General features: G+C 45.1%; 3 protein-coding genes across 5 annotated transcripts; 2 read left to right on the forward strand and 1 right to left on the reverse strand.

Annotated features, from left to right (window-relative positions):
* Nucleotides 1–1,879: 1,879 nt before the first annotated feature.
* EIF4B (eukaryotic translation initiation factor 4B) lies at nucleotides 1,880–74,673 on the forward strand. Of its 2 annotated transcripts, none has more exons than XM_073546166.1 (15): nucleotides 1,880–2,031; nucleotides 25,867–26,061; nucleotides 26,864–27,072; nucleotides 30,365–30,481; nucleotides 47,127–47,181; nucleotides 48,619–48,762; nucleotides 48,842–48,973; nucleotides 51,147–51,338; nucleotides 51,470–51,710; nucleotides 51,794–51,885; nucleotides 52,897–53,098; nucleotides 62,154–62,206; nucleotides 62,294–62,378; nucleotides 64,615–64,651; nucleotides 73,384–74,673. In XM_073546166.1, exons 1-15 carry the CDS (start codon nucleotides 2,019–2,021, stop codon nucleotides 73,456–73,458), a joined length of 1,842 nt encoding a protein of 613 aa, XP_073402267.1. In that variant the 5' UTR covers nucleotides 1,880–2,018; the 3' UTR covers nucleotides 73,459–74,673. The 2 variants fall into 2 exon arrangements, with proteins under 2 accessions (XP_073402267.1, XP_073402268.1); XM_073546167.1 differs by having other exon boundaries at nucleotides 62,297–62,378.
* Nucleotides 74,674–145,778: 71,105 nt separating this feature from the next.
* Nucleotides 145,779–402,525, forward strand: TNS2 (tensin 2). The gene is made up of 29 exons (XM_073546168.1): nucleotides 145,779–145,912; nucleotides 249,247–249,352; nucleotides 274,105–274,142; nucleotides 286,703–286,741; nucleotides 288,892–288,930; nucleotides 306,745–306,791; nucleotides 307,176–307,347; nucleotides 309,401–309,451; nucleotides 310,358–310,480; nucleotides 310,893–310,957; nucleotides 319,246–319,329; nucleotides 323,634–323,746; nucleotides 325,360–325,420; nucleotides 329,332–329,416; nucleotides 333,602–333,731; nucleotides 337,884–337,949; nucleotides 338,969–339,085; nucleotides 346,504–347,910; nucleotides 371,340–372,675; nucleotides 376,543–377,108; nucleotides 377,196–377,282; nucleotides 377,909–378,040; nucleotides 378,125–378,214; nucleotides 387,621–387,698; nucleotides 389,205–389,282; nucleotides 390,551–390,716; nucleotides 390,799–390,867; nucleotides 391,814–391,843; nucleotides 395,381–402,525. The coding sequence occupies exons 1-29, from the start codon at nucleotides 145,838–145,840 to the stop codon at nucleotides 395,520–395,522; spliced, it is 5,592 nt and encodes a 1,863-aa protein (XP_073402269.1). The 5' UTR covers nucleotides 145,779–145,837; the 3' UTR covers nucleotides 395,523–402,525.
* An 89-nt stretch (nucleotides 402,526–402,614) lies between these two features.
* SPRYD3 (SPRY domain containing 3) lies at nucleotides 402,615–441,144 on the reverse strand. Of its 2 annotated transcripts, none has more exons than XM_073546169.1 (11): nucleotides 441,059–441,144; nucleotides 438,995–439,130; nucleotides 424,645–424,720; nucleotides 421,732–421,856; nucleotides 420,379–420,514; nucleotides 420,089–420,277; nucleotides 413,100–413,249; nucleotides 412,582–412,639; nucleotides 409,182–409,301; nucleotides 408,869–409,035; nucleotides 402,615–408,025 (listed from the first exon to the last, which is right to left on the reverse strand). In XM_073546169.1, exons 2-11 carry the CDS (start codon nucleotides 439,120–439,122, stop codon nucleotides 407,891–407,893), a joined length of 1,284 nt encoding a protein of 427 aa, XP_073402270.1. In that variant the 5' UTR covers nucleotides 439,123–439,130; nucleotides 441,059–441,144; the 3' UTR covers nucleotides 402,615–407,890. The 2 variants fall into 2 exon arrangements, with proteins under 2 accessions (XP_073402270.1, XP_073402271.1); XM_073546170.1 differs by having other exon boundaries at nucleotides 440,978–441,060.
* Between the last annotated feature and the right edge of the window lie 97,878 nt (nucleotides 441,145–539,022).

Below are 539,022 nucleotides of genomic sequence, written 5' to 3' on the forward strand. Positions count from 1 at the left end.
TGGAGTCAAGTATGACCCCAAGACAGCGGGCATGTTGTTGGGGAGTAACAGTAGAACCACACACGGAAATGGCAATGTCGGGTATAGGTACATTAGTAGCGGGAGGAAACACAAGGAGTTCAGTCTTTGACAGGTTCAGTTTCAGATATAGTGAGGACATGATGTTAGACACAAATTTATGCACATATAATGACCACGGACAAGATAAAGATCCCCAACTCACATCAGGACTACAAGAGCCCAGGTACTTTCAGCTGCATCACATCTAATGTGGTGTACTTAATTATTTGTACTAAATGTCCAACGGGAAGTCTGTATGTGGGGGAGATCGGGGAAAAAGAATGAATTCTCATAGCCCCACAATAAGAGAAAAAAGAATGGATCTACCTGTGGCAAAACATTTTGTATGCCTGATCACAGCACCATGGACATGAAATTACTGGTATTGAAAGGTAACTTCACATCTCAGAGAGACAGAAAAGTTTGGGAGCACAAGCTCATGACGATCCTTGACACTCTCAATGCAGGAATGAATGTGTCGCATGGATTTATGTCTTTTTACATCAATTAAGGAGTTTGCTCCTAAAGGTACTGTCACACTTAGCGATGTACCAGCGATCCCGACCAGCGATATGACGCGGTCAGGATTGCTGGTACATCGCTAAGTGGTCGCTAGTGAGCTGTCACACAGGCAGATCTCACCAGCGATATCGCAGGGGTCGGGGGTCGCTACTTACGTGTCAGACGAGGCGATCCTGACGTCCTCCCGCCCGCGTCCACACGTCGCTCGTCTCCACAGCAGGAAGCTGACGACGAGAAACAGTCCAGGACGTTCTCGCGCGATCAGCGATAACCAGCGGGGGAGCCGGTCGGAGGTAATTATCAGACATAGCGATATCGCTAGCAATATCGCTATAACGTCACAAAACCAGTGACATTATAGCGATATTGCTAACGATATCGCTTAGTGTGACAGGCCCTTAAGATCTTGTGGGGGCATCACAACACAGAACAAGACCCCAATCAGAGGACAATAAAACATCCGGACTCCTTATCTATGAACAGGTCCAATATTTATGTTTCTCCCTCTCCCATAATGATAGTTCTGCTTCATGTCACTTGTCTTATCTATTGCATTTCTTCTGTGCTGTGTTGTGCATATATATGTAATTCTTCAGATGTTGTATTAGTCTTTACCTGATGAAGAGACCTGAGTAGTCTGGAAAGCTTGCAATGTGTTACCATCTTTTCAGTTAGCCATTAAAGGTATCAACTACTGAGGACTCTCAATTCTGAATATTTTCCTTTAAGTACCAAAACCCAGGGTAATAAATGGAGCAATATTCATAAATCTGGAGAAGGGATTAGGGACAATGAAATGTTGCCCAGTTTACTTCAAAATTTCTGTGCAAATGCAATAGTGACCTCCCGGAGTTTCTGTAACCTGGCGGTGATTTCTGCCCTTTTCTTTGCCCCGCGTCCATCACTCCCATGGAAGCCTATAACAGTGCGCCATGCCAGCTGGTACAGACCATGCTCGGCGGGGGTCTTCGCAGCGTTTTAGCACATTTTGGAGGTCAGCTGCATTCTCTGAAGCACAGCTGGGTTTTCTGGCTTTTCTATGAACTTGAGAACCACTATCATAAATGAATGTGACCAATGAAACATATAATATGTAAACTTCATGACATATAGCCCCCAAATCCTGAAGTGCCCCCAGAATGGTAACTGTAGGTACTGATTATCTGATCTATACGGGGGCAGAACAGCACTAGCGTACTTTGGGGCCATCTTACAGAGCAGTCACCTCTTGGCGCTTTGGGTCTGGAACATGCCCGCTCTCAGTGTAATAAGCTGACGTTTCAAAAACCTACAGTCCCTCAACAAAGATGGCGGCTGGACCCTCCCTGCGTCATTACGTCACGTAACGTCTCGCTTTCCTTTGCTGGAAAGACCTGGCGCTGTGCACACGTGACCGCCTCATCCGGGTCTTCGCGTTCTTTCACATTCGGCCCAACATGGCAGCTTCAGGTGAGTGTGCGAGAGGGATAGAGGGTCGCGCCCGGTACCGGGTGTGGGGCGCTCGCGCTGCACGTGACAGGCTCCGTGCGTGCTGCTTAGGCTGCGCCCGTGCTGGCGGCGTGCTTTCCGCCCTTGTCGGCGCGCTGAAGGCGGAGTGCGCCGCTGCAGACACGCTGCTGTATAATCCCCGGGATGGCCCAGGCCGCACCCTGTCCGTGAGTGCAGGGGCTGTGGTGGAAGCAGTGCGTGTCCTGCAGGCGGCGGCGGCGGCTAGTTGTGCTGCGGGCACACATGCTGCGTTCTGGCTGCCGCCGCCCAGCCGTGTCCTACGCAGCCGCATATACAGCCCCGCTGTACGGGAGCGGAGCCGGGAGGTGCTCTGGGTGCTGGGCCCTGTAGCGTCGGTTACATAAAGTCTAGGACTCGCTCCCACCCCCCTCCCATAATGGTACGGTCTGGCCGCAGGCCGAGCGCTGTATATGGTACCTATAGCTGGGAACAACCACGTGGCCCAGGGAGGGGGGTGGCTGGGGGTGTAATCCTCGCTCATCTTGTTGTGGCGAGCAGGCCGTGGGATATAATGGCGGTAAAGGTCAGTGCTGCTAGGCCTAATCCCCCGCTTCCCCGAGCACACGAGTGGCCGGCCGTGAGGATTACACGTCAACACTGGCTGCCCGTGTGTGCTCGGCCCCGTCACATGGGGCATGATGACTCAGTATGCTCTATGGCTGGGGGGAACTACAACTCCCAACGTGTTGCTAGCAGGCAGCACTGCATGCTGGGCCTTGTAGTGTCACGTAAAGAAATTGCCAGACTAATGTGCCTCACTGGGATCACTGCCAGGAGGTGCAGCGGGAGGGTCTGTACAGGGCGATCACTGCCGGGAGGTGCAGCGGGAGGGTCTGTACAGGGCGATCACTGCCGGGAGGGTCTGTACAGGGCGATCACTGCCGGGAGGGTCTGTGCAGGGCGATCACTGCCGGGAGGGTCTGTGCAGGGCGATCACTGCCGGGAGGGTCTGTGCAGGGCGATCACTGCCGGGAGGGTCTGTGCAGGGCGATCACTGCCGGGAGGGTCTGTGCAGGGCGATCACTGCCGGGAGGGTCTGTGCAGGGCGATCACTGCCGGGAGGGTCTGTGCAGGGCGATCACTGCCGGGAGGGTCTGTGCAGGGCGATCACTGCCGGGAGGGTCTGTGCAGGGCGATCACTGCCGGGAGGGTCTGTGCAGGGCGATCACTGCCGGGAGGGTCTGTGCAGGGCGATCACTGCCGGGAGGGTCTGTGCAGGGCGATCACTGCCGGGAGGGTCTGTGCAGGGCGATCACTGCCGGGAGGGTCTGTGCAGGGCGATCACTGCCGGGAGGGTCTGTGCAGGGCGATCACTGCCGGGAGGGTCTGTGCAGGGCGATCACTGCCGGGAGGGTCTGGGCAGGGCGATCACTGCCGGGAGGGTCTGGGCAGGGCGATCACTGCCGGGAGGGTCTGGGCAGGGCGATCACTGCCGGGAGGGTCTGGGCAGGGCGATCACTGCCGGGAGGGTCTGGGCAGGGCGATCACTGCCGGGAGGGTCTGGGCAGGGCGATCACTGCCGGGAGGGTCTGGGCAGGGCGATCACTGCCGGGAGGGTCTGGGCAGGGCGATCACTGCCGGGAGGGTCTGGGCAGGGCGATCACTGCCGGGAGGGTCTGGGCAGGGCGATCACTGCCGGGAGGGTCTGGGCAGGGCGATCACTGCCGGGAGGGTCTGCGCAGGGCGATCACTGCCGGGAGGGTCTGCGCAGGGCGATCACTGCCGGGAGGGTCTGCGCAGGGCGATCACTGCCGGGAGGGTCTGCGCAGGGCGATCACTGCCGGGAGGGTCTGCGCAGGGCGATCACTGCCGGGAGGGTCTGCGCAGGGCGATCACTGCCGGGAGGGTCTGCGCAGGGCGATCACTGCCGGGAGGGTCTGCGCAGGGCGATCACTGCCGGGAGGGTCTGCGCAGGGCGATCACTGCCGGGAGGTGCAGCGGGAGGGTCTGCGCAGGGCGATCACTGCCGGGACGTGTAGCGGGAGGGTCTGCGCAGGGCGATCACTGCCGGGACGTGTAGCGGGAGGGTCTGCAAAGGGCGATCACAGCTTTAGGTGACACTTGTATATAGAGGCTCCACTTTTGAGCATGCCTCAGAACGTAATCCACAGTGAAGGTTGTTTACCTGCAAAAATAAATCTAATCATCAGTGAAGCGTTGTGTTCGTAGTTGGAGTAATGAGGGATTTATAGAATAGCCCAACTCCTTGAATGCCCCCCTCCCTCTACCTCACTGTTATTCCATCCTGGCAGCTGTTTACTTGTCCATCACTGTCCTAGGTGTGTCATATGCTATACATGCTGCGGTCAGGTGTCTGGTGGGCCTCACCACCGCAATACCGGCAGGGACCACCAGAGCAGCAGGAGTTTCTAGGGGAAGTATTGGCTACTTTTTAGTTGCTTGCTTGCTGCAGCCCATTACTGGCCTCAGCGTTGATGTTTACACGTACAGCATGGGACCTGAAGTCAGATTTTCTATGTTTTTTACATCTTATTTCCAACTAAAAAAAAAAAAGTCAGCCGCTATAGGGAATTCTGAATTAGAAGGGGGTGTTCTCTATTCAGGATCGCCTTATTTGACCAGGCTGGAAAGCATTTCTCTTTGGGCCGTGTCCTGCTTTCCATGGACCGTGCACTGTAATACTTGGTATCCCCTGTGGTGGTGCTGCACGTGTCCCCACGGGTAACAGCTGATTGCTGGAGGTCTCGGCACAGTGATATCTCATGATCAGCTTGTTGGCACTAGACCTTTCTTGCGGGTGTGTTCGTCAGTTTTTCTCTGTGGCAGAACATGAGGTTGTATCACAAATTCAGTGTTTTGTGCTGCAGTTTTTGCCGCCCTGATATTTGCAGATTACACACACTTCATCCATTTCATCAGTAAACTGAGAACTGCTCCATAAGGCACGTTCCCACATTATGCAGAGACATTTCCTCTATCTGCTGTGGATGAGATTTATTTGAAGCACCACTCCAGCATTTTATTTTTATTTCATCACTAGAGTGGTGCTTTTAATGTAAGTCCCCTGTCTAATACTCACCTTCGGGCATTTTCATCTTTTCACCGTTGCTTCCGTTTGTCTCCGGCAGCTCCAGAGTTTCATGGAACAGCACGGAGGTCACTTAAGTCAGAGAGCCTCGTTCTAGGTCTCATACACTTGTACTGAGAGCTTGTGACGTACATTCTGCCTTCTGTCCAGTCAGGACCTACACTCGCAAGATGGGATCGGAGTGGTGCAGAAAAACAGTGCAGATGCTGAGCGTTGAATATATGATCGAAGCAAGAGGTCATATTTAAAGCGCCATTCCGGCTCTGTAAATAAAACCTGCTGGAGTGGTGTGTTATCACAAAGGACATCGATCTGCTTTGTATACTGAAACTTGAAATACTGACATCCGCTGTAGAATTTTGCTCTTTGCATTGTGCAGGATGAAGGCTGCATAAAATCTGAACAGGTGTTTACTGCACATACCCCAACAAGTAGGGCGTCAGTCACTGTGTATGGCCAGACCGGTGTTACTCCCAGGGGGGAAATCACTGTGACATCAGCTTCTACTGAGAACTCGCTCGAGACAAATGTATCCAGGCACAGTATAGGAGACAACATGGATGTAATCACCAGAACCTGCCGCGTCCCATCATGTGTCTTTATAGTGATCGGCACCAATAGTACAAGTCCAGGGTCTTAAGCCCCATAAAAGTTTTACTCCTTAGGCGCCAATGTTTCTGAATGTTAGTTTTTCTGTTGCTGGTGGAAACGCTTGCCATGGACTTATGCAGATTGCTTGCAATAGGCGACTTATCTGCAACTTGTGAAATAGTCATGACGGCAAGTCCCTCAGATGTTTTTGTTGTTCGACACGTCGTTGTGTAGAAGCGGCATAAATGTGTCAGCAGAATGCACAGAAGACTGACATGGAGCAGTATTATCCTGTATCTGAGCATTTATTTTTTTACAAGACCTGTCTATGGGATAAGATGGCATCATGAAACCCTTGCGAATAATATGACCATTCACTTGATAGCCACTCCTGCTGATCGGACCGATCCGCTGCCGTACACCCAGGGATGATTTGAGTAATAACACTAGATGTAATGTGCCTGTGCAGTAAGGTAACGTCCCCACAATCAGGAACTGCTGCGGGTCAGCCAGATGTTACAGCATGGTGGATGGGACGTCTAGAAATCTCATGTGCACCTGTGGCTCACCTGCGGACACTGACATGATGCTAGTCTCCGCAACAGAAATGTAATCAATAGAATGTATTGAACGCACTGCGCAGTGAATACATGCGGATTTATCTGCGTTCAACAGAACTCAACGTTTTGGACCCAGAAAAAATGCGCTGCTGCTTCTGCATCGTGGGCGCCCGGCATAAGGCTTTGTCCTCACATTATAGGACAAGTGCCTTATATGCAATTAACGGGTGAATGCACTTACTGAAGACCACAAAGTGGCCAGCCCCTGTTGGGCTGCTGTACATTAGTGCACTTTTTTCTTGTTTAGAGTATCATGTTAGGCTACTCTATTATTCCATACACTGGTATGCAGAATACAACATGTCATTTGCTATACTTTATTTTATGCACTTGGAGCCTATTGGCAAAGTTTTCTCCTGTATGGAGGGACAAAACGCAGCTTTCCACCTGACGTAAGCAGACGAGCAGTGAGCCTTTACTACTTGCTGTGATGCTGTGACGCCATGTGTACAGCTGATAAACGAGAAGATTCGGGGTTCAGCAGAGAGAGGCACAGAATCACTACCGTAATTGTATATTTATTTTGCATTACTTAATGTGCAAAAGGTGAACTTATTAATCACTCAAAAACCTATAATAGTTATTTCATTTCCACGGTCAAATCCTTAAAAACAGATGTCGCCAGATTTCACAATACTATCTGAATTTGTTACTAGATAGATCTTGGGCCCGATGACACTGGTGCACTTATAGAAGTACTCCCCGAAAAATCTTAATTCCTAAACCCGTCTAAGGCCGGGGTCACGTTAGCATATAGCACCAATGCAATGGCTAATGACACTCGGCTCAAACTCTGCTGCTTGCGTGTGCTGAGTGTCATTTTCTTGTGATCTGATCCTCTCGCGTACGAGAATTGGATCATGGGTGAGAAGTTTCTCCATTGCCTGGCGTATATTGGACTGCGTCGAATCTGCATGAGATAAAGTTTGCAGATCTGCTCTGCCCCGTTAAATAACACTGGTCAGAGTGCAGTGCCAGATTTTCTCTCATTGCACTCCTCCGTATTATGGCAGTGTGAGCGAGCTGTTAATGTGACGTTAACATATAAACCCCAGTGTGATCCTGTGAGTTGGAAATTCAGTAAATTCAGCAAAGGACCGGAGATGCGATGGAAACCGGCGAAGACAGCGAGCGTCGAGTATTTGAATGAACTTACAAATTTATTATACGTAACTGTGGCCTGTGAAATAAAAATTTTGATGGGACGTCAACTTTTAAGTAGAAAACTCATGCCCGAATGAGTGTACAATCTATGAAAGTATAAATTATTCTCCTTCCACCTAGTCTGATCGCTATGTCCTCCGTGTCCTGCCTCCCTGCTGCTGCTAAAATCTCACACTGCTCAGTACAAGCCGCAGTTGTCAGTCAAGCTCTAGATGAGTTGAGACTAAATACACATGGACTTGTCATTTCATTTTATAGCTTGACTCTTAAAATGGCTTTAATATCAGGCATGTACAGTCGTTCTGTTATGGCTTGTCAGTTCATACACTGGTCTCATCACATCTAACATATGTATTTAATAACTTGTGCAGTTTGCATCATGGTATGTAGTGACAGAGATAGATAGATAGATAGATATATATATATATATATATATACATATAGTGCCTACAAGTAGTATTCAACCCCCTGCAGATTTAGCAGGTTTACACATTCGGAATTAACTTGGCATTGTGTCATTTGGACTGTAGATCAGCCTGGAAGTGTGAAATGCACTGCAGCAAAAAAGAATGTTATTTCTTTGTTTAATTTTTTTTTAAATTGTGAAAAGTTTATTCAGATGGTCATTTATTATTCAACCCCTCAAACCACCAGAATTCTGTTTGGTTCCCCTAAAGTATTAAGAAGTATTTCAGGCACAAAGAACAATGAGCTTCACATGTTTGGATTAATTATCTCTTTTTCCAGCCTTTTCTGACTATTTAAGACCCTCCCCAAACTTGTGAACAGCACTCATACATGGTCAACATGGGAAAGACAAAGGAGCATTCCAAGGCCATCAGAGACAAGATCGTGGAGGGTCACAAGGCTGGCAAGGGGTACAAAACCCTTTCCAAGGAGTTGGGCCTACCTGTCTCCACTGTTGGGAGCATCATCCGGAAGTGGAAGGCTTATGGAACTACTGTTAGCCTTCCACGGCCTGGACAGCCTTTGAAAGTTTCCTCCCGTGCCGAGGCCAGGCTTGTCCGAAGAGTCAAGGCTAACACAAGGACAACAAGGAAGGAGCTCCGGGAAGATCTCATGGCAGTGGCGACATTGGTTTCAGTCAATACCATAAGTAACGTACTCCACCGCAATGGTCTCCGTTCCAGACGAGCCCGTAAGGTACCTTTACTTTCAAAGCGTCATGTCAAGGCTCGTCTACAGTTTGCTCATGATCACTTGGAGGACTCTGAGACAGACTGGTTCAAGGTTCTCTGGTCTGATGAGACCAAGATCGAGATCTTTGGTGCCAACCACACACGTGACGTTTGGAGACTGGATGGCACTGCATACGACCCCAAGAATACCATCCCTACAGTCATGCATGGTGGTGGCAGCATCATGCTGTGGGGCTGTTTCTCAGCCAAGGGGCCTGGTCATCTGGTCCGCATCCATGGGAAGATGGATAGCACGGCCTACCTGGAGATTTTGGCCAAGAACCTCCGCTCCTCCATCAAGGATCTTAAGATGGGTCGTCATTTCATCTTCCAACAAGACAACAACCCAAAGCACACAGCCAAGAAAACCAAGGCCTGGTTCAAGAGGGAAAAAATCAAGGTGTTGGAGTGGCCTAGTCAGTCTCCTGACCTTAACCCAATTGAAAACTTGTGGAAGGAGCTCAAGATTAAAGTCCACATGAGACACCCAAAGAACCTAGATAACTTGGAGAAGATCTGCATGGAGGAGTGGGCCAAGATAACTCCAGAGACCTGTGCCGGCCTGATCAGGTCTTATAAAAGACTATTATTAGCTGTAATTGCAAACAAGGGTTATTCCACAAAATATTAAACCTAGGGGTTGAATAATAATTGACCCACACTTTTATGTTTAAAATTTATTAAAATTTAACTGCGCAACATAACTTTTTGGTTTGTAAGATTTATGCATCTGTTAATAAATCCTGCTCTTGTGTGAAGTTTGAAGGCTCTAACTTATTTGCATCTTATCAAACCTGCTAAATCTGCCGGGGGTTGAATACTACTTGTAGGCACTGTGTGTGTGTGTGTGTGTGTGTGTGTGTGTGTGTATGTATATATATATATATATAGTTAGTATATGTTTGGCCACACCCACTCCACATAGCCCCACACAATCACTAAGCATCTTTCATTTCACCAGAGCTGTTTAAAATATGAAAGCTGAGCTGTGATTGGTTGCTATGAGCAACAGTTTTCCCACTCCATGACATCACCTCAGCAGACACTGACCGAGTGGGAGAAATCTAGCATCCCCGGCAACATAAGCTCCCAGCCATTGTCTGCCCCCCAGAAAGGAGCAGAGAGCACATGACAGAAATGAATCACCCCCTCCCGTGCCCATATACCCATCACACATCCTCCATCCCACGGCACATCTTTAGGCTGGGTTCATACATAGCGGAACTCTCGCGGAAATTACCGCGAGAATTCCGGAATTCCATTCCGCGGGAAAATCACATTTTAAATTCCCGCGATTTTCCCGCGGAAAAACTAGCATTTTGCAAGCGTTATTAGCTTGCAGAATTGCTAGCGTTTTCCAAGCGATCTGTAGCATCACTTGGAGAACTGATTGCGGAATCCCATAGGGATGCATGGGATGCTTATTTTTCGCGGCAAAATCGCGCGGTTAAAACCACTGCGGAAACGTGAAAAAACCGCTACGTGTGAACTCGGCCTTAAAGTGATCCCTGGTAGTGAGGGCAAATCCACTCTGAGCTCTGGTTCTGACCCCAGGGCCTCTATTAAAGGGATCTCCGGTATGGAAGCTATGACCGTTCCAATCAGCGCTCTCGTTCTGACCCCAGGCCTCTCTTAAAGGGAACTCCGGTATGGAAGTTTGGGCAAATCCCTCAGCGCACTGATTCTGACCCCAGACCTCTTAAATGGATCCCTGGTATGGAAGTTAGGACCGTTGCACTCAGCGGTCTGGTTCTGACACCAGGCTGATGGGATGATGTGGCATATTAATGGTACTAGTCCGGTAGCTTTGGCTGATGGGATAATGTGCATATTAGTGGTAGTAGCCCGGTGGCTTTGACTGACTGGATGATATGGCATATGAAGGGTAGTAGTCCGGTAGCTCTGGCTGATGGGATGATGTGGAATATTAGGGATAGTAGTCCAGTGGCTTTGACTGGATGATGTGGGATATTAGTGGTAGTAGTCCGGTGGCTCTGATGGGATAATGTGGGATATTAGGGGTAGTAGTCCGATGGCTCTGATGAGATAATGTGGGATATTAAGGGTAGTAGTCCGGTGCCTCTGGCTGACGGGATGATGTGGGATATTAGGGGTAGTAGTCCGGTGGCTCTGGCTGACGGGATGATGTGGGATATAAGTGGTAGTCCGGTGGCTCTGGCTGACGGGATGATGTGGGATATAAGTGGTAGTAGTCCGGTGGCTCTGGCTGATGGGATGATGTGGGATATAAGTGGTAGTAGTCCGGTGGCTTTGGCTGATGGGATGATGTGGGATATAAGTGGTAGTAGTCCGGTGGCTCTGGCTGACGGGATGATGTGGGATATTAGTGGTAGTAATTCGGTAGCTCTGGCTGACGGGATGATGTCCGGCGGCTCTGGCTGATGGGATGATGTTTGATATTATAGTGAATGTGGCTATGCGGAATGGGTGGGGCTATACACTCAGAGATATATATATATATATATATATATATATATATATATATATATATATATATATACTATATCTAATATATTACACACAAACACACAGTACAGGCCAAAAGTTTGGACACACCTTATTCAAAGAGTTCAGGGACATGAAACATCCCCTTTAAGTACATTCCATTTTGATACAGGAAAGATGTATAGTACAGACCAAAAGTTTGGACACACCTTTTCATTCAGAGAGTTATCTTTATTTTCATGACTATGAAAATTGTAGATTCACTCTGAAGGCATCAAAACTATGAATTAACACGTGGAATTATAAGATAAACAAAAAAAAGTGTGAAACAACTGAAAATATGTCTTACATTCTAGGTTCTTCAAAGTAGCCACCTTTTGCTTTGATTACTGCTTTGCACACTCTTGGCATTCTCTTTGAGCTTCAAGAGGTACTCACCGGAAATGGTCTTCCAACAGTCTTGAAGGAGTTCCCAGAGATGCTTAGCACTTGACCCTTTTGCCTTCACTCTGCGGTCCAGCTCACCCCAAACTATCTCGATAGGGTTCAGGTCTGGTGACTGTGGAGGCCAGGTCATCTGGCGTAGCACCCCATCACTCTCCTCCTTGGTCAAATAGCCCTTACACAGCCTGGAGGTGTGGTTGAGGTCATTGTCCTGTTGAAATATAAATGATGGTCCAACTAAACGCAAACCGGATGGAATAGCATGCCGCTGCACGATGCTGTGGTAGCCATGCTGGTTCAGTATGCCGTCAGTTTTGAATAACTCTCCAACAGTGTCACCAGCAAAGCACCATCACACCTCCTCCTCCATGCTTCACGGTGGGAACCAGGCATGTAGAGTCCATCCGTTCACCTTTTCTGCGTCGCACAAAGACACGATGGTTGGAACCAAAGATCTCAAATTTGGACTCATCAGACCAAAGCACAGATTTCCACTGGTCTAATGTCCATTCCTTGTGTTCTTTAGCCCAAACAAGTCTCTTCTGCTTGTTGCCTGTCCTTAGCAGTGGTTTCCTAGCAGCTATTTTACCATGAAGGCCTGCTGCACAAAGTCTCCTCTTAACAGTTGTTGTAGAGATGTGTCTGCTGCTAGAACTGTCTCTAATCTGAGCCGCTGTTAACCTGCGCTTTCTGAGGTTGGTGACTCGGATGAACTTATCCTCCCTGTCGTGCCCCAGCGTTACTCCTGTCCTAACAAGGACAGGCCCCAAGTGGATCCTGTAGTGGACACCCCCACTGATGAGGGGAAAAATAGAAAACCTCCTACGCGTTTCTTCCCCAATGGTGGGGATTCATCAGGGGAGTTAAATAGATATAAAGCAGTAGGAAAGGATATATAGAATTAGTGTTATCCGTTAAGTCCACAGGCCCCGCAGTGGCGAGGTGTCCAACAAACTAGTGTGACTGACACTGTCACAACCAAGTGGAGTCCACTTGGGGCAGGAAAGGGAGTGTAGGGGAATACTTTAATCAGGGGTGTGTAATCTTTTTTTCTGCCAAGGGCCATGTGGATATTTATACGATCCTTCGGGGGCAGTACAAACTCCGCCCACAAAGTACATACTGACTCAGGCACTGGTGTCAGGATGTAATCTTTCATTGTATGATCTTCAGTGTCCAGTATTGAACACTGTGTGAACAGAGCAAGGAGAAATTAATGAGCTGGTTGCAATCAAAATACAACTTCCTGCCCAAGAATGCGGTCCCTGAGAATCTGCCCGGGGGCCGGATAAAAGGTCGAGGGCCATAAATGGGCCTGAGGTTCCCCATCCCTGCTTTACATTAACACTGGTTTTCCCATGTCTCGGCTCCCCATGAGTGGATCGTCTCTCCAGCAGGATACGCCCTGATGCTGGAATGCTAAATCTAACACCAATGGTTCACATGAGCACTTTTTTGTAATGTTTTTGTGTTATGTCCTTTTAATGGTTCATTAAAGGTTATGTTTTAATTTACTTTATGTGGGATGCTCTCTAGGCTGTGTGCAACATTTAACCCCTGAGGGTTTTTTGGAATTGTGGTAAAAAGCTCACACTATAGCTGAGTGCCCAATCCATCTTCCCTCTGAAATCTGTTGGAGTGACGAATTGCCAATAGACCTTAGTCATGTGAAAAAAAAAAATAGTTGTACGTACAATGTGTGTGATATGTGGATTCTCTTATATAGCAACATGGGTCCATTCACTTGGTGCTCTCCCCATACTCTGGTGGGAGGCTAGAGAAGCTGCATTGCAGGAGAAACCCTCTGGTCAGAATTAAGATGCTTGAGGGTAGGAAGCCTACGTGCCTAAACTCCCCACAGCCCCATATCTCTATCGTACATGAGGAAGCTCCTCTTCAGGCGGGTTACTGTAAGCCAGCTTTATCCAGAGTTGCAAGCATGGGACTTGTTACCCCACCCATCTAAGGCTTCATTCATGCCTGTGTATCGTCCTGACTCCTCAGTATTTGTAAGCTGGTAGCGGGGCCAAAGATAGGTGTACAGCTGCCCGTTCTGGTTTTAGTTCTCACTGTAGGTACCACTTAATACTGATGGAAAATACTGTCCGGGATTCAGCCCTATACAGGTGGCTTTAGGCCTCCGACCTAGGGGGTATTTGGGATCTGTATCACTCAGGCACAATTACTTGACAAAACAGGCATGTTGGGCATATATAGATACTGTTAGGATATGTTCACACTGGGCGTTTTTGCTGCTTTTTTTTGCTGCGTTTCTTAATGTTAATTTTCAGCTGTGTTTTACAGTACCAGCAAAGCCTGAGATTTCAGAAATCTCATGCACACACGTTTTTTTTGTCATCAGGATTTTGTGCTTTGCTGATTTTTTTAGGACATAGAGTATGTCACTACTTTCAGCGTTATTGCAGCGCTTTTCTCCCGTTGGCTTGAATGGGTGTTGAAAAAACGCAAGTATCATTATTTTCAGCGTTTTTCTGCAGAAAAGTCATGGACATTGGCACCTAAATCTGCGTTTTTGCTGCAGCTTCCGTCCTGCCAAGAAATCAGGTTTTGCTGCAGAAAAAAAAGCAAAAACGCCCAGTGTTAACTTACCTTTAGGGTACCGTTACACTTAGCGATGCACCAGCGATCCCGACAACGATATGGATCGCTGGTGCATCGCTAAGTGGTCGCTAGTGAGCTGCCACACAGGCAGATCTCACCAGCGACATAGCGGGGGTCGCTATTTACCTGTCAGACGCGGCGATCCTGGCGTCCTCCCGCCCGCCTCCACGCCTCGCTTGTCGACTACAGGAAGCGGCCGACGAGGAATGGTCCAGGACGTTCTCGCGCGACCAACTATGAGCAGTGGGGGAGCCGGTCGGAGGTAAGTCATGCAGCGATATCGCTAGCAATATCGCTACTACGTCACAAAATCGGTGACTTTACAGCGATATTGCTAGCGATATCGCAGTGCGTAACGGGGGCTTTAGGCTACCACCGCTGAAAGGATCGCTGAGTGATGGCTACTGGAACCCCCAGCAGTCAGTGATATCAGTCTGAAATGTTGCCCTGATTTTGAGAATTAAATATGACCCTTTGCAAAAAATTAATTTTTGATATTGGTCCATCTCTGCATGTCTGTGATCACAGCAGGAAAAAAAGGGCAAGCACGTGTGATGGTGCGCAGCGGTGTCACGTCCCCCATGGAGTGTTAGTGGTCTCATTAGTCAGAAGATTAATGCCTACTCTGGAGTGCTGACCATTTTCCAATTTGGATCATGCACTTGGTGCTTAGGAAGGTTGGCCATGTGCTCCCAGAGACACATTCGCCATCCCCAAGAGAGGGGAGGCTACTGGACCCCCTTTTGCGACCCGTTTGATGTCTCCTGATCGATTCTGCAGAAACAATAACACTGCTAATTGCAGGCTGAAACCGTTACCGAGAATTCCTGATTTCTAAACGGAAGAATAAGACAAAAACGGAAACAACGCTCTTAAGTACATGATCTATTCTTGTCAGTGGGGAAATAAGTATCAGAAAATGTCTTCTGTCTCACCACAAAAGTTTTCTTATTTTTCTGAAGTATACGGTACACAAAGTAAATAGATGCCTCTTGTTAAAAGGGGATGCAGAACGGAAACCAAATTGAGTGGCAATTTTTTTTTTTCTTTTTATCGTTTTTGACGGTTTGAGTGTTTTTTTTATTGCTGGATGACAACTGGACATGTGAGCAGCAGAGCCTAATCTGTAATAAATGAGCAGACCTGGTGGGGTGGGCTGAGTGATGCTGCAGAGAAAGTGCTAGTGATTGTCCATGGGCAGGGCGTTATCTCTGAGCTAGGACTCTGCTGTGCTCCGACACAGATAAAATGTTGAGCTTAGTAGTTATTACAATGTGGTTTCTACTCAGTATTTTGTCTGCACCAATTGTCACAACGCTGTCTCCTCCGGCCGGTGACCATAGCGTCTGTATAAAATGGATTTCCCCTGAGAAGAGGGTCTACAGTAAATTTGCTAAATCTGCTGCCCCTTTAGGACATCACTGTCAGAATGAAGCTGCCCAGCAATTTCATGTGTCGGCGCACTATACATGACTTTCAGGCTTAAATGTACAAGGTGCCTTTTAAATGGAATCTGTCACTAGGATCTGCCCTCCCCCCCAAGCCTTCCATATGGGCACATAGGTTATACAAAGTTCCCAACCAAACGCATTTGTTTTTTTCACACATGTAAAGCCCCCGTCACACATAGCGAGATCGCTGCTGAGTCACAAGTTTTGTGACGCAACAGCGAGATCGCTGTGTGTGACACTGACCAGCGACCGGCCCCCCTGCCGGGTATCACTGATCGTCCTGGAATGGCCTGGACATTTTTACATTTCTTTGATCGCTGGTCTCCCGCTGGCCAGCACGCATCGCTGCGTGTGACAGGCGGTAGACCAGCGATCAGCATGCTGGTAACTAAGGTAAACGTTGCGTTTCTAAGCGGCGCACAGCACTTAGAAAACCGATGTGTACCTTAGTTCCCAGCGCGCTGGTGCAGGGAGCTGGTAACCAAGGTACACATTGGGTTTCTAAGTGCCGCGTGCTGCTTAGAAACCCGATGTGTACCTTGGTTACCAGCTCCCTGCACCAGCACGCTGGGAACTAAGGTACACAGTGGGTAACTAAACGACATGCGTTGCTTGTTACCCTCCTGGTGCTGATCGCTGGTGAAGCTGCCTGTTTGGCAGCTCACCAGCGATCCTGACAAGGTCATATCGTTGTCGGGATCGCTGGTGCGTCGCTATGTGTGACGGGGCCCTAACAAGATCTCATTCACATATTCCATTGTTTTTATTTATTTTTTTTTCGACACATGAAGGTTTTCTGTGATATCGGGAGAGTGGAAATCTATGGAGATAATAGGAAATAAAATGTATACACTCAATTCGACCAGATCCTATTTACAATCTGGACTTCCACATAGAGAGTTGACTGATTTTGAGAAGTTACTGTCTCAGAGAAATAAACCAAAGGGCGTGTTGGGTAAGCTCTACCAGGTGCTCTTAACCCACTCCACTTCGGTTAAATGAGCGTTTTATATTGAAATGGGAAAGAGACCTCGAGGTTAAATTGCAAGATTGGGAAGTTGATGCAATTCCGCCGCGGAAAAAAGCGCAGCATTAGCACAGCATGTGCGGAATGCCATAGGAATGCATGGTGTGCTTCTGTACACGATTTTTAAACGTTTTTGCGCCGAAAATCGTGGCAAAAACGCTTAAAAATCGCATCGTGGGCACACAGCCTTAATCATTTCTGTGATCTAATAATCAAGATATTTAGATAGAACATAATATCTATTTATTGGAATACAACTTTAGAACACAAACTGTAATAAATTGTAAATATGTAATACACTATGTAATATCGATTACATATATACAGTACAGACCAAAAGTTTGAACACACCTTCTCATTCAAAGAGTTTTCTTTATTTTCAGAACTATGAAAACTGTAGATTCACTCTGACGGCATCAAAAGTATGAATTAACACGTGGAATTATATAATTAACAAAAAAGTGTGACACAACTGAAAATATGTCTTACATTCTAGGTTCTTCAAAGTAGCCACCTTTTGCTTTGATTACTGCTTGCACACTCTTGGCATTCTCTTGATGAGCTTCAAGAGGTAGACACCAGATATGGTCTTCCAACAGTCTTGAAGGAGTTCCCAGAGATGCTTAGCACTTGTTGGCCCTTTTGCCTTCACTCTGCGGTCCAGCTCACCCCCAAACCAACTCGATTGGGTTCAGGTCTGGTGACTGTGGAGGCCAGGTCATCTGGTGTAGCACCCTATCACTCTCCTTCTTGGTCAAAAAGTCCCTTACACAGCCAGGAGGTGTATTTGGGGTCATTGTCCTGTTAAAAAATAAAGGTCCAACTAAACGCAAACCGGATGGAATAGCATGCCGCTGCAAGATGCTGTGGTAGCCATGCTGGTTCAGTATGCCTTCAATTATGAACAACAGTGTCACCAGCAAAGCACCCCCACACCATCACACCTCTTCCTCCATGCTTCACGGTGGGAACCAGGCATGTAGAGTCCATCCTTTCACCTTTTCTGCGTGGCACAAAGACACGGTGGTTGGAACCAAAGATCTCAAATTTGGACTCCTCAGACCAAAGCACAGATTTTCACTGGTCCAATGTCCATTCCTTGTGTTTTTTAGCCCAAACAAGTCTCTTCTGCTTGTGACCTGTCCTTAGCAGTGGTTTCCTAGCAGCTGTTTTACCATGAAGGCCTGCTGCACAAAGTCTCCTCTTAACAGTTGTTGTAGAGATGTGTCTGCTGCTAGAACTCTGTGAGGCATTGACCTGGTCTCTAATCTGAGCTGCTGTTAACCTGCGATTTCTGAGGCTGGTGACTCGGATGAACTTATCTTCTGCAGCAGAGGTGACTCTTGGTCTTCCATTCCTGGGGCGGTCCTCATGTGAGCCAGTTTCTTTGTAGCGCTTGATGGTTTTTGCCACTGCACTTGGGGACACTTTCAAAGTTTTCCCAATTTTTCGGACTGACTAACCTTCATTTCTTAAAGTAATGATGGCCACTCGTTTCTCTTTACTTAGCTGCTTTTTTCTTGCCATAATACAAATTCTAACAGTTTTTCAGTAGGACTATCACCTGTGTATCCACCAGACTTCTGCACAACACAACTGATGGTCCCAACCTCATTATAAGGCAAGAAATCCCACTTATTAAACCTGACAGGGCACACCTGTGAAGTGAAAACCATTTCCGGTGACTACCTCTTGAAGCTCATCAAGAGAATGCCAAGAGCGTGCAAAGTAGTAATCAAAGCAAAAGGTGGCTACTTTGAAGAACCTAGAATATGACATACAGTATGTTCAGTTGTTTCACACTTTTTTGTTAATTATATAATTCCACATGTATTAATTCATAGTTTCGATGCCTTCAGAGTGAATCTACAATATTCATAGTCATGAAAATAAAGAGAACTCTTTGAATGAGAAGGTGTGTCCAAACTTTTGGTCTGTACTGTGTGTGTGTGTATATGGAGATATATATATATATATATATATATATATATATATATATATATATATATATATATATATATATATATATATATATTATACACACAAACTATGACTTATCTCAGCTAAGACAAAGCCTAGATCCTCAGGCTACATTCACACTATGGGCGTAGCCAGGATCAAGCCTGGGGGGGGGGGGGCAGAGCCTCATACTGTTCCACAGAATTTCATACTGCACACCCCTACACTTGAAAATAAAGCCTGCACCTTTCTATTTATTCCTACTATCAATTGATAATATTGATGTGTTACTGAAGACGAGCAATGCCTGTCCTAGGCGTCCTTTTGGGCAGCTATGAGGTGTACCTGACTGGTGCTAAAAAAAAAAAAAAGGAGTGTTAGTCCGTGTGCTACCCGGCTTTCATTCTTTTTGGTACAGATATATGGATAGACAGATATGGATAAATGGATGGATAGAGCAGATTTCAGGTGATGCGGTTTTTTTTAAAAAGCTGATCTGCTTTTGCAACTGAAACGTATCCTCAAAAAACACAGGAAAAACACTGTGTGTGAATGTAGCCTTAGATCAGGAATAGAACAGCCATTTATAGGACATTTCATAACTTTCCCAAATTCCTATGAAAAAATATTCAGCATATTCTGCATTGAACTACTGTACCCAATTTATTATATATTTTAGGAGTCGGTCCATTTACTCTGTCGCCTTATTGGTGGGGACAGAACCGTGGGTGTTATGCTGCTCTCCACTAGGAGGCGACACTATGCATAATCTGAAAAAGATTAACTTTGGCTCCTCCTCTGCAGTATAAACCCCTGGACGGCGTCAGCCTTCTCCAGTTTTTGCTTAGTGTCGCAGGAGGCACACCTAAGTTTTTTTTTTTTTTACTCCGTCTTTTTTCCTGGATTTTTTTTTTTCCAAAGGACTACAGATGAAGAAAAGAGGGTCTCCAGCGAGACTCCCGGCATGGCTCCCTCCTCGGTCCCCTATTAGGGGTACCCGGTTGAGGTCGAGGTGGCTCTTCCCCATGTCGCTCCCTCACCAGTCCCTCGGGTACTGGTTCGAGGTCGAGACCCCCCCTCCTTCCTCAGTTCCGTCCGGCTCTGGGTCGAGGTCAAGGCGACGATGAAGCCCCCTGACGGTGACAGCAGCACCCTCCCTAATCCCCCTCTGGGGGTATTAGGTTGAGACACCGCAGGTAGGGCCTGTACCAGGGACCCCAGTCCACCTGTGGGCTCCTTTTGGGACCGGGGGAGGTGCAGCGAGGCACGGCACTTATCAGAGACCGGGCTCCCTGCGCCCCGGTCTCTGCAGCAATGGCTCCCCAAGGGACCCTCCACAGGGCCCCAGTCACATATATGGCCCCATTGCCAGCCCTCCTTTCATTCTGGGGGGGTCTGGTTTAAATCCGACCCCCCCCCCCCACGGACGACCGCGCCGTCCTGGAGCCCTGCTGGGCAGGATACCTCAAATTTAGGCCGCGGCTTCGGCCTAGCCGAAGTCGCCGCCCCCCGGATGTCGAAAATGACACTGCAGTGTCATAGAAGGGGCGGATCGAGGCAGGAGGGGCGCGCTTTTACATGGCCCAGCGTGCCCTTTTTCCAGCTCTCCGCCCCCCTCCTCCTCCACCTCAGAATCCAGTGGCCATCTTTGCTGCACCTGGAAGAACGCAGCACAGCAGTCTCCGGGGGGCACAGGACGTGGGATTTATCAGCGCTGGACCTAAGGGGAGCACCGGTGGGGTAAGATCACAGCTGGGTCCTTGGTACTCAGCTGTGAATTCCTATACCATATAGCGCTCTCCTACTCCTTTCCTCTGCGTAGATACCCCTGTAGGGCCTCCACTAATCAGCCTAGGTACTATGATGGGCTCAAGGAAAAGAACCAGGCAAGACTGCTTTTATGCAGTCTGCACAGCCTGCAAGGCCACTCTCCCCAGCAGCAGCACGTACCCGCACTGCCGGGATTGTACCCAAAAAACAGGATCAGAACCCCAAGAAGTCCCTACCAACGCTTCTGCGACCGCTACTGCGCCGGAATGGGAGACTCAGATGTCGCAGTCTATGACACACATTACTGCAGGTCATGTCTCTGCTATGAACGTTACCCAGCAAAGGGACGTCCGGTCTCATGATCAGGGCGCTTTCGACAGTTCGAGGCGTAAGCGGACCCACAGGTCACGTTCATCTGCGTCCTCACATAGCAATAGGTCTTCCCCCTCCAGGGAAAGACACAGTAGCCTCAGGTCACCGAGGCCGTCCTCTGATAGAGAAGGACAATGCGGATCTCCACAACGATCCCAGACCACGGGAAACCTCCGCTCTAGTTTGCCCGCTAGGGAGCTCCTTAGCGATGCGCAGGACTCAGAGGGCATATGTGACTCCAATTCAGATAACGAAACAGAGAACGCTTTGCTCCCTTGTCTCCCTAGCAATACTGCGATAGTTGAGGATGTCGTCTCTTCCATCCTTCGGGTGCTGGACATTTCAGATCCAACCCCGGAAGCACCAGAACACAAGATTTCCTTTGAAAGTGTTCAGAAACCATCGAAGGTCTTCCCTAATCACCCGGAATTTCAAAAAATCCTTTCTAAGCATTTTTCGCAGCCTGAGAAAAAATTCGCCAATCGCAAGTATTTGGAAGCAAAATACCCCTTTCCACAGAAAGACACCAAGGATTGGACAGATCCGCCTGAAGTGGACCCTCCAGTCTCTAGGCTGGCAGCACAAACGCTTCTCTCGCTGCCGGACAGTTCAACCCTCAAGGACACAGCAGACAGACAAGTCGAACGCATGGCTCGTTCAATCTTTGAAGCGGCAGGTGCCTCTTTGGCTCCCGCATTTGCTTCAGTTTGGGCAGCCAAGGCCATCATGGCTTGGGCTGATCTATTGCAAAAGGGCCTTCAAGCTTCGTATCCTCTGCTGGCGGACCAGGCGGTGCAAATTGCAGTGGTGGCAGATTACATGGTCCATGCAGCGTTGGACTCTGCAAGAGGAATAGCGGGAATAGCATCAAACGCCATCACAATCCGGCGTATTCTCTGGCTAAGAGAATGGAAAGCGGATGCGGCCTCAAAGTCCCTAACAAATCTCCCGTACTTCAGTGGCCGTCTTTTTGGTGAAAAGCTGGATACAATGATAACCAATGCTACCGGGGGTAAAAGTACTTCCCTCCCTCAACTAAGACCAAAACGCATGTTTAAAAGGTAATCAATTTTGTTTCCGATCCTTTCGGAATTCTTCAGGCTGGTCCGTCTCACGCCCAGCACAAAACCGTAATCGTCCCCCCCGCAGGGACAACACACGTGCGGCACAGAGGCCGGACAGGAACTGGCAATCAAAGGCAAGCCAGGCAAAACCTAAAGGAGGAAAACCTCAGACTTTTCCCTCATCCTGACTCATGCCCTCTGGAAGACACCCCACTTGTAGGCGGACGACTGCTACTCTTTCAGCAGGTCTGGCTGCCTATTACAGAAGACAAGTGGGTCAAGGAAATAGTGTCTTCAGGATACAAAATCGAGTTTACTACCAGCCCACCGCACAGGTTTTTTCCCTCTGTCCCTCCAAAATCCCCACTCAAAGCTCAGGCCTTCCGTCAAGCGGTTTCTTCCCTCCTACGAGCAGGAGTCATAGTGCCAGTCCCAGCAGAAGAGCGCTTCCGAGGGTTCTACTCCAACCTGTTCGTGGTGCCCAAGAAGGGAGGCAGCGTCCGACCCATGCTAGACCTCAAGCAACTCAACAAGTATGTTCGAGTTCGTCACTTCCGCATGGAATCCCTCCGGTCAATCGTTGCGTCTATGGAAAAAGGAGAATATCTTGCCTCCATAGACATACAGGATGCATACCTGCATATACCGATTGCTCCCGCCCATCAGAGGTTTCTCAGATTTGCAATCAACCAAGACCATTACCAGTTTGTGGCCCTCCCGTTCGGTCTCGCCACGGCTCCCAGAACATTTACAAAGGTCATGGCAGCTACCATGGACGTTCTGCACTCCAGAGGCATAGTAGTCGTTCCATACCTGGACGATCTTCTCATCAAGGCCCCCACCCTCAAGGACTGCGAGGTCAACGTCTCGATCACGATCGACACTCTGACGCGCCTGGGATGGTTAGTCAATTTACAGAAGTCCTCGACTACCCCGAGTCAGTCTCTGACCTTCCTGGGGATGCTATTCGACACCTCCAAGGGTCTGGTGATCCTCCCCAGGGACAAGGCACTGGCTCTCCGTCTGGGAGTTCACACACTCCTCCGCAAGTCCCCCAGATCTCTCCAGTATGCCGTGAGAGTACTTGGCAGGATGGCAGCAGCAATGGAGGCGGTACCATTTGCCCAGTTTCACCTCAGACCCCTTCAACTGGCCATCCTCAAGTCCTGGGACAGGAATCCATTCTCCCTCGGCAGGAAGTTCCGGTTATCAGCAAACACCAGGAGGTCCCTGCACTGGTGGCTCAAGCCAACCTCGCTTGCAAGGGGAAAATCCTTTCTCTCCGGTCAATGGAAGGTTTTGACCACCGACGCAAGCCTTATGGGTTGGGGCGCGGTGCACCTACATCACAGAGCGCAAGGCAGGTGGTCATCAAGGGAATCGACCATGCCCATCAACATCCTGGAAATTCGGGCCATCTTCCTGGCGTTGAAAGCCTTCCATCACTTGCTGGCAGACTCTCATATCAGAGTACAGTCGGACAATGCCACGGCAGTGGCATACGTGAACCATCAAGGCGGCACCCGCAGCATCCAGGCGATGACCGAAGTAACGCGTATCCTACAATGGGCGGAGGCTGCAAGGTCGGTACTCTCCGCGGCCCACATTCCGGGTGTGGACAACTGGGAAGCCGACTATCTCAGCCGACAAGGAATGGACTCGGGGGAATGGTCTCTCCATCCCGAAGTCTTCTGTCAGATCTGTCATCGTTGGGGGACCCCGGACGTGGATCTCATGGCATCCCATCTCAATGCCAAGGTTCCCAATTTCATGGCCAGGATGTGCGATCCGCGGTCGCTCGGAGCAGATGCCCTGGTTCAGGACTGGACCCAGTTCCAGCTTCTGTACATTTTTCCACCCCTCCCCCTGATCTCCAGAGTCCTGAGGAAGCTCAAACAAGAGGGTGTTCCCACCATTCTGATCGCTCCAGACTGGCCCAGGCGTACATGGTACGCCGACGTCGTGCAACTCGCAGCAGACGCTCCCTGGCGTCTCCCCACACGTCCCGACCTCCTGTCACAAGGCCCGTTCTTCCACCAGAACTCAGGGGCTCTCAATTTGACGGCGTGGCCATTGAGACCTGGGTTTTGACCCAAGCGGGTTTTTCACCGGACGTTGTTAAAACCATGATCAGGGCTCGAAAGCCAACTTCAGCCAGGATTTACTATCGTACCTGGAAGATTTTCTTCACATGGTGCGACTCTCGTGGGCAGATTCCACTTCCCTATTCTCTTCCAAAGGTCCTCGGTTTCCTTCAGACAGGCCTGGACGCCGGGCTATCCCTGGGCTCGCTGAAGAGCCAGGTGTCAGCGCGCTCAGTGCTCTTTCAGAGACGTATTGCTAACAAGCCGCAAGTGAAGACTTTTCTCCAAGGGGTTTCCCGATTGGTTCCCCCCCTACAAACGTCCGTTGGAGACGTGGGACCTCAACCTGGTCTTGACAGCACTACAGTCACCTCCTTTTGAAACCCTTAGGGTGGTCTCACTCCGCTTTCGATCACAGAAAGTGGTTTTCCTGGTGGCAATCACCTCGCTACGCACGGTGTCTGAACTTTCAGCTCTTTCCTGCAGACAACCCTTCCTGGTTTTTCATCAGGACAAGGTGGTTCTCCGTACAGTACCATCCTTCCTTCCGAAGGTCGTGTCCAGCTTCCACCTCAATGAGGAAATATCACTACCGTCTCTTTGCCCGGCTCCCGTTCATAGGGTAGAGAAGGCTCTGCATACGCTTGACCTTGTCAGGGCATTGCGTATTTACGTGTCTAGGACTGCTCCCTTCCGGAAGTCTGATTCACTTTTCCTTCTTCCAGAAGGCGTTCGCAAGGGCCTACCGGCTTCCAAAGCCACCCTTGCTAGGTGGATCAAGTCCACCATTCAAGAGGCTTACCGCCTCAACAATTCTCCCCTTCCGGCCGGTATCACGGCACACTCTACGCGGGCAGTAGGGGCCTCTAGGGCCATTCGGCATCAAGCCTCAGCACATCAAGTGTGTAAGGCAGCCACTTGGACTAGCCTGCACACATTTACAAAACACTACAGAGTACATACCCAGTCCTCAGCGGATGCGAGCCTGGGTAGACGGGTCCTGCAGGCGGCAGTACCCCAAGTCTAGAGGACTGTCAGCACAATATTCGTCCACTGCTTCCCACCCAGGGACTGCTTTGGGACGTCCCACAGTTCTGTGTCCCCCAATAAGGCGACAGAGTAAAGGAGATTTTTGTGTACTCACCGTAAAATCTCTTTCTCTTAGCCTTTAATTGGGGGACACAGCTCCCACCCTGTTGCCCTTGCGGGCCGTTGTTACGGTTGGGTTCTCATATTGTTGTTTGAGCCTGTTTATAGTAGCCTTTTTTTTACAGGCATGGTTATGTTTCTGGTATATTCCTCCTAATGCTTTTGCACAAAACTGGAGAAGGCTGACGCCGTCCAGGGGTGTATACTGCAGAGGAGGAGCCAAAGTTAATCTTTTTCAGATTATGCATAGTGTCGCCTCCTAGTGGACAGCAGCATAACACCCACGGTTCTGTGTCCCCCAATTAAAGGCTAAGAGAGAGATTTTACGGTGAGTACACAAAAATCTCCTTTTATACCGACTCCACCAAAATGAGCACCGACTCCACGACTCCGACTCCACAGCCCTGACGGACGTCACCTTTTATTAGACTTACAAGCTTTACTTTCTTATCCAGAACTCAATGAAACCAGATGAACCTCCTTGACTTGGGACCCAAGAACAGGAATATGATGAGAACCTTATTCCGCCCTGATTTAAGTCACTTTTCTCCAGTAACATTACTCTGTTTCTATTCTGTCGCTGGGGAGAACATGGCCCTTCATGTATGGTGCAGCAGTATTATGGAGAGGGGCTTTTGTTACTTGCTTGCAGTGACTTGTGTATGCAACATGATTATTTTCTTTCTCCCTTTATGTTCTGGAGTATAAATGACTTGTATCTTATGTGTGTCTCCTTTCTTACAGCTAAGAAGAAGAATAAGAAGGGGAAGACTTTAACCCTCACTGACTTCTTAGCAGATGATGGGAACAGCGGAAGTGGTGGTGGTGGTGGTGGTGGTGGTGGCGGCGGCGGCGGTGGCAGTGGTGGTGGAATCGGTAGTACCTATGCCCCAAAACCAGTCAGTTGGGCTGATGAGACCGATGATCTGGAAGGAGATGGTAAGTGTATCTGCATAAAGTATCTGTGAGGAGAAAAAAAAAGTAAAAAATTGGGGTTAATTCATTGTGTATGACACCAAGTTGGTTATAAAGGTCAGCCTATAGTTGAAGATCCATTACTTTGCTCCTTAAGTGATTGTCCAGGTTAGTAGTGGATCGGCCCTCTTATTATTAAAGGAAATCTTTACCAGATATTTGCTTTGTAATCTGAGAGCAGCATAGTGTGTAGAGGCTGAGACCTTGATTGCAGCGATGTGTCACTTACGGAGCTGTGTTTTATCGGCAGATTATCGCTACAGGATATAGGTGTCTTCTTGTACCTCCTAGTCAACCTAATCTGTATAACTCAACCCCACCACGGATTGTCCATTTTCTGCCTATCCACGGCATATATAGGAAGCTGCCAGTCAGTGGTGTGGGCGGGGTTATACAGAGCTCCGCCTTCAGAGAACTCATAAACTTTCAGCAGAGAAAACAGGAATTGTATCAAAATGAGAGCAAGGAGACCATTCAAGTGACACTTCGCTGGAATCAGGTTCTCTGTCCCTCTAATGAGAAATGGCAAAAACCTGCTGACCAATTCCATATAAGCAAAGAAACATGGCCGGTGACGTGCTGGGTGTGTGGCTCAGCTGTTATCGCTGGTGAAGGCCATGTGTGTATCTCTCATACTGCGCTACTGTAACATTACATGATGACCATTTTGGCCAAGTATAGTTGTACAGAAATAACTGTAGCCTGTAAAAAAAATTTAAAATTTTTACAGTGGTTTTTCTTGGTTTTAACAAATCTTTCTTTTCAGTTTCAACCACGTGGCATAGCAACGAAGATGATGCGTACAGAGGCCACCCGATTGATCGCTCCATCCTTCCTACTGCCCCTCGAGCTGCGCGTGAACCCAACGTGGACCGAAGCAGACTCCCAAAAAGTCCTCCCTTTACTGCTTTCCTTGGAAACCTTCCGTACGATGTTACAGAGGAATCCATCCAAAAGTTTTTCAGGGGGCTTAATGTAAGTTCTGTGTCTTGCTAATATAGTTTTTCAGCTTGTCGCATGCGAGATCTGTCTGCGGGATTTACAGGTATGTTCTACCAGTTATGAGGCTGTTCTCACACTCGTGGTCCATGCCAAAACACACCTGTCCGATTTTCTATCCGAGTCACGGCTCATGGGGAATGATGTAAGTCTTTGGGTCTGTGAAAATTATTGGACAGCACTCTATGGGGAAAAAAAAGAGATGATTAAAAACTGCCACACAGATTAAATAATGATGAAAATCTGATCCAGAGCATTAAAGGGAACCTGTTACCACTTTTTTGGCCTACTAGGTAAAAATATCATTTAACTGTCAGCTATGCGTTCCATAACTAGTTCTGAATCCCCCTGACTCCCCATATATAGCCCATAAAAACCTTTATTTGTCCCGCGCTGTATGTTAATCTGTCCGGTCCGATGGGTGTTGCCTCTGATCATCACTCCACCCCTCCTGGGCTTGCTGCACGCATTCTTTGCTGTAAAGATTGCGTAGATATTTCGCACGTGCGCATTGAAATGTGACCTCGCACTTGCACAGTATGCTTTGCCCAACTGAGGGCAAAGCCAAAAATCAGTAGTGCGCATGCGCCGGCAAATGCAGTTGTTTCTTATGTCCCGGAAGTATTTTGCGGCCATGCGCACTACTGATTTTTGGCTTTGCACTCAGTTGGGCAAAGCATACTGTGCAAGTGCGAGGTCACATTTCAATGCGCACGTGCGAAATATGTACGCAATCTTCACAGCAAAGAATGTGTACAGCAAGCAGAGGAGGGGTGGAGTGACAGATCAGAGGCAACGCCCATCGGACCGGACCGAACAGATTAACATACAGCACGGGACAAATAAAAAAAAAAAAAAAAAAAAAAGTTTTTATGGGTGATACATGGGGAGTCAGGGGGTTTCAGAACTAGTTATGGAACACATAGGTGACAAATGATATTTTTACCTAGTAAGCCAAAAAAGTGGTGACAGGTTCCCTTTAAAAAAAAATTTTTTGTTTTTTTGCGGAGAAGTCACTGTGTAAATGAGCCCATAAAGTACAATAAATTGTCTGCAATATGCCAAGTGCGTGTGAAAATAATCTGTTTTAAGAAACACACCTTTGGGTAAATTTCACATACAGTGGGGAAAAAAAGTATTTAGTCAGTCAGCAATAGTGCAAGTTCCACCACTTAAAAAGATGAGAGGCGTCTGTAATTTACATCATAGGTAGACCTCAACTATGGGAGACAAACTGAGAACAACAAATCCAGAAAATCACATTGTCTGTTTTTTTTTTAATTTTATTTGCTTATTATGGTGGAAAATAAGTATTTGGTCAGAAACAAGCAATCAAGATTTCTGGCTCTCACAGACCTGTAACTTCTTCTTTAAGAGTCTCCTCTTTCCTCCACTCATTACCTGTAGTAATGGCACCTGTTTAAACTTGTTATCAGTATAAAAAGACACCTGTGCACACCCTCAAACAGTCTGACTCCAAACTCCACTATGGTGAAGACCAAAGAGCTGTCAAAGGACACCAGAAACAAAATTGTAGCCCTGCACCAGGCTGGGAAGACTGAATCTGCAATAGCCAACCAGCTTGGAGTGAAGAAATCAACTGTGGGAGCAATAATTAGAAAATGGAAGACATACAAGACCACTGATAATCTCCCTCGATCTGGTGCTCCACGCAAAATCCCACCCCGTGGGGTCAGAATGATCACAAGAACGGTGAGCAAAAATCCCAGAACCACGCGGGGGGACCTAGTGAATGAACTGCAGAGAGCTGGGACCAATGTAACAAGGCCTACCATAAGTAACACACTACGCCACCATGGACTCAGATCCTGCAGTGCCAGACGTGTCCCACTGCTTAAGCCTGTACATGTCCGGGCCCGTCTGAAGTTTGCTAGAGAGCATTTGGATGATCCAGAGGAGTTTTGGGAGAATGTCCTATGGTCTGATGAAACCAAACTGGAACTGTTTGGTAGAAACACAACTTGTCGTGTTTGGAGGAAAAAGAATACTGAGTTGCATCCATCAAACACCATACCTACTGTAAAGCATGGTGGTGGAAACATCATGCTTTGGGGCTGTTTCTCTGCAAAGGGGCCAGGACGACTGATCCGGGTACATGAAAGAATGAATGGGGCCATGTATCGTGAGATTTTGAGTGCAAACCTCCTTCCATCAGCAAGGGCATTGAAGATGAAACGTGGCTGGGTCTTTCAACATGACAATGATCCAAAGCACACCGCCAGGGCAACGAAGGAGTGGCTTCGTAAGAAGCATTTCAAGGTCCTGGAGTGGCCTAGCCAGTCTCCAGATCTCAACCCTATAGAAAACCTTTGGAGGGAGTTGAAAGTCCGTGTTGCCAAGCGAAAAGCCAAAAACATCACTGCTCTAGAGGAGATCTGCATGGAGGAATGGGCCAACATACCAACAACAGTGTGTGGCAACCTTGTGAAGACTTACAGAAAACGTTTGACCTCTGTCATTGCCAACAAAGGATATATCACAAAGTATTGAGATGAAATTTTGTTTCTGACCAAATACTTATTTTCCACCATAATATGCAAATAAAATGAAAAAAAAACAGACAATGTGATTTTCTGGATTTTTTTTTCTCAGTTTGTCTCCCATAGTTGAGGTCTACCTATGATGTAAATTACAGACGCCTCTCGTCTTTTTAAGTGGTGGAACTTGCACTATTGCTGACTGACTAAATACTTTTTTTCCCCACTGTAAGTGTAGTATAAAGACAAGCGCCCCTGATTTACAGTTACGAGAAAGAAGGAAAGCTGTCCTTTATATTTACTTTCTTAGAGTTATAGCTGTAATTTTTCTTGTAAATATGATCCCTATTGCATGATAGTTTTCAGCTTTTCCTGCACTTTTGTACAAATGAAAATTATAACATTGCATAGTCTGCACGGTGGCTCAGTGGTTAGCACTGCAGCCTTGCAGCGCTGGGGTCCTGGGTTCAAATCCCACCAAGGACAGCATCTGCAAGGAGTTTATGTTCTCCCCTTGTTTGCGTGGGTTTCCTCCGGGTACTCCGGTTTCCTCCCACAATCCAAAGACATACTGATAGGGAATATAGATTGTGAGCCCCATCAGAGACAGGGCCGATAATGTCTGTAAAGCGCTGTGGAATTAATAGTGCTATATAAATGAGTAAAATAAATAGTCCTTTATCTTTATAGATTGTACTGCTTAAAGGGTTTAACCCTTGTTTGTAATTTGGTACCTGATCGACTTGTCTGTTTTTGTTCTTCACATGCAGATTAGTGCTGTCCGTTTACCCCGGGAGCCCAGCAATCCAGAAAGATTAAAAGGTTTTGGCTACGCAGAATTTGATGACCTGGATTCTCTTCTCCGGGCTTTGAGTCTTAATGAAGAAGTAAGAAAGCAAATTTTTTTTTTTTTCTGAATTCTTTATTTGCCACCAAGAAGAAACAGGTGTCAGTTAGTGATGAGCGAAAGTACTCGCATAAGGCGTTATCCATGGATGCTCAGGTGCTAACCGAGTATCTTCGGTGTGCTTGAAAAATATGTTCGAGTCCCCGCGGCTGTATGTCTCACAGCTGTTAGACAGCCACAACACATACAAGGATTTCCTGTTTGTTAGACAATCCCTTCATATATTGCAGCTAACAGCCGCGATGCATGCAGCCACGGCGGCTCGAACATTTTGATCGAGCACACTGAAGACGCTTTGTTAGTACATGAGCATACCCAGATAACACTGTATGAGAGTATATTCACTCATCACTAGCGTCAATGTGCAGCTCCTGTGACCTGAGCTCTAAGGCTAAGTGCACACGTACTTTTTTGCCCTGTGGATTTTTTCCTCGCAGAATTGAAGAAATCCGCAGGTCAAATGACCTGCATTTTTCCTGCGGATTTCTTCCTTTTTTCTTGAGGTTTTCTTGCGGTTTTTGTGCGGTTTTCCCCTGCGGATTTGGAGAATGGAGCAGGTGGAAAACCGCACAAAAGAAGTGACATGCTGCATATTTTGAACCACAAGAAAACCGCGTTTGAACAAATCCGCAGCATCTGCACAGTTTTTTTCCTATTAACATGCTACTGTACATCACAATGCGGATATGCAGCGTTTCTGCACGGTAAAATCTGCTGCGGATCCGCTGGAAATCTGCATCGTGTGCACATGGCCTCAATTTAGTGACATCTCCATCAGCAAACTTCTTATCCCATAGGTCTGCTTTACAAAAACCATCGCATATTAAGATTTCATTTCCCACTTTCATTTTAGCTGTGGTTATACTTTGGCTTTATTGTGTGATTTGTCCTTGAAGCGTAAAGGTTTACCAATAACTACTGTTATTAATGTGTAACTACACTGTCTCTTATAGCCTAATACATTTAAATAGACTTATGGATGGGGTGGATCTTGTAAATATGTCAAAAACTGGTGTGGATACCATTAGTGTCAGACAGGAACATATTGTACACCACTTCTGCAGATAGTGAGCTGATCACTCAGCTTAGGAGGCAAACCTTTCCAAGCTGGTATTAGTTGTGATCTGAGGTTACTATTGTAGTATCCTGCCCCGTAGTTTAGTACAAGTCATTGTATAGTATGGCGTTGGACGATAATGCGCTTTTCCATACGCGAGATCTGAACAGTTAATATAGCGCTTGTCACCCTTGAACCCCCTTTCAAATTGGATCTTTTACTCCCTGACAGCCTTTTGTAGTATTACGAGGCATCTATTCATGCATAGGCTATGAGGCTGGTTTTACATGTTCGACCTTCTCACTTTGAAAATGGATTGCAATGTCTGGACCGGTCGTGGATCTTCTGATCTGAACTCAACAGCCACAAAGACTCCTATAAGGTTGAGTTCAAGACAGGTGATCTGCAGCCACGGACTGTGAATTTCAAGTGTGTGAAACCAGCCTGTAGAGACTTTGTTTCTCTAATTGATTTTTAACTTTGTAGTAGCAACTGTACTAAGGATCAGTGTATTCCCTAGGCTTTATTCACACGTCAGTATTATTTTGAATCAGTATTTCCTCAGTATTTGAATGTCAAAACCAGGAGTGTCTCCAAAACACAAAACGGATGTCAGTATTTCAGTTACGATTTTTCTCTGGAAGTTCCACTTCTGGTTTTGGCAAACATACTGATGGAAAATACTGATGTGGAAATAAAAACGCACACTAAAAGCATTCAGCCTTTATCATGGGGGTCTGCTGTATGCTGCAGTGCATTAATATTGTGCTTTGGTGTTGGGAAATATGGCAGGTTTTTTTTTTTGTAATTTTACGTCTCACTTGTGATCCTGTGACAGGAGCAATAACCCAATAATAATCAGGTCTCCAAAAAGTTTCCAAGACGTAGCCTAGTGGTTGCCAGTCCCTTTGTCCTGCCCAAAAACATTAGGCTCTGTATTTGCGCGGGGCGGCCCCCGTCGGCCAGGAAATCGCTGATGATCCGAGCTCTTGGACTTCACTTCTACCTTGTTTCAATGTCTGAACAATTTTCCCTTTAAAAAGTTACCATCAGCTCCCCTTCCCCTGACTGTCCTTTTAGTGCTGTCTAATGATAGAACTGCGGAGTGGACGCATTATCCCACGTGTTTCTCGTTTTCTTTTGTGACTGCTTGCAGAGGAATAGTGCTGACTGTGGACCCTGCAGGTCAAAGCATCTGCTGACTTGTGTCCTGCATAACAACAGTGCTCTGGTGAATTCAGGTCTGGGCGTGAAATTGCCTGCTGGGGAAAGCAGCTGTCCTGTCGCTTCAGATTCACTTGCTTGGGTCATATACTTGGATGCTTTTATACGTAGTGAGGTCATATCTCTGACGTTGTTACAATCAAGGCCTAATATTAGTTCTGTCTCCCTGCCAGGTTTGGTAATAGAGGCTGGTGGGCGTTATGGTGCTGGAGTAAAGATCATTTCATTCCGTTCCTCTGGTCATGCTCGTGTGATAACTACCCGTTGTGTAACGTGTGTGTGTGCACAATGAACCACTATTGACTCCTCTGTTTTAATAAAAGACTTCACTTGCCCTTAAAGGTGTTCTATTAACCCCTTCATGAAAGGCGATTTTCTGTGTTTTTGTTTGTTTTTTCCTCCCTTTCTTCCAAGAGACGTAACGTTATTTTTACTTCCATGTAGCTATATGAGGACTTGTTTTTTGCGGGACGAGTTGTACTTTTGAATGACACCATTCATTCTACCTCATAATGTACTGGAAAACAGGGAGAAAAATTCCAAGTGCTTTGAAATTGCAAAAAAAGTGCAATTCCATAGCTGTGTATTTACCATTTTCACTATATGGTAAAACAGACTTGGCAATATGATTCACCAGGTCCAAATGAGTACGCAGATACCAAATGTGTATAGAGTTTTTGTTTGTTTTTTTAAGTGGTAAAATTCTGAAACATAATTTTTTTTATTTCTTTTTTTATTTTTTTGTCCTGTAACGGTTTCATTTTTCGGGATATGTGGCTCTCTGAGGGCTCCTGTTTTTACATTTTGGGCTAGATGTAATGCTTTGCCTCTTATTGCAATGCTGCAGTGGCCAAAAAGACATAATTTTGGCTTTTTTGTTCTTTTTCTCGTTGCGCAGTTTACTAGTCAAATTAATGTAATATTTTGAAAGAGAAGACTTCTATGAACGCCGCAATACCAAATTTTTATTTTTGTTTTTTTTATTTTTAAAGCATAAAGCAGTGTTTGTATTTTTTTTTTTTTTTTTTTTTTTTTTTGCGCTGGAGTGGTGCTTTAAATGTAAGCTCCCTTCCCCTTTTTTATACTCTCCATCTAACAGCCTCACCCTTTACCAACGCCATTCCCGTGGTGTAATCTTGTGCCCGTAAGTTCTGACTGTTCGGAAGTCAGAAGTTACGTCACCAGAGCTCAGTGCAGCTCTGACGCTGGAGCTTCTGGCAGGTCACTATTCGCCGGGGAGCAACTCTGGAAAAGGATGAAAGCGACGACAGGCGAGTTTGAGACGGGCAGGGGAATTACATTTAAAGCACCACTCCAGCAGTGCAATAAAAAAAAAAAAATCAGTGGCGTTTTACTGGTGAAGAGGGCAGACAATTTAAACTTTTTTTCTTATTTTTAAAAACTTTTCAATAAAACCTAAAAATGATCAATGTAAATCAAAATTAATATTCCATGGAGGTCTGGATTTGCAATGATACTCAAAATCAAAGTGGAAAATCAAATTACAGGCTGATCCAACTTTAGTGTAAATGCCTCAAGACAAAGAATTAATGCTCAATAGTGTGTGTGGCCTCCACGTGACTGTATGATCTCCCTACCACACCTGGGCATGATCCTGATGAGGCAGTGGATGTTCTCTTAAGGGATCTCTTCCCAGACCTGGATTAAATAATCATTCAACTCCTGGACTATCTGTGATGCAACATGGCATTGGTGGATGGAACGAGACCGAGACATGATGTCCCAGATGTGTTTGATTGGATTCAGGTCAGGCCAGTCCATAGCATCAATGCCTTTATCATGCAGTAACTTCTGACACACTTCAGCCACATGAGGCCTAGGATTGTCATGCATCAGAAGAAACCCAGGGCCCACTGCACTTGCATATGGTCTCAGAATGAGTCTGAGGATCTCATCATGGTACCTAATGCCAAACGGGGTACCTCTGGCTAGCATATGGAGGGCTGTGTGGCCATCCAAAGAAATGCCACACCACACCATTAGTGACCCACTGTCAAATCGGTCATGCTGGGGGATGTTGCAGGTATTAAAATGTTCTCCAGACGGGCACATGTGCTTAGTGTGAACCTGCTCTCATCTACACAGAACGCCAAAGTCCTATCTACCAATCTTGGTTTTCTCTTGAAAATGCCAATCACCCTGCACGGTGTTGCACTGCAAGCACAATACCCACTTGTGGATGTTGGGCCCTCATACCACCCTCCATGGAGTCTGTTTCTTGACAGTTTGAGCAAACACATGGATGTTAGTGGCATGCTGGAGGTCATTTTGCAGGGCTCTGGCACTGCTCCTCTTGTTCCTCCTTGCACAAAGCAGGAGGTAGCGGTTCTGCTGCTGGCTTGTTGCCCTCCTTTGGCCCTCTCCACGTCTCCTGATGTACTGGCCAGTCTCCTGGTATGTGCTCCATGCTGTGGACACTGTGCTGACACACAGCTACCCTTCTTGCCACAGCTCGCATTAATGTGCCATCCTGGATGAGCTGCAATATTTGAGCAACTTGTATGGGCTGTAGACACCGCCTCATGATACTTTACAGTACTTTTATAGTTGAGAGCAATGGCAAAATGCAAAAGTGACCAAAAGAGCCAAAAAGGATGAGTGCTGAGAAATGGTCTGTGGTCACCCTCTGCAGAACTATTCCTTTTCTACGGATTGTCTTGTAATTGCCTATTTCTACCTGTTGTCTGTTCCATTTACACAACAGCAGGAGAAATTGATCACAATCTGTGTTGCTTCATAACCAGGGCTGTGGAGTCTGAGCCCATTTTGGTGTAGTCTGTGTCATGGAAATTGAGGAGTCTGAGGTTTGGCTTACCGACACCACAGCCCTGTTCATATCTGGACAGGTTGATTTCACAGAAGTGTGATTGACTTGGAGCTACATTGTGTTAGTGTTCCCTTTATTATTGAGCAGTGTGCTTGAACCTGCTATCATCCGATTGCTTGTGCTGTAGAGAAGATCATGATTGCCTGTGAACGCCAGCCACAGGCTGGCTTTCACAGTAAGATGGTATTGACAGGTACTGCATTCATGAGCATACTATCACGTCACGGTCGTGCTGATGGGACCATGGAATGACTCTCCCTGCTGGTGCCGGATTTGACAGGTTAACAGCCACTGACCAAGCTCCACACTATCCGTGGCTGTTAAAGGCACATGATGGCTGATTAAATCATCGATCATGTGGGCTGTTGGGAAGATGTGGGTTCAACATGCAAGCCAGCATCAAAGGCAGGGACACATAACATATGAAGTAAGTTTCCTTAATGTTGTGAAGGGGTTAAAGAGAATCTCTCATTCAAACATAGAGTAATTTCCAACTACTTTTTTGTCAAATGACAACTGATTTTTTTTTTTTTTATTATTGTTGGATGTTAAGAGGGGGCGCACCTGTTCACTTTTGCCAAGAAAAGTAATAGCAATGCCATGCAGATGGGCCAACACTGCACCCACTAGTGACGTTACAATTTTTGGGTGTTGGGGAAAAACAGGGGGATGATAATGTTTTGAATCACACAGTAATGCTAGTTTATTGGTGACTGCACTGTGATTCAAGTGTGTAATGTCAATTGTGCACTGCTTACGAAGAGCAGCGCTGTAAACCTTTTCATAAGGCTGCAGACGTGCACTGACACAGCAGTGTGCTTTTACTATATGTGGGCAGCAGTGGTAAGCACGTCCAGCAAATATCCTCACCTCCTCAGCCACAGACTGTATTGTCAGAGCGCTGCTTGTGCTTTACACCATTTCTCACAGTCATGTCCAAAAGTGCTGGCACCTTTGAAATTATTCCAGAAAATGAAGTATTTCTCCTAGAAGATTATTGCAATTACACATGTTTTCTTATGCACTTGTTTATTTCCTGTGTGTGTGTTGGAACAGCACCAAAAAAACAGAGGGGAGATTGGACATAATGTCACACACAACCCCATTGGGCCATACAAAATTTTTGGCACCCTCAACCAGGGTGGATTGATTTAAATCACGCCGATTTAAATCATGATTTAAATCACGATTTAAATCAAAAGATTTTTTTCTATTTAAATCGGATCGATTTAAATCATGATTTTAATCATGATTTAAATCACTGATTTAAATCAAAAGGTTTTTTTTTAATATAAATCACGATTAAAATGAAGTGAGAGCAGTGTGCATGTGCGCCCATAGTTACACGGACGAAACTAGGGGCAACGATCTAACGCCAGGGTGAGGGGGGGACCCCAAAGTAAGTAAAAATCTTTTTTGTTTTACTATATGGCAATAGGTAGGTGTTTAAAAGCAGCATGTCTTAATTGTATAAACTATTAATAGCCTCCACATTTTGTTCATACTGCCCCTTTAATTCCACACTTCTAGCTTGGTTTCAGTTTTGGTTTAGTTTCTTTTTCCCTGCATTCAGTTGACATGCCCAAACTTGTTGGATAGTCAGCAGTACTTGGCTCAGGCTGTAGTAACATCAGCAGTGCTTGGCTCAGGCTGTAGTAACAATCAAACTTCATAAGTGATCTGTGTGAGCCATGGCAGCAGGTCGTAAGAGAGACCCTATTTGGGTTCATTTTGTTGAGATGCCAGCAGCAGATCTTGGAAAGAAAGGTGCAAGAGCAAAGTGCAAATACTGTCAAAAGGATATCCAAGGACTTGTTTGCCGTTTGAAATCACATTATGAAAACTGCAACCAGAAGGGAAATGAAGATGTTGATAGTGATACAACTAATGTCAATGAACCCCCACAGCTTCTTATGCACCAGGAGCCTAGTACTAGTGGTAAGTCTGGCAATTAATTTACAACCTATTTTTTTAACAGACATTTTACTGGGATGGTTAAAGTCTATGAAAAGAAAAATGATTTAAATCTGATTTAAATCAAAAAAATCTGATTTTTTTGATTTTTTTTAAAAAAATCAAGATTTTTATCCACCCTGCCCTCAACTTAATATTTGGTTGCACACTCTTTGGAATAAATAACTGCAATCCATCGCTTCTATAATCAACATGCTTCTTACACCTCTCAACTGAAATTTAGGACCACTCTTTTGCAAACTGCTCCAGGCCTCTCATGTTTGAAGGTGGCTTCTCCCAAAAGCAATTTTAAGATCTCTTCAAAGGGGTTCAATGAAATTTAGATCGAGACTCATTACTGGCCACCAGAACTCTTCTTTCCTTTGTTTCCACCAATTTCTGGGGCTTCCTGAGGTATGTTTGGGGTCATTGTCCTACCGGAAGCCCCATGACCTAGGACTGAAACCCAGATTTCTGACATTGGGCACTACATTGTGAAACAAAATCCTTTGGTAATCTTCAGATTTCATTATGCATAGCACACAGTCAAGACACCCAATGCCAGAGGAAGCAAAGCAACCCCAAGATATCTTTCAACCTCCATTATTTTTGACTGTAGGCACTGTTCTCTTTTCTTTTTAGGCCTCATTCCATTTTCAGAAAACAGTAGAATGATGTGCTTTACCAGAAGGATTTTGGTTTACTGATGTACATTTTGACAAACTGCAGTCTCGCTTTTGTCTCCGTTTCAGCAGTGTGGTCCTCCTGGATCTCCTGCCTTTCATTCAAATGTCAACGGATAGTTCGCGCTGACACTGATGCACTCTGAGCCTGCAGGACAGCTTGAATTTCTTTGGAACTTGATTGGGACTGCTTATCTCCCATCAGGACTGTCCTGCGTTGCAACCTTTTCAGGACTTTCTCTGCCGACCACGGCGATTAGCTACAGTGCCATGGGTTGTAAACTTCTTAATGTTGCGCACCGTGGACATTGGAACATAAAAACCTCGGGAGATGGACTCTTAACCTTGAGATTGTTGATATTGTGCAACAATTTTGGTTCTCAAATCCTCAGGCACTTCTCCTCTTTGTTCTCCATGGTTATTGTGGCACACACACAGACACACAATGCACAGATTGAGTCAACTTCTCCCCTTTTTATCTGGTTTCAGGTGTGATTTCCATATTGAATTTTGGAATTATGTAATTGCAATCATTTTCTGGGAGAAATACTTCATTTTATAGAACAAATTCAAGGGTGCCAACACCATTTTAAAATCACACTTCTCTGTCAGTGCAGTGGTGAGGTCCCTCTGACTTCTGATTTTAGATCCTTGGTGCTAGGGGTGACTAGAGCTCAGCGCTGGACTTCAGAAACATTGTGCCCAGCTCCCTCAACTGTGATTTGCGCATGCCAGGAAGCTTACACAGTGTACACCTTGAACAGCTGCAGCATAGGAGAGGGGGTTGGAAACTCCTTTGCCCATTGTATGCCATATTTGTTGTCTGCAAGTGTTTTGCGCTGGCACATTACAGACAAGGAAATGGCAGGTCACAGTAGCAGGATAAAAAAAAATTATACAAGTTTTTTTTCTTATTGAAACTAAAAAGTTTTTTTTTTTAAATTAAAAAATATTGTGACAGTAGCTTGAAAAGTTTGTGGAATTGCTTCCATTCATAAGGGCATAGCCGAGTCCTAGTGGTGGTGATACAGTAGGTTGGGGCTGCCTCTGCTTCCTTGATTTTCCGTATATGAGCTCCATTTTTTTGCTTCAAGCATTTTGGTTCTAACCCAGGATAGCACTTTCTCCAAACTGGAGTCGCCCCATTATCCATCATGGGTTTACAGAAGAGACCCTGCACATTATCTCCCTCCCCCCCCCCCCAATTTGTAAAGCCAGCTCGGCCTCCCAGATGGAAAAGTATCCTCGGTAGTGTTCCTTACAACACTGCAGCTGACAACTGACCTTGTGAATGGTGATCTCAACCTCGTGCAAAACTGCTCGGGTATGGAAACCCAATCCGTGAAACTCCTGACGGGTCCCTTCGTATTTTTCCCTGCAAGCGAAATTTATAGCTTAGAAGGGAGTTATGCAGACGAGCAAAGACTCAGGTGCAACTTAACCCCACAGCCCCCATAAAAAAAAAAAAAAAAATCCTTATCTATAGAAAAGAAAATCCATGCATATCTGGGCTCCAGAGTACGGAATTCGGCTTTATCATGCAGTTCCATAGACAATGAATGGAGCTGAAGTCGAGCACAGGCTCTCAGGGTTCCAGACTCTTATCTTGGAATTTGTAGGGGATCCCTGTGGTCAGACTCCATAGGTGATGACTATATATTTTTTTTTGGGAGGGGAGAGTAATCTTTTAATATTCTCCAATAGGAAAACTGTAAAACTTGCATTGGCCCCAAAAAATAGGACTGTCCCATTCATACTACTGCTGTCTATGGAGAGGTCATGGCTGTGTTTTTTCATCATCTCGTGGTGGAATGGTAACTGTCTATATACTGCTGGATATGTGTTGGTGGATTACAGACCTAGCAGTATGACAAGCACCAGAAGCCTGGCGGACCAGACAATCTATGCCCACTATATAATTACGGAGAGAATTTGTCAGATTGACATCTTTTTTAGTTGCTAACATGCGCTTGGTAAAAAAAAAAAAAAAAAGTTGACATGTACATGTCACATGCATTTTTCATAATAAGCTGTCATATGGTAAGTAACAGTATTTGAGACTATGTAAATTGTATCCTGCATTTTTTTTTCTTGCCTCCTACCCACTTTCATCAATCTTTAGTCAATTTTGGCTGAGCTCTGCTCCGAAGTGGGCAGAGGCTAACTGCTCTATCTCCTATAATAGACAGGTGGGCTCCTCTGTGTCACTCTCACACACTCCCTCCAAAGCAGAGACTGCACAGAGGATATTACAGCAGTACTGGACGGTGTAGCTGTGACTGCAGCTCCAGTTTCAGATAGTAAAAATTTGTAGCGTCTGGGTTTGTCTCTGCAGCTGCTTCCCCTCCTGTCTACATGGATTTCTGTGATTCTGTCATGTATTCCGCCAGTGAGCTGATCAGCTGTCTTCCCTGATTACGTAAATTAACAGTAGATGAGGTACAAATGATCAGTGAAGAAGGCCGAGGAGACACAATGTTCCTAATAAGTGAGGAAAGAGGCCTCGCTTATAACCATAACGGAAGATGCAACCGCTGAGTCGATTGCACTAAGACATTTTCATATTTATATGTAATTAGGAATGTTAGTTGTAATGCACAGGTATCAGCTATTCTGAATATACAAAATTTCTCTATCGCTTCATTGGGGGACACAGAAACCATGTGTATGCTGCTGCCACTAGGAGGCTGACACTATGTACAGAAAAAGGTTAGCTCTTCCTCCGCAGTATACACCCCACCGACCGGCACTAATTTCCTCAGTTTAGCTTAGTGTCAGTAGGAGGTGGACACGGGTCTTTCATTTGACCCATATCTACCTCAGTGTGCGTCGTTTTCTTTTCAGGTTTTCGGAGGGATACAGAGTGATTGGTCACATCTGTAGTCCCACAAAGAGACTATGAGTACGGCGTGTACTGCCACCCCGTATCCTCATAGCTCTCCATGGCAGGACCAAGAGCCCCGAGCATGGATGCGTGTCAGGTGATCCAGCTGGTCCTCGCCCCCCGTCTCCCACCTACTCGCCCACCAGAGTCTGTCGGTCTGGAAGAGACGCGGACATCCATCTTCCTCCACAGGTTTTTGTCAGAAGACAGGATCAGGTAGAGGGTAAGTATGGGACCCCTGCGTGACATTTCCCCCAGGTATCACGGCTACTCTCTGCAGCCCCTTCCTCTCTGCCCCCTCCCATGATCCCCTGCTGCACTTATCTCATTTCATCTTAGCAGCCAAGCTGCAGGCATGGATCCATTGGGGAGTGGTCGCCGCGGCAGTGCAGCGTTGTCTCCGCGCCGCCCCGCGCTTCCCGGCGGCCGCCGCATTTACTCCAGGCCCCGGCTTCAATTTGGGCCTTGCTCGGCGTCGCGGCCATGCCCCCCGCCTTCTTCCTTAGGCGGGCTTCTCTCCCGACCGTTCTAGGCCCGCCCACCGCGCTCTCCCTTGGTGTCTGCGCTCCGGAGGCGGCGCTCAGTCCCCTAGCCTGCCTATTGGCAGCAGGAGGTGCCATCTTCGGTCTCCTTACTGCGGTTAGCCCCGCCCTCCTTCTCCCTGTCTCCTCAAGGAAGCGCGCTTTTCTATCCGGCTCTTCTCAGGCTGCCGCCATTTTCTCAGCCTGTCAGCCGAACTCCTCTCCTCTATCTGTGGCCCTGCAGGACCAGACGAGCTGTGCAGCAACACTTGCTGGAAGCATACAGGACACTGGACCATGAGTAGCTCTGCTCTGCAGACTGACACCCTCCTCTGCCTCCTGTCCCCCAACCTTCCGGCACTCCCTCAGTGACTGATCCCTCATTATGTCTAACTCTAAGCCTGATCGTGCTCGTCCCCCTTCTTCCTCCACTTGCACTTTTAGTCAAGTTCTTTGCATGTTCTTCTTGCAAACGCAAGCTTCCCTCAGGTCTGTCCACTCCCCTCTGCCTTGACTGCAGCAATCCCATTCAGCCTGCCGCCCAGGAGCCCCCGCTATTGCTCCACGTGAGTGAATCCCCCATTCTTGACTGGGCATCTTCTCTATCTAAATCAGTTGCGGATCTCACCAGGGTGTCTCAGTCCCTAGTGGCTGTTCTTGATAAGTTGCCCCTGGACACTTCTGCAGGACCCAGCAGGTCACAAGAGGCTCCATCTGAGCCAGCCAGCATGAGCAACAAAAGACCCAGGCAGGATCTCCGGCCGGGATCCTCCCCTCGCCCCATCTCACCACATAGTCCTTCCCAGCAGTCTCCTTCCCGTGCCTCCTCACCCGAGTTAGGCGAGCATTCTCTGATGCGCCATCCGAAGAGATTTTAGACCTGGATTCGGACCATGCCGCGTACATGAAGGTTATGGTACAGAACCTCATTGCAGTGATTAACCACACTTTCGAGATCACAGACTCCCCTGCGAAACCCTCAGATCAGGAGGTTTCGTTCAGACAGGCAGAAGCACCTTCCTGAGTCATCGCTTCTCACTCTGAGTTTGTCAAGCTCCTCATCAGGGAAAGAGAAAATCCGACCAGGTGCTTTCAAAGAGGGAAGCGTCTCGGCGTGCTGTATCCATTTTCTCAAGAGCTCACTGACAACTGGTCGGCTTCCCCCTCTGTAGACGCTCCTGTGTCCAGACTATCTAACAACACGGTCCTTCCGATTTCAGGTGTGGCGTCTCTGAAGGATCATAGAATCCTTAGCAAAGTCAGCATTTGAAGTGGCTGCGACGGTGCTAAGCCCGGCTTTTGCTTCCACTTGGGTAGCAAAGGCCATAGCTACTTGGGCGGAGGATCTCGACCAAGGCATTCTTGATGGAGCCCAACCAGAGCGACTGGCCGAGCTAACCAACCAGATCTCCAATGCAGTTCAAGCGTCCAGCAACTTAGTTGCAATCCGGCGTACAATTTGGCTCAAGGCTTGGCAGGTGGATTTGTCATCAAAAAAGTCCCTTACCAATCTGCCTTTTCAGGGAGTGCGTCTCTTCGGATCCCAGCTGGACCAGATTATTAAAGACGCCACTGGAGGCACAAGCTCTCTTCTCCCTTAGTCCAAGCCTCGTAGACCCCCTCCAAGGCGTCAGTTTCGGCCCTTTCGGTGTTTCCGCCGCGTTGCGACGGCAGAACCTTTTTCCAACCAACAAAGGCCCGCAAGCACGCCAGGATAGGAAGGTCTCCTTTAGGGCCATTCCCTCCTGGCGATCTCACTCCTCCCAGGGCAGATCCTCCAGGTCCAGAACTGGACGGTCCACATCGGCATGACTATCAACAAAGTCCCGAGGCGCCTTCCCAACTGGGCGGACAACTCCTTTTCTTCAGAGACGTCTGGCTTGCCTCGGTGGAAGACGCTTGGGTCAGGGAAGTTGTATCCTCAGGATACAAGATAGTTCGTTTCTCGGCCCCGGGATCGCTTCTTCGAGTCCCGACCTCCAAAAGACCCCGCCTTAGTTCTGGGTTTCTTTACATCCATCGCCTCAGTTCTGGGGTGATTGTGCCCGTTCCCAAAACACAACGATTCACAGGGTTTTACTCAAACCTGTTTGTAGTGCCGAAAAAAGGCGGCTCGGTTCGGCCCATTCTGGACCTCAAACTACTGAACAAAAGGGTCCGCCTGCGACATTTCAGGATGGAGTCCCTTCGTTCAGTAATCGCTTCCATGGAGGCGCAGGAATTCATGTGCTCAATACTCATTCAAGATGGCTATCTGCATGTCCCCATCTTTCCTGGGCACCAGAAATTCCTGCGTTTCGCTATTCATCAGGACCACTACCGGTTTGTCACCCTGCCGTTCGGTCTCGCCACAGCGCCCAGCGTGTTTACAACATTCTAATCAAAGCTCCGTCTTTTCACCAGACTCTCCAAAGTCTTACCATCGTGCTCAACACCCTGTCCAGGTTCGGGTGGCTCGTAAACAAAAGGAAGTCCTGCCTTGTTCCGACTCAACGTCTTGTGTTTCTAGGCTTATAGTTGGACACCCTCGATCGAGGGTCTTTCTCCCAGAAGATAAGATGATCCCTCTGCGGCGAGATGTACGATCGTTGCAGTGGCCACAGTATCCATCTTTCCGGTCTGCCATGAAAGTCTTGGGAAAGATGGTGGCGACGGCCGAAGTGATTCCCTTTGCTCAATTCGCTTCAACAGGCCATCCTGTCTTGGTGGAACAGGTCTGTTCTTTCCCTGGATCGTCCAATTCGCCTCGCGTCCCGGGTCAAACAGTCCCTCAATTGGTGGCTGACGTCACCTCTCATTTCCCTAGGCCGGTCATTCTTTCCGATTCACTGGCAGATTGTGACAACGGACGCCAGCCTTCTCGGCTGAGGGGCAGTGTTTCGCAATCAGACTGTTCAGGGTCGGTGGTCGACTCGAGACAACTCTGCCGATCAACGTCCTCGAGATACGGGCGATTTTTCTGTGTCTCATTCACTGGGAAAGGCTTCTCAGGGTTCTGCCGATCCGGATTCGGACAGACAATGCCACAGCGGTGGCATATGTCAATCACCAAGGGGGTACACGGAGTTCCTCGGCTCTAGCGGAAGTGTCCAAGATTCTCCACTGGGCAGAGGTATCAGTCCCAGTGATATCCGTGGTGCACATTCCCGGCGTGGACAACTGGGCCGCCGATTTTCTCAGACGCGAAGGTCTCGCGGCGGGAGAGTGGTTCTTACATCCGGACGTCTTTCATCAACTTTGCCATCGTTGGGGGACTCCAGACGTAGACTGCTGGCATCTCGCCTGAACAGGAAGGTCCCACAGTTCGTATCCAGGGCCTGAGGTCCTCTCGCAGTGGGCACCGATGCTCTGACTATTCCCTGGTCTCAGTTCAAGCTCCCCTATCTGTTCCCTCCCCTTCCTCTTCTTCCCAAGCTGTTGAAGAAAATTAAGGCGGAAGGGGTACCAGTCATCCTCATCGCTCCGGATTGGCCCAGAAGGTCTTGGTTCGCGGACATTGTCAACCTTCTCGCGGACGCCCCCTGGAAGCTTCCAGACAGAGCAGATCTGCTATCTCAGGGTCCATTCTACCATCCCAATTCTCTGCCGCTCAATTTAACAGCGTGGCTGTTGAGACCGCGGTTCTGAAATGGTCAGGTGTTTCGGATCGGGTTATTCACACCATGATCCGGGCTAGAAAGCCATCGTCTTCCAGAATTTATCGTACGTGGAAGGCCTATTTCACTTGGTGTGAGGCCAATGACATTCCGCCCATGTCCTTTTCACTCCCTTCTATCCTGGCATTCCTCCAGGCAGGCCTAGATGCGGGACTTGCCCTCAGCACTTTAAAGGGTCAAGTCTCGGCGCTTTCCAATCTTTTCCAGAAGACGTCCTCCCGTCCGCAGGTCAAGACCTTTCTTCAGGGAGTGGCTCATGCGGCACCTCCGTACCGCGTGACGGAATTGGCAGCCCTTTCTTGATGCCCCCCCCTTTCTTGGTGCTCCACCAGGATAAGGTGGTCCTGCGGCCCCCGCCTTCCTTCCTTCCTAAGGTGGTGTCCACTCTCCATCTAAATGAGGACATTGTTCTCCCGTCCTTTTGTCCGGGTCCAATCCACCCGCTTGAGCGCTCCTTGAACAAGCTGGACCTTGTCAGGGCGATGAAGGTCTACCTGGCTCGGACAACTCCCTTGCGGAAGACAGACTCACTTTTCATCATTCCAGATGGTGCGTGGAAAGATCAGCCGGCCTCCAAGGCTACTATTGCTCACTGGATCAGATTGGCGATTTTGGAAGCCTACCGGGTCAAGCATCGAGTGCCCCCTCCTGGAATTAGAGCTCACTCTACCAGGGCAGTGGGTGCCTCCTGGGCGGTGAGCCACAGAGCTTACGCGCTGCAGCTTTGCAAAGCTGCAACCTGGTCTTCGATCCACACGTTTGCCAAATTTTACAAGGTCCACACCTACGCTTCGGCGGACTCCAGCCTAGGCAGAAGGATCTTGCAGGCAGCGGTGGTGAGTTCTCAGACCTAATGGAAGTTTGCTTCTCCCTCCCCAGGGACTGCTTTGGGACGTCCCATGGTTTCTGTGTCCCCCAATGAAGTGATGGAGAAAACAGGATTTTTGGGTTGCTTACCATAAAATCTGTTTCTCGGAGCCTTCATTGGGGGACACAGCACCCTCCCATGTTTTGCAACTCCTGTTCTTTTGTTTGTTGGTTACAGTTGAGTTGTCTGTTCTGTTTTTACTCTATTTGTTACTTCTACAGCTTTCTCACTAACTGAGGAATTTTAGTGCCGGTCAGTGGGGTGTATACTGCAGAGGAGGAGCTAACCTTTTTCTGTACATAGTGTCAGCCTCCTAGTGACAGCAGCATACACCCATGGTTTCTGTGTCCCCCAATGAAGGCTCCGAGAAACAGATTTTACGGTAAGCAACCAAAAATCCTGTTATCCAAAACACACCAACCTGGAGGGCCATTTTGTGTGTTGCTCTACTGCCTACTCCCAGCTCAGTCACTGCCTACTCCTCACTCAGTCACCGGCGCTTGTGTATGAGCTGAATGCAGCTAGAGCCTCTGGGCATAGGAACCATTGATCCGAGCGGCGAGCATCCTCCACTCCCCCCCACCGCACTGTACAGCACTACAAGTGTTACAGGAGCTGCTCTCCGCTACACTGATGAGTGGGTGGCGCTACATCGTTCTCACTCAACCACCTCTTCCATGGCTGGGAATTGCAGGTCTTGGCGTCCTCCACACGATACACAAGGCACCAAGTCACCCTCTATTGGCCCACACACACAAATGCCTCATGCGTCACGTCATCCAACCACATGGTGGCGGTATTTAGATTTCAAACTGCCACAGGGAACACTAAGGCAAAGATAAATTAACAATTTTGTTTTCTCACTTTAGAGAAATACAACGGCACCCCTATAAAGGAGACCTAATGCTGAGCATTGTTTTTCTTTTTTCAGTCACTTGGGAACAGAAGGATCAGAGTGGACATAGCTGATCAGGCGCAGGATAAAGGTAAGTGCCTGTCAGGTTTTAACCCCTCTCCATCTTGAGACATACATGTACTTTGCACGGCAACATATCCGGCACAATAATCCTTATTTAGACCCTATAGGATTAAAAAAGGGGGAACAACTTAAAAAATACAATACCATAATATCCTATGGATATTAAAAACCGCAGTGCAGACGGTGCGGATTTTTCCGCTCGGTTTTCCTGCGGTTTCTAAACCGCAGAAAGAATTGACATGTCAATTCTTTCTGCGGATTCCGCTGCGGTTTGCCATCTCCTCCATTGTGGAGATGAAAAACCGCAGGGTAAAACCGCAGGTCTTTTGACCTGCAGATTTACCTGCGGATTTTACAAAATCCACGGCGCCAAATCCGCACCCCAATCCGCAGCGTGTGCACATACCCTTAGAGTGTTTAGGGCATAAATCCTCAAAATTTTGTAATTAAAGTGAATTGAACATATATTTATTTAATAGAAAATGAATTAAAGTTTGAAAGTACGGCTCAGTTTTCATGTCCGCCATTAGTGTTAACTCTGCAATAGCTTTGTATACGGCAGCATTGTCACCCTGCAGCTATTTAGTAATATGTAGAAGACCACATTCGCACCTCTGATCAGACAGGCCATTTATCTGAACAATGTTAAAAAAAAAAAAAAAGCCTCATGCTTAAAGGGGTTTACAGTGTAAGGACAGGTGCGGACGGCTGTAAATACTGTCATCCGAGAGATTCGCACTGATTGTGCAAATATACTCTGATCAGTGTCAGCATAGTGATAAGATTCTCAGCGGTGATAAGATGGAGAGGAAAAAGAGGTCTTCATCTCCTCAATTGTCAAGGCGTGGAATTATGTCTGCGTGATGTCATCAGAGTGCGGATTGTTTGCCACAAACTCATTGACTTGCATGGCCGAGTATGATCCAAATATCAGATCTTTTTCTGGCATGGCAGTCTCTGTTCAAGGAAAAATTCAGACTTGTGTCAGCATATACTAACATTAGTCCGAGTGCGATCCGATGTTTTGCCGAATCGCACTTGGACCAAAACTATGACCAATGGCATCTGCCCTAAGGTCTCTTTCAGGTGTCTGTATTCACACGTACCAATTCTAACTTATGGTGCTGTGCATTACACATGTCAGTGGTGAAAAGGAACACGAAAATGACCCACTGATGGCCGAGCGGGACACACTGATGACGCCAGTACCGATTTTTCACAAACGTATGACGGCGGCTTAAGGAATAGTCTGCAGTCACTGTGACTTCAGGTTTCCGAGTTGCTACAGTACATGATGCTCAGTTCTCTTCTCCTGAAAAAATGTTCCCGCCTTTCATTGGAAAAGGCTCCTCGGTAAACTGTGAATCTGGATGGCTTCTGGACCTGAAGTGGATAACCGTTCAAACTGACCCCCATACTAATCCTTCCTCATTTATTTATGCAGATCGGGATGATCGTTCCTTTGGCAGGGATCGAGATCGCAACAGAGATTCTGACAAGACAGACTCTTCTGATTGGAGGGCACGTCCCAGCACAGACAATTTTGACGATTATCCTCCTCGCCGTGGAGATGACAGCTATGGAGATAGTAAGCTGGGGAACATTGTTTTACCAGTATTAATAATCGCTTGCTTTGCCTGAGCACTGACAAATTCCCTTTACTACAGGGTATCGTAGCGATCGTAATGATCGCTATGAGTCTGATCGGTACCGCGACGGCCCACGAAGGGATGACCGCTACGATCGTGACCGAGGAAGAGATCGTTATGATGACCGCGATCGCAGAGATTATGACAGAGGTGAGTGTTAATAATTATTCATGATTTTATTAGGAAAGTATACACTGGTACATATGACTCTATAATTCCTAAATATCTTTACAATTAGGCTTAACCCCCTTCACCCCTGGGTGATATTCCGTGTTTTTTTTGGGGTTTTTTTGCTCCCATTCTACCCAGAGCCATAACTTATTTATTTTTCCATCAGTATGGCCATGTGAGGACTTGTTTTTTGTGGGGTGAGTTTTAATTTTGAATGATACCATTCATTTTACCATCTAATGTACTGGAAAATGTGGGGGGGGGGATTCCAAGTACAGTGAAATTGCAAAAAAAAGTGCAATTCCTCAATTGCTTTGGAGTTTGTTTTTTTTTTTGTTTTTTTTTTTGTTTTTTTTACCATGTTCATTAAATGCTAAAACTGACCTGCTGCTAGGATTCTCCGGGTCATGACATGTTTGCAGATACCAAACATCTGTATAGGTGTTTTTTTTTTTTTAAGTGGTGATCTCCTATGAATGCCAGCCACAGTGATTTCAGTATGTATTGGGCCGGGTGCCCACGATCCGGAACTTGGAGCACTTTGGACGCAGCGCATGTTTACTGCGTCCAGAACGCTGCCCTCTATTCACCACAGGTAAATCCGCGTGTGTTCACTGAACCATATGAATTCACCGCGTTCAATTCTTTCTATTGATAGGCGTTCTGCATGTCAGTCTCCGGGCGTCTGCGGGCACATTCTTGAAATCCCATCCAGTAGATTGTAACATCTGGCCGCTGCGGTTTTGACACTGCATAAGTACGCAGGATCAAATCCGCAGCAACTTCGGATCGTCTAGATCAGACAGTACCAATACTCTGGGTGTCCCGACCAGAACGTGACAGGCTCATGGATATACTGCCAGTCTGTGCATTGCGGTCCGATCTCAGACCGATTTTATATATGCGTCAATGTGCTCTAAGAAAGTAAACACTTGTGCGTTGTTCTATATCCTCTAATGTTCACATTGGTATACTAACCTGTTTACATATCCTGAAGCTCCTGCAGGCTCTGTCTTAACCACAGGTGCTCGGCTATGATTGACAGCTGCACTCCAGTGGTGACAGCAACTCTCACCAGCCTAATTTTAATTTTTCCATTGCTGGTCCTGAACATAGTGTGCTAATGGGTCTCACGGACTTATTCAGGGGAGTGCATATGTAGGTATACAGTGACTACGCGTTTATTTTATTAGAAGTGAATGGGTCGAAGTGGCCTGGTTGAATGGTCACAACGGTCAGCAGATACCAGCCCTTACCCAGATACTTTTTTTCTTTTGAGGAGCTATCCAAGATTGGGTATATTCAAGAGATTTGTGCACGGTTGATAACATGATTATGATGCAACCATTATTTAGACTATATAGTGTGATCCCACTATGATTTAGGAAACGCTTTTTATCTGGAATCTTAGGTTATGATAAAACATGAAAAAAATTCATAACCTGAACACGCAAAAACATGTACAAACAGTTTAAGTTAAAATTATGTATTGTGAAACTGTTAAATTGTATTAGAACCAAGAAAAAAGTGTAAGGACCCAAGTACATGCAGAAAGGGTGGGTGAGCCACTGATGAAGCATTGTTGAAACGTGCATCGGGTGTTTGAGCCTCTACATTTCTCTATCATGATATGATATCACTGCTTGCACATTATTGTGTGACTTGATCAATGTTCGGAGCACTAGTCATACATTTTTTTTTTTCACTCTCTTCATTTTTGTATTAACCACGTCTTTTTTTTTTTTTTTTTTTTTTTTTTATTGCACGTTATTGTATTTTGTCACTTTGAGCACAATCCACTACTCGCTATCTATTTATTCTGTAACAATCACCAAGGTGTAAGCATTTTTTTTTTTTTTTTTTGCTCAGGTCGTTTTGCGTAGTTTTGTTCTTTGGGGGTAGTTTATCCTCATTGGCTCACCCACCCCTTTCTCTTCGTTTGCATGTTGGACGTTTAGTCTCTCTTAATTGCTAAATAAAGATTTATTGATTATTTTTCTGTTTTTTATCCATTTACGTCAGTCCTTGCACTTTTTTCTTGGTTCTGCATTTGATTGGTGCATCATGGACATTTGTTGATCCGGGTTACAACCCTTATTTCTTATTTGTTAAATTGTAGTAATTCAACATTATTTTTTTTTTTATCTCCTAGGTTATGATTCCCGAGGAGGTGGCAGGAGAGCATTCGGCAGCGGGTACCGTAGAGATGATGATTATAGAGGTGGTGGTGGTGGTGGTGGAGGAGATCGGTATGGTGGAGGAGATAGATATGAAGACAGACGAGAAGACAAGTCAGACAGGTGGAATGGTTACTCCAGAAATGAAGAAAGGAGGGAAGAGCGAGGTATACTATATTTGGCAGGGCTCTTTAGTCTTTGAAAAACTTGTATTCTGACAGTAAATTCTTGATACATACGCCAAAAAGGCTAGTGAGTAAATTGTAGTATAAATTAACTGTATTTTGTCTTTAATTAGGTCCACCCCAGAGGCCAAAGCTGAATCTTAAACCACGTTCTGCTCCCAAAGAGGAAGACACCAGTGGAGCTCCTGCACCAACCAGTCGAGCTGCTTCAATTTTTGGTGCTGCCAAACCCGTAGATACTGCTGCTAGAGAACGTGAGGTGGAGGAACGTCTGCAGAAAGAGCAAGAGAAAATGCAGCAACGTCATTTGGATGATGATCGGCCTCGACAGATAGAAAGAAAGCCAAGAGAAAGGTTAATGAGCTGTTTATTATCAAGAGAGCATTTAATTGTTATATGGCTATACTGATTCTGTAATTACTAACTCCTTTCATTAGACATCCAAGTTGGCGCAGTGAAGACAACCAAGAAAGATCTAGGACTGGAAGCGAGTCTTCTCAGACGGGCAACAGTGGATCTTCTTCACGAAGTGAGTAAAACGCATTAAGATTTCTGGCGTCCAGTTTAACCTTTTCCTAAATATTGTTGGGGCTGAAATGTTCTGTCTGACGCATTAGGCTGTGTGCACACGCTGCGTATTCTGCTGCGGATTCATCCGCGCAGATTTTGCAAAATCCGCAGGTCAAAAGACCTGCGAATTGACCTGCGGTTTATCATCTCCACAATGTAAACTGCTGCGGAATCCGCAGAAAGAATTGACATGCAGTTCTTTCTGCGGATTTGAAACTGCAGCAAAAACCGCGCGGAAAGTTCAGCAGCATCTGCACAGCGATTTTTTTTTTTTTTTTTTTTTTTTTTTTTTTTTTTTTTTTTTTTTTAATTTCCATAGGTTAGAATGCTACTGTACACCGCAGCAAAAACTGCTGCGGATCCGCAGCGTGTGCACACAGCCTTAAAGTCCTGTACTTGTACATATAGACACATGTCAATGATGTCTAATTATACAGCTCCAGTCCTGCACCCATTTCATCTGTCCCCACTAATTGGCAAAATGTATGTTGGCAAGAAGTGGAGAACAAATTGGGGTATGACTGTGAGATGATGCTACACTAGGTGGACATATTTATCAAGACTTGCATTTCATACACCTAAGAAAGAAGCCTACTGGGGTCCGGTGTGCCGAACTTAAAAGGTGCTCGTCTCTTTGCAAGTTTTGGATCTTGGGATATACCATTTTATGTAAATTTTTACTTTAATTTTAGCATAAATTGTAAATCAGTTGAGCTGCCGCTTGTGAAGCTCAGCCTTCTTTTCTGAGAAGTTGCAACAGCTGCATATAGTTTTTTTTAAAAAAAACTCATTTTTTTTTTTTGTGTCTGCTGCAATTTGGCGCCAAAGGTCTTATTATAGTTGTGTGCAAATATTTTGGCAAAACTTAAGCCCCCTGTAACTTTTCTGCATTTTCTGTTTCTAACTGCAATAGTAGTCAGCATCTTGTTTAGAAACTCTCCTTTACCTGGCTCAATCCTCTGCTCCACAGTCTCACGAAGAAGGGAAAGCGAAAAATCTGTAGAAAATGAAGTCTTTGGAAAAGAGGAGGAACCTCATTCAAAATCCAATAAATCTGACTCACATCTCCCATTAAAAGTAATGCCTGCTCCTCCCCCCAAGGAAAATGCATGGGTGAAACGCAATACAGCACCTTCTTCCAATCGATCCCTTAGTTCAGAGTCCTCTCAAAGGTAAGGATAAGTACAGGTGCTTCTCACTAAATTAGAATATCATCAAAAAGTTAATTTATTTTAGTTCTTCAATAAAAAAAACCCTCATATTATATAAATAGAGACCAAACTGCGCTCAGAACCAATTAGTTATAGGTGCAAGGGTCCCCGTATAGCTGTTACAGGCCAACATGTGACAGTAGTGTTGATCGTGCAACAGTTCTACTGTAGGAGGGGGAGGGTAATCTTACCGGAGACGTGGTGTCAGATGGGATATGAAGAGGTGTAACGGTGTCGAGCTGTGCCACAGGTACGAATATACAGAGGTTATATCTGTACTGCTGCCAAATGGTGAGACAATGTATTTAATAAATGAAATATCCCATTATTATAGTTGCAGATCTTGCATAAATAAGCATTTGGTCTCAAATAGAATCCAGAGTGTAATAAGAGTCTCCTATTATGCCACAAATGGAGATATGTTAAAAGTCACCTGTTTGGTTGCTAGTTAGCGGGATATGCTCTGGTCAACCGGCAGTGATTGCCTCTGTGCTTGCCACCGGCCGGGGCAGCGCTTCTAATTTAGAACCACTTCCTAAAACGGCTTCTCTTTGATACTTGGCTCCCTGCTTTATCGCCACATATCCAGAAGAAGGGAAGGGGGATGGTGAATAAAAGGTTATACTTCATTATAAATCCTAAATATAAAATATTGAATTAAATGAAATACTCATACATCATAAAATGTATATTGGATCATGGTGTGTGTGAGTTGTTGTTGTTGTTATAAGCACCACCATGATCTACTAGTTCCCAAGTGGATCATGATGGTGCTTATAATAACTCGCACACCATGATCCAATATACATTTTATGATGTTTTTTTCATTTAATGCAATATTTTATATTTGATTTATAATGTATAACTTTTCCATTTTCCCTCTTCTGTATTACTAAATTGGTGGTGTACACCTTGTGAAATTGTCCTACGAGTTTGGATCATTCGTCTCCTCTCCACATATGCCGTGGGCTTCATCATGCAGGATCAACTCACCACGGCACCCCTGGAGTCACCATGACGCGCTACACACAGAACGCAACTGTCTTCTACCTACAGCACGGAGCTTAAGCAGGATTCACAGTTTCTTGCCTGTCTCTCCGTGTCTGCTGCTCCACAACGGCTTGTGCAAGCACGCTCGTACCCTGGACATACTACCCTATACCACGTACATCGACTACTTCAGCTGTCCCAATCAAGGAATCCTACTAAACGGCACATCTCTCTGTGCTGATCACTACAATTGAATTACAATTGCATCCTGCTCTGCTGCTATCCAGCAACCGAACAGGTGACTTTTGACATATCTCCATTTGTGGCATAATACAAGACTCTTATTACACTCTGGATTCTACTTGAAACCAAATGCTTATTTCTCTATCGCTTCATTGGGGGACATAGGAACCATGGGTGAATGCTGCTGCCATTAGGAGGCTGACACTATGCAAATAAGAAAGCTAGCTCCTCCTCCGCAGTATACACCCCACCGACTGGCGCTCAATTACTCAGTTTAGCTTAGTGTCAGTAGGAGGTGGACACAGGTCTTTCATTAGACCCTTATCTACCCCAGTGTGCGTCGTTTCTTTACAGGTTCCAGAGGGATACAGAGTGAATAGTCACATCTGTACTCCCACAGATACTGAGGACGGCGTGTACTGCCACCCCGTTTCCTCATATGTCTACCGGCCAGGAACACTTATGCGTATTCGCCTGCTGTCTCTCACCCTCTTGCCTACCAGAGCCTGTCGGTGGATGGAGACACGGTCTGCCACTGTAAGTCAGGACAGTCAGGACTGCAGGAGGTAAGTATCAGCAGGCTGAACCCCTCTCTCCTTCCCATGATGGTAATCCCCCTGGGCGGTGGGGAGCGGGCAAGCTTCCTTAAGCGGCATTACCTGTATTTAGCGTTTTCAGCGCCAGCACCGCAAAACTGCAGTTCTCTTTAGACCTCCGTGCCGCCCCGCACTCTCCGGCGGCCGCCGATTCTAATCCAGGCCCCGGCTTCAGTTCGGGCCTGGTTCTGAGGCGACACCATGCCCCCAATTTCAGGGGGGCTTTTTCTTCTGAGGAACAGTCCCGCCCGTCTGGCACCAGCCACCGCCTCTCTGAAGGTTAGAGGCGTCGCAGGGGCCCGCCCACTCCTCCCAGTATAGGAGGGTGTGGAGTTTTCTTATGATCCTAACAGAGTGGTTAGCTCCCCCCCCCCTCTGGTGAGCTGATTCCCGCCCACAGCATTCAGGAGCGCGTTTTTACCTCACACTTTTTCCTCAACCTGTGAGCTGCTCGTCTCCGCTTCAGTGTGCTGTGTACACAGGTTCCGTGAGTAGCTCCGCGCTGCAGACTGACACCCTCCTCAGCTCTCTGTCCCCTAACCGTCTGGCACTGTTAGTGGGTTAGCTCATAATGTCTAATTCTAAACCAATTCGCTCTGCTTCTTCCTCTGTGGTAGTCAGTCATTTTGCATGTTCTTCTTGCAAACGCAAGTTTCCATCAGGTCAGTCCTCCCTTCTGTCAGGACTGCAGCAAGCCCACTGAACCCACCGCCCAGGAGCCCCCGGTTGTCCCGAGTGAGGTTGAGGCCCCTATCCCAGGGTGGGCTTCTTCTCTGTCTCAGTCTGTGGCAGATCTCACCAAGGTGTCCTAGACCTTGGTGTCCGTACTGGATAAGTTGCCACTACAGACTTCTGCAGGACCCAGCAGGTCACAGGATGCTCCGGTCGAGCCTGTTAATATTAGCTGCAAAAGAGCCAGACAGGAGCACCGGTCCGGTTCCTCTTCCCGTTCCGCATCGCCCCATTGTCCGTCCAAACAGCCTCCCTTAGCAAGATTTTCCTCCCCTGAGCCAGGCGAGACTTTCTCGGATGGACCCTCCGAGGATGTTTTGGAGCTGGACTCGGACCAGATCGCTGATATGAGGGATATAGTTCAGAGCCTCATTGCAGCGATTAACCAGTCCTTCAATATCAAAGATTCTCCTGCGGAACCCGCGGACCAGGAGGTTTCTTTCAGACTGTCGAAACCACCTTCCAAGGTCTTCGCTCATCATTCGGAGTTCCAGAAAATTCTTTCCAGAGACAGAGAAAATCTGACCAGGCGTTTTCAAAGAGGAAAACGCCTTGGGGTGTTATATCTTTTCTTGCCGGAACTCATTGCAGACTGGTCAGCTTCACCGACTGTGGACCCTCTGGTTTCAAGACTATCTAACAGCACGGTCCTTCCTATTTCTGGGGGAGCATCTCTAGCAGACACTAATGACAGAGTCATAGAATCTTTTGCTAAGTCAGCCTTTGAAGCGGCCTCTTCTGTTCTAAGCCCGTCCTTCGCTTCTACTTGGGCTTCTAAGGCCATAGCGAAATGGGCTAAGGACCTCCGCCAAGGCATTTTGGCTGGAGACCAGCCAGAGCAGCTGGTGGATCTCGCCGACCAAATTTCGCATGCAGGCGAATATTTGGTCTCTGCCTCCCTGGATGCCGCATCCTGCGCAGCTCAGGCATCAAGCAACTTGTTGGCTATTAGGCGCACAGTTTGGCTTAAGTCCACTTGCCAAGCCTTATCGTCAAAAAAGTCCCTCACCAGTTTAGCGTTTCAGGGATCGCGTCTTTTCGGCGATAGGCTGGACCAGATCATTAAGGATGCCACTGGGGGCACAAGCTCCCTTCTTCCCCAGTCAAAATCTCGTTGACCTCCGAAACGTCAGTTTCGACCCTTTCGGCCTTTTCGTCGCTTCACGACAGCAGATACGTCTTTCCACCAGCAGAGGCCTCAACCGCACCAAGATAGGAAAAGTCTCCTTTAGGCCCACTCCTTCCTGGCGATCTCATTCTTCCAAGGGTAGATCTACCAGACCTAGACCTGGAAGATCTTCCTCCGCATGACTGGAATCAGAACACCGGAGCATACTCCCAGGTGGGCGGCCGTCTTCTTGCCTTCAGGGACGTATGGCTTGCCTCGGTGGAAGACGCTTGGGTCAGGGAAGTTGTATCTTCAGGATACAAAATAGAATTTGTTTCTCGTCCTCGGGATCGATTCTTCGAATCCCGACCCCCGAAAGACTCCGCCTTGGTTCCGGGTTTCTTTACAGCCATCGACTCTTATCAAGTCGGGAGTGATTGTTCCAGTACCAGAAAAAGAGCGATTCACAGGTTTCTATTCGAACCTGTTTGTAGTGCCGAAAAAAGGAGGCACGGTTAGGCCCATTCTGGACTTAAAACTACTGAACAAAAGGGTCCGTGTGCGACATTTCAGGATGGAGTCCCTTCGTTCAGTAATCGCTTCCATGGAGGCACAGTAGTTCCTGTGCTCCATAGACATTCAAGACGCCCATCTATGTCCCAATCTTCCTGGGTCATCAAAAATTCCTGCGTTTCGCGATACATCAGGATCACTTTCAGTTTGTCGCCCTGCCGTTCGGCCTCGCCACCACCCCCAGGGTTTTCACAAAAATCATGGCACCGTTGATGGCCATTTTGAGGATCAGAGGTCTCGTGCTCTTCCCGTACCTCAACGACATCCTCATCAAAGATCCATCCTTGCCCCCAGGCTCTCGAAAGTCTGACCATTGTCTGTGACACTCTTGCTCGATTCGGGTGGATCATCAACACAAAAAAGTCGTGCCTAGTTCCAACACAACGCCTTGTGTTTCTAGGCATACTTTTCGACACTCGTCAGGCAAAGGTCTTCCTTCCCGATGACGAGAGTAACTCTTCGGGATGTTCGTTTGCTTCAAGGCCCCCAACTCATTTCCCTCCGATCAGCCATGAGAGTTCTAGGGAGGATGGTTGCAACGTCGGAGGCGATTCCCTTCACCCAATTCCACTCAAGACCGCTTCAGCGGGCCATTCTGTCGCAGTGGAACAAGTCTGTCTCCTCACTGGATCTTCCAGTTCGACTCTCATTTCAGGTCAAGCTGTCCCTCAATTGGTGGCTAACATCTCCTCTTATCGCCCAGGGCCGATCGTTCCTTCCGGTACATTGGCAAGTGGTGACGACAGACGCCAGTCTTCTGGGCTGGGGCGCAGTGTTTCGCCATCTCACAGTACAGGGCCGTTGGTCGAGGCAGGAAGCGACTCTTCCGATCAACGTCCTAGAGATATGGGCTATTTACCTGTCCCTGATTCATTGGGACAAGCTGCTCAAAGGTCTGCCAATCCAGATTCAGACGGACAATGCCACAGGGGTGGCATATATCAACCACCAGGGAGGGACTCGGAGTTTCTCGGCGTTGGCCGAGGTATCCAAGATACGTCATTGAGCAGAAATGTGAGTCCCAGCGATATCCGCCGTACACATTCCGGGTGTGGAAACAGAGGCCGCCGATTTTCTCAGCCGCAAAGGCCTCGCAGCAGGGGAATGGTCCCTGCAGCAGGGGAATGGTCCCTGCATCAGGAAGTCTTCCAACAGATTTGCCTTCGTTGGTGTACTCTGGACGTGGATTTGAGGGCGGTCCCGTCTGAACAAGAAAGTTCCACGGTTCGTATCCAGGGCCCGCGATCCCCTCGCGGTGGGCGCCGATGCTCTGACCATTCCTTGGTCACAGTTCGCGCTCCCCTCTCTGTTCCCTCCTCTTCCTCTTCTTCTCAAGCTGTTGAAGAAGATCAAGGCAGAAGGGGTACCAGTCGTCGTCATCGCGCCGGATTGGCCCAGAAGGTCTTGGTTCGCGGACATCGTCAACCTTCTCGCGGATGCTCCTTGGACACTTCCAGACAGACCAGATCTGCTGTCTCAGGGTCCGATTTACCATCCCAATTCTCGGTCGCTCAATTTGACGGCGTGGCCATTGAGACCGTGGCACTGAAAAGGTCAGGGTTTTCAGATCTGGTAATTCACACAATAATCCGGGCTAAGAAGCCTTTATCTTCCAAAATATACTATAGAACGTGGAAGGTATATTTTCGTTGGTGTGAGTCCAATCGTGTTCCGTCAATATCTTTCTCGCTCCCTTCTATTCTAGCATTCCTCCAGGTAGGCCTGGACGGGGGGTCTGGCCCTTAGTTCTCTAAAGGGGCAAGTTTCGGCGCTTTCAATTTTTTTCCAGAAGACTCTCGGCCGCAGGTAAAAACCTTTTTACAAGGGGCGGCCCATGCAGTTCCTCCGTATCGGGCTCCCGTAGATCCCTGGGATCTCAATTTAGTCCTAGACGCTCTACAAGGTTCCCCCTTTGAGCCTCTCAAGGACGTTTCTCTATCTCTTCTCTCTTGGAAAGTGGCCCTTCTAGTGGCCATTACTTCCATCCGACGTGTCTCGGAGTTGGCAGCTCTTTCTTGTCAACCTCCTTTTTTAGTGATTCACCAAGATAAAGTTCTACGGCCTACACCGTCCTTTCTTCCCAAGGTGGTATCTGCTTTCCACTTGAATGAAGACATCGTTCTACCTTCTTTCTGTCCGGCTCCAGTTCATCCCTGGGAACGCTCCTTGAACAGACTGGACCTGGTCAGGGCGACGAAGGTCTACTTGGCTAGAACCAATGCGTTCCGGAAGACAGACTCTCTTTTCGTCATCCCAGATGGGGCTCAAAAAGGCCTGTCGGCCTCCAAGGCGACTGTTCCGCCCTGGATCAGATCGGCTATCTTAGTGGCTTACCGGATAAAGAACAGAGTGCCCCCTTCTGGGATTAAGGCTCACTCCACTCGGGCAGTGGCGCATCCTGGGCGGTGCACCACAGGGCTTCTGCGATGCAGCATTGTAAAGCTGCAACCTGGTCCTCTGTTCACACCTTTGTAAAATTTTACAACGTCCACACCTACGCTTGGGAGGATGCTAGCCTAGGAAGAAGGATCTTGCATGTGGCGGTGGTGAGTCCGCTGACCTGATGGAAGTTTGTTTCCCACCCCAGGGACTGCTTTGGGACGTCCCATGGTTCCTGTGTCCCCCAATGAAGCGATAGAGAAAACAGGATTTTTAGTTGCTTACTGTAAAATCTGTTTCTTGGAGCCTTCATTGGGGGACACAGCACCCTCCCATGTTTTCAACTTCTGTACTTTGTTCTGTGTAATATAGTTCTAGTTAAATTGTTGGTTTACTTTATATTCTATTGCTTCTCCTACTGCTTTCTCACTGAGTAATTGAGCGCCAGTCGGTGGGGTGTATACTGCGGAGGAGGAGCTAACTTTCTTATTTGCATAGTGTCAGCCTCCTAGTGGCAGCAGCATACACCCATGGTTCCTGTGTCCCCCACTGAAGGCTCAGAGAAACAGATTTTAAGGTAAGCAACTAAAAATCCTGTTTTATGGTAGATCTGCAACTATAATAAGGGGATGTTTCATTTATTAAATACATCCTATTATCTCACCATTTGGCAGCAGTACAGATATTGCCACTGTATATTCCTACCTGGGCACAGCTCGACACTGTTAAATCTCTTCGTACCATATCTGACACAACGTCGTCGGTAACATTAGCTTCCCCCTCCGAGAGTAGAACAGTTGCACGATCAATGCTACTGTTACACGTTGACCTTTAACAGCTATACAGGGACCATTGCACCTATAACGAATTTGTTCTGAGCGCAGTTTTGGTCTCTTTATTTTTATAGTTTTTATTTAATTATCTAACAGGTGCTGGTTGACAACCAAACAAGGCGGCTAAGATTTAGTGTTGAGCGCCAGTGTGCTTTTGTTTGTTCCTATATTGTCATTACACACAGTGATCTATTTCAAGTGTTTATTTTTGTTAATGTTGATTATGGGTTACAACCAATGAAAACCCAAAAGTCATTATCTCAGTAAATTAGAATAATTAATGAAAAACACCTGCAAAGGCTTCCTAAGCATTTAAAAAGGTCCCTTAGTCTGTTTCAGTAGGATCCACAATCATGGGGTAGACTGCTGACTTGACAGATGTCCAGAAGGCAGTCACTGACACACTCCACAAGGAGGGCAAGCCACAAAAGGTCATTGCTAAAGAAGCCGGCTGACAGTGCTGTATCCAAGCATATTAATGGAAAGTTGAGTGGAAGTAAAAAGTGTGGTAGTAATAGGTGCACAAGCAACCGGGTTAACTGCAGCCTTGAAAGGATTAAGAAAATGCCATTCAAAAATTTGTGAGAGAATCACAAGGAGTGGACTGCTGCTGGAGTCGTTGGCTGCCCACTCGCTGTCTCCATCTGTGCTGACTACTTTGGTGGAGGAGGAGCCTCTGGCCATTTCCTCCACCAATCAGCGTGTGAAACAGCTGACACAATGTCATTTCATCTCGTCAGCTGTGTACTGCAGAGAGTCAGCGCACCGGAGGCAGGGAGAGATGCAGAGCGCTGGGGAATGGGACCGAGGTGAGTGTGTTCTTTCCTTTTGTTTTTTTCATGTGTATGGGATGTTTGGGTGGGCATGAGGAGGCCATGGGGGTGACTTGCAGCACGTGGGGAGGCTATGGAGCTGACTTGCAGCATGTGGGGAGACTATGGGGGTGACTTGCAGCACATGTGGAAGGCTATGGGGGTTACTTGCAGCACGTGGGTAGGCTATGAGGGCCTCATTTTGTGTATAGGGAGTCTGTGTGGAGCTCTTGCCGCATATGGGGGAGGCTGGGTGGGGCTCATGCCGCATATGAGGGAGGCTGGGTGGGGCTCATGCCGCATATGGGGCAGGCTGTGTTTTATGGCTCTTACAGTATATAAGGGGCTGTGGGGGGCTTATACGATATATAGGGGGTATGTCGGCATACTTAATTCTGCTCAATATTAATATTAAAATTAACAATAATTATATATCATTATTAATATTGATCCAAATTAATTTCAGCCCATTGGTTTGGCCCTCCACAACAGCCATGGCCCCTCTGGAAAATTAATTGCCCACCCACTACTGTAAGCCATAATCATCAACATTACCTGAAATAAACACGTGAAATAGATCACTCTGTGTGTAATGACTATAATGAGTTTCGCTTTTTGTATGAAGAACTGGAATAATTTAACTTTTTGATATTTTAATTTTGTGAAAGCACTTGTAACTATTGTGTATAGCGTACATGGTATGCATGAGCTGGTTTTTGTATTTTGACTTATTTTTTATTTTAATTTTAGTGGCGAAAGACCTGTGTCAGATAGGCAGCAGCCTAGGACTGGGGAAAGAGGAGGTATTCAGGCCTTTCTATGCCATATTCATTACTTGTGTTCAGTGTAAATGTAGGAGAAAGAGAAAACTCACACTTATTATATTACAGCAGACGAGAACAAAGAGGATGGTTTGGCGCAAGCATTGAAGACCAGCGAACGTACCATAGGAGAACGTAGTAAAACATCAGACATGTGAGTGTGGGGCGTCTTGTTCTGTCAGGGGGTGGGTTATTTGTAAGAATAATCTAGAAAGAATGAAAGATTAAAAATTGGGGACAAACGTGGAGAGTGGATAACCACTCAGTGTTAACATTAAACACAGAAGACTGCCAGATGAGTGATAGCCCTGCTGACGTATGACCGCGTCGGAGTGGTTGCTGCCATTCAGCCACAATTTCTTGAATGAGTTGCAGCACTGTACACAGCTGTACAACTGGTGAATATTGCTTTCACCTCATTACAAGGGTATAGTCATTTGAGCAGCACTTCCCCTCGTTTTGCTAACATTGGGGGTCCCTATCTAAGCACAGGCTTACATTTTTTTCATTCAGAGGGGAAAACATGAAGTATATTGCAATAGCAGCAAAGTGAGTGAGACTTTACTAAATGGATGAGTCTTTGTCATCTCCCTCACTGTAGCGTCACTCCCAATAGTAATTTTTACAGATCTTGGGGATCTGTTGGCTCTCCCAATATTTTATTTAATGTCATTTCCCCCTATAGTAATTCTGTGCGTTTCCCTTAAAGGGAATTTGTCACCTCAATTTGGCGCAGTATGCAAATGAGTTGTGTCCGGTCCGATGGGCGGTGTTTTGGTTCCTTCCTTCCCTCCACCCCTCCTTGGCCGCTGTACGCAATCTTTCTAGGAATTTCCGTAGTTGTCGTCCAGATTACGCACGCTTTGCCCAACTGCGGGCAAAGACTAAAATCATTAGTGGGCAGGCGCCGGTGAACTATGTCCCGGAAGTATTTCGCTGCCATTTCTGTGTTCTGGGACATAGTTCACCGGCGCCTGCGCACTAATGATTTTTGTCTTTTCCCGCAGTTGGGCAAAGCAAACTGTGCACACGCAATTGGATATTGCAATGCGCACACGCGTTATCTGGACGACAACTATGGAAATTCCCAGAAAGATTGCATACAGTGGCCAAGGAGGGATGGAGGGAAGGAAGGAACCAAAACACCGCCCATTGGACCGGACACAAATCATTTACATACCGCACCAAATTGAGGTGACAGATTCCCGTTAAAGGGAACCTGTCACCCCCCCAGGCGTTAAGTAAAAGAGCCACCTTGTGCAGCACTAATGCTGCATTCTGTCAAGGTGGCTCTGTTACTTAGCTTCCGTTCCACCGCAGAAATAATCGTTTTTAAAATTGTTCAAAAATACCTGAATTTTGACAGGGGGGCAGGTCTTTCCCCCTCTGACAGACGCCTCGCATCCATCAGTCATTTCGTATTTGGCGCCGCCTCCTCAGTATTCTTTTGAAATGCTGGCTCCTGCACTGTACTATAGTTTCGTGGGCATGCGCGGTTAGCGCTGCCCGACGTGCCCGTGCTTTCAGATCACATCCCGACCTTCATATCGCGCGGCCAGAGATCCCGCCCCGCAGTCGCTTATGATTTATTCACACTGCGGGGCTGGGAATCTCGGGCATGCGCAGTACTTATCTGCGGCTCTCATGCCCAAGATTACCAGCCCCTCAGTGTGAATAATTCATAAGCGACTGCGGGGCGGGATCTCTGGCCGCGCGATATGAAGGCCGGGATGTGATCTGAGAGCACGGACACGTTAGACAGCGCTAACTGCGCATGCCCGCGAAACTATGGTACAGTGCAGGCGCCAGCATTTCAAAAGAAAACTGAGGAGGCGGTGCCAAAAACGAAATGACTGATGAATGCGAGGCGTCTGTCAGAGGGGGAAAGACCTGACCCCCTGTCAAATTTCAGGTATTTTTGAACAATTTTAAAAACGATTATTTCTGCGGTGGAACAGAAGCTAAGTAACAGAGCCACATTGACAGAATGCAGCATTAGTGATGCACAAGGTAGCTCTTTTACTTAAAAACGCCTGGGGTGGGGTGACAGGTTCCCTTTAACGCCACATTTTGCCGTTCCTCCTGTTATTCCTCTTGGAAGTTTATGAATAAGTTGACTTGTGGGTATTATCATTCTCCTATTGTCCGCACTGATTTGGACAATGCCAGCATAGAGACACACTCAACTGCCTATGTATATAGAGCGTTCCAGGAGGAATAACTGAGGAACAGCCCAACACAGATGTAGGAAAAGAGGCGCCACAATCACTTCATTGGTATAACATACAAACGCAGACCTTTTGCGGGAGCTGCCCGGTCCTCCAAATGTTCTTTAGTGCTTTTATCTGTACATGGATGACTTATCTTTTTTTTTTTTTTGTATATTCCAGGTATGAAAATGATCCGGATTCAAAGCAAAAAGAACAGGTAGCTCGAAGATGATCATATTATTATTCATGGTGCTTGTCAGCTGCACTGCTTCATGTGGATATATGAACGCACAAATTAGAAATATTGCCATATCTGTAATTAATAGGACCCCAATAATACTTGGCTATGCCTTCTCATACTAATTAGTGGTACTTCAGTTGCTGACCCCCTCATTGATAATGGCTATAAAGGGGCAATAGCGCTGCTTTGGGCCTTACACTGTAAAGGTCCAATTTGACTTTTAAAGGTATTTCATAACCCTCCCAAGAGATAGTGGGAAGACACATTGGGCTGTGAATCTGTTCATTAACCAGTGTCTGCAGCCAGTCATCTGCGCTGCTGCTAGTAAATGTTACGTCCTGTAACCTGCATTGTTTGCACAGAAGAGGACCCTAAGGCATCAGACGGGCTGCAAACAGATGAAGTTTTCCACTCTTTAAGCAACTAAAGTTGGATGCTTTATAGCTTACTTCCCTCCATGTGTCATTTGTGAATGACATAATTTAGATGTCTGCAGCAATATAGTAAAGTAAAGAAGTATGAGCTGCATATCTCTACAGTAAGTGGCAGCGCATACAGTCAGTGCTTCATGGCCAGTAGGAAGCACTTGATATCAAACTGGGTGAGGTCTCGCTCTCATCACCCCCACCTATCAGCCTTACTGGAAGGCCGCAAAGTTCTGTTCAGCACTTCACCCCTTGTATGGTTCATCAGTAACAGGACCGTTATGTTCTGTATCAGCATTGCTTTAAAGGGAACCTGTCACGTGAAAAAATCGCTATCAACCGGTAGATATGGGGTGTTAATTTGCAAGTTAATAGCATGCTGAGCCTTCCCACACTTTAAGCCCCGCTGCTGGGAGGTAATGAACATTGTTCTTCCCAGCTTTGTTTCAGTCAGAGGGTTGGTGCCAGCACAAAGTCTTCGCACAGTGTATAGAGAGCAGCACTGTAACTGTGCTTCCATCCCTGACTGACAGTCTGGTCTAATGCTGAGCTGCTGTCAGTCAGGGCTGGAGGCTCGGTTGCCACCGCTGCTTACTATACACAGGGGTTACTGTACCGGCACCGCCTTTGTGACAAACAGGAACGCTGCCGGTGAGAGTAAAGTTGATTTCTCTATCGCTTCATTGGGGGACACAGAGACCATGGGTGTATGCTGCTGACGCTATGTACAAAAAAAGGTTAGCAGCTCCTCCGCAGTATACACCCCACCAACCGGCACTAATTTCCCCAGTTTAGCTTAGTGTCAGTAGGAGGTGGACACGGGTCTTTCTTTGACGCATATCTACCTCCGGGTGCGTCGTTTTTCTTTCAAGTTTTCCGGAGGGATACAGAGTGAATAGTCACATCTGTAGTCCCACAAAGAGACTGAGTACGGCGTGTACTGCCACCCCGTATCCTCATAGCTCTCTACAGCAGGACCAGGAGCTCCAAACACGGACACGTGTCAGCGACCCAGATGGTCCTCTTCCCCCGTCTCCCACCCCCTCGCCTACCAGAGCCTGTCGGTTGGACGAGGCGCGGACACTCTTCTACAAGAATCACAGCACACGCTGGATGATGAAGGTACCTTTATTCTCACAGGTTTACCAGAAGACTGATCAGGCAGGGTAAGTATGAGGCCCCGAGTCCATTCTCCTCAGCAGCTTCAGGCACGGATTCTTCGGGAGCATTCGCAGCGGCAGTGCTGCGAAGCCTCCCGGCGGCCGCCGCATTTAATTCAGGCCCTTACTTCGTTTTGGGCCTGTTCTGCAGCGGCTTCGCCCCAACTTGCATTCTTATGCGGGCTTCTCACCCACCCGGCCACAGCGATCCTCGGAAGCGGTCGCCGCGGCAGTGCTGCATGGCCTCCGCGCCGTCCCCCGCTGACAGGCGGCCGCCACGTTTAATCCAGGCCCCGGCTTCATTTGGGCCTTGTCCTGTGTCGCGGCCACACCCTCCCTGGCTTCTCTCCCGCCCGCTTTAAGTCCGCCCATCACCTCTCATTTTAGGCGTCCCTGAGGCGGCGCTGTCTCCACCCACCCCCAGTCTGGCTATTTTCAGAGGGCGGCACCATCTTTAGCATCGGCGGTTAGCCCCTCCAATCCTCTTCCTCGATCTCTGCAGGAAAGTGCGCGCTTCCTGCTCTGTTCTTCTCAGGCTGCTGCCATTTTCGCAGCCTGTCAGCCGGACGCTGTCCTCTCTGCCGTGCCCCCTGCAAGCCCAGACGAGCCGTGCTTCTTTAATTGCTGGAAGCCGCGACAGGACACCGGACCGTGAGTAGCTCTGCAACTGCAGACTGACACCATCCTCTGCCTCCTGACCCCAACCTTTCGACACTGCTTCAGTGACTTTCCGTAATTATGTCTAAGTCTGACCGCTCTCGTCCTCCTCCTTCCTCTTGCACCTTAGTCAAGTACTTTGCGTGCTCTTCTTGCAATCGCAAACTTCCCTCAGGTCAGTCCACTCCCCTCTGCCTAGACTGCAGCAATCCAATTGAGCCCGCCATTCAGGAGCCCCCTAATGTTCCACGTGAGAGTGAACCCCCCCCATTCCCGGCTGGGCTTCCTCTCTGTCGCAATCAGTGGCAGCTCTCACCAGGGTCTCTCAGTCTCTAGTGGCCGTGCTTGATAAGTTGCCCCTGGATACTTCTGCAGGGTCCAGCAGGTCACGAGAGGTTCCATCTGAATCGGTAGGCATGAGCTGCAAAAGACCCAGGCAGGATCCCCGGACGGATTTCTCCCCGCGCTCCATCTCAACACATAGTCCCCAGCAGTCTCCTTCCCGTCCTTCCTCACCTGAGTCAGGCGAAGCGTTCTCGGATGCGCCATCCGAAGAGATTCTAGAGCTGGATTTGGACCATGCCGCTGACATGAAGGTTACGGTACAGGACCTCTTTGCAGCAATTAACCATACTTTCAAGATCACAGACTCCCATGCGAAACCCTCAGATCAGGAGGTTTCGTTCAGAAAGGCAGAAGCACCTTCCAGAGTCTTCGCTCCTCACTCTGAGTTTAAGCTCCTTACCAGGGAAAGAGAAAATCCGACCAGACGCTTTCAAAGAGGGAAGCGTCTCGGCATGCTGTATCCATTTTCTCAAGAGCTCACCGACAACTGGTCAGCTTCCCCCTCTGTAGAGGCTCCTGTGTCCAGACTATCTAACAACACGGTCCTTCCGATTTCACGACAGGATCATGGAATCCTTGGCAAAGTCAGCATTCGAAGCGGCGGCAACGGTGCCAAGCCCAACCTTTGCTTCCACTTGGGTAGCCAAGGCCATTGCTACTTGGGCGGAAGATCTACGCCAGGGCATTCTTGATGGAGCCCAGGCAGAGAGACTGGCCGAGCTGGCCAATCAGATCTCCCATGCAGGGGAATATTTGGTCTCTGCCTCCTTAGACGCCGCGTCTTGCACAGCTCAAGCGTCCAGCAACGTAGTTGCAATCCGGCATACTATTTGGCTCAAGGCTTGGCAGGCGGATTTGTCATCAAAAAAGTCCCTTACCAATCTGCCATTTCAGGGAGCGTGTCTTTTCGGTTCCCAGCTGGACCAGATTATTAAAGACGCCACTGGGGGCATAAGCTCTCTTCCTCAGTCCAAGGCGTCAGTTTCGGCCATTCCGCCGCGTCACTACGGCGGAAACTTTGTTCAACCAACAAAGGCCGCAAGCGCGCCAGGATAGGAAGAAAGTTTCCTTTAGGCCTACTCCCTCCTGGCGATCTTACTCCTCCCAGGGCAGATCCTCCAGGTCCAGAACCGGACGATCCACATCGGTATAACTATCAGCAAAGTTCCGGGGCGCATCCCCAACTGGGTGGGCGACTTCATTTTTTCTGAGACGACTGGCTTGCCTCGGTGGAAGACACTTGGGTCAGGGAAGTTGTATCCTCGGGATACAAGATAGAGTTTGTCTCTCGGCCACGAGATCACTTCGAGTATCGACCCCAAAAAGACCCCGCCTTGGTTCCAGGCTTCTTTGCATCCATCGCCTCTTCTCAGTTCCGGGTTGATTGTGCCCGTTCCCGAAACACAACGATTCACAGGGTTTTTTCTCAAACCTGTTTGTAGTGCCGAAAAAAGGCGGCGCGGTTCGGCTCATTCTGGACCTCAAACTGCTGAACAAGAGAGTCCGCCTGCGACACTTCCGGATGGAGTCCCATCGTTCAGTAATCGCTTCCATGGAAGCGCAGGAATTCATGTTCTCAATAGATATTCAAGATGCCTATCTGCATGTCCCCATCTTTCACGGGTATCAGAATTTCCTGCGTTTAGCGATTCATCAGGACCACTACCAGTTTGTCGCCCTGCCATTCGGTCTCGCCACCGCACCCAGAGTGTTAACAAAGATCATGGCGGCGGTGATGGCCGTGTTGAGGATCAGAGGTCTCGTACTCTTCCCGTACCTCGACGACATTCTAATCAAAGCTCCATCTTTTCACCAGACTCTCCAAAGCCTTACCATCGTACTCGACACCCTGTCCAGTTTCGGGTGGCTCGTAAACAAAAGAAAGTCATGCCTCGTTCCGACCCAACGTCTTGTGTTTCTGGGCTTACTGTTCGACACCCGTCGATCAAGGGTCTTTCTTCCGGAAGAGAAAATGGTCTTCCTGCGGCGAGATGTACGATCGCTGCAGAGTCCAAAGCCTCCATCCTTCCGGTCAGCCATGAAGGTCTTGGAAAAGATGGTGGCGACGACCGAAGCAATTCCCTTTGCTCAATTCCACACGAGACCGCTTCAACAGGCCATCCTGTCTCAGTGGAACAGGTCCGTTCTCTCCCTGGATTGTCCAATTCGCCTCTTGTCCCGGGTCAAACAGTCCCACAATTGGTGGCTGACGTCACCTCTCATTTCCCTGGGCCAGTCATTCCTTCCGATTCACTGGCAGATTGTGACAACGGGCGCCAGCCTTCTCGGCTGGGGTGCAGTGTTTCGCAATCACTGTTCAGGGTCTGTGGTCGACTCAAGAGACAACTGTGCCGATCAACGTCCTCGATTCGGTCCATTTATCTGTCATTCACTGGGAAAGGCTTCTCAGGTCTGCCGGTCCGGATTCAGACAGACAATGCCACAGCGGTGGCATATGTCAACCACCAAGGGTGGACACGGAGCTCCTCGGCTCTAGCGGAAGTGTCCAAGATTCTTCACTGGGCAGAGGTATCGGTCCCAGCGATATCCGCAGTGGACATTCACGGCGTGGACAACTGGGCTGCCGATTTTCTCAGCCGCGAGGTCCTCGCGGCGGGAGAGTGGTCCTTACATCCGAACGTCTTCCATCAGCTTTGCCGTCGTTGGGGGACTCAGGATGTGGATCTGCTGGTGTCTCGCCTGAATAGGAAGGTCCCACAGTTCGTATCCAGGGCCGAAATCCTCTCGCAGTGGGCGCCGATGCTCTGACATTCCCTGGTCTCAGTTCAAGCTCCCCTATCTTTTCCCCCACCTTCCTCTTCTTCCCAAGCTGTTGAAGAAAATCAAGGCAGAAGGGGTACCAGTCATCCTCATCACTCCGGATTGGCCCAGAAGGGCTTGGTTCGCGGACATCGTCAACCTTCTCGCAGACGCCCCCTGGAACCTTCCAGACAGAGCAGATCTCCTGTCTCAGGGTCCAATCTGCCACCCCAATTCTCTGCCGCTCAATTTAACGGCGTGGCTGTTGAAACCGCGGTTCTGAAACGGTCAGGTTTTTCGGATCGGGTTATTCACACCATGATCCGGGCTAGAAAGCCATCGTCTTCCAGAATTTACTATCGTACGTGGAAAGCCTTTTTCACTTGGTGCGAGGCCAATGACGTTCCGCCTATGTCCTTATCCTCTCCCTTCTATCCTGGCGTTCCTCCAGGCGGGCTTAGATGCGGGCCTTGCCCTCAGCTCTTTGAATGGTCAGGTCTCGGCGCTTTCCATCCTTTTTCAGAAGACGTTGGCCTCCCGTCCGCAGGTCAAGACCTTTCTTCAGGGAGTGGCTCATACGGCACCCCCGTATCGCCATTCCGTGGATCCATGGGATATCATTCTGGTTCTGGAGGCTCTTCAACGGTCATCCTTTGAACCGCTCAGGGAAGTCTCCCTATCTCTTCTCTCCTGGAAAGTAGCTTTTCATAACTGGCTTAGTGATCGGACCCAAAGAGTGGTCGTAAATGGCTGCACATCCAGTTGGAAGAATGTCTCAAGTGGGGTACCACAGGGCTCTGTCCTGGGCCCTGTATTGTTCAACATCTTTATCAACGATTTAGATGAAGGAATTGAGGGTAAACTGATTAAATTTGCTGATGACACAAAGCTAGGAGGGATAGCTAATACTAGAGAAGAGAGAGAGAGGATTCAAAAAGATTTAAATAAACTGGAGAAGTGGGCAGCAACTAACAGAATGGTTTTTAACAGGGAGAAATGCAAAGTACTACATCTGGGCAATAAAAATGGAAAAAGCATATATAGAATGGGAGGAATAGGGCTAAGTGACAGCACATGTGAAAAAGACTTGGGTATACTAATAGATCACAGACTGAATATGAGTCAACAGTGTGATGCAGCAGCAAAAAAGGCAAATGCAATTCTAGGATGTATTAACAGAAGCATACAGTCTAGATCACGTGAAGTCATTATTTCCCTCTACTCCTCTTTGGTCAGACCTCATCTGGAATATTGTGTCCAGTTTTGGGCACCACATTTTAAAAAAGACATCAACAAACTGGAGCAAGTTCAGAAAAGAGCGACCAGAATGGTGACCGGTCTGCAAACCCTGTCTTATGAGGAAAGGTTGCAGGATTTGGGAATGTTTAGTTTGCAAAAGAGAAGACTGAGAGGAGACTTAATAGCTGTCTACAAATATCTAAAGGGCTGTCACATTGTAGAAGGATCAACTTTATTCTCATTTGCACAAGGAAAGACTAGAAGCAATGGGATGAAACTGAATGGGAGGAGACACAGATTAGATATTAGAAAAAACTTTTTGACAGTTAGAGTGATCAATGAGTGGAACAGGCTGCCACGAGAAGTGGTGAGTTCTCCTTCAATGGAAGTCTTCAAACAGAGGCTGGACAGACATCTGACTGGGATGATTTAGCGAATCCTGCTTTGAGCAGGGGGTTGGACCAGATGGCCCAGGAGGTCCCTTCCAACTCTACGATTCTATGATTCTATGATTTTTTCTGGTGGCCATCACCTCCATCCAGCGCGTGTCGGAATTGGCGGCCTTTTCTTGTCACCCCCCTTTCTTGGTGCTCCATCAGGACAAGGTGGTCCTGCGGCCCCCTGCCTTCCTAAATGAGGACATTGTTCTTCCGTTCTTTTGTCCAGGTCCAATCCATCCTCTGGAGCACTCCTTGAACAAGCTAGACCTGGTCAGGGCAATGAAGGTTTACCTTGCTAGGATGTCTCCCTTGCGGAAGACAGACTCTCTTTTCATCATTCCAGATGGTGCGTGGAAAGGTCAGCCGGCCTCCAAGGCTACCATTGCTCGCTGGATCAGCTCAGCAATTTTGGAGGCCTACCGGGTCAAGCGTCGAGTGCCCGCTCCTGGAATTAGAGCTCTCTACCAGGGCAGTGGGTGCTTCCTGGGCGGTGCGCCACAGAGCTTCCGCGCTGCAGCTCCGCAAAGCGGCAACCTGGTCTTCGATCCACACGTTTGTCAAATTTTACAAGGTCCACACCTACGCTTCGGCGGACGCCAGCCTAGGCAGAAGGATCCTGCAGACGGCGGTGGTGAGTCCTCAGACCTAATGGAAGTTTGCTTCTCCCTCCCCAGGGACTGCTTTTGGACGTCCCATGGTCTCTGTGTCCCCCAATGAAGCGATAGAGAAAACAGGATTTTTGGGTTGCTTTCCGTAAAATCTGTTTCTCGGAGCCTTCATTGAGGGACACAGCACCCTCCCTTGTTCTGTAACTCCTGTTCTTCTGTTTGTTAGTTACAGTTGAGTTGTTCTGTTTTCATTCTGTTTTGTTTCATCTCCTACTGCTTTCTCACTAACTGAGGAAATTAGTGCCGGTTGGTGGGGTGTATACTGCGGAGGAGGAGCTAACCTTTTTTTGTACATAGTGTCAGCCTCCTAGTGGCAGCAGCATACACCCATGGTCTGTGTCCCCCAATGAAGGCTCTGAGAAACAGATTTTACGGTAAGCAACCCAAAAATCCTGTTTTCTTCCCAGCAGCGGGGCTTAAAGTGCTTGCTTCTGGCAGATTCAGAGCACGATTAACCTGCAGATTAACCTCATATCTACAGGTTAAATGTGTTTTCACATGGCCGGATGACTTTACAGTGCATGGGGATGTATCTGGAAAAGGGAGTGCAACACTTGCCTAAACTTTGGAACCTTTCATTCAGCTATTATTGGGGAGACTACTTGTAGTCCTGCCCCCACTTGTCTGAAATTAGTAGGCTATTATATTATTGTCTCCTAAAATTGCAGCAATGCAAAAAAATAAAAATGTCTAGTGTATTTTTCACGTGTGCATAAGTTGCAGTACATTTCATATAAGCTAAGGTGTGAGAAAAGCTTGCTTGAAGAAAGATTTGTGGAAATTCTGCCCCATTCTACAGTTCGTATACCGTGGATTTCTGGTGGCCATCTTTCCCTCAGGTCACATCCCATGTGCAGCATATGCCCATAAACCCACGTGGCTTTTCGTTGTGTTGGCCGATGTCTTGTCTTTTTGTGTTGAGGCTATTAATTCCCTGGAAGTTGGCTACTAGTGAGTCACTGGCAGTATGGAGATTGACTAATAGAGCAATAACGCCAGTCTTTCTTTTTGCAGAAATTCAGCCATGCAAGCAAGTACGCAGCTTTGCAAATGGATGGGGAAGAGGAACCAGAAGAATACGCTGACTAACATGGGGGAGAGTTCTGTGTCCATGGATTCCTTACTCCCTTCTCCTTTAATCTCCCATATGTCCTTTTCCATGACAGTCATTGGCATAAGCCAGCGCAAGACAAGCAACACCCCTTTCGGCTCTGTCCCCCTCAGAAATCGAAATCCAACCTTGACTCCTCAGACAATGATCTTCAGTTAGAAACACAATGAGCTGTTTGTTCTCTTGCATGCTGCTACAGCTTTATACCGTGTGTGCGTGAGGTAGGAGGGGGGCATAATCGCAGTGTGTGGTGTAGGGGAGCGCGACCGCAAATAATGCTTTAATCAGGGAGGGGCCGTAATCAAGAATATCGTAGTGATAAGGCGTGCTGATAATGCAGAGTGCTTCCCGAGCCACCTCTGCCAAGTCGTACCGAGGCTATCATTTTATGCCAGTGAAGCCATTTATTTCCGGGGAGCATTGCTATTTCCGTGTCATATTTAGGTGGCTACTAGAGCTCCTATTTTAAAGTCATTTACCAGCATCCAAAAAGACAACCGCACAGATTTGCTGGAAGAGAAAGAAGACGTGATGCCTTTTTTTTAGCACAGTATGGTCATATGAATTTGATTATATGAAACCCCGCTAGTGGCAGGGATGTCTTCAGATGCATGGTTTGCACTCATAAGAGCAGTTGCCCGAAGCCACTCAGCCTCGGGAGCACCAGAGATATAGGAATAGGGGTCATATATACAAGCGCAAACCTCTACTCCCCCTATACATAGGAGTCTCTCCCCCCCCCGCCCAGGCTTTGTGTGATGCTGTGGATTTCGAGGAAGCTGCTGTAGCAGTGAACGTTCCGTCAGATGGAATTTTTTTTATATATTGTACCTGGAGCCGGCAGTGTTGCATCCGCATATTGCCTTTCACACATTTGGCAAGCCCTGAATTTTGACAGTCCTCTATACCTCCCATTCCCCATTCATCCGGCCTTCCCTAATTTATAACTAATGTGCATCAAGAAGCTGCGTTCCCGACTCACGAGCCAGCTCGAGATAACTTCGTTTAACATTTTACACTTCACAGAGGAGTGTTATCCGAAGGAAATATATAATAAAAACTTGTAATGATTTGTAATCTGCTTTCTGGGAGATGTTTTATTATCATGTAAAGTACCTTACCAGCCCTCTTATTTTTGTTTTCTGTTTATCAGCTCTGTCCCCCTCTCCTCAAATAAACTAATCTTTAAAGTACATCGCCTGCTTTTAACATTTTGTCTGCTGTTTAGTCTTCCCTTTATATGGTTTTAAATCGTTTCAATGTTTAATACTATGTGGAAAGTGTTAATAATGTATGTGCTCTTGGGCCCCATTTACAGATCGGATTAGTATTTTTTTGCATGCGTATTTGATCAGTCTGGTTAGAACACAGATCTATTATAGTCTGTGGAGCTTTTCACATGCACAGTCAGCAAAATGACATGTCTGCGTTTGATCCAGTGGCTTCATGATCTAACAGACAGCACACTGATGCCATCTGTGTGCTGTGCATTAGAAAAGCTTATGAATTTGACGTTCTCTTGTAGCCATTTATCATCAATCCACAAGATATATGCGGCTCCTCAGTAGTTAGCACTGCAGCCTTGCAGTGCTGGGGGTCCTGTGTTCAAATCCCACCAAGGACAACATCTGCAAGGAGTTTATGTTCTCCCCGTGTTTGCGTGGGTTTCCTCCGGGTTCTCCGGTTTCTTCCCACATTCCAAAGACATACAGATAGGGATTCTAGATTGTGAGCCCCATCAGGAACAGTGATGATAATGTCTGTAAAGTGCTGTGGAATTAATGGCGCTATATAAATGAGTATCATTTGCCAAAACAAGGGCTTGTGCCCCCATTCAGTATGATTGCTGCTGGGATCACATATTTTTTTACTCGCTTATATATTGCCATTAATTTCCACAGAGGTTTACAAATATAATCACTGACCTGATCACTGGGATCAAGGATAAGAATGTGCTGATGGATGCCCAAAAACAATTTTGTCTATTTCTACATATGGTTATTGGATCACAATGAGATGTTTCTCGCCTTCCAATTTTATAATCTTGGTTTAATAATTTTTTGGGTACTGCTGGCTGATCCCTTATTACTGTAGACGCCATCTCTGCCCCCACTTTAGTCCATAGAAAGGATAAGTAAGTTGTGTGGACTGTATGGACTGGCATTCCAAAGTTAACTTTCCATTTCATATTTATTGGGATCTGACTAGTGCTTTCTCACTATTAGTATTGGGGACTACAGGACCGTAGGTATACGCCCTGCTGCATGGGAGTCTTCACATTTGTTGACCAAAATATACACTTTCAGATGCTATACAACTCCTTTTTATCTTCGTATCCAAAACTTTGTCACACAGCTTGAGGACCAACCCTTGCTCTCCACAGGCATTCTCACAAATGACTTGTGACCTCTTTGAACAGACCCTCTTCTCCTGTGATTTCTCTTTGGGACCGAGCCACAGTAGATTATAGTTTTTCTAAAGAGGAGTCTGAGTGTTCCTTAGAGACCTGCAAGATTATAAAGCTACTCCCCTCCCAAAAGCTGATTTTTCGGCAGCAGCCTCTGCCTTAAATCCTGCCTTTTGTGGCATCCTAGGTCAGCAAAGCATATAAGACCTGGATGAAGCACCATGGTTTCCACCTCCTCTGAGGCTCAGGAGGATCTTCTTGACTTTATTTAAATTCTTACATGCCTCAAAATTTCTTTTGAGGCCGCTCTTGTCATGGCTTGCAGTCCGCGCTGTTGCCATTTTCATGGCTACTCCATGATCCACTTGGCTTAGACACTGGCCGGTGAACCAGTGTGCAGAAATGTCCTTGCGCTGCTCCTCTTCATAGATGGTCTCGTTGGAGGATGCCTAGAGGGGATAACAACAGATGCTACTGGAGGCAAAAGTGCTCTGCTTCCACAGCAGTTTACACTCCTTGTGCAACTCCTTTTCCGGCAGATGTTCTACTAAAGGCAGCATTCGTTCAAGCCTAAACCTTCCTGGCACACCTGTCTCAGGGACACACAGCCCTCCACTACCAGATCCTCCACCTTATGAATGTCAAACAATCCTCACTTGTATCACTTTTCTCCGGTGGGGGAACATTGTCTTCAAGTAGATCTTGTGTGGACAATGTTGGGTCAGGTAGGTGATATCTCTGAGCTGCCAGATGGAAATCGCCTCCAGATAAGTTCTTTCCTTCTTCCTCTCTAAATTCATGCCCTTGCTGGCTCGCTGCCTTCTCAGCCAAAACCTTCAACTTCAAGTAGTAATTGTCCCTGTTCCAGACATTTTTATGGACCGTTGTCCAACCTGCTCAAAGTTCCCAAGAAGGACAGCTTGGTCAGACCCATCCTGGACTTGACACCACAGCTTTATGTGAGTACGAAGGTTTTGCATGGAATCCCTGCAATCCGCGGTTGCGTCACTGGCACTATGATAATTCCTCTTCAGTTGACATGACACGTATACGCCTCAGAGTACCATCAGTATTTTAATTGCTTTGCTGTACGATCTGTTTATTTCCAGTTTCTCACTCTTCTTTGTACTGGTGACAACCCCCAAGCTCTTCTGAAAAGTGCTTGATCCCCTGATGGTGCTTCTCCATGCCAGAGTGATCGCACTCAACCTTTATCCAGATGATCTTTTGGTCAAGCGTGGAGAATCTGTCTAATCTCCCAATTTCCTTGGAGCTCTTCTGGTGGATCAACAAAAGTTCATGTGGGGCCTGGATACTCTTCTTTAAAAATATAACTTTCAACGTCATGGATATTAAATACAGTAATGGGATATTGATCCATGGAGCTAGTCTACCGTAATTGCCACATGTGGAACTGGATAGGAATTTAAATCCAATATGGAACAATTGGCATCTGTCTCATGGAGATTTCTCGTTCGCCTTATTGGGGGACACAGAGACCTCGGGTGTATGCTGCTGCCACTAGGAGGCTGACACTATGCACAAAAAAAGTTAGCTCCTCCTCCGCAGTGTACACCCCACCGACCGGCAGAGAATTCCTCAGTTTAGCTTAGTGTCAGTAGGAGGTGGACACGGGTCTTTTATTAGACCCATATCTACCTCGTCGTGCGTCGTTCCTTTTCAGGTTCTACGGAGGGATACAGAGTGAAAAGTCACATCTGTACTCCCACATGGAGTCTGCAAGTACGGCGTGTACTGCCACCCCGTATCCTTGCAGTTCTCCGCGGCAGGACCAGCCAGATGGACGCCGACACCAAGACGTGCCAGCGACTCCAGGGGTCCTTGTCGCCAGTCTCCCTCCCACTCGCCTACCAGAGCCTGTCGGTTGGATGAGACGCAAAGACTTCTTCAGACAGGTAATGGATCGTGGATGGGTGAGTATTAGGCCCCGGCTTCATATTTATTTTCCTGGCTGCCCATTCCCGACGGTCACCTCTTCAATGGCACAGGGGACCCCGGTTGTAGGCGCTGCGGTCGCTCGCAGTCGCCACAAGGCTATAGGCAGCTCAATGTTGCCGGGCATCCCCCCCCCCCTTTCTGGGGACAGGGAGCACAGGGTTTTTTTCCCTATTGGGAGCGACTGGCGTCTGCGGCGTCCCTCTTTTTCGGACCTCCGCGCCGACCCCCTGCTGACAGGCGGCCGCCGCAACTAATTTAGGCCCCGGCTTCAGTTCGGGCCTACCGCTGCGTCGCAGCCACGCCCCCCGCCCCTTTCTTCTAAGCGGGCTTCTCTCCCGCTCTTCCCAGGCCCTCCCACCGCCTGTCCTTCACCTGCCCAGCCTGTCATTGGCTAGAGGGCGGTGAATCATTAACCCTGCGTGGTGCTCCGCCCTTCCTCCTCTCCTAAGGCGCGCTTTTTCTCAGGACGGCGCCATTTTCCCAGCCTGTTAGCCGGGCACCAACTCCTCACTGGACATCATCTTCTCCAGCTGGTTTTTTGTCAGGAGGGCTGTCGGCCGGATTTCGCTCTGACCTGCATCCACTGACAGGTCGCAGAGCATCGCTTCTGGGGACACCGGACCGTGAGTAGCTCTGCACTGCAGACTGACCCTTCTCCGCCCTCTGTCCCCCAACCTTCCGGCATTACCTCAGCTTTTCACTATGTCTAAGTCTGATCGTACCCGCTCTACCGCCCCCCCCTGCACTTTAGTCAAGTACTTTGCATGTTCTTCGTGCAATCGCAAACTTCCCTCAGGCCAGTCCACTCCCCTCTGCCTGGATTGTAGCAATCCAATTCAGCCTGACGCCGTCCAGGAGCCATCTTCGGCCCCAGGTGAGAGTGAGCCCCCCATGCCTGGCTGGGCCTCCTCGCTATCTCAATCAGTGGCAGACCTCACCAGGGTGTCTCAGTCCCTGGTGGCCGTTCTTGATAAGTTGCCCCTGGACTCTTCAGCAGGGCCAAGCAGGTCCCAAATTGTTCCATCTGAATCAGCCAGCGGTAGTCGCAAAAGACCCAGGCAAGATTCCCAGCCGGAATCCTCTCCTAGTCCCATCTCACCGCATAGCCCTTCTCACCAGCCTCCCTCTCGGGCCTCCTCTCCCGAGTCAGGGGAAGCGCTTTCGGACAGGTCATCTGAGGGGATTTTAGAGCTGGATTCAGACCAGGATGCAAGCATGAAGGTCACAGTGCAGGACCTCATTGCTGCGATCCATCATACCTTCGATATTGCTGACTCCCCTGCGAAATCCTCAGATCAGGAGGTTTCGTTCAGACGGGCAGAAACTCCCTCCAGGGTTTTTCCTTTCCATTCCCAGTTTGGGAAAATTTTTACCAAGGAAAGAGAGGATCCGACCAGACGCTTTCAAAGAGGAAAACGTCTCGGCATACTGTACCCATTTGCTAAAGAGCTCACGGACAACTGGTCGGCCTCTCCCTCGGTCGATCCGCCCGTGTCCAGGCTATCCAATAACACGGTTCTCCCGCTTTCAGGCGTGGCGTCCCTAAAGGATTCTAATGACAGGATTGTAGAATCCCTGGCGAAGTCTGCCTTTGAAGCGGCTTCAGCGGCGGTGTGTCCAATCTTTGCTTCATCCTGGACAGCAAAGACCATAACCACGTGGGCAGACGACCTTCGGCAGGGCATCTTGGATAAGGCGCAACCGGAGTATTTGGCCAATCTCGCCAATCAGATCTCCCATGCTGGGGACTATCTTCTCTCCGCTTCCTTGGATGCTGCATCCTGTGCAGTTCAGGCGTCAAGCAACGTTATTGCAATTCGACGTACAATTTGGCTAAAGGCATGGCAAGCGGACTTGTCTTCAAAAAAGTCCCTCACTAACCTGCCCTTTCAGGGGGTGCGCCTCTTTGGGTCCCAATTGGACCAGATTATTAAGGACGCCACCGGAGGCACGAGTTCACTCCTCCCTCAGTCCAAGCCTCGCAGACCCCCACTAAGGCGTCAGTTTCGACCCTTTCGGACTTTCTGCCGTTTCAATACGGCGGACAACTCCTCCAGCCAACAGAGACCGCAGGCTCGCCAGGAGAGAAAGAAAGTTTCCTTCAGACCCACTCCTTCCTGGCGACCCCACTCCTCCCAGGGCAGACCGTTCAGATCTAGATCTGGATGGTCTACTTCAGCATGACTATCATCGGGCACGCGAGGGGCCTTTCCAATTGGGAGGTCGACTTCTTTCCTTCAGGGACGTTTGGCTGGCCGCCGTGGAGGACGCCTGGGTCAGGGAGGTCGTATCCTCAGGATACAAGATAGAGTTCGTCTCTCTCCCACGGGATCGTTTCTTCGAATCCCGGCCTCCAAAGGATCCAGCCTTGATCCCGGGGTTCTCTACAGCTATCGCTGCTCTCCTCAGTTCCGGGGTGATTGTGCCCGTTCCCGAATCGGAGCGCTTCACGGGGTTCTACTCGAACCTGTTTGTAGTGCCGAAAAAAGACGGCGCAGTTCGACCCATCTTGGATCTCAAGCTGCTCAACAAGAGGGTCCGCCTTCGCCACTTCCGCATGGAGTCGCTTCGCTCGGTCATCGCCTCCATGGAGGAGCAGGAGTTCATGTGCTCAATAGACATCCAAGATGCCTATTTACATGTTCCAATTTTCTCCGGACATCAAAAGTTCCTGCGCTTTGTGATTCGACAGCACCACTACCAGTTTGTCGCACTGCCCTTCGGTCTTGCCACCGCTCCCAGAGTCTTCACGAAGATCATGGCTGCGTTGATGGCTTTGTTGAGAGTCAGAGGCCTCGTTCTTTTCCCGTACCTAGACGATATTCTGATCAAGGCTCCCTCATTCCAACAGGCTCACCAAAGTTTGTCAATCGTCCTGGACACTCTTTCCAATTTCGGGTGGATCGTCAACAGGAAAAAGTCCTGTCTGGTTCCTACCCAACGCCTGGTCTTTCTAGGTCTTCTGTTCGACACTCGTCGGTCAAGGGTCTTTCTCCCACAAGAAAAGATTCTCTCTCTGCAGCAGGAAGTACGATCGCTGCAGACCTCGCGATTCCCATCCCTCCGTACAGCCATGAGGGTCCTGGGAAAGATGGTCGCGGCGATAGAGGCAGTTCCCTTTGCCCAATTTCACGCCAGGCCTCTCCAGCATTCTGTCGAAGTGGAACAGGTCGCCTCGGTCCCTGGATCGCCCTGTCCATCTTTCTTACCGGATCAAGCGGTCTCTCAACTGGTGGTTGTCGTCACCTCTCATTCTATCGGGTCGATCCTTCCTTCCCATTCACTGGCAGATAGTAACCACAGATGCCAGTCTCCTCGGTTGGGGTGCTGTGTTCCGCAACCACACTGTTCAGGGTCGATGGTCGGATCGGGAATCAGCGCTACCAATCAACGTTCTGGAGATTCGAGCGATCCATCTTGCTCTGGTCCACTGGGAAAGGCTCCTCAAGGGACTGCCGGTACGGATTCAGACAGACAACGCCACAGCGGTGGCATATGTCAACCGCCAAGGGGGAACACGGAGTGTTTCAGCCCTGGCGGAGGTGTCCAAGATTCTTCGTTGGGCGGAGACTTCCGTTCCGACAATTTCCGCGGTTCACATTCCCGGCGTAGACAACTGGGCCGCCGATTTTCTCAGCCGCGAGAGTCTCGCGGCGGGAGAATGGTCCCTACATCCGGAAGTGTTTCATCTGCTCTGCCTTCGGTGGGGAACCCCGGATGTAGACCTCATGGCGTCTCGCCTCAACAGGAAAGTCCCACAATTCGTGTCCAGGTCTCGGGACCCTCTGGCAGTGGGCGCCGACGCCCTGGCCGTTCCTTGGTCCCAGTTCGAACTTCCCTACCTGTTCCCTCCTCTGCCTCTTCTTCCCAAGCTGTTGAAGAAGATCAAGGCAGAAGGACTTCCGGTCATTCTCATCGCCCCGAATTGGCCCAGAAGGTCTTGGTTCGCGGACATTGTCAACCTTCTCGCGGACGCCCCCTGGAAGCTTCCAGACAGAACAGATCTGCTGTCTCAGGGTCCGATTTGCCACCCCAATTCTCGGCCGCTCAATTTAACGGCGTGGCTGTTGAGACCGAGGTTCTGAAACGAGCAGGATTTTCCGACCACGTAATTCAGACCATGATCCGAGCCAGAAAGCCATCATCTTCCAAGATTTACTACCGTACTTGGAAGGCCTATTTCACTTGGTGTGAGACCAATGACGTCGCGCCCATGTCCTTTTCGCTCCCTTCAGTCCTAGCATTTCTTCAGGCAGGATTGGATGCGGGGCTTGCCCTCAGTTCCCTGAAGGGTCAAGTTTCGGCGCTGTCCATTCTGTTTCAGAAAACGTTGGCTTCCCGTCCTCAGGTTAAGACCTTTCTTCAGGGCGTGGCTCACACGGTCCCGCCGTACCGGGCGCCCGTGGATCCATGGGATCTTAATCTGGTTCTTGAGGTTCTGCAAGGTCCGCCCTTTGAACCCCTCAGGGATATTTCCCTTTCTCTCCTTTCTTGGAAGGTAGCCTTTCTGGTGGCCATCACCTCCGTCCGGCGCGTGTCGGAATTGGCAGCTCTGTCGTGCCGCTCTCCCTTTCTGGTTCTCCACCAGGATAAGGTAGTTCTGCGGCCTCCGCCCTCGTTTCTTCCGAAGGTGGTGTCCTCGTTTCACCTCAACGAGGATATCGTGCTACCGTCCCTTTGTCCGAATCCAACTCATCCCCGAGAGCGGTCCTTGAACAAGCTGGACCTGGTTAGGGCGGTAAGAGTCTCTGTCTAGGACGACTTCCCTGCGAAAGACAGAGTCTCTTCATTATCCCTGATGGAGCGCGGAAAGGTCACCCGGCGTCAAAAGCCACCATTGCTCGCTGGATCAGATCGGCTATCCTGGAAGCCTACCGTGTTAAGCGTCGCGGAGCCCCTCCGAGTATCAGGGCCCACTCTACTCGAGCAGTGGGTGCCTCCTGGGCGGTGCGCCACAGAGCTTCCGCACTGCAGCTTTGCAAAGCTGCAACATGGTCATCGGTTCACACGTTTGTGAAATTCTACAGAGTCCACACCTACGCTTCGGCGGACGCCAGCCTAGGTAGACGGATTCTGCAGGCAGCGGTGGTGAGTCCGCTGGCCTGATGGAAGTTTGTTTCCCACCCCAGGGACTGCTTTGGGACGTCCCAAGGTCTCTGTGTCCCCCAATAAGGCGAACGAGAAAACAGGATTTTTGGGTTGCTTACCGTAAAATCTGTTTCTCGGAGCCTTCATTGGGGGACACAGCACCCTCCCATGTTTTACAGCTCCTGTTCTTACTTTGGTTGAATGGTTACAGTTGAGTTGTTTATGTTGTCAACCTATTCTGTTACTTCTCCTACTGCTTTCTCACTAACTGAGGAATTCTCTGCCGGTCGGTGGGGTGTACACTGCGGAGGAGGAGCTAACTCTTTTTGTGCATAGTGTCAGCCTCCTAGTGGCAGCAGCATACACCCGAGGTCTCTGTGTCCCCCAATGAAGGCTCCGAGAAACAGATTTTACGGTAAGCAACCCAAAAATCCTGTTTTTTGCCTCTCTGGATCAATGTGTTGGGTTACAGGTTAAACTAGATGGACTTAAGGTTAGACATAAAAACTACATTACTTACAAAACTGGTAAACATAATACCCAAACCCCATTTTCCTTAAACAAGGAATGGGTAACACTCTACAAGATGAATAAACATACTGATCCTGTCGTAATTATATACAGATCAAGAAGTGTTTCAAACTCAAGTGTATAAGACAAATTACTTTATTCCAAATATATCTAAAATGCATATTAATCAGAGAAGATGGTAAAAAAGGTTGCCTCAAACCAAAAAACACCGAGAAGGGCAGCTGAAGCAGCATGCATTAATGCACAGGAAAATATATATGCATGGCAAAAAAATATATACACACGGTCAAAATTGTTGGTACTCCTCGTCTGATGACAGAAAAACCCACAATGGTCACAGAAATAACCTGAATCTGTCAAAAGTAACAAAAAATCTATGAAACTGAAAAAATTTAAGTCAGACATTGCCTTTCAACCATGCTTCCACAGAATAAAAAAAAAAAAATTTCATGAAATAGGCCTGGGCAGAAAGGATGGTACCCTTAACTTAATATTTTGTTGCACAACCTTTTGAGGCAATCGCTGCAATCAAACTATTCCAATAACTGTCAATGAGACTTCTGCACTTCTCGACAGGTATTTTGGCCCACTCCTCAAGAGCAAACTGCTCCAGTTGTCTCGTGTTTGAAGGTTGCCTTTTCCAGATGGCATATTTCAGCTCTTTCCAAAGATGCTCAATAGGATTTAGGTCTGAGCTCAGAAGGCCACTTCAGAATAATCCAATGCTTTCCTCTTAGCCATTTTTGGGTGTTTTTAGCTGTGTTTTGGGTCATTATCCTGTTGCAAGACCCATGGCCTGCGACTGAGACCAAGCTTTCGGACACTGGGCAACACATTTCTCTCTAGAATCACTTGATAGTCTTGAGATTTCATTGTACCCTGCACAGATTCTAGACTCCCTGTGCCAGATGCAGCAAAGCAGCCCCAGAACATAACAGAGCCTCCTCCATGTTTCACTGTAGGGACAGTGTTCCTTTCTTGATATGCTTCATTTTTCTGTCTGTGAACATAGAGCTGATGTGCCTTGCCAAAAAGTTTCATTTTTGTCTCATCTGTTCTCATCTGTCCATAGGACATTCTCCCAGCTGCTTTGTGGCTTGTCAACATGTAGTTTGGCAAATTCCAGTCTGACTTTTTATGATTTTTTTTTTTCCAACAATGGTGTCCTCCTGGGTAGTCTCCTATGAGTCCACTTTAGCTCCTACAAAGACTGATGGTTTGATCTGACATTGATGTTCCTTGAGCTTGAAGTTCACCTTCAATCGGTTTAGAAGTTTTTCTGGGCTCTTTTGTTACCATTTGTATTATCCGTCTCTGATTTGTCATCAGGTTTCTTCCTGCTGCCACATCCAGGGAGGTTGTCTACAGTCCCATGGAGCTTACATTTTTGAATATGTGCAACTGTAGTGACGGGAACATCAAGCTGCTTGGAGATGGTCTTATAACTTTTACCTTTAACATGTTTGTCTCTAATTTTCTTTCTAATCTGAGACAACGCTTTCCTTCGCTTCCTCTGGTCCATGTTGAGTGTGACACCATGTCACCAAACAGCACAGTGAGTATCTGTAGCCCTCTATACAGGTCCACTCACTGATTCCGAGATTGTAGTCACCTGTGATGCTAATTAGTGGACACACCGTGATTTAACATGTCCCTTTTGTCACATTATTTTCAGGAGTTCCATCATTTCTGTCCAGGCCTATTTCAAGAATTTTATTTTTTTTGTTAAATTCTGTGGAAGCATGGTTGAAAAGCAATGTCTGACTTTCATTTGTTCAGTTTCATAGATTTTTAAGTTATTTTTGTCAGATTCAAGTTATTTCTGTCACCATTAAGTTTTTCTGTCATTAAACGAGGGGTACCAACAATTTTGACCTCGTGTGTACATAGCACAATGTCAATCAGTTATCACTGGTATAAATTATTAAACTATTAAACTGTGATAAACTCTCACAGTGATCAAAATAGAATGAAAAATAAATAAACCCCCCGTTTATCACCCCCATAGGCAGGATCAACTAATAAAACAAAGAAATTTATTTTTATTTTTCATTAGGGTTAGGGTTGGAAAGAGGGTTAGGGATGGGATTAGGGTTAGGGGTGTGTTGGGGTTAGGGTTATGGTTAGGGATGTGTTGGGGTTAGGGCTGTGGTTAGGGGTGTGTTGGGGTTAGGGTTGAAGTTAGAATTGTGGGGTTTCCACTGTTTAGGCACATCAGGGGGTCTCCAAACGCGACATGGTGCAACCATTGATTCCAGCCAGTTTTGCGTTCAAAAAGTTAAACGGTGCTCCCTCCCTTCCAAGCCCCAATATGTGCCCAAACAGTGGTTTACCCCAACATATGGAGTATCAGCGTACTCAGGAAAAATTGCACAACAACTTTGGGGGTCTAAGTTCTCCTGGTACCCTTGGGAAAATAAAAAATTGGGGGCTAAAAAAAATATTTTTGTGGAAATTTTTTTTTTTATTTTCACGTCTCTGCGTTATAAACTTCTGTGAAGCACTTGGTTCAAAGTGCTCACCACACATCTAGATAATTTCCTTGGGGGTCTAGTTTCCAAAATGGGGTCACTTGGGGGGGTTCCACAGTTTAGGTACATCAGGGGCTCTGCAAATGTAACATGATGCCCGCAGACCATTCCACCAAAGTCAGCATTTCATAATGTCACTAATTCCCTTCCGAGCCCCGACGTGTACCCAAACAGTGGTCCCCACCCACATATGGGGTACCAGCGTACTCAGGACAAACTGGACAACAACTTTTGGGGTCTAATTTATCCTGGTACCCTTGTGAAAATAAAAAATTGCGCACTAAAAAAATTTTTGAGGAAAAAAATATTTTTTATTTTCACGGCTCTGCGTTATAAACTTTTGTGAAGCACTTGGGGGTTCAAAGTGCTCGCTATGCATCTAGATAAGTTCCATAAGGGGTCTAGTTTCCAAAATGGGGTCATTTGTGGGGGAGCTCCAATGTTTAGGTGCACATGGGGCTCTCCAAACGCGACATGGTGTCCGATAACGATTAGAGGTAATTTGCATTTCAAAAAGTCAAATGGCGCTCCTTCCCTTCTGAGCCCTGCCGTGTGCCCAAAGAGTGGTTCCCCCCCACATATGGGGTACCAGCGTACTCAGGACAAACTGGACAACAACTTTTGTGGTCCAATTTCTCATGTTGGCCTTGTGAAAATTAAAACGTGTGCTAAAAATCATTTTTGAGGAAAAAATTTTTTTTTATTTTCACTGCTCTGTTATAAACTTTTGTGAGGCACATGGAGGTTCAAAGTGCTCCCTACACATCTAGATAAGTTCCTTAGGGGGTCTAGTTTCCAAAATGGGGTCACGTGGGGGAGCTCCAATGTTTAGGTGCACAGGGGGCACTCCAAACGCAACATGGTGTTCGATAACGATTGGAGCTAATTTTCCATTCAAAAAGTCAAATGGTGCTCCTTCCCTTCCGGACCCTGCCGTGCACTCAAACAGTGGTTTATGACCACATATGAGTTATCGGTGCACTCAGGAGAAATTGACCAACAAATTTTAGGATCCATTTTATCCTGTTCCACATGTAAAAATGAAAAAACAGGCTAAGAGACAATTTTTGTGAAAAAAAAAGTACTTTTTTTCTTTTTACAAATCAATTTTTGAAGTACCTGGGGGTTCAAAGTGATCACTATGCATCTAGATAAGTTCCTTGGGGGGGTCTAGTTTCCAAAATGGGGTCACTTGTGGGGGAGCTCCAATGTTTAGGCACACAGGGGCTCTCCAAACGTGACATGGCAACCGCTAAATATTCCAGCATATTTTCCATTCAAAAAGTCAAATGGCGCTCCTTCCCTTCTGAGCCCTGCCGTGCGCCCAAACAGTGGTTTAAGACCACATACATATGAGGTATCTGTGTACTCAGGAGAAATTGCCCAACAAATTTTAGGATCCATTTTATCCTGTTGCCCATGTGAAAATGAAAAAAATGATGCTAAAAGAAAAGTTTTGTTGGAAAATTTAAAATGTCTATTTTTTCTTTCCACGTTGCTTTAGTTCCTGTGAAACACCTGAAGGGTTAATAATCTTCTTGAATGTAGTTTTGAGTAGCTTGAGGGGTGCAGTTTTTAGAATGGTGTCACTTTGGGTATTTTCTGCCATATAGACCCCTCAAAGTGACTTCAAATGTGAGGTGGTCCCTAGAAAAAAAAATGGTTTTGTAAATTTTATTGCAAAAATGAGAAATCGCTGGTCAACTTTTAACCCTTATAACTTCCTAACAAAAAACATTTTGTTTCTAAAATTGTGCTGATGTAAAGTAGACATGTGGGAAATGTTATTTAGTAACTATTTTGTGTCACATAACTCTCTGGTTTAACAGAATAAAAATTCGAAAATTGCAAAATTTTCTAAATTTTTGCCAAATTTCTGATTTTTTTCACAAATAAACGCAAAAATTATCGACCTAAATTTACCACTAACATGAAGCCCAATATGTCACGAAAAAACTGTCTCCGAGTCGCTAGGATCCGTTGAAGCGTTCCTGAGTTATTAACTCATAAAGGGACACTGGTCAGAATTGCAAAAAATGGCCAGGTCATTAAGGTCAAAATAGGCTTGGTCATGAAGGGGTTAAATAACATACATTCATGGTACGGTATCTGCTCTAATCATCACAGAACATGGTTGACACGATATGGCTGCACCAAGAAAAAAAAAAATCAACATATAATCATTTGCACTAATCCACACTAACACATAAATAAGCAGGAAAGCTAAATGCTAAACACCAAAATTGTGCCACACTCCAAATGGACTGAGTGATAATCCACAATGTTAAAGTGCATGTGCAGAGGGATTTCAGTGGTATCCATAAAATTCCTTAAAGGCAATTGATGTTAATAATGCATGCCAACTAGGTAAATAGTGACGTTCCAATAGTCTGCACCGTGCACATATTACCTGGGTCTGCGCTGCTTCACAAGTGCGATGCCAAGTAGCACGCTGCTGCTCCTGACCCCGATGCGTGTTTCGCACCATGCTTTCCGGGTTTTGGCTTTTGGTTAAACTTCAAAATGATTCTCAAATGTACTGTAACCTTTTCAGGTGAACTTAGTGACAGGCTCCTAAACTTTTGAATATACAGGTCCAACTGTTCACTTTTTCTGTACTTTTTGCACAACTTGCTTTTCTTTAACAATTTGTTTAATGGTACAATTCACAATAGGTGTTTGAGCCAAAAAATTTGGGGGTTCCATTTAAATACCAATTCTAACAGTCCTCATCATGCTATTCACATGTTGATTTCATGAAACCAAGAAGACACCTAACAGTTGATCATAAGTACCTCACCAGTGTGAGGCTTCAAACAAGATTTTCAGATGGAAGTGGCCACTGAGCCTAGAGTGTCATCAGCAGGTTGCTAGAGAAAGATTGGAAGAGTCGCAGAAAGACAAAGAAGTGGATGTCCTTTTACCACATCCCACACAAACCGCTTCATTGTGAACAATGCCCTTGTGCACCGGATGATGAATGCCACACAACTTCAGGCACATTTAAGGGAGGTGAGATGCACCCAAATGTCACATCAGACCATTCGAAAAGGTTTACATCAGCGTGGCCTGCGTGCTAGATTACCTGCAAGGGTACCTGAGCACACCACCAGGCACAGGTGTCATCGTTTTGCATGGGCCAGGGAGCATCTACACTGGACGAGGGACCATTGGGCCTCGGCTGTTCACTAGTGAAAGTCATTTCACACTTAGGTGAAATTATGGCCAGCAATTATGGTTGAGACGTCAAGGAGAGTGCTATGTATCATCCACTGTTGTCACCAGATGAGCCTGTGGTGTTTGTGTGGGCTGGTGTGTCTAGTCAATATAGAACTGCCCTACACTTTGTGAAAGGTACAGTGACAAACCCCTACTTTAATAACACCATTAACCCCTTCATGACCCAGCCTATTTTGACCTTAATGACCTGGCCATTTTTTGCAATTCTGACCAGTGTCCCTTTATGAGGTAATAACTCAGGAACGCTTCAACGGATCCTAGCGATTCTGAGTGTTTTTTCGTGACATATTGGGCTTCATGTTAGTGGTAAATTTAGATCGATAATTTTTGCGTTTATTTGTGAAAAAATCAGAAATTTGGCGAAAATTTTGAAAATTTCGCAATTTTCAAATTTTGAATTTTTATTCTGTTAAACTAGAGAGTTATGTGACACAAAATAATTACTAAATAACATTTCCCACATGTCTACTTTACATCAGCACAATTTTGGAAGCAAAATATTTTTTTGTTAGGAAGTTATAAGGGTTAAAAGTTGACCAGTGATTTCTCATTTTTACAACAAAATTTACAAAACCATTTTTTTTTAGGGACCACCTCACATTTGAAGTCACTTTGAGGGGTCTATATGGCAGAAAATACCCAAAAGTGACACCATTCTAAAAACTGCACCCCTCAAGCTACTCAAAACTACATTCAAGAAGATTATTAACCCTTTAGGTGTTTCACAGGAACTAAAGCAACATGGAAGGAAAAAAAGGACATTTTAATTTTTCCAACAAAAATTTTCTTTCAGCATCAATTTTTTCATTTTCACATGGGCAACAGGATAAAATGGATCCTAAAATTTGTTGGGCAATTTCCCCTGAGTACACCGATACCTCATATGTGGTCATAAACCACTGTTTGGGCGCACGGCAGGGCTCAGAAGGGAAGGAGCGCCATTTGACTTTTTGAATGGAAAATATGCTGGAATATTTAGCGCTTGCCATGTTGCGTTTGGAGAGTCGCTATGTGCCCGCTCCCCCACAAGTGACCCCATTTTGGAAACTAGACCCCCCAAGGAACTTATCTAGATGCATAGTGATCACTTTGAACCCCCAGGTGCTTCTCAAATTGATCCGTAAAAAAAAAAAAAAGTACATTTTTTTCACAAATTATCTTTTAGCCTCAGTTTTTTCATTTTCACATGGGCAACAGGATAAAATGAATCCTAAAATTTGTTGGGCAATTTCTCCTGAGTACACCGATACCTCATACGTGGTCATAAACCACTGTTTGGGCGCACGGCAGGGCCCGGAAGGGAAGGAGCGCCATTTGACTTTTTGAATGGAAAATTAGCTCCAATCGTTATCGGACACCATGTTGCGTTTGGAGAGCCCCTGTGTGCCTAAACATTGGAGCTCCCCCACAAGTGACACCATTTTGGAAACTAGACCCCTTAAGGAACTTATCTAGATGTGTAGTGAGCACTTTGAACCCCCAAGTGCTTCACAAAAGTTTATAACATAGAGCAGTGAAAATAAAAAATCATCATTTTTTTTCCTCAAAAATGATTTTTTAGCACGCTATTTTTTATTTTCACAAGGGTAACAGGAGAAATTGGACCAATAAAGTTGTTGTCCAGATTGTCCTGAGAATGCTGGTACCCCATATGTGGGGGGGGGGGGGGGGGGCACTGTTTGGGTGCACGGCAGGGCGCAGAAGGGAATGAGCGCCATTTGACTTTTTGAAATGAAAATTAGCTCCAATCGTTAGCGGACACCATGTCGTGTTTGGAGAGCCACTGTGTGCCTAAACTTTGGAGCTCCCCCACAAATGACCCCATTTTGGAAACTAGACCCCCTAAGGAACTTATCTAGATGCATAGTGAGCACTTTGAACCCCCAGGTGATTCACAGAAGTTTATAATGCAGAGCAGTGAAAATAAAAATTCTTTTTTTTTCCTAAAAAAAATTTTTTTAGTTGGCAATTTTTTATTTTCACAAGGGTACTAGGATAAATTGGACCCAAAAAGTTGTTGTCCAGGTTGTCCTGAGTACGCTGGTACCCCATATGTGGGGGGGAACCACTGTTTGGGCACACGTTGGGGCTCAGCAGGGAAGTAGTGACATTTTGAAATGCTGACTTTGATGGAATTGTCTGCGGGCGTCATGTTACATTTGCTGAGCTCCTGTGTGCCTAAACAGTAGAAACCCCCCACAAGTGACCCCATTTTGGAAACTAGACCCCCCCAAGGAACTTATCTAGATGTGTGGTGAACACCTTGAACCCCCAAGTGCTTCACAGAAGTTTATAATGCAGAGCCGTGAAATAAAAAATCATTTTTTTTCCCTAAAAAAAAATGAATTTTAGCACGCAATTTTTTTTTTCACAAGGGTAACAGGAGAATGTGGACCCCAAAAGTTGTTGTCCAGTTTGTCCTGAGTACGCTGATACCCCATATGAGGGGGATGACCACTGTATGGGCACACGTCAGGGCTCGGAAGGGAAGTAGTGACGTTTTGGTATGCAGACTTTGATGGAATGGTCTGCGGGCATCATGCTACATTTGTAGAGCCCTTGATGTACCTATACTGTGGAAACCCCCCACAAGTGACCCCATTTTGGAAACTAGACCCCCCAAGGAACTTATCTAGATGTGTGGGGAGCACCTTGAACCCTGAAGTGCTTCACAGAAGTTTATAACGCAGAACCGTGAAAATAAAAAATCTTTTTTTTCCTCAAAAAATGAATTTTTAGCTCGCAATTTTTTATTTTCACAAGGGTAACAGGAGAAATTGGACCCCAAAAGTTGTTGTCCAGTTTGTCCTGAGTACGCTGATACCCCATATGTGGGGAGGGACCATTGTTTGGGCACACGTCGGGGCTCGGAAGGGAAGTAGAGACATTATGAAATGCTGACTTTGATGGAATGGTCTGCGGTCGTCATTACGTTTGCAGAGCCCCTGATGTGCCTAAACAGTGGAAACCCCCCACAAGTGACCCCATTTTCGAAACTAGACCTTCCAAGGAACGTATGTAAGATGTGTTGTGAGCACTTTGAACCCCCAAGTGCTTCACAGAAGTTTATAATGCAGAGACGTGAAAATGAAACAATCATTTTTTTCCACAAAAATAATTTTTTAGCCCCCAATTTTTTATTTTCCCAAGGGTAACACGAGAAATTAGTCCCCAAAAGTTGTTGTGCAATTTTTCCTGAGTACGCTGATACCTCATATGTTGGGGTAAACCACTGTTTGGGCACACGTCAGGTCTTGGAAGGGAGGGAGCACCGTTTGACTTTTTGAACACAAAATTGGCTGGAATCAATGGTTGCACCATGTCGCGTTTGGCGACCCCCTGATATGCCTAAACAGTGGAAACCCCTCAATTCTATCTCCAACCCTAACCCCAACACACCCCTAACCACAGCCCTAACCCTAACACATCCCTAACCACAAGCCTAACCCTAATTCCAACGCTAACCCTAATTCCAACCCTAATCCTAATTCTAACCCTAATTCCAACCCTAACCCTAATTCCAACCCTAACCCTAATTCCAACCCTAACCCTAATTCAACCCTAACCCTCTTTCCAACCCTAACCCTCTTTCCAATCCTAACCCTAACCCTCTTTCCAACCCTAACCCTCTTTCCAACGCTAACCCTCTTTCCAACGCTAACCCTCTTTCCAACCCTAACCCTCTTTTCAACCCTAACCCTCTTTTCAACCCTAACCCTAACCCTAATGGAAAAATAAAAATATTTTCTTTATTTTATTAGTTGTGCCTACCTATGGGGGTGATAATCGGGGGGTTTATTTACTTTTTCTTTCATTTTGATCACTGTGAGAGTGATCAAAATGAAAGAATGGAATCTGCAGCCGGCAGATGCGGGCGCACTGCGCATGCGCCCGCCATTTTCTAAGATGGCGGCGCCCATGAACCGGACCCGCCGGACACCGGGAGCGACAGTGGGACTTAGAAGGTGCCGGGGGAGGTGAGAGGTGGTGAGGGGGTTATCGGAATCTAGCAGGGAGCAGAGGGAATGGGAGGGGGGCAGATGATGACAGCGGCGGCAGATCGCCGCTGTCATTCAGTGGCGGGGGGGCGATCGCCGGTGTGGGGGGGTGGAATCGGTGTCTCCAGCCATGTCCGATGCTACAGCAGCATCGACCATGGCTGGATTGTAATATTTCATCATTTTTCATTGATGAAATATTACTATCGCTCTGATTGGCTGTTTCACTTTTAACAGCCAATCAGAGCGATCGTAGCCACGTGGGGGCGAAGCCACGCCCCCTGTGGCGAAGAACAAAGCCCCCTGTATCTGCGGGTCGGGTGATCTTTCAGTGACCTAGGTCACCCGACCCGCAGGGAGGCTTTAAAGTCATGACGCCACATAGGCGTCATGGGTCGTTCTGGCACGACTTTTCATGACGCCTACGTGGCGTCAAAGGTCGTGAAGGGGTTATTCCAGTCATTGTGCTTTTGCATAAATAATACAGGCCTAGTTTCATCTTCATGGACCACAATTCTCTGGCTCATCAAGATCGCATCATTAGGGAATGGCTGCTAGAGACTGGGATACCTCAAAAGGAGTGGCCTGTACTTTCTCCAGAACTGAATCCCATAGAAAACTTATGGGATGAGCGGAGTTGCTGTGTAAAGGCTCAAACTCTGTACCATAGAACCTCAATAACCTGAGGGCCGTCCTTCAAGAAGAGGGGGATGTAATGCCTCAGCAGACAATAACTTGACTTGTGAACAGCACGGATGTCATTTTTGAGCTGTAATTGATGCTCATAGCCACAAGTTATTGAGACATTGAAGTTTTTGGGAGGTATACCCACCACTCTTGCCTTATGTTTCAATAAATTGTTTATTACAAAACCACCGTTGCATGCTTTGAGTTAAATTCCCTACTTTCATAATAAAGTATCAAGGCGTGAACGTCTTTGTTTTCCAGAAATTTCACCTGAAAGCCAAATATTCCTAACTTTTTGTGAGTAGTGTATGACACACAAGTAATGTCTGATGCCATCACAGCTGCTGGAATTTTTAGACATGACTTTTGACACCCAGGTATATCACAGTTTTGTTTGATCAAAAAAAGCTCTCCCTTCTTTGACCCGGAGGACAGTATGTGGAGGAGGACAGTAGCATGCAGCTGCAGGACAATGAGGGAGCTGACTGAGTGAAAGAAGGCAGGGAAGAGGGAAAAGTATCTGGGTGGCTAGTCCTGTTCTGTCACACCCCAACAAGTAGCTAACTTGGCAGATAAGAGGGTATACAGAGGTATCGCTGCTGCAGTAAAACACGTTCTTTCAAAGCTAGGGGGAGTGTCTTCTCCAGTAAGGGGAAAATAGGAGCGAAGGGCTGGTCAGACAGCTGCGGGAAGTTGGGAATTCAATTATTACAGTAACAAAAAGAAAAATCTCACAAAAAACAGGATTGTCAAACGGTGTGTTGTATTCCTGCAGTTTGAGTTCAATACATTGCAGATTAGTTGACAGGTCCTCACCTCGCCACCCCCTCCTAGTAATCTAACAGTCATGGTAAACATCGGCACCAGTTAGAGGTAGGTGGAAGGTCGTTAAAAATTATTTCAAGATTAGGTTACAAGCTTAAAGGCAAGGACCTAAAAGGTAGTATTCTCTGAAATAGAATTTGTACCATGTCACAGGGGCAGCAGGAGATTAGAGAGATGAATAAGTGGCTCAGGGATTGGTGTAGTAAGGAGGGTTTTGGGATTCCTAGAGAACTGGGCCAACCACTGTTTTGGTAGAGTAGGAGCAAAGATACAAGCGTGAAGAAGCTAAGGGCGAAACGCACGTCGGGGCAAGGGGGCATCACGGGATCACCCATACTCACAATTGGCTGTTTGAATTCAGGTAAAAATACCATTGCTGGGTAGATTTTTGGCTAGATACTTAATGCAGGCTCACCATTGTTATTAGGTAAAAGGGTCTTTGATTTCTTTGGATAACTTATAGACCTATTTCAAATTGGCATATGTTCTTATTGCGTTGGGACCCTCTCTATTTATGAATTGTCTATTTGTTTCCATCATAACTACTATATGGGTATTTAATTTATTATTATTAGTCATTACATTATATGTATAGTGAGCCATGTTAGTACATTTTATCATATGATTATATGACTACTAAAAAAAAAAAAAAAAAAAGAAACCAGAACACACAAAATAATCCTTAAAAATTAGATTTTAATTCAATCACTAAAAACATAAAATGGACAAAATGACTAAATACCCAGGGGGTCAGAGATCAGAGACAAATAAGCAAAGTCAATATTACTTGTGCATATAATTATAGACCTTGGGGGAAAAAAAATCTACCATGCCCTAATAAACCCTATTGAAGCCCTTCCTGACCACGGAGGTTGGCACCCTAATTGTTGACGACATGGCGCCCCCGCTCAACGTCGGCGTCCCTAATAACGCCCTAGACCATCCTACGTATAAAAAAAAAAAAGGGGGACACAAAAAATAAACACACACACCTATAATACCGAACACACAAAAGTGAAGAGACAATTGATGTCTTGTGCAAAAAAGTGCTAAAGTGCTGTAATCTCGTAATATGCAGCCTGTTAACTTTTCTCTCAGTATAGAAACCAGTCAAAAACCTAATTCTTATCTCAAAGTACAGGTTTTTGCAGCTTAAATAAGACTTAACGGGCCTGTCACACTAAGAGATATCGCTAGCAATATCGCTATAATTTGTGACGTTATAGCGATATTGCTAGCGATATCGCTGTGTGTGATACTTACCTACGACCGGCTCCCCCGCTGGTTATCGCTGATCGCGCGAGAACGTCCAGGACTGTTTCTCGTCGTCAGCTTCCTGCGGCGGCGACGACGAGCGTGGAGCCGGGCGGGAGGACGCAGGATCGCCTAGTGTGACAGGTAAGTAGCGACCCCCGACCCCTGCGATGTCGCTGGTGAGATCTGCCTGTGTGGCAGCTCACTAGCGACCACTTAGCGATGCACCAGCGATCCTGACCGCGTCATATCGCTGGTTATGTCAAGTTATGTCTGTCACAGCCGTTGCAAATATACCAGGGATTTTAATCATCCAATAAATGCTGAGGCTGAATTCACCTCAAAAATCTGCACATGTAAATAATACACACCATATGCAGTATTTAAGCAACAGCATATATATAGAACAATATCTCATGAGGCTTAAAATAACATCACCTCAATCAAACTTGTCGCTCATGTGGTGCCAAAAGATCAATTAATGAAGCAAAATAGAACACAGTACATATGCATTAACCCTCCTGTATATCTTAGTTCCAGTCATATAACAACTACTCCCAGTTGTTGCATCATAGTGCGCCCTGTCACAAAGAGAGATGCGGCTCACAACCAGATGACATTAGGACGCTCACAAATCAGAAGGCACCGCTTGTCTTCAATATTAAATGTAATAGAAATCAATTTTAATTTCAGTGCGTTCCGTCACAAAATAGAAGCGGACAACTACTACCTAATGTGAATAACCGCCTACGGACAATATATCAATATTTTATCTTCCATGTTTATCTATCCATTATTAAGAAAATGTTAGAATATATCATAGCACAGTAGGAAGTATGTATCATAATGCGATGGAAAGTTAGATATAGATTAATTATCACACTCCAACATAAATAATGTCAGCACACAGTAACATTGCCCAAGATGTACACTACCCCCTTCAAAAATGTAGCAAAAAAGTTTTTTGTGTCCTATAAATAGCAAAAAAATAAGAAATAATAATTTAGTAATATTCAATAACGACACAATCATCTTAAAAGGCTCTAAAAAAAGCCATAAGGTATACTGGAGAAATGCAGGACCACATTGATTATAAGTAGCTAGTAAAATGTAACTGTTCACGAAGGCCATTCGGGCTCTGTGATTCAAGCCAGAAGATCCAGCGTGTTTCACGCTGTAGGATCTTCCTGTCCCAATCCCCCTGTCTGACTGCGGGCTGAACTCTCTCAATAACGCAAAAACTGATTTGTTTGTCATTCCCCCCCCCCCCCCCCACGTATTAAGTTAACATGACGAGCAAGGGGGGTATCCCTCTTATGCCTAATGTCACCCAGATGTTCGCCTATACGGACATGTAATTCACGCTTAGTTTTTCCCACATAGTCAAGGGGGCACGAGCACATACAGAGATATATTACTCCAGTAGTTTTGCAGTTTGCAAAGTACTTTATTTTATAGATCCTCTTCATGTACGCACTGCAGAAAGTTTGTGATGGACATACAAATTAGCAAAAACTACAATGTGCACATCTATATGTGCCAATTCCTCTATTCTGCAGCCATGTACCCTCTCTCTTCTGAGGTTCCAAGGGGCTCCTCACCACCCGGTCCTTGATTGACTTACCCTTTCTATATGTAACTGACGGTCCTGGAATTATACAATTACGTATGTCTCTATCAGTCTTAAGAATCAACCAATATTTCTTGAGAATGTCCAACATTCTTCCAGATTGATCATCAAAAGTTCTTATCAACCTGGTTATCGTATTTGAGTCTTCCTTTTCCCTCGGAACAAAAAGGGACGTCCTCCTGGTTTGTTTTGCATGTCTATAGGCCAGTTCAAGTACTAATTATTTCTTTGTTTAGGGTGGGATTCTGGTGCCCTCTACTGGGTATTTTGAGGGAATGTGTTCTGTACCTGTATTTTAACAATTTTTAAAACGTATTAAAGTATATTTTTTTAATACAATTCTATTGTGTGGTTCTCTTCATATTGTCTGGGATTTAATAACAGCTGGACTCTGTTGTTTCGATAATGAGATAATGGTTACTATATGCATACACACCCTGGACTGAATGTAAGAATGACCGCCGAGATAATTAAAGGAGTTGTCAAAGACTAAGTTTGGGGTTTAAAAACAAAAAAACACTGGATATGCAAGTGTTATTTTTTATGCTATAAATAATAATTATTTTATTTCTATAGTGCTGACATATTCCGCAGCACTTTACATTTCAGAGGGGACTTGTACAGACAACAGACATTACAGCATAACAATAATCACATAGACTATAACAAATACCAAGAGGAATGAGGGCCCTGCTCGCAGGCTTACAGTCTATGAGGAAAAGGGGAGGCACTAAAGGTGGATGGTAACAATTGCTTTTGTTTTTCGGACTAGCCAAAGTGTAAGAATAGGGTGTTCATGTAATGCTGCTTGAACCGGTTATCAGCCTAAGTATGTAACAATACAGACACAGAGGGCTATTAAATGCATAAAGCATGTGAGAACATGATGTGAGGAACCTAGTTATGGTAAAAATTTTGAATGGGAAACACGGGTAGTTAGGTTAATGTGTTGAGGCGGTAGGCCAGTCTGAACAAATGCGTTTTCAGGGCACACTTAAAGCTGTGGGATTGGGAATTAATCATAATAATCTGGTTAGTGCATTCCAAAGAATTGGCGCAGCACGTGAAAAGTCTTGGAGACGGGAGTGGGAGGTTCTGATTATTGAGGATGCTAACCTCAGGTCATTAGCAGAACGGAGGGCACGGGTAGGGTGGTAGGCTGAGACTAGGGAGGAGATGTAGGGTGGTGCTGAGCCATGGAGGGCTTTGTGGGTGAGGATAATAAGTTTGTACTGGATTCTGGAGTGGATGGTTAGCCAGTGTAATGACTGGCACAAGGCAGAGGCATCGGTGTAACGATAGGTGAGGAATATGATCCTGGCTGCAGCATTCAAGAAAGATTGGAGAGGGGAAAGTTTGGTAAGAGGGAGACCGATTAATAGAGAGTTACAATAGTCAAGACGAAAATGAATAAGAGAAACAGTAAGAGTTTTTGCAGAGTCAAAAGTAAGTATGGGTCGAATTCTAGAAATGTTTTTGAGGTTGAGATACCAAGAGTGAGCCAGTGATCAGATGTGGGGGGGGGGTGAATGAAAGCTCGGAATCAAGTATGACCCCAAGACAGCGGGCATGTTGCTGGAGAGTAATGGTGGAACCACACACGGAAATGGCAATGTCGGGTATAGGTACATTAGTAGAGGGAGGAAACAGAAGGAGTTTAGTTTTTGACAGGTTCAGTTTCAGATATAGTGAGGACATGATGTTAGACACAGCGTTTAGACAATCACTGATGTTTTCTAAAAAGGCAGGCGTAATATCAGGAAAAGTAGTGTATAATTGGGTGCCATCAGCATAGAGATGGTACTGGAAACCAAATCTACTGATTGTTTGACCAATAGGGGCAGTATACGAAGAGAAGTGGACCTAGAACCGATCCTTGAGGAACCCCAACAGTAAGAGGAGATGAGAGGAGGAGGAGCCAGCAAAAGATTCAGTGAAGGAGCGGTCAGAAAGATAGGAGGAGAACCAGGAGAGAACAGTGTCCTTGAGGCCGATGGAGTGGAGCATAGTGAGGAGGAGCTGATGATCCACAGAGTCGAATGCTGCAGCGAGATCCAAGAGAATTAGTATGGAGTAATGACCATTTGATTTAGCGGTTAGTAGATCATTAGAAATTAGAAATTTTTTATGTTAACCCCTTTCTGACATCCGACGTACTATCCCGTCCATGGGACCCGGGCCCCTATGCCCATGGACGGGATAGTACGTCTCAGCGATAAGCGGCGCCCACGTGGTGAGCGCCGCTGATCGCGGCCGGGTGTCAGCTGATTATCACAGCTGACACCCGGCACAATGTGTCAGGGGCGGTCACGGACCGCCCCGACACGTTAACCCCTTGCACACCGCGATCAAACACGATCGCGGTGTACCGGGGGTTAAAGGGAAGCATCGGCAGGGAGGGGGCTCCCTCCGTGCTTCCCTGAGCCCCCCACGGCAGCGCAATGTGCAGCGCTGCTGCGGGGGGCTCCTTTCCTGCAGGCCCCCGAATCCAAGATGGCGACGGGGGCCTTCGGGGGCCTGCAGGAAGCTGGCTTCCTCAGTGCCTGCAAAGCGCAGGCAAGAGGAAGTCTTCTTCACTGCCTGTGACAGATTGCTGATCTGTCACAGTGATCTGTGATGTGACAGATCAGCGATCTGTCACAGGACAGTGATGTCCCACCTGGGACTATTTAATAAAGTTAAAAAAAAAAAAAAAAAAGTGTTAAAATAGTTAAAAAAAAAATCGCCAAATAAATTAAAAAAAAAAAAAAAAAAAAAATATTCCCCCAAATAAATCCATTTTTTGGAAATAAAAAAAACAAAACAATAAAAGTACACATATTAGGTATCGCCGCGTCCGTAACGACTCGCTCTATAAAACTGTCCCATTAGTTAACCCCTTTAGCGAACCCCTTAAAAAATAAAAATAAAAAACGAAGCAAAAAATAATGATTTATTATCATACCGCCAAACAAAAAGTGTAATAACGCGCGATCAAAAAGACGGATATAAATATCCATGGTACCACTGAAAACATCATCTTGTCCTGCAAAAAACGAGCTGCCACACAGCATCATCAGCGAAAAAATAAAAAAGTTATAGCTCGCAGAATAAAGCGATGCAAAAATAATTATTTTTTATATAAAATAGTTTTCATTGCATAAAACCGACAAAACATAAAAAAACGACCTAAATGAGGTATCGCTGTAACCGTACTGACCCGAAGAATAAAACCGCTTTATCAATTTTACCGCACGCGGAACGGTGTAAACGCACCGCCCCAAAAGAAATTCATGAAACGCTGGTTTTTGTTCATTCTGCGTCCCAAAAATCGGAATAAAAAGCGATCAAAAAATGTCACGTGCCCGAAAATGGTACCAATAAAAACGTCAACTCGTCCCACAAAAAATAAGACCTCACATGACTCAGTGGGTCAAAATACGGAAAAATTATAGCTCTCAATATGTGGTGATGCAAAAACTATTTTTACAATAAAAAGCGTCTTTTAGCGTGCGACAGCCGCCAAACATAAAAACCGCCATAAATAGTAAATCAAACCCCCCGTTATCACCCCCTTAGTTAGGGAAAAATAATAAAATAAAAAAAATGTATTTATTTCCATTTTTCCATTAGGGTTAGGGCTAGGGTTAGGGGTAGGGTTAGGGTTAGGGCTAGGGTTAGGGGTAGGGTTAGGGTTAGGGCTAGGGCTAGGGTTAGGGCTAGGGTTAGGGGTGTGTTGGGGTTCGGGTTGGAGTTAGAATTGGGGGTTTCCACTGTTTGGGCACATCAGAGGCTCTCCAAATGCAACATTGCGTCTGATCTCAATTCCAGCCAATTCTGAGTTGAAAAAGTCAAATGGTGCTCCTTCCCTTCCAAGCTCTGCCATGCGCCCAAACGGTGTTTTACCCCCACATGTAGGGTATCAGCCTACTCAGGACAAATTGCAAAACAATTTTTGGGGTCCAATTTCTCCTGTTACCCTTAGGAAAATAAAAATTGGGGGAAAAAATATCATTTTTGTGGAAAAAAATGATTTTTTTATTTTCACGTCCGAGCGTTATAAACTTCTGTGAAGCACTTGGGGGTTCAAAGTGATCACCACACATCTAGATAAGTTCTGTGGGGGGTCTAGTGTCCAAAATGGGGTCACTTGTGGGGAGTTTCAATAGTTTAGGTACATCAGGGGCTCTCCAAACGCACATGACACCCGCAGACCATTCCATCAAAGTCTGCATTCCAAAACGTCACTGCTTCCCTTCCGAGCCCCGACGTGTGTCCATACAGTAGTTTTCTCCCACATATGGGGTGTCAGCGTACTCATGACAAATTGGACAACAACTTTTGGGGTTCAATTTCTCCTGTTACCCTTGGGAAAATAAAAAAATTGGGGACTAATTGATCATGTTTGTGGAAAAAATACGATTTTTTTATTTTCATGCCCTGGCATTATAAACTTCTGTGAAGCCCTTGGGGGTTCAAAGTGCTCACCTCACATCTAGATAAGTTCCTTAGGGGGTCTAGTTTTCAAAATGGGGTCATTTGTGGGGGGTTTCCACTGTTTAGGTACATTAGGGGCTCTCCAAAGGCAACATGACACCCGCAGACCATTCCATCAATGTCTGCATTCCAAAACGTCACTACTTCCCTTCCGAGCCCCGACGTGTGCCCATACAGTAGTTTTCTCCCACATATGGGGTATCAGCATACTCAGGACAAATTGGACAACAACTTTTGGGGTCCAATTTCTCCTGTTACCCTTGGGAAAATAAAAAAATGGTGACTAAAAGATCATGTTTGTGGAAAAAATACAAATTTTTTATTTTCACGCCCGGGCGTTATAAACTTCTGTAAAGCCCTTGTGGGTTCAAAGTTCTCACCACATATCTAGATAAGTTCCTTGGGGGGTCTAGTTTCCAAAATGGTGTCATTTGTGGGGGGTTTCCACTGTTTTGGTACATCAGGGGTTTTCCAATCGCGACATGGCGTCCGATCTGAATTCCAGCCAATTTTGCATTGAAAAAGTCAAACGGCGCTCCCTCCATTCTGAGCTCTGCCATGCGCCGAAACGGTCGTTCCCCCCCACAAATCAGGTATCAGCGTACTCAGGACAAATTGCACAATAACTTTTGCAGTCCAATTTCTCCTGTTACCCTTGGTAAAATAAAAAAAATTGAACCTGAAGTATTTTTTTTGTGAAAAAAAGTTAGATGTTCATTTTTTTTTTAAATATTCAAAAAAATTCCTGTGACGCACCTAATGGGTTAACAAACTTCTTGAATGTGGTTTTTAGCACCTTAAGGGGTGCAGTTTTTAGAATGGTGTCACTTTTGGGTATTTTCTATCATATAGACCCCTCAAAGTGGCTTCAAATGTGATGTGGTCCTAAAAATAAAATGGTGTTGTAAAAATGAGAAATCGCTGGTCAACTTTTAACCCTTATAACTTCCTAACAAAAAAAAATTTTGGTTCCAAAATTGTGCTGATGTAAAGTAAACATGTGAGAAATGTTAGTTATCAAATTTTTTGTGTGCCGTATCTCTGTGATTTAAGGGCATAAAAATTCAAAGTTGGAAAATTGCGAAATTTTCAAAATTTTTGCCAAATTTCTGTTTTTTTCACAAATAAACGCAAGTTATTTGAATGAAATTTTACCACTAACATGAAGTACAATATGTCACGAGAAAACAATGTCAGAATCACCGGGATCCATGGAAGCGTTCCAGAGTTATGACCTCATAAATGTACAGTGGTCAGAATTGTAAAAATTGGCCCGGTCATGAACGTGTAAACCATCCTTGGGGGTGAAGGGGTTAAATGGGGGTCCGTCTTATAATGCCAGTGTCCATCTTACAAATCATATACTGTATATGTCCCTCATTCTGGTATCTATTAAACCCCCATCCTGGCACATGGCCCCCTTGTGCTGCTACACCGGCACATTGCCCCCCTGTGCTGCTGGCATGCACATGGTCCCCCCATCCCATCCTGGATATGCCCCCCTGTGCTGTTGGCACGTAGATGATAAAATAACAAACACTTAACTCACCTTCCGATGATGGCTCCATGCTCCCAGCTCCAAATCAGATCGTTTTTTATTTTGTACAATTCTCTTTGCTCTGTTTAGAGACCAAGCTGGATAACCTCTTTTGCTTAATTTGTTACAACACAATTGAATCTCCTGTTCAAGAATAGCACCATCGTTACAATTCCTAGTAACCCTAGTAAACTCACCCACTGGTATAGATTTTATGGTGTGGCTTGGATGGCTACTAGAGGCGTGTAAGATACTATTACCCGATAGTGGCTTATAATGAGTTGCGGTCACGATACCAACACCTTCCACACCCTGCAATTTTAAATCCAAAAATGAAATAATATGAGAATCACTATTACAAGTGAAATGGTGATTGAAATCATTAGAATTTAAATAATCAACTAACTTTGGTATGGCAGATACATCACCACCACTCCAAATGAGAAGTGTATCGTCGACGTATCTGCTATACCAAAACACAGTATATCAGACAAAAAGGGATTACTATCAGAATATAAAAATAGTTCCTCCCAATAGGTCATCACCAAATTGGCCACCGAGGGTGAATGCTTACCGCCCATGGATACACCTTTACATTGAAGAGCGAACTGTCGATCAAAGGAGAAATAGTTGTGATTCATTAAGAACTGTATAGCCTGCATAATGAAATTACATAAATCCACTATATACTCACTATATTTTGTCAAATGAAATTCCAAAGCTTTGATAACCAACTTCTGCGGTATTGAAGTGTATAGAGGAATAATATCACATCCAATCCACTGATAATTATTGTTCCATACAATAGCAGACAATTGATGTAAAGTATCCTTGGAGTCTCTGAGAAAACCTCGCATAACTAGTGGCTGTAATAAAGAGTCCACCCACTGACTAAGGTGCTCAGTAACAGAGCCAATACCTGTCAGAATAGGGCGCATTGGAGGAGGTGATAAACCCTTATGAACTTTTGGCAGACCATACATAGTAGGAACAACAGGGTGATCAACTTTCAAATATTCCATTTGCACCTTAGTTAATATTCCTAAGGCAAAACCCTCATCAATTAATTGAAACAATTCTTCCTGAAAACGCAATGTCGGGTTAGAAGACGATTTTTTTTATGTGGTTGCATCATTTAACAGAACATCAATTTGATTTTTGTACATTATTGTATCCATTATTACAATTGGACCACCTTTGTCTGCTTTTTTAACAGTTATATCATGCATATCTTTAATCTCTCTAACAACCGCCCGTTGTTTAGAGGTTAAATTACCTTTAAATTTTTGCGTTTTAACAGAATTGTCCAAAGCTCTTAGTTCACGTTCTATAACCGTTTGAAATCTGTCCATACATTCAGCTCTTGATTGAATGGGGTAAAACATAAGAGTTTTTTGTACGTAGATGTTCTGCTTGACTGATTTTTTTTTTATCAGTGGCTAGATTACTTAATTGTAGATTTATAAAAAATTTTAAAGCACACTATTCATTGAACGTCAAACCACAGAATTCATTCCGTATATCTGAACATCTATTCTTCACTTCAGACTCTTGTTTAAAAAAATGTTTTTTAACAGTCAGATTACGAATGAATCTGTTCACATCCAGTAATGTAATTGCGCCATCTGTGCTGTATTGTTCTATGTATAGAAGGTGCTGCTTCATCCAGGGCACTTTGCAGTGTTTCGCTGTAATGCTTCAGTGCAGAATCAGGACATGAGAGGGAGGAGATTGGAGTCAATGATGACTGCAAGTTCTTCATAAGTTTCTGAGTGTTAAAGGGAACCTGTCACCCTTTTTTTGGACTATGAGCTGCCGGCATCGACATCAGGGGCTTATCTACAGCATTCTGTAATGCTGTAAATAAGCCTCCGATGTAACCTGAAAGATAAGAAAAAAGAGTTAGATTATACTGCAGTGTACAGGCGCCGGACTTCTCCCAGCTCCTGCGCACTGCAGGACTCTGTTCTGCCCTCAGCAGGGCAGAGCTGTGTGCATGCACCTGAGCCACGACAGGAAGGAAAGAAGAGGATGGCATCGTATGAAGACGGGAGGCGCCGGACCGGACGGCGACACCCATTGACCGGACCGAACGCCAGGGTGAGTATAATCTAACTCTTTTTTCTTATCTTTCACGTTACATCGGGGGATTATCTACAGCATTACAGAAAGGAAGAAGTCATGGATGAAGGAGAGTTTATTACACACTGAGCGAGAATTCCAAAGGGCACAATTGAAGGAGACAGAAGGCATGCAGGGAATATTAATAAAATTAGAGAGGTTTCTGAGTGTAGCAGTTGGGGGGTTTGACCTTCCATAACAGGGGGGGCCGGGGTTGGGAGTGATATCTCCTGCGACTAGGAGGAAGATAGACAAAGTGTGCAGATGGTTGAGTGATTTGTGAGAGCATCACTTGTGTTGGATGGTGGGACTGAATGGATCTGTGCAGTTTAGCAATGTGAAAAGAGCATGAGTGCTATACAAAGGAGAGGAGAATCAATGCAAGGACGGTGGATGTGAGTGAATGCAGCAGCCAAGACATACATTATACAAATGCATATGGTAAAAATTTGTGGTAGTCCAAAAGTACTGAGAATAGGTTTGTATAAATGTCTTACCTGTCTCCTGCCCTGTCTAACTGCCATGGTATAACTGCCAAGTACTTTGATGAAATGTACATAAATGCTAACCCCTGTATAAATGCTTCCCCAGGCTGTGTCTCAATATATAGGAGGTTAGCTCTAAGATCTCTCACTATTTTACCTCATTAGCAATCAATCTAAGGCTAGTTTCACACTAGCGTTTATTTCCTGCAGCGCAGGGAGCCGCTAAGCCCCGCCCCCTCCCGACTCCCTGCCCGCCCCATCCGGTCATTGGCGCCTACTAGCGCACATGGACGCTTGCGATCTGCGCACCCTATCTTTAGCATAGGGTGTGCAGATCGTGCGCTGGCCGTGCGCTAGTAGGATTTTAGTGTGCGCTGTGCACTTTTCAAGGTGCGCCGAACGCAGCATGTTGCATTTTGGCGCGCACGGCGCACCTTGAAGAGTGTGCAGCGCACACTAAAATCCTACTAGTGCACGGCCAGCGCACGATCTGCGCACCCTATGCTAAAGATAGGGTGCGCAGATCTCAAGCGTCCATGTGCGCTAGTAAGCGCCGATGACCGGATGGGGCGGGCAGGGAGCCGAGAGGGGGCGGGGCTTAGCGGCACCGTGCGCTGCAGGAAATAAACGCTAGTGTGAAACTAGCCTAACTAAGTTAAAGCAGCAGGACACAATAAATGTAGTAAACAGATAAACAAATGTGCAGGCCTACATGGATCATAAACCTCTTTTAAAAAATTACATGACCTCACAGCGTCATGGGACAAGCAAAGTAAGTTGAATAAGCTAAATACCATTACAAACTGCTTTCTGACATAGAATAGAGTTAGCACATGCAGGATGGATCAGTGCAGGAGTTGAATGAGCTGATTACCATTATAAACTGCTTTCTGACATAGAATAGAGTGAACACATGCCGGATGGATCAGTGCAGGAGTTGAATGAGCTGATTACCTGTATGAAGAGAATAGAGATGCGTGTTAGATTTTGCCAAGGTATAACTGCCAACTACTTTGATAAAATGTGCTTTGATTAAATGTACATAAATGCTAACTCCTGCATAAATGCTATAGACCTTAAAAATTCTAAATGTCGTGAGGCGCTGTGTGTATTAGCCCTGTAGCTCTTAATAGAGCTTCCTTGGACAGGCTTAGCGCTAACCAGTCCATCTACCAAATTCCTGGCATTACCCTAACCTTCAGACTATAACCCCTCACTGTACAGGGATCTGGACTTACACAGGGCCTCTGAGTTGAATCCACAGAGTAGCTGCTGTGTCAATACTAGGAGGTCAGGAGACTGTGTCAATACCAGGAGGTTCAGGTACAGGAACATGAACAGAATTATCAGGAATAAAGGCATCTAAACATGGGCCAAAGTCAAAAGGAATCAAGTAGGCTGAATAGGAACTAACATGATTGAACCAGAGCAAGTATAAACTATAACTGGCACTTCCCAGCAATATGCTGGGAGTTTAAGTAGGGTTTGTGTGCTGTCCATTGGCCACAGCAAGCTGCTGATTAATCCTGTGGGATAGTGCAAACACACACCCATACTGCCAGACCGTGTGTCACTACAAGTCCCAGACACTCTATCATCTCTGGCTGGACATAGCCTGCTCTGCCCAGAGCTTCTTCTATATTGAGAACTTATTATATTGATGGGTATATGGAGATAACATTATTTTATTATGTTCCTGACTTCATTCTATTTCATTTTTGTTCATCACAAAGTTATAATGCACAGATTCTAATGCAAATCATGGTGCACTTCTGTGTATAGCTACAAGATGGCGCCATGTCCATAGCATTTATATCAGGATTCTGGCAGCAGAATGATGTAACGTGGAGAGTCTCTTGTCACTTCTCTCAAGTATTTGGAAGTGCCCTCTATACAATGCTACAGCCTGCCCAGTTTCACAACCACAGACTGCCTCATCTGCAGATATGTGGAATCCCCTCGCTTCCCTCCCACCAAAACCTCACTGGCACATAGCTGACTTGTAATGAAAACCAGATTTTGTGAGCAAATTTGGAAATAATCTACATTTGCTCCTTAGAGGCAGATGAACTGTTTAATAAAGTAGAGAGGCAGAGGCGAAGGAAATTTGAACGAGAGGTGTCCTTTAATAATATAGGAATGAATCGCCTAAATAGCAACTCCCTAACGTCATTACAGGGATTCTAATGGCTGTCATGAGATGATCCCTGTAAGGATAAAAAAAATTCAATCATAACATAAGGAGCTTTGTGGATTTTACATTCACCACATCATGCTGTGAAGAACCCGCTGATGGGTACGCTGGATGACCACAAGGAATTTGACATTTTTCTCAACTTTGCATTAGGTGAAGCTAAGAACGGTTTCTGGTCTTGGCTATTGGGTTGAGGCACTGGAAGCCATTTCTGCAGCACCAGGCTAAAAATTATCTGCTCCCCCCACAATAAGGGTTATGGGTCCTTTATCACCCATGATACATCAGGTTTTTCTCTTCTATAACTTTTATAACTTTTATTACTTTGAAAGAAAAAATACTTTTCCATTATCTGTTTTCATTTTTATTAAGTCTTCCAATACTTGGCTGATGGCAGGATGGCAAGGAAGCCCGGAGGGGTTCGGTGGCGCTGGAGTAGTGGGGGATTTATCAAGTGACTGATAGACCTTTTATTATTTTAGACCATTTCCTCCTGCCTAACTTTTCTGATGTCAGAAAACCCCCATGAAGAGGATCTGTCACCAGATCAAAAGTGGCTCAAGAGCTGAACTCTCTCCACTGATGCTATGTCCAGCAGCGGCTTCCGGAGCTGAGCTCTTATCTCTGCTTTGAACCACTGAAATCCTTCTGTCCATCATTGACATCAGTGTTACAACAGAACATCCGCCTGTTCTCATGCAGATCTGTTCCCATCGGCCACCCACGCATCGGGCACCCACAGGTTATTATGGCACATGGGAGCCTGCGTAAGGCCTCCATTATTGCCATCGTGGAACGCCAGTGAAGCTCAGTCACAGTATATTGTATACATGATCAGGCAATTGTAAGTTTAAAAAAAATATATATATATATATATATACACACACACAGCTCTGGTAAAAATTAAGAGACCACCACATCAAAACCCTGTCATGGGCAGCCCATTCTCCAGACCTGAACCCCATTGAAAACCTCTGGAATGTACTCAAGGGGATGATGGATAGTCACAAGCTATCAAACAAAGAAGAACAGCTTAAATTTTTGCACCAGGCTGGGGCGGCTGTAGGGCGGCGGCGGCGGTGCTCCTCTGTGGGGCGGCGGGGCTCCGCCGGAATTTCGTGAAAGCCAGGAGGCCCCCGCAGATCCAGTGCTGCGATGCGGTGGCCTCTGGGAAAATGGCTGCCTGGGACGGCGCATGCTCAGATTCAGATCTCGGCAACTAGATCTCGTCCCGATATCTTGGGAGACGAGATCTGAATCTGAGCATGCGCCGCCCTCCGACGGTATTTTCCCGGAGTCTCCAGGCTTTCACGATATGCCAGTGGAGCCCCGCCACCTCACAGAGGAACACCACCGCCGCCCCACAGAGGAGCACCACAGAGCACCATTGCTGCCGCCGCCGCACCTGTAGCAAAATGCCGGCAGAGCCCTGCCACACCACAGAGCAGCACCACAGAGCACCACCACCGCCGAACCTGTCACAACATGCTGGTGGAGCCCCCACACCACAGAGCACCACCACCGCACAAGCCTGGGATGGGATTTCCTGGAGTCCACCGCACCGGCGTGGACCACCAAACAAACCCTGTGACCACTCCTCGTCCTGTGCAGATCCCCCCCCGGTAAGCTGAATTCAGACTGTAAGACAGACCCCCATTTGACACATATTTTTTTCCCTATTTTCTTTCTGAAAATTTGAGGTGCATCTTATGGTCCAGTGCGTCTTATAGTTTGAAGAATACAGTAAACTATTTAGCATCGCTGCAGCCATAAAAGTCCAATCTATCAAAATCTAAAGTAAACTAACACAACTGGTAAGCGCCATAATGAGAACAAAAACTGAAAACAGAAAAATTACGTTTTTGATCACCACATCTACCCCACATTGGTACCAAAATAACCATCAATTTGCAACACAAAAATCAAGCCCTCACTCAGTTCAATTGTGAAAAAAATAACAATGTTACAGGTTACTCTGAAAATGTCAGCACAAAGACAATTGTTTATTTTTTTTAGAAACTTCTGAAATTTTTTTCTACACCTAAATGAAAGCAAAACTATAAAAATTTCTTAAATCAAATGGTTTAATTTAAAACTACAATATGCCCTGCAAAAGAAATGCTCCAATAAGGCTATGTCAATAGGAAAATAAAAAAGTTAAGGCTCTTGATAAGGGGAGAAAAAAACTAATTTTAAAAAGTTATTGCTTTAGCAAGTTAACATGAAAATAAGCAAGTTTACAATTGACTTGCTTTTTCTATCTGATGTCCTTATCCTGAAATTAGAGCTTTTGTCTTTCATAATGCACAGCTGGTTTCCTTGGAGCTCGGCCACTAGTGCCTGCCCAGACCCTGGCTAAGTGTGAGCAGTTGTAAAACTTCAGGAGAAGGGTTAATTCCTAAGATCCCAGCCACCTCTATCCAGCCATTTGATTTCAATACAGAAGTTAGCTGATTGCTTCCCCCTCCCTTTCAGCTCCTGACAAGCTGCTGTTATAAATCTAGCAAAATCACTATCTATCCGCTGTTTACAGTGCAGTTCTTCTCATCACTGCTCTCACTTCCCTGAGCTGCTTTCTTGATCAAATTCCCTGTTATCTCTATGTGTAAATACAATGATAGCCGTGTAGACTCTAAAGGGCATGTCACACTAAGAGATATCGCTAGCAATATCGCTATAACTAGTGACGTTATAGCGATATTGCTAGCGATATCTCTGTGTCTGATACTTACCTACGACCGGCTCCCCCGCTGGTTATCGCTGATCGCGCGAGAACGTTCAGGACTGTTTCTCGTCGTCAGCTTCCTGCGGCGCTTCCTGCTGTGAGGACGAGCGACGCGTGGAGCCGGGCGGGAGGACGCAGGATCGCCTGGTGTGACAGGTAAGTAGTGATCCCCGTCCCCAGCGATGTCGCTAGTGAGATCTGCCTATGTGGCAGCTCACTAGCGACCACTTAGCGATGTACCAGCGATCCTGACCGCGTCATATCGCTGGTCGGGATCGCTGGTACATCGCTAAGTGTGACAGTACCTTTCAACAAACCACTCATAGCTGGATGTGCTACAGCAGAATTTGTGCTTAGCTTAGTTCTACTAATATTACTGATCTGCTATTCACCAGAACTGTCACTCAATAAGTGCCCAGAAGTGAGAGAAGCTGGAAAGCTGTTTGCTGTACAAGAAACAATTTAAAAATAACCCTTTAAGGAGTTTTATAGCGTTGTCTACATCTATATGCAGACAGCGCCTTCTTGTGGTGGTTGCAGATATTCAGAATGTTATCATTTACCTCTATTATATGGTATCAGAGCTTCATATAAGAAAATTAGCCAGGAAGATTGCTTTTATCAGGTGCCATACTTTCTTTGAGAAGAAGGCTCGGGGTGGCACCCAGCATCAATGAATTAACCATGAAGTACAAGAGAGACTTGGTGAGGAAGACTCAGGACTCTCAAGGAAACCTCATAAAGGATGGCTTCTTCATATTTCTTAAGACAGAATATTCAGTTATCAGTGCAATGTGAAAAACAAGCCAGGCCTGGCACTTACAGATACATTACTGCCTTATCAAAGCTTCTGAAGAACCTCCTATGTATTTCATAGCAGCCAGGACAAGGGTACATGTTTTCATTTACCAGGAATGAGTGTAAAATGGGATTGCATGTCATTGGTCAATCATACGCAACATCCCCTTATGTAGGAACACTCGCTTCTTTGTAAACTGACTGTTTATGACACGCTTCTATTCATGTCATGATGGAAAGCTTTACCCCATGTCTTGTGCACAGGCAGGAGAGGATGTGACCATAAGTGAGGAGGAGCGGTGGCTTTGTGATAGCAGAGGATGCCATGGATTCTTGGCTTTGGAGGAGAGTAAAACAGCTGTGGAATTTGTTCTGTCAGCTCCCCCCCCTCTCCATTTCTTAAATATGTACCTTCTCTTAATCATAAGGGGCCCAACTGTGTCAAAGGACAGTCATATATCAACTCAGCCCTGACAGGTCCTGTGCTGATATTAATGCCTGATACAGCGGAGGGGGGAGATCATGTGTTTCAGAATGATGTGATCGCTGTATAACAGCTGCATTAAATACGCAGATGATATGTCATAAATAATAACATAATCCTACCTTTCTGCAAGTGGATCATCCATTACAGTCTAAGCAGGATGCCATGTGTGAAAAACACTAGGAGCTTCCCCCCAGGACTGGTCCCCGGTCTGTAGCCCAAAGTGATACATTAGAAATTTACATTTATTAACCTGCGCCTCATTTATTATGTTTCTCGTACATTTTTTGGCACAAAAATTAACTGGGTAGAAAGGCAAAATGAGCAATTGTAAGTACACAGTGCTGTATAATATGATGACTGCAGTATATTAAGGTGGGAGTACTTCTTTAAAGGGAATCTGTCAATCCATTTTTGGCCTATAAGATGCAGCTACAGCCATCAGGGGCTTATCTACAGCATTCTGTAACCTGAAAGATAAGAAAAACGAGTTAGATTATACTCAGCCGGGGATCCGGTCCGATGGGTGTCGCGTCCGGTCTGGCGCCTCCCATCTTCTAGAGATGACGTCCTCCTCCTTACTTCTGCTGCGGCTCCTGCGCAGGCGTACTATATCTGCCCTGTTGAGGGCAGAGCAGAGTACTGCAGTGCGCAGGCGCCGGACTCTGCCCTCAACAGGGCCAATAAAGTACGCCTGCGCAGGAGCCGCGGCAGAAGTAAGAAGGAGGACGTCATCTCTAGAAGATGGGAGGCGCCAGACCGGAACGTTACACCGATCGCGCCCGACCCCACCCCCCAGTGAGTATAATCTAACTTCTTTTTCTTCTCTTTCAGGTTACATCGGGGGCTTATCTACAGCAGTACAGAATGCTGTAGATAAGCCCCTGATGGCGGTGGCCGCAGCTTATAGGCCGAAAATGGGGTGACAGATTCCCTTTAAGTAAAGTTTGGTTGTGGTCTAAAATTTTGGTGCAGTGTAGCAGCAGGAACAACTTGGTCTAATCTAAAGCCATCAAGTGAGACATAGACAGAAGAGGCCTGATTCATTAAGACTGGATTTGTGCACACCAGTTTTAATGAAGGGAGTGCTGGAGTGAGATGTGCCTAAATTATTAGGAGGTGCACGCCACTTAAAGAGGTTCAAAAGTACGTTTTTTTTTTAAGGCTTATCCTTTTAGATAGGTCATCGATATCAGGTCTGTATCGGTGCGACACCCGGCGTTCCCACTGATCAGTTTTTCATGCCACCAGCAGTGGCCAGATGTGATCATATTCAGTTCTGCACCGCTCCATCAACTGCATAGTGGTCACATAAGGGTACTGCACATCTGCCTGTTCGAATGATTTTGCAGCGGGAACAGCTGATAGGCGGGGTGCGACACTGATATTGATAATCTATCCTAAGTATAGGCCATCAAATTAAATAAGTACTGGCTAACCCTTTTAATGGAGTACATTTCTGATGTAACTTTTGAAGAATTTCCTTACTGTCCAGGAACTGAGATGCTGCGGAATGGAACACGCACATTGTATTAATATGTTGCATAGGGTTATCTCATGAATACATTCCCTTTGAGGCCAGTCCAGAGATCAATGCAGTATTATGTACTAGCCATTACAATTACAGACAGTCAATATAACATTTACAATCATGAACAAAAGTGTTGGTACCCTTCAAGTTGTTCCAGAAAACGACATCATTCTCCCAGAAAATTATTGCAATTACACGTTTTGTTATATACATGTTTATTTTCTTTCTGTGTATTGGAATGACACAAAAAAAAACAGAGGAAAAAAGCAAATTGGACATAATTTCAAACAAAACCCCAAAAATTGGCAGGACAACATTGTTAGCAACTTTCCAAAATTGTGGGTAAACAACTTTGTTTCAAGCATGTGATGCTCATTCAAACTCACCTGTGGCAAGTAACAGGTGTGGGTAATATGAAAAATACACATGAAATGAGATAAAAAGGGGAGAAGTTGACTAAATCACTGCATTACGTGTCTGTCTGTGCCACATTAAGCATGGAGAACATAAACAAGAGTAGAGAAGTGTCTAAGAACCAAAATTGTTGGAAAATACCAGCAATCTTAAGGTTGCAATTCCATCTCCAGAGATCTTGATGTTCCTTTATCCATGGTGCGCTACATAATCAAGAAGTTTGCAACCCATGGCACTGTAGCTAATCTCCCTGGATGAGGATGGCAGAGAAAAATTGATGAAAGGTTACAATACAGGATAGTCCAGATGGTGAATAAGCATCCCCAATCAAATGTCAAAGAAATTCAAGCTCTGGGTGCATCATCAGTGTCAGTGCTGAGGGTGCCAATAATTTTGTCTGGCCCATTTCTGGGTTTAGTGTGAAATTATGTCCAATTTGCTTTTTTCTCTTTGTTTTTTGTTTTTCCAATGCACACAAAGGAAAGAAAAGTGTGTAACAAAACATATCATTGCAATAATTTTCAGGGAAAAATACTTCATCTTCTGGAACAATTTCAAGGGAGCCATCACTTTCAGCCATGACTGTATGTGGTACATCTTCTGTAGTATTATCGCCTATTTACTAGCAGTGCTGCGCTTTTGTAATGTTACATTGTATCACTGTTATGAAAACAGTAAGTATCTGGAGAAGTCTGAGCAGTGATAAGGGCTGGATACTTGGCCAGTAACATGATGATGCGTGACGATCAGATTATTGCGCTGGCAGGCAGCAGAGACGCTGAGGAGAATAACTTCCCAGCACAGCTGTTTTCCTTCTGTCTGTACACTGTCACCCATATAATGAAGCATTGTGGCAAGGGGCATAACTATAAGGGGTGCAGAGGCACCCAGGGAGGGAGTCCAAAGTGTAACACTACCCAATAAGAGGAGACCAGTAAAAAAAAACCCAAGCAATGATGGCCAAATTCAGGGGCCCCAGGCTGTTACTAGTAAGTGGGCTTGCCTGGTCATCTGACTTGTCATGACAGTGATAGGACTTGGGGGGGCGCCCTTATATTTAGGGGAACATATCACACAACAGATCATATGGTAAACACACAGCTTCTCAAATATACATTTGTGCAACGCTGAAAGGGGGAGGCAAAGTGACTCGTTTTTCCCTATCTACGCCAATTAACTTTCTTTTCGGCAGTGTCTTAATATGGCTATACACGATACTTTGGCTGATCATTTGGCAGACAGCGATTTTAGCCAAATCTCCCATTCACAGAAGCACTTGCTCAACTGAGCGTTCCTGTGTTCTCTATGAAACCACCAGTTATTCGGCACATGATTACACATTAGGCCGTCAGAGAAACTTATGGATGCTTGCAGGTGTAGCCAACTAAAGTCTAATGTGTATGGGGGCCCTTACCAGTGTTGTCTCACCTGAGCAGTTTTTTTGTGTTTTTCTCCACATGCTCCAGACCTTCATTTCATCCTCTTCCAGGCACAACTCATCTCTGCAATTTTCTGTACACGTCTTCTCCTCCTCGCTTTTTCAGACGTTCACTGTGCCCCTGAAAAAGGCAGATGCACATATATATGACCCCAGAATAAAAAGTGCCCATGCTGCTCCAATGAATACAAATATTCACTACATCATAAAAATATTGGTGTGTTAATGTATAGCCGATGATGTCAGGGTAGAAAAGGATTCAGTCTTTGGAATTACAAGTGACCGTTTTGTTCTGCAGAGAGATAAGCTGCTGTCAGAAGAATCTGGCATTGGCTCTCTCTCATAGAGAACACACAAATGCTCGACCAAGAAAAACGTTGGGAGAGTAAGAAGGGACAGCCAATTTAACTATCTAACTTTTAATGGTCTAATGGTTATTTGTAAAGTGCTCCGGAATATGTTGGTGCAACAAAAATAAAATTATTATTATTATTATGGGGTTTTTACTTGGCTGTTTGGCAATCCTGTAGACTGGAACGTCACCATGCTCAACTGTGGCTCCATTCTAATGCCGCCTTATCGCGGCCATGCAGTTAGAAGGAACGAGAGCTTGTAATCCTCTTTCAAGTAATCCGTAGGGGTCACAGCTGTGGGGCCTGAGGGAAAACTCTTTAAGCAATGGGTTCCACATATTAAAAAATTATGCAAATTTACATAACACATTTTTTTTCATATAGCTACAAATTTGGTAAGAAATTGCTTAATTAATTTATTATATAAGAGTAACTAGAAAGTCACTCTCCAACAATCAATCCAGCAAAAAATGTATCCCAAAATTTTTTGGAATCGCATGGGTATTGAAAACCAGATTATTAATGCCAATTACTTGGTCCCAAAAGCTATAGAACTATGAACATTGTCATATTAGATGTATCAAATCAGCATGAATATATCTGGGCTTTTATTTTCATCCATGAATGTAATGCATAAGATACATACCGTGAGATATAGGTAATCAATATTTGAGCCTGTGAATAAATTAGACTACAAAAGAAATTTGGAATAAAGGTATATTCCCGTGGGCGACATTTATAGAATATCCATTAGACATGCCATGATAGACTCACCTCCATTCCCGCATCTATCACTAGAATACGGCCAGTGTCACGTTGCTGGGAATGCGGAGGACGCCGAATATTCTTTGCGCTCTCCTTTCGTTCCTATTGGAATTTTGAAAGTTGCTGAAAAATTTTCAGAATCGAAGCAGTGACGACTTGTTCCAATTTAATTTTAAGCCCAAAACGTTCCCTAGGTTCCAATTATTTTATTTATACATAGAATTTATGTACTTAAATTCTATACGACTTTTACCCTAAACAAATCTAAAAGTGATTTCTTGGGAATGGATAACCTCGTTAAATAATACTAAATTAAATTACATGTATTTATTTTTGGTTCTCTTTTATGCCCTCAGAAGTATTTGTGGGACATTTGTCTCCTTATAGGGAATAGGCAGGAGAACTTGGCAAGGAAATTAGTGATAAGTGAAGATAGAATAAAGCATATTTCTCAAGAACTTAGGTCAGAATAACAGAGGTCATTGCTATCAGTGAGATTTTGCATGATAATGTATGAGAATGTGAATATAATCTGTCCTATCTCCGATCAATGTCTAGGTGTAAGGACATTGTTAAGATCTGAAGGTCATCAGGAAATAAATCTGATATCCTGGAGACATGTGCTCTCTGTAGAACTAGAAGAGACTTGCTATATGGGGTGTAGCCTGAAGACGTCATGAGCGCTGCCATGTAAAACAATGCCCTTCTGACAGATCAGAACAATGCAACCTAATTATAGAAGCCCAGACAAGTGGACATTTATATGGCCGATGTCATAAAGTTACAACACCACTACATTAATTCTGAGAGCCTATGTCAGTAATCTGGTGAGAAGGCAGCAGAGGACAATGTGACAATTGTCCGCACTAATCTGTGGTTTTCTTCCCCGTGAGACAATAAATCACAATAATCAACATACGGAAAAATTATTAGGTAGTAAAGTTCCTAGGGAAATATTACAATCCACTCTGCTCCAGTGCATCGAGTACTGCGCCGTGTGGCGTTGGCACATGCACTTCAGAAATTGGGAAACATATTAAAGTCTCATACCTTACGGAGCACCTCTAAATCCTCCGTCCTTTGACCCAAATAATGTTTTTTTTTTCTGTTTAGACTGTCATGATGTACCTTGGTGAATGATCGTCAGGTTGTGGACCACACGTGACATCTGACGACCATCAAGGATGTTTCTTTACTTGAACCACTCAATGGTGAAGAAGATTTGGACTTTTGGCTGATGGTGAACCCACTGGGTTATACACCTTACTCCTGCTCCGTGTACCCGGTTTATATATGCTTCACATGGACGGCCATTCACTTGAATGCAGTAGTTAAAGGATAGCTGTACTTTCAAGTAACTTTTCAGAATAAGCTATAATGTGTGTATGTAAATGAGTAATAACTAATAACTCTTTCAATGGCCCTGATTTGTATCCTGCATTTTCACCAGTTTTCTTCTCTGCAGGCTCTATAGCTAATTACAGACTAAAGGCTGTGGTGTCTCCTATACCCGGCATACATACACAGAGGAGGAGTCCTGCTCTTCTTTCCTTTAGTTAGCACACAGAGAGAAGCTGCATCTTAAAAGAAATTATTAAGTAGTCCTGAGCTGTGCAGATGTGCATCCAGCGCTTGGGTAAGGTAGACGACTTGTTACAAAGTTAAGCACCATCTTTGTGTGTCTCCTTCACCTTGCTTTCTCACTCTGTTTTTCCCTGCTTTCCGCGCCACCTTTCCTCTCTCCAGAGTAGGAGGTGTAGCCTACTACTTCATTGTGCTCGCAGTCTGTCTTGATCAAGATGGAGTTAATCTTTTTTTTCCAGAGTGAATGATATGCTTAGGAGATGGGGAGGGCAAGAAGTGGCTCATAAGTGCATAGAAAAAGCATTTTTTGTTACGATATAATACAAAGTTTCTTATAACAACCTGTACTGTTGATTTATGCAAAGTTTGGTGAATATTTTCTACTATGACTCACAGTGTATTTTATTTTAAGTGATGATCATGGGTAATCTGAACCCGCATAGACTCCCTGCCTTACCTTCCCAATTTCTGATGCTCCACACTCACCATTGGTTAACCACCAGATCATCATTAATGGTAAGAAAACATAGATGGTCCAAAGTGAGCTCTTTGCTTCCTAGAAAAAACTCCACCTCTCTCATCTATCGGCCAGACCTTCCAGTCTCCATCCTTTGTACCCAGGCCTTTGCATCGACCCTTCTAAATTGCTGAGTTAAGTATGACTACCAGAGAATATAGAAGGCCTGACAGCAAGGAAGAAGCCCTAACCTTCCACGAAGGTTTGTGAGAAGTTACTGGGGGCCAGCATTGTATGCCCTATTTTGATGAGAACTATAAGGCTATGGTCACACAGAATTCTGAGAAGTTTTTCAAGTATAAAGCTCTTCAGGAAATTCTCCTTGTTTGGGGAAGTTTTTTCAGAAGGTTCCCTTTATCTGAACGGTTCCTGAAGAAGCTTTGGAAGAGGTTTTTCCTGAAGCATTCTTTTCATTCTATTTATTTGACAGTGCCTACTAACAGAAAGGTTTCTTTCAGGATCTGCTTTAAAGACGAGACAAGTCAAGGTTGTCCAGCTGCTGAATTCCTCAGAATGTATTTATGTAAGTGTTAGGCTGCGTTCACACGTTCAGGTTTTTTCGCGTTTTCGTGGCGGTTTTTACCACTCGATTTTGCCACGAAAACGCAAAAAAACAGCATCCCATGCAATCCTATGGGATTCCGCAATGCTGTGCTAATGCTGCGGATTTTCCCGCGGCGGAATCGCATCGCAGAAAAATCTGCAGCATGCTCATTAATTTGCGGAATTGCGGCAATTCCGCCCACATAGGAATGTATTGTTCTGCTTACTTTCCGCATGTGACTGTGCCTACCATGCGAAAAATAAGCAGAACATTTGGGTTGGTAACCACGGTCCGGAGGAGAGGAGACTGTCCTCCGGGCTGTGGGTACCATATCCCTGTAAAAAATAGAATTAAAATAAAAAAATCGGATTATATTCACCTTCCGGCGTCCCGCGCAGCGTCCCCAGGCTTCAGCGATACACGCGGCAGCTCCCGTTCCCAGTAATGCAATGCGATGACCTTTGCTGATGTCGCGTCTCGCGAGACCACAATGTCATCAAAGGTCATTGCCGCATTGCATCACTGGGAACAGGACCTGTCGGAGCATCGCGGAGGCCTGGGGACACTGTGCGGGACGTTGGAAGGTGAATATAACCCGATTTTTTTTATTTTTTTTTATTATTTTTAACATTAGATCTTTTTTACTACTGATGCTGCATAGGCAGCCTCAATAGTAAAAAGTTGGTCACACTTATCAAACACTATGTTTGACGAGTGTGACCAACCTGTCAATCAGTTCTCCAAGCAATGCTACAGATCGCTTGGAAAACGCCAGCATTCTGAAAGCTAATTACGCTTGCAAATCACTAGTTTCCGTGGGAAAATCGCGGGAATTTAAAATGTGATTTTCCTGCGGAATGTAATTCTGGAATTCTCGCTGTAACTTCTGCAGGAATTCCGCTACGTGGGAACTTAGCCTTGCACATCTTTTTATGTAGCTATGACTTTTATATGCCATACAAGCTATTTAATCACCCGCTGTACATACTAGGCTGGGTTTTTGGCATCTACCCATTTACTGTAGCATGTGAAAGTTTGGGCACCCCTGGTGAAAAATACTGTTATTGTGAATAGTGAAGCAAGTTGAAAATGAAATAATCTCTAAAAGGTCTAAAGTTAAAGATGACTAATTTCCTTTGTATTTTAGGCAACAAATATACCTATATTGTTGTTTTTTACATTTTTAAAATTACAAAAAGGAAAATGGCCTGATGCAAAAGTTTGTGAACCCTGCATGGTTAGTACCTAGTAGCACCCCCTTTTGCAAGTATCAGCTTATAAATGCCTTTTGTAGCCAGAAAAGAGTCTTTCAATTCTTGCTTGATGGATTTTCATCCAATTTTCCTTGGAAAATTCTTCCAGTTCTGTGAGATTCCTGGGTCATCTTGCATGCACAGCTATTTTGAGGTCTATCCACAGATTTTCAATGCTGTTCAGATCAGTGGACTATGAGGGCCATTGTAAAACCTTCAGCTTGTGCCTTTTGAGGTCGTCTATTGTTGATTTTGATGTGTGCTTAGGATTATTATCCATTTGTAGAAGCCATCCTGTTTTCAACTTCAGCTTTTTTACAGATGGTGTTATGTTTGCATCAAGAATTTGTTGAAATTTAATTGAATCCATTCTTCCCTCTATCCGTGAAATGTTCCCCTGCCATTGGCTGCAACACAACCCCAAAGCATGAGTGATCCACCCCCATGCTTAATGGTTGGCGATATGTTCTTTTTCTGAAATTCTGTTGCCTTTTTTATCCACACATACCTAACATATGTTAAAGGGCTCTTTGACCTTTTCTGGCACCTGCGCACTGCAGGACTTTGCTCTGCCCTCAACAGGACAGAGAAGTACGCCTGCGCAGGAGCGCAATGCCGGGGAGCCTCTGTGGATGAAGCATGGACGCGTCATCCACAAGAAGCAAGCAGGAGAGCAGCGATCATAAGAAGATGCAAGGTGCCGGACCCAGACCAGCAACACCCATCGGACTGGACCGCCCCACAGGTGAGTATAATAAAACTTATTTTTCAGTTCTTCCAGGTCGGCTTGGGGACTTATATACAGCATTATAGAATGCTGTATATAAGCCCTGAAAGTTGATGGCCCCATCTTATATCTGCCAAAACTGCTGACAGGGTCCCTTTAACTATTCACAATAACAGTCATTTTGACCAGGGGTGCCCAAACTTTTACATACCACTGTAGTTTCTCTGCACATTGCAGCCAGCACCTTTATAAGCATTTTTTCTATCATTGCAATATGGATCAAAACAATACCAACTAAATTCCTGCTGTATTTGTGTTCGAGGCTACTATGTAAGTGAATATTGAAGAACTATAGCATAATCATTTTTTAGCCATTGTATCATAGAAATTATCTGGGTATATGTCAGATTGTCTAACTTAAGATGGTCAGAGTGCCCCCTACGCATTTGTCAGTTGGATAATGGTCCATTTCTGTGTTGAATTCACAGTCAGACATTTGGAAAGTAGAATTTACACTTATTTATAATTTACTCTCTCAGTCAGAGGTACAACAAACCAATTCCCAAGGTTTGCGAGTCGCGACAGTATCCAGGCCCAGAAGGGTAGGAGGTCTTCACCACTACTTGCCTTGATCAAGCTTGGAGCTGCAGAAATCTCACCTTTCTCACACACAGCCCTTGATGGAGTCTCTATTGTTGCGTTGTGCATAAAAGTGAGTGATTTGGTGATGATGATGGATCATAGTTGGCTGTAATAACGTATGCTGGCCTGGCGGACTGCATGCTATCTGCACGGGATGTGCTCTAAGTCAGGGTTCCCCATCTCCAGTCCTCAAGGCCCACCAACAGGTCATGTTTTCAGGATTTCCCTTGTATTGTACAGGTGATGCAATTATCACCTGGGCAATACTAAGGAAATCCTGAAAACATGACCTGTTGGTGGGCCTTGAGGACTGGAGTTGGGGAACCCTGGTCTAAATGATATCAGCACGGCCTACCTGCAAATTCAGGTGAGTAGAGCAGTCAAAGAAATCAAAGGTGCTGCTAGCAGGTAAATCTCTGATGTGGATTTCTCAAGGTAAGATAGCATAAAAATAAAAAGACATTTACTGAAAGGGGAGTATAAATGAATTTATAAAAGTCCCTAAAAGATGTAAAAAAGGGGAATTAATAGTCTTATTATATAAGGTAGATATATAGATATAAGATAGATACCACTAGATAGAACGACTAGTGGCTGCCACCACCGATAGTTTATACAGGCCGATTCAACACCCGTTACAGGTATAGTATGGCTTCAGAGGAGCGGTTTATAGAGCAAGAGTCTAATATCTAATATCATCTATATCTATCTATTCAATTTCTATATCTAGCTACAGTTGTGGCCAAAAGTATTGACACCCCTGCAATTCTGTCAGATAATACTCAGTTTCTTCCTGAAAATGATTGCAAACACAAATTCTTTGGTATTATTATCTTCATTTAATTTGTCTTAAATGAAAAAAACACAAAAGAGAATGAAGCAAAAAGCAAAACATTGATCATTTCACACAAAACTCCAAAAATGGGCCAGACAAAAGTATTGGCACCCTCAGCCTAATACTTGGTTGCACAACCTTTAGCCAAAATAACTGCGACCAACCGCTTCCGGTAACCATCAATGAGTTTCTTACAATGCTCTGCTGGAATTTTAGACCATTCTTCTTTGGCAAACTGCTCCAGGTCCCTGATATTTGAAGGGTGCCTTCTCCAAACTGCCATTTTTAGATCTCTCCACAGGTGTTCTATGGGATTCAGGTCTGGACTCATTGCTGGCCACCTTCCAAGTTTCCAGTGCTTTCTCTCAAACCATTTTCTAGTGCTTTTTGAAGTGTGTTCTGGGTCATTGTCCTGCTGGAAGACCCACGACCTCTGAGGGAGACCCAACTTTCTCACACTGGGCCCTACATTATGCTGCAAAATTTGTTGGTAGTCTTCAGACTTCATAATGCCATGCACACAGTCAAGCAGTCCTGTGCCAGAGGCAGCAAAGCAACCCCAAAACATCAGGGAACCTCCGCCATGTTTGACTGTAGGGACCGTGTTCTTTTCTTTGAATGCCTCTTTTTTTCTCCTGTAAACTCTATGTTGATGCCTTTGCCCAAAAAGCTCTACTTTTGTCTTATCTGACCAGAGAACATTCTTCCAAAACATTTTAGGCTTTTTCAGGTAAGTTTTGGCAAACTCCAGCCTGGCTTTTTTATGTCTCGGGGTAAGAAGTGGGGTCTTCCTGGGTCTCCTACCATACAGTCCCTTTTTATTCAGACGCCGATGGATAGTACGGGTTGACACTGTTGTACCCTCGGACTGCAGGGCAGCTTGAACTTGTTTGGATGTTAGTCGAGGTTCTTTATCCAACATCCGCACAATCTTGCGTTGAAATCTCTTGTCAATTTTTCTTTTCCGTCCACATCTAGGGAGGTTAGCCACAGTGCCATGGGCTTTAAACTTCTTGATGACACTGCGCACGTAGACACAGGAACATTCAGGTCTTTGGAGATGGACTTGTAGCCTTGAGATTGCTCATTCTTCCTCACAATTTGGTTTCTCAAGTCCTCAGACAGTTCTTTGGTCTTCTTTCTTTTCTCCATGCTCAATGTGGTACACACAAGGACACAGGACAGAGGTTGAGTCAACTATAATCCATGTCAACTGGCTGCAAGTGTGATTTAGCTATTGCCAACACCTGTTAGGTGACACAGGTAAGTTACAGGTGCTGTTAATTACACAAATTAGAGAAGCATCACATGATTTTTCGAACAGTGCCAATACTTTTGTCCACCCTCTTTTTTATGTTTGGTGTGGAATTATATCCAATTTGACTTTAGGACAATTCTTTTTGTGTTTTTTCATTTAAGACAAATTTAAATGAAGATAATAATACCAAAGAATTTGTGTTTGCAATCATTTTCAGGAAGAAACTGAGTATTATCTGACAGAATTGCAGGGGTGTCAATACTTTTGGCCACAACTGTAGATATATACTGTATTATATATATATATATATATATATATATATATATATATATATATATATATATATATATATATGAAGAAATGGCAATGATTTCTCATCTACTTTAGGCCACACATATATTGTCATTAAGTGGACTTTATTTTGAGTGCTGTCCAGTCCTGTTCATGAGACATTCTGCTTGTTTTTTATACAGTATTTGGTTTTAATTGAGCTTAAATAAAAATGATTTTAATGGATCTCTTCATTTTTTGGTCCACTTTATTATAAGTTAGGACTTTGTGTTTAAAATTTTATAATTTTTGCCAGACCTAGCTGAGTCTGCATGTGGTTGAAAGAGGCAGCTGTCGGCAAAATGATCGTTCAGCTGATGGCTATCTAAAGTTTATGTGTGAGGGATGGCCAGGGCCGTAGATATGGCTGAGGACATCAGGGCATCTGTGACCTGGCCTCCCTTTACATGAAAACAATGTCCATTAGTCAGCATACCTGGCTGTGACTTCAGGTCCAGCATCATCCGGATCTCTTCTGCGCCTCTGAAGGCTGTCTGCAAATGTTTTTGCATGAATTGAGTCACAGTCTATTTCAACTTTCAAAAGGACAACTTTACTGTATTCATTTCTCAGCACACCCAAGTTTTTCTCAGCATTAGTCACATGCTGCATATTACGCATCTCTTCCTCTTTCCTTGTACTTCTCTCACTGTCACACAGCACGTTCCTGGGTCGGACCACCTCTTACGGTTCCTCAGCATCCTCCCTGTTTAGCTCTGCCACGGTTAGACACTCTTCTGTCTGTTTCACCCCAGACACAAGATCATGTGTACCCGAAGTCAGTTGCCACATGGTGAGTGACCTGCCCTTCTATACTGTCTCCTATGATGACACAGCATTCTCTCAATCCAAACATACTGCACTTGTAAGTTCCCTCAGCCGTTTTGCCCCAGATCTGAGGGCATCAGCCCATGCTATAAGTTGCCACATAATGGAGTCACCTGCGTCCCCGTGTTGCTACTGTTTCTGCCTTAAGCTTCTGTTCCAAGCCTGCTGTGATTCTCCGCTGTTCTAGCTTGTAGCTATGGATGGCTGGGCTTCTCCCTTAAACGTTGTGTGGTCACTGCTACGATTCTGGAAACTTAAGTCTCTGCTATAATTCTGGGCATTTAAGCCTGTGCAGGTGGTATGGGCACCGTGGCCCGTCTGACTCCTATGAGGAAGTTCTCCTTCTCTTAGCTGCAGCTGACCCCTCCTATGTTTAACTGCTTCCTAACTGGTTTCACTATCCTACATTACATATCCTATAGCACCCCATCTTGTGGCCATAAACGGGTTCTACACTGTCCCTACCTACTAAACACTTACAATAGTAAATATGTACATAGCAACAACAGTAAATACATACAGCATGGGACATTTTACAGTAGCACAAATCAGCAACAAAACATTACGTCAAACAGAGCATACGGTACCAGGGTGAGCAAGAAAACAAGGACATAATAAATCCCCTTACATATGGCCGGCTGTATAGGGAACCCTGCACAAATCAGCTCCACTGACTATATGAAATGTCTTACAGAAAACATTGTTTACAAATAAATATTTATAAATACATAATTTCTACACTACATAATGTTTTATTATAGCGTCCGATGGATGTAACCTGTGTGTGACTCTTTGTTCACACTGATCTTCTAGATGAACGTTTTTTCTGTCCCACGTCTTCCCTTACATTATATTTGCGCTCTATGCTCCCCGATACTATTTTCCCATTAAATAAATATCTTATTCAATCTGCAATTCCTGCCTGGAACACAGAAAATATCTGAATGTTGTTTTTTTTTTATATCCTAAGAAACAAAATAGTTACTTTGGGTTAAATCCAGTCAGCAAAATAGCAAAGGACTGGAGCTGCAGAGATGGTGTAAACTCGCATGCTGTGAGGGAGGGCGCCGAGTGGACAGAAGGGTACACATTGGGAGTCTTTTCTCCTGAGCCTCAGGAATGGTGCCAGGAAAATGATCAGCCTATGTTTTCTAGGTGCTGAATTCCTAAGAGTTTATGAATGTTACTATTACACCTTTTTATGCATTGTATGTGTGACTTTTAGGGCTTTGCCACACAAGTTCTTTACGCACCCTCTGCACAAACTATGCTCCGTGTTGGCACTTACCTATTTAGTTTCTTTGCAAGTGACATCTGTATGAGCATTTTGCTATAACTGCAATTTGGATCGAAGCAGCATTTAAAGGGAATCTGTCACCCCATTTTTCGACTATCCGCTGTCGGCACCGCCATCAGGGGCTTATCTACAGCATTCTGTAATGCTGTAGATAAGCCCCCGATGTAACCTGAAAGATAAGAAAAATTAGTTATATTATACTCACCCAGGGGCGGTCCGGGTCCGGTTTTGGTCCGATGTGTGTAGCGGTCCGGTCCGTCGCCTCCCATCTTCTAACGGTGACGTCCTCTTCTTTGCTTCCCGTCGTGGCTCCTTTGCAGGTGCACTGCTCTGCCCTGTTGAGGGCAGAGCAGAGTACTGTAGTGCGCAGGCACCGAGAGAGGTCAGAGAGGTCTGGCGCCTGCGCACTACAGGACTCTGCTCTGCCCTCAACAGGGTAGGTAAAGTACGCATGCCCCTGAGCCGCGATGGGAAGCAAAGAAGAGGGCGTCACCGCTACAAGATGGGAAGCGCCAGACCGCGACACCCATCAGACCAGACCGCTCCCCGGCAAGTACAATATAACTCGTTTTTCTTATCTTTCAGGTTACATCGGAGGCTTATCTACAGCATTACAGAATGCTGTAGATAAGCCCCTGATGGCGGTGCCAGCGGCGGATAGTCCAAAAATGAGATGACAGATTTCCTTTAAGCAATTCCCTACTATAGCTGTGTACAACATGAAGAAGAAGAATGTAAGGGAATCTGTCAATAGGTCTTTGCTATTTATTCTGAGAACAGCACAATGTAGGGGCAGAGAGCCTGATTCCAGTGATTTGTCACTTAGCAGGCTGCTTGTAGTTACAATAAAAGCAGTGTTTTATTAGCAGTTTATTATCACTGCACAACTACTTGTCTCATCATGTCATTTAGTCCTCCTACTCTGTGTAACCCTGCCCCCACCACTGATTGCCAGCTTTCTGCCTATGCAGAGTGCATACAAAAATCAGTCTATCAGTGGTGTGGGTAATGTGGGCAGGGTTATACAGGGCACAACATTCAGAGAACTGCTAAATCTGCAGCAGAGAAAACAGAGATTTTATGAAAACTGTACCAAGCAGCCCAGTAAGCGACACATCGCTGGAATAAGGGTCTCTGCTCCTACATTGTGCTGCTTTCAGATTACAAAGTAAACCTGCTGACAGATTCCCTTAAATATGAAGGCAAGTTCTCATAATGTCATTTGTAAATCCACTATGTATAATACACTGCATGGTATAACTACACGTTAGGTGCTCGGCCTTATTCAGACATCAGTATTTGTTGTCTGTCATGGATAACACAGAAACCTGCCCATTCAAGTGAATCGGGCCACAAAAATGATGGGCAGCACATAATTGCCATCTGTGTCCTGTATGACCAGACATTAGGAAACACATGGGAAACCTCTCGGGCCTCCTGTTTGTTTTTTAGTGTAGATAAAAAGTGTGAAACACTGACGGTAAAGATGAATACACAGAGTTCAAGGAGATGAGAAATGGACAATCACATAGATATAATGGATTGTATATAAATAATGCCATAATATGGGTCCGGAGGCACGCCAGCCAGACCAGTGCCAGATCAGTGTGATGGCAGCAGGAGAGTTGGCATGTCGGAGCAGCAGTGTGCCCGCACACAGTATGTCACGCTGACCATGGTGACTGAGGGCTGATTACTGCTGTCGAGTTGTATGCGAGAAAACCGCATAGCGCTCGGCCCAGTGTTAATATATGGGGCAGCTCATATCAGCGTTTATTTTCTCGGGTGTATTCGGCGTGCGTGTAAAATCGCAGCATGCTGCGAATGTCACCGAGACTCGCTAATGCAAGCCTATGGGTGCCTATCTTTAACACAGGGACATGCATTGTATGCGGATGCGTCTGCATGCGGCGATTTGACATGTGCAGCGACCGCACGAAAATGCAAAATTTTGCGTTTTCGTGCTGTCACCGCACACGTCAAATCTCAGAGAAACGCAGGAAGCTTACAGAAGGAGGTGGAGCGTAGGCGAAGCTTCATGGAGGAAAAAAGAAGGAGGTAGGCAGCAATCCGCAGCCCTCCTGAACGGAAATGTGAAACCAGCCGTACATAGATCGATAGGATTCATCTGCCGTGTACTGTAAAATCACAGCAGCTGCCAACAGGATAGAAGAGATGGCTTACATACAGTAAATACACATAGAATAGGTAGATATATAGATGTCAGTGACGTATACAATTAATGTAGTGTGTCTGCAGTTTTCTGACAAAAATGGCGTGGGCTCCCTCGTAATTTTAATAACTAGCAGAGGGAAAGCCGACGGCTGGAGGCAGATGTTTATAGCCTGGAAAGGGAGTAATACCAATGGAGCTTCCCAGGCTATTAATATCAGCTCATAACTGTATACTTAGCCTACTTAGCCTTTACTGTCTACTAAAATGGGGGACACCCCAAAAAAAATGATGTGGGGTCCCCGTATAATTAATAACTAGCAAAGACTATGCAGACAGCTGCGGGCTGATATTATTAGTCTAAGAAGGGGCCATGGATATTGCCCCCTCATCTAAAAACATCAGCTCTCTGGCACTTAGCCTCACTTGCCCTTTGCCTGTGGCGGTGGCAAGTGGGGTGATAGTTGGGGGGGTTGATGTCACCTTTGTATTGTCAGGTGACATCAAGCCCCGATGTTAGTAATAGAGAGGTGTCAATAAGACGCCCTCATTACTAACCCCATAGTCACATTGTTTGAAAACACAGACACCCAGAATAAAGTCCTATAATTGAAAGAATGACACAGACTCCTTTAATAATCTTAATTAAACCATACTTACCTCATAGATTGTAAGCTTGCGAGCAGGGCCCTCATTCCTCTTGGTATCTGTTATGATCTATGTGATTATTGTTATGCTGTAATGTCTATTGTCTGTACAAGTCCCCTCTGAAATGTAAAGTGCTGCGGAATATGTCGGCGCTATAGAAATAAAATTTATTATTATTATTATTATACTTATGACCTTACCCATTCCCTCGACACCCTTGTCATCTGCAAAAGAGTTAAAAAACAAACAAAAATATTCCTCACCTTTCAGCAGAGATGCTGCTACTCCATCTGTTAGCTCTGCTACATCTAGATGGCAGGTTGCATGATGTGACTATACAGCCTGTCATCCAGCAGACACTGAGCACTGCATGCTCAGTGACTCCCTGTGAACACTTATTCCCTGTCTGAGGGCACCGCTAGCGTGAGAAAGTTCTCCTGCTCGCGGGTCTTGGGAGTTCACAGTCAATAAACTCACTTCACCTTTCTGACTTCAGCGCTCTGGCAAAAATTAAGAGACCACTGCACAGCTTAATAAAAATCAGCTCCTCTACATGTCTGACAGCCATTCCATTCCAGTGTCAGTTGAATTCCAACCAGAGTACATCTCATTCTTCTTAATGTGCTTCTGATTAGGTGATCACCTGAACCAAATCTTATTTAACGAAGGAAAGTATAAAAAAAAACCCTGCTGTGGTGTTCACAATCCTCTTGCAGTAGAACAAGCTAGATGGCAAAACAAGTGCTAGTAATATCCCAAAAATAATAGGACTGAAAAAATAACTTTTAACCATGCCAAAGGAGTTGAAAAGGAAAGTCTTGAGTGATTAAAAGAATGGCTCAATTCTGGCTTTACTAGCAGAGGGATACAGTGAGTGTCATGTTGCCTCCATCCTTTCTAAGATGGCAGTCCATTACAACAAGGTCAAGCAGCAGACATTGGGGACAACAAAGTTACAAACTGGCAGAGGGCGAAAATGACTCTCCACTGACCGGGATAACCGTCATCTTATTCGAATGTCACTCAGCACCCGCATGATGACGTCAAGTGACCTACAAAAGGAATGGCAAATGGCAGCTGGAGTGAATTGCATGGCAAGAACAGTTTGTAACAGGTTCCTAGAGACATGGCTCAAATCTTGTAAAGCTAGAAAAAAGCATTTCATTAATGAGAAGCAAATGAGAGCCAGGCTGAAGCTTGCCAAAGACCATAAGGATTGAACCATAGAGGACTGGAGTAAGGTAATCTTCTCCAATGAGTCTAATTTTCAGCTTTACTCAACACCTGGTCGTACAAGCAGGCAGGTTTGTTATGCATGAGTCACCGTAGGAGGCAAAAACAGAAAAGTCCAGAAAACCAGAGAAGTTGGCAGCTATCGGATTGCAGACCCCTGAACCTATCAACAACAACTAGCAGTAGCCATGGGGGGTTCCTACGGTGCCCTAGACCCCTCGATCACAGCCGGAGAACTAAATAGCCTAAAGACAGAAAGGGAAATCTAAACTGCCCCAGAGCAGACCCCAAAGCAATAGGCAGCCCCCAACATATAATGACGGTGAAGCAAGATGAAAAAACACTCACACAGATAGAAAGATAGGCGGAGCAAATGATGGGGCCCAAGCTAACTAAATAGGACAGGATAGAAAAGCTGCTGTCTGCAATCCGCCAAAACCCTATCAAAACAAGAGCCAACAGACTGATAGGGAAAAAAGCCCTGAAGACACTAGGCTTCAAAAAGACTATATCAGTACTCAGGTATTTTCTGAAGACAGAGCAAAAAGGAATTCAGCTTACCCCAGCAGGGAAAGGCAGAAATCCAGAAAAACAAGGCAAAACAAAACCAAAACACAAATGCAAAAAGTAGAGCAGAAAACTTAGCTTTTGAGGAGCAGGAATCAGACTGGTCTCCTAGAATCCCCCTGAGAAATCACCAGCAAGGCAGAAGAGCGTCGGCTGCCTTATATCCAGTCAGCAATTCCAGTCACCCAGTCATCATCATCCTGCTCAGGTGCTTGGTAATCAGCCTCACTACCTTCCTTCACCAGAAGAGGGAGTTCATCAGACCTCAATGGTGAAGGGGAAAATGAACTCACAACACAGGTTAATATTTGCAAAGGACGTATGAATCAAGCCACACACAAGGTTATCCTGGAAAAAACAGTTAACTCCTTCTGCTCAGACAATGTTCCCCAACTCTGAGGACTGGTTTTTCCAGCAGGACAATTCGCCATGCCTCACAGCTAGGTCAATCAATGTGTGGATGAAGGTTCACCACATCAAATCCCTGTCATGGCCAGCCCAATCTCCCGACCTGATCCCCATTAAAACCTCTGGAATGTAATCAAGAGTAAGATGGATAGTCACAAGCCATCAAACAAAGAACTGCTTTAATTTTTGTACCAGGAGTGGCATAAGGTCACCCAAAAGCAGTGTTAACCCCTTTCTGCCATCTGACGTACTATCCCGTCCATAGGACCCGGGCCCCTATGCCCATGGACGGGATAGCACGTCATAGCGATCAGCGGTGCTCACGGGGGGAGCGCCGCTGTGCACAGCCAGGAGTCAGCTGATTATCACAGCTGACACCTGGCACTATGTGTCAGGGGCGGTCACAGACCGCCCCTGACACGTTAACCCCTGGCACACTGCGATCAAACACGATCGCAGTGTACTGGGGGTTTAGGGAAGCATCGGCAGGGAGGGGGCTCCCTCCGTGCTTCCCTGAGACCCCCGCAGCAGCGCAATGTGCAGCTCTGCTGCGGGGGCCTCCTTCCCTGCAGGTCACCGGATCCAATATGGCGGCGGGGACCTTCGGGGGCCTGCAGGGAGGCGGCTTGAGGAAGCCTCCAGCACTGCCTGTGACAGATCGCTGATCTGCCGGGATCTGTGATGTGACAGATCAGCGATTTGTCACATGACAGTGATGACCCCCCTGGGACAGTATAATAAAGTTAAAAAAAAAGTGTAAAAATAATTTATAAAAAAATCGCTAAATAAATTAAAAAAAAATATTCCCTAATAAATTCATTTTTTTGGAAATAAAAAAAAGCAAAACAATAAAAGTACACATATTTAGCATCTCCGGGTATAAAACTGTCCCATTAGTTAAGCCCTTTAGCGAACCACTTAAAAAATAAAAATAAAAAACAAAGCAAAAAATAATGCTTTATTATCATACTGCCGAACAAAAAGTGCAATAACGCGCGATCAAAAAGATGGATATAAATAAGCATGGTACTGCTGAAAACGTCATCTTATCCCGCAAAAAACGAGCCACAACACAGCATCATCAGCGAAAAAATAAAAAAGTTATAGCTCGCAGGATAAAGCGATGCAAAAATAATTATTTTTTATATAAAATTGTTTTCAGTGCATAAAAGCGCCAAAACATAAAAAAAGACATAAATAAGGTATCGCTGTAATCGTACTGACCCGAAGAATAAAACCGCTTTATCAATTTTACCACACGCGGAACGGTGTAAACGCACCCCCCCAAAAGAAATTCTTGAAATGCTGTTTTTTTTTCATTCTGCGCCCCGAAATCGGAATAAAAAGCGATCAAAAATGTCACATGCCCGAAAATGGTACCAATAAAAGATTCAACTTGTCCCGCAAAAAATAAGACCTCACATGACTCGGTGTCAAAATATGGAAAAATTATAGCTCTCAAAATGTGGTGATGCAAAAACTATTTTTACAATAAAAAGCGTCTTTTAGCATCTGACAGCTGCCAAACATAAAAACCCGCTATAAATGGTAAATCAAACCCCCCGTTATCACCCCCTTAGGTAGGGAAAAATAATAAAATTAAAAAAATGTATTTATTTCCATTTTCCCATTAGGGTTAGGGCTAGGGTTAGGGCTAGGGTTAAAGTTAGGGCTAGGGCTAGGGTTAGAGCTAGGACTAGGGTTAGGGCTAGGGTTATGGTTGAGATTAGGGTTAGGGGTGTGTTTGGGTTAGGGTTGGAGTTAGAATTGGGGGTTTCCACTGTTTGGGCACATCAGGTGCTCTCCAAATGCAACATGGCGTCTGATCTCAATTCCAGCCAATTCTGCGGTGAAATAGTCAAATGATGCTCCTTCCCTTCCAAGCTCTGCCATGCGCCCAAACAGTGTTTTACCCTCACATATGGGGTATCAACCTTCTTAGGACAAATTGCAAAACAACTTTTGGGGTCCAATTTCTCCTGTTACCCTTAGGAAAATAAAAAATTAGGGGCAAAAATAAAATATAATTATTTTATTTTCACGCCCGGGCGTTATAAACTTCTTTGAAGCACTTGGAGGTTCAAAGTGCTCACCACACATCTAGATAAGTTCCTTGGGGGGTCTAGTTTCCAAAATGGGGTCACTTGTGGGGAGTTTCAACAGTTTAGGCACATCAGAGGCTCTCCAAACGCGACATGACACCCGCAGACCATTCCATTAAAGTCTGCATTCCAAAACGTCACTACTTCCCTTCCGAGCCCCAACGTGTGCCCATACAGTAGTTTCCTACCACATATGGGGTATCAGCGTACTCAGGACAAATTGTACAACAACTTTTGGGGTCCAATTTCTCCTGTTACCCTTGGGAAAATAAAAAAAATTGGGGACTAAAAGATCATATTTGTGGAAAAAATATGATTTTTTTATTTTCACGCCCGGGCGTTAGAAACTTCTGTGAAGCACTGGGGGGGGGTTCAAAGTGCTCACCACACATCTAGATAAGTTCCTTGGGGGGGTCTAGTTTCCAAAATGGTGTCATTTGTGGGGGGTTTACACTGTTTAGGCACATCAGGGGCTTTCCAAACGCGACATGGCGTCCAATTCCAGCCAAAAAAGTCAAATGGTGCTGCTTCCCTTCCGAGCTCTGCCATGTTCACAAATAGTAGTTTACCCCCCATATGTGGGGTATCAGCGTACTCAGGACAAATTGCACAATAACTTTTAGGTCCTGTTACCCTTGGTAATATAAAAATTGGGGGTGAAAAGATCATTTTTGTGGAAAAAATGTGATTTTTTTAATTTTATGACTACGTTATAAACTTCTGTGAAGCCCTGGGAGGTTCAAAGTTCTCACCACACATCTAGATAAGTTCCTTGGGGGGTCTAGTTTTCAAATTGGTGTCATTTGTGGGGGGTTTCAACTGTTTTGGCACATCAGGGGCTTTCCAAACGCAACATGGCATCCGATCTCAATTCCAGCCATAAAAGGCGCTGCTTCCCTTCCAAGCTAAGCCATGCGTCCAAATAGTGGTTTACCCCCACATATGGGGTAGCTGCGTACTCAGGACAAATTGCACAATCACTTTTGCAGTCCAATTTCGCCTGTTACCCTTGGTAAAATAAAAAAAATGGACCTGAAGTAATTTTTTTGTGTAAAAAAGTTAAATGTTCATTTTTTTTTAAACATTCAAAAAATTCCTGTGAAGCACCTGAAGAGTTAATATCATATAGACCCCTCAAAGTGACTTCAAATGTGATGTGGTCCGTAAAAATAAAATGGTGTTGCAAAAATGAGAAATCGCTGGTCAACTTTTAACCCTTATAACTTCCTAATAAAAAAAAGTTGGTTCCAAAATTGTGCTGATGTAAAGTAAACATATGGGAAATGTTACTTATTAAGTTTTTTGTGTGCCATATCTCTGTGATTTAAGGGCATAAAAATTCAAAGTTGGAAAATTGCAAAATTTTAAAATTTTTTGCCAAATTTGTGTTTTTTTCACAAATAAACGCAAGTTATTTTAATGAAATTTTACCACTAACATGAAGTACAATATGTCACAAGAAAACAATGTCAGAATCACCGGGATCCATGGAAGCGTTTCAGAGTTATTACCTCATAAAGGGACAGTGGTCAGAATTGTAAAAATTGGCCCGTTCAAACCACCCTTGGGGGTAAAGGGGTTAAAGACTGGTGGAAAGCATGCCAAGACGCATGAAAGCTGTGATTAAAAATCATGGTTATTCCACAAAATATTGATTTCTGAACTCCTCCTGAGTTAAAACATTAGTATTGCCGTTTCTAAATGATTATGAACTTGTTTTCTTAGCACTATTTGAGGTCTGCAAGCACTGCATTTTTTGGTTATTTTGACCATTTCTCATTTTTTGAATACACAGTATATATAATAAATTATAATGATTATATTGCACATAAAAACATTTCACATCGTATATTCAACACTACAGATTTGCAACACAAATTAACTAAGTGATTACCCAAGTATTGATAGTATTTTATACTGCTCAAAAAAATAAAGGGAACACTATTCCATTTGCAACAGGCTGTTTGTGTTCCCTTTATTTCTTTGAGCAGTATATTTTCAACTCATTCAAGAGCCTTTTTAGACCTCGGTCACACGTTATTTGGTCAGTATTTATATACCTCAGTATTTGCAAGCTAAAACTTGGAGTAAAACAATCAGAGGAAAAGTATATTAGAAACACATCACCACTTCTGCATTTTTCTCCCACTCGTTGTTTTGGCTTAAAAATACTGGGGTAAAATACTGACCAAATGCAGAATGTGTGAATGTGGCCTTATACACAGCCTCCATCTGCAGCGCCTCACTCTTCTCTCTACACAGCCTCATACTGCAGCAGTACCTCCCTTCTCTCATTTTCCCATCACGCCTCTCATTTTCCCCCTCATTCCTCTCATTTTCCCCCTCACACCTGTCATTTTCTGATCGCTCCACTATTTTCCCTTCACACCTCTCATTTTCATCTCACTCCTCTCATTTTCATCTCACTCCTCTCATTTTCATCTCACTCCTCTCATTTTCACCTCACACCTCTCATTTTCCCCTCAGTCCACTATTTTCCCCTCGCACCTCTCATTTTCATCTCACTCCTCTCATTTTCATCTCACTCCTCTCATTTTCATCTCACTCCTCTCATTTTCTCCTCACTCCTCTCATTTTCCCCCCTCACTCCTCTCATTTTCATCTCACTCCTCTCATTTTCCCCCTCACACCTCTCATTTTCCCCTTCACACCTCTCATTTTCACCTCACTCCTCTCATTTTCCCCTCACACCTCTCATTTTCATCTTACGCCTCTCATTTTCACCTCACACCTCTCATTTTCCCCCTCACTCCTCTCATTTTCACCTCACACCTCTCATTTTCCCCTCAGTCCACTATTTTCCCCTCGCACCTCTCATTTTCATCTCACTCCTCTCATTTTCATCTCACTCCTCTCATTTTCTCCTCACTCCTCTCATTTTCCCCCCTCACTCCTCTCATTTTCATCTCACTCCTCTCATTTTCCCCCTCACACCTCTCATTTTCCCCTTCACACCTCTCATTTTCATCTCACTCCTCTCATTTTCACCTCACTCCTCTCATTTTCCCCCTCACACCTCTCATTTTCATCTTACACCTCTCATTTTCACCTCACACCTCTCATTTTCCCCTCAGTCCACTATTTTCCCCTCACACCTCTCATTTTCCCCCTCACACCTCTCATTTTCATCTCACTCCTCTCATTTTCATCTCACTCCTCTCATTTTCATCTCACTCCTCTCATTTTCATCTCACTCCTCTCATTTTCACCTCACTCCTCTCATTTTCACCTCACTCCTCTCATTTTCATCTCACTCCTCTCATTTTCATCTCCTCTCATTTTCATCTCACTCCTCTCATTTTCATCTCCTCTCATTTTCATCTCCTCTCATTTTCATCTCACTCCTCTCATTTTCACCTCACACCTCTCATTTTCCCCTCAGTCCACTATTTTCTCCTCACACCTCTCATTTTCCCCCTCACACCTCTCATTTTCCCCCTCACTCCTCTAATTTTCATCTCACTCCTCTCATTTTCACCTCACACCTCTCATTTTCCCCCTCACTCCTCTCATTTTCCCCCTCACTCCTCTCATTTTCCCCTTCACTCCTCTCATTTTCATCTCACTCCTCTCATTTTCACCTCACACCTCTCATTTTCCCCCTCACTCCTCTCATTTTCCCCCTCACTCCTCTCATTTTCCCCTTCACTCCTCTCATTTTCATCTCACTCCTCTCATTTTCACCTCACACCTCTCATTTTCCCCCTCACTCCTCTCATTTTCATCTCACTCCTCTCATTTTCACCTCACTCCTCTCATTTTCCCCCTCACACCTCTCATTTTCACCTCACTCCTCTCATTTTCCCCCTCACACGTCTCATTTTCCCCTCAGTCCACTATTTTCCCCTCACACCTCTCATTTTCCCCCTCGCACCTCTCATTTTCATCTCACTCCACTCATTTTCATCTCACTCCTCTCATTTTCATCTCACTCCTCTCATTTTCTCCTCACTCCTCTCATTTTCCCCCCTCACTCCTCTCATTTTCATCTCACTCCTCTCATTTTCCCCCTCACACCTCTCATTTTCCCCTTCACACCTCTCATTTTCATCTCACTCCTCTCATTTTCATCTCACTCCTCTCATTTTCCCCCTCACACCTCTCATTTTCCCCCTCACACCTCTCATTTTCACCTCACTCCTCTCATTTTCCCCAGTCCACTATTTTCCCCTCACACCTCTCATTTTCCCCCTCACACCTCTCATTTTCATCTCACTCCTCTCATTTTCATCTCACTCCTCTCATTTTCATCTCACTCCTCATTTTCACCTCACACCTCTCATTTTCCCCTCAGTCCACTATTTTCCCCTCGCACCTCTCATTTTCATCTCACTCCTCTCATTTTCATCTCACTCCTCTCATTTTCATCTCACTCCTCTCATTTTCTCCTCACTCCTCTCATTTTCCCCCCTCACTCCTCTCATTTTCATCTCACTCCTCTCATTTTCCCCCTCACACCTCTCATTTTCCCCTTCACACCTCTCATTTTCATCTCACTCCTCTCATTTTCACCTCACTCCTCTCATTTTCCCCCTCACACCTCTCATTTTCATCTTACGCCTCTCATTTTCACCTCACACCTCTCATTTTCCCCTCAGTCCACTATTTTCCCCTCACACCTCTCATTTTCCCCCTCACACCTCTCATTTTCATCTCACTCCTCTCATTTTCATCTCACTCCTCTCATTTTCACCTCACTCCTCTCATTTTCACCTCACTCCTCTCATTTTCATCTCACTCCTCTCATTTTCATCTCCTCTCATTTTCATCTCACTCCTCTCATTTTCATCTCACTCCTCTCATTTTCATCTCCTCTCATTTTCATCTCACTCCTCTCATTTTCACCTCACACCTCTCATTTTCCCCTCAGTCCACTATTTTCTCCTCACACCTCTCATTTTCCCCCCTCACACCTCTCATTTTCCCCCTCACTCCTCTCATTTTCATCTCACTCCTCTCATTTTCACCTCACACCTCTCATTTTCCCCCTCACTCCTCTCATTTTCCCCTTCACTCCTCTCATTTTCATCTCACTCCTCTCATTTTCACCTCACACCTCTCATTTTCCCCCTCACTCCTCTCATTTTCATCTCACTCCTCTCATTTTCCCCCTCACACCTCTCATTTTCACCTCACTCCTCTCATTTTCCCCCTCACACGTCTCATTTTCCCCTCAGTCCACTATTTTCCCCTCACACCTCTCATTTTCCCCCTCGCACCTCTCATTTTCATCTCACTCCACTCATTTTCATCTCACTCCTCTCATTTTCATCTCACTCCTCTCATTTTCTCCTCACTCCTCTCATTTTCCCCCCTCACTCCTCTCATTTTCATCTCACTCCTCTCATTTTCCCCCTCACACCTCTCATTTTCCCCTTCACACCTCTCATTTTCATCTCACTCCTCTCATTTTCATCTCACTCCTCTCATTTTCCCCCTCACACCTCTCATTTTCCCCCTCACACCTCTCATTTTCACCTCACTCCTCTCATTTTCCCCCTCACACCTCTCATTTTCATCTTACTCCTCTGATTTTCACCTCATACCTCTCATTTTCCCCTCAGTCCACTATTTTCCCCTCACACCTCTCATTTTCCCCCTCACACCTCTCATTTTCATCTCACTCCTCTCATTTTCATCTCACTCCTCTCATTTTCACCTCACACCTCTCATTTTCCCCTCAGTCCACTATTTTCCCCTCGCACCTCTCATTTTCATCTCACTCCTCTCATTTTCATCTCACTCCTCTCATTTTCTCCTCACTCCTCTCATTTTCCCCCCTCACTCCTCTCATTTTCATCTCACTCCTCTCATTTTCCCCCTCACACCTCTCATTTTCCCCTTCACACCTCTCATTTTCCCCTTCACACCTCTCATTTTCATCTCACTCCTCTCATTTTCACCTCACTCCTCTCATTTTCCCCCTCACACCTCTCATTTTCATCTTACGCCTCTCATTTTCACCTCACACCTCTCATTTTCCCCTCAGTCCACTATTTTCCCCTCACACCTCTCATTTTCCCCCTCACACCTCTCATTTTCATCTCACTCCTCTCATTTTCATCTCACTCCTCTCATTTTCATCTCACTCCTCTCATTTTCATCTCACTCCTCTCATTTTCACCTCACTCCTCTCATTTTCACCTCACTCCTCTCATTTTCATCTCACTCCTCTCATTTTCATCTCACTCCTCTCATTTTCATCTCCTCTCATTTTCATCTCACTCCTCTCATTTTCATCTCCTCTCATTTTCATCTCACTCCTCTCATTTTCACCTCACACCTCTCATTTTCCCCCTCAGTCCACTATTTTCTCCTCACACCTCTCATTTTCCCCCTCACACCTCTCATTTTCCCCCTCACTCCTCTCATTTTCATCTCACTCCTCTCATTTTCACCTCACACCTCTCATTTTCCCCCTCACTCCTCTCATTTTCCCCTTCACTCCTCTCATTTTCATCTCACTCCTCTCATTTTCACCTCACACCTCTCATTTTCCCCCTCACTCCTCTCATTTTCATCTCACTCCTCTCATTTTCCTGTCACTCCTCTCATTTTCACCTCACTCCTCTCATTTTCACCTCACTCCTCTCTTCCCCTCACACATGCAAAGCAACTTCCTGTTATGAGCACAGCGGTGTAATCCTTGAGTCTCCTCCCTTTCCCTTGACGTCATGCCTCACAGGAGCAACTCCATTCTAGACACGACGAAGCTAGATGTGGCCTGTGCCTGCCACACACTGATACTCTGAAGGTGGCGACCTTGATTGTAGCTCGCAGCGGCTGGGACGTCGCAGCCGATGAGTTTTGCAGGGTGGTTTTTGAGGTGAATGTATCACCGCCTGTGTGCACTAACAACGTGGATCGTGTGGACTGGGCTTTGCGTGTGGAGTGAGTGTGGCTATGCGGAGTGGGCATGTGGAGTGGGCGGTGCTTAGTATATACACACACACATACATACACTCAGCTTTATATATGGAGATATATATATCCACTTATATTTGTTTTGTGTGCGTAAACATTATAGATTTGAACATGGTATGTTAATCATATTATGGTCTTCAATGGAGAATGAAAAAATAGAGGTTGAACAAGGAAATGACATCACTTTTTTTAATAATATATCTTTATTTAGCTTACAAAAATGCATGAAAAAACGCATCAATAACACAACAAAAACGCGCAGATTTTCCACTTCATTTTTCTGCCAAGAGATGCAGAAACCTGGCAGAAATTTCTGTAAGCAAATACGCAACATGCGCACATAGCCTTAGAATGAAAATTTAATTTGTGTTTACACGTCTGACTACCCCTTTTAAGTGGTTGGCACCTATAACAACTTTTCACCTTTCCACAGAATAGATGATAAGTTACCAACTGCCAGAGCCCTGAACAGTCCAGACTAGTGATGGGTGGTTGGCAAACAAGCCAGTGCAAAGTGCTGGCTCCTTTATGTGAAGCATGGGTGCTGGCACCACACTGAGAGCCACTTGCACCTAAAGTAGCTTACAGTTGGAGGTAAAATAATGCTGACCAACTGCAAAAGGTGACCAAATCCCTGCCCAAAATGAAACCAAATCTCTGCCTAAAATGTGACCAAATCCCTGCCCAAAATGTGATCACATCTCTGCATCAAATGTGACCAAATCCCTGCCCAAAATGTGACCATATCCCTGCCCAAAATGTGACCAAATCCCTGCCCAAAATGAGACCAAATCCCTGCCCAAAATGTGACCAAATCACTGCCCAAAATGTGACCAAATCTCTGCCTAAAATGTGACCAAATCCCTGCCCAAAATGTGATCACATCTCTGCATCAAATGTGACCAAATCCCTGCCCAAAATGTGACCATATCCCTGCCCAAAATGTGACCAAATCCCTGCCCAAAATGAGACCAAATCCCTGCCCAAAATGAGACCAAATCCCTGCCCAAAATGTGACCAAATCCCTGCCCAAAATGTTGTAAGAGGGTGAACTGTGATTACACCAGGAGAGCACAAGGACCCTGTGGTGTTTGCCTGCTGCAGCTAAGAGCAGGTGCTGCGAGTGCCGGGGAATCTGTGTCTGCTGCGGGGTGGGGCCTAGTGTCGGCTGTCTAGAGCTGTAAGGGAAGCTTCCAGAAGAGGAAGAGAGACTGCCCTGAGAGACAATGTGTGTGGAGCAGCTTGTGAGAAGCAAAGAGACTGAACGCTGTAAGACACTGTGTACTGCAACCCTTCATCTTGGGAGCCTGAGACCTTGCTGTGGAACAAAGACTGAGCAGTCCTGAGAGCTGTGTGACTGTGGAGCTCTGTGGAGGCCCTGTTGTGATGAGCTGAGACACAATATTGGATAGACATTTTATACAGAAACAGGCTTCTTGCTTCTAGAATTTGTGAGGACTACAGGAGGCCGACAAGACAAGGAACCTTGTGTTGCTGAAACTGATTGGCGACGAAGATTTGGGTACTGGCTGCAGCCCATGCAATCTATATGCCTGAGAGGAGACTCACCTCACAACAAATGTACCATAGTAATAGATACCCGGGTATCCCTAGCTGGAGCGCTTAAGAACCTTTGTATTATATTTATATGTATTGTTATTGTAGATTTGTGTAGGTTATACTCAGAGTGCCATTCCAGGGGGTCCCTTGATATCACTACATTCAATTTACACCAGTTCTCTGAGTACCTGAATTGACCTTTCTGATAGGTAAATTTATTTCAAATCCCTGTGTAATACACTCTTCAGGGAACCTTGGATTGGCATAGTGATTTCAGCTCCGGCTGAGTGAGTGTACTGGATAAGGGTATTCAATCTGTTTCTTCCATATACTAATTTCTACTTTATCTGCTGTTTGAGTAAAAAGACTTTTGGGATTTCTGCCTCAGTCTCGGTTTGTGACCCACTGGATCTTATACGGACCTCTGATCATTACAATGTGACCAAATCCCTGCCCAAAATGTGACCAAATGCCTGCCCAAAATGTGACCAAATCCCTCCCCAAAATATGACCATATCCCTGCACAAATGAGACCAAATCCCTGTCCTAAATGTGACCAAATCCCTGCTCAAAATGTGACCAAATCTCTCTTCAAAATGTGACCAAATCCCTGCCCAAAATGAGACCTAATCCCTGTCCTAAATGTGAACAATTCCCTGCTCAAATGTGACCAAATACCTCTTCAAAATGTGACCAAATCCCTGCCCAAAATGAGACCAAATCCCTGCCCAAAATGAGACCAAAATCCCTGCCTAAAATGTGATCAAATCTCTGCACAAAATGTGAGCAAATCCCTGCCCACATACCAAACAGTTCATGATTGAAGCATGAAAATCTCAGTGCCACTGGCCAACTGCAGGTTAGAAGGATTTTCAATTCAATCCCATTAATACTGGATGATTTTACCCTAAATACCAAGATCACATGTACACATATACACCTTTAGGCTATGTGCGCAATTTCCGCGGCAATTCCACAACTCCCTGCCGTGGGAAAATTGCGAGAAATCCACATGCAGAATTCCCGTGAAAAACTAGCGGTTTGCAAGCGTAATTAGCTTGCAGAATGCTGGCGTTTTCCAAGCGATCTGTGGCATCGCTTGGAAAACTGATTGACGGGTTGGTCACACTCGTCAAACATAGTGTTTGACAAGTGTGACTAACTTTTTACTATTGAGGCTGCCTATGCGGCATCAATAGTAAAAAGATATAATGTTAAAAATAATAATAAAAAAATAAAAAATCGGGATATTCTCACCTTCAGGCGTCCCCCGCAGAGTTCCCCGGCCTCAGCAATGCTCCCGGCAAGTCCCATTCCCAGCAATGACTTGCGACAATGACCCCAGATGACGTAGCATCTCGCGAGACCGCTACATCATCACAGGTCATTGTCGCAAGGCATCACTGAGAACGGGATTTGCCGGGAGCATTGCTGAGGCCGGGGAACGCTGCGGGGGACGCCTGAAGGTGAGAATATCCCGATTTTTTATTTTAATTCTTTTTTTTAACAGGGATATGGTACTCAGGGCCCGTGGGTACCATCCGCACATTTTCCGCTTACTTTGGAAAGTAAGCAGAACAATGCATTCCTGTGTGTGCGGAATCCCCGCGATTCCTCAAAAAGAATGAGCATACTGCGTATTTTTCCGCGATGCGAGTCCGCTGTGGAAAAATACGCAGCATTAGCACAGCATGTGCGGAATGCCATAGAATACAATGGGTTGTGTTGTGCAAGCGTTTTTGCAGCGTTTTCGTTTTTGCAGCGAAAAAACACGCAAAAACGTTAAAAAGCCGCAACGCTTTGCCACTAACTATGACCATGCAGCTCCTGTCTGCAGGTTTTTCCCTTTAGGTACTGCTGTCACAGGCTTATATGGCATGTTAATGCACATCCCTACAACTCCTCTATATACTCACAGTAGTGCTGCACATCTTTGACATTTTTTCATAAAAGTCCCGAGCTGCATGTACGTCTGTGCAGTAAGACGCATACAAGGTGATGGCAGCCTGAAGGGGAAACCTGCCGACAGATTCCCTTTAATATATAATTCGCCACTAAGCCTCCCCCGTTTAAAGGGAATCTGTCGGCAGGTTTCCCCTTTCGGCTTGCAGCTGCCGGCATAGACATCGGGGGCTTATCTACAGCATTCTGTAATGCATTCTGTAATGCTGTAGATAAGCCTCCGATGTAACCTGAAAGATAAGAAAAACACGTTATATTATACCCACCAGGGTGGGCGGTCCGGTCCGGTGGGCGTTGCAGTCCCGTCCGACGCCTCCCTTCTTCATGTGATGACGTCCTCTTCTCCCGTCCTGAAATGGCTGCGGCGCAGGCGCATTGCTCTGCCCTGTTGAGGACAAAGCAGAATTCTGCAGTGCGCAGGCGCCGGACCTCTCCCAAAGCCTGCGCACTGCAGAATTCTGCTCTGCCCTCAACAGGGCAGAGCAATGCGCCTGCGCCGCAGCCATTTCAGGACGGGAGAGGACGTCATCGCATGAAGAAGGGAGGCGTCGGACGGGACTGCAACGCCCACCGGACCGGACCGCCCCCCGGTGAGTATAATATAACGTGTTTTTCTTCTTTTCAGGTTACATCGGAGACTTATCTACAGCATTACAGAATGCATTACAGACTGCTGTAGATAAGCCCCCGATGTCTATGCCGGCAGCTGCAAGCCGAGAAAAAGGGTGACAGATTCCCTTTAATCACTGATTGTGTCGGTGCCCAACACTCCTTACTCATTAGCTGCAGGGATATAAAAAAAAACCACAGATAAGTGGCGCCTGTTCTCTCCTGAAGCCTGCCGAATGGCGCAAGTGGCGCAATGACTTCATCATGGAAAAGGTGCCACTCAGGGAGTTCATCATGTGTTGGTCATTTAGTGACATAACCTCATTAATCTGAACATCTAGGCCACGTTCACACGTTCAGTATTTGGTCAATATTTTCCCTCTGTATCTGTAAGCCAAAACCAGGAGTGGGTGATAAATCCAGAAGTGGGGTCGGGTTTCTGTTATACTTTTCCTCTGAGTGTTCCACTCCTGGTTTTGGCTTATAAATACTGAGGTAAAAAAAGTCACCAAATACTGACCGTGTGCACGTGGCCTACCAGGGATGGCACTCGTCCGATATAGTCAGTTGTGTGCATGAGACCACAATGACAAAATCATCCCTGCCTCATTCACACCACTGACAGGTCTCCATCCAGATTCCCTCATTGCCTGATCAGCACAGCGCCTTCCCGGGATATATGTGTCAGCAGCAGCCTAATGCCGGGCACATCTGCTGCAGCACTCTCCTCACACCAGGCTGCATCAGTAATGAGGTGACTGTACTAACCGCCCCCAGGAGGAGCTCTGCACCCCGCAGCAGCGGCGGCAGCACACGGGCTCTGCTGTGTCCTCTGTGCGGCGCGGTGGCAGCTTATGTGTCCTGTATGGGCTGTGCGGGGAGTTGTGCTCTGGAGGGACAGGGGACCGGACGTGCCAGGAGGACAATGCGCCTGACTGAGGTACACTGCCGGGAAGAGCTGCGAATGGTACCTGCTCAGTGCTGAAAAACGGGAGAAGTTCTGCTACTTGGCAATAAGTGCGTGTGTGTCAGTGTGTGTGTGTATCTATGTGTGCAAGTGTCAGTGTGTGTATATATACTGTATGTGTGAGTGTCAGTGTATGTATATATATATATATATATATGTGTGTGTCAGTGTGTGTGCAAGTGTCAGTGTGTGTGTATATATATGTGTGTCAGTGTGTGTGTATATGTGTGTCAGTGTGTGTATATATATATATGTGTGTCAGTGTGTGTGTATATATATGTGTGTCAGTGTGTGTATATATATATATATGTGTGTCAGTGTGTGTGTGTATATATATATATGTGTGTCAGTGTGTATATATATATGTATGTGTGTGTATGTATGTGTGCAAGTGTCAGTGTGTGTGTATACGGTATATATGTGTGTCAGTGTGTGTATATATATATATGTGTATCAGTGTGTATATATATATGTATGTGTGCAAGTGTCAGTGTGTATATATATATGTATGTGTGAGTGTCAGTGTATGTATATATATGTATGTGTGTGTGTGTATGTGTGCAAGTGTCAGTGTGTGTATATATATATGTGTGTCAGTGTGTGTGTATATATATGTGTGTCAGTGTGTGTGTATATATATGTGTGTCAGTGTGTGTGTATGTATATATATATGTGTGTGTGTGTATCAGTGTGTATATATATGTATCTGTGTGTATGTATGTGTGCAAGTGTTAGTGTGTGTGCAAGTGTCAGTGTGTGTATGTATATATATATATGTGTGTGTGTATCAGTGTGTACATATATGTATGTGTGTGTGTATCAGTGTGTATATATATGTATGTGTGTATATATATATATGTGGATCAGTGTGTGTATAGATATATACAGTATATGTGAGCCAGTGTCAGTGTGTGTATCTATATAGATGATTTATATTTATCATTAATAAATATATAGAGTGGATATCTATATAGATTATCTATATATATATATACACAGAGAGATCATATATATAATGCTATACATGTATATGTTTCCACGCTGCTCATCTTAGGAGTAGTATGTAATAAGCTGAGTATATAAAGAGAACAGTTATTTGACATTCAGCTCTGCTACATCAGTATACGGCGCGGTGCACATTGTTACACAGGTTAAATGGTTTCAACATCCGTAATTCCGAAGCTTCCAGTAGAAAAAAAACAACCTGTAGCATCTATTTAGGATCCATACAAGTGAAACATAAAACTACTGACGCGTTTTGCATCAGATGAATGATGGTTGCTCGAATCTTCATTAGGTGTCATTAATACATTGGAGCCATTGGAGGCCAGGTGCTGGCTTTGGATGATGCTATGGATGATGCTCTGTCTCCGCTGCGCCGGGTTGTGCACTGACAGCCCCTGGGATGTGCAGGAGGTTGTTAGCACATTTCGGGAGCTGGGCTCTAGTGTCTTCTCCTTTTGGCATCTCTTCATTGCGTAACTGATGCGATCGCTATTGTTCTCTCATTTTTAGATGGTGACAGGTGATAATTTAGGCGATATGAGCAATAATACTAAAAATAATTTACTCATATTCATATATACTCGTAATAGTTTGTGTTAACCCTTTACTACATGAAGCAATCTGCAAATCTGCAAGGGTGGGGTTTATAAAAAGTTAGTCCACGTTCATACTCTAGTACAGCTGTATATACCGAATAATATGTTATGACTACTCAATAATACTAATATATACTGTAGTGCCCTCACGCCATCACCATATATTTCCCACTCAGTAGTACTATTGAATACCCCAATAAAACTGACATGCAATGCCTAAGTACAGAAGTGGGTAACTGTAACATCCCTGGTGGTCTAGGACTTTGATGGGATTGGTGGAAGAGACCATTGGTTCAGGTCGTTTCACCTTTAAATGCTCTATTTTCAGGTTGGTTCGATGAGTCCAGTTCTTGAATATACTTGAGCCTTAGGCTGCGTTCACACGTCACTTTTTTTGCGTTTTCGCAGTGGTTTTTACCGCGCGATTTTGCCGCGAAAAGGAAAAAAACAGCATCCCATGCATTCCTATGGGATTCCGCAATGCTGTGCTAATGCTGCGGATTGTCCACGGCGGAATCGCATCGCGGAAAAATCCGCAGCATGCTCATTAATTTGCGGAATCGCGGCGATTCCACCCACATAGAAATGCATTGTTCTGCTTACTTTCTGCATGTGGCTGTACCCAACAATGCGAAAAGTAAGCAGAACATTTGCGGATGGTACCCACGGTCCGGAGGAGAGGAGACTGTCCTCCGGGCTCTGGGTACCATATCCTCTAAAAAATAGAATTAAAATAAAAAAATCGGGTTATATTCACCTTCCGGCGTCCCGCGCAGCGTCCCCAGGCTTCAGCGATACACGCGGCAGCTCCCGTTCCCAGTAATGCATTGCAATGACCTTTGCTGACGTCGCGTCCCACGATGCTGTAGCGGTCTCGCGAGACCGCGACGTCATCAAAGGTCATTGCCGCAATGCATCACTGGGAATGGGACCTGTCGGAGCATCGCGGAGGCCTGGGGACACTGCGCGGGACATCGGAAGGTGAATATAACCCGATTTTCAATTTTTTAAATTATTTTTAACATTAGATCTTTTACTACTGATGCCGCATAGGCAGCCTCAATAGTAAAAAGTTGGCTGCACTAGTCAAACACTATATTTGACGAGTGTGACCAACCTGTCAATCAGTTCTCCAAGGGATGCTACAGATCGCTTGCAAAACGCTAGTTGTTCCACAGGAATTTAAAATGCGATTTTCCCGCGGAATGGAATTCCAGAATTCTTGCAGTAACTTCCGCGGGAGATCCGCAATGTGTGAACTTAGCCTTAGGCAATTTACCAGTTTGTCACCAGCTAACGCAGCATCCATTGGTAGCATGATGTTATCACGTGATGGCGTATCCATGTAGTTGATAAAACCACAGGAGGATGCTGCTGTAGGGACCAAGGGCTCGGTGTATGGTAATGTCTTCCTCGGATCTGCAGATCATCTGTTAGAGATTTTGACCACTTCACTAGGTCTTCATAGTGTTAATGTGACACTTCTGATTGAATGCAGGACACGCAGATAGTCGCTTTATTATTTGCAGTGATTTTGATTTTCTCTTGGGTTTTAGAAAAAACTAGCTGAAGAGCCCGGCGCTGCCCGGGCATAGTAACTAACTGTGGTTAGTTATAGAAAATTATAATTATCCTCCATCCCATAGTCCCGTGCCCATATACCCATCATACATATCCACGATCCCATAGGCCCGTGCCCATATACCCATCATACATATCCTCCATCCCAAAGTTGAGTGCCCATATACCCATCACACATCCTCCATCCCATAGTCCCATGCCCATATACCCATCATACATATTCTCCATCCCATAGTCCCATGCCCATATACCCATCATACATATTCTCCATCCCATAGTCCCATGCCCATATACCCATCATACATATTCGCCATCCCATAGTCCAGTGCCCATATACCCATCACACATCCTTCATCTCATAGTCCCGTGCCCATATACCCATCATACATATCCTCCATCCCATAATCGAGTGCCCATATACCCATCATACATATCCGCCATCTCATAGTCCCGTGCCCATATACCCGTCATACATATCCTCCATCCTATAGTCCAGTGCCCGTATACCCATCACACATCCTCCATCCCATAATCCCGTGCCCATATACATATCCACCATCCCATAGTCCCGTGCCCATATACCCGTCAAACATATCCTCTATTCCATAGTCCAGTGCCCATATACCCATCACACATCTTCCATCCCATAGTTGTCATGTCGGACGCTGTTCACACCACAGCATCCGGCAGGCAGAGGTAGTTCCACCTCCAGCCACTATAGCCTCAGTGGCGCCGGTTTGATCTTCAGGCTCTCGGGGGTTAATCCTGCTGGAGACCAGGTTGGAAGGTTAGTCACGCCCACGGTCTTTAAATAGTCATACTGGCATATGGGCGTCGCCGATTATAGCTTGTGTTTCATACCAAGTGGTTCCGGTCTGGAGTGGAGGTGTTCAAGAGAGAGATATTCATATCTGGTGTCGTATGATCCGTCGTTATCCTTTCTCCTTCCCATATTTGTGTTTAGTTGTGCCCTGTTCACATTACTGTTTATTCCTGTGTGTGTGCGGCGCAGTGCAGTTTAAGTTCTCCCTGTCTGTCATTATTTGTGTGGGAGCTTTGGTGGTGTGACTCCTCACTGGGTGGAGGGTGGAGGGTTAAGTGCAGAGCTGAGCAAGAGATAAGGAAAGGTCGGAGGCTCAGGCATTTGCACCTTCAGCAAAAACCCTGGGTTGAGGGTCAGACAGGGTTTCCCCTAGTAAAAGGGACACCACAGGGGCCCCGGGTATTTCAGCCTTAGTTGAACTAAGCCCCCGTGACATTATAATCGGCCCACATTTTTTCAGGAGTCCATGGATCCATTAGATTCCATAACCCGCCAGTTGGCGGCGCTGTCCATACAGGTCTCCGAGTTGAAAGGGGCAGTTCAGCAGCAGGGCCTGGTAGTAGCAAAGGTGCAAACGGCATCTGCAGGTATCGGTGCAGAGCCGAAGTTTCCGCTGCCAGAACGATTTTCAGGCGATCGCAGCAAATTTGTCGTATTTCGGGAGGCCTGCAAATTATACTTCCGCATGCGGCCAATATCCTCAGGTAATGAGGCCCAGCGAGTAGGGCTGGTGTTGTCATTACTGAGTGGTGACCCCCAAGCATGGGCATTTTCCTTACCAGCTGACTCTGCTACATTTCATTCGGTCGATAATGTTTTTTCTGCCCTCGGGCTCATTTACGATGACCCTGACCGACTGGCTCTAGCGGAATCTAAAATCCGCGCCCTCCGCCAGGGGGAGCGCTTGGCAGAAGACTATTGTTCGGAATTTCGCCGCTGGGCTGTAGACACACAGTGGAATGACCCAGCACTGCGGAGCCAGTTTATTCATGGGGTATCAGGGAGGGTGAAACAAGCCCTCCTGATGTATGAGACTCCGGCATCATTGGAGTCTGCCATGAGTTTGGTGATACGTATTGATCGCCGTTTTCGTCAGGGGGCACAGGAGACGCTACCTCTGGGGGAAAACAGAGGTGCAGGTGTGGTTGAAGTAGATGAGTCTCCTGAACCTATGCAGATTGCTGGCGTGGCACAGGTTCAGCCTCGCGCTCCGGGATTCCGGAAGCCCGGAGCATGTTTCTACTGTGGTAAAGGAGGTCATTATGTTAACATTTGCCCGGTACTACCTAAGAGGGTCACACCGGCGGAAAACTGTTAAGCTCAGAGGGTATGGAGGAGACCCAACTGAGCGTATGCATATCCTCCATGATGGTATCTCAATGTATGCTCCCTGCCAAGGTTATTATCGCCGGCAGAGAGCTACCTATATCAGTGTTTGTGGATAGCGGTTCCGCCACCAATCTCATAGATGAGGAGTTTGCACACACCGCCGGGTTTAAGATCGAAAAACTTCCTCACCCCATACAGGTGGTGACCATTAATGCTGTTCCCCTCCCTCAAGGGGAGATTACTGAGTTTGTGGCAGAGGTGAAACTCCACATTGGGGTCCTACATTCTGAGTCGGTTACATGTAGGGTCCTCCGTAATCTCCCAGCTCAAATGGTCCTGGGTTTTCCATGGCTGTCCAGGCACAACCCGGTAATTGATTGGAAAACTCAGGACATAGTACAATGGAGTGGTTTCTGCCAAGACAATTGCTTGGCCATATGTGTGTCCGCCGTGACGCCCAGCCTGCCGGAGGCTTTGCAGGATTTCGCGGATGTTTTCTCTGAGAAGGGTTGCTCAGAACTGCCTCCACATAGAGCCTATGACTGTGCTATTAGGTTAAAACCCGGGGCCAAATTACCTAAGGCCAGGATGTTTAATATTTCTGGTCCTGAGAGACAAGCTCTGAAAGACTACATCGCGGAGAGTCTGAGCAAAGGTCACATCCGGCCTTCGTCCTCGCCTGTAGCCGCGGGGTTTTTCTTCATTAAGAAGAAAGATGGGGGGTTACGCCCGTGTCTGGATTTCCGAGAGTTAAACCCGATTACTATCCGTGATCCCTACCCAATGCCGTTGATCCCGGATTTGTTCAACCAGGTAGCGGGGGCGAAATGGTTTTCCAAGCTGGACCTCAGGGGGGCGTATAACCTCATAAGGGTCCGTCAGGGGGATGAGTGGAAGACGGCGTTTAACACTCCTGAGGGTCATTTTGAGAGTCTGGTTATGCCGTTTGGGTTGACCACCGCGCCTGCCATTTTCCAACATTTTATTAATGATGTATTTGCTCATGTCCTGGGGAGATTTGTGATTGTATACCTGGATGATATCCTCATTTATTCTAGCGATCGGGACACTCATTTGGAGCATGTTAGGCAGGTGTTACAGTTGCTCCGGGAGAACCAGCTCTATGCTAAGCTGGAAAAATGTTTATTTTTTGTCCAGGAGTTGCCCTTTTTGGGATATATTGTGTCCGCAGCCGGTTTTAAAATGGACACCGCTAAGGTGCAAGCGGTGTTGCAATGGGAGAGGCCGGAGAGTCTGAAAGCACTCCAGCGGTTCCTTGGGTTTGCGAATTATTATAGGAAATTTATAAAACACTTTTCGACTGTCGCCAAACCGCTCACGGACATGACAAAGAAGGGTGCCGATCTGGCGAACTGGCCTGAGGTGGCTATACGTGCATTTGAGCGTCTGAAGAATAGTTTTGCTTCAGCCCCCATTCTGGTGCAACCAGACGTGTCGAAACCTTTTGTGGTAGAGGTTGATGCGTCGGAGGTGGGAGTGGGGGCAGTACTGTCTCAAGGCTCGTCCTTGAGCGAGATGCATCCATGCGCCTACTTCTCCAAGAAGCTGTCGCCGGCCGAACGGAATTATGATATCGGCAACAGGGAGTTGTTGGCCATCAAACTGGCTTTTGAGGAATGGCGACACTTCTTGGAGGGGGCGGCTCACCAGGTCACAGTTATCACCGACCATAAGAATCTGCTCTACCTGGAGTCGGCCAAGCGTCTGTCTCCTAGGCAGGCTCGCTGGGCATTGTTTTTTACTCGTTTCAATTTTCTTGTGACGTACCGTCCCGGGGCTAAAAACACCAAGGCGGATGCTTTGTCTAGGTGTTTTCCGGGGGGAGAACCTCGGGAAGAGCCGGTACCCATCCTCCAGAAAGGGGTAGTGGTCTCGGCTCTCACGACTGAGGTAGAGGCGGAGATTGCCGAGGCCCAAGAGGAGGTACCACCAGGACTTCCCGCCAACAAATCATCTGTACCCCTGCATCTTCGGCCTAAGGTGTTGAAGGAACACCACGATTCGGTACTGGCTGGTCACCCAGGGGTGAAGGGCACCTTAGAGCTGGTATCGCGTCGTTTCTGGTGGCCCAAAATCCGGCAGGACGTGGTCTCGTACGTGGCAGCTTGCATCACGTGCGCTAGGGCTAAGTCACCCCGAACCCGTCCTGCTGGCACGCTACAGCCTCTGGGGGTACCCAATAGGCCATGGACAGAAATCTCCATGGATTTTATCACTGACTTGCCAGCCTCGGCAGGGAACACGGTCATCCTGGTGGTGGTTGACCGTTTTTCAAAGATGGCGCATTTTGTGGCGTTGTCCTCTTTGCCCAATGCTAAGACGTTGGCTCAGGTATTTGTGAAGGAGGTGGTCAGACTCCACGGAGTACCGTCTGACATAGTATCTGATAGGGGTACGCAATTTGTGGCGAGGTTTTGGAAAGCTTTTTGCTCTAGGTTGGGGATCAAGTTGTCACATTCATCGGCGTTTCATCCACAGTCTAATGGACAAACTGAGCGCATGAACCAAAATCTAGAACAGTATTTACGATGCTTTGTGTCCGACAACCAGGAGGAGTGGTCTACTTTCCTTCCTCTGGCCGAATTCGCATTAAATAATCACCGCCAAGAGTCATCAGGAGAGTCTCCATTCTTTTGTGTGTACGGTCAACATCCTCAGTTTTGTACCTTACGTCAGGGTGACTCCGGGGGTGTCCCGGAGGAGGATCAGCTAGGAGCCCAATTGTCATCAGTCTGGAGGCGGGTGAAACAGCGTTTGTTGAGCATGAGTGCCAGGTACAAACGGGTGGCTGACAGTAGACGCGTGCCAGGTCCGGACCTGTGTGTGGGTGAATGGGTGTGGTTAGCTACGAAGAACATAAAACTCAAAATCCCATCTTTAAAACTGGGTCCAAGGTTTATTGGGCCTTTTAGGATTTCTGCCATCATTAACCCAGTGGCTTATCGGTTGGAACTTCCTGCGGTGTACAGAATACATAACGTTTTTCACAGGGCTTTATTGAAAAAGGTGGTAGGCTTGGTGGACACGACGCCGATGCCACCTCCAGTCATGGTGGATGGCGAGTTAGAGTTCGAGGTCGCCAAGGTGGTGGACTCTCGAGTAGTACGCCGTACTCTTCAGTATTTGGTGCACTGGCGGGGGTATGGTCCAGAGGAGAGGTCTTGGGTTCCAGCCTCAGACATACATGCGGATCGGCTGGTCAGTTCTTTTCACCGTCGTCATCCGGACAAGCCGGGTCCTATGAGTCTTGAGGGCCCTGGGGTCCCTCGTAGAAGACGGGGTACTGTCATGTCGGACGCTGTTCACACCACAGCATCCGGCAGGCAGAGGTAGTTCCACCTCCAGCCACTATAGCCTCAGTGGCGCCGGTTTGATCTTCAGGCTCTCGGGGGTTAATCCAGCTGGAGACCAGGTTGGAAGGTTAGTCACGCCCACGGTCTTTAAATAGTCATACTGGCATATGGGCGTCGCCGATTATAGCTTGTGTTTCATACCAAGTGGTTCCGGTCTGGAGTGGAGGTGTTCAAGAGAGAGAGATTCATATCTGGTGTCGTATGATCCGTTGTTATCCTTTCTCCTTCCCATATTTGTGTTTAGTTGTGCCCTGTTCACATTACTGTTTATTCCTGTGTGTGTGCGGCGCAGTGCAGTTTAAGTTCTCCCTGTCTGTCATTATTTGTGTGGGAGCTTTGGTGGTGTGACTCCTCACTGGGTGGAGGGTTAAGTGCAGGGCTGAGCAGGAGATAAGGAAAGGTCGGAGGCTCAGGCATTTGCACCTTCAGCAAAAACCCTGGGTTGAGGGTCAGACAGGGTTTCCCCTAGTAAAAGGGACACCATAGGGGCCCCGGGTATTTCAGCCTTAGTTGAACTAAGCCCCCGTGACAATAGTCCCGTACCCATATACATATCCGCCATCCCATAGTCCCGTGCCCATATACCCGTCATACATATCCTCCATCCCATAGTCCAGTGCCCATATACCTACCCATCACACATCCTCCATCCCATAGTCCCGTTCCCATATACCCATCATACATATCCTCCATCCCATAGTCCCGGACCCATATACATATCCTCCATCCCATAGTGCCGTTCCCATATACCCATCATACATATCCTCCATCCCATAGTCCGGTGCCCATATACTCATCACACATCCTCCATCTCATAGTCAACCATTATGACATCATAATGAGCGGCGGCGGGGCTTGCAACCTTTGATGACATCAGCGTCGCCATGGCAACCATTGTGACATCATAATGAGGGGCGGGGCTTGGCGCGCACACACTGCTTCCCCAGTATGCAAATAGGGGCATTGTGACATCACAATGAGGGGCGGAGCTTGACGCGCACACACTTTTTCCCCCAGTATGTAGATAGGGGCAAAATTGTTTGGTGAATTGGAACACGCGGGGTTAAAATTTCGCCTCACAACATAGCTTAGGACGCTCTTGGGGTCCAGACGTGTGACTGTGCCAAATTTTGTGGCTGTAGCTGCAACGGTGCGGATGCCTATCCCGGACATACAAACATACACACACACACACACATACATACACACTTTGAGCTTTATATATTAGATATCTGTTACTTTATGTTGTCAAATGATTAGAAAGCTACGGGATCAAAGTGATGGTGGTGGAACGTTTTGTGAAGCTTTGGATTCAGCTCCATGGGACTTGTACGACGTCTTCTGTGCAAAATTTTCTGTTCTGTAATTTCTTTCTTCACTTCCCATACATTGCACTTCATCACTAGGGACCCGATGTTTTTACTGTGTGTTTTATCTGGTGTTTGGTATTCAATGGCGATTGCTGATGTAATTTTCAGCATGTTAAAGCTTAAACAGCAGCAAACACAGACAGAAGAGGGCCCTGTGCAAGATCAGAACATGGGACGTTTGCAGTCCAACTGCTCATCTTAATGCACAATTCATTCTGCTTTGGAAGTAGAAGTGGACCCTTACCTCTCGGGACCAGCAAACAGCTGTGTAGAGATGATGACATAACAAACTAACTGCACACAGTGACATTACAAACCAAGTACTCACGATGACATCATGAACCAAGTACACAGAGTGACATCAGGAACCAAGTACACAGTGACATCATGAACCAAGTGCTCACAATGACATCATGAACCAAGTACACACAGTGACATCATGAACCAAGTACTCACAATGACATCATGAACCAAGTACAAACCAGGGGAAGAGTCTTGAGGAGATCATTTGCATATTCCCAGTGCCTTCTGGGATAAGTGAAGAGTCTCCGCGAGCTCAACGATCACTGGGTTTTGGCCGTTGCAGCTGAAAAGAGGAAATCGGAAAACCAGGGGAAGAGTCTTGAGGAGATCATTTGCATATTCCCAGTGCCTTCTGGGATAAGTGAAGAGTCTCCGCGAGCTCAACGATCACTGGGTTTTGGCCGTTGCAGCTGAAAAGAGGAAATCGGAAAACCAGGGGAAGAGTCTTGAGGAGATCATTTGCATATTCCCAGTGCCTTCTGGGATAAGTGAAGAGTCTCCGCGAGCTCAACGATCACTGGGTTTTGGCCGTTGCAGCTGAAAAGAGGAAATCGGAAAACCAGGGGAAGAGTCTTGAGGAGATCATTTGCATATTCCCAGTGCCTTCTGGGAGAAGTGAAGAGTCTCCGCGAGCTCAACGATCACTGGGTTTTGGCCGTTGCAGCTGAAAAGAGGAAATCGGAAAACCAGGGGAAGAGTCTTGAGGAGATCATTTGCATATTCCCAGTGCCTTCTGGGATAAGTGAAGAGTCTCCGCGAGCTCAACGATCACTGGGTTTTGGCCGTTGCAGCTGAAAAGAGGAAATCGGAAAACCAGGGGAAGAGTCTTGAGGAGATCATTTGCATATTCCCAGTGCCTTCTGGGATAAGTGAAGAGTCTCCGCGAGCTCAACGATCACTGGGTTTTGGCCGTTGCAGCTGAAAAGAGGAAATCGGAAAACCAGGGGAAGAGTCTTGAGGAGATCATTTGCATATTCCCAGTGCCTTCTGGGATAAGTGAAGAGTCTCCGCGAGCTCAACGATCACTGGGTTTTGGCCGTTGCAGCTGAAAAGAGGAAATCGGAAAACCAGGGGAAGAGTCTTGAGGAGATCATTTGCATATTCCCAGTGCCTTCTGGGATAAGTGAAGAGTCTCCGCGAGCTCAACGATCACTGGGTTTTGGCCGTTGCAGCTGAAAAGAGGAAATCGGAAAACCAGGGGAAGAGTCTTGAGGAGATCATTTGCATATTCCCAGTGCCTTCTGGGATAAGTGAAGAGTCTCCGCGAGCTCAACGATCACTGGGTTTTGGCCGTTGCAGCTGAAAAGAGGAAATCGGAAAACCAGGGGAAGAGTCTTGAGGAGATCATTTGCATATTCCCAGTGCCTTCTGGGAGAAGTGAAGAGTCTCCGCGAGCTCAACGATCACTGGGTTTTGGCCGTTGCAGCTGAAAAGAGGAAATCGGAAAACCAGGGGAAGAGTCTTGAGGAGATCATTTGCATATTCCCAGTGCCTTCTGGGATAAGTGAAGAGTCTCCGCGAGCTCAACGATCACTGGGTTTTGGCCGTTGCAGCTGAAAAGAGGAAATCGGAAAACCAGGGGAAGAGTCTTGAGGAGATCATTTGCATATTCCCAGTGCCTTCTGGGATAAGTGAAGAGTCTCCGCGAGCTCAACGATCACTGGGTTTTGGCCGTTGCAGCTGAAAAGAGGAAATCGGAAAAATCATGGAGTGAACTACTTATACGATGGACTACTTGCTAGAGATGGGGTGCACCTTACGAAGACTGGAAAGCATGTATTTGGAAGTCGCCTTGCTACACTTGTAAGGAGAGCTTTAAACTAGAACAACATGGGAAGGGAAGCAAAAGACCAGAAAAAGCCATACACCTGACAAATGCTATTGAGAACTCTGCTAATAGAAGTGGAAAGGAAGAACAAAGACGAAAGAATCTAATTAATAAAAATATTGGAGAAAGAGAAACCAATCACAAACTAAAATGTTTCTATACTAATGCACAAAGCATGGGCAACAAACAAGGAGAATTGGAACTACTAACACAGGAAAAGAAATATGATGTCATTGGAATCACTGAAACTTGGTGGGACGATACACATGATTGGAATACAAGACTAGAAGGATACAACTTATTTGCAAGAAACAGACTTGATAAACGAGGAGGGGGTGTTGCATTGTATGTTAGAAACGCATATATCTGCACAGAGATTGAAGCTTCAGAGACTGGGAGTTCTGTGGAAACTGTTTGGGTAAGAATACAAGGACAGAACAATGGAAAGGACACCATTGTAGGCATTTACTACAGGCCGCCTGTGCAAGCTGAAGATATGGATGAACTCTTTATGCATCAAATGGCCAAGTTCTCCAAAAAATATGACATAGTTGTCATGGGAGATTTCAACTATCCAGACATTTGTTGGGAATCTCTCTCAGGCAAAACTAACAGGTCAAGGAAATTCTTATCCTCTCTTGCTGACAACTTTATCTTCCAAAAGGTAGGGGAGAAAACAAGGGGAACTGCTACCTTGGATCTAATCCTTATAAACAGGGAGGAAATGGTTGAGGAGGTAAAAGTGGCTGGAACCCTAGGAGGTAGCGACCATGCTATTTTAGAATTTTGGATAACTAGAGGCGGAAGACCTGTGAAGACTCAGACGTCAAGGTTAGATTTCAGAAAGGCAGATTTTAAGGGATTCAGAAAGAGAATTGGAGGGATCCAATGGCTGGATATCCTTAAAGACAAAAATGTCCAGGAAGGATGGGAAATCTTGAAAAATGAAATTCTCAAAGCACAGTTGTTAACAATTCTGAAAAGAGGGAAGAATAGGAAGCATTTAAGGAAACCAGGATGGGTGAACACAGAACTTAAGCACATGCTAAAAAGGAAGAAAAAAATGTTTATAAAATGGAAAGAGGGAGGCATATCTAAAGAAGAATATAATGCTGTCTGCAGAATCTGCAGGGCACAAATCAGATTAGCTAAAGCTGAAAATGAATTGAGGCTTGCAAGAGATGTCAAAAGCAATAATAAAGGATTTTGGGGATATGTCAAAAGTAAAAGAAAAGTCAAAGATGCTATAGGATTTTTACAGGATGAAAATGATGAAATGGTAAGACAGGATGTTGAGAAGGCTGAACTTTTAAATTCCTATTTTGCATCTGTTTTCTCTCAGAAAGGAAATGTAACACCAACTGTTATTCACTGTCCTATTAAGGGAATAGAAGAATCCAGGATATCTATAAACAGAAAGATAGTGAGGAAACACTTAGCTAACCTAAATGAATTCAAGTCTCCAGGTCCAGATGAATTACACCCCAGAGTACTGAAGGAGATAGCAGAAGAAATTTCTGAACCACTCTCCATAATCTTTGAAAATTCTTGGAGAACAGGAGAAGTGCCAGAAGACTGGAGAAGAGCAAATGTTGTTCCTATCTTCAAAAAGGGGAAGAAGGTGGACCCAGGCAACTATAGGCCGGTGAGTCTGACTTCTATACCAGGAAAGATCTTTGAACAAATTATTAAACAACATGTAAGTCAATACCTGGATAAGAATGAAGTGATCAAACAGAGTCAGCATGGGTTTGTAACTAATAAGTCATGTCAGACTAACTTAATTTCCTTCTATGACGGTATCACTGATTGGGTGGATCAAGGAAATGCTGTAGATATAGTATATCTTGACTTCAGCAAAGCATTTGACAAAGTCTCTCATACAATCCTTATTGAAAAAATGACTAAGTATGGAATGGACAAGGCAACTGTTAGGTGGATTCATAGCTGGCTTAGTGATCGGACCCAAAGAGTGGTCGTAAATGGCTGCACATCCAGTTGGAAGAATGTCTCAAGTGGGGTACCACAGGGCTCTGTCCTGGGCCCTGTATTGTTCAACATCTTTATCAACAATTTAGATGAAGGAATTGAGGGTAAACTGATTAAATTTGCTGATGACACAAAGCTAGGAGGGATAGCTAATACTAGAGAAGAGAGAGAGAGGATTCAAAAAGATTTAAATAAACTGGAGAAGTGGGCAGTAACTAACAGAATGGTTTTTAACAGGGAGAAATGCAAAGTACTACATCTGGGCAATAAAAATGAAAAAAGCATATATAGAATGGGAGGAATAGGGCTAAGTGACAGCACATGTGAAAAAGACTTGGGTATACTAATAGATCACAGACTGAATATGAGTCAACAGTGTGATGCAGCAGCAAAAAAGGCAAATGCAGTTCTAGGATGTATTAACAGAAGCATACAGTCTAGATCACGTGAAGTCATTATTTCCCTCTACTCCTCTTTGGTCAGACCTCATCTGGAATATTGTGTCCAGTTTTGGGCACCACATTTTAAAAAAGACATCAACAAACTGGAGCAAGTTCAGAAAAGAGCGACCAGAATGGTGACCGGTCTGCAAACCCTGTCTTATGAGGAAAGGTTGCAGGATTTGGGAATGTTTAGTTTGCAAAAGAGAAGACTGAGAGGAGACTTAATTGCTGTCTACAAATATCTAAAGGGCTGTCACATTGTAGAAGGATCAACTTTATTCTCATTTGCACAAGGAAAGACTAGAAGCAATGGGATGAAACTGAATGGGAGGAGACACAGATTAGATATTAGAAAAAACTTTTTGACAGTTAGAGTGATCAATGAGTGGAACAGGCTGCCACGAGAAGTGGTGAGTTCTCCTTCAATGGAAGTCTTCAAACAGAGGCTGGACAGACATCTGACTGGGATGATTTAGCGAATCCTGCTTTGAGCAGGGGGTTGGACCAGATGGCCCAGGAGGTCCCTTCCAACTCTACGATTCTATGATTCAAACAGCGGCATCATGAACCAAGTACTCACAATGACATCATGAACCAAGTACAAACAGTGGCATCATGAACCAAGTACTGACGATGACATCATGAACCAAGTACTCACAGTGACATCATGAACCAAGTACTCACAGTGACATCATGAACCAAGTACTCACAATGACATCATGAACCAAGTACACAGAGTGACATCATGAACCAAGTACTCACAATGACATCATGAACCAAGTACACAGAGTGACATCATGAACCAAGTACTCACAATGACATCATGAACCAAGTACACACAGTGACATCATGAACCAAGTACTCACGATGACATCATGAACCAAGTACACACAGTGACATCATGAAACAAGTACACACAGTGACATCATGAAACAAGTACTCACAATGACATCATGAAACAAGTACACACAGTGACATCATGAAACAAGTACACAGTGACATCATGAAACAAGTACTCACAATGTCATCATGAAACAAGTACACACAGTGACATCATGAACCAAGTACTCCCGATGACATCATGAACCAAGTACTCCCGATGACATCATGAACCAAGTACTCCCGATGACATCATGAACCAAGTACTCACAATGACATCATGAACCAAGTACTCACAATGACATCATGAACCAAGTACACACAGTGGAATCATGAACCAAGTACTCACAATGACATCATGAACCAAGTATTCACAATGACATCATGAACCAAGTACACAGTGACATCATGAACCAAGTACTCACAATGACATCATGAACCAAGTACTCACAATGACATCATGAACCAAGTACTCACAATGACATCATGAACCAAGTACACACAGTGACATCATGAAACAAGTACACACAGTGACATCCTGAAACAAGTACTCACAATGACATCATGAAACAAGTACACACAGTGACATCATGAAACAAGTACTCCCGATGACATCATGAACCAAGTACTCCCGATGACATCATGAACCAAGTACTCACAATGACATCATGAACCAAGTACTCACAATGATATCACGAACCAAGTACACACAGTGGAATCATGAACCAAGTATTCACAATGACATCATGAACCAAGTACACAGAGTGACATCATGAACCAAGTACTCCCGATGACATCATGAACCAAGTACTCACAATGACAACATGAACCAAGTACTCACAATGATATCATGAACCAAGTACACACAGTGGAATCATGAGCCAAGTACACACAGTGGAATCATGAACCAAGTACACAGAGTGACATCATGAACCAAGTACTCACAATGACATCATGAACCAAGTATTCACAGTGACATCATGAACCAAGTACTCACGATGACATCATGAACTCAATACATATGATGACATGACAAACTAAGTACACACAATGACACCATGAACATGTGACTTAGTGGTCAACCCATAAAGACTAGTTTGTGGTTCACAGAACACTAGTTTGCTCTCTCAGTTAGGTGGTGCTTATTATTTACCCTACCCACTGGCAGATACTATTGCTGTGCTTACAAACCTGCCATGAGACCACTGTAGCAGCTTCCCCAGCACGTGTTTCTCTGCTCTCTGGCAGGACACACTATATATACAGTATTTGACAGCCTGCTATGAGACACAGTAGTCAGTAGAAAAACAGTCGCACTCAAGTGTGGATTAATCTTGCAAAAAATCTTGAAGATTTTGTGAAATTTTTGGATTTTTATTTTATTTCAAATGCATCAAATAGTGTAACACCGCAGACAAAAGAAGTATCCAAAATGTGGGTATAATATCGTAATCCAGGATATGAGTATACTATGGTTACGTTTCGACCTACTAAGAGGCCTTTCTCAAACCATACTCAAGTAGTGTCAAGGAAAAGATTAATTAGAGCATTTTCAGAAGTCCCAAACAGGGGCTGATGGCATGGGAGCAGCCTGGACCTGCGGTGTTGTAGGCACCTATCTCCTCCACAGCAAGAGTGCGCGTCTTTCTTCTTTTGCTATGAGACACAGACAGCAGATCGTATACACTTCCCCCAATTCCCAACTACTTCCTCTCTTTTTTCGTCTCCTGATGAGTTTGCAAAATAATCAAAATAATGCTCTTTATTTTTTGCTCCAAAATTTTGCAACTTTTAAAAAAAATTAAATTGATGAATTAGTTGATGAAATGATTATCTGGAAAACAAAACCCACACCCACAATAGGGAACATACAAAAACAACTGGGGAACAAATGTGAAGTTGACTTTAAAAAAGGCACAAATTAAGAAAGGGATTTAAAAAAAGGGGTTTAAAAAGCAAACACAACAAGGGTATATGCCATATCGAAAGGAGCCAGATGTTTTAGCATGTTTAGCCAAATATTGAGTTTCGTAGAAATAAGGCAGAAGACGAATCGATGCCTTCGAATTGTGGTACTGGAGAAGGAAGTTATCAATACCATGGATGACAAGAAGAACAAAGAAATCAAGTTTTGGAACAAATCAAGGTAGACATGTCACTCGAAGCAAGGATCACCAAGCTACGACTTGTCTACTTTGGACACATCATACAAACAGAGCAATCACTGGAGAAGAACATCATGGTCAGAAGAATTGAAGGAACAGGTGAAGAGGAAGACCAGCAACCCGATGGCTTGATAGAATCAAAATAACTGTGAAGACTTTGGTGGACCTATCAAGGCTTGCACAAGATCGATTTTCCTACAAATCGTTCATCCATCAAGCCGCCATGGCTCGAGATCAAGCCGAAGGTCATTAAAGAAAAAATTCTACCAAATATGGAAGTTTCTGTTAGGTTGCTCTACTGAATCATAAAAACATCTCATATGTTACATTGATTTAATTTTATTCTATATGTATATGTCCAAATGGACACTATCCACGTTCTTTGGTCTCAATGAGGTCTCAATGATATATACATATCATAGAATGTGCATCAAAACGAGTCTTAAACTTGAAGTTTTGTTGAGGGAACAAGATTGTCCCATCTTGAGCTCAGCCAACAATATGTCTGTCACCAAATGTGATCCTCCTGTATGATGGAATACATACAGAATATAAACACCAATAATGGGATAAAATCCTAATCCCTTCTTCAGTGTTGCTGTGTACTCTTTTTTTTTTTTAGTTCTCACTTTTTATTTTGTGCCTGTAATGTCCTCCAGCTGCTTGACATCTTACACAGAGAGGCCTTTTTAATAATCTCTCCGGCTCATAAATATGAATACAAGAATGTGGATTGAGAAGCCCTCTCCTGGTGGGTGTATGGATCCAAAAATGTGGAGTATTCACATAGCTGAGAAAGAACTGAAGGAGTCTGTTATTGGTTTACTCACTGCGATTTTGTATGTATAATTAGAAAGCCATTGCGGTCAGTGACGTTTTTGTAGGGGTACTTCAGGAAGGGATGAGGTGCAGTGGCAGCCCCCCTTATATACACAAGTTTCCATCATCCTACATAAAAACATCATGTAAGCTTCCTGTCTCTCCTCTATAAACACTCTTGGGAGAAGGTTCTGAGTAGATGCGATAGTCTGCACTTCCCAGATTTGGCTTTCCTACTTATTCTAGATCTAATCTTTGTATTGATCCCATTCACATTTCCAATGAGACTTTCTTTATCCATTTTATTCTGTTCATATAAAAACTGGCCTTATTCTGGTTCATACATCGCCAAGAGACAAGGGTCCACATTTACTAAGGCTGTTACATCTAGTGTATACTCAAGAGTTAAAAGAATTTTCAAAACGAACATAGTCGTCATAAGTGGCCAGGAACCAGTTTAACAAAAATAATAGTTCCCCCACCCGCAGTAAGGACTAATCAGTAATAGTGGAGTACTCCCAACAACATGCAAAAACAGAGAAAAAATTGGAGTAGCCATAAACCACAAGGCAGAAATATACAGTAGATAAAAGCAAGTCTTTATTATCTCATGTTAAAAAAATATCAAACATTTATAAATATATATGAAGTGAATAGGAAAAGCATTCCAGATACAGAGCAAGAGATCACCCCTATAAGTAGTTGGTAGGACAAAGAGCAGAAAATCACCGCATCCATAAATAATGTCGCTGCAACGCAACCCCCCTGGTGTATTATATTAAAATACCAGAACTATATCTTTATGTGAAACACAAGGCTGCTGCATGTAGACAATACCAGTATCAACAACAATGTGCGGCTCCAAAGATACACCAAATCATACTGGGATAATACCCAGAATCCTTAATGCCGTTGTCACTCACCCATGGTGGAAGTACAGGAAAGGGGAGACGCCTCACTCAACCCCAATTTTTTCTCTGTTTTTGTATACTCGAGGAAGAGTGAGCGCATGCACGACCCTTAAAGTCTTTGTTTTCTCAGCTTAAAAGTAGCTTTGGCTAAGCAGAGTTGTCATTTACACACATTTTATGTTGGCGTGTACCAGGTTTAAAGGGAACTATCTAAGAGTTGGTGAAGTAGAGCGAAAGTTTCTAACTTCTAGCAAGATGCTCCCAGTGGCGTATCCAGGGGGGGGCAGCCGGGGCAGTTGCCCCGGGCGCAGCCAGCAGGGGGGCGCAGTCGGGCCGCCTAATGCAGCGGTCCGCAGTTTCTCCCCCCCGGCCAGAGGCGTATCTAGGCTTTCTGGCACCCGGGGCAAGAATTTGGTTCGGCACCCCCCCCCCCCCAAAAAAAAAAAAAGTACATATGTGACTTGCACACTTAGCCATGTAGCCACGAGCTGCTCTCCCTAATGCTCTCAATGTTCAGTAAAAAACTGAAAGCAGGAAGAGAAGCTCGTTGTCACAAGACCATAACCATGAAAATTGCATATGAGTGAAGTGTCCATGTGATGACACTGGAACCTGCAGAGCTGAATCCTGACATTGCAGCTTCTGAATTCTCACAATGAATGCACTGCACACTTTTAGCATTCTCCCTTGCCGATGTACAGTCATGTCCGCACAAGTATGTGATTTGTATACTTCTGGCCACATTCCGACTAGACGTGCCCGGCCTCGCTCTGTTCATTATCATTGAGTGAGGCCACACATATCTAGTCAGCATGTGACCGTATGTATGTAAATTACCGGCATGAGAGAATCCTGACAGCGTGCAGTGAGCACTGTGAGAATTCAGAAGTCTGCAGTCACATAGAATGTCTGCAGACTCAGCACAAACCTGGACAACCCCTGTAATGTTCCTAACAAATAAAAACATGAGAATTAGTCAGTATCACAAATAACATTTATATCCAAGTACCTTATAGATGACGTCTCTAGAGTCTTTCTCCTTTTCTTCTTCTTGTTCAGACCCCATGATGAGTTTTCTCACCCACATTTCGTCTCTGCAGACTTCCATCTTCTCCGGTCTTCTGCAGCAAATCTTCACACGATGCCCTTAAAGATAGAAGTGTCATTATAATGCTCCTAAATAAAAATGTCTGCAATATACGGTCCCCTCACACTATTCCCCTCCCTCCTCATACGGTCTCCTCTATCATCCTCCTGTTCACCATACTGTCTCCTCATATATTTACCCCCTCACTCTCTATACTGTCTGCTCACACATACCCCCGACTCCCCATACTGTGTCTGCACACATGCCATCACCCTCACTCCCCATACTGTGCCCACATACATTCATCCGTTCGCACCCCTTACTGTCTGCACCCATCCCCCATACTGCTTCCTCATATATGCCCTCATACATACTCTTCATTTTGTGTCCTCAAATCTCCCCACACACGTTAAATACCATCCCCACTCCAAATCCCCCATCCCAAATCCACCACACACATTAAGTACCCCCCATCCCCACTCCAAATCCCCCCACACATTAAGTATCCCCCATCCCCACTCAATAATCCCTTGTCCCTACTCCCAAATCCCCCCACACATTAAGTATCCCCCATCCCCACTCCCAAATCCCCCCACACATTATGTACCCCCACTCATTAACCCCCATCCCCACTAATTAACCCCATCTCCACTCATTAACCCCCACACTCATTAACCCCCCTACACATTAACCCCCCACTTATTAACCCCCATCCCCACTTATTAACCCCCATCGCCACTCATTAACCCCCACACTCCTTAACGCCCCACTCATTAACCCCCATACTTTAACCCCCACACATTAACCCCATCTCCACTCATTAACCCCATCTCCACTCATTAACCCCCATCTCCACTCATTAACCCCCATCTTCACTCATTAACCCCCATCTTCACTCATTAACCCCCATCTCCACATTAACCCCCATCTCCACTCAATAACCCCCCACTCATTAACACCCATCCCCACATTAAACCCCATCTCCACTCATTAACCCCCCACTCATTAACCCCCACACTTTAACCCCCACTCATTAACCCCCCCGACTCATTAACCCCCCCACTCATTAACACCCCCTCATCTCCCATCTTCGGTGGTTCTTCAGCTCCACAGAGGAGCACACTTACCACCAGCGTTTGCTCTGGGCGCCGGGGAGTGACGTCAGCAGCGTGATCACATGACATGATCACGCTGCTGACGTCTCTCTGACCCGGCGGTCAGAGCTAATTGTACAGGCGTCTGTATAGACGCCAGTACAATTGCTGCCTGGGAGCCGGCGCGGCCTCCTTCTCGGCGCCGGCTGTCAGCTTGACAGCCGTCACAGAGAACAGCCGGCTCACAGGATGGGGGGCGGCAGAGCGCAGCCGCCGGGGGCAGTGGCGTATCCAGGGGGGGGCAGCCAGGGCAGTTGCCCCGGGCGCAGCCAGCAGGGGGGCGCAGTCGGGCCGCCTAATGCAGCGGTCCGCAGTGTCTCCCCCCCGGCGGCTGCGCTCTGCCGCCCCCCATCCTGTGAGCCGGCTGTTCTCTGTGACGGCTGTCAAGCTGACAGCTGGCGCCGAGAAGGAGGCCGCGCCGGCTCCCAGGCAGCAATTGTACTGGCGTCTATACAGACGCCTGTACAATTAGCTCTGACCGCCGGGTCAGAGAGACGTCAGCAGCGTGATCATGTCATGTGATCACGCTGCTGACGTCACTCCCCGGCGCCCAGAGCAAACGCTGGTGGTAAGTGTGCTCCTTTGTGGAGCTGAAGAACCACCGAAGATGGGAGATGAGGGGGTGTTAATGAGTGGGGGGGTTAATGAGTCGGGGGGTTAATGAGTGGGGGTTAAAGTGTGGGGGTTAATGAGTGGGGGTTTAATGTGGGGATGGGTGTTAATGAGTGGGGGGTTATTGAGTGGAGATGGGGGTTAATGTGGGGATGGGGGTTAATGAGTGGAGATGGGGGTTAATGAGTGGAGATGGGGGTTAATGAGTGGAGATGGGGGTTAATGAGTGGAGATGGGGGTTAATGAGTGGAGATGGGGGTTAATGAGTGGAGATGGGGGTTAATGAGTGGAGATGGGGTTAATGAGTGGGGGGGTTAATGAGTGGGGGGGTTAATGAGTGGGGCGTTAATGAGTGGCGATGGGGGTTAATAAGTGGGGATGGGGGTTAATGTGTAGGGGGGTTAATGAGTGTGGGGGTTAATGAGTGGAGATGGGGTTAATTAGTGGGGATGGGGGTTAATGAGTGGGGGTACATAATGTGTGGGGGGATTTGGGAGTGGGGATGGGGGATACTTAATGTGTGTGGGGATTTGGGAGTAGGGACAAGGGATTATTGAGTGGGGATGGGGGATACTTAATGTGTGGGGGGATTTGGAGTGGGGATGGGGGGTACTTAATGTGTGTGGTGGATTTGGGATGGGGGATTTGGAGTGGGGATGGTATTTAACGTGTGTGGGGAGATTTGAGGACACAAAATGAAGAGTATGTATGAGGGCATATATGAGGAAGCAGTATGGGGGATGGGTGCAGACAGTAAGGGGTGCGAACGGATGAATGTATGTGGGCACAGTATGGGGAGTGAGGGTGATGGCATGTGTGCAGACACAGTATGGGGAGTCGGGGGTATGTGTGAGCAGACAGTATAGAGAGTGAGGGGGTAAATATATGAGGAGACAGTATGGTGAACAGGAGGATGATAGAGGAGACCGTATGAGGAGGGAGGGGAATAGTGTGAGGGGACAGTATATTGCAGACATTTTTATTTAGGAGCATTATAATGACACTTCTATCTTTAAGGGCATCGTGTGAAGATTTGCTGCAGAAGACCGGAGAAGATGGAAGTCTGCAGAGACGAAATGTGGGTGAGAAAACTCATCATGGGGTCTGAACAAGAAGAAGAAAAGGAGAAAGACTCTAGAGACATCATCTATAAGGTACTTGGATGTAAATGTTATTTGTGATACTGACTAATTCTCATGTTTTTATTTGTTAGGAACATTACAGGGGTTGTCCAGGTTTGTGCTGAGTCTGCAGACATTCTATGTGACTGCAGACTTCTGAATTCTCACAGTGCTCACTGCACGCTGTCAGGATTCTCTCATGCCGGTAATTTACATACATACGGTCACATGCTGACTAGATATGTGTGGCCTCACTCAATGATAATGAACAGAGCGAGGCCGGGCACGTCTAGTCGGAATGTGGCCAGAAGTATACAAATCACATACTTGTGCTGACATGACTGTACATCGGCAAGGGAGAATGCTAAAAGTGTGCAGTGCATTCATTGTGAGAATTCAGAAGCTGCAATGTCAGGATTCAGCTCTGCAGGTTCCAGTGTCATCACATGGACACTTCACTCATATGCAATTTTCATAGTTATGGTCTTGTGACAACGAGCTTCTCTTCCTGCTTTCAGTTTTTTACTGAACATTGAGAGCATTAGGGAGAGCAGCTCGTGGCTACATGGCTAAGTGTGCAAGTCACATATGTACTTTTTTTTTTTTTTTTTGGGGGGGGGGGGGGGGGGGGGGGGCGCCGAACCAAATTCTTGCCCCGGGTGCCAGAAAGTCTAGATACGCCTCTGGTCATGCTCCACATCTAGAACACAGCATGCGCCCTATGATAAATTTGCCACATATTTAGAAAACTTGAACTAGGCTTGTGTTGCCATTTTACTTGACATCATTAGTACATGTTTGCCAATGTGTTTAAGTGTAATAAATACACAGGTCTGAGAGTATAGACACAAAAATACAAAGGAGCATAGACTTAATATTTCTCTAAAAGACAGGCACAGTCACTTGGATGTCATAGTACAGGGGAAAAGTTCTTGTTAACCATACATAACCATAATTAACAATAGTCATCAGGTATTGGGACTACAAATACAGCAGCACCTCTTCAAGGCCACGATCTAAGGGGTAATGTTTCCAATTGTGGAGAGTGACAAGCCAGGCCTGTCATGCCAGAGTGAGGAGACTTATGTACCCCATGCATGCTCTGGGAAATTTATCAGGAGAAATGTTACCGCTTAGATCCCAGTCTTAAGCCTCTCACCTAACCAAATCAAATCTCATACTTGGCACTGATGAGGGTCAATATCCCGAAACACTGTGTCTGCAAATTGAAATTCTGGTTTGGCTTTCATCCGTTGTCATATGGAAAGGCTCGTTAAAGGGAATCTGTCACCACCTGGGATGCATATAACTTATTAATATGGGCATACATGTGATAGAAATATTAAACTAGTCCTACCTGTATGCCTCTTACTTTGGTCTTGTTGTTGAGAAATTATATTTTATTTCTTTATGCTAATGATTTCTTCCTGGCTCCAGGGTGTAAGGTGCCTGGAAGAAATCTCTGCCTCCTGTCTTCATTACTGTACCACCCCCCTCAGTGCCCTGTGATGCGTAATGGTGGCCCCGAGATCCCACTTCTGTGCCCTGCAATACTGTGATTATACATTACCTATTTCGCCCTTCTATGGGCATTGGCTTCAGCGTTCTTCTGCACAGGTGCTGGCATGCGCGGCGATAAGATGTTCTTACCACTTCCTTACTCCCTTAATATTTAGGAACCCTACAGTTTCTGATGCCCATATCATCCATGTATCCATGGTGGAGAGAGTACCTTATTACCGCGCATGCCAGAGGTCACTGCAACAGAAGTAGCAGTGACCCGCCAGTGCGTATGCAGCCTTTTGGCGGTTTCAAATGTCCCAAATTCATGGTCTATGTACCGTCCACAATGTCCGGGTCTGCTGCTTTTGTCCTGACCTGAATTTAATAGGCTCATGGCACAGTTAAGGTTGATGAGTTCAGGTCAGGAAACTCACGGCCAGTCGAGAGATCATGGTCTGTACTTGGACTGTGAATGACGGATATGAGACTGCCACCAATCATGGAGTTTCATGGTTGTATGGTTGAATGGTGCACACTTCTGCTTCATTCATTGAGTATAGGACCGATGGAGATATACTGCAGTACTCGCCAGTGGTCACTAAGCAATGCTCCGAGTTGCGGTGTTCCGCTCTGTAGGTTGCTTCCATCTGGCCACTGCGGGAGCATATATCAGCTGATCTGTGTGGGGTTCTGTTGTCAGACCCCCCACGATCTCATATTGATGAGCTATATTTTGATTAGGTCATCAATATATCAGTCTTTAACCACTTTAATACTGTCTCCTGAGCTACAACCCTTCGTTTTATGACCCTTAGCCTTAGATGGGGTGCCTCTAAGTTATATACCGCACCTTTACATTTGTCCATGAACTTCATAGATGAGGTGGCCGGCTTGGGACTCACCTCCATTTAACAATGTGGTAGTCAGTTGGTAAAAATGCTGGACGCATCCTAAACTGATGATATCATCTGGCAGCGTATGGTTTCTGAAGATGAGCAGGTAATTGCTGGTCAAGCTTTAATTATAATAAGGAGTGTTTTAATGAACAACTCTTAAGGCCAGCCCCCAGGCTTCCTCCTGATGATCATTTATTTTCCCACTGTTGTTTTAGTAGTCTATACTTTATAATAATTCCACCTATTTTATTAGAAATCTGCTGTCTATGCACAGTTTAATTGTGAGCGAGCCTGCTATAGACATGTGCTTATTCAGTGTAGCCAATCAGAAAAGGCAGACACGTAGATGGAGGGAGAAATTAGCAGCCTGAACCAATAAGGAGACAGGGGGCGTGTCTCAGACAACTACCGGCACCAGTATACACTGTAACTAAACCGTAGTCTGTTATGATTGAGTCACCGTAGGAGGCAAAAACAGAAATGCTAGCTAAGTCCAGAAAACCAGAGAGGTTGGCAGCTATCGGATTGCAGACCCCTGATCCTATCACAACAACTAACAGTAGCCGTGGGGGGTTCCTACGATGCCCTAGACCCCTCGATCACAGCCGGAGAATTAAATAGGTCTAAAGAAAGAAAGGGGAAATCTAAACTGCCCCAGAGCAGACCCCAAAGCAATAGGCAGCCCCCAACATATAATGACGGTGAAGCAAGATGAAAACACTAACACAGACAGAAAGATAGACTGAGCAAAGACGGGGCCCAAACTACCTAGATAGGAAAGGACAGGAAGGCTGCTGTCTGCAATCCGTGAAAAACCCTATGAAAATAAGAGCCAACAGACTGACAGTGAAAAAGGCCCTGAAGACGCTAGGCTTCAAAAAAGCTATGTCAGTACTCAGGAATATTCTGAAGACAGAGCAACCGACAAAAGGAAATTCAGCTCATCCCATGTCATGTCGGACACTGTTCACACCAGGGTGTCCGGCAGACAGCGGTAATACCCTGTTGGGTATTCTGTTCCAGTCGGGATAGGGTTAACCAGGTTGTCATGCTGGCTGAGGGCTGGGCCACGCCCTTGGTCTTTAAATAGTTCGTCCTGACTATGGGCGTCGCCGACTATAGCTTTTGCCTAGTGCTAGCAATACCGGTCAGCAGTGGTGGTGTTGGAGCGTCTGATATCTGGTGCAGTATATCCCTCAGTGGTTCTTTCTCCAATCTGTTATATATATATTTGGTTGCCCTTGCACATTATTGTATTCCCTTGTGTATTAACTGTGTGGTGTTTCTTTTACCCCTGTCCATACGTATTTGTGGGGTCTGGTGTCTGGTCCCCTCACTGGGTGGAGGGAGGTGGGTTCAGCTTAGGGCTGGACAGGAGACAGGGACAGGGTGGAGGCTCAGGCAGGCACACCTTCAGTGTAAACCCTGGGTAGAGGGACAGACAGGGTTCCCCTAGTCTGAGGGACATCGCAGGGGTCCCGGGGTTTTTGCCTAAAGTAACCTAGGCATACCTTGACATCCCAGCAGGGAATGGCAGAATCCAGAAAAGCAAGGAAAACAAAAAACATAAATGCAAACAGGCAAAGCAGAAAAGTTAGCTTTAGGGAAGCAGGAATCAGACTGGTGTCCTAGAAGTCCACAGAGAAATCACCCGCAGGGCAGAAGGGCGTCGGCAGCCTTATATCCAGTCAGTGACTCCACTCAGCCAGTCATCCTCATTAGGCTCAGGTGCCTGATAATCAGGCTCATTACCTTCCTTTACCAGAATAGGGAGTTCACCAGACCTCAGTGACGAAGGGGAAAATGAACTCACAACAGTACCTCCCCCTTGAGGAGGGGTCACCGAACCCTCAACCACGCCACCAGGGCGATCAGGGTGAGCCCGATGAAAGGCACGCACCAATCTTTTGGCATGAATATCAGAGGCAGAGACCCAGGAATTATCCTCCTGACCATAACCCTTCCACTTAACCAAATACTGGAGTCTCCGTCTAGCCAGACGGGAATCCAGTATTTTCTCTACCTCATATTCCATGTTACCTTCAACCAATACAGGGTCTGGAGGTGCCACCCCAGGAACAACTGGTTCAACAAACCTCTTCAACAAGGACTTATGGAACACATTATGGATTTTAAATGTGACAGGAAGAGCCAAACGAAAAGAGACCGGATTAATAATCTCCAAAATCTTGTAAGGTCCAATAAATCTAGGCTTAAACTTAGGAGAAGCCACCTTCATAGCAATATTTTTTGATGATAACCACACCATATCACCAATCTTAAACTGGGGACCAATGGTCCTATGTCGATTGAAAAACCGCTGGGCCTTTTCCTGGGAGAGAGATAACTTATCCACCACTTGGTCCCAGATCTGGTGCATTCTCTCCACCACAGTGTCAACACCTGGGCAGGCAGAAGGCTCCACCTGCCCTGAAGAAAATCGAGGATGAAACCCAAAGTTACAAAAAAAAGGTGACATCAAAGTGGCAGAACTAGCTCTATTATTTAAAGCAAATTCGGCCAAGGGCAAAAATGAAACCCAATCATCCTGTTCAGCGGAAATAAAACATCTCAAATACGACTCCAAGGTCTGGTTTGTTCTCTCTGTCTGCCCATTGGTCTGAGGGTGAAAAGCAGAGAAGAAGGACAACTGAATTCCCAGCTTGGAACAGAAAGTCCTCCAAAATCTAGACACAAACTGAACTCCTCTGTCAGATACAATGTTCTCAGGAATCCCGTGCAAGCGAACCACCTGTTGCAAAAACAGGGGCACCAACTCAGAGGAAGATGGCAACTTAGAGAGTGGTACAAGATGAACCATCTTAGAGAACCTATCACAAATCACCCAAATAACAGTCATTCTTTGTGAGACCGGCATATCAGAGATGAAATCCATTGAAATATGGGTCCATGGCCTCCTGGGGACCGGCAAAGGCATCAACAACCCACTAGAGCAAGAACAAGATTTAGACCGGGAGCAAGTCCCACAGGACTGCACAAAATTCCTGACATCATGAGACAAGGTGGGCCACCAAAAAGAGCGACTCACCAGATCTCTAGTACCAAAAATACCTGGATGACCAGCCAATGCAGAGCAATGAACTTCAGACATCACTCTCTTCTTCCACTGGTCAGGAACATACAACTTTCCACTGGGACAACGCTCAGGTTTGTCCTCCTGGAACTCTTGCAGAGCAAGTCTCAAATCGGGCGAGATGGCAGAAAGAACTACCCATTCGCCTAAAATGGTAGCAGGCTTGGTCACCACAGGAGAATCAGCAAAGTAACTCCTAGAGAGGGCGTCTGCCTTGACATTCTTAGTTCCAGGAAGAAAAGAGACCACAAAATCAAAACGTGTAAAAAACAAGGCCCACCTAGCCTGTCTAGGGTTCAAGCGTTTAGCCGACTCTAGGTAAATCAAATTCTTGTGGTCAGTGAGGACCACAACTTGATGTTTAGCTCCCTCCAACCAATGTCTCCACTCCTCAAATACCCATTTCATGGCCAACAGTTCCCGATTCCCCACATCATAGTTACGTTCAGATGGAGAGAACTTTCGGGAAAAGAAAGCACAGGGATTCATTTTAGATGTTACAGGATCCTTTTGGCACAAAACAGCTCCTGCACCAATCTCAGAAGCATCCACCTCTACCTGGAACGGGAGTGAGACATCAGGTTGCCGCAAAACCGGGGCGGATGTAAATCTTCGCTTCAGCTCCTGAAAGGAAGCAACAGCCCCCGGAGACCAATTCAACACATCAGCACCCTTCTTAGTCAGATCAGTCAATGGCTTGGCAATACTAGAAAATTTTGCTATAAATTTCCGATAAAAATTAGCAAAACCCAAAAACTTCTGGAGGGCCTTCAAAGAAGTAGGCTGAACCCAATCATAAATGGCCTGTACCTTGGCCGGGTCCATTTCAATAGTTGACGGAGACAAAATACAGTGGGGAAAAAAAGTATTTAGTCAGTCAGCAATAGTGCAAGTTCCACCACTTAAAAAGATGAGAGGCGTCTGTAATTTACATCATAGGTAGACCTCAACTATGGGAGACAAACTGAGAAAAAAAAATCCAGAAAATCACATTGTCTGGTTTTTTTTTCATTTTATTTGCATATTATGGTGGAAAATAAGTATTTGGTCAGAAACAAAATTTCATCTCAATACTTTGTGATATATCCTTTGTTGGCAATGACAGAGGTCAAACGTTTTCTGTAAGTCTTCACAAGGTTGCCACACACTGTTGTTGGTATGTTGGCCCATTCCTCCATGCAGATCTCCTCTAGAGCAGTGATGTTTTTGGCTTTTTGCTTGGCAACACGGACTTTCAACTCCCTCCAAAGGTTTTCTATAGGGTTGAGATCTGGAGACTGGCTAGGCCACTCCAGGACCTTGAAATGCTTCTTACGAAGCCACTCCTTCGTTGCCCTGGCGGTGTGCTTTGGATCATTGTCATGTTGAAAGACCCAGCCACGTTTCATCTTCAATGCCCTTGCTGATGGAAGGAGGTTTGCACTCAAAATCTCACGATACATGGCCCCATTCATTCTTTCATGTACCCGGATCAGTCGTCCTGGCCCCTTTGCAGAGAAACAGCCCCAAAGCATGATGTTTCCACCACCATGCTTTACAGTAGGTATGGTGTTTGATGGATGCAACTCAGTATTCTTTTTCCTCCAAACACGACAAGTTGTGTTTCTACCAAACAGTTCCAGTTTGGTTTCATCAGACCATAGGACATTCTCCCAAAACTCCTCTGGATCATCCAAATGCTCTCTAGCAAACTTCAGACGGGCCCGGACATGTACAGGCTTAAGCAGTGGGACACGTCTGGCACTGCAGGATCTGAGTCCATGGTGGCGTAGTGTGTTACTTATGGTAGGCCTTGTTACATTGGTCCCAGCTCTCTGCAGTTCATTCACTAGGTCCCCCCGCGTGGTTCTGGGATTTTTGCTCACCGTTCTTGTGATCATTCTGACCCCACGGGGTGGGATTTTGCGTGGAGCACCAGATCGAGGGAGATTATCAGTGGTCTTGTATGTCTTCCATTTTCTAATTATTGCTCCCACAGTTGATTTCTTCACTCCAAGCTGGTTGGCTATTGCAGATTCAGTCTTCCCAGCCTGGTGCAGGGCTACAATTTTGTTTCTGGTGTCCTTTGACAGCTCTTTGGTCTTCACCATAGTGGAGTTTGGAGTCAGACTGTTTGAGGGTGTGCACAGGTGTCTTTTTATACTGATAACAAGTTTAAACAGGTGCCATTACTACAGGTAATGAGTGGAGGAAAGAGGAGACTCTTAAAGAAGAAGTTACAGGTCTGTGAGAGCCAGAAATCTTGATTGCTTGTTTCTGACCAAATACTTATTTTCCACCATAATATGCAAATAAAATGAAAAAAAAACAGACAATGTGATTTTCTGGATTTTTTTTCTCAGTTTGTCTCCCATAGTTGAGGTCTACCTATGATGTAAATTACAGACGCCTCTCATCTTTTTAAGTGGTGGAACTTGCACTATTGCTGACTGACTAAATACTTTTTTTCCCCACTGTAAATCCCAAAAATGAAATCCTCTGTACTCCAAAAAGGCATTTCGATCCTTTGACATAAAGGGAATTCTCCCTCAAGATCCGGAACACAGTCCGAATATGTTCCACATGAGAATCCCAATCCTTGGAGAAGATCAAAATATCATCCAGATAGATAATCAAAAATTTATCGACAAAGTCTCGGAAAATATCGTTCATGAAGCACTGGAAGACAGAAGGGTCATTAGGGAGCCCAAAAGGCATCACCAGGTACTCAAAATGTCCCTCCGGAGTATTAAACGCCGTCTTCCATTCATCCCCATGCTTAATGCGAATAAGATTATACGCCCCCCTGAGGTCAAGCTTGGTAAACCAGCAAGCACCTCTAACTCTAGAGAATAGATCTGAAATCAGGGGTAACGGATACTGATATTTAATAGTAATTTTATTGAGGGCACGATAATCAATACAAGGCCTTAAAGAACCATCCTTTTTGGCCACAAAAAAAAACCGGCACCTAAGGGTGAAGAGGATGGTCTAATATGACCCTTCTCCAACGCCTCCTTAATATAGGACCGCATAGCCTCGTGCTCGGGTACAGATAAATTGAAGAGCCGACCGTTGGGAAATTTACACCCAGGGCTTAGTTCAATAGCACAGTCATAACTCCAATGAGGAGGCAAGGACGCAGACTCATTCTCACTAAATACATCATAAAAGTCCGCCAAATAGTCAGGAACATCATGCAACTGAGGAGAGGTGGAAAAAACCGGAGCCTCACTAAAGGCACACCGACAACCCCAACTTACCACAGACACAGACTTCCAATCCAAAACTGGATTATGAATTTGCAACCAGGGAAACCCCAGAACAACGGCATCATGCAGACCATGCAACACCAAAAATCAATCTGCAATTTTCTTGATGGTCTGGGGCGACCCGCATGACCACCTGGGTCCAAAACTGAGGTTTATTTTTAGCCAAAGGAGTAGCATTAATCCCCCTCAAAGGGATAGGCGTCTGCAGACGTGTCATCGGAAATCCACAACGTTTAGCAAAATCCAAGTCCATTAGGTTTAGCGCTGCTCCCGAATCCACAAAAGCCTTGGCGGAAAATGTGGACAGGGAGCAGATCAGAGTAATTGCCAGATGAAACTTAGGTTGAACACCACCAACAGAAAACGTGTGTGCAAAGCGTTTCTCTCGTTTAGGACAAACAGAAATAATATGTGAGGCATATCCACAGAAAAAACACAGCTTATTACGCCTTCTGAACTCCTGACGTTGCGCCTTAGACAAAGCTCTATCACATTGCTTAGGTTCAGACGTCTGTTCAACCGGTGGCAACACCTCTCGTGCAATCCTGCGTTCACGTAAACGCCGATCAACCTGAATGGCTAATGACATAGAATCGTCCAGACCAGAGGGAACAGGAAATCCCACCATAGTATCTTTTACGGCTTCTGACAAACCCTTCCGAAAGAGAGCAGCCAAGGCATTATCATTCCAGGTAGTAAGGACTGCCCACTTTCGGAACTTTTGACAGTACAACTCTGCAGAATCTCAACCCTGGTTTAATGCCAACAGGGTGTTTTCAGCCTGATCAATAGCATTAGGTTCGTCATACAACAACCCCAAAGCTTGAAAGAATGCGTTCACATTAGTCAGAATAGGATCATCTGGTTTCAAAGAAAACACCCAATCCTGGGGATCGCCACGCAGCAAAGAGATGACAATTTTAACCTGCTGCGCGGAGCTCCCTGATGAGTTAGGCTTCAAGGCAAAAAATAATTTACAATTATTTTTGAAACTCAAAAATTTAGATCGATCCCCAAAAAATACATCAGGTGTAGGGATCTTTGGTTCAACAGCATGTGAACGAGCAAGGTAGGCGGAAATTCCCAGCGAGCTGCTCCACACGATCAGACAATTGCTTTATCTGCATTTTTTTTTTTTTTTAACACTATTCTTTCCTGCTATTGAGTACCCTAGGATCTGCGGTAGGGCGGGTGATTCTGTTATGATTGAGTCACCGTAGGAGGCAAAAACAGAAATGCTAGCTAAGTCCAGAAAACCAGAGAGGTTGGCAGCTATCGGATTGCAGACCCCTGATCCTATCACAACAACTAACAATAGCCATGGGGGGTTCCTACAATGCCCTAGACCCCTCGATCACAGCCGGAGAATTAAATAGGCCTAAAGAAAGAAAGGGGAAATCTAAACTGCCCCAGAGCAGACCCCAAAGCAATAGGCAGCCCCCAACATATAATGACGGTGAAGCAAGATGAAAACACTAACACAGACAGAAAGATAGACTGAGCATAGACGGGACCCAAACTACCTAGATAGGAAAGGACAGGAAGGCTGCTGTCTGCAATCCGTGAAAAACCCTATGAAAATAAGAGCCAACAGACTGACAGTGAAAAAGGCCCTGAAGACGCTAGGCTTCAAAAAAGCTATGTCAGTACTCAGGAATATTCTGAAGACAGAGCAACCGGCAAAAGGAAATTCAGCTCATCCCAGCAGGGAATGGCAGAATCCAGAAAAGCAAGGAAAACAAAAACAAAACATAAATGCAAACAGGCAAAGCAGAAAACTTAGCTTTAGGGAAGCAGGAATCAGACTGGTGTCCTAGAAGTCCACAGAGAAATCACCCGCAGGGCAGAAGGGCGTCGGCAGCCTTATATCCAGTCAGTGACTCCACTCAGCCAGTCATCCTCATTAGGCTCAGGTGCTTGATAATCAGGCTCATTACCTTCCTTTACCAGAATAGGGAGTTCACCAGACCTCAGTGACGAAGGGGAAAATGAACTCACAACAGTAGTCACAGATCACAGCTCTGCCCTAGTGAGGCCAAGCTAAAATGCAGACAATCAGCTAGATCTAGCATCTCACTATAAATAAAAAGTATGGTGAATGTTTTGTTTAATGGCAGCCTCCGAATGAATCAGGAGCATTAACAACTTTATTCCATTAAATAAGAAAAACAAAAGGTATGCCAGTGAATACTGCCTCAGCAAATAGCACTGTGAAAACAGCCTAATCTGTTACTATTATAGGTCACTCCTCTGCTTTCCTTGTAACCAGTCTTATCTCTGTGGGGTAGGGGAGTTATAAATGACCGGATGCTGGAGGGACCTATGACCTGCCTGTCTGACCCATTGCTAACTTGATGCATGTTCTTGTTCTATAGTTAGGTGTGTTTACTGCTGACCTACAGCTGCTTCACACATTTAGCACTTTTATTGAAAACTGAAGGAAGAAGGAGAAATGTAAGGTATTTGGCAAGTGCAAAGGCCTTATAGACATATAGACCACCCTGGCGTGCTGCTTGGCACCCAATGTATAAGCCAGAAAGGAGCAGCTACCATTCCGGAAGACTTGAGCTATCCTTATATTACATGGACTACTATTCATGGTCGACATCTAATACTGCAGCCGACCGACCGCTATTAAGGTATTTGGCAAATGTAAAGACCCGAAAGACCTATAGACCTCCCTGGCTACTTCTTGGCACCCATGTATAAGCCAGAATGGAGAGCCCCTACTATTGGAGCACCTATCCTTCTGGAAGACTTGAGCTGTCCTTATGGACAACTATTCATGGTCGACATGTAATACTGCAGCCAACCCATCGCTGCTGGGGGTATGCCTGACTAATTGTGACTTTTCCAGGCAAAATCAGACTTTACTAGTTTATACATAAGAGTTTTTTTTACTTCAAAGACTTTGCAGTTCATTGGCTTTATGAGCATATTATCTTACAGGTTCTCCTCCATTGTCCCCAACTAACAGTTCTCCTGTCCACAAAATGGCTACTGACGGAGGATCATGTGACCAAACCTGTTCATCATCCCCCTCCAATTAAAAAGCAGCTTTCCCATGTGCAGTGTTTTTCTATTGGAGGAGGCTGATGGACAAGTCCGGTCACATGCTTCTCCACTAGCCCCCTTTTTAAAAAGAGGAGAGCCGTGCTGTGTGTGAAGAAGGCTGCACCAAGTGCAGGAGGAGAATCTGTCATATTTATTTATTAGTGACACAAAATCATAACCTTTAATGTCCAGTGACGTGCACAGTATATCATCAGACATCTCCCCTGCTTTGATTAGGGCTCCGGCGCTGAGCCCACATCAAAGCCGGGACATGTCAGCTGTTATAAACAGCTGACATGTGCCTGCAATAGGCGCGAGCGGAATCGTCGTCCGCCCGCGCCTATTAACTAGTTAAATCCCGCTGTCAAAGCTGACAGCTGGCATTTAAATAGCATTTCCGGCCACCGGGCCGGAAATGACGTCATCGCTGACCCGCGTCACGTGATCGGGGGTCGGCATCATGTTGCCTGGACAACCAGAGGTCTCTATGAGACCTCTATGGTTGTTCCAGGCATATGGCTTTCAGCGCCACCCGTGGTCGGTGCTGAAAGCACAGCAGTAAATCTGCTACATATGGGCAATCTGCTCATCGCCCATATGTAGCAGAGCTGATCGGGTTGTGCATGCTTCTAGCCTCCTATGGAAGCTATTGAAGCATGCCAAAAGTAAAAAAAAAATGTTTAAAAATAAAAAAAATTAAGAAAAACCTAAAAGTTCAAATCAACCCCCTATTCGCCCCAATCAAAATAAAACAGTAAAAAAAATCCCACATACACATATTAGGTATCGCCGCGTTCAGAATCGCCCGATCTATCAATAAAAATAAAGCATTAACCCGATTGCTAAACGGCGTAGCAAGAAAAAAATTCAAAACGCCAGAATTACGTTTTTTTGGTCGCCAAGACGTTGCATTAAAATGCAATAACGGGCGATCAAAAGAACGTATCTGCACAAAAGTGGTATCATTAAAAACGTCAGCCCCGCGCAGAAAAAAATAAGCCATCACCCGACCCTAGATCATGAAAAATGGAGACGCTACGAGTCTCGGAAAATTGCACAAATTTTTTTTTTTTTTTTAGCAAACTTCGGAGTTTTTTTTCACCACTTAGATAAAAGAGGACATTGACATGTTTGGTGTCTATGAACTCGTAATGACCTGGTGAATCATAATGGCAGGTCAGATTTAGCATCTAGTGAACCTAGCAAAAAAGCCAAGCAAAAAACAAGTGTGGGATTGCACTTTTTTTGCAATTTCACCGCACTTGTAATTTTTTTCCCGTTTTCGAGTACACAACATGGTAAAACCAATGGTGTCATTTAAAAGTACAACTCGTCCCACAAAAAATAAGCCCTCACATGGCCATATAGACGGAAAAATAAAAAAGTTATGGCTCTGGAAAGAAGGGGAGGGAAAAATGAAAATGCAAAACCAAAAATACCCCTGGTCATTAAGGGGCCAACACATTTGGGGACAAAATTGTCAACAAAAATCTACCAAAGCGAAAATGTAATGGTGAAGCTAAAAAGCGCATTTCAACCTTTGCATTGGTGGCAATATAAAGCTACAGTAACATCCACAGTATCTACACTGTGTTCCAAATTATTATGCAAAAAATATTTCCTCATATTTTCTCTAAATTACCTATATGAATTGCAGTCATTGTTATTTTCCAGTCATCTAATATTCTAGTATAATTGCAATGTTTTTGAACAAACTGCCTATGAAAACAGTATATTTTTAAAAATAAGAAACATTCAAAATGCATGTTCCAAATTATTATGCACATCAGAGTTTTCAACCTTTTTATTTTGAACAAAAGAATGGTCAATTGTGAAATTATAAGCATTATCAGCTTATTACAAAATTAAATCAAACAGTTTTCAAGTCTAAACTTTATTCTAGGTGATGTTACATTTGCACATAGGACCCCTTGTTGGAAAGAAGCTTCTGAACTCTCTCGTCCATTGAATTTGTCAGTTTTTGGATGGTTTGTGCTCCAATTGTTTTGCATGTGGACAGAATTCCCTCCCAGAGCTGTTGCTTAGATGTGAACTGCCTCCCGCCATCATAGACACTCCTTTTGATGATGCTCCAGAGGTTCTCAGTGGGGTTGAGGTCAGGGGAAGATGGTGGCCACACCATAAGTTTGTCCTCTTTTATGCCCATAGCAGCCAGAGATGCAGATGTGTTATTTGCAGCATGAGACGGTGCATTATCATGCATGAAAATGATCTTGCTGCGGAAAGCACGGTTCTTCCTCTTGAACCATGGCAGGAAGTGCTGTTTTAGAAACTCCACATAGATTATGGAGTTCATCTTTACCCCTTCAGGGATCCTATAGGGGCCGACAATCTCTCTCCCCATGATTCCAGCCCAAAACATTACTCCACCTCCTCCTTGTTGGCGCCTTAGCCGTGTTTTCATGGGGTGTCCATCACCCAGCCATCCTCCACTCCATCCATCTGGACCATCGAGCGTACCACGGCACTCATCGGTGAACAAAACAGTTTGGAAGTCAGTCTTCATGTATCGTTTGGCCCACTGGAGCCGTTTCTGCTTGTGTGCAGTGGATAGAGGTGGTCGAAAGGATGGCTTACGCACAGCTGCAAACCTCTGAAGGACCCTGCATCTTGTTGTTCGGGAGACGTTGGAGGCACCAGCAGCTTCAAAAACTTGTCTGCTGCTATGACAAGGCATTTTTGCAGCTGCTCTTTTAACCTGACGCAATTGCCTGTTGGAAAGAGTCCTCAATTTTTCCTTATCAGCACGCACACGTGTGTGCTGGGAATCAGCTACATACTTTCTTGATTGTGCGATGATCACGATGAAGTGTCTTGGCAATGTTGATTGTAGTCATGCCTTGACCTAAATACTCTACAATTTGTTGCTTCTCAGCATCCGACACATCCTTTTTCTTTCCCATTTTGGCAAAAAATATAGACTGCTTAATAATGTGGAACAGCCTTCTTAAGTAGTCTTGCCTTTATTTGGACACACCTGCCAAACTAATTTGCACAGGTATCTGCAATTGCTTTCAGTGATATAAAGAGCCCTGACACACATCACCATCAATAAGTTTAAATGACAAACAAAAAAATTCTAACCTTATCACTCCTAAACTCTTTCTGCATAATAATTTGGAACACAGTATATTGATATGGATTTGAAATCTGCAGTGCTAGTTAATTTAAGATGCAATTATTCTCCCCATCCACTGTATGAGATTTCTTGAAAATGCCTGCACAATGCATGTACTGTAAAACTAAGCACATTCTCTATTCGGAAAAACTGCTGCATTTGCGCCCACTGGGATCATGCGGTGCTAATAGAATTTTGCAGGGAGTATACTACCCCAAATTGTTAAGTAAAACTAACCACATAGCCTTGTAGGAGATGGAGCAGCAATAAAAATTGTTCTTTTTGTTTTTAAATTTGTTTCTCTGTTGCCCCCCCCCCAAAGAAAAAAAACTTTATTGTAATACTTAAATAAAGTTTTTCATTGCACTCTTTTTGTAGCTAAATGGCACCCACTTGTTTAGATAACTGCCACTCGTATGTTGATTGACAGCAATGGCTTGCCTAGAGACCCAGCACTATCAGGAAGATTATTCTGTGTTATGTGATCACTGTCACTGTGCATGAGATGGCACACAAATCACTCTCTCCTCTGTGATGACAATATGTTTCTCCTCTACTATCACTGAAGTGCAGGAGATGGCACACAAATCACTCTCTCCTCTCTGATGACACTACCTGCCTTCTCTACTATCCCTGACGTGCAGGAGATGGTACACAAATCACTCTCTCCTCTCTGATGGCAATACCTGTCTCCTCTACTATCACTGAAGTGCAGGAGAAGGCACTCACATCACTCTCTCCTCTCTGATGACACTACCTGCCTCCTCTACTATCCCTGAAGTGCAGGAGATGGCACACACATCACTCTCTCCTCTCTGATGACAATACGTGTCTCCTCTACTATCACTGAAGTGCAGGAGATGACACACAAATCACTCTTTCCTCTCTGATGACACTACCTGCCTCCTCTACTATCCCTGAAGTGCAGGAGATGGCACACACATCACTCTCTCCTCTCTGATGACAATATGTGTCTCCTCTACTATCACTGAAGTGCAGGAGATGGCACAGAAAAATCACTCTCTCCTCTCTGATGACACAACCTGCCTCCTCTACTATCCCTGAAGTGCAGGAGATGGCACACAAATCATTCTCTCCTCTCTGATGAGACTACGTGTCTCCTCTACTATCCCTGAAGTGCAGGAGATGGCACACAAATCATTCTCTCCTCTCTGATGAGACTACGTGTCTCCTCTGCTATCACTGAAGTGCAGGAGAAGGCACACAAATCACTCTCAAGCTACTCCCTTCTTGCTAATGACATTGCTTTTTTCCTTTGCTATCACTTCAGAGCAAGAGAGGGAACACAAATCACTCTCTCCTCACTTCTGACATTGCTTGTTTCTTCTATCACTTTAGAGCAGGATAGGACACACAAATCACTCCCTCTGCTTCTGTCATTGCTTGTTTCCTCCTCAGCTGTCACTCCTGTACAGAAGACGGCACACAAATCACTCTCTCCTCTCTTCCGACATTGCTTGTTTCCTCAGCTATCACTTCAGAGCAGGAGAGCCCACAAATCCCTCACTCCCTGCTGATGACAATAACATTGCTTGCCTCCTCTTGTTAGCATAGGAGAGGGCACAGAAATCACTCTCACCTCGCTTCAGACATTGCTTGTCTCCTGATCTATGACGTCAGAGCAGGAGAGCACACAAATCACTCCCTGCTGATGACATTGCTTGTCTCCTCTGGTATCAGGCCAGCATAGGAGAGGACACACAAATTACTCTCTCTTCGCTGATGACATCACTCAGGTATAACTGTGTATCGATGTCACCAGCAAGGAGAGAGTGATGTGTCTGCACTCTGCTGCACTGAAGTGATCGCAGAGGAGATGAGCAATGTCAGGAGTTTCTACTACCAATTAATCAGTAAAAAAAACAGACAGCACTCAGATCACGCATGGTTGGCGTCCGAGTGCTATCCATTTTTTTCACGATCCTGTTCACTTGAATGGATGATATGATCCCACTCAATTATAAAAAAGTCAATAGTAGGTGGAGGATTTTACATTGGGCCCCAAGATCTTCAGGTTATACCTCAGCCTCCATAGCTACTAAAGCAATGGATTCAGGTGTGAATAAATGTCTTTATTTCTTTATTTTCTGTCATTTCCATTTAGCGTGAATCATCTGCCTGCAGCTTATAACAAGTTGTCCCAGGACTTCCTGCAGCTTTCTGTATATTGCTAATCCCTCTCCCTCAGTTCCTAACCCCACTTGTTCCAGGCTCTGCACACTGTCATTGACCCTCTGCTTCCAGTGGTGGTGAGTGTACTTTCACTGACCCGGCATCAGTGATCTGCATGTTCTCACTTTTCTGTCCCCCCCCAGTGATCTGTCCTGTATCAGTCTCTGCTCTTCTACATATTCATGTTGCCTTTAATGGAAATTTATAGAATTTTTGCAGTAAGATGTATTTTCCCAGCCTTTCCTTAAACAGGTGCTAGAAATGTTCCTTATGGTTATGTCAGACAGAAAAATATCTAAGAAAGTGCGGACACTAATAGTATTGAGTGAATTCATGCTCACTATGGAAATTGCAGATGCTGCTTATTTTCTAAAAATTAACTATAATTATTAATGATGACTACAAGTGCTCGTGAGTCGAGTTTGCTCGGGTATGCACCGAGGATCGCGGGTGCTCAAGTGACATGTACGAGTCCATGCCCTGCATGGTTCACGGCTGTTAGCACAATGCCCGGGGTGCAGGGATTGCTGTCACTTCTGGGCGCTAGAGCTTGTAAGAGAAGCTTTGTCATCTATTTATTTCTTTATCCATCCCGGAAAAACAATAATGACACTGATGGTAAAAACGGACACACGGAAGACCCACTGATGGTAAAAACGGACACACTAATGACACTGATGGTAAAAATGGACGCACTGATGACACACTGATGGTAAAAACGGACACACGGATGACACTGATGGTAAAAACGGACACAGTGATGACACACTGATGGTAAAAACGGGCACACTGATGACACTGATGGTAAAAACGGACACAGTGATGACACACTGATGGTAAAAACGGACACACTGATGACGCACTGATGGTAAAAACGGACACACGGAAGACCCACTGATGGTAAAAACGGACACACGGATGACACTGATGGTAAAAACGGACACACTAATGACACTGATGGTAAAAACGGACACACTAATGACACTGATGGTAAAAACGGACATACTGATGACACACTGATGGTAAAAACGGACACACGGATGACACTGATGGTAAATACGGACACACGGAAGACCCACTGATGGTAAAAACGGACACATTGATGACACACTGATGGTAAAAACGGACACACGGAAGACCCACTGATGGTAAAAACGGACACACGGATGACACTGATGGTAAAAACGGACACAGTGATGACACTGATGGTAAAAACGGACACAGTGATGACACACTGATGGTAAAAACGGACACACTGATGACACTGGTGGTAAAAACGGACACACTGATGACACACTGATGGTAAAAACGGACAACTTAATGACACTGATGGTAAAAACGGACACACTGATGACACTGATGGTAAAAACGGACAAGTTAATGGCACTGATGGTAAAAACGGACACACTGATGACACTGATGGTAAAAACGGACACACTGATGACACACTGATGGTAAAAACGGACCCACTAATGACACTGATGGTAAAAATGGACACACTGATGACACACTGATGGTAAAAACGGATACGTTAATGACACTGATGGTAAAAACGGACACACTGATGACACACTGATGGTAAAAACGGACACACTGATGACACTGATGGTAAAAACGGACACACTGATGACACACTGATGGTAAAAACGGACACACTGATGACAAAAACGGACACACTGATGACACTGATGGTAAAAACGGACCCACTCATGACACTGATGGTAAAATTGGACGTAGATGTCACACTGATGGTATAAACAGTCTGATGACACAAACGTGTAAAGGAGTGGTCCGAAGGCAAAGTAATTTTTTCTCCCAACTCCCTATTTATTTGATGACAAATTCTTATCTATTTTCTAATATACTTGCTTTAAAAATTCCCACTATTCCCTAACTACATTATCTAACAGCTATTGTATTTTTATTTCTGTTTCCCGTCTGATGACGATTCGTTTGCGTATCCCTAGTGCATGCAGGGATACTCAAGCGAAGTGCCATCAGTTGCGCAGAAGCTGCATTCACAGTAGCAGCCCCTGCCCCTTCCTTGAAACGAAGTGAAGCTCGTTTCAGGAGCTGTTCTGTCCCTGCTGTGTCTCCCCTGTTAACGGCGCTGTCCCTGCTTTGCCCTTGGACCACCCATTTAAAGGAGTTTTCCCAAACACGCAAGTTTTTCATTATCCATAGGATGAGGAATAATTTGTTGATTGTTGTGGGTCCATCCTCTGGGAATCTCCAGTAATCATCAGAACAGGGCTCCGCATCCAGGGAATGGGGCTCCGTATCCAGGGAATGGGGCTCTGCAACCAGGGAATACGGCTCCGTATCCAGGGAATGGGGCTCCACATCCAGGGAATGCGGCTCCGTATCCAGGGAATGGGGCTCTGCATCCAGGGAATGGGGCTCCGCATCCAGGGAATGGGGCTACGCATCCAGGGAATGGGGCTACGCATCCAGGGAATGGGGACTCTGCATCCAGGGAATGGGGCTCTACAACCAGGGAATGCGGCTCCGCGTCCAGGGAATGGGGCTCTGCATCCAGGGAATGGGGCTCCGCATCCAGGGAATGCGGCTCTGTATCCAGGGAATGGGGCTCCGCATCCAGGGAATGGGGACTCTGCATCCAGGGAAAGGGGCTCTACAACCAGGGAATGGGGCTCCGCATCCAGGGAATGCGGCTCCGTATCCAGGGAATGGGGCACCGCATCCAGGGAATGGGGACTCTGCATCCAGGGAAAGGGGCTCTACAACCAGGGAATGCGGCTCCGTGTCCAGGGAATGGGGCTCCGCATCCAGGGAATGCGGCTCCGCATCCAGGGAATGGGGACTCTGCATCCAGGGAAAGGGGCTCTACAACCAGGGAATGCGGCTCCGTGTCCAGGGAATGCGGCTCCGTATCCAGGGAATGCGGCTCCATATCCAGGGAATGGGGCTCTGCATCCAGGGAATGGGGCTCCGCATCCAGGGAATGCGGCTCCGTATCCAGAGAATGCGGCTCCGTATCCAGAGAATGCGGCTCCGTATCCAGGGAATGGGGCTCCGCATCCAGGGAATGGGGCTCCGCATCCAGGGAATGGGGACTCTGCATCCAGGGAATGGGGCTCCGCATCCAGGGAATGGGGACTCTGCATCCAGGGAAAGGGGCTCTACAACCAGGGAATGCGGCTCCGTGTCCAGGGAATGGGGCTCCGCATCCAGGGAATGGGGCTCCGCATCCAGGGAATGCGGCTCCATATCCAGGGAATGGGGCTCTGCATCCAGGGAATGGGGCTCCGCATCCAGGGAATGCGGCTCCGTATCCAGAGAATGCGGCTCCGTATCCAGGGAATGGGGCTCCGTATCCAGGGAATGGGGCTCTGCATCCAGGGAATGGGGCTCCGCATCCAGGGAATGGGGCTCCGCATCCAGGGAATGGGGACTCTGCATCCAGGGAAAGGGGCTCTACAACCAGGGAATGCGGCTCCGTGTCCAGGGAATGGGGCTCCGCATCCAGGGAATGGGGCTCCGCATCCAGGGAATGGGGCTCCGCATCCAGGGAATGGGGCTCCGCATCCAGGGAATGCGGCTCTGCATCCAGGGAATGGGGCTCTGCATCCAGGGAATGGGGCTCCGCATCCAGGGAATGGGGCTCCGCATCCAGGGAATGGGGCTCCGCATCCAGGGAATGGGGCTCCGCATCCAGGGAATGGGGCTCTGCATCCAGGGAATGGGGCTCTGCATCCAGGGAATGGGGCTCCGCATCCAGGGAATGGGGCTCCGCATCCAGGGAATGCGGCTCCGTATCCAGGGAATGGGGCTCCGCATCCAGGGAATGGGGCTCTGCATCCAGGGAAAGGGGCTCCGCATCCAGGCAATGGGGTTCTGCAGATCCCAATTTTGAATAGAGCAGTGGTGCTCATGTTTGACCTCTGCTCCATTGGTTCTCTACGGCAGTGGTCCCCAACCTTTTTTGCACCAGGGACCGGCTTGAACCAAGACCATTCTTCCATGGCCCGGCAGGGCGGGGATGGAGGTGTGACAGGGGCGGGGCTTTGGTCATAAGGGGGCGGGGCTATGGACGCGGTTGTAGTTTAGCAGTGCATATTTATCATTTAATTATAACATTTTTAATGTGACTCAACTCACCATAGGTTTTGAATGAGTGGGAGCACCTGGCTTGTTTCTGTTTCAGTGGGAGCACTGGGCTACTTCTACTGATGACCGTCACTGCTAATGATTATTGGAACCTACAAGGAAATGGAGCATTGAACACTTAAGAACAATTGTACTGGAGTACTGTACATGCTGATTATTTTCTAATCATCAGAAAATGTATGTGTGGTCCCCCCCGTCCAGCTCTGTGTGGCTCCCCCTGTTGTATGCATGGCTCCCCTGTCCCATCCTGTATACATGGCTCTGCTCCCACTCTCCCATCCTGTATACATGGCTCCGCTCCCATCCTCCCATCCTGTATGCATGGCTCTGCTCCCACTCTTCTATCCTGTATACATGGCTCCCCTGTCCCATCCTGTATGCATGGCTCCGCTCCCACTCTCCCTCCCTTGTATACATGGCTCCGCTCCCACTCTCCCGGCCTCCCTTGTATATATGGCTCTGCTCCCAGTCTCCCTCCCCTGTATATATGGCTCTGCTCCCACTCTCCCTCCCTTGTATATATGGCTCTGCTCCCACTCTCCCTCCCTTGTATATATGGCTCTGCTCCCACTCTCCCTCCCTTGTATATATGGCTCTGCTCCCATTCTCCCTCCCTTGTATATATGGCTCCGCTCCCATTCTCCCTCCCTTGTATATATGGCTCTGCTCCCACTCTCCCTCCCTTGTATATATGGCTCTGCTTCCACTCTCCCTCCCTTGTATATATGGCTCCGCTCCCACTCTCCCTCCCTTGTATATATGGCTCTGCTTCCACTCTCCCGGCCTCCCTTGTATATATGGCTCTGCTCCCAGTCTCCCTCCCCTGTATATATGGCTCTGCTCCCACTCTCCCTCCCTTGTATATATGGCTCTGCTCCCACTCTCCCTCCCTTGTATATATGGCTCTGCTCCCACTCTCCCTCCCTTGTATATATGGCTCTGCTCCCATTCTCCCTCCCTTGTATATATGGCTCCGCTCCCATTCTCCCTCCCTTGTATATATGGCTCTGCTCCCACTCTCCCTCCCTTGTATATATGGCTCCGCTCCCACTCTCCCTCCCCTGTATATATGGCTCTGCTCCCACTCTCCCTCCCCTGTATATATGGCTCTGCTCCCACTCTCCCTCCCTTGTATATATGGCTCTGCTCCCACTCTCCCTCCCTTGTATATATGGCTCCACTCTCCCTCCCTTGTATATATGGCTCTGCTCCCACTCTCCCTCCCTTGTATATATGGCTCCGCTCCCATTCTCCCTCCCTTGTATATATGGCTCCGCTCCCATTCTCCCTCCCTTGTATATATGGCTCCGCTCCCACTCTCCCTCCCTTGTATATATGGCTCCGCTCCCACTCTCCCTCCCCTGTATATATGGCTCTGCTCCCACTCTCCCTCCCTTGTATATATGGCTCCGCTCCCACTCTCCCTCCCTTGTATATATGGCTCCGCTCCCATTCTCCCTCCCTTGTATATATGGCTCCGCTCCCATTCTCCCTCCCTTGTATATATGGCTCCGCTCCCATTCTCCCTCCCTTGTATATATGGCTCTGCTCCCACTCTCCCTCCCCTGTATATATGGCTCCGCTCCCACTCTCCCTCCCTTGTATATATGGCTCCACCCTCCCTCCCTTGTATATATGGCTCCGCTCCCACTCTCCCTCCCTTGTATATATGGCTCTGCTCCCACTCTCCCTCCCTAGTATATATGGCTCCGCTCCCACTCTCTCTCCCTTATATTTATGGCTCCGCTTGGCTCCCCCATCCTCCCCCATCATACTTACCCTCACGTCGCTGAACTTCCTTCCCGTCGCTGCACGTCCCTGCATCTCGCGGTTCTTCAGCTTCTTCCTGTGCGGAGCAGTCACGTGCTACCGCTCATTAAGGTCTATGAATATGGACGCCACGCCTATGGAAGATGAGTGGCGTCCATATTCATGACCTTAAATGAGCGGTACACGTGACCGCTCAGCGCTGGATGAAGCCGCCGCGGGATGCAGGGTGAGTATCAGCTGCTGCACCGCCCCTGGCTCCCCTTGTGTCCGCGGACCGGCAAGGGCACTGCAACGGCCCGATGCTGGGCCGCGGACCGGCGGTTGGGGACCCCTGCTCTACGGGACCGTGCTCAGCGATTGTTGGCAGTCTCACAATGACTGTAGTGGAGGTCGATCATTCACACCTGTGCTTCATTCCACATGGGGCTCTGCATAGCTCCCCTCCCTGGATTCTGTGACTTAATGATTTTTCATGGCATCACGTTACAATGTACGTTCAGTGAATGGCTCGGTTCAGCAATACATTTTGTTATGGTTTCCCCTTTTAGCATAAAGAAGCCAATATATGAATCTCTAAGCGCCAAGATGTTTACAGCTAAATATTAAAATCAATTTCCAGAACAGAAAATAAGAATCATTGTTAAATATGACAACCAGATGTTCCATACTAGTGCAGGAAGGATGCATGTCCAGTTAACGCCATGTCACATTTCATATATACTGTATGTCTGACCTAAGGGTGCTCACAAGAACTTCTGACTATCAAGCATGGACCTCCTCACCATCATTGGAAATTGATAATTGTAAATATACAAAGGATCATTTCTTAGATAAGGGAAGGCTGGTCGGTCCACATTGTGCTGCCAACACCACTGACTAGAGTGGTAGCCGTGCCATCCTTCACTCAGGTCAGAGATTCAGTTTGCTGCCATAGACCTGTATCTAAATAGCCTGTCCAAGGCAGTGCGACTGGTTGGCATCCTTTCTGACACCTGGAAGCTTCCCTTTAGCTGTATCCTTCTGGGATACACAGATTTGTTGCTGCCAGTTGAATCTAACTTTAAATTGTCCAGTCGGCATATTGCCAAAGCTTCATCTAGGCGGCTCCTGGGAAAAAGGAGACACTTCCTACTCTCCAGTGTATCAGGCCATAGTATACCCCGAGTCCAGACTATACCTGAGGTTAAAGCAGCCTTGGCTTGATTATACCCCGGGTATATTGTGGCCTAGGGGTATAAATTGGCCTAGGCCATTTCATTCCCCCTCATGCCAGATTATACCCCCCTTGATATCAACAGCGTAGAGTGATATACAGAAGAATAACTTAATTTTTCAACATCTTATTGGGGATCAGGTTTGTCAGGTAAGTTATGTGAGACGATAACTGACTTAAATCTTAAATGTATAAACACATAGACTATTATTACTTGAACCAGAAAAACTTCAATCAGTAAAATATTAGACTTCTACAAAGATGTAATTAGGTGAAGAACCTACCGCACTTCTCAGTAGTGACACATTACAAGCAGCCGTGTGGCTGAGGATGATAGAAAGATATCTGCGCACTTTTCAACCAATCAGAGACAGGGTGAGAAAACCAGAATCAAGTTATAATTACATCCTAAGGTGAAAGCACTGATCTTACTGGACAGCAGTGTAATCTCAGATGTAATGACTGTTGGCCTGTTACACCATAAAGATTTAGCAAATCCCCAGGGTGTCCCAGGAGCCTCATGGGAAGTCGCACTCCCTGAACATTCTCTGTGTGGCGCCAGGATGCTGGGTTATTAGACATGGCTCCGGCTTCCAGACCCATGTTCAGGGGCTGGTCTGGAGGTGTAGAAAGGGGCATGGCCTGTAAAATAAACATTGTTAGGGAGCGGGATGTACAAAGGACATGGCCTGCACCAAAGGGGGATGTTTTCTTTGCATTTAAGAATTTGGCAGGGCGCTTAGCCCACCACAGTTACAAATCTATTAGAGCAGTGGTCCCCAACCTTTTTTGCACCAGGGACCGGCTTGAACCAAGACCATTCTTCCATGGCCCGGCAGGGCGGGGATGGAAGTGTGACAGGGGCGGGGCTTTGGTCATAAGGGGGCGTGGCTATGGACGCGGTTGTAGTTTAGCAGTGCATATTTATCATTTAATTATAACATTTTTAATGTGACTCAACTCACCATAGGTTTTGAATGAGTGGGAGCACCTGGCTTGTTTCTGTTTCAGTGTGAGCACTGGGCTACTTCTACTGATGACCGTCACTGCTAATGATTATTGGAACCTACAAGGAAATGGAGCATTGAACACTTAAGAACAATTGTACTGGAGTACTGTACATGCTGATTATTTTCTAATCATCAGAAAATGTATGTGTGGTCCCCCCCGTCCAGCTCTGTGTGGCTCCCCCTGTTGTATGCATGGCTCCCCTGTCCCATCCTGTATACATGGCTCTGCTCCCACTCTCCCATCCTGTATACATGGCTCCGCTCCCATCCTCCCATCCTGTATACATGGCTCTGCTCCCACTCTTCTATCCTGTATACATGGCTCCCCTGTCCCATCCTGTATGCATGGCTCCGCTCCCACTCTCCCTCCCTTGTATACATGGCTCCGCTCCCACTCTCCCTCCCTTGTATACATGGCTCCGCTCCCACTCTCCCTCCCTTGTATATATGGCTCTGCTCCCACTCTCCCTCCCTTGTATATATGGCTCTGCTCCCACTCTCCCTCCCTTGTATATATGGCTCCGCTCCCATTCTCCCTCCCTTGTATATATGGCTCCGCTCCCATTCTCCCTCCCTTGTATATATGGCTCCGCTCCCATTCTCCCTCCCTTGTATATATGGCTCTGCTCCCACTCTCCCTCCCTTGTATATATGGCTCCGCTCCCACTCTCCCTCCCTTGTATATATGGCTCTGCTCCCACTCTCCCTCCCTTGTATATATGGCTCTGCTCCCACTCTCCCTCCCTTGTATATATGGCTCCGCTCCCATTCTCCCTCCCTTGTATATATGGCTCCGCTCCCATTCTCCCTCCCTTGTATATATGGCTCTGCTCCCACTCTCCCTCCCTTGTATATATGGCTCTGCTCCCACTCTCCCTCCCTTGTATATATGGCTCTGCTCCCACTCTCCCTCCCCTGTATATATGGCTCTGCTCCCACTCTCCCTCCCTTGTATATATGGCTCTGCTCCCACTCTCCCTCCCCTGTATATATGGCTCCGCTCCCACTCTCCCTCCCTTGTATATATGGCTCCACTCTCCCTCCCTTGTATATATGGCTCTGCTCCCACTCTCCCTCCCTAGTATATATGGCTCCGCTCCCACTCTCTCTCCCTTATATTTATGGCTCCGCTTGGCTCCCCCATCCTCCCCCATCATACTTACCCTCACGTCGCTGAACTTCCTTCCCGTCGCTGCACGTCCCTGCATCTCGCGGTTCTTCAGCTTCTTCCTGTGCGGAGCAGTCACGTGCTACCGCTCATTAAGGTCTATGAATATGGACGCCACGCCTATGGAAGATGAGTGGCGTCCATATTCATGACCTTAAATGAGCGGTACACGTGACCGCTCAGCGCTGGATGAAGCCGCCGCGGGATGCAGGGTGAGTATCAGCTGCTGCACCGCCCCTGGCTCCCCTTGTGTCCGCGGACCGGCAAGGGCACTGCAACGGCCCGGTGCTGGGCCGCGGACCGGCGGTTGGGGACCCCTGTATTAGAGGACAGTTTCTAAAAATTGTTTTAGCAATGATGAATAGCAATTCCTTAATGAACTAATCATAATCGCTTCCTATACTAACGCTGTAGGACTAATACTGGAAGGTGACCCATGGCTGGCATCTCCTACACCAGTAACATTCTGCCATTGTCCTTATATTTAATAGTATTAACTTGTTGTAATACAGAATTATTTCATAACACCGGAGATGCCAAATGTAGCGGGACTAGTTGTAATAATAAGATGAATGGACACCGGAAACCTACGGTATGTCCTCATGCTCCACAGGCTCCACAGCTGTATTCCTGCTATGTCCTCATGCTTCACAGCTGTATTCCTGCTAGGCCTCGCAGGTCATGTGTAACATGACTACCATTTCCTGCTGGATTGGAGAACTATTATCCCCCTGGAGGAAAAACTCAACACGTGTGTAATCATCACTGGAACAGCCTCGTTGCTGCGGACCTCCCACAATCGAGTACGAACAAGTATAAGAATCTCTAATGGAGAACTAAAGCATTCTAGTATATAAAGTTGTGACTCAGTGGCTGAGAGTAGGGGCCCCGTCACACATAGCGACGCACCAGCGATCCCGACAACTATATGACCTTGTCAGGATCGCTGGTGAGTCGCTACATGATCGCTGGTGAGCTGTCAAACAGGCAGCTTCACCAGCCATCAGCACCAGCGACATGGGGGTAACAAGCGACACACGTCATTTAGTTACCCACTGTTTACCTTAGTTACCAGCGTGCTGGTGCAGGGAGCTGGTAACTAAGGTACACACCGGGTTTCTTAGTGCTGCGCGCTGCTTAGAAACCCTCTGTTTACCTTAGTTACCAGTGCCAGCGCGCTGATCGCTGGTCTGCCGCCTGTCACACGCAGCGATGCGTGCTTGCCAGCGGGAGACCAGCGATCAAAAAAATGTCTTGGCCATTCCAGGACGATCAGCGATAACCGGCAAGGGGGCCGGTCGCTGGTCAGTGTCACACACAGCGATCTCGCTGGTAAGATCGTTGTTGCATCACAAAACTTGTGACTCAGCAGCGATCTCGCTAGCGAGATCACTGTGTGTGACGGGGGGCTTAGGGAATAGTATAAATAAATAAAAACACAAACACCTTCCTCTTCAACCCCAGCCGCTCGCTTCTTCAGCTTTGGTGGTCACTGCCTGTCGCTGCTCCTCCCCAAGCTATTGTGTACCAAGCCGACCTCTTCAACCCGCTGCCGCTCCAGCACCGCTTCTGCAATGGTCCTGTATTTTTATCTGGCTGGTTACTCTTTAATACATTTATTTTTTTGTTACATTTCTTAAATTGTTATTACTAAATACTTCCTAAACTAGCACACCGTCAGGCATAACTAAACGTTTCCCAGTGGGAAATACATTTGCATCATGTACTTGCATGTCCACAAGTCTGCAGATGTTTTTAAAGCAACCGACTAAGCAGTTAAATGTCTTCTGTAACATTATCTGAATTATTCCAATCTTCCTAGATTGTTGTTATCTGTACTGCTTTTAAGAACAACTACATTTACAATTGATTCTGTATTAAAGTTTACACAGTTCTTGAGATATCAACACTTTTACATTGCTTACTGCTCATTGCCTAAGAGACCGACCACCGCTGCTGTCTAGTTTGTATGCACATTGGACTGAAAATTGCCGAAATTAGGAGGTAACAGCGCTCTTCAGGCGATCCTGGACAGCTTCCATACAATGCTTACAAGCTCAGTAGAAAAGAGCTTGTAAGCAGTGCACATCTTCTGCAATCTACCAGCGGTGGACGGTCTCCAAGGCAACAGTTTTAATAGCTTTTTAATAGCTCAAGAACAGCAATTTATTGCAAAAATTGCTTGCACTTACAAAAAGTATCCTCCAATACCCCTGTATGAAGATGGGACTAACCCTTTAAATACATTAATATAAATGATGATGAGGATTAGATGATCTGCTTTACGTGCAGTCCAGTCTGTGCAACCACTTTACATATTGTGTGACACATATTGTCTTTTGGAAGAACCAGCTAAAGGGAATCTATCACCAGGTATTGCCACCTAATCTGAGAGCAGCAGAACGTAGGAAAAGAGACCCTGATTCCAACAATATATTACTTAGGTTACTCGGCTGCTTGCCAATAAAGTCAGTGGTTTATCAGCAGGAGATTATCACTATATGACTAGCAAACCTGCTTCCTGGTAGTCCTCTGTACTCATGAGCTCTGTATAACCCCGCCCCCAACACTGATTGGCAGTCTTCTACCTATGCACAGTGTACACAAAATCTGCCAATGAGTGATGTGGGCGGGGTTATATAAAGCTCTGCATTCAGAGAACTGCTAGATCTCCAGCAGATAAAACTGTGATTTTTATAAAAACTACAGCAAGCAGCCCAGTAAGTGACACATTGCTGGAATCAGAGTCTCTGCTCTAACGTCAGGCTGCTCACAGATGGGATAGAAAAAATCTTATGACAGATTCTCTATAACTATCCTTTCAGCAGGGCAGTGAGTGATATGTGCGAGTTCGGACCCATTGGTTTCACCGCTTGTTTTTAATTACCCTCATAGCTAGATCCCATGACCAGATTCAATACCCTGCTGTATAAGTCAGATATTGAATGTCACATTGTGGATCTGGCACAGCGCCACTCGAAGGCCCGGCTGTAGAAAGCTGATTTTAGTGCCAATGGATAATGGTGCCACAGGGGTGGAAGATGCGTCTCCCAACTACCATCATCCATACTGTCTTCATTGATGATGGCTTTGTAGACTTTTTCTACTGGGATCTCACCAACCAAAACATGGTGATACACCAACTTCACCACTAGTGGTCAGTCGCCATTTTTGTAAAAAGATATATATATATATATATATATATATATATATATATATATATATATATTCTGAGTTCAACTCTCTACCCCAATATAACAATAAAAAGATGTTTGAGAATCGTGTTACCTTTGGGTGAAAAATGAAATATGTGCATTATAGAAAAATGTTATGTTCATCCAAAAAAGCAGGATAATGACACAGTGGTGTATTTCATCAAACTAGCTACAAACATTGCAGATAGGAGCATGCCTAGTACATGTAGTGCTGGTAGAATGCTGATGAATGCAAACTACTCTGTTAAAAGAGTGAATGGTAAGCTGCAGAGCGAGAGAGTCAGGACAATTCCTGGAATATTATACTGTATAAAATAGTATGTAGGAGAAGTTTCTGTGCTAAGTGGCCTAGGCAATAATTAATGGGTTTTGCAGACAAGTCACAGGTGGGCTATTGACTATAACCGTCATTATGGAGAATATGAAAGCGTCAGAAAATAGCCAGGAAGCTTTTTTTTTCAATGTTAAAGTTTAATATTAGAAATATGGAGTAGGAGGTGAAGAACGGCAGGACACTGACCCTCTGCAGATCCCTTAATTACCCCCCTCGTCTGATCCAGGCGTGGGGACACAGCACAGACACACCATTATCTGAGGGTAGAGCTCTGAGATCTGAGGGTGATGATGAGGAGAGAGCCTGCAGCCCAGGGCGTATGAAGAGAGCGACGTGGGCAGGAAAAGGCCAAGAAGAGCGAGAGGAAAATCTAAAAGGGACATTTAGAAGGAAATAATTAGAACTTATGAAAGGACGTTGTTGTCCGTTCTGAAATCCAAGGTTTCGCAGCAGTCAGTGTGTGAAGGTGCGTATTGTGCGTGTCGTGTGGACGCCTATGTTTGTTTTTCTAACCGCAGCAATTTTTTATACGTTAAAATGGGAAAATCTTGACGTCTTCCATGATTTACATATTTTTGTTATTGATTTGTTGGGGGTCACATCTAAATGTCTTCTGGACAGGACAGGTTTTGGTGCCTTTTTTGGAGATAGAATTATGACTCTTCCCACCATAAAGCAAATTAGACATGATGGGCCACTGTGATTGGGGATGAAGACGTAGCCGCCGTACATTGGTCCTGGAGGGCAATGGCCCTTGTCGAAACCCTTCTCATAAATGACACTTGATAGGTGTGGAGACCTGTTACTGATTTGCATTGGGGCCTAGGGATTTATATTCACACCTCTGCTCAGCTTCATTGTATTTTTGAGCTCTGTTTTACAAACTATCAAGAATCTGATCAGTATCAGCATAGCGTTATCCGATTTTCTCAGATGAGGAAAAGATGGGAAAAAAAGTCACCATCTTCTCTATTCTGTCAGTTCATGAAAGTGGGACTGCGCTCAGATGTCACCTGAGTGCAGTCCAATGGTTTCCACAGACTAATTGACTTGCATGGCAGAGTGCAATCCAATAATAGCATCCTAATCGAGTATGCTGTGATTTTTTTTCCTTGAACTGGCTCGGTCCGAGAAAATTATCAGACATGTGCACGGCAGTATAGAATAACATTGGTCCGAGTGCAACCCGATGTTTCGTCGGATCTCACTTGGAACGAAAACGCGATTTAACTGGTTGACCAATTAATCTGTATGGATGATAAGATGATGTTCTTCGGCAGATGTTCGAAAGTGAAAGGATCGGACAGTACGCCCTATATTTATGCCTCGAGGGAGAGGAGTCTGACAGCAGTTTAGCCCCTAGACACACTAGAACGCTGTCAGCCAAGTGATGGTTCAGCCAATAGTCCTGCCAGCATCTATTTCGGATGTCATTCCAATCTCTCCTGTGTTGTCTATGGGAGAGCCACTGTCAGACATCTCTGGCGGGCGGCTTATCCTTTTGCCAAAAAAGAATCAAAAGTCCAAAATATTTTCTCCCGATAATACATACACCGGTCCATAAATGTGGACGTCTATAGTGGTGCTTAATGATCCTAGTAAGAAGCACTGGATTAGAGGCAAGAAGCTGGACTGATAGAAGGGCGCCAGCTGCAATCCTTCTGGAGTTGTGTCCTTCTGGATTATCTCAGTGCACTAAATGGACAGAAGCCATAAATCTAGCAGGTAATAGTGTAACGCGTGATAATACCGTTGGTTGGTTCAGCCCATCTATGTTACAATGAACGTAACATCATTTGTGAGGAAGGTGAAACAATACATCAGGGTATTCAGATAAACCTGTGGTCTTGCTAAGAATTGCAGTTGATCAAATCTAGAAAAAAAATATATGAATACTGAGTGGGTCTGTGTTTTTTTTTAATTGGCCAGATTCTCATTCAGGATTTCCATTTTGTAAGTGTCCGTACCATGTTTATGCTACAGTTCGCTAGTGATAGTGTCACGATTCATTTTTGGTTTTGTGACAGCTCCAGTTCTGCTATAATTTAAATGTGGCTTTATTCTTATTTTGGCCAGCAAGGGTTAATGTCAGTGTCCTTGCTGGCAGCTGTTTTTTTGCTGGTCAGCTGATGTGGGTGGTGACCTCTCCCACCAAACTTTGAATAGTCACATGACGCATCAGCTGACTGTTGGTAATAGTTTGTCCATGAAGACCAGCCCAGGAGTATGCAGCTCTCTGGTGCCAGCGGTTTACCTGCTACTTCTGAGGAGTTCGGGTTCCTGGTTCCATATCTTGTGTTGTGTGGAGCTTGGCAGCGGAGCCTGGAGCTAAGTTTCTTGTTCCCTTTCTTTATCTGTCTCATGCTTGTCACTACCCGCTGTGTTGATACCATCTGCAGTGGTGATACTAGCGTCCTTGTCGGCCAGTGCACTAGCCAGGGTATAGGGAGGTGACAGCTAGGGACTAGGCACAAGACGGCGGTGGAGGGAAGAACCTGCATAGGGCGTTAGAGGAGCTTAGGGATAGGCACAGGTTGTGGTTAGGAGATGCCCCATCCCTCACTCCCTACTGTTAGGGCTTTCCTCTCTGTTTTTCTTTCCCAATGTTGGTGCTTGTTGTGTCGTCTGCTGGACCTACCCGTGTGGGTCATGAAAGCGTACCTTTTTCATACAGAAAAACTCATCAAAAACACTAAGGGTGAACATACATAAACGAGGTGCATACAGATGTCTTTTAGAACCACATTATGGAGCTGGTTTACAATACTCGAGACATCACAGGCCATATTCCTTGACTTGGGTAATGTAAATGTCTAAGGGAATGACAAGAACATAAGTGTAACATGAGTGATGTGAAAATATATGGTTAGAGCAGCCTTTATGAATTAAAAATAAAAAATATATATATTTACTGTGTGTATATGTATATGTGTGTATATATATATATATATATATATATATATATATATATATATACACACACACATACACAGTATATATATATATATCCAAATATAAATAATATTTTCCACTGATGAGATCATGGATATCTCAGGATAAAGAGTCCACAGTCACATCCCTCCAACTCTGGGGTTGACACATGTCACGGAGCTGCCCATTCTACAATATTCATGTTTTCCTGAAACCGTCCTAGCAGGCAGTGAACCACAACTCGATAATGATGGGTAACCATACCTCAAATGGGACCCCGACACCATTAATCCGGCCCATCCCTGACCTCCTCACCTTCACCTGCTGTGACAGAAATATAGAAAACGTAACTAAATTTTAATACATTTGCAAACATTTCTACATTTCTCTTTTTTTCAGTCAAGATGGGGTGCAGACTAGTGTTCATTAATGAGAAAAAAAAAGAACTTTTTTGAATTTACCAAATGGCTGCAATGAAACAAAAAGTGAAAAATTTAAAGGGGTCTGAATACTTTCCGTACTCACTGTACTTAAATCTCCCCAATAAACGAATGGGACTATAGTCTGCTGTGATCTGGTCCATACAAACTATTGGTCCATATAGAAAAAAGGTTGATGTGAGCTACCATACCATCCGTCTGTGCGCTGTCTGTGGGCCGTCTGTTTTGTGTACTGACACAGTGAAAATGTTCATGTGTAAAATGGTTGAATTTTCTGTTTTCAGTAGCTTTATGTTTTACATACAGACTTTTTGGGGTTATTTCATCTACTTTCATGGTTCTATGCTCAAATCTTTCTAAGGTCCATGAAGCCAACAGAGGGTTTCATGACCTAGAAGAAACCTGGCCACCCATGAGCACATTTATGGTCCCCGCGTGGGATATCATATTACAAGACGCCCAGTGACAGTGTTGTGTTGTTGTCATGTTCTCTGTCCATTCAGCACCGCTTTGCTCCCAGAGGCAGAGGCTGCACCGACGCTGAAGAGTTAAAATTGCTTAAAAAAAATCTTAGGGCAAAATGATCCCTTTATGAAATCTGAGCTGTTTCCCACCTTCTCTGCTGGATACGTTTATGCCTTATCTTATAGAAATGAGTGAATCTTCAAAAATTCTTCTGTCCAATCAGAAAATGTGGATTTACTGCAAACTTAATTCTGAGTAGATTCCGCTGTCTTTTCTTCCGAATATCTACCGCTTTAAGTTTGTACTATATTATTGCAGTTATGTATAATGTATACACTCTTTTAGGCCACGTTCAGTATTTGGTCAGTATTTTACCTCAGCATTTGTAAGTCAAACCAGGAGTGGGTGATAAATCCAGAAGTGGTGATGTGTTTCTATCATACTTCTCTGATTGTTCCTCTCCTGGGTTTGGCTTATAGATACTAAGGTAAAATACTGACCAAATACTCAATGTGTGAAGGTGGCCGTCCTGTGCGCAGCCGGCCTCAGAGCTTCCCTGCTTAGGTTTCGGGCAGTCATTAGCTTTCTGAATAGGTAAAGGGGTGTTCCCATCTCTAAGATCCTATCCCAGTATGTAGTAGGTATAGTAGTATAGTTTTTTTCTGACTTGCTGTATCTTTTTCCTCATGTTCAGGCATTGGAGGAGCTTTTGCCCCTACCATTGGCTAGGTGAGAGGTTAAAACTGGGATCTAAGAAGGGGTTTACATATTTAATTTCCCAGAGGAGCATGTAAGGCATTTAAGTCTCCTCATACTGGCATGCCACTCTCCACAACGAGAAACCTTGCCCCTTAGATCCCAGTCGTATTCGGATGCAGCAGGTCACGTGATCGTCTGTCCTAGCGTCACCTGGTCACATGACGCGGAGGCCAGCCTACTTCCGGGTTCCCCCTGGAGACAGGTGCATCTCTCTGACCCAGGTCTCCTCTTATTGGCTGTGCATAGCTTTTTAATGCCTCTGGTCTGACACCAACCCCTGACGAAGGTCTTATTGTCCTTTTGTGCCCTTTTGGCTTACTGTGTTCCCTGGGTAGTCTTTAGGAGTCTTTTTTATATTTTTGCTTTTATTTATATATCCTTGTATTTATACATGTGCCGTTGTAATTGTTGTTTTATACTCTTGTGTGTTCACCCGTCTTCTACAGTGTAACTATTTAACCAGTGCTTGTTAATAAAGGTTTTTTACTTTTGAACTTATGGGTTTTTTTCTTCTATGACCTTATGTTCAGTTTTTCTTCTTTGGGTATTCACGTTTCCTTCCGAATGGTCGACCATTTATCTGCTAGATGATATATGTCAATATAACTATCTGTATATAGTAGTTTTTTTTTTTTGCCTTTTAGTTGAGATATATTATCTGCTTTGTCCAGTACGTGCTCTAATTATCATTATTTAATTAACGCATGACAGTGCCCAGAGTCGGATGGTGCAGCACCTATTCATAGCCTTGGAGAGGAACGATAAATAAGCTCCTTCCAAACAATGAGGTTGCACCATAGACAAATAATTGAAAAATTGGGTTGGCAAATGGAGCAATTGCCCAGAGGGGTCCACCACCCAGTTTTCCTTAGTCCTCCTCAACAGAAAGACAAGAGAGCATGAAAAGACTGAAAGCGTATCTACTACATAGAAAAGTTTTACTACTTGGTAGAAGATCATAACACAATACTTATTACTTAGGGTTTGAGCTCCATTCACATGTCTGCACTGCTGGTCGAGCGTATGGATCAAAAGATTCCTTCCAGCATACATTGTTTCCCCAGTAGTAGACATTGAGGATCAGTGGGACTTTTACATATTAGGCCTCTTTCACACTTCAGTTTTTTACAATCAGTCACAATCCGCCAGGTTTTGAAAAAAACGGATCCTCAATTTTTTTTTGAGGATCCGTTTTTCCTCCCATTGACTTCCATTAATGGCGGATTGTGACGGATTGCCGTCCGTTGCATCCGTTTTTTTTGAGGATCCGCCAAAAGTTGCTGTCCGTCACCATCCTCAAAGATTTGAAAACGGAGCTTGCAACGTTTTTTTCTCTGGCGGATCCTCCAGACACTCATTTAACCCGAAATTCTTTCTGGGTGCCGGACAAAAAAAAAAATCTCTCTCTCTCTCGGCTGCGGTTCCTTTAAAACTTTACATTTGTCGGATCCGTCAAAAAAACGGACAGGTGGCATCCGTTGTCATCAGTACTAAAACGGATCCGCCATCCGTCCTTTTGGCGGATTTTGACTGATGCAAAAAACTGAAGTGTGAAAGAGGCCTTAGAATGGTATCTGAAAAACTGCACTTTTATTTTATTCTTGACACATTATTTGTAATAAGTATTGTAGAAGAAAAATGTCACTTTCTTCTCTTACCCATCTTTTTCTTCTTTATCTGCACTGATCCTTTACTCTCCAAAATTGCTCAAATCTGTCTACAGTTCTGTCTTCAGTTAGAGAAATTATATAATAACTCTATAGAGATGAGAGGGGAGAAGCTGCAGGAGACAGAATAGATACACAAACAGAAACTGCTGAGGTGTCTATTAACTAGCTCAGTTGTCCCCAACCTTTCGTACCTTGAGTGACACATTCAGCTGTAATAGAGGGTCACTAGACACATTCGAAGCTTAACAATTAGTGACATCCAGCTTCTGCCCCCCACAAACAGTAGCCCCAATAGTGGTGTAATTACGGCCAAATATTCCCCATAGAAATCATACCAAGGCAGTGTACTTACATCCAGAGGTCCCCACAGTATTCTTGCATCAAGCATACTATTGCAGCCATCTTCAAGTACGCCTCTTACTGGCAGCTTCTTTCTATCCCCAGCTTACCATATTTATCTCTCCAACCCTTAGGCTAGTATGGGGCACAAAGTCACCATCTGCAGCTAATTTTTTGTTAGACCTATTGTTAATGCACCAATCTGGCAAACACCTGTCCCACACATCATGGACCTACGAGCAACATGTGGCACCCAAGCCTCAGGTTGGGGACTCCTGAACTAGAACTTGCAGTTGGGAAAATTGCTAAAAAAAATTCAAGCTATAAGTCATATAATGGCCAGAAATAGTGTTATTCCTAATGTGCACACACGACGATTTATTCCGAAAAGTCACCTGAAAGTACAGATCTGCTTCCACCCTACTTTATCCATATGTCACTTCCCTTCACCAACCTTGATCCGGCTCTGTACGGACGGGCAATAGACGCATTTAATGGTAATGAGCTGTGTGACTCAAGAAAGACAAAATGTGAAACACGTATCACAGTCAAACTAAAGTCAACTACCTGGCCTGGCAAGTAATAGCCCTGGATCTATGGTGGGTCTACATGACAGCTCAACCCAGAGCTGAGTGATCAGTGCTGCTCTTTGCCCATAAGTGAGGCTATATGTGATCATGTGATGCCATATGGTGGACAGGACAGTCTGCCTGTGTAATGGGACTTGATTTTAAAGTCCTGGTCGAAAACTGGACATACATATTATATAAAACACACTTTTTCCAGACAACGCGTTTCAGACCTGTCCAGTCCGTAGTCTGAGCCTTTGAAGTTTTCGTAAAGATTTCATAAACCATCTGTATTTTTAAGGAAGAAAAGGAGTGCTGGCTCAGGTTTTGGACTGTCGCTTTGCCTGTGGCATGGAATTGCCCTGCACCGAGCAGGTTTGCTGATTGACAGCTCCCGTTCACTAATGTTCTAGCTTACAGACACATCACCCCGGCCATCAGTCACACATTGTGGATTTGTGCAGCCAGTTCTCACGTTCACCGCCAATAACCTTATAAATCACAGGACAGGAGTGACTGATACAACGATTACAGCAGTTGCAGGGATATTTCCGCGCTCGCCCTTGTGCTAACATCACTGGCATGAACTGGGCTATAACTGGATTTAGCTGTCATGACCTCTATTCCTTCTCCCTTCTCTTTCACATTCCTTCTGTTCTCCATTTCATGGCTGCCCCCTCCTCTCGCTGTCCAGCTGCTGGACTCTCACAGAACATTCTTGTAATATCAGGGGACATGTCTTTCCCTTATCATAAGAGTGACATCCGGGAAAGAGGAAGGAGGACTGCGTTTCTTTCCTAATCCATGGGACAATTTTTGGGCCATCTTGTACTGTTCTTGTAATTTCCACCTTCTCAGGGTGACTTTCCGGAAGAGAAGTCTTATATTTATAGTGACCGGAAAATCCCTTCTTCGCCGGCTACAATAAATATCCCAGGTTAATAAACATTTTGTGGGCACGTATTGCAACACGGAAAAAAAAGGACCATTTCTCCTACCCATAATGCCCCGGGAGTAGATGTCTAACATTTTATTAAAGTTCAGATTACTCACTGCGGCGTGAGTCCCCAAGGACTGAAATAGAGACTTAAACTGCAGTTCCTATTTTCAAGCAGATCTATCACCACATTTCACACTACACAGTTTATACTACATACAGTATTACATAGATGTCTTAGACCTGATGAGGTTGGTGTACTTACTTTGAAAGTCCATGTCAGAATAACTGCAAAATCCTTATTAATAAATTTCTTGCCTGATACTAAATAGAGCAGAGCTGGACTCATAAAATGCCTTCTTTGATATCAATACTATACAGCCATTCTGACATGAATTTTTAAAATAATTACACCGGCCTCATCTGTGCTCAGAAATATTACTATTAATGAATGTATGACATATTTATTGAGAGATAAGATGAAGCACGCTGTGTGAAACGTGCATCGGGTCGGCCGGGCACTAGGAGCCCCTCTTTACTTTGGTTGGTACTAACATTGTTTAAATTAAATGATATTTCTGGTGCTTTGCTCTGCTGTGTGTGATTCCAGTCACCACTTTATATATGTTGGATGTCTAGCATTACTATTTTCATCTCTGCTTATTGATTATAGCTGATACTACTATATATACCATAGTTATTACCGGTATCTTTCCCCATTGACTATTGCACCTTCTTTTTGTCTGTATATACTGTACATCATTCACTTACTATTCCTTCATGTATGCTCCTCTGCATTATGCCATCCCTTGGGGCATGTAACTGTCCTGCGAAGTTTTTCCTTTTGTCTGGTTATTAACTTTCATGGATTCCTTGTGCTGATTTTTTTATATGTTTTTATCTATTTTTCAATGTAGTTGTTTACTTTTGTGTTTACGTATGGTCTGAGTCATGTGTAGGGAAGATGACCTGACGGACGGACTTGTCTGTAGGGAGACGGGACGGTTTGTGCACTGTAGACGGATGGTTGTAATGATAGAAGGGAAACAGCTGGGAAAAGTGTAGAATGAGTGCAGTACCTTAGTTTGAACACAAGATGGCATGGGGGAGCGTGATTACAGGACTTGACAGCAGCTTATGGCTTTAGAAACCGCTTAGTCAAGGGGGGCGGGGAGACAGGAACCCAGGAGGGGATTTCCCGAGGAGGGAGATAAATAGGACAGGAGAGGGTTCCAGAAGGATCTAGTCCCGGGAGGAGCTCAAGAGGAGAAGAATCAGTACGGAGAACTGACAACGGTGGAGAGCTCGACCAGGGGACAGATAGGAAGAGACAGTCAGGGGGGTGGCCCTGACACAAAGAACCGCAGGACAGGCGAGGCCCCGGGGGTACCAATTGGACGCCGACCTCGGACTGGTGAAGCGCTGGCGGTAGATAGGCCTAGGGCAACCCCAGCGAAAGAGCCATGAGGAACATCACTACGACTGAAGAAAGGTGCAGGTACCCGGGCCTGAATACTGAGAGCTGTGAAGGTGCTGCGGTGTATGGCTACGGTCGTCAGGAGGATGGCCAATACACTCAGACCTGTTGCAACCAAAATCTGCCTCCGTCTGGTGCCTGTGTCGTCTGGTCGCGGTAAGCAGTAGATCACCCCCCAATCTGGGCCCCCACCACATTTGGCGAAGTCGGCAGGATCGCCGCCGCCAATACTTCAACTTCAGCGGCAAGCCTGCGACAAAATTAATCAAAAGGACTTGAATTGCTTTACTTGTGGATTACAAATTTGGCACTTGGTTCCCGATCATTGGCTGTCACCAGAGGATCCGGAGCAGTACAAGAGCTGGAAAAATGGCTGTGGCGATTTGGCGCCAAAAAGAAACACAGGCGTTTACAATTGGACTGGATGATCTGGGGCTATATCGAATCCGCCCCTGGGGGGAGCGGTGTTCATCTGGAGATAGCCGCCCCCTCATGCTGGACCCTGGAAGATGGGTGGAGAAGGAACCATCGAGTCCGGCAGGGTGAAGACCAACAGCTGTGGAAGGAGCGGCGGGAAAGCCTGCTGGGAGCCGCGGCGCCAGGGAAGGTGAGCGTTCCCCCGGCCCCGCCGGCAGATCTCGTCCCCACGCTCCGTGCCTCGGGGCCCTGACACCGGCCCTCGGCCTCCCCGCCCGACATCCCACTCTTCTGTGACCAAGGCTCCGGACGACTACATGGTTCCTGCCAGGCTGACCGTCGCCACTGACAACGACCCCGAGCCATCCCGCCCGGCGGCACCTCTTCCTGTGTCGCCGGCACGGAACCAACCTGCGGCCGCCCCTGCTGCGCTCCAGCGTTCAGCGGCGGCCTATCCATCGGGGCCTGCCACCACGTCGGCCCCACCCCCTGTCACTGCTGTAATCGGGCCGTCAGCCGCCCTGGTTGACTCACCGGCATCTGCGGTCGCTGTTGTTCCATCTGCGGCCTTGACTGCGGTCGACTCACCGATGCCCGCGGCCGCCTTGGTTCCAGTTGTGGCCTTCCACGCGGCCACTCCGACTTCACTCCTGGAGCTGGCTGCGGCCTACTCACCGGGATCCGCGGCTGCCACTGCCCGTCGCCTGGCCCCAGCTGCAGCTGGGCCACCAGAATCTGCGGCCGCCTCTGCCCCGCTCTCAACCCTGACCACGGCCCGCTCACCGGACTCTGCGGCCTACACCGGACCCTCCACTTGGGTTGCGGAGGTCATTGAGCAAAAGAAGGCCAGAGAGCGGGAGATCTGGGGCCTGCTCCACGAGAAAGGGGAGGCTGGCATGGCGGCTCCACGGTCCATCGGGCGGCTCGTGCACACAAACATGGAGAAGGGCTACGGGTTCATTCGGGACCTCGCAACCGGCCAAAAGGTATACCTGAATGTGACCTCCATCCGTCACGGCCGGACTTTGCGGGAGGGAGACCTGGTCTCCTACTATAAGGAATACTGCCCCCGCGGCTACTGCGCTGTAGCAGTGGTCGCCTATCCCGAAGGCTACGAGCCCCCGTAAAAGGACCCACAGAGACACTTCAAGCATCCCGGGGACTTCACGGCTGTGGAGTTCCCTGCTGATTGGTGGAACATCGCCCGTCAGGAGATTGCCCGGACTATCGGGATTTCGGTGCACCGTTGTGCAGCCTACAGGACAGTTTCACATCCAAGATAAGAAAAAAAAATGTTTTTTTGTTTGTTGTTTTCTCCTGACACAGCGGGGATGCATACGGGAAAGTACTCATGTTAAAGGAAGGGGGAGTATTCATGTTTTAGGAGTATTCACGTTTTGTTTTTGAAATGTTTTGTTTAAAAAAAAAGGGTTACTTATGCTATTATTGAAATTTGGTTAACCGTATACACGGTATACAAAAGTTGGTTTAATGTATAATATGCATAAGAAATATGCAACAGGTCCCGGGTACGAGGTATGTGTGACAAAGACGCCGACCATGACTCTTTTTAAAGTGAAGGAAGATATTGAATCAGACAGTGGTCCCTAGGTCAGGTCCCCGACACCACATACACCCAAAAGGACAGGCGGGCACTGACGATGACCTGGTAGGCGTAGGGCCTCGGTCATGGCGTTCTGGACAGTTGAGGGTGACAGAAGGGGAGAGTAGTGGGAGGTACACGCCGTAGAGTAGTTCGGGTGCACCTAGCCCAACCCGAAAGAGGTTGTCATGTGGCGTGCGCGCCGGCGAGTAGCGATAGGCTACTCGGAGCATGGTGCTCCCGGTTTGGTTTGGCCCCCCGCGTATGGCGGGTTTAGCCCAACAACCGGTCCAACAACAGACGGTGGACTAGCTTCAGGACAACGAAGGTAGGGAATATGATTGTCGAGGACAACAATGGACAAAGGAAGGGAGAGTGTAGGGAAGGTGACCTGACGGACGGACTTGTCTGTAGGGAGAAGGGACGGTTTGTGCACTGTAGATGGATGGTTGTAATGACAGAAGGGAATCAGCTGGGAAAAGTGTAGAATGAGTGCAGTACCTTAGTTTGACCACAAGATGACAGGGTGAAGCGTGAGTACAGGACTTGACAGCAACTTATGGCCTTAGAAACCGCTTAGTCATGGGGGGCGGGGAGACGAACCCAGGAGGGGATTTCCCGAGGAGGGAGATAAATAGAACAGGAGAGGGTTCCAGCGGGTTCTAGTCGCGGGAGGAGCTCAGGAGGAGAAGAATCAGTACGGAGAACTGACAACGGTGGAGAGTTCGACCAGGGGACTGATAGGAAGAGACAGTCAGGGGGGTGGCCCTGACACAAAGAACCGCAGGACAGGCGAGGCCCCGGGGGTACCAATTGGACGACCTCGGACTGGTGAAGCGCTGGCGGTAGATAGGCCTAGGGCAGCCCCAGCGAAAGAACCGCGAGGAACGTCACTACGACTGAAGAAAGGTGCAGGTACTCGGGCCTGAATACTGAGAGCTGTGAAGGTGCTGCGGTGTATGGCTACGGTCGTCAAGAGGACGGCCAATAAACTCAGACCTGTTGCAACCAAAATCTGCCTCCGTCTGGTGTCTGTGTCGTCTGGTCGCGGTAAGCAGTGGACCACCCCCCAATCTGGGCCCCCACCACACATGCTTCCCTTGTTAGGGTTTTAGTGTTCTTAGTTTCACAATCTAGAGTTAGACTTATCCTGGACAGCTTTCACAAGGGATTAAAGTAATTCTAACCTATATTTTCAAAGTAAGTGTACCAGTTTCATCAGGTCTAAGATATCTGTTTATGATAAATGCAGTTTACATAGAAAAATCTGGTCCTAGATCCACTTTACGACTTATGACGTATAGGTACGTCTTTGGTTTCCTCCATCTTTTTGGCGCGGGCTCCAGCGCTGAGCCCGCTTTTTTTCAGGCATATGACATGACAACTGATCTGGTCAGCTGTTATGTGCCCCTGTGGGTGGAATCATGATCCACCCACAGCTGTTAGTATGCTAAATGCCGCTGTCAGTCTATGACAGCAGCATTTAACTCGCTCTTACATTCACTAAACTCGGACATGTCCCCCCCGTCACATAATTGCTGGGCATCAGTGCTATGGACTCCGGTCCATGGCCGGTTCTCATAAGAGATCATCATTTTTGCTACACATAGCTGGGCTGCAGTCCTGCTATGTGTAGCACAAGCACTCGGATAATCGCAGCTTCAAGTCTCTTAAGGAGACTATTGAAGTCAGTGAAACGTGTAAAAAAAAAAAAAAGTTTTAAAAAATATAAACATTCAAATCACCCCCCCTTTGGCTCCATTTATCCCTGCTGTTCTGATCGCATTTACTATACACTTGTAGTGTTTTGGGTCAGTATGCCCTGACTTTTTAAAAAGGTTGATTTTAGCTACTGTAAGGCTGAGTGCACACGTACTTTTTTGCCCTGCGGATTTTTCCGCGCAGAATTGAAGAAAACCGCAGTTCAAATGAGCTGCATTTTTCCTGCGGATTTCTTCCATTTTTAATGCGGTTTTATTGTGGTTTTCCACTGCGGTTTTCCCCCTGCGGATTTGGAGACTGGGGAGGTGGAAAACCGCACAAAAGAAGTGACATGCTGCGGATTTTGTACCGCAGGAAAACCACGTCTGCACAGCGGTTTTTTTTTTTTTCATTGATTTACATGCTACTGTAAATCACACTGCGGATCCGCAGCGTTTCTGCGTGGTAAAATCCACTGCGGATCCGCAGGAATTCTGCATCGTGTGCACACAGCCTAAGTGTTTTATTTGAATACCTATTTCACTATTAAACTGTATGTGAACATGGTTGATCATAAACAAATGAAAAGTGAGTATTTTTTTTTTTATTAAAGGTCAACTGCAAAATTGCTTTGCTTTACTAGCACTTTGCAATGTCACCCATTTAATTTGTTGAGTTCACCCAGTTAAAAGGCGTTTGCCTCCCAAACTGACAGTGTGAGCACAGCACTTAGGCTTATAGGGAATATAGCCCTTAAAAAAAAGCAAATTCACATTATTAGTTTTTTCATTGCTGCCACCATTTGGCAAACACTGAAATGTAGTCAAATTAATTTGGAGCTCGATGCACGTTCTGTACGGCCAGAAGCTCAGGGCACCACTTCGCCCACTGGTTTTGCATGTCCTCGCCTCCCTTACTGGTTGGTTATTGACAGCAGTGGTTTGCCTAAGCCTTCTCTGCAGACAAGTGCTTGCTCTAGGCAAGTCAGCACTGTCAGTCAGTGAGGGAGGCAGGGACATGCGAAACCAGTGAGGAGAGCAGTGCACTGAGCCTCTTGGCCACACCAAGAGTGCACCCAGCACTTAATTAGCATATATGATTAAATACAAGCTTCTGCAGAAGGGACACAGTGATTCAAACACTAAAGCAACGTTCACACGTTCAGTATTCAGTCAGTATTTTGCAAGGCAGCAGTGTTCCCATCCCCCCGGGGGCCCTACAAATGAAATACACAGTCCCTTCTGTTGTGTGTATAATGTGTGCAGCAGAGTACTCACTTCAGTTGCTGGAGTCCCCTCGGTCTTTGTCACTCCAGCTTCACAAAACATTTCAGAGTCCCAAGTCTTTTCACACAACACAACTTTACTGGTCAGTAGTACTTTCATCACATAGGCAGCACACGGCAAGCACAGAGTCATCTTCATATCTGTCTCTGCCATCCTGACAGGCTCTATCTTCTCCATGAACTTCCCTTTCCCAACAAGCTCAACTATATCCCTGGACAGTCCATGTCCCATCTGTATCCTTGGACAATCCGTGTCTCACATGTTTCCTTGGACAATCCATGTCCCATCTGTGCCTTTCCTGTCACCAGCTCTTTGTCAGCCCCTCGTCCAGTTCCAATGAGGAGAGGTGCTGGGAACACTATCTTAGCTGCTCTCACCATGGTCTTAGACCTTGGATCCTGCCTGGGGATAATCGTGTCCAGCTGGTGTGTGGCGGCACTGATCCCTGCCTGGAGCCCCTTACTGCAGCAACAGCTTTATGCCCACGACCTGCAATACTCTACTCCACTACTGCTCGTACATCCTGCCCCTGGGCAGGCTGCCCAGGCTGCTGCTCTAATCAGGAAGTATCCTGGCTATACTTCCCTGCTCTGTGCTGCCCCGCCCATTCACTTAACCCCTGTGCTGCCCATCTCTTACTTTATGCTGTTCTCTATCACTAATGTGCCCCCCCTCTATTCTGTACTACACTATGTCCTATTCTATCCCTAAACCTATAAACAGTACATTCATGTTACAATACATGACATCACAGCATATGAACATTAGTAAACAGTAAGGTGCCCCATGTGAACGTGCAAACAGTTTCCAGAAGAGAGGAGGCAAGTGAGGGTCCCCGCAACCTCCTTAGAATTTCACATCAGTATCTGTAAGCCAGAAACAGGAGTGGGTGATAAATACAGAAGTGGTGACGTGTTTCTATTATACTTTTCCTCTGATTGTTCCACTCCTGATTTTGGCTTACAAATACTGAGGTAAAACACTGACAAAATACTGATAGTGTGAACATAGCCTAAGCCTGGAGTTACACAGCAATTTTGGTTTTGCGGCAAAAGATCAATAACAGATAACACCTTTATACACTGCTGATAAGACAGGATCCACCATTCACAATATAGGATGTCACAGCTGACCTGCTCCCCTTCACTTCACAATATACTCTGCACACGCTTATTAGATGCTTCAATACAAAATATCGGGTCAGAGTCTGTTCATTGCTGCTAATGTGCATGTGAGTTTCCTGAAACATCAGAAAGAGTCTGAAATAGCCCTAGTGGCCAGTAGGAAAATTGCAAGATTTTTTATTTTTAATACAGATTGTGGGATGGAAATAAAAAAATTGACAAAAATGTAAAAAAAAAATGCATTTAACACAAATCTAATTTATATAATTGGTCGATTTCTAATGGTGTCTTTGCTTTAATAGACAATAGAGGTTTTTACATTAGGAGAGCTTACAGAGGCTATTTTATTAGTTTTTCATTGTGTATTTTTGCGAAAATGAACAGTTCCTCCTATCAATACAAGTCATCAGTGTCACTACATACTGAGCAAATAATGAAGTGCTTCCTGTGGCGGTGTAGAGAAGAGGCATCCCATGAAGGACTTCCTATCAGAAACTGATTAATTGTTGTTTAATGATTTCCTGCTTGGAAACTGCAGAGTATTCCTCCCGTTATCTCTTCCTGCCGTGATCCGCCGGTCGTCACACGCGCACACAACACGCAAGACGTCGTCAAATCAACCGAGTGTCGCACAAGGAATTAATGCCAATTAGACACTTGATCGCATGCAGAGAATCCACGAATGTGAACCTTACAGGTCCCTTGAGCGTTGCCTCCGTTCCAAAGTTATGGCCACAGGTAATGGTCAAAATTTCTAATTCAACCAATCGGGCGTGTACCACAAAACTTCTCTGGCCTGTTTGCTTTTTCTCTGAAAACACAGCCACATCCATCCACGGAGAAGCTCTGTGGTACACGACCTGTTGGTTGAAGGGAATAATTGCCTCTTTATTACTGGTGGGGATGGGAGGTGTAACTCTTTGGAATAGAGGAGCACAGAAGAAAGCAAAAAACTGTTCCAGTGTCAGTGGAGCAGCGCTAATTGGAGGAGGCACTCAGTTTCATTGTTTTTAAGGTTGAAGGTAGACTTAAGTCCATCATGTTCAAGGTATAGCCTAGCATGTTGATCTAGAGCGGTGTTTCTCAACTCCAGTTCTGAAGACCGACCAAGTCATGTTTTCAGCTTTTCCTTAGTATTGCATACTGAAAACTTGACCTGTTGGTGGTCTTGAGGACTGGAGTTGAGAAACACCACTCTAGATGAAAGCAAAAACCCCTTCGATCAGACACTAAGGCTAGTTTCACACTTGCTTTTTTTTGCAGCGCGTTTTTCCCGCAAAAAAACGCATTGAAAAAACGCATACATAAGCATACAACTGCTGCGTTTTTTTCAAGCATTTTTATGAGCATGCATGAAAAAAACGCAGCGTTTTTATGCGTTTGTATGCGTTTTTAGCGCGTTTTTACCGCGTTTGCGTTTTTTTCCAACATTTTTAGGTGGCCCCTCACACTACCCAAACCATGACTTTACTAACCCTAACCCTAACCCTGACCCTAACCCTGACCCTAACCCTAACCCTAACCCTGACCCTAACCCTTAACCAAATCATACTTAACCCTAACCCAAACCCTAAACCCTAACTAACCCTGACCCTAACCCTAACCCTGACCCTAACCCTTAACAAAACCATACTTAACCCTAACCCTAACCCTGACCCTGACCCTAACCCTTAACCAAACCATACTTAACCCTAATCCTGACCCTAACCCTAACCCTAACCCTGACCCTAACCCTTAACAAAACCATACTAACCCTAATCCTGACCCTAACCCTGACCCTAATCCTTAACAAAACCATACTTAACCCTAATCCTGACCCTAACCCTGACCCTAACCCTAACCCTAACCCTGACCCTAACCCTTAACAAAACCATACTTAACCCTAATCCTGACCCTAACCATGACCCTAATCCTTAACAAAACCATACTTAACCCTAATCCTGACCCTAACCCTGACCCTAACCCTAACCCTGACCCTAACCCTTAACAAAACCATACTTAACCCTAATCCTGACCCTAACCATGACCCTAATCCTTAACAAAACCATACTTAACCCTAACCCTGACCCAAACCCCAACCCTAACCCTGACCCTGACCATAACCCTAACCCTAAACCCCCTTAACTAACCCTAACTCTAACCCAAACCCCTAAATTCCATGGTTTAAAAAAAAAAACGCATATGCAAAAAAACGCATACATGAGCATGCCAGTGCGCACATATGCGCATCCATAGGCTATAATGGCCATTTTTAGCGTAAAACGTGCGCATATGTGCGCATGCGCTTTTTTGCAGGGCCAAAAAATGCAACATGCTGCGTCTGGAAAATCCCAACGCACACCCCAAAAAAACGCAGCGCATGAAAATCGCATACATGCGCTTACCAGCGCGCAGGTATGCGCACCCATGTTAAATATAGGGGAAAAAACGCATGCGCAGGTGTGCGTTTTTTTCCAGCGCTAAAAAACGCAAATGTGAAACCAGCCTAATAGCTTCATATTAGAGGAAAAATTGCGGCTCCTGCGCAGGCATACTTTATCTGCCATGTTGAGGGCAGAGTAAAGTACTGCAGTGCACAGGCATCGGGAAAGGTCAGAGAGGTCCGGCGCCTGCGCACTGCAGTACTCTGCTCTGCCCTCAGCAGGGCAGAGCAGTACGCCTGTGTGGCGTCCTGTGTCTTTGCTGCCACAAAATGGTTAAATATGTACTGTTTTATGTGTTCTGTAAGCAATGGGAGTTATGCTTTCTCTGCTAGAGACCACTGCACACACAATTTTACCTCACTCCCTTACTTCCCTGAAGCTTAGAGCTTTGGAGACTAACTGGGAGGGGGAGGAGTCGAGTTGTTGTTTTCTGTGAAGAAGACGGTGGAGGAAAATGGAGAACGCTCCTGGAAGCCGTGACATGTGCTCCCTCCAGGAGTAAAGCTAAGAAGAATCTGGGAGTCAGCCCCTAGGCCATCCATTCTTTTAGAGCAGGGTTGTAAGCTGAGAGACTGTGTGGGTTTATACAACCAACAGCAGAGTGTTTTCCACCAGGAAGACTACAGCAAACTAGGATCAGTGAAGGATTGTGCAAGAAGGAACTCATGCTTCACACAGGATCCAAGCTGCAAGTTGCCAAGGGGAGAAAACAAAGTGAGCAAGTGGCTGTACTGGAAGTTTCAAACTCCGGGGAGCCTTGGTCCCTGAAGGGATTAGAATAGCAGGAAGTTTACACCGAGTCTCAGCAGAGAGAAGGATAACTCCCATCGTGCAGCGCAGACTGTAAACCTGGTGAGAGTTGTAATATCTCCTCTGAACTGCACCTGAACTACAGTAAATGATAAAGTGACTTTCCTTATCTCCTGCCTTATTACTCCGTGCCATCTACTTCCATCACAATCTCTGGGGGTCAGCCCTGGTTGGAGTGGGTGAAACATCTGCACTGCCATCACCATCTACTCCCCCAGGGATCATCTGCAGTGCCAGCTATCCTACAGTCGAACACTCCAACTGGCGTCACGTACTCTTTTTCAACTTTCTTTTATTTTTACTTTATTTTTCAACCCCCATTTCACTGTCCCTGGAGCAGAGGCACTGGGCACAGCCGCCACCCCCGTGACCTCGTGAATCTAACGCTGCCCGGCGACCTGAGTACCCTGCTCCGGGCGAGATGCCGGTGCCGTGACGGGAAGCGAAGAAGAGGACATCATCGCTAGAAGATGGGAGGCGTCAGACCCTGACCGCGACACCCATCAGACCTGGACCGGACCGCCCCTAGGTGATTATAATATAACTCGTTTTTCTCTTTCAGGTTACATCAGGGGCTTATCTACAGCATTACAGAATGCTGTAGGTAAGCCCCTGATAGCGGTGGCCGCATCTTATATGCAAGAAAATAGGTGGCAGATTCCCTTCATACTTCAATTTACATGAATAGGGTAATTTTTTTATAGTCTGCTGAACTTAACGTTATCGACAGGTTCAGATGAAGGACTATTGAGTATGGGGGTGCCGACCGACTGATGGTCAGGAGAGATGTAATTCGCGCATGTCCAATTTTTGACTGCTGATTCCATTCTCCCTGGGATAAGTCGACTCTCCTGGGTATGGAAGAGTCGGCTGCGATATCTGCTAACTCAATGATCGACCGAAGCATCATGCAGCTTACAGTCCACATATGTGTATGGCCAGCTTAACATATTGATGACCTATATCAGATCAGTGGGGTTTCGACAGCTCAAACTCGGAGACTCAGCTGTGGAAAGTACCACTTTTATGGAGACGGTCCAACACGGCTTCGTTCCCTGTGTAATGGTCGCTCTGGGGTGTTGCTGCTTAGATCACATTAATTTCGTTGGGAGTTGTGCTGCAATACCGGGCCAGGGTCCCAGACGATAAACCCCCACGATCTGATATCCTAAAGTTAGGACATCAATATTTTAGTCCTGGACAACCCTTACAGGAAAAATATAAGCTTAACAAAACATATTTTTTACCACTTTTTTTAAATTCTTTTTCATAGCCATAATGATTTCATAGTGATGGCTGACGTTTGCGGCCGCGGCCCTGGTGACAGGAGCCCCGCACAACACAACACAGCTAATAAATGTGCTGTATGGAAACATGCAGTGTGAGATCATACAGAAAACTCCCAGAATTTAGCCAAGTTGGAAAATACCTACTTATGTGAACGTCAATGCCTGAGCCAATCTGCTGTAAATATGGTTTCAATTTACGCGCAGATCTCATGATCGCTTCTAGCTCATGTCTTCTTGTGATAACCTAATTCTCCTATTATTACTGGGGTTGATATAATCCTGCGCTGAAAACGTCATCCCCTCAGGGACTTAAAAATAAAGGTAGACATCTGTCAGGAGCATTAGAGGTGTACTCCACATTTTAGCCATTCAAGGTCGTCAGTGTTTGATCAGTGTATAAATATTCATATATAATACATATCGTTTTAAGGTCTGTTCCCATAGCAAAGTCATGTAAAGAGCATCTGTCACCAGGTCTCAAAATGCAAACTGTATCCGTTATTAACTAGATGTTATAGATCTGATGAGGCTGATGTACTTATTTTGAATGCCCATGTTAAAAAAGGATTATACAGCCATTCTATTTTATTTTTTTTTTTCACTTTGATGTGAGGATTATATGGCCATTCTGAGAATAAGCTGCTGCCCAACACCTAGATGGCTGACTGTTTTGGCCATTTCGGTCGATGTTTGAATAAAGGCGTATGGCCATCTGGTAATGCGTCATTATTTATAGTAAGAAAATATACTTCTAAGATTAGAAACATAAAAAAAAACACATTACTGTGTAAAATGATGATTTTAACTTTTTTTTTTCCGAATAGTTTAAATCCATCAGCAGCAGCTTTTCCAAAAGATGTTTGTATTACTGAGGCTTGGCAATCTAAATTAAGTTCTCAACACGTGCTTGCTATAAGTATCCACACACCAAAAAATAGACATCACCAGTAATGGTTATAAATAAATGCAAAGTCACTTGTCTATAATAGAGAGTGTTGTCAGATAGGAAGCAGAAATGGAAAAAAAAAAAAAAGAAAAATGTAAATTTTTTAAAATTAAAAATTACGCTATCCACATGAACCGTGATATAGACAGATAGCCATTCCTCGCTCTTCTCATAAAATTGTGAGCCATGTGAGCTCTATCGATGAAGAATGCGCACCGTAGGATCGTCAGGTAGCCTCTATAAGTCCTAGTTTAGAATATTTAAAAAATGCACCTATGGATGTAGAACTCATGGACATATGGAGACCAATACCTGTAGTTTAGGTTAACCTAAATCTTTTTCTAAAAAAAAAAAAATCCAGTTGAGGATAGTGAAAAAAAACATAGATTAGAATCTCCCCCTGTTGTGAGTTCATTCTCCCCTTCACCTTTGATGTCTGATGAACTCCCTCTGCTGGTGAAGAGAGGTAGTGAAATTGATTGGGATGGGAAAAACCTGTCATCTGAACAGGTGGAGTGTGATTGGACATCTGGAATTTGAGTGGATATAAGGCAGCCGACGCCCTGCAGGGCTGCTGGTGATCCTTTCTGCTCTGAGCTCTTGCATCCAGCTTAGTTCCTGTCTACTAAAAGCTAAGTTTTTGCCCTGCTATTATTCCATGAGATATTGTCTGGTTTCCTTAGTGTTTGTATTCAGTCAGTCCTGGTTGGGACTGGCTGAATTCCATTTTTGTCTCTGATCAGTTGATCTCTTTGCTCTGTTTTCAGAATATACCTGAGTGCTGATATAGTGATTTTGAAGTCTAACGACTTCAGGGCCTTTTTCCCTATCAGACGGTTGGGACATTTTTGGTAGGGTTTTTTGCGGATTGCAGCCAGCATCTTTTCTGTCCTGTCCTATCTAGTTAGTTGGGCCCCATTGTTTGCTCAGCCTGTCTTTCTGTCTGTGTTTGTGTTTTCATCTGTTTTTCACCGACAATACATGTTGGGGGCTGTCTATTGCTTTGGGGTCTGCTCTGGGGCAGTTTAGATTTCCCCTTTCCTTCTTTAAGCTTATGTAGTTCTCCGGCTGTGACGAGGGGTCTAGGGCACCGTAGGAACTCCCCACGGCTACTGTTAGTTGTGGTGTATAGGATCAGGGGTCTGCAATCCGATAGCTACCAACCTCTCCGATTTTCTGGACTTAGCTTGTATTTTTGTTTTCTCCTCCGGCGACTCATTCATAACATCCCCCCATATATGCCCCTTATCTTCCCCCTGATCCCTACCATTTGTGCTCAAGAAAGCCAAAGACGACTGGTTGATTCTTGATAACCCATCTACGGTTTCAATAAAAGTGATTTCATTCCTTTTGCAAAAATCATTATTATTTTAGGTATAAACTTTTTTTTTCTGTTTACAATGAACCAAAAAGGAAAAATTTAAATAGCTCAACACAACTAATGTAAAAAGGGCAGTAGGAAAAATCCAGCAATCCCAAAAGAAAAAAAAATTATTGTATTTAAAGCATTAAATTTAATGAAACTCAGTTAAAACATATTGAAAGGGAATAGGAAAAGGGACATCGAAAGTTAGAGAAAGGATGACGCGTTTCGAACCAGCCTGATTCTTCCTTGTATCCTAGCATTTTTTTTTTGTAATGTAAAAAGAAGTTTGTCCAAACTCAACCAAAAATGTCACTATTTATTCAACTCCTGACATAAAATCCTTCATAAGAGCAGACATGTGGTGTTGTAGCAAGCACCTCAGATGCAAGTAATCAGGGGCTTCATAAGCTGCAGACGAGGTGACACCTGATAGAGATACAGCGTGAAAAATAGGGTCCGATTCATCATAATGGTTCGACAGGTGTTTGGCGTGAACGCTTCTCATCTGGTGACTTTTTGATTTGCTACAAAGTCATCGAGTGTTTTGCACCTCATTTCAAGTTGTCTTTTGTTATTTAGTTAGTTTTCAGATTTTCCCGTTAATGTGGCTTTTCTGAAAGTTTGAGGTTCATAAAATTGAAAACATTGGTCACCCCCAGAGTGATTTTGTTGCATATTTTACAAACATTTTACAAAACACAACTTTTTCCACTACAAAATTTAGCAAAACCACTTAAAGGCAATTTTGGGCTTTGCGCAAAATTTGGGAGTCACGTACGCCATTTTGATGCATTTGGTGTAAAAGATGAAAGTGAAAACCACAAGTCAAAAAGCAAAAGTGACTTTAAAAAAAGCACAAATGATGAATCGGACCCAGAGTTTGCAAGGAACACTGGCTACACTACCTGAATGTGCAATAAAGAGGAAGCTATCACCTGCTGCCATCAGATTTCTGAGTAGGCAGGTGGTCAAATCCTTCAAGTAACTGTAAAAGACCTACAGCAATATTTCATTTGGTGATAGCAGGCAGTGAGGTTTCAGATAACATAGCAATAATAATAATAATAAATTAATTTTTGTTTCAATAGCTGCAACATATTCCACACCACTTTACAATTCAGGGGAGACTTGTATAGACAATATTACAGAGTAAAACATAATTCAAGAGATGCCAAGAGGAGTGAGGGCCCTGTTTGCAAACTTACAATCTATGAAGGTACATACTAAACGCTGAAGGTTTCCATTCCCAGACTCCAAGATATATACCTCTGCCGATCCTAAAGGAGAAGAAATGTCGAGTCCAATATGCTCAATACTAATAAAATAAGTAACCCATATAAGTTTGGGGATTCTAGTTTGAAGGGTTATGGAACATAACTACAGCTTTTAAGGCTTGTTGATCAGCAATATGTCTGGAGGAGGAATAAAAAAGCATAGGCTAAAACAAACACCCTGCCTACAGTGAAGCATGGTGGTGGCTCGTGGCTGCCTACAATGAAGCATGGCAGTGGCTCAGGGATGCTCTGTGGTTATTTTGCGTTCTCTGGCACAAGAAGCCTGCAGCGTGTGAAGGGCAACATGAATTTAATGAAGCATCATAAAATCCTAGGAGAAAACGTCATGTCTCTTGTGCGGAAGCTGAAACTTTGTCATCATCGGACCTTCCAACAGGACATTTACTTCAACTTTATCTCAAAGTCCTGTAAGCCTTCAGAGTTGTCTGACTTGAACCAAATAGAAAATCCTTGGTGGGATTTAGAGAAAGTGGTTGGAGAACGCAAACCCATTGCCTGTGAGGAAAGGGCTAAAGACCCCGTCACACATAGCGATCTCGGTAGCGAGATCGCTGCTGAGTCGCAAGTTTTGTGACACAACAGCGATCTCACCAGCGAGATCGCTGTGTGTGACAGCGATCAGCGACCGGCCCCCTGCCGGTATCGCTGATCGCTGCAAGAAACCTCTGGACATTTCTTTCGTCGCTGATCTCCCGCTGGCCAGCACACATCGCTGCGTGTGACAGGCGGGAGACCAGCGATCAGCTGGTAACTAACGTACACATCGGGTATCCAAGGGTCGTGCGTCCCTTAGATACCCGATGTGTACGTTAGTTACCAGCTCCCTGCATCAGCGCGCTGGTAACTAACGAACACAGCGACGCCGCGCAATCGGAGTCGCTGTGCTGATCGCTGGTGAAGCTGCCTGTTTGACAGCTCACCAGCGATCACATAGCGACTCACCAGCGATCCTGACACATTGATATCGTTGTCGGGATCGCTGGTAAGTCGCTATGTGTGACTCCAGCTTAAGATTCCTCAGGAACGCTGCCAGGAGCTAGTGTCTGACCATACATCCCATTTGCTGCAGGTCATTACAGCCAAAGGTGCTCTACTAAGTACAAACATATACTCATCATGAGGAGGTTGAGTAACTGGCTGCAGTAGTGAAATTGTGCTTGTGTCGAGAGTTCCTTTGAGATGATAGATATTTATTTTGTTCAGCACAATATAGTAACCTATCACCTTTTAAGAAAGGAAACAGGAACTAGGCCTGGGAGGGCGAGACTCTGGTCCATAATCTTGGAGATGATTCTTCCCTGTTGTATGATGGCCACATGCATGTAACCTGATGTACAATTCACAATAACTTACTGGAATATTATTTTCCTTATAGAAGATATAAATGCTCCATGTTCTGCATCTTATTTTCTTAAAGGCATTGTCTAAAAATATTGTCCTAATAACCCCATCATCAGCTCTTAGTGCGGAGGGGGGTGCATCTTTCTCAGCAATATCCCCATTCCCCCTCTAACTTAATAGGCCATATGGTTGTAGGTTTCCTTTAGGAGACTACCCCATTTAAAGCGGTTTAGAAAAGGCCTACAAAAAGGCTAATTTGAGATTGCCCTAATCCTTACTCTCCATTGAAGTCTATGCAGATACAGAAGCAGTCATTCCATAGATCAGAGGAGATTTTAGTGGTTATGCTACAATAAATTGTGAAAGGATTTGTCCTATTTAGAAGCAATTGTAATAATTCAGCAATTTTATTTTAATCACTTTCTTAAACATAATATATTTTTTTATATCAGAAGTTGCAAAAAAAATAAAATAAAAATCTTTTCATTTTCACACTGTCCGCTAGGGCTAATCTAGACTGATACGTCCTGTTGTTTCAGGAAACAATACATGCACATTAACAGCAGCAGACTGACTCTTATCTTTTGTGCTGAAACATCTAATGAAGGTCATTGTGAAGGGAGGGGGAGCAGGTTCAGCTGTGACATCGCCTATTGTGACTGGTGGATCTTTTTGTTATCAGCTGTGTACGGAGGTGTTACCTTGTCATTATAATCCTGAGTCTGATGTTAATGAGTCTTCTGAAAGCATTACTGTAAAGATCAAGAGGTATGAGTCTAAAATGGCCCCGGAGACAAGTGTAAAAATTGTAAGATTTCTAATTTTATTTTATTTATACATTTTTTGTATTTCTAGTAAAGCAGAGAGACTTTATTGCTGATCCAGAGACCGCGAGAGAATACAGCCACTGTATAGCATCAGGGCTGGCAGTGGTGTCAGTTTTTAATTCTTGCATTGCATTAAAAACAGTAGTAATTGGTCCCATTAGGCGGCAGTGTTTAGTCTGTCCTTTTTTCCCTGCTCCAGCCTTGTGCGTAATCTATGGCTGCCTGGTGGATCACTTCTCTAATTATACCCCAATGCAGATGGAGGGACATACAAAGCATTGCTGCTGCGTTATTTTTAGAGAATGCTGCTGAATGATACGCGAGAACCTTTTGTTAGATCCCAGAAAATGTCATCACAACCTTCCAACCTTCCAGTCAGGGCCCCCCCAAATTGCTGGATGTGTGTAAATGGCGGCGGCAGTGCAGTGGTTAAGTTCTATGCTTAAGTTTAGGTGGGGAGGAAATGTGAGCTTTGTCTTTCAGGAAAGGCTAGTTCCCCCCATCATGTCCTTCCCCCCCCCCCCCCAACATCACATCCTCTGTCCGCCCTGATCGGCCACCACTCCCTGCACGGTCCCCCACACTGTCTACACACAGCTCCTTCAGAGTGCAGCCTGAGGGGTGCTGGAAAGTGACCATGAAGCCTAGGAGGTCTTTTCAGGAGGTGCTGAGAGGGCTGAGCAGGAGTTTCAACTGTGCCACGGTATGGGAAGGGGGGTCTGTCTCTAAAATCTGAGGGGACGGGGAGCATGCACATGTGCCTAATGTGTTTTGGGGGTAGAACTGTGAGAAGACACGAAGGGAACCATGTCTATGAAATGAGTGAGGAGGTCGCAGGGGTCTTCAGGGGGCTGTGATTCACTGGCTTCTTCTTGTAGGGTTTTTCTGGGAGAATGATGTGAGGAATGTGATGGATGGAAATAGAAGCGTGCCTGTAATGGGATGTATTCTAGAGATGCAATGTCCTTGTGTCCACCACTTCCACCACTGCTGGTCCACTAATGACCTTGTGTGGACGCGGAAGAGCAAGACGCTACCAAGTGTCCTCCCAGACCTCCAGGATTGTACCCCCCCAGTCAGATCATTCTTGCCATAGAGAAGGGACTTTGTGTTTGGAGTGTGTGATTCTCCTCGCTTAGGAGGAGGGAGGAGTTAATTTGCATGTTTTTTGCATGTTTTTCCCATGGTACCCCATACTCTGGTAGTCTCCCTAAGGAACCTCGGTCTCCCCTTCCATAACTTCCAGAATGATGGCATTTTTCGATGTGTTTCGCTACCGGTGACCGAGTCTGATGACCGTGTCTACGAATGGCTCATCAGAATGACCCTATCCCTAATATATCCATTATCAGGAGCATCCCCGTGTGCATCTGTGTTCCACAGGGGATGCATCTGATTGGGATATCTGCACAGCGTCAGGAGGGGGAGGGTAAAGGGGTTTGAATTGGCATCAGTTATAAGTCAGAAATAATACCGGGGCGGAGAGCTGGTTCCATGCATTAGGGACTATAGGCGGGATGTATACTTAGTTCCCAGTGGATACACAGATCCCACAGCCATGGATTACTAAGCAGCACCACACCCCCTTCCAGCGAGAGCTCCAGGGTCCGCACCTGCTGACCACATCGTAAGACTATAGTGGTATTTCTCCCGCTTAGCGTGTGACGTACCGCAGGTTTCTGACTTAATGTACTCCCAGTCCTATACTGTGCACTATTGCATTTTTGCACTATGTATGGGTTCTTGCTTGCTATTTTTTCAGCCAGTTGGTGTATATGGCTGAAAATGATGCACGACATCGCACACTGTGACTCCATCTGCATCAATGGCCCCGGGAGCACATATAGCTAAATCCCATTTTGCACGTGGTTCAGACAAAAGCCACAAAAGAGTCACTGACCACAGGAGAGACCCTGATTCCAGCGATGTGTCACTTACTGGGTTGCTTGCTGTAGTTTTGATAAAATCCCTGTTTTATGAACTGCAAATCTAGCAGTTGTCTGCCAAACCCCAGTGCATAGGCAGAAATTTGCCAATCAGTGTTGGGGCAGGGTTATACAGAGCTCATGAATATGGAGGACTACATGGCAGCAGGTTTACTAGTAGTCTAATGATAATCTCCTGCTAATCAAACAGCATTTATTAAACCTGCAGCAAGCAGCCCAGTAAGTGTCACATCGCAGAAATCACGGTCTATGACCCTACATCATGCTGCTTTCAAATGAAGTGACAGATTCTCTTTAAATCAGCTACCCCTTTACTCCATCCACAAGCCCATCAGAGCCCGGCATCCTCACACTTCTGCTCTCTTACATTGACTCACGTGGATCCCGCACCTTGTCGGTCTCCATGACAGTGAATGTGACCTGAGCCGCAGTCCCCAATAAAGGCACATACACAGCGCTACACAGTGCTCAGAGCTATGATTTATCCGGCACCATACTCCATGTACTCTCAGTGAGTTCCTGATAACAGTGGATAGATTGGGCTGCTTGGTGGTTGATCCCCAACCAATCTGATACTGATGACTTAAGCGCTTATCCAGATGACCGTTTTTTCATCCCAAGTGCAATCCGACAAAATATCGGATCGTACTTGAACCAATGTTATTCTATGGGGCTGTTGACATGTCTGATTTTTTACTCAGACCAAGCCTGTCCGAGGAACAATTTGCAGCATGCTCGATTTGCATCAGATAATCAGAACGCATTTGGCCATGCAAGTCAATGAGTCCGTTGAAAAAATCGGACTGCATTCGGATGACATCTGAGTGCAGTCTGATGTGCACAGATTCACAGAATGTAGCAGATGGAGAATTTTTTTTCCCCATCTTCTCTACATCCAAGAAAATCGGATCACACTCTGATAATAGTTTGATCAGCACGGTGGCTCAGTGGTTAGCACTGCAGCCTTGCAGCGCTGGGGTCCTGGGTTCAAAACCAACCAAGGACAACATCTGCAAGGAGTTTGTATGTTCTCCCCGTGTTTGCGTGGGTTTTCTCCGACATTCCAAAGACATACTGATAGGGAATTTAGATTGCGAGCCCCATCGGGGACAGCGATGATAATGTGTGTAAATCGCTGTGGAATATGTTAGCGCTATATAAAAATAACGATTATTATTATCAGGGTGTAATTAGCATAATCGTTCCGATTCTCTCAGATGAGAGAAAATACAGTGGTGTGACCCCAGCCTAAGGATGAGTTATCAGTGGTTTGCTCCCATACAACCATTTTACTCCTATGTCTCATGAAACCCAGCTGATATAATTCATATGCAATAATATCAAGTTAAGGCTATTTGTTTGACTCAGAGTGAATAAGTAGTGCATTACGCTTTCGGCAGCCGCTACATCTGTACATTTACATCAGCTGCTATTATATGGCTAAGGCAACATATTTGTAGTTTCAATTTTTTGAACCTAACTGGCTAACATATGTCGGATATAACTGTGGGATGAAAAGAGCAAATGTCCCCTCCAGGATGACAATTTCACCATATTCCACAGACAGCTGCGAATAATACATAACTCAGCCATGGAAAGGGGCTGCCATTTAGGAAAGATCAATATGCCATACTTGTCCCCTTCTTACAGGACCTTGTACGATGCAAGCATTCATTATATATCTATATATATACAGTATGTGTGTGTGTGTGTGTGTGCACTCCTCAACATTGAAATTGCAACACTTAGAAGGAAAGGTCATGGCATCATGGAAACCCCAGGATTGATAGACATGGTAATGATATGGAAATGATTAAAAAATGTAAGCAAAATTTTTCTAAATGTATTCAAAATTAAGTAAGATCGTCATAAGTAGAAGTACACGTCTTGTAGCCTAATAACGCTAAAACTCCTTTTCATGGTTTGATATGTGATGTCTATTTTCACTTGCAGTACAAAATGGATCAATCATGATACTAGTAGTACGGCCAATTCTCCAAATTGTTCCCCAGGCCGCATGTTGCTTGTGCTTTTGTGAATAGCCTGTGTGACCCAAATGTGCTACCATGGCCTATAGCATCTACAAACTTCTATCCCATCGAGCCATATCTGTGACCTCATTGGTTGTTGACAGCTACAAAGGGAGCTGCCAGCAGCGGATCTTGATGACTTACCCAAGTGCATTCAGTGTGGTAGAACATTCCTCAGAGAAACATTATTAACCTTATTGATAGAGGTCAAAACGTGTAAGTGCAGCGATTTCTACATGTGGCTCTCATATTTAATACTGAATAAATCAAGATGTTTTACAAATATTCTTTCCATTTTTTTCACCATCTGCATATCAGTAACTTGTCTATCCATCCTGTGATGTCCATTATCCCACGACTTTTCCTTCTTGGTGTTGCAATTTCAATGTTGATGAGTGTAAATATACAGTACATATGTCTATATATTCCTGGTGCACACATGTGGAAATATGCAAGTTGCTTTATATATGAGGTCAGAAATCAGCGGCACAATTGATGTTCATGATGATGGAGGAGATACTGTTCCTGTGTGTGCTGAATGATCCCTTCTTGACATCCCATCCATTTGTCACTGATACATTAACCTAGACTCACCAAGCAACACTGCCTCCATCATCACACAGAAGGGGCCCGTTAACCGCTTGTGAGTGACAAAATGGCCTTGGGTAAATGGTGGATCATGAGATGTTACATTTTAAGGGCCGCCTGGTGCCAAAACCAAGAGCTGGCATTTTGGGAGAGTTTATACAGTGATCTATCATCAGTATATAGAATGCCAGTATATTCTGTGGTGTTGCTTTAATAAGCTTGGCCTAGGGATTTGTGGTGCTCTCTCCAATTAGCAATGTAGTGTAGTTTTTATGATTCGGTAAGTGTCTTTCCTCATGTGCAGGCACTGCAGGACCTTAGGTATCCATGGTTACCACCACTAGCAACTAGCGAACTAACTCTCAGTATGTCAATGGTAGTAACCACGGAAACCTAAGGTCCTGCAATGCCTGCACATGAGGAAAGAGACATAGCGAATAAAAACAACTATACTACATTTCTAATTGGCGGCATTAGCTAATATTATTATTATTATTATACCTACTTTATATTGGGATAGGATCTTGGAGATGGGAATACATCTTTAACAGGTATCCTGACAGGCCGGGTTCAGTTTCTTTATAACATTTAGGGGACAGTCTCTGTATTGGAAGTCCTGTATGCCAGTAGCTTCTGAGAGGAGCCACCCCACATATGGTGCTCTACTTCCTACCTGGAAGGCGGTTCCTGAGCCACTTGTGGCCAGTTCAGTCCACAGCCTGTAAGAAGGAATACATCCCTTGTTACAAGCGATGCTCGATGTCACACAGTTTAGTACACACAATAACTGGTGGTAATTGAACCCGCCAGTGTCTCCTCAGTCTCAAGGGCAGCCCCACCTTTCATGCTCAGTTGGGTAGTGAGGGCACTGCCACTCCACACTGCTGCAGTATACAGTCATCACAGGATCTGTTTCTCACATCCCATAAGTAACAGCTATATTGATACCCTGCCTCTCCTTTTCACCCCGTATTGGATTGCCTTCTCTGAGGGCTCCATGTTAGTCGGCCCTGTACCGCTTGGTGCTCTCAGCCCACATCCTGTGTCTTGTAGGACCCTTAAGTCTGTCTGTGCTAACGAGAGAAGGCAAACACCCAACAACTCTTGGCATCATAACCCATATCAATGTATCAGAATAAAGCCTCTGCCAGAGATTGACAAGGCACCATGATTGCACGGCCCAAATGATTTCAGTATATTATTGAAGGGTTCCTTGCAGCAGAACACATGAGTTACTCATGGCCCTTGTCAAGTGGCAGTCAAGACTCTTGTTTAAGAGAATCTGTTACCAGAATTTCCCCTCAAAAATCTTTTTATGTGCATGTAGCTCTTTCAAAGACAAGTCCAGCAATAAATTTACATGGCCAATCCATTCCTCCATTACTTAGAACTGAGATGCAAAAGTGACTGAAGAGTCATTTCTAGATCTGAAGCCTCTGTCACTCCAGCTCTACTCCCTGCCTAGCACCACCTCCTGTATAACTAATGCCTGCAGTCACACTCACACAGCATAGAGGCTGTCAAGCAGGAGGAGGCGGTGCTGGGAGGAGAATAGAGCTGGAGTGACAGAGGATTCAGAGCTACCAGTCCTTCAGTCTCATTTGCATATCAATTCAAACACTGATGTTTCAGTAATGAAGGAACAGACTGGCGATGTAAAGGTGATGCTGGTCTTGTTTCTGAAAAAGCTACCTGCAGATATATAGTTTGGGGGGTGATATCCTGCTGACAGATTCCCTTTAAGTCTTACCTTGACTCACCCTATTCATGCTGCTCCAAAAATGTTGATACGTTTGGTTCTCGATGTTGTCAGAAAGAGCAATCCTACTCTGCTCTCTCCAGAGGACAGCAGAGAACATCTGTTGGCCTCGCTTACACATTATTCTCAGTCATTGCTTGTTTTTGTACAAAGTGTAACACTTAACAAATTCACCTGAGAGTTCCACGTGGGCCGGTGCCGAAATACCATTGTTACAATCACATTGATTGCAATATATATGTATAAATGTAGCAGGAGCAGGAAGTCTAGAAACACCAGTGTGAGCCTGTTCTCAGCGGGTGGTACCCACGGAGGTGTCCACAGGACAGCTGTTACCTTATCTTGTATACAAATACATGGGGGACATTTCGTAATTTTTTTTTACATTTTTTTATACTGACTTCATGTAACAGATGAGTTGTGGATTAGTGTTCCATCTAAAATTCAGAAAAATTAATATACAGTTCTATGCCCGTTAATGAGGTTTCTCCCTTCAGAAAAATCCATGTAGTTTTAAGGGCAAAGGGCAAATTTTCAGATTTGCTGCAATTTTTCACCCATTGCTATGTAAACTAAGTGATAGATTTGCTGAAAAATTTGAACTGAAATTTCTGCTCATTGTGAGCCATTTAAAAAAAAATAATTTTTGCAGTGGATCTAAGTAATTAATGCTTGAAGGCGGGATGTTATGTTTACGATAGGATCACACAACTGTCTTCTTTCCATTCAAGAAAAATGGTACGATTATTCCGATCAGGGCTTCGTGCAGACGACTGATTATGGTTTTCATGGATAGCACTCGTGCCCATGACATTTTATGGGGCTGTGCGCATGTCTGATTTTTTCCTTGGACAGAGTGGTCCGAGGAAAAAATCAGAGACATGTCCGATTTTGATTCAAGCACCAGATCAAAACCAGCAATGCAAGTCTATGGGTTCATGAAAGCGTTGGACTGCAGTTGGATGACCTGATTTTCACGGGCGGGTATTCTGACAACGTGTACTGACAGTGCGCTCTGCGGCTGGCTTGCTACTACTGATCTGAGCCGGCGAGAGAGCGCACTGTCATTGGGACTCGCCCATTCCTTGAAACGAGTGTCACTGATGAAGCTTTGTTTTTGGGGAAGGGACCGAGGCTGCGGCAGTCACCGCAACCTCTGCCCTGATGACGCTTCATTTCACTATCCCAACATGCACTGGGATTCTAAAACAAAGTGTCATCAAAAAGAGAGTAGGAAACAAAAGAAGCAGTTAGGCTTGTTTCACACTAGCGTTTTTTAGCGCTGCGCTTCGTGCGCAATACAATCGCATACAAAAAACGCATCATGCGTTTTGTATGCGTTTGCTTTTTTATACGCATGCGTTTTAACCAGTTTCTAGCCATGTTAACTATTAAAACGCATGCGATTTTAAACGCAGGCGTGTGCACATGTCCATGCGGATGCCTGCGTTCCCATAGACTGTAATGTGATTTTTTTTTTTGCGCGTTCCGTGCGCAAGCGGTTTTTTGAGACAGGTCGGACGGACCAAAAATGCAACAGGTTGCGTCCGGCGCACACTACAAAAAAATGCATGTGCACGAAAATGCATATGAGCGCGTGCATACACTAGACCATGTGCCCCCTTGTTAAAGATAGGGGTGCAGGACGCATGCGCATGGGCGCGCACGAAGCGCAGCGCTAAAAAACGCTAGTGTGAAACCAGCCTTAGACAATGTATTTAGAGAAGGATTGGAAATTTGTAATTCAAGTGTATTTGAAAATAGTTGAGATTATTGCATTACGGTCAATACATAGGGATTAAGGATGAAAATTAATTTGTATTTCGGACCGCCCCTTTAACAATTCCTCCTGGTAACCATTATTTCTTGAGGAGTAAAATGTGTTCCTATGGCTATGTGCACTTTTGGAGAGGATCAAATAGTCGGAAATGAAGCATGCAAACAGTAGATGTGACACATTGTAGCTGTCACTGTGATTGCACCTTTCTAGATTTTTAGCCATCATGGTGCACAGCGCTGCACACTATCGGGATGTTGGTTGGCGAGTTTAACCGTTCCACTAGTAGTTTTTATTGGGTATGTGCATGTGTCTAGTTGATTCGCGCTCCTGCCATGTACGAGCGTGTTGCCTTTTCACGGCTATGTCAGCTTGCCCTCGGCGTCTCATGATGGAGGTTGGGCCCGCCCCGGCCTCGCCTACCCTCTGACGCCGACGCTTGCTAGCATTGCGGTTGACTTGGCAACGCGGCCCGTCACTTCCGGGCTGGGAGCGCGACTTCCGGCTGCGCGGCATTTTGGCCACAGCTGCAAGATATAAAAGACATCTACACATCACCGGTCATAGGCCCCTTGAGGAAGGAGACCGAAACGCGCGTCGGGGTCGGACGTGCAGCCCCAGGTGGCAGCAGTACATCCCTGTGGATTCCCTTGAGGTAATTGTACCTTTTGTATTTGGACATGGATCCTGTTCATATAACACTTTATGGGTACAGGGGTTAATTGGATTGTGGGGAGGTGGTGTCCTTACATAATGGATTAAGGCTACTAGCATATTATGAGTGTCTATCTTTTGTTGTGTAGATAGGAGCACTGTTTATATCAGATATAGCTTTCATGCTGCTTCGGTTGCTATATATACTTCTCAATGGATATAAACCCCCCCATGATTCATGGTACTTTTTGCTATCTGGCTATGCATGTCTGAGTGATTATAGAAGGTGAGCACTTTGCCCACTCCCTTTTTCCCTTTATCTTGGCATTATGGTTTTAATGGATTTCTCTAATAAAATTTATATTTTTTAGATTAAAATTTTGCCTTGCAATCATCTTTTTTTGTATATGTCTATGAGTTTAGTGGAATGACAGATGAGCAGCACATGCTCTACATAATAATAACTTCTCAAAAATGAATCAATGGTTTATCTACATCATGAGATGGAGCAGAAGGGGCTGATCAGCTTGATCAATGATGTATAGTTCTAAAAATCTTGGGGTTACAAATTATAAACCCTACCTCTTCTAGACTGAGGGAGTCCAGTGGGCGGTGTCAGTCAAAGATTGACAGCCTTTATTTACTGTGTGATCATCCAGATATTAGTTTTCCGTCACTAAGTACCAGATAATACATTTTATGAATGTCTTTTGATGGGCTTAACATTAAATAAAAGTTCTCTCAGATACATTTCCACAACTGCCATGTAAGTGATTTTGGGATTCCTGCATGTCCAATTGCCTCTCCATTCACTGAGGTGCGGGATAGATCCCCGCTATCAAGAGGGGCGCAGTCCCAGAGGTGGTACTAGCATTGTAAGGAATTGATGGCATATCTGCCAATCCCTTTACAAAAATTGCTACTATAATGACATCTAGTTTTCACATTATTAGTTGTACAATAGGAATAAAATAATAAAATAAAATTGGAAGATCTCTTATAAAAGAGGGGTCCCGTCTTCCACTAATTGGGGGTCTTGGCCTTATTTCATAGCATTACCTATTTGTGCACATGTCTGTCTCCTTGGCTTGCCATTTCTGACATCAGATTAATGGCCTCTATTGTCTGACTTTTACATGGTAGATCTAACTTTAGGATCACTTTCTAGGCTTATGGATTTATTATGGTAGCTGTCTTAATGCACTATTCCACTTCAATTTATCACTGAGAGAAATCTGTATTTTCTGCTACATATTTGCAATTTTGCACTATATTTGATTCATTTGAAGATTTCTTCATATATTGAATTTTTTGTACTTTCCTCTTAGTGGGTAAAAATTTGATTATTTGGATTCACTTTATTTCATGTATCACATGAGGCCAATTTATGTATTTATATGTGCAATTGTTTCCATATTTACCCTCTCTTACTTTTATGTGGACACTAAGTGTCGCTGACTCCATTATATATTATACTTTTTGATTGATCTATTTGTATTTTATCAACTTTTGGATAAAAATAAAATTACAATTTTTATGAATTGCTCCTGATTCTATTTTTTGTTTTGGGTTATCATCTCTTATAAAAGAGGTTGGTGCTTGTTACCTTCCTGAAAATGTAACTCCCTCATTCTCCTTGGTTCTACGTTGCCATATGGAAAGATTTAGCACCCGTGAGGTTGAAGGAGGTCAGTCCAAGAAATCCAAATATTTCTGGCAGTTTTATAGCATGCATGTGCCTGCGTTTCCCTACCAAAATTTTCTAAAGTATGTTCACAAGAGCTTAAGTAACCAGATCCTGAAAAGCAAAGCTCTGGAATCATTTCAGAGGTTTTGGGATTATTTTTCCTTTCTGAGATAAAATTCTATATAAAAAGTATCCAAATTTTTTTGCTCATGTAAGAACGTATGATGAAAGGCACATTATGCTGTGAATTTCCTTCTATTTATTTTGGGTCATTTACAGGATTTTTCAGGTTCAGAATTTCCACTTGTTATGTGGAAAACCTTTTGGAACAACAGTTCATTTCACATAACATTTTGATATTTAGAATTTGTCGGAGAAGTCTCACAATGAATTTTTCTAGCCTATGAATCATTGGTATAAAGCTGTCTATGTCCGGACAGTCCATTGTTCTACTTTGTGTCACGTTTCTTTATCTACTTAATCTTGATAAATGTCACTTACCTGAAATTCTTAAAATGTAAAAACCTCCTGCTGTATAAGATAGGTGTCACACTAGCGTTTATTCGACGCAGCACACGGCGCCGCTAAGCCCCGCCCCCTGCCGGCTCCCTGCCCGCCCCATCCGGTCATCGCTGCCTACTATCGCACATGGACGCTTGCGATCTGCGCACCCTATCTTTAGCATTGGGTGTGCAGATCGTGCGCTGGCCGTGCGCTAGTAGGATTTTGGCGTGCGCTGCGCACTTTTGAAGGTGCGCCGTGCGCACCAAAATGCAACATGCTGCGTTCGGCACGCATGGGCGCACCTTCAAAAGTGCGCAGCGCATGCCAAAATCCTACTAGCGCACGGCCAGCGCACGATCTGTGCACCCTATGCTAAAGATAGGGTGCGCAGATCGCAAGCGTCCATGTGCGATAGTAGGTGGCGATGACCGGATGGGGCGGGCAGGGAGCTGGCAGGTGGTGGGGCTTAGCGGCGCCGTGCGCTGCGTTGAATAAACGCTAGTGTGAAACTAGCCTAAAGAGACCCAGATACATGTGCCAATACAGGTACCGACTATCCTCCCACAGTGCTATTTCACAAAGTGGAAAAAAGGCTGGTTACACCTCCACAGGGTCAACTTGGTATGGCCCAGCCATACTCACCAAATATTTTAGCTTCGACAATTGGGTGTGGCACAACAACCCATTTTTTAAGGTATGCCGCATCCACATAACCTCTGAATATATGACTGGATGATGGATCCCTGTGCCATTTTGAAAAATTAGCCATAAAAAATGGCAACTAATACCACAAGACAAGAAAAAATGAAAACTGCCTTAAAAAATGCAAATAATGAATCAGAACAAAAGTGTTTTAAATTGAGAAGGTCCATAATAAATCTCTACCATTTCTGTAAAACTACGATGGCTAAAAGAAAGCGCACATTTCTATGCAGTTGAATTGAGCTGACATAAATCCAATTAGGTCACAGAAATGTGTTCACAAATTTGCCATCTGTGAATAAGCCTCGTCAGAGCTCGCAATTTTCTCTTCTGTGTTCAGGGCAAGCAAAGTGAAAAAACTTGATAGTTTCGTGCCCCGGCTCTTAATGTTTCCCATTACCCAAAATCCCACCTCCAAATGTCCTTGAATATCAGTGTGCTGCAGTGCACATCATAGACCCCCCTCTGCCCCAGATTTGACTGAAGGTTTTGGAATATTACCGTAATTGTTTTTTGACGTAAAACCAGAGGAAATTCATCTCGTACAACAAGATACAAGACAAAACTGCTTTTCTTACACATACCAGTCTAATTCGTTCAGGGACTGTTGCGATTCGGATGCATTATTACTTGTCATCCACTCTGTTTCAGTGGATAGTACCTTTTCATATTTACTCTGCCTGCGCTATAGGTGCCGGAACTTTCATCCCATCACCTGTCGGGAATCCATTGTGCCTTCTGTTGGCCAGTGGCTTGCCTGCAATGAACAGAAAGCCAGCTGCTTATTATAACTATCTGTAGTTTGACAGATAGGAGAGTAGGAGTAGAGAGATCCATTAACTGGTAATGGACACGTCATATTTTCATAAGGATTATGGTGTTTTTGGCAAAGTGTAGAGCTGGAATGAACACAGATGTTACTCTTAGAAACTGCAGAGCATTGAAGTAAAATAAGTGAGCAGAGCCGTAAGGGTGATTGATCCGATGGGCAGCCTCCTCCTTGCGGGTCTCTACCGTGGATTCCTGCCAAAGAGTAACAGAGTTAATCGCTCCCTAATGGGCTATTACAGGAGAAATTAGCGTAGACCAGTTGTCTCCTTGACAGGTTGTCCTCGAGGATTTACTCAATTTTTCCTTATTACTTTTTAGCATGCTTTTCATTTATGGAAAGAATCAGCCACTGCATTTTTGTCATCTGAGCTTTTATTGTAGGTTTATAATGAATAAAATTTGTGCTCCTCTTCGCGGCAGCCAAGAAGTGATCGTGCTGTCATCTTCTACGCTCAACATGCTAAACAGCTGGCCCCCGGAAAGTGATTTACAGATCACAGAGCTGGACTGTTCTGCCAGAAGCACCTGCTCAGCAGTGATCACTGTTCCCTCCGACTGATGTCCATTCATACTTCTGTTTCTTCACGAGAGAAGAATGGATCCCAGCAGAGGAAGCCAAGAAAAACAATTTCCTTGTTCTCACTGGTGGGACAAGTTACCAGAATGAGAAGGATATGGACTAGTGTGAATCTTATCTTAACCGAAGCGTGTAGAAAACAATCATATTGTAATGAAACTTTAGGTTCAATGGAGATTGGTTCAGCCCAACAGTTATTATAAAGTAAGCCCATCTGGCTGCAATGAGGCCCTTGGAGAGAAGGGGCCTATTCCTAAATCGTTTTTCTCCCATTTTAATAAATAGCGAGAACCTACACATGGAGGTTGTGTACGCAGCTGCTACTATTAGACATACACGTACAAGGATCATCGGTGACACCTAAGAAACTACTGTCAGAAGACACGAAAGTAGAGATTGTACTGAAAACGGATTCGGGCACCAGGAGACCCTGTCACAGGTGGTTAGATGGTGGTGCGGTGGTATCAAGCAGAGAGAGAAAGGGATGTCACTCTTGTCTTTGCTTTTGGGACACTTCACAATTTAAGGATACACATGCCCATTAGATATCTACTGTGATTGTCGCCAGACACAAGAAATCTCAGTTTGGCCGAGTGTTCTTGTGCTCTCAATGTGGGAGCTGCCACCAGATTCCTCTGGGTTATCTCCCCACTGATTAAAAGGATCAGGAGTGGATTGCGCAGGATCCTTCTCTCCCCTGATATCACCTAGTGTTAGGAGGCAACTATAGACATTTGATGTCCATCCTTTCAAGGGTGAATGTGCTTACTCGGATAAATCTTCAATAAAACTAGATCTAGTATATCTAATATATAAAGCTCAAGTGTGTGTATGTACTATATGTATGTACTGTATGTATGTATGTATGTATGTATGTATGTGTGTGTGTATGTCCAGGATTGGCATCAGCACCGTCGCAGCTACAGCCACAAAATTTGGCACAGTCACACGTCTGGACCCCGAGAGCGTCTTAAGCTTTGTTGTGAGGCAAAATTTTAACCCCGCGCGTTCCAATTCACCAAACAATTTTGCCCCTATCTACATAATGGGGAAAAGTGTGTGTGTATCAAGCCCCGCCCCTCATTATGATGTCACAATGGTTGACTATGGGATGGAGGATGTGTGATGGGTATATGGGCACTGGACTATGGGATGGAGGATATGTATGACGGGTATATGGGCACGGGACTATGGGATGGCGGATATGTATGATGGGTATATGGGCATTGGACTATGGGATGGAGGATATGTATGACGGGTATATGGGCACGGGACTATGGGATGGCGGATATGTATGATGGGTATATGGACATGGGACTATGAGATGAAGGATGTGTGATGGGTATATGGACATGGGACTATGGGATTGGGATGGAGGATATGTGATGGGTATATGGGCACTCGACTATGGGATGGCGGATATGTATGATAGGTATATGGGCATGGGACTATGGGATGGAGGATATGTATGATGGGTATATGGGCATGGGACTATGGGATGGAGGATGTGTGATGGGTATATGGGCACTCGACTATGGGTTGGCGAATATGTATGATGGGTATATGGGCATGGGACTATGGGATGGAGGATGTGTGATGGGTATATGGGCATGGGACTATGGGATGAAGGATGTGTGATGGGTATATGGGCACTCGACTATGGGATGGCGAATATGTATGATGGGTATATGGGCATGGGACTATGGGATCGAGAATATGTGTGATGGGTATATGGGCATGGGACTATGGGATGGAGGATGTGTGATGGGTATATGGGCACTCGACTATGGGATGGAGGATATGTATTATGGGTATATGGGCACGGGCCTGTGGGATCGTGGATATGTATCATGGGTATATGGGCACAGGCCTATGGGATCGTGGATATGTATGATGGGTATATGGGCACGGGACTATGGGATGGAGGATATGTATGAGGGTATATGGGCATGGGACTATGAGATGAAGGATGTGTGATGGGTATATGGGCACTGGACTATGGGATGGAGAATATGTGTGATGTGTATATGGGCATGGGACTATGAGATGGAGGATGTGTGATGGGTATATGGCCACTCGACTATGGGATAGAGGATATGTATGATGGGTATATGGGCACGGGCCTAGGGGATGGTGGATATGTATGATGGGTATATGGGCACGGGACTATGGGATGGAGGATAATTATAACTTGCTATAACTAACCACAGTTTGTTACTATGCCCGGGCAGTGCCGGGCTCTTCAGCTAGTATACAATAAATTCTAATTTATTAAAATACCAAGTTTCCCTTCCAAGTGTAGACTTATAGGAATAATGAACCAAGCCCATATTCAGAGTTTTATCTATAAAAGTATATGTTATGTTATGTTATGTTATGCCCATATACAATCCCTTGCCCGCTCTTGCCGCTTACACCTAAAGAACATCTCTAGAATCCGCCCTTTTATCACTATGGAAACAACAAAAACCCTCCCTGTTGCATTGATCCACTCTCGCCTGGATTACTGCAACGCTCTATTAATTGGCCTCCCCGTCACTCGACTATCCCCTCTCCAGTCCATACTCAATGCAGCAGCCAGGATCGTCCATCTGGGTAATCGGTACTCGGACGCGTCCGCTCTTCGCCAGTCCTTACATTGGCTGCCCATTCATTATAGGATCCAATTCAAAGTACTTGTTCTCACCCACAAAGCTCTCCACAGTGCGGCACCCCCTTACATCTCTTCTCTCATTTCTGTCTATCGGCCTAGCCGATCGCTGCGCTCTGCAAACGACTTTCGACTAACCTCTGCACTAATCCGTACCTCCCACTCCCGACTCCAAGACTTCTCCCGTGCTGCTCCTATCCTCTGGAATGCTCTACCCCAAGAAATCAGGACTATCCACAATTTGCATAGTTTTAGGCGCTCCCTCAAAACACACCTGTTCAGAGCGGCTTATCACATTCACTAATCAAAGTCATTCTCTGTGTAAGTGTGCGTGTGTAGCCCATTCACTATCTCCATCCATCCTTCACTCCCGCAAGATGGCTGGACCTTCATTGTAAATACACCATTGTAAATACACACCTGTACTCTGTATCTCCCTCACCTCATTGTAGATTGTACGCTCTCACGAGCAGGGTCGTCTTATTTCGTCTTATTTTGCTTTAATTATTGTATTGTTAGCGTTGTTACTTATGACTTGTGTTTTGAAACTGTTAAACTGTAAAGCGCTGCGGAATATGTTGGCGCTATATAAATAAAGATTATTATTATTATTAGTTATGAAAACAGCCAACCAAGCTTGAGTTGATTTTCTTTTCAAAAGCTTCTCCTGGAGCCCCTTCCCAACATCTGCTGTACATGTACGATGCTTATTGAGCCCTCATGTATGGAACCGTCTCAGGAGCTGAGCCCGCACTGTAACTGACAACTGCTGGATTTGTCACTCCTGATAACCACCTAAATGCTGCTGTCAATATCTTACAGCAATATTCAAGGCACGCTATGGGGTGGGAGTGGATGCATCATTCCGAGCACCCATTAGGTTTGTGATTGTGAAATCCCTGGTGTCGGAATATGTGGGAGTACAGTGGGCAGTCCTATTTAGTGTAGGAGTCCAGTTGGCGGTCCTTTATAGTGATTGATGGCTAGATTTGCATGCACAGTCATACAGAGAAGACTGTCAGTCACTAGTAGGACCCCCCACTGGACTCAAATGCCTACAAACACCAGGGATTTCAATGAATAAGATTCAAGTTTTTCTGAAACTTTTCCAACAAAAATGTATGTAAATCTGATCATCTCCTACTGCTCCATAACATCCTGCCTGTAGATCAGATACCATTTTCAACATGACAGGTTCCCTTTAAATTCAGATTGGTGGATATCCAGCTCCTGAAAATCGAACTGTTTACAAGGACCAGCATTGTCCGTTTATATGGCTGATGTTCCTGAATGGGACTGAGCTGCAGTGAGTGGTAGTGCCAAACTCCGTCATTACTCAATGTGGGGCTCCGAACCTTGAAACAATCAAAATTATGCTGCATGTAGGGGAGCCGTGATGTAACCCCTTTAGTTGATTGGTGGGGCTACCTGGTGTTCGGTTCCCATCAATCTGATATTTGTGATCTGTTCTTCATAGGAATAGGCCATGAATTTTGTAGTCTTAAGGCTTCCCTACACCTAAAGATAAAGGTCGCTCAAAGTGGCCATTTTCAGTGGAACTGACTGACCATCTGTATGTTGGCCATCCAACTCTCCCCTGACATCATCATAGAGGGATCGTGTATGGCTCTAGCTCTAGGAAACCTTTTGTTGCCCTTTCTCAATCATTGCTGGACCTCTAGAGGATAGCAAAAATTTGCATTGGTAAAGAAATTAAACGCAGATTAAATGAGCCAAGAATTATTGTTGAGGTTTAGCCTGGAACAGTTCCAAGAGGTAATGAAATAATATTACTCCTAGGGATTACTGGTCAATAATATCTATTCCCTAAAGTCAAAAACCGCAATCAAACCGCTTTTATCTAGTTTTTGGAATCTGCAAGGCTTTCTACATTTATGCCTGCAACACTATGGTGTTACCTATCATCACACACAAGGTATTCTATAGGGAAAAAAATAAATAAATATATATATATATATATATTTGTCCTATTCATATATAAGATATCCAATACATTTATAAATTCATTATTTATACTGATATACATGAGTTACACTAGTACTGTATACCAGGAACCACATGAGGAGATTGGTTGATTTCTCCACAATTGTCATGATGCTGATGCGCCCCAGGGGCAGCGGGATTCTCGGTACCGGGCCGGTCGTCTTAAAGGGATGTGTCACAGTGGCAGTGACCCGGTCCGTGGCCCCAGGCTGTCATGCAAAAGGGGAGTATTGATTAGGGATAAAGTTTATGTAGTGATTCGTGACGCCAGTTGGAGTGTTCGACTGTAGTATAGCCGGCACTGCAGATGATCCCTGGGGAGTAGATGGTGATGGCAGTGCAGATGTTTAACCCTCTCCAACCAGGGTGGACCCCCAGAGATGGTGATGGAAGTAGAAGGCATGGAGTAATAAGGCAGGAAACAAGGAAAGTCACTTTATCATTTACTGTAGTTCAGGTGCAGTTCAGAGGAGATATTACAACTCTCACCAGGTTACAGTCTGCTCTGGAGAATGGGAGTTATCCTCTCTGTTGTGACTTGGTGTAAGTTTCCTACTATTCTAATCCCTTCTGGGACCAAGGCTTCCCGGAGTCTAAAACTTTCCAGTATAGCCACTACTCATTGTGTTTTCCTCCTCAGGCAACTTGCAGCTTGGTTCCTGTGTGAAGCTCTTCTTGCAAAATCCTTCACTGATCGTAGTTTTCTGCAGTCTTTCCGGGGGAAACACTCCACTGTTGGTTGCATAAACTCACACAGTCTCGCAGCTTACCACGCTGCTCTGAAAGCATGGATGGCCTAGGGACTGATTCCCTGATGCTTATTAGCTTTACTCCTGAGGGAGTACATGTCATCATGGCTTCCAGGAGCGTTCTTCATCTTCCTCCACCTTCTTCTCCACTGAAAACAACAACTCTTGACTCCTTCCCCTCCCAGTTAGGGTATGTCTGCAACGCTCTAAGCTTCAGACAAGTAAGGGAGTGAGGTAAATTGTGTGTGTGTGTGTGTTGTGGTCTCTGGCAGAGAAAGCATAACTCCCATTGCTCACAAAACAGTAAATATTTAATCCTTTTGTGGCGATAAAGACGCAGGACGCCACATTGCCATAGTGTATAAATTAAAGATTAGTCTGTCATCAGACCACTGTAAATTATAAATACCTGTGCAAAATAATTATATATACTGTACATATGCAATGTAATTATATATACATGTGCGATCATTCGGCAGGAATCTATCTCTCCCGACGCCTACATACAAAGGAGATCTTGTTCTTCCGATCATTCCTGTAGTCTCTACGGTGGCTCATCTCGCCACGTACAAATGAATTGGCAGCCCAAAATGAAACTGACCGCATCCTTATCTTCTCCAACATCATCTGTTATGGAATAGTCTGGAAGCCTCCATACATAGTAGCTCACCGATATTGGGTTCAGCTGATGTTAGTCTAACGTGTATGGGGTCCTCAAGACTATGTTCACACTTGTGTTTTGACATTCCATTTGTCTGTTCTGTTTTTAGGAACAGGAGAATGGAATTAATGTTAAAAATGGATCTGTTGCATAACTGATGCTGATGCAAGTAGAGGCACACATCCTAATCATGAGGCCTGTCTGAGTCCCGTTATGTGGCCAATTTTAGACTGAAGTATTCAAAGGGTTGTCCACCTTGGGTCGTCCAATTTTCTTTAAACATTCTCTGTTGATGGGTTGATCTGAATATGTCCCACTGCTTTGTATTCAATTTACATATAGCACCAGTACAAAGTTAATGAACTTTACATGGTGTTTATTGAACTACATGGAGTAGATTGCCACTCCAAATCATCATGGACACTGTTGTATTTTATTTATTTTGGGTTGTTTATATTGCACTAACATATTTTGCAGTGGTGTTACAGAGATTTTTACCATTCACATCAGTCCCAATAGGATTAACAATCTCGAACAAGGGTGGGCAATTAATTTTCTCAAGTGGCCACAAGAGAGACTGTGATTGTGGTGGACCAATCTGATGAACCAAACGTTTTCCCACTAGCAAAGTTAATTTTAATTAATTGATCTTGGAATAAAAATAAGTTGCACAATTGGATGTGTTAAAAATGTTCCTGTGCTGAGATAATCTTATAAATGTGCCCCTGTTATGCACTGTGTTATTCCTGTGTCATGGACAGGAACATGGTCTGATCATACCACATCTCCTAGGCAGGGGAGGAAGCAAAAGAGAGGATACAGATTGGACAGCATGGGATCACAGCTGATTCTTTTTGTAAAGTAGAAAATTTCCCTGCTTGTTTTTAAGAATGCTTTATTTAAAAAAAAAGAATCACTTGTGATCCCATGCTGTACTATTTGTATCCTTTCTTTTGCTTCCTCCCCTGCCCAGGAGCTGTGGTATGATCAGACCATGTTCCTGTACGGTCAGACTCGGCCATTACACAGTACATAACAGGGGCACATTTATAAGATTATCTCTGCACAGGAATATTTTTTTAATACATCCAATTGTGGAATTTATTGTTATTCAAAGATCTATTAATGAAAATGTTGATTAAATTAAATTTGTTCGTGGGACAACCCCTTTAATTCTGCTTATTATTATTTTATAATTTCTATCACTTAATATTGAGCTAGCAATTAACTAGCTGTTACTGGTAATATATGTTCCAATTATTATTTATTAATATAGCGCTACTTATTCCATGGCGCTTTACATGTGAAAAGGGTATACATAATAAAAACTAGTGCAATAATCTTAAACAATATATGTCACCAAATAGTACAGGAGGCGAGAGGACCTTGCCCGCGAGGGCTCACAATCTACAAGGTATGGGTGAGGATACAGTATATGAAGGGGTAGAGCTGGTCGGGCAGCGGTTTGGTGGATGGTTGGTTACTGCAGGTTGTAGGCTTGTTGGAAAAGGTCGGTCTTCAGGTTCCTTTTGAAGGTTTTCACGGTAGGCGAGAGACTGGTATGTTGTGGTAGCGAGTTCCAGAGTAGGGGGGATGCGCGGGAGAAATCTTGCATGTGATTGTGGGAAGAAGAGGAGAGAAGGAGATCTTGTGAGTAGAGTTGAGCGACTTTAGTCGGATCTGGTTTCATGAAACAAAATTTGTTTCAGATGAAACTGGTCAGACTAGGGCAAAAAAAGTCGGAGTTTGGTCCGAAACCCGACCCCAATGCAAGTCAATGGGGAATAAAAGTCGGCATTGAGCGGATGACATTCATCCACTCAATGCCGACTTTTATTCCCCACTGACTTGCATTGGGGTTGGGTTTCGGACCAAACTCCGACTTTTTTTGCCCTAGTCTGACCAGTTTCATCTGAAACAAATTTTGTTTCATGAAACCCGATCCGACTAAAGTCGCACAACTCTACTTGTGAGGATCGGAGGTTGCGTGAAGGGCTTATAACAATATCATGATAGGGCTTATTGTATGCAAAAAAAAGGGTTGCACTCTATTGTGCTAAAGCATGTCAATGTGAAATGTGAACAGTAATATGGCTTTTGAATATTAGGAAAAAATGAATGAGACGCTTTCCACAAAATTTGGCCAAATGTCAGCCCATCAACCAGCATCAAGGTTTTTTGTATATTGTTAGCCCCCCACCTCGTAAATTCAATATAATAAAGGGGGGGACTCATGGCAACACAAACCCTGTCAAATTCATTATAATAGTTCAGTTGGTGGCCAAAGGAAAGGTCAAACTGAGGTCAACGCGCTGTCTGTCGTAATACTTGAGCTAGTAAAAACTGCTTCTGACCAGTTTTTTGGCGCCTTTTTTAACAGCTCTGATTGGTCAGTTGAACTATTGGCGGGCTATTTTATCATATAAATAACCCTGTTTTCCCCCATTGGTCCTATTACGACATGGAAGAAGATAAGAAGATCCCTCCCTCCCACCCTCTGATGTATTTTGTCGTAATGTTTGCTTGTGGGAAAATCGCCCAAGAGATGGGTGGATTGGTTATGGTTTGGAAGTCTGGTAAACAAGTTGGTCTTAATTTATTGAACTAATTTATTAATTTATGTAACCCAAAATAAATATCACGGCCATTTCTGCCATTAAAGGAAATTGATTGTTATGTTTTTATTGTATGAGTGGGTTTTGTGCAGCCATGTATATGGAGGTAGCTGCTCCTGGTGTGCACCTATTCACACTAGCTTGGATGTGCCAGTCAGTCTTTTGTTATTTCTAACTTAGCTTACTGACCGAGCACTCCGCCCTTCACCATGTGGTAATTTTAATTACAGCAGGTCCCTACCGACGCATAAATGCAGGCTTTACTGAGACAGGTGTCCACATTCACTCAGGAATACAGACATCGGCCTAAGAGAGGTATTCACACAGGTCAGAGACCCATCAGTCTTTCAGACCACCTTGACGATGGTTGATGGGCAGACCTTATTTGGCCAAATTTTGTGCAAAGCGTCTCATTGATTTTTTCCTAATATTCAAAAGCCACATTACTATTCATATTTCATATTTCACATTGACATGCTTTAGCACAATAGAGTGCAACCCTTTTTTTGTATATAGGGCTTATTGTAATTTACCTGTCGGAGCAAATCAAAACCATACAATTTACTGCTTTCTAACAAGATCATAAATCATACCTCTCCTATTATTCAACCTTTGTACCTTGATCAACAACTCGCAACACAATGTGATGGTCCCACAGTCCCAAGAGACAATATGTCACCACAAAATTGCCCACATAATATGTCCCCACACTGCCCCTTAAACTATATGATGTTCCCTGAAACAGTATCATGCTTAAAAATGCTCCACAAAGCCCCTCCAACAGTATGATGTCCCCACAACCCCCTCACCCAGTATGGTGTCCTATCACAAAGTACGATGTACTCACAACCCCCCCACAGTATTATGTTCCATCATACAGTATGATGTCCTCACAAAGCCCCTCACACAGAAATGATGTCCCCACAAATCCCCCACACTGTATAGTGTCACCACAAAGCCGCCCAAGCCATATAAGGTCCACACACAGACCCCCACACCTCATGTCCTCACAAAGACCCCATACACAGAATGATGTACTTACGCAGCCCCCCTGTACAGTCTGTCACCGCACAAGTTCGTTAGGGCACAGTATGAAGTCCCTACACAAGCCTCTTAGGGCATAAGTAGCTGCTGACAGCTCCCTGTTCCATTATTGTGTTCACCAGTATCTGCATCCCAAGGCTGCAAATATCAGTATCAGTGTCAGTGAGAGGCTGGGCAGGACGTGGCCACATGATGCGGGACACCACTGTTTCCAGTCCTTTGGCGTTTCTGGTCTGCAGCCCACAGTGGAATAAACAAAGAGCTGCGTGTGACCCGTGGGATGGAATTTGCCCAGATCTAGAACATACTCATCAATTAAGTCCATAGGAGGCCAAATAACCTTGTAATATATTTTTGGAGAGCACTGATAACCACAAAGCCACCACCAGGGCTTTCTCGCTGCTCTTTGCTCTGGCAGATAATTGCAGTCTCAAGTGTACCTAGTTAATGTATTACATTCTGTTCAGAAGTATTTAATAGGGTATTTAAAATGTTTATCTAAACTCCTTTTAGTATGCTGGTTCATGTGACTACCTTCCCCTGTTTTTTTGGAGGTGTATGAAATGTCATTTTTCCGTAAAGCTTGCAGCTTGACCTTAGCAGGCCTGGAGAATACTTGTAAGCTTGGTAGCCATTGGTTCCAAGAAATAATTTCCAATGTCATCTCTTCAGGCTATGTTCACACTCCTTGAAAACCACTTGGAAAGCTCTTACTCATTTCTATGGGAAATCCACTTTGTTGTTCATACGAGGAGTTTTTGAGGCTTTTTCTTCTTGAAGAGATCTTGAAAAAGGCCTATTGGGAGAAAAGAAGGTACATGTCACTTCTTTGAAGCGGATCCTGAAGGAATCCATTCCAAATTATGCACTGTCAAATCAATGGCTGCGAAAAAAAACTTTGGGGAAAAAAAAAAACTAGTTCATATGGAGCCATGTGATTCACAATCATGAACAATCCTTCAACATTTCATTCCCACTTTTAACACCGTACTCCTCAAATTCTAAAATAGTTTTCATTTTTTTTCCACAACTGGAAATATTTTGGAACCCATAATTTTAGCAATCTGTTGGTGCAAAGATTGTAATACTTTAGTCTCCCACTGATTCTATTAGACTTGTGGTCATGTTTAATCTTGATGTTGTTTCCTCTGCAGCCCACGGGGGGTGAACGTCACATTTTCCATGAGAAAGTACTGAAAAAGAAGAGACTGTGCGCTGCATGCAGTGAGCCTGTCGTATCCCAAGGCAGTGTCTGCAGAGGTAAGCAATGACTACTGCCCATACCCATTCCTGACCGTTATGGCAAAGCATAACTGAAAATGTACAAGCTGGATTCTGTGTCAAAAAGTCCACCACATGTTCTCCAGCGATCCAAAGATTGGACTGATGCTGGTAATACAGACTTTCATTTCATAATTAGGATTTAAAGGAATTGTTCCTTTTATTGGAAGAATTTACTGGCAGTAAGTTGATTAGTGGGTATCCGAATAGCGGGACCATCAGTGATCAGCTCTTGTCGGTGAGGGCAATTTTCCTGCTGTGCCTCCACAGGAGAAATAGGGCATTACACCGTTCTCATTCTACAGCTAAATGAGACTCTTCGCAGTTGTACTCCATCTCTAATAATAGATAAGGTTCCCGAACAGACAACCGCTTGTCACGGGGCAGTAGGGAAAAACAAGAGACGTGGAACCTGGGCCCCTGAACTGCCCCTCCGGCTAAGGGGGTGCCCTGACTTTCTTTAACTTGGGGGTACACGATGGTAGTGAGGCCCAAGTCCCCGACCTGCCCCTATCTCCTGTTAAACCCTGAGCTAAACCCTCAACCCCCTCCCCAGGAGGTGAGACAGGGAATAAAGTGAACTGCACCACAAACCAAAGGAAAGATAAAACAGACACCATGGAGTTAAAGCAACTAAAAAACAAAACTTAGCTTTGTCTGCTGCCAATGCTTTAAGCAGCAGAGTAAGGCTATGTGCACACGTACAGTGGGGAAAAAAAGTATTTAGTCAGTCAGCAATAGTGCAAGTTCCACCACTTAAAAAGATGAGAGGCGTCTGTAATTTACATCATAGGTAGACCTCAACTATGGGAGACAAACTGAGAAAAAAAAAATCCAGAAAATCACATTGTCTGTTTTTTTTCATTTTATTTGCATATTATGGTGGAAAATAAGTATTTGGTCAGAAACAAAATTTCATCTCAATACTTTGTGATATATCCTTTGTTGGCAATGACAGAGGTCAAACGTTTTCTGTAAGTCTTCACAAGGTTGCCACACACTGTTGTTGGTATGTTGGCCCATTCCTCCATGCAGATCTCCTCTAGAGCAGTGATGTTTTTGGCTTTTCGCTTGGCAACACGGACTTTCAACTCCCTCCAAAGGTTTTCTATAGGGTTGAGATCTGGAGACTGGCTAGGCCACTCCAGGACCTTGAAATGCTTCTTACGAAGCCACTCCTTCGTTGCCCTGGTGGTGTGCTTTGGATCATTGTCATGTTGAAAGACCCAGCCACGTTTCATCTTCAATGCCCTTGCTGATGGAAGGAGGTTTGCACTCAAAATCTCACGATACATGGCCCCATTCATTCTTTCATGTACCCGGATCAGTCGTCCTGGCCCCTTTGCAGAGAAACAGCCCCAAAGCATGATGTTTCCACCACCATGCTTTACAGTAGGTTTGGTGTTTGATGGATGCAACTCAGTATTCTTTTTCCTCCAAACACGACAAGTTGTGTTTCTACCAAACAGTTCCAGTTTGGCTTCATCAGACCATAGGACATTCTCCCAAAACTCCTCTGGATCATCCCAATGCTCTCTAGCAAACTTCAGACGGGCCCGGACATGTACAGGCTTAAGCAGTGGGACACGTCTGGCACTGCAGGATCTGAGTCCATGCTGGCGTAGTGTGTTACTTATGGTAGGCCTTGTTACATTGGTCCCAGCTCTCTGCAGTTCATTCACTAGGTCCGCCCGCGTGGTTCTGGGATTTTTGCTCACCGTTCTTGTGATCATTCTGACCCCACGGGGTGGGATTTTGCGTGGAGCACCAGATCGAGGGAGATTATCAGTGGTCTTGTATGTCTTCCATTTTCTAATTATTGCTCCCACAGTTGATTTCTTCACTCCAAGCTGGTTGGCTATTGCAGATTCAGTCTTCCCAGCCTGGTGCAGGGCTACAATTTTGTTTCTGGTGTCCTTTGACAGCTCTTTGGTCTTCACCATAGTGGAGTTTGGAGTCAGACTGTTTGAGGGTGTGCACAGGTGTCTTTTTATACTGATAACAAGTTTAAACAGGTGCCATTACTACAGGTAATGAGTGGAGGAAAGAGGAGACTCTTAAAGAAGAAGTTACAGGTCTGTGTGAGCCAGAAATCTTGATTGCTTGTTTCTGACCAAATACTTATTTTCCACCATAATATGCAAATAAAATGAAAAAAAAACAGATAATGTGATTTTCTGGATTTTTTTTTCTCAGTTTGTCTCCCATAGTTGAGGTCTACCTATGATGTAAATTACAGACGCCTCTCATCTTTTTAAGTGGTGGAACTTGCACTATTGCTGACTGACTAAATACTTTTTTTCCCCACTGTATGCAGAAAATTTCTGCATAAAAACAGGACTCCTTCCCAGAAAACGCGCGTTTTTTTTCAGCGCGTTTTGCCACGATTTTTTCCGCGCGTCCCAAGACACATGGAAAATAGCCAGAAATGCGGAATTTACCGCAAAATTAATGAGCATGCTGCGTTTTTTACCGCGGAGCGTTTTTTTCGCGGTAAAAAATGCATCAATATGCACAAAAAGTGCAAAATGCATTAAAATGAATGGGAAGCTTATTTTAAGCATTTTTTGAGCGGATTTGTTGGTAAATCTGCGGGAAAAACGCGAAAAAAAACGCTGTGTGTGAACACAGCCTAAGGCTCCTGAACTCCGCTTTCAGCAGTAACACCACTGCTCCCGATAGCTCTCCTCTTCAGCAGCAACACCACTGCTCCAGATAAGCTGAAACCCCTCTGCACCAGGTAGGTCCAGTCTTCACCACGGTTGGTTTCCAAATGAACAGTATTACCAACAGAGATCTGCAGCACCAGGTAGCCTATAAAGGGAAGAGGGAGTGGTCACCACCTGCATAGATAATTAATCACCATGCAGTAACACCAGCAGCCACCGGGGGGAAAAACCCATCAGCAGACCATCTACAGTTGTAGTAACACCAGCGGCCACCGGGGGCAAAACTGACATTAACCCCCGATGGCCTGAAAGAGAAAAGGTTTATAAAAGAGAATCCAGATCTGACAGATCCAAAAATGGATCGTGACAACGCTTTTCTGTAACATCAGAATTTCCTAGTTGAGTTTTCCTATGATGGACATTTTTCACCTTACCGCTAAACAGTAAATGTCTGATCACAAGGAACCCCACATCTGGGACCTGTACTGCTGTACCCTGCTGTCTACATATAGTCATTGGTTAGAGCAGCAGAGCAAACATTTGACCATCTACCCATTAAAACTCTTTCTCACCACAGTCATTTAGTGCGAAGAATCAAATAGCGCTGGACATACGATCTAGAGATCAGTAGGGAAACCAGCCTTGAGCCCCCCATCAATCTGACATTTATCATTTATTGTAATGTCCAGGCAAAATGAAAAGTTCCCCGGAAGCTTTATTCTGTAAAAATTATTAAGCCTTCTTAGGCCTCTTTCACACATCAGGTTTTCGCCGTCAGGCGCGATCCGGCGCTTTTGACAAAAACCGGATCCGGCGAAATGCAATGCCGGATCCAGTTTCCCCCCCCATTGACTTGCATTAGAGTCGGATCGAGCAGGATGGCCATGCGTTTCATCCGGTTTTCGCCGGATCTGGCAATGTGTCGCGATCCGGCGTCTGGAAAAAACGGCTACTGTAACGTTTTTTGTCTCCGGCGAAAAAGCCGGACACGCCGGATCCGGCGTGTCGGGCTTTTTCACACAATGAAAGCCTATGAGCGCCGCAATGCGCCTGATCCGGCGACAGCCGGATCCGGTGGCCGGATCCGTTTTTTTTGGTCTGAGCATGCTCAGTAGCTCTGCCCACAAGACACATATATAAAAGCAAGACAGTGGGACCCTCAGCCACACCCAACATGCCACCCAAGACAAGAACCAGGTGCAGGAGAAGGCAGAAGACATCTGCAGCAGCACCATCAGCACCACCACCACCCCAAATGGAGCAGCATGCTGAACAACGGGAGGGGAGTCCAGCAGCAGATGAGAGACGGTAATTATCAAATCCCCCATTCCTCCAAACTAGGGCCATGGAATATCAAGATATTCATTGGCCCTTTGTTTCTCTTTATTCAACAGCCGCCCAAGAGATGCAGCAGCAGCAATGGCAGCACTGGCAGCAGCAACACCACCCACAGCCATGGAGTCTGGCCAGCAGGAAGACAGCACATCTTCTTCTGGGAGCCCTCCCTCGCATCGTCAGCGTTTGACGGTAAGTTTTTATTTCCAAAATCCATCATCTCTGTAATATATGTCTATTCATTGCCTTTTATTTCAAAACAGGAATCACAAGATGAAGAGGAGCTCCCAGAAGAAGAAGGAAGGGGTGGACAGACACCTGGAGTGGGCTCACAATTGGTAAGATTTTTACATCAAACGCAGAAACACAACATCACACTACACACAACACATAGAAAACAATGTTCTGCAGACCACACACAGCAAACAAATGCCTACATCCAAAGACATAACATTTTTTGTTTTCTTCTCTAGTCTTCCCAATCTGGTGCTCGGCCAAGAGGTCCTCGCAGTGCCTCCCAGGGTCGTCGGCGACAGCAACGCGGCGGTCACCAGCGTGTAAGTATAAATATTTTTGCTTTGTTTTTTTGCACTTTTTATTTCATTTCTTTTGTGGAGGCTAATTATGTTATTTTTGTCTTTTTCTTTAACAGCCTTCACAGCGTGCTCCCGACTCTGACGGTGAGGATGGAGGAATCGATGTGGACCACCTCATCGATCTCGTCAGAGAAAGGGAGCCGCTCTGGAATATGGCTGACCGCCGCCATGCTGACCTTATCGTTACCCGACGACTCTGGGAGGAAATCTGTTCGCTCCTTGTGGACCGCTGGGAGGACCTCGATGCTCGGGCCCAGATTAAAGAGCGTAAGTATATACAGTACCGGTTGCTTGATTTAAACCAGTGTTTCCCGAACTCCAGTCCTCGTGGTCCCCACGGATCATGTGTTCAGGATTTCTATTTACTTTGGAAATCCTGAAAACATGACCCCTGGGGACCATGAGGACTGGAGTTTGGGAAACACTGATGTTGTATACTAACCACTTTGTCCTTTCTCGTTTCAGGGGAGAGAATTGTGAAGCGGTGGCGGTCTGTGAGGGATCGTTTCAAGAAGGAGTTCAATAAAGAGATGCGGGCCCCGAGTGGATCTGGAGGACGCAGGAGCAAGTACAAGTACGCACGAGCCCTGTCGTTCCTCCGGTATACAATGGTCACCAGAAGGTAAATATTACACACCACATGTGACAAAAAAATGTTTAGATGTAACTTTTTTTTTTCAGCCAGGGCCATACCATGTCACTATTTTAATTGTTTTTTTCTCTTTATTCCACAGCACGGTGAGCAGCACTCGGGAGCCTGCACGATTGGACCCTTCTGAGGCGATCCCTGAGGAGACCGGCACCGAGGGACACTTCGACCGCCCCGGTACATCTGCACCTTCCCAGCCTTCCCACACATTCGACCCATCTGTCCCATCCACCAGCACAGGAGCATCGTGGCCGCCTACATTACATGAAGCTGCTGGTGAGGAGATCGCTTTCCCTTTACCCCACCCTTCTGCCCCTGCCACCTCTAGTACACCTGCGGGTACTGGGCGGCAGAGGGGTCAGGAAAAGACTTATGCGCCAGAGTTCTTGCATCTGAATGCATCTTTCCAGAACTGTCTAAAAGTCTTGTCAGAGCAAATCTCCGCAGGCTTTCAGCAGATCAACTCCAGCATTCTGGAGGTGAAGACACTTCTGCAAACCATGCATTCAGAAGCAAGATCTTCGCCAAACCACACCTTTTTCAGGTCTGTTGTGGAGCGCATGGAAACGCTCTCTCCTACCCAGCAGATGCATGTAATGCATTCATGCCACAGTGCTCTCCAGCATGTTACCTCCCAACCTCCTCCTCCCACCACAGTAGTTCCTCCACCTGCACCCCCTCCAGCCACTTTCCATCCTCCCCCTCCTATTACATACCATCCACCTCCCCAGCACCAGCCACCTCCCCAGTACCAGCAACCTCCCCAGTACCAGCAACCTCCCCAGTACCAGACATCTCCCCACTTCCAGCAACCTGCCCCGTACCAAACTCCTTCCCCGTACCAAACTCCTTCCCCATACAACTTGCCATCAACATCATCTGCTCCTACAGTCCCTGCCCAACCCTCCACTCCACCGCCCACCACCTCTTCTGCCTCCCACATGTCCACCCATTCTGTAGCTTTTTCCACACCTTCACCTCTAACTGTTCCTTCCCCACCACGATCCCAGTCCTCTCTCCACACTCCCAGTGTCGAAGTGTCCCGCAGCCCCTCCAGCAGTATTTCCACCCCACACTACACCGAGTTGTAATGTTTTTTTTTAATAAAAATGCCCATTTGTTTGTTTTCAAACATTTATTCAAAAAGTTTTTTTAACTAACTTTAAAAACATTTTACAAAAAAAAAAAATTTTAAATAAAAGTTAAATTACTTTTACAATGGTTGTCTGTCATTTCTTTCTGCGGCGAAATATGTTTACAAAAAAAGGTTAAATAATTTCAAAGGTCAAAAGGTATTCAAAACCTGGTATATAACTGTGGGTAAATTTGACCTTTTTGCCACAGTTGTGTTCCTGGTTGTGTTGGAAGCAAAGTATTTCACCTAAAAAGTTGTGTTTATTGTTGGTGATTTCCTAACAATGTACACAACTTTTGTTAAAAGGTGAAATACTTTGCATAAAACACAACCAGGTACACACCTGTGGCCTAAAGGTAAAAATAGTAAGACCATGACAAGATAGCCAACTTTGGTTGGCAAAGGTATATACTGTTGGTACAGAAGGTACACAAGTTTGGTTAAGGGCACAAATCTTTCACACTCTGTCATCCTGCCAGTGTACTCTGCCTTGAGGTGACATAAAGTATAGTGCAAAATTGTCCCTCATTACTGAAACCGTCACAGAACTTCTAGTGGTAATGTCATGGTAATCTTGCAAGGTGGTTTCTTCAGAGGTGTCCTCAATGGAAATGGGTTCCTTGCAGATAACAAAATTGTGGAGTACCACGCAAGCTTTGATCACCTCGTCCACATTTTCTGTCTTGAGGTTGATCGCAGTCAATAGGACCCGCCATTTGGCTGTCAGAATACCAAAGGTACATTCAACCATTCTTCTTGCTCTTGTGAGGCGGTAATTAAAAATGCGTTTTGTTCTTGACAATCCTCTGCTAGATTTGACCCGGAACCACAAGAATCTTGTTCATAAAAAAACCCGGTTATGGTGGACTAAGATCTCTTTGGATAACTATTTGAGGTTGAAAATTATTCCAAGGGGCTTACGTGTCCAATTATTTCCATCCTTTGAATTGGATGATGAGGTGCTTCTTAAGAAATGGGAAGAATGTGCAACTAATTGTTCTCTGTCTTTTATGCAAATTATTAATGAGAAGAATACTAAATTGCTTGCTGAGATTGATTTGCAAATTGAACAATCGCAAAACTCGATGAGTCAGAAATTCCATAGTGATGAATTGAATTCTTTCTACAAGGACCTTGAGCGTGATCTGAGCAAATGGGAACATGATATTAGTACTATCAAAACAAAGAAATATCAAAGAGATGTTGGCGATTATGAAAACAAAAAAGTGTATCGCTGGCAATTTAAAATGCGTAAATTGGAGAAACCCCTGATTAGGAGTCCTTCCAATGTATCATTATCATCCCATGCGAGTAGTGCATCCTCTAATTCAGAATCTGAACTTGGGGGTTATGCAAATGTGAGAACTAGATTTGGTGGAAGAAGTAATAATCGTGATTACAAAAAGAGACAAGATATTCACAGACGTAATGATCATCCTAAGGTAATAAATCTTTCAGAACATTGTCTTTCTGATATTCAGATTGATCTTCTTGAAAAGGGTTTAACTTTCTCGCCTGGTACTCCCCTAGACCCATTTACGGCAATAAAGGATGTTCACTTGTTTGCCAGAAAACTGATTCTAAAGCGTTTTCATGAAAAATCCAGCACGAATATAGGATTTGACACTAGGGAAGAGAGAGAAGCATTGGAGATTTTGGAATCCTTGGTGGATGAGAACGGTATGTCTGAGGTTAGTGATTTTCCTCATCATCTTTTTAATAAATCAAAAAAATTTCCTAGCCTCAATATTTGTCCGGCAGTTGATATTTTTGTTAAAATGGTCTCAGCTGACATTGAGAAATTGAGGACTTTCTCCCCTAAAAATAAAAATAGGCAGTCAATTGAAGCTGCCATTAAGGAGCTGAAATCATGGTCAGATGTTACAATTAAATCCGCCGATAAAGGTGGTAACCTAGTAATCTGGCCTAACATATTATATGAGAAACAGGCTATGAAACTGCTGTCGGACAAAAAGTGTTATAAGAAATTAACACATAATCCACTGACGTGTTTTCAAGAAGAACTCAGTGAAATAATTATTAAAGCCTTTGATTTGAATATAATCTCGAAAAAGATGAAAGACACCATAATTGGTATTAAACCACGTCTCCCTACATTTTATTTAATTCCCAAAATTCACAAAAATCCTATTGATCCACCGGGGAGACCCATAGTTTCTGGGAATGGAGGACTTTGTGAATTGGTGTGTCAATTCATTGACCATTATTTAAAACCAATAGTTTCTACTTTGCCTTCTTTCATCAAAGATACTACATCTGCTTTGGGTCATTTTGATGGATTGGATTTGCAGGACAATATGTTGATGGTGACCGCGGATGTGGAGAGCCTTTACACCTCGATACGGCATGAGGATGGTTTGCGTGCAGTATCTTGGTATCTACATTCTAGTAATTTAGAGAAACCGTTGGTGGAGATTTTGATTCTGCTTCTAGAATTTATACTCAAGCACAACTGTTTTACTTTCAATGGTCAGATATTCCTACAGCTCCAGGGGACAGCTATGGGGGCTTGTTGTGCCCCCTCATATGCCAACTTGTTCCTTGGGGCTTGGGAGCGTGACATATTTCAGAGCAACCCAGTGAACCAGATGAATAGAATCCATAAATGGATTCGTTATATTGATGACATTTGGTTCATATGGGAGGGCTCAGTAGAACAGTTGGATTGTCTTATGATGGAACTCAATGACAATTGTTTAAACATTCGACTGACCCATTCTTATGGTCGCAGAATTAATTTTCTAGATGTAGATATCCAATGTATGGAAGATGGCCATTTGGCCACTAATGTATATCGGAAACCCACGTCAACCAATACTCTATTACATGCTGGCTCTTCACATCCGCGCTCAACCATCAACAGTATTCCGATTGGTCAGCATCTTAGAATTAAGAGAATATGCTCAACGAAAGAAACTTTTGATCAACAGGCCAAAGATTTATATTCGAGGTTCCGAGAACGCGGTTACAGTCATAGGGCTATTCGGCGGGGATATCGTAGAGCATGCAATGTCACCAGAAATGAGTTATTATATAAATCTCCTAATAGGGAGATTAATGTCAATTCATCACCTAGACTGATTACTCCATTTAACAATCAATGGGATTCTCTAAAGGGTATCTTCCAAAAACATTGGGACATACTGAAAATGGATCCCATCATTAGAAATTTTATCTCACCAGTACCGTTAGTTACAGCAAAAAGATCTCAAAATCTGCGTGACTTGTTGGTACAAAGTCACTATGAGGGATCTAGGCAAAAATCGATTGGTCAGTCTATTAAGGGCTTTTTCCCTTGTGGACTGTGCAAAGCGTGTAGAAATTTAGTTAAATGTAAGGAATTTTCTAATTTTGATGGATCCCGCTCTTTTAAGATCTTGCACCGCCTTACCTGTTCGTCCTCAGGAGTCATTTATCACGCTCAATGTCCTTGTGGATTGATTTATGTAGGAATGACTACTCGCGAGCTAAAAATTCGTGTTCGAGAGCATGTACGTGACATCGAAAAGGCAAAGAATATGGATTCCATGGACACGTTGAAGACTCTTGCGAGACATTTTAAAGTTCACCATAAATCCGACTCAAGCAAGCTGATTGTTAAAGCTATTGACCAGGTATCTTTGGGCCCTAGAGGGGGGGACATATTTAAAAGTTTATCCCAAATAGAAAGTAAGTGGATATACCGTTTACATTCCATTACCCCCTTTGGGCTAAATGAAAGTTTCGGGTTCAGTTCCTTTTTATAGTATTATATGTGGGTCCTGTGTGTAGTTGGGTTGTATGTTTCTTTTCTATTCTTTCATTTTATTTTGTTTTAATATTTTATGTATTTGATTTTAGTTTATAAAGATTTCCTTCTGACCTCTCTTTCCATTGAATCATCCTCTTCAAGTGGGACGTTCTAAGTAGGGATCTCTTGAAGAATTTTCTGCATCGTTCAAGATTTTCTACTACAGTATATATAATATTATGTATATCACAGTATGGTTAAATAATTTATTTTACTAGATTGTAGCCTACTTTGAATGTATATTGTGGTATTTTGATGCTGCTTTTGTATATTTTGTCTATTTTTTCATGTATTAGTTTTGTATTATATTACTGACTATGCAAATGTATTGATATCCTATTTATATTATATTTTGGTTCTTCTAGATTTTCCCTAGAGTTTATATAATATCGACATTAACTGCTCTGTGGAGTGCGCATGTCCGGCTTGTTCGGGCTCCGACCTCTGATGGGCGGACAATGGGAAAGTGGTGCGCTTGCGCGGTCGTCTTGACGACGCGCCGCCGCTTCTGGTCCGGGTCCGCCCATCTGTGGTCTCCTTCTAGGGAGTGTGACGCCAGCGGTACATGCGCCATGAAGACAGGAAGCAGTGATACGTAATGGGGTTGGATTGCATGATAAATTGGTGACGTGCATATGTTGCTAACTTGTGATTGGCCGTCCAGTATATTTAATACCCACCCACCTAGCCATTAGACACGCCTCCTGACGAAGAAGCGAAACGCGCGTTGGGGCGAGTGGGAAGCCAGCGCCATTACCTATATCTTGTAAGTGTCCTTACCACATTGGTAGTATGTTTATGTATCTGTTTATACACATTGCTCACAGTTGGGCTCTTTTTGCTAAGTGATCACTGAGTGGTTGTGTATATACCCACTGTGGGAAGTACTGTGAGTTCAGTAACATTTGTGCTGTTCTCTTTGGGCTATTTAGCTGTACGTAGCAAATTACATGCCACTCTCTGATCAATATGTGTAATTATTCAATACTTTTATTTATATTTGGTTAAACGGGCAATATAAATATTCAGCTATATGTATTATAGCACATGCCACTTTCTGATCTGTGTGTGTAATTGTTTAATATTTGTACTTATATTTGGTTTAATGGGCACTAGTGCAATATGGCTCCTGCTTTGGATAGCAGTCACCCTTGTGTGTAATTTTTATCCTTGTATTTTTGTATTCAATAAAAGTGTTTATTTTTGGGCAATTTATACTTATTCTTGTTGTTTATGAATCCTCTGCTAGAGTACGGTTTCAAAAGTTGTTCTGACAGCTGGAAGGCTTCATCCCCTACACAGACAAATGGCATAGGTGGACCAGATGTTTGCGGCAGCGGTCTAGGGGGTGGGAACTGGAAGGTGTTTCCATACAGTTTACGCCCCATGGCAGACAGTTTGAAAACTTGAGAGTCATTGGAGCGGCCATAGGCCCCAATAGCAACAGCAATAAATTTGTATTCCGCGTCAGCGATGGCCATGAGGACAATGGAAAAATATTTCTTGTAATTGAAATATTCCGATCCCGATCCGGCTGGCTTTACAATGCGGATATGTTTCCCGTCCACAGCGCCCAAGCAGTTGGGAAACTGACATATCTGTTGAAACTTTTCTGAAATTTCAATCCACCTCTCTGTTGTGGGCTCTGGTAAAAACTCTTCAGCTAAGGAGTCCCACAGTGCATGGCATGTGTACTTCACTATTCCAGATATGGTGGAAATCCCGAGTCTGTACTGGAAATGCAGTGACGAAAGGGATACTCCAGTTGCAAGAAATCTGTGGGGAATTAAAAAACAATCAATTAGTTTAAAATCACAGCATTACATACCAAAACTCAGCTATAACACTTGGAGATACAAACTACCACCAACAAGATTGCAGTGAAAGTGTGCTCTGATGCGAGCACATCCAATAAATGTGGCTTACCTTAAAGTCACCATCAGACGCTCTGCGGGTGAAACGGAGAAGCGGCAATAGGTGTCCGCTTTTCTTATGAGGTGTGCAATGCGCTCCACCAAGTAATCAAAATTCTCCATTTTCATCCTAACATATACAAAAAATTTATCCGAGTTTCGTCTAAGGTCCATGCAGAGTGTAAAATAGACCCCACGCGTCATTCTCTTGGCTGTGATGGGGTGGATCCACAAACGTCGTCTACGATGCCTGATGCGCTGCTGTCTCGCTCTCTCCTTCTCCAGAACAATCACCCTCAAACGATTCGCCTCCGCTGTAAAATACGCCAAATTCTTCAAAATATTTCCAATCACAACATCCATCTTCGCCAGTAACTTGCTCTTCTCTCCAACCTGCACTTTCTCCTCTTCAACCTGTCAAAGAAGGGCTGTAGGTACATGCTATATATAGTTTTTCAGTAGCCAATCCCGTTCGGAAGGCCACAAGGGGCGATTTTAAAAACCGGATCCGGCGTAATCCGTCGAAAAACGGAACAAAAACCGGATGAACCGGATGAGACGGATCCGGTTTTGTCTGTGAAGAACAAGACGGATCCGGCAGAAAAACGGATCCGTCACATCCGGTTTTACGAAATATTTGCCGGATCCGGCGCTCCGGCACGACGCCGGATCGCGCCTGACGCCGAAAACCTGATGTGTGAAAGTAGCCTTAGATATCGGTCAGGCGCCTCTCACACAGCAAAACCAGATCTCACACTTTGCATGGACGAGGGGCAGTACGCCGAAACACAGTGTCTGCAAACTGAGATTCTGGTTTGTCTTTTATCCTAAGTCATGTGACAAGGTACGTTAAAGGGTCGACATTGACTTTTAGGATTGCTACTTCCAATAGTTCTACTCCTCTTCCTCTCTGAAAAGACAGTTTAACTAAATGATACTCACCTACCAGCACCCACTTGAATCCAGTGCAGGCAGCCACAGTAGCTCTAAATGATTGGCGACAGCTGTCAAGTGACGTTGAACAGAAAAACATTTGATGACGCACTGCTCAAGTCACCTGAGCATTACAGCCAATCACTGGCTGCAGCGGTCCTGCAGCAGGGGAATAGTGATACCTCCACTTACTGTGCTGGCACAGCTAACAGAGCAGCCTGCACGGGATCCAGGTGGGTGCCGGTAGGGGATCATCAACTAGTTTGTTATTTTTCACAGATCTGAGTTCCTGGGGAACTCTTCTTTTTGTTTTTTGTTTCGTAAACCCCTCTAAGGACCATTGTGGAGGAACCGCTTCAACTGGAACTCATCATGCCGTCCAAACCACAAGCAACAAGAAACAGAGGCAGGATCCATGCTACAAAGTACGGTTTAACTCTGCTGTTACTGTTACACTTCAGACAAAAAAAAAGAGTAGAAGATTTTCGAAACTGAAAGAAAAATTGTATTTCTTGAAGAAAAATGTCAACTAGATGTCTGTCTCTTGGCTTGATTGACATATATCTCCTAATTTGCTAATTGGGAAAGAGGATCTCTCAAGCCGAAATGCCTGTACAGTTGTCACAAGCTCGTGTATGTGACGATTATATCAATTTTAGGTCACTGTAGACATGTAATGCATAAAACTAGTTTGTGCACCCCACTTATTTTTAGCGCATTCAATTTTGACATAGATTCACATCAGGCTGTTTACGACTGAGAATTGCTGTAAAATGTATAAAACAAGTATACTGCCCATGTGTGATTGTCACCCGGGGTCGGGATAATTATTCCGTTCAGGGCTTCTTAAACAAACAGTCTATGCACCACCTGTTTTTATTTATCTATATGCTTTCTTGGAACTCCAATGTACAATGAGTGAAAACCATTCTTATTAACTGTCTCTGGGGCTTTACATCAGAATTTAACTCTTTGTTGGTGCTCCTGCTAATTCAATACAGTTAAAGTTTAATTCAGCAGCCCTGGAAGAATAATGCTGTCAAACATTATCTGAAAATCATGAGTAAGCGATGAATCGACCACAATGTCACGCTAGCAGAAGATGGTTGGGGTAGTCCAAAGACAGCTAAAAGGACCTCACGATTATGGCGCCCAATCTAATGTGTGTGAGCTTTCCAATTCCTCCCCACAAATGATGTTGGAAAAATAAGGATGGATCAATTTGAAATTAATTTCATGAACCTTTTATTTTGCTTCAGTTAAGCCACCACCAGAGGTGTCTTCGCACAGTGGCTTTCTCCACTCTTCCAATGGAGAGCACAATGCTCGGCCAAGATTTATCCAAGGTGTATGGGCACCTTAAGATGCCAACGTCTTGCATTGTCCTGTTGTATACATGCTAACCATATGGACATTTTCTGGGTCATAATTGGTTTCCCAAATGGTCTAAATGATGTCCCAGCTACCACCAGTCTAAGCTTTTGAAGCCATAGAGGATTGGGCTAAGTCTACCCATTCCACCAACATTTTCACCGAGCAACTCTGAATAATCACATCAGGTTAACCTTTTCCGGTTCTCAATCCTTGATTTATGGAGTTCCTCGGCTGTCCAGATCTATAAAAGAGCATCTTAGTTCAAAATTGCTGTATTGTGTCATGACAAGTAGACTGATTCTCGTCATTTACATCCGTCTTGTGGGCAAAGAGGTTAATCTCAGGTTCAGGTAAACATATTATTCATTTTTTCATGCGCAGTAGAGAATTGTCGTGTGTGGACCTGTTACTGCATTAAAGGGGTTTTCTCATGAACAAGGGCCATTTTAATCGGCATATCTTGGAATAATAATAATTTACACAATTGAATGTGTTTAAAAAAATGTTCCTGTGCTGAGTCCCATGTACCCAAATGTGTGGTGTGGTGGAAACAAGTGTATAATATTCCTCCATTTCTTGGCTACAGGACTGATTGATATGCAGTACAGAGCTATGAATTGTAAATCTGCAGAATATGTTGCCTCTATATAAATAAAGATATTTATTATTAGAATTATTCCCTCTGTCAGTCCAATAGTTACATTATTTTGGTGGTGCCCCTGCGTGATCACCCCTCCATTCAGATGAGGAATATGGAACCTGTTTTGGGGTTTTAATGGTGGGACCCAAAGTAACTATTTGTTCTGCTTGACGATACAACCAGCCAAGTTTTATGTAAAGACCACATAGGCCAAGATGGCAGCGTATGAATGTCAACACCTGGTGAAAAAAATGCTGTTCATACACAAAATTAATAACATGACACATTGACTTAGCGGAAATATTTTGACTATGGCCTTTATTTAAATGATTAACTTACAGAACTATATTAAGCATTTAGCCAAACTCACGTAAAAAATTTGAACACCAATAACTGCAGCTTAGCCAAAGCTCAAGCCCGCCAACCCAAAAGACATGCTGTCTATTCAGCTACCTGAATGACTATCCCCAAGGCTGTGACATGACCTAAATTTTATATATATATCCTGTATTCTCACGGAGCTGCCATGTTGTCCCCTTGTCAGCCAGTAACGACGTGAGCCATGTGCATGGTTTTATATGTTCGGTGTAAACCTTAGACATATATTTGGTAGAATTTCATGCTGACCTACATGACCCTGCTCCTAGCCTCCCAGATTAAAAATGCAGCTAAACCTCAGTTAATGAGTGGCACTGAGATTTGTAGGACTCCAAATTTAGGTCAGTCAGTCTCAATTGAGCCCTTTGTGAGCCAAAACCTTGGTGGTCAGTAACACGAGGAGGGAGGTCATGTTGCAGGGTACTGTCACAATGTCACATAGAACAGACGCTCATAGTTAAGTTGTTGACTTTTCCTGTAAATCGTATATGAGGAGTTTCCAATTTTCCCATTAAACCACATTTAGTTCTGACTCTCAGCTATGGGGAAATTTTAAAGTTCGGTTTTTAGTATGTGACTCACATAGGAATCAACCCTGACACTTTCTTTTAGCAACAGATCACGTGTCTCACACTGATGGACGGGCGGTGTGGTCTGTCTAAGTTTCAGGTTCGTATATAAACCATTCCTTTATGTCAATGGGAGTATGAGGTTGGTGCAGCTTCTTGAACATTACGGTGTGTTTCCCAGAGTTTTTTAGTTTGTCACTATGGTGTTACTTCCATCACAGTCTTGTGGTGGAAATACCATCTCTCACTGTCATGGCGTGTCATTGTTTTCCAACTGGTTTTGGCAAAGAAAGTAAATTTCCTTGGTGGGGGAACTCTTCTCTGCTAGCCTAGATCCCATGGTAAAATCAGCATTGGTCGCCCGTACTTTAGGGATATGTGGTGGATACGCTGTGGATTTCTATCTAGATATGCAGATGGAAAATTGACAGCTTGTTACAGTAGCAGCAAAGTACATGACATTTTACAAGTTCTCCGATGGACGCTGCATAAAAAATGTGAAACCGAAATGGAAATGCAGTACAGATTTTCAATCCACAGCCTGTCCATGTATGCTGTGGTTTTTTATTCTAAAATTCACCATTTCCAGTGCAAAGGGTGGATTCTATGAAAATATCTCACCAACCTCAATGCCAAATCTGCATGCAACTATTGTGGATTTTGCAGTGCATTTTCTTGCTTATTTGTATCGGTTTCACAATAAAAGTTAAAAAAAAAATTAAGGGTTCGGTACCGGTTTCACACGTCCTGATATCAGTGTCTGTGTGTCCTTGTGTGTAATACTTGCGGCACACGCGTGGCAACCATGTGCTGCCCTTGTGCCGCATCAGTACCACACGTACCGGCGACTGAGAAGCAGTGGTGCAGTTAGTGCTGTTCCCCAGCACCGGGTGCTGAAGACGGCTTACATCATTCTCCCCTGCTTTGCCCCGGAGATCAGCGAGAACAGAGGAGAATGATGAGAGTTATATTCAACTGATAACAATGACAGCAGGCGGCAGCTGATGGGACTATTGCTTCCATCAGCCTACACCTGCTGCCGCTAATAACGTTGAAAGCAGGGGTGGCTGATGGGGGTATTCATCAGCCGCTGGCTACGCTATAAATAAATAAACCGGTATGGGTTGTCCTGTATTTTCTATAACCAGCCAGGCAAGCTGTTTTTTTGTTTGTTTTTTTAAATTATTTAAATAAATAATTAAAAAAAAATGAGTGGGGTCCTCCCCATTTTTGACAACCAGCCTTCCTAAAGCAGACAGCTGAGGGCTGGTATTCTGAGACTGGTAAGGAGCCATGGATATTGACCCCTCCAAGCATAAAAATAGCAGCCTACAGCAGACCAGAAAAGGCACATCTGACAGGGAGTAATAGTCCCATCAACCATCGCCTGTTATCGCTTGAATATAACTCTCATCATTCTCCCCTGCTCGTGCTGATCGCCAGCAGAGCAGGCAAGAATGATGTGAGCCGTCTTCAGCACACGGCGCCAAGGAACAGCACTAACTGTACTGCTGCTTCTCAGGCGCCGGTACGTGTGTTGTGGTACCGATGACACATGGATGTCATCCGTGTGTCATCATTGTGTACATGTGTGGGACGTTTTGCGTCCCGTGCTGCTAGTATCAACGGACATGTCAGCGTATTTTTCCTATGAATACATGGTCCTTGGAAACACAGGAACATGTGCACAGACCCATTCACTTGAATGGGTGTATGTGTGTAAGTATCTCCTGTGCGTGTGAAAACTGTCACCAAACGTACCGGACACGCTGTCGTCTGAAAGAGGAATTGGCCAGTTGAAAAGCGATTGACTGTTCTCAGGGAGAAACAAAATAATTATCTTGTAGTTATGATACCTCTTACAAGGGGCTGCTGATAAGTCTTTGGCTTTACCCAGAAAGAAACGAGATAGGAAGATGAAACTTTACATTTATTCCATATAATCTCCACTGATGTCAACACACTTCTTACATCGGTATTCCAACTTCTGTAAGCCTTGCAAAAAAGAAGGATTTTGGTTATGCCTCAAACCAGGCATCTGTAACAGCCATGGCATTAGAAATGGTGTGAAATTTTGTACCATTTAGGTATTTCTTCAGGTTTGGAAACAGATGATAGTTGGAGTGTGAGTGGAGGCATTGTCTTGCAGGAACAAGCTTCCTTTGGACAGCGTGCCGTGCCTTTTGGCCTTCAGAGCTGCCTTCAATTGGTCCAGAAGTTCAGTGTCATACCTTGCATTGATGGTGGAACCCTTTTGAAGGTAGTCCACTAGCAGCTTGCCCTTCTTATCCCAGAACACAGACGCAATCACCTTTGTGGCTGATTTTTGCACCCTGAACTTCTTTGGATGAGGAGATCCACTGTTCCTCCGCTCTTTTGACTGCTCCTTGGTTTCAGAGTCATACAAATAAATCCAGGTCTCGTCCATAGTGACCAGTCGATCCAGGAAGTTCTTATCAGTCTGGAAATGCTGACAAATGGACCGGGAAGCTTTCACTTGCATGCTTTTCTGATCTGTTGTCAAACATTTGGGGACCCACTTTGCAGATAGCTTCTTCATGTCCAAATGTTCATGGATAATTACACGAACACGTTCACGGGAAATCCCCATGATGTCTGCTGTTGCTTTAGCTGAAATTTGCCGATTCTCCAGTATGAGGTTGTGCACAACATCGACCATCTCCAGAACAACAACCACTCTCGGTCGTCCAGGATGTTCCTCATCGTTGGTGCTGAAGTGGCCATTTTAAATTTGGCAACCCAGTTCATAACTGTAGAATATGAAGGGCATTGATCCCCCAATGTCTGTGACATATCACCATGAATATCCTTGGCGGACTTTCCTTGCAGAAACAATAATTTAATCACTCCTCTGCTCTCATTTGCAGTGAATATCGCATTAGACTCCGCCATTCGTGTGTTGTAGGTGTAGGGTCGGTGGGCTGAGCTGGGGGGGTGGTCCCTCTTCTTACCGCGCAGAGACAAAACAGAGACAAGATGAAGCAGTTTCTGGGTGCAACAGGTCCAAGTTTATGTCACTCGCCGTCCGTCTGACGGCCTCAGAGCACACCACACTTTCTTTACCTCACGGCCCTCCGTTACCAGGGCCGCTTCTTAAACACCGTACTCTATACTGGGGACGTGTATGCGTACACCGTCCCCTCTTCACTCGTCGACACTCCTGACAGGTCCGTCACTGTGGCCGCCTTAGGCCCGTAAACCAACAGCGCTTCCACTAATCAGTCGTCGTGTCAAATATGGTGTCTCACACCCAATGCCTCGTCCCTTCTGCGGTCCTTCCTGTCAGGACCACCCCCCTGACGTTCTCTCTCCTCAGTCCCCCTGGTCTGGATTCACCTCACAGCGCACAGACTGTAGCAGTCCTCCTGTCACTGGAGCTCCCCCTGGGGACTGCAACCTTCTGGAACCCTCCCTCAGTATTTATAGCTCTCCCGGTCCCCTGTCACTGTCACTGTCACCACGCCCCCCATGACCAACGGTTTCTAAAGCCCTAAGCTGATGTCAAGTCCTTTGCTCACACTCCTCCCTGCCATCTAATGGTCAACCCAAGGTACTGCACGTCCACTACACTTTCCTAGCTGTTTCCCCACTTTAGTAACTGATAACTACCTACACTGTGCAAACCTTTCCTTCTTCACTCTGACTAGTCCGTCCGTCCGTCAGGTCACCTTCCCTACATAGGTACAGCTCTTCACTGAAACAGACAAAGTTATGCATGAAGATAAATCTGGTGAGTTTTAATACAGACTCAGAAGGGAGGATCCCATTAGCTTTTTATCCCACTAACATTTGGCAGACAATTCGTCCATTTTTATGTGGGATGTTAGAATATAGGCATTCCACATAGATGGTGGCTAAGATGGCACCCTTGGGGAGGGGACCTACTGTAGATAGCTTTTTCAAAAGGTCTGTGGTGTCCTGTATATAGCTGTCTGGTTTCTAACCAGAGGTTTAAGAATATTCCCTACCCATCCTGAGATTTTTTCAATGAGTTTTCCCACCTCTGAGATGATTGCCCTCCCTGGGTTGCATGGCTTATGAATTTTGAGAAGCAGATAGAAAATTCCCATCCTAGGATTCTAAGGTATAAAGTACAAAGGTCTGAGGAAAGGTTGGTAGAATTTTTCCACTGAGATAAATCTTTCACAGTAAAATACACCGCACAAAATTTGTATGTAAGAACATACCCAAATATGACAGTTTTAGTCCTGTTGAACTCACATAGAACATTTGGACAGTTCTCAAGCTCCAATCATGACCTTTGCTCCCCCTGTAGTTATTCCCCTGCTTGGTGTTTATTATAGATGTAAGATAAGGTGACATTGTCTTTAATTCTGTGAGACGTGGTCAAGATGTTGAGAGATTTTCCATGGGTATAAGTTGGTGGCATTGTAAGTTTTCTTGTGAAGCCCCACTTGCTTTTTTAGAGATTTAGAAATCCAGGAGCCAGAAAAAAATACATTATAGAAAAAAAGAAATCAAGGAGCCAGGACAAAGTTTTTAGAATAATTTATCTTTTCCAGATCTGTTTCTTTAACTTCCTGCAGAAAAACGCAAGCGGGAGTTTTAAAAAAATGGGTATTTTTGATCAAATATGTGATTATAATAATAATAATAATACATTTTATTTCTATAGCGTCGACATATTCCGCAGCACTTTACATTTCAGAGGGGGCATGTAGAGACGATAGACATTACAGCATAACAATAATCACATACATCATAACAGATACCAAGAGGAATGAGGGCCCTGCTCGCAAGCTTACAATCTATGAGGAAAAAAGGTAGATATGAAAGGTGGGTGGTAACAATTACCCTGATTGTTTGGATCAGCCATAATGTTAAGTGTGTAACAGTACAGACGCAGAGGGCTAATGGATGCATAAAGCATGTGGGAACATGATACGGAGAACCTGGTTACGGTAAAACTTTTGACTGTGCCACTCAGGGATAGATTAGGTTAATGTGTTGAGGCGGTAGGCCAGTCTGAAGAGATGCGTTTTCTGGGCACGCTTAAAATTGTAGGGATTGGGGACTACTCGTATTGACCTGGGACGTGCATTCCAAAAAATTGGCACAGCACGTCTATAGTCTTGGAAACGGGAGTGGGAGGTTCTGATTATTGAGGATGCTAACCTCAGGTCATCAGCAGAACGGAGGGCACGGGTAGGGTGGTAGACTGAAACGAGGGAGGAGATATAGGGTGGTGCTGAGCCATGGAGTGCTTTGTGGGTGAAGGTAATAAGTTTGTACTGGATTCTGGAGTGGATGGGTAGCCAGTGTAAGGACTGGCACAAGGTAGAGGCATTGGTGTAACGATTGGCGAGGATTATGATCCTGGCTGCAGCATTCAAGACAGATTGGAGGGGGGAAAGTTTGGAAAGAGGGAAACCTATTAGAAGAGAGTTACAATAGTCCAGACGAGAATGAATAAGAAGAAACAGTAAGAATTTTTGCGGAGTCAAAGGTAAGAAAAGGTCGAATTCTAGAAATGTTTTTGAGATGCAGATAACAAGAGCGAGCCAGTGATTGGATGTGGGGGGTGAATGAAAGCTCGGAGTCAAGTATGACCCCAAGACAGCGGGCATGTTGCTGGGGAGTAATAGTGGAACCACACACAGAAATGGCAATGTCGGGTATAGGTACATACATTAGTAGAGGGAGGAAACACAATGAGTTCAGTCTTTGACAGGTTCAGTTTCAGATATAGTGAGGACATGATGTTAGACACAGCATTTAGACAATCGCTGGTGTTTTCTAAAAAGGCTGGCATGATGTCAGGAGAGGAAGCATATAATTGGGTGTCATCAGCATTGAGATGGTACTGGAAACCAAATCTACTGATTGTATGACCAATAGGGGCAGTGTACAAAGAGAAGAGGAGGGGGCCTAGAACCGATCCTTGAGGAACCCCAACAGTAAGGGGAAGATGAGAGGAGGAGGAGCCAGCAAAAGATACAGTAAAGGAGCGGTCAGAGAGATAGGAGGAAAACCAGGAGAGAACGGTGTCCTTGATGCCGATGGAGCGGAGCATAGTGCGGAGGAGTTGATGATCCACCGTGTCAAACGCTGCAGAAAGGTCCAAGAGAATTAGCATGGAATAGTGACCGTTAGATTTAGCTGTTAGTAGATCATTAGAGACTTTAGTGAGGGCAGTTTCAGTAGAGTGTAGAGAGCGGAAACCGGATTGGAGAGGGTTGAGAAGAGAGTTATCAGAGAGATAGTGGATCAGACGGAAGTGGACCAGGCGTTCCAGGAGTTTAGAGATGAAGGGAAGATTAGAGACAGGTCAATAGTTAGCGGCACAGTTTTGGTCGAGGGATGGTTTTTTAAGTAGTGGATGTATGATGGCATGCTTAAATAAGGAGGGAAAGATACCAGAAGAGAGAGAGAGGTTAAATATTTTAGTTAGGTGAGTGGTGACAGCAGGGGAAAGGGGCTGGAGCAGATGTGATGGAAATGGGTCACTGGTGCAAGTGGTTGGGCGAGAAGATGCAAGGAGCCTGCTTACTTCTTCTTTTGTGACTGGTTCAAAATCAGAGCGTGAGCTAGATGCAGTGGGGGAGGAAGGACAGTGCAGGGTATGAGATGATTGGGAGATAATTATCTGTCGGACATGGTCAATTTTTTCTTTGAAGTAATTGGCCAGATCGTCAGCTCGAAGCTCAGTGGTTGGGGCCTGCACTCTTGGGTTGAGCAGGGAATGAAAAGTGTCAATCAAATCAAATCTATCAATCAAATCAAATCAAATTTATTATTGCCAAGTACATATTACATATATACAAGGAATTCTTTGTGGCAAAGAGGCAACATAATATATAACAACAGATACAACAAGTAACATCTAACAAGACAGATACAGTATATAGTCTACACATGACGATTTAATTGTTGAACAGAGAGTGGATAGAAGCTGTTCATATGGCGGTTGGTGCTGCATTTGGGGACTCTGAAGTGATGTCCTGAAGGGAGTAGTTGGAATGAGGAGTGTCCCGGGTGAGAGGGATCGGATGAAATTTTCAATGCGTGGGATCGAATACTCTTATCATAAAGATCCTGGATTTTAGGCAGGGGGGAACCTATAATTCTCTCTGCTGTTCTGAAAGTCCTTTGTAAGCGGAGTTTGTCATGCGCAGTGGCTCCCCCATACCAGACTATCAGAGAGGAACAAATCACAGATCTGATGACAGCATTAAAGAATAAGATCAGCAGATTCTTAGACAAACCATATCTTTTCAGCTGACGCAGGAAGAACATCCTCTGTTGTGCTTTTCTTATAACAGCATCCACGTTTTTCCCCCATTTAAGATCATGAGAGATGATAACACCAAGGAATTTGGTCTCTATGACCCTAAGAACCACTTCGTCATGGATGTAGATTGGAAGTATCTCATGTTGATCTTTCCTAAAATCCACAACCATCTCAGCAGTTTTTTTTAGTGTTGAGTACAAGATTATTGGCTTTACACCAGTCACATATTCTTTCCACCTCACTCCGATACAAGTCTTCAGCATTTCCCCTGATGAGACCAATCAGTGTCATATCATCGGCAAAATGTCAAAGAGACGTTTCGGGTTATTGGACAGTGAGGTGATGATGGTGTTGAAATAGGTTTGTTTGGAGAGGTGAAGGGCAGTGTTGTATGATCTAAGCATAAACTTATAATGGATGAAATCTTCGTGTAGATTGGATTTTCTCCATAGACGTTCGGCATATCTGGAGCACCACTGCAGGAAAATGGTTTGCAGGGTGTGCCAGGGTTGTCGCTGTCTGTGTCATGTTGTTCTATGTATAGGAGGTGCAAATTCATCCACTGCAGTTTGAAGTGTTTCATTGTAATGCTTCAGTGCAGAATCAGGACATGAAAGGGAGGAGATAGGGGCCAATGAAGACTGCAAGTTCTTCATAAGTTTCTGGGTATTAATGGCCTGTATGTTTCTATAAGTATGGACAGTGGGGGTGACCTGAGCGGCCTGGCAGTACTTGATAGAAAATCAAAGAAGGTTGTGATCAGAGAGCGGGAGAGGGGAGTTTGCGAAATCATCCACTGCACAAAGCCGGGAGAAGACCAAGTCGAGGGAGTTTCCGTCTTCATGTGTTGGAGAATTAGTAAGCTGCGAAAGGCCAAACGAGGAGGTTAAAGATAAAAGGTGGGTAGCAGATAGGGCGAGGGGAAGAGCAATGGGGATGTTGAATCGCCCATGATGAAGGATGTCACAGGAGAGAAAATGTGGAAGCCAAGTGGCAAAATGATCCAGGAACTGATGGGAGGGACCGGGAGGACGATACACTACCGCCACTCTCATGGAGAAGGGGATGTAGAGTCTGACAGCATGGACCTCAAAAGAAGGGAAGACTAGTAAGGATACTTGAGAGATAACCTGAAACTTACATTTTGGTGATAGGAGCAGACCAACGCCTCCACCTGCTCTTTTGTCTGATCTGGGGGTATGAGAGAAGTGTAATCCCCCATATGAAAGAACAGCAGCAGCGGTAGTGTCTGACTGCTGGAGATGATTGTAGATAAGATGATAGATGTCATGAAATGCTTGGGGATATTTCCCATATGAAGATGGTTTTAATGTATAAGGTCCAGGCTGAGGCAGATACGGACATTTCAAGACACACAGTACAATTTAACAGCAGTTTCTCTGTGCATTATGTACCTATGGTCCCATCTAATGCTCTGCTTTTCCTTACATTCCAGTCTGCAAGATTACAAGTCACAAGAAATGTGAAGGAAAGGTGAGGTTCTTCTCTGATCATTTGTTGATATTTTGTCCTGTGATTCCCATTTGTGATGTAGCATTTGGGGCAAAAGAATGTGCAAAATTTGTATAACGTGGCTGCTCTAATAGCAGGTGGATGATCTTCTGTACTAGGCCAACTGCACATCACACGGGTTGTCTAACTTGTACATCTGGTGTTTGAACAACTTTCAAAGCCAGGAAGACCATCATCATCTAAAGGCTGACATGAAGTTAAAAAAAGGATCCAGCACAATGAGTTTTTCCTGTCTGATCTTCTTGTCTTCCTGGAGGCCACGTGAGGTGCCATCTAGCCACCTATCTCAGCCTGGTCCACAGAAGTAACATGCATATGCATAATATACAGCTTTGAGGATTTTTTTCTAGCAGGTGCTGAATAAATTACCTGAAAAAATAATTCAAAACACACTTGAAATACTCTTCCTATTAATGTCTAGGAAAAACTTTAAACAACTTTGCCGTTCTTATGTTCAGTCTTTTGACTGTTTTTTGCTCCTCAGGGTGTGAAAATCACCTGATAGTGGAAAAAAAATTGCATGTGACCTCTTTGAAGCAGATCCTGATGGAGTCCGCTCCAAACTAGGCACTGTCTAATGAAAAGTCAGCTAAAAATGCTGTGGGGAACCTTCCAAAACTCTTCAAAACTGCTTCAGGAAACACTTCAGAAAAAGAAAAAGTGCTCCAAATAAGGAACATTTCCCCTTTGCTGGCTTTTTAGACATTTTTTGTGGTGTCTTTGCCATCAGCATCGTTTTCTTTTAAACTTTACATATAAAATAGTGGTGAGTTCCAAGTGGAAGCCACTTGAAAAATGGTCAGGTGACTTCTTTCAGCCGTTTCACGACTTTTGAAGTCTGAAGTGTTGAAAACAGACAGAACACATGAATAGCAAGTCGTTTTTGACATGTCAGGTCATGTTAATTCTTTGTTTTTTTTAGCACCTTTTCAGGTGGGTTGCAGTCATAATCCGTTTTAAAAAGACGTCTTTTTTTGTTGCATTTTTGGATTAAAAACTCTTTAAAAACCCTAAGTTTAGTTTGGAGAGTTGGAGGGTTTTTGCTCCAAAAACACAGCAAAAAAACTCAGTGTGTACACACTTTTTGGGAGTGGACATACTGAGTCTTTTTGCTGAGTTTTAGATCGGAAATGCTCCCAAATCCTACTGAAAAAAAACATTTCTGGAGCAAAATCTCTGCAAAAAAACTCATTGTGAACACACGCTCTGAGTAATAAGTAATCAATTTATAGGGAAAGCCTGATACCGTCCATGATTACCCCTCTTGCAGGGGGTACTTGTAAGATTTTGAAGAACAATTTTGGATAGCTGACACTTTTAATTATCAAGTTAATATATGCTGTGCACATTTCACAGTAGGTTTTTTAAGGAGATTTTCATCCCTATCACTCACTCAGGATGAGGTGGAGTTTCTGGACATTCTTTTTACAGATAGTTGCTGTGAAAGGGTCTCCTGTCCAAACTATGGGTGGAGGAACCCTGTCTGCCCATAAACCTGCGTCCATGGGAATTATGAACTCACCTACTAGATAAAGATCCTTTGTGGCATCTCTACAGGAGTCTTGTATGTTGGTTTTCCCAGGACCGTCTATATATAAATTTGAGCCCTGTGAAGTTTCAGCTCACCTACTATTAAGCCAAAGTTTATTCACGCTGCTGGATAAAGATCTTTTGTGGGATCTGTACACGAGACCCCTTGGTTTTCCCAGGGCTGTGACTGCGAATGTTTATTCTTCAATACATTGGCCTTGTTTTCACATGTATTTAGAGGATTAGTATCAGTGGGATCCTTAATCTACGGTAATTGCTTTTAGATATAAAAAAGATCAAAATACACCCAAAAGTGACACGAGGTTCATAGGGCACAGAATTTTAGCTTTTTAGATTTTAGCTGGTTTATTTGAGATATGCTATATTTCCTTCTCCAAATTATTAAGTTGTATCTATAGATTTGGGAATAACTTACTGATCATGGGGTGTCGAAGGAGTGGAACTCCCAACATTCAGCACATTATCCCCTGTCCCATGGAGATGGGATAGCTTAATGTTTTAGGAATTGTCCATTTTCAAGAGCCAATGGCCTGTGTGGGGTATTGAATTTCCCAATTTTAGGTACATTTTGTGTACTAATACAATTTCTATGTATAATATAGTCTAATTGTCTTCACTTTACACTTGAAGAAGCCCCATCAGCTCTCCTGATTTACTTGTATTCCTAATAAAATGACAATGTTAGGGTATTTTGTCTTCGTACTTTGCATTGTGTTGCCCATCTGTTATTCTGTCTGCAAATGTATGGCTCAATTAAAAACCTGTCTAAGAAGCATGTACCTAAACAGTGTGACGCTTGCACTGTGTGAGGATCTGTAGCACACTGATGAGGGGCAGTACCCCAAAACACACTGATTCACGTGACAAGGCTTGTTAGAGAGTCGATATTGTCGATATTGGCTATTAGTATTTATACTTCCTATAGGTGACACTTGACTTCTAGTCTTCTTACTCTCTGAAGAGACAAAAGCGTAAAAGTCTCCTCACCTAGGCATGTCAGGCTTGACATGTCACTCTGTGCAAGGAGAAACGTAACTCCTTGGATCCCGGTCAGATGCCTCTCACCCAGCCAAGCCAGATCTCACACTTTGCACTAACGAGGGGCAGAACCCCGAAACACAGTGTCTGCAAATTGAGATTTTGGTTTTGGCTTTTAGTTATGTGACAAGGCTCGTTAGAGAGTCGACATTGACTTTTAGGATTGCTTCTTCCTAGAGGTGGACCTAGTTTTTATAGTCCTCGTTCTCTCTGAGGAGACAATTTGCAGATCTGTAGTGACACACACTAGTGTATGGGCAATAGTCATGGCCAGTACCATACAGGGGAAAACAATCCCCCATACACATTAGATGGCCGTCTACCGAACGATGCTACGGCCGAATGTTTGCCCAAAAACCATGACAGCCAGCTCTCTCATTCACTGGAGCGCTGGCTTTTCCGAGCTCTATTGTGTGCTCTATGAGAAAGCTGCTGCCTGCCATGTCGGCCGGTGACTTATTTCCAGGAAAACAATACGATCGGCAGTTTGAAATAGGACAAGCCAGATCGATAGCTTCTCGATAATCAGTCAGGCAGCCGGCACAAACAACCACATTAGATTGTCTGACGAACCTATTCATGTCGGCGAGTTCGGCCTATATTAGTCTATGTATGTGGGCCTTTAGTCAGTGGCAATTGTCTCATTGCCCATTAGTCTTGTTGTCTTCTGTCGGTCATTTGGATTGTTTCCAGTGATCTGATGTGTGCTTTCTAGAACTGATCACATATCTATGTTATATCTTATAGCAATAAAATGTTTAAAAGAAATACACCATATTGAATAAAGTCAGTATGGAGGAGACACGTCTTATGGAGATACGTCTTAACCACTGAATTCAGGGTTTTCATTCTGGCCCATTACCATAGGTGTATAAAATCTGAAGAAAAACAGATTTTGCCAGCTCCAGTTTGTATGTTCTGACCAGACATTTGACAAATTCTTCGAAAATAGGAAAGAAAATCCAGCTTCAATAAAAACTTGTCATTTATTCATATCAAAAAATTAAAAGTTGACAATTTCATGTAGCATAAAATCCATCAGAAGGGAGAAGGGATACAGAGGAAAAATGTCATTAGATGGGGGACATTTTCTTTCCTCGAATAAAATGTAACCCTTCACCATGCCGTATGCTGAATATCTCATCTAAAGAGCACATTGATTCACTGATACCAACATGGTCCTGAAATAAGATGTCACCAAAGTAACAAGTCAGTTCATGACAGCTCTTACTTTCTATATATTTCACCACCAATTATGAGTGGTATTTTAGATGAGTGGAGGAGCTGCAGCAAGTCATGAAGTGGAGACAACCTAAATTTATATAGCAGAATTGCTTAGTGTTGAAAAACATAATCCATAAAAGTCTCCAATGCTCTGATAACCCCATAACTGCAGCCCCAAACCTCCCCTGTCATTAACATTAGCACAGAAACAGTGCACCAGGAGCTTCATGACATGGGTTTCCATTGCCAAGCAGCTGAATGCAAGCCTTACATCACCAAGCACAATGCCATATGTTAGAGTGGTATAAAGCAGCCATCACTGGATTCTAGAGCAGATAACATATGTGAATTATTGATGGATTGCGCTTCTCTACATGGCAGTTGAATGGACGAGTCTGGGATTGACAAATGCCAGGAGATCGTTACCTGTTTGACTACAATGGGACAAATGTAAAGTTTAGTGGAGATTGAATTTCTATGGGGATGTGTCACGTTTCCGCCAGACTTAGGGCCTGCTGCTTCGGTCGCGGCCTCTAGGAGGCGCCGGACCGCCACTTTATCGTCAGACTCAGGGACGGCTGTTCCTGCCTCGGCCACTGGACAGGGCCGTGGTTCTGTCACGTCAGGCTCAGAGCCTACTGTCCTGGCTTTAGCCTCTAGGAGGCGCCGGTCTGTCACGTCGCCGTTAAATTCTGGGTCTGCTGCTCCTGTCGCGGTCACTAGGAGGCGCCATGGCTCGCCCGGGAGTTATGGTGCTGACAGAGTAAGGGCACCTGCGCAGGCATCTGGTGGACGCAGGCTCCACCCCTCTGTCAGTCATCAAGAGGTTACTGCATCTCCATCTGGCCTGGTCCTGGGGGCGGTACTGATGACATCATCAGTCCAGGAACCTATGAGGGGTGACCTGATCCCTGAAATACCTTGGGACTGGTCTTGCAAGCCGCCGGATATATTCTTGGTTCCCCTGTGTGTTACTGTGTGAATTGCTTTCTGACTGACTGACTTTGGCCTGGACTTCTGACTCTCCTTCTGCCTAACGATTCTGTACCTCTGTGAATCTCCTGGTTTATGACTTTCGGCCTGAATCTGACTTTGCTTCTGCCTAACGATTCTGTACCTCTGCTACTCTCCTGGTTTATGACTCTCGGCCTGAATCTGACTCTGCTTCTGCCTAACGATTCTGTACCTCTGCTACTCTCCTGGTTTATGACTCTCGGCCTGAATCTGACTCTGCTTCTGTCTACCGTTTTTGTACCATTGCTGCCCGACTGGTTTAGACTCGCATATCTCCACGTTTGTGTCCTGTATTGGAACACCTTTCTGGCGACCGTCCTGCTCTGGTCACTGCTCCTATTCAGACAGCGCCTCCTGGGCTCTGCTATAAATCCAGATCCCTGTATAGGGGTAAAGGGTATCAGTGTTTCTCGGGGTGTTGCCTGGCTGCAGCCCAGACCCGCAGGCGGACGTCACATTATATCCGGCCATATAAAAAAAAACTGCTTCTTGTGTATATATCCAGCATATACAAAAGCAGTCTCCCTGAATTTTTTTTTTCTCTCCCTTCTTCTGACTGAGCTGATTTCTGGCCTAAACACCTGGTTCAGTGCACAGCCTGAAGGAGCACTTTCATCTTCCTGCACCAGTATGCTGCAGTCTGGAGCCTTCAGAGAGAGAGCTGAGCGTCAGAGATCCATACTACTGAGACATCGGCCTCTGGGCAACTCTGGCTATGGTTGCCCAGGGGCACCGGTATTGCCCGCAGATGCGGCTAAAGTTTTATTGCCTATTGCCCTTTCTTTTGGTCAGAAATCTCAGTGTGTGAACGCATATGTGGATTGTGGATCTGAAGGGAATTTTATGGATTCTTTGGTTGCTAAAAGTCTCGGTGTACCCCTATTAAGACTTAATGCCCCTATAAAAACTACGGCTATTAATGGCACATCTATTGTCCAGGAGGGGGTTAAATTTGTTACTGACAAAATCACTATGTCGGTGGGAGCATTGCATACCGAGGTTATGTCATTTTTTGTGATGGATAATTTGTCTGCTGCAGTCATTTTGGGGATGCCATGGCTACGCCAGCATAATCCAGTCATCGACTGGCACCTAGGCGATGTTATACGCTGGAGTTCACACTGTCAGGAAAACTGCATGTCGCTAACAGTAAACCAAGTTAAAGTTAAACCCCTCCACATACCGTTTGCCTTCAGAGATTTTGAGGATGTCTTTTCTATTGCAAAATCTGAAAAGCTACCCCCTCACAGAAAGTATGATTGCCCTATAGATCTGATTCCAGATGCCCGTCTCCCAAAAGGGAGAATATTTAATCTCTCAGGTCCAGAGCGTCAGGCTATAAACGAGTACATAGCTGATAGCTTAAAAAAGGGGTTTATTAGACCGTCCATTTCACCAGTTGGAGCTGGCTTCTTCTTTGTAGAAAAGAAAGATGGTGGTCTCACACCCTGCATTGACTACTGGGAATTGAATGCAATCAGCGTCGGACTGGCCCACCGGAGAACCGGAGGATTCTCCGGTGGGCCCTGGCATCTGGTGGGCCCTGGCACCTGCAGGCATACAGGGCCAGCAGTTGCCTAGGGCCCCCGCTGCTCCAGGGGCCCCCAGCCAGTGGTGTGTCGCACACCATGCAGCTGCTATGGGGGCCCCTGCCAGCGGAGCAGCAGCGGGTGTCAGGAGGCAGGAGCCCCTGTCCCCGCTGCTAAAGAGAAATGAATATTCACTGCGAAGCAGTGAATATCATTTCAGGTCTCCACCCCCAGAGGCCCCGCCCCCAGCCCAGTAAGCCGCTCTGCATCTATAAATCAGGGCCGGCGCCGCCCTCAGTCCCCTCTGCTCCTGACTCACAGCCAGTGCGCGATGACGTCACTACATCGCGCACCCGCTGTGTGTCTGGCAGATGGGACAGCTCCTGACACTGAAGCCGGGATCAGCATGGGAGCGAGGAGGAGAGGTGAGTATTGTGGTTTTTTTTTTTTTTATATCTCTCTCGCTCTTTCTATCTGTCTCTCTATCTATCTATCTATCTATCTATCTATCTATCTATCTATCTCTATATATCTCTCTCTCTCTATCTCTCTTATATCTATCTTTCTATCTCTATCTATTATCTATATCTATCTATCTCTATATCTATCTCTATCTATTATCTATATCTATCTATTTCTATATCTATCTCTATCTATCGCTCTATCTTTATATCTATCTTTCTACCTCTACATCTATCTCTATATCTATCTATCTCTATATCTTTCTATATATATCTCTATATCTATTATCTCCTATATCTATCTCTATATATATCTCTATATCTATTTTTATTTATAGCCATCTATCTATATATATTTATCTCTGTATCTATCTATATATGTCTATATTATTATTATTATTATTATTATTATATTATTATATCTGTATATCTCTATCTATTATCTATCTCTATCTATATATCTATCTATAGCTATCTATCTCTATATCTATCTATCCATTATCTATTTTCTATCTCTATATCTATCTACCTATCTATCTATCTATCTATATTTCTTTCTAGATCTATCTTTATATCTATCTCTATCTATCTCTGTGAATCTTTCTATCTATATCTATCCATTATCTACTTTCTATCCATTATCTACTATCTATCTCTATATCTATCTATTTCTACATCTATCTTTCTATCTATATCTATCTAACTCTATATCTATATAGCATTATACCCTATGAGGGGGCAGCATTATACCCTATGAGGGGGTGCATTATTCCCTATGAGGGGGGCAGTATTATACCCTATGAGGGGGGCAGTATTATACCCTATGAGGGGGGCAGTATTATACCCTATGAGGAGGCAGCATTATACCCTATGAGGAGGCAGCATTATACCCTATGAGGAGGCAGCATTATACCCTATGAGGGGGGGGGCTGCATTATTCCCTATGAGGGGGGGGCTGCATTATTCCCTATGAGGGGGGGGCTGCATTATTCCCTATGAGGGGGGCAGTATTATACCCTATGAGGGGGGCAGTATTATACCCTATGAGGGGGCAGCATTATACCCTATGAGGGGGTGCAGCATTATACCCTATGAGGGGGTGCAGCATTATACCCTATGAGGGGGTGCATTATTCCCTATGAGGGGGGCAGTATTATACCCTATGAGGGGGGCAGCATTATACCCTATGAGGGGGTGCATTATTCCCTATGAGGGGGGCAGCATTATACCCTATGAGGGGGGCAGCATTATACCCTATGAGGGGGGCAGCATTATACCCTATGAGGGGGGCAGTATTATACCCTATGAGGGGGTGCATTATACCCTATGAGGGGGTGCATTATACCCTATGAGGGGGTGTATTATACCCTATGAGGGGGGCAGTATTATACCCTATGAGGGGGGCAGTATTATACCCTATGAGGGGGGCAGTATTATATTCTATGAGATGGCTGCATTATATTCTATGAGATGGCTGCATTATACTATGTGAGGGGGCTGCTTTATATTCTATGAGGGGGCTACCCCAACTCCTGCTACATAATTAAGACATGTACAACCTTATATTATACCCGGATATTAGCGTGTTTTACCGCATAATTGGTGGTCTGGTATTTAACTCTATGCAGCTACATAGTGGGCCCCAAGAATGATTTTCTCTGGTGGGCCCAAGGTGTTCCAGTCCGACGCTGAATGCAATCACTATAAAGAACCAGTACCCGCTTCCACTCATCCCTGATCTTTTTAATCAGCTAATGGGAGCCCGTTGGTTTACTAAACTGGACCTCCGGGGGGCATACAATCTAGTTCGCATAAGAGACGGGGATGAGTGGAAAACAGCCTTTAATACCCCTCTTGGCCACTTTGAGTACCTGGTAATGCCCTTCGGACTCAGTAACGCACCTGCCGTGTTCCAGCACTTTGTAAATGACATTTTCAGGGACATTTGTGGGGTGTATGTCGTCGTGTATTGAGATGACATTTTGATTTTTTCTGCTGACCCTGTGACACATGCTCAGCACGTTCGCTCTGTACTGCAGAGACTGCGAGAACACTCCCTGTTTGCTAAACTGGAGAAATGTGTTTTTTTTGCGGAGGAGGTACAATTTTTAGGATATGTGGTTTCAAGCACAGGCTTCCGTATGGATCCTGCCAAGATCCAACCTATTAAAACTTGGGTGCAACCCAAGTCGCTAAAAGCGCTGCAGCGATTTTTAGGGTTTGCAAATTATTACCGAAAATTCATCAGGGGTTTCTCCGAAATTGCTAAACCACTCACGGATTTGACCCGAAAAGGGGCAGACGTGACCAATTGGAACCCTGAGGCAATTCAGGCTTTTGCTACGTTAAAAGAGTGCTTTGTAGCCAACCCAGTTTTTGTTCAGCCTGATCTGGACTGCCCGTTTATTGTAGAGGTGGACGCCTCTGAGGTCGGAGTGGGAGCAGTGCTGTCGCAAGGCACTGCATCACTCACTCAGCTTCGCCCATGTGCCTTTTTCTCCTGCAAATTCTCTGCCACTGAGAAGAATTACGATATAGGTAATCGGGAGTCATTGGCGATCAAATGGGCCTTCGAGGAATGGCGCCACTTCCTCGAAGGCGCCAAACATAAGATCACTGTGATTACAGATCACAAGAATCTGACTTACCTGGAGTCAGCAAAAAGATTAAATCCTAGACAAGCGAGGTGGGCCTTGTTCTTCTCTAGGTTTGATTTCTTAATAACCTTTCGTCCTGGTACCAAAAATGTGAGGGCTGATGCTCTCTCTCGAAGTTTCTGCCCCTCACAGGCTGAGGACTCGGAGCCAGTTCCAATACTGGCCAATGGTATTGTTGTGTCGGCTGTGTCTCTGGACCTTCTGGAGGAGATCCGTAGGTCCCCAGAACCAGCCCCTGACTCGACGCCCCCCCAGAAATTGTTTGTTCCAGCGCCGTTTCGCCTACAAGTTCTGAAGGAGTCGCACGACTCCGTCCTGGCAGGCCATCCTGGGGTAAATAATACCGCCAGACTTGTGACTAGGAGTTTTTGGTGGCCAACGGTAGTTAAGGACTGCAAGGATTATGTACTAGCTTGTGAAATCTGTGCTCGCGCCAAGTCCCCTCACAATCGGCCTGCCGGCTGGCTCCAGTCCTTGCCCGCTCCAGAGAGTCCATGGACCCACATCTCCATGGACTTCATTACTGACCTACCACCCTCAGAGGGGAAGACATGTATCTGGGTGGTGGTGGACAGGTTCAGTAAGCAATGTCATTTTGTTCCCCTCTCTGGATTACCTAATTCAGAAACTGAGTAAGTTGTTTATTGTTCATGTAATAAGGCTGCATGGCGCTCCAGAGAATATCGTGTCCGACCGAGGTACCCAGTTTGTTTCCAAATTCTGGAGAGCATTCTGCAAACGTATTGGTATTGAATTATCCTTCTCCTCCGCTTACCACCCTGAGACCAATGGTCAAACGGAGCGTACCAACCAGGCTCTAGAGCAATATCTTCGCTGCTATGTCTCGGAACATCAGTCTGATTGGGCGGAACATCTCCCATTAGCTGAGTTCGCTCTAAATAACCAGTACCAGGAATCTATCAAAACCACCCCGTTCTGCAATCATGGTTTGCACCCACGTTTTGGTTCATTTTCGGCCAAGATGTCGGAGCTTCCGGGAGTAGAGAATTCCATACGTCACTTAAGGACAATCTGGTCGGAGGTGAACACAAACTTGAAAGGGTCCCAGGTCAGGCAGGCTTCGGCCGCAAATAAACGGAGGTCCACGGGGCCGCACCTAGGAGTTGGGGACAAAGTTTGGCTGTCTACCAGAAACATTAAGCTTAAGGTGCCATCTGCCAAACTGGGGCCCAGGTAATTAACCCGGTAGCCTTTCGTTTAAGGCTCCCTCAGTCTTTTAAAATTCCTAATGTTTTCCACAAATCCCTTCTCAAGGTGTACCGCTCCCCAATTCATCCCGTCCAGTCCCCTCCTCCTCCAGTTTTGGTCAAGGGTGCCTTGGAGTACGAAGTCCAGGGCATCCTTGATTCCCGTTTAGTGAGAAAGTCTGTGCAATATTTAGTTCATTGGAAAGGCTATGGCCCAGAGGAGAGGTCCTGGGTCCCCGCTAGTGACATTCATGCCAAGGGGTTGATTAGAAGGTTTCACCTCCTTCACCCTGATAAACCGGGTTTTGAGGGTCCGGAGGCCCCTCTTGGAGGGGGGGTACTGTCACGTTTCCGCCAGACTTAGGGCCTGCTGCTCCGGTCGCGGCCTCTAGGAGGCGCCGGACCGCCACTTTATCGTCAGACTCAGGGACGGCTGTTCCTGCCTCGGCCACTGGACAGGGCCGTGGTTCTGTCACGTCAGGCTCAGAGCCTACTGTCCCGGCTTTAGCCTCTAGGAGGCGCCGGTCTGTCACGTCGCCGTTAAATTCTGGGTCTGCTGCTCCTGTCGCGGTCACTAGGAGGCGCCATGGCTCGCCCGGGAGTTATGGTGCTGACAGAGTAAGGGCACCTGCGCAGGCATCTGGTGGACGCAGGCTCCACCCCTCTGTCAGTCATCAAGAGGTTACTGCATCTCCATCTGGCCTGGTCCTGGGGGCGGTACTGATGACATCATCAGTCCAGGAACCTATGAGGGGTGACCTGATCCCTGAAATACCTTGGGACTGGTCTTGCAAGCCGCCGGATATATTCTTGGTTCCCCTGTGTGTTACTGTGTGAATTGCTTTCTGACTGACTGACTTTGGCCTGGACTTCTGACTCTCCTTCTGCCTAACGATTCTGTACCTCTGCGACTCTCCTGGTTTATGACTTTCGGCCTGAATCTGACTCTGCTTCTGCCTAACGATTCTGTACCTCTGCTACTCTCCTGGTTTATGACTCTCGGCCTGAATCTGACTCTGCTTCTGTCTACCGTTTTTGTACCATTGCTGCCCGACTGGTTTAGACTCGCATATCTCCATGTTTGTGTCCTGTATTGGAACACCTTTCTGGCGACCGTCCTGCTCTGTTCACTGCTCCTATTCAGACAGCGCCTCCTGGGCTCTGCTATAAATCCAGATCCCTGTATAGGGGTAAAGGGTATCAGTGTTTCTCGGGGTGTTGCCTGGCTGCAGCCCAGACCCGCAGGCGGACGTCACAGGATGCTTTTCAGGAACTGGCCTAGGTCCCTTAGCTCCAATTAAGGGAAATCTTGATACATCAGCATACAAAACAATTTAGAAAACTGTAGCTTCCTACTTTGTGGGAACAGTTTGGGGAAGACCCTTTTCTGTTCCCCATCACTGTGCCTCAGTGCCCAAAGCAAGGCCTATAAAGCTTTGGTAGGGGAAGGTTGTGTGGAACAACCTGACTGCCCACACAAAGCCCTGATCCACGCCTCATATTTTTTAGATGAACTAGAACAGAATTTGTGAACCTGGCTCTCTTGTCCAACATCAGTGTCTGAACTCACAAATGCTCTTCTGGACAAATGGGCCAAAAAGTGCCATAGATACAGTTCAAAGTCTGGTAGAAATCCTTTCCAGAAAAGTGGATGTAGTTATAGCTACAAAAGGGACCAACTTTATATTAATACCTATGAGTTAAAAATAGGATGTCATATAATTTCTTGTAGGTGTAATGTCATGGTGTCCCAATAGTTTTGTTGCTTTATAGCGTATGCTTTATTCCAATTCTATTTTGCCTTGTTTTGTGACCCATGCTCTTACTCCCTTGTTGCAGGTACCCCCAGGTTGCTCTTCTCCCCCACCAGCTGACATGGTGAGTAGGTTACCCATGCATTTTTCTTAGATGTCACTTGTTTGGGTAGCAGAAACACCCAAAATAGGTGCACACTGGTCTCCTCTCATCTAAGGACTCTTCCTCCAATGATATTATAGAAGTGTTTTGGCTTCAGCAAATATTTTCTAATATGCTTTCTGTATCAATGACTCGTGTTTTTTGTGTAAGATCTCTTCTTTCTGTAGGAGCCTTCATTGTATAGTCACAGGGACTGAAAGACACAGTTAACCTGTAATCAGTCCTGTACCTGTCTGCCCACCACAAGGCCTGGTCAGAATTTAACGATCGTTTATCAGTGGCCACTCAGAGGACTTCTTTTGAAGCACCTCCTTTTTATGGCATCATTCAGAAAAAAGATTGCTGCACTGCTCGGTGTACAGACCCAATGGACAGGCGGCTGCCGCGATGGCCTTGGGCAAAAGGCACTGACCTAGAGTTATACAAACAGAAATGAAGAGCTGACCTTAGTATTGTCCAAACGAAAAGAAATGTGAATGAAAGTGTAACCTTTGTTATGTCTTTTCCATGCTGATTGTGTCAGTCATGTCTAAGCACCTTATCCCGACACTAACAGCGTAGCCAAAGAGAGACACTATCGAACTCTGGCTGCACGGTTCGTTTTGGGTTCTTAATGTCAGCTAGCATATGACTGACGCAATCAATATGGAAAATATATACTAAAGATTAGATTGTAATCCATGTTTTTTTCACGTTTAGACCTTTAGAGTTGGTTACTTATTGTTTAACCCTTTAGATGCAACAGCCAGTAATAATCACGGTATCTAAGGCCTGTTTCACACTTCAGTTTTTTCTTGTCTGTTAAATCCGCCAAAATGGCGGAAAGCGGATCCTTTGGTAACTGAAGTTAACGGATGCCAGCGGACCGGTTTTTTGACTGATCCGTTGGCTGAAGAATTTTAAAGGAACCGCAGTCAGGGGACGAGAGAGAGAGAGAGAGATATCATTCCTACGGGCATGCACAGTACAAAAATGCGGATCCTTCAGCCAAAAAAAGTTACAAGCTCCGTCCGGGCATGTCGGCGGACGCAAAAAAATTGGCGGATCCGCAAAAAAACGGATCCGACGGATGGCCATCCATCAAGATCCGCCAGTAATGCAAGTCAATGGGAAAAAAAACGGATCCGCCAAACAAAATGGCGGATCCGTTTTTTTAGGAAAACGGCGGATCTTGACTGATGGAAAAAAACTGAAGTGTGAAACAGGCCTAAGCAGTTTGACAGAGACGGAGAGACGAGTGGTTACCCACTGCCAAAAAAAAAGAATGGCAGAATTGATGTTCTTTTAAATTTCCTATGTGGATTTTCTGTAATTATGGACCATGGATATATCCCTGGTGTCGAACTGGGATGCCTATGGACAACCAATGATATTGACTCAGGGATGCCTAGGGTCAACCAGTGATATTGACTCGGGGATGCCTAGGGTCAACCAGTGATATTGACTCGGGGATGCCTAGGGACAACCAGTGATATTGACTCGGGGATGCCTAGGGACAACCAGTGATAATGACTCGGGGATGCCTAGGGACAACCAGTGATAATGACTCGGGGATGCCTAGGGACAACCAGTGATAATGACTCGGGGATGCCTTGGGTCAACCAAGTGTATTGTTTCAGCTACAGGTTATGTCAGAAGGTTGTGGACCCACTACTACACAGAGGCTCACCGGGGAATTCAACCCCCCCCCCCCCCCCCCCCGTGGGCCAATCTGAGCTTGCATATTCTACACTAATTGATGTGAATTGGTGTTAGCAGAAATTGTTAGAAAACTTAAAATACTTTCCTGCTTATGCCATACATTAATTTTGGAGCTAGCATCCATCTTTCCTGAAGAAGATCTCCGAGATGTTTACAATGCAGATTTTATGGTGCTAGTTTTTCTTTAGGTTTATCCATTTTTTTTAATTACTTTCTGAATTTTCCATATTTATTTTTTCTTTTATTTGTAAATAAAAAAAAATATTTAGAGAAGATCAACTTTGTAGCCAAAAAACTACAGATAAAAGAATTGTTGCGTATAAGTCTTTATATGAACTCTTTGTAAGGTTGATGGGGATACGCGGGATATAACCAGTTATGTATATACTGACCTATGCGCTTTCCTGCAGAGGAGAAGAACAGCTCCAGGCCCATGCATCCAGCACATGGTAAGGAGATAGGGGGTTAATAAATGCAGGGAAAAGTGGAGGGGCTGGCAAGGAAGGGGTGATGGAAATGAGCAGGACATGGCTGCGTTTCTGTGTGAAGTTGTTTTCCTTGGCTGAATATATGGAGAGAGTGACACAGCCAGTTCTAGAGAAGATGAGGAGGGGCGAGAAAAAGGAAATTTCAGGAACACACTGCGGTACACAGATCTTTTTGAAAACTCTGTATATTATGGGCCCGATTCATCATTTGAGAAAGTCCCTTTTTCTTTCTCTTGTGTTATTTGATGATTTTTTTTGTGCCAAATTCATCAAAATAGTTCACATGGTTCCTGAATTTTGCAAAAACTGTTTTTTTTCCTCGGTCTTTTACCATTTTTGCAACACAAAAAGTTGCAATAATTGCAGGAAAAAAAATCTGGCATATATGAAATCACTCCTGCCAGAACTGAAGTACATTTGCAGCAAATTTTGCAACTTTTTGAAAAGCAACAATTGATAAATTAGACAAAAACATCTTCAAAACAGGTGCAAATGAAAAGATGATTTTGGTGCAAAGTTAAAAAAAAGGTGAAATATTTTTGAGTTGAAGTCACCAGGAAGTGGAAAGGACTTGAATATGTGGTTTGAAGGAGAGATCAGTGTCAAGGATAACCCCAAGGCAGCGAGCTTGTGGGACTGGAGAGAGTGGGAAACCATTTACATTAATGGATAAGTCCGTTGGGGGGGTCACATGAGATGGGGGAAAGATTATGAATTCTGTTTTGTCCATGTTAAGTTTTAGAAATCTAGCGGAGAAGAAAGATGAAATAGCAGACAGACATTGTGGGATTCTGGTTAGTAGGGAGGTGATATCTGGTCCAGAGATGTAGATCTGTGGGTCATCAGCATAGAGGTGATACTGAAAGCCGTGAGATTCTATGAGCTCTCCGAGGCCAAAGGTGTAAATGGAGAAGAGCAGAGGCCCTAGGTCTAAACCTTGTGGGACTCCGACTGATAGGGGGCACGGTGAGGAGGTGGTGTGCGAGTGGGAAATGCTGAATGTCCAGTCTGTTAGGTAAGACGCAATCCAAGATAGAGCCAAGTCTTTGATACCAAGTGATGAGAGGGTCTGTAGTAATAGGGAATGGTCCACTGTGTCAAAGGCAGAGGACAGGTCCAGGAGGAGGAGGACAGAGTAGTGTCGCTTGGCCTTGGCGGCTAGTAGGTCATTGGTGACCTTAGTTAGGGCAGTTTCAGTGGAGTGGTGCGGCCGGAAGCCAGATTGTAAGTGGTCAAGGAGGGAGCAAGAAGAGAAGTGGGAGGACAGTCCATGCCTAACATCTCAGCTTATTATTACTCTAATCTTATTAAGCAAAGTCTATGTTGGTGGTCAACTGGCCATATACCTTCATGGGTGGACTTGGAATTTTATTTTAATAAAAATTCCCCTCCTTGTTCTCTTATTTTGACTCTATTGACATCTAAGCATTTATCTCCATCTAATCATCCAATTTTTATGGCTGCTATTGTGGCTTGGAGGAAGTTTTTTAAATTTAAGAGTGGTTTTTCTAGGATTCAACTCCTGTTGAGGCTTCCTCTCTCTTTTCTGGCCTCTGTTTATTCATTCGATTTGGATTCTACTTGGGCTGACTGGGGTATTTCTAAATTAAATGACAGCTTTGATGGTCATAAATTTGTATCTTTTGCTCATCTTAAGAATAGGTTTGGGGTTCCCTCCTCTGCTTTTCTACACTTTACTATGTTGAAAGAATTTTTGACTCCACTGGTGACTCGCTAACCTCCGCTATCGGAGCCAGCGATCAATATTTTATGCAACTCAGGCCATAATATTTTTTAGTCTACTCGTTATATCTACCAGTGGTTCAACGATGATTCTGCATTTATAAAATCCACATATATGAAAAAATGGGAATCGGTTTTGAATTTTTCTGTTACCCCAGATGTTTGGGAACTGACCATGTCTCTAACCTATTCTGCTACCATGTCTATGACTCTCCATGAGTCCTACTTTAAAATCATATCGAGATGGTACTGTTCGCCATCTCGTCTAGCTTTTATCAACCCTTCCACCTCCCCTCTCTGTTGGAGGGATTGCGGGCATCATGGTAGCCTTTCCCATTTATTTTGGTTTTGTCCACGTCTTCGGCATTTTTGGGACGACATCTCCTCTCTTATTTCTCATATTTTAAATCAATCAGATTTTTCACTGACTCCTCAGTTCGCCCTGCTCTCGTTGGATGCAAGTCGTTTGAATCCTTCTGTTTGGAAATTGGTTATTCATTTACTTTTGGTTTCTAAAAATGAAATTGCGTTTTATTGGAAATCCACTCGAGTGCCCTCTTCACTCGATATTATTGCAAAGCTGACTTTACATAAGTCATATGAGCAAAAATTGGCGTTGCTGAATGGCTGTCTTCCTTCCTTTATAAAGAAATGGTCTCGCTGGCTGGAAATGTTTCCATGAGTTCTTATTATTATTATTTATAGTCTGGTTGTGTTTTTTTATTTTTTCTTTCATGTGTCATGAATGCCTCATGATTAGTGTTGAGCATTCCGATACCGCAAGTATCGGGTATCGGCCGATACTTGCTGTATCGGAATTCCGATACCGACTTCCGATATTTTTTCAATATCGGAATTCGGCATCGGAATCGGAAGTTCAGTTGATTGACGGCCTGACGTCATCATGATGCGCGGTGTGTGCGCATCATGATGCGCCGTCATTTCCGGCCTTCCGGGGGTCTCTGCCGGCCTGCCGGGGGGCTGTGCCGGCCTGCCGGGGGGCTGTGTGGACTGCCCGGGGTCTCTGCCGGCCTGCCGGGGGGCTGTGCCGGCCTGCCGGGGGGCTGTGCACCCTGTGGGGGTCTGTACCGGCCTGCCGGGGGGCTGTGCCGGCCTGCCGGGGGGCTGTGCTGATGTCCGGGGGTCTGTGCAAGCATCGTCCGATGGGACTACAAGTCCCATCGGGCGATGCCTGCTACCATGACAGTGATTGACACATTAGCCAATGATGGGACAGTAGTAGTCCCATCATCCGGCTAATGTGTTAAATGTTAAAAAAAAAAAAAAAAAAAAAATACTACATACATACTACATGCATGCTACATACATACTACATACATACTACATATATACTACATACATGCTACATACATACTACATATATACTACATACATACTACATACATACTGCATGCTACATACATACTACATACATACTACATACATACTACATATATACTACATGCTACATACATACCACATACATACTACATGCATGCTACATATATACTACATGCATGCTACATACATACTACATATATACTACATGCATGCTACATACATACTACATGCTACATGCATGCTACATACATACTACATACATGCTACATATATACTACATACATACTACATATATACTACATGCATGCTACATATATACTACATACATACTACATATATACTACATACATGCTACATACATACTACATACATACTACATATATACTACATGCATGCTACATATATACTACATGCTACATACATACCACATACATACTACATACATGCTACATATATACTACATGCATGCTACATACATACTACATATATACTACATGCATGCTACATACATACTACATGCTACATGCATGCTACATACATACTACATACATACTACATGCTACATACATACCACATATATACTACATACATACAATACATTCATACAATACATACATAGACATACAGTACATATAACATAGAGTAACATACTTACCAATACTTGTCACATTGTTCCCCGAAGCCATTGTCTTTCCGGAATAAATATTAACATAACAAACCACAAAAATACTCACCCACGATCCGAAGCAGTCCACGAGTGTGTCCCACGACGATCTTGGGTAGAGAACTGCAGCATCAGATGATGCTGCCGTTCTCTACGGGCTGCAGGAATCCAATGACGGAAGGTAGGTATCCTTCCGCACTGTATTCCTCCGCCACTTAAAAAAAAAAAAGTCCCTAGTCTCACTTTATGCCATTGCTGTGTGGGAAATTCCCACACAGCAATGGCATAAAGTGAGACTAGGGACTTTTTTTTTTTTTAAGTGGCGGAGGAATACAGTGCGGAAGGATACCTACCTTCCGTCATTGGATTCCTGCAGCCCGTAGAGAACGGCAGCATCAGCTGATGCTGCAGTTCTCTACCCAAGATCGTCGTGGGACACACTCGTGGACTGCTTCGGATCGTGGGTGAGTATTTTTGTGGTTTGTTATGTTAATATTTATTCCGTAGACGACAATGGCTTCGGGGAACAATGTGACAAGTATTGGTAAGTATGTTACTCTATGTTATATGTACTGTATGTCTATGTATGTATTGTATGAATGTATTGTATGTATGTAGTATATATGTGGTATGTATGTAGCATGTAGTATGTATGTAGTATGTATGTAGCATGCATGTAGCATGTAGTATGTATGTAGCATGCATGTAGTATATATGTAGTATGTATGTAGCATGCATGTAGTATATATGTAGCATGTATGTAGTATGTATGTGGTATGTATGTAGCATGTAGTATATATGTAGCATGCATGTAGTATATATGTAGTATGTATGTAGTATATATGTAGTATGTATGTAGTATATATGTAGCATGCATGTAGTATATATGTAGTATGTATGTAGTATATATGTAGCATGCATGTAGTATATATGTAGTATGTATGTAGTATATATGTAGCATGTATGTAGTATGTATGTAGCATGCATGTAGCATGTAGTATGTATGTAGCATGCATGTAGTATATATGTAGTATGTATGTAGCATGCATGTAGTATATATGTAGCATGCATGTAGTATATATGTAGTATGTATGTAGTATATATGTAGCATGTATGTAGTATGTATGTAGCATGCATGTAGCATGTAGTATGTATGTAGCATGCATGTAGTATATATGTAGTATGTATGTAGCATGCATGTAGTATATATGTAGCATGCATGTAGTATATATGTAGTATGTATGTTGCATGTAGTATGAATGTAGCATGTATGTAGTATGAATGTAGCATGTATGTAGTATGTAGTATGAATGTAGCATGTAATTTTTTTTTTTTTTTTTTTTTACATTTAACACATTAGCCGGATGATGGGACTACTACTGTCCCATCATTGGCTAATGTGTCAATCACTGTCATGGTAGCAGGCATCGCCCGATGGGACTTGTAGTCCCATCGGACGATGCCTGCACAGACCCCCGGAGCCTGCACAGCCCCCCGGCAGGCCGGCACAGCCCCCCGGCAGGCCGGCACAGCCCCCCGGCAGGCCGGCACAGCCCCCCGGAGCCTGCACAGACCCCCTGGCAGGCCGGCACAGCCCCCTGGCAGGCCGGCACAGCCCCCCGGCAGGCCGGCACAGCCCCCCGGCAGGCCGGCACAGCCCCCCGGAGCCTGCACAGACCACCGGCAGGCCGGCACAGACCACTGGAGCCTACACAGACCCCCTGGCAGGCCGGCACAGCCCCCCGAAAGGCCCGTACAGACCCCAGAGAGGCTGTACAAGGGCAGGAAAGGGTTTTTCTTATTCCGATACCGGAAGTCCCATAGACTTGAATGGGACTTCCGGTATCGGAATCGGCGATACCGATACTTTTTTTAAAGATCGGCCGATACCATCCGATACGATACTTTGAAGTATCGGATGGTATCGCTCAACTCTACTCATGATATTGCATTTATGTATGCTCTCTTATAAAATGTTAATAAAATTGTTTGGAGAAGGGAGGACAGTCCAAGATGGACGTGTTGTTCCAGTAGCTTTGAGGCATAGCCAGTGGCCTGTAGTAATATGTACATGGTTGGAGACGGATTTTACATGGAAATCATGAAAGTGATTCAATGGCGTGTAAAGGATCGGCCACGGTGAAGAGAATTCTTTCCTGGATGGAACTTGTTGTTATTCATGACCTTCTGGCTTTATTCTGCTTTTTGTGCTGTTGTTGCTCCTGAATAAACACCACAAGTCACTTTTCTCATTAGAGTTTTGCAATCCTGTGCTGAAACAAGAGGGAAACAAGGGGAGTGTCGGCGCTGCGGAGAATTGTATAACTGCTCCACTGTGGGAACAGGATTATTGTGTGCTGAAGTAGATCCCACAGCCTGAATGTTCTGCCCTATCTCAGGAGATTGTATTGTTTCATATAAGTGCAGCCCTATAAACCCACATTCATGGCGGCTACACAGTCCGAGCCCAGTGGTACCTGCCCTCCGCTAGCTATTAGTAATAGTCTTTATCGAGCAAGAGCTATGGAAAGTGCCCAGAATTAATGATAATAATCACATAGGTCATTATACCGGCCTCTCTTATGCTCTATAATGTCTTATTTAATTTATGGGGCATGTAGAAAGAGAAAGTGCGTGAGATGAGTTTGAGAAATAACTAGGTATTTAGCAGATTTACAGATAATTAGAGAGATAGATGATAGAACAAAAGATAGATAAGATAGATAGATGATAAATAGATAGAAGATAGATATAGATAGATAGATGACTGATAATAGATTATAGATAGATAATAGATAGATAGATAGACACATAAATTAGTGACTTTAAAAAGGTGGTAATGAAAAAATGAATATCGAGCAAACAAAAAACAAACTCAAAACACACAAAACTAGACAAATAAAAAACACAAAAGCAATAATAAATCTCCAGTGTATTAAAGTTTATTTCCACATAATATTTTTAGAGTGCTGCCTTTTTCCAGAATTTATTTATTATTCTGACTCATGGATATGTAGAACGTATGGTGCCTGGATAGACCTCTCTTTCTGGGCCCTTTCCGTATCGACCTGTACTCACGTTCATACCGATTAGGCCTCTTTCACACATCAGGTTTTCGCCGTCAGGCGCGATCCGGCACTTTTGACAGAAACCGGATCCGGCGAAATGCAATGCCGGATCCGTTTTCCCCCCCATTGACTTGCATTTGCGCCGGATCGCGCCGGATGGCCATGCGTTTCATCCGGTTTTCGCCGGATCCGGCAATGTGTCGCGATCCGGCGTCTGGAAAAAACGGCTACTGTAACGTTTTTTGTCTCCGGCGAAAAAGCCGGACACGCCGGATCCGGCGCGTCCGGCTTTTTCACACAATGAAAGCCTATGAGCGCTGCAATGCGCCGGATCCGGTTTTTTGGTCTGAGCATGCTCAGTGGCTCTGCCCACAGGAGATATATAAAAGCAAGACAATGGGACCCTCAGCCACACCCAACATGCCACCCAAGCCAAGAACCAGGAGCAGGAGAAGGCAGCAGACATCTGCAGCAGCAGCACCATCAGCACCACCCCAAATGGAGCAGCAAATGGAACATGCTGAGGAGGGGAGTCCAGCAGCAGATGAGAGACGGTAATTATCAAATCCCCCATTCCTCCAAACTAGGGCCATGGAATATCAAGATATTCATTGGCCCTTTGTTTCTCTTTATTCAACAGCCGCCAAAGAGATGCAGCAGCAGCAGCAGCAGCAGCAGAAATGGCATCACTGGCAGCAGCAACAGCAGCAGCAATACCCACAGCCATGGAGTCTGGCCATCAACAGGACAGCACATCTTCTTCTGGGAGCCCTCCCTCGCATCGTCAGCGTTTGATGGTAAGTTTTTATTTCCAAAATCCATCATCTCTGTAATATATGTCTATTCATTGCCTTTTATTTCAAAACAGGAATCACAAGATGAAGAGGAGCTCCCAGAAGAAGAAGGAAGGGGTGGACAGACACCTGGAGTGGGCTCACAATTGGTAAGTTTTTTGCATCAAACGCAGAAACACAACATCACACTACACACAACACATAGAAAACAATGTTCTGCAGACCACACACAGCAAACAAATGCCTACATCCAAAGACATAACATTTTTTGTTTTCTTCTCTAGTCTTCCCAATCTGGTGCTCGGCCAAGAGGTCCTCGCAGTGCCTCCCAGGGTCGTCGGCGACAGCAACGCGGCGGTCACCAGCGTGTAAGTATAAATATTTTTGCTTTGTTTTTTTGCACTTTTTATTTCATTTCTTTTGTGGAGGCTAATTATGTTATTTTTGTCTTTTTCTTTAACAGCCTTCACAGCGTGCTCCCGACGGTGAGGATGGAGGGATTGATGTGGACCGCCTCATCGATCTCGTCAGAGAAAGGGAGCCGCTCTGGAATATGGCTGACCGCCGCCACGCTGACCTGATCGTTACCCGACGACTCTGGGAGGAAATCTGTTCGCTCCTTGTGGGCCGCTGGGAGGACCTCGATGTTCGGGCCCAGATTAAAGAGCGTAAGTATATACAGTACCGGTTGCTTGATGTAAACCAGTGTTTCCCGAACTCCAGTCCTCGTGGTCCCCACGGATCATGTGTTCAGGATTTCTATTTACTATGGAAATCCTGAAAACATGACCCCTGGGGACCATGAGGACTGGAGTTTGTGAAACACTGATGTTGTATACTAACCACTCCTTTCTCGTTTCAGGGAACAGAATTGTGAATCGGTGGCGGTCTGTGAGGGATCGTTTCAAGAAGGAGTTCAATAAAGAGATGCGGGCCCCGAGTGGATCTGGAGGACGCAGGAGCAAGTACAAGTACGCACAAGCCCTGTCGTTCCTCCGGGAAACAATGCTCACCAGAAGGTAAATATTACACACCACATGTGAAAAAAATGTTAGATGTAACTTTTTTTTTTCAGCCAGGGCCATACCATGTCAGTATTTTAATTGTTTTTTTTTCTCTTTATTCCACAGCACGGTGAGCAGCACTCGGGAGCCTGCACGATTGGACCCTTCTGAGGCGATCCCTGAGGAGACCGGCACCGAGGGACACTTCAACCGCCCCGGTACATCTGCACCTTCCCAGCCTTCCCACACATTCGACCCATCTGTCCCATCCACCAGCACAGGAGCATCGTGGCCGCCTACATTACATGAAGCTGCTGGTGAGGAGATCGCTTTCCCTTTACCCCACCCTTCTGCCCCTGCCACCTCTAGTACACCTGCGGGTACTGGGCGGCAGCGGCAGAGGGGTCAGGAAAAGACTTATGCGCCAGAGTTCTTGCATCTGAATGCATCTTTCCAGAACTGTCTAAAAGTCTTGTCAGAGCAAATCTCCGCAGGCTTTCAGCAGATCAACTCCAGCATTCTGGAGGTGAAGACACTTCTGCAAACCATGCATTCAGAAGCAAGATCTTCGCCAAACCACACCTTTTTCAGGTCTGTTGTGGAGCGCATGGCAACACTATCTCCTACCCAGCAGATGCATGTAATGCATTCGTGCCACGGTGCTTTACAGCAGGTTACCTCCCAACCTCCACCTCCCACCACTGTAGTTCCTCCACCTGCACCCCCTCCAGCCACTTTCCATCCTCCCCCTCCTATTACATCTGCACCCCCTCCAGCCACTTTCCATCCTCCCCCTCCTATTACATCTGCACCCCCTCCAGCCACTTTCCATCCTCCCCCTCCTATTACATACCAGCAACCTCACCAGTACCAGCAACCTCCCCAGTACCAGACATCTCCCCACTTCCAGCAACCTGCCCCGTACCAAACTCCTTCCCCGTACCAAACTCCTTCCCCATACAACTTTCCATCAACATCATCTGCTCCTACAGTCCCTGCCCAACCCTCCACTCCACCGCCCACCACCTCTTCTGCCTCCCACATGTCCACCCATTCTGTAGCTTTTTCCACACCTTCACCTCTAACTGTTCCTTCCCCACCACGATCCCAGTCCTCTCTCCACACACCCAGTGTCGAAGTGTCCCGCAGCCCCTCCAGCAGTATTTCCACCCCACAGTACACAGATTTGTAATGTGTGTTTTTTGTAATAAAAATGCCCATTGGGTTTAAAACCTTTATTAAAAAAGTTTTTTGCACTTTAAAAACATTTTACAAAAAAAAAAAAAATTTTAAATAAAAGTTAAATTATCGTTTCACAATGGTTGTCTGTCATTTCTTTCTGCGGCGAACTATGTTTAAAAAAAAAGGTTACATACAGGGTATTTCAAAGGTAAAAAGGTATTCAAAACCAGGTATATAACTGTGGGTAAATTTTAGCTTTTTGCCACAGTTGTGTTCCTGGTTGTGTTTGAAGCAAAGTATTTCACCTAAAAAGTTGTGTTTATTGTTGGTGATTTCCTACCAATGTACACAACTTTTGTTAAAAGGTGAAATACTTTGCATAAAACACAACCAGGTACACACCTGTGGCCTAAAGGTAAAAATAGTAAGACCATGACAAGATAGCCAACTTTGGTTGGCAAAGGTATATACTGTTGGTCCAGAAGGTACACAAGTTTGGTTAGGGCACAAATCTTTCACACTCTGTCATCCCAGTGTACTCTGCCTTGAGGTGACATAAAGTATAGTGGAAAATTGTCCCTGAAACCGTCACAGAACTTTTAGTGGTAATATTTCCAATGACAACATCCATCTTCGCCAGTAACTTGCTCTTCCAACCTGCACTTTCTTCTCTACAACCTGTCAAAGAAGGGCTGTAGGAACATGCTATATATAGTTTTCCAGTAGCCAATCCCGTTCGGAAGGCCACAAGGGTCAATTTTAAAAACCGGATCCGGCGTAATCCGTCGAAAAACGGATAGAAAAACGGATGAACCGGATGAGACGGATCCGGTTTTGTCTGTCAAGAACAAGACGGATCCGGCAGAAAACCGGATCCGGCACATCAGGTTTTACAAAACATTTGCCGGATCCGGCATTCCGGCACGACGCCGGATCGCGCCTGACGCCGAAAACCTGATGTGTGAAAGTAGCCTTAATCAGACAGCTTAACTCAGCCACGATCTCATGTAAGAAGACTCCAGGAAAAGAGGGATGCTTTAACTGAAATTCTTGTATTATGATGAAAGCAGCAGGTAAAAAGGAATATTCTTCAGAGGACATGTAAGAAGATGCATACAGATGGAGGGACGATCACAAAATGGAGGATAAGGGAGGGAACAAACATACATCACAGGACTACAGGGAGAGAGTTGGGACAAAATACAGGGAAAGGCAAACTTCTGCCTAGCAACAAGGATACAACACAAGCAATGCAAATATTAAATGATTTCCCAAGTCGTGGGACATGACACTCCCCGTCTGAAATCCTTGGATTTCACGATGTCCGTAACTCTTCGAAGTCGTTCGAACCTGAAAAACAAGAGAAAAGAAAAACATGCATGCAATAATAAACATTTTTAAAGTCCATCTCGTTGTTGTTGACCCGTAGATCACACCGGAAGATAAGTCCAAGTCTATTAAACCCATCTTCGGATTGGGGAAGCCGCAAACATGCCAACTCTTCCACCAACCCAGCAATCCAATGGCAATGTTCAAAGTTCAATCCAATGGAAAATGTCAATGTTCAATAAAACTGAGGAATGAGTAGGTATGCTCCCCGCCGTGAGCAACGTCCAGGAGCAATGTTCAGTTCATGTGACGTCCTCCTTTGGTAAAAGCAGCTCGAGATCAGTGACCGGACGGAAGAAGGTTCGGGTAGAGCCCCCTTTTGTCACCTTAACTTCTGTCTTACGCGTCTTTCCGTCCTCACTGGGCATGACCTTGGTGATAAGACCCATTGGCCAGTCGTTACGATGAGCCTCTTTGTCTTTTAAGAGAACAAGGTCTCCGTAGAAGGTAAAGGAATCAATTGCAATGTCCATTTCGTCTCTTACAACTTCAGCAATTTCTACTGCCAGTACTGCAGCGCAAAGTTCGAGTCTGGGTACAGAGTGTGCAGGCTTCGGGGTTAATTTGGCCTTACCCAGGATGAAACCACAATGCACCTTATTAGCTTCTAAGGTCTTCAGATAAGCTACTGCGGCTATGGCTTCTGTAGATGCATCACAGAAAATATGAACTTCTCTTCTGATTGCAGCCAATGATGATCTTGGAGAATAACAACGTGGGACTTGGAGTTGCTCTAAGAACTTCAATGACTTCTTCCATGTCTCCCACCTTTGCTGTTTCTGAGTCGTCAGCGGGGTGTCCCAATCGGTGTTCTCGGCAGTGAGCTGTCTTAACAGTATCTTGCCTTGAATAGTGATGGGTGCTACAAACCCGAGAGGATCGTAGATGCTGTTTATGACAGATAGGACTCCTCGTTTGGTAAAGGGTTTGTCACAGGGCGACACTTGGAAGGTGAAGGTGTCCTGTTTGATATCCCACAGTAGACCAAGGCTGCGCTGTGTGGGAGGAACATCAGAACCTAGGTTGAGGTCCTTTAGGTTCGTGGCATGGTCCTCAGATGGAAACGCGCTCATTACCTCTTGACTGTTAGAGATGATCTTGTGGAGTCTGAGGTTTGATGTGGATAGCATTTCCTGTGTCCTGGAGAGTAGGTCAATTGCCTCTTCACTTGTGGGCAAGGACTTGAGCCCGTCGTCTACGTAGAAGTTCTTCTCTACGAATTGACGAGCATCGGATCCGTACTTTCTCTCACCTTCCTGGGCTGTCCGTCTCAGTCCGTAGATCGCCACAGCAGGTGAAGGACTGTTGCCGAAGACATGGACCTTCATCCGGTAGTCTATGACTTGATTGTTGACATTGTTGTCTTTGTGCCATAGGAACCTAAGATAGTTTCTGCTGTCTTCCTTCATGATGAAGCAATGAAACATCTGCTGGATGTCGGCCATTATAGCAACAGGTTCTTGTCTGAAGCGGATCAATACTCCAAGGAGGCTGTTGTTCAGGTTGGGTCCAGTTAGTAGCAGGTTGTTGAGAGAGAGGCCTTCATACTGAGCACTGGAGTCAAACACCACTCTGATCTGGTTAGGCTTGTGAGGGTGATAGACACCAAAGGATGGAAGGTACCAACATTCTTCTCCTTCCTTCAGTGGTGGCGCAGGTTCAGCATGATCTCTGTCAAAGATGTTCTGCATAAAGTCAATGAAATGCTTCTCCATCTCTGGTTTCCTCTTTAGGGTATGCTTTAAGGATGAGAAACTTGCAGTTGCTTGCTGCAGGTTGTTCGGCAACCTCGCTCTTGGGAAACGAAAGGGTAAAGAAGCTACCCAACTGTTGGAGTCATCTTGAACAAATTCTTTGTCCATAACCTTTATGAATTCTTTATCTTCCCTTGTGGGTGCTAACTTGTTGTCTTCACTTGTGGAATCGAACACTGTTGACCCGAGGTTTTCGTCCCAGGGCTGGAGCATGTTCATGTTGTTGAAGGATTCCTGTTGCCTCTTGGTGTTGCTCACTTTCTCTTTCACCCAGTAATGATGTGGGCATGGCTGAAAATGAGTGCTGCGACGATTTGGCAAGATGTGTGTTTTGCAAGAGGAGATGTTATTAGGTCTCTTCATCTTGTGTATGCAAACATCGCCTATAATTAGCCAGCCTAGATCAAAGCATTGGGCAAATGGTGCGTCGTGTGGTCCGTTAATTTGCTGACGTACCTTGTGCAGCCGGAGAATGTCTCTGCCAAGCAGAATCAGGATATCTGCGCTGTTGTTGAGGGCTGGTATCTTGTTTGCTATCCCCTTGAGATGTGGGTGATGAAGAGCAGCCTCTGGCGTTGGGATCTCTTCTCGATTGGATGGAATCTGGTTGCACTCGACAAGTGTGGGTAAGGGTATCTCTACGGTGTTGTCGAGGGATGTCGCCATAAGACCACTGGCCCTTCTCCCAGAGACCTCTGTAACACCGCTGCAGGTACTTAAGGTGTAAGGGTAAGCATTTCCCTTTAAGTTAAACATATCAAAGAGTTCTGACCTTGCAAGTGATCGGTTGCTCTGATCATCCAAGAGGACGTACACCTTCACGGCTTTCTCTGGGTGACCGTTGGGATATACGTTCACCAGGCAAATCTTCGCACAGGACTTGTCCCAGAGACCTTCTCCGCAGACTTCTGTGCATGAAGAAGATATTGTGATATAACTTGCAGTTTGAGCTGCGTCCTCCCCGCCATGGCTCGTGGTGGGGGAAGGAGTACGTGTAGAGTCAGGACGGTATGGGTGGAGTGCTTGTACGTGATCCTCACTGTCACACTCCATACACTTAATTGTAGTTTTACAGTCTTTAGCAAGGTGTTCAGTAGAAGCACAACATCTGTAGCATACCCCGAACTTCTTTAGAAGTTCCTTGCGTTCTTGGAGCGGTTTCTTCCTGAAGCCGATGCACTTTTTTAAGGGATGTGGCTTCTTGTGGATGGGACACTCACGATTTGGGTTCTCTATCTTTTCACCCTTGTTGCTCTTGCCTGGGGCTGATGTTGGTAAGGGAAGAATATCCGTCTTCTTCACTGACACTGGACCCCTGCGGTTTCTGTCATTCGAGCGTGTGCTCACGTATTTAGAGGGAGGTGAAGCTGGGCCACTGGATTCTCCGTAGGAAAAGCTTGGGTCGTTCTTACGCTCTGCAATGTCTTTTATAAACTCACAGAAGTAGGAGAACGGAGGAAATGACACTTGATGGTCTTTCTTGTATTTGGACCCTATTGTAGTCCACTTCTCTTGTACATTGTATGGTAGCTTGGAGATAATGGGGTTTACGCCACGAGCAGTGTCCAGGTAGCTAAGGCCACGTAGGTGGGTGTCTGCCTTGGCCAGCTGGAGCTCTACCAGCAGGTCACTGAGCTCTAGGAACTTTGAACTGTCCTTGCTGGATATCTTTGGAAAACTCTGTAGTCGCTTGAACAGTGCATCCTCTATGGCTTCTGGACTGCCAAAGTTTCTCTCTAGTCTTTCCCATGCAGCCATGAGACCAGCCGTTGGATTACTGATATGTACAGACCTGAGTCTCTTGACACGCTCTGTGGATTGTGGTCCTAACCATCTGATCAGCAGGTCCAGCTCTTCCGCAGCAGTGATGCCGAGGTCACCAGTTACGGTTCTAAAGGCACTTTTCCAACCTCTGTAATTTTCAGGTTGGTCGTCGAACCTTGTGAGACCGGTTTTAGTAAGTTCACGGCGAATCATGTACCTTGCGAAGTCGGACATGTCTGTTCTTTCTGACTTAGGATGCACAATTGTAGGCTGAGCGGTGTTGTACATAGGGGTGGAGACGTCTTGGCCTTGAAACGTGGGGAAGTATGGAGTGGCATATGCATTTAGTCCAGCAACTGGTTTGTTGGGTATAGTTTCTGCTACCTGCGGAGGTGGCACTGTGTGGTTGTCGAGGGTATAATGACCTGCCGGCATATTGGGTTGCATGTAGGTATTAGCCTGTGGAGTTTGGTGAGATGCAGGGTTTTGGCGCATACTGGAATATGAAGGAAGTTCAATTTTGGGAGCATTGTACTGACCTTGAATGCAGGATTCTGTAAGTGGATCGGCATCCTGGTGCTCTGGAGAAGCGTCAACACCATCAGTTGTGTTAGTGATGATCTGCGGTTCGCCATCTTGGCTTAGCACGTAGTCTCTTGTGCGTTCAATAGGGTCTTCTGCCTCCATTTCACACAAACTGACGCTGTCTCTTTGACTCCCACTGATAGCCTGCTCGAGTACCTTTAATTCTGCCATGGCTGTTGCATGCTCACATTCCTTCTCTAGAGCTTCCTTTTCCGCTTTCATGCGTGCCACTTCTGCATCCATTTCTGCTCTTTTGTGCAAAGGCAGCTTGTACCTTAGTAGTTTCAGCCTTAGCACGTGCTCTTATAAGCTGCTCAGTAAGAGTAGAATATTTTGATGAACTTGACATAGATGAACGTTTTGAGTGCTTACACGATTTGGATGAGCAAGTTGATGCATCTGGTGTCCGTGCGATTCTAGCCTCTATCTTGGCTTTAATGTCACGTACAGTGCAGTCTCTTTCAGAATTAAGCTGCTGGAAACCTTGCAATTTGTTTAAAGTCTCTGGGAGATTCAGTTTCTTCAGGAGAATAATATATTGGTCATTCTTCTCCATATACATTTGGCATGCTGTGCATAATTGTTCTAGGACTCCCTCTGGTGGTAACACATGAGAAGCAGGCCTTGATACAGTGTCTATATGACTCAGCACTTTCTTCCATACTGAAGACACATCACTATATAATTCACATTTTGCAGTCTCTAAATTCTCCATGACTTTCCATGTGGGTTTGACCCACGTCTGGGTCTCTTTCCTGTGCTTGTAAGTCTGGTAGGGACATTGTATTCCTTGCTTCAGACATGATTAGATTGCAGGCAGGAAGAGTGGATGATGAGGGTTATACTTCCCACTGTTCAAGGAAATACACAGACTCTGCACAGAGTTGATACTTTGTATCTAATGCTGGAGCAACTGCAGGGTCCTGTGTAATGATGGGAGTAAGGCTACTTTCACACATCAGTTTTTTGCCGTCAGGCAGGATCCGGCTATTTTTAGAAAAAACGGATCCGGCATAAATTTTGGAGAACTGTAGAAACGGATCCGTTTTTTTGCTGGATCCGTCTAGCAAGTTATATCTGTTTCCTGGGGGCTGGCCAATTGGATCTGAGCATGCGCAGACTTAAAAAAACGGATCCGGTGGCTGGATCCATCTTTTTCTGGATCCGGCGCATTCCGGCGCCCATAGACTTTCATTGTAGCAAAAAGCTGGAAGCGCCGGATCCGCGCTTCCGGCTTTTTCGCCGGAGACAAAAAACGTTACAGTAGCCGTTTTTTCCAGACGCCGGAATGAGACAAGTAGCCGGATCCGGCAAAAAACGGATGAAACGCAATGCCATCCGGCACGATCCGGCGCTAATGCAAGTCAATGGGGAAAAACTGGATCCGGCATTGCATTTTGCCGGATCCGGTTTTACCAAAAAAAAAGCCGGATCGCGCCTGACGGCAAAAAACTGATGTGTGAAAGAGGCCTTATATTCCTCTCTGTTCAGCTGCAGTGTGTGGCTTCTATGCACGCTGGGGTCTGGCTGGAACTGGGTTACAGTCTATCTGGAAAATGTCTTTTTCCACTGAGATTCAGCACAGACCTTGAGTTACTGTCTCTGAAGGCAGGTTATTCCTTTTTACTATTCTGACTCATGGATATGTAGAACGTATGGTGCCTGGATAGACCTCTCTTTCTGGGCCCTTTCCGTATCGACCTGTACTCACGTTCATACCGATTAATCAGACAGCTTAACTCAGCCACGATCTCATGTAAGAAGACTCCAGGAAAAGAGGGATGCTTTAACTGAAATTCTTGTATTATGATGAAAGCAGCAGGTAAAAAGGAATATTCTTCAGAGGACATGTAAGAAGATGCATACAGATGGAGGGACGATCACAAAATGGAGGATAAGGGAGGGAACAAACATACATCACAGGACTACAGGGAGAGAGTTGGGACAAAATACAGGGAAAGGCAAACTTCTGTCTAGCAACAAGGATACAACACAAGCAATGCAAATATTAAATGATTTCCCAAGTCGTGGGACATGACATTTATTATGGACCCTAAGGTCATGGTCTGGGGCTTGCACCCTTATTTTGCATTGGACTAGTGGCTGCTTCCAGTTGCAGATGTTGTTTTATGGTGATGGTGAAATTATCGGTAAGGGCTCACACTCACTTGCCAGAGACTCGCACGATTCTCGTTTGAGTCTCTCGCATGAAAACCTGGCACAGTCGCCGGTGCTTGGATCGGAGTGTGCAGCTACATGTATTTCTATGTAGCCGCACGCTCCGGTCCTGGTGCCGGCGGCAGTGTCGGGTATTCATGCGAGAGACTCACGCGAGAATCGTGCGAGTCTCTCGCAAGTGAGTATGAGCCCTAAGGTTGTTACTCATTTTTCTCAGACTCCTGACTGCTAGATCTCTGACTACGACTACAATGATTACCTTCTGTCCTTGCTGTATACTGAGTTGCTTTGTCTTTGTTTTTTTTTCAGGGTTCTACCAAATCTCTTAACGCCAAACAGAGGAGCTCTCTACCAAGGTGAGGAGAGAGACTTAGTACTTCTCATATGCAAACAAGCCAGCCTGGAAGACTAAATTCAACTATATACAGTGAAGCCTCTTTGTGATCTCCACCCAAAATTGCATTACAAAAGTGGTCTTATAGGGGATGGTCTCCCCAAAGATGGCCAGTATGGATAGCATATGGTGGAACTAAAAATTTGCAGCAAGGATTCTGGTCAGGATATGGGACTGGTCTTGTCAACAAGCTTGTCCTATGTTGAGTTTCCCTGTAATTAGGGTATGAGCATAATGCTGCTGTAACCTCCTTGTGGTCTTTCACTCCTCTTTCTCATAAGTGTGGAATGTGTCAGGTTATCAGGTTATTGTGATCATTAGATCTACTGTACTTTTTTTATTCCAGGAGTTTTAGCCTGGATCAAGTGATCCAGCGCAGCTATGACCTGGACCTGACATATATCACTGAACGCATCATCAGTGTCTTCTTCCCCACCATCCTGGAAGAACAGCGATATCGAAGCAATCTGCGGGAGGTGGCAAGCATGCTGAGATCCAAACACGAGGACAAGTACCTGGTGAGAGCGGTTCCCCTTATAACAAATTCTTCTCCAGTAGATCTAAATCCTAGAGATCTCTTTTCACAAACTCTGTAAGTGTTATCATGGATGTAACATCAGCTGTCACTAAAAAAAAAAAGCAAACGTAATCTAGAAGCATCTCACCTGCTTATGTTTTATGACTATAGCTACCACTCATGGCACAACACTTAGCCACCATGGTCATGTAGGGTGATGCCTACATGGACACCATGCAACATAATGACGTGACACCCGATATACAGTTGTGGCCAAAAGTATTGACACCCCTGCAATTCTGTCAGATAATACTCAGTTTCTTCCTGAAAATGACTGCAAACACAAATTCTTTGTTATTATTATCTTCATTTAATTTGTCTTAAATGAAATAACACAAAAAGAATTGTCCTAAAGCCAAATTGGATATAATTCCACACCAAACATAAAAAAGAGGGTGGACAAAAGTATTGGCACTGTTCGAAAAATCATGTGATGCTTCTCTAATTTGTGTAATTAACAGCACCTGTAACTTACCTGTGGCACCTAACAGGTGTTGGCAATAACTAAATCACACTTGCAGCCAGTTGACATGGATTAAAGTTGACTCAACCTCTGTCCTGTGTCCTTGTGTGTACCACATTGAGGATGGAGAAAAGAAAGAAGACCAAAGAACTGTCTGAGGGCTTGAGAAACCAAATTGTGATGAAGCATGAGCAATCTCAAGGCTACAAGTCCATCTCCAAAGACCTGAATGTTCATGTGTCTATCGTGCGCTGTGTCATCAAGAAGTTTAAAGCCCATGGCACTGTGGCTAACCTCCCTAGATGTGGACGGAAAAGAAAAATTGACAAGAGATTTCAACGCAAGATTGTGCGGATGTTGGATAAAGAACCTCGACTAACAGCCAAGCAAGTTCAAGCTGCCCTGCAGTCCGAGGGTACAACATTGTCAACCTGTACTATCCGTCGGTGTCTGAATGAAAAGGGACTGTATGGTAGGAGACCCAGGAAGACCCCACTTCTTACCCCGAGACATAAAAAAGCCAGGCTGGAGTTTGCCAAAACTTACCTGAAAAAGCCTAAAACGTTTTGGAAGAATGTTCTCTGGTCAGATGAGACAAAAGTAGAGCTTTTTGGGCAAAGGCATCAACACAGAGTTTACAGGAGAAAAAAAGAGGCATTCAAAGAAAAGAACACGGTCCCTACAATCAAACATGGCGGAGGTTCCCTGATGTTTTGGGGTTGCTTTGCTGTCTCTGGCACTGGACTGCTTCACCTTGTGCATGGCATTATGAAGTCTGAAGACTACCAACAAATTTTGCAGCATAATGTAGGGCCCAGTGTGAGAAAGCTGGGTCTCCCTCAGAGGTCATGGGTCTTCCAGCAGGACAATGACCCAAAACACACTTCAAAAAGCACTAGAAAATGGTTTGAGAGAAAGCACTGGAGACTTCTAAGGTGGCCAGCAATGAGTCCAGACCTGAATCCCATAGAACACCTGTGGAGAGATCTAAAAATGGCAGTTTGGAGAAGGCACCCTTCAAATATCAGGGACCTGGAGCAGTGTGCCAAAGAAGAATGGTCTAAAATTCCAGCAGAGAATAGTAAGAAACTCATTGATGGTTACCGGAAGCGGTTGGTTGCAGTTATTTTGGCTAAAGGTTGTGCAACCAAGTATTAGGCTGAGGGTGCCAATACTTTTGTCTGGTCCATTTTTGGAGTTTTGTGTGAAATGATCAAAGTTTTGCTTTTTGCTTCATTCTCTTTTGTGTTTTTTCATTTAAGACAAATTAAATGAAGATAATAATACCAAAGAATTTGTGTTTGCAATCATTTTCAGGAAGAAACTGAGTATTATCTGACAGAATTGCAGGGGTGTCAATACTTTTGGCCACAACTGTATGTAACTCATAGGGCTTTCTAAATTCTAAAATATTTCTTTAGCTCCGGTGCTCATTTGTTCATTTATTTTAATAAGCCGATAAAATCGTTGTTATCTCACCTTTCGATTCATTATTCATATGGTTTTTATTTTTTGCTGATTTTTTTTACAGTTTTTTAACCTGTCAAGAAAAAGACATGACATTAAAAAGCTCAACCCAAAGGTAAATGTATTACACATTAGTGAGTATCAACGTTGGGTCTGGGTAAAGAGGATGCGGGGCATATGTGACATCCATGTGAAATATCGTCGTACTGCTCGATATTTATCAGATGGCACATGGACCCAAACAGTTTAATCGATCGGTTCACACATCCGTGAAAATTATGGGTCCGAGTGTGAGATCCATGAGAATTGGAGCATTTCCTATTCTGATCCGATTTTGAGAATAAGTATAGGACATTACTCAATGGGACTGTGTGCCATCCTAGACAAAATCGACCACCACTCCGACATTTCACAATGATGCAATGATGTGCATTAAGCAGAACATTGCCTTGATTTGTGATATTCACCTATGCATCGAAGTGTCTGTTTTTTATATCACTCATTATTTTCTTCTTCTTGTGCTTTCTCCTCATCCCACCAGCCCTCCAGCCTTCTTAATAATCCCTCAGCCTCTCACCGCCACGACCTCCCACCCCCTACACACCTCGAACCACCGCAGAGTCTCTTTCACTTTCATCAATGGGTTATTATACAGGAAATATATGAGCGTCTACATGAGAACAATCTTCCTGTGAACCTGGTGGTAGCTGCTTTATTTTGATTATTTGCCAAACCAGCTCTTTGTGGTTGATCAGTCGGCCTTGTCCGTGACCTTGACTTCCGCCCCTTTTCCAGACATAGCACCTCTTGTCTTATATTGCTTTCACTAACCCTTCTCCTTCCCTCCAGCATTGACCTGACTTTGCCCAATACTTCTCTCTTATGTCTTGTCGGAGGGATTCTGACATATCAATCTTTTTCATACACTATATATGTAATATAGAATTTGTCAAGCAATGTCTCCTAAAAAAAACCCTAGAACTGTATAATTTACATTATTTTTTTTTTTGCGGTGTTTTAGGTTCAGGAGTTTTTCTGGCCAGACTGTCATGCACCATCTCTTGATGTGATATGCTCCATTTGTAAAGCCATGGAAGCCTGGCTAAACAATGACCCACAGCATGTGGTTGTCCTGCACTGCAAGGTATTCCCTGAGCCTAAAAATCAGCTGTGACTTCTTGTTCAGTAGAGATCACATCCCATTATCACCACAGGAAGGATTTCAATGACTTGTATCACAATATTCACAATACATGATCACATCTCACCTCCTACCCCTCACTGTACAGTGTCCTCTGCACAGGTCACAGAGCATGCTCAGTACATTCCTCCAATGAACATCTGCAGCTTATGGTTTCCTATGGTCCATGTTGGTGCTCTATCAGAACAGAACCCCTGCCCCCCGTAGTTTTGTACAGAAAAGGGTAACATTTGCAAAACAGAAAATATAAAAAAAATATAAATTATATATTCCCTGTATCTTAGACAAATATAGATAGATCACTTTGCCGTACCTTGTCCCACCATGAATCTATAATGTTTCTTTCCTTTTCCAGGGAAATCAAGGGAAGACAGGAGTGGTAATCGCATCCTACATGCATTATAGCAAGGTGTCCGCAAGGTATTCTGCGCTTAATTTCAATTGCTACTATTTTTTTAATATGAAAAAAATAATCCTAGTAATTAATTATTTAAATAAAGTAATCCCAATTGTATTGTAAAAATCCCATATACTCACTCCCTGCACTGGAGCTGCTCTATTGATGTTGGCTCCTGGGGCTCCTATGACATTATTATGCCAGGTGAGCCCTGCTGCCAATCATTGGACGGACGCTATTGTGATGAATGTGTGAACCTTCGACAAACAGAAAAAGTGAACAGAATAGCTGCCGCCAATTGACTGCATGGGTCATAACAATGTCATGTGAGCTTCGGGAAACATAGAACCGACATCCCCGGAGCAGACCTAGTGCAGGAGGTGTTTTTATTTTACAAAGGAGACTACTTCAGCTAAAATAATAATAATAATATATATATACTGTGTGTGTGTGTGTGTGTGTGTGTATATATATATATATATATATATATATATATATATATATATATATATATATATATATATACAGTCATGGCCAAAAGTATTGACACCACTGCAATTCTGTCAGATAATACTCAGTTTCTTCCTGAAAATGATTGCAAACACAAATTCTTTGGTATTATTATCTTCATTTCATTTGTCTTAAATGAAAAAACACAAAAAGAATTGTCCTAAAGCCAAATTCGATATAATTCCACACCAAGCATAACAAAGAGGGTGGACAAAAGTATTGGCACTGTTCGAAAAATCATGTGATGCTTCTCTAATTTGTGTAATTAACAGCACCTATAACTTACCTGTGGCACCTAACAGGTGTTGGCAATAACTAAATCACACTTGCAGCCAGTTGACATGGATTAAAGTTGACTCAACCTCTGTCCTGTGTCCTTGAGTGTACCACATTGAGCATGGAGAAAAGAAAGAAGACCAAAGAACTGTCTGAGGACTTGAGAAACCAAATTGTGAGGAAGCATGAGCAATCTCAAGGCTACAACTCCATCTCCAAAGACCTGAATGTCCCTGTGTCTACCGTGCGCAGTGTCATCAAGAAGTTTAAAGCCCATGGCACTGTGGCTAACCTCCCTAGATGTGGCCGGAAAAGAAAAATTGACAAGAGATTTCAACGCAAGATTGTGCGGATGTTGGATAAAGAACCTCCACTAACATCCAAACAAGTTCAAGCTGCCCTGCAGTCCGAGGGTACAACAGTGTCAACCCGTACTATCCGTCGGCATCTGAATGAAAAGGGACTGTATGGTAGGAGACCCAGGAAGACTCCACTTCTTACCCCGAGACATAAAAAAGCCAGGCTGGAGTTTGCCAAAACTTACCTGAAAAACCTAAAACATTTTGGAAGAATGTTCTCTGGTCAGATGAGACAAAAGTAGAGCTTTTAGGGCAAAAGCATCAACATAGAGTTTACAGGAGAAAAAAGAGGCATTCAAAGAAAAGTACATGGTCCCTACAGTCAAACATGGCGGAGGTTCCCTGATGTTTTGGGGTTGCTTTGCTGCCTCTGGCACTGGACTGCTTGACCGTGTGCATGGCATTATGAAGTCAGAAGACTACCAACAAATTTTGCAGCATAATTTAGGGCCCAGTGTGAGAAAGCTGGGTCTACCTCAGAGGTCATGGGTCTTCCAGCAGGACAATAACCCAAAACACACTTCAAAAAGCACTAGAAAATGGTTTGAGAGAAAGCACTGGAGACTTCGAAGGTGGCCAGCTATGAGTCCAGACCTGAATCCCATAGAACACCTGTGGAGAGATCTAAAAATGGCAGTTTGGAGAAGGCACCCTTCAAATATCAGGGACCTGGAGCAGTTTGCCAAAGAAGAATGGTCTAAAATTCCAGCAGAGCATTGTAAGAAACTCATTGATGGTTACCGGAAGCGGTTGGTCGCAGTTATTTTGGCTAAAGGTTGTGCAACCCAAGTATTAGGCTGAGGGTGCCAATACTTTTGTCTGGTCCATTTTTGGAGTTTTGTGTGAAATGATCAATGTTTTGCTTTTTGCTTCATTCTCTTTTGTGTTTTTTCATTTAAGACAAATTCAATGAAGATAATAATACCAAAGAATTTGTGTTTGCAATCATTTTCAGGAAGAAAATGAATATTATCTGACAGAATTGCAGGGGTGTCAATACTTTTGGCCATGACTGTGTATGTGTATATATATATATATATATATATATATATATATATATATATATAATAAATAAATATATATATATATATATATATATATATTTTAGTACATAGATGTAGAAAGTGTATTACATTACAATCCAATTCTGAATTCCTTGGTTCCACCGACTTTGGCATCAAAGGATGAGAACTAATGGCTGTAATAACTTAGAATCCATCTTTCATAATGGTATTGGAGACATTGTGAGTAATCTAATATAATGGCAGTCTCTGATCATGGATTCAATTCAAGTGCTTGAGAAGGACCGTCCAAAACCTTAACTTTATGTCTGCTTCATTATAAAGATGTAGACTTGCTTTTGATCTTGATTCCACATCTAGCTTTGTCTGATGGACAGATAATCAGACATCAAAGGTGTTGTCTCATCTTCTTAAATAGGTAAAATTGCAAAGTGCTCGTAAAAACAAGTAACTTTGAAATTTACAACCTGTTTCAAAATCCTCTTTGTTGTAAAGAACGGAAGGATTTTTTAATTCTATAGTGTAATGCTCATTGCCTAACTTACTAGACACGTCTGTATTCTGTCAGCAGTGGCTGGTCGCTAACTCTGCTCTGAAGGTGGCATTTTATCCAACACGCTTCAGTGCTCCTTCCTCTGCGTGCAGCATCAGAGAGCGCACAGTTATGTCAATCTGCAGGAGCTCACCACCTCCCTGGAAAACAGGAAGCCAGGAGGCAGGGGAGCAGTGCGCTCCTGCAGATAGAAGCCAAGACAAATCTTTTAATAGTCCCTTGATTAATTGTAGGTTCTGTAGGTCCTTTAAGCGGTAACACATCTCCATTACAACCACCACTATTGCCTGTTGGTACTGCGTTCTTACTGTTGTGTCTTCCAGATAATTCACGTTTCATTCTCTTTTCCTTTGAACATTATCCTGACCATTTTAGGGTCAGTCAGATGTTTTGTTATTAGAGACTTGAGATGAACTTTGGCCTTTCTCATAGACAGCTGGGGTTTCCACCTGGCTATATTCTGATAAATTCCAGGTTTATTTTTTTGTGGTGTAATGAGCAATGAGCTTAGCTGAGACTAAAGAGATCTCTCGTCTATCCTCCAGTGTTGGTTTTGTCTTTTCCTGAATACTGTCCTTACACCCTCTGAATAATTTTGGTAGTCTAGCCAGTTGAGGAAAATACATTACAATTTTCTTACAATCCTTTTTTTTTCGGAGAGGGTGATGAACCACTACAGGTCACGTGCCCAATTTTGGTTTTCATCAATGACGGACACTATGGTACAGGCAGATTACCCACCATCACATATGGTTGCCTTAAAGATTATAGAACAGTGATATACAGGTGCATCTCACAAAATTAGAATATCATCAAAAAAGTTAATTTATTTCAGTTCTTCAATAGAAACAGTGAAACTCATATATTATATAGCATCATTACAGACAGTGATCTATTTCACATGTTTATTCCTGTTAATGTTGATGATTATGGCTTACAGCCAATGAAAACCGAAAAGTCATTATCTCAGTAAAGTAGAATACTTTATAACACCAGTTTGAAAAATGACTTTAAAATCTGAAATGTTGGCCTACTGAAATGTATGTTCAGTAAATGCACTCAATACTTGGTCGGGGCTCCTTTGCATCAATTACTGCATCAATGCAGCATGGCATGGAGGCGACCAGCCTGTGGCACTGCTGAGGTGTTATGGAAGCCCAGGTTGCTTTGATAGCAGCCTTCAGCTCGTCTGCATCGTTGGGTCTGGTGTCTCTCATCTTCCTCTTGACAATACCCCACAGATTCTCTATGGGGTTAAGGTCAGGCGAGTTTGCTGGCCAATCAAGCACAGTGATACTGTTGTTTGTTAACCAGGTATTGGTACTTTTGGCAGTGTGGACAGGCACCAAGTCCTGCCGGGGAATGACATTTCCATCTCCAAAAAGCTTGTCGGCAGAGGGAAGCATGAAATGCTCTAAAATTTCCTGGTAGATGGCAGCGCTGACTTTGGTCTTGATAAAACACAGTGGACCTACACCAGCAGATGACATGGCTCCCCAAACCATCACTGATTGTGGAAACTTCACACTAGACCTCAAGCAGCTTGGATTGTGGCCTCTCCACTCTTCCTCCAGACTCAGGGACCTGGATTTTCAAATGAAATGCAAAATTTACTTTTGTCTGAAAACAGCACCTTGGACCATCGAGCAACAGTCCAGTTCTTTTTCTCCTTGGCCCAGGTAAGACGCTTCTGGCGTTGTCTAATGGTCATGAGTGGCTTAACACAAGGAATGCGACACTTGTAGCCCATGTCCTGGATACGTCTGTGTGTGGTGGCTCTTGAAGCAATGACTCTAGCAGCAGTCCATTCCTTCTGAATCTCCCACAAATTTTGAATCACCGTTTCTTAACAATCTTTTCAAGGCTGCGGTTATCCCGGTTGCTTGTGCACCTTTTTCTATCACACTGTTTCCTTCCACTCAACTTTCCATTAATATGCTTGGATACAGCACTCTGTGTCAGCCAGCTTCTTTAGCAATGGCCTTTTGTGACTTTAGGCCCTTTTACATTTAGCGATGCACCAGCGATCCGACCAGCGATCCGACCCGGTCAGGATCGCTGGTGCATCGCTAAATGATCGCTAGTGAGCTTTCACACAGAAAGATCTCACAGCGATGCAGCAGCGACGCAGCGCACGATACTCGCCTTTCACACACAGCGATCCTGACATCCTCCCGCCCGCCTCCACGCGTCGCTCGTCTCACACAGCAGGAAGCCCAGCAGGAAGCTGACGACGAGAAATGGAGCCGCCCGATCTCGCGCGATCAGCGATGGACAGCGGGGGAGCCGGTCAGAGGTAAGTATCACACATAGCGATATCGCTAGCGATATCGCTAGCAATATTGCTATAACGTCACAAAACCAGTGATGTTTTAGCGATATTGCTAGCGATATCGCTATGTGTAAAACCCCCTTAACCCTCCTTGTGGAGTGTGTCAGTGACTGCCTTCTGGACATCTGTCAAGTCAGCAGTCTTCCCCATGATTGTGGAGTCTACTGAAACAGACTAAGGGACCTTTGTTAACGCTTAGGAAGCCTTTGCAGGTGTTTTTTGTTAATTATTCTAATTTTACTGAGATAATGACTTTTGGGTTTTCATTGGCTGTAAGTCATAATCAACATTAACAGAAATAAACACGTGAAATAGATCATTCTGTGTGTAATGACTCTATATAATATATGTGTTTCACTTTATGTATTGAAGAACTGAAATAAATTTACTTTTTGATGATATTCTAATTTTGTGAGAAGCACCTGTGTAAGAGATTTTCTGGGACTCTACACTGGTGGCCTATCTTTAGGGTTACCACGTAAAACCAAAAGTGAAGGTTCAGCCCTTTTCTGCAGTCTTGTCAGAACATTAGGGTGTGTGCACACGCTGCGGATTCTGCTACGGATCCGCAGCGGTTTTGGCCCTGCGGGTCCGCAGCAGTTTCTGCTGCGGTGTACAGTACCATTAAAATCAATGAAAAATGAAAACTGCTGTGCAGACAGTGCTGATTATTCTGTGCGGATTTGCTGCGGTTTCAAATTCGCAGCATGTCAATTCTTTGTGCGGATTCCGCTGCGGTTTGGCACCTGCTCCATGGCAGGTGTCAAACCGCAGGCTAAACCGCAGATAAACTTTTTGACAAATCCGCACGGAAAAATCCGCAGCATGTGCACACACCCTTAATGATTGCATCAAGGGAACCTGTCCTATGGCTGCTTGATGTATCGGAGACCACCATCTTCTGTCTTATAAGCATGTACGTTTTACTCAGGTGTGGTGCAGCATTTTAGAGAGGTACATAGTTGAAACTTAGTCGCTGGTAACAACGTGACCAGTTCAAGTGGTATACCCCCACCATGTAGAGACCTAGGTGAGTGGCCGGTCTGTGGCTGTCAGGAACATACCTCTTGGACTAGACACGTTGTCCCTGGCTGCAGTTACAATTGTGTCTTTTTTTTATGTTGCAGAGTTTCAGAGTAATATGTATGTGTTTATAATTCAGCTGCTCGTCTCTGATTTATGCTGCACATGAATTATGGGGCAGGTTCCCTTTATTGGGCTGAGCTGCAGTGCCACCGCCAATGCTTGCCTAGGGGAATCAGGTCAGATACTCTTGTGCCCGTTCCGATCAGTAATGCTGACAATCAGTGGTGGTCTCACAGCTGAAACTCACACCAATGACACATTGGTGGTCTATCCTAAGGATACTTTTGATTGCTCACATGGATATTTTAGTTTTTTATTAACTCTATTATATTTCTTTATTTAATATAATACTTTGTTATGGTCATAAATTATAGAAAAGAGGAAATATTTTTTGTAGGATTTAAAGAAGACCTGGTACTTGCCTCAATTATGTATTGTTTTTACCTATTCTAAATGGCGCTATTCTTTTGAATCTGGTGTTGTATTTCTTTTGTTCCTGCTCCTTTCTATTCCTGAGATATGGGCCTCTTCTTTCCTGTTTATAAATCTAATGTGTGTATATATATATATATATATATATATATATATATGTCCAAGTGGGCGTGGTCATCAACTCCTCTCTGTGGGTGTCTTCTTAAGCAACACGCCCCTTTGCCTTACTAGACTATTGTAGATTTATTTACAAGTAAGATGGGGATATATCTCAGGAATGGAGAGGAACAGGATCAAAAAAAGGAACAATACCAGGTTCAGGAGAACAGTGGCATTTAGGCCAAATTAAAAAAAATACATATTATGGTACTTGCAAATGATATTATTGAGGGACTGAAGGATTTGCTATGATATTATTTGGAAGGAACACTAGCAATATCTACAATGAAAAGTGTTTGCATTTCCAACAAGAGCACCTTTAGCTAAATGAAAGTAACTGTATATGTGGATTTTGGACATATTCACTCACCAATGTACTTGTTATAGTACATTCGCCTGTCCTTGGTTTTTCATAGACCGAGAGAAGACATAGTATTGGGGAGATTTCGGGGGAGACCTGTCTGATTTTGACCCAAGGCTCCAATCAAAATCAGCAATGCATGTCAAGGGGTCTTTAAAAAAAATCGGACTGCACTAAGATGACATCCGAGTGCAGTCTGATTTTCATTGACTGACAGAATGGAAAAGGTGGAGACATTTTTTTTTGTTTTTATTTCTCCACGTACGAGAAAACCGTATCACACTTGGACTACACTCTAATGAATGGATGGAGGTTTGCACTCAAAATCTCTCGATACATGGCCCCATTCATTCTTTTGTGTACACGGATCAGTCATCCTGGTCCCTTTGCAGAGAAACTGCCCCAAAGCATGATGTTGCCACCCACATGCTTCACAGTAGGTATGGTGATCGTTGGATGCAACTCAGCATTCTGTCTCTTCCAAACCCAATGAGTTTTGTTTCTACAAAACAGTTCTACACTCAAACTCTAATGAAAATAGTCAGACATGTGAATGAGATCTAAGCATTATTTTCATTCCTTTTATCACGGCCAGCGATTATTTCAAGTGTTGACTGTTTTCAGTGGATTATGATTGTTGCCATTGTAAATTAAATGAGTCTGAAATGATAAAAAGTCTTTTGGGGTCATCAGTACAGGAATGAATGACCTCCTATTGTCAGACTCTAATCATTATTATTAAGGGATGATATGCTGCACATCGTCATACACGTGATAATCATGTTGCACGTTGGGCCTATGCAGTGTCATAGCACGTAATCCGGGCCTTAAAGGGTTTATAGGTGGAGAACCCCTTGCAATCCATTCTGTATCATGGGAAAGCCTATACGCACATGGTAGAATTACTGGAGATGCCGCGAGTCACTCTATATCTACGATCTGTTGCATGATGTAAACCAGTGATTGGCAACTGGAGTCCTCCAGCTATAGAATTTCAGAAAAGTGTTGCCAGCCGCCAAGATATAGGTCGTACATAGCGTCAGCAAAAAACGCCAGATGCCAAGTAACCGAATCATTTCATAATCTCATGGGTTGTTTTACTCTTTAAAGTAACATATTGTATTTCCATGATTTTGCAGAATTGTTTCCCGTTTTCGTGCTTCCTCCTATCTCTCCCTTCTTCCCTCCGCCGTCAGTCACACGCGTTGTTTCCTTTTGCAGTGTGGATCAGGCACTCAGCACTTTGGCCATGAGAAAGTTCTGTGAAGATAAGGTCTCTTCATCGCTTCATCCGTCCCAGCGCAGGTCAGTGCAGAAAAACCGGTAACGCCAGTGAACCCGAGAACCGTAGCATTACTCATGGCTCACATATACAATGCCAGAACACTTCAGTATTGTTTTCCTACCGTGCTGTTGGGAAATCAGGACCTTTTCCTGTTCTAAAAGAGAAATATTCACTTGCCCCGTGTCCTGTTATCAGAAGCAGCAGAATACTTTTTTCTGAACTGGTTTCCTGCTGTACAGATTGACAAAGTAAAGTCTTGTTTCCTTACAGGAATGACAAGGAAATTTCTAGTAAAGTCCAATGGCGTAATATTAATTAAATCTGCTGGCAGTTCCCTGAGAGGCGAAGTAGAAAGAAAAAGCAAATTGATTCCCCACATGGTCAAAAAAAAATCAATTTTTTCCATATCATAGTGGAACTATTACGCCTTCATGTCCTTCAGTGTATTCCAATAGTCAGAGGCAGATGTCTACTAAACCTCATGAGCTGGTGAGACCCACATAACCTTAAGTTACCACCTATATTACCATATTTTATGCACACGTAAAGGGATTAGAAAAATACAGTGACACGCTCCCCTAAGGACTGTGTCTACACTCACAATTCAGTCCCATTAAAGAGGGTCTTGCAACTTAGTAAGTTATCAATTCACGGGACAGGTGATACCTACCACCGTTGGCCCCACCACCAAACCAAGATAAACGGCTCTATTTTGTCCCATTTAAATAGATCAGTGGCTGTGAATGCCCGCCATGGAACCATCCCTTGTCCATGGGACTGCCAGAAGAGTCCCTAACAATCAGTAAGGTATTACAATGATGATGATGATGATTTTTATTTTTATAGTTTCAACATATTCCGCAGCACTTTATAATTTAGAGGGGACTTGTACAGACAATAAAGACATTACAGAATAACCATAACTCAGATACCAAGAGGAGCGAGGGGGGTCCTGCTCACAAGCTTACAATCCTCAAAGAAATAGGTGGGACATGAAAGGTTGATGGTAAAATGTGCTTGGGTGTTCATGTAATGCTGCATGAACTGATCACCAGCCAGTGTGTGTACAGAAACAGAGGGCTATTAAGTGCATGGAAGTTGTGATCAGATGCTACAGGGGTCATGATTTTGAAGAAAATGTATAAGCAAAATGTGAATAGTTACATAAGTGAGGTGTGGCTATAGGCCAGGCTAAAGTTTTTAGGTCACGCTTAATACTGTGGGTATTGGGAATTAATTGAACTGTCCTGGGTAGCGCATTCCAAAGTACTGACGCAGCTCGTGAAAAGTCTTGGAGACTTGAATGTGAAGTTCGGATTATTGGGGATTATAGTTTTAAGTCATTAGCGGAACGGATGGCACGGGTAGGGTGCTAGGCTTAGTCAAGGGAGGAGATGTAGGGTTGGTGCTGAACCGTGAAGGGCTTTGTGTGTGAGAGTGATAAGTTTATATTGAATTCTGTATCGGATGGGCAGCCAGTGCAGCAAGATCAGGGCCGGCCCGAGAGATTACGGCGCCCTAGGCGAAACTATTTTGTTGCACCCCTACTATTCTTGGCAGTAGATGAAAACTTGGGATATAAATTTAGGAGCAAAATAAACCACAACAACAATGATTAATTAACTCTCTCCTAACTCTTTAATCTTCTGAGAAGTTGTATAGGACAAATATATACAAAGTAATCAATAACACAAAACAAAAACGACCATAGGAAATTAAAATTTTTGTTTCCTTGCCTTTTTTTTTAAAAGGATGACACTAAGTTACCGAGATTAATTTGTTTAGCAACTTCAGATTCTATCAAAATTGTTGCCAACTCAACCAACCTCTCTTGCGTCATATTTGCCCTTAAATATGTACACTTTTCTTTCCATCCCTAAAACTTTTTGCCTTTTGAAAAGATTTTTTATAATTTTTTCTATTTTTTTCTCTGGCGCCCCCTTTGGGTCGGCGCCCTAGGCGGCTGCCTAGTTCGCCTATACGTTCGGGCCGGCCCTGAGCAAGATATTACCTATCCCAATGTAAAGTTGAGACAACCCCTTTAAAAACGTACCTTGACATTCGCAAGAAAACAATTACAGTGCAGGAGTGTGCAGTATAATAATTTTTCTATCATCAATCCACTTCACATTTTTGATGATAAACCACAGCGCGGACCGCCCAATGTCTCTACTGCGGGATGCACTAAACTAGGCAGCATTCTACTCATCCTTCTTAGCTACCACCTCCTGTGTGGGAGCGAGCACTGTAAAATCCTGTGAGGCTCGCTTCCGCGCTGAAGACAGTTGCCTTAGATTAGTTTAAGGGAGCAGATTAGTTTAATGGAGCCCGAAGCACAGACTACGGCTGGTCCGTGCTGCAGGTTATCAGCAAAAACATGTAATAGTGTGATTTAGAAAAATGATTAAACTATAGAGTTCTTCACTATAAACGCTTTCATGTGAAAGTGGAGGTACGCTTCAAGTTAACGAACCTGAGCTACAATACCAGGTATAGCCCATAGAAAAGCGTGGCGCTTCATACAACCATACATGAAGAAATGCTGTACTGGTGAGGATTGGTGAGATATTATCCAGTCCAAACCGATGTAACTATTTTTACTACGGGAAATCATTTAAATCTTTAGAAATCTCATGTTTGTACATTGCTGTACTAAGTGTTTTCTCAAGAAGCTGGTAAAGTCCTCAATCTGTTACACCACATGGAAAAAATGTCATCGATAGACCCTCTCATTTCAGTATGTATGTTCACTATGTAAGTGGACTGATGTCAGAGTCCTCAATTTGTCACTTGCTTATTAGTTTGAGGACTCATCTTGGAATCTCTTATTACGGTTTATAGGGTTGTCTGGCTTGTATCTTTTTTGCTTTTTCGTTTGTGTCCTTTTATATGTTGAAATTTGGTGTAAATATGGGAATCTTTTTTAATAGTCATCATGAAATAACCCTGGATTGTCTTTAATCCTGCAAATGATTTCCTACTTGTTTTTGTCACATAAATTTCCCCAAGTACAAGTACAGGTATTTATTTAATTCTTGTATGTGGCCTAATAGATGTTATTTATTGCCACATTAAATGGCACAAAATTTGATATAAAAAATAATTAAAATTGATTGTTTTAGTAAAATACTCCCAGGTGGTTTAAACATGGGCATAACTATAAGCTTCAATTGCACCAGGACCCTGGAGAATAGAGGGGCCCCAAACGTCAATTTGCCCCATAGAAAGAGACTATTATTATTAAAGACCTGTGATAGTTGGGGGCCCTGTTGGAGATTTTGCATTTCACCATATGAATTTTCAAGTGACACCACTGGCTTTAAGGATTTGTCTGCAACCTGTTCTGGATGCTGTTTTTTTTTCTTTGCTGACTGGACAATACTAGTTTTTCGGGCACTTCTGTTATTCATATATTTGTCTATATATTATAATAGTGTTTGAAGCTTTCTGATTGCATGGTACTATGCTGAATAGCTTAGGCTATGTGCAGATGGGGTTTTCTTGAGGCGTTGAAAGATAAGTATTTCAAGCCGCAAAATCTTCATGAAATGCTTCATTTTTGTGAAGTTTCTGAGTATTTATTTTCATGAAATGTTTTAGAAGGGTTTTTAATAGTCCTTTTTTTTCTCCCAAAGGGTTTTTTTTAAACCTCTTACAGTATGTATACGTGGCTTCTTTTTCAGGCAGGTCCGCTCCAAAACTCGCGTGAAAAAGCTCTCAGAGGACGCTCAAAAGAATGAACGTACATTTCCATTGTTCAGGTGTTTTGCTCTTGGTAGGCGCTCTATACAAGTTAATGGGAAGGCTCGATAGATACCTAGATGTATTTTTGAATGTTTTCCCAGCGTTTCGCTTAGAAAATCACTATTGGTTTCTTCACTGTTCAATGGAGTAAAAAAAAAAAAAAAGCTGGAAAATACAACTCAAAAATGATGGAAAACACTAAAAAAAAAAAACATCGGCAGTCAAAAAAGAAGCATGCACTAAGGAAATAACCAAAAAGACACAAAAAAGGCGTTTTAGGACAAAAAAAAGCAATGTTTCCTGAAGAGTCTCCCTCTTGGAATAGTCATTGGATTAGCCCATATGTAAGAGTCATCATGTGCACAACCTTCAGAGCGAGTGGCAAGCGGAATCTACATCAAAGAAGGGACATGCACTTTTTGTTCCCTCCAGGTGTTTAACAAAACCTGGAAAAATGGGAAAAATGCTCAAAAAAACTGTACATATGAATATTAGACTAAATAGGAAGTGGCCGAAATGCTTTATAAGCTCCACTGCCTTATATTGTTATCACCCACCTCTGTTTTTTTCTTTTGTACAGGTATATCAATTATTTTGGAGGATTATTGTCAGGCAATATAAAGATCAGCAGTGACATGTTATCGTTGCAGTGTGTGCTTCTACCGGTTATCCCGGCACTTCAGAATGATGGCGGTAAGTGTTCATATCAACACATCACAGTGTAGCGATGGTTCCCACATTCACTCTACAGTATGTCCTGTGGATCTGCCACATGTCACGTGGAATGGATGACTTGCCCCATAACAGCACTTTACGTCTAACATGTCAGTGTTGGTTGGCGGCATATTTCCTTGGCACTGACTTTGTTTATTCCTGTTGTGTATCTATTAGATTGCTCAGGGAGGTTGCTTCATGTTTTCTTGAAGCGCAGAATCTCTCTGTGATCGTTCCACTATTAATTTCAGCTTACATGGTGCTCATTATACATTTGTCCTAAGCACATATGTGTCTTATAAATCCTGGCTTCCCTCGACATCTGCTTCCCAGATCCATAGTTACCAGCGAATGTAATAAAAACTCCACCTTGGCTATTGCATGCCGTGCCAGACCTAGACTCCCACTGCTCGTTGCCATGTGGAATTTAACATTTTTTAACCTCCAAAATTAGTTTGGAAAAATAAAACCCTAAATGAATATGACCGTGCCAAATGTAATCAGAACCTGCGCAGCTGATGCCTCTTTCCATACAGTATAGATGAGAGCGCAGGTTTCCAGAACTGAGTCACTCCACTTCCCTTGTGGTCTGTGCATACCATCATCTTCACGCATGTGTCAGACATCTGCTCAGCGTTACTCTAGCATGCAGCGTAGCGGTCGCTCCTGGTTTAATTTCATAGTTGCGAGTTGATTTGCCTTTTGCCTTCATTTTCACTCTTTATTTATGTGAATTTTTTTTTGTTATTTATGGCAGGGTCTGAACATGGAACCAACCTTATTCCACGACTATTAAATTATTTAGTTATATTAGCTACAATATCCTCCCCATATCGCTATCAGGCCATTTTTCCTAGGCATGTTATTTCTAAGAAGTAGTGAAAGCAGCTGCCAGATATTTCTGATTCCATAAATTACATTGGTAAAAATACATCTCACTTGGTACTTGGGTCACCCAACTGGAGACCTCAAGGGTAGTTAGGTTTTTCCCATAGACTTGACTGTTGGCAGATCCTGTTAAAATATTAAATTGGTCCTTCCAAGTAGTCCTTTTGACACCATCCATATCCTACAGGCTTGTAAAATCCAAAAAGAGGAAGAAAAATCTAATGTCTAAGAGGCTGTAGGAAAGATTGGAATTGCTTGTGTTCTTTACCTTTTGCAGGAAGCGCACCATTGCAGTGTCCATTGTATTCACTTGAAATAGGGCTGCAATACCAGGCACAACCCAAAGTCACGAGTGGCACTATTTCATGAACACAAGTCCTGGACAAACCCTTTTACTTTAAAACATCACCGGTCAGTGAAGAGCTCCTCGTACATGACCCTTAGCCATCTTAGCCATTTTGCTAGCAGAGCCGCCCTTGTGTGACCCCTTTTTCTTTTAGAACGTATTCCTGCAGCCAATAGTTTCCCATGTGTCTACCATCTGCAGAAATCTACCCGTGTTATTTCACTTGTGTCATAGTAATGCCTTTATTTTGCTGTATCAGTCCGGCACATTCCTGTCCAGGCCACATAAAATAAGAAGATGCCAGGGCTTCTGTAAATCTTCATCCCACTCATATTGTGTCATTTCTTCTCTCTCTCAGGATTTTGTCCTTTCCTGAAGATCTACCAGTCCATGCAGCTCGTCTACACCTCAGGAATTTAGTGAGTTTTATTTCTCTATCTCAGCACTTTGTAATGTACTATACCAGCTCCAACGGAGGGCTCATTCAGATTAACAGGACGGACAGCACACTGACCCTATGGTAGCCGATAGTCCCCTGCACGTGGGCACTTTCCACATGGGCCGTGGCAGTATTCTACTATTAACTGCAATGTTACGCATCATTGACACGTCAGTGTTCTCTCAGTATGTCTCACAGACACAACATGTACCCAGGGTAATCTATAGTGCTGTTCACATGGCCGTTTTTTTCCCGGTATCACTGATGGCAAGGATCAATACAAGGCTATGGGTCTGTAAAAAACATGTATATCATCAGTATGTGTATGCTCCGTACTTAACCTTGACACACAGATGGTAAAATCAGACACACGGATGACACAATGATGGTAAAAACGGACACACGGATGACACTGATGGTAAAAATGGACACAGGGATGGCACACTGATGGTAAAAGCGGACACAGATGTCACACTGATGGTAAAAACGGACACACGGATGACACACTGATGGTAAAAGCGGACACAGATGTCACACTGATGGTAAAAATGGACACAGGGATGGCACACATAAAAATGGACACACGAAAGACACACTGATGGTAAAAACGGACACACGAATGACACACTGATGGTAAAAACGGACACACGGATGACACACTGATGATAAAAACAAACTCACGGATGACACACTGATGGTAAAAAAGGATGCACAAATGACACACTGATGGTAAAAACGGACACACGGATGACACACTGATGATAAAACAGACTCACGGATGACACACTGATGGTAGAAAAGGATGCACAAATGAGACACTGATGGTAAAAACAGACACACGGATGACACACTGATGATAAAACAGACTAACGTATGACACATTGATGGTAAAAACGGACGCACGGATGACACACTGATGGTAAAAACGGACACGCGAATGACACACTGATGATAAAAACGGACACACGGATGTCACACCGATGGTAAAAACAAACACAGATGTCACACTGATGGTAAAAATGGACCCACGGATGACACACTGATGCTAAAAACGGACACACGGATGTCACACTGATGGTAAAAATGGACACTGATGGTAAAAATGGACCCACGAATGACACACTGATGCTAAAAACGGACACACGGATGTCACACTGATGGTAAAAATGGACACAGATGTCACACTGATGGTAAAAATGGACCCATGGATGTCACACTGATGGTAAAAACGGACACACGAATGACACACCGATGATAAAAATGGACACACGGATGACACACTGATGGTAAAAACAGACACACGGATGACACACTGATGGTAAAAAGGACACACTCACGCACTGATGGTAAAAATGGACCCATGGATAACACACTGATGGTAAAAAGAGACCCACAATTGACGTTGATGGTAGAAAGGGACGCCTTGCTACACTCATCAGGAGAGCTTTAATCTAGAGCAATATGGGATGGGAAATAGCATATCTAAAGAAGAATATAATGCTGTTTGCAGGGAAAGCAGGGCAAGCCAGTAATGAAGTGAGGCTTGCAAGGGAGAACATAAGCAGTAGAAAAGTATTTTTGGTGTATGTTAGAAGCAAAAGAAGAGTCAAAGACGCTATAGGATTTTTACAAGATGAAAAGGGTGAAGTGGTCAAAAATGATGTTGAGAAGGCCGAACTTTGAAATTCCTGTTTTGCATATGTGTTCTCTAAGAAAGCAATGGTAACATCAACTGATCTTCACAGTGCCATCGAAGTAATAAAATAATTCACGCTATCTATAAACAGATGGTGAGGGTAAACCTGGCTAATTTAAATGTCCTGGTCCAGATGAATTTCATCCTAGGGTACTGAAAGAGTTAGCAGACAAAATTGCAGAACCACTAGCCAGAATCTTTGAAAAATCCTGAAAAACAGGAGGTCCCAGAAAGTTGTCCCTACCTTCAGAAAAGGAAGGAAGACAGAGACAGGAAATTACAGTCCAGTGAGCCTTACTTCTATAGAAGGAAAAGTGTTTGAACAAATTAAACAGTATTTATCTAAGTACTTGGATAAGAATACAGTAATTAACCAGAGCCTGCATGTGTTTGTAGCAAACAAGTCATGCCAGACTAATCTAGTTTCCTTCTATGATGAAACCACTGACTGGGTGGATCAGGGAAATGCGGTAGATATAGTACTGTATATCTCGACGTTAGCAAAGCATTTGATAAAGTATCTCATACTATCTTTATTTATAAAAATATCAAGTATGGGATTGACAAGGCTACTTTTAAGTGGATTAGCTCAGTGATCGTTCTCAAAGAGTGGTAATAAATGGTTGCGCATCCAATTGGAAGATTGTTTCAAGTGAGGTACCACAAGGCTCTGTCCTGGCCCCCAGTGATGTTGAACACTTTTATAAATTATCTAGATCAGCGAATTGAAGTTAAACTGATCAAATGTGCAGATGATGTAAATCTGAGAGGGATAGTTAACACTAGAGAAGACAGAGAAAAGATTTAGAAGGATCTAGATAAGCTTGAACAATGGACAGTGACTAATAGAATGGTATTTTTCAGGGAGAAACAAAAGATTTTTCATCTGGGCAAGAAAAACAGAATGGGAGGAATAGAACTAAGCAACAGCACATGTGAAAAAGATTTGGGTATTCTAATAGATTACAGACTGCACATGAGTCAACAGTGTGATGCAGCAGCAAAAAAGGCAAGCACAGTTCAAGGATATATTACGAAAAGCATAGAGTCTACATCATGTGAAGTAATTATGCCCCTCTACCCCTCTTTGGTCAGGCCTCATCTGGAATACTGTGTCCAGTTCTGGGCTCCACATTTTAAAAAAGACATTGAAAAACTAGGGAAAGTTCAGAGAAGAGCTACCTGGATGGGGAGCGAACTGTAAAGTATGTCCTACGAGGAACAGTTAAAGGATTTGGGAATGTTTAACTTGCCAAAAGGAAGGCTAAGAGGAGACTTAATAGCTGTTTACAAATATCTGAAGGGATGTCGCAGTGTAGAGGGATCATCTCTATTCTCATTTGCACATGGAAGCATGAGAAGCAATGGAATGAAACTGAAAAGGAGAAGATACAGATTAGATATTAGAAAAAACTTTTTAGACAGTGAGGGTGATCAATGAGTGGAACAGGTTGCCACGAGAAGTGGTGAGTTCTCCTTCAATGGAAGTCTTCAAACAGAGGCTGGACAGACATCTGTTTGAAATGGTTTACTGGATCCTGCATTGACATTGAGCAGGGGGTTAGACACGATGATCCTGGAGGTCGCATCCAAGTCTAACATTCTATGATTCTTTGACCCACAGATGACAAACTGATGGTAAAAATGGACACACAGATGACTCACTGATGGTACAAACGGTGACATAGATGACACACTGATGGTAAAAACAGACACATGGATTCACAACACTGTTGACACCAGTACCATTTTTTCCAATAAAAGGTTAAATACGAATGTGTGAATGAGGCCACAAGGATGAAAATAGTTGCTTTACAGCTCCTGCAACCCGTCTGTTGTCCAGAACAACACACGGAGCTACACTCAGAGTCTGACTAGAGTTTGATTCAATTTTCTTGAATGTAGAGAATAAAAAAAAACATCTTCATTCTGTCTGTCCGTGAAAATCAGACAATACTCGGATGTTATCAGAGTACAATCCGATTTTTTTTTTTTATACTGACTGATGACTGGATGAGTGCAATATGATAATTAGATCCAACTCGGGCATGCTGCGATTTTTTTTCCTTAGACTGAATCAGACCGAATCATAGAATAACATGGGGACGAGTGTTACCTATGTAAATGACGGCTTGTACTTGTTCAATTTTTACAGTCGTCTTCACGAGTCCTAACTCTTCCTCTCTTGTCTCCAGCTTAAGCCAAGGGGATGGCGATAATAAGAAGCATCAGCTGTGCATTAGCCTGGAGCCAGCGCTGCTTCTGAAAGGCGATATCATGGTATGTATTGGTCTCTGCATTTTACAGGTATCTTACAACATATTGTCCTGACAATCTGATTGGGATTATGGTACAAATTAGCATCAGGCACAGGGCAGACAGAGTACAGAGCATCAGGGACGGGGCAGACATAGAGTATGAGCATCAAGCACAGGGCAGATATAGAGTATGGAACATCAAGCACAGGGCAGATATAGAGTACGGAGCATCAGGGACAGGGCAGACATAGAGTACGGAGCATCAGGGACAGGGCAGACATAGAGTACGGAGCATCAGGCACTGCGCAGACATAGAGTACGGAGCTTCAGGAACAGGGCAGACATAGCGTACGGAGCATCAGGGACAGGGCAGACATAGAGTACGGAGCATCAAACACAGGGCAGACATAGAGTACGGAGCATCAGGGACAGGGCAGACATAGAGTATGGAGCATCAGGGACGGGGCAGACATAGAGTACGAAGCATAAGGCACAGGTCAGACAGAGAATGGAGCATCAGGCACAGGGCAGACATAGAGTACGGAGCATCAGGGACAGGGCAGACATAGAGTATGGAGCATCAGGGACGGGGCAGACATAGAGTACGAAGCATAAGGCACTGGTCAGACAGAGAATGGAGCATCAGGCACAGGGCAGACATAGAGTATGGAGCATCAGGCACAGGGCAGACATAGAGTACGGAGCATCAGGGACAGGGCAGACATAGAGTATGGAGCATCAGGGACGGGGCAGACATAGAGTACGAAGCATAAGGCACTGGTCAGACAGAGAATGGAGCATCAGGCACAGGGCAGACATAGAGTATGGAGCATCAGGCACAGGGCAGACATAGAGTACGGAGCATCAGGCACAGGGCAGACATAGAGTACGGAGCATCAGGCACAGGGCAGACATAGAGTACGGAGCATCAGGCACAGGGCAGACATAGAGTACGGAGCATCAGGCACAGGGCAGACATAGAGTACGGAGCATCAGGCACAGGGCAGACATAGAGTACGGAGCATCAAACACAGGGCAGACATAGAGTACGGAGCATCAGGGACAGGGCAGACATAGAGTACGAAGCATAAGGCACAGGTCAGACAGAGAATGGAGCATCAGGCACAGGGCAGACATAGAGTACGGAGCATCAGGGACGGGGCAGACATAGAGTACGAAGCATAAGGCACAGGTCAGACAGAGAATGGAGCATCAGGCACAGGGCAGACATAGAGTACGGAGCATCAGGCACAGGGCAGACATAGAGTACGGAGCATCAGGGACAGGGCAGACAGAGTACAGAGCATCAGGGATGGGGCAGACATAGAGTACGGAGCATCAGGGACGGGGCAGACATAGTGTACTTACAATATTTTCTGCTGCATCAGGGCCTTAAGTTATGGAGATATGATGTCTTTTAGATGTGTGAGAATCCGGCCAATTTATAAGAAGGAAGATGCTTCGGATTACTCTAGCATCTTTTGTTGTGAAGGGTCTTCTTTGGTGTCTTTTTAGTCATCTCTTTTGAGGTATTGGCCACTGGCTTTTTTTAAGCTTGTAGTGAATAGACTAGTGAGGGGCTTCCAAGTGAAAGCTGCCTGAAGAGTGGTCTGCTCCCTTCCTTTAACCGTCTGTGGAAACCCAACATAGTTAAAAGAAGCTGAAAAGACTGAAAATATGAACGGCAAATAATTTTTATATACACATGTGGTCAAAATTGTTGGTACCCCTCGTTTAATGACAGAAAAACTCACAATTGTCACAAATAACTTGAGTCTAACAAAAGTAATAATAAATAAAAAATCTATGTAAATGAACAAATGAAAGTCAGACATTGCTTTTCAACCATGCTTCCACAGAATTTAAAAAAATAAAACTCTTGAAATAGGCCTGGACAGAAATGATGGTACCCTTAACTTAACATTTTGTTGCACAACCTTTTGAGGCAATCACTGCAATCAAACGATTCCTGTAAATGTCAATGAGACATCTGCACCTCTCGACAGGTATTTTGGCCCACTCCTCAAGAGCAAACTGCTCCAGTTGTCTCGTGTTTGAAGGTTGCCTTTTCCAGACGGCATGTTGCAGCTCTTTCCAAAGATGCTCAATAGGATTTATGTCAGGGTTCATAGAAGGCCACTTCAGAATAGTCCAATGTTTTCCTCTTAGCCATTCTTGGGAGCTTTTAGCTGTGTGTTTTGGGTCATTATCCTGTTGCAAGACCCATGACCTGCAACTGAGACCAAGCTTTCTGACACTGTGCAGCACATTTCGCTCTAGAATCCCTTGATAGTCTTGAGATTTCATTGTACCCTGCACAGATTCTAGACACCCTGTGCCAGATGCAGCATAGCAGCCTCAGAACATAACAGAGCCTCCTCCATGTTTCACAGTAGGGACAGTGTTCTTTTCTTGATATGCTTCATTTTTCCATCTGTGAACATAGAGCTGATGTGCATTGCCAAAAGTTCCATTTTTGTCTTATCTGTTCATAGGACATTAATAATAATAATAACTTTATTTATATAGCGCCAACATATTCCGCAGCACTTTACATTATATAGGGGACTTGTACAGACAATAGACATTGCAGCATACCAATAAACACACAGATCAAAACAGATACCAAGAGGAATGAGGGCCCTGCTCGCAAGCTTACAATCTATGAGGAAAAAGGGGAGACATGAAAGGTGGATGGTAACAATTTCTTTTATTGTTCGGACATTCTCCCAGAAGGTTTGTGGCTTGTCAACATGTACTTTTGCAAATTCCAGTCTGGCTTTTTTATGATTTTTTTTCAACAATGGTGTCCTCCTTGGTCGTCTCCCATGAAGTCCACTTTGGCTCATACAACGACGGATGGTGCGATCTGACACTGATGTTCCTTGTGCTTGAAGTTCACCTTTAATCTGTTTATAAGTTTTTCTGGGCTCTTTTGTTACCATTCATATTATCCATCTCTTTGATTTGTCATCAATTTTCCTCCTGCGGCCACGTCCAGGGAGGATGGCTACAGTCCCATCGAGCCTAAATTTCTGAATAACATGTGCAACTGTAGTCACAAGAACATCAAGTTGCTTGGAGATGGTCTTATAACATTTACGTTTAACATGCTTGGCTTTAATTTTCTTTCTAATCTCCTGAGACAACTCTTTCCTTCGCTTCCTCTGGTCCATGTTGAGTCTTATACACACCATGTCACCAAACAGCACAGTGAGTATCTGTAGCCCTCTATACAGGCCACTCACTGATTCCAAGATTGTAGACACCTGTGATGCTAATTAGTGGACACATCTTGATTTATCATGTCCATTTTCAGCGGTACCATCATTTCTTTTTGATTTATTACTACTTTTGTCAGATTCAAGTTATTTCTGTGACCATTGTGGGTTTTTCTGTCATTAAACGAGAGGTACCAACAATTTTGACCACGTGTGTGTGTCAACCAGGGAAATACGCATTTATGGTCTTATTTCTTACTGTAATAAAGACCTTCACTGAACTTTTGCTGAACCTTTATGGATACAGTTATACAGAATGGGGACGAGTTCTTAGACGGCGCAAACATAGACTAGAAAAATCTTAAAACGCGCCAGTTTTATCACAGTGATTCATGCTGTTTGATGAATCTTACTTTAACTCTGGTCTAAGTTCCCACCACTTTTTTTAGTTTAGCTGTTTAGTTTGCTTACTTTGGGCCAGAAATGTGTGTTACAATTTTGGCGCATTTTGTATACATTAGGCCACATCCATTTCAGGCAGCTCTGCCCCTATCGGCCAAGGTGCTGAAATTGTCTAAAACCTATAATAAATATGGTGTAATTTTTTGGGTGCAATTTTTTCAGAATTGTGGCACATTTAGCTTGATAAATGTCCTCCAATGTTACTATAAGAATCGTGCACTTTGGCAGCTCTGTCATCAGAATACAGACCACATGTGTACTGCCGCTATCGGCAGATCATGCAGCGGCTATGGAGCCTGGAAGCCGTGGAGGCCCTGCACCACCCCACTATAAAGTATAATGCAGTGCAGTTACTACCTTTGACAGCTCTGTATAGTGCAGATAAAATGATATTTATTACTTCATTGGTTACACTTTATTATTAAAAGTGATTTTCTAACATTGCTCTAAAACTTGAAACGTAAACTGTTCAAGCAAGTTTACTATTTGTCACCTATTTGCATCATAAAATTTTGTATTCCCAGGTGAAATGCTACCATAAGCGCTGCAAGCCCCACGAGCGCGAGGTCCTGTTCAGACTTCAATTCCATACCTGTACAATTCACAACACTCACCTCTGCTTCAGTAAAGACCAGCTGGACTGTGCGAGCACAGGTGAGACGTGGCACATACTACCCTGGCTCCCTACCATTAAAAAAAATGGAGTTTTTCAAAGTCGTTTCCAAATGACCACTAAAGGGAAGCTATCATCAGAAAATGACCAGTTGTTTAAATCAGGTTTTTGCATATTTTTTTTAAAATTTCGACAGCGTTTTGTTTTTCATAATTAATAATCTTGCAATTTTTGCATTGATCACTGGGTCTATTTTAAACTGATACTTCCTGTCTTTTTAGGAAGAGTTTTCAGTAGACTACTTATCAGAAAAGCAGGGTTAAAATGCCATGGCTGGCCCTACTTCCCCTTCATTTTCAATAACTTTTGCACACATTCATTGGATACTTCAATACAAAAGATAGAGTTTGCTCATTGTGACTTTGGACATGTGTTGTTTCCTGAAACAATAGGAAGAGTAAAAAAAAAAAGCCCCATTGTTCAGCGCAAGATTTCTGTTCTTTAGTTTTGAAACAGATTGTGAAATGTGAAAAAAGCATTGCCCAAATGTAAAAAAAAATACATTTACCAGAATAACCTGACAAACAATAGGTAATTTTCTGATTATAGCTTCACTTTTAGGCAGGGTCTGTTTACTTCTTTAGCCATTTAAGACATGTGGGGACAGAAAGAGAACTTTAGGCCAAATGTTTTAGTCACGGTCTGTGGCTGCTGAATTGGCGAGATGTTAACAGAATGTTGGTCATTTTGCTTTAGGCAGAAAAGATCTTGTTATATTTGTTGTTCCTGGTGAGGCTGCTGCAGTACTTTTTTTTGTTTGTTTTTTAAACCAATTTCATTTTTTGTGTTGGTGGACTTTCTTCAACCCAGAGTGATGAAATCAGACAAAGGTAAAAGTTTCCATTTTCACACTTGCCTATTTTCCATCTGTATTTCTGACCAAGAAGGGAACATAAACAGAAAGAAAGATTAATGGAAAGATTTGCAAGTCTTCCACATTTGGGATGTAATGTTGGCTTTGTTTTTGTTCACATCTATATCACCGTGAATGTTTTAAGCCATCAGCTTTTGTTTTGGCCAAAAGATTTTTTTAAGCCACCACCATGACAAGGTACACTCTTTTGGCCGGACCCTACTCTACTCTAATCTATTAAACATTTCTTAAAATCTCCAATGCTCTTTTTAGGTATATTTTTAGTTGTTTTTCTTTAGGGGAATGAGTCAAATACATTTTTTAAAATGAACAATAATACCACATACAAGGGACAAATACCGTCACACTATGATCCGGACCACATATTACCATCACATAGTGACCGACTAATAGCACATACAAGGGAGGAATACAATCACACCATGACCAGACCAGATATTACCACCCCACAGTGAACAATACATTACTAATCATTAATAAAAACAAATACTAATATTACCATAAGTGCCATAATACACAGGAGCTCTATACATAGTATACAGTGTATAGTGTCATTGTACAGTTATTACTGTGATCACCGGTGACAATTATACACAGGAGCACTGTATGTAGTGTCAGTGTATAGGTAATACAATGATCACCAGTAATATTATACACAGAAGCTCTGTATACAGTGTATAGTGTAAGTGAGCAGGTAATACAGTGACTCACCGGTGACAACTCTAGTTGATGTCCTTCATCTTCGCTTTTCTTCTTCATTCAGTGCAGACCGCCATCACTTCGACCCGTTTCTACAGAAAATAAAACAGTTATCCAGAGAACATTCCCCAATTATTCCCCAACTTCTACACTACACCAGATGAAGAAAAAAGTGACAGTGTCGCCCTGCAGAGTAACAGGACCCCCCCTACTGAAAACAGTAACCTAAAAAAATGCGTCACTACATCACTGCAGTAATAATATCCCTTAATTAGCCCCTACATTAATAATGTTCCACATCCTGCTCCCATATGTACTCTATTTTGGACCCCATGTGTCTCATTCCTGGCCCCTTGTGTGATGTCACAGGGTGACTGGATACTCCGCCTCCAGCAGGCCGAATTCCTATGACACCTGTGACCCTGGATACACCGCCTCCAGCAGGGCGAATTTAAACAATGAAACGTTCAGCCGGATACACCACCTCCAGGAGGCGAATTTCAAGAGTTACACGTGTATCTGGATACACCGCTCCAGCAGGGCAAATTTACAGAGATAAGGGAAACACCAGGGAAACCGATACAATGGAGGGCCCTGCAATAGGGAACGGGGACGTGGAGACCTCCTGCACTCCCCTGAGTCAGTGTCTCTGCACTCCTGACGGTCCCTAGGCAGGTTCCGCACCTGGCGACGAGCAGGATACCTAAAAACCCTACCTCGCCCTGCACCTATCCCTTTCTAATGAATTGGCAGTGCAGAAACTAATCCCACCACAGCACTAAAACACACATAAGGAAAGTTACAAACAGGGAAAAACCACTTAGCTTTGCTCTGTTGCTATTGCTCCCAGCAACAGAGTCCAGCACCTGAGTGCAGCTTTCCTCCTGAGTAGCTGCTACTTCACCAAAGCTCTGTCAGAGCTGCAAGGAACTCCTCACTGTTGCTCCTTCCACACCAGGACTCTGACTGAGCTGAAAGGAACTCTTCTCTAGCTCCTTCCTCCACCAAGGATGGTTGGAAATGACCAGTATCACCAACAGTGAGTGAGACCACCTGACTCTCATTTATAGGCAAGAGCCAGAGCAATCACACCTGCTAGTGATTCCCATGTAAAAATACTAGCCACCACCGGGGGCAAAACTAGAACTAAAGACACCACTGTGTAATGACCCTAATGGCCACCGGGGGCAAAACTAACTTTAAGCAAACAGCTTAAAGGAAAAAAAAAAAGGTTGCCTGTGCTTTTATCTGTCACAATCCAGCATGGATCGTGACACCTTGTGTCTCATTCCTGGCCCCTTGTGTCTCAATCCTTACCCCATGACTCTCCATTCTACCTCTCCCCCATGTTTTTCCATTCTGCCTCCAATTTTGTCTCCATTCTGCCCTCATGTTGTCTCCATACTGCCCCATATGATCTCCTGTTCTGTCAGTGACATCATACACCAGCAGCGTAGAGGTGGGGCCTACCTGTCACTAACTCTTCCTAGACTATCCCCAAGCCCACGGATTCTATTGGGTCCCTGTCCATCTTCCCCTGCGTTACAGAGGACATAATTTGTCCAGCAGCCCCTATGCCAGACCTTAGGTTCTGGATGTGACAGGAGCAACTGCTTGGGATCCCAGTAATGCCTCCCACTGCCTGGAATAAGCGACACATGCTGCCCCTAGCAGCCCATCACCCCTCCTGAACTTGAACTCACTCCACACTTCTCTGGCTGACCCTGAACTCCCTCTAACCAGTAAGTGCCCCTCTTCTTATCAGCACTAGTGCCCCCACTGGGCTAATCCTAACCTTAACAGTTTCCTATGTACATGCAAACCTGTTCTATATCCTATGCTATATTCTATGCTGTCTTATCCTTATGTTATGTTCACATTATGCATTAACACTTTATATACTATACATCACCATAATATATCACATACTGTACACATTACTGTCCCATATAAAGCCACACAATTCACACAGCGCGTCTGTTGTCTTCAGGTGCAGGACCGGAGTAAGACAGTCCACATCAGCTCAATTATACTAATCACATTCTGATCAGAGTGTCATTATATTGTGATCTCTGCCTGAGGACAAAATTTGGACACGTTCACGGCCCCATAGAATAACGTTGGTATGAGTGCCATCCAGTGTTTTGTTGGATCACACTCGGATGTCTACATCTGCCCTTAGATGAGTTTCTGACACTTACCTTGTCCTTTCTGGTCTTAGCATACTGGAATGATTTAGGGGGTCATTGCTGCGGTCAGTGATTGGTTGAGAAGACATTTATGGTCATTTTCATTGCGTTGAGGAAGTGTCAAGAATATTAAAGTCTGCCTGAAGTCTTATCTTGAAGTTTAATCTGTGACTACATCATTATATTACTCTCTCACACTTATGTGGATGGGAAAACCGAGATATGGGGTGTTCTTTTATTTGGCGATCCCTGTGATTGCCTGATAGCCGTGCGCTGATCTTCTCCATGGTGTAACAGAACATCATAGAGTTCACTGCCATTTACGGACCTTTTCCCATATTATTAATAATAATTGTGATTTCTTCTCCAAGATGACAGATTTCCAGATGATGCAGCTGTGGAATTTATATTTTCTTCTGGACAAGACAAAGTTAAAGGTAAGGACACTCCTGAGTCATAGGGCCCGATCCATCAAGACGTTTTTGACAGAATTCAGCCATAAAAAAAGATATTGAAACATTTTAAAATATTTGGGCAAATGGAATTTACAAAGTAATTTAGCAATTTATTTATTTATTTTTTTTGTTTATTTTTACATAAGTCCCAACTAGGTCCACCAAAGTTAGGATGGGCCGTGGTGAAGCCCGCCTGCCAAATTCATCATGATTTATGCCTCTTAGGTGGTGTAAATGACACCAGACATGTACACCAGCCCAGCCCCTGGCTGGAGTAGCATTTATGGTGGTAAGGATCAGCATTCATAATATTCAGTAAGAGGTACATGCTTCCTAATGAATTTGGTGTAACTTTGTCCAGTTTCCCTTGATTAAGGGCTCATTCAGCCTTCAGTGATTCTCAAATGCAAAAAAAGAGTCTGAGCTTCATCAGTGTTTTTAATCAGAGTTTGATCATATTTTTTTTAGATGAGTTCCATCAGTTTTTCTCAGGTGAAAAAATTTCTCCAGCTTTTCATACCTCACAGATGCCATCCAGTGCTGTCCGCTTTTTTAACAGACTCATAGACTTGCATTGGCAAGTTTTGATCTCATTGCTTTTTTGCAGACCACTCGGTCCAAAGAAAGAATCATGCAAATGAACACCGTAACACTGTAAAAAACACCGATGGCACTCTTACAAGAAAAACTAACTCGGACAGGAACTAGTGACTTCACAATCAGTCCTAAGGCTGGCACACAGAAACTCCAGTCATAATAAATTGCTTTATTTGTATTGTAGGTTATAGATTTGTCTTATTACTAAACATCCAGAGCGTTAACCAGATTCTTCCTGTATAGACGACATCATCATGTACAAATTATACAGTGGAAGTCCCCGGTATTTCTGTATAATCAACTCATTTTCTCTCCTAAACACATCTCTCTCCCTCCGGCACACCATCTTTCTAAACTTACTGCCATCTTATTCCCATTTTGTCTCTCCATCTTCCACATTAAAGGGCGAGAGGTTTTCCACAAAGACCCCAGCGTTTCAGTGGATTACGACATCACCGATCCCCTTGTCCGGTTTGACTCTTATGAAAATCTCAATGTTAACCACGAGGACAGTCTGGAGGGTGAGTGCACTGAATGTCACATATAACAGATGGGCCAGATACGTGCTTAATGTAAAGGGCAGAGGTCTCATTATTCCAAGCCACTTCAAGATATAAGTCCGGGGGAGAGACTAAGTGGATTAGTCACTTCCTCAGTAATAATTTGCGCAGACATCATTCCCAGAGGCTGCTTTACATTATAGCTCTGGTTAATATTAGTGATGTAAGATTTCTGTTGTTTTAATGAAATTTCAGGGGTCTAAGCTTTTTATGTATGTGAAAGGTCAATGAGTCACTAAGACAGGACACACAGGGAATAATAATAATCTTTATTTTTATATAGCGCTAACATATTCCGCAGCGCTTTACAGTTTTTGCACACATTTTCATCACTGTCCCCGATGGGGCTCACAATCTAAATTCCCTATGAGTATGTCTTTAGAATGTGGGAGGAAACCGGAGTGCCCGGAGGAAACCCACGCAAACACGGGGTTTGGGGTTTGCAAGGCTGCAGCGCTAACCACTGAGCCACCATGCTGCCCTAGGAAGATTAATATGATTTACTGATATAGAGTGCCGAGGGAAAACAGGACAACAAAGTGAATGTAGAGGCGTAGCTTTAAGGGGAGAATGTGCTTTGCCTGCAAACTGAATCCTTATACAGTCATGATTAAAATTATTCCCCCCCCATTGCAAATTAGTAGTGATGAGCTTCTATCAAATCTTTCCCCAACCCGACATGAAATGACACATGGTTTACATTCAGTAAAGCATTTCATTTCATGTTTTTTTTATATGTCCCTGACTAATAATTAGATGAGGGATTGTGTGCAAAATTTGGGAGTTGTAGTTGTTATTTTAAGGGGTTAATTCTTTGTTAAAAAATGCGTGTGCTTCCCATTGCCCTATATTGGTGGCGAGTGGGTTAATCTAACAAAGGGTTAATGTCACCATTCGATTGTAAGGTGACATTAACCCTTTGTTAGATTAACCCATTCGCCACCGCTACAGGGCAATGGGAAGCCCACGCATTTTTTAACAACGAATTAACCCCTTAAAATAACAACTACAACTCCCAAATTTTGCAAGCACTATTTAGGGGTCATTCATCCGTATTACGCCTGTAAACTACGGACCGTATTTTGCGCCGGTTAGTGTGACCCCGGCCTTTCGCTGTTTTCTGTAAAGATGAGCATTTTGAGATTTGATTTGTGATTCAAAAAGAAAAACTTGCCCAGCACCATTTCCCTCACTGCTGAAGCATCAGAGATCAGGTTAATGTCATTTTGCATTGCTGCGTCGGCTTCCCCATAATGCCCTGTAGCTATGACACCTTACGGATTATCATCCCTTGTACAGTTACAGTGGTGGTCAGTACCTGGGCCATCACAGATCAGCGGTTCCCAGAGGAGCACAGTTTATACAGCAGAGTCCCTTTCCATCTCCAGAGTGATTGGTTAAGGAACAGATGGGTTGCCTCTCTCTCCTGTTGAGTATAAACTCTTATGGTTAGGTCCTCTCTCCCTCTCTTTCCTGTAGAGTGTAAGCTTGTGTGATCAGCGGTATCCGCTCTCCCTCCCTCTCCTGTAGAGTGTAAGCTCCTATGGTCAGCGCGGTCCTCTCTCCCTCTCCTGTAGAGTGTAAGCTCCTATGGTCAGCGGGGTCCACTCTCCCTGTCTCTCCTGTAAAGTGTAAGCTTGTATGGTCAGCGGGGTCCTCTCTCTCCTGTAGAGTAAGCTCGTATGATCAGCAGTGTCCTTTCTCCCTCTCTCTCCTGTAGAGTGTAAGCTTGTATGCTCAGTGGGGTTCTCTCTCTCTCTGTTCCCTAGAGTGTAAGCTTGTATGATCAGCGGCGTCCTCTCTCCTTCTCACTCCTGTAGAGTGTAAGCTTGTATGCTCAGTGGGGTTCTCTCTCTCTCTCTCTCTCTCTGTTCCCTAGAGTGTAAGCTTGTATGATCAGCGGTGTCCTCTCTCCCTCTCACTCCTGTAGATGTAAGCTTGTATGATCAGCGGGGTCCTCTCTCCCTCTCTCTACTGTAGAGTGTAAGCTCGTGTGATCAGCAGTGTCCTCTCTCCCTGTCTCTCCTGTAGAGTGTAAGCTTGTATGGTCAGCGAGGTCCTCTCTCCCTGTCTCTCCTGTAGAGTGTAAGCTTGTATGGTCAGCGAGGTCCTCTCTCCCTGTCTCTCCTGTAGAGTGTAAGCTCGTATGATCAGCGGTGTCCTCTCTCCCTCTCTCTCCTGTAGAGTGTAAGCTCCTATGGTCAGCGGGGTCATCTCTCCCTCTCTCCTGTAGAGCGTAAGCGTGTATGGTCAGCGAGGTCCTCTTTCCCTCTCTCTGCTGTAGAGTGTAAGCTTGTGTGGTCAGCAGAGAGAGGGAGAGAGGACCTCGCTGACCATACACGCTTACGCTCTACAGGAGAGAGGTAGAGAGGACCCCGCTGACCATAGGAGCTTACACTCTACAGGAGAGAGAGGGAGAGAGGACACCGCTGATCATACGAGCTTACACTCTACAGGAGAGACAGGGAGAGAGGACCTCGCTGACCATACAAGCTTACACTCTACAGTAGTGTCCTCTCTCCCTGTCTCTCCTGTAGAGTGTAAGCTTGTATGGTCAGCGAGATCCTCTCTTCCTCTCTGTCCTGTAGAGTGTAAGCTCATATAATCAGCAGGGTCCTCTCTCCCTCTCTCTCCTTTAGAGTGTAAGCTCCTATGGTCAGCGAGGTCCTCTCTCCCTCTCTCCTGTAGAGTGTAAGCTTGTATGGTCAGCGAGATCCTCTCTTCCTCTCTCTCCTGTAGAGTGTAAGCTCATATAATCAGCAGGGTCCTCTCTCCCTCTCTCTCCTGTAGAGTGTAAGCTCCTATGGTCAGCGGGGTCCTCTCTCCCTCTCTCCTGTAGAGTGTAAGCTTGTATGGTCAGCGAGGTCCTCTCTCCCTCTCTCTACTGTAGAGTGTAAGCTCGTGTGATCAGCAGTGTCCTCTCTCCCTGTCTCTCCTGTAGAGTGTAAGCTCCTATGGTCAGCAAGGTCCTCTCTCCCTGTCTCTCATGTAGAGTGTAAGCTCATATAATCAGCAGGGTCCTCTCTCCCTCTCTCTACTGTAGAGTGTAAGCTCGTGTGATCAGCGGCGTCCTCTCTCCTTCTCACTCCTGTAGAGTGTAAGCGTGTATGCTAAGTGGGGTTCTCTCTCTCTCTGTCTGTTCCCTAGAGTGTAAGCTTGTATGATTAGCAGTGTCCTCTCTCCCTCTCTCTCCTGTAGAGTGTAAGCTTGTACGGTCAGCGGGGTCATCTCTCTCTCTCTCTACTGTAGAGTGTAAGCTCGTGTGATGTGATCAGCAGTGTCCTCTCTCCCTGTCTCTCATGTAGAGTGTAAGCTCATATAATCAGCAGGGTCCTCTCTCCCTCTCTCTACTGTAGAGTGTAAGCTCCTATGGTCAGCGGGGTCATCTCTCCCTCTCTCCTGTAGAGCGTAAGCGTGTATGGTCAGCGAGGTCCTCTTTCCCTCTCTCTGCTGTAGAGTGTAAGCTTGTGTGGTCAGCAGAGAGAGGGAGAGAGGACCTCGCTGACCATACACGCTTACGCTCTACAGGAGAGAGGTAGAGAGGACCCCGCTGACCATAGGAGCTTACACTCTACAGGAGAGAGAGGGAGAGAGGACACCGCTGATCATACGAGCTTACACTCTACAGGAGAGACAGGGAGAGAGGACCTCGCTGACCATACAAGCTTACACTCTACAGTAGTGTCCTCTCTCCCTGTCTCTCCTGTAGAGTGTAAGCTTGTATGGTCAGCGAGATCCTCTCTTCCTCTCTGTCCTGTAGAGTGTAAGCTCATATAATCAGCAGGGTCCTCTCTCCCTCTCTCTCCTTTAGAGTGTAAGCTCCTATGGTCAGCGAGGTCCTCTCTCCCTCTCTCCTGTAGAGTGTAAGCTTGTATGGTCAGCGAGATCCTCTCTTCCTCTCTCTCCTGTAGAGTGTAAGCTCATATAATCAGCAGGGTCCTCTCTCCCTCTCTCTCCTGTAGAGTGTAAGCTCCTATGGTCAGCGGGGTCCTCTCTCCCTCTCTCCTGTAGAGTGTAAGCTTGTATGGTCAGCGAGGTCCTCTCTCCCTCTCTCTACTGTAGAGTGTAAGCTCGTGTGATCAGCAGTGTCCTCTCTCCCTGTCTCTCCTGTAGAGTGTAAGCTCCTATGGTCAGCAAGGTCCTCTCTCCCTGTCTCTCATGTAGAGTGTAAGCTCATATAATCAGCAGGGTCCTCTCTCCCTCTCTCTACTGTAGAGTGTAAGCTCGTGTGATCAGCGGCGTCCTCTCTCCTTCTCACTCCTGTAGAGTGTAAGCGTGTATGCTAAGTGGGGTTCTCTCTCTCTCTGTCTGTTCCCTAGAGTGTAAGCTTGTATGATTAGCAGTGTCCTCTCTCCCTCTCTCTCCTGTAGAGTGTAAGCTTGTACGGTCAGCGGGGTCATCTCTCTCTCTCTCTACTGTAGAGTGTAAGCTCGTGTGATGTGATCAGCAGTGTCCTCTCTCCCTGTCTCTCATGTAGAGTGTAAGCTCATATAATCAGCAGGGTCCTCTCTCCCTCTCTCTCCTGTAGAGTGTAAGCTCCTATGGTCAGCGGGGTCATCTCTCCCTCTCTCCTGTAGAGCGTAAGCGTGTATGGTCAGCGAGGTCCTCTTTCCCTCTCTCTGCTGTAGAGTGTAAGCTTGTGTGGTCAGCAGAGAGAGGGAGAGAGGACCTCGCTGACCATACACGCTTACGCTCTACAGGAGAGAGGTAGAGAGGACCCCGCTGACCATAGGAGCTTACACTCTACAGGAGAGAGAGGGAGAGAGGACACCGCTGATCATACGAGCTTACACTCTACAGGAGAGACAGGGAGAGAGGACCTCGCTGACCATACAAGCTTACACTCTACAGTAGTGTCCTCTCTCCCTGTCTCTCCTGTAGAGTGTAAGCTTGTATGGTCAGCGAGATCCTCTCTTCCTCTCTGTCCTGTAGAGTGTAAGCTCATATAATCAGCAGGGTCCTCTCTCCCTCTCTCTCCTTTAGAGTGTAAGCTCCTATGGTCAGCGAGGTCCTCTCTCCCTCTCTCCTGTAGAGTGTAAGCTTGTATGGTCAGCGAGATCCTCTCTTCCTCTCTCTCCTGTAGAGTGTAAGCTCATATAATCAGCAGGGTCCTCTCTCCCTCTCTCTCCTGTAGAGTGTAAGCTCCTATGGTCAGCGGGGTCCTCTCTCCCTCTCTCCTGTAGAGTGTAAGCTTGTATGGTCAGCGAGGTCCTCTCTCCCTCTCTCTACTGTAGAGTGTAAGCTCGTGTGATCAGCAGTGTCCTCTCTCCCTGTCTCTCCTGTAGAGTGTAAGCTCCTATGGTCAGCAAGGTCCTCTCTCCCTGTCTCTCATGTAGAGTGTAAGCTCATATAATCAGCAGGGTCCTCTCTCCCTCTCTCTACTGTAGAGTGTAAGCTCGTGTGATCAGCGGCGTCCTCTCTCCTTCTCACTCCTGTAGAGTGTAAGCGTGTATGCTAAGTGGGGTTCTCTCTCTCTCTGTCTGTTCCCTAGAGTGTAAGCTTGTATGATTAGCAGTGTCCTCTCTCCCTCTCTCTCCTGTAGAGTGTAAGCTTGTACGGTCAGCGGGGTCATCTCTCTCTCTCTCTACTGTAGAGTGTAAGCTCGTGTGATGTGATCAGCAGTGTCCTCTCTCCCTGTCTCTCATGTAGAGTGTAAGCTCATATAATCAGCAGGGTCCTCTCTCCCTCTCTCTACTGTAGAGTGTAAGCTCGTGTGATCAGCGGCGTCCTCTCTCATTCTCACTCCTGTAGAGTGTAAGCGTGTATGCTAAGTGGGGTTCTCTCTCTCTCTGTCTGTTCCCTAGAGTGTAAGCTTGTATGATCAGCAGTGTCCTCTCTCCCTCTCTCCTGTAGAGTGTAAGCTTGTACGGTCAGCGGGGTCATCTCTCTCTCTCTACTGTAGAGTGTAAGCTCATGTGATCAGCAGTGTCCTCTCTCCCTGTCTCTCCTGTAGAGTGTAAGCTTGTATGGTCAGCGAGGTCCTCTCTCCCTGTCTCTCCTGTAGAGTGTAAGCTCATATAATCAGCAGGGTCCTCTCTCCCTCTCTCTCCTGTAGAGTGTAAGCTCCTATGGTCAGCGGGGTCCTCTCTCCCTCTCTCCTGTGTAGTATAAGTTTGTATGGTCAGCGAGGTCCTCTCTCCCTCTCTCCTGTAGAGTGTAAGCTCATATAATCAGCAGGGTCCTCTCTCCCTGTCTCTCCTGTAGAGTGTAAGCTCGTATGATCAGCAGCAGGGTCCTCTCTCCCTGTCTCTCGTGTAGAGTGTAAGCTCGTATGATCATCAGTATCCTCTCTCTCTGTCTCTCCTGTAGAGTGCAAGCTCATATGATCAGCGGGGTCCTCTCTCCCTGTCTCTCATGTAGAGTGTAAGCTCGTATGATCAGCAGTGTCCTCTCTCCCTGTCTCTCCTGTAGAGTGTAAGCTCCTATCGTCAGCGGGGTCCTCTCTCCCTCTCTCCTGTGGAGTATAAGCTTGTATGGTCAGCGAGGTCCTCTCTCCCTCTCTCCTGTAGAGTGTAAGCTCATATAATCAGCAGTGTCCTCTCTCCCTATCTCTCCTGTAGAGTGCAAGCTCGTATGATCAGCAGGGTCCTCTCTCCCTCTCTCTCTTGTAGAATGTAAGCTTGTATGGTCAGCGAGGTCCTGTCTCTTTGAAAAAGCATATTACACACTGCAACAATAGGATTTGCTTGGAATGCCGGCAGATAAGAGGTGGTTCTTAGGGCTCCCATCCTGCAGCCACAGAATATTGTTGTCTCCATTGGGCCAGGGTCCTGTGAATCGATTCACTTATCTTTAGTATGAATGTATTGAATTTGTATTGGAGAAAATGGAGTTGTTAATGGTAAGGGTGTGGACATATATTAGTAAATCAGATATTTGATCAGCAGCCACATTTGGCAGTAATGTTCTCATCAGGTCCCATTCACATCATGTTTTGACCAATATACACTATTTAGTGGGAAAGCTCACAATACACATCATGTAGGGTTGCAGTTGTCTGTTAGGTTCTATTGCCAGATAAAAACCTTTGATCCTCTGTCTAGCCAGAATACATGAATGTATAGCAAAATACTCTGTTTAATCCTGTGCAGTTTGGTTAAAAAAATCTATACTGTTTTTAAACATAGAAGTGTATTGGTGATGGATGCCGTAATACATCAGTCACTGGTATCCATTAAATGGATGAGCTTTTCAATAATGTTAAATGCCATATGTTAAATGGAAAGCTTTACACATAAGTATCTATCACAGCTCTCATTTAACCGAACAGTGATATCCTTCACCCGCAGACTTATTTGGGTTATCTTCTATCACCAAACACTCTACGCCAGTTTCTTTCTTTCTTTTTTTACATTTCTTTTATATTTTTTGCTCCTTAGATCTTAGTCACACTCGTGGGCCATTGGATGGCAGCTTGTATGCCCGTGTGAAGAAAAAAAGCACGCCATTGACATCTGCAAATGGAAGCCCCGAACAGCATGGACGACTGCTGTCTGTTAGTAGTGACTCTGGACACTCTTCGGCCCCAACTGAGAGGTTGGAAGAAACTCCACAGAAGTTTTTGCCAACAGCAGCGGAGCGAGAAGACCTAGCAAAACTTTTAGGTGGTTTTGGAGTTAATGTAAAGAATGAAAGAGAGCCACATTACTCGCAACTGGTAAAATGTGAGGATGTGGTAACCCAAAATGGACATCAAAGGCAAAATATTGAGGAAAGACCTAGAAATTTACATCATCAAATGCACCAAGAAGGTGTAAACCAAAACATTCAGGCAAAAGTGAATGGAGATTCGAGGTTTCAGTACTCACCTCAGTGGTCTGGAGTATCTGATGAAGGACCATCTCAAAACTTGCCCTTAACTCCACCATCCTGGGATGAACAGAGAAAATCGCCTTGTGAAGCAATCATTTTGGAAGATGAAGTAGCACAGTTTGGCAGCCTCGCTGTCTATCCAGGAAGGAGAGCTGTATTGTCCAGGCACTGTTCCTGCAGAGTAGGTTATGCTGGTCCCAATATTGAAGGACCTCCTAGCAGATCTTACTTCAGACCAGAAGGAATTCTTGATCCTCGTGGGGCACCAGGAGCAAGTGCAATTTTACAAGGAGGTCACTATCCAGGCTTGTATGCAGATCAGGAAAGAAGAAGACTGTATCGCTCATTGTCTGAAGGGCCCCAACATTACCCCAACCAAACACAAAGCCCACCAAAGAGGGGAAGTTTAAGAGAAAATCGACAATATATGTGTCAGCCTATTTCTCACGAACCTGTTTTGCCCCCAATGTGTCTATGTTCTCATTGTCAAAGTTCAGCTTGCTATCCTGTGCCTGGATTGTGGACTATGGAAGGAGGCAAAATGTCAACAATGCAACCTTTCCATCGAGGAGAGTTTCCATTACACCTTTCCCAGCCTTATGGGCAAAGTGTACAGCCCAACCATGATATTCCACCTGCTTATCAGGTCCACCCTGTTAAGATGCAGTATGGATTCACAGTTCCACATGGTGAAGACTCACTACACTTTAGTAATTTTGCTGACACAGGATATGGACATGCCTACCCACATTTACTACACCCCTCCTATCTCCAAGCTCATTGCCCACCCAATGGCTATGTTCCTCATCCTTTTCCTGGTTGTATGTCCTCCTGTAATCAGACCGGTGGACAATCCCCTCCAAGCTCAGTTTCTCCCATTGTACCATCCAGTTGTACTCCCCAAAGAATGAGCGGGGACACCATGTCTGCAGGGAGCCCTGGTGAACTAACACCTCCACAGCAACATCAGCAAGGTGAGGTGTGAGACGTATAACAGCTCTTTTCAAGGTCAGACATCCCTATCAAAAGATCTAGGTTCAGGCATAAAGGGTGGGTTAGTGGCTAATTGACATATTATTCTTTATTGCTGATAGAAAATTTCATGAATGAATATAAGTGGTATTTCAGTTTTCAAAATTTTAGTTACTGAGGATACTGTCTTTTATGTATGTTAGGGCAAAGGTAATGGACAAGAACAAGAGTCATGCTAAGGCAGAACGTTGGTAGGTCATTTCACATCAGTGAAAATTGACTTGATTCTTAATTCCAGAGGAAAGCAGGAAGTTTATAAAAAATGATAAATAATCTAAATTGTTCAGACATTTCCAAAACCATGCGGAGTAGGCTGTGAGGATTAGGTGGCTGTATTGTAGCTGACTATGGCCAGTAGACCTGTATTTCCAAAACACTTTAAAGTTTTGAGCAGTGGCATAGTGCCAATCTTGGAAAGCCACACGACCACTATGGAACCCAAGAACAAGGGAGGACCTGGTGCTGAACCATCCTGCCCCCTGCTTTGCGTCTGCCTACTTCTCCCGTCATCTGCCGTATATGTTTGGCAACAGTCGGGGGAACTAAGCTTGCCATACCCAGTGACTACCAACTACTATACAGATCAGACGCAAGGTGGTAATTTTGTATCTCGCATGGACTGCAGGACGCCATGGTGAACTTCTACCATAGCATATAAGTAATTAGAAGGGGGAGTGCTCTCTTTCACCCCCATTGAGCCCCTGTCACTCAATTGTGGGAACCTGATGGTTATTTAATGGCTGCCGGGGCTCCAATTTGCACCTTCGCTCCATTGCCACGTATGCCCGTGTGTTTGGGGGTTGGTAATGAAGTTGGTGCTGCAGAACACAGTAATGCATGGTGGGCCATTTATATGGATCCACCTAAATAAAATGGGAATGGTTGGTGATATCAACTACCTGTTTGTAGCACATTAGTATATGGGAGGGGGAAAACTTTTCAAGATGGGTGGTGACCATGGCGGCCATTTTGAAGTTGGCCATTTTGGATCCAATTTTATTTTTTCCAATGGGAAGAGGGCCATGTCACACATCAAACTTATTGAGAATTTCACAAGAAAAAACAATGGTGTGCTTGGTTTTATCGTAACTTTATTCTTTCATGAGTTATTTACAAGTTTATGACAACTATAAAATGTGTTCAAAGTGCTGCCCATTGTGTTGGATTGCCAATGTAACCCTCTTCTCCCACTCTTGACACACTGATAGCAACACCGCAGAAGAACTGCTAGTACAGGCTTCCAGTATCCGCTGCTTCAGATGCTGCACATCTTGTATCTTCACAGCATAAACAATTGCCTTCACATGGTTTTGCTTTAAGGCCCCGTTACACACAGCGATATCGCTGTGTGTGACATCCAGCAGCGACCGCCCCCCCCCCCCCCCCGCCGGGTATCGCTGATCGTGCTGGATCGTCCTGGGCCGTTTTTCATCGCTGGTCTCTCGCTAGCCAGCACGCATCGCTGCGTGTGGCAGCGGGAGCCAGCGATCAGCGACGCTACACGCTGGTATCCAAAGTAAACATCGGGTTTCTAAGAGCAGCGCGGCTCTTAGATACCCGCTGTTTACGTTGGATACCAGCTTGCTCGCTGATCCTGATCGCTGGAGGGGCTGTCTAACGATGTCCCAGCGATCCCATCATGTCGGATCGTTGGTAGGATCGCTGGGACATCGTTATGTGTAACGGGGCCTTTAGTCTCTGAACTAGTCTCATCTCTTTCTCTGCCTATGGTCCATAGTCAGATATTTAAAGTATATTTTCTATGAAAACCTACAAATATAAGTGCAGTCTTGCAGCCAGGCTCTGGTTCATCATGACGGCGGTTTGGGGAGCATAAATCAGGTGACGGGCTCCATGTAAGTTAAAATTTCACAAAAAGTAATCGAAATGGATAAAGATCCCGCGGTTTAGCTACGTGTCCATCACAGTCGTGTGGTTGACAGCGCTTATTATATACAGTACTGTATATAAAGAGCTATACACTATATAACGAAACGTGGTGCTGAATATAGACAGTCCGCAGTGCACTGTATAACGAAACGTGGTGCTGAATATAGACAGTCCGCAGTGCACTGTATAACGAAACGTGGTGCTGAATATAGACAGTCCGCAGTGCACTGTATAACGAAACGTGGTGCTGAATATAGACAGTCTGCAGTGCACTGTATAACGAAACGTGGTGCTGAATATAGACAGTCTGCAGTGCACTGTATAACGAAACGTGGTGCTGAATATAGACAGTCCGCAGTGCACTGTATAACGAAATGTGGTGCTGAATATAGACAGTCTGCAGTTCACTGCATAACGAAACGTGGTGCTGAATATAGACAGTCTGCGGTGCACTGTATAACGAAACATGGTGCTGAATATAGACAGTCTGCGGTGCACTGTATAACAAAACGTGGTGCTGAATATAGACAGTCTGCAGTGCACTGTATAATGAAACGTGGCGCTGAATATAGAGAGTCTGCAGTACACTGTATAACGAAACGTGGTGCTGAATATAGACAGTCTGCGGTGCACTGTATAACGAAACGTGGTGCTGAATATAGACAGTCGGCAGTGCGCTGTATAACGAAACGTGGTGCTGAATATAGACAGTCCGCAGTGCACTGTATAACGAAACGTGGTGCTGAATATAGACAGTCCGCAGACCACTGTATAATGAAACGTGGTGCTGAATATAGACAGTCTGCAGTACACTGTATAACGAAACGTGGTGCTGAGTATAGACAGTCCGCAGTGCACTGTATAACGAAACGTGGTGCTGAATATAGACAGCCCGCAGTGCACTATATAATGAAAAGAGGTGCTGAATATTGACAGTCTGCAATGCACTGTATAATGAAACGTGGTGCTGAATGTAGACAGTCGGCAGTGCACTGTATAACGAAACGTGGTGCTGAATATAGACAGTCCGCAGTGCACTGTATAACGAAACGTGGTGCTGAATATAGACAGTCCGCAGACCACTGTATAATGAAACATGGTGCTGAATATAGACAGTCTGCAGTACACTGTATAACGAAACATGGTGCTGAGTATAGACAGTCCGCAGTGCACTGTATAACGAAACGTGGTGCTGAATATAGACAGCCCGCAGTGCACTATATAATGAAAAGAGGTGCTGAATATTGACAGTCTGCAATGCACTGTATAATGAAACGTGGTGCTGAATGTAGACAGTCCGCAGTGCACTGTATAACGAAACGTGGCGCTGAATGTAGACAGTCCGCAGTGCACTGTATAACGAAACGTGGTGCTGAATATAGACAGTCCGCAGTGCACTGTATAACGAAACGTGGTGCTGAATATTGACAGTCTGCAATGCACTGTATAATGAAACGTGGTGCTGAATGTAGACAGTCCGCGGTGCACTGTATAACGAAACGTGGTGCTGAATATAGACAGTCCGCGGTGCACTGTATAACGAAACGTGGTGCTGAATATAGACAGTCTGCGGTGCACTGTATAACGAAACGTGGAGCTGAATATAGACAGTCTGCGGTGCACTGTATAACGAAACGTGGTGCTGAATATAGACAGTCTGCGGTGCACTGTATAACAAAACGTGGTGCTGAATATAGACAGTCTGCGGTGCACTGTATAACGAAACGTCGTGCTGAATATAGACAGTCTGCGGTGCACTGTATAACGAAACGTGGTGCTGAATATAGACAGTCCGCAGTGCACTGTATAACGAAACGTGGTGCTGAATATAGACAGTCCGCTGTATGAAACGTGGTGCTGAATATAGACAGTCTGCAGTACACTGTATAACGAAACGTGGTGCTGAATATAGACAGTCGGCAGTGCACTGTATAACGAAACGTGGTGCTGAATATAGACAGTCCGCAGTGCACTGTATAATGAAACGTGGTGCTGAATATAGACAGTCCGCACTGCACTGGTTAAAGAAACATGGTGCTGAATATAGACAGTCCGCAGTGCACTGTATAACGAAAAGTGGTGCTGAATATATACAGTCTGCAGTACACTGTATAACGAAACGTGGTGCTGAATATAGACAGTCCGCAGTGCACTGTATAACGAAACGTGGTGCTGAATATAGACAGTCCGCAGTGCACTGTATAATGAAAAGAGGTGCTGAATATTGACAGTCTGCAAAGCACTGTATAACGAAACGTGGTTCTGAATATAGACAGTCTGCAGTGCACTGTATAACGAAACGTGGTGCTGAATATTGACAGTCCGCAGTGCGCTGTATAACGAAACGTGGTGCTGAATATAGACAGTCCGCAGTGCACTGTATAACGAAACGTGGTGCTGAATATAGACAGTCCGCAGACCACTGTATAATGAAACGTGGTGCTGAATATAGACAGTCTGCAGTACACTGTATAACGAAACGTGGTGCTGAGTATAGACAGTCCGCAGTGCACTGTATAACGAAACGTGGTGCTGAATATAGACAGCCCGCAGTGCACTATATAATGAAAAGAGGTGCTGAATATTGACAGTCTGCAATGCACTGTATAATGAAACGTGGTGCTGAATGTAGACAGTCGGCAGTGCACTGTATAACGAAACGTGGTGCTGAATATAGACAGTCCGCAGTGCACTGTATAACGAAACGTGGTGCTGAATATAGACAGTCCGCAGACCACTGTATAATGAAACATGGTGCTGAATATAGACAGTCTGCAGTACACTGTATAACGAAACATGGTGCTGAGTATAGACAGTCCGCAGTGCACTGTATAACGAAACGTGGTGCTGAATATAGACAGCCCGCAGTGCACTATATAATGAAAAGAGGTGCTGAATATTGACAGTCTGCAATGCACTGTATAATGAAACGTGGTGCTGAATGTAGACAGTCCGCAGTGCACTGTATAACGAAACGTGGCGCTGAATGTAGACAGTCCGCAGTGCACTGTATAACGAAACGTGGTGCTGAATATAGACAGTCCGCAGTGCACTGTATAACGAAACGTGGTGCTGAATATTGACAGTCTGCAATGCACTGTATAATGAAACGTGGTGCTGAATGTAGACAGTCCGCGGTGCACTGTATAACGAAACGTGGTGCTGAATATAGACAGTCCGCGGTGCACTGTATAACGAAACGTGGTGCTGAATATAGACAGTCTGCGGTGCACTGTATAACGAAACGTGGAGCTGAATATAGACAGTCTGCGGTGCACTGTATAACGAAACGTGGTGCTGAATATAGACAGTCTGCGGTGCACTGTATAACAAAACGTGGTGCTGAATATAGACAGTCTGCGGTGCACTGTATAACGAAACGTCGTGCTGAATATAGACAGTCTGCGGTGCACTGTATAACGAAACGTGGTGCTGAATATAGACAGTCCGCAGTGCACTGTATAACGAAACGTGGTGCTGAATATAGACAGTCCGCTGTATGAAACGTGGTGCTGAATATAGACAGTCTGCAGTACACTGTATAACGAAACGTGGTGCTGAATATAGACAGTCGGCAGTGCACTGTATAACGAAACGTGGTGCTGAATATAGACAGTCCGCAGTGCACTGTATAATGAAACGTGGTGCTGAATATAGACAGTCCGCACTGCACTGGTTAAAGAAACATGGTGCTGAATATAGACAGTCCGCAGTGCACTGTATAACGAAAAGTGGTGCTGAATATATACAGTCTGCAGTACACTGTATAACGAAACGTGGTGCTGAATATAGACAGTCTGCAGTACACTGTATAACGAAACGTGGTGCTGAATATAGACAGTCCGCAGTGCACTGTATAACGAAACGTGGTGCTGAATATAGACAGTCCGCAGTGCACTGTATAATGAAAAGAGGTGCTGAATATTGACAGTCTGCAAAGCACTGTATAACGAAACGTGGTTCTGAATATAGACAGTCTGCAGTGCACTGTATAACGAAACGTGGTGCTGAATATTGACAGTCCGCAGTGCATTGTATAATGAAACGTGGTGCTGAATATAGACAGTCCGCAGTGCACTGTATAACAAAACGTGGCGCTGAATATAGACAGTCCGCAGTGCACTGTATAACGAAACGTGGCGCTGAATATAGACAGTCCGCAGTGCACTGTATAACGAAAAGTGGTGCTGAATATAGACTGTCCTCAGTGCACATAACGAAACGTGGTGCTGAATATAGACAGTCCGCATTGCACTGTATAACGAAACGTGGTGCTGAATATAGACAGTCTGCAGTGCACTGTATAACGAAACGTGGTGCTGAATATAGACAGTCCGCAGTGCACTGTATAACGAAATGTGGTGCTGAATATAGACAGTCCACAGTGCACTGCATAACGAAACATGGTGCTGAATATAGACAGTCCACAGTGCACTGTATAATGAAAAGAGGTGCTGAATATTGACAGTCTGCAATGCACTGTATAATGAAACGTGGTGCTGAATATAGACAGTCCGCAGTGGACTGTATAACGAAACGTGGCGCTGAATGTAGACAGTCCGCAGTGCACTGTATAACGAAAAGTGGAGCTGAATATAGACAGTCTGCAGTGCACTGTATAACGAAACGTTGTGCTGAATATAGACAGTCTGCGGTGCACTGTATAACGAAACGTGGTGCTGAATATAGACAGTCTGCGGTGCACTGTATAACGAAACGTGGTGCTGAATATAGACAGTCGGCGGTGCACTGTATAGCGAAACGTGGTGCTGAATATAGACAGTCCGCAGTGCACTGTATAACGAAACGTGGTGCTGAATATAGACAGTCTGCGGTGCACTGTAAAACGAAACGTGGAGCTGAATATAGACAGTCTGCGGTGCACTGTATAACGAAACGTGGTCCTGAATATAGACAGTGTGCGGTGCACTGTATAACGAAACGTGGTGCTGAATATAGACAGTCCGCAGTGCACTGTATAATGAAACGTGGTGCTGAATATAGACAGTCCGCAGTGCACTGTATAATGAAACGTGGTGCTGAATATAGACAGTCCGCAGTGCACTGGATAACGAAACGTGGTGCTGAATATTGACAGTCTGCAGTGCACTGTATAACGAAACGTGGTGCTGAATATTGGCAGTCCGCAGTGCATTGTATAATGAAACGTGGTGCTGAATATAGACAGTCCGCTGTATAATGAAACGTGGTGCTGAATATAGACAGTCTGCAGTACACTGTATAACGAAACGTGGTGCTGAATATAGACAGTCGGCAGTGCACTGTATAACGAAACGTGGTGCTGAATATAGACAGTCCGCAGTGCACTGTATAACGAAACGTGGTGCTGAATATAGACAGTCCGCAGACCACTGTATAATGAAACGTGGTGCTGAATATAGACAGTCTGCAGTACACTGTATAACGAAACGTGGTGCTGAGTATAGACAGTCCGCAGTGCACTGTATAACGAAACGTGGTGCTGAATATAGACAGCCCGCAGTGCACTATATAATGAAAAGAGGTGCTGAATATTGACAGTCTGCAATGCACTGTATAATGAAACGTGGTGCTGAATGTAGACAGTCGGCAGTGCACTGTATAACGAAACGTGGTGCTGAATATAGACAGTCCGCAGTGCACTGTATAACGAAACGTGGTGCTGAATATAGACAGTCCGCAGACCACTGTATAATGAAACATGGTGCTGAATATAGACAGTCTGCAGTACACTGTATAACGAAACATGGTGCTGAGTATAGACAGTCCGCAGTGCACTGTATAACGAAACGTGGTGCTGAATATAGACAGCCCGCAGTGCACTATATAATGAAAAGAGGTGCTGAATATTGACAGTCTGCAATGCACTGTATAATGAAACGTGGTGCTGAATGTAGACAGTCCGCAGTGCACTGTATAACGAAACGTGGCGCTGAATGTAGACAGTCCGCAGTGCACTGTATAACGAAACGTGGTGCTGAATATAGACAGTCCGCAGTGCACTGTATAACGAAACGTGGTGCTGAATATTGACAGTCTGCAATGCACTGTATAATGAAACGTGGTGCTGAATGTAGACAGTCCGCGGTGCACTGTATAACGAAACGTGGTGCTGAATATAGACAGTCCGCGGTGCACTGTATAACGAAACGTGGTGCTGAATATAGACAGTCTGCGGTGCACTGTATAACGAAACGTGGAGCTGAATATAGACAGTCTGCGGTGCACTGTATAACGAAACGTGGTGCTGAATATAGACAGTCTGCGGTGCACTGTATAACAAAACGTGGTGCTGAATATAGACAGTCTGCGGTGCACTGTATAACGAAACGTCGTGCTGAATATAGACAGTCTGCGGTGCACTGTATAACGAAACGTGGTGCTGAATATAGACAGTCCGCAGTGCACTGTATAACGAAACGTGGTGCTGAATATAGACAGTCCGCTGTATGAAACGTGGTGCTGAATATAGACAGTCTGCAGTACACTGTATAACGAAACGTGGTGCTGAATATAGACAGTCGGCAGTGCACTGTATAACGAAACGTGGTGCTGAATATAGACAGTCCGCAGTGCACTGTATAATGAAACGTGGTGCTGAATATAGACAGTCCGCACTGCACTGGTTAAAGAAACATGGTGCTGAATATAGACAGTCCGCAGTGCACTGTATAACGAAAAGTGGTGCTGAATATATACAGTCTGCAGTACACTGTATAACGAAACGTGGTGCTGAATATAGACAGTCCGCAGTGCACTGTATAACGAAACGTGGTGCTGAATATAGACAGTCCGCAGTGCACTGTATAATGAAAAGAGGTGCTGAATATTGACAGTCTGCAAAGCACTGTATAACGAAACGTGGTTCTGAATATAGACAGTCTGCAGTGCACTGTATAACGAAACGTGGTGCTGAATATTGACAGTCCGCAGTGCATTGTATAATGAAACGTGGTGCTGAATATAGACAGTCCGCAGTGCACTGTATAACAAAACGTGGCGCTGAATATAGACAGTCCGCAGTGCACTGTATAACGAAACGTGGCGCTGAATATAGACAGTCCGCAGTGCACTGTATAACGAAAAGTGGTGCTGAATATAGACTGTCCTCAGTGCACATAACGAAACGTGGTGCTGAATATAGACAGTCCGCATTGCACTGTATAACGAAACGTGGTGCTGAATATAGACAGTCTGCAGTGCACTGTATAACGAAACGTGGTGCTGAATATAGACAGTCCGCAGTGCACTGTATAACGAAATGTGGTGCTGAATATAGACAGTCCACAGTGCACTGCATAACGAAACATGGTGCTGAATATAGACAGTCCACAGTGCACTGTATAATGAAAAGAGGTGCTGAATATTGACAGTCTGCAATGCACTGTATAATGAAACGTGGTGCTGAATATAGACAGTCCGCAGTGGACTGTATAACGAAACGTGGCGCTGAATGTAGACAGTCCGCAGTGCACTGTATAACGAAAAGTGGAGCTGAATATAGACAGTCTGCAGTGCACTGTATAACGAAACGTTGTGCTGAATATAGACAGTCTGCGGTGCACTGTATAACGAAACGTGGTGCTGAATATAGACAGTCTGCGGTGCACTGTATAACGAAACGTGGTGCTGAATATAGACAGTCGGCGGTGCACTGTATAGCGAAACGTGGTGCTGAATATAGACAGTCCGCAGTGCACTGTATAACGAAACGTGGTGCTGAATATAGACAGTCTGCGGTGCACTGTAAAACGAAACGTGGAGCTGAATATAGACAGTCTGCGGTGCACTGTATAACGAAACGTGGTCCTGAATATAGACAGTGTGCGGTGCACTGTATAACGAAACGTGGTGCTGAATATAGACAGTCCGCAGTGCACTGTATAATGAAACGTGGTGCTGAATATAGACAGTCCGCAGTGCACTGTATAATGAAACGTGGTGCTGAATATAGACAGTCCGCAGTGCACTGGATAACGAAACGTGGTGCTGAATATTGACAGTCTGCAGTGCACTGTATAACGAAACGTGGTGCTGAATATTGGCAGTCCGCAGTGCATTGTATAATGAAACGTGGTGCTGAATATAGACAGTCCGCTGTATAATGAAACGTGGTGCTGAATATAGACAGTCTGCAGTACACTGTATAACGAAACGTGGTGCTGAATATAGACAGTCGGCAGTGCACTGTATAACGAAACGTGGTGCTGAATATAGACAGTCCGCAGTGCACTGTATAATGAAACGTGGTGCTGAATATAGACAGTCCGCACTGCACTGGTTAAAGAAACATGGTGCTGAATATAGACAGTCCGCAGTGCACTGTATAACGAAAAGTGGTGCTGAATATATACAGTCTGCAGTACACTGTATAACGAAACGTGGTGCTGAATATAGACAGTCCGCAGTGCACTGTATAACGAAACGTGGTGCTGAATATAGACAGTCCGCAGTGCACTGTATAACGAAACGTGGTGCTGAATATAGACAGTCTGCGGTGCACTGTAAAACGAAACGTGGAGCTGAATATAGACAGTCTGCGGTGCACTGTATAACGAAACGTGGTCCTGAATATAGACAGTGTGCGGTGCACTGTATAACGAAACGTGGTGCTGAATATAGACAGTCTGCGGTGCACTGTATAACAAAACGTGGTGCTGAATATAGACAGTCCGCAGTGCACTGTATAATGAAACGTGGTGCTGAATATAGACAGTCCGCAGTGCACTGTATAATGAAACGTGGTGCTGAATATAGACAGTCCGCACTGCACTGGATAACGAAACGTGGTGCTGAATATTGACAGTCTGCAAAGCACTGTATAACGAAACGTGGTTCTGAATATAGACAGTCTGCAGTGCACTGTATAACGAAACGTGGTGCTGAATATTGGCAGTCCGCAGTGCATTGTATAATGAAACGTGGTGCTGAATATAGACTGTCCTCAGTGCACATAACGAAATGTGGTTCTGAATAGACTTTCCGCAGTGCACTGTATAACGAAACGTGGTGCTGAATATAGACAGTCCGCAGTGCACTGTATAATGAAAAGAGGTGCTGAATATTGACAGTCCGCAGTGCACTGTATAACGAAACGTGGCGCTGAATATACAGTCCGCAGTGCACTGTATAACGAAACGTGGCGCTGAATATAGACAGTCCGCAGTGCACTGTATAACGGAAAGTGGTGCTGAATATAGACTGTCCTCAGTGCACATAACGAAATGTGGTTCTGAATAGACATTCCGCAGTGCACTGTATAACGAAACGTGGTGCTGAATATAGACAGTCCGCAGTGCACTGTATAACGAAACGTGGTGCTGAATATAGACAGTCCGCAGTCCACTGTATAATGAAACGTGGTGCTGAATATAGACAGTCTGCAGTACACTGTATAACGAAACGTGGTGCTGAATATAGACAGTCCGCAGTGCACTGTATAACGAAACGTGGTGCTGAATATAGACAGTCTGCGGTGCACTGTATAACGAAACGTGGTGCTGAATATAGACAGTCTGCGGTGCACTGTATAACGAAACGTGGTGCTGAATATAGACAGTCCGCGGTGCACTGTATAACGAAACGTGGTGCTGAATATAGACAGTCTGCAGTGCACTGTATACGAAATGTGGTTCTGAATAGACAGTCCGCAGTGCACTGTATAACGAAACATGGTGCTGAATATAGACAGTCCGCAGTGCACTGTATAATGAAAAGAGGTGCTGAATATTGACAGTCTGCAATGCACTGTATAACGAAACGTGGTTCTGAATATAGACAGTCTGCAGTGCACTGTATAACGAAACGTGGTGCTGAATATAGACAGTCTGCAGTGCACTGTATACTAAATGTTCTGAATAGACAGTCCGCAGTGCACTGTATAACGAAACATGGTGCTGAATATAGACAGTCCGCGGTGCACTGTATAACGAAACGTGGTGCTGAATATAGACAGTCCGCGGTGCACTGTATAACGAAATGTGGTGCTGAATATAGACAGTCCGCGGTGCACTGTATAACGAAACGTGGTGCTGAATATAGACAGTCCGCAGTGCACTGTATAACGAAACATGGTGCTGAATATAGACAGTCCACAATGCACTGTATAACGCAACGTGGTGCTGAATATAGACAGTCCGCGGTGCACTGTATAATGAAAAGAGGTGCTGAATGTTGACAGTCTGCAATGCACTGTATAACGAAACGTGGTTCTGAATATAGACAGTCTGCAGTGCACTGTATAACAAAACGTGGTGCTGAATATAGACAGTCTGCAGTGCACTGTATACGAAATGTGGTTCTGAATAGACAGTCCGCAGTGCACTGTATAACGAAACATGGTGCTGAATATAGACAGTCCGCAGTGCACTGTATAATGAAAAGAGGTGCTGAATATTGACAGTCTGCAATGCACTGTATAACGAAACGTGGTTCTGAATATAGACAGTCTGCAGTGCACTGTATAACGAAACGTGGTGCTGAATATAGACAGTCTGCAGTGCACTGTATACTAAATGTTCTGAATAGACAGTCCGCAGTGCACTGTATAACGAAACATGGTGCTGAATATAGACAGTCCGCGGTGCACTGTATAACGAAACGTGGTGCTGATTATAGACAGTCCGCGGTGCACTGTATAACGAAATGTGGTGCTGAATATAGACAGTCCGCGGTGCACTGTATAACGAAACGTGGTGCTGAATATAGACAGTCCGCAGTGCACTGTATAACGAAACGTGCTGAATATAGACAGTCCACAGTGCACTGTATAACGCAACGTGGTGCTGAATATAGACAGTCCGCAGTGCACTGTATAACGAAACGTGGTGCTGAATATAGACAGTCCGCAGTGCACTGTATAACGCAACGTGGTGCTGAATATAGACAGTCTGCAGTGCACTGTATAACGAAACGTGGTGCTGAATATAGACAGTCCGCAGTGCACTGTATAACGCAACGTGGTGCTGAATATAGACAGTCCGCAGTGCACTGTATAACGCAACGTGATGCTGAATATAGACAGTCCGCAGTGCACTGTATAACGCAACGTGATGCTGAATATAGACAGTCCGCAGTGCACTGTATAACGAAACGTGGTGCTGAATATAGACAGTCCGCAGTGCACTGTATAATGAAACGTGGTGCTGAATATAGACAGTCCGCAGTGCACTGTATAATGAAACGTGGTGCTGAATATAGACAGTCCGCAGTGCACTGGATAACGAAACGTGGTGCTGAATATTGACAGTCTGCAGTGCACTGTATAACGAAACGTGGTGCTGAATATTGGCAGTCCGCAGTGCATTGTATAATGAAACGTGGTGCTGAATATAGACAGTCCGCTGTATAATGAAACGTGGTGCTGAATATAGACAGTCTGCAGTACACTGTATAACGAAACGTGGTGCTGAATATAGACAGTCGGCAGTGCACTGTATAACGAAACGTGGTGCTGAATATAGACAGTCCGCAGTGCACTGTATAATGAAACGTGGTGCTGAATATAGACAGTCCGCACTGCACTGGTTAAAGAAACATGGTGCTGAATATAGACAGTCCGCAGTGCACTGTATAACGAAAAGTGGTGCTGAATATATACAGTCTGCAGTACACTGTATAACGAAACGTGGTGCTGAATATAGACAGTCCGCAGTGCACTGTATAACGAAACGTGGTGCTGAATATAGACAGTCCGCAGTGCACTGTATAACGAAACGTGGTGCTGAATATAGACAGTCTGCGGTGCACTGTAAAACGAAACGTGGAGCTGAATATAGACAGTCTGCGGTGCACTGTATAACGAAACGTGGTCCTGAATATAGACAGTGTGCGGTGCACTGTATAACGAAACGTGGTGCTGAATATAGACAGTCTGCGGTGCACTGTATAACAAAACGTGGTGCTGAATATAGACAGTCCGCAGTGCACTGTATAATGAAACGTGGTGCTGAATATAGACAGTCCGCAGTGCACTGTATAATGAAACGTGGTGCTGAATATAGACAGTCCGCACTGCACTGGATAACGAAACGTGGTGCTGAATATTGACAGTCTGCAAAGCACTGTATAACGAAACGTGGTTCTGAATATAGACAGTCTGCAGTGCACTGTATAACGAAACGTGGTGCTGAATATTGGCAGTCCGCAGTGCATTGTATAATGAAACGTGGTGCTGAATATAGACTGTCCTCAGTGCACATAACGAAATGTGGTTCTGAATAGACTTTCCGCAGTGCACTGTATAACGAAACGTGGTGCTGAATATAGACAGTCCGCAGTGCACTGTATAATGAAAAGAGGTGCTGAATATTGACAGTCCGCAGTGCACTGTATAACGAAACGTGGCGCTGAATATACAGTCCGCAGTGCACTGTATAACGAAACGTGGCGCTGAATATAGACAGTCCGCAGTGCACTGTATAACGGAAAGTGGTGCTGAATATAGACTGTCCTCAGTGCACATAACGAAATGTGGTTCTGAATAGACATTCCGCAGTGCACTGTATAACGAAACGTGGTGCTGAATATAGACAGTCCGCAGTGCACTGTATAACGAAACGTGGTGCTGAATATAGACAGTCCGCAGTCCACTGTATAATGAAACGTGGTGCTGAATATAGACAGTCTGCAGTACACTGTATAACGAAACGTGGTGCTGAATATAGACAGTCCGCAGTGCACTGTATAACGAAACGTGGTGCTGAATATAGACAGTCTGCGGTGCACTGTATAACGAAACGTGGTGCTGAATATAGACAGTCTGCGGTGCACTGTATAACGAAACGTGGTGCTGAATATAGACAGTCCGCGGTGCACTGTATAACGAAACGTGGTGCTGAATATAGACAGTCTGCAGTGCACTGTATACGAAATGTGGTTCTGAATAGACAGTCCGCAGTGCACTGTATAACGAAACATGGTGCTGAATATAGACAGTCCGCAGTGCACTGTATAATGAAAAGAGGTGCTGAATATTGACAGTCTGCAATGCACTGTATAACGAAACGTGGTTCTGAATATAGACAGTCTGCAGTGCACTGTATAACGAAACGTGGTGCTGAATATAGACAGTCTGCAGTGCACTGTATACTAAATGTTCTGAATAGACAGTCCGCAGTGCACTGTATAACGAAACATGGTGCTGAATATAGACAGTCCGCGGTGCACTGTATAACGAAACGTGGTGCTGAATATAGACAGTCCGCGGTGCACTGTATAACGAAATGTGGTGCTGAATATAGACAGTCCGCGGTGCACTGTATAACGAAACGTGGTGCTGAATATAGACAGTCCGCAGTGCACTGTATAACGAAACATGGTGCTGAATATAGACAGTCCACAATGCACTGTATAACGCAACGTGGTGCTGAATATAGACAGTCCGCGGTGCACTGTATAATGAAAAGAGGTGCTGAATGTTGACAGTCTGCAATGCACTGTATAACGAAACGTGGTTCTGAATATAGACAGTCTGCAGTGCACTGTATAACAAAACGTGGTGCTGAATATAGACAGTCTGCAGTGCACTGTATACGAAATGTGGTTCTGAATAGACAGTCCGCAGTGCACTGTATAACGAAACATGGTGCTGAATATAGACAGTCCGCAGTGCACTGTATAACGAAACGTGGTGCTGATTATAGACAGTCCGCGGTGCACTGTATAACGAAATGTGGTGCTGAATATAGACAGTCCGCGGTGCACTGTATAACGAAACGTGGTGCTGAATATAGACAGTCCGCAGTGCACTGTATAACGAAACGTGCTGAATATAGACAGTCCACAGTGCACTGTATAACGCAACGTGGTGCTGAATATAGACAGTCCGCAGTGCACTGTATAACGAAACGTGGTGCTGAATATAGACAGTCCGCAGTGCACTGTATAACGCAACGTGGTGCTGAATATAGACAGTCTGCAGTGCACTGTATAACGAAACGTGGTGCTGAATATAGACAGTCCGCAGTGCACTGTATAACGCAACGTGGTGCTGAATATAGACAGTCCGCAGTGCACTGTATAACGCAACGTGATGCTGAATATAGACAGTCCGCAGTGCACTGTATAACGCAACGTGATGCTGAATATAGACAGTCCGCAGTGCACTGTATAACGAAACGTGATGCTGAATATAGACAGTCCGCAGTGCACTGTATAACGAAACGTGATGCTGAATATAGACAGTCCGCAGTGCACTGTATAACGAAACGTGGTGCTGAATATAGACAGTCCGCAGTGCACTGTATAACGAAACGTGATGCTGAATATAGACAGTCCGCAGTGCACTGTATAACGAAACGTGGTGCTGAATATAGACAGTCCGCAGTGCACTGTATAACGAAACGTGGTGCTGAATATAGACAGTCGGCAGTGCACTGTATAACGAAACGTGGTGCTGAATATAGACAGTCCACAGTGCACTGCATAACGAAACATGGTGCTGAATATAGACAGTCCGCAGTGCACTGTATAATGAAAAGAGGTGCTGAATATTGACAGTCTGCAATGCACTGTATAATGAAACGTGGTGCTGAATATAGACAGTCCGCAGTGGACTGTATAACGAAACGTGGCGCTGAATATAGACAGTCTGCAGTGCACTGTATAACGAAACGTGGTGCTGAATATAGACAGTCTGCAGTGCACTGTATAACGAAACGTGGTGCTGAATATAGACAGTCCGCAGTGCACTGTATAACGAAACGTGATGCTGAATATAGACAGTCCGCAGTGCACTGTATAACGAAACGTGGTGCTGAATATAGACAGTCCGCAGTGCGCTGTATAACGAAACGTGATGCTGAATATAGACAGTCCGCAGTGCACTGTATAACGAAACATGGTGCTGAATATAGACAGTCCGCAGTGCACTCGTACTCCATAAACCAGCAAACACGACTCCTGGAAATTTACTCTCCTGCTGTTTGCCATTTTATTGTGTGGGTGTCCTGCCTGAATTTTCTTTTCCAAGCAAAGGGATTTGCCAAACCAACAGGCATGTATTCCCCTGTAGGCGATCAGTGGAGACGTGTTCACATAAAGTGACTATTATAGATTGCCATTTCAGAGAACTTGTCCCGGAGTTACGTCATGACTCTGGGTGTATTGGCCAGCCTCACGTCACTGGTGTTATTACAAGCCGACGCCTTATAGGAACACGCTTATAGCGGCTATAATGAGCGTAATTACTAATGATGGGCTGCACTTTATAACTCATGCTCGTTATGACAGCAGGGATTGGTAATTTTATGGTATTTTGGAATACTCCCATATTTATGGTAAGGGATATTAACCCCTTCAGATTAAAAATATTTCAATAATAATTATGTAGATATATACTTGCTGTATAATTTGCGTACCCTGCGTGAACATTTACTCCTTACAGGGGTTGTCTACTTCTGGATAACTCCTTATTAATGGGTCCAGGGAAGTGGGAAAAAAGATACCTTTCAGACCAGCATCACTCCTCCATACTTATCGCTGCTTGATCCACTAGTTCCCTGGTATCAACATCTGGCAGGGTTATCACGCAGCAAAAAAATGGCCTCTGACCGGCTGCAATGTTCACAATTCGTCCTATAAATCTGTTATTAAATCACTGGCATGATGTAACAGGGCTCATCAGTGCAGGTCCTCTGCATGAGCTGAGCGTTGGTAGACACCTTTGTTCAGTCACTATTCACAGCCAGGTATCTGGATAGTGGTCCTGTGTTCACTGCAGAACAACCAATAGAAATAGCTTTCTGTCCTGTGTATCAGGGAAGGTACAGAGGATCTACATTAGCATAGCCGTATAGCAGAGAAAGACGCTTTTTGCAGAGGTAGGAATTATGTCAGCTGCCAGAGGGGGAAGGAGAATGATTCTGTCTAGATTCTGCCCCCAGCAGCACTATAATGAGGCACATGGAAGAAAATAAACACTGTAAATTACCTGATGGCAAAAATTAGAAAGATTTTCGCATTAAACTGATTCATGGGATCTCCTTTTCAAAAGGTGAAGATTCAGGGCTCATTGTATTGAAAAATCCACTTTTCTCATGTCCTCCATGTTGTTCATTGGCTTTTATTTATATTTAAAGAAATTTCAGAAGCAAATAGGAATTGGGGTCAAAGAAGACTCAGAAGTTTACTTTGGCAGCACAGTGGCTCAGTGGTTAGCACTGTTGCTGTGCAGCTATGAGGTCCTGGGTGCCAACCCACCAAGTTCACTATCTGCAAGGAGTTTTATGTTCTCTCCATGTTTGTGTGGGTTTCCACCAGGTTCTCTGGTTTTGTCCCACACTTCAAAGACATACTGATAGGGAATTTAGATTGTGAGCCCCAATGGGGACCGTGCTCATAATGTCTGTAATGCTCACCAATCTATATATATATAAAAATGAGTGTATGTATGTATCAAGCCCTGCCCACTCCACATAGCCACACTCACTTCACATAGCCACACTCACTTCACATAGCCACACTCACTCCACATAGCCACACTCTCTCCACACGCAAAGCTCCATATAATAAATATCTAATATATACATATATATAATAACTATCTAATCTAACATATATACAACTCAGGTAAAAATTAAGAGACCACCACATCAAATCCCTAGCATGGCTAGCCCATTCTTCAGACCTGAGCCCCATTGATAACCTCTGGAATGTAATCAAGAGGATGATGGATAGTCACAAGCCATCAAACAAAGAAGAACTGCTTAAATTTTTGCGTCAGAAGCAGTGTGAAAGACTGGTGGAAAGCATGCCAAGACGCATGAAACTGTGATTAAAAATCATGGTTATTCCACAAAATATTGATTTCTGAACTCTTCCTGAGTTAAAACATTAGTATTGTTGTTTCTAATGATTATGAACTTGTTTTCTTTGCATTATTTGAGGTCTGAAAGCCCTGGGTTTTTTTTAAATTTTGACCATTTTTCTTTGTCAGAAAAAAAATACAAAATTTATTGCTTGGAAATTCGGAGACTTTTTGTTAGAAGTTTGTAAACTAAAAGAACAATTTACATTTTACTCAAACATATACCTATAAAAAGAGAAAAATCAGACAAACTGAACACTTGAAAGTGGTCTCTTAATTTTTGCCAGAGCTGTACATATATATAATAAACTAGCTGAAGAGCCCGGCGCTGCCCGGGTATAGTAACTAACTGTGGATAGTTATAGCAAATTATAATTATCCTCCATCCCATAGTCCCGTGCCCATATACCCATCACACATCCTCCATCCCATAGTCCCATGCCCATATACCCATCATATATATTCTCCATCCCATAGTCCCATGCCCATATACCCATCATACATATTCACCATCCCATAGTCGAGTGCCCATATACCCATCACACATCCTTCATCTCATAGTCCCATGCCCATACTGTATACCCATCATACATATCCTCCATCCCATAGTCCCATGCCCATATACCCATCATACATATCCATGATCCCATAGGCCCATGCCCATATACCCATCATACATATCCTCCATCCCATAGTCGAGTGCCCATATACCCATCACACATCCTCCATCCCATAGTCCCATGCCCATATACCCATCATACATATCCTCCATCCCATAGTCCCATGCACATATACCCATCATACATATCCTCCATCCCATAGTCCAGTGCCCATATACCCATCACACATCCTCCATCTCATAGTCCCGTGCCCATATACCCGTCATACATATCCTCCATCCCATAGTCCAGTGCCCATATACCCATCACACATCCTCCATCCCATAGTCAACCATTATGACATCATAATGAGCGGCGGGGCTTGCAACCTATGATGACATCAGCGTCGCCATGGCAACCACTATGATATCATAATGAGGGGCGGGGCTTGATACACACACACTTTTTCCCCATTATGTAGATGGGGCCAAAATTGTTTGGTGAATTGGAACGCGCGGGGTTAAAATTTCGCCTCACAACATAGCCTAGGACGCTCTCGGGGTCCAGACGTGTGACTGTGCCAAATTTTGTGGCTGTAGCTGCGACGGTGCGGATGCCAATCCCGGACATACATACATACATACATACATACATACATACATACACACACTTGAGCTTTATATAATAGATATCGAATATATCTATTTCATAGGCACATCTTGACCTCAACAGGTTACACTGCCCGTGTTGCCCATAGCAACCAATCAATAAGCATCTTTCATTTCACCAGAACTGTTTAAAAGATGAAAGCTGAGCTGTGACTGGTTGCTATGAGCAACAGTTTTCCCACTCCACAACACCTCAGCAGACACTGACTGGGTGGGGGAAATCTTGCATCCCCGGGAACATAAGCTCCCAGCCATTGTCTGCCCCCCCCCCCAGAAAGGAGCAGAGAGCACCTAACAGAAGTGAATCACCCCATCTCTATTACTGCCAGGCTCTATTGTTACTGGCGTAGAAAATCGCATCATCAGCGGCCGCACACACACAGACTGCCAGGTTACATAACAGCACATCTCCAGGAACTCCCTGCTCAACGCCATCCAGCTCGGGGCTATTGGATGGAGGATGTCTGATGGGTACATGGGCATGGGACTATGGGATGGAGGATAAGTATGAAGGGTAAATGGGCACGGGACTATGGGATGGAGGATGTGTGATGGTATATGGGCACTCGACTATGGGATGGTGAATATGTATGATGGGTATATGGGCACGGGCCTATGGGATGGAGGATAAGTATGAAGGGTAAATGGGCATGGGACTATGGGATGGAGGATGTGTGATGGGTATATGGGCACGGGACTATGGGATGGAGGATGTGTGATGGGTATATGGGCATGGGACTATGGGATGGAGGATATGTATGATGGGTATATGGGCACGGGCCTATGGGATGGAGGATAAGTATGAAGGGTAAATGGGCATGGGACTGTGGGATGGAGGATGTGTGATGGGTACATGGGCACTCGACTATGGGATGGAGGATATGTATGATGGGTATATGGGCACAGGACTATGGGATGGAGAATATGTATGATGGGTATATGGGCATGGAACTATGGGATGGAGGATATGTATGATGGGCATATGGGCACGGGCCTATGGGATGGAGGATAAGTATGAAGGGTAAATGGGCATGGGACTATGGGATGGAGGATGAGTGATGGGTAGATGGGCACTCGACTATGGGATGGAGGATATCTATGATGGGTATATGGGCACAGGACTATGGGATGGAGAATATGTATGATGGGTATATGGGCACAGGACTATGGGATGGAGGATAATCATTATAATTAGTTATAAGTAACCACAGTTAGTTACTATGCCCGAGCAATGCCAGGTTCTTCAGCTAGTATGAAATAAATGTCATTAGGCTGTATTTAGAATTTTCTGTTTTGTAGATTTTCTAGATGATCTGTATTTTTAACACTGACATCAAAAAGTGTCATAGTTTCCACAGTCATTCCCTGTCCTGCCAACCTTCTACCTAAGACTCGCATGACTCTCTCTGGGGCTGCTAAGGCCACTTATGAGTCCCTTGAGCAAACATCACAGAACACTTTTTAGTGCGCTATTAACTGTATCCTGTCAGAACACCTCTCTACGTTTCACATTTTTTTACAGTATACCACAGATTTTATTAGGATGTGCAAATATTTTCTATTATTGTAAATCATTTATTTAGATTTTTGCAACTATTCAAAGAAGTAAACCGTTTTGTATTAAAGGGGTTTGAATTGACCCTCTAGCCTAAAACTAAAATTGGACTTTTCATGTCAAATGTATTGTAAAGTCCGCATACCCAATGACTTCCCCAAGGCCCTCATACATATGGAACAAAAAAAGTTTATAATTGGAAAACTGGCTGAAAAACTGCGAAAGATCGTTACCGTATTTTTCGGACTATAAGAGGCACCGGTCCACCTAGGTTTTAGAGGAGGAAAATGTGGTCATGACGCACTGTTATGGGGGAGGGATCTGCTGTTGATACTGTTATAGGGGTAATGTCCCCCAATTCTATACTAATTTCCCCCATTGGTACATCCGTACTATAAGACGCATCCACCACTTTCCTCCAAACTTTTTTGGGAAAAAAGCGCATGTACGGTATGAGTGACTGCTACGCTAAGTGGTCTCCGGTTTTACCACCTGGATGCCCAAACGCTTAGTTTGTCCACATCAGCTTGTTAATTATATCTTCCACAGACCGCTCTATACTACATAACTTCATCGGCATAAATAAGAACAATAATATTAATCCTCCTGTTTTGTATATCATTACTAAATACGTTGAATATTAGCGAACATGGCACTGAACCTTGGGGTACTCTATTATAACCGGGGACCAATCAGCATAGCAGTCACTCAACATACCGTATCTTGCCAGAGGGCCAGGTTTGGCCTGTGGGCCGCAGGTTGCCCAGGTCTGCCATTAATCTATGGAATAGTCTACCTCAACATCTGACCTCTGTGGCAACAGTTGATGGTTTCAAAAATGCTCAGATGCTTTTTTTTTTTAGAAGAACATATCAGATGCATGTGTAGAGTTCTTTTCTGAACTTTTGGTCCAGTGGACTGACAATTGGGATCATGAGGGAAAGTCATTTTGAAAAAGGACTGGATCATGCATTCTGGTTGTGCGTGTGCCCTCTTCTCCCTTTGTCCTTTACTATCCTTGAGTTGAACATTTGTAATATTTCAACTGTACTAACTACATAGGTTGGTTTTTTTATTACTGGTATACCCATTAGTAGTCAGTATCTATGAAAGCCTTACATGTCAGAATTCCCCCAGGCTGCCCTCCAAACATGTAGCACCTCCAATGTGTCACTTGGGCACATCCTATGTTTATCCATTTATTGTACTCACGGTATATAGTGCCATCATATTCAGCAGCACTTTACAGACATTATTATCGTTGTCTCCATTGGGGCTCACAATCTAGATTTCCTATCATTATGTCTTTGGAGTATGGGAGTAAACCGGAGTACCCGGAGGAAACCCACGCAAACACGGGGAGAACATGCAAGCTTACTACATATGTTGTCCTTGATCCCAGGACCCCAGCACTGTAAAGCAACAGTGTTAACCACTGAGTCACTCTATGTTTATACCTTTACTCACCAAATATTGCTCACCCAATAGTAGAGGTCAGATTTTTAAGTATTTTTAGTAAATAATGACTCAGTGACAATTCCCTTGAATCCTTAGACTAGTTGTACCCCAGATAATGTACACATCCTGTATTGTATGTGTAATGGGTCGACTTTTATAATTAAAAGGTTTGTCCAGGATTAGAAAGGTTTGACAGCTTTCTAAAAGCAGAAATATCCCTGTGCTCTAACTGTGTGGTACTACAACTTTGCTTTATTCACTTTAAATGAGCTGCAATACCAGACTCAACCCATGAGCATGTGTGGTGCTATTTCCACAAGAAAGCAGTCAGATTATGGTGTTTTTTCCTGTCCATGTTAAAGATTTACTCCCTATTGTTTTTTTTTTTTTGCAGATGTACCTGACCATGTTGTGCCAAGGGATGCCCCATTTTTTCAGCAACCGAATCCAAGAGGGGCAACAGCTGCCACCAGTGTTTCTTCAATAGCACAGAGTAACACTGTGGTTCATGGTCAGAGCCCACTGCTCACCATCTCCCCAACAAGCAGCCAAAGTTCAGGACCCAATACAAATCCCCATGCACACAGTCCATTGCACGGCCGCAGCACAGTGCCACCTGATGCCTTTGTGTATCCACAGAGTCCTTTACATGTCAGTACCCCAATAAACACACATTGTCTGCCAGCGCAAACACAACATAACCTTATCCACACACAAAACACAGCTGTGCAAACCCATATCCCACCTATGTCACCATCATATAGACCCCCGATACACACTGACCATGGAACGCAACCCAAAAATTCATCTGGTCAGCAAAACACTGTTCAAAGGCAGAGCTCAGCCGTGCAAAAACAGAGCCCTCCACGGGCACATGTGCATTTTCACAGTCAAGTCACTGTTGGTCCAGTGCAGTCTCAAAATCCTGTTACACAAACAAATGGATATGGGTCAAAAAATAGTCCTGTGCAGTCCCACGGTCTTGAACAGGTTCGCAACACACCAGTACAATTGCCTGATACGGTGACTCCGGAACAATCCATACCTGTGCATAAGATTGCACACACACAGGGCTTCAGTTCACCTGTACGCTCACAAAGTGAAGGCACAGCACCCAGTAATGGTCAGGTCCAGAGTCCAGGTCAAACCGTACCGGCACATAACATTGTGCACACACAGGGCTTCAGTTCACCTGTACGCTCACAAAGTGAAGGCACAGCACCCAGTAATGGTCAGGTCCAGGGTCCAGGTCCACATTCACCTTTAACCTCTCAAAGTTCTGGAACCCCAACCCAACCTGCTGTGAACACACAGTTCTCCCAATCTCATCCCCCCATGCACAGGCAGAGCTCTGCGGGTCAGGCAACCACTGTTGTACGCACACAAGGTGGATTTACCCAGGAAAATAAGCCTAAGCCAACTTCATTTCATCAGCCAGGTCCTGTCTGTACCAGCACTACATATATTCCTACAAATAGCACCGTGCAAACTCAGCAAGTACATTCAGATAGCACAGTGCCAGTCCACAGCACAGTACACACCCAGATGCCTTCCCTAACGTTACACAGTCCTGTCCACAGGCAAGGCCCGCAACTACACAGCACTGTGCACATACAAAACACCTTACAAACATTCAGAACACCTTGTAACCCAAGTCAGCCTGCTACAAACAGCCAACTGGTGCATACACAGAGTCAGTCATATCCAGACAGCCGTGGCAGCACGGACAAGTGAGTCTTCTTCTACAAGCCTGTATTATATTGTAGAGCTGCCTTCACAATTCTTCAGGCTTCAGAGCTGAAATCTTACAGCATATCATTCTGGTTCAGTATCTGTGTAGCATTTGATCTGGTGACTAAGGGCCCTGTTAAACGCAATGATATTGTGAACGATGTCGTTGCAACATCACCAGTTTGGTGACGTTGCAGCGATGTCGACACGACATCGTTGCCTGTGACACGTAGCAACGATCAACGATCATTGACTGATTGTTAATCGTTGCCTAATGGTCTGGGCCATAAATCTATCGTTGGTCTCCCGCTGGGCAGCACACATCGCTCCGTGTGACAGCGAGAGACCAACGATCAGCAAGCTCCCAGCGCCATACAGTCATGGCCAAAAGTTAGAGAATGACACAAATATTAATTTTTACAAAGTCTACTGCTTCATTTTTTCTAATGGCAATTTGCATATACTCCAGAATGTTATAAAGAGTGATCAGCTTAACAGCAATTACTTGCAAAGTCAATATTTGCCTAGAAAATTAACTTTATCCCCCAAAACACATTTCAACATCATTGCAGCCCTGCCTTAAAAGGACCAGCTAACATCGTTTCAGTGATTGCTCCATTAACACAGGTGTGGGTGTTGATGAGGACAGGGCTGGAGATCAATCTGTCATGATTAAGTAAGAATGACACCGCTGGACACTTTAAAAGGAGGCTGGTGCTTGGCATCATTGTTTCTCTTCTGTTAACCATGGTTATCTCTAAAGAAACATGTGCAGTCATCATTGCACTGCACAAAAATGGCCTAACAGGGAAGAGTGTCGCAGCTACAAAGATTGCACCTCAGTTAACAATCTATCGCATCATCAAGAACTTCAAGGAGAGAGGTTCCCTTGTTGCCAAAAAGGCTCCAGGGCGCCCAAGAAAGACCAGCAAGCGCCAGGACCGTGTCTTAAAAGTGTTTCAGCTGCGGGATCGGGCTACCAGCAGTGCAGAGCTTGCTCAGGAATGGCAGCAGGCAGGTGTGAGTGCATCTGCACGCACTGTGAGGCGGAGACTCTTGGAGCAAGGCCTGGTCTCAAGGAGGGCAGCAAAGAAGCCACTTCTCTCCAGAAAAAACATATGGACAGACTGATATTCTGCAAGAGGTACAGGGAGTGGACTGCTGAGGACTGGGGTAAAGTCATTTTCTCTAATGAATCCCCTTTTCGATTGTTTGGGACATCTGGAAAACGGCTTATTCGGAGAAGACCAGGTGAGCGCTACCACCAGTCTTGTCTCATGCCAACTGTCAAGCATCCTGAAACCATACATGTGTGGGGTTGCTTCTCAGCCAAGGGAATGGGCTCTCTCTCAGTCTTGCCTAAAAACACAGCCATGAATAAAGAATGGTACCAGAATGTCCTTCAAAAGCAACTTCTCCCAACCGTTCAAGAGCAGTTTGGCAATCAACAATGCCTTTTTCAACATGATGGAGCACCTTGCCATAAAGCAAAGGTGATAACTAAATGGCTCAGGGAACAAAACATAGAGATTTTGGGACCATGGCCTGGAAACTCCCCAGATCTTAATCCCATTGAGAACTTGTGGTCAATCATCAAGAGACGGGTGGAAAAACAAAAACCTTCAAATTCAGACAAAATAAAAGCATTGATTTTGCAAGAATGGACTGCTATCAGTCAGGATTTGATCCAGAAGTTGATTGAGAGCATGCCAGGGAGAATTGCTGAGGTCCTGAAGAAGAAGGGTCAACACTGCAAATATTGACTTGCTGCATTAACTCATTCTAACTGTCAATATAACCTTTTGTTACTCATAATATGATTGCAATTATATTTCTGTATGTGATAAAAACATCTGACAAACACACATAAAAACCAGAGGGCAGCAGATCATGTGAAAATATAATATTTGTGTCATTCTCTAAACTTTTGGCCATGACTGTACAGCAGATGCTGGGAGCTGGTATCCAGGGTAAATAGCGGGTAACTAAGCGCAAACGGCGCTTAGTTACCCGCTGTTTACCCTGGATACCAGCGTGTTCGCTGGTCCTGATCGCTGGTGAGTCTGCGTATGTGACAGCTCACCAGCGATCAGCTAACTATATCCCAGCGATCCCATCCACGTCGGATCGTTGGTGGGATCGCTGGGACATTGAAGCTTATAACGGAGCCTTTAGATCCTGAAAAGTTCAGTCTTTACACAAGTCTGTTTACAGTAATCTGATATATTAAAACCCCAATTTGTCCGTCGACCATCAGACTGACAGATACAGAAGCTTGATTCATCGCTCCACAGAATGTTTCCACTGCTCCAGAGTCCATTGGCAGTGGCTTTACACCACTATATCTGACATTGTGCTTGGTGATGCATGGCTTGCTTGTAGCTGCTCACGAAACCCATGATATCAAGTTCCCAGCACATTGTTTTTGTGCAGACGTCAAAGCCAGAGGAAGTTTGTAGCTCTGCAGTTATTGAGGCAGCAGGGGACTTATGACTTTTGTGCAATTTTGTCACGGGTTACCGCAACGGAGAGGAGCCAGAAGACCACAGCATCTTCACCTTCAGAAGTATCCCGGGGAATAGGGCGAGCTAGGGCGCCCCCTAGTGGTAGGAACAAGGAAGGAGCCCCTGGTCCCGGGTCTCCCGACAGCCGAGTCATGACAATTATGCTTTTTAGCACTCGACAACCCTGCTCTGAAGGTCTATCACTTTATAGCAGAGTTAGGGTATGTGCATACGGCATCTTTTAGACACCAGTTCTCTCAGGCGAAGATGCTTGAGGAAAATGCTAGCGGACACTTGAGTGAAGCGGCTTTGATGGCAGTTTTGTCGTTGTTCTTGAGCCGACTTTTCCTCTATTCTTTCAAGTATAGAGAGCGGGCAGCTTTGGCTTGGAATGAGCGAATCCTGAGGAGTTAAAAGTCGTGATGTAAGCCAGAACATGTACACAGCAATGTCGTTTTGATATTGATGTGCATTATATTCATCTTTTCCGATGCTTTTGCAGTGATTTTTCAGGCAGATTATGGACAGAATGGGCTTGAAAAAGATGCTGTGGGCACATACCCTTCCTGTGGTTCCTAAACGCTTTCACTTTTTGGTAAACCACTCACAGATGATGGTGGAATATTTAAAGGGAATGTGTCATCAGGTTTTTGCTACCTCATCTGAAAGCAGCCTGATGTAGACAAGAAGCTGAATTCAACAATGTATCATATATATTATACGGTTCAGCTGTTCTGACACAATGATTATTTTTAGATTTAGCATGAAGCAGAGCTGAGGATGCTGCCCATGCCCACACCAAAGCTAACGCCGCCCCCACAAGGCTCTGTACATACAATGTCCATAGACAGTGAGCTGCCTATCACAGGAGGGGTGTGTCGGACTAGCCTGCACCAGCTGCTGTGTCTCAGCAATGATATCTCCTGGTGCTAAAACATTCATTGCAAGCAAACAAAACCACTGAGCTTGATAAGAGAGGCATCCCTGACATCTGTGTTTTAACCCCTACAGCATGCTGTCTTCAGCTTACATAGCAAGAATCTGCTGACAGATTCCCTTTAAGAGGACAGAAATTGCACTAAGTGACTTGTTACAATGGTGAGGTCCTATTCCAAAACGGCACTGGTATCGGTGGTAAAGCAAAGAAAATAAAAGGGGGCAAATACGTTCTATGTAGACGCATGTGGGATGTCACAATTATTTTCTTCTCGTGGCCCAAAAAATACCACTTATTACAGGTAATTGCTGGGGGGATACCGGCAGGGAGACACAGCGATCAGCTTATTGTATAGCGACTATTCTGACAAGTGTAGATTTTCTAAATAGGAGAAGTCCTTTCTAACTTATGTTTGTATATTACAGGGTTGGAGTCACGGATGCTAATGTAAATCTTGCTTCACCTAATCCAGAAGGAAATGATTCACATTCTGCCTCCCCACCCCGGGTATCAAAGGTTGTTCCTCAAATACCTATAAATCCTACCACAAGGACAATAGAAGAAGCAAAGGGACCAACATCCCTCGGTTCTGCACCAGTGTCTACTGATACAAGTCCTCAAGCAGTCCAATACAGTGTGGCCACTGAAGCTACCGGCCCTCCACAGCAGCCCCCAATGTTAAATCCCGTTACACCACAGAAAAGGACTATTACTATGTCTTTGCCAGAGGCTCCTGTAGCCTGCCATGGAGCTGAAGTTACAACCAGTCCTCCACTGTCACCAATGGGAAACCAATGTGACCAACTGTCTCCTTCTCCTACACCATTATTTCCTATCAGCACTGCTTATTATTCAGGAAGCCCATGTCCTCCACATGCCCAGCCACCGACTTTGCCTGAAAAGTGCCACACTCCCGCTTCAGTAGAAAAGTTAGGCACCCTTGGGAGATCAAATGATCACCAGGCAGATAAATCGCCCTCTTCAATCAAAGGTTAGTATACAGTATATGTTCTTCTATTAGTCTGTTTCTTCTCCTGCATGTTTAAAAGTAACCTTTTTGTTTTACACCAAAATTTAGACATACAACTGGACATTCCTCCTGCTGCCAACTTTGTGCAAGATTCTTCGAGATTTTGGTATAAGCCAAGCATCTCCAGGGAGCAAGGTAACAAAAAGTCCTGTGTCTATTGTATTTTTGAGCACAACGTGCCTTGGAAGAGTTGGTATTCCCACCGATGTGCCACCCACTTCTCCTGCCAGTTGACATCACTATATATAGTTTACTTAAAATCCTGTACAACTTTATTTTTTTTATTTAAGTGCAAATTTTTAGATCTAAAATAAATTTTTTTTTCTCAATACAGTATCCCGATACACAACAGAATAAGTTAAGAGTGAAATCCGTCAGTGAGCTTGTCTGCAGGCGTTGGTGTCACCCTTTTCTCGTTTTTCTTCAATGTTCTCTGGTGATTTCTTACTAAATCAAGGACAACTTTTACTTGGTCATAAATCAGCTTAGAAGCTGGGACCAGAGAAGAGAGGTAAGGGTTCCAAAACCTGTCATCACACCAGCTTACAAACGGACTTCACCGTTATCTTATTCTGCTCTTTAGACTGATACACGAAGACCGTTAAAGCCAAAGGTATTTTTGGTCATAAATATTTGCTTAAAGGCAAAAATCTAAATCAAGAAATGCATATCCTCTATCTCTGTACCAATAAAATTAATATATTTTTTCCAACTGTTAAGACCACTGCGTATTTTCAGCATCAATTTAATGTCTTTTTCAGCCATCGCTCTTTTAAGAAGTGCAGAGCCAGGCTCCTTCCTGATTCGGGACAGTAACTCTTTTCGAGGGGCATATGGTTTGGCTCTGAAAGTTTCCAGCCCACCTCCAAATGCAGTGACACAACCGTGTAGAGGTGATGCATTGGTTTAGCATTTGACCTTTGTATTGATATCAATAGTACATATTGTCTGTAACATGAACTTATTCCTGTCTGCAGATCCCTCTGAGCAATTGGTCAGGCATTTTCTCATCGAGACTGGACCTAAAGGAGTGAAAATTAAAGGTTCCCCTATTGAGCCACACTTTGGTAAGTGAAAAATAAATTAAGCCCAATGATAGTTTGAAGTCCGGCACCCGGTGGTTTAAAATCCAATAGTAATATTTTTTGTAAATCCATTTTAAATATGGAAGGTCCAGAAATTTTTCTGACGAATTTTTGATATTGCAGATTTTATTCACCATTTCTGTACCCAATAAGTAAAATAGGTTACTTAAAAAGCTCACCAAAAAATCATCCTGGGAACGTAGCCTTAAACGTATGAAAACACTGGATTACACAGTTTTTTATTCTAGGTCATATTTTCTTCTGCCTAGGCTTGATATGATTGGTTTAGAAAATGATCATAGCAGCAGATGATGGGTAAAGTTATTTTGCACAAGTAACCATTTTTTCGGAGTAGTTCTTAAGGAGACCGTTCCCTTATAGTCACTGTTGAGGCTGAAGTACAGATCTGTTGGATAGGTTCTGTACAGACGGCTCCAGATCTTCTCAAGGAAAAGATATTCTTCCTCCAATTCCCGTAAGAAAGCCCTGCGGAGGCTACTGTGGGGAGGAGGACTCCCAGACAGTGACTGGGCCGGCAGCCAGGGGACCGCCATCAGGGTTCCTGAGGGAACAATACTGGGAGAACAGTAAAGGGAGAGACATGACTGGAGTTGTCAGGGCAACAGGGGTGGGGCGAGGATAAAAGGAGCAGGGGGCGCGCTCAAGTGGCAGTTGGGAGAGAGTGTGACAGGAGGCAGGAGCCGGGTGACTTGAGGAGACACGGACAGGGGCCTGTGAGGAGGATACTGCGCACTCACCGACAAGTGAGAGACTTTCACCGGAGGCCGCTTCCCGCCCACGTTCACAGAGAGCCACGCCCGCCATCCCCCGCCCTTGTGAGACAGATCCCTTACCTCAGGTCACGGCTGCAGCTATGCATAAAATGGCCACAGAGGCTTGGACACTGCCCCCCGGCCTTCTCCCACCGCGGCGACCCTGTCATCACCGGCCTCAGGGGATGCCACCTCGCCATAGGCGATATTAGAGGCCCTTGTCCCAGCTACGGAGGGACACTTAGCGGAGGACAGCCACTGGACATTTAGGGGAACTGCGTCATTACCGCGCCCCACCGGCATAGTTTCTTTAGGGCCTGTTGCGCCCCACCGGCATCGTTTCTTCAGGGCCTGTTGCACCCCACCGGCATCGTTTCTTCAGGGCCTGTTGCGCCCCACCGGCATCGTTTCTTCAGGGCCTGTTGCGCCCCACCGGCATCGTTTATTCAGGGCCAGTTGCGCCCCACCGGCATCGTTTCTTCAGGGCCTGTTGCGCCCCAGCGACACCGTTTCTTCAGGGCCTGTTGCGCCCCATCGGCACCGCTTCTTCAGGGCCTGTTGCGCCCCAAGTCTTCCCCGAATATCGAGGCGTCAAGACAGCCGCATCAACGATCTCAAAGCGGCCGCGTCTGCGATCCCGAGTGACGCAAGGAAGGATAAAAGGACTATAGTAATAAGTACCATAGTTTGGCCCTATTTCGGTCTTTGACACCAGGACTAGCCGGGTACTTCCTGCTACTTAGAAAAGTATTGTTTATTTTATTGAGTCCCTGCGAGGACAGATTTGTGTTACTCCTTCTTCTGCCTGTTCAGCATAGCCCTAGTGGCGCCAGTCTATAAAAGTTAATTACACAAGTCATACCCTGGCTCGTGTCTCGTCACTGCATCCTGAGAATCTGCTAGACCCTACACTTGGCGTAGTCGGCAGGATGCAGTCTCCGAGCGTGGACAGTGGTGCTCCCGATCAGGGCAGAGCTGTCAACTCTACAAATAATGAGGGACCCCGATCCAGCATTTCATTGGGGGCCATGCTAAACAACCTGCCTAGATTCTCCGGCTTCAATACTATGTTATGGCGCTGGACAGAGCGGATGCGGGGGGCTCTTTCGGATGCATCCCATGACCCCTGATCTGGAAGCCGAGGTGGCACTCATGGCACTGGACGGGGAGGTGCGGAGGTAAGTGATGTTGAAACCTCCGGGGCACCGCAACACTTTTGAAAAAGTGTTACAGATAGTAGAACAGACCCATGGGAACCCTACTAATGTGGGAGAGTTAAGACCCCGTCTGTTTAGTCGGATAAAAGTAGAGGGGGAGACGATGACAGAGTATATGAATGTCCTGCAAGAATGGCATATGGCTATTGAAAGAAAGGACGGGGTAGGGGTAGGATCTGTTGACATTACTCTACGTGACCTACTGGTGACTGGTTTGCGAGATCCATTAGTCAAACAGGCACTGCGGGAACAGATCAGAATGAATCCCCGAATAGACTTTTCAGAAGTGGGAAGTCAGGCACATGCTCGAGAGCAGGAGCAGGGGATGGCGGTCCTCGTGGGGAAAGTCAGAGGTGTGGAGGCCTCCGCGAATGCAGTCGAGGAGCCTCAGTGGGTGGAGATGAAGCAAGAGCTGAAAAACATTAAGGGCGAGTTGGCCGAAGTAAAGAGAAGAACCGAGACCGGGACTGGATGACCTAGCTTTAATCCCGGCTCTTGGGGATCACGCTCCCCGCGGGGTGGTCAGCCTACACAGGCCCGGTGTTTTGAGTGTGGAGAACCAGGCCACTTTGCCCGAGAGTGTCCGCGGCGTGGGAGATTCCCACCCCCAGCAGCCATTTAACTAAAGGGCTCTGGGCTGAGGGGATGCCGCTCGGAGCCGAAAACCACAACTAGGGGTGGTGGAAGTCCCGAAGATTTGGTAGCAAAGTGTCCGGTGGTTTGGGCAGAAGTAGAGGGCTGGGCCGTCCGGTGTCTGGTATACACGGGGTCACAAGTAACCACCATGCCTGCAACGTACTTTCAACAAAACTTCCCGGAGGCAGCAAGACCCCAGTGGGGGCCCATGATTAGAGTAATAGTCGCCAACCAATTGCCGGTCCCGGTTGCCAGGGTAGTGTGGGTGCAGGTGACGTTGTGCGGTAAATCCCTTGGTCGCAGAAGGGTGGTGCTTACTCAAGGAGAAGCTGATCAACGGCACCCCGTCACCCTAGGCATGAATATTTTACGCGAGTTCGGCAACTTGCTACTAAATGATCCCACACAGATTCTGAAGCAGTGGGGTTCTCGCACAGCTCAGGGACAGGTATTCCAGCAGCTGGTGCGAGGTGCGTGGGTGCATCAGGACTGCCAGGAGGGCGAGGCTCTGGGCAAAGTCATCGCGTCAGCAGCTCCCCTGCTTGTGCTACCTCCTGGACAGACAGTGGTGACCCTGACAATTCGAGCCCCGATACCTTTGGAGGGCGTGGAGGTGCAGGTGGAGCCGTGTCACTCAGAGCGCTTACCTCCTGGCATACTGGTGGCCCGTTCCCTGGCTACGGTGCAAAAAGGAACCGTCCTGGTACACTGCGTTAACCTTGAAGACCGAGACACCTTTCTGAAAGCAAGGACTGTACTGGCCAAACTAGTAAGGCCTTTAGAAGAAGTGCTGCCAGCTCCTGCGGTTCAATTACGAGTACACCCCGAGGATCCTTGGGAAGTAACAATACGAACCTTACAGGCCCACGAAGTCTCGGCACAAGAGAAGGGCAGAAATATTTTGGAGCAAATGCGGGCTGAGCTTTCTGGATTAACTGCAGCCCAACTCTCACAGATAAAAACATTGCTTGGACAGTACCATGAAGTATTTGCTAGTCATGAGGACGATTTTGGGTGTACCACCGCCATCACTCATGAAATCCCCACAGCAGGAGCGGCCCCTATCCGGGAACGATATCGACAGATTCCGCCACAACTCTATCAGGAGGTGAAAACTTTGCTGGCCCAAATGCTGCGAAAAGGGGTGATGCGGGAAAGTCAAAGCCCCTGGGCTGCCCCAATCGTGTTGGTCCGGAAGAAAGATGGTACACTACGATTCTGTGTGGATTATCGTAAACTGAATGCTTGCACTATTAAAGACTCATATCCACTGCCCCGCATAGAAGAATCCCTGTCCGCCTTGGGAAAAGCAACATATTTTTCAACCCTGGACTTGGCCAGTGGGTACTGGCAGGTGCCCATGTCAGAAGAAGAGAGAGCCAAGACGACGTTCATATTGCCCATGGGACTGTTTGAGTTTAATTGGATGCCGTTTGGGCTGGCCAACGCCCCCGGGACCTTTCAGCGATTGATGGAGCGGTGTCTGGGAAATCTCAATTTTGAGGATATGTTGATCTATCTGGACGACATCATCGTCTATGCCGCCACCTTTGAGGACCACCTGAAGCGGTTGGGACAGGTACTCGGCCGGTTGCAAAAGTACGGGTTGAAGGTGAAGCCTCAGAAATGCCACCTGTTTCGCTCTCAGATTGAATATCTGAGTCATGTCGTTTCTGCAGAGGGTGTGAGGCCATCCCGGGAGAAGGTTGCTGCTATCCAGGAATGGCCTACCCCCGAGACGGTGAAAGATGTGCGGGCATTTCTGGGGTTAGCCGGATATTACCGTCGTTTCGTGAAGAATTTTGCATGTCGAGCTCAAGCCCTGCACGACCTGCTGAAGGGGGCTCCCGCAGGGGCCAATGGGCGAAAAATCCAGTGGCAACACCCTCAGGAAGAGGCCTTCCGAGACCTCAAGGCTGCGCTCTCGGATGCCCCAGTGTTGGCTTATGCGGATTTCTCACAACCGTTCATCTTGCACACTGACGGGAGTCTTCACGGGCTGGGGGCTGTGTTGTCACAGGTTCAGGATGGCCGGGAGAGGGTGATCGCATATGGAAGTCGCTCACTCCATGACTCTGAGCATAACCCTGACAATTACAGCTCCTTCAAACTCGAGCTCCTCGCAGTGGTATGGGCCATGACGGAGAGATTCGCAGAGTACCTAGCGGGCTCCGAGGTGGTGGTGCGAACTGACAACAACCCGCTGGCTCATTTGGAAAATGCCAAGTTGGGGGCTCTGGAACAGTGATGGGTGGCCCGGATGGCGAAGTACAATTATAAGATTATCTACAAAAGAGGGGCCGAGAATGTCCATGCAGATGCCCTCTCCAGGATTCGACATACAACTCCAGGACAAAATCGAGACGAAGAATTAGAAGGAGAGGAAATACCGTTCGCTCTCACTGCTGCCGTGCTCACAACTGACAATAAAAAAATATCTTCTTAGACCCCAAAGGGCATACTGGAACAATCCCGGGATAAGTGGATACAACAGCAACAAGAAGACGAAGACGTTGGCCTCCTCAGAACGTGGGTCACCGCCGGGCAATTACCCACTAATTCTCAACGACAAAATTTGACTCAAGACCTGTTGCTTATGCTGCGACAATGGGAGAGGTTCGTTATCCGAAAGGGACTATTGTATCGTAAAATAATATCACAAACAACCTCGATGATGGTTTGGCAGGTGGTTACGCCAGGAGCCCAACTTCACGTATTAGCTCGGGAGGCTCATGAAAAAGGGGCCCACTTCGGAACAAAAAAAACTCTGCAATGGCTGCAACAGAAAGCTTACCACCCGCGCTTGCCGGCTGTTGTGGACGAAATTTGTCGGACCTGCCGCTTATGCGAATTAGCCAGCCACCCGCTCAGCGAGCCGCAACACAGACTATTGTGACCTCAGCGCCCCTTGAGCTCCTGACGGTGGATTATCTGACCATTGGGCCCGCATTTCAGGGGTGCGAACACTGTCTCGTTATGGTAGATCATTTCACTAAGTTCGCTGTGGTCACCCCCACTCGGGATCAGACCGCAGAGTCAGCTGCCTCCGCAATTTGTAGAAACTTTATACAAGTATACGGCTGTCCTCAATGAATACATTCTGATCAGGGAGCATGTTTTTTGGGAAAAGTCATGGAAGAACTACATCACCTCTATGGAATTGACAAATCCCAGACAACACCGTATCACCCGCAAGGGAATGGGGCTTGTGAACGATTTAATCGGACATTGATTCAGATGTTGCACACTCTGGAGAGTGACAAGAAGGCTCGTTGGCCCGAATATGTTTCTGAACTAGTTTGGGTCTATAACAATAGGGTACATCGAGTGACTGGCTATACCCCCTACTCACTGTTGTTCGGACGAGAAGGTAAAGGGATCACGGAGGTGGAGTTGGACCCCGAAGAGCCTCAGCCCTGGACTGGAGTGTCGTCTTGGGTCCGAAATCATCGCCACCGGTTGCAAACTCTTCACTGAATTGTACACAACAAGCTCCGAGACTGGGAGCACCCAGGGAAGGATGCAATCCCACCCCCTCACCTCGAAAGCGGGGACCGGGTGCTTGTACTAGATCAACGCCCCCAGTGCAAACTAGAGCCGCGTTGGGAAGAAAGTCCTTATCGGGTCTTACGCCGTATCCATCCAGACGGACCGGTGTACGAAATATGGCCCGAGGAGGATGAAACACTGCCCACTCGTATTGTACATCGTAATATTTTACACCCGTGTACTTCCTCCGACCCGAAGCAGCTGGAGCCTACCCCGTCGACATCCAAACCGTCTTCCGTATGTTGGGACCCGGACGACGACGAAGACTGTCTCCCAGGACATAGAGGCCCTCCACTCAGTAATCAATCATCTGACACAATTAGCCCGCCCACACCAATCAGCCCACCGATGTCCACCACCCCAGACAACTCTACTCCAGTTGAACTTAGACACTCCGAGCGGTCAACGGCCGGCAAACCCCCTGAACGATATGAACAGGATCAATTTATATGGCAACGCACATTGAAACCCCTTCAGACCGATCTCAATAGACTAAGGCCCTCGCCCGAGGACTGGCGAGCTTACAGGGTGGAGGAATGTGGGGAGGAGGACTCCCAGACAGTGACTGGGCCGGTACCCAGGGGACCGCCATCAGGGTTCCTGAGGGAACAATACTGGGAGAACAGTAAAGGGAGAGACATGACTGGAGTTGTCAGGGCAACAAGGGGCGGGGCGAGGATAAAAGGAGCAGGGGGCACGCTCAAGTGGCAGTTGGGAGAGAGTGTGACAGGAGGCAGGAAGCTGGGTGACTTGAGGAGACATGGACAGGGGCCTGTGAGGATACTGCGCACTCACTGACAAGTGAGACGTGAGAGACTTTTACCGGAGGCCGCTTCCCGCCCACGTTCACAGAGAGCCACGCCCGCCGTCCCCCGCCCTTGTGAGACAGATCCCTTACCTCAGGTCGCGGCTGCAGCTACGCATAAAACGGTCACAGAGGCTTGGACGCTGCCCCCCGGCCTTCTCCCACCGCGGCGACCCTGTCATCACCGGCCTCAGGGGATGCCACCTCGCCATAGGCGACATTAGAGGCCCTTGTCCCAGCTACCGAGGGACCCTTAGCGGAGGACAGCCACTGGACATTTAGGGGAACTGCGTCATTACCGCGCCCCACTGGCATCGTTTCTTCAGGGCCTGTTGCGCCCCAACGGCATCGTTTCTTCAGGGCCTGTTGCGCCCCACCGGCATCATTTCTTCAGGGCCTGTTGCGCCCCACTGGCATCTTTTCTTCAGGGCCTGTTGCGCCCCACTGGCATCGCTTCTTCAGGGCCTGTTGCGCCCCAAGTCTTCCCAGAATATCGAGGCGTCAAGACAGCCGCATCAACGATCTCAAAGCGGCCGCATCTGCGATCCCGAGTGACGCAAGGAAGGATAAGTGTACTATAGCAATAAGTACCATAGTTTGGCCCTATTTCGGTCTTTGACACCCGGACTAGCCGGGTACTTCCCGCTAGTTAGAAAAGTATTGTTTATTTTATTGAGTCCCTGCGAGGACAGATTTGTGTTACCCCTTCTTCTGCCCGTTCAGCATAGCCCTAGTGGCGCCAGTTTATAAAAGTTAATTACACAAGTCATACCCTGTCTCGTGTCTCGTCACTGCATCCTGAAAATCTGCTAGACCCTACACTACAACCGAGGAAAACCAGATAATAACAGCTGAAAATAAAGAAGCCCTCAATACTTGGCTCCTCGTGTGATCTGCTTCCATATAGGTGGTTCCTTCTAGCATCGAGTCCTCAGTCTGTGTGCTTTATCCTCTAATTCCTTCCCCTGATTTATTCTTTTGAGGTTTCTGTGAGCCGGTTGTTGTGTTTTGGCTGTCTGGGACCATGAATGAGTGATTCTGTGTTTCAGTAGTGTGTTTGGGGCTGTCCAGTCATAACTCTAAGGGCTGCAGAGATTTCCTGTCTGGACGCAGATTTCTCAGCCATATCTGTGTGGGCTTCTCTGCTTTACCTTCTCTATTCCTGGTTTTGTGGGTTTTGAAATGTTATGTGGTTTTGTCAAATGTTGGTGAAAAATCATTGGTGGGAACTATGGCTCCGGACAAGCTAATCTGTGGTGTCATACGGTGAGATGTAGCACATGGCCTCCATTTATCAGACAGTTGAGTCCATTCTGATAGACCGTCGGCTTGTACTTGTCTCCTTCACACACTGTTTTCTTCATTTTAAAATATTCCAGTGAAAACACTTGAAATGTCCTTTTTTTACATTGCCTTTTAAGAGTGTTGGATAGTGTGTCCTTTTTTAAAAGTTCATAGAGCAACATTCAGAAAAATTAGAGGAAAAAAATGCTGCGTACTGCATTTTACATAGGAAATAACATTGACTGTAACAGGGTCAGGACGTGCGGGAGACATAAGGCGCTGGGATCTGGCAGCAGCTAAATAAATACGTGCAGTCTGCTGTGTGTGCGTGTTCATGGTGAAGTCTGGAGAAGTAGCTGCCGACAGTCATTTCATGCATGTAGCCACCTGGAGGCTGAAGCTACATGATGGCCTTGGCCACAGCAAATGTCACCCGGCCAAAGATCGCTAGATTTTATTCCGTAGCATAGTGCTTGTGAATGGGGCCAGACAATTCTGAATTTTTGCTTTGACAATGGCAATGTGACCCCGTTCACTTGCACTGTGCTGGGATGGAGCTGTGGCATGAATGGCATAAATTCATCTTGTAGCCCCGACCCACCACAGCTACCTTATTCTAACCGAGCTGCTGACGTGAAGGGAACATTTTTTTTACTGTCCAGTTCTATTCTTTTGCTTCATGAGGTTGTCTTGGTCACTCAAATTACAAAAATATATAAACTTTTCCTACTTGCTATTTTGCCCCCATTGTTCTTTTTAATTCCGTCTTTGAATGTCCACCTTATAAGCCAATCCTGGCGGTCACACATTCTCAGTAGATCCATCAGACCACTCGGATCCTCCCGTACCCCGGGAACACAACGAATTGTGCGGCTGTAGATGCCAATACAAATTAGTGCAGTAGAAGCTGCTGCTCTCTATCACAGGACATATGATATGTGGACGTTATGAAAAGGGAATAAAAAGCACCAGTGGGCACCATAACACGTATGGACGAGCAATATTGTCGCACAGAAGCATTTTTTCATCTAACTGAATCTTGTCATGTAGGAGAACCCCTTTACGGTCATGATTTTCCCCATCTCAATAGTGAATGACACATTTTTTCCTCCCCTTATAATTAGGAAGCCTATCAGCCCTGGTGTCTCAGCACTCGGTCACGCCTCTGTCTCTGCCCTGTAGACTTCGTGTCCCTGACAAGGGTAAGTTCACGCTCCTGACCTCAAAGTAAGTTACTGGTCAACAGATTTTTACTAGTCGTTCCCACTGGATACAATTAGTGTATGTTCACACTGAGCATTTATGCTGCAGTTTTATGTATGGAATAAAAAGCTATGTTTTACAGTAGTAGCAAAATGAATGAGATTTCTAAACGCTCATGCACACCTTGTGGTATTTTTTTCTTGCCTTTTTTGATCAATAAGATTTAGAAAAACGCATAAAAAGCATCAATAATAGTGATGAGCAAACGTGCTAGGATACAGTGTTATCTGATCATGCTCATGTGCTAACCGAGTATCTTTGACATGCTCGGAAAATACGTTTCAGTCCCCGCGACTGAATGTCTCTCGGCTGTTCATGTGTTGCAGCTGTCTAACAAACAGGCAGTCCCTGCAAACCGCAGGGTCTCGAACATAGTATTTGAGCACGCCGGTTCATCACCAATCAATAACCCTCATAATGTCTTCAGCGTTTTCCACGCGGAAACACACTAAAGGCGCTACGTGTGAACATACCCTTACGATGGCCATTAACATTTGGGATTGGACCAGTTACACCCACTAAGGGCTCTTCATTGCTGATATACAGCCATAGGCAGAACAGGAGTTGCAGGCCCAAAGCCTGGAGCACTACTGAGCGATCACAATTCTATTTCCTGCTTTATTAGCTGCAGTGTGGTCATGTATGTAAATCTCCGGATACATGACACGCGCCTCATATTAAACAGGATGTGCACGTTGTATTTAGGAATCCAGGCGCAGATGGACTACAGATATCAGCAGGCTGCAGGCGCTCACATTCTCTTCATGCTTTTGGCCGGTAATCGATGATTTCCTATCCTAGAAGTAAGGCCGGGGTCAGACATGCAAGAAACTTGCACGAGTCTCGCACGTCCATACCCGGCACTGCCGCCGGCACTCGGGACCGGGGCGCTCAGCTGCATAGAAATACATGCAGCCGCACATTCCTGTCCGAGTGCTGGCAGCACTCGTGAGAGTTTCTTGCATGTCTGACCCCGACCTAAGGGCTAGAAATGCGATAAACAGATGACCAAATGATTTTCCAAAACATAGGACTATTATTTTTTTACAGATAAATGTCATTTTGTTTAATTAAAAATGGTAATTTCCTAATTATTAAAGGGGTGTTTTCTCATCGTTTTAAAAACTTGCTATAGAGGTCATTTGAAAATAACGAAAGAAGTATTATGCACTGCTCAATTCATCCATCACTTCTGCGCCACAGCCCTAGAGGTCTCCACCGGCATCGGTAGTCATGACATCGCATCCATTCCTCATCTCCTCCGGCATGATCGGCTGGGGTTGTGATAGTCACACTTCTTTATTTTTTTTCAATTCCTTCAATCTAGAAAGTTTTGAAAAATCTTGTGGAAAACCCCTTTAAGTATTAAAATTGTATAGCAGCGCGTATCGCGTATCACGGTGGGTTCTGTATAAAGTGTTCACGTCTCTCCTCTCGATGTGTAGATCTGGCGGAGCAGAGCGCAGATGTCGTCGTTCACACTAATATGAGCACAGCGGCCGACTTACTACGACAAGGGGCAGGTGTGTATGGGGAGAATCATGGCGCTCAGATGTTGGACAACCACAGAACAATATTGCCACTTTAGCTTCAGAGGTTCACTGTTCTTAGATCGGAGCAGAGAAATAAAATTGCAAAATGCAGGTGTGATCAGATCCCCCCTGGTAATCCAGCGACCATGTGTCATACATTCATGTGACACATGCAGCCCCCAGAGATCACAACATGCCATCACTGCAGCACAATACATGAAGACCGGAAGATAATTGACAGGTACAATTCCATTTTTGCAAATTTAGAAACAAAAAAAACACAACTCATGCTGAGGACGGATCCGGTCAGGTGTGAGCAGTGAGTAATGTTTGCTTCATACCACTTCCAAATCTAAATTCTGGATAATGCCTTTAATTGGAGCTGAGCTGTAAAACTGCATCTACCCCTGTTCAGGGCAGGTCATTACTGATATATTAGAAATGATTTCTATGAAGATTACAATTGGTTTGTTATTGTTCATATTATCTTACATTTTGTTCTGTTAATTTGGAGTTTTAATAAAAACGGACTTTACTTAAAAGCTCCAATTCATCCAGATGGGGGATTCTTAGAGGACTCTTCATAAATCAGGAGTGTCTGATAAGTGGTGTGCATCGCCATGCGCTTTGCCACAAATCTTACTCTAGTCTGTGACTGGAGTAAGATTTCTGGTGTAGGGACCGCCACAGCTCATCATAAATTAGATGAACTGGTGCAGCACACCACCATCGCGCCCCCGTCATGCCCTTGCTCCGATAGTTTTGACGAAGCTGGAAGAAACTGGTGTGAAATCACCAAAAATCTCAATTAGTGATGAGTGAGCATGCTCAGGTGTTATTCGGGTATCTTGGGCGTGCTCAAAAAATATGTTTGAGTCCCCATGGCTGCACGTCTCGCGGCTGTTTCGACAGCCGCAGCACGTGGGGATTGCCTGTTTGTTATGCAATCCATGCATGTGTTGCGGCTGTCTAACAGCCACGAGACGTGCAGCCGCGGGGACTGAAAGATTTACTTGAGCATGCGCAAGACACATGGTTAACACCCGAGCATGCTTGCATGACACGATAATATCCAAGCACGCTCACTCATCACTGATCGCAACATTTTTACGAAACTCAGAGTTTTGCAACTTTTCAGAGTGGATTTACGTTAGAATTCGGGCGAGATTGCTTTGATGGCCCTGGGCCAGTGAGTTTTCCTGATATTGGTGGTTGTGTGTCCAGTGCCTCTTATCCGTGCATCTTGTCTCCATCTCCAGCCTGCAGCGTCCTCTACCTTGGCTCTGTGGACACAGAATCTCTGACAGGCCCGCAGGCTATTTCCAGGGCTTCCAGCGCCATCTTAACTCCCCCTCGGTCTACTGCGACTATTGTTCATTTCAAGGTGTCTGACCAAGGTATCACACTGACTGACAGCCAGCGCAAGTAAGTTTGGGAAGTGGCGGCTTTTGTTTGGGCAGTGAAGTTCACTGTTCTGTGCCCTGATATCATTTGGTTTTATTTGCAGACTGTTCTTCAGGCGCCATTACCCTATTTCCAGTGTCACATACTGCAGTGCTGACCCCCAGGACCGCAGGTATCACACTCATTGCATTTATTCTCTGTTGTTAAATTGCATTGCATTACTGCTCTAGAAAATAGGAAAAATTGAGAATACTTAGCGCATAAATTGGCCAATACAAGCACGCCCAACAGCCGCGAGGCCCATAAAAGTGTACCGATCTGTCGAACAGCCGCGAAACAAGCCGCTGCGGGGACTCGAGCATTTTGTCAAGTACGGTGAAAATACTTGATTAGGACACGAGCGTGCTCACTCATCACTACTGACGAGCTGAAGGAGCACAGCAGTCAACTAAGCGATTTTGCCACTTTGCTGATTGCGGAGTCTAAATATTCTGTCACTCACTTATCAATGTGACATGTAAAAAGTTTCTGAAACTTTAAAGGGAATCTGTCTAGATCAACCCTCCAAAGCCGTCTTTATGGGTATGTAGGTCATGGGAAGCTGAATAATATGATTCTTTGATATCTGCAATCTGATATGTTATTCCAGAGAAATCCACATTTTTCTTTAATATGTAAATGAGCTGTTAATCTCTATGGGCCGGATATAGATCTCCCTGAAAATCTGCCTCCTGAGCTCTTTTTATATGAAAAACGGGGCGTTACCAGTGTGAGACCTGTAGATCAGGAGAGCGGACTGTCAGTCATTACATGTCTCACACTCGTAATGTCCCTTTTTTTTTTTTTTTTTTTATAAATAATCTCTGGAGCAGATTTTCAGGGAGATCTATGTCTGGCCCATAGATCTTAACAGCTCGTTTACATATTAAACTATTGAAAATGTAGATTACTCTGGAATAAGATATCAGATTGTAGATATCAAGGTATCATTTTATTCAACTTTCTATGACCTACATTCCCATCTAGACGGCGTAGGAGGGTTTATTCTACTCACAGATTCCCTTCAAGACCTCTATACTTTAGAGCTTTACTCCTAAACCTCTTTAATTTCATTGTAGGTGGACCAATCCAGACAGGACAACATCAAAGTATGTATAATCCACAGCGTCTTCACAGCAAAAGACCTTATATTCCTTGCACTATGTAGAGGCCAACAAGTTACACTTCATTAGAGACATTTTACCTTCAATGACAGCTGTCAGGTGCCCTAGAGGCTCATTCAGACGGGCACCAAAGCCAAGGAACATACAGGGTCCTCCACAGCCAGCCATTGTCACTGATCCAAGTGATCCCGTAGGGACTCATGCAGGCTATTAGATTTTCCAAGATTTTCATTTCTTCATAAAATATTATGAACATTGTCATGGATACTCTAAAACTAACCCAGTCCATAGGCATTTATAGATTTAATTTACATTTAATAGAGCAGTAGAGTAAGCAGTAAGCCTTACAGGATAGTATGGGACAGGGAGGCATATACAGTGGGTGCAGAAAGTATTCAGATCCCTTTAAATTTTTCACTGTTTCATTGCAGCCATTTGGTAAATTCAAAAAAGTTCATTTATTTTTCTCGTTAATGCACACACTGCACCCCATCTTGACTGAAAAAAAACAAATGTAGAAATTTTTACACATTTATTAAAATAGAAAAACTGAAATATCACATGTCATAAGTATTCAGACCCTTTGCTCAGTATTGAGTAGAAGCACCCTTTTGAGCTTGTACAGCCATGAGTCTTCTTGGAAATGATGCAACAAGTTTTTACACCTGGATTTGGGGATCCTCTCCAGTTCCATCAGGTTGGATGGTGAACATTGGTGGACAGCCATTTTCAGGTCTCTCCAGAGATGCTCAATTGGGTTTAGGTCAGGGCTCTGGCTGGGCCAGTCAAGAATGGTCACAGAGTTGTTCTGAAGCCACTCCTTTGTTATTTTAGCTGTGTTCTTAGGGTCATTGCCTTGTTGGAAGGTGAACCTTTGGCCAAGTCTGAGGTCCAGAGCACTCTGGAAGAGGTCTTCATCCAGGATATTTCTGTACTTGGCCGCATTCATGTTTCCTTCAGTGGCAACCAGTCGTCCTGAAAACTACCCCCATAGCACGATGCTGCCACCACCATGTTTCACTGTTGTGAATGTATTGGGCAAGTGATGAGCAGTGCCTGGTTTTCTCCACACATACCACATAGAATTATCACCAAAAAGGTCTATCTTCGTCTCATCAGACCAGAGAATCTTATTTCTCATAGTCTTGGAGACCTTCATGTGTTTTTTTTTTTTAGCTAACTCTATGCGGGCAGTCATATGTCTTACACTGAGGAGAGGCTTCCGTCGGGCCACTCTGCCACAAAGGCCTGACTGGTGGAGGGCTGCAGTGATAGTTGGCTTTGTGAAACTTTCTTCCATCTCCCTACTGCATCTCTGGAGCTCAGCCACAGTGATTTTGGGGTTCTTCTTTACCTCTCTCACCAAGGCTCTTCTCCCACGATTGCTCAGTTTGGCTGGACAGCCAGGTCTAGGAAGACTTCTGGTGGTCCCAAACTTCTTCCATTTAAGGATTATGGAGGCCACTGTGCTCTTAGAAACCTTGAGTACTGCAGAAATTCTTTTGTAACCTTGACCAGATCTGTGCCTTGCCACAATTCTGTCTCTGAGCTCCTTGGCCAGTTCCTTTGACCTCATGATTCTCATTTGGTCTGACATGTCCTGTGAGGTCTTATATAGACAGGTGTGCGCCTTTACAAACCAAGTCCTATCAGTTTAATTAAACTCACCTGGACTCCAATGAAGGAGTAGAACCATCTCAAGGAGGATCACAAGGAAATGGACAGATTGTGATTTAAATATGAGTGTCTGAGCAAAGGGTCTGAATACTTATGACAATTTCAGTTTTTCTTTTTTAATAAATTTGCAAGTATTTCTACATTTCTGTTTTTTTCAGTCAAGATGGGGTGCAGTGTGTTCATTAATGAGGAAAAAAAGGAACTTTTTTTGAATTTACCAAATGGCTGCAATGAAACAAAGAGTGAAAAATTTAAAGGGGTCTGAACACTTTCCGCACCCACTGTAAGACCATTGCCTCTACCCTCTGCAACTTTAGTAGTACTATTGCACCTATAATCCAAGAGTGCTTGGACGTTATAAGGCTATCTTCACACGTTGCTTTTTTGCTGCAGACAAAACGCAGGTTTTCTTGCTGTGTTTTTACAGCATTTTTCAGGATCCCAAAGTTCAGCTTTGCTTCCACCTTACAAAAATGAACAATACAATGTCTTAGATCACCAATGCAAGATTTATGTGTAAAACATTTTTGCAATTTGATCAAATTATTTAGGGGAAAAAGTAGTTTTTTTTATACTTATTAGGTAGGGCATTGTTTACTTAACACATTAGCTTAATTATCATTAATTTAGTTAAACTATGCTTTGAGTGGAGAGAAACAAAAGTGATAAACATAAAAATTTTCTTTAAAGGAAAAGCGTTTTTTGAAAAAATATAGCAACTATTCTGAGAAAAAAGGCTGAAATCAAATTTCAGGGTGAATTTATTGGCTTTTTACGCTCAGAGATTGTCCAGAGTATGTTTATATAAAAATGTGCCAATGTTCTTCATAAAACAAAAAAGACCAGTTACTACTATGCTGCCACAAGACGACTGTTTCTTCTGGCTCGGAAGGAACATTAAGACCGCAGCCTAATAGTGACTAGTGATTGTCTGCAGTGGTCCTGTGACAACCCTCACTATAGCTTAGGACACTCGCAAGGGTCTGGTAGGTGACAACCCCTTTACTTTATTTACTGGGTCTTACAATATACTCAGTCCATTATTTCTTACCTCCTCCTTGGCTGCTACCAACACTTTCCCGTCAAGAAAAGCATTGTCTTTCCACGATTAAAAGATTGTGGTAGCTGCAGTGAAACGACTAAATAGCAGAAACACACTAAGTGGTTTCACACACAGTATTTTTCAGCAAAATTCTTTGATATATTTATTTTCATAGAAAAATGTGTAATGGCCAACGTAGGGAGTAAATCAATAGGCAAATTTAAAATGCACTGCAAATGGTTTTTTTTTTTTTTTTAGGCATTAATTCCATATTTTCAGTGCACTTTTAGTTCCATACTGATTTTTCCCAAAACCGAGCTTGTTCTAATCGTGGCTTTTTTTATGCGTTTTCCCCCATCAACTTTTTTATGGGGAGAAAAGCATGAGTATCTGCTCTATAATATAAATACATATACGGTATATGGACATGTAAAAAAAAGCGTGAAAATTCGCCAGAAAAATCCCCACAGGTGCAGTCTGTAGAACTGCACAGTGCACCAAATGCTGCAGAACCTCTTTAAGAAGGGGGTTGCTTCTGTTAATAAGTCATGTGTGTATAGTAAGGTACATAGCATCAAACATTGGAAATTATAAGATTAAGAGATACCAAGTAATTTCATAGACACATAAAACTTTTATATGGGGCTCATCACTGACTGACTGTTCTTACCCTGCCATGTATAAAGACCGCACCTTCTCCTGGATCACTTGATGATCACACGAGAGACTATAAAGTTTATGAGGTTTGGTAAGTGAATCACAGTGACATTAGCGAGGCATCAGTGCATTTATTTCCTTTACAGGGTGTTTGGTTTTGTGGCCCGGAAAGCAGGAAGCACAGCGGAGAATGTCTGCCATCTCTTCGCCGAGGTAGACCCCGAACAGCCAGCATCGGCCATTGTCAACTTCATCACCAAAGTCATGCTTGGCACACATCGGAGATAAAAGGAGGAAGCCGGAGAATAAACTGGGAAATAAATGGTTAAAGAAGGTCGACTGGTGGTTCCCAAAAGATGCAGGTGCTATAGAGCCAAGAGTATGTGACAGTCGACGGTCAGATCATCTATACCGTTAAGTGAAGGACTCAGCAGTCATGGTTTCTGCCTACAGTACAATGGGTATGGTTGTGGTTGAAGGGATTATTATGAAAACTGGTGTCCTGCTTTCATCCTAAAGTATGGTAATTGTCTTCATCATGACGTCATTTGGGGTCTTGTCAAAAGGTGACCTTACGGCTAAAGAAAAGATACAGAGCAAAGAATTCTTGCTCTACAAAGTAGATGGACATCCAACTGGTCACAAGTACAATCTTCTAATCATACATTGTTGTACGGGTGACACAAGTCACTATATGGCATCTGGGATATAGATTCAGCTCATATATATTAATGCATATTTCTCCTCTACAACATCAGTGCCATGAATGCCGCCTCTTCACTATACCAGGAACAATATTTTATTAGCAACTTCTAAAGTCATCTCAACACAAGCATCTCGTATTACTGAGCTTGTGACGCAAGGTGTTCACTATATAACTGGTATATAACACCCTATAGTCCTTCCAGGATATTTCATACTATCCCTGTGAAGAGACCCTCACAGTATTACTTCTGGGACTCCCTTTCCTATGCGCCCTACGAAACTCAGCAGGTCCCCTGTCTATTGTAATGTTGTTGGAAATAGGCACTCAGGCAAAAAAGATGGCCAGTGTTTAGCTGCCTGCAAGGATATCCATAACTTCTGCACAGAGCAGACTTACTACTTGTCTTATAGACAGCCTAAAGGTATACCTGCCATGCAGAGGTGCCAGATTCATCACAGTTATGCAAATAAAGTCCGTGGAGCCTCATTTAAGAGTCTCAAACACGGGACTAGCCAGATCTTCCTCCAGAGAAGGACCCAGCCAAGGAGTGGCTCCTTTCGGAAACCACCATATTAAGTGGCCATTTGAGTCAATATCCAGCGCTTTACGAGTTTACAGATATGACAAGGGAAATACCAAGGCCAGGTATCCATCCACAGACAGCTGTTTCAGGGTGTTGCCCCTCATCAGTGTGGAGTAGGATTCTAGCTAGGTGGGAGCAATGCTCTGACTAGTCCCGTGTTTGAGACTCTTAAATGAGGCTCCACGGACTTTATTTGCATATTTGTATTTCCCAGGGAGCAATGCACCTAGGATTTCACTGATTGAGCGCCGCTGCCGCAGTGTTTTCTTTGACTGGTCTCCCTGAGGTCAGTGATTGTTTCGAGATTCATCACAGTGGCTCACACAGTGCGTTACCCTTGTGCATCCGGCTACAAATTTTAGCTGCTTATCTCTTGGTTGGTTGACGTTAGACCAGTGTTGTGTGGCACAGCCTGACATTTTAGAACTCCCCGACCGCCCTTTTTAGACACGCTTCAAAACACTTTTGTGAGTTGCAGTGTGTTTAAAATGCATAAGAAATGTGACGTGTATGCTAGTTTTTTTGGGGGGGAAATGTTAGCAGAATTCCAGAGTATTTTGCTTATTATTGTTCTCAGGTGGAGCACGGCCGTGTTACTTGTTAGTATCACACTATTCCTGGCTTTTGGTCCTCCAGAAAAAGTATGATGGCAAGTTATACTGCCAACCATTTTCATTGCCAAGTACCCGTCAGTCTCTAGAAAAGGCTACACTGTATTGCACTCTAGGAGGCCATATGAAGGCAAGGTGATTGTCTAGACCAGTGTTCCCCAGCTCCGGTCCTCAAGAGGCACCAACAGGTCATGTTTTCAGGATTTCCTTAGTATTGCACAGGTGATAATTGCATCAACTGGCTAGGCAGAAATTCAAACACCTGTGCAATACTGAGGAAATCCTGAAAACATGACCTGTTGGTGGCTCTTGAGGACTGGAGTTGGGGAACACTGTTCTAGACAAAGGAAAGGAAGTGTTGTCCCTTTTCTAACTTCTGTAAAACCAGAGGTGTCAATCAAGGAAGAGGGGCGCAGAGGTAGATGGAAAAGAAGCAGATGGAAAAGTGGAATGAACAGATCGTTCATGCCAAGGGTGTGTGCTTGAATGAAAAAGTCAACCAGCTCCCTTTAAATATAGGTATAGCATCAACTCGAATACATTGTGCAAAATACATGGTTATAATCAGCCAGTAAACCAAAGAGGACCAATATCTTGTCAAGGTCTGCCATGTATGCAACTAACCGTTCTTTATCAGGGGCTTGAGTGTGCCTTTTTGGCTGTGGGTTGAGCCCACAGGACCTACGGTAGTTATAAGCCGTCTCTCTATTACTCAAGTATTTGCTTAGAAATCAGATGCAGGTTTCATATCCATGTTACATGCTGGAAGTCTTGGATTCAGGAGATTCCATAATTCATGGAAATGAAAGAGCACATATTCCAGAGAATCAGATTTTGTCCTCTGAACAAACCCATGTGTACCAATAGTACTTGTCATGGGTGGAGACAGGGCTTTACATATAATACTTCACTTGGATGGGGACAGGGCTTTACATAGGATTTCTCATTGGCAAGTGATTCATTTAAAAGTAATCTGTCAATAAGATCAACCCTCCTGAGCCTTCTATATGGGCATGTAGGCCATAGGAAGCTGAATATAATGATACCTTGATGTCTGGAATAAGAGAATGGATTGCAGATCTGTCCATATTTTTCATAAATATATATATATATATATATATATATATATATATATATCTCCTCTTCCAGGCTCAGGGAAAGATGTTGCCTGGAGATAACTCCTCTTTCATGTATAATAAGCTCTGGAGGCAGAGTTACCAGTGTGAGACAAGTAACCAACACAGAACAGGAGAGCTGACATTTGTAACTTTTTTTTGCAGCTCTTGAGCTGTGCTATATTGCAACAATATTATACCCCTGTCTACCTGTGAGCTGGAAGATGAGAGGAACCTGCAGATGTGTCAGGTATAATCACACACAACTCTGCAATGAGATCAGAGAGCAACTATTAAACATTACACTGGTAACTCCCCTTCATGTAAAATAAGCTCTGGGTGCAGAGTTATTTCCAGGCACCATCTGCCCTGGAGCCTGGAAGAGGTCACTTAAAGAAGGCATCAGATATGAGACAGACAGGGAGGACATTTTTCAGCACTATATACACACACGTGATCAAAATTGTTGGTACCCCTCGTTTAATGACAGAAAAACCCACAATGGTCACAGAAATAACTTGAATCTGAAAAGTAATAACTAAAAAATCTATGATAATGAACAAATGAAAGTCAGACATTGCTTTTCAGCCATGCTTCCACAGAATTAAAAAAAAAAAAAAAAAAACTCATGAAATGGGCCTGGACAGAAATGATGGTACCCTTAACTTAATATTTTGTTGCACAACCTTTTGAGGCAATCACTGCAATCAAACAATTCCTGTAACGGTCAATGAGACTTCTGCACTCTCGACAGGTATTTTGTCCCACTCTTCAAGAGCAAACTGCTCCAGCTGTCTCGTGTTTGAAGGTTGCCTTTTCTAGACGGCATGTTGCAAAACTCTTGACCTGCGACTGAGACCAAGCTTTCTGACACTGGGCAGCACATTTCTCTCTAGAATCCCTTAATAGTCTTGAGACTTCATTATACCCTGCACAGATTCTAGATACCCTGTGCCAGATGCAGCAAAGCAGCCCCAGAACATAACAGAGCCTCCTCCATGTTTCACAGTAGGGACAGTTCTTTTCTTCATATGCTTCATTTTTCCATCTGTAAACATAAAGCTGATGTGCCTTGCCAAAAAGTTCAATTTTTATTTCATCCGTCCATAGGACATTCTCCCAGAAGCTTTGTGGCTTGTCAACATGTAGTTTGGCAAATTCCAGTCAGGCTTTTTATGATTTTTTTCAACGACCTCCTTGGTCGTCTGCCATGAAGTCCACTTTGGCTCATACAAAGACGGATGGTGCGATCTGACACTGATGTTCCTTGAGCTTGAAGTTCACCTTTAATCTGTTTAGAAGTTTTCCTGGGCTCTTTTGTTACCATTCGTATTATCCGGCTCTTTGATTTGTCATCAATTTTCCTCCTGCGGCCACGTCCAGGGAGGTTCGCTGCACTCACTGATTCCAAGATTGTAGACACCTGTGATGCTAATCAGTGGACACACCGTGATTTAACATGTCCCTTTTGTCACATTATTTTCAGGTGTACCATCATTTCTGTCCAGGCCTACTTAATGAGTTTTATTTTTTTTTTTAAATTCTGTGGAACCATGGTTGAAAAGCAATGTCTGACTTTCATTTGTTCATTTTCATAGATCTTTGAATTAGTATTACTTTTGTCAGAATCAAGTTATTTCTGTCACCATTGTGGGTTTTTCTGTCATTAAACGAGGGGTACCAACAATTTTGACCACGTGTGTAACCTGTATGTCCATCTTAATAGTTTAGATAGGTCAAATGTGGTGACAGATGCCCTTTAACAGACGTGTATCCAACATCCACAAACTGCATTTTCCTGTTTTTAGGGTTTGGATTAACTACTGTCCAGAATATACTTTAAAAGCAATGCATGTGTTAAAATAAAATAGCGCGCTTGTTTCCCTACGCCTCAATCGCTGCTGTTTTCGTATCCTCTGCCAGGCTTTCACTTGCCCTACAGTGACCACTCCAGCCAATTATTGGACTCACGGTTGATGCATACGAGTACACACCATGACTGCTGAAGACAGCGATTGTCTGCAGCTGTTGTACTTCTAGCTGCAGACAAATAAGAGACCAGGCGTAGCAATATCAGGGAAATTAGTGATTTTATTTGGTATTTTAGCAAATTCCTTCAGTAGGATTTTTTATGTATTCTGGACAACCCCTTTAAGCATATCAATGATATATTCTAGGGAATCTCCTAAAGTGGCTCTGCCGGCTCTTGACACGTCTGCCGTAGAAAATAATTTACGTCCCCCATGAATTAATAATTTTGGAGCATCTTTCTTAAAACTCTGCATAGTGCTGTTTCTCTTACTATTCCCAGAAATGAAGAAATTGACAACAGGGAGGTTACCAGCTCTAAAAAGGGAAATGGTAACACCTAGCTGTCAACTTTTTCACTGTTTACAAGGAATAACAGAAGACAAGGTTATGAGCTATAATATCCACGGTGAAGTTAGAGTATTTCCTGCAAGACTGTCTGCAAGGTTTTGCTACCTAATCCGAGAGCAAAATAATGTAGGGTCAGATGCCCCAATTCCAGCGATGTGTCGCTTACTGGGCTGCTTGCTGTTTTGATAAAATCGCTGTTTAACCCCTTAACGTCCAACGACTCAATATATAAAAATTAATCCAATCGGTAAACGACGTAGCGAGAAAAAAAAATTAGAACCGCCAAAATTGTTTTTTTCTGTTGCTTTTTTTTTTTTTTTTTTTTACAGAATTTGCAATTTTTTTTTATCACTTATATCTAGGTTCTTTGTTTGATGTCTATGAACTTGGAATGACCTGAAGAATCATAATGGCAGATTAGTTTTAGCATTTAGTTGAACGTAGTTAAAAAAAAAAAAAAAATCCCAAAAAACAAATTGTGGAATTGCACTTTTTTTTTCAATTTCACCGCATTTGGAATTTTTTCCCCCCGTTTCCAGTATAGGATATGGTAAAATCAATGGTGTCATTCAAAAGTACGACTCGTCCCGCAAAAAATCAAGCCCTCACACGGCCATATTGACGGAAAGATACAAAAAGTTATGGCCTTCGGAAGAAGGGGGAGCAAAAAATGGAAACGCAAAACGGAAATACTCCTGGGGTCCCTAAGGGGCTAAATCAGATTATAAAACAGAGTACTAGAAATCTTGCAACAATGTAGTCCTTGATATTCATGAGCTCTATATAACCCATCTCCACTACCGATGCTTTCTGCCTGTGCACAGTGTAGAAACAAGGCAGTTTTTTTAATGGTGTGGGCAGCAGGGTTATACAGATAATTGAGAAGAGTAGCAGAGCTGCTGAAGACAAACCAGTAGTTTTTATCAAAACTGCAGCAAGCAGCCCAGTAAATGACACCATACTGGAATTAGGATCTCTGTCTCTACTAGTGATGAATGAACGTGCTCGGAGAGCATACTCATGTGCTAACCCAGCGTCTTCGGCGTGCTCAAAAAAATATGTTCAAGTCCCCGCGGCTGTTCAACAGTCGGAACACATACAAGGATTTCCTGTTTGTTAGGCAATCCTTGCATGTGTTGAGGCCGTTGACAGCCGCGAGACATGCAGGGGTGGGGACTTGAACATATTTTTCGAGCACGCCGAAGACACTATCACGCGAGCATGATCGGAAACACCTTACTTATCCGAGCGCGTTGGCTCAGCACTAGTCTCTGCTCAATGCAGCCCTCAGTTGTGAGAAACACTGCTGATGGATTCCCTTTAAATAGACATGAAAGCTCCCAAAAGGGTTTTATTATTTGCATACAACGGCTCTCTAGGCCACAGACTTCCTTACCAAAAAAAAAGAGATGCGGAATATCTGCGATGTTGGAGGTATTCTGTTACAGGTCACTATTCTGTGCATGAGAATACTCTTAACGCCATCCTATAACTGCAATGATAATACGCTGTTCCCGCAGCCATTTAGTCGTCTGACTATGTAGTGTTATGGCAGCTGTATTAGTAACTTGCTTGGTTTTAATAAAGGGACCACCCCAACCGTTCACACCTAGGAACAAACATGAAAGAGGAGGTTACACCGACTCATGGGGAGAGGAGGGGGAATACTGAAGAGCTATTATTCTACAAGAAGCTTTCTATAGAGAAGTATATTTCCTATTTATAAGATATACATAGCATATGTAATATATATGTAATAAACTTGGCAAAAGCACTTGCGCTTTTATATAATAAAAAAAGATATTTTAATTTTCTATGCAAGCTTGAAGAATCTTTTATGGAAATGTTTCAATCTTATGTAAAAACGGACCTGAAATAAAACAGACATTTTATTCATCTTGGCGCGTCCGTGAATTATTCCCGCTCACATCCTGCGGTAAAGGAGGCCCTTTAATAGGAGAGTGCACAAAATCAAGCACAACCAGGTAAATAGAGATCTGTGTTTAATATATGTATATAAACATGGATATCGATTATGTACAGACATTGGGATATGTTCTAGTGCAATTCGGCTGAACCGTAAACAAAATCAAAATGGTCGACGGTTTATGGAAATAATGGGTGGCATACGCAGCAGACAAGGCAGCGAGGAAACAGGACGTCCTACTCGTCTAAAGCACCTGAGAATACTGGAAACTCCCAACTTCTGAAAATTCCTCTTGTGCCAAACACCGCACAAAACAGACAGATCCAATCAGAAATCCTTTCTAATATCTGCAGGTATAGGAGAGAGAGTACTGTAAGTGACTCCCCATTTTTGTATTCAGACAGCTAGATTCCATTACAGCAAAGCAGGAAAACCTTTTCTAAATATTTGATTTTCTTCATTATTCTGATGAGAATTGATCCCATTTTTTTGGTCTTAAAATGTTCAGCTCCCATATAAAGTGGTATTACCTCAGTCTAAAGGCACAGGCCAAGGTGGGAATACACTGGGGTCACTACTAGTGATGAACGCAACTGCTGGTTACTTGAGTTTGCCTAAGATGCTTGGGTATGCACAAACTAATCTCAGGTGCTCGAGTCCCCGTGCCCACATGTTTCGCTGCCATTAGACAGCCACAAAACATCCAGGCAATGCTCGCATATTTTGTCACTAACAGCCGCAAAACGTGGGCGCAGGGACTTGAGCACCTTAGGCAAACTCAAGGAACAAGAACTTGCACTCCTCACTGGCCCTTTCCGATTAATGTGTTCTGTGTTCATGAATCATCACTTTGGAAGACACGATATAATTGCTTAATGGAAGCTGAAGTCAATGGATGCGCAGCCTTGTAAATATTATTTGTTTTTCCTAGCTGCAATGCTATGACCACATAATGGCAAGTATTCCTGTCCCAAGCTCTAATGGGACCATTACAAGAGACCACTGAGTTTTGGAATGCGAGCTGGGGGTACATCATTTTTCCAAATGTAACGTAAGAATATAGGATATTTCACTACCCATAAACGTGTAAGGCTGGCACCATGGAGGGAACCCTATACGGAAAGCACAACGATCCTCGTTGGTTACCAACAATTTGCTTATAAGGGGTTGCTCAGCGAAAACAAGTGGTGGGGGTCCGACCACTGGAATTCAGCCCATCAGCAGAAACGGCAATTTTTATCACAGTTTCAAAATGAAGTGGCAGGTCAGATGCCGGATAGCTGCTCCATTACTTCTCTATGGGGAATAAATGGAGCGGTGGTCGAGTATGCACACTGCAGTCCTATATGAACAGGGATTAAAAATTCCCCATTCAGCAAATTGGTGCAGGTCTCAGCGGTCATACCCCCACTGACAAACAACTGTCATGTATGATAACTTGTTTGCACCGGACAACCCCTTACAGTGCTCCATCCTAATGAGAAATGTACCCAATTTCAGCTGCAGGAAACTGTTCATGGAAACTTGAAATGGTAGGAATGCAACGCTAGTAATTGATAAAAAATGGATGCAGTTTTGTGTAACAAGGGCGGTGGGTCCTTACATCACTAATGTGCGGGTGGGATGTATCTCAAGAGATACCTGGTACAGCAAAGAAGCACAGTGGTCAATAAGACACCCTCCATCTCCGAAAATAGGATTTTTTGGGTTGCTTACTGTAAAATCTGTTTCTCGGAGCCTTCATTGGGGGACACAGAAACCATGAGTTTAGCTTAGTGTCAGTAGGTGGACTCGGGTCTTTCATTAGACCCATATCTACCTCAGTGTGCGTCGTTTTCTTTTCAGGTTTTGGTGCAGCCGGGGAGGAGGAGCTGAGGAGATTCAAGGAAGGGGCTGCTGAGGGGAAATGGAGCCATGACTGCAGCCCGGCTGCTAACAAGCACTGAGATAAGTGCAGCCGGGGGAGGGGAGGAGGAGATACCTGGGGCCCATACTTACCCTCTACCTGGTCCTGCCGCTCTTCAATGTCTTCTGAGCATGTACCTGTGGAGGAAGATGCACCTCTATCCTCCAGTGCTGAAGGATGTTCGCGTCTCATCCAGACCGACAGGCTTTGGTGGGCGAGAGATGAGGACCAGTTGGATCGCCTGACAAGCGTCTGTGCTCGGGGCTCTTGGTCCTTCCATGGAGAGCTATGAGGATACGGGGTGGCAGTACACGCCGTACTCATAGCCTCTTTGTGGGACTACAGATGTGACCAATCACTCTGTATCCCTCCGCAAAACCTGAAAAGAAAACGACGCACACGGAGGTAGATATGGGTCTAATGAAAGACCCGTGTCCACCTCCTACTGACACGAAGCTAAACTCATGGTTTCTGTGTCCCCCAATGAAGCGATAGAGAAAAAGAGATTTGGCCCTGTGACCTCAATATCAGGACTGTTGGTCTGTTTGGTCATTTACACACAGATATTTGGTTTATTAAGATGGGGGAAACCTTCACAGAGGAAAAAAAAAAAAAATGGTTCCCATAGAGTGAAAAAAAAACAAAAAAAAAAACTTCAACAATCGATAACCGGGCTCTCTGAATCTGAGCCAAAATACGAGTAGAACCTAACACCCGTCCTGCACAAAAATACTGACAATTGTAAATTATATTTTTTTGTTAGGACTAAAAGGGTTCATCTGACAATAATAATAATAAAAAAAAAAAAAACACATTTATAAATAAAATAGGATCACCCAAGCTCTTTTCGACCCCTGGCAACCAGCCACTCCTTTTAGAGAAGAGACATGTAGCCAGACGTTCTCCCTGCAGCAGCAGGATGTAGTGTCACATTTTAATGAATGGCTGACCAGGTAACGCACAGTCTCCTCGGGCCCCCCAGAGCAAGTCTCTATCGTGACCCAAAGAGAAGTCCCAAGCAGTGGACCCTCCCATGTGCCCAGTATGGCTGTTGTCTGTATACACAGATACAAGGAACACAGAGCTGGCCATATATATGTCCTACAGAACACCATTGTCCAATGCATCCGAGATGGAAACATTAGGCAATATTGTGTTTCACAGCTCCTATGCAGACCTTCACATCCTGTATAGTCTGCGCCTGCAGTCATTTTAGGATCCATTGTCCCTAAGTATGTGGACAGATGAAAGGGCATGGACTGCTGGACACAAAGTTTGTAGCTTCTACATAGGAGATGTAGACAAGATATGTAATAAACAATTGTAAGGTTACAGGCCTTGAAACAAACAAGAAAATAAAAATGTATGGACCTTCCATTTAAAGGGGTAACCTGGCACTGCTCACTTCCTAAGGCTTCAATCCCATGGTCCCATTAATTTACTGGACAAATCACATCTGGAAATGGTGTACGTGACTGGCTCCGTGTAACCATCCGTATAGCTGGCGGTTGCAGAAGCTGTCTGCTATTTACATACACTAGCCTGTAAATCAGACTATACAGAACGCATGCTGTGATTTTTTTTTCCCCATATGGGTAGGCAGCCCATGTAAATTAATGCATAGGCCTACATTGGGTCCTTGTGCTGTCAGATTTCCATATGGGTAAAAAAGAAAAGACGTGGTTTGTCTGAACATACCCCAATGTGCAGGATACCAGCTAATGGAGCAGATAAGTGGGTATCCCCCCAACATCCACGGCCATGGAGAAGTGGGTATCCGTGACCATGGAGCAGTAGGTATCCCCCCCGACATCCGTGGCCATGGAACAGTGGGTATCCCCCCCGACATCCACGGCCTTGGAGCAGTGGATATTCCCCCGACATCAGCGGCCATGGAGCAGTGGATATTCCCCCCCCCCCCAACATCAGCGGCCATGGAGCATTGGGTATCCCCCGACTTCACCAGCCATGGAGCAGTGGGTATCCCTGACTTGACCATGGTCCCTTACCGATGTGGAAATGAATAGAGTTGGAAAATCCCTACTGATAAATTTGCCGTTCCCTACATGAAAAATACAAAATTTTGTTTTATAGCCCAACTAGCTACAATCTCCTGGAAATGGGTCTGAATAGAATCCAAAAAACAGTGTAATATTTATGACTAAATTATGATAGCGATTCACATATACCTGGTGAACCCCGGTACAGAGCTGGTAGATACACTTTTATAGTACGGTCCCTTCCTATTTTTAAACCAAAAATAACCCTCAATGGATGCTGAAGACACAGAAAAAAAGACCAAGGAAGCCAGAACCTTCTGTCCGGCACTGCTCCCAAAATCACGACCATTACAGAAAGCCACAGTGACACAGGAGCGATAGCAGCAGATGTAGAGGTAGATACACCATGTTCTATATACCAGACAGCACGGACAGAGGTCTGCTCTCACACAGGTCGGGCATACGGCACAGACGTCACTAATGACCGGGCAGGATTCCTGGCAAGTAACCAGAAAAGAAGAATAAATGCTAATAAGAGACTGCCTAAAGCTGCCCAGCGACACGTGGGCAGGATGCTGGCACCCTTGGATAATCATACGCAGGAACACACCGAGCCCTACCACATTAGGGGCGATAAATAGAAAAGGGACAATATGTGGGTTGCATGCCACCTAAATTGTGGCATTTGAGACAAGTTTTAATAAGCCGGGATGCTTTTTGTACACGTCTGGCAACCTGATCAATGTCTAGAAGACGGGTGTACACTGCCAGCCTCTGTATAGGTGAAGATATTGCACTAGCTCCACCTTAGTTGGCACACTTGCATTTCACATACTGTACTCTTTTTATATACGATTCCTTCCATATACCATCCTCTTAACGGGTCATCAGCTGGACTGTGACAACTTGATGCAACGTGCACTGTGACCTGACTGCTAAGTACCCGAGTTGCATGAATGTAACCCGGCAGATAACACGATGCCCTAGGCATGTATAATGTTTAGTTACATACTTTACAGGCCTGGGACCTGGTGCTAACTCACAGCTGACAACCTTCCTGTATGAGCAGCTATCCTGGGACTCGTCCCAAGTTGCACTTCAGCTAATGAAAGAAAAATGTGCAATAGTGATGACGGGGGCATCAATATATATATATATACACAGAGCTACACTGACCACTGGTCACACGGGTACTCTCCCAACATCCTCCCTTGTTTCCGGTCACTTCATGTCTTCTGCTATGCCAAAACATACAGGCAATGATCACTGCGGAGCCCACATTGACAAGCAAGGGCCACTGAGACACGTTTCCAGACACGAAGAAGCACTATCACAAGCCCACGTGCAAATCGTGCATGACGGGGTGGGGGTTGGTGTATGGGAAAGATGGCGAATGAATGCAGTGTGCTTTCCCACTGATGACAATCTTTCACCCACTCAATGGGTGCAGGTCCACTTTAACCTTCTCTCCACTGCTCAGCATTCCTATGGTGGGGTAGAAGCCCCCTTGAGGCAAAATGGATTCCTTCTTTCCGATGATCTTCCCATTCCTTGTGAAAAAAACCTGGAGATGGAAACACAAGTTTACAGTAATGTTTAGGAAGCAGCAAAATGCTTCTAATCGGATGCTCTACTTTCTGTCAAGAGGATAACTCGCCACAGGGACATGTGACCGCTGCAGATGATGACCAAGTGCTGCTGTGATTGACTGCAGCAGTCACACGTCCTGTGACAGCGGTGTATTAATTCCAGAAAGAAGTGGAGACTGATGGGTGGCTGAGCCATGTCAAAGTAGTAGGGGGTTACAAGGAAAGTATTGCATTTATTTTTTCATCTCATTTTGATATAAACAATATAGCAACTCCGCCAAAAAAGGAGCCTTCCAAAATGAAGAGGAGGCGAGGTGTCCGAGGTGTGGCCGCTTTGTAATAGAGTACCTAGGAGTTCAGGGAAGTCCTGGGCTACAACAAATTGTCAGACCTGCCATGACAGAGGCCATTCTGTGACCAGCCATCATACAGCGCTCAGTGACCGGACGGTTACACTTCTACAGGATTATGCCATTTTCTTTCACGGTACAACTCCTTATATTGTACAGAGGGTCCTTATGTAGTGTGGCCAATTCCCAGCACGAGTTTCAGCATGGATAACCGCCATGGATCATGAATGGGCTACTTTGTGATTACATGGTATAAAATAACACAATGACTGTTTTCCAAAAGTGGGAACAAATGGCTTCCTAAACATTCTCACAATGCTCCCCTTTCTTGATCTGCACTTTGCCCCCAGCTGAGGCTTTACAATATACAGGCAAGACTATACTCCCTGGTTGGAGCTAATCGGAGCAAGATGGATGGTTTTCCTCTCTATTAGGTGCATAAAGATGGGAAACTGTTGCAACACTTACCACGACTTTCCTGCCCTCGTGATCCCGCTCGATGTCCTCCTCTTCTTCCTCGTCTTCCTCCTCTCCATCCTCATCTTGCTGCTGCTCTCGCCGGAGGTACATAACATTCCTAACCCCACGAGGCTGCAGCCTCATTTCCTTCATGTCGCTGCTGTCATCACTTTCTCCTAAGGAAAAGGCCGTCAGACTGAGGTTACAAATCACATATGGATAGTGAAGAACATCAACATCATTGTAAGGAATATCAGAGGACGTGCTCAACTAAAAAAGGAGCTGGGAATAGCCCTTTAGTTCAGGATTCTAGACTTCGTACCTTCACTGTCGAGGATATAGTCCCTTGGAAACATTATTCCACAGCCCATTATATCTCCCTTATAACAGCGTGGACCAAATGGATCCCCAACTCCACTTCCATGAAAGATCTTCCCGTCATCTGTAAAGCAAGGAATATATCAGTCGGAACACTTCACTTCCACATGACGCATATGGGTACATTGCTCCATGGTAGTAAGGGATCTGGTAAAACCATCAGTGTATATTCCATAAAAAGGTCTGGAGGACAGGATTGCGATGACACATTTCCAACCGTTGAACTGCCTGGCTCTTAGTTATATGGGTACATGCTGTATATAGACCAGGACAAAATTGTTGGTACCCTTCTGTTAATGTAAGAAAAGACACAAAATGGTCACTGAAATAACTTGAAACTGTCAAAAGTAATTTTCAATTTAAATTTACTGAATACCAACTAATGACAATCAGAAATTGCTTTTGAATTTTGGTTCAACAGAACAACTAAAAAAAGCAAACAAAAAAGGAAAAAAAAATTAAATTATCTGGACAAAAATGATAGTTCTCTTAAAGCACCACTCCAGTGTTTTGGAAGAGGCACTTTAAATTCAAGTTTTCTGCCCCCCGGTCATATACTCACCCTCCAGTGGCGTCACAGTTTTCCGGTGCTGTTCAGCCTGCAGCACCATCTCGTGAGCGCCGCTTATGACTGGCCGGGAGTCAGAAGCTACGTCACAAGCTCTCAGTGCAAGTCTATGTGAGACAGAATGAGGCCCTCACAGACTTGCATTGATCAGGGATCTCCAGAGTGCCATGGAGCAGCCAGCAGGTCACAAACTGCAGGAGACGGACCGGAGGCAAAAACAGATGAAAAACCCAGAAAGAATATTATACAGAGGACAGGGGATTTGGATTTAAAGAACACTCCAAAGCTGCAATGATTAAAAAAAATGTTGGAGTGGTGCTTTAACTTAATATTTTGTCACACACCCCTTTGAGACAATCACTACAAATGATTTCTCTAACCCTCAATGAGATTTCTGCACCTGTCCAAAGATATTTTGGCCCAATTTTCATAAGCAAACTCCTCCAATTGTCTCAGGTGTGAAGGTCACTTCTCCAGACTGCATGATTCAGTTACTGCCACAAACGTTAAATAGTTTTTTGATCAGTGCTCATAGAAGCCATTTCACAATAGACCAATGCTTTGCTTTTTGCCATTCTTGGATATTTTTAGCTGCATTTTGGGTCACTATCCTGATGGAGGACCCATGTCCTGTGACTCAGACAAAGCATATTTGGCTAAAGAATGCCTTGATGGTCTTGAGATTTCATTGTATCCTGCAGAGATGAAAGACTTTCTGTACCAGATGCAGAAAAGCGGCCAAGACATAACCAAGCCTCCATGTTTCACAGTAGTTCCAATGTTCTTATCTTTGTAGGCTTCATTTTTGCGTCAGTGAACAAAGGACTTTTCTCCCACAAGCTGAAGTTTATCAAAATGCATTTTCAGTTTTGCCTTTTCACGTTTTGCTGTCAGAGGTTCTCTCATCAGTCGTCTTCCATGAATTCCACATTGGCCAAGACAGTAACGGATGGTTCGATCTTACACATTTAACCTTGACCTTGGAGCTCACCTCTAACCTCTTTGGAATTTCTTCTAGATTCATTGGTTATCATTTGTATTATCCATCTTTTCAATTTGTCACCAATTTTGCTCTTGTGGCCCCATCCAGGGAGGTTGGCTACACTATCATAGACGTTAAACTTCCGATTAATATGCACATCTGTAGTAACTGGAACATCAAGCTGTTTGGAGAAGGTCTTCTAGCAGACCTGGGCAAACTGCAGCCAGCAGGCCACATATGGCCCACAGACCAAGACAGTTGAAGGACTGAAACGTTGGCCCACTGACCGCACCATGCCCTCTCCCACCCACCGCTGCTCATTGTCAACGTAGTGAATGCATAATAACAATAACTATTATAATTATTAATAATAACTTAAAAATTACTTTTGTGAGTTTGAAGGCTTTTAAGTGACCATTGTGTTTTTTTCTTACTTTAACAGAAGGGAACTAAGGCCTCATTCATACGTTCAGTACTTTACAGCAGTATTTGTCCCACTCCTAGTTTTGGCTACAATCAGAAGTATAATAGAAACCCATCACCACTTCTGCATTTATCACCCTCTCCTGATTTTGGCTTACAGATACTGAGGGAAAATACTGACCAAATACTGATAGTGTGAACGGGGCCTAATAATTTTGCCACGTCGTTATGTACATTTCCTTAGACACAATGATTTCTATTGAGGACTTCCCCATTCACATTCTTATTTATTCTCCTGCTGTAGCCGCTTTCCTTATAATAATCTTTATTTTTATATAGCGCTAACATATTCCGCAGCGCTTTACAGTTTTGCACACATTATCATCACTGTCCCCGATGGGGCTCACAATCTAGATTCCCTATCAGTATGTCTTTGGAATGTGGGAGGAAACCGAAGTACCCTGAGGAAACCCACACAAACACGGGGAGAACATACAAACTCCTTGCAGATGTTGTCCTTGGTGGGATTATACATATCACATGCCAACAGGTTACAAGAACCAGCCGCATATATCCGATATATACTCTGAAAGTATCCACATGGGATTGGCAGGAATACATGCACATGCTGTAGAAAACCTCATTCAGATGCATGTATGGAAGATTCTGTGATAAATCTACTACATGTTAATTTACCATGAAAAAAGTTGGAAAAAAAGGATTATGGCCCATTTACATTAAATTCATCGGCTACATGCTACATCGGCGGTCAGTTACTGGCCTGATTAGTGAGGTCAAATGGTATTCTACCAGCACAGAATGGGCCTTTAGAAAAACAAAACTGTGTTTTGGTCCCTATAACAGGATGACTACATTACCAGTCACAGCCAGACGTGGCGCTGTTACTGTTGAAGCTAATTACACAGCTCAATTTCTTCCATGCCAATCTACCCACGGTGTCTGCGGTATACAGGATGGTGGCTGTGGACTTTGCATGAGTTTAGAGAGAGGAAGTTTTGTTTAAAAGGGATTGTCCAAAAAGAAAGTCCATAATAATAATAATAATAATAATAATAATATAAAAAAAAAAAAAAAAAAAAAAAAATTCTGCACAAGTTGCAAAATGATGTGAAAATGGAAAAAATAAAAAAGGACTTGTCATATGACCGAGACCAACCACGCCGATTAGAGAAGCCGTGGGGAGGCTCAAACACAAGGGCTTGGCTGCGTTATGCACAGAAAAGAAAAATCTCCCTGTCTTATGCCAAGGCAGAAAAATCGAGCATTAATGGCCAGTTTTAGTCAGAAGCCATCCTCTCTTCCAGCTTTTCTTGTGACTAAGGAGGTGCAATATATGAAAAAACACCATACCAGCATGATATGCGACAGAACCACGACTCCACCCCGGGTGCCTGTTTTTTGGGTAATCCTGTATAACAAAAAAAAAAAAAAAAAAAAATGAACCTGTGTCATTTGCCAATAAAGAAAATCTCCATATAGCCATATATTTTGATTAGTGTTTAATCTTCGTGCGTCAATCGATGGACCATGTTAACAAAGTTGCAGCATGCATTAGTAGGGTCCGGTCCATTTATAAACCAGACTAATGCATGAAAGTGAGGCCAGCCTCTGCACCCACCCATCTCGCGGATGCGCACGTGGAGCCAGTTATGTACGCAAAATGACTGGCTGTTTGCGCGTATAATAATAAAAAAAAAAAATATATATATATATTTATTTAATGTGATTGCCTCCCAACCTCATCTCCAGAAAACCAGAAGATACGGAATCCATGAGAAAGTGGGAGACCTTACACATTTCTACTTGAAATAGTACAAAGGGTAAGACTTAGGACAGAGACGTGGTAAAACAGCCTAAACCATGCTCACCTTTCTTGCAAGTCCTAAAGCAATATAACATTTTTCTCCAGGATCAACGATTTCCACCTCAAAGTAATGACTCCGAGTGCTGAGAGAATGTCGGGCCTGTGCCAGACCCACATCTATTATACTTTTTCCTTTCCCAACATACTCTAGGAGCTGAAAGAAGAAAAATAATAATGGCAGATACTGATATAAGAGGTAGCTATATAATGATAGTCTTAATCAAGAGCCATAAATTATAAGTCTGTCTTAGGCTGGTTTCACATTAGCGTTGAAAAAACGCTGCGCACTGCGTCATATGTAATGTTATTAAAAAAAAAAAAAAAAAAAATCTATATTTAACAAACTCTTCCATATACGGTTAGGTCCAGAAATATTTGGACAGTGACAAGTTTTGGAATTTTAACTGTTTACCATAACATACTATTCAAGATACAGTTATATCATCAATATGGGCTTAAAGTGTAGACTAAGCTTTAATTTTTGAGTATTCATATGCTAATTCGTGTAAGGGTTTAGGAATTACAGCTCTTTAATATGTAGCTGCATTTTTAAAGGGGTCAAAGGTAATCGGCCAATTATCTTGAAAACTCTTTAATAGGCTGCATGGGCTTTTCCCTCATTAAGCCATCATCAATTAGGCAGGTAATGTCTGGATCCCATTCCAGGTGTGACATTGGCATTTGGAAGCTGTTGCTGTGAACCCACAACATGAAGTAGAAGGAGCTCTCAATGGAAGTGAGAAAGACCATCATTTGGTGGGAAAAAAAGAAATACATCAGAGAGATGGAAGAAATGTTAGGAGTGGCTAAATCAAATAGTACATTGTGAAACAAAAAAAAAAAAAAAGCACTGGTGAGCTTGGGAACTCTGAAATGCAAAGACAATGGTGGAGGATTGCAAAATACTTTCCATAGCAAAGAAAAACCCTCCACAACATTCACCCAAGTAAAAAGAACAATCTCCAGGAGGTAAGCATTTCAGTATCTAAGGGCCCCGTCACACATAGCGACGCACAAGCGATCCCGACAACGATATTACCTTGTCAGGATCGCTGGTGTGTCACTACATGATCACTGGTCAGCTGCCAAACAGGCAGCTTCACCAGCGATCAGCACCAGCGACACGCAGGTAACAAGCAACGCACGTCGCTTAGTTACCCACTGTGTACCTTAGTTACTAGCGCACTGATGCAGGGAGCTGGTAACCAAGGTACGCATCCGTGTTTTTAAGCGGCGCGCGGCAGTTAGAAACCCGATGTGTACCTTAGTTACCAGCACCAGCTCGCTGGTCTCCCGCCTGTCACACGCAGTGATGCGTGCTGGCCAGCGGGAGACCAGCGATCAAAAAAAATGTCCTGGCCATTCCAGGACGATCAGCGATACCCGGCAGGGGGGCCGGTCGCTGGTAAGTGTCACACACACCGATCTCGCTGGTAAGATCGCTGTTGTGTCACAAAACTTGTGACTCAGCAGCGATCTCGCTAGCGAGATTGCTGTGTGTGACGGGGGCTTAAGTCTACCGTAAAGAAGACTTTGTGGAGGCAGATACCACCATGGTTACTTACCGGTAGCCGGTTTTTCCGGAACCCATGACAGCACCACATGAGAGAGGGATCCGCCCCGCCAGGACAGGAACCTACTGAAATATAAGGGGCGGCACCTCTCCCCCGCTTCAGTTGGATTACAGAGCATTGAGAGGACTTCCCGGTTAGTTACATGTTTATCCAACACCACATCACACAAATACACCCGACTATTGTGCACACCAATACGGTGAAAAAAGGGGGGGGAATATACGGGTGCTGTCATGGGTTCCGGAAAAACCGGCTACCGGTAAGTAACCATGGTGGTTTTCCCTTCACCCATGACAGCACCACATGAGAGATTTTTGGAGACTTCGAAACACCTTAGGGAGGGACAACCGCTTGCAGCACCCTTCTACCAAAGGTCAAGTCAGCCGAGGAGGATAGATTTAATCTATAGTGCTTAAAAAAGGTTGAGGGTGAGGCCCAGGTAGCGGCCTTACAAATTTGCTCAATTGATACCTCTGCCTTTTCAGCCCAGGAGGTCGCCACGGCTCTGGTGGAATGAGCCTTGATGCCATCAGGAATCGGAAGACCACTAGCTGAGTAGGCTACACTAATGGCCTCCCTAATCCATCTGGCAATAGTCCCTTTCGATACTCCATAACCCTTCCTGGCACCCTGGAAGGCTACAAATAGGGACTGGGACCTCCTCCACTGGCTGGTTACTGATATATACTCTAAGAGGGCTCTTTTCACATCTAGATTATGGAATTTCTCCTCTCCTGGGTTTTTCGGATTTTCACAGAAGGAGGGGAGGACGATTTCCTGGCTACGGTGAAAATCCGACACCACTTTCGGTAAATAAGCAGGGTCTATTTTTAGGACAATTCTGTCCTGGTATACCTGGGTATACGGTGGACTAACTGATAGGGCCTGCAGGTCACTTACCCTACGTGCCGATGTAAGGGCCACTAGAATAATGGTTTTTAGGGTAAGATATTTCACTGATAGTTGTTGTACTGGTTCAAATGGTTCCTTTGTGAGAGCTTCTAACACAAGGTTTAAATCTCAGGGAGCCATTTTTTGCGATGGGACTGGTCTAGACCTGTGGCAGGATTTAATAAACCTAGCTATCCATCTGTTTGCCGCTATGTTACAATTATATAGAGCGCCTAGCGCTGAAACTTGTACTTTGAGTGTATTTACCGCTAGGCCTAGCTGTAGACCTGCCTGTAAGAACTCTAAGATAGTCTTGATCGGGGGTTCTTGGTCTAATGGTTTCCCCAGAAACTGCAGAAACTTATTCCATATTCTACCGTATATATTAGTTGTTACTGGCTTCCTACTTCTCATCAGTGTAGCCACCAACCCAGGGGAGAATCCTCTATTACTTAAAAGTGACCTTTCAAATTCCACGCCGTCAGATGGAACCCCTTGACTTGCGTGTGGAATACCGGACCCTGAGCTAGCAGGTCTGGAATCTCTGGCAGTACCCACGGATCTGAGAGGGACATTATCTGTAGTAGTGAGAACCATGGCCTTTTTGGCCAGAACGGGGCTATTAAGATCACTCTGGCCTGATCTTCCCTTATCTTTTTCACTACTACTGGGATTAGAGCTACCGGAGGAAAGGCATAACTTAGCTTGAAATCCCACGGAATTTGCAAAGCGTCCACTGCCCATGGCTCTTCCTTTGGGTTCAGTGAACAGAATCTTTTTACCTGCCTGTTGCTTCTGTTGGCAAAGAGGTCTATTATTGGCTCTCCCCAAAGATGTACTATCTTTTGGAACACTACCCGATTCAGGGTCCATTCCCCCTGTTTTAGTGTGTTGCGGCTTAGGAAATCGGCTTGTGTGTTTTCTACCCCTCTGATGTGTAGGGCTGATAGGGAGTGTAGGTGTCTCTCTGCCCTGTGAAAGATCTCGTTGGTTTCGAGCATTAGGGAGCGTGACCTTGTCCCTCCCTGGTGGTTGATGTAGGCTACTGTTGTGCTGTTGTCCGGCATAATCCGGACATTGCGGCCTTCTAGAGTGGGCATGAATATCCTTAGGGCTCTGTTTACTGCCCGTAGCTCTCTTAGGTTGGAGGATGCGTTTTGCTCTAGGTGTCCCCAGGGTCCCTGGGCTACCTGTCCCCTTAGGTGCGCTCCCCACCCCGAGGAGCTTGCGTCTGTCATTATCACGTCGGACACTGGCTTCTGCCACGATGTCCCTGTTAGTAGGTTTGCTCTGTCTAGCCACCATCTGAGAGAGCCTTTGGTTTTTACGGAAAGTTCCAGCCTTCCTTCTAAACAGCCTTTTAGCGACTTCTGTGCTGATAGGACCTCTGCTTGTAGTTGACGGGTATGAAATTGTGCCCATCTGACCGCTGGGATACAGGCTGTCAGAGTGCCTAACAAGGACATTGCCCCTCTCAGGGTCGTGTGAGGTTGATCTATTGTTGCCAAGATCATATCCCTTACCTTTTCCACCTTGGCGTCTGGTAAGAGACAAATTTGTTGATTTGAGTCCAAGATGAAACCTAAGAACATTTGCCTTTGTAAGGGTTGTAGCCTTGACTTCTTGACATTCACCATCCAGCCGAGATTCCGTAGGGTATCTATCACCCTTTCTACTTGCTCTGTGCAGTGACGTTCTGAGTTGCCCACAATTAGAAAATTGTCTAGGTAGGGTATTATAATTGTGTTGTGGATGCGGAGGAATGCTGTCATCTCTGCAACTACTTTTGTAAACACCCTCGGTGCTATGGATATGCCGAATCTCTGAACTGAAAATGTTTGAGGTTGCCCCGAATGTAGAGCGCTACCCTTAAGTATTTTTGGTATTCTGAATGAATCGGGATGTGGTAGTAAGCATCCTTTAGATCGACTACCGCCATGAAACAGTTGTGGTGTAACAGCCTTATAGCTGAAGTCACTGACTCCATTTTGAAGGTTTGGTTCTGTATCCAACGGTTGAGGCCTCTCAGGTTTATAATCGTCCTGAACGAATGATCCGTTTTTTTTATTAGAAAGAGGGGCGAGTAGAAACCCCTTCTTTCCTGTCCTCTTGGGACCTCGATCAGGACATGTTTGTCCAGCAGGCTTAGGATCTCTGCCTCTAAGGCCAACTGTTCTTCTACCCCTCTCCTGACGGGGGTCACCACAAACGATGCTCTTGGCTGTTGAAAAAAGGGGAATTTTAAACCTTCCTTTATGATGTTTAAAATCCAAGTATTGGAAGATATATTTTCCCAGGCCTGACCAAACAGCATCAGTCTCCCCCCTACGGGGATGCCGGCGTCATTGAGGGGACTTTTTTGCGGATGAAGCGGCTCCCCCGAACATGAATCCAGACTCTTTCTTCCTCTTGTCTTCCCATCTTTTCCGATCTCCCGGAGGCCGGCCTCTATTGAATTTCCCCCTCCGAAAGGGCGGTCTTCTTTGATCTCCCTGAAACCTGGGGAAGCCCTTCTTCTTATCACCCGCTTTTTCTAGGATTTCATCCAGATTTTTTCCAAAGAGAAATTGTCCATCACATGGAAGGGAGCATAATTTGGCTTTTGATTGTAGATCTCCCGGACACCCTTTAAGCCATAATGCACGCCTTGCAGCATTTGATAGTCCCGCTGCTCTCGCCGTCAACCTCATGGAATCGGCCGAGGTGTCGGCTAAAAAGGCGGCTGCTCCGTGTAGCAGATACATGTCTCCTAAAATTTTCTCCCTAGACATCTTGGAAGCAATTTTTTCTTCTAGCTGCTGTAGCCAGATCATTAAAGACCGGGCTGTACAGGTACCGGCTATCGCAGGTTTTAGTCCCCCCGCTGTTGCTTCCCAAGCATGCCTTAGGTAGGAGTCTGCTTTCTTATCTAGTGGATCTCTTAGTACTCCTGAGTCTTCTAGGGGCAGGGCCGACCATTTGGATGACCTGGATACCGCCGCATCGATTTTTGGGACCTTGTCCCATATTTCCGTATCCTTAGGGTCAAAGGGATATCTCCTTTTTGAGGAGGAAGGAAGGCTACCTGATTTTTCAGGCTTCTTCCACTCCCTTTCGATGAGCGCCTGGACTTTTTCATTAACTGGAAAGGTGCGTTTCTTCCTTTCCTGTAACCCACCAAACATTACATCTTCTAGGGATTTGGTCGCTTTTTCCTCCTGAAGGCCCATAGTTGACCTAATGGCTTTAAGGAGACTATCAGTATCCTCAACCGGAAAACACGGTCTACCCCCTGTGTCACTATCCGAGGAGGAAGAGGACATGCGCTCAGCCTGATATTCGGACGAGGAGGAGTCTGATGAAGAACTTGGGGAGTTTCTTCTACTTTTTTTCTTTTTCTTTAATAATAATTTAAGTGAACCTTCCACCTCTGATTTTATGACAGATCTGAGGTGAGTTGCTAGGCTCGGCACTTCCTCCGCCACTGTTTGCTGTATACAGCTAGTGCAAAGGTTTTTTTGCCAATCTTTCGCTAGGGGGTTCTGGCATATCGCACACTCCCTATTTCTTTTGCTCCCTGCTTTTTTGCCTTTCACCTAAGGAAGCAAATAACACAAAAAGGACCCTATTAATAATGGTCTAACATTCACGAAGATCCACTCACCACCCACAAAATCGGGACCGGGCTGGAAGGCTGCGCTGGAGCATGTGGTCTGTGTTCTCTCGATCTCGAGGAATCATTTGATCTGTGGCTCGGACGGCTGCTGCTCTTACCGCTCGAACGGCTACCGTGCTTCCGTGCCGAGGTCTGCGACGGGGGTAGAGACAGTGGGGACGGTGCGCGTTCCTGCTGTGACCCCATTGTAACAGCCCGGCCGTTCTGCTCCTTGCCTCCTTTAAATAGGCCCCGGTGAGCGATCCTTTTGACCCTCCCCCCTGCGACCGCCGGCCATTCTTCTTCTTTTTTTTTTTTCCTTCTTCTTTTGTGGCCGGCGCCGCACTAGGCGCCATGTCCGTCGCATACCCAAGCTGCACCGCGCCGCTGAAGTCAGGCGCCGGAAGTCGCGCCCGGCTTCCCCTGTCCCAGGGAGAAGGAGCGAGCGGGCGCGCGCGCGCGCAGGGGGAGGGAGGCACGGAGGAGCGCCCCGAATGGAGGCCGCCTTACCGCACCCGCACGAACCCGGGGCCTGCTGGAGGAACCCCGGGGACTGCGCTTCCAGGCGCCGACGGCCAGCGCTGCAGGTAAGCTGACCTGCTCTTCCCGCGCCGGGACGGCCCTGGGTCCATGTCTTCATCCATGGCAGGCACCGCCGCTGTCAGCCTGGGATCCCGCTCCAGGACAGGAACCCAACTGAAGCGGGGGAGAGGTGCCGCCCCTTATATTTCAGTAGGTTCCTGTCCTGGCGGGGCGGATCCCTCTCTCATGTGGTGCTGTCATGGGTGAAGGGAAAAGAGAGGGTTCACCACAAGGTACAAACCCTTAATCAGCCTCCTGCATCCTACATAACATACTGATGGGGAATGGCACTATACATGGAAAATTTCCTACCGTGCCAGAAACTCTGACATCATGTAGCCTTCCCCACTCGTCCTCGTAGCTGTCCACCATCATTATGCTGTCATCATCTTCGCAGCCAAGTTCTGCATTTAAATGAAGGCGGACTTCTTCACCTAAAGAGTGCATCCCCACAGCCGGGAACAGGCCATCGGGAGATAAGGGCATCACAGTGCTGCCAACCTGCATTGGGAAACAAAGACACCAGCATTTACGATTACCCAACACAAATACTAACAGTAACTTTGGAAACAAAGAAGATAAATGTGGAGTCTCTGCCTTACCCGTTTTCCATTCTTTGTAAAGAAAATCTGAGCCGTCTGTACATGGAAAGAGCTGGGCTCTATACCACAACCAATCCGATCACCTGAGCTGCACTTTGTGCCAAACTGACGTCCCTTTGCTCTCCCATTATAGAGTCTGGAAGAAAACAATATAGAACATGGTCACACGAGTCTTGTAAGATACAGATCAGCGCGTCATAACAGACAGAAGCCCTGCGTACAAAGGAGCATCTCTGATCAAGAGCGAGCAAGGCAAAGCTAGAGAAAGGGGGGGGGGGGGGGAGAGCGAGAGAATTAACTATGACATCTACACATACTTCATGATAGAACCTCAAGAGTTTCTCGCTTCTAGACTGTCCAGTCTTCTGTGGAATAAATTACTTGCTGCCTCTCTGGGCGCTGACTACATACAGAAAGCGATGCACCATGTAATATTATAGAAGATTAAAATACACAGCGATTTATATCAGTGTAATAAAAATAAACCTGTCTGTTTCCACCCCATTGTTCAAGAAAGGATTTCCTGGCCGATCTGTCACACTGGCATTACAAGGCTGCGGCTCCGTCATACACTGACATCACTAAATGTATGAAGACAGGGTTTTCTTACACCAGTCTTAAGTTTTAGCTATAATTTATGCCGTGTTCAGATGTAAATGATAGTGTGTTGGGCTACTGGAGATTTCAGCCCCTGCCGCGAAGCCTCACCTACTTTCCATAAAATCTGTGCGCCACGATTTGTGAGTTTTTTTACCCTAGTTTTCTGGTGTATGGTCATTAATGCATTTCAACCAAATTCTCCATCCACACATTGATTGGTTTAAGTATTTGACGTCCACACTTTCTGAAGATCCGATAGGGTCAGTGCTGGTAGCTCGTATTGAAATATGCCAAGAGTGTTTGTGCTCAAAAAGATGCAAAATGGCTGCTGGCACTTATAAAGCAGCTTCTTTCTGGAATGGATTTTTAGAAATACTGCATCTATAAAAACACCCATGGATTTAAGATGTTGTCTGGGACTTTTACACTGAAGACCAATTCTTAGGATAGGGTCATCAAGGTGTGATGGGTGAGGGTGCGCAACATGCACCCCTCTCGCCGATCAGCTGTTCCGGGAGCCAGTGGCACAATAGGGGGCAGACATGCAGTACCCAGCCACGGACACTATCGTTAATGGAGATGTGCTGTTTCGCTCCATAACTGAGCAGTACCAGTGACACCAGGATCAGTGGGGTGCTGGGTGTCAACCTCACAGATCAGGCATTGATAACCATTTTCCTAGGGAAAGGACCATGTCCAGGGCATCCCCTTTAATTATCGCACCTCTTAATCATAAAGTAAGTGACTACTTACTTGCCGTCATCCGCATGGTAGGCCACGGAATCTGGCAGCCAACCTGGTTGATGATCCAGACTGTAATATTGTGGTACTAGTCCCACAGCGATTGTTCCTCGAACGCCACGATCCACAATAGACACCTAAAGAGTAGGACACAAATGAGAATCCACTTCACCAAAAGGGAAATGATGTAATATGTACTGACTACTTTGTACAGATCGTCCTCTAGTCAGGGGCATATTACCAGAAGCAAGAATACGCGATTGGCACCATTATAGGGGATAACAGACTATTTTTTTGTGCCCCTCTGCTTTTGTTAGGTTCTTACTCTGGCTACTTGACGTTCACATGATCCAACAAGTAGGTTTTTTTCTTCTTTGGGTGGCGTTTCAAGCCCCCTTAATGGCCTGGGATTGCTAGCCCAGACCGTCAGAAAATAGGGTTCTTATCTGCCCATGCAAATAGGTTAAGTGGTGCCAATGGCCTTCTAGGCACAAAAAAAAACAAATAAGCCTCATGCAGAGAGTTCTAGATCGGGTCATTTTACCCCTATTCCTGACCAGCCATATTGTCAAGGTTTCTCATACATGCGGCTTAAAGTGCTGCAAAAAATGTTTTTATTCGGTTACTCAAATCATTTTTGGATTTTTGTTTTTCTCTTTCACAATATGTGGGGTGTATTTATTTATGCCATTCTCATGCTCTCGTCTTATAATTTTTTTGCCAATATTGGTGGGAAAAATAATGGAAATAGCATCAACGATTTTATCTTTTCCTGTTTTTTAATTAATGTATTTATTTTTCATTTCATGTATTTTGCCCGATAATGTTTTAAAAGACCTTTGGGGGCATTTCTTTATATTTATGTATTTATTTTTTTACCAGATTTCCCATGTAACTGGTGCGGGTATATTAGCCCCAGCTACAAGGTAAATTCAGCCTCCTGTCGGTACAGCAGAACTGACTGGGTCTCCTAGGTCCCAGCACCTCCTGCTCGCTCCCTACACCCAGTGATGACATGACCGCTGGGACCCGAGGTGGAAGCACAAGTAGCACTTCCCATTACCACATAAACAGTGCTTACCTAGCACTGTGTGTAACGCCGTCAGGAATGCAGGGATGGTAATGAATGGACGCTGCTATCTCTTTGGAAAGCCAAAAAGGAGGATCCGATATAAGGTCAATCAATGGTGTGAACACTTGGAAATAGTACAAAAATCTTTATTGGAAACACAAGCAGGTGTGCAATGGATTTACAGGAAAACATGAGCACAAACTTAATATACATAAAACCAACATGTAGAATATGACATATTCAAAGAGAGTCTATTACGTACCTGTGTATATATAGTATACTAGCCATATAGTCACATGCTAAGATGCAAATCCCTGAGGAAGGTAAACACCGAAACGCGTGTTGGGGTGGGCAGCACACTTGCACTCGTGATACTATTCACCTCTTAACTGTGACATGCATTCTCTGCATTTTGCACTATTTCCAGGCGTTCACACTATTTATTGACCTTATATCGGATCCCCCGTTTGCTTCTTTAGGTTATCATCGACTGGTCTCACTACTACATCAGGCAGACATATGTGGATGTGATATTTTCAGTTTTAACCTGGCCCTCCATCTGCATTGACATTCAGGGCTGTGGAATCGGAGCCCATTTTGGTCAGTGTCATGGAAATTGAGGAGTTGGAGGTTTGCCTTACTGACTCCACAGCCCTGTTGACATTGACACAAAAGGTTTTTATACACATACTTTGGCTGATCCTCGTCTATTTTGTGCATCTCTTTGTGGAGTCAGGCTGTGCCTGACAGCTGGCTCCCACCCAATCGCATGTAGCCGCTATGCCGCGCAGTGTCGCTTTAGAACGTCGCTGCAGAGTAGAACGTGTGGACCGCCTGGACGCTTCTTGTCCATGGATTCATCATTCACCATTATTACCCGCATGAAGAAATTTGCTGTCGCGCATATTATACAGATGAGCGGCACACTTTATACTTGCAGCGAAAGGAAATCGCTTTGAATTATTCTTGTTGCAAACAAGTCTTTGGGTCTACAGACCCTTCATCAAGCGTTTAATCGTCTCCAGCCAGCAGAGTTGATACCTTCCAGCAAGTTGTGATGGAGCCGCTGGGTTGTTTGTGGATAAATATAGTCAAACTTTTTATACCGAGGCCCTTTCTACCAATGTGGCCAGATGATCACACAGAATGACGGCTTGTAAGAGACATGTCCATTTATGATCCGTGGATCAAAACATGCTTATGCAGCTGACACATGGATTGTAAACATGGACGCCGAGACCACATGAGAAACAATTGGTGGTGTGAACGAGCACTAAGCCTCAGCTACTGCGATAAGAACTGCCGCTGGACATTACAGTCACCATTGGTGAAATGGGGAACGTGTATGAGAACGGTCCAGAAGAAAAAAAAAAAAAAACCTGTTGGTGTTGGCTGTTGCAACCAATCACAGCACAGCTTTCATTTTTCAAAAGAGGAATGCAAAATGAAAGCTGTGCTAGGATTGGTTGCAATGTGCAAGAGACAGGCTTACTTTTAAACCAGGCCTCAATATAGCTGCTCCTAAAAATGAAGGGAGAAATGCGACTAACTCATACCCGCCACAAAGCAGCGCAAAATTCTCAGTGATACATGACAACATGATGCGGGTGGAGAGGGCAATGGTGGCGAATACACATTATAGAGACATGCACTTTAGTGCTTTTTTTCCCCCCTCATAATAACGAGAAAAGAACACAGATTGTAATGTCTGACAAGAAGCAGATTCACCGCCCCCCGGTAGAGCCGAGCTCAATAGACTCAACATTAACTATTCACAAGGTGAATTCACCACGGCGTCTGACAACATCCCCCATAGCATACACTAATGAAAGGAGCGGTCTGCCCCGACTCACCTCAAAGTAGTTATTGTCTTTACTTAGCGGTCGTGGCGCAACGTAGCAGCCGACCTCCCCTGAGTTTCCGTGGTAACTAGGGAGACAAAAGCGGGAATGAGCGGTGCATCCAGTCACACACATTACTAATGACACACTAGTTTCTCACTTCATTATTCTTCTCCCTGAATTTCCATGTGTTTCCTCAAGGAACATCTAGTCCTGCTCATCCGGGGCATTGCCGATGCGTGGAAAGATTACAGGGCTGTGGAGTCAGTACTCCATACCGCCGACTCCACAGCGCTGGTCACTACGGAGCACGGTCATTATCCCCCATAGGGATCATTCAGACGTCCATGAAAATTGCTCCACGATTGGAGCGCAATGCACGGACTGGCCGCAGCGCTCCCGACCCGAACGTGACGGCTTCATGTATGTTTATTCCGCACTGCGGGCCAGTCCTTGACCAATTTGCATGGATGTCTGAAGCCACCCTAATAGGAACCGAAATTACCCATTATTTGCGTTTTATAAAATTGGAATAAATAGTATTGACTTTTCAGTCATTTTGAATGGAGGTCTGGGTCCCACCGATCGCTCCAAGCAAAAAGGCAGAAGCATTTAGCTCATAGTCGGCAGTGGACAGATCTGTAGACTTTTTAATGAGCCGGTACAAGCTGCTCACTCAACTTTTTTTTTTTCTTGTGTGTCTGTGTGTGGTCCTTAAGATCTACACTAGATCAGAGTGGGTCCGACAACCCAAAACGCATCAAATATCTTATGAGGCATACAGTCTCACAATAATGTCAGATCCCATGCCATACACGTTATTATGGGAAGGGGGATGTGTCTTACGCTCATCACCGCCTCCCGCCTGACTAGTAAAAACTAACGTACACTGGTGTAGTATAGAGGTTTACCTTGCACTGATGCATCACATGATTATGGATAATAACAGTATGTGATCGGTTATGTCATTGGCACAGGTACGTCAGCTGAACATTACGTGCCGACCTGAGACTGCGATTTTTGGATCCTAGAACAGAGGAAGGCTTAAAAGCAAATAAGCCATGTTCCGCACACTATTAATTAAATCATGAGATAGGAGCAGAGTGATCGGCCCTGCTCCCCAAGCAAAGATTCGCTCTCGATACCGAGCAGCCCACTCCCTGCAACTTCCCTTCATTTATCACAGGAGGCATTATGTAAGCAAGCACAGAAGACCAACGTAGAATTAAACCTTGGCTATGCATCATAATGAAATCTCTTATTTGTGTAACACAATTAATGGGGTTTTCAAAGATGTTTAAATAAAATAAAAAAAATAAAATATAGCCAAAATATATAAATGTTGTATACAGGTCCTCAACCTTTCCTGCTGTTACATGACATCCCGTATACCCTAAATGACCGCTGCAGCCAATCACTGGCCTTAGTGGTATAAGGCGCTGGAAAGCAGAGGCCAGTGATTCCCAGTGAACTGGGCGATTAGCTGCAGTGGTCGCGTGGGGACTACAGGATGTCATCACTGCAGCTAAGGTAACAGCAGGAAAGGCTGGGGACGAATCAGGGGTTGGAATGGCAGAGAGTAAAAGATTCAGGACAGATTACTTATTGTAGCTGTATTGGTGGATGTGGGCTGCTTTTTATGCATTTTGGAAACCCCCTCTAATACCACTGTGTTGTACATGTGAGACAAAGGGTTTTGCCTAAGTAACATGAACGATAAGAACAAGCAGGGACAATAGACATGAGCCTACAGAGCGCCAGACCGGTACCGAAGCAGAGAGGGCTTATGTTATTCCAGGGAACGAGGAGGGTAGAAGCTGCCTATAGTGGTATTACGGCCGTGGCTTACTGCACAGTGCAAGAAGTTCTCAATAAAGGGGCTTTCAGGTGGCTTTTTAAGGTTTTGATGGTGGTAGAGAATGTGATGTGCTGAGGTAGATAGATTCACATTTTGAGGGAAGCACGAGAGAAAGCTTGGACACAACAGTGTAAGAAGCAGAAAGCAGGATCTTGTGAGGACCAGGGATGACATGTCAGGAGGTACGCTGCAGTTCTGCATTGTGAATAAAAAAATATGCCATATTAACATTGAATAAAATTAGAACAAATTAATAAGAGCTAAAGAATGTTATCCATGCACCTCGTGCAAAATGTCGGGAGTTCATTCTAGCCAACTACCGTACATTATATTGACAAAGTTAGACATTGAACTGGTGTCAGTGGACATTGATGATACTAATGGTTGCTATTGTTAAAGACGGTCTCCTCGTCCCACCAAAATCATTATCTTCTTGATATATTGCAATCATATTATATCGCACTGAGTGCTTACAATTGCTCACTTTCCCTTTCTTCCCAGCTAATTCTTCTCTTTTCCATTAGATCTATGACATCACGTGATTAAAAACTGACTAGCTGACTTCTAAGCTTTATGTAGGAACAGGAAGTCTCTTTTTCCTACATAAAGTCATCGCTGGAATAATCCCTTGAAGAGGGGAAAAATCAGAGCAGCTGGGTCAGGAGTTGAGGAGGGAGATGATTCATGCAGGGAAAATAGACTTCTTGCTTCTTCATAGAGCTTAGAAGTTTTTTTTTTTTTTTCAATTTTCAGAGCTGGAGTGGCGCTTCTATTGTAAGGACCTAGTCTTATACTTGGCCTCAGGCATCGTCACCTTTTTTCAGCGCCGCTCCGATTCTACAATGCTATCTTGTGATTGCAGCTTTTGACTGTCCGGAAGATAAAAACATGTCACAAGCGCTAAATGTATGTCTATGAGAGCCAGAAGCCAGAACAAGGCTCTGACTTGCACTGAGTTGTGACCTCTGCCTCACTCCAAGCACCGGATCCATCAGGTCACAATCTGCCGGAGACCGACAGGAGCGGTGGCGAAAGAATATGAAGACGCTGGAGGAGGAGTACAAGACTACGGTCAGAGACCTTCCATTAAAAGCACCATTCCAGTGTAAAATAAAATCAACGCTGGAGTGGTGCTTTAATTAAGTGATTTCAAAGACCAGTGGAAAAGAGGAAATATCTGGGTAGAAAGGCAAAAATGAGCAAGCACACAGTGCTGTATACTATGATGACTGAGATATTAAGAGGATAAAAATGTGGATGGGAGGAGGAGGAGCGCTTCTTTAATATTTGCTGTGTGTTGAAAAATAGAAAATATAGCCAAAAAAAAAAAAAAAAAAAAAAATTTACATCCTCCTAATATGTACCATCTTGTACAGTTGCCGGCTTGTGTCCTAAGACATTTAATCAGAGAAAAAAAAAAAAACAAAAAAAAAAAACATCTATACAATGAAAAGAGGTCCAGCAATAATAATGGCAACAATCAAGATTGACCTTGATGGACCTAGGGCTTCTGTCAACCTATGTACGGTAACTACCATATTTTTCGGATTATAACATGCACTTTTTCCGCCAAAATTTTGGGGGAAAATGGGGGTGCGTCTTATAATCTGGATATGTCTTACTGGCCGCGGTGGAGCAGGGTGCCAGCTGGAAGAAGCAAGAGTGGAGCGTTGCTGCAGGCCGGGATGACGAGTTGTTCGGATGTGCGGCACGCCGCTGCGGGTGGCTGGTGCTGCTGTGGGGGCTCTGCTGACATTTTGTGAAAGACCAGAGACACCGCAGTTCCATGGATTCCTATGCGGTGGACTCCGGGAAAATGGCCGCTGGGGCCATGCATAAACAGATGCAGCCAACACCCCCGGTAAGCAATAAGACGCATGGATTATAAGAAGCACCACCATTTTATTATACAAAAGTTTTTTTTCCTATTTTTCTCCTCACAATTTGGGGTGCGTCTTAAAATCCGCAAAACAGTAAAAGTAACAAAATCAGCAGGAGACAAAATCAGTGGTTGCAAAACGTAAAACCTAACTTTAAATGAGAACAGATAAAAAGAGCTCTGCTCAAGTCAATAAGGAGAAAACCAAGAAGAAAGAAAAACACATATATAACAAGAAAAAGAATTGGGTGAGATAAAACCTTTTTTTTGGCACTGATATCACTGTTATTATTGTATGTGTTTTATTTTACTTGTCCGTTATCACCTTGTTGACTGACTTGAACAAAGCTCCTTTTATCTCTTATCATTCAAAGTTTTGTAACCACTGATTCTATCTTCTACTGATTTTCTCCTGCTGATTTAGTAAAAAAAACAAAAAAAAAAAAAAAAACTACATCTGTCTATAGCTCAAAATAAGCAGTACCTACAGTGTGTTCTGGCCATGACACGTACAAATACACTAGAACCCATATAAACGGAGATCTGATCACGGCATGAAGACGGAGGCCAGAAAACCACCACGTAAATTCCACACATTTTTAGTGAGCTATTGATGGGGGTTTTTTTGGTTGTTAAAGCTATGTCACAAAAAATAATTAATAAATAACCCACATGTACAGTTGTGGCCAAAAGTATTGACACCCCTGCAATTCTGTCAGATACGGTAATACTCAGTTTCTTCCTGAAAATGATTGCAAACACAAAATTCTTTGGTATTATCTTCATTTAAATTTGTCTTAAATGAAAAAACACAAAAGATAATGAAGCAAAAAGCAAAACATTGATCATTTCACACAAAACTCCAAAAATGGGCCAGACAAAAGTATTGGCACCCTCAGCCTAATACTTCGTTGGACAACCTTTAGCCAAAATAACTGCGACCAACCGCTTCCGGTAACCATCAATGAGTTTCTTACAATGCTCTGCAGGAATTTTAGACCATTCTTCTTTGGCAAACTGCTCCAGGTCCCTGATATAAGAAGGGTGCCTTCTCCAAACTGCCATTTTTAGATCTATCCACAGGTGTTCTATGGGATTCAGGTCTGGACTCCTTGCTGGCCACCTTAGAAGTCTCCAGTGCTTTCTCTCAAATCATTTTCTAGTGCTTTTTGAAGTGTGTTTTGGGTCATTGTCCTGCTGGAAGACCCATGACCTCTGAGGGAGACCCAGCTTTCTCTCACTGGGCCCTACATTATGCTGCAAAATTTGTTGGTAGTCTTCAGACTTTATAATGCCATGCATCAGGGAATTTCCGCCATGTTTGACTGTAGGGACGGTGTTCTTTTCTTTGAATGCCTCTTTTTTTTCTCCTGTAAACTCTATGTTGATGCCTTTGCCCAAAAAGCTCTACTTTTGTCTCATCTGACCAGAGAACATTCTTCCAAAACGTTTTAGGCTGTTTCAGGTAAGTTTTGGCAAACTCCAGCCTGGCTTTTTTGTGTCTCGGGGTAAGAAGTGGGGTCTTCCTGGGTCTCCTGCCATACAGTCCCTTTTCATTCAGATGCCGACGGATAGTACGGGTTGACACTGTTGTACCCTCGGACTGCAGGACAGCTTGAACTTGTTTGGATGATAGTCGAGGTTCTTTATCCAACATCCGCACAATCTTGCGTTGAAATCTCTTGTCAATTTTTCTTTTCCGTCCACATCTAGGGAGGTTAGCCACAGTGCCATGGGCTTTAAACTTCTTGATGACACTGCGCACGGTAGACACAGGAACATTCAGGTCTTTGGAGATGGACTTGTAGCCTTGAGATTACTCATGCTTCCTCACAATTTGGTTTCTCAAGTCCTCAGACAGTTCTTTGGTCTTCTTTGTTTTCTCCATGCTCAATGTGGTACACACAGGACAGAGGACAGAGGTTGAGTCAACTTTAATCCATGTCAACTGGCTGCAAGTGTGATTTAGTTATTGCCAACACCTGTTAGGTGCCACAGGTAAGTTACAGGTGCTGTTAATTACACAAATTAGAGAAGCATCACATGATTTTTCGAACAGTGCCAATACTTTTGTCCACCCTCTTTTTTATGTTTGGTGTGGAATTATATCCAATTTGGCTTTAGGACAATTCTTTGTGTTTTTTCATTTAAGACAAATTAAAAGATAATAATACCAAAGAATTTGTGTTTGTTGACAGAATTGCAGGGGTGTCAATACTTTTGGCCACAACTGTACAAATATTTCCCACATGTCTACTTTACATCAGCACAATTTTGGAAACAATTTTTTTTTATGTTAGGAATAAAAAGTTGACCAGCGATTTCGCATTTTTACAACAAGATTTACAAAGCCATTTTTTTTTTTTAGGTACCGCCTCACATTTGAAGTCACTTTGAGGGGTGTACATGACAGAAAATACCCAAAAGTGACACCATTATAAAAACTGCACCCCTCAAGGTGCTCAGAACCCCATTCAAGAAGTTTATTAACCCTTTACGTGCTTCACAGGAACTGAAGCAGTGTGGAAAGAAAAAATGAACAAATAACTTTTTTTTCACAAACATTTTACTTCAGAACCAATTTTTTTTTTATTTTCACAATTGTAAAAAGAGAAAATGAACAACATAATTTGTTGTGCAATTTCTTCTGAATACACAGATACCCCATATGTGGGGGTAAACCACTGTTTGGGCACATGGCACAGCTCAGAAGGGAAGGAGCGCCGTTTGACCTTTTCAATGAAGAATTGGCTGGAACTGAGATCGGACGCCATGTCGTGTTTGGAGAGCCCCTGATGGGCCTAAACAGTGGAATCCCACACAAGTGACCCCATTTTGGAAACTAGACCCCCCAAGGAACTTATCTAGATGTGTGCTGAGCACTTTGAACCCGCAAGTGTTACACTAAAGTTTATAACGCAGACCCCGTGAAAGTAAAAAATTATTTTTTCCACAAAAATGATTTTTTAGCCCCCATTTTTTTATTTTCCTAAAGGTAACAGGTGAAATTGGACCAATTGGACCGTTGTTGTCCAATTTGTCCTGAGTACACTGGTACCCCATATGTGGGAGAAAACTACTGTTTGGGCGCATGGCAGAGCTAGGAAGGGAAGTAGTGACGTTTTGGAATGTAGACTTTGATGGAATTGTCTGCCGGCGTCGTGTTGTTTTTGCAGAGCCCCTGATGTGAGGGGTTTCTACTGTTTAGGCACAAGTATCCCCATTTTGGAAACTAGGCCCCCTAGGGAACTTATCTAGATGTGTGGTGAGCACTTTGAACCCTCAAGTGCTTCACAGAAGTTCATAATGTAGAGCCGTGAAAATAAAAAAAAAAATTATTTTTCCACAAAAATGATCTTTTCGCCCCCAAATTTTTATTTTACCAAGGGTAGCTGGAGAAATTAGACCCCCAAAGTTGTTGTACAATTTGTCCAGAGTACAGAAATATTCCATGTGGGAATAAATCACTGTTTTGGCGCACAGCAGAACAGCTGAGACCCCAGATAAAACTATGGGGGGTGCTGTACACTTTTTCCTGTGGTTTAAGTACCCTTAAAAGGTGTATCGGCGGTCGTTAAGGTGTTAACAAAAGGAGAAAAAAAAACAAAAACATTGTGTGAATTAGATTTTAGAACTTGCAAGGTACAGAAAAACTAATTACTCCATCTTGAGAAAGACTTACAGTGGCATGTAAAAGTTTGGGCACCCCTGGTCAACATGACCTATTGTTAACAGTTAAGCAAGTTGAAGATGAAAATGATCCCTAAAAAGGTCTAAAGCCCCCGTTACACATAGCGATATTGCTAGCGATATCGCTATGTCTGATACTTACCTCCGACCGGCTCCCCCGCTGCTCATTGCTGGTCGCGAGAGAAGGTCCTGGATCATTTCTCGTCGGGTGCTTCCTGTGGCGCCGATGAGCGACGCGTGGACGCGGGCGGGAGGACGTCATGATCGCCGCGTCTGACAGGTAAGTAACGACCCCCGACCGCTGCTATGTCGCTGGTGAGATCTGCCTGTGTGGCAGCTCACTAGCGACCACTTAGCGATGCACCAGTGATCCATATCGTTGTCGGGATCACTGGTGCATAGCTAAGTGTAACGGTCCCTAAAGTTGAAGATGACACATTTCCTTTGTATTTTATACCAAAAATATTTTAATATTTTAAAATTTACAAAACAGGAAAATGGGCAATACAAAAGTTTGGGCACTCTTGAAGATTTATGTGCTCAGATAACTTTGACCAAGGTTTCACTATCATTAGGAAAGGCCAGGTGATGTAAAATTTCCCAGCTTTATAAAAACCCAGTCTCCTCTAACCATGTGCCAAAAAACAGCAGCCATGGGTTCTTCTAAGCAGCTGCTTAGGACTTGGAAAATGAAAATGGTGGATGCCCACAAAACAGGAGAAGGCTATAAGAAGATAGCAAAGCATTTTCAAGTTGCTTTTTCCGCAGTTCCAAATGTAATTAAGAAACGGCAGTTAATAGGACAATGGAGGTCAAGATAATGTCTGGAAGACCAAACAAAACTTCATAGGGCTGCTCGTAAAGGCCCTTTTACATTTAGCGATGCACCAGCGATCCGACCCGGTCAGGATCGCTGGTGCATCGCTAAATGATAGCTAGTGAGTTGTCACACAGGCAGATCTCACAGCGATGCAGCAGCGACGCAGCACACGATACTCACCTTTCACACACACAGCGATCCTGACGTCCTCCCGCCCGCCTCCACGCGTCGCTCGTCTCACACAGCAGGAAGCCCAGCAGGAAGCAGACGACGAGAAATGGAGCCGCCCGATCAGCGATGGACAGCGGGGGAGCCGGTCGGAGGTAAGTATCACATAAAGCGATATCGCTAGCAATATCGCTATAACGTCACAAAATCAGTGACGTTTTAGCGATATCGCTTAGTGTAAAACCCCCTTAAGATAGCTAAAGAGACAAATCAGAACCCCTGCTTGACTGCAAAAGATCTTCAGAAAGATTTAGCAGACTCTTTACTTGTGGTACATTGTTCTAGTGTTCAGACACACCTGCATAAATATAGCCTTCATGGAAGAGTCATCAGAAGGAAACCTCTCCTGTGTCCTCACCATAAAATTCAGCGTCAGAAATATACAAAAGAACATCCAAACAAGCCTGATATATTTTGGATACAAGTACTGTAGAATTATTTGGCAACTTTGATCAAAAGCTATGTGTGGATGAAAAAAAAAAAAAAGCACACGGAATTTCAGGAAAAGAACATCTCGCCAACCATTAAGCATTGCTTGGGGGCTGTGTTGAGGCACGAGGAATACTTCACGGGTAGAGGGAAGAATGGATTAAATTAAATTTTTAACAAATTCTTGATGCAAACACAACACCATCTGTAAAAAAGCTGAAGTTGAAAATTGGATGGCTTCTACAAATGGATAATGGTCCTAAACACACAACAAAATCCACAATAGACTACCTCAAAAGGCGCAAGCTGAATGTTTTACAGTGGCCCTCACAGTCCACTGATCTGAGCATCATTGAAAATCTGTGGCTAGACCTCAAAATAGCAGTGCATGCAAGACGAGCCAGGAATCTCACAGAAGTGGAAGAATTTTCCAAGGAAGAATGGATGAAAATCCCTCAAACAAGAACTGAAAGACTCTTGGCTGGCGAAAAAAAAATTGTTTACAAGCTGTGATACTTTCAAAAGGGGGTGCTGCTAAGTAGTAACCATGCAGGGTACCCAAACTTTTGCATCAGCCCATTTTCCTTTTTGTAATTTTTAAAACGTAAAAAAAATTACAATATTTTTAATTTGCCTAAAAGTAAACGTGTCATTTTTAACTTTAGGCCTTTTAGAGATTTCATCTTTAAATTGCTTAGGCTAGTTTCACACTAGCGTTTTTGAGCGCAGCGACGGCCTGCGCACGGCCGCCGCTAAGCCCCGCCCCCTGCCGCGCCTCCGCCTACCGGCGCATGACGCTGCATGCGCCCTGCGTCGCCTATCTTTATCACTGGGGGCGCAGGCCGTGCGCAGTATGCGTTTGGCGGCGCATGCGCCTTTTTGACGGTGCGCCGGCGCAACCAAACTGCAGCAGGTTGCGTTTGGCGCAGGTCGGTGCACCATCAAAAGGACGCATGCGCCGCCAAACGCATACTGCGCACGGCCTGGTGAGCGCCGCTGATCGCGGCCGGGTGTCAGCTGATTATCACAGCTGACACCCGACACAATGTGTCAGGGGCGGTCACGGACCGCCCCCGACATGTTAACCCCTTGCACACCGCGATCAAACACGATTGCGGTGTATCGGGGGTTAAAGGGAAGCATCGGCAGGGAGGGGGCTCCCTCCGTGCTTCCCTGAGCCCCTCACGGCAGCGCAATGTGCAGCGCTGCTGCGGGGGGCTCTTTCCCTGCAGGGCCCCGAATCCAAGATAGCGACGGGGACCTTCGGGGGCCTGTAGGGAGCTGGCTTCCTCATGCCTGCAAAGCGTAGGCAAGGAGGAAGCCTGTGTAGTGCCTGTGACAGATTGCTGATCTGTCACAGTGATCTGTGATGTGATAGATCAGCGATCTGTCACAGGACAGTGATGTCCCACCTGGGACAATGTAATAAAGGAAAAAAAAAAAAAAAACAACAATAAAAGTACACATATTTGGTATCGCCACGTCCATAACGACCCGCCCTATAAAACTGTCCCATTGGTTAACCCCTTTAGCGAACCCCTTAAATAAAAAATGAAGCAAAAAATAATGATTTATTATCATACCGCCGAACAAAAAGTGCAATAACGCGCGATCAAAAAGACGCATATAAATATCCATGGTACTGCTGAAAACGTCATCTTGTCACGCAAAAAACGAACCGCCACACAGCATCATCAGCGAAAAAATAAAAAAAGTTATAGCTCGCAGAATAAAGAAAAATATTTTATATAAAAGTTTTCATTGCATAAAAGCGCCAAAACATAAAAAAAAACGACATAAATGAGGTATCACTGTAACCGTACTGACCCGAAAAATAAAACAGCTTTATCAATTTTACCGCTGGCGGAACGGTGTAAACGCACCCCCCAAAAGAAATTCATGAAATGCTGGTTTTTGTTCATTCTGTGTCCAAAAAAAATCGGAATAACAAGCGATCAAAAAAAATGTCACGTGCCCGAAAATGGTACCAATAAAAACGTCAACACGTCCCGCAAAAAATAAGACCTTACATGACTCGTTGGGTCTTCTGTGAAGCACTGGGGGGTTCAAAGTGCTCACCACACATCTAGATAAGCTCCTTAGGGGGTCTAGTTTCCAAAATGGGGTCATTTGTGGGGGTTTCCACTGTTTAGGCACATCAGAGGCTCTCCAAACGCGACATGACACCTGCAGACCATTCCATCAAAGTCTGCATTCCAAAACGTCACTACTTCCCTTCCGAGCCCCGACGTGTGCCCATACAGTAGTTTTCTCAAACATATGGGGTAGCAGCGTACTCAGGACAAATTGGACAACAACTTTTGGGGTCCAATTTCTACTTGTACCCTTGGGAAAATAAAAAAATTGGTGACTAAAAAATCATGTTTGTGGAAAAAATACGATTTTTTTATTTTCACGCCCGGGCGTTATAAACTTCTGGGAAGCACGGGGGGGTTCAAAGTGCTCACCACACATCTAGATAAGTTCCTTGGGGGGGGGGGGGGGGGGGGGGTGTCTTGTTTCCAAAATGGTGTCATTTGTGGGGGGTTTCCACTGTTTAGGCACATCAGGGGCTTTCCAAACGCGACATGGTGTCCGATCTCAATTCCAGCCAAAAACGTGGGGTATCAGCGTACTCAGGACAAATTGCACAATAACTTTTAGGGTCCCGTTACCCTTGGAAAAATAAAAATTGGGGGTGAAAAGATCATTTTTGTGGAAAAAATATGATTTTTTAATTGTACCGCTGTACGTTATAAACTTCTATGAAGCCCTTGTGAGTTCAAAGTTCTCACCACACATCTAGATAAGTTCCTTGGGGGGGTCTAGTTTCCAAAATGGGGTCACTTGTGGGGGGTTTCCACTGTTTAGGTACATCAGGGGCTCTCCAAACGTGACATGGTGTCCGATCTGAATTCCAGCCAATTTTGCATTGAAAAAGTCAAACAACGCTCCTTCCCTTCTGAGCTCTGCCATGCGCCGAAACAGAGGTTCCCCCCACATATCAGGTATCAGCGTACTCAGGGCAAACGGCACAATAACTTTTCAAGTCTAATTTCTCCTGTTACCCTTGGTAAAATAAAAAAAAATTGAACCTGAAGTATTTTTTTTGTGAAAAAAAGGTAAATGTTCTTTTTTTTTTTTAAATATTCAAAAAATTCCTGTGACGCACCTGAAGGGTTAATAAACTTCTTGAATGTGGTTTTGAGCACCTTAAGGGGTGCAGTTTTTAGAATGGTGTCCCTTTTGGGTATTTTCTATCATGTAGACCCCTCAAAGTGGCTTCAAATGTGATGTGGTCCTAAAAATAAAATGGTGTTGCAAAAATGAGAAATCGCTGGTCGACTTTTAACCCTTATAACTTCCTAACAAAAAAAAAAATTTTGGTTCCAAAATTGTGCTGATGTAAAGTAAACATGTGGGAAATGTTACTTAAGTTTTTTGTGTGCCGTATCTCTGTGATTTAAGGGCATAAAAATTCTAAGTTGGAAAATTGCGAAATTTTAAAAGTTTTCGCCAAATTTCCGTTTTTTTCACAAATAAACGCAAGTTATATGAATGAAATTTTACCACTAACGTGAAGTACAATATGTCACGAGAAAACAGTGTTAGAATCACCGGGATCCATGGAAGCGTTCCAGAGTTATGACCTCATAAAGGGACAGTGGTCAGAATTATAAAAATTGGCCCGGTCATGAACGTGCAAACCACCCTTGGGGGTTAAGGGGTTAATATGATCGCTCTGTGGACATAGTATCATTATCAGCAGCACGTCTCCTGTTTACACATAGTGGTGAATAATGGTTTTTATGTTGACCTAAAAATGTTAGCGTCTGTCGAATGAGCATTTTTTCCTAGACGAGCCAACAGTTGGGAATGTTCATTCGCCTAAATAGGCCTAGAGCTTCACACCCCCTTGGAGTTGCTGACCCAAGCCTTAGGAAGCCCATACACCTTCACTAGCCGTCAGCTGATGGCTACTCTCCAGCTTCCCTCCTAAAGACGCAGGTTTAGCTGAGAATGCATGTGTTTTAAAGGTATAAGGGGAAAAGGCCACTGCCAGGAACCACCGACAGGGTCTTATCTCCTGCGTGAGCCGGTATGTTAAAATTGAACATGCCTGATCCTTCAGGCAACAATCAGGACATCCCCAATCGCATAAAACTGGGCGGGTGTGGGTGACATTCCTATTCCCCGTACGGTCACCTTCAGTACATGGTATGTAAGATACATACACGCTGCAGTAATTGCCATAAGTCTGTGACACCACAGGAGAATCACTCAGGAGAACTTGGAGAGCACTGGTGGTTTCTGGTGGGTTCCTTACAATCACGTATTCACATTCACTGTACAGCAGTGACGTTTCGATTCTCCCCGTCTGTGTCTAGGTGTCACAGTCCTGGTGTGACCCGGAAGGTCAGAGTTGACGTGGACCTTATATCACGCCGGAGAGCATCCTACCTCTTCACACCAGAGCTGCAACACCTTGACCAAAACTCAAGAGAATCGAAACGTCGAAGAGTCCTTTACTGTCGCCAGAAGCCCTGAAATGATGGGATTCCGTGTGTCACGTCATGGCTACATGAATACAAGTCTTGGTGTTCACGTCACCTCGGACTGTGTGGGGAATGTGAAGGCACCACAGATGAGCGCCAGACGTCGCTGCAGACTGACTCACCGGTGACACCGCACAACAATCAGGAGGCATGTGGTATATTAGTCACAGAACAAACAACACACTAATCTGCAAACCGAAACGTCTCTGAGGTTAAAGAGAAGTCATTCAGGAAGAAGCTCCTGCCAGTGAGGCCTCCATCACCTTTATCTAACAGCTGATAACTGGGAACAATAGACTGAAATTCATTTGAGCAGCAAATATAATAAAAAAACAAAAACAAAGAGTGACTTTCAGGGTAAACTTCTTACAAATAGTGGGAAATCTGCAGGCAATATTTGTCTGATAGACGTCTATGGTAAAATCGCCATCACCAATATAATTTTCATCACTTTCCTTATTAAAGGGAATTTGTCAGTAGGATCAACCCTCCTAAGTTGTCTATATGGGCACATAGGTCACAGGAAGCTGAATAATATGAGACCTTAATATCTGCCATCTGATCTCTTATTCCAGAGAAAACCACGTTATTCTTATATGTAAATGAGCTGCTCAGGACTATGGGCCAGACACTGATCTGCAAGAGATCTTAATGGCTCATTTACATATTAATAACGTGGATTTCTCTGTAATCCATCATCAAATCGCAGCTATCGAGGTATCACTTTATTCAGCTTCTGGTGACCTACATGTCCATATAGATGGCTCAGGAGGGTTGATCCCACTGACAGATGCCCTTTAAAATCTCATACATGGAGTAATATACATTAATATTTGCATCCAATTGCCAAAAAAGAAAAAAAAAATGAAGATCATCCTAAAACTCTGAGTTCTGTTCCCCACCTTAGGGTATCCCCATCTACCATAATGTGCTTGGCCCTCTCCTGGTATCGCACAGCTCGCACCTCACGGATCTCGCGGATGCGTCGTCTCCAGTTGAGAAATCGGTAGTGAAGGTTCAGGTCATCCATGTCTTAGCCTGGAAAATGGGAAAAAAAAAGGACTGTATTTCCTGCAGTGAGACTGCTTGAGAGCCACGGGTTATACAATTGTGATGTTTACCCTACTACGACATACAAAAAGGGGGGGGGGCGTTACTAATAGAAAACCACGGACTGGCTTTTCATTTTAGATCTGTATTTCTGACTGGCACTACATGGTTAAGGCTTCCCGTATAAGAGAACCTGGATTCAGTGATCTACGACTATTGTGTGAAAATGAAGAATGAAACCACAGGAGCGGCACGGCGATCCCCTCACTACAGCCCCCCATCACTGCTCGGCAACGATATACGACCATACCAAGTATAAGGCTTTAACCCAGGGGTGTGGAATCTTTTTTCTGCCAAGGGCCATGTGGATATTTATACCATCCTTCGGGGGCCGTACAAACTCCTCCCACAAAGTACATACTGACTCTGGCACTGGTGTCAGGACGTAATCTTTCATTGTATGATCTTCAGTGTCCAGTATTGAACACTGTTTGTGTGTGAACAGAGCAAGGAGAAATTAATGAGCTGGTTGCAATCAAAATACAACTTCCTGCCCAAGAATGCGGTCCCTGAGAATCTGCCCGGGGGCCGGATAAAAGGTCATTAAGGGCCGTAAATGGCCCTGGGGCCTGAGGTTCCCCTCCCCCTGCTTTAACCAAAGAGAACCCATTTAGAGAAAGTTCACAGGATTTCTCAGCCCTCCGGACATCTCTGGTGATCGCAAATACTTCTACTCCCTGCTGAAAAAATACAGAATTCTGGAGCATTCGCTCTTATAATGCTGCCTTGTGCCAGTCACACGTCATTCCTATGGGAAATGTATAGCTAAAATATACAAGTGGGCGTCACCACCGCTCTTATGAAGAAAGTCCCTACACAATCTGACACCGACAACACTGATTGGACAGTGCGGACAAACCCACTTGTCAATAAAGGGTTATTTAACTATATTGTTGACTACTTGCTACCGACAACCAACGCAGTCAACTAGCGGAGACCGGACACGTGCCGTGCTCATGAGCCATTCCCAACAGGGATTGTCCTTTGGCTCTGTCCAGCCCGCTGCAGGCCATCATCAGCCCCGCAGCGCTCCTCTGATGCCACCCCATACAGCAGCCTCAGGAGCATGGAGCAAAGAAGCCAATGGTCTCAACTGTCAATCAGGATCGCACCGACTCCATGATGCTGAGGAGAGGTGGGAAGATCCATAAACCGGGGATGACTCCTGATAATGGGGCTCTGTACCTTAAAGGGGTATTCCAATCCCCAAAATCCAATGCAGTAATTGTAATTCTAATAATATCAGCAAACACCTTCAATTGGAAATGTAGCATAGTTCTTCTGATTGGCTATGTCGCTTACCCCATGTGCAGGGCAATGCGATCGCTTAGGTATCCATGGAGGCTACCACTCATATAGTGACCGTTTTAAGTGGCCATAGATACCAATGCCCTGCACATGGGGTAAGCAACATAGCAAATCAGAAGAACTGTCCTACATTTCTAATATTATTATTACACCTACTACATATTGGGGGATAGGATCTTGGAGATGGGAATAGCCCTGAGGAAAAGCAGAGACCCGGTACAAGGCAAAGCCCTAGCAGATGCCCCAATATATATCACACATCCATACACATCCGGTCTGGTGGGTGACATGCAGGCCTCCATATTAATGCCCGGCCACACATGGGGTCTGGGCAGAGGGCAGCAGCATCCTCACGTACTGCAGCCATCACCTGCGATCAGCCTGCGCTGCGTGTCATCAGAGCCGGTCACATGCTGCACATCTACCGGCAGCCCCTCCGCGCCACACCGTCCACAGCGCTGACGTACCAGCTCCATCTCCTCCGTCAGCAGCTCAGCACCCACACTCTCCCTCCACTCCAGCATATGCCCACAGCGCAGCTCCCTTACCTTCCGCCATGGATACCAGCACTCACTTCTCCTCACTCTCGCCAAGGCTAACCAATCAATCACCGCTCGCCTCACATTCAGCCAATCAGCAACATCTATTAAAAAAGACGTACGGTTCAGCCAATGAAAAGCACGGTATTGTCCAGAAAGGCGGGACTAAAGAGATAGGCTAACTTTTCACTGACGTGTTCTAGAGTGCTAAGAAAAGTGATAATTAGTGTCTTCAATGCCGGCGCCATTTTGCTTGCGTTGTTCTCTTACTGTAGGGTTACTTTTGAGCTACGGGAAAATGGCGATGATCGTACCTGAAGCTTTCACACCACGGAGACATTTACTACCGAGTCAGAGAAAATATTTTCCACTTGTAGGGAGGTACTTTTAGCATGGTGATGTGGGACTCGCTAGCGTCCATGGTTTTACGTGTGAGGGTTGGTGACTCAGTGGTGTCACTCCTCCTCTGCTGTGTACTGTACCCATAGGCGCGCTCCGCAGAAATGTGGCCCGACCTGTGTAACCATGTGTCAGAATAGTGTGAGCTCTGCTCCCCGCCGCCTGACCGTGCTGGGTCCGGGTATTACGCACCTACAGCACCAGGAACCTTAGCACTTGGTCACGGCGTCTATTAACCTGCAGCGTACATTGTAAACCCCGGTGTGTTCACGAGGCTGAAGCTGGTTTCTAATTCATCCAGTTGGTTATTCAGCAATTTTTTCTTTTCTGTTTTTCTATAGGTATAACCACAGAAATTAATCATCACAATAATAACACACAATGCGGTGAGGCGCCCTGATGTGAATACACTTAACAACAGCTACAAAACTATAAAACTGGCATCAAAGTGGGCACCAGCGTTCATGGAAGGGTTAAATGCCTTTGGGCCACAGATCTCACACTGTAGAACGGGGAGCCCCACCTCAAACCCAGGTCTCTACAGCCTGGCCCAAATGGGTTCTGGGCATCAAAGTGGGCAAACCTCTGATTTTGGCCTTTTGAATAAGTAACGTGTTTTTAAAGGGTTAAATGACTTTGGGCCACTGATCTCACGCGGAGAATACACAGATAGTGATGTCCCACATCCCTGTCGCCTGGCCCAAATGGGTTCTGGGCATCAAAGTCGTCAAACAGCCAATTTTCACAGATTTGAATAAGTAATGTTTTTATGGGGTTAAATGACTTTGGACCACCAATCTCACACATATATTACATGCACATTGATGCTTCACATTCACTTCCTTCCTGCCTGGCTCAAATGGGTTCTGGGCATCAGACCTGGCATCAAAGTGGGCAAACAGCCGATTTTCACAGATTTGAATAACTGATGTTTTTAAGGGGTTAAATGACTTTGGGACACTGATCTCACACCACCTGTTAAAATGGGCTCTTTGCCCATTTTGATGCCAATTCAGATGCCCAGAACCCCATTTGGGCCAGGCGGAAGAGAACTGGTTTTGAGGTGGGGCTCCCCTGTTCAATATGTCTGCAGGGTGAGATCTGTGGCCCCAAGTCATTTCCCGTAACCGTTTCATTAATGCCCTTCAGTGCCCACTTTGATGCCCATTTTTGTGCCAGTTTTATAATTTTTGTAGTTGTTTAAAAGTGCCTTCACATCAGGGCACCTCGCTGAATTGTAGGTTATTATTGTGATGATTATTTTGGGTTGTTTAACCGATAAAAAAAACAGAAAAAAAAAATTGCCAAATAAGAAACAAACTTCAGCCCCGTAGTATTATTATTATTTATTTCTATAGTGCCATTAATTCCATGGTGCTGCACATGAGAAGGGGGGTTACATACAAAGTTATAGATACAATATCAGTAAACAGACTGGTACAGAGGGGAGAGGACCCTGTCCTTGTGGGACTTACATTCTACGGGATAGTGGGGAAGAGACAGAAGGTCGGGGGTGCAGCAGCTCGGGCGGTGGTGAGGCGGAAGCTCGGGCGATGGTGATTGCAGGCTGTAGGCTTTCCTGAAGAGATGGGTTTACACGTTCCATTTGAAGGATCCGAGGGTGATGGATAATCGGACGGGTTGAGGCGTGGCATGGTCATTTATGCTGCTGATTTTTTTCTTTGGCAAAACACAGGATGAAAGCTGCGACAAATCCACAGTGGACAATTTGTACATTTGTCATTATTAATCCTTCAATCCAGAATTTGCTATGGAGCTTTACAATCATCACACATCAATATATATAGACAGATGCAGATTTTTCTTCTATGTGACTGCAGACTACCGAACTGTCATGATTCCCCATTATTTCCCACCCTGTCATGTTTCCCCATTATTTCCCACCCTGTCATGTTTCCCCATTATTTCCCACCCTGTCATGTTTCCCCATTATTTCCCACCCTGTCATGATTCCCCATTATTTCCCACCCTGTCATGATTCCCCATTATTTCCCACCCTGTCATGATTCCCCATTATTTCCCACCCTGTCATGATTCCCCATTATTTCCCACCCTGTCATGTTTCCCCATTATTTCCCACTCTGTCATGATTCCCCATTATTTCCCACTCTGTCATGATTCCCCATTATTTCCCACTCTGTCATGATTCCCCATTATTTCCCACCCTGTCATGATTCCCCATTATTTCCCACTCTGTCATGTTTCCCCATTATTTCCCACCCTGTCATGATTCCCCATTGTTTCCCACCCTGTCATGATTCCCCATTATTTCCCACCCTGTCATGTTTCCCCATTATTTCCCACCCTGTCATGATTCCCCATTATTTCCCACCCTGTCATGATTCCCCATTATTTCCCACTCTGTCATGATTCCCCATTGTTTCCCACATTGTCATGATTCCCCATTATTTCCCACCCTGTCACGTTTCCCCATTATTTCCCACTCTGTCATGATTCCCCATTATTTCCCACCGTCATGTTTCCCCATTATTTCCCACCCTGTCATGATTCCCCATTATTTCCCACTCTGTCATGTTTCCCCATTATTTCCCACCCTGTCATGATTCCCCATTGTTTCCCACCCTGTCATGATTCCCCATTGTTTCCCACCCTGTCATGATTCCCCATTATTTCCCACTCTGTCATGATTCCCCATTATTTCCCACCCTGTCATGTTTCCCCATTATTTCCCACCCTGTCATGATTCCCCATTATTTCCCACCCTGTCATGATTCCCCATTGTTTCCCACATTGTCATGATTCCCCATTGTTTCCCACATTGTCATGATTCCCCATTGTTTCCCACATTGTCACGATTCCCCATTATTTCCCACCCTGTCACGTTTCCCCATTATTTCCCACTCTGTCACGATTCCCCATTATTTCCCACCCTGTCATGATTCCCCATTGTTTCCCACCCTGTCATGATTCCCCATTATTTCCCACTCTGTCGTGATTCCCCATTATTTCCCACCCTGTCATGTTTCCCCATTATTTCCCACCCTGTCATGATTCCCCATTATTTCCCACCCTGTCATGATTCCCCATTGTTTCCCACATTGTCATGATTCCCCATTGTTTCCCACATTGTCATGATTCCCCATTGTTTCCCACATTGTCATGATTCCCCATTATTTCCCACCCTGTCACGTTTCCCCATTATTTCCCACTCTGTCACGATTCCCCATTATTTCCCACTCTGTCATGATTCCCCATTATTTCCCACCCTGTCATGATTCCCCATTATTTCCCACTCTGTCATGTTTCCCCATTATTTCCCACCCTGTCATGATTCCCCATTGTTTCCCACCCTGTCATGATTCCCCATTGTTTCCCACCCTGTCATGATTCCCCATTATTTCCCACCCTGTCATGTTTCCCCATTATTTCCCACCCTGTCATGTTTCCCCATTATTTCCCACCCTGTCATGATTCCCCATTATTTCCCACCCTGTCATGATTCCCCATTATTTCCCACTCTGTCATGTTTCCCCATTATTTCCCACCCTGTCATGATTCCCCATTGTTTCCCACCCTGTCATGATTCCCCATTGTTTCCCACCCTGTCATGATTCCCCATTATTTCCCACCCTGTCATGTTTCCCCATTATTTCCCACCCTGTCATGATTCCCCATTATTTCCCACCCTGTCATGATTCCCCATTATTTCCCACTCTGTCATGATTCCCCATTGTTTCCCACATTGTCATGATTCCCCATTATTTCCCACCCTGTCACGTTTCCCCATTATTTCCCACTCTGTCATGATTCCCCATTATTTCCCACCCTGTCATGTTTCCCCATTATTTCCCACCCTGTCATGATTCCCCATTATTTCCCACTCTGTCATGTTTCCCCATTATTTCCCACCCTGTCATGATTCCCCATTGTTTCCCACCCTGTCATGATTCCCCATTATTTCCCACTCTGTCATGATTCCCCATTATTTCCCACCCTGTCATGTTTCCCCATTATTTCCCACCCTGTCATGATTCCCCATTATTTCCCACCCTGTCATGATTCCCCATTGTTTCCCACATTGTCATGATTCCCCATTGTTTCCCACATTGTCATGATTCCCCATTGTTTCCCACATTGTCACGATTCCCCATTATTTCCCACCCTGTCACGTTTCCCCATTATTTCCCACCCTGTCATGATTCCCCATTATTTCCCACCCTGTCATGATTCCCCATTGTTTCCCACCCTGTCATGATTCCCCATTATTTCCCACTCTGTCATGATTCCCCATTATTTCCCACCCTGTCATGTTTCCCCATTATTTCCCACCCTGTCATGATTCCCCATTATTTCCCACCCTGTCATGATTCCCCATTGTTTCCCACATTGTCATGATTCCCCATTGTTTCCCACATTGTCATGATTCCCCATTGTTTCCCACATTGTCACGATTCCCCATTATTTCCCACCCTGTCACGTTTCCCCATTATTTCCCACTCTGTCATGATTCCCCATTATTTCCCACTCTGTCATGATTCCCCATTATTTCCCACCCTGTCATGATTCCCCATTATTTCCCACTCTGTCATGTTTCCCCATTATTTCCCACCCTGTCATGATTCCCCATTGTTTCCCACCCTGTCATGATTCCCCATTGTTTCCCACCCTGTCATGATTCCCCATTGTTTCCCACCCTGTCATGATTCCCCATTATTTCCCACCCTGTCATGTTTCCCCATTATTTCCCACCCTGTCATGATTCCCCATTATTTCCCACTCTGTCATGTTTCCCCATTATTTCCCACCCTGTCATGATTCCCCATTGTTTCCCACCCTGTCATGATTCCCCATTGTTTCCCACCCTGTCATGATTCCCCATTATTTCCCACCCTGTCATGATTCCCCATTATTTCCCACTCTGTCATGATTCCCCATTGTTTCCCACATTGTCATGATTCCCCATTATTTCCCACTCTGTCACGATTCCCCATTATTTCCCACATTGTCATGATTCCCCATTATTTCCCACTCTGTCATGATTCCCCATTATTTCCCACCCTGTCATGATTCCCCATTATTTCCCACATTGTCATGATTCCCCATTATTTCCCACTCTGTCATGATTCCCCATTATTTCCCACCCTGTCATGATTCCCCATTGTTTCCCACATTGTCATGATTCCCCATTATTTCCCACTCTGTCATGATTCCCCATTATTTCCCACTCTGTCATGATTCCCCATTGTTTCCCACATTGTCATGATTCCCCATTATTTCCCACTCTGTCACGATTCCCCATTATTTCCCACATTGTCATGATTCCCCATTATTTCCCACTCTGTCATGATTCCCCATTATTTCCCACCCTGTCATGATTCCCCATTATTTCCCACATTGTCATGATTCCCCATTATTTCCCACTCTGTCATGATTCCCCATTATTTCCCACCCTGTCATGATTCCCCATTGTTTCCCACATTGTCATGATTCCCCATTATTTCCCACCCTGTCATGATTCCCCATTATTTCCCACCCTGTCATGATTCCCCATTATTTCCCACCCTGTCATGATTCCCCATTGTCATGATTCCCCATTGTTTCCCACATTGTCATGATTCCCCATTGTTTCCCACATTGTCATGATTCCCCATTATTTCCCACTCTGTCATGATTCCCCAGTATTTCCCACCCTGTCATGAGTCTCTGTGTATTTCCCACACTGTCACAATTCCCCGGTATTTCCCACACTGTCATCCATGCCTGGTATTTCCCATGGATGTGGACTCCTGCTTTTCTCAGTTCTCTTCTAATGAGAGGAGCTGGGTGATTCTAGGTGGCACGTGCCTGCATTCATGTGAACACCGCCCCACAGGGAATACAGGGCAATCATGACAGTGAGTGCACAACATACTGTCACAATTTGACAGTCACATAGAGTGAAGGTAGACTTTTTATCTGAGACCTGAAAAGACCTTTAAAAAAACTGTGCCTTGTCTGACGATCACAGAGCTCCATAGCAAATTCTGGATTGAAGCCCGCTGGTGTGCGGCAGTACAGCGTGGAAACGGCGATGCACGTTCAGACACGCATACATGGACTGTAGGAACAAATATATACAGAGGAAGTCTTACCTTTACATACACCATAGCCACATTCATTAAAATCCTGTTTTTCGTAGCTGCGGACATTTAACCCTCGTACATATATTATTTCCTCTCTCTCTGGCCTCGGAGGTTCACTACTATAGTTCCAGAATGTGAAGCGTCAGAATAATACCAGAGACAATGATTTATTTCTGCTTTTACTTTTGTCATCACATTCCCGATGCATCCTTGGTTAGTCTTTTGGTAGCATGACCTCTTAATTGTCTAACTTGGGCCACACATTTCAGGTAGCTATCCATATCCAAGAAGTATGATTTTTCCTTGCGGAGAATGACATGCTAAGCATGTCGAGATGAGGAGACTTAAAGCCGCAATGCTCCTCTGGGAAATATGCTAATTATGCAAATTGTCTCTTCAGAGAGGAAGAGGAGTAGAACTCTAGTGCCACCTATTAGAAGTAGCAATCCTAAAAGTCAATGTCGACCCTTTAACGAGCCTTGTTACATGACATAGGATAAAAGCCAAGCCAGAATCTCAATTTGCAGACACTGTGTTTCGGGGTACTGCCCCTCGTCAGTGCAAAGTGTGAGATCTGGTTTGGCTGATCTGTAGAAACAGTGTCTATACAGTATTGAGATCAGGACTTTGTGGTAGATTCTCCATTACCTTCACTTTGTTATCCACGTCTATGGAAATGCTTGGGGTCATGTCTGCAACGCTGGTGGGTGTGGACCCCTGCGCCACTGGCCGGGCTTACCCTGGAGTGGCTACCTGATCTTCACCAGCATCTCAGATGGTGAGAATAGGCTGCAGGATAGCCACCAGGTGCCACTCCGGGGCAGTGTCCGGACCTGCAGCAGCTGACCCACGGGTCAGAGCGGGTATGCGATGTGCAGAGGATAAAACATCAGATAGCCCTCGGCCATGTTATATGACAGTGTGAGTGAGCCCTTACTGTTTGTCTTGGATTGATTGCTCTAGGGGATATAACGTGTCTTCTTCCAGAACGGAACAGTGCTGTGACCAACTGGATGACAATTATTTTATTTATTCATTCAATTTTGGGAATGTTTCCCACTAAGGACACTTATCACATACCCACAGTGTGGCTGCTCCTAGATAAGAATTTTTTGTGCCTGTAATGTAGATGAAACCCCTCGGACCTCCTGTGATTCAGGAGAACGTGATGCATTGCCACATCTTATGAACCACGCACAGGGGGTCTGAGTGTCATGTGTGGAGCGGCCATATTATGGCCACCTGAAAGCTGTCTTTGTCTGTCACTGAGTCCCATATTGCTGCAAACAGCCCGGCCATGTTGAATGGTTTAACTCGCTTAGTTGCGTATGTGAGTAATGATGAGCGAACGTTCTCAGATAAGGTGTTATCTGATCATGCTCGAGTGCTAATGGAGTGTCTTCGGCATGCTCAAATAATACGTTCGAGTCCTCGCGGCTGTTCGACAACCACAACACAGGCATGGATTGACTTACAAACAGGTGATCCCTGCATGTGTTGTGGCTGTCGAATAGTTGAAAGACATGCAGCCACGGAGACTCGAACATATTATTCAAGGGCGCCGAAGACACTCCATTAGCACTCGATCATGATGGGATAACACCATATCCCAGCACACTCGGTCATCACTATATGTGAGCTGACGCTCCTTACAAAGTCTACCAAATTGTGTTTTGCCAAGGGCCATGAAAGCAACAATCAGACCCAGCTGCAATCAGTCCCACCTTAAATATGTTTTGTATGATGAAATGACCCCTCTAATGATCATTAATATGCTGGAAAGATTTCTGATCAATATTTGGTCAGGTAAAATTCCATCCAAATGCATTGTATGTCTGGTTCCTGGACATGTAAAGCATTGCGCCCCCTGGTGGTTACACTTATGAAGAGGAGTCAGTCATCGACTATAATTTTTGTTTTCATACACAAGTTAGCAATCATATTAAAACTGCTGACAGAGTAAGTTGATTACTTCAGGACAATGGCACCTGATAATGGTGGGATATGATACAGCAAAGGAAGTGTTAATTCTCGAAGTTGATGTGATGGAACCAGGATCCAAGCGTCTTTGTCAAAGACCAAATTTTTATGGCTAGATGACTGCACACATGTCAACGCACCTGGATTTATAGAGAAATTTCAGCCTACTTCACCCGGTTACCTTATGAGAGAAAGATATTCTGGGTGGAGGAAAGAAGGAGCCACAGCTAAACTGAGAAATCGCTAAAAAAAAAATAGTACATATAGAAGCAGGTAGAGAGTGATAGAGCCTGCACTACATATAGAGGTAGGTAGGGAGTGACAGAGTGTTTACTACATATAGAGGGTAGGTAGAGAGTGACAGAGCCTGCACTGCAAATAGAGGCAGGTAGGGAGTGATAGCGCCGGCAGAGCCTGCACTGCAAATAGAGGCAGGTAGGTAGTGACAGAGCCTTGCTTACATATAGAGGCAGGTAGGGACCGACAGCCTGCACTACATATAGAGGCAGGTAGGGAGTGATAGCGCCTGCACTACATATAGAGGCAGGTAGGGAGCGACAGAGCCTGCACTACATATAGAGGCAGGTAGGGAGCGACAGCCTGCACTACATATAGAGGCAGGTAGGGAGCGACAGCCTGCACTACATATAGAGGCAGGTAGGGAGCGACAAAGCCTGCACTACATATAGAGGCAGGTAGGGAGCGACAGCCTGCACTACATATAGAGGCAGGTAGGGAGCCACAGCCTGAACTACATATAGAGGCAGGTAGGGAGCGACAAAGCCTGCACTACATATAGAGGCAGGTAGGGAGCGACAGCCTGCACTACATATAGAGGCAGGTAGGGAGCGACAGCCTGCACTACATATAGAGGCAGGTAGGGAGCGACAGCCTGCACTACATATAGAGGCAGGTAGGGAGCGACAGCCTGCACTACATATAGAGGCAGGTAGGGAGCGACAGCCTGCACTACATATAGAGGCAGGTAGGGAGTGACAAAGCCTGCACTACATATAGAGGCAGGTAGGGAGCCACAGCCTGCACTACATATAGAGGCAGGTAGGGAGCCACAGCCTGCACTACATATAGAGGCAGGTAGGGAGCCACAGCCTGCACTACATATAGAGGCAGGTAGGGAGCGACAGCCTGCACTACATATAGAGGCAGGTAGGGAGCGACAGCCTGCACTACATATAGAGGCAGGTAGGGAGCGACAGCCTGCACTACATATAGAGGCAGGTAGGGAGCGACAGCCTGCACTACATATAGAGGCAGGTAGGGAGCGACAGCCTGCACTACATATAGAGGCAGGTAGGGAGCGACAGCCTGCACTACATATAGAGGCAGGTAGGGAGCGACAGCCTGCACTACATATAGAGGCAGGTAGGGAGCGACAGCCTGCACTACATATAGAGGCAGGTAGGGAGCGACAGCCTGCACTACATATAGAGGCAGGTAGGGAGCGACAGAGCCTGCACTACATATAGAGGCAGGTAGGGAGCCACAGCCTGCACTACATATAGAGGCAGGTAGGGAGCCACAGCCTGCACTACATATAGAGGCAGGTAGGGAGCGACAGAGCCTGCACTACATATAGAGGCAGGTAGGGAGCGACAGAGCCTGCACTACATATAGAGGCAGGTAGGGAGCGACAGAGCCTGCACTACATATAGAGGCAGGTAGGGAGCCACAGCCTGCACTACATATAGAGGCAGGTAGGGAGCCACAGCCTGCACTACATATAGAGGCAGGTAGGGAGCCACAGCCTGCACTACATATAGAGGCAGGTAGGGAGCGACAGAGCCTGCACTACATATAGAGGCAGGTAGGGAGCGACAGAGCCTGCACTACATATAGAGGCAGGTAGGGAGCGACAGCCTGCACTACATATAGAGGCAGGTAGGGAGCGACAGCCTGCACTACATATAGAGGCAGGTAGGGAGCGACAGAGCCTGCACTACATATAGAGGCAGGTAGGGAGCCACAGCCTGCACTACATATAGAGGCAGGTAGGGAGCCACAGCCTGCACTACATATAGAGGCAGGTAGGGAGCGACAGAGCCTGCACTACATATAGAGGCAGGTAGGGAGCGACAGAGCCTGCACTACATATAGAGGCAGGTAGGGAGCGACAGAGCCTGCACTACATATAGAGGCAGGTAGGGAGCCACAGCCTGCACTACATATAGAGGCAGGTAGGGAGCCACAGCCTGCACTACATATAGAGGCAGGTAGGGAGCCACAGCCTGCACTACATATAGAGGCAGGTAGGGAGCCACAGCCTGCACTACATATAGAGGCAGGTAGGGAGCGACAGAGCCTGCACTACATATAGAGGCAGGTAGGGAGCCACAGCCTGCACTGCATATATTGGATGTTGATCTCCATGAGTTCATTCATCCTCATTTTTCAGTCTTCTACTAGGCATTGCTCCTACTGGCCAGTTTCCTACTCCACACTGATGAGGGGCAATACCCCGAAACAGCTGTCTGTGGATGGATACCATGTTTTGGCATAGGTGGTTTCCTTCATTGGAGACTGCCCTTCCCGTGGTCGTTCCTTCCCGGGGAAAGACCTGGCTGGTCATTGCTTGCGTTGAGAAACATGTGATGGTGTCTCCGCGGCTTGTGTTTTGCATGTTTCTACATATAGAGGCAGGTAGGGAGCGACAGAGCCTGCACTACATATAGAGGCAGGTAGGGAGTGACAGCCTGCACTACATATAGAGGCAGGTAGGGAGCCACAGCCTGCACTACATGTAGAGGCAGGTAGGGAGCCACAGCCTGGACTACATATAGAGGCAGGTAGGGAGCCACAGCCTGGACTACATATAGAGGCAGGTAGGGAGTGACAGCCTGCACTACATATAGAGGCAGGTAGGGAGTGACAGCCTGCACTACATGTAGAGGCAGGTAGGGAGCCACAGCCTGCACTACATATAGAGGCAGGTAGGGAGCCACAGCCTGGACTACATATAGAGGCAGGTAGGGAGCCACAGCCTGGACTACATATAGAGGCAGGTAGGGAGCCACAGCCTGGACTACATATAGAGGCAGGTAGGGAGTGACAGCCTGCACTACATATAGAGGCAGGTAGGGAGTGACAGCCTGCACTACATGTAGAGGCAGGTAGGGAGCCACAGCCTGCACTACATGTAGAGGCAGGTAGGGAGCCACAGCCTGGACTACATAAAGAGGCAGGTAAGGAGCCACAGCCTGGACTACATAAAGAGGCAGGTAGGGAGCGACAGCCTGCACTACATATAGAGGCAGGTAGGGAGCGACAGAGCCTGCACTACATAAAGAGGCAGGTAGGGAGCGACAGAGCCTGCACTACATATAGAGGCAGGTAGGGAGCGACAGAGCCTGTACTGTATATAGTGGCCGGTAGGGAGTGATAGAGCCTGCACTACATATACAGCTCTGGCAAAAATTAAGAGACCACTGCAAAATGTTCAGTTTGTCTGATTTTTCTCTTTATGATATATTTTTGAGTAAAATGTAAATTGTTCTTTTAAGGTACTGTCACACTTAGCGATGCACCAGCGATCCCGACCAGCGATATGACGTGGTCAGGATCGCTGGTGCATCGCTAAGTGGTCGCTAGTGAGCTTCCACACAGGCAGATCTCACCAGCGACATCGCAGGGGTCGGGGGTTGTTACTTACCTGTCAGACGAGGCGATCCTGACGTCCTCCCGCCCGGCTCCACGCGTCGCTTGAAGTAAGCAGTTGCTGTTTATGTTTCCTGGACATTTCACTCTGCCCAGTGGACAATACCTGAATCAGGGAGGTCATCTTATCAGGAGACAAGATAAAGTTCTCCACCCATGACTCTTTCTTCAGATCCCGTACTTCCCAATTCCTCTCATTAACATACGTTTATTTCTCAGGCCATTTGCTTTCCTTAATTTGGGATTCATTGTCATTGTGCCTATCCCTACGGGTCAATCAGGCCAATCTAGGAACTGAAATATCTTAACAAACGGGTTAATCTCTGTGCTTGCTGATAACATCAATGGAACCTGGAGAGATTCTCTCCTCTATGGATAATCCAGACTCCTAATTCCTACATCTCCATTTCCCCCCCCCACCCTTCAATTTGCGGTCTGCAATGCCCATTTTAAGTTCATTGCACTTCCATTTGGGCATGTCCCAGCTCCCTGGATACTCACAAATGTCATGGCTGAGATCATGGCCCTTATGTGCGCAAGAGGGATCAATGTAATTTCCAACCATAGCGGCATCCTCATCAAGAATCGTTCTTGGTTAGTGAATCTGGATTGTCTCCAGATCACCATGGACACTATTTTGTCTGGATCATTAACCGACCCAAATCCTTGCTGTCTTAGTGTTTCCCTTTCTTGGGGATGTTCTTTAACTGTTAATGTATTGAGCATATTCCTTTCAGAAGAGAAGAAGAGGTCCAGATCTTGATGCATCTTTCCCCACTGCCCTGTCCGCTTTTGCAAGAGAGCACTGGGCAAAATTGTAGTCTCCCTGGAAGCCATCAATTTTGCTTAGTTTAACATCACACCACTCCAGCTACCTTCCTTTTTCCTGTGGGATAAGATTTCTCTCTCTGAATTGCCTTGGTCTCCTATCTCCATCTGTCAGACAGCCCCTCCTGTTATAGATCTCTATGCCACTGATCCTCCCCATTCATTGGCAAGTAGTGACCACAGATTCCAGTTTCTTGGGTTGAGGAACGGTGTTTCTATACATCATCGTTCAGGTACATTGGAATTGTTATGAAGCCTGCCTGATCCTGAAGCTAAGGCCTGTGCAGTTGAGTCTTCTCCATTGATGGGACAAGTTTACTGGTCTCCCAATTCACATCCAGACCGACAGTCCTACTGTGGAATACGATGACAGATGGCCATATTGGAGACCTCTGAAATCTTGTATTGTGATGAACAGAGTTCCAACAATTTCAGCAATTCACATCCATGAAATAGGCAACTGGAACCCTACTACTTCAGCTGTATTTTTACTCAGGAGTCAGTTCCTCCAGATGTCTTTCACCAGAATTATTTATGATGGGACACCCCAGATACAAACCTGACGGCAACCTGGATGAATCACAAGGTACCTCAATTTCTGGCCAGGGCCGCAATCCTCTACAATAACCTCTGATATCTGGTGATCCCAGGGTCGCACTTTGTCTTTCTCTATTACCCCAACCCCATCCTGCTCCCTAAGCTTCTCAAGGAGATCAAGATGCAAGGGATTAAAGTCATCCTCGTGGCTTGGGATTGGCCCAGAAGGTACTATTACATAAAGATAATCAACCTCATCACAGATGTCACTTGCCGCTTTTAAGACCAATCAGGCCTTCTTTCCCAGTGTCTCATCATCCAACCAAATTTACAGTTGCTGAATTTAAGTACGTGGATGATGAGCCACTATTCTGAAGGCTTTTAGGTAGTCTAGACCATGATCATGGCAAGGAATCCCTCTTCATCTCGTATATACCTCACATACCCTGGAGAGTCTTTTTCCATATTGTACTAAGCCAACCAGATCACTCTATTGTCCTTCTCTCTTTTGACTCCTATCTTTCCTACTGTATGCTCTAGAGGGTTTGGAGCTCAGCTTAATGAAGGGCCAAGTTTCGGCATTGTCCATCCTTTTCAAACGAACCTGGCCTCATAATATTAGGTCAAGATTTTCCACCAGAGCTTCACCCCCTCATTTCCTCCCTACAGTCTGTCAGTGCTACCATGGGATCTCAACCGGATTTTAGGTGCCTTAAAGGGAAGGTGCCGCAATTTTATATAATTTGCAAAAAAATAGTAAGTAACAAAACATGTTGTTTCAGCAAATGTTGTACTAACCAGGATTTATGGTTTGTTTGTAATAATGTTTTAATGTAGCCACTGGGCGCTGCCATCTTGATTTGCAGATCTGTGGAGGACTCATACAGTCTGCGAATATGGCCGTCCCTGGACATAGGAGACTGTGGTCGGCTCCCGACCCCACCATGCAGCCTCATTAGCAGTGAACTGGGCACGCCCCTGTGGGCTGCACCATTCACTGCTGTAGGTGTGGCTGGGCGCCACTTTACTGTAGCCCAGTGCTATCTGCTGAGCTCCACTTACCCTCTATCACAGGACCACTTGTGGCATAACAGGTCATGTGTTGTGAGGAGAGGCTGTAAATATGGAGAAGGTGGTCAGCAGAGGAGAGAAGCGCTCACTGGAGCCGGAGGATGGAGAGTGGTGAGTGCGGGTGACTTTCATCTATGCTCCTCTGTCCTGCTACTCCAGGCTCGGCCCTGTGCTTCCTGCTCCACAGTCCTCCTGCTCTGTCTCCGCCTCCTCACTCACAGCCCCAGTGATCTCCGGTAATCTGACACCTTTGCTTTTATGGCTGTCTGAGGAGGACAGTGACTTATACAGCCCATAGTCTAGTGTATGGGGGGGGGGGATGGAAGTTTCACCAGTGTGGGCATATCTGTAATACTGTCTTGTGTGATACTGTCTGCTGAGCTGTGTATCTAATCCTCTCCTGTGTGATACTGACTGCTGAGCCGTGTATCTAATCCTCCCGTGTCATACTGACTGCTGAGCTGTGTATCTAATCCCCTCCTGTGTGATACTGACTGCTGAGCCGTGTATCTAATCCTCCCCTGTGTGATACTGTCTGCTGAGCCGTGTATCTAATCCTATCCTGTGTGATGCTGACTGCTGAGCCGTGTATCTAATCCTCTCCTGTGTGATGCTGCCTGCTGAGCCGTGTATCTAATCCTATCCCGTGTGATACTGCTCTCCTGAAATACTCTGTGCTGCTGTCACCCTGCTGGTTTTATGTGTGATCTACATGGTGGTATGAACTATATGGCGGCATTATGTGTGAAGTATATGGCGGTATTATGTGAGAACACTATGGCAGTATTATCTGCTAAAAGGGGACCCATTCTAGGGTGGTTCTGGCTGAGCACCTGCACACGGGTCAGGGGTAATAGGTGCAGTCAGGGGAGGGCTGGGGAGGCAGCTGAAGAGAGGGGTCTCATTTTTATCGTTACTATATGGCTATATTTCCCCCCCATCCTGCTTCCCAGCGTCACCCCGGACTGCGCCTGTCGCCTCGCTTTCACACATCGCCAGGACAGGATCTGAGGAGGGGAATGGGGTCTTTGCCTGCAAAGTCTGGATCAGGCTGATTGATGGCCGTTCTGATCCAGACTTTACATGCAAAGACAGTCAGTAACTTTGCAGCCCCATCAAAATGGGTGTTCACTGTGTTCCTAGATGTCATAGGTTTTTGTGGCAGATTTCAGTAGCTGCTCCCCCTAGTGTTAACAAGTGGAAATGCCATACTTTTTAAAATTATTTTTCATATTTTGCAAAATTAAAAACAAATGATAATATTTTCTAAGAAAATGTAAACATTAATTCTTTACATTTTTTCAATTGCTGAAAAAAATTTTTTTGGATGGCACCTTCCCTTTAAAGTTTTTTTTTCATTCAAGCTTCTCAGGGAAGAACTTCCTCTTTCCTTTTCTCGTGTTCTACAAGGACAAGACGTTATTGCACCCAGGACCCTCCTTTCTTGCCATAGTGTTCTCCTACTTCCACTTCAATGAGGAGATAGTCCTGCCTACCTCACGCCCTTCCCTGGCTCATCCAGCAGAGAAATCCCTCCACAAGCTGAACATACAGTTGTTTGAAAAAGTGTTTGCCCCTTCCTTAGTTCCTACACTTTTGCATGTTTGTCACACTTTAAATGTTTCAGATCACTCAACGTATTTAAATATTAGAAGAATATAACACAAACACAAAATGCAGTTGTTAAATCGAGGTCTTTGGCTGATTTCACATTAGCGTTTTTTTGCGCAGCGCATCGTGCACAATAGAAATGCATGCAAAAAACTGCATCATGCGTTTTTGCATGCGTTTGCGATTTTATGCGCATTCGTTCTCTAGGAGTTAAAACCAGTGCCTATACATTTTTACGCCAAAAACGCATGCGCACGAAAACGCAGACGAAGGCATGTCCATGCGCACGCCAGCGTTCCCATAGAATGTAATGCGTTATTTTGTTGCATTCCGTGCGCAAGCATGCACGTGCGTTTTTTTACGCATTTCGGCGGACTCAAAAATGCAACAGGTTGAGTCAGGCGCGCCTAGGAGCATACCTTGAAAAAAACGCATGCGCACAAAAACGCATACGAACACGTGCAAACGCAAGACCATGCACACGCCATGTTAAACATAGGTACGCAGGATGCATGCGCATGGACGCGCTGCGCAAAAAAACGCTAATGTGAAACCAGCCTTAATTATTAAATGAAAAAGAAATCCAAACCTATAGAGCCCTTTGTGAAAGTGATTGCACCCTAAATCTAATAACTGGTTGGGATACCCTTAATCACAACTGCAATCAAGCATTTGTGATAACACGTTAAGACTTTAATAGTAAAAACACCACAAGTGGGTAACATAGCTGTGCGTATGGCGCCCACCCCGATGCTCATTTTGGTTTTGACGAAGGTTCAAACTGAAACGCGCGCGTCGGGGTGAGCGTCACATGCACTGTCTGGACTTCTCCTACAGGTACTTGATCTCTGCTTTGAATTTTGCTGTAACCATCTTCTTTGCCCTATTGTTTTTCTCCCCTATGGTCATAATGTGTGTCACAGGTTTACCGCAACAGAGAGGAGCCAGAAAACCGCAGTGTCTGATTTCTCCTACTCATGCTCTGATTAGAAGCACTTCACCTTCATATTAAACAGTGCAAGTTTCTTTTAGCAGTGCAGGGTTAATCTGCTCAGTTGAGAGATCCTGGAAGGTTTCCTGCGTTTAGGCTCAGCTGTTCACTGTTAGCCATTTCTATCTCCTATATAAACTGGGCCCTGACTAGCACTCATTGTCAGAGTAGTTTTTGCTGCATAGCTGGTAGTTGTTGGTGGCGTTTGGTGGATTTATCGGTGACTGTTGCTAGGTTGTGAATGTGTGGTAAGTCTATTTCTTCTCTTACTTTAGTTTAAGCCCATCATCCACTCCCTAGTGCATTCCTCTACTGTATGTGTGAGGATATTTATATGTTTGGTATTACCTTGTTAGTCTGGTTGGTGTATTACGGTACACTACTACTCCCCTCTTCCCTTGGTGGGGGAAGTGTACAGACTGAGGGCGGATTTAGGAGCTATGGCAAGGTACGTGGCCCCACTGTTTTCACCATCAGAAGTAATCTGGGGAACAGGGCAAGATAGGGCGCCCCTATGGTTAGTGATAAGAAAGGTGCTCCTGGTCCCGGTACACCCAACAACAGAGTCATGACATTGAGTCTCTATTAGTATTCTGATAAAAATCATCTGTTTCTGACAGTGGATATATTTTGTGGATTATACTCACAGGAGCTTCTTATATTACTGTCATGGAGAATATATACAGTGGGGAAAAAAGTATTTAGTCAGCCACCAATTATGCAAGTTCTCAAACTTAAAAAGAGAGGCCTGTAATTAACCCCTTCCCGACCAATGACGCCACATAGGCATCATGAAAACTGGTGCCAATCTGACCAGTGACGCCTATGTGGCGTCATGACTTTAAAGCCCCCCCTGCGGGTCGGGTGACCGGGGTCACTAAAAGGTCACCCGACCCGCAGATACAGGGGGCTTTGTTCTTTACCACAGGGGATGTGGCTTCGCCCCCACGTGGTTACGATCACTCTGATTGGCTGTTAAAAGTGAAACAGCAAATCAGAGCGATAGTAATATTTCATCAATGAAAATTGATGAAATATTACAATCCAGCCATGGCCGATGCTGCAGTAGCATCGGACATGGCTGTAGACCGTGATCCGACCCCCCCCCCCACGACTCACGAGGACGATCGGCCCCCGATACAGACTGACGGCGGCAATGTGCCGCCGCCATCATCTGCTCCCCTCCCCCTTCTATAGGCTCCCCCCACCTTCCAACCCCCCCTCACCCCCCCCCCCGGTACCTCAGATGTCCCTCTCCGGCTCCCGGTTTCCTGCGGTCCTGCTTAATAGGCACCGCCATCTTGGAAAATGGCGGGCGCATGCGCAGTGCGCCCGCCGGCTGCAGATTCATTAATTCATTTTGATCACTGTGATAAACTCTCACAGTGATCAAAATAGAATGAAAAGTAAATAAACCCCCCGTTTATCTCCCCCATAGTCAGGAAAAACTAATAAAATAAAGAAATTATTTTTATTTTTCCATTAGGGTTGGAAATAGGGTTAGGGCTAGGGTTAGGGTTGGAAATAGGGTTAGGGTTGGAATTAGGATTAGGGTGGAATTAGGGTTCCACAGTTTAGGCACACCAGGGGCTCTGCAAATGTAACATGACGCCTACAGACCATTCCATCAAAGTCAGCATTTCATAATGTCACTACTTCCCTTCTGAGCCCCGACATGTGCCCAAACAGTGCTCCCCACCCACATATGGGGTACCAGCGTACTCAGGACAAACTGGACAACAACCTTTGGGGTCCAATTTATCCTATTACCCTTGTGGAAAAAAAAATTGCTGGCTAAAAATCATTTTTTTTTTTTTTGAGGAAAAAAAAATATTTTTTATTTTCACGGCTCTGCGTTATAAACTTCTGTGAAGCACTAGGGGGCTCAAGCTGCTCGCGACACATCTAGATAAGTTCCTTGGGGGGTCTAGTTTCCAAAATGGGGTTATTTATGGGGGGTTTCCACAGTTTAGGTACATCAGGGGCTCTGCAAATGAAACATGATGCCCGCAGACCATTCCATCAAAGTCAGCATTTCATAATGTCACTACTTCTCTTCCGAGCCCCGACGTGTGCCCAAACAGTGGTCCTCCCCCCACATATGGGGTACCAGCGTACTCAGGACAAACTGGATAACAACTTTTGGGGTCCAGTTTCTCCTGGTACCCTTGTGAAAATAAAAATTTGTGCACTAAAAAATAATTTTTTGAGGGAAAAAAAATATTTTTTATTTTCACGGCACTATGTTATAAACTTTTGTGAATCACTTGGAGGTTCAAAGTGCTCACTATGCATCTAGATAAGTTCCTTAGGGGGTCTAGTTTCCAAAATGGGGTCATTTGTGGGGGTGCTCCTATGTTTAGGCACACAGGGGCTCTCCAAACACGACATGGTGTCCGCTAACGATTAGAGGTAATTTTCATTTCAAAAAGTCAAATGGTTCTCCTTCCCTTCTGAGCCCTGCCGTGCGCCCAAACAGTGGTTCCCCCCCACATATGGGGTACCAGCGTACTCAGGACAAACTGTACATCAACTTTTGTGGCCCAATTTCTCCTGTTACCCTTGTGAAAGTAAAAAATAGCGTGCTAAAAAATCATTTTTGAAGAAAAAAATGATTTTTTATTTTCACTGCTCTGCGTTATAAACTTCTGTGAAGCATCTGGGGGTTCAAAGTGCTCACTACACATCTAGATGAGTTCCATAAGGGGTCTAGTTTCCAAAATGGTGTCATTTGTGGGGGAGCTCCAATGTTTAGGTGCACAGGGGCTCTCCAAATACGACATGTGTCCGATAACGATTGGAGCTAATTTCCCATTCAAAAAGTCAAATAGCGCTTCTTCCTTTCCGGACCCTGCCGTGCGCCCAAACAGTGGTTTATGACCACATATGAGGTATCGGTGTACTCAGGGGAAATTGCCCAACAAATTTTAGGATCCATTTTATCCTGTTGCCCATGTGAAAATGAAAAAACTGAGGCTAAAAGAAAATTTTTGTGAAAAAAAAGTACTTTTTTTTTTTACTGATCAATTTGTGAAGCACCTGGGGGTTCAAAGTGATCACTATGCATGTAGATAAGTTCCTTGGGGGGTCTAGTTTCCAAAATGGGGTCACTTGTGGGGGAGCTCCAATGTTTAGGCGTACAGGGGCTCTCCAAACGCGACATGGCAACCGCTAAATATTCCAGCATGTTTTCCATTCAAAAAGTCAAATGGCGCTGGTTCCCTTCTGTGCCCTGCCATGCACCCAAACAGTGGTTTATGACCACATATGAGGTATTGGTGTACTCAGGAGAAAATGCCCAACAAATTTTAGATCCTTTTTATCCTGTTGCCCATGTGAAAGTGAAAAAATTAATGCTAAAATAAAATTTTTGTTGGAAAAATTAAAATGTCCATTTTTTCTATCCATGTTGCTTTAGTTCCTGTGAAACACCTGAAGGGTTAATAATCTTCTTGAATGTGGTTTTGAGTAGCTTGATGGGTGCAGTTTTTAGAATGGTGTAACTTTTGGGTATTTTCTGCCATATAGACCCCTCAAAGTGACTTCAAATGTGATGTGGTCCCTAAAAAAAAAAATGGTTTTGTAAATTTTGTTGTAAAAATGAGAAATCGCTGGTCAACTTTTAACCCTTATAACTTCCTAGCAAAAAAAAAAATTTGTTTCCAAAATTGTGCTGATGTAAAGTAGACATGTGGGAAATGTTATTTAGTAACCACTTTGTGTCACATAACTCTCTGGTTTAACAGAATAAATTTTCAAAATTTGAAAATTGCAAAGTTTTCTAATTTTTTGCCAAATTTCTGATTTTTTTCACAAATAAACGCAAAAATGATCGACCTAAATTTACCACTAACAGGAAGCTCAATATGTCATGAAAAAACAATCTCAGAATCGCTAGGATCCGTTGAAGCGTTCCTGAGTTATTACCTCATAAAGGGACACTGGTCAGAATTGCAAAAAATGGCCTGGTCATTAAGGTCAAAATAGGCTGGGTCATGATGGGGTTAACATCATAGGTAAAGCAGAAGTCCAGCGAGGGTGATATCCATAAAAAAAAACTTTTATTCCATTTTCATTAAAAAGCACATAAGTCCACAATCCATCTTTATATCCAGAGATACAAAAACAGGTAATTCCTACCGGTGACAGTCACAGGCTTAAAGTGCTTTTAAAATCATACGCGTTTCAGCGGTTGTGCTTTTTAACCCCTTCACCCCCAAGGGTGGTTTGCACGTTCATGACCGGGCCAATTTTTACAATTCTGACCACTGTCCATTTATGAGGTAATAACTCTGGAACGCTTCCATGGATCCCGGTGATTCTAACATTGTTTTCTCGTGACATATTGTACTTCATGTTAGTGGTAAAATTTCATTCATATAACTTGCATTTATTTGTGAAAAAAACGGAAATTTGGCGAAAATTTAGAAAATTTCGCAATTTTCCAACTTTGAATTTTTATGCCCTTAAATCACAGAGATATGGCACACAAAAAACTTAATAAGTAACATTTCCCACATGTTTACTTTACATCAGCACAATTTTGGAACCAAACTTTTTTTGGTAGGAAGTTATAAGGGTTAAAAGTTAACCAGCGATTTCTCATTTTTGCAACACCATTTTATTTTTACGGACCACATCACATTTGAAGCCACTTTGAGGGGTCTATATGATAGAAAATCCCCAAAAGTGACACCATTCTAAAAACTGCACCCCTCAAGGTGCTCAAAACCACATTCAAGAAGTTTATTAACCCTTCAGGTGCTTCACAAGAATTTTTTGAATGTTTAAAAAAAATGAACATTTTAACTTTTTTTCACAAAAAAAATTACTTCAGGTCCAATTTTTTTTATTTTACCAAGGGTAACAGGAGAAATTGGACTGCAAAAGTTTTTGTGCAATTTGTCCTGAGTACGCTGATACCTGATATGTGAGGGAAAACCACTGTTTCGGCGCATGGCAGAGCTCAGAAGGGAAGGAGCGCCGTTTGACTTTTTCAATGCAAAATTGGCTGGAATTCAGATCGGATGCCATGTCACGTTTGGAGAGCCCCTGATCTACCTAAACAGTGGAAACCCCCCACAAGTGACCCCATTTTGGAAACTAGACCCCCCAAGGAACTTATCTAGATATGTGGTGAGAACTTTGAACTCACAAGGGCTTCACAGAAGTTTCACAGAAGTTTTTTCACAAAAATGATCTTTTCACCCCCAATTTTTATTTTCCCAAGGGTAACAGGACCCTAAAAGTTATTGTGCAATTTGTCCTGAGTACATTGATACCCCATATGTGGGTGTAAACGACTATTTGGGTGCATGGCAGAGCTCGGAAGGGAAGCACCGCCATTTGACTTTTTTGGCTGGAATTGGGATTGGATGCCATGCCGCATTTGGAAAGCCCCTGATGTGCCTAAACAGTGGAAACCCCATACAAATGACCCCATTTTGGAAACTAGACCCCCTAAGGAACTTATCTAGATGTGTGGTGAGCACTTTGAACCCCCCAGTGCTTTATAGAAGCTTATAACGCCCAGGCATGAAAATAAAAAAATCATATTTTTTCCACAAACATGATCTTTTAGTCCCCAATTTTTTTATTTTCCCAAGGGTAACAGGAGAAATTGGACCTCAAAAGTTGTTGTCCAATTTGTCCTGAGTACCCTGATACCCCATATGTGGGAGAAAACTACTGTATGGGCACACGTCGGTGCTCGGAAGGGAAGTAGTGACGTTTTGGAATGCAGACTTTGATGGAATGGTCTGCGGGTGTCATGTTGCCTTTGGAGATCCCCTGATGTATCTAAACAGTGGAAACCCCCCACAAGTGACCCAATTTTTGAAACTAGACCCCCCCATGGAACTTATCTAGATGTGTGGTGAGCACTTTGAACCCTCAAGTGCTTCACAGAAGTTTATAACGTCCGGGCGTGAAAATAAAAAAAATAATTTTTTTTCCACAAAAATGATGATTTTGCCCCCAATTTTTTATTTTCTTAAGGGTAACAGGAGAAATTGGACCCCAAAAGTTGTTTTGCAATTTGTCCTGAGTAGGCTGATACCCCATATGTGGGGGTAAAACACTGTTTGGGCACATGGCAGAGGTTGGAAGGGAAGGAGCACCATTTGACGTTTTCAACGCAGAATTGGCTGGAATTTAGATCAGACGCCATGTTGCGTTTGGAGAGCCCCTGATGTGCCCAAACAGTGGAAACCCACAATTCTAACTCCAACCCTAACCCCAATACACCCCTAACCCTAATCTCAGCCCTAGCACTAATGGGAAAATGGAAATAAATACATTTTTTTTTTAAATTTCATTATTTTTCCCTAACTAAGGGTTGATAACGGGGGGTTTGATTTACTATTTATGGCGGGTTTTTATTTTTGGCAGCTGTCATACGCTAAAAGACGCTTTTTATTGTAAAAATAGTTTTTGCATCACCACATTTTGAGACCTATAATTTTTCCGGATTTTGACCCACAGAGTCATGTGAGGTCTTATTTTTTGCGGGACGAGTTGACGTTTTTATTGGTACGATTTTTGGGTGCATGACATTTTTTATCGCTTTTTATTCCGATTTTTGGGACGCAGAATGAACAAAAACCAGCATTTCATGAATTTCTTTTGGGGGGTGCGGTCACACCGTTCCCCGTGCGGTAAAATTGATAAAGCGGTTTTATTCTTCGGGTCAGTACAATTACAGTGATACCTCATTTATGTCTTTTTTTATGTTTTGGCGCTTTTATGCAATGAAAACAATTTTATATAAAAAATAATTATTTTTGCATCGCTTTATTCTGCAGGCTCTAGCTTTTTAATTTTTTCGCTGATGACGCTGTGTGGCGGCTCGTTTTTTGCGGGACAAGATGACGTTTTCAGCGGTACCATGGATATTTATATGCGTCTTTTTGATCGCGCGTTATTGCACTTTTTTTTCGTCGGTATGATAATAAATCATTATTTTTTGCTTCGTTTTTTATTTTTTTAAGGGGTTCGCTAAAGGGGTTAACTAATGGGACAGTTTTATAGGGTGGGTCGTTACGGACGCGGCGATACCAAATATGTGTACTTTTTATTGCTTTGTTTTTTTTTTAATTTCCAAAAAATGAATTTATAAGGGAATTTTTTTTTTAATTTATTTAGCGATTTTTAAAAAAAATTATTTTTACACTTTTTTTTAACTTTATTAGGTTGTCCCAGGGGGGACATCACTGTCCTGTGACAGATCGCTGATCTGTGACAGATCAGCAATCTGTCACAGGCACTACACAAGGCTTCCTCGTGCCTGCGCTTTGGAGGCATGAGGAAGCCAGCTCTCTGCAGGCCCCCGAAGGTCCCCGTCGCCATCTTGGATTCGGGGACCTGCAGGGATGGAGCCCCCTGCAGCAGTGCTGCACATTGCACTGCTGTGGGGGGCTCAGGGAAGCACGGAGGGAGCCCCCTCCTTGCCGATGCTTCCCTTTAACCCCCGGTACACTGCGATTGTGTTTGATCGTGGTGTGCAAGGGATTAACGTGTCGGGGCGGTCCGTGACCCCCCCTGACACATAGTGCAGGGTGTGCTGACACCCGACCGCGATCAGCTGTGCTCCCCCCGTGAGCGCAGCTGATCGTGCTAGATGTACTATCCCGTCCATGGGCATAGGGGCCCGGGTCCCATGGACGGGATAGTACGTCTGATGTCAGAAAGGGGTTAATGAAAATGGAATAAAAGTTTTCTTATGGATATCACCCTCGCTGGACTTCTGCTTCACCTTCATACTACTTGCAGCACTGCATGATCCGCGCGGTGGGACTGGAGAGGAGGTGAGCTGATCTTTGTTGCTTCTTTTTTAACATCATAGGTAGACAACATCTATGAGCATCAAAATGAGAAAAGAAATCCAGAAAATCACCTTGTCTGATTTGTTAAGATTTATTTTGCAAACTATGATGGAAAATAAGTATTTGGTCATTAACAAATGTTCATCTCAATAGTTTATTATATATCCTTTGTTGGCAACAGCGTCGGACTGGAGCACCTGGGGCGCACCAGAGAAAATCATTCTTGGGGCCCACTATGTAGCTACATAGAAAGAAATACAAGACCACCAATTGTGTGGTAAAACGAGCTAATATCAGGGTATAATATAAGGTAGTACATGTCTTAATTATGTAGCAGGAGTTGGGGGTAGCCTCCCTCATAGAATATAAAGCAGCCCCCTCATATAGTATAATGCAGCCTCTTCATAGAATATAATGTAGCCCCCTCATAGGGTATAATGCTGCCCCCCTCATAGGGTATAATACTGCCCCCCTCATAGGGTATAATGCACCCCCTCATAGGGTATAGCGCACCCCCTCATAGGGTATAACACTAGATAGACATAGATAGATAAAAGATATAGAGATAGATAGACGGATAGATAGATAGGGGATAAATAGATCTATGGATAGATGATAGATAGATGGATAGATAGATATAACGATAATAGATATAGATAGCTATAGATAGATATAGAGATAGATAGATATAGACTATCTCTATATCTATCTCTGTATCTATTCTCTATATCTATCTATCCATTTCTATATCTATCTATTTATCTATATATCTCTCTATCTCTATACTATATTTATCTAAATCTATATATCTCTCAATCTATCTCTATATCTATCTATGTAAGATAGACAGATAGATATAGAGATAGATATACAGATAGCGATAGATAGATAGATATAGAGATATAAAAAAACAAATCACAATACTCACCTCTCCTCCTGCTCCCACGCTGATGCCGGCTTCAGACTCAGGAGTTGTCCCATCTGCCAGACACAAAGCGGGTGCACGATGGTGACGTCATCGCGCACCGGCTGTGAGTCAGGAGCAGAGCGGACTGATGGGAGAGAGACGCTCTCTCTTCCACTGCAATTGAGGGCGGCGCCGGCTGCCTAGGTTGGGGGGCGGGGCCCCGGGGAGTGGAGACCCACTCTCTGCTTTGCAGTGAATATTCATTTCTCTTTATTAGCGGGGACAGGGGCTCCTGCCTCCTGACACCCGCTGCTGCTCCGCTGGCACGGGCCCCCATAGCAGCTGTGTGGCACAGGCTGGGGGCCCCTGGAGCAGTGGGGGCCCTAGGCAACTGCTGGCCCTGTATGCCAGCAGGTGCCAGGGCCCACCAGATGCCAAGGCCCCCCAGAGAATCCTCCTCACGTTTTTTGGTGCATAACCATTGTGGTTTTTTAATCAATAAAGTATTTTTTTAGGGTATTCTATGATAATAGATCTTCAGTCCACACAGGGCTCTGCACTCTGCTGAGCTTCATTCCACATGGTTCTCTGCACTCTGCTGAGCTTCATTCCACATGGTTCTCTGCACTCTGCTGAGCTTCATTCCACATGGTTCTCTGCACTCTGCTGAGCTTCATTCCACATGGTTCTCTGCACTCTGCTGAACTTCATTCCACATGGTTCTCTGCACTCTGCTGAACTTCATTCCACATAGTTCTCTGCACTCTGCAGAGCTTCATTCCACACCGGGCTCTGCACTCTGCTGAGCTTCATTCCACATGGTTCTCTGCACTCTGCTGAGCTTCACTCCACACAGGGCTCTGAACTCTGCTGAGCTTCATTCCACATGGTTCTCTGCACTCTGCTGAGCTTCATTCCACACAGGGCTTGCACTCTGCAGAGCTTCATAGCTTCATTCTTGGAATCCCAGCAGTCAAACTACAGCAACCGGTAAGCTTTCCCCTATGCTATGCACGGAGGGGGGCCTTGAAAGTTTGGGCAAAGCCCTTTACATGACATTATTTATGATGCTGTTTCACTACATTTTCTGCATATTCCTTCTGAAAAGCATTGCAGTAGTGGCATCATGTGGCGTTGTCCAAACTCCACTTAGATGAGAGGGGCAGCCACAGAAATTTCTGCAGCAAATTCTGGTGTGTGTATTCCCTAAAGTACTCTATTAATGGGGAAAAAAAAATAACTTACCTGCTGTTTTCTTCCTGAGCCGTATTCTCTGCAGCCATACCGGTGTACTGGAATTTATTTTCAGGATCAAAACAAATTTGTCAATAAAATGTGTTCACATCCTTGGACTTTATCCAGTTTCCTTGTGTAACAACGTTGAGTCACTGGGGCGGCCGTCACCTTAATTGGCTTCACTGAAGAAGGACGGTCTATCACACGTGCAAGTCTGCGGTGCTGGGGTGTAATCTAAGGATTCATTCACCCAGTGAGATCAGAGGTGGTTTTTGGATGATTCTGACGATGTCGTAGCCAAAAATGTCATGTGACTGCGCCATCAGCATACAGCCTTCAAGTGTTTTTAGGGCGCGATCAGACAAGCGTGTTATACCTTCATGTTGAAATCATCACACACTGGCAGCACATAGGATAATGCTGTTCAGATGACAGCAGATCCGTGTGAAACAATCGCAGCATGCAGTAATTGTCTCCGTTTTTCGGATGAGACTCCCCCATTCAAGTCTGTGGGTACGTAAGCAAAAATTGATATCAAGCAGATTATCCGTATTACATCCATTTATTGCACATTCACTGAAATTATCATATTGGTTCACGTTCATTTATAAAGTGTTGATGTATAAAGAACAATACAGATATAAAAACATATATATATGGCATACGGGTGAAAATTGGAAGAGCTTTCGTACACTCCTCTGAATCTAGCCTTACACATATTTTTTCCTGACATAAGTTGACAGCTTTTTTATGAGGGGGACAGGGGCAAAAAATGCAGATATTTATTGTAAGTCAATAGGGAAATATGAAATGCACTTTATAGTTTTTTTGCACCAGTCTTTTTCACACTTTTGGCACATACTATATTTTGGGTACTTGATCATTTTTTTATTTTTAGGATGCATTATTCTCTTTTTTTTTCTTGCAATTTCCCATAGACTTAAAAAATGTGACAAAATGTCTGAATAAAAAAAAACCCCTAAATGCTTGAAAAAAAAACACCAACTTGAAAGTAATGGCATTTTTGTACAAGCCTAAAAAATGCTAAAAAAAAGTCTCACAGAACAATATCTGTATGTACACCTCACAAAGTAAATTGGGATTCTGTGCTCAAACCCTCCACTACTAAAAAGTATCACACAGTTTCAAAACATCATGCTTTTCCCCAATGAAAACACTACAGGTTAAAGAGAACTGTCACCACTGGTTTTCCTATATGATATAAGACCACCTGTCAGGTGCATTCTATAATGCTGTATATCTGCCCCCAATCCGGCCTGCAAGACAAGAAAAAAACCTTTTATTATACTTACCTATGGGGCTGTCCGGCCCGATGAGCGTTGCTGGTCTTGATCCGGCGCCTCCTCTCTTCTAGCGATGCCGTCCTTCTATTCTTTGTGTGTATGACGCATCCAAAGTCATCCATACAGTGTCCATCATCGCGCTCCTGCACAGGCATACTGCTCTCTAGTCTGTCGAGGGCAGAGTAAAGTACTAGAGTGCGCCTGTGCTGGCGCTCTTTGGCCTTTTCCTGCGTACTGCAGTACTTTGCTTGGCCATCAACAGGTCAGAGAAGTACGCCTGCACAGGAGCGCGATGCTGGACACTACGGATGATCTAAGACACGTCATCCACATGAAGCGAGAAGGATGGTTAATGCAAGAAGAGAATGCGGTATGTGAGGGCTTACAGGGGTTGGCCTTACCTCATATAGGAAAAACTTGGTGACAGGTTCCCTTTAATTAGATCTTGACACTGGTATTGTCGATGTTCCGGTGAGAACCCCTCTTTAACTTAACTCTCCCCTCCCAGTTAAATACCTATTTACGTCCCCCCGACGCAAGCCCCAAAATTAAGACAACGCCACCATACATTGGATAATATTAGCCACAGCAGCCTTTATTTATACACCATACAAATATGAAACAATAATATAAATAACACTGGGAGAGTCTTTTAAGCTCCCAAAATCTGGTGATTAGCCAAACAAAAACTGGGACAAAATAACAGACCACTAATTACTCCCAGTCGTTACCCCACTGGCTCGGGAGCACCAATACCCCAAGGGTGTCAGGAACACTGCACTGTACTTGCTCATTGAGCCAGTGCGCGTGTCCTGAGTGTCAGGATCCTGTCAGCCCCGGCGTGCAGCCTCCGCTGAGCAGGGACTCACCCGCACTGTAGGGGTACCGGGGTCAGGTACAGCCAGAAAGTACCGGTGCACAGGACCTGTGGATGCTGAAGTTTAGCAAGCAGACACGGGACCAACGGTCATGTGACTGCAAGGGGCGGGGCTTAGCGTCCTGCTTAGTGAGATGGAAAGACACTGTACAGAATTACTCAGAGTCAGGCAAAACGGGGTTCATACACAGAGATAGCCGTAACATACCAAGGATGAGACAGAGCGGATAGTCAGGGCCAAGCAGCAGTCAAAACCACACAGACATAGAAGGTACCAAGCAGAATCCAAAGCAATATTCAGAGAACAGACCGAGTCATACACAGATTATCAAGCAACCAGAACACAGCACAAACACACTCAGGGGTCACCACACTATGCCAAGGGCAAGAGTATAACTGACAGGAATGGGAGCGTCCTGAGGCTATAAGTGTCATGGTCAACGTGTGTCTGGATGCAGATGTTACCGCAAGGCGAACCCATAACACACGTGACCCTGGATACACCGCCTCCAGTGGAGCGCATTTAAATAATAAAACGTGCAGGTGGATACGCCGCCTCCACCTGGCGAATTTAGGTATTACACGTTATACAATAATTCTGGAAACCCCGCCTCCAGTAAGGCGAATTTAAATAATAAAGGGGGAACCTGGGAAACTTTAACAATGGTGGGCCCTGCGATAGGGAATGGGGGACGTGGAGACCTCCTAAGCTCCCCTGAGCCAGTGTCCCTGCACTCCTAACGTTCCCTATGCCGGTTTCACACCGGGCGCCGCACGCGTACCTCAATGCCCTAGCTCGCCCTGAACCTAAACCCTCACTAGGGAATAGGTCGGTGCGGAAACTAATCCCACCACTGCACTAATAACACACATGAGGGAAAGAGACAATACAGGGGAAACACCACTTAGCTTTGCTCTGTTGCGTACGCTCCTAGCAACAGAGCCCACCACCTGCGTGCATCTTCTCCTCCACCTGGATCCATCACCATAACAGGATCCTTCACCTTAGTGCAGCCTCGGAGCAGAGTCCCCCACCAGTTGCAGCTGCTTAGTACCAGAGTCCCAAGGATGAGTTCAGCTTCTGACACGAAGTCAAGCATGCTTGAGTCCAGCTCAGCAGCCAAGTCCCACATGGTGAGTGCCACTCTCCATAGTCGCCACTCCACCAGTCCATGCAGACACTTCCCGCTGACACCATCACTGCGACCCCACCACGCCATGCCAGCCCTTCGTCCAGACACCATAGCTGAAACACGTCCCCCCTGGCTAAGCTGCGCAGGACTCCTCACCAGCTCCATCCTTCCTCCAGGCTCTCCCCCAGAGTGAAAACAATCTCACAATATCACAGGCAGTGATTGCACACCCCTAGCACACCTTTATAGGGAGTCACACCTGATCCATAATTAAGTGCACAAAAACCTAAAGTGCAATACCACTAACCACCACCGGGGACAGTCAAGACACCTTGGAACTTTCCAAAGTAAAAAAAGTTCACCCAGTGCAATTTAAAACTGTCAGATCATGACAGTACCCCCTCCTTAATGAGGGGCCTCTGGACCCTCAAGACCACCCCTCATTAGGGAAACACCTACAGCGGGGACGCCCAGATCCTGAGTTCACCCCACCACTACCTGATACTTCAGGTTTATGACAAACGCACCGCTGGTATTGGCAATATATGTTCATTTTGAAGGCACCACTCCTCACAACAGCGCCGACCTGGGGAACGAGTTTATGTATGTGTATGTTTGTTTGTTATGAGCTGATCAGGCTCTACAACACACTTCCACAAGATGTTTTTTGGTGGCACCATACACTCTCGTTCACACACCGGTCCGGACCTGAACGTTTATTGCATACATTCATTTGTCATAATTGGTGAACTCATTCTGAACTAGACAGCAGAGGCGTCCCCCTGCATCACCACACTCACACCCCCGCAATTCACCAAGGGGTCACCACCCTCCAACCCTCATCACTATGAGGTCTGCGCCTCCAGGGTTGGTTAAAGGCGAGGGTTGAGATTTGTCCCTACTCCCCCGCAGCACACCTGCTGCACACACCAGGAGGAGAAGGGGACGGGGAATGGAGGAAATATACACTCGCTGGTCGCCTCCACACAACCAGGAGGGCGGCTTCTTCGATGGTATAGAAGATATGGCGTAAACCCCGCGGACTATCACACCAGTCAGCTCACCACAGGGGCGTACCCCTTCACCTCGGGGAATACCAGGCAGCTCCGTGGGGCACCATTCCTCCCACCTGCCTGGGTGCGCCCGCATGCATGAACCAGTCCCGCTCCCCAGAGCCAGTGTCCCTGCACTCCTAACGTTCCCTATGCCGGTTTCACACCGGGCGCCGCACGCGTACCTCAACGCCCTAGCTCGCCCTGAACCTAAACCCTCACTAGGAAATAGGTCGGTGCGGAAACTAATCCCACCACTGCACTAATAACACACATGAGGGAAAGAGACAATACAGGGGAAACACCACTTAGCTTTGCTCTGTTGCGTACGCTCCTAGCAACAGAGCCCACCACCTGCATGCATCTTCTCCACCTGGATCCATCACCATAACAGGATCCTTCACCTTAGTGCAGCCTCGGAGCAGAGTCCCCCACCAGTTGCAGCTGTTTAGTACCAGAGTCCCAAGGATGAGTTCAGCTTCTGACACGAAGTCAAGCATGCTTGAGTCCAGCTCAGCAGCCAAGTCCCACATGGTGAGTGCCACTCTCCATAGTCGCCACTCCACCAGTCCATGCAGACACTTCCCGCTGACACCATCACTGCGACCCCACCACGCCATGCCAGCCCTTCGTCCAGACACCATAGCTGAAACACGTCCCCCCTGGCTAAGCTGCGCAGGACTCCTCACCAGCTCCTTCCTTCCTCCAGGCTCTCCCCCAGTGTGAAAACAATCTCACAATATCACATGCAGTGATTGCACACCCCTAGCACACCTTTATAGGGAGTCACACCTGATCCATAATTAAGTGCACAAAAACCTAAAGTGCAATACCACTAACCACCACCGGGGACAGTCAAGACACCTTGGAACTTTCCAAAGTAAAAAAAGTTCACCCAGTGCAATTTAAAACTGTCAGATCATGACAATAAGAAGCCTCTCCCAGAACCAGGGAGAGGCCGCAATCATAGCCCCAGGTGTGCAGGTAAGCCTGCACCGGGATCACAACCTTTAACCCCAGAAATGCCAGTCATCAGCACTGGTTCCAGACATTAATCCCACGTGTGCGAGTCAAACCCGCACTGAGATCATGACAGTAGCCCCCTCTTAACGGGGGGGCCTCTGGACCCCCAGGCTTGCCCGGGTACTTAGCATGGAAAGCCCGCACCAGGCGATCAGCATGCATCATCCGGGCCAGTACCCAGGACCTGTCTTCCGGTCCATACCCCTTCCAATGAACCAGGTACTGTACCGACCGCCGTACCAACCTGGAATCTACGATATGACCAACCTCGTACTCCACCTGCCCCTCGACCAAAACAGGAGATGCAGCAGACTCGGAGTCTCCCCGGACTGCTTCAAAAGGTTTCAGTAGAGATTTGTGGAAGACGTTAGGGATCTTGAAAGAGGGTGGAAGGCACAGCCTATACGCCACTAGATTGATTTTTTCCACAATCTTGTATGGGCCAATGAATTTGGGCCCCAACTTGGCTGAAGGAACCTTCAACTTAATGTTTCGAGTGGAGAGCCAAACCTTGTCTCCAACCTGAAACGTGGACCCTAGTGTTCGTTTCCTGTCCGCAAAAAACTTATACCTGCCCTGGGACCTAAATATACTCCGCTGAACTTCTGCCCACGTATTCTGTAATCGCTGAACAGAGCCCTCAGCCCCGGGACACCCCGAGTCCAGACGAGAAAACTCACCAAAATGAGGACTGAACCCATAATTGATCAGAAAAGGAGTCATACCCGTGGATTGACTCACCCAACTATTGAAGGCAAATTCAGCCAACGGCAGTGCATCGCACCAGTCATTCTGCCTAGCAGAGGTTAGACACCTGAGGATCTGTTCCAGGGACTGGTTAGTGCGCTCCGTCTGACCATTGCTCTCAGGATGGTATGCAGACGAAAAGGACAGAGACATCCCTAATTTTTTGCAGAAAGCACGCCAAAACTTAGCAACAAACTGCACACCACGATCAGACACCACATTCAGGGGTACCCCATGGAACCGGATCACATGCTGCGCAAACAACCTGGACAACGTCTCAGCTGACGGTAGTGCGGACAGGGGTACAAAATGAGCCTGCTTAGAAAACCTGTCCACCACTACCCATACCACTGTATTACCCTTAGATGGAGGAAGATTGGTAACAAAATCCATGGATAAGTGAGTCCATGGTCTTTCGGGCACTGCCAAGGGCATCAGCTCCCCTGCCGGCCTGCTATGAGCTTTTAGAATGAGCGCAGACCCCACAACCAGCAATGAATTTTTTTATGTCTGAACCAAGGGTAGGCCACCAAAAGATCCTAGCCACCGCCAGTCGTGTGGCTGAAATACCAGGGTGAGCACTCAGCTTGGATTCATGGAACTCCTGCAAGAGTTTCAGGCGAAGTTGCTCTGGGACAAACAACTTCCCCTCCGGCTTGGCCGCCGGGGCCCGCGACTGGGCCCCCTGAATCTCCCGTTCCAATTCAGATGAGACCTCTGCTATCACAACCCCAGGGTGAAGAATGGAGGACGGTGGCTCAGGGGGTGACACCGGCTGAAAACTGCGCGATAAGGCGTCAGCCTTGACATTCTTAGACCCTGGACGAAATGTAAACGTAAACTGAAAACAGGAAAAAAAAAGTGACCAACGGGCCTGTGTGGGCGTTAGTCTTTTAGCAGACTCAATGTATGACAAATTTTTGTGATCCGTGATCACCGTAACCGGGTGACTGGCCCCCTCCAAAAAGTGCCTCCATTCTTCAAACGCCAATTTGACCGCAAGAAGCTCTCTATTGCCTACGTCGTAATTTCTTTCCGCAGCAGAGAACTTCTTGGAAAAGAAAGCACATGGCCTGAGGTTGGTTAGAGTGGCAGACCCTTGGGACAACACCGCCCCCACCCCCACCTCAGAGGTGTCCACTTCCACGACAAATGGTTTGGACGGATCTGGCTGTACTAACACAGGAGCAGACATAAAGCTTCTTTTCAGGGTCGCAAAGGCCTCTTTTGCGAGCTAGGACCAGTTTCTCACATCCGCACTTTTACAAGTAAGATCTGTGAGTGGTTTGACCACCTGTGAAAACCCCCAAATAAATTTGCAGTAATAATTGGCGAACCCCAAGAAGCGCTGAAGACCCTTAAGGTCTCGGGGTTGCACCCAATCCGCAATGGCCTGCACCTTCTTGGGGTCCGTGCGAAAACCCTCACAGGACACAATCCCAAAAAAGACAATTCTTGAACAAAAAACACACATTTCTCCAATTTGGCATACAGATGATTTTCCCTCAGTCTTTGGAGAACGGTTCGTACATGATTCAGATGAGATTTACTGTCGTGTGAGTATATCAGAATATCTTCTAAGTAAATGACAACAAAACGACCAATGAGATCCGAGAATACCATGTTGATGAAATTCTGAAATATGGCTGGGGCATTGGTAAGACCAAACGGCATGACTAAATTTTCAAACAGTCCCTCGGTCGTGAGGAACACGGTTTTCCATTCATCCCCCTCCCGGACCCTTATCAAATTATATGCCCCCCGAAGATCCAGTTTGGAGAACCATTTTGCCCCTGAAAGTTGGTTACACAAGTCGGGAATCAACGGAAGGGGGTATGTATTTCGTACAGTAATCTTGTTCAGCTCACGAAAATCGAGGCAGGGACGTAAACCACCATCTTTTTTCTTAACAAAAGAAAAACCCTGCCGCCACTGGTGAGACTGAAGGACGTATGTGTCCTTTGCGAAGACTCTCAGCAATGTAATCTTTCATGGCCAAGCGCTCAGGGCCAGATAAATTAAACAGACGGGCTTTAGGCAATTTAGCCCCCGGGACTAACTCAATAGCGTAGTCAAAGGGTCTGTGGCGGCAACGTCTCGGCCTCGCTTTCAGAGAACACATCTTCGAATTCTTTCAGGTACTCCGGAATACCTTCCAGCTCGACAGATGACACAGATACAGATTTAACAGGTTCAACCAATAGTGCAGACTTATCACATAACATCGAATCATTAAACCCCCACTGAACAATCTCCCCCGTTTTCCAGTTAATGCCTGGGTTATGGCGTTGTAACCAGGGCATGCCCAACACCAATCCTGCTGGTAGATTGTCCAGAACCAAACAACTTAATTTTTCCACATGGGTAGCGCCCACTTTGAGTGAAAACAAGTCAGACCTAAAGAGAATTCCTTATTTAGTGAGGGGGAGGAGTCAATGGCCACCACTTTGATCGGAACCTTAAGTCTAACTGTCCCTCTCTTACAGCATGTGACCAACTGGGAGTCATTGAGATTGATGGATGATCCGCAGTTCACGAAAGCTGTAGAGGGAAAACAACAATCGTCCACTAACAGTTCCACATGAAGCAACACCTTAGAAAACGTGGAAAAGGGTACCCGAGGGTCTGAGTAGTCTCCCCGCTGACTACCCAGACCTAGTCGTTTCCCGTCGACCGGGATGAGGATGGACAATCAGGACACTCCCTTTTCCAATGTCCCATTTTACCACAGTAGAAGCATAACTGCTTTTCTCTCCGGCGTTGTCTCTCCTTTTCCTTCAGGGAGAGAGCCCCTACGTCCATGGGTACAGAAACAGTCTCTTTTCCACTAGGGAACAATGGAATCTCCGCCTGCATCACCCCCCTGGCCCGCAGCCTGCGGTCCATCCGGACGGCCTGGGTCATGGCGTCCTCGAGAGAGGTGGGGGATGTAATGCCAAGGCATCCTGTAACCGCTCGGACAAGCCTCTGCGAAAGAGTCCTCGGAATGCGTCATCGTCCCAAGAGACCTCTGCGGCCCAGCGGCGGCATTCTGTGCAAAACTACTCAGCCGAGTGTTTCCCCTGACAGACACTCACACCATGTCCTCTGCCAATCGCACTCGGTCCGGCTCATCATATATGTGCCCGAGGGCCTCAAAAAACACATTCACAGACACTCTCTCAGGGGCAGTGGGAGGAAGGGAGAAAGCCCAAGCTTGTGGGGACCCTCTTAACAGAGACATAATGACCCCTACCTTCTGACTTTCGTCCCCAGAGGAACGTGGCCTCAAACTAAAGAAGAGTTTTCACCCCTCCATGAAGACCCTGAACTCCTTTTTGTTCCCAGAAAAAAATCAGGCAGTTTAACAGGTGGTTCTGGGGACACCAAAACAACATCACTCGCCCCAGCCCCCAGAGACCCAGCAGCTAAAGCCCCCCGCACTGTCTCAGAAACCTGCTGCTGAGAACGAGCCAGAGCTTGCTGCTCCAGAGATAAACCCTGAAACATCTGACTCAGATTTTTCATTTGCTCAGCAAGAGATTTTATGGGATCCATATTTCTCAGCAGAGAAAAAAAACCCCAAAAACGTAATGGTCAGTTATAATGTCAGGAACACCGCACTGTACTTGCTCACTGAGCCAGTGCGCGTGTCCTGAGTGTCAGGATCCTGTCAGCGCTGGCGTGCAGCCTCCACTGAGCAGGGACTCACCCGCACTGCAGGGGTACCGGGGTCAGGTACAGCCAGAAAGTACCGATGCACAGGACCTGTGGATGCTGAAGTTTAGCAAGCAGACACGGGACCAACGGTCATGTGACTGCAAGGGGGCGGGGCTTAGCGTCCTGCTTAGTGAGATGGAAAGACACTGTACAGAATTACTCAGAGTCAGGCAAAACGGGGTTCATACACAGAGATAGCCGTAACATACCAAGGATGAGACAGAGCGGATAGTCAGGGCCAAGCAGAGGTCAAAACCAAACAGACATAGAAGGTACCAAGCAGAATCCAAAGCAATATCCAGAGAACAGACCGAGTCATACACAGATTATCAAGCAACCAGAACACAGCAAAAACACACTCAGGGGTCACCACACTATGCCAAGGGCAAGAGTATGACAGAGATGGGAGCGTCCTGAGGCTATAAGAAGCCTCTCCCAGAACCAGGGAGAGGCCACAATCATAGCCCCAGGTGTGCAGGTAAGCCTGCACCGGGATCACAACCTTTAACCCCAGAAATGCCAGTCATCAGCACTGGTTCCAGACATTAACCCCACGTGTGTGAGTCAAACCCGCACTGAGATCATGACAAAGGGGTTCCATTGCTCACTTAAACCTTGGGGATCCGACAAACCACTGCCAAAAATCCCCCCAAATCACCAGAGCAAAACCATAATATATTACCAATTGAGGAATCCATATACCCACGGATCCCCCGGACCAATTTAACACCAACTTAAAGGACCCCCCCAACCGCCGCAACGAAGGCATTTGACCTCCTCAAATGCCTAAGACCCCCCAAAATGAAATGCTATGGCCCTTTCAATACCATCCTGTAAACCAAATGCCCACAGATCGATGCCTACAGCATTCAAATGTACCCCATCCGCCATCCAGAATTCCTCATCCCCTTTTTCCAACTCAAAGTAATGACCTCCTCAAATGCCTGAGACCCCCAAAATGAAATGCTATGTCCCTTTCAATACCATCCTGTAAACCAAATGTACCCCATCCGCCATCCAGAATTCCTCATCCCCTTTTTCCAACTCAAAGTAACGAACCGTAACACCCCCATTCCTACACACAAAACTGGACACAGCCCTGTTAACTTTTATTCTGGCCTTATTAATCTTTCCCACAGATCACGTGTTACAACATTTTCGCGGAACAATTTCCGACGACACAACGGTCAGCCCTCTAAAAGACACCCATAACTGAAGCAAATCCTGCTTAATGTCCTTCACTAATTCTTGAAAAGAGCGAACCCCCAGGTCATTAACCCTAACATGTAAAACCAAAATATCAGGCGGCCTATCAAGTCTGGCGCTGCTATGTACCTCCTGCAGAACACTGCTCCAAGCCATCCCCCTGAAACCAAGCCACCTGATCACTGCCACGTTCCTGGAAAAACCGTGCTGCCTCCACTTACGCCGCACATCTGCACACCGCACTCCCCAGTGGACATACGAATGGCCCAAGATCCAGATCAACAACGGGTTGGAACCTACAATAAAACACAAAACATCTTACACCACAAACCCTTCCCATAAACAAGACAACCACAATTCCCATCAAGTGTGCAGATCCGCCCCAACTCCCTGAGGCCTAATATAACTCCTATAGCGCCTAGAATCCCATCTCCCAATCCGCTGCACTACATCAGGACCCAAACCACAAACAGCTGCTTCCATCGCTGCCCCAATCCGAAAAGAATGAGATGCAATCCGAGAGGCAACCAGACCCAACAAAGCCAAACCCTTCCTAAACACTGTAATAAACTGGAACTTTGACAAAAAGGAGCCATCTGCATGACACAAAAATGGCCGAAACCATTAAAAGGCTGTAAACAGCGTACCGAACACATCAAAAGATTCCGGCACCACCCCTAATACTACTCGCTTACCTTTCCCCTCCTGATCAGTTTTTGACCGCCTGATCCAAAACTCCAACCTTCATTTGTGGTCACCACTTCCCTGGCTAACAGACCCCCCTCTACTTTTACTGGGAGACACAATCTCCCCCACCATTAAAAGCCCCAAAGAAGGCAAGCGAAAAGGCCAAACGGAAAAGACATGCCTCAAAGACCGAACTACAAATTTTGTCCATGCTCCCACCTAACTGTTCCATCACGATAAAAGAAACCAGGTGCCTGCAATCAGCCCGACTACCACTTTGTCTAAACCCTTTTAACACTTGCTTTAACAGAAACACTTTTATCTAATCCCTCTGACTATGAAGCTTGAAACCAAAGGCCAAAGCTGTGCAAATCCGCAAGATCTTCACCGATGACCAACCTTCTGCAGCCCCCTACTCAACCACAACAACAGGGCTCCCACCTGATCTGTCACAGAGCTGCTACCAGCTCATGACGCCAACCAACCTCCTCAGGAACACCATACAGATTGATAGGTGGCCCACCTGCTGGCTGCCAGAGACAACTGAATCAAAGATTCTGCAGCCTGGAGACCACACTCCAAAGCTCTGCCAGGTACTCCAAACCCTTGTCCTCTGCATCCAGGGCCAATAACTGAAAACGCTCCCACTGCAAACGAGATAGCGAGTCAGCAATGGAATTCCTTACACCCGGTATATGAGAAGCTGTAACGTACGCATTTATTTACAAGCAAGTCAAAAACAATTGCCGAAGTACACGAATCACCGAAGGTGAAGATGCCGTCAAACTATTAATCGCACACACTACCCCCTTGTTATTGCAATTGAAACGTACCCTCCTGTCTTGAAAATCCCTCCTCCATAAATGCACGGCTACGAGAATGGGAAATATCTCCAACAATGCTATATTCTTGACTAGACTCGACAAAAAACAATCTTTCGGCCACCTAGCGGCACACCACTGACCTGTAAAGTATGCCCCAAATCCTACCCCACCTGAAGCATCTGTAAACAAATCCAAATCACCGTTTCCCACCATCTCTTCCATGAGCAATGAACGACCATTATATTGCTCTAAGAACCTATCCCAAACCTCCTAGTCAGCTTAGATAGCTGAACAAAATAATGCGAAGCTCGAACTCCCGCAGTGGCACTGGCCAGACGACGAGAAAAAACCCTCCCCATTGGGATAATGAGGCAAGCAAAATTCAGCTTACCGAGAAGCGACTGAACTTCCCGCAATGACTACTTTTTTAGACGCCTCGCCCGCACCACCTCTTCTCACAACGCTACTATCTTCTCCGGCAATCTGAACTCCCAATTGACCAAGTCAATCATGATTCTGATATAGCACACAGAATGTGTGTGTCGCCATCCTAATTGTCTGTGGCCGAAATGGATCTCTGGCAGAGATTATACGTGCACGGTGAAGAGAACACACAAGACAGAATGTATCATGTCAAAATGATTCTCCTCTATCTTTAATCCGAGATGTACAGTTTTTATAACAGAAATCGCGCTGTCTCATTGTGTTACATCATGGGTGCATTTCCAAATTACTGTTTACCCCAAATAGCAAATTATTATTGATCTCATATGATCTCATATGTTCCCATATCGCTACATAATCATTATGCACATAATTATCATCTTCTAGCCCGGTCCACCATAATCCACCCAGTCCACCCAGTATTGCATGAAGTCTAGGTGGGCTATACAATACAGAAATAAGTCTTAGAAAATCAGAAGTATCTTAAAGCTACATGATCCCAATATTCAGCAAAGCGTCCATATAGTGGTACAGTTTTTGATTCTTGTATATATTCATATGCCATATATTCTCCCCTTAACAGTCCCTCCTTTGGAGATATGCAAAATCAAAATCCTAATCTCGTCGAACCTATCGATCTGTCCTCCCGGCCTACCTATCTCAACAATGCTGGAACCTACTAACTAATCTTCACCGTATATACGAGACGACCCATCTCTAGTAGATGGACCCCCTCCTAACAGACTTTGCACAGGAGGAAGTCAGATCCTAGTTTCTCCCTCGTTGGTTTGCTTCACGCAGGCATATTCCGGAGGTGGTGCTCGCTTGGTTTTATAGGGACATCTTTCATACAGGGGATCTTCAAAATCGGCATGCATGGTCATCACTGTGGTTTCCATTGTCATCGTCATTTTCTTAAGGTATGGAGCCATGCAGCATAGAATTAAGGAAAATTAAGGAAAATATGATCAAAGGACATAAAATAACTATTGCAAACTTAATGGGTCAATAATTGCCTTTATGGCATTCCCAATGTATTTTATAAACCGTTGTTGATTATTGTATAAATAGTTTATCCGCTTTGCATTCTTATTTACGGGGATGGTGGGTTTAAACACAACTATTGTCTCGTTCTCGACTTTGAATTTGTCAGGTGCTCCCTGTGTGCCCCCCACTGGTATCTATGCTTCTTAGCCAAAATTTACCTATTGTGTCACCATTTTCCCTCCCAAGTTTAGTACTTGAGCCTAGTACATATAACCCTTGCTCATTCTCTGAAGGGTTGTCAATAGTAAGGTGCAGAACTATGCATCCCTCCTTGGGGCAGTGAGTGGCAGTGACGGGGAGTATTGAATCTGGAAGGCCACTCTGATCCTTAAAATGGGCTTTGGACAGGGTCATGCGACTTAATAGGCTTATTCCCCATTTGTCCCTTTGCTGTAGGGCCTGGGCTGGTTGATGTCTCCAGTCACTTTCACCAGTGTGCCACCCAACAAGTGACTAATCCTCCCAAGTTTGAACCTTCCCCTATTTCAGCAGTAGTGACACAGATGAATTGTGTACTTAACCAGATGTCAAACTGTACCATGGGGCCTGGACATTCTTATTGTGAGACAGTAGTCAAATTGATATGTTACTCTTGGGGTGGAGACATTATACCAGAATGTCAGTATACCCTTCTCATGAGTGACTACCCCTTGTTGACTGACTACCCCTTGGGCTAGGAAAAGGATAAGTGCAGACAGATGAAGAGTGGCAGCCGCTACTGGACTCTGGAACCGGCATCTCCTTGCAGTGGGAAGCGTGGACCCATGAACTGCTGCGATAGTTGACAGGACTTGGAACAGGCTGTCATCTTTAGGTTCAAGGGTACGTCTGTTGAACCTCTTGGTGATGAGGACTCAGTTACCGGGCAGGATCTGGTGGGCTCCTAGGTCCTCAGGATCTGGGATGGATGAAAAGACTCGAAAATGCTTTTTAGTCACATGTTTTTAAACTTAGTCTACATATAGGCAATTATAAAGAACAAAATATAATCCTAAACTGTGAATATTTACAAGTAGGATCTTATAGGGCTGAGTTTTGTTGGACCTGCTATTATGTGTGTGTATGTGTGCGTGTGTGTGACCCAAGGGAAAGACTAAACTCTTATGCTATGACTCCCCTGTTTCCTGTATAGCATCAAGTATGTAGAGTTTTGTTCGAGGCCTTAAATTTTCCTTGTTCATCCTTAGGCGTATTTCATCCTGTATAACTTCATCTTAGGTCCATTTCTTCTTTTATTACTTGGATACTTGTTTCTGGAGTGTCAGAACATCTTTTTCCAGGGTTATACCTTTTCCTCTGTTTCCATGTCAACTGGTATTACTGCTGCTTCTTTTGCTGCTACTTCAGCTAGTCTGTTGCCCACTGCTTCCCTTGAAGTGTCTCCAGTGTATGTGCTTTTACTTTTACCACCGCAACTCTTCCTGGCATCAACAAGGACTCCATTAATTCTTGTTTGGCTATGCGGTGTCTGACCGGCGTTCTGTTAGCCGTGATGAAGTCTCTTTCCCTCCAGATTGATCTTGATAGCTTCATGTTGAGTGGACCTCTCATATGCTTCTGTCAAGGCCTGCGGTCCTGCCTTTGGGTGTAGGCAGTGGTTTTGCTGGCAGCATGTGTCTTCTGTGGCTACTGCTATACCAGTGTGCAAACGGCCTTCTTGGTCTGCATACCTTGGTCTATCCAGAAAGAGCGTCAGGTCAGGATCTTCCAGGTGTTCTCTTGCCTCATGACAGCAAGACAATCGCGTTCAGCCATTTCAGAGTCGACTACCTCTTCCACTAATGTGTCAGAGATGTGGTTTTCATCCTCCATCTTCCTCCCCCCTTTGGCAGAGGTAGAAAAGTAGCTGGATTATGGACAGCACATCTGGAGATGGTGACGTGTGGGAGCAGAGTAGGGCATTGCAGACAGGTGCTTTGGGCCAGGATCTTCAACTGGTGACCCATAAAAATATCAGAAGCTTTGTCCAGCACAGGTGGGTTGCAAACACGGTTCTCATGTAGGTTGGGACTCCACGAGCCACTGGGTCAAGTCTTGGAGAGTAGAAGCCAGGAGGGCATTGTCTTCCTCCGTGAAGCTGTGTTAGGACTCCATTTACATGGTCAGGCTTCTTCATGACAAACAGACAAAACAGTTCAGTATAGCCTTAGAGCTGTGAAAATGTGATTGCAATTTAGCATATAAAACCCATTGATGCCTTCTTTGGTTAACCTTAAAATAGTTATAAAAAGGTTGCATGTGTAGAAGAGCAGTATTGTCTTGGCTGTATTCAGTCAGGGTCGGAGGTCATCCATATGTATTGTAAAAAAAGTGGCAGTGGGATGTATTCTCTTCCAGGGCTCCAGGACCGTGGTCATGGCTTGAGTGAACATAGAGGGGCTATGTTGTGCCCCTTGAGACATCATAGTCCAAGTATATTTGCTGGCCCTCATGTGTGAAAACAATCAGGTACTGGCTTGCAGCATGTAGAAATAAACTGAAGAAAACATTGGCCATGTCAATCACCGTGAACCATAGAAAAATTAATAGAATTGATAAAAACAGAGTGTGTGGGTTTGGTACCATAGATGTGTTCAGTACTATAACTTCATTGACAGCAGACAAGTCATGTATCATCTATAACTTGATAAAAGATGTTGTTTCTCTATTGTATTTTTGTGGGGGGGGGATGTAAGAGTATACGTACTTTCATGGGTTGTGGAATCAGTATGCCAATACCCTATTAAAATCTGGAGCTCGTTGTTGGTGGGTGTCAAGCTTCTTCCAACTGGGAACTAATTTGCATTTCAAATCTGAGATCCAGAAACTTTTTATTACATCGGTGGAAGAAACTATCCACAGGTTCTCCTTTTCCCTCCATGACATCCTGGAGAATGGGGGTCCGGCAAGCTGCTTACTAGGGTATCTGTCTCCTGGTTTTTCCCTGAGTCCTTGCGTGAAGTAGATTGTGTACAAAAGTATGAGCTTTGAGGCTTAAAAGATGATGATGATAATAATTGTCCCCCACCATATAACGATAAATACTGTAGATTATCAGTCTGAGCTATTTATTTCCTGTCTCCTCCTGTTCAGTTTAATTATATACCTCCATGTCATATTCATCTTTTTCTTCATTATTCTTTTCATAAACTACATTAATTAATAAAACTATAATGGATGCTGGACAGGATGTAGCATAAGACGTGCTGTCTATATAAATAGTTGGAAAGAAGGTTCGGCTCTTTGAGTTGGTCATCTGACAGTCAGAACAAGTTTCACGATATTCTGCATTCTGCGTTTGACAGCTGGCACATGTCCAGTCATCGGGAATGTATATAAGAAGTATAAATGAATGTAATGCAGATATTGCAACTGTCAGATCTTCCTGTGTAAATATTTGTTTTGCATAAAATTCAGTAATCTTGTTATATTCCTCTCCTCATCCCTTTTTTCCTAACTTCCTCTGCCATCTTATAAAATGCTTCAGGGTCCTGTAACACCTCATAATACCTGAGGCTGGGACACTGCTCTCTACTCATTAACACATTCTTCCATCCCTTCTTATCTAATGCTCCTCCCCTCTGGATCGGAGGGTTTCTTAACGTACATTTTCTTCCTCACTCCACTATGGGTCATATCTGTCTTATAGATATTGACTGACTGCTCCCACCCATTCTATCATCTGAATTCTGAGTATATCTGAAAAACGTGTATGTGTGCGTCTTGAAACAAATTCTCACGGGGTTATGAACAGTTGGATATGTGACTTTAAAAGCTGTATGTACTCCTTATGTCCGAGTAAAGGGGTCTTCTGTGAACACAGTGATGTCTAGCTATCTTGAACACAGTAATATAGGGAATTAACCAACAACTAACACCAGAGTATTTCACAAATCTTGTGTATCCAGAAACTGCCTAGTCTAAAAATACCTGATAAATTGTTAAAATTTCTGTTTCCTCAAAACTTTTGCTTTAAAACATTTCAAAGAAAACCATCTCATAGAGAAATGTAGTGACATTAGTAAAACAATAACTAAAAAATAGCAATAGACCTCGGATCTCACAGAGATATCTGTACAAATCGAAGCAATTACCATTCAAGTAATTCTCTTTCTACATGAACAAATTTTAACAACTAACCTTATAATTATAGTATGCAGAACAAAACTAGTTTAACCAATTCTCTAATTTCACAACATATATATATATATATACACTCACTGGCCACTTTATTAGGTACACCATGCTAGTAACGGGTTGGACCCCCTTTTGCCTTCAGAACTGCCTCAATTCTTCGTGGCAGAGATTCAACAAGGTGCTGGAAGCATTCCTCAGAGATTTTGGACCATATTGACATGATGGCATCACACAGTTGGCGCAGATTTGTCGGCTGCACATCCCTGATGCGAATCTCCCGTTCCACCACATCCCAAAGATGCTCTATTGGATTGAGATCTGGTGACTGAGGAGGCCATTTGAGTACAGTGAACTCATTGTCATGTTCAAGAAACCAATCTGAGATGATTCGAGCTTTATGACATGGCGCATTATCCTGCTGAAAGTAGCCATCAGATGCCTGTTCTTAGCTGAGAGGAGTGGTACCCAGTGTGGTCTTCTGCTGCTGTAGCCCATCTGCCTCAAAGTTCGACGCACTGTGCGTTCAGAGATGCTCTTCTGCCTACCTTGGTTGTAACGGGTGGCAATTTGAGTCACTGTTGCCTTTCTATCAGCTCGAACCAGTATGCCCATTCTCCTCTGACCTCTGGCATCAACAAGGCATTTCCGGCCACAGAACTGCCGCTCACTGGATTTTTTTTCTTTTTCGGACCATTCTCTGTAAACCCTAGAGATGGTTGTGCGTGAAAATCCCAGTAGATCAGCAGTTTCTGAAATACTCAGACCAGCCCTTCTGGCACCAACAATCATGCCACGTTCAAAGGCACTCAAATCACCTTTCTTCCCCATACTGATGCTCGGTTTGAACTGCAGGAGATTGTCTTGACCATGTCTACATGCCTAAATGCACTGAGTTGCCGCCATGTGATTGGCTGATTAGAAATTAAGTCTTAACACACAGTTGGACAGGTGTACCTAATAAAGTGGCCAGTGAGTGTATATATATATATATATATATATATATATATATATATTGTGATAAAACACTCCGGGATCGGCTTTGCTGGGGTCAAAGGTCACGTGCGTTCCGCATGAAACTCAGGCGCAGAGCTGGGATTCGGGTGTAACTGACCCTGGGTCAGGTTTATTAATAGAGAAAGCAATGCAAAAGGAAATAAAACATAAAACAAATCCTTGCCTGTCCGGCACTAACTAAACAATGGACAACCTAACTACCAACTGGCGGGCTTCTCCCGTCCAGCCAAACCACAGTTGCAGTGGGCACTGCTTTCACTCACGTATGTGTCTCTCACACAGACAAGCTCTCTGTGTTCCCAGGCGGAGACACTCACACAACCACCTTGCATCCTTTATATCCACCTCCCATTATCCATTAGTAAGCAGGTGCGATACTGACCAGACTAGGCCACATAGGAAAGGAATCTGGGCGAGATATACCTGCCCTCATCCACTATTCCCACATGATTCTCGCATATCCCCCCCTTCTGCTCAGACCACTCCGGTCGAGCAATGACACCCGCCAAACAGTGCACTCGGGACAGGGCATCTGCATTTCCCATCTGTACCCCTGGGCGGTGCTCCACCGTAAAAGTGTAGGCCTGCAGGGCAAGGAACCACAGGGTCACCCGGCTATTCCGTTCCTTGTTCAAGTGCATCCACTTGAGAGGGGCATGGTCAGTGATCAGCCTGAACTTTCGGCCCACCAGGTAATATTTGAGGGCCTCTAGAGCCCACTTAATGGCGAGGCACTCTTTTTCTACGACTGCATACCTTTGCTCGTGTTTATTCAGCTTCCTGCTGAGATAGAGGACTGGGTGTTCCACTCCGTCCCTCACTTGTGAGAGTACAGCCCAGAGGCATCAGAGGCATCCGTTTGTACCACAAACTCACTGCGGAAGTCCGGAGTCACCAGTACGGGCTGAGAGCAAAGTGCCCGTTTTAGGCTATGGAAGGCTTCTTCAGCCGCTAAACTCCATTTAATCATGACGGAGTCTTTCCCTTTTGTAAGATCCGTCAGGGGGGTAGCGATGGCTGCAAAATTGGGTATGAACCGGCGATAATAACCGGCGATCCCAAGGAAGGCTTGCACCTGCTTCTTGTTGACAGGTTGTGGCCAGTCCTGAACCGCCTGAATCTTATCAACCTGGGGTTTAACAACACCCCTCCCAATTACATACCCCAAATACCGGGCTTCTTCTAGCCCGATGTGACATTTCTTGGGGTTCGCGGTTAGACCTGCCTCCCACAGGTCGTCAATCACAGCTTGTACTTTCTGGAGATGAGTCTCCCAGTCCAAGCTGTAAATGACAACGTCATCCAAATAGGCCGAAGCATACCGCCTATGTGGCCTCAAGACTCGATCCATCAGTCTCTGGAAGGTCGCTGGTGCCCCGTGCAGTCCAAACGGCATATACACATACTGAAATAAACCTTCCGGCGTAGAAAATGCTGTTTTTTCTCTGGCAGCCTCCACCAGAGGGATCTGCCAATACCCCTTTGTTAGGTCTAGGGTCGTAATATACCGGGCTTTTCCTAACCGATCTATTAACTCGTCGACCCGGGGCATGGGGTAGGCATCAAATTTTGAGACCGCATTCAGTTTCCTGAAGTCATTGCAGAACCGGATGGTGCCGTCCGGTTTAGGAATTAGCACAATCGGGCTGGACCACGCACTGTGCGATTCCTCAATGACTCCTAACTCTAACATTGCCTTCACTTCTCGGGAAACGGCTTCACGGCGCGCTTCCGGGATTCGGTAGGGCTTTACGTGAACTGTGACACCAGGTTCCGTTACGATGTCATGTTTCATTAGCATAGTCTGCCCGGGTTTTTCTGAGAAAAACTTTTGGTTGTGAAGTAGAAACTGCCTGACTTCCGTCTTTTGCCGCTCCGAGAGAGTCTCTGCAACCCGTACCTCCGGTACGGTATGCGAGCAGACAGGACGGGCCAGCTCCGCTGACAAGGCAGACCGATCCTTCCAGGGCTTTATCAGATTTACATGATAAATCTGTTCAGGTTTACGTTTACCTGCCTGGTATACTTTGTAGTTTACTTCACCAACTCTTTCCTTGATCTCAAAGGGGCCCTGCCACTTTGCCAGGAACTTACTGTCCACCGTGGGGACCAGGATCAACACCCTATCTCCGGGTGCAAACGTACGGATCTTGGCGCCCCTATCATAGATTCTTTTTTGGGCTCCTTGAGCCTGTATCATGTGTTCTTTGACGATAGGCATAACAGCCGCAATACGGTCCTGCATTTGTGTGACGTGATCTATCACTGTTTTAAACGGAGTGACCTGACCATCCCAGGTTTCTTTTGCAACGTTTAACAGTCCGCGAGGACGTCGGGCGTACAATAACTCGAAAGGCGAGAATCCCGTGGAAGACTGGGGTACTTCCCTGATGGCAAAAAGCAAATACGGAAGTAAATAGTCCCAGTTCTTCCCATCCTTGTCTATCACCTTTCTCAGCATCTGCTTCAGAGTTTTATTGAACCGTTCGACCAACCCGTCTGTTTGAGGGTGATACACGGATGTGCGTAACGGTTCAATTTGTAACAACCGGCAGAGCTCCTTCATTACCCTGGACATAAAGGGGGTCCCCTGGTCGGTGAGTATCTGTTTTGGTATACCGACCCGACTAAACACATGCACCAGTTCCTTGGCAATCGTCTTGGTGGCAGTGTTACGCAAAGGGATGGCCTCCGGGTAACGAGTGGCATAATCCAAGATGACCAGGATATGTTGGTGTCCACGTGCAGACCGTGGAAGGGGCCCAACTAAATCCATCCCAATCCTCTCAAATGGGACTTCAATAATAGGTAGGGGTACCAAAGGGCTACAGAACCGGGGCTTAGGTACAGAGGCTTGGCAGTCAGGACAAGACTCACAATATACTCGAATATCGTGATGCATGCCTGGCCAAACAAAACAGTGTAATATCCTTTCGGTGGTTTTCTGGACTCCCAGGTGACCTCCCATCACATGTCCGTGGGCCAGGTCCAGCACCTGCCGCCGGTAGGGTTTTGGCACGACTAATAGTTGCACCGTATCTTCCCCCTTTTTCTCTATCTGATAGAGTAAATCATTCTCCAGAACCATGTAAGGATATGCCAGCCTAGAGCCAGGTTCAACGGGTACCCCATTTATCACTTTTACATTTGTCCTAGCCTGAGAAAGGGTAGGATCCTTTATTTGCTCGCTTTGGAAGTCATCTTTCTGAACTTCCAAATCCGGCAAACGGGGAGGTGGACGGCTGTCGGCCTCCTCCTCTTCCCCGGTCTCCTCCGTATCACCCGCCATGACTGAAAACGGGAACTGTAGGTCATTTCCAGCAGACTCTTCCCCCGAGTCTTCCGGGGAGACCTCTTCCAGGGGTTCGGAACCCACACGCTCCCTGGGAGAAGAATCGTACACTATTACCCGAGGGCATCAACTGATTCTCCCACAATTGCCAGAAGTGGGGAAAATCCCTGCCCAGGATAACATCATGCAATAACGCCGGGACGAGTCCCACTTTATGTTGCACAGACCCATAGGAAGTAGTAATGCATATGACCGCGGTGAGGTACGAACAGGTGTCTCCATGCACACACGTTACAGAAAATTTGTCTGATGGTCCAGTCGGGGCTGACACCAGACTGGCCTTCACCAGAGTCACCACACTTCCCGAGTCTAACAATGCCACCACATTTTTGCCATCAACAGTTAAATCACACAAGTGTTTTTCCACATCCTTTTGACCGGCATTCACACTCACTACCCGTGCAACCATAGACATGCGGTTTTTAGAGTCTGTGACGTCGCACTGCATGGGTTCAGTAGTGAGCGGACAGTTTGCAGCAATATGTCCCATCTCTTGGCAGTGGAAACACCTAATGGGCCCCTTGCTTAGACCATAGTTCGTTACTCTCGGCCTCGCAGTGCGGGCAGTCCCGTTTTCCTCCCCCACTGTCTTAGGGATTTTTCCATCTCCCCTATTCCCTGGAACAGTCTTACCGGTTCCACGTGGAGATGATGAAGAACGAGGTGGGGTAGCGTCGTCTCGGAGTCCTTCCGCCACGGAGTAACGTTCAACCAGATCCACCAGTTGATCTGCCGTCGTAGGATTTCCATGGCTTACCCACTTCCTCAGGGCTGGCGGTAGAGCTCTCAGGTACTTGTCCATGACAACTCTCTGGATTATCTCTGGCGCTGTCAACACCTCGGGTTGTAGCCACTTCTTCGTCACGTGGATCAGGTTGAACATCTGTGACCACGGTGGTTTATCCGGCTGATAAGTCCATTGATGCACTCTCTGTGCACGGACAGCGGTCGTCACTCCCAGCCGGGCCAAGATCTCGGCTTTCAATTTGTCAAAGTCCTGCGCGGCTTCAGGCTCTAAGTCATAATAAGCCTTTTGGGCCTCACCGGAAAGAAACGGGGCAATCAGGCCGGCCCATCGTGCCTTCGGCTTTTTTCTCGTACCGCCGTCCGTTCAAACGTGGTCAGGTATGCCTCGACGTCATCTTCGGTCGTCATCTTCTGCCAGTACCGACTCACGTGAATCACTCTCGACTCGGCTTCCCGGTTAACCTCATGTAGGCTTGCCAGGCGCTGCGCCACCTGCTGGAGAAGCGAACAATCGGTAGCTGTCATGTCCACCAACTCCTTCAGCTGGGCCATCATCACCCGATTAGCTTCTTGCTGGACGGCGGTGGACTGTACCAGCGCTTTCACCACATCCTCCATGCTCATGCTTGCAACGTGATGCCCGCATTCTCCACCATAATGTGATAAAACACTCCGGGATCGGCTTTGCTGGGGTCAAAGGTCACGTGCGTTCCGCATGAAACTCAGGCGCAGAGCTGGGATTCGGGTGTAACTGACCCTGGGTCAGGTTTATTAATAGAGAAAGCAATGCAAAAGGAAATAAAACATAAAACAAATCCTTGCCTGTCCGGCACTAACTAAACAATGGACAACCTAACTACCAACTGGCGGGCTTCTCCCGTCCAGCCAAACCACAGTTGCAGTGGGCACTGCTTTCACTCACGTATGTGTCTCTCACACAGACAAGCTCTCTGTGTTCCCAGGCGGAGACACTCACACAACCACCTTGCATCCTTTATATCCACCTCCCATTATCCATTAGTAAGCAGGTGCGATACTGACCAGACTAGGCCACATAGGAAAGGAATCTGGGCGAGATATACCTGCCCTCATCCACTATTCCCACATGATTCTCACAGTATACACACATAGAATGCATTCAAAAATTTTAACCATATGCTAGTATGCCTCCTGCCGGCAAATCATACACACTACAAAAGACAATGAATTTAAAACTGGTACTGACATCAAATACTGCGAATCCTTGACACCAAAACAATTCACAATTTACCTATCCATATGCCAGCCTGATTTGTAGAGGTGAAAAATCTACACCTGGGCTAACCATACTTTTCAGGGAGAGAGCAATCACTGTCACATCAACATGGTAATTGTAATTAGTATAATTACCCTTCCACCCGTATAACTTATGAACCTATGCTGCAGCTAAAACACCATCACCTTAGCCAGGTGATGTCCGGTGGGAACCCCGCAAGAAGTCACCAACTACTTAGAGGTTGGAAAATCACAGAGTAATCAAGCCCCTACTCCCACTTGCCCACTGGGAGAGACACAGTTCAGACTTCTGCGATCATCGGTCAAGCCGAGAGCAGGACCGGAACCAGAGTGACAGTGAATTTGCTCAGTACGTCTCCCTATCTTTTTTCTTTTTTTTTTTTCTTTTCAGGCTGGCTGAGGTAACAATCACGTATGCAAACAACCAAAACAGCAAAGCAGAGAGGCAAAGTAGATAAGGCAGACAATTAAGGAAATCGTGACCAGGGTGGGTTTTTGGTGCAAGGACTTGTCAGATTGGTCACTATGTCCGAACCTCACTGCCGACTGACCTTCATCTCAGCACGAAAACACTGGAGGGTTATAGGTAAGATGAATGATTTTCTTACCTAGTAGGAGGTGCACATCTCCACCCTCGAGTGGTCCGGTCCAAGATTGGAGGTCTTCTTTGCAGCTGGTCAGGTTCGAACATTCGTCCTAGCCAAACGTTGGGCGCCAAATGATATAGCACACAGAATGCGTGTGTCGCCATCTTAATTGTCTGTGGCTGAATTGGATCTCTGGCAGAGATTATACGTGCACGGAGAAGAGAACACACAAGACAGAATGTATCATGTCAAAATGATTCTTTATCTTTAATCCGAGATCTACAGTTTTTATAACAGAAATCGCGCTGTCTCATTGTGTTACATCATGGGTGCATTTCCAAATTACTGTTTACCCCAAATAGCAAATTAGTATTGATCTCATATGATCTCATATGTTCCCATATCGCTACATAATCATTATTCACATAATTATCGTCTTCTAGCCCAGTCCACCCTAATCCACCCAGTCCACCCAGTATTGCATGAAGTCTAGGTGGGCTATACAATACAGAAATAAGTCTTAGAAAATCAGAAGTATCTTAAAGCTACGTGATCCCAATATTCAGCAGAGCGTCCATATAGTGGTACAGTTTTTGATTCTTGTATATATTCATATGCCATATATTCTCCCCTTAACAGTTCCTGAAAAAGAAAGGCTCGTACAGGGTCCTTCCGTTTTTTCCAGAGCTAGCGGTACCCCAAAACACTCCGCCACCCATTCAACTGGCCTCAGAATGACTTCACAGCATTCGGACTGACCAGAACTGATACACAAAAATCATCCAAATAACGTATCAGCGAGTCATAACCTGACACATCATGGACAACCCATTCAAGAAAAGAAGTGAAGGCCTCAAGAAACGCCCAAGACAAGGAGTAACAAGGAATAACAGACAAAGAGGGGTAAGCATCTATCAACAAAAAACTCCCCTTCCCAATATCAACCCAACAATCTAACGCTCTCCGGATGAACATGTAGCAATCTAAAAGCAAATTCAATGTCCGTTTTTGCCAAAAGTGCCCCCCTTCCACAACTCCGAACTCAACTCACCGCTTCATCAAATGATGTATAAACCACGGAGCAAAGCTCCAGGTCAATCCCGTCATTCACCGACCTCCAACGAGGATAAGACAGATGATGAACAAGCTGAAATTTATTCAGCTCCTTAGGAACAACTCCCAAGGGTGAAACAACCAAATCATCAAACGGAGGAACACTAAACAGTATGGACATCCAGCCCAATCAAACTCCTTGCCCAATTTCTCCGCAACCACAACTGCATATTGCTCGGCCGACATAAGATTTTTAAGAACCCAAGGTATCTCAAAAGGAGGAGCAGGAATTTTGAAACCATCCCTAAAACATACCGTATTTTTCGCTTTATAAGATGCACTTGATTATAAGATGCACCCCCAAATTTGGTGAAGAAAAAGAGAACTTTTTTTTATGTTAAATGGAGGTGTGTCCAGTGTCCGTCTTTCAAATCATATACCGTATATGTCCCTCATCCTGGCACATTATCCCCTTGTGCTGGCACATAGCCCCCCATTCCATCCTGGATATGGCCCCCCCAGTCACGATATGCCCCTCTGCTGGCACTCACATGGCCACCCTCTCTCTATATGCCCCCCTGCTGGCACGCACATGGCCCCCCTCTCTATTTGCCTCCTTGCTGGTACGCACACGGTCCCTGCATCCCTATATTCCCCCTGCTGGCATTCACATGGCCACCTGTCCCTATATTCCCCCTGCTGGCACACATTGTCCCCTTCATCCCTATATTCCCCCCTGCTGGCACACATTGTCCTCCCCATTCCTATATTCCCCCCTGCTGGCACACGGCCCCTCGTTCATATATTGCTCCCTGCTGGCACACATTGTCCCCCCTGTCCCTATATTCCCCCCTGCTGTCACACATGGCCCCCATCCCTATATTTCCCCCCTGCTGGCAAGCACATGATAAAATAATAAACAATTAACTCACCTTCTGATGATCGTTCCTGCTCCCAGCTCCCCCATGGCTCATCCTGTGTCTGCTGAGATCCTCCTCCTGCAGGGCACACCCAGCTTCTGCTCATTCAGGCAGCTCATTGTAGCTACAGGACCTTCCATGATGTGACCAATAGGACCTGCAGTCACGTGACTCGCAGTGCACACTGGGAGTCATGTGACCACAGGTCCTGTTGGTCACATCATGGAAGGTCCTGAAGTGATGAACTCCCTGAATGAGCAGCTGCTGCCGCACGCCCTGCAGGAGGAGGATCTCAGCAGACACAGGAAAGCCACGGGGATGCTGGGAGCAGGAGCGATCGTCAGTAGGTGACTATAGTGACAGGGCAGGGGGGGAGAGTGCAGGCACATGTAATATGCACCGCTCCCCAGTCTACCAACTCAGCGCTGTTTCAGCACTGAGGTGATGAACAGCGGGTGCAGTGAATATTACATGAGCCTAATGAGCGGGAGCACAGGACCTCCCACTGTCTCTGCAGCACAGCCAGCCCACCCCAGCCCCCTGACACCACGCCAGAGCCGCTCCCCCCACTCTATAGCACAGCAGCACACAGATACGCATTATAAGACGCACCCTCCACTTTCCCCCAAAATTTGGGGGAACAAAAGTGCGTCTTATAATCTGAAAAATACAGTAACCTCAACAGCTCCACTTAAACCTTATCCAGAAACCTATTTAGATAAGGGACCATCATGGCTAGCTTCACTGGCGTCTCCCCCTTGGGTATTATTAGTTCCCACCTTTGCCTTATTTTTGATAACACATCTGGTGGCGCCATTTGGCGAACCACTGCAGTGCGAGCAGAGATGCTTGAACTTGCAGCTGGTTCCAAATTTACACTGGCTTTCATTAAACTGCCAGCATAATCCAGGCTTCTGAACTGCCTACCCTGACTGCCCCCCAGCCCCTTGCATACTCCCCTGGGTGGTGGACTGGTCAGCAACCCTTGCCCCCTTGAAAGGAATGGCCAAACCTAGTCGGCGCCATAACCCGCAACCACAAACCTATATCCTTCTGATCTCACCGAATTGCCGGATGAATAGCTTTCCTCTGCTGAAACTTCGTAATAACGGATCCATGCTTGACCCCCATAAACCCTATGGGCCACCCTGATGGATTCCGTATAGCAAAACAAAGGAGAGCAGTTCTCTGGTGCCTTTTCCCCTATAACACTTGCCAAAATAGCAAATGCCTGAAGCCAATTGACAAATGTCTGGGGGATCAGGCACCACCTACGTTTTTCCTCCTCCTCCTTCTTACTATCATCCTTTTTCCCTTTATCCAAATTTAACCTACAAAGGAAACAGGGAAAAAATCTCGCCATATTCGTCCTTCCAGATTTTTTCACGTACCTCCTTCTTAATGTGAGCCCCAAGCGGACTCTCAAAACAAACGTAAACCTCCCCATAAGCCCTATCATCTAAATTAATCCTGCACTCCTTCTCCTTTTACGTCTGCACTGACACTGACACCGGATCAGAAATTCTGTTAGGCACTACCGAACCCATACCCGAAAAACTATGTCCCAAAGACTGCGAGACCACCCACACTCTTTTGACCTGCGGATTTATCTGCGGATATTGCAAAATCCGCATGGATGAATCCGCAGCAGATTCCACACGTGTGCACGTACCCTCACAGCGAAGAAAACAAACAAGACATAGAATCAAACTCGCCGGGATGCGAGGGAACTGTGCTCCCCCCAGCTGTAGATCCCGCGTCCAGCCGTCCATCCGCTGCCCCAATCCTGTCCACTGGACCCTCCGGTGCCTGAGGTCCGAATCCCGATGATCATGATGATACCGATGTCATGGCCCTGGCGGGCCAATCCACCCAGTTCATAATACTCGCTTGGACCAGCACGCTGCACCTGAGAGGATGACCCCCCAAGGCACCAACCCACTGCCCGATCCACCCACCGGAAACAGAGGCTGCTGGGCATCCAATGTAATTCTTGTCGCTGTCAAGGTAACTCGTGGGGTCAATAACAGGACCGACAGCCCTGGCTGCACAGGGATACCATCCGTCGGCTGAGCGTCCTGGAAAATTCCGCGGTGAGGTGCAGGGGCAGAAGCGGGTCACCCGACTGGGTCATCTCCATGATGATCCGCCGTGATGTCACAGGAACTGTGAATCCAGGCGTTCGCAGGCTCCGCCCCAACAAAGGCTGAGGTGGAGGCCTGCTAACCGCCGCTGGACCCAGCCCGGCTCGTGGATTCCTCCCAGACCAGGGCCTGTTAGAATGCTTACAGCTCGGCACCCGGCCTGGAGAGTCCCTGGAGGACCACGGGGGAGGGGCAGCTTGCTCCGGCCTTTACTTTTAAACCCAATGAGGCTGGTATATTAAGGGCTCATTCACACCTCAGTTTTCCACTTACAAGTGCGCTCTGTGTTTTTTACAGATAGCACTCGTACCTATGACAGACTATAGGGCTGTTCACATGATGTTTTGCAGACCGAGTGGTCCGTGAAAAATAGCGTAGGCATGTTCAATATTGAGCCACATGTTAGATCAAATTTGGCAACTCAAGTCTACAGGTCAGTGAAAAAATCTGACAGCATTTGGATGCCATCCATGTGCTGTCTGTTTTTCACTGACTGATGGAAGGTGGAGAGACTTTTTTTTCAGATGACTGTCTGCTGAAAATCTGATGAAACTTGGTCCGTTTCTCTCGTACGTCATAAAAACTGACATCTGAATGAGGACTTACTGTGGACATCAGTTTCAGAATAGCTATATAATCCTTTTTGAAACTTTTTCTTCCTGATTTTAGTTACCATTTTTGAGCATTTGAGCTTTGGGTCTTTGTTAAATATTATTAGTTATGGATTTATATTAGTTATGGATATATATATTAGTTATGGAGTTGTATTCTTATCACACTCAGTTCTGTACATTGCTGACAACGACATAGGCTATTTTTGTAAGCTTGGCTCATGGTACAGGACAACTCCATATATACCAGGATCACGTGCTTCAAGAGACGTATATAATTCATGGCTAACTGTAGAGGTCGCTGGTTCCTTCCCTCATCATCATGAGACACAGACATCTCTGCTCGGACATAACTGAACAGCTGGTATGTTACTTTGCTATTTGAGAAGCTGAACAGAGCCAGACGCCATTTGACCATTTGCCATGTGGGATCTCAGAGTAAGAAGGTGACCAATCTTCGCACTAATGAACTAATGGACAATCTCTCTTTCACCTATTTTTATATTTTTCTGTAATAATCTTTTCTTTGATGGAAGAATCCAAATAAATCACTATATTTTTTATCTGGTAACTAGTCCTGAGTATTTTACAGGATAAGCATTATTTTACATTGGAGAGCCAGCCAGATCTGAATTTTTGTACTTTTTTTGCGGATTTCACTCAACTTGCCCAAAAGGGGATTGAACTTTGCTAACGTCAGTCATATGTGCAAGTTATCAGGAATTCCACTATTCACAAGAATCAGACAGAATCTAGAAGTGAGGACTAAGAATTGCCAGATGGATTGAGAAGTACTACAAGTGCCAAAGTGAACTTGAACTTTGCTAACGTCAGTCATATGTGTAAGTTATCAGGAATTCCACTATTCACAAGAATCAGACAGAATCTAGAAGTGAGGACTAAGAATTGCCAGATGGATTGAGAAGTACTACAAGTGCCAAAGTGCCAGACGTGTGAAGACCGGAGCCCAGCGTTGTCTATCAAAGGAACAAGCTGAGACATTTCAAGGTAAGAGAAATGGATGTCATTAATTCTCTTGCTAAGCAGAGTAAATTGAAATTTAAGTCTGTAGACAAGTCTAATCCAGAAGTATTATGGCTTAGATTATATGCTGAGTGCGAACAGGCGAATCAGAAGTTAGATTGTAAATTCTTCAATAGAGAAAGAGAGAGATTAAAAAATATTCTACAGATGGTAGATACAGTGGGGAAAAAAAGTATTTAGTCAGTCAGCAATAATGCAAGTTCCACCACTTAAAAAGATGAGAGGCGTCTGTAATTTACATCATAGGTAGACCTCAACTATGTGAGAGAAACTGAGAAAAAAAAATCCAGAAAATCACATTGTCTGTTTTTTTTTCATTTTATTTGCATATTATGGTGGAAAATAAGTATTTGGTCAGAAACAAGCAATCAAGATTTCTGGCTCTCACAGACCTGTAACTTCTTCTTTAAGAGTCTCCTCTTTCCTCCACTCATTACCTGTAGTAATGGCACCTGTTTAAACTTGTTATCAGTATAAAAAGACACCTGTGCACACCCTCAAACAGTCTGACTCCAAACTCCACTATGGTGAAGACCAAAGAGCTGTCAAAGGACACCAGAAACAAAATTGTAGCCCTGCACCAGGCTGGGAAGACTGAATCTGCAATAGCCAACCAGCTTGGAGTGAAGAAATCAACTGTGGGAGCAATAATTAGAAAATGGAAGACATACAAGACCACTGATAATCTCCCTCGATCTGGTGCTCCACGCAAAATCCCACCCTGTGGGGTCAGAATGATCACAAGAACGGTGAGCAAAAATCCCAGAACCACGCGGGGGGACCTTGTGAATGAACTGCAGAGAGCTGGGACCAATGTAACAAGGCCTACCATAAGTAACACACTACGCCACCATGGACTCAGATCCTGCAGTGCCAGACGTGTCCCACTGCTTAAGCCTGTACATGTCCAGGCCCGTCTGAAGTTTGCTAGAGAGCATTTGGATGATCCAGAGGAGTTTTGGGAGAATGTCCTATGGTCTGATGAAACCAAACTGGAACTGTTTGGTAGAAACACAACTTGTCGTGTTTGGAGGAAAAAGAATACTGAGTTGCATCCATCAAACACCATACCTACTGTAAAGCATGGTGGTGGAAACATCATGCTTTGGGGCTGTTTCTCTGCAAAGGGGCCAGGACGACTGATCCGGGTATATGAAAGAATGAATGGGGCCATGTATCGTGAGATTTTGAGTGCAAACCTCCTTCCATCAGCAAGGGCATTGAAGATAAAACGTGGCTGGGTCTTTCAACATGACAATACTCCAAAGCACACCGCCAGGGCAACGAAGGAGTGGCTTCGTAAGAAGCATTTCAAGGTCCTGGAGTGGCCTAGCCAGTCTCCAGATCTCAACCCTATAGAAAACCTTTGGAGGGAGTTGAAAGTCCGTGTTGCCAAGCGAAAAGCCAAAAACATCACTGCTCTAGAGGAGATCTGCATGGAGGAATGGGCCAACATACCAACAACAGTGTGTGGCAACCTTGTGAAGACTTACAGAAAACGTTTGACCTCTGTCATTGCCAACGAAGGATATATCACAAAGTATTGAGATGAAATTTTGTTTCTGACCAAATACTTATTTTCCACCATAATATGCAAATAAAATGAAAAAAAAAACAGACAATGTGATTTTCTGGATTTTTTTTTCTCAGTTTGTCTCCCATAGTTGAGGTCTACCTATGATGTAAATTACAGACGCCTCTCATCTTTTTAAGTGGTGGAACTTGCACTATTGCTGACTGACTAAATACTTTTTTTCCCCACTGTATATTTCATAGATCTGTGTCAGAGAAATCCAAAAATGATTGTTGTGATGTTCTCGAGATTGACTGTAATCAAGTGTCTGTAGCAGCCATTCAAGGTGACCTTGCAGACGTGGAACAAGATGGAGAAGTAGGAGGAGACTTCAGAACTGACGTAGAGGACGTACAAGGGAAAGACGTAACACTAAGAATAGACGACTCACAGGCCCAACTTCGAAGTAAAGTAAGAAAAACTTTGCTAAAAATATGCAAAATCATTCCTACATATGATAACAAAATCCATGTTTGTAGAAACTCTGAGGTTTTTGAAAGTTGTGTTGATAAATTTGATTTATCTAACGAGGAGAAGAATCAGTTGTTCAAAATGTGGATCCCTGTAACCTTTGCTAGGAGATTGTCTTTAAAGTTATCTGGTGAAACACATGAGAATTTAACTGATAAGGACAGATTAAAAATTCTCATTTTTTGTTCATCAAATGAAAATCATCCAGATATTGATATTCTTCAAAAATTAAGGATTGGTCGGAAGGAATGTATTTTTACGTTCATGTCCATATATGAACGTTTGTACAAAATGCTGAGTGAGAATGTCAAAACACCGTCCCTCATAAGGAGTTTTGTAAGCAAATTTTGGTTTTTAAATCCTGCATCTCGTGTTATTGCGTCACAAAAAGATTCTTTATTTGAATGTGCGCAATCCCTTGATTTTGCCAGAAAACACGAGAATCGTGAAAGGAAAGTAAATTGTGCTAATTTTGTGAAGACAGGCAGAGTAAAATCTTATCAGAAGCCTGTGTTAGCAAAGCCTTCTAAAATTAGTTTTCCTCAAAATCAAATCTATGAAGAACGAAGAAAATCACATATTTGTTATAAGCCATATGGAATGATGCAAAGGATCACCGAAAAAACTTCACAGTTTAAGCCCTATAAAATTCCAAGTTCTGATCTTCTTTCTGTAACAAAGATGGCCAAATTTGACAGACAGAAGCAGGTGGTGAGTGACATCATGGCCTGTAAACTGAATACTCTGCTCCAAGAATCTATCAGCTTTAAAATGGCAAGAACTTTTCAGGATATTTTTTGCAGAGAAATAAGTATGGGTTTAGGAATTGGCTAGAAAAAGTAATTATATATATTGTGTAAAAGTGTTATACAATTAGTGAGTTATATGTAATTATTTTATAGAGTATAATCCTGTAGTTTTATGGTTTGTGGATATATACATATTCATACAGTATATATAGAGTGTTTGTAGAAGTAGAAATAGTAGAACTGTATTTTTTAATGAAAATTAAAATCTACATCAGTAATAATATTTAGAATTATGAATATGATATTAACCTTATCTTTTATGTTTCCTTAGAATTTTCATTTCAAAGCAGGACTTAATCCGGAAAAATTCTCTTCCAAGGATTTATGCCTTTATTTACACAGGAAGTTGCAATAATTGCATGAATTTATATATTTAACACTGAAATAATATGCATATAACTAACTGCATGGTTTGAATGACAACCACAGCATGTGGAATTTGAACCTTGTTCTAATAATAAGACCAGTATACTATTCTTCTTTGGAAAATAATTTTTAAAGGGGTCTCAACTTTTGCAAACCAATGGAATTTTTTTTCCATGCCTAAATGTCAAGTATAGCTATACAACATATATTTATTTATGTCATGTGTATTTGGGGAATATTCAAAGAAATATTAAGACTAAATTTAAATAGTTTACAATGCATTGATAATTTTGGGTTAAAATACGTGTATTCATCACACCTTCGTATGTGAGGTATTTGGTTTAAACTTAATATGTGACACAGTCTGAGTGACAGTGACTGAGTGTATGAGCAGCTGCTGAGCGAGTAATGTGATACGTTTGTATGAGGCCTCAGGATTCTGAATGAGAGAGAGAAAAAAAAAACCCAAAAGCCTTTATCTTTAGGAGAAATATGCAGATCAGTTAAATTATTAGAATATTAGGATATATAATGAAATATTATCTATACAACATATATTTCTATAGTAATTATTTCTTGATTTAGTTAATTGTGGATAAGTGCAATCACACATCAAAATGGTTTATGAAGAAAATCTACATTTAAATTCATTTTTCCAAAGGATAATTTTATGATATTCAAATTAATTTTAATGGTTACACATCTTCAGACAAATAATGGTATAAGCAAGTATACATTCACAATTTATAAATGAATTATTTTTAATTTTGGTTTTGATAAATTAATTATTTCATAGAACAATATTTTTTGGTATTAAGGGGGAAAAAGTGTTTTTGATCCTGACTACATCATCACATTTGATTAATACCTCTTCTTCACACATTTTAATAGGAAAAAATATTAATAAGGTACAATGGTATAAGTATTGGGTATAATAATAAATATTATAAAGAGTCAGTTCTTTACACTAAGAGGAATATTATATGCAAAGTTGCATAATTTGAATATTTTGGTAACACAAGTTTATGACAATTATGAAATAATCCGGATCATGGAAATATTAAGGGTATATGTTACTGAAGACATAACTACTCTGCATCAACATAAAGGCCTTATTCTTATTTTTATTTTTATTCTTATTCTTATTTTTAATTTTCAGTTTTTTTAATCTATTTTTATTATAATTCTTAAATTTTTGTTTTTTCTTTCATCAATATTTAGTAAAGTAATATCTACTGAGAATATTGCTTCATTAAATATAGCAATGATATGGTTCTATTACAAAGGAAAATGTTTCACTTCTGAGTTATATGCAACAATTCTTTTATTCATTCATTCGCTCACTCATATATTCTTATTTTGGTTCATGGCTATACATTACTACATATTATTAGTATAATAAATATATTCCTTATTAATAAAGATGAAAACACTGGTTACATAAAACACAGTGACACCTATGGGTTGAAAAAGGTAATTACATCTATGACATAAAAAAAGGTTCTATCACATGAAGAATATGGATAATAATGTATTATCATTTATTATTGGTTTATTATTTCAAACATTGAAATCCATATACGGTACAAATTCTGATAATAATTATATGGATATTACTGATTGCTATGGTACGCTGTGATATTATAGGATAGGAAAATTACCAGATTTGGTATAGAATAGGGAATGAAGACTTCAAGCAAGATATTGAAATTACGTTAATAAAGACTTCATATTTCTAAACTTTATTGATTCTTATCAGTTGCAAGAAGAAGAATGCCGCGATCCAGAAGTCCAAGAAGGTAACAAAGCTATGATTTCTGAGAAATGAACTGTGTTAATTACAAGTGCAGTATCCACCACTGACAGTCACAAGTGCAGTATCCACCACTGACAGTCACAAGTGCAGAATCCACCACTGACAGTCACAAGTGCAGTATCCACCACTGACAGTCACAAGTGCAGTCTCCACCACTGACAGTCACAAGTGCAGTATCCACCACTGACAGTCAATTAAAGTGTCTAACCTGACAACCAGAGGACGATGATCCTATGATGCTGAGATGAACGGTGTTATCACGTTCTTACCAAGTTCCAGAGGTTTCAATCACCTGAAAAGCTTCGATAAAGGCTGGTGAACAATAAGGTAATTGTCAGGAAGCTACAACCCTGACATGTGTCCTGTGCATTAGGACAAGGACTGGTTATGGTGCTATGTTTAGCAAGGAAGAGTCATTTTAACCCTTGCTTTGCTGACCAAAGACGTCACACCTGTTCAAAGACCAGTGCCGATGGAGGATTCCAGAATATCCAAGGCGAGCCAATGTAAGCCCAGGTTTTTAAAGATGACACTGCACAGATATTAAAGCTGCATAGACTTTGTTTTCGTATTAACATTTGAATTTATGGACTTTGATTTGATACACAACACGATTTCTACAACATCTATATGCTATAGAAAAACTGTGTTTTTAAAAGAACCCAGAAGAAGACAGAAGACATCAAAATGAAGACCAGATGACATCAGATGATGATGACTGGACCTGAGATGCTTCAATTTAGACTTAGGGAAGTATAATTATTAGTGTTGAGCATTCCGATACCGCAAGTATCGGGTATCGGCCGATACTTGCTGTATCGGAATTCCGATACCGACTTCCGATATTTTTTCAATATCGGAATTCGGCATCGGAATCGGAAGTTCAGTTGATTGACGGCCTGACGTCATCATGATGCGCGGTGTGTGCGCATCATGATGCGCCGTCATTTCGGGCCTTCCGGGGGTCTCTGCCGGCCTGCCGGGGGGCTGTGCCGGCCTGCCGGGGGGCTGTGTGGACTGCCCGGGGTCTGTACCGGCCTGCCGGGGGGCTGTGCCGGCCTGCCGGTGGTCTGTGCACCCTGTGGGGGTCTGTACCGGCCTGCCGGGGGGCTGTGCCGGCCTGCCGGGGGGCTGTGCTGATGTCCGGGGGTCTGTGCAAGCATCGTCCGATGGGACTACAAGTCCCATCGGGCGATGCCTGCTACCATGACAGTGATTGACACATTAGCCAATGATGGGACAGTAGTAGTCCCATCATCCGGCTAATGTGTTAAATGTTAAAAAAAAAAAAAAAAAAAATACTACATACATACTACATGCATGCTACATACATACTACATGCTACATACATACTACATATATACTACATACATACTACATACATGCTACATACATGCTACATGCATGCTACATACATACTACATGCTACATACATACTACATGCATGCTACATACATACTGCATGCTACATACATACTACATACATACTACATACATACTACATGCATGCTACATACATACTACATATATACTACATGCATGCTACATACATACTACATGCTACATACATACTACATACATGCTACATACATACTACATACATACTACATACATACTACATACATACTACATGCATGCTACATACATACTACATGCATGCTACATGCATGCTACATACATACTACATGCTACATACATACCACATACATACTACATACATACTACATACTACATATATACTACATGCATGCTACATACATACTACATGCTACATACATACCACATATATACTACATACATACAATACATACTACATACATACTACATACATACTACATGCTACATACATACTACATATATACTACATGCATGCTACATACATACTACATGCTACATACATACCACATACATACTACATACATGCTACATATATACTACATGCATGCTACATACATACTACATGCTACATGCATGCTACATACATACTACATACATACTACATGCTACATACATACCACATATATACTACATACATACAATACATTCATACAATACATACATAGACATACAGTACATATAACATAGAGTAACATACTTACCAATACTTGTCACATTGTTCCCCGAAGCCATTGTCTTTTCCGGAATAAATATTAACATAACAAACCACAAAAATACTCACCCACGATCCGAAGCAGTCCACGAGTGTGTCCCACGACGATCTTGGGTAGAGAACGGCAGCATCAGATGATGCTGCCGTTCTCTACGGGCTGCAGGAATCCAATGACGGAAGGTAGGTATCCTTCCGCACTGTATTCCTCCGCCACTTAAAAAAAAAAGAAGTCCCTAGTCTCACTTTATGCCATTGCTGCGTGGGAATTTCCCACACAGCAATGGCATAAAGTGAGACTAGGGACTTTTTTTTTTTAAGTGGCGGAGGAATACAGTGCGGAAGGATACCTACCTTCCGTCATTGGATTCCTGCAGCCCGTAGAGAACGGCAGCAACAGCTGATGCTGCAGTTCTCTACCCAAGATCGTCGTGGGACACACTCGTGGACTGCTTCGGATCGTGGGTGAGTATTTTTGTGGTTTGTTATGTTAATATTTATTCCGTAGACGACAATGGCTTCGGGGAACAATGTGACAAGTATTGGTAAGTATGTTACTCTATGTTATATGTACTGTATGTCTATGTATGTATTGTATGAATGTATTGTATGTAGTATGTATGTAGTATATATGTGGTATGTATGTAGCATGTAGTATGTATGTAGTATGTATGTAGCATGCATGTAGCATGCAGTATGTATGTAGCATGCATGTAGTATATATGTAGTATGTATGTAGCATGTATGTAGCATGTAGTATGTATGTAGCATGCATGTAGCATGCAGTATGTATGTAGCATGCATGTAGTATATATGTAGTATATATGTAGCATGTATGTGGTATGTATGTAGCATGTAGTATGTATGTAGCATGCATGTAGTATGTATGTAGCATGCATGTAGTATATATGTAGTATGTATGTAGCATGCATGTAGTATATATGTAGTATGTATGTGGTATGTATGTAGCATGTAGTATGTATGTAGCATGCATGTAGTATGTATGTAGCATGCATGTAGTATATATGTAGTATGTATGTAGCATGTAGTATGTAGCATGCATGTAGTATATATGTAGTATGTATGTAGCATGTAGTATGTATGTAGCATGCATGTAGTATATATGTAGTATGTATGTAGCATGTAGTATGTATGTAGCATGCATGTAGTATGTATGTAGCATGCATGTAGTATGTATATGGTATGTATGTAGCATGTAGTATGTATGTAGCATGCATGTAGTATATATGTGTTATGTATGTGGTATGTATGTAGCATGCATGTAGCATGCATGTAGTATATATGTAGTATGTATGTAGCATGTAGTATGTATGTAGTATGTATGTAGCATGCATGTAGCATGCAGTATGTATGTAGCATGCATGTAGTATATATGTAGTATGTATGTAGCATGTAGTATGTAGCATGCATGTAGTATGTATGTATGTAGCATGCATGTAGTATATATGTGTTATGTATGTAGCATGTAGCATGCATGTAGTATGTATGTAGTATGTATGTGGTATGTATGTAGCATGCAGTATGTATGTAGCATGCATGTAGTATATATGTAGTATGTATGTAGCATGTAGTATGTATGTAGTATGTATGTAGTATATATGTAGTATGTATGTAGCATGTAGTATATATGTAGTATGTATGTAGCATGTAGTATGTATGTAGTATGTATGTAGTATGTATGTAGTATATATGTAGTATGTATGTAGCATGTAGTATATATGTAGTATGTATGTAGCATGCATGTAGTATGTATGTAGTATATATGTGGTATGTATGTAGCATGTAGTATGTATGTAGCATGCAGTATGTATGTAGCATGCATGTAGTATATATGTAGTATGTATGTAGCATGTAGTATGTAGCATGCATGTAGTATGTATGTATGTAGCATGCATGTAGTATATATGTGTTATGTATGTAGCATGTAGCATGCATGTAGTATGTATGTAGTATGTATGTGGTATGTATGTAGCATGCAGTATGTATGTAGCATGCATGTAGTATATATGTAGTATGTATGTTGCATGTAGTATTTATGTAGTATGAATGTAGCATGTATGTAGTATGCATGTTGTATGTAGCATGTAATTTTTTTTTTTTTTTTTTTTTTTTTACATTTAACACATTAGCCGGATGATGGGACTACTACTGTCCCATCATTGGCTAATGTGTCAATCACTGTCATGGTAGCAGGCATCGCCCGATGGGACTTGTAGTCCCATCGGACGATGCCTGCACAGCCCCCCGGAGCCTGCACAGCCCCCCGGCAGGCCGGCACAGCCCCCCGGAGCCTGCACAGACCACCGGCAGGCCGGCACAGCCCCCCGGCAGGCCGGCACAGCCCCCCGGAGCCTGCACAGACCACCGGCAGGCCGGCACAGACCACCGGAGCCTGCACAGACCCCCTGGCAGGCCGGCACAGCCCCCCGAAAGGCCCGTACAGACCCCAGAGAGGCTGTACAAGGGCAGGAAAGGGTTTTTCTTATTCCGATACCGGAAGTCCCATAGACTTGAATGGGACTTCCGGTATCGGAATCGGCGATACCGATACTTTTTTTAAAGAACGGCCGATACCATCCGATACGATACTTTGAAGTATCGGACGGTATCGCTCAACTCTAATAATTATACATATTGTATATGAATATTGTTCACGGCTTACCATAACATGAATGCACATCAATTATGTCATTGAGTACTTATAACAATAATCTGATATTATTATTATTATTGATATTAAATTATTTTGTCAAAGAAGAAGAAAAGAAGGAAAAAAAAAAGAAGAAAAAAGATCTCATTATATTTTGAGGGTTCCAATTAATGTCTGTCTCCCTCAAAAGGGGGAATTGTTAAATATTATTAGTTATGGATTTATATTAGTTATGGATATATATATTAGTTATGGAGTTGTATTCTTATCACACTCAGTTCTGTACATTGCTGACAACGACATAGGCTATTTTTGTAAGCTTGGCTCATGGTACAGGACAACTCCATATATACCAGGATCACATGCTTCAAGAGACGTATATAATTCATGGCTAACTGTAGAGGTCGCTGGTTCCTTCCCTCATCATCATGAGACACAGACATCTCTGCTCGGACATAACTGAACAGCTGGTATGTTACTTTTGCTATTTGAGAAGCTGAACAGAGCCAGACGCCATTTGACCATTTGCCATGTGAGATCTCAGAGTAAGAAGGTGACCAATCTTCGCACTAATGGACAATCTCTCTTTCACCTATTTTTATATTTTTCTGTAATAATCTTTTCTTTGATGGAAGAATCCAAATAAATCACTATATTTTTTATCTGGTAACTAGTCCTGAGTATTTTACAGGATAAGCATTATTTTACAGTCTTCATCGAGTCTAAGATCTGTTTTAGGCATTAGGGCTCTTACTCACATGCGAGAAACTTGGACGAGTCTTGCACATCAATCCCCGGCATTGCTGCTGGCACTCGGATTGGAGTGTCAAGCTGCATGTATTTCTATGCAGCTGAACGCTCCGATCCGAGTGTCGGCGGCAGTGCCGGCTATTAACATGCGAGACTCATGTGAGTTTCTCGCATGTGAGTATGTAAAAGTCAGCCAGGAGTGTAGTCATGGCCGTGCACTGTGCTGCATCTGTGCCCTGGCCTCCCCTCACATGAAAACAATGTCCATTAGTCAACGCACCTGTCTCTCCAGGTCCAGCTCCTTCAGGGTCTTCCCTCTGCTGCAGAAGACCTCCAGATGGCTTTGCATTAACTTGGACACAGTACATTCCAACTTTTACATGAACATCTTTACTGGTTTCATTACCCAGCACATCCATGTACTTCACAGCATTAATCACGTTTTACAATACACGTTTCTTCATCTCTCCCTGCACTTCTCTCACTGTCACACAGCATGTACCTGGATCGGACTGTCCCAGATGAGTCCTCAGCATCCTTCCTGTTCAGCTCTGCTATGGGTAGACATTCACCTGTCTGTTTCACCCCAGACATAAGATCATCAGCTCCCGAAGTCAGTTGCCACATGGCGAGTGACCTGCCCTTCTGAACTGTTCCTTGCGATGACACAGCATCCTCCTGGTTCAAACTCACTGTATCTGGAAGTTCCCTTAGCCATTTCACCCTGGATCTGAGGGCATCAGCCTAAGAGATAAGTTGCCACATTCTGGAGCCACCTGTGTCCCCACCTTGTCACTGCTTCTGTCTCAAGTCTTTGTTCCTAGTCCACTGTGATCTCCTGCTCTACTGGCCTGCTGCTGCCTGGCGTGGTGGTGTGGATGGCTGGGCTTCTAGCTTGAAGGTTACATGACTGCTGTGGCATCCTGGGCCTAGAGCCCATGTGGACTGTTCGGGTGCCCTCTCCCTTCTGACTACCTAAACTTCCCTAACTTACCACACAGCAGCCCCTCCTATTGTTAACCCCTTCCTATCCTATTCACTAGCAGAAAGCTCTGTACACTATTACTAATACCTAGGATGTGTCGTGTGAACACAGCTTAAACCGCAAATAACTGACAGCATGTGTGTGATGCCCATTCTCCATTAAATGTCACCTGCTTAACCCAGCAGGAAGTACGGCGGCATCTAAAAATCACTAAAATTGACAAATCCCCGGGCCCGGATGGGATACACCCCCGAGTACTGCAGGAATTAAGTACAGTCATAGATAGACCATTATTTTTAATCTTTAAAGATTCCATAATAACAGGGTCTGTACCACAGGACTGGCATATAGCAAATGTGGTGCCAATATTCAAGAAGGGGGCAAAAACTGAACTTGGAAATTATAGGCCAGTGAGCTTAACCTCTACTGTGGGTAAAATCCTGGAGGGTTTTCTAAGGGTACGTGCACACGCTGCGGTTTCCGCAGCGGTTTTGGCCGCTGCGGACCTGCAGCAGTTTTAGCTGCGGTGTACAGTACCATTCAAATGAATGGTCAAAAAAAACCGCTGTGTAGACGTAGCGGAAAAATCCTCGCGGATTTGCTGCGGTTTTGAAACCGCAGAAAGAATTGACATGTCAATTCTTTCTACGGAATCCGCAGCGGGTTCCTATCTCCACCATTGTGGAGATGGTGAATCCGCAGGACCAAACCGCAGGCAAAACCGCAGATAATCTGCAGGTCTTTTGACCTGCGGTTTATCTGCGGTTTTTGCAAAATCCGTGCGGATTAATCCGCAGCGTGTGCACGTACCCTAACAGATACTATACTGGAGTATCTGAAGAAGAATAACCTCATGACCCAATATCAACATGGGTTTACAAGGAATTGTTCCTGTCAGACTAATCTGATAAACTTTTATGAAGAGGTAAGTTCTGGACTGGACCAAGGAAATGCAGTGGACGTGGTGTACATGGACTTTTCAAAAGCTTTTGATACGGTGCCACACAAAAGGTTGATACATAAAATGAGAACAATGGTGATAGGGGAAAATATGTGTAAGTGGGTTAAGAGCTGGCTCAGGGATAGGAAACAAAGGGTGGTTATTAATGGAGCACACTCGGACTGGGTCACGGTTAGCAGTGGGGTACCACAGGGGTCAGTTTTGGGCCCGCTTCTTTTTAACATTTATTAATGACCTTGTAGGGGGCATAGAGAGTAGAAATTCAATATTTGCAGATGACACTAAACTCTGCAGGGTAATCAGTACAGAGGAGGACAATTTTATATTACAGGAGGATTTATGTAAACTAGAAGCTTGGGCTGATAAATGGCAAATGAGCTTTAATGGGGATAAATGTAAGGTCATGTACTTGGGTAGAACAAATAAGATGTATAATTATGTGCTTAATTGTAAAACACTGGGCAAAACTGTCACTGAAAAAGACCTGGGTGTATGGGTGGACGACAAACTCACATTTAGTGGCCAGTGTCAGGCAGCTGCTGCAAAGGCAAATAAAATAATGGGATGCATTAAAAGAGGCATAGATGCTCATCCGGAGAACATAATTTTACCTCTGCATATGTCACTAGTGCGACCACACTTAGAATACTGTGTACGGTTCTGGTCTCCGGTGTATAAGAAAGACATAGCTGAACTAGAGCAGTTGCAGAGAAGAGCGACCAAGGTTATTAGGGAACTGGGAGGTCTGCAGTACCAAGATAGGTTATAACACTTAGGCTGTGTGCCCACGTTGTGTTTTTTTAAGCATTTCCGCAGCGTTTGTGCCGGCTCAAACGCTGCAGAAACGCTTAAAAGAAGCTTCAAATTAATTTGCTTTGCTTTTTTCGCTTTTTGTGCCAATGCATGCGTTTTTAAACGCTCAGGAATCGCTTAGCGGCTAAAAACTCAGCATGCTCATTAGGCTATGTGCCCACGTAGCATTTTAAACCGGACACTCAAAACCGGACTCCTTCCCAGAAAACGCGCGTTTTTTTCCCCGCGCGATTTTACCGCGATTATGTTTGCGATTTTGCCGCGATTTTTGCGTGCGACATTCAAGCACTTTCCAAGCATCGTTTGGGAAGTGATTGACAGGTTGGTCACACTCTTCAAACATAGTGTTTGACAAGTGTGACCAGCTTTTTACTATTGAGGCTGCCTATGCGGCTTCAATAGTAAAAGATAGAATGTTAAAAATGATAAAAAATCGGGGTATATTTACCTGCCGACGTCCCGCACAGTCTCAGCGACACTCCCGTTCCCAGCGATGCCTTGCGAGACCTGTGATGACGTTGGTCTCGCGTTGCTATACTGATCTCACGAGATCGCTAGAGTAACGCGAGACTACGCATCACAGGTCCTTGCCGCAAGGCATTACTGGGAGCGCTGAGGCCCAGGAAGGCTGCGCGTGACGCCGGAAGGTAAATATACCCCGATTTTTTATTTTTTTTATCATTTTTAACATTCTATGCATTCTCTTGCATTCCTATGGGTGCGGAATTGCGGCAATTCTTTGCGATTCCGCAAAAAGAACGAGCATGCTGCGTTTTTTTCCGCGATGCGATTCTGCCGCTGAAAAAAGCGCAGCATTAGTACAGCATGTGCGGAATGCCATAGGAATGCATGGGGTGCATTCTGTACGAGTTTTTTTAAACATTTTCGCAGCGTTTTCGCACCGAAAATCGCGGCAGAAACGCTTAAAAATCGCACCGTGGGCACACAGCCTTAAGTTCCGCATTGCTGAGCGTTTTTAGCCTTCCCCAATGTTCCCAGAAAACACGCGTCAAAAAACGCATCAAAAATGCACGTCTTTTTTGCAAAAACCGCACCAGAAACGCCAGGAAAAAAGGCGCGCGTTTTCTGGGAAGGGAATCAGTTTCCTGAGCGTTTAAAAACGCTAACGTGGGCACATAGCCTTAGGGTTATTTAGTTTGGAAAATCAAAGGCTTGATCCAGGGAGCTAGTCTGATTGCCATATGTGGACTCAGGAAGGAATTTTTTTCCCCAATGTGAAGCTTACTGTTTGCCACATGGGTTTTTTTTGCCTTCCTCTGGATCAACATGTTAGGGCAAGTTAGGATAGGATATGGGTTGAACTAGATGGACTTAAAGCCTTCGTTCAACCTTAATAACTATGTTACTATGTATTTCTTTTTTTATCTGACCCAATCGCTTAAATGGGAGAGTGTGATTTGTGACTCGGATCAAAAATGGACGTCTTTTTCTTTTTTTGCAAATAAAACTGACATGTGAACAGCCCCACAGACTAGAATAGGTATGTGCAAAGCTCTGTACACTATTACTAATACTGACCTACAAGGTCATCTATAACCTGTCTCCTCCCTATATCTCTGAACTAATCTCCCGATATCTTCCCTCACGTAATCTCTGGTCCTCCCAAGACCTCCTCTCCTCCACACTTATTCGCTCCTCACCCAACCACCTCCAAGACTTCTCCCGAATATCCCCCAATTTTTCTCTTATGCAAAAAAATTCATACTCATGACACACAGAAGGCATTCATATATGTTCCTATTTTTTATTGACCCATTCACTTTTTTGGGGTTGCAAGTTGGATTTGAGAAAACCGCAGTCAGTCCTCGCATTGAGGTACTTATACGAGCTTTGAATGAAATGCGGCCTTCTCAGGCTGACCTCTGACCCCATTTGCTTGTCCGTCATTCCCGCACTACATGTTCTATCTGTATTTTTCACGGATACAGCACATACCTATTGTTAGGGACGGCGGAACGCACTAAATATTAAATAACTTAAAGTGCGTTCGCCGCCCGGGGTCCACCGTGCAGAAGGTGTTAACACTGCTGCTAGATAATGGCGGATGTACAATATGGCGGTATTACGCACGCGGGTTGAACATCACCCGGGTGCGCTGAGCGCTCTGTTTATTCACAGAGACGCCTAAGTGCTAAACACAAAAGGTTAAGCCTGTTAATGTCACAGGTCTCAGAGAAGTGCACGTACGGTATATGGTCACAGGAGCTGGGCCCTAGGCAGAGGGTCAGCGTCCGTCTAGACCTACCGTGCGAGCGGCGTCGCTACTGCGGACGCCAGAGGAGCTGCAGATTGCAGCACGGCAACAGACACTGCCGCTAATCGACAATGCCCGGTAACAGGCGCACTGTCGGACGATAGCACTGTGGAGGATGCTATTGTGGCTGTAGCTTGCCACTGGCTGGAGCTGACTCTAAACCTAAGTCCCTATGCACACTCAATATCAGAGGGAGGGGATCTTAATGATTCATTCGCAGGTACATGTATCCATCATCATTCACACAGTTAGCCACTAGAGCCTATACTAGCGCATGGCCGAGTGGCCATGCGAACCTTTTATAGCCAGGACCTTCCGGAAGCTTCCAGATCCCTGAGATGGACCAATCAGATCTGGAGAAGGACCTGAACATGTGACTCCCGATCTCCAATGGGAAATCGTCTTGTGAGCATGCTCAGTGGAGCGACAGAAGGACTTCGCCTCTGGAGCGATTTGCTGCTGAACAGCCTGCATTGCTATTGCTGACCCAAAGGTGGAAGCAACAGCTAGACCCACAGAGCAGGTCTGGGCAGAACGTCTGGAACGCCGGGACTGCTGAGCAAACTCCTCTGCGGTCGATAAATAATGGGAGACCGCAGAATGTGAGGCTCTGGATTCCTGTTGAGCCGCTGCAGAAACCCGACGCCTAATGTTGAGCCCTCCTATCCACCCAAAAAAAATAATTTTGTCCCACAGAGGCATAGGCCTCAGACTCATCCAAAGACAAGTGTGATGTGTCCCGGCAGATGATTCGGAAAACCGGGACATGTGAACAGGTTTGAGAAGGGACACGTGGAAGGCGTCAAAGATGGCTAAGTCGCCAGGGGCAAAAGTAGGAGCGGGGCGCCGATGTGTGTCGGCGGGCATCTTCATTCTCTCTTTAGAGGTATGACTGGCATGCGAGGTGTGACCCAAACCGTCGTGAACCTCCATTGCCCGGTCTGCCACCGGCATGGGATACAGTAACCCAGCCGGCCTCTGTTTAGAGGACCTGCTCCGAGCACAAGAAGCACATGCCTGAATGTATTTTTTAGTGTCCCGAGCCCTGTTCGGCCACCAATAAGCCCTTGCCAGGAGTTTTGTGGTCTGCTTGTAGCCAAAGTGACCACCCACCCTGCACATGTGTGCCCACGTAAGAACATTAGACCGCAGGTGAGGCGGGACAAAGGTCTTGCCCGGTGGCACTGACTTGAGGGCGACTGGAGCCCTGGCCTTCAGATTCCCAGTAGGGGACGCGGAAAGATCCGCAGGCACCTCCACAGAGGCTACTAGGACGCTGCCCCCCATGCACCTTCCCACACAGTCTTTGCTCCATCCCAATATTTTCCCCAAGGATCACTCTATATGAGGGGAATGGCAACGGAGCCAGGGAACCCCAAGGAGCACCTGATCGATGTCCCCTGGCATAATGAGCAGGGACAGCGTCTCCTCATGAGATGGTGGAATTGAGAGCCTAAGGGGGCTGTTTGGTGGGTAATCTGGGATGACAAGGTCGACCCATTTACCACCCTGATGGGCACTGGGTGAGGAAGTGGTACCAATGGGATAGCGTGCTGTTGGGCGAAGGACTAGGACATAAAGTTCCCTTCTGCCCCGGAATCCACTGTGACCTGTACCTCCCAGGAGGAATCACCCCTATCTAACGTCCCTTGGAGCGCCGGTTTGGGAGAGAAGGTCTCCATAGCGAATAGACCCCCACCAATTGCCAGTGGACGTGTTCGTTTTTTCAGCCGCTGCGAACATCTGATAGCCAGGTGACCAGACTGTCGACACTGGTAACAGCATGTGGAGCTTTGTGCCAGACGTGTCTTGAGACAGGGATCCCTGTGTTAAAGCAAGTAACTGGAGAGAAGTGTCGTGAGTGACCTGGGGCCCCAAAAAGACTTGCTTTAGAGCCTTTAGAAACTGAGCTGTGCTCAGAACCACGGGGTCACCACGCTCCCATAGTGGCGTGGCCCATTCTAACGCCCTGCCCGACAGGAGGGAGACGATAAACCCCACCTTAGCTCGCTCTGTAGGGAATCGCGCAGCCAGTAACTTGAGCTGGATAGTGCACTGGCTCACGAAACCACTACAGGTGGCGCTGTCACCAGGAAATTTATCGGGCAACGGGAGGCGAGATATTGTCGGCGCAGGCGTGGATGTGGCCCCACGTGAGACAGCCTCTGCGACTGCCCGGGCAGCGGCTGCAGTAGCATTCGCTACTGCAGCAGCATTCGCAGCTGAGGTGGAACTCTCGAGGGCCACCAACCTGCCCTTTAGCTGCTGAATGTACTGCCGTAGCTGTTGCTGCTGCTGATCCACCAGTACTAGCCAGACCCTGGCGCTAGTATAATGTTAGGGACGGCGGAATGCACTAAATATTAAATAACGTAACGTGCGTTTGCTGCCCGGGGTCCACCGTGCAGAAGGTGTTAACACTGCTGCTAGATAATGGCGGACGTACAATATGGCAGTATTACGCACGCGGATTGAACGTCACCCGGGTGTGCTGAGCGATCTGTTTTTTCACAGAGACGCCTTAGTGCTAAACACAAAAGGCTGAGCCTGTTAACGTCCCAGGTCTCAGAGAAGTGCACGTACGGTATATGGTCACAGGAGCTGAGCTGCTGCAGGAACCCGACGCCTAACACCTATTATAGTCTGTGGGGCTGTTCACATGTCCGTTTTATTTGCAAAAAAAGAAAAAGACGGCCATTTTTGATACGAGTCACAAATCACACTCTCCCATTCAAGCGATTGGGTCAGTTAAAAAAAGAAACGGGCATCACACACATGCTCTCAGTTATTTACGGTTTAAGCTGTGGTCACTAGGGATGAGCTTTCCGATATTGAAATCGGCCCGATATTTGCGATATCGGAATTCCGATATTTTTTTCACATCGGAAATCCTATAATCCTTCAGCCTCTGAGCGCTCCGTGGAGCCAATCAGGAGCTTAAGAATTGCTGACAACATTGTGTAACTCCCCTAAGCTTGGTAGGAGGCGTCTAAACATGCTAGCTAGGGGCTGCGCTGCGATTGGCTGGCTGGATGGTGTGATCAGGCAGTGTAAAAGGCTGCGCCTGCCATTTTAGCCTCACTCTACTGTGAAAGCAGATAGGAAATCTAGTTCATTTTGGTGATTAGTTCACCATGAACTAGTTCACTGAAAAGATTAGTTCAAAAGATTAGTTCATTTAGTTCAGTATTTCTCTGGATTCTGCTGAGAAGAGATTGATCTCTAGTGATTGCTAGCGATATCGCTTAGTGTGACAGGCCCTTTAGGAACAGCATTGTTAGGCGTCAGGTTTCTGCGTCTGCTCTGCCGGAATCCAGAGCCTCACATTCTGCGGTCTCCTGCTGTCTATCTACTGCAGAGAAGATTACTTTGCAGCAGACCGCTCCAGAGACTAAGTTCCTCTGTGCTCCTACTGGGCATGCTCATGAGACGATCTCCCATTGGAGATTCGGGAGTCATGTGCCCAGGTCCTGCTCCTGATCTCATTGGTCCATCTCGGAGATCTGGAAGGTCCCGCACGGCTATAAAAAGCACGCATGACCTTTCGGCCATGCGCTAGTATAGACTTTTTAAGCTAAATGTGTGAATGGTGACGGATTTATGTCTCTGGTGACTAACTCATTTGAAACCCCTTCCCTCTGATATTAAGCATGTGAATAGGGAATTAGTGCAGCAGTCAGCGCCAGTCAATGGCAAGCCTTAGGCCACTTGCACACCGCACCTCTACTGTAGTGTCCGACATTGCGCCTGATTCCTAGCTTTGTCGACTAGCGGCCGTGTCCTATGCCACGCTGCAGTTACAGTCCTTGGCGTCCGCAGTAGCGACGCCGCACACATGATAGGTCTAGAGGGACGCAGCTCCTCTGCCTTGGGTCCTGCTCCTGTGACCAGATACCGTGTGTGCATTTACTTAAGGCCTGTGTCACTAACAGGATCAGCATTTTGTATGTTTTTGTTGCGGCACCTCTGTGTGTGAACAGAGCCCGCTTTGCGCACTTCGGGTGAAGTCTAACCCATGCGCATCATACCGCCATATTGCTCGTCTGTCATTACCTAGAAGCGGTGTAACACCTACTGCACGGTGGACCCCGAGCATCGAACGCACTTTATTATTTTTATTTAGTGCGTTCCGCCGTTCCTAACAAGCATGGGACAGCAAGTTGCCAGATTGAGTGCTGCAGGGACCATGGTAAGTGCAATATTGTTAGGTTGAACAATAAATAATGTTCCCTAGTTGCCTGCTGCTGGCCCAATGGGTATTGATCAGTGCGCACTAAAAGAAATCACACCACACAATTGGATGTAACCTCTCTTGATCAATATATGGCACAGCTCCAAGAGAGAGCAAGAGAAAAAGAGAGAGCTTTATTGGTTCAAACAGGTTTTTATGTCCCTTGTGAAGGGGCTCGGTTAACTCTAAAATGGGAGTGTCCAGATGTATTCCATTGGTTAGTGGGTTGAGCAGTGAGCTGGTCTGGGCGGATCCATGAGGTCATCACAGTGGGCGTCGTCTTGGGTGGAGCACAGGGTGGTTTGGCCAAACAGGAAATTCCAGTTCTATGAGCACATGGTATGAGGTGCTGGCAGCCATCTTTAGTGTCACACTTTGATCTGAAAAAGCTCATGTAAGGTGAAATAATACACTTGAGGTTAATTAAGTATTTAATCTTAAGACTCTCCTCAACAATATATTTTTTGCTTTTAACCCCCCCCCCACCTACAGAGATAACATTTTTTAATATCAAACAACCCCTGTAACTTTACTGGGTACCTGCAAATACCTATTTTGTTACCCTCTACACAATATTACCATTTAACTATATTTATGTCTGAGTGGTGAGCTCCGAGATCCTAAATGTTATCATTTGCTCTCAGAGCGCATCAATCTGCCCACAGGTACAGTATGCACGTATAGATTTATCTATCTGTCTAAGACAGAAATTGTCTAGTTTTGCCCACAGCAACCAATCACAGCTCAGATTTCACTTGCCAGAGCAATATCAGAAAGCTGACCTGTGATTGGTTGCTATGGGGCAAAGAAATTCTTCCTATAAGACAGCCTGATAATTCTTCACCTTATCCTGTGAGGAGCTGATAGGAAATGCACCATGTGACCTGTGAACTAAATGAACTACAGTATATGAACTGCTGAACTAAATGTTCTATTGAGAATGAATCAGGACAGCCTAGTTCAATCTGATGCATCTCACTGAGCCCAGCAGTGCCACCTGTGGTAGTGTAGAGTACTGACTCCTAATGATTGTGTATGAGGGCGCGGAGAAGCAATTCAGCATTCACCATTTTGAGAACAGAACAGGAGCCAGTGGTAAAGATTTTAGCAAGACTGATCTTCTAGGCTACAGGAGGCTGATCCTCTACAGGAGACTAATCTTATCACAAAGACAGGTGAGGGGCATGAACCACACACAGAAACACTCTCTCTCTCATACACACATACAGTGGGGCAAAAAAGTATTTAGTCAGTCAGCAATAGTGCAAGTTCCACCACTTAAAAAGATGAGAGGCGTCTGTAATTTACATCATAGGTAGACCTCAACTATGGGAGACAAACTGAGAAAAAAAAATCCAGAAAATCACATTGTCTGTTTTTTTTTCATTTTATTTGTATATTATGGTGGAAAATAAGTATTTGGTCAGAAACAAGCAATCAAGATTTCTGGCTCTCACAGACCTGTAACTTCTTCTTTAAGAGTCTCCTCTTTCCTCCACTCATTACCTGTAGTAATGGCACCTGTTTAAACTTGTTATCAGTATAAAAAGACACCTGTGCACACCCTCAAACAGTCTGACTCCAAACTCCACTATGGTGAAGACCAAAGAGCTGTCAAAGGACACAAGAAACAAAATTGTAGCCCTGCACCAGGCTGGGAAGACTGAATCTGCAATAACCAACCAGCTTGGAGTGAAGAAATCAACTGTGGGAGCAATAATTAGAAAATGGAAGACATACAAGACCACTGATAATCTCCCTCGATCTGGTGCTCCACGCAAAATCCCACCCCGTGGGGTCAGAATGATCACAAGAACGGTGAGCAAAAATCCCAGAACCACGCGGGGGGACCTAGTGAATGAACTGCAGAGAGCTGGGACCAATGTAACAAGGCCTACCATAAGTAACACACTACGCCACCATGGACTCAGATCCTGCAGTGCCAGACGTGTCCCACTGCTTAAGCCTGTACATGTCCGGGCCCGTCTGAAGTTTGCTAGAGAGCATTTGGATGATCCAGAGGAGTTTTGGGAGAATGTCCTATGGTCTGATGAAACCAAACTGGAACTGTTTGGTAGAAACACAACTTGTCGTGTTTGGAGGAAAAAGAATACTGAGTTGCATCCATCAAACACCATACCTACTGTAAAGCATGGTGGTGGAAACATCATGCTTTGGGGCTGTTTCTCTGCAAAGGGGCCAGGACGACTGATCCGGATACATGAAAGAATGAATGGGGCCATGTATCGTGAGATTTTGAGTGCAAACCTCCTTCCATCAGCAAGGGCATTGAAGATGAAACGTGGCTGGGTCTTTCAACATGACAATGATCCAAAGCACAAAGCCAGGGCAACGAAGGAGTGGCTTCGTAAGAAGCATTTCAAGGTCCTGGAGTGGCCTAACCAGTCTCCAGATCTCAACCCTATAGAAAACCTTTGGAGGGAGTTGAAAGTCCGTGTTGCCAAGCGAAAAGCCAAAAACATCACTGCTCTAGAGGAGATCTGCATGGAGGAATGGGCCAACATACCAACAACAGTGTGTGGCAACCTTGTGAAGACTTACAGAAAACGTTTTACCTCTGTCATTGCCAACAAAGGATATATCACAAAGTATTGAGATGAAATTTTGTTTCTGACCAAATACTTATTTTCCACCATAATATGCAAATAAAATGAAAAAAAAACAGACAATGTGATTTTCTGGATTTTTTTTTCTCAGTTTGTCTCCCATAGTTGAGGTCTACCTATGATGTAAATTACAGACGCCTCTCATCTTTTTAAGTGGTGGAACTTGCACTATTGCTGACTGACCAAATACTTTTTTTCCCCACTGTATGAGCTGTGTCTGTCTACTGTGCAATTTCAGTTTTTATTAATAATATTATTACTATTATATTTGTATTTGATGTGTGGTATAGTGTTTTACTACCTTCTTTTCCAGCATCAGGAGCTATAAAGAGCAAGTGTGAGACAGACCAGGGAGCGTCCTGGAGCTGGAGGAGGGATCACTCTCTGTCTCCTCCCACTTGCTGTTTAGTTGATAATGAACTAATCTGTCAGGATGGTGAACTAGATGAACCAGTTCACTCTGAAGATTAGTTCATTTTGAACTACTCACAAACTACCCATCACTAACTGGGATAGGTTGCTGTTGGAGATAGGGAAAGATCTCGGATCTAATAGCGATAGAAATTGTTTTTCAGCGACTTTAGCAGCCCCTGTGTGTTACAGAAGCAGTCTTTTTCCTCACTGACCCCGCTCAGTTTCATTTTCTGTGCTGTGCAGGCTCTCAGTGATGTGCTTAGTGAGACATTGCAGCGCACATTCACTGCAGCTGCTGCAGCTCCTCTTGCTGCAGCACTGTGTGGTGTGTGTGGGTCGCCCTCCCAGGGCTGTGGGGTACTCGGTACCGGGCCAGTGTCAGTGGGATGTGTTGTGTCACAGCAGCGGTGACCCAGTCCGTGGCCCTGGGCGCCCAAATCAATGGTGGAATGTAGTTAATGGAATAGTTTATGACGCCACCTGTGGTGTTCGGCAAGTAGGATATTAGGAGGACGCTGCATGCAGATCCTCTGGGGCTGGTGGTGAGTTGCAGCCTAAATGGTGTAGCTCCCCACAGGTGAAGCTGTAGCCCCAGGGCAGCGTGGATGAAATGGAAGAGGAGAGGTGCAGGCGGTGTGGAGAATGGTACCCAGCTATAACGGTGCTGAATGTGTTAGCGCACAAATGAATGGAGGACACCGATGCTTGGAGTTCCAAAGCTTTACTCACAGTCCGTTGTACACACACACAGGTGCCTGCCTCCGGGCCGTGTCCTCTGGGTCAGAGACTCAATCAACCTCCGGACAAGTCAGGATTCTCCCCTCCAACACTCCGCCAACATGTACCTTTCTGAACGACTCCTCTATAGCGCCTTAAAGTGTGAAGATCTCCTAGTACCGAGTTATACTGGAGTTCCTCCCGTCAGATGTTCCCAAGAACTCCACCTGTACGGCAGACAGCCGCAGCCTGTCTCGGGGACTCCCCTCTCCTGAGTCCCGGCTCTCTATCCAATTGCTGTTGTGCCCCAAGTCTTAGATGGGAGTAGTGCATTTACAGCCAACTACTCCACCGGTGTCTGCTGCAGAACCATAAGTGTCCATACAACCTTGGGGACCGGGCCTCGGCCTTGCGCTGAGAACCTATAGGCAGGGTTCCTCCTCTAACCCACGTCCTCTCTGTTCTCTCTACTCCTTCATTCCGTACTTGTCTTTCTTTCTTATGGAAGCTTAGATTTCAGTTCTACATCTTTCCCCTTCTTTTCCTTTCCCGTGCCAGCTGGCTCAGATCACTGAGGCAGCTTCAGCACTCCTTCCTCCATCCCTTCTTCCAGGGATCCTCATTCCTGTCTGAGTGACTTCCTACCCGACTGACCTTCTGTCAGACTGACCTGTCCTCCTACACTTTCCCACTCTTTTATGTATCTAAACTCCACCCACCTCCCAGCACGTCCAGTGTTCCAAGCAGGGAACCACCAAAGGTGCTCTGCTACCCTCTGAGCAAGGAGCCACAATGTGGTTATGCAGAACTACCCTGTTGTGTGGGGTGTGAGCGTTGGAGTGTGGAAAGGAGTTCCCACCTTACCCGGATGGTGGGGCACTACACCTTAGGAGAAGGTGCAGTACCTCTGTGGCGACTGAACCTCAGGGGTGCCACATACCCCTCCCCGTTAAACACAGCACGTCCGCGCGCTGCAAGGTAAACAAAGTTGACAGTACAGGAACCAACAAAATTTTTTCAATGCTGAATAAGCATTTCTTATACCATACTTCCCAATATGAGAGGCACTCATTCTTGAACGTTGAAAACAGCTATTAATCAACTACCTAAAATTTTAAGTCAAAAAGTGCAATTTTTCATACTGTACATAATTCTAAGTGCTATTATCTGTTAGTCACTATCACTTCAATATTCTTCATCTTTCCTTCACTAGTACACATTTCTTCTCTCTCTGGTGCACATTTTCTACTTTCTTCCAAGTGACACCCGTGATACCTGGTTCACCATTTACATTTTCAACTCTTTATTCAAATTTCTCATCTTTACTTATTGAAACATTCTTACTTCAATATAAAAGCCATTGACTATCATAAGACACATTATCAAATATTTCACAGTAAAACTTTTCAAAAATTCTTGTAAGTGCTGGACACCGCTCCCAGCCGGGATCTCTTGCAGTGTCCGTTGAGGTAGACTCTTTCTTCAAAAAGTGTCCTTATGTAAAACCAAGAGAGGGAACCTAAAGAGGCGCAAACTATTTACAATAAAGTTTGTGATGCACTCCAAGTTCATGATCATGGAAGTTCAAATTAGAAAACGCTGCCAATCAAAAACCAGGCAACAAAAGTGCAAACAGGGAAAACATGATGAACAAAAGAAGGCACAACGGTGCAAATAAGCCCTCCTGGGTAATGAGAGTTATTAATGCTGATCCCCTCCTGGGGTTCTGGAAACTGAAATAGAACTGATACCAGATGTGGTACTTTGGGTGTCTCCATTCTGTTGCTGGTTACCTGCTATAGGGCACTGAAGCTGTGGTAAAGGGAACCCATGATGCATCTCAGTGCCCATCAACTGCTCCTCCTCAATAGGTGATTCCACTGCAGGGATATCCACCGGAATGGCTGGTCTGGGTGCCGGCGGTGGTGGAGCGGATGGTGGCTCCGGGTCCGTAGGGGCCTCTGGTGGGACCTGCGCAGCCGCGTCAGGTCCAGGCGAGAGCACGGCCTCAGCTCCGGGGTCTCTGGTGACTCCTCCGGGAAGGCTGCGACCAGCTGTATGGACAGCGTGGAGGTGTAAACTGGCGCTGCCTGAGGACAGTCCGGTGCAGCGGTGGCAGGTACCATTGGTGAAGGTACCAGGTCCAGAGGTGCCGGTGGTGTAGGCCCCTCCTGGGCATGCGGCCTGCTCAGCCTCCATAAGGCCTCCTGCCTCAGTTGCAGACGGCATGTCAGCCGGGCGATGTCATCCTCCAGCTGCTGGCGGCTCATCTCAGAGCCAGGGTCGGAGCCTTCAGCCATGGCGCCAGGGAGATCCGATTCAACCTTCGCGCGCTCCGTAGGCCTCCTTCCCTCTCTCTCCAAAATGGCGTTCTGGCGTTCTTCTCCCCGCCTCGGCCCCTTTCCAGCCACTGGCTTCCTCTGCCCCTCCTTCTGGGGGCGGCATCTTCTTCCAGCGCCTCCATACCAAGCCAGTATACGAACCCCTCGGGGGGTTGGCCATGTTGCTGTCACATAGTAATTCAGGCAGGGGAGGCCCAAGACTCTTCGCGGTCTTTTCCTAGGACCTCCCATCTCTTCACGCCCTTCTTCTCTGCGCCAGCGGCCATTTTTAACCCCTTCCTGCCATCCGACGTACTATCCCGTCCATGGGACCAGGGCCCCTAAGCCCATGGACGGGATAGTACGTCTACTGCGATCAGCGGCGCCCACGTTGTGATCGCGGCCGGGTGTCAGCTGATTATCACAGCTGACACCCGGCACAATGTGTCAGGGGCGGTCACGGACCGCCCCCGACACGTTAACCCCTTGCACACCACGATCAAACATGATCGCGGTGTACCGGGGGTTAAAGGGAAGCATCGGCAGGGAGGGGGCTCCCTCCGTGCTTCCCTGAGCCCCCTCGGCAGCGCAATGTGCAGCGCTGCTGCGGGGGGCTCCTTTCCTGCAGGCCCCCAAATCCAAGATGGCGACGGGGGCCTTCGGGGGCCTGCAGGAAGCTGGCTTCCTCAGTGCCTGCAAAGCGCAGGCATGAGGAAGCCTTCTGCAAGCGATCTGTCACAGGACAGTGATGTCCCACCTGGGACTATTTAATAAAGTAAAAAAAAAATAAAAAAAGTGTTAAAATAATTAAAAAAAAATCGCCAAATAAATTAGAAAAAAAAAAAAATATTCCCCCAATAAATCCATTTTTTGGAAATAAAAAAAAACAAAACAATAAAAGTACACATATTAGGTATCGCCGCGTCCGTAACGACCCGCCCTATAAAACTGTCCCATTAGTTAACCCCTTTAGCGAACCCCTTAAAAAATAAAAAAAAGAAACAAAAAATAATGATTTATCATACCGCAAAACAAAAAGTGTAATAACGCGCAATCAAAAAGACGCATATAAATATCCATGGTACTGCTGAAAACGTCATCTTGTCCCGCAAAAAACGAGCTGCCATACAGCATCATCAGCGAAAAAATAAAAAAGTTATAGCTCGCAGAATAAAGCGATGCAAAAATAATTATTTTTTATATAAAATAGTTTTCATTGCATAAAACCGACAAAACATAAAAAAAGACCTAAATGAGGTATCGCTGTAACCATACTGACCCGAAGAATAAAACCGCTTTATCAATTTTACCGCACGCGGAACGGTGTAAACGCACCACCCCCAAAAGAAATTCATGAAACGCTGGTTTTTGTTCATTCTGCATCACAAAAATCGTAATAAAAAGCGATCAAAAAATGTCACGTGCCCGAAAATGGTACCAATAAAAACGTCAACTCGTCCCGCAAAAAATAAGACCTCACATGACTCGGTGTGTCAAAATATGGAAAAATTATAGCTCTCAATATGAGGTGATGCAAAAACTATTTTTACAATAAAAAGCGTCTTTTAGCGTGCGACAGCTGCCAAACATAAAAACCGCCATAAATAGTAAACCCCCCGTTATCACCCCCTTAGTTAGGGAAAAATAATAAAATAAAAAAAATGTATTTATTTCCATTTTTCCATTAGGGTTAGGGTTAGAGTAGGGTTAGGGTTAGGGTTAGGGCTAGGGTTAGGACTAGGGTTAGGGCTAGGGTTAGGATTAGGGCTGTGATTAGGGTTAGGGGTGTGTTGGGGTTCAGGTTGGAGTTAGAATTGGGGGTTTACACTGTTTGGGCACATCAGGGGCTCTCCAAATGCAACATGGCGTCTGATCTCAATTCCAGCCAATTCTGAGTTGAAAAAGTCAAATGGCGCTCCTTCCCTTCCAAGCTCTGCCATGCGCTCAAACAGTGTTTTACCCCCACATGTAGGGTATCAGCCTACTCAGGACAAATTGCAAAACAATTTTTGGGGTCCAATTTCTCCTGTTACCCTTAGGAAAATAAAAAATTGGGGGCAAAAATATCATTTTTGTGGAAAAAAATGATTTTTTTATTTTCACGTCCGAGTGTTATAAACTTCTGTGAAGCACTTGGGGGTTCAAAGTGCTCACCACACATATAGATAAGTTCCGTGGGGGGTCTAGTGTCCAAAATGGGGTCACTTGTGGGGAGTTTCAATAGTTTAGGTACATCAGGGGCTCTCCAAACGCACATGACACCCGCAGACCATTCCATCAAAGTCTGCATTCCAAAACGTCACTGCTTCCCTTCCGAACCCCGACGTGTGTCCATACAGTAGTTTTCTCCCACATATGGGGTGTCAGCGTACTCAGGACAAATTGGACAACAACTTTTGGGTCCAATTTCTCCTGTTACCCTTGGGAAAATGAAAAAAATGGGGACTAATTGATCATGTTTGTGGAAAAAATAAGATTTTTTTATTTTCATGCCCGGGCATTATAAACTTCTGTGAAGCCCTTGGGGATTCAAAGTGCTCACCACACATCTAGATAAGTTCCTTAGGGGGGCTCGTTTCCAAAATGGGGTCATTTGTGGGGGTTTCCACTGTTTAGGTACATTAGGGGCTCTCCAAAGGCAACATGACACCCGCAGACCATTCCATGAAAGTCTGCATTCCAAAACGTCACTACTTCCCTTCCGAGCTCTGACGTGTGTCCATACAGTAGTTTTATCCCACATATGGGGTGTCAGCGTACTCAGGACAAATTGGACAACTACTTTTGGGGTTCAATTTCTCCTGTTACCCTTGGGAAAATAAAAAAATTGGGGACTAATTGTTCATGTTTGTGGAAAAAATACGATTTTTTTATTTTCATGCCCTGGCATTATAAACTTATGTGAAGCCCTTGGGGGTTCAAAGTGCTCACCTCACATCTAGATAAGTTCCTTAGGGGGTCTAGTTTTCAAAATGGGGTCATTTGTGGGGGGTTTCCACTGTTTAGGTACATTAGGGGCACTCCAAAGGCAACATGACACCCGCAGACCATTCCATCAAAGTCTGCATTCCAAAACGTCACTACTTCCCTTCCGAGCCCCGACGTGTGCCCATACAGTAGTTTTCTCCCACATATGGAGTATCAACATACTCAGGACAAATTGGACAACAACTTTTGGGGTCCAATTTCTCCTGGTACCCTTGGGAAAATAAAAAAATGGTGACTAAAAGATCATGTTTGTGGAAAAAATATGAATTTTTTATTTTGACGCCCAGGCGTTATAAACTTCTGTGAAGCATTGGGGGGGTTCAAAGTGCTCACCACACATCTAGATAAGTTTCTTGGGGGGTCTAGTTTACAAAATGGTGTCATTTGTGGGGGGTTTCCACTGTTTAGGTACACTAGGGGCTCTCCAAAGGCAAGATGACACCCGCAGACCATTCCATCAAAGTCTGCATTCCAAAACATCACTACTTCCCTTCCGAGCCCCGACGTGTGCCCATACAGTAGTTTTCTCCCACATATGGGGTATCAGCATACTCAGGACAAATTGGACAACAACTTTTGGGGTCCAATTTCTCCTGGTACCCTTGGGAAAATAAAAAAATGGTGACTAAAAGATCGTGTTTGTGGAAAAAATACGAATTTTTTATTTTCACGCCCGGGCGTTATAAACTTCTGTGAAGCACTGGGGGGTTCAAAGTGCTCACCGCACATCTAGATAAGTTCCTTGGGGGGTCTAGTTTACAAAATGGTGTCATTTGTGGGGGGTTCCACTTTTTAGGTACATCAGGGGTTTTCCAATCGCGACATGGTGTCCGATCTCAATTCCAGCCAAAAACGTCAAATGGCGCTGCTTCCCTTCCGAGCTCTGCCATGCACCCAAATAGTGGTTTACCCCCAAATGTGGGGTATCAGCGTACTCAGGACAAATTGCACAATAACTTTTAGGGTCCTGTTACCCTTGGAAAAATAAGAATTGAGGGTGAAAAGATCATTTTTGTGGAAAAAATATGATTTTTTAATTGTACCGCTGTACGTTATAAACTTTTGTAAAGCCCCTGTGGGTTCAAAGTTCTCACCACATATCTAGATAAGTTCCTTGGGGGGTCTAGTTTCCAAAATGGGGTCAATTGTAGGGGGTTTCCACTGATTAGGTACATCAGGGACTCTCCAAACGTGACATGGCGTCCAATCTGAATTCCAGCCAATTTTGCATTGAAAAAGTCAAACGGCGCTCCTTCCATTCTGAGCTCTGCCATGCGCCGAAACAGTCGTTCCCCCCCACATATCAGGTATCAGCGTACTCAGGACAAATTGCACAATAGCTTTTGCAGTCCAATTTCTCCTGTTACCCTTGGTAAAATAAAAAAAATTGAACCTGAAGTATTTTTTTTATGAAAAAAAGTTAGATGTTCATTTTTTTTTAAATATTCAAAAAAATTCCTGTGACGCACCTAAAGGGTTAATAAACTTCTTGAATGTGGTTTTGAGCACCTTAAGGGGTGAAGTTTTTAGAATGGTGTCACTTTTGGGTATTTTCTATCATATAGACCCCTCAAAGTGGCTTCAAATGTGATGTGGTCCTAAAAATAAAATGGTGTTGTAAAAATGAGAAATCGCTGGTCAACTTTTAACCCTTATAACTTCCTAACAAAAAAAAATTTTGGCTCCAAAATTGTGCTGATGTAAAGTAAACATGTGGGAAATGTTAGTTATCAAGTTTTTTGTGTGCCGTATCTCTGTGATTTAAGGGCATAAAAATTCAAAGTTCGAAAATTGCGAAATTTTCAAAATTTTCGCCAAATTTCCGTTTTTCTCACAAATAAACGCAAGTTATTTGAATGAAATGTTACCACTAACATGAAGTACAATATGTCACGAGAAAACAATGTCAGAATCACTGGGATCCATGGAAGCGTTCAAGAGTTATGACCTCATAAAGGTACAGTGGTCAGAATTGTAAAAATTGGCCCGGTCATGAACGTGCAAACCACGCTTGGGGGTGAAGGGGTTAATATTCATGTCACAGTCTATTAAATTGGGTCTTCTGCACATTTTTAAAAGTTCAAAGTCCAACAAATCTCAGGCACACAGAACCCGATGGCATCGGGTCTCGTCATCCTGTTCGTGACGCCAAGTTGGGTCGGCCTCCCAGGCTGTGGGGCACTCGGTACCAGACCGGTGTCAGCGGGATGTGTCACAGCAGCAGTGACCCGGTCCGTGGCCCTGGGCGCCCAAATCAATGGTGGAATGTAGTTAATGGAATAGTTTGTGACGCCACCTGTGGTGTTCGGCAAGTAGGATGTTAGGCCGACGCTGCATGCAGATCCTCTGGGGCTGGTGGTGTGTTGCAGCCTAGATGGTGTAGCTCCCCACAAGTGAAGCTGTAGCCCCAGGGCAGCGTTAATGAAATGGAAGAGGAGAGGTGCAGGCGGTGTGGAGAATGGTACCCAGCTATAGCGGTGCTGAATGTGTTAGCGCACAAAGAAATGGAGGACACCGGGACTTGTAGTTCCAAAGCTTTACTCACAGTCCGTTGTACACACACACAGGTGCCTGCCTCCAGGCCGTGTCCTCCGGGTCAGAGACTCAATCAACCTCCGGGCAAGTCAGGATTCTCCCCTCCAACACTCCGCCAACATGTACCTTTCTGAACGACTCCTCTATAGCGCCTTAAAGTTTGAAGATCTCCTAGTACTGAGTTACACTGGAGTTCCTCCCGTCAGATGTTCCCAATAACTCCACCTGTACGGCAGACAGCCGCAGCCTGCCTCGGGGACTCCCCTCTCCTGAGTCCCGGCTCTCTATCCAATTGCTGTTGTGCCCCAATTCTTAGATGGGAGTAGTGCATTTACAGCCAACTACTCCACCGATGTCTGCTGCAGAACCATAAGTGTCCATACAACATCAGGGTCCGGGCCCTCCGGCCTTGCGCTGAGAACCTATAGGCAGGGTTCCTCCTCTAACCCACGTCCTCTCTGTTCTCTCTACTCCTTCATTCCGTACTTGTCTTTCTTTCTTATGGAAGCTTAGATTTCAGTTCTACATCTTTCCCCTTCTTTTCCTTTCCCGTGCCAGCTGGCTCAGATAACTGAGGCAGCTTCAGCACTCCTTCCTCCATCCCTTCTTCCAGGGATCCTCATTCCTCTCTGAGTGACTTCCTACCCGACTGACCTTCTGTCAGACTGACCTGTCCTCCTACACTTTCCCACTCTTTTATGTATCTAAACTCCACCCACCTCCCAGCACGTCCAGTGTTCCAAGCAGGGAACCACCAAAGGTGCCCTGCTACCTTCTGGACAAGGAGCCGCAATGTGGTTATGCAGAACTACCCTGTTGTGTGGGGTGCGAGCGTTGGAGTGTGGAAAGGAGTTCCCACCTTACCCGGATGGTGGGGCACTACACCTTAGGAGAAGGTGCAGTACCTCTGTGGCGACTGAGCCTCAGGGGTGCCACATGTGTCTCACTGCCTTTTCACAGCCTTTTCTTTTCATCCCTTAAATCCCCTTCCCCTATTTTTTCCTAAAAGTGTAGCTTCACCATCCAGTACATTTTGGTGAACACTATATAGGGATCTTTCAGTGAGGGCTTCCCCCCTGAATCTCCCCCCCAATCCCTTACCCCCATTTACCCCTCAATTTTCCTGGTGCTCGGGGTGCGCTTTGCACAGTTTAGTCACCTCCGCTGCACAGACCGCCTGTGTGCTTTTTTTGGGGGAGTGCAGCACCCACTAGGTCAGTCTTTGTAGTCACATCAGACTGCAGGACCCCTAGTGCGGCCTGTTCTATCGTGCATCCCCAAATTTTTCACCAGTAAATTCACTTTCAGTACCCCTATAAGTGTTACTTTACCACACAGCATCTATTGAGGTTAAAGTTAAACACTATATAGGGATTGTGCTGTGAGGGACCAAACAACCTCTGGCCCAGTCCCGGAGAATCCGTTTTTTTTGGTATCACGGCAGTGTAATTTACTGCGCTGTGACATCCGACGGTAACGTGTACACCAACACCACAAACACACGTTACTCTTTGTGTAGGCCACACTAGATTCAAATAAAGTGTAGCAGACACACCATCATACAGTGCCATTAGTGTTTCTTATACCTGTTTGTAGTCCTACAGGAATAAGCACACTAATCCCTAATAATTAGTTTCTTGCCGTTCTGAATCCATCGATAGAGATGAAGAAGGCAGGGAGTAAGGAACGTCCCCGCGGCGGCCGTGGAAGAGGTGCATCAGCAGCTAGACATGGTGCACATCCAGGGCAAGCAGCAGGCCCAAATCACTCAGCACCTACTTTCACCCGGCAGCAGTCATTTATGCGCAGCTTGTTAGGAGCGCAGTGCCATAGGCTGATAAGAGAGGATCAAGTAGAAACCGTTGTTGGTTGGATGGCAGCTGAGGCATCTATCTCAATGGGCGTAGCATCCTCCCATGACCTCTCCACCACATCGGGTCAGGCCACTGAAGAGCAGCACCCATCTGCTTCTTCACCGCCCACTAAATTGCCCAGACATTCAGAGGGCCAGGAGTCAACCTTAATCCTCTTCTCAGAATCTGTTGGCTTGGAATCTGTGTGCCAGACAGCATTCCTGCAGCTGAAGAAGAGGTAATGTGCACAGATGCGCAACCACTGTGTGCATCTGAGGAAGAAGTAGAGGGTGGACCAGTGCCCACAGTGACCAGACCCCAGTCAGCAGATGATGATGAAACTCAGCTGCCAGTTTCTGCTGACGAAAGTGTATTGGATGACGAGGTCCTTGACCCATCATGGCATGCTGAGGGGCAGCAAGCAAGTGGGGATAGTTCAGTGGAAGAGCTTGCAGGTGTGGCGCAGCGTGGCCGTCCACGTGGGAGAGGAAGAGGGAAAAATTGGTTGTCGGCTCCCTCAACTTCAACACCCGATAGGAGCAGGGCTCTTTTAAAGAGTACAAGGGGTGCGCCCAAGAGTTGTGGTGCATGGGCCTTTTTCGACCAAGTTGCAGATGACGTTACAGTAGTCAGATGCAAGCTATGTCGACAAACTGTGCGGAGAGGGAAGAACGTCAGCAACCTTAATACCAGCAATATGTTGATGCATGTCAGGATGAGGCACCCTGTGGAGTGGCAGCATCACACCCAAGATGATTCGCCACCTGCAGCTGGTCCCCCACCTTCCACCTCTTCAGCCACAGCGGCCACCTCTTCCTTCAGCTCGCAAACAGCTGCTCCCGCTTCCTCGCCAGAATGCCAGGGTGCATCTGCAGGCAGTGTTTTATGGCGGCACACTGTCTGTACTTCGTCAGCATCCCAATCGCTGGCATCCTCACACTCCCAATCCAGTGTGCAGCCATATGTCACACAGGTGTGGGAGAAAAGGCGCCTGTACTCGGCAAACCACCCACGAGCACAGGGCATGAATTCTCGCATTGCCAAACTGCTTGCAGTGGAAATGCTACCATTCTGGCTAAGCCAGCCTTTATCGATATGTTAGGGTTTGCAATCCCACAATACAGCGTTCCCAGACGCTTCTACTTCAGCAGGCAAGCCGTCCCCGCCCTGCAACAGCATGTGGAGCGTAAAATTAAGCATGTGCTACAAAATGCAGTTAGTAGCAAGGTCCACCTGACCACCGACGCGTGGACCAGTCAGCATGGCCAGGGACGCTACATTTCCATCACCGCCCATTGGGTAAATGTAGTTGAGCCTGGAACTGAAGTAGACAGTGCAAGGGCGCAGATCCTTCCAACTCCACGGATTGCAGGCCTCTCCTCCGTACAAATTGACTCCTCCTCATACACCTCGTCAGACTCGCCTGCACCCAGACCTACCACAGCGACCAATTTCAGCACTGCATCGGCCAAACATCAACAGACCATGTTGAAATTGGTTTATCTGGGTGATGTTAGCCACACCGCAACCGAGCTGTGGAACACGCTCAAGGAGCAGAGCGACATGTGGCTTGCGCCGCTCAACCTCCAGCCAGGTATGGTGGTGTGTGACAACGGCAGAAACCTGGTCGCGGCTCTTGGCCTAGGTGGTCTGACTCACATTCCATGCCTTGCCCATGTCCTAAACTTTTTGGTGCAGAGTTTCCTTAGGAACTATCCTGACCTTGAGGAGCTGCTGCACAAAGTCAGATACGAGTGCTCTCAATTGCGGCGTTCAAGCATGGCTGCATCGCGCCTTTCAGCCATGCAGCGCAGATTGGGCTTGCCCGAGCACCGCATCATTGTTGACCTCCCCACCAGTTGGAATTCGACTTTGCATATGCTGCGGAGGTTGTGTGAGCAGCAACCTGCAATTATGGAGTTGCAGCTGCATCAGGCACAAAGTAGGCGACACACATCTCAGCCCTCCCACTTTACAAGTAGAGTGGGCATCCATGAAGGACATATGCACCATTTTGAAGTGCTTCGAGGACTCCACTCTGATGGAGAGCGCGGATGCTGCCCTACTTAGCCTGACTATTCCCCTTATATGCCTTATAGAATCATCACTTAAAGGACTAAGGTATGAGGTTTCTCAGGAGGATGAGGAGTATGATGAGACACTTGCACCAATCAGGCAATCTTCATCGGTTGGTACAAAGCTCTGTGGGTGCCTCACAGCAAGCGAGGAGGATGAGGAGGACTATGAGGATGAGCCAGAGGAGGAAAGTACACAGCGCTCTACTAGTAGTCACCAGATAGAGCGTGGATGAGGTGATGCAGAGCAGCCAGAGCACATTCCTCCAGCTGGTGACAGCGATGCATGGACAGCTGACAGCCTTCAGCACATGAGTGACTTCATGCTGCAGTGTCTGAGAAACGACCCATGCGTGGCTCGTATTCTCCACACAAATGACTACTGGGTGGCCACCCTCTTAGATCCACGTTACCGGGACAGCCTTCAAAGCTTAATTACACCGTTGAAATGGGCGCATAAAATGCAGAAGTACCAAGACGCACTTGTTAATTCACTCATGTACTCTTTTCCACCACATAGCAGTGATGCGCGTGCACTAGCAGGCACCTTAGTGCGTCCTGGGCCCAGCGGAGTTTGTTCAGAAGCCGGTAGCAGAAGCAGTACATCTGCTACTGACAGGTTCAGTATACGCAACCTGTTCCAACAGTTTCTGAACTTGCAAACAGTTCGGGCACCATCAGCACAGACAGCGCAACGCACTAGGAGACAACGTTACCGTGACATGGTGGCACAATACCTCTCCACCCCTGTCAGTGTGCTTCAGGATGGATCTGCCCCCTTCAAGTTTTGGGTCGCCAAGTTGGATACATGGCCCGAGCTTAGCCAGTATGCCTTGGAGGTCCTGGCTTGCCCTGGTGCCAGTGTGATTTCTGAACGCGTCTTTAGTGCAGCTGGCAATGTACTAACAGACCAACGTACCAGACTATCCGCTGCAAATGTGGACCGGCTTACATTTGTAAAAATGAACAAGGCCTGGATTTCTGGTGACTTTTGCTGCCCTGAGCCAGAGTAGACAGGTTACATGTGTGGCGCCCCTGAGGCTCAGTCGCCACAGAGGTACTGCACCTTCTCCTAAGGTGTGGTGCCGCACCAACTAGGTAAGTTGGGAACTCCTTTCCACACTCCAACACCTGCACCCCACACACAGGATAGTTCAGCAGGACCCCATGGCGGCTCCATGCTTAGTGGGTAGCAGTGCACCTTTCGTGGGTCCTTGCTTTGTAACACGAGATGTGCTGGGAGATGGGTGGAGTTGAGATATATAAAAGTTTGGGAAGGTTTAGAATTACAGGTCAGTCTGACGGGAGGTCAGGCGGGAGAAGGACAGTCAGTCAGGAGAATCTGAGGACGGGTCTGAGAGGGAAGAAGATCCCTAGAAGAGGGAGAGAAGGAGTGCTGCAGCTGCCTCAGTGATCTGAACCAGCTGGCACGGGAAAGGAACAGAAGGAGTAAGACGTAGAACTGCAACCTAAGCTTCCATAAGAGAGAAGGAACAGTGCAGAACGAAGGAGTAGGAGAACAGAGAGGAGTTGTGGGTTGGAAGAGGAACCCTGCCTATAGGTTCTCAGCGCAAGGCCGGGGCCCGGTCCCCGAGGTTGTATGGACACTTATGGTTCTGCAGCACGATGCAACTACGGTGGAGTAGTTGGCTGTAAATGCATTACTCCCATCCAAGACTTGGGGCACAACAGCAACTGAATAGAGAGCCAGGACTCCGGAGAAGGGAGTCCCCGAGAGAGGCTACAGCTGTCTGCCATACGAGTAGAGTTGTTAGGATCATCTGACAGGAGGAACTTCAGAGTACCACGGTACTGGAGCTCTTCACACCTTAAGGCGCAATAGAGGAGTCGTTCAGGAAAGGTACATGTTGGCGGAGTGTTGGAGAGGAGAATCCTGACTTGCCCGGGAGGTTGATTGAGTCTCTGCCCCGGAGGACACGGCACGGAGGCAGGCGCCAGTGTGTACCACGGACTGTGAGTAAAGCTTTGGAACTACAAGCCCTGGTGTCCTCCATTCATTTGTGCACTAACACACTGCTACATCTGAGTACCAACATTCCTCACACCGCCTGCACCTGTACACTGCCCTGGGGTTACAGCTTCACCTGTGGAGAGCGACACCATCTATGCTGCAACACACCATCAGCCCCAGAGGATCTGCACGCAGCGTTGGCTTAACATCTTGCTTGCCAAACACCACAGGTGGCGTCACGAACTATTCCACTTCATTAACTACAAACCACCATTGATTTGGGCGCCCAGGGCCACGGACCGGGTCACCGCTGCTGTGACACCACATCCCCCTGACACCGGCCCGGTACCGAGTACCCCACAGCCCTGGGAGGGCGACCCACATGCATGGTTGGTAGCAGTATGCATGCTCTGTCATGTGCCTATGTTGCACACAGCGTCATCTGTTATGCCCGTGCTCTGGTCTCTACTACCAACATCTAGCACCTGGTTCTGTGACTGACTCTTTCACCTCATACTGTTTTCCATGGGCTCTAGTACTGCTAGCTAGTGCCCATTTCCGTGACTGCTGATTTCACAGCATGCCGTGTTTCTGGGCTCTAGTACCGCCAACTAGTGCCCATTTCCGTGACTGCCACTTTCACAGCATGCTGTGTTTCTGGGCAACAGTACCGCCAGCTGTACCTCGTTAGACCAAAGTGAAAAAAAAGGACGACAGATGCCAAACACCTATAGGCAGAAGCACAAGAGGCGGGATCCAGCCACGCCGACTGTTTCCTGGCAGTGAAGTGCAGACACAGGTGCCTCCCCCGAGGGGTAAACCGAGTTCCAGCATCGCCAGCTGGTTCTCGGGAGTGCCCAAGGGCACGGGTACCTCCTGCTCCAAACCGTGTTTCGACAACGCTCGCCGTTACACGGTTGTGTCCGCCGCACTGTTCCACACCCCCACCATACATCATTCTGGCTCAGTTTGCTGTTATCCGTGGTGTCGGCAGTGTAGGAGCCCCTACGTGGACTCCGGGACCTGGCGCTCAAGGCTGGTCTCGACAGTGCCAGTAGGCCCTGCTCCTCCCCTCCTGCGACTGTGGAGTAAAGAAGACTGTGTCCGGGTTGCGGGGGCAAATGTGGCTCTTGCACCTTCTGCCGAGAAGACATTACTCTGGTAGAAGACCCAAGACAGGAAGACAGATGCAGAAGACCCAAGACAGGAAGACAGATGCAGAAGACCCGAGACAAGAAGACAGATGGAGATGTTTGACAAAGTCTCTCATACAATCCTTATTGAAAAAATGACTAAGTATGGAATGGACAAGGCAACTGTTAGGTGGATTCATAACTGGCTTAGTGATCGGACCCAAAGAGTTGTCGTAAATGGCTGCACATCCAGTTGGAAGAATGTCTCAAGTGGGGTACCACAGGGCTCTGTCCTGGGTCCTGTATTGTTCAACATCTTTATCAACGATTTAGATGAAAGAATTGAGGGTAAACTGATTAAATTTGCTGATGACACAAAGCTAGGAGGGATAGCTAATACTAGAGAAGAGAGAGAGAGGATTCAAAAAGATTTAAATAAACTGGAGAAGTGGGCAGCAACTAACAGAATTGTTTTTAACAGGGAGAAATGCAAAGTACTACATCTGGGCAATAAAAATGAAAAAAGCATATATAGAATGGGAGGAATAGGGCTAAGTGACAGCACATGTGAAAAAGACTTGGGTATACTAATAGATCACAGACTGAATATGAGTCAACAGTGTGATGCAGCAGCAAAAAAGGCAAATGCAATTCTAGGATGTATTAACAGAAGCATACAGTCTAGATCACGTGAAGTCATTGTTTCCCTCTACTCCTCTTTGGTCAGACCTCAGCTGGAATATTGTGTCCAGTTTTGGGCACCACATTTTAAAAAAGACATCAACAAACTGGAGCAAGTTCAGAAAAGAGCGACCAGAATGGTGACCGGTCTGCAAACCCTGTCTTATGAGGAAAGGTTGCAGGATTTGGGAATGTTTAGTTTGCAAAAGAGAAGACTGAGAGGAGACTTAATAGCTGTCTACAAATATCTAAAGGGCTGTCACATTGTAGAAGGATCAACTTTATTCTCATTTGCACAAGGAAAGACTAGAAGCAATGGGATGAAACTGAATGGGAGGAGACACAGATTAGATATTAGAAAAAACTTTTTGACAGTTAGAGTGATCAATGAGTGGAACAGGCTGCCACGAGAAGTGGTGAGTTCTCCTTCAATGGAAGTCTTCAAACAGAGGCTGGACAGACATCTGACTGGGATGATTTAGCGAATCCTGCTTTGAGCAGGGGGTTGGACCAGATGGCCCAGGAGGTCCCTTCCAACTCTACGATTCTATGATTCTATGATTCCCCGGACTCCTGTCTTTTTGCTCTTGAACTTGCGTCTTTGTGGGGGTTTTTTGGGCTTCTTGGCAGTGCTTTTGGCTTATGTCACTACTACATTGTGGTATCCGGGCTACAGTAATGTCAGCTGTTGCCCAGTACAGCCACTGGCACTTTTACCTTCTTCTGCTTATCTGGGTTCCAGTAACGTCAGTTGGTTCTCAGTA

The sequence above is a fragment of the Dendrobates tinctorius genome, unplaced genomic scaffold (assembly GCF_039654945.1).
Source record: "Dendrobates tinctorius isolate UK_male_01 unplaced genomic scaffold, ASM3965494v1 ptg000145l, whole genome shotgun sequence".
In the NCBI taxonomy this organism is placed as follows: Eukaryota; Metazoa; Chordata; class Amphibia; order Anura; family Dendrobatidae; genus Dendrobates; species Dendrobates tinctorius.

Bases quoted from the DNA above. Each gene is read 5' to 3' on its own strand.
- SPRYD3 (XM_073546169.1), bottom strand. From the start codon at position 439,122: ATGGATGACCTGAACCTTCACTACCGATTTCTCAACTGGAGACGACGC. The intron at 420,515-421,731 runs GTAAGTAGTCAC...GTTTTCTTCCAG, and splicing joins TACCATGCGGATGACGGCAA to ACTCTATAATGGGAGAGCAA. The intron at 409,036-409,181 runs GTACGAAGTCTA...CCTTTTCCTTAG, and splicing joins CTATATCCTCGACAGTGAAG to GAGAAAGTGATGACAGCAGC.
- EIF4B (XM_073546166.1), top strand. The intron at 26,062-26,863 runs GTAAGTGTATCT...CTTTCTTTTCAG, and splicing joins CGATGATCTGGAAGGAGATG to TTTCAACCACGTGGCATAGC. The intron at 64,652-73,383 runs GTAGCTCGAAGA...TTCTTTTTGCAG, and splicing joins ATTCAAAGCAAAAAGAACAG to AAATTCAGCCATGCAAGCAA.
- TNS2 (XM_073546168.1), top strand. From the start codon at position 145,838: ATGGGCTGTGCGGGGAGTTGTGCTCTGGAGGGACAGGGGACCGGACGT. The intron at 333,732-337,883 runs GTGAGACGTGGC...TTCTTCTCCAAG, and splicing joins GCTGGACTGTGCGAGCACAG to ATGACAGATTTCCAGATGAT. The intron at 387,699-389,204 runs GTAAGTTCACGC...CTCGATGTGTAG, and splicing joins ACTTCGTGTCCCTGACAAGG to ATCTGGCGGAGCAGAGCGCA.